Below are 560,524 nucleotides of genomic sequence, written 5' to 3'. Positions count from 1 at the left end.
ATATTGTTATGACAATAATAATAAATTAGTATTATTATGTTATTTAAGTATTATTTTCGTCTCATTACTATTGATGGCTATTGCCACAGTTTTTGGTTTTAATTTTTTTTGGTGATCCTGGACTGCCAAGGTGGATTAAGTTGCGTGCCTTTGGTATCTTTTATGAACTTTTTTTTTTTTTTTTTTTGATAATGAAAGTTATTATCAATGTGTTTTTATACTTGTATTTATTGGTGATCAAGCCATTTAAATTGTTGTCAAAATACTCCCTGTTCATGCTTCGGCCTGCTTTAGACTGTGTGTTGTGTTCAGGCGCAGATGTGCTGCACACAAAAACATATAACTGTTTGTTCGAAACAGAATGGTATCATCTCATTGTGAAAGCAGTGGTCAAGCGTGTATTTTTTAAGAGTAACAAATCAATAACAGTTCCTTAAATCCTGTAAAATGTCTTAATTCATCCATCCGGGTGTATTTCTATTCAACACAATGCCTCTGTAGTACTGTATCAACTTAAATAAATGGATCTTGAAAGGTACATGTGTTTGTTTTCATGCTGTGTGTCGTTTGAATGCAAAGTGCTCTGTAGGTTAAACAGTTGGGTGACATCAAACTGTAAGTAGGACAATGAAAAACACCAATTAAATATTGGTACAAATAATAATAATAATAATAAGAAGAAGAAGAACTTTATTTGTGAAGCACTTTTTGAGCATATATATACCTGTAGGCGTGCATACATATTCACATGGCTGCAAATGCACACACTCCCATACACACAATAAGTCTATCAACTGTCAGGAAAGGCCAGTCTGTAAAAATACGCTTTCAGACGACATTTAAAGTCGTGAACAAAGTCAGCTGATCTGATGCTCAGTTGGAGGCTCCTCCAAAGGCGAGGAGCAAGAATTGAAAATGCTTGATCACTCTTTGTCTTTAACTTGCACTCTGGAACAGTTGGAAGGCCCAGACTAGCAGACCTAAGGGGCCTGTTTGGACGGTGCAGTGTGAGAAGCTCAGTTATATGCTCTGGTGCCAGAACATTCAGAGCCTTGTATGTGATTAAAAGAAGTTTAAAATGGATTCTGAAATGACTCTCTGGGGGATCAATACTAAAGTGAATGACATTCAGATTGAAACACCCATTCACATTCACAAAACTGGCCAATATTGGTGTCTCTCACATACTACTAGTGTCAAATCTTTGTACTCAAGTCCCAAGTCAAGATTGACAAGTGCAAAGTCAGGTCCCAAGTCCTAAACAAGTCGTAACAAATGGTAAAATAGTACATGGACTGCACTTGTATAGCACCTTTCTAGTCTTCTAGACCACTGAAAGCGCTTTTACACTACTGATATCATACACACATTCACACGCTGGTGGCCGAGACTACCATACAAAGTGCCACCTGTTACTCAGTAACCATTCACACACTCTCACACAACGATGGAGCAGCCATCGGGGGCAATTTGGGGTTAGTGTCTTGCCCAAGGATACTGACATGTTGACTGGACGAGCCAGTATTTATCATAAAAAAAGTAGTGCTGACATTGCACTTTTGTAGCATATAGCAATATTAGCTACAAAAGAATGACTTCTCTATGTTCATGTCCTGTCTTGGTGTATTTATCTCATCTCATATTGGAATAAATGTCCATAACTTTCTCTTCTTAAATTTTCTGGAAGACTATTCTTCCTTTAAAGAGACATTGTATGCTGTTGCATGTTTTAAATCAAAAGGAAATAAAAAGATTTATGTTAGTTGGTTCAGGAAATAGAGGGAAATGAATTCATTCTTGGCACACTTTTTTTTTAAAATAACATAGTTTTTAATCTTAAGGGAGGGTTCAAAATCATTCCAAGTCAAAAGGCAGAAATCCCAGAGAAGTCACGAGTCATTGGTGTTAAAGTCCATTTCGAGTTGTAAGGCTGCTTTCAGACCTAGAGTTGTCTTGCGTTGGTCCAAAGCAGGGACTAATTTTGTCAGAAAGTTGTATAATTGCCTAGAGTTGGTTTGTGTTCTCACGGCAACATTTAAAAGTGGACCAGGTAAAATGCCTTGCGCCGAGATAGCTGCTCTTGATTGGTCAGAATTTCCATGTGGGAAAAATGCAGGAAGTAAACAAAATGTTGAAGATAAATGTGACACTTTCTAATGTCACAATGGAGGGACAACTACGCACATTAATAATCCTCCAGGACTGTAACATGCTCCTGTTTAACCCAAATAATGTGTCATGTGACTGCACTTGGTTCAGATCGAGGTTGAAACACGTTCTCACCACAAACGAAACATCACCAGAGTTCGTTTGTAACCAAACTGAGACCACCTCTTCAAGAAGGTCTCGATCTGGTTGTTTTGGTGCGCACCTGAGTGTGATGCAGTGTTCACACCTGCCGCAACGAACCGCACTGAGGGGGCAAATGAACTTGAGTTTGATTGAGCCGAACCAAACAGGGCAGGTGTGAAAGCACCCTAAGTCTTTTTGATTTTGTCGAGTCTAAAGTCATCAAATTTGTGATTTGAGTATGACTCGAGCTGAAGTCATACAACCTGAGTCCACACCTCTGCTACTAACGTTCGCTTAATCTATTTGAGTTCAAGTTGGACATCCAAGGGCAGCTTTAAAAAGTTCTTTCTGGTTTGATCCAGTGGTGGAGCTGGATAAATAAATATTCCCAGATGTCCGACCGGGGCAGAACTACAAATACTTCATCCACCGCTCGTCTTCTTACAGTACAGATGAGTGTAAAACAAACTATTATTAGAGAGATGTCCTCATTTCCTTTTTAAGCATGTGTGACCCAAAAACCTACATGAAGGCATGAAGGAGGTCAGCAGTGGTGATCCACGTTGCGAAGGAGATCTATTTTCATCTATAACTCTAAAATAATTAACTGAATTAACTGATGGGAGCAAGAGGTTGTGGTCAACATGCCGCACTGAAAGAATACAGGTCACTTTGACTTGAAAGAATTTGTTAAAACCTCACGACCTGCTTGAAGCAAAGCAGAGCTACCAACAAGCATGTGCCAGTTTTTCGGGACTGAAATTAGCCAGTGTTTCCACCAGCCTCAGCCGTAAATTAACTTGATGGATTTTAAAGTGATACTCCACCCACAATCTGTTTTTACGCATTTAAAACTAATTCCCTGCAGGCTTGAAAGGTGGCTGTAAAAAGTTTTGCAGTATTGTCCCTCGCAGAGCGCAGCACTTCTGGTCTTGTTGGTTACAATAAATTCCAATAGTGGCCAGTTTTCTCAGTGGAAACAAGTATAAAAACATCCATAGAGAGCTTTTAAACCACCTCTGTGGAATAATTCATTCTGCCACTGTCCATTCCAAGTCTTATGATGGTCCAAGTGTATCATATTTCTCTCATTTTTCACATACAACCCTGTGAAGCTCATTAGTGGGCATGCACGTTTGTTTACGCACACTGGAGCGCCCACCTCCTGCTCTTCCATTGGTCAGCAGAACAGGCTGGCTGAAGTTTGTTGCTTTATTTATTAGTAATTTTTAAGTGAGATGCCAGTGAACTAAAATAGAAACAATAAAAACATATGAGCTGAATTCAGGTTTATCAGGCCGGTCAATGCTTGATCTAGGATGTAATAAAGGAGCAAGCTGCATGAGCTACAAAGTGTGCAAACTAAAGTATGTGCCTTCTCATGAGACATGTATGAGGGCAGAAATAAACCCAGACATATGTTGGAAAAAAACATAATGATTAAAACATACTGAGTGTTTACTGTAGATGGGCAGCAGAGTGGTTTATGATGTAGGAGTGGAGACTATCTATCAGGGCATCCTACGCCATCACCAACTGTACACTGACGGCTCACAGCTCATCAGGTCATTCAGGTTCGTTCACAACAAAATACAGACAGAAACCAAAGTACTTCAGTGATGATTAATATTCTACAAAGGCTGTGTCCTTGCCGCAGTGGCCGCAGGCTTAATTCCAGCCCACTGCTGCGTGCCATCCCCACTCTCCCTCCGCCTTTCACACTATATCTGTCCTTTCAAATAAAGACAAAAGACAAAAAAGCCCAAAAATATGATTTATTTTCCACCATGGCCACAACAAATAGGAGTTCCTTGCTTCGTCTGTAGCATGCCAACTTTTTTTTAATTCACTTTATTTCCTCCTCCCTCTTTTCACCCTTCACAGGCACACATCAAAGGAACTCTTCACCCCTAAAATGATGATTTGTGTGACAATTAGTCACCCCATGTTACACTGAATTCAGAAAGAAGACCTATTTATTCCGTTGTATGCTCAGTACTTCTCAAAGACCTGCATTTGGGCTTAAAATGTAATAGTTACAACACTCCTGCATGAACCATGCAGGCTCACTACTCGTAGCCTATTACTTCAATTCACCAAGAACTTTCACATTCTTTTAATTCATTATCCACAGTGGGGGCATGCAAAAAAACAAAGATTTCTTCCTGAATTTAGTGTAACACAGGGCAGCATAATGGTGCAGTAGTTAGAATTGTTGCCTCACAGCAAGCAGGTTCCTGGTTTGTATGGGTGGGGGGGCCCATCTTTGCGGAGTCTGCATGTTCTCCCCATGTCAGCGTGGGTCTTCTCTGGGTTGTCCGGCTTCCTCCCACAGTCCAAAGACATGCACGTCAGATTAATTGGTGACTCTAAGGCCCTGTTTGGACGACAATGGTTTCTCTAAAAACGGAAAAGTCTGTGCTTTGCGTTTTAAAAAACTTCTGCGTTTATATGACGACATTATTGAAACAATCCCCGTTCACACGGAGCTGCAAAATCTACTGGAAACGCTGTAGTATGCACGCCAGGCCAATGGGTGGCAGTGTAAATTTGCAAAGCAACACCATGGCATGACACCATCCGCCTTCCTCTACAACGCGGTGATTACAAACCAAAACAAAGAAGACACAATGGCGAAAGCATGCACAGATAACTTTGTCTGGATGGACGACAAGGTGGCGTTGCTGCAGTAACAGATCTACACTTCACTTCAAATCAACAGGGTGAGCAGCACAAACAGAGCTCGGCATTGTTGTCGTGACGGTCGGCATGCCTAGTGACTGGAACCGTAATGCTCATGTGCGAAAAGTCTCCGTTTTCAGAGGAACTGCATATTGCAAGTTTACATGACAACGGAGACGCTGCCGTTTCCAAAAAGTTGCACTCTGGAACCCGTTTTCAAAATGTTGCGTTTTCAGGCACCCAAAACGCCGCTGTCATGTAAACGATCGGCCAAAACGCGACTAAAGTTTACCGTTTTCAGTTGAAATCATTGTCGTATAAATGGGGCCTAAATTGGCTGTGGGTGTTAATTTAGTGTGAATGGTTGTCTGTCTCTATGTGTCAGCCCTGTGATAGTCTGGCGACCTGTCCAGGGTGTACCCCGTCTCTCGCCCAGTGTCGGCTGGGATAGGCTCCAGTACCCTCTGTGACTCCCAACAGGATAAGCGGTTACAAAAAAAGGAATGAATGTATCGTCCTTTTTGGAGTAAGGTATACCTTTAAGATAAGACTTGCTCCGTTGACACTCAGCAACCAATCGATAGAACAAATGACAACCTCGTGAAACTTTGGAAGTGTCTATACTTTTCCATCATGAAAACTGACACAGCCGACTTGAGTCTGAAAAAATAATTGTTTTTATACTCTATAGAAAAGTGTTTGCACTGGGGTCCTGTTGAATGTAGGTACAGTAGACTCAGTTATTCTGGTAATGAGCTCTGAGTGGTTGACTGACAGCTAGTCCCAATCAGGCAAATTGCAGCTCTGGCCAATCCCAATTAAGACTGTACTGCGAGTCACATGATAGACAACTTTGCACCCTAATGAGACGACACATGCCAAAATCAACAGGTAGGTAGCGTCTCACCTGAAATAGGCTCGAAACAGAGAAAATATAAAACAAATCATCAGGGCAGTTATGTGACCCAAGTGTTGATACTACTTCTTCAATGAATAGTTGCTTTTTTGGACCCTGCACACCTGCTGGTAATTACTAAAAAAGTAGACTGTAACAGTCTCGGGAGAAAAGTAATTTTTTTGTCATTAGAGGACTGACAGAGTCAAACAAACAGCAGCAGACAACATGGAGCAGGGAACACAGTTCATGTCTGGCTCGGGGAAGAAACAAGAGTGTCTGTTTTTAGGACTTGGAGAGTCAATTGATTGTCGAGGGAGAACATTGCTGCTGCTGCTGCTGGGTTAATTTGATCCACATTTTTGAAAGGGGGAGTGGGTGGGCAGCTGGAAGCTCTGCAGTCTTTCGGGGCTTTGGTCCTGATGAGTAGGACAGCACCCCCAGCTCGTGCTGGCCAGACACAAGCTGCAGGTCTTGGAAGAAGACAACATCAAATACTTCTACAGTATGGTGCAGAGCAGGATTTAGGTTTCCTCAGTCACACATTGAAACTGTTATCCCAACTCTGAAATTGGCCTTTGTAAGCTAGTCTGAGCTATAAAAGTAGCCTTTAAGCCTTCTATTTATAAATCCCTCCTACATCAATATTCTTTTTAGTCACACTGACAGTGAACTACAGAAAATTACATCAATCATCATCTAAAGTCATTATTTCTTTTGGGAAGTTTTCTCTGAAAGAGCAAGATAATTGTACTTGGATCAAACACAGGTCTCTTTTTGTTTTAATGCAAATTCCAGTTGTCTCAGTCAGAGTACAAAGCTCAGATGTAATACTACAAGCAGAGGGCAAGCAATAATAAAGCAATTATGCAACAATTTAAATGCCTGTGGTAATTAAAGGAGCAGTGTGTAGGATTCAGTGGCATCTAGTGGTGAGGATTGCAGAGTCCAATCAGCTGAAGCTTCTCCCATGTGTCAAGCATAAACTTTCACTTAGGATTCCTTCGGTGTTCATTGTTCAGGAGGTTTTTTCCAGAGGCCAAGTCAGAGGTGGGACCAAGTCATCGTTTTGCAAGTCACGAGGAAGTCTCAGCGTTCTACATTCAAATCCCAAGTCAAGTCTTAAGTTAAGAAAGTCAAGCCAAAGTCCTAAACTTTGAATTTCAAGTCCCAAAAAAGTCATTATGTGCTCTTCACCAAATGTAATGCAATTTTATCGACAGAGTACTCAAAGTTTGCAGTTATTTGTTCAAGAGGGTTTGTTGGAAGTTGTTGCATCTCCGTCTGCAAATTGTTTTTTTGTTAACCATAGCATAGTTTTTGTATGCAAACAAAATTACGTTTTGTATTATTTTTCTCTAACTGTCTCTTACGGTTGTCTCCTGCAAAAAGACTGGATGTTGGATCGGTTCAAAGTAGATCCAGGGAACTAAGTGTCAGCATGCTGGGAATTCATAGTGTTCAATGTTAGTTGCTTTAGGAAATTAAGGAACATTAATTGATTTGTGGCACACTTAAAATAACATACTTTTTATTTTTGGGCTTGGGCAATTTTGGGGTATTTTTAAGTGAAAGGGCTCAAGTCCAAGTGAAGTTAGGAGTCATTGGTGTTTAAGTCCAAGGTGAGTTGCAAGTCTTTTTTTATTTTGTTAAGTCATGTCCAAAGTCATCCAATTTGTGGCTCAAGTCTAACTCAAGCCCAAGTCATGTGACTCAAGTCCACACCTCAGAGCCGAATTATCCACAGAGGACCCAGTGATTTGAAGTGGAAAAAAAACTGAATAAGAAATTTCACATTACAAATCAGTGCTTCTCCAACACTGTTTGGCTTGCAGCAGACAGACTGCTAGCCCAGAACCTGTTAATGTGTCCTCACCTTTCCTCTGATAACTTAAGATCCAGATGTTCAGGAGGTTTTTACCGACAGCTGAATTATTTTCAGCGGTTTCTTCCTTTCCAAAACAAATGGATCCGATGATTTCAACTAATACACACACACACACACACAAAAAGAAAAACAGTTTAATGTTAAAATAAATCATTGATTTTCGATGCTACTTGTTGTGGAGGGGCTGCTAACTATGGTGGCAAATGTGAAAACTCAAGTGGCCCTATTTGCGGCCAGTGTTTGGTTTGTCCGTTCTGGGTTACTGTAGAAACACTGCAGTGCAACATGTTGGACTCCGTGTACAGGGCCCGCTAACAGCTCATTCTAAGGTAACGACACAATGATTCTTATTTTTAGGTGATTAAACACTAAAGAAAACACACTTATTGTATTTCATTTCTGCAAATATTTCCCCCTAAATCCTACACACTGGACCTTCACTCGTCAGTGTGTGCAAAGACCAATACAGACAATACTGTGGAGGAAAAAAAAAAAATTCTTTTGATATTTCCGCGGCTGCACCCCTGACACTGATATGATCTGAGTTTCAAAGGGATTTTTTTATGTCTCCAGAACAATTTCTGTTTCCCTTTTTGACCCTTAAATAAAGTCCAGCTGCTAGACCCTCTGAACTATTCCCTCCTTCACCCTCCTCCCTCCATATGCAGAAGGTGAGCCTGTTTGCCCCCGAACTGGAGGTGGGGGTTTATTGGTGGAGACGGCAAACCGAACCACACATTCAAAATGCCAAACAACCCCAGACCTCTCCCCAAATACCCCTTCCGTTCCTTTAGTGTGACCCCAACTCTATGCCCTGCAGATATGGATGTCTGCATAATGTTGGAGGATATAAGCTGTTCTCTCTGTTCAGCATAGAGCACAGACTTGAAAAGAGGCCTCTCCCTCCGAAGCCCCCTCAAGCTGCTTCGGATGAAAGCCGTCACACGCAGAGGGATTTGGGACATGAAAGCTGAAGAATTTACATGCGCTTCAAATCAGTTTACAACTCCTTTTGTCTCCCGAAAAATGGCTTCACATGAGGAAAGCAGGGAGATATTCTGCAAATTGAGCAAAAAGCTGGCGGAGGTTTTGGCGAGGTCAGTGCTGCCTTGGCGCGTCTGGCTGCTGTTGCAGGCAGGATGTTCCACAGTGAAGGTTTAGGGTGGCTGTTGTAAACCGAGCTGCCCGTTCATTGCAGGAAAAATAAACAGAGGGCCGGGCCCAAAGAAAGTCCTGAGTACAGTGGAGTGTGTGTTCCCTCGCTTAGCTGACACATTGTTTTAGAAATAACAGTCTGAGAGGCCGTTTTCCATGCTTTTTTACGTGCACACACACAAACGCATGGACACGCTCTCATGTGCACATTTTTATAAGTCCTCTTTCATTCTTTCTCGCTCTCTCAGAAAGCACTCATACAGGTTCCCTAACACAACCCTGCAGGACTCCTTTTCCTCTGCGCCGCTGTGATAACATTGTGACTGGATATGGAATGGAATAAACCACCCTCCTTTCCTGCTCAGCTTCCACTCCTCTAACATTCATCTTCCATCCAGCCGGCCCCCTCCACACACCCCGGCTCTCCATCCCTCTCCTGTCCAGATGACTATTTTTAGCGGCAGCGCTGCTATTCTGGAATTTGTTGCTGACTGGCTGCTGCTGGGTGTCTGGGCGGCGATCTCTTCTGGAATGTCTGGCCCACTCTCAAACCACTCCAGAGTCCCAGCGCAGGGTGGATGGCTTGGGGCTCTGATTACAACTTTAAGCCCGCTGTAGCCGTAGCGCACTCTTCCTCCAGCAGAAACACAAAGCTGGAGCGCCTAGAGAGAACTTTCTCCGTCCTATACCAAGTTTCTTTTATGTATGACTGGCTTTTGTCTGTGTCTATTTGTCTGCTTTTATACTCGCATTGATTATGTTGTAAGGACAAAAATCTTTATGGGGACATTCCTCCCATTTAGTCCTCACAAGGTAAACCATTTAATTTTAGGGCTACCACCTTGCTCTGTCCCAAAGTGACAAGCACCTCATCAGATCTAGAGTGCCAAGAAAAAGCACAGTATATACCTGCCATCAAAATGTAAAATTGGAATTTGTACACTTTTGCAGATTCAACAAACAAAACTAGAAGAAGCAGTAACCTCCAGGGCTAAAAATGAAGCCAACATCGAAGTGCAAAAGGCTGCATTCCCTCAAACAGCCACTTGTGGCTGGCTCCAAAACAGAGTCAGCCCTTATAAACCCCTGTATTAAAATTACAGCAGAAATAAACATGTTTATAGTCTGGTACAAAAAACAGTTTAGGTCTATTAGCTACATTGCCCAGACAGACTGCCTGTGGATAGTGTCTCAAGGCTCTCAGGCCACATCCACACGAATGTGTTTTCATTTTAAAATGGCATTTTATAACAAAAATGATCTCCGTAGACAAGCAATTTAGCACCATTTCAGAAATGACCTCCGTCCACTGTAACATGCCTGAAAATGCATTTCACATGACCTTCTGCACATTGGGCATGTGCGTACAGGTGTAAACAAGAAGACTGTCTACTCTGTGATTGGTTGCTTGGTTACAGAAAATACTGTTTGGTGAAAAGTAAGACCAGATCAATCAATTGCTTGGATCGACAGCAGGGTGGAACTGTATGAAGGTAACATGAGTATAAAGGGGTCAAGGTGGCAGAAAACAGATTGGGAGTCATTACAAAGCAAATATGGCAACATATTAAAGCAGTACCAGGAGTTTTATCCATCAAAGGAGGAAGTCATGGCAATGGGAAAGGAGTGACGTTACCCACACAGAAAAAAATCCCAAGAAAATCCCAAAAGGTATGTATATCAAGTTTTAATAAGATAAGACAGAATCCAATTGGGAAGTGAATGTGAATGCGTCATTAATTTCAAAAGTTTCCATTTTTGCCCATCTAGACTAAAATGCAACCCTGGGTTTTTCTAGGGGTAAGGGTTAGGCTTTGAATAGGGCCAGCAGTATTTTCAAAGGTCTCTGTTTTAGGAGTCCCAAAATAGCGGAGTAATGTGGATGCTAGGTGTAAACATAGCATCCAACATTTTAAATGAAAACACATAAGGGAGGATGTAGCCTCAGTCAGATTCACCCCTCGCTCCTCTATAGGTCAACCCCCTCTTCCAATAATGGTCACCTCTGGCTCCAAAAATCCAAGATGGCGATGGCCAAAATGCCAAACTAACTAAAATGGGAGTCCACAAAACCTTGGGTGACATTAACGTGGCTGCGGCCATTATTTTTATACAGTCAATGGATACAACGAGTGAGCTTTAGAGGTGCTGGTAGGTGGGTTTATTTACCTCTGGACTGCACCAGGCCAGCTGTTTGCCTGACGTATTCTAATACAATGGTGTGTATGATGTCTAATGAATTAGCGCCCCACCAATGATGTTACAAATTTAGCGTAAAGTTACTTACCTAATGTAAACATAAGCTTACTGTAAGGTTAGGTTTAGGTAAGTTAAGTTATATAGGTTACGTTTCTGGAAAAAAAACATGGTGACAATGTACTTTAAAATATTACAATGCTCACTTGGTTTCACACAGTTCCAAACACCTGTCTACTGGGAAAAGTCCTGAGTTTTGTGACCAATCCACCACCCCCTCTGCATCCTTATGTGGAAGTAACTCCTTCTTTACCCCGTCTCCTCGATTACATGGATTATATGTGAACTGTAGTGCATTATTTTGGTAGGAATATGTGCGAACAGTGCATGAGAACATCCTAGTTTACCCCTGTCTCCAGTCTTTGTGCTGCTGCCCATAGCCTTATGTTTTTTGACAGACATGAGAAAGGTATCAACCTTCTTCACCAGAACTCATTGCCAGAAAGCAAATAAGCATATATCCCAAAATGTTGAACTATTTCTTTAAGGTAAGGGTTATGGTTGGAGTTAGGCATGCCGTGATTATGGTTAAAGTTTGGTTAAGTTTCCAGGAAATGAATGAAAGTCAATGCTTACATGTTCTGGTGTGTTTGTGTGTGTGCATGTGCTTGTGTGTGTGGTCCATGAAAAGAAAATAAGCAGCACTAATGGGAAGTTTTTCCTGTCTTGGATCAGGCTTTAGGGGTTTCAAAGCAAAATTGTTTGCAGTGGAGGGAACACCGTCCAAGCCCACCTGTTGCTCATGATTGCAGAGATCCGCTTGAGCTGGGCCTTGTCGAGAGACATACTGCAGTATGCCACTCAATAACATCAGTGGAGCGGGCAGGCCCGTTTACTCCACGAGATCACCCAAGCAGAGGCGATGCAGTACAATGCAAATATAAAGAACATTATAGGCGTGCCTGAAGTGCAAAGCAATGGGAGAGATGTAGTCGGCAGCGTTGCTCATGTTTCCTTACTGTATCTGTCACCCAAACATTCAGAAGTGACATAGCTATTTAATGCAGTATTGCTACTTGTCATTCCCGTAAATCATTGCTCTGTAGATATTTCCCCTCAGGCCACAGTCTGAATCCACAGGGTGTATTTTACATACTTCTCCATCAACTTTATTGAGATAAACCCCGCCCTTCCAAATGGCAGCGAGAGTTCATCCGGTGAGGGAGTGGTTTCCCCCAGGCCAAGTGATTAGGGCACGAACAGGAGGGTGTAAAAATAATACGGTGGGACGCAGCCAAGTATTTTACAACACATATTCATGCACCCTTCGCCTCTTCAGAAGCCAAGGCGAGGAAATGCTTCTATGGCATGTAGCCCTTTCATTGTAAATCAGTGAACTCTGCATTCTGCCAATCCCGTAGCTACTGATAAGAATCCCCATCACAGAACATCTTGTTCTTGTTAGCATTAGGATGTACACAGGCGAGTATGAAAAGTGAACAGTCAGCAGTGTGAGCATGGATGCAGCTAATTGGCCTTGGCTCCCAATAAGGGGATGTGGGTTTAGCTCCAGTATGGTGGGGCCGAGTCTAGGCCATGGAGAAGAGTGGAGACTGGGAGGAAGCCTGTCAGACGCCGTGGCCGAGCCATCCAGCTAAATGGCCAGTCAGGTAATTAAACAGCCTTCAGCACTCTGTATGAGCGCTGTCTCTCTCTCTGGAGTGTGAAAAGGCCGAGGCGAGGGCTGGGAAGCAAAGTCGTTCTTGGCTACAGCTCAGAGATGTGCGGCCTGGCTGCTCCGGGACCCAGTCCCATGGCCGCAGGGTTTTAGCACTGCTGGTTTTAGCTCATCCTTCAATTTGGTTTTTGTTTCGGAGGCTTTTTCTTTTACCAACCCCCCCCCCACCCCAATCCAATTCAGCCGTAGCTTTAAGTAGAAATACAGCAGAAAGAGCTGGATGGATGGATGTATCCCCCAGCTGGATAACATTCCTCTGGTTTCCACTTGTGTCTGCTTCTCCTTTTTTATGGGTCAGTGTTTCTGTGATTAAAGTTTCTTTTCCTTTTCCCCCCTCCCTCTGCTTTTCCACTCTCTTTCCATTCATAGTTATTTTCCTCTCTGCCTTTTTCGCCTGTCCGTTCTTCATGTGAATTTAAATAGTCCCAAGAATTGACCAGGGAAACTCCCGACCAGTTTTGTCCCACAGCCACTTCACCACTAGGTTTTTATCTTTAAAATAAATTAATTTGAAAGTTCAGTCTTATAATTATTCCACTGGCTTTGCAGATATGTTGAAACAGCTTTCAGTGTGTTGTCCCTGCTCAGTGTGCAGTGGTGTTGCAGCATCACTATCACACTTTCTCATGCTGCCACCCTTTAACAATGTCTCCTCACATGGCCTTATCATCTCTGCCAACTGACTGGCCATCCTCAAACTGACATCACAGTGATTGATATGACCGCGGGTGTGGACTCCTTGTCCAGCTTCCTCTTCCTCCGCTGCTCTCCAGATGCAGCTGTTTCACACGGAGGGGGGTTTGATAAGCCCTGTCATGTTTATATACAACTAAATTGAAACAGCAAATATGTTTTGAGGGAAACGCAATGGTGTGCAAATTATGTTTTCCAACAACATAATGAGGAAGTGTTGCTAATTAGCGGCTCTGGCAACTTGCAAAAATGTTGAAACTGAATGTATCAGCAAAATATTCACTGAAAACAGTTTTAGATTATCAACAAAATGTTTACCAACAACGTATTTCAGTTGTTTTCTACCGAAATGGGCAATCTTGCCATACAGTATCCCTAGTAGTGACTACATCAGCACTTTTTATTACCTAACATTTAACCGAAATCACAATCTTTTCCTTACCTAAAAGGTCAGACACACCTAACCGATGTCAGAGAACCAGAGGCAACAAAGGCCCCCTGTGTGTCGTTAACAACACAATCCAAAGCACAAAGCATATTTACCATATGCAAGTGACCAGTAACACAAACCATGACAAAATGTTTCTGCTAAAGAGCGCAACGGCTAAAAATTTAAATATTCTTCCTTTATGTAAGAAATTTGTTTTGGTCTCCCTGACTTTAGCTTTTTGTTTACTTTCCCACTTCCATTTTATCTTTTGTGCGCCAAGCTGATCTGCCAATTAGAGTGATTTCATTCACTGATGAGCTCCGCTGTCTCCGTCGCCTATTCAACATGCTGAATCGGCCAAAAAAAAGAGCCTATTGCCGACCAATGAGAGGCAACAGTGACACACCGCACAGGCTCGGGTGACAGATGCTCACCGACAGCCCAACATTAACCAACAGCTGGCCGCTGGCTTGGTGTGTCAGGGCCTTCAAACAAGAGTCTTTGTCATTACATCTTTTATTAACTCTTACATACTGTTCGGGTCAAATTTAACCTATTTTGACATGTGACAGCAGTTAATACCCTTCTTTTAGCCTGAAATTTGATGACTTTTCCCAAGCTGGCCTAGCCTGGAAATCCAGACTCAAATCTAGACAGATTTTGAGTCTGGCCCTCACCAAAACACCCTTCCTACCCAAGGGGCAGCACTAACTGGGGCATTTCAAATGCCGCTGCACGCAATTGGATAGTACGATGGCCAATCTGAGCAAAAAACAAGGCGACGTATTCATTGCACTAAGCCCCATTGGTTTGCCGACCAGTGGGGCTAACTGATATATTATGCGTTTGCCGTATCCCTTCGGCAAAACGGCAAAAACGTCCTTCCTGGAAGCGAAGGCTTCTAGGACAGTCTTCTGTTCTCTAGCTAAATTGAATGGACGCGGTCCTTCGGCAGCTGCCATCTGTTTAGTGTTCGACTCCTCTGGCGCAGTCCTGTCCTCATCATGTTACGCCCATCCAGAGCCTGCCTCTGTCAGATAGACTGATCTGATTGGTCCGATTGGCGATTCAGCGGGCTCTGCTCGTCGGGGCCAGATCCCCGATTTGCAGTGCAAATTTGAATTTACTAGGGGCGGGGCATCTGGATTTCCAAGTTAAAGCTAGCCCACAACATTTTTTAAATCTTAAACTTTTGCTTTTATAGCAGACTTTGCAATTAGCATTTTTTTGTTTTGTTTGGTTTGTTGGTAAAATGTTAGTTATTGTTACTGATAAAATTGAAAATTAATAGTTATAATTAGACAGTCGTTATGAGGATTTATTTATGATATAGTAGCCGTGAGGATAGTGTTTGATGGTTGTTACGGTTGTTGACATGTTGATATAATAAACCCCACAGTTCCAGAATGACCTTGCCATTTTCACTTTCATGATGCTTTCATTGTGTTTACATGTCTTACGTAAACTAGGACATGATATTGTATGATAGAAAATGTTTTTTTCTCTATAAACATGTGATGTAAAACCTTAAAATTACACTCTTCCTGCACTGTGAAACATTAATTACGGATTAATCACCAATTTGTTAATGTCAGATAGTCTATTTATACTTTATATTTGTGGTTCAAACTTTGGTGTTGACACTTTATGAGGATATTTTTGGTCTGGTTCAAAATTGACTCAGACCATAATGTGAAGGTTTGTAATAAGAACGGCATATAAAGGTTCAAATGTAACCAAAATCATGGTTTACCAAACCTTAACCAAAGTGTTTCTGTTTCCTAAACCTAAGACAGGAGTCTGGACACGAACCCAAAGTTCTGATGTCAAGAGCCTGCACTCTGTACGCCTGCCATCTTCCCCAACCACCTCTTTGCAAAGCCTATGTGGTACATGAATGAATGAATGCTTAATTACCTGACAGAAATGTTGTCTCTGAACACAATCCAGGTGATTACACTGCCTCAACAATGCAATAAAGAAAGCAGTTTAGTAAAATACAAATGTAATTGCTGGCAGACAGCGTTGCTCAATGAGACAAGTGTGAGATGAACGATTCTGGCTATTTAAAACAGAAAATATTACATCAGGTTGGAGCACTGTATGTGTATTTGCATATGAATAAGTTCCTGACATGTAACCCAGTTGGAGCATTGTGTCCAGAAGCTGGATCTGTGTATGACCAGAACAGCCAAACACACATTTATCCTATTAAGTCCAACCTAAAATGAGATTTCAGCTCATCGTTACAAAATTAGATCGTTCGTTATCCTGTTAGAGCGTAATCAAATTCGCCCAGTCTCATGTTTCAGCAGCTTGTTTGGAAAAGTACACTCTGTCAGCTAATCTGCTCGGTACAACTACTGTACATATAATCACATATCTGCAGGATCTGACCTCTTTGAGCCTTCGCCACATTCAGATAACCTGTTGGTAAAACCTCCGTCAACATTAATCCCTGTCAGGGTGGTCCATCAACTGTCTCTTTTTAAAAGGAGGAGGGGGAAAAAAAAACTTCCCAGGAGTATGTGGGGCCTGACATTCGCTATCCCATTACAGCCCACCTAAGACACAGCCGTGCACATAAAACAACATGAGACACAAGGTAATGAAGTGCTAACCACTGAGGTAATCACTCTCCCGTTCCCTTCTTGTCCTTCCACCCTTGGCTCTTCTTTTCCATCCCTCCCTCCTCGTGTGCTCTTACAATAGCATGTCACCAACAAGAGATTCCACCAGATAAATGAAAATGTGTTTTTGTCCCAAGTATGCTTGTGGGAATGGAGACAACTATGAGGAGGTTTTGCGGTTCCTCTCATGATGAGGGGATTAAAAGCAGCCTCGGGGGGGATGAATACACGCTTCTTGGATTGATTTTAGAAAAGAGGAACATCCTAGACAGATATCACGGTCTGTATTGCCTGCCAAGACGAGGGGTGGGGAAGTTCTTTGGGGAATGGTCGGGTTTCAAATAAAGGCGAGCACTCTGCGACTACAGGTGAGTCCCGTTTGATGCTCACTTAGGGTGACATTTGGATGGGAGCTCTGTGCTTTTTCTCCCAGGCAAAGATACAAATCTCCCTTTGGCAGCTGCGGTGAGTTAGGGTGGGGGCTGGCTGTTGGGGTGTCTTGTCTTAACATGGTGGAGAGGCTGGTGAGTTGTTCCTGAAAGATTCTCCTTATGAGTGATGGCCATCTGGGCCATTTCTCATTATGTGTGTGTGTGTGTGTGAGTATGGGTTTTCTTTTTTTTCCTCCCCTCTTTTTTCTTCCTCCTAAATAGCAGTGAAATGTTGAAGGAAAACAAATGAAAAGATAACGCTTTGAAAATGGATCCGTCCCAGCAGCCCTCCACCACCACCTCCCTCCTCCCCCTCAATTCTGACCACCTCCTCCCTCCACTTGTGCAGGCTTGACGAAAGAGTATACCTCTCTTCATCGCACGCAACACAGGAGAGTGGGGATGGGTGCAATTAAATGAAAAAAATTGTGAGGGAGGAGGAGAAAGTGATGGTTAGAGGAAGATCCAGTTGAGGAGGCTGATGATAAAAAATAAAGAGCAGCTATAGAGCAGATAGCAAAGATGAACTGAGAGACAATAAATGGCTGAAAGTTGTATGAAGGGAAGAGGAAAGGAGAAAAAAGAGGGTTCTTTGCTCTAGACAGCTGAAGAAAATTAGGAGGTTCAACATGGCTGAATATCTGCACAAGGGGCAGGAAGTGTACAGTGTGCTTTTCAGAGCTTTTCTTGCTGACACCAGCTGCTTGCTACAGCCAAGAACAGGGTGGATGAGAGGGGAATTTTTGAGCTGTAAAACAAAACTAAATGAGGCTAAAAAGCTGTGTAGAACCGAGGGGAACTGCAGAGTCAGGTGATACTCACTACAAGCAATACTTTATGCATGAGACTCATCTGATTCTAATATAAAAAGTGCAGCTTTAAAGGGATAGTTCAGCTCTTTTAAAGTGGGGTTGTACGAGTTACTTATCCGTAATGCAACTGGGCTGGACAGCCACAGAAAGGTCCACAGGCTTATGTCTGCAGCTAGGGTTAACTACATCAGTGTAGTTAACCCTAGCTGCAGACATACAGATGTGAAAGTAGGCGGATCTTTCTTTCCCAAACTGATTAGCCTTTAGGCGTGAATGAAACACTTCATTTGTCCTGCTTTTTATAGACATCTGCACATACTAGCATATCCCTTTAGGACATGCTTCGTCATATATATTCGTTTTTATTATTCTTAGTATAGTTGTGTTTTTTGTATATTTATGTATCTTCATGTCATACATTGATATTTGAGGATGTTGTTAATAGTACAATACTGATAGGACAGGTCTTTGTGATGTGGTAGCCAGGCTCTGCTCCTCAGAGTTGATCTCACCTAATTAGTGGCACCAGCTGACTGATTCATCACACCCAGTGTGAATCTGTCTGTGTCAATGGCCCAATTCCAATCCAATCCCTTACAGACTCACTGACTTAGAGGCGCGTTCATGTTAAGTGCATGAGTGTGTGAGGGCTGTCCCACTGTCAAATCTTCAAGTCAGTGAGTCAGTGAGTGAGCCCTTTATGCCCCCTTACCGTAGGTCAGCATCGATGCGGACTTACGGTAAGGAAATTACCCACAGTTCATAGCATTGTGACGTCAAATACAGGGGTTGCCCTCGGAACACCGGAAGTGTTATTAAAAAAAAAAAACGAAAACACGGTCGGCAGATATGCAAACGGTAACGTTATGGAAGGAGAGCGAAAAAACAGATAGATAAACAATGAAACATTACATTAACAAGGATTTAAGATGGTACATAAACACACATGAAGTCAGAGGAATACCAGTGGTTATATTCCACACACAAAGAATATATATCTATGTATCTATCTATATATATATATATAGATATATAGATATATATATATATATATATATATCTATATATCTATATATATATCTATAGATATATATAGATATATATTCTTTGTGTGTGGAATATATGCTGACAATAACCGATAAACGATCACGCCCAGAGCCACCAATGTTAACAACATTTTGTAGAGAGGGGGATAAGTGCTGTCCCGTTCCTATTTGTAGCATCCAGAGCCCTTTCAGACTCTCACACTCAATCACTTACAGCTGACGTCAGTTAAGTCAGTGAGGGTTCAGGGCTTGAGTCTTTAGGGGCCGGATTGGAATTGGGCCTATATCTGTTCTGTGAAGCACTCATGTCAGTAGCGCTGATGAAAGTCAAGTACTGATATGTTTGCTGCTGTTTTCATTCACTTTTTTTTTTTTTTTTTTTTACATTTTAAGCACTCTTCTTTTTGCTCTCAGATGTCCTAAATAAATTGAATATTTCTTGCATTGATCTCAGCCTGTGAACCTTTTTGTGGCTGTCCAATCCAGTCCAATAGCTCATATTCTGATGTGGAAGCCTTTCGTAGGCTTCAGTTGCCATCTTTGCTCTTGTCACAGCCACCAGACGCCACTGACAAAAACTGTAATTTCAGCTCACCTAACACAAGAGCTGTGGGTCTACTGCTGCTTCGATCATGGAGTTTGTCTGTGTTATTGTGCAACTTTGGTGAATTCAAACTAACCCTTTTAATCACCAAATTCACACAGTCTCGGTCGGCAATGTAACGGCTTCATGTCCTTGTTGGAAACTGCTGTTTGACGACAAGATAAAGCAGTAAAATAATTCAAATTATGACGTACATCCAAAGTGATATTGCCGTTTTTCAGTGGGACTTTTTTAAAGGTGGCTTTCATTTGTTTAGCAGCATGGGTGTGTTATGAGGCAGTGGGCCCCTGGGCACAGATATGCAAAAGGCCCCACCACCTAGCTTACAAAGGAACAAGACACAGAGACTTTGTGGTAGTTTTGCTCCTTTTGTGGTTGTTTTGCATCTCTTTGTAGTCATTATGCATCTTTACATGGTTTTGTGTCTCTTTGAGATAATTTTGTGTCTTCTTTGGTTGTTCGATGTCTCTTTATAGTCATTTTATGTCTCTTTGTGGCCCATTTTTATAGTTATTTTGTGTCTCTTTGTGGTCTTTTTTAGTCTCATCCTATGCGTTAATTGAATGACACTTTGCAGGCAAAGGCCAGGGGCGCCCTGAGACTTTGGGCCCCTGGGTCTGTAACCACAAGGCCCATTCTGTAATCCATCCATACACAGCAGTACATTGCTAAACTTTCCATGTCAAAATCCAGTCTGCTTCTCCAAACTGTGGGTGTTCTCGCTGACATCTACTGTATGTCATACACTGACTATGGATAAATACATCATACAGCCCCACTTTAAGAGATCCAAACTACCCTTTTAACAAATCAAGACGAAGGCTGAATCTATGAGCTGTCTTTGAGTTAATGGTTTTCATCAAAAGAATTTCATTTCCATGCAAAAATATTTCTCACATTTTTACCTGACACTTTGTTCAGAGTCCAACACTTACCGTCTCTCACAAAACAATTATTCTGTGATTAGCAGGGAGCTGCCATAACTTGTTCCTCTGACCACTGAAACATTTGCTGAAACACAGCATTCAGTACCTGACAACATCAAAGGCAGTAACTGACACACACACACCTCCCACACGTCTCCTTCTCAAAACACAAATCTTTCATACAGTAATGACACGCTACAGCAGCGAGCTATGCAGTGAGCAGGGTGGGAAAGATTAGTGAACTGACAGACATTCCTAGAAGCTGATGTCAGCGTATTATCACGAAATATGCTCAATATGATGTTACAAACCAAAATATGAACCGGACAATGTGAGAGCTGATATGTTTAGACGAGGGTGGTCCCCAACTGGCTGACCCGGAGGTCGAAATCATAACTCCTGAGGTAGGAATTCCTCTGGCCCGGTCCAAAGAGAACCCCACTAAGGTGAGAGCCCGATCAGGATGCCTTTGTTGCCAGACTCTGGAAGCAATACTAGCCAGATGACTGGTTCACGGGCCCGCTGACCACAAGGGCACATTCCAGACATTCTACCCTCCGACAGTGACGTCCTGGTGAGTTTACGGAGGACAGATGTCCTCTTCACAACCTGTGTGGCAGAAGGAGGGGGGTTGTCAGAGACTGAACAGGGGATCTTTTGATATCATTGTTCTTTTCCCACTTCCAGACTTGCTGTGGTTTGAACTCTGGTGAATCACTCTGTATGAGTTCCTGTGAAGCTCATCCATCTAAAAGCCGCCAGCAGTTTATTTAGACTCTGATGTTGGACCAGGAACAATAACTTGCAGGCACTTGCAGATTGTAGTTTCAAGGTCAGGTCATCTGAACTATACAACAGAGCTCAAGCCCACATCAGAAAAACAACCATCCTGTTGTTGTGTCCTTGAGCAACAAGAATCAGACCAAGGCTTCTTCCAATCATTTCTTTCCCTCATTACCTCCGGTGGTGTCTATCCATGCAGATAGTTTGTTTTTACTTGTCCAAGTTTTGAAATATCATTCTGTGAGATTTTCCCCTCCACCCCAAACAATGTAAGAGAATGGAAATTCATTTGTGATGGTTTCAACAGCAATTTCACAGATACATCTTTCCAGAAAGTGCCCTGGTTATTCTAGTATAATAATACACAAACCTTACAGTTAACAGTTTTCCATTGGACCTACCTTGTACTAAAGAAATCATTCCTAAGAAAACTGTCACCAGTGTGGTCTATCCACAGTAATGCAAACATTGTTTCTGGAAAGAGATTTTGCTGTTGAGACATGTAAGGCTGCAGTAATCAATATTTTTACTTTAACAATGTCTCAAATGACAATGTGCCACTTAAAAAAAGACACCTAAAACAACACTGCTTTACCTTTACGTCACAGCCCGTTCCAATGGAAGGGCAACTCACTTAACACGGGACCACTGCTGCCTTGATCAGTTAGTTAGTTGGTGTCATTGTGTGACTTTGGTGAATCCAATGAGATGAATATAACGGATGCTATGCAGCGTTTTAGCATCTTTCAGCTCATTGTTTTGGTTGTACTGACTTCACTGTTCTGGTTCACTCTCAGAGCTCTTATCAACCTCATTTCCAGCAGCTGCTTTCAGTAAAGCTGCTCTGATAAACCCTCTGTACCTTTCCGGCACCAAATGGCAAACAGACAAAGTTAGCATATACTGTAGCTGATGGATCTAGAGGAGCATTCAGCGGCTAAAGAGCCTGATATTTCCCTCAGGAATTAATCAAGACAAAAACAGAACGAGATTAGAGAACAGGGTGAATATTGAACTCCCAAGAAGTTTAATTAACTTTCATTGTATTGAGGTGGAAGCAGAAATCTTAGAGCCTGTTTATACCTGGAATTAGCGTGTGTTTTGGTGATCTGAACACAAGTGGACTGCCGGGATACAATTCCATTCACACCTGTGTCCATCATGTGTCTTCAGTTGACCATTTCTGTTTAAATTTCATAACTATGTCACTTATGCTGGAAGGTTGCTGGGCCTATTAAGTCCACACTTTTGCTAGCTTCTTGCTAGTCACATTAGCGATTGTGTCTCTACAGCTGGGGATATCGCTGTCTGCAGATATTCAACACAACAGATGGTCATGCAACACTTCCTACATTGAGTACTTCGTAGTCCTTGTTGGGGATGCATCAGGACTCAGTAGCGTCTACACCACAAAAGATATGTGGTCAAATGCGTCCCAGACTACCTCGGCAAATGGTTTGAGTGATCAGATCACAATGCGTCTTGATGGCTGTTTACACTTGTACTTAGTACTGTCCACTTGAGATCATATCACCCAAGACACATGGAAATATAAGTTGTAATGCTGATTTTTAGCTAAGAAAAACACAACAAGTCTAGTCTCAGGTGATTATACACTAAGGAAAACATAGTTATGAATATTTTATTCCATTTCTGCCAATCAATCCCTCTAAATCAAACACACTGGTTCTTTAATGGGTTTTTAAAAAGCAATGTAAGTGCTAGCGGTGGTAGTAGTGGACAAAAATAGTAGCAGTAAAATTAGTTACAGTAGTGGGCTGCTTGTAAAATCCTGAACTTTTATCTTCTCATTATGAAGCAATCAGTGTGCATCATTGCAAATCTGCCAAGTCAATTACCTGCCCTTCTCCTCAATCTTAAATTTGTCCCAAAGGGTCAGCACTCACAGAGCTTTGATTGAGTTCCACCAGGTGCACATACAGTATTTAGACGTGGTATTTTCCTTCATCTAATTCACATCCTGAAATGGCTGTTTTATCTGGAATTTCCTCCGCATAAAGCAGCTGCATAAACAGGACAAGCAATTTGTGTGCATGCGATGCTAAGCGCCAAGGCTTCCTCCGCCACATTTGGCTCCCAGCGAAATGTCAGCGACAGTTTAGAGTTCCAGTCCTGATCCAGTTTCCCTCCTGCAGAGAGAAGAGTTTCATTATGGGGCTTACTATAGAAAGACGATCTCACTCCAATTAACCTCTGCCTTCTGTGGATGGAGATAGAAGCTTTGTGCCGCACGTGTGACGAAAGGCAAGCCTCATATCCCCAGTGTAAACACGGCAATTATTGGAGAGCTTTTTGCTCAGAGCCACAGGGACTACAAAGGGTTTTGTCTCACTCGCGGTGTGTTTGACTTCCTTTCCCGCACACATGATTTGTCTTTCAGCCAGGCACGACCATGGGTGGAGCAGCTACTTCCTGTACAAAGGCAGAAAAGGCTGAAGGGGTTAAAAGGGAGCCCACTGACCCACATAAACAAGCACTCTCATTCATGGCCTCTGTTACTCCCTCATTGCTAAAGTCTGACTCACAAATGTTCAAACACCACTGAAGTGCCCTCCCTCTCTCCCTCCCAGCCCCATCACCACCACCAAACTCCTTCTCCCACACAATTCACCCACTCCACAAAAGCTCTCTCTTGTATCCTCCCCTCAGTTTAAAAATCAGCGTCCAACCTTTACACTCTAATCTTACTGTACATGCAGCATACATGAGCATAGACACACAGTGTATATGCACACCATGCTTGCACCCACACACTCAGTCTTTCCTCCACACACACAAACACCCCGGGAGAGGGAGAGGAGGTCAACATAACTCTTCTCTCAAGAATGCAGAAGAAGTTTATGTTGCCATTGGAAAGGGAGAGAGGCATCTTGTGTGAGCTCAGATGAGCAATTATCCTTTGCAGCACACAGACAAAAAAAAAGGGCCCGTTTTCTGGGAACGTGCCTCCCACCAATATTTCTTCTAGCAGCCGCAGGAGCGCAGCAACATTTGCACTAAATGGGCAAACGTCGATCTGTCACTCGCTAGGAATGTGTTATTTTTACCGTGACTATTTTTACCTCCACTTATTTCCATGGCGCCAAGTTATAACATTTTGTTTGGACACATAAAAGTGTAACCAGAAATGACTCTTGAGGTATTGGCTTTCAGATGGTATTGCGCTTTGCGTGCAAGTTGTGTAGGATACTGTAAATGTTACATTTGGAATTATGAGCAGTGGTGCTTGTTTTGTTTATGGTCCCAGCTTACTAAGATGTGGTGACATAACATAGAGTCATGACACTGTAAACGCAGAGTAAATGAGATATTAAAGGCCATGCAGATAGAAAAAAACACAACTAATAGAGGCATCTGTCTGCGCTGATTAATGATAGTAACCTATCTCTGTTTGAAGAGGTTCACATAAGTTTATGGCTGTGGGTTTTGGGGTTGTGTAAAGCAACTTCTGCACTGTAACCAATTACTCTTATATCGTCTTTTATGAAGAGTAGAAATAAACATTCAGGGCCCTCATCTTTAATAGGTCCACCCCCCCACACCAATGTGAATGAGGTTGGTCATCACACATACCCTTAAAAGATTCCCTGTCAGTGTGAAATGGAAGCATCAAGTGTAAGGTAGAAATGAAGTGATGTTACTCTCCTTATGCTTATTCAATTCAAAAGATATGGACTGTCAAATACATCCTGTGCACTTGTGACAACCTTATTACCCATCATGGGGTTGGTTGTCACACACTCTGGGGTTGATTGTCCCTGTATTATTTCAATGGGGTAAAATTACAAATGGAAGCAATCCTAAAAATGACTTTAAAAAAGTTTAATTTCATTAGAATGCAATAACCAAACACATCTCCTCCACTGATAGAACACAAACAGGTAAAAACATACCATAAAGTACATTTTTTATCCTTATATAAAAACTTAAAGAACAATAATCACAAGACATATTTGAAAGTCCATATCTCTTGACAACACATCCTAACACAAGAGTTTGTATGATATTCTACAAACTAGTGTCCCATGAATGACGTCAGATACCAACACATTCTCACTCCAACCTCACTACATATCAACACTTGGTCATGGACTTTCCACGTCGACATAAGATGTACAAAGTACCCTGGGTGCGTTTGTTGTTGATGTTTTGGGATGCTGTGTGTTACCCTTCAAAAAAGTTACATCCATGACCCTTCAAGTGGACAAAAATATGAATTTGAAAATCCCAACTTTCAGCATGAAAATCCATTATTTGACCCTGTAATGCATTTTTATCCTATCCATGACCCTTCAAGTGGACAAAAATGTCCACCTGTCATTTAGCCATTTGTTATTGTTGCTGGGATAAAAATGCATTACAGAGTCAGATAATGGATTTTCATGCTGAAAGTTGGGATTTTCTAGAAAATGGACATTTTTGTCCACTTGAAGGGTCATGGATAGTATAAAAATGCATTACAGGGTCAAATAATGGATTTTCTTGCTGAACGTTGAGATTTTGAAATTTCACCCAGAATGACACCCCCATGCAAAAAATCACCCCCTGTGACCTTTCATTTGTCTGTGAGGGAGTTTTGAATTTTGGAAATGGACAAAAATGGCCAGGGGTAACACAAGGCTGTTCGTGCATTGTCTGTTTTCAAAATACACCAAGGCCGAGGTAGCAGCCAATCAAAACACATTTAAAATGCAACATATACAACATATAATACAAAAATTCACAATAAAACAACAAGTATTCAAACATAGTGGCCTCTCAAAAAAAACAAGCAAATGTCTCTATCACCACATTCTTTATGGTGCCCGTAAATGTACAGTTTGCATACAGTCTCTTTCAAAATGAACCTACTACGTGAGTACAACACCGTGAATTGACATTTTTTCCTTCAACAACAGTCGCACGTGGTTACATTAAGTGAACACACACATGTGGTTAGGTGTGGGCAGCAAAAGCATGTGTTTGGGTTTAGACAAAAACAACAGGGTTTGGCTTTACATTCAAACAGGAAGTATGTTTTTGCTCCCTTAACTTGAGTTGTTGTCCTGCCGCAGTTCCCCCTAACACCACCGGGCACCATTACACGATAACAGGGACCGGCCTTTTTATCATGCTCATGTGAAAGGACTGCTTTTTTCATCAGTTTTTGATGCTGAAAGTCATTGCCTAAGCACCAGTATTTGACGACTTCAGAATGAGACCAGGTTGCACAAACCAAATGAAAAGTTACATGCTTAATGTAAAGTTACAGAGTATGGCCTTCTTTTGCTTTTAATGTACTGTAAGCTGGTAATAAAACAAGTGTCAACCTGAGTATCTTTAATCGCCTTGATTTGTTTGGTTAATCATGCACCAGCTGGCAACCTGGACAGAGGCAGGTTTTTTGTAAAGTTACAGAGGTTAGCTATAGGCACCAAGTTTGCATGGTTCCAAACTCCTAGGGAAAGTCGCCGGGGAAAATCCACTACCCCAAACTGTCACCTTATTTAACTGCTTCCTTCTTTAAACCCATCAGTGCACTGGTCACATGATTCCAGCCTTCCCAAATACATGTGTTATGCAACAACTACTGGCTCATGATTACATGGGATATGAATTTTAGTGCATTACTTTTCATAGGAAAACATAAAAACAGTGCATTACAACAGCCTGCTTTTAATCAGAACAAGCTTAGGCAAAGTAAGGTCACTTCATTCCTACCTGACGTTTTAAGCTTCCATAACACATTGTGAGGAAATCCATTCAGGATGCAGATTTCACGGGATGGCAATGAAAGTAAATGTGTGACAAACCAACCTTGTTCTCCCGTACACATGGATGTGTATGGACGTTCACAAATGAAACACACACAGGCCAGTAATCACATGCACACAAACACATTTTGGCACCGCAGAGCGATCCTTCCTCTCCTTCCACTGATAGACAGTGTTTACAACTGGATTCCCACCATTGATCAGTGATGCTTTCCCTGCCAACATTTTAGCAGCCGCTCTGTTTATGCGGTCCTCGTCCGTTACAGGGTGGCTTCCGTGGCACGTTTTCTCTTCATGATGATTGTTTACTTCTCCTAATCTATCTCTTCTCTGTCTTTCTCCCTGTGTGTGTGTGTGTGTGTGTGTGTGTGTGTGTGTGTGTTTATATCCTGTCCTCTACAGTCTTCCTGCCCTCTGCCAAAGATTAATTGAATTGTTTTCTGGCATCTCCACTCACAATGTATAAATGAGAGGCATGCAAGTGTTTACAGCTCATTTCTCCAGTTGGCAACTCAAACGAACTTCATGTTTTGCTTCACCGCCGCAATCCCTAGACAGAAAATACCAGGAATGGAAGTCTAAAAGCTATGACCTCCTTATGAGGGTTGAGCTTCTTAGGAAACAAAAGACTTGGAGTGGGTTTTGTCAGCCGGTTGAATTGGTAATTGTTTCTTCTTTTTTTTTAGTTGTCTGTGAATGCGGCAGCAGAGAAATGTGAAAATCCTCAACCATTTCCCTCAAGAGCAGAGGTAAATATGAGGATAAATGAGTATGAAGAATGACGAAAAACTTTAAGTCTGTTCAGTCGACAGCTGAGTATGAGATATAGGTTTTTGTCGTCATCGAAATGCCCCCCCTAAAAATTCTTATAAGCAAATTTGATGCCAAACACAAGCTAGAGAGTTCAGTTTTTGTCTTGCGCCGATATCTTTTTCAGGACTCCGACCTGAAACAACCTTTTATTGTAAGTGTTCCACGAATCTTGGAATATACTGTATATCCAAGAATTTATCCCTACAAGACATTTTCTCCAAAAGGTTCCAAAAATCCTGGAAAATCTCATGCAACATTTTCATAAATGAGCCTCGTGATCCCAAACACTGATAGTTACCTTCTGTTTGGCTTGTACAAGATACATTGCCTTACTGCCTCCTTTCTTCTGATCACGTTTTAAGGATGGTTGGCAGACAGACCTCAGTGTAGAAAGAGACAAAACCCCTCCAGACAGGATGGGAGCCCTTATTTACTTTCCAGATAAGGATTGTGGGTAGTGGAGAGGGAGAGTGAGCCGTGTTGGCATGTCGGCTTGTTTTCGGGAAGCTTCTGGGATGTCTTTGATAAGACCACAATGTGTGTAAAGGCTGTTTAAAAGTCGAGTATCTTGCCTTGTGGTTTGTCCTCTCTGCTGTTCAGTGCCATCAAGAGTATGTTTGACACTAAGCACATCGATTCTGTATTGTTATTACAAAAGCACTGTCATCCTTAGTCTTCACTGTATTTGTACTCATGACAATTTCACTTTGTCACCTAAGTTACTGTCAACTGTTAGATTATTGAATGTACGATCCTATCAATCTCCAGACAGCTGAACTTGACGAGTCTACTTCATCATTGACGGCGCCCATCATGAGCCAAAGATTGCTTTAGTTCTAGCATACTGAAAGGCAGTTTTACAACTCAGCCATTTATTCGATACAGCTGCTGCTAGACTGGACGGTCTGCAGGGACACGGGAGGGATGTGCTGCTGTGTGCTCTGTTGTGATTGGTTATGTCATCAGCTGTCTATGTTTACGCGAGGCAATACAAGAGTGTTGATTTTGCACAGCCACAAAGCTTTTTCTGCTATCGTAGTGGAGAGTTTAATTTATCAGAAAATTACAACCTCTTCTGTATGTTTTGTTTGTAGAAATCTGAAGGCTCTACCGGGGCTGGAGAGGCACTCAGAGCGGGTGAGAGGAGAGCCAGGGCCCGCAGAGCATGTTGGTGACTCCATATGGAGGGTTGTGGTGGACACTGGGAGACACAGACCCTGCAGACATCCTGCACACTCTCTGGTTCTCCAACATGCTTTGCGGGCCCTGGCCCTCTTCACACCAGCTACGACTGCCTCTCCTGGTAAAGCCTCCAGAGTTTTATAAACAAAACATCTGTGAAGAGTTTCTATTATGTTACAATACGTTGTGATAAAATGACTATGATTTGTACAAAAGCTTCATGGCTGTGGTGAAAATCAACACTCCAACATGCTCCTGGGGCCCTGGCTTGATTCTCAGCCACATGGCTTTATCCCACAACCCCTGAGCAGCCCCCAGCAAGTCCCATCAACCCCAGCTATGTTTTGCTCCTCCTCTAGAAAACCTGAGGAAAACCTGGCAGGTGGACAGAGGGGTCCGCACCCACGGTTGAGGACCTTCTGTCGGCTTTCCTCCAGTACGAACAACACTTCACACTTGGGATCAGCAAAAACATGTCCCTCATCTATACATCTGTAGTATCAGTTCTAACATTGACCAGGCCCTCAGAAAGAGTGCTAGGCTTTGAAGCCAATTTTCTAGTGGCCAAACAGTGTAATTACACCTTCAAGTGATGGCCTGTGGACCAAAAAGGCTTTTTCCCATTGACTTACATGGTGAAAGAGACGTATGTAAATCAGTGGGTACATTTTTTAACATCATAAGCCTTTAAAATCATTCATTCCACCATCAGAATTTTAACCAATTGTTTGATAACAATTGGGAAGTCTAAAAGAGCTGCAGGATTTTATCATATTTGATCATTTTATCATCATTCACGTTAACTGAAACTGGAAGTAGCTGGTTTGGCCGACAGAGGTCTCGAGTGTGCTTGAGCTCTGATGCACTGATAAAACCGATAACTATCTTAGTAAATCAGTCAATCACCTCAAGGGAAGTACCACCATCCTGGAAGATAGCCACGGTGACGCCCGTTTTTAAATCAGGGGACAAAACATCAGTTGCCAACTATCGTCCAATCAGTATTCTCCCGGTGTTATCCAAAGTGCTTGAAAAATGGGTATCGAAACTACTAATTGAACATCTAGATAAGGGATTTAACCCACTCCACCCGATGCAATTTGGTTTTCGTCCCCACCATTCCACTGAGTCAGCTAACTGTGTGTTTTTAGAAAAGGTAAAATGTATGTTGGATAAAACATCGCATGTGGGTGCTGTGTTCCTAGACCTCAGAAAGGCATTTGACACAGTAGACCACCAAGTCCTCCTGAGAAAACTAACATATTTTAACTTTTCAGCTGAAACAATGGAATGGTTTGAGTCATATCTGTCGAACAGGGAACAGTGTGTCATGGTAAATGGTGTAAAATCCCACTTTCTTAAAAACACAGTTGGTGTCCCACAAGGATCGATTCTTGGACCTTTGCTATTTTCACTGTACATTAATGATTTGCCTAATGTATGTACTGATTTTAATGCACAAATGTATGCAGACGACATGGTCATTTTTACTTATGGAAATGATGCAAAAGACATCTCTCTAAGGCTCACGGATGCGCTGCACAACATACAACATTGGCTGAAAAACACCTGCCTGCTGTTAAACACAAAAAAAACAGTGTGCATGATGTTCAGCAAACGCCCTACTGACATCAAAAGGTCCAATGTGTTTCTTGACGGGGAGGAATTAGAGCTGGTCTCCCACTTCACATACCTCGGAGTCGTCTTGGACTCAAACCTGACTTTCAAGAAACACATTAAAAAAGTCAGAAACACAGTAAACTTTAATCTATTAAATTTTAGACAAATTCGGCCCTTCTTAACAGATGATGCAGCTAAAACCTATCTTTTCAGCCTGATTCTCTCTCATATTGAGTACTGCTTCACAAACTGGGCGTTTGCAAGCACCTCAACTTTAAAACCCATAGAGCAGATGTATAACAGAGCAGTAAAGATATTTGACCGGAAACCAAACTCCCATCATCACTGTAAGGTCCTGGAAAAGCACAAATTTCTAGACTTTGAAAATTTAAAAGTATTCAAAAATGCCTGTTTCATATACAAATGTTTACACGGACCAGCACCAGCTCCTGTCAAAGAGTTCATCCATAAAAAAAGACTCACAGGACATGGTACTAGGTCAGGCACAAGAGGTGACTGTGAAATTACACACAGAAGAACCACCTTTGGTCAGAATGTTCTATCCATAAAAGGTGGGCAAAGCTGGAATAACCTCCCAGTCATTATCAGAGAGAGCACCACTCTTAGCACTTTCAAGGAAGCTGAAAGCATGGTTACTAGAAAATCAAACATGCGACCACCTGTAACCTGTAATGCAATGCAATTGTTGGGTCATCATCAGAGTTTCTTTCTTTTTCCGTTACATGTATACAAAAATTACACAATACTTTTGTGTATGATTTTTTCTCATCAGTAGTGTTTACATAATACATTTATGTATCACATTTAGTGCAATAATTACACGCTTCTGCATGTGCAACTGAGTGTACTGGGCCTCGTGCAATACAAACTGGCACTTTAAACTGATGTGCACTTTAGGGCTTTGTGCAATTTCATCTGGCACCTTAGGGCATTGTGCAATTTCATCTGGCACCTTAGGGCATTGTGCAATTTCATCTGGCACTCATGCACTTTAGCACTTGACACTTTACCCAGCACCTATGCACTTTACTCTTCAAAACGAAACTCTTATGGTCTCCCTACCTGTGGGCTAGCTCTCCACCCACAGTCAATCTGTATTGCAATTTATCTGTCTGTCTGTATATTATGGTTTGTGTTTTTCAATGTGTTTTTCACTGTTAGTGCTTGTTTTATTGCTACTGCTCCTTTTTTCTTACTGTGAAATGTTGTACTGTCTTAATTTGTTTTTATGTTAATGGGACTACAGATGGAAATTAGCATCAAGCTACAATCCGGCATCTTTACATGTTTTAACATGTTCATCATTGTGCACTGTCCCATTCAAATAAACAAATAAATAAATAAATCTGTGGGTTCAGTGTCGCGGAAGCAGCGCTGATCATCAGGTAACTTTGTAAGTGGCAGTTGAACCATTTTGTCTTCATGCGCCACTGAGTAGCTTTCATAGGAATGAACAAGGCCCCACCTCAAACACTTTATCCAGTGCTCTTTATATAACCAAGCTCCCTCCATGCTAGCATCAGCCCTTAGCTATTTCATCATTCATCCATTTATCCACTTTTAACTATACACAGCATTTAAACCACTCATTATTCTATGTTAACTTATCCATTACTTTTAGCCAGCTGTTTGCACTGTTTTAACATCTAGCTCACCATACGTCAAAAATGTACTAACTATTTAAGCCGCTTATCCTTTAATATTACTATTTCAATCATTTATCCACAAGGCTTCTTTGAGCAAACCATTAAATATAAATTTTAGCTAACTGTTTAATGGCTCTGCTTGCTTGCTATGTGGATGGATATATATGGATTTTTTCTAATTTTAATATATTTCTCTTTTCTTTTTAAGTTGAACATGAACCCCTTGGTCACTTCAGATGTACCTTTTGTTGGGGGTACATCTGAACTATTTTGTAAGTCAGTTCTAACTATGACTATGTCTCTCACTGTACAGCCATACTGTATGCTGATAAAAGCAGACACAGACACGTCAGCTCCAGAGTGGTGTACACATAAAACAGGCCTTTAATCTTTGCAGAGAGGGGAGCAGGAATGCATATTTATTGGTGTGGCGTGTCTATGCCAGCCGAGCAAGACAGAGCTGAAGTGTTAAGTGTGTCGGGTGAGAATTACAGCTGTGTGTGATCATTATAATTATAAAGTTCAGGGTAGCTTGCACTCTATTCATCATCACTTGGAGGTAGCTCATATCTTTCACAGACTGACTGATTTTGCTAATGAATGTGTGTGTCAGGGGGGTGGGTGTGGATGCAGCGGGACTCCAGCCAAGGTGTGTTTCATTTCTCAAAGTTATTTTCAGACTTGAATCTGCTATCTTACTGTTTCTTTTCTTTTTTCTTTTCTTTTCTTTTCTTATTTTACAGTGAGCATGTGCGTTTACCCAAGAGTGTGTGTGATGTGACGGGGCGTGGGTGAACGCACAACTCCAAATCACAGCCCTTGAACTCTGCCAAAGCAACTGAGCTGTGAATCACGAGTATGAGTTAAACCCTCTTTTATTTTTAAAACTCACATTCACATGTGATGAGCACGCAGGTGTTTGAGGTCCTCAAATGAGCCATTTCCCAATCCAACCTCTAAATATCCGATATCTGCTCCCCACAGATCCGTAACATCACTTCTGTGGTGTTTTTCCAGTCGCTGTCTCCGCCCCTTCCCAGCATTCCCACTCATTCTCACTCTTCCCGCCTCAATTGCTGTTGGCATCCATTGTAGGCATATCTATCACCAAAATGCACGCAAAGCCTGGATACCTCGATGGAACTAGGATGAAAACAAGGCCTTCCAGCGTTCCCAAACATCCTGCTCAAGTCCAATGAATTCCTCCAATCGGTGATTCATCTGCGTGTTGACAGACACGACGAGTGAGAGAGATGAAGACACCTGTGAATGGAGGAGCTGTAGAAATGCATGGCATGACTATCATTACAGCAAGATGGTTATCGCAACTCAAAAACCTGGTTCATTTCCACATGAAATTCTGAAGATGCATTCATGTGTGTGTGTGTGTGTGTGTGTGTGTGTGGATAGATTAGATAAATGGAAAGAGAGTGAGACGTTTGTCTATCCCGCGCCGTGCTCACTTTCATCCTGAAAAAAATTACTGTTTCCATGTCATAACAGGGGCCGCTGTGCCCTTGTGCAGGGTGAAGAACCCAGTGGGCCAGCAGTATTTCATTAACATCAAAGAAGTGAGTCAGGTGCACGGCAGTTTCAACCCGTGTTGCGCAACAAATCAGCAATTAGCTCATACTTGTGCTTTGGCATCAACGTCATCCTCTCTGGTTTAATTTAACTTACGTAACAGTGTCCCCTCGCTGCAGCATGCCTGCTTTGTTTGGATGCTTTAGCAATGATTATGCGGGTGAAACTGACCTTGTGAATGTTTATACCCCATAGTGTTTACATGTTTACGAGTGTGTGTGTTTACGAGATGGTGGCTGTGATCGCTCACTGGAGTAAAGATAGATGGAGGTGGTAGGGTTTTCTTTTTCCATTTGACTTTCCTAGAGGCAGTGATACACAGGGTAACTCTCAGGGCAACTTCTAATTGGCAACTACTGCATTGTAATGAAGCTAAGTCAGCATTTAGGAGGCTTTCACATCAGGGACTTGGATCCGAGTACACCCCAAAGTCCAGCTTGTTTGATTAATGTGAACACTGTGGGGAACCGCACCAGCCATTACCAGCTCACTCTTTTAGGGCTGGTGGCCTTGTGGATAACCTGTGAGGGTGTGACGTGTGCTTTGTGTGTATGTGAATGGAAGCAGCTCTCTTGGGAAGCAAAAAGTGATGATAGTCAGCAGAATTAAGTGTGTAGATGAGCTCAGGGCTACTCTTTAACCTCATGAGAAGGCCATGTTTATTGTTTTGTAGTGAAGACTGCAATAAAGCCACTGTTGTGAACGGCACTCAAGGACCTCGCCATCTGTCCTTCTGAATGGTCCGGACCACTCGATGCTAGTTACTAGCTCATAACAAGGCAAGCTAAAGTTAATGTTAATAAGCCAGCATGTTCTCCACTAAGGTTAAGAGCTGGTGAGCTGTTACTGTGAGAGGTAACACAGGGAATGGATTGACAAACTGCATATGAAAAGGCGATCTTGAGTACGATTCATGTTCATGTTCATGTTCATGTTTGTGTAACATGTGAAAAACAACTACTCAGGCATGAAACCCCCTACAAAGGTGTAATTAACTGGGTCTGTGCTCAGTATAACTACTGATATATCAGCAGGGGTTTGCAGGTGTTGCTGATCAATACCAGTTGCTGCTTTGTTACCTCAATGGCTGCACAGATTTCAAGCTTTCTAAACAATGTATCTGCTGGAGAACATTTAGATGCCTCTTGGACTTTGTTTAATTCTTTCAAAGTCTGAGGAAATACTGGAGCATGTTTTCGACAATGAACTAAACCTCTGACACTTTCCCATACACCTTCCCCACAGCAAACATTTCGACGTGCCGTTGCAGGAAAAGCACAGGTGTAACTAATTACATTAATGATAGCTGCATTCCATTTAGCCGGGCCAATAACCATGACAGCGAGTAATAACATGAAAAGTATGAAGGCCCTGGCAATGGAGTACCTGAATGGAATGCAGCCATAATTATTGTCATGAATTACACCTGTTAACACTGCAAGAAACACTTGTCAGCATTATTTGTTGCATGGTAAGCTGATCTAGCTAACGTTAACAAACATCGATTTGTCCAAGCAAATGATTTGATAGAATTCAGCACCTGTGGCGGCACAATGACAAAGCGTTTTGAATTTCCTACCATTCCAATTCACGTCTCTCACTGGCTTCCTCTCCATTGTTAGCCCAACAAAATGGTGGACAAAGCACGCAATAATTCAAACTGATGGTCATAGCATAAAAACTATAAGTTTGTTACATTATATGAGAGGCTACTTTGCTTCAGCAGTATCAGAAGCCTGAAAACATGGCTTATTTTTTATCTTGTGCAATTAAGTTATTATAGAATACCTTTTTTACAAGACATTCGATCCTGTATCCTAAGGGCCGGGACAGCTGCCACATCTTTTACCGCCTGGAAAACATGAGGTTGGTGCTAGGTGCTTACTCTGTGCCAGCTTTCAAGGGCGTGAAGGCAGGTTGCACCTGATGTTGCTAAGTGACCATAGCTAGCACCATAACAGAACCTACTCACCAGAATTCCTGCGTTTGGGGTGGATCTTTTTACAGGCATTGTTCTTCAGGTGTGTATTAGGCCTAAAGTGTTGCCCGTAGGACAAATCGTAAAGCTCTTGTAAGATTGATATTTATGGAAGAAAGAAAATATATCTGCCACCTGTGATTGTTGGCTCTTCACGTGACATGCGCTGCACGTTGTGGTGTTCCAAAAGCTGTAGGCACTTGGAAACGTTTACACCCAATGACACCGTCACTCTAGCTTTTGAGCAAGCCTTCTGGGCATTTACTTTGGCACAAAAGAAGTGGCACGTGTATGGGCCCTAAAAATGTGCAACTGCATTGTTCTCCTCAAACTAAAGCTACAGAGTTGTACAAGTTAGGTTCTACTGCATTTGTACTTTTACAATGGGCAGTGAGAAGAGAACAGTCTGGCCTTGTTTTTAAGGAACAAATCCATCAACCTCATTACCTAGACTTCAGCTACTATGTGGGTTGGCATCCACCTTGTTGCAGTGTCCTTGAGGTTGTATCCCTGTTCTGTGACTGTTGTATTCCAATGAGATAGGATTCCCATAGGTGGACTGTTATTTCAATCTGCTTCAAGTGTCTGTTTAAATTTTCAGCATGAAAAAATAACTGACCCCAACTGACCCAGAGTGCCAGCAAAACGCTAATGTTTAAAAGAAACTGAAAAGTTGAAGCCTACATGGAGTGGGTAGGTTGGCCATGGTCAAAATGTTTCTCAGTTACATCTCACCATTACTGAACCACATCATTTCAAGCAATGCTGCGAGCTATAGTTTCAAACGCTGCCTCCCTAACACTGGCAGAAAATTGGAAACAGCCAAAAACAATAATATTTTTCTGGCGTTAAATATGATGGATTATAATTTATCTCAAACAAAGGGTCCCCAAATCCTTTATCCTATGAAAACTGGTTTAAATATACCCTTTAATCGATTTGATGAAAGATTAACTACCTTGCATGAGTTCATGCTGTTGAGTTTTGTCTCTACAATTATCATGTGTTCAAATGAAGTCAGTTGATTATTGGAGGCAGATGTTCATTTAGCTGACGCTGCTAATTGCCCCTCTCCTCCTGTGTATGTGTGTGTTAGTGAATGAATGCGTGTATGTGCGAACACTCAAAACACGCGGCAGGCAAAAATCCCAAAGAAAGCCAGAAGTGATCCAATCTGACTCCAGGCCATCTGTCTCTGCCAGGAGAAATGATAGAGGGAGTAGTGATAAATTATTTCTCTGCTTGTGATCTTCAGGGCAGCATTCTTCCCTTTCCACAAGCACATGTGACCCCTGTCTTCCTTGTTTTTCTTTTTGTTGAAATATACTGCCTTCCTCTGGATACACGTTTCATCCTCATCCAAATGTACCAGCTCCTCACCCTTGTTCTCCTGTGGTCGGGTCTGCGTGTTGTGTCGTGTGGCCATCTTTCAGATGTCTCCCCGGGGCCTCCATGAGCAGCAGATGGGTATAACGGGGTCCGTGAGCATTTTGAGCTCCATAACCAAGATCATGTGATGATGTGACACCCAAGGGACGACAAAGGGAGAGACTGATCTCATCCCTTTTCCATACAAGTCACCTCCCTTGTTTAGGCTGTGTAAGTCTGGAAAAAAAACAGATGCTGAAGCAATTTAATGTGGAGTTTGTGAAGAATTAGAGATGGGAATTCTCTGTGGTGGCTGCACCCTTGAGCCAGACCCACACTAGTCTCACATTGCCAGACCTGTCTCCAGTTGGACTGTGCCAGGAGAGAGGGCTGGCAGAACCCACAACCAGTGGTATTGTATGTGGTTACAAAATGGGGTTTCTTACAGCTAATTTGCATAACCATTCTGTAACTTTTAGACTAAAATTATAAACATCTAGTCATAATGATGAGAACTCTTTACCGCTAAGTCAAAATAGACCAGTGCTACAACAGACGTAGTTTAATGCCACTGCCAGATGTCACGTCACCACCTTAACTACAACCCTACAATTTGATTTGATACATATTCTTTAGGTAGTGGAATATAATTTATGTTTCTGCACTGGCCACACCAGCAATGTTTCCATAAAACACAGGCTAGCAGCTAAACCTAACAATAGTGACCAACCTCAGCCAGCAGCTGCAATGTAATTCAGACATTTCATAGTCTGAAATGGAGAAAGACAAAGAGAGACACAACTTCAAGTGTCTATGTGTGCTAATGGCTGATAACATTACATCAGTATAATGTGTTTGATAGACTGTCAAGAAGAACTCATGTGATATTTAATGTCAGTCTGTTCTCATGCACTGTTTGTATGTGTACTGCGAAAAGCAGTGCCCCAGAATTTGTGTATTTTTAGTTTAGTTTAGTTTATTTTGGTCATTTTCTAACTTAAAAAAGACAAATATATTGGTAGATAGACAATACTTAATCATTAAGCTATTGCTTTTTTTTTAGCATTATAAAAAGGTGTAGGCTGAAGCCTTAACTTATTACACCTACCCTTTTAACATTCTATGTTTTTGTCAGCTCCCTTAAAATGAGTCATTACCACCAACCCCCAAGTGTGATGTCACAACCTGCCTCCTACCACCTGCCCAAATCACACCCACAAGACATTCATTACACTACCAACAAAGTTATCATAACAACCAGGCTTAGCTTTACATTAAATACACAACATGATGATGCCCAGTGATGGTTCTTTCCCTAAACCTAACTTACATAACACTGTGTTAAATACATAACGTGAGGACGCCATTCATTAGATACCATACCAACTGTTGAATGTGCATTTTAGTAAGATACCATACACACGGCTGTATGAGGTTACGTTGTGACTTTTGTATTCAAAATTAAATATTTTCCTAAAAAACAATGGAGAGTCTCATACAAAAGTAATCCCTCTCAATCATCAGTACCCACTAGCAGTGTGTATGGTGAGACTGGGGCTTTATAAAAAGATAGCGAACACGTGCCAGACTGTAAGCAGCACGCATCCAAGAGAAAGCACTGAAAATCAGACACAGCGCAGAATAAAAAATGCAACTATAGTGAGGTGAAATGCCAGGCAGACAAAGCTCGTTCCAAAACAAGAGTGAATCTAGGGTTGACTTTCATTTTCACAAATAGCCTTGCTGCTAAAATAAAGTTGTATTCTATTCTATTCTATTCTAAGTAGTACGTGCCTTTTCTAAATATGCACTTATCAGTTATTCTTAAGTGCAACAAATTGTACCAAAAATATTTTTCTTTTATACCACACACAATTGCTCTGAACATGGAAATGGTACATATCACAACAGTTATCAAAAAAACTTTGGATGTTGCACCCTAATTGCCCAGAATTTAATCTATTATGCAGCATCAGCAAATAAAGGTCTCAGATAACTGGCACATGTATGACGACTCAGTCAGCATATGGTCTCCCTCTCATTTTCCAACTTCAACTCCTCCACTTCCACCCCTTCTGTGTCCTTGACGCCTCGGCTTACCCTCTCCTCCTTGATTTGGCTACCACCCATGTGCCCACATGAGGTCATTCAAGTCTTTGATGTGAGTCTGTTTGGCATTGCCTCTCATGAGTAGGAGCCATCTACACTGCCTTTGATCGCAGTTTTGATGTAACTGATGGAGCAGGGTTGACGTGGTAGCTGTCTGCCGCCATCCTCTTCTAACTCCCTCACAGCTGGTCCTCCGTTTCCCCCGCGGCTTCCTGCTTAACTCTGACACCTGTGTTTGGCACCTCTGACAGGTAAATCACGACAACGACCTTGCATATCTTTCACTGAAACACTCAATCTACTGTACACCGCCTATCCCACATACCCTGGATCTATGTCTTTCGCCACCACCCTATGATGGCCAGACCCAACCATCATACCAGTGATGAAATGGTCTGTCCCCGCGTACAAGCAGGCTGACTTGGAAAATTAATAAAGCCAGGGAAGATGGGGGTGCAAGAAGGGGGACGTTAGGCGTGGGCATGTATGACTTTTGTCTTTACAGGGAACCAGAAAAGCTGTGTTTACATAGGGGGAACAGAAAAACATACATGTGCATAGACAAGTGGGACTTTCATGTGCTGTGATGTTGTGTTAATGAGTAAAACAAGCGGCTCCGTGTGTGGAAAAGCTGCATGTCACTAAGTGAGGCACCTTCAGCAGCTGTGAACTTAAACATAAATCCACACACGCTGCACTTGCACATAAACACAGAAACACACACAAACCACATGTCGGCACAAGAAACAAGCGACAGAGCTTCACACAGCGCTGCAGGCAAATAGGTGAGTCACACACACACCTCACGTGTTGACACATATTCTGGTTGTAGGGTCAGAGCTTTAGAGAGGCAGAAAAGGTCAACTGCACACCTGCACAAATCATGGTACCAGCTCTTTCCACTTTATCATCTCCACTGGTTCTCCTCCTACCAATAGCATTTGACTTAATGGCTGTTAGACACACACAAGGTGTGTATTCTCAGCTGAAGATGGGATGTGAGAGGCTCTATGCGTGCAAAGCCCCCATTCATCATTGTCAGTAGCCCTGTGTTGTCTGGCTAACCCCCAAAAAGCTCCAGGATGAACCATTGACTCCTGTAAAAGGGGTTTCCACTTAGCCATGGCTCAATAAAAAGGGCCAATGCACTTAGTGTGCTGTTAATTACCCCCACTTCAAGTCAAGCAAAACCCCTGTTAACTTAACATAATGGAGTCTGTCACCACTTGTTCTGGGTAAATGATGGGGTTGTTGTCAACGCAAGAGATGCGTATCTAAAGATTACTGGGTGATATGTGTCAGGAACACAGCACGAGAACAAATGCAAATCGTATTTGAATTGTTGTCTTTCTCAGCATTAACTTTTAGCACTGATGGTACTTTTGATGCAGATACCTTTGTTTTTTAACAATTCTTTTTTTTTCTGGATATAGACGGTTCTTTATATTCCTTCTTTTGAAACATAAATGGCAAAGATTGCAGCCCTTGTGCCACTGAAGAAGATGAGAGGCTATTTAATTCAAAAGTCTGACACGTTTTGTAACAACTCTCAAACAACTGTAATCAGTCACATTTTTTGAAAAATAACCCCAGGCTGTATAAAAGAAAAAGGCTTAGCCACCGTTATGTCAGAATTCGGTTTCTGGACTATCATTTTGAAGCCTCAAGTTTGGCTGTCACCATCTTGGTCTTCAGAGCCAGAAGAGAACCTATTTGGACATGAGGGTGGAGCTGTGAAAGAGCAAGCAATGGATCTAACTGAGAACCAAAAGATACCACCATGGTAGAGACTTAGAAATCACAAGGTAGCATGACTTAAAGCATACCATGCTTTATTGTCTGTTTTACCAGCCTGTTCTCATTCCGAAGTTGAAAAATACAGCAACCAGACATAACCTTTCCATTGTTATGAGCTCAGCAGGACGTCCCCTGTTGCAGAGGAACGAAACGCCACTGGACAATGTCAGACTGAAATGGTGCCGGTAACAACTAAATATAAGGAGCTGAAAAGGGTGTACAAGGCAGTGAGAGGGGTGGTGAATGAGTCCAACAAACCCCAGACTTGCAACTGGGAGCCTGGTGTTCGCTTCCTGAATACCAAACCATAATGTATTTTTCTAAACCATGTTCTTTTGTTGATGTCATGGCATAGGACGCGTGCTTTTGTTGCCTAAACCTAACCTCATGATTTGTTGATGTCATTGCATTGGTAGCAGTGTCCTGGAATGCCAACAGCAGATGTCGATGGTTATGTAGCATGTAATGTGTAGACATAAAAGGCCACTGACAAAGCTGCAATATGTAACGACTTGGGATGAGAACATGCAGGTTTTACTCTGAATGAGACCATAATTTGGGGTTGAACGCCAGGCTGAGGGAGCCCTCTGTGTGGAGTTTGCATGTTCTCCCCATGTCAGCGTGGGTTTTCAGCGGGTACTCCAGCTTCCTCCCACAGTCCAACGACATGCATGTTTATTGGTGACTCTAAATTGTCCGTAGGTGTGAGTGTGAGCATGAATGGTTGTCTGTCTCTATGTGTCAGCTCTGTGATAGTCTGGCAACCTGTCCAGGTTGTACCTTGTGTCTCACCCAATGCCAGCTGGGATAGGCTCCAGCCTCCCCGTGACCTTAGGTCTGCTTAGCATTTTCACCACAAACAGTACCCTTAAATGTGGGCAAGATTTGTTGTGTTGCTCCATCAAGCACTCACTGTATTTCCTTATCACCAGTGACACAGATGGACGTCAGTACCTCGTTTATCATCCACAGAACGAGGTTGCACGCCAACATTTACAGAACAAAATAAAATGGCTGCAGTGAGAGTCTCTCTCCATGTGATATTTAAAAATAGCAGGTTTGTGCATTTAGTCCCTCTAAGGCAAGCTCAGGGGTTTTGTGCTGCTGCCGGACCCCACAGGAAAGACACTCGGCAAAGCTTTTTTTTTTCTGCAAGTGAGGGTTAGAATATATGCAGTTCAAAATTGATATATATAAATGCTTGAAGATCTACTCATTACTAAAAGTCTCTGTCATCCCAGAGAGACAATAAAAACTAATGGAATAGTCAAAGTTGTCATATTGAAATTTAAGCTGCGCTTCCATAAAAGTCACCGGCAGTCAAACCCAGTGAATTAAAAAAATGTTCTCCGACTTCAGCTGCTGCAAGAGACAGAAAAACATCCATTCATTTTATTGTTACAGTCTACTAATAAAACTCTCCACTGTATGAACAGTGGGCACATGAGCTTCAAAACCAGCCACAACTCAGCCCTGAGCAGAGTGACCGTCCTCTATTGACCAATCAACAGACTATACGATACAATACGAAACGGTTCCATTGGTACCATCCACAACTTTTTACAGTGAAAACAGCAAAAGCTGATCGAACTGAACTGAACCGTACTGTACTCCTTGGTGGACAGGGGTTTAATAAAACCAACCTGTGGTCTCTGGACTGTTGAAGAAAGCCAGAGAACCTTGAGAAAACCCACAATGACATGGGAGAACACGCAAACTCAGAAACCTCATGCTGAGGCAACAGTGCTCACCACTGCACCACCATGCCACCCACCAAAGTTACCACCAGAGTTATTATAATTCCTCCTCTGGGGGAACAAACATTTCTGTGCCAAATTTCATGGCAGCCAACAGGCATGTCATGTCGGCCTCATGGTGGTATGGGGCCCAATGAAAAGTAGGGGGATCACCCACTATTAGGATTCATTATCTGGGAACATGAATGTCAGTACCAAGTTTTAAGCCCATTAATCTAGAAGATATTTCAGGCTGAGCCAAAATGGCCCGAGGGTCACCACCAGCATGGCTAAAAAGAAAATATCCTCTTTAGCACATTAAAGGGAACCGATGTGGAAAAGTTCTGACTCTGTCTCTGTCTTTTAGAGGTCGCACAAGTACACAAACAAGAAGTAGTGGCCAGAGGAGTGGAAGTGTGCGTGAGGCTGAAAATATCTGTCCTACTTCTGAACTAGCCTTCTCTAAATTGGCTCACTTCTCTCAAGGGCAGCTGGCCTCAATGTTTATTGGTCTTTTTTAGAGACAAATGTGTTTGTGCATGTGTGTATGAGTGTGTGTTTGCACCCCTGTGGTTTTCCTCATGACTTTGAAACAGATATTATTGGTCTAAGGAGGAAGCGAGTGGATGAAGACTTTGCTTCTTCTCAGTTTGAATGTGGAGTAAATGATGTAGCAGCTAGCGAGCCAGCGCTGGAGAAAAATGCTAGAGTCAAATTCAATTACCTTAAGTGGACCAGACTCAAAATGAGCGGGTCTGTTTCAAATTGGGCCCGTTTTCAACTCACAAAACACCCATTTTTACTTCAGTAGATGTAACGTGAGCTCAGAGGCAGTGCCACTGAGATTAAGCCTTTTACAGACAAAAGGGGCTATCAGCAGTTAATGTTTATAACTCAACACAGCAGTGTCACTGTAGATGGCAAATTATCACCAACTGTCAATGCTCTACTTTCTGGGGGTCAGGATTTCTTGCGATCGCTGTCTTATTGGATTGTCGCTGGGGTAACGTTTCACTTTGAACTCAAGAGGAATGCACTGGTCATTGTCCTGCAGCGACAGAAACCTCTGGAAAGCTTCCTTTTCAGCTTCAGCCAGATCTTTCAGTAGCCATTACTGTAAAATATTACCTGCAGGAGGCAAAGGAAGCCCAGGCAGCCATGTGTCAAACAGCCCAGACTAAGGTAATATCCGCTCGCTATTCATCTGCCCGCTTCCACAGAGAGGCTCATCTGATACAAGAAACTTCTCCTACATGTACTACATCTTGTGAGGCCATTTGTCTAAATTCATTTGTCGAATCTTTGAGTGAATCACACGCACTTTTTGTCAGTGAAGATCTTACCTTTACGGACTGTGAGTGCAGGAGAGACAGAGGTAAATTACATAATGAGATCAAGGGCCAAAGTGTTTGTGTGACCCAGTTTGATGACTAGTACCCAGACACGATCTGAGAACCATTATGCACTCTGACAGGTCCAAATGAATGGGGCATTTCTCTAATGTGGAACAGGGATGGGGGGCCTCGGATACTTCAGATGTTTCAAATTCAGCGAAACAGTGACCTCCCTCCAGAGATCTGTGAAAATAAATCCCCAGTCACACACTCCGACCACAGGAAAAGAGAAAAATGGGCCCTGTCTACACAGCCCACTCGCTCGCTCTCTCACGAGCACGTGAGACAAACTGGAAAAGTATGTGGTGCTCTGTTTGCATTGTGTTGCATGTTTTCATACGTGTTTCATGTTTGTTTTGTGTGCGTGTATGTGAGAGTGTTCCTCTTTTCAGTTCATACAGTATGTGAGTGGTCTGCATGTATGTTTGTGCAAAGGAAATTATGCGAGTGTGGGTTTTCATATGAGTGCGTGCTAACTGATCCACTGAAACACCACTTGTATTACTCCCGTGTATGTGTGTGTGTGTGTGTGTGTGTGTGTGTGTGTGTGTGAATTGTGCCGAATCTCTGTTTTCTCCATTTTCTTTTCCCCTCTCGCCTCTTGTTCTCTGCATCGTCTCCCACTGTCAGTCTGCCCACTAGGCCAGCGTCTCTGGACCTCAGCCATGAGGAGGCCACTTTCTGGCTCCAGTAATGTGTGCTGAAAAATCCCTACTTGAACTCGACCCTCCAGTTTCATGAGAATCCAGCTTCTGGGTTGCATGTTTGAGTCCTAACGCTGGCTGATAGAGGTGCAAAAACATGTATTAACACGCATAAAAGGGGCCAAATGCATTATGGAGCACAATATTACCTAAATTTGATCAGTTTTGACTCCTAAAGGTGCACGTTTTTGTTGGCAAACATTGAGAGGCACTGTTAAACTGTACCCATTAGCAATTTTCAGAGCCTGCATTCAGGAATGCATAAAATGGCATGTTCAAAGTCTTAGAAATGTCCTTGTTGTACTCCAGAGATCTAAAATCAGTTTGAACAAAGATGTTTAAATTATGGTTTGTGGCAAACTGAGGTATTTGAAGTTGTTGTTGTTGTTGAACTTGTTACCAAGTTTGGACAGTTGCTCTTTACGAGAACATTCAAGTCATTTTTACTCTCCAGTTCAGTTTTATGCCGACAAATGTCTGTTTGTAAAAAGCTGTTTTACTCGCGTATCAAGCCTTGAACTTTGTATCTTGTGTCCGATCAAACCACTGACAGTATAGCTACCACTGCGTAGCAGAGTTAGATATATTTGTATTTATGTATGTCTGCAAGTACAAAGCATTAATGTATCTGTAAGTAGGCGGTATGCACACCAACCCTTCTCTTGTTGACCAATAGAGGTTAGAAAAGTTCACGTTACAAAGTTCAACCCCATAATTCTCTTTATCCTCCACACTCCTGCTCACAGGTCATGCTCCTCAGCCCATGTCACTCAGTCTGTGAGCGTGCCTGCAGAGACAAGGAAACCATAAAACCGTGAAGTGCTTCTTTTCCTTCCCCTCCGACACATTTCTCTTTCGGCGGTGCTTTTTTAGCACACTGAGCAGGAGGCAGCGGCAGCAGCAGGAGGAGGCTGATGGAGAGGGCCACCTGAACAAACCCAGTGTGGAACCGGGCAGCCGGGACAGCCAGGCCCAGCCAGATTTATGACTCTCCACCCCTCTTTTCCCACACTGAGGCCCCTCTCTGGAGCTTCTGGATGTATTGGACCCTGTCTATTACCTTTTGTCACCTCTGTCTACCTCTCCTTCCGCTCCCTTTCCTGTCCCACTTTCCCATTTCTCTTTTTTATGTCCATCTATCTTTTCCCTTGCTCTTTTTCTCTATCTTGGTATCTCTTTCTCTCGTTCTCCCCCTCCTTTTCTCCCAGACATCCTGGCCAGCTGTTCATCCAGACAGGGTGTCTACAGCTGTCTGTGCGAAGCTGAGTTGCAGCTCCAGAGGTAGGTCGCATAGCCTGCGGCGTGGAGCTCTTTCCCAACACCTCTGTCTCCTCTCTTCTCAGCATCCATGACCTCAGCATGACCTTGACACCACAACTACATGTTTTCTTGAAAACCACCCACACACACCATGCAGAGGTAGTCTAGAGGACGCAACGCTGCAAAAAATGTACTGGTTATACACCATAACAGTATATAGTGTCACACAGAAGCACAAGATAAGCTAAAAAAAGGCATTCTGCAAACAAACGCTCCATAAAATTAAGCCTAGCTTTGAGGGTGTAGCATTTACAGTACAGTAAACACACATGAAATGAAAAAAAAGTGCTCTCAGCCTTTCTTTCTTTTTTTACTCTCTTCTCCACCCAGCAACAGTGAAGCCTCGGCAGAGCCCACACATTGCCCCGAGTAAAAATCAAACCACTGACTACAGACATTCAGTAAATGGGTAAAAGATTTCCCCAGACAAGGGTAAACTCTGTTACAACACCCCGTGAGACAAGGGGTAATAAAACCAAATGAAGTGTGCAGCAAATTAGCCCAGCTTTGCTGCAGATATTGCAATAATTAATCCAGCCCTTGCACGCTTTTCTGCTGTGGTATTCTGCTCCGTTGGCCAAGTCGATCTCAGATGGGGGACTTGAAGAAATCTCAACTCACTTTATCCCCCTCCCCACCATACCTTCACGCATATGGGGAACTTTGTTTCAAAGCTATTTGTCCTTAATCTGGAGAAAAATGTCTCCTGAAAAGTTTACATAGCTGCGTTCCTGTTATTTGTTCGAGTTCCAGTGTAATTGTCGAGACTGGTCAAAAACAACATTCCTCTCAGCATCAACAAAGGAAGACTTCGATTATTGGAGGCAGCAGTTGAAAACACTTGAAGCAACATCGTACTAGACTGCAAGTGAACTCAACAACTCACAAGGTACTGTAGTCTCCGCTTTGCCACACAGTGTCGACCAAATGTTATGAATCTTGGGAAACATGGTTTATTACTTATGGGGGGCCTCCAGTGTTTCTTGGTTGGTTGTTACAGTAAACTCTGTTGCCATCTGTGCTGCATGGCGGAGACCTGAGACCTCAGAGATGGACGTGTTTACTCTGCAGTTAATCACCATGTCTGATGCGGCCTCTCTGGACGTGTGAGGGGGGAAATGCCGGCTAAATGCAGTCACCACGACCTAATGAGGTGGTTTAGCTGCAGCAGCGCGCCATCAGCCGTACTCTGTAATTCAGAGACACCGACTCAACAGTTCCCCTGGCCAGCCTGCGTCACAAGTGCGTTCGTCCATATTCGCCATGTCGCCCACAACCCCGTGAAACATGTTGAACGGCTGCAGCAGGAGACCAGGGTCCAACGGGCCGTCAATCACTGTGGAGTGTGTGGTTTGAAAATGGGGAAAGCGAGAATGGTTACGGAGTAAAAGGAATTACAGTTTGACCGATTTTCATGGGGCAAGCGTCAAACTTCCCATATGGATGCAAAATGATATAAAGTCAGTTGCACACACACATACTGCATATCTCTGCCACATACTGGAAGCACAGAGACAGGCTGTTCTGCTCCTCTCTGTCCTCGTGGCACAGCCGTGTTGTTCTTGGCAGCGCCCGGTGCTGTAGCTCCACTCTTCTCTAATGGTTAAACAGCATGCCCATGCCATGCACGCTAATGACAGGCTAGGCTTACTCTACTGAAGTGGCGCTTTTCAGAGTCAACGGTGCACAAAGAGAATACCGAGCACCTCCCAAAGCAGCTGAGGTGCTGTGAGGACACTGTCTACACGCACAAGAATGCACACATGTATTAACAAACACTCAGACATAAGCTGTGCAACAGAGAAAGTGTCTGCTTACACAGATTTCCATGGTGATGGATGGATGTGAGCTGAAACACACACAAAGCCTCAGACTTTTGTTTACAGTATTTATCTCCCAACAGTTCCTCAAAGATCTCTCTTTCTGATAACACTCACAGGAGGTATCGACTTCCAGCTTTGAATTAGTTTCTGGATCTTCTCTGGTCCAACACTTGTGTTATTTCTCATTTTATGAGCATTTATCTACTTTGCTTGAGTGTAAACCATTAAAAATCAAAAAGCCGACCTCTCAGCCCAGTCACCAGAAGAGATGCTGGCATTGTACATTTCTGCAAACCATGGATATGCAACATTTGTGTGTTATTATGAAGCAGATATGTTGAAACTTAATATTTCAAAAACAAAGGCCGCTCCAAAAAGATAAAGATTTGGAACAGTTTATTGCATATGATGGATTAAGGGTCTGGAAGGAAGGATGAGGGTCGAATGATAAAGGGATAAAGGGTCACTGAAGGATGGATGGACAGTGTCGGCTGAGGGCAGGAGCACTGGAGGGAGCCAGAGGAGTTGGGACTAGGTAAGGGAGCCGTCTCCCCATAAACTTGGATTCAAATAGCCCCCAGTGTTTCCTATATTCACACAAAAGAGAGAAAGGAGAGATAAAAGGTAAACAGGGATTGAGCGGATGGGATATGAGAACTGAGTCGAAGGGAAAGGGAATGGATCAGATGTGCTTAAATACTTTGTGTTCGAGGCATGGTCTTTCTTTACATTTCAACAACACTGTGGTAAACACATGGCCATATTTAGGTACAAAAAGCTCTTGGTTATGGTTAGGAAAAGATCATGTTTTGGCTTAAAATACACGCTTTTAGTGGCACAGTCTCTGCAGGAAACGCACTAATGTCTTGGTAAAAAAAAAAAAACAGGTTTTGTTGTTTGGTCTTCAAAAGTGGTCTACAACTTGACAGCCAACTCGCCTAGGTGTCATGCCATCCACCATCACGTCCACCTCCAGATGACAATGACAGCTGTTGTAAGTAATAAGAACTACGCCATTTTAGAAACACTGATATTAAGCGTACAAATGTAACACATTTGTGGTTTGCAGAAATGTACAAAGCCAAAAATTCTCTTCTGGAAACTGGGCCAGACCTCTTTGTCCTAACCTTTAAACACATCCTCTCACAATGGTTCGTATGATACCCAACAGGTAAGTGCCCCCATGAATGAATATACTGTATATCTTTAACTTAATGTTACATAGGTTAGGTAAAGGCAAGTAAAGATACTCAGGTTATGGTCAGGAAAATATGGTGATGACATACCTTAGAATAACTCAAAGTTCAGTTGGTTTCACATGGCTCTCAACATCAGTCTCTTGAGGGAAAGTCCTGTGTTGTTTGACCCATCCACCTCTGCAACCTCCCTTCTTATTCAGACTTTCGCCACTCCCATCAGTGCATTGGTCATGTGATCACAGCCTCATGATTACATGGATTACATACTAACTGTGGTGCGTTCATTTTCATGGGTATACTCACAAACAGTGCGTGAGAACAGCCTGGATCGTGTTGTTATTAACAGTCAAAGTGTCCCAGAATGAACCCCCTCGCATATTCTGTATATCTTACTGAGAAGTTTGTCTACACTTGAGAAAGAACCAGAAGTAAACCTCTCCCCGATTCACAAGATAAAATTCCTGGCACGGAGTTTCACACCTTCCCTGAACAATCAACAGATGAGAGGAAGAGTGTGTTTCATTTGTTTGTCTTCCAAAACAAGAGGAGGGCCAGAGCGCTTTGTTTGACTTGCCATTGGTTTAGCTATATTATCAGGATAGTAAACTTCCGAGCTAAGTGGGTATGTGCACCACATGTTAGGCCTCTTTTTTTTTTTACACCTCCCATGAGACAGCTAAAATGTAAGAGGACCTCCACCTATTCCCACAAGAGCTGATGTAGGGGAGGTAAAGGTCTGCAAAGTGTAGGAGAATTTCATGCACATCATCCATCATTTCCAGCAAGAAAAACATGAATATGTGTGCGCGTGTGTATGCAGAAAATTAGACTTTTTTTTTTGCATTTGTGTGTATGTGCATGGGCAGGCTTGCATCTAAAGGTATGCATTCACTCAAATTCTGTCTCTTTGGGATATCTGACTCTCAGATCCTGACACAGGTTCCCAGCATCCACAGGCTGGATCTGTTTCTGCCCCTCGGCGGGCCCATTTCCACACTTCCTCAGCAGAAAAGGTGGGAGCGAGAAGAATGTGTCTTTTCATCAAGACTGGCGCTGCATGAATATTTCAAGCAGGCAACATGATTCCTCAGTGCCAGCCGACACAAAGGAGAGGTCTCTGGGTGAGCTCGGTGGTGGGGCGAGCAGAGGTGAAATCTCAGATTGGAACTTGGCCTCCAGGCACCACCTGCTCACAGTGACAGACAGGGCAGACAAAGCCCTGGAGCTGGTGCCGTGACAGAGGTTTGGTTAAACCCTATCTGACCATGTCTGCATGTATCAGTGCCAGCCCTGCCACTGGAACTCGCTCCACTCTGGAAAACCATAAGTACAAGCCCAGGCATGTGCTTGCATTGTTGATTGTGTGTGTGTGGATGGAGAGGATGGGTGAGCCTGTGGACATACCAGGCATTCCATGCCGACAATAAAGCCAAATTGAAGGTGGGGGATAAAGTCGGGCTGTGTTGAGTGATACCTGGGCAGCTGCGACTGAGAAGGTTGGACAGAGAGGTTTAGGATGGCTGAGAGGTGCTGACACTGCTTTAGGTGAAACGTGGGGAAAGATTAAGCTAGAGCCAATACTTTGCCCCATTTTGCGGTCAGACCAACATTAACTAGGTTGTGCTCCAATTTTGACTCAGAAATAGACAATTATGCCCTCAAAAGCGCAGGATATTACACACTCTGAAAAGATGTGAATTTGCCCCAGTTGTTCACTCTTCCCACAAGCAGCCGAATTGGTTTAATAAGACTTGAGTGGTTTTGCTCCATGTTGCACTGAGCGAAAGTGTATCAAACATTTCTGTCAAATGGTACTGATTCCTGTAGTGCACTCCTGCCAACATGCTGTCATATTGTTATTGTACATGTTCAAGCCGGCGACCCTGGATGTCACGTTGGTATGATATCTCCACATTTGTTTGGGTTTAGAAACCTTTCCAGCGTGCTGGTTAAGGCAATGGCCAAACACAGGCCACTCTACAGATCAGAAGCAGATAGCAGATACACGGTTTTAAAAAAAATACACAGTTTTCAAACACGGGGAACAAAATGTTCTCTCAAACATACCGCAAAGAAGGAAATGTTCATATGTCTGCAACAATTGTGTACAACCGTGGTCTGTGACCACTTTAAAAGCAATGTCTACTCACGATCCCTCGTCACAGCAGGTTGGGTATGTTTGATGTATGAGTTGTGAGCAATTAAACCAAAAACTCTTCACAGATTGTTTCATTTAAATAATTGTAGAAGGCTGAAGAGGTAAAACTGTCTGGTATTTTATGACAGAAGAGGTCAGGGGATTAGACGTTATTACAATTCATCCTGAGGCGAACATGAATGTCTGTATCAAATTTCATGGCAATCCATCCAATAGTTGGTGAGATATTTCACTCAAAACCACAAATGTGTGCCTGATGGTGCCACAAGAGGAAAAGTCAGGGGATCACCAAAATCACTATGATGCAACATCTGGGAACCATGAATGTCTGTAGATGTTTTGTGCCGATCCATCAAGTAGATAAGTGATGAGATATTTCCTTGGATAAATGAAAAAAAAAATCAGGTTTTAAATTAGCTCTGTATGATACAGAACATTAATACAGCAGCAAACAACTGTTTCCTATGCAAAGACATAATGAAGTAATGGTGTCCTGAGCAGAGATGAAGTCCCTCTGTGTGTGTTGTTAGCTAAGCTTCAAGGGTTCGTTTTTGTCGTAAACAGTCCATGGGTACTTGTGTTTTACACCAAATAACTTTTCAGCTATTTCACTGCATCAGACAAATATTCAGGGTCAGAATAAAATCCTCATAGCTTTACCTCAGTTGGTGCACGCTCCTTGATCGTTAAGTGTAAGGTGGTCATAAAACTCAGTTTGAGCTCTCCTAATTGAGTCTTTTTCCTGTCTTGACATTCCGACAAAATCAGACACAATAAATTGTGAAGACAATAAAGCCTTAACAAAATAGCATTTTAAGTCTTGTGTGTGATTTATCCTGGCTTCATATGAGCAGAGAAAATTTCTACTCATTGCTAGGTTCATTTATACAATGTAAAATGCCATAGGCTTGCACTAATAACGTTAGCATGTTATGTTTGTATAGAAAACGTGTTTAGTGTGACAGTTGTTTGTCGATGAATCTTGTGAGTAGTAATTGAGATACATTTTGTAACTTTTAACCTTGTTTAATTTTGTTGTTGTCCCAGGCTTCATATGAGGAAAGATTTGCTAGCCTCTAGGCTAATTTATACAATATAAAATGCCATAGGCTTGTGCTAAAACATTAGCATTATGTATTTGTGGGGAAAATGTGTCCAGCAAAATACAAATGCTTTGTCGGTGAATGCTGTGAGTTATAGTGAAGCCGATTTGTGTACTTGTGTTTGAAATTTTTGCCATTAATGTTGATGTTTAATATGTGTTTTGGGTGTGTTTTGAGTCAACTAAACTTTACAGCACTTCATAGAAACCCCGCCACCGACTAGTGTTTTTGGGGTGTAACTGCAGAGTGACACAGACACACCACCGCACAAGTATAAATGCTCACAACAATGTAGGCCACGTGCGTAAGCTACGGTGTAGGCTCTGCATACAGCTGACCCACAAGTAGCCTATAATTCTGCCTTTTGTGTATGGTGGGCATTAGTGCAGTTGAGTCCTGTATGTGTCTCCCACTGGCTAGCTAATCGCTGCCACTGTGCACTGTGCTCATATGGCGGTCACAGCTGATGTCATTACCAATTACCCCTGGTTGACACTGCTAGCTCTGTCAGCACTGTTGCTGTTGTTAGCACTGTTCTTTTAGCATTGTTAGCTGCCAGCTGTTGACTCAGCCACCTCCATGTTGGGAGCTATTTGCAAACAATCTCTGAATCACAGATATGCTCTGAGCTCCTTTGAGAGAAAAGGCAGAGTAAAATGTTTCGTCTTCTGTTCTTTATATCTTCAGCCCCTCAAATTAAAACAACCTTTATAGTTAAGCTGCTCTTTTTTCTTCTATAAAACTTTTTGTAGCCATGAAATCATGAAAGACAATGTTATTGTTATTGGCTGTAATTAGTCCCTAATATGTTAAATGAGTTCGGTAAAATGTTGAAGAATTGGCAGTCGATGTTTAACATGACCTCATCTGTTGCAACAAATATTCAACACCTCTGGTGCACAAATCTCTGCACAGCCTGAGCTCTGGTATGTCCAGTTTTCTGGACAGCATCTTAATGTGTTTGATACAGTTCCAGATCTCTCTGTTGGTGAGCGCAGATGAAGGTACGGCTCATTAGGCCACAACACTGCAGCAATTAAAGCCAATTAAAAGGCTGTTAGGAAACCCAATGAGCTCCCCGCTGAGACGAGTCCTGCAACATGACACTGGAGAAGAATGCAGGAGACAAGAGGTCCAGACTGTGGACACAATGTGGTCATCAGAGCTCATGGGGAGACAATGTTGCACAGTGTTCAAAAGGAGTGCCACAGACATGAATGGAAGATTTGGATTTTAAAAGGTTTTATATGTTCAAGTCTAACATCACCAAACTCTTTCACCTGTTGTTCACCTTTTAATTTTCTTCCATTAGCGGCCTTTGTGTTTACAAGGCTGAAAAACAACCTCCATTGTTCTTTTGATGTACTCTGCAGTCCCTCACTCACACGCACTCCCTGCTCTGTTGTGGCAAAGACATGGAGTTCTGCTGAAGCCCAAAATAAGCCTGCAGCTTTAATAACGGAGCAATTTCCAAAGCTGTGCAATAATAACTCAATGCCCACAGTTGATGGCGGCCGCTCCAACTTGAGTCTTCTGACATCTGGATGCTCTTCAGATAGTCTCCCGAACACGGTTACAGTCGATTCCAAATGAGGCTGCCTTTCAAAAGACAACAGAAGGGGCTTTTGTCTCGTAGTTTGACAGACTTCCAGGCAACATGTGGACGGGGCAGCCATGTTAAGGTATGTCCTGCTGCAATTCAGGACTCTTTTTTTTCCTTACCCCTGGACAGCCTAATGTGAGCCAGATTGTTGGTGCTTCAGGGAAAATATAGATCTCATGATTACCAACAATTGACCAATTCATTTGAGACCTCCTTTGAAATGGCGTGTGTGCAGCTGCATTCGGAATTGTGGTTATGTTGTGTGTGTGTGTGTGTGTGTGTGTCTGTTCAGGCTCGATCACTCCCACAATAATAAATCAAAAGAGGCTGGTAGCCTTTAGATCATGTTGGGCCCCATGTTTTGAAGAATGGATTGGCACTCAATATGAGCACTGATTGAGCCACTGAGCGGGTGTTTGGATTAGAATGAGCCTATACATTACACAGATGGGGCTCAGCGTAAGTGCCTATGTGTGTGTGAGACAGCCAGCAAATTCTACATAAATGCAGTTTTGGAGATACTGCACAGCGTCATTAAATCCAGAAAAATAGCGTGGAGCGGGCAGCATGTGCGAGCAGTGGCATTAAAAGCAACAAAGGTCGTGTGACGAACGGTTCAGAGGCTGAACTGAGATTAGCAGCCTTTGTAGCTGGAAGTTTTTTAGCCCAGATAGCTTCAGATGGGCTGCCATAAAATCTGTTTGGAAAGGCAAAAGGAGGCAATAGAGTAACTTTACTGGCTTGAGATGAAGTGCTTGTGTACAAAGGGATTCCAGAAATGCCATGGGAGATGGAGACTGCCCACAGGCCAGGTAGCTCTCTAAAACATCCTCTTACCTTATCATGGAGTTGTTCACAGCTGGCATACAGCTGATTCTTTGCACTGCTCTGTTTTAAAACCACTGGCACCAGCATTTATCCACAGTCTAATATAAAATGCATGTGTGGGGGGAGCTCGGCAGATAACAGTGAAGATACATCTGAAACTTCTTTTTCTGCTTTTTATCTTAAATGCCTTTTATCACCCGCTGCTGACAGCCTATAAAAAACAACCACGGTGACTGCAGTAAATGGATGAAGAGACAGTTTTCTTTACGATACAGACACTTTGTAACTGTGTAAGTTTAGAAATTGTGGCATGAAGAAAGAGCTTGTTATCTTAGAATCCCATCAGCATAATTATTAGGTTGTGATGCTGTGTTTACACAGCAATAGGCTTTAAGTTGTTTTCAATGGAAGCTACAGACTGACGCCCAACACTTGCCACTGCAGACGGGCTACAAATCAAAGTTGAGCTGGCCTCAACTTATGTCAGCACTCCCATGATGTAGTGAAGCATCAACCAGCCATATGTTTCTGTTTCTAATGTGGTGGGTGTTACTTAGTTAACTTAGCAGAAGCAGTGCTAGCTTTCTGTATATTCCAGTGCACATGGGGATGCAATGGGATGGCGAAATGTGATGTTAAAAAGGAGCGCAGACAATGACATTGAGAGTAGATATATTTTTCACTAAATACAAACTTAAGATGATGTAACGCCTTGATTTCCAGCTTTTCAGGCTTATTTTGTGGCTGAATATAATTTGTAGCTTCTTAGAATATGAATGAGGATAGTGATAGTGAGATACTGGCTGCAGTTGCATTTGTTGTAGTCATGAAACGGCGAAAAACAGAAACAAAATGAACAATAGATGGAGCAACCCACCATCTGACCCCAGCAGACCATGAGGACAGAAACCAGAGTGCTTGGCAGGGACGGAGCACCTGCTGCAGCAAGCAAACAGGCCATCTGCAATCATTTTGATTTGACCAGCGAACTTGACTACAAGTCGACTGGCTTTTGAAACAGGGGACATTACATTCTAAAACCAGCTGCCAGCGATCTGACCAGCTGAGTTGTAGGTGACACCATCAGCCAGCTTATATCAAGCTCAGACTGGCCAGTTCACACCACTGCAACTTTTGCCTACATGTGTCAAAATCTGCAGTTCCTCAAATGGCCACTTGAGGCTGGCTCCAGAAGCCAATCAGATCTCCATAGATCCCCATGTTAAAGTGCCCAGCGTTACAGCAGAAATGAACATGATTATAGCCTGTCACAAAAACAGTTTTGGTCTGTGTAGCTGATTTTCCCCTTCATAACAATTGTACAGAGGGTGAGTTTTTTATAACTCACCTGTTTACATATTATCAAGGCTTAAAGTTAAGCATAATTAAGTGTGGGCCACTTCAAGTGACAGGCTGTCTGCCAATAGTATCCTCAGCCTCTCAGTCAGATCCACCCCTGAACTCGTCACAGTAGCTTCATCCAATATTTCCGCAGTCTATGGTATAGACTCATACAAAAGTAATTCCTGTCAATCATCAGCTGTGACTGATGGTTTGTCGCGGTATATTTATCTGCAAAGACACTTCCCTCTGCCTGTATTATCTTATTTTCTTTGTTGTGCTTGGGCATTTCTGGCCGTATGGAACCCACCTAATAACAGCATGCAGGTGAGGTCTGGACCATGAACCAAAACACCAAATGGACAAAACTTGTTCAAAAACAAGAGTGAATCTGGGGTTGGTTTTTACTTTCACCTTAACTGGTAAGCACTGAATGAGAGGATGGGGATGGAAAGCGATGCAGGTAGGTACTGGCCATTAACTTATTTAGCTTTTCCATAACAGCAAAGGTAACATTCCTACAGTAGTACAGTAGCATTCAGTGTGCATACAAGCAGTATAGGGAGGAGAGATCAGGTCTGAATGTTGTGTTTGCAAACTCTAACTGGCACTTCCTGCATAGTGGGCTGTACCTTTGCAATAAAATTCACCTAACAGTAAACCAATTTTATTAAAATCATGTGTTTGTTCCTAATGTAAAAATGGAAATCATACGTTTTTTTAAGGAAATATTCCATTTTTGCAGAGAAAAATGTGTCTGTCCAGTGATTATTGATCTTTGACTATTGATAATAAAAGGCTCTTATCATTGGTAAGACTCTTTCCAGTCATAAGGAAACAGAATTCCATCGGCATCAGAAATGTTTTTACTCCAAAAAATCGGAACCAAATGCCTGTTGTTCCACTGCCTGTTAGCGTGCGATTCCTTGATCCTTCTGTAACATGAAGCCTGTGTAGCGAGCCCGGACCACATGGGGAGTGCGATGTTGTGAGGTGAGGTATTTTTCGACTGGGAGACGGATATGTAATGCATTCCAGACACTCGGGCCGCACACGGCTTTCTCCCCTGCTACCTATAGGCATCAATCCTCTCCCCTTTCGCTGGAACAATAAACCCAGTGCCACTAAGGAAGAGCTCATTTCAGAGCCAGAAACACAACTACCTCTTCGGTCGCTTCCTGGGGCCTGTGGAGAGGGATCCTAACGTAGTCTGCTGGCTCAAAGTTGGTCTTTCTGTCACCCATAAACATCAACCCTTGACCCAAAATTTAAGACCTTGTATCCACGTTCACACGGTCAAGACCCTGAACATTTTGCTGTTGACCTTCAGCTCACCCACGGAGCCAACCAGGACACTAAATCTTCCACCCTTCCTCCTCAAAAAGTTGCCGGTGATTCCCCTGACCTCTTGGATGATCACCTTGCATAAAGATGTTTCTGGTGATTCTTCTACACGGAGGTCTGAGACGGTTTAACTAAGTTGCATAACTGGGATGATACTCAGGTTTCTCTGTCCAATGAGGCCCAGATGGAAGATGATGGTGTGTTTTAAAAAACAATGCCCAAAGGGACCTGCGTGCCTTCCCTCCCTGACTTCCTCCCGTCTCCCCTTTATCCTCTCCTCATCTCCTCCACACTGCATTAAGGAGCACCAATCAGGTTTGAGCCTAAAACAACAACGGCCTCTGCTAAAGCCTCTCTTTTCACCTTGTCAACACTCGGGTGGAATGCAAAGATGTATGTGAAGTGCAGAGTGCTGGGATAATGCTCATAATTAATGTCCAGGGGTTCTAAAAGAATCGACATTGTTGGTTTTATTATCATGCCCTTTCCTCCTACGTTTGAGTGAAATTTTCAGCGATGTTCATTTGCAAAGCCGCTTCCTCCCTGTGTCCTTCTGATGTTTTTCTCTCCCTCTTTCTCTCTTTATTAAATGAGTTTCATTGAATGTTATTATGTCCGGGCTGACTCACCAAACACAGCCAGAAGCGAGTGGGGGTGGCAAGCGAATTTTATATATTTTACATTTTAGTAAAAGCAGATCCGTCTACTCATGCTTCTTCAAACTACCGCCGAAGAACAACAGATTGACAGCTCTCCCTGTGTGAGACCAACACTCCCGCTTGGCCTTCATTTAATAGGAATGCATGGGTGGAAGCATGTCTGCTCGTGTGATGTCTGTGTGTGTCTCAGCCTCCCCGTGTTGTTCCAATGTTCTTCCCTCTTTCATCCTTCCAGTTTTTTGTTTTAATTCCTTTCTTCCAAGGCATCTCATCCTGGGGACCTTCAGATATGTGGGAGATGATGGTGCTCTCCTCCCGGCCAGGCTGGAGAGCTTTGAACTGAGCTGCATGAGACAGAGTCAGCAAGGCCAAACGGAACTCTACTGGGCTGCATTAAACCTGTATGATACTTCCCCAACTCCTATGTTGGGAACCACTGCTTTTGTGCAAGCCCATGTAAAGTCACAAGTACTCTTAGATGAAAGTGTTTCATGTCTCTAAATGTTTAACATTGAAATGACATTGTGATTAATATTGCTCAAAATATTGACCTGGTAAAAACCAGTCTGCGTTGTTCAGTTTAAGGAGAACAAACAAATAACTCTGGTTTGGATCGTTTCAAAATACTGTACATGGCCGTGTTGGGCATTGGACAATGTACTGGATTCATTCTATTGTATACCTGAAGTAATCATTTACATTTTAGGAAGAGTGAAGAGATTACTAGCTGTTCTTTAACCAGCCAACAAAAACAGAAATAGGTAAGTGTAAAGCTTACATTGGTTTACACAGACAAACATCGTTGAGTCTGACTGAATTAAACCAACCCAATCACCAAAATAAAAGTTGGCATTGTATGTTTCTGCAAACCACGAATACAGTACATGTGGTTAAAATGTGGTTATGTTTAGGCACAAAAGTCTTTTGATTATGGTTGGGAAAACATCATGTTTTGGTTTAAAATACCCAGTTTGAGGGCGCACAATCCCAAAAGAGAAAGCAGCAATGTCCTGGCAAAAAAACAAAAGTTTTTTTTGTGGCAAAATCCCCACTGGAAACAGTGACGGATCACTAAAAAACACCCATGTGGTGGCTAAAAGTCCACTGGAAACATAGCGATGACTGTCTAAAAAGCAACCAGTTTTGTTGTTTATTGGTCTTGGACAGTGGTCTGCATCTCACCCAGGCATCACTCCATCCACCATCCACTCTCCTTCTGGATGACAAAGTCAGCTCATATAATACGTCACTTTATAAACTTTGATACATATGAAATGTGCAGATGTAACGTATCCATGGCTTGCAGAAACGTGCAATGTCAACATTTTCCTCTTGCAACTGGGCTGAGGTAAACACAGGAGGTAATCCCTGGAATTCACACCAACTGTTGTGGTGGACTGCAGTGGATCCACTTCCTTCTCAACTTCCTGGGTGACTTACATGCTGTATTTTTGCAAACTGACACAGTCTCTTTATGTTAGTGTGAGGCTGTGGCTTTTATCTGAGTGGCAGCAAACGTGAAAAGAGTTTTAGTCTCTGCATGTGTCTGAATTGCAAAAATAAAACGGCAAGTTACACATCAACTGAAACGGTACAATAAACTGAGACTTCTCTTGTGGCTAATCTCTGTACAGCTGTTGTGCAGATCCACTGAGGTTTCACAGCTGACACTATAATAAAACGATAGCAAATTTTGGATAAGAAGTCCTCCAGCTGAAGCATGGTTCCGTCTTTCTTCATGCAGAGGTTGACCTAAAAACATTTATGCCACACCAGGTTAGGTCATGCTCACTGGCCCATTACACACTCAACTACCCCTGAGACTTTGTCCTCTTTTAGTTTCTGAGAACTGCAGTCCGAACTCTCTTTTATTGACCTACTTTTGAGGTGGTGCACAGATGATATATGGAGCAGGCCTTTTTGGAGAACAGGGATAGCCAAGTGGTGGGGGTTGCAGGGGGCTGCAGCGTTGCATACCTCTGTGTGTGTGTACAAGGAGTAGCCTTTCACCTCTCAGGCTCTGTGCTGCCTTTGTCTTTGCAGAGGACGACATAAATCACCACAAGTCCAGCACAGGAATCAACATTCAACCCAAAAGCTCTAAATGAACACAGAAAGAGGAGGGGTGAGGTGAGAAGAGAGGTAGACATCCTGCAGAAAGATTGTGTTCAGTTGCTAAATGGGAGATTAATTCTGAGAGTGGGAGCCAATTCACAATCCTCTCGTCCACCCCCATATGTATGTGAGTGTGAAGGCAGGATTTATGTTGAATCTACAACATGTTCAACTCACGAGTCTGGCAGGCAGCTAAGAGACAGAGCGAGCATGAGACAAAGATAAAGCAAGAGGGAGGAGGAGAAAAGATCCAGTCCCTTAGGCCTCTAACAGGATTGTAAATTAGCACCAGCAACCAACCAAATGCTGCTAAAATATGCAAGTGGCTGCTTGGTTTGCTTCACTCACCAGCCACTGGTAATCTACTGAATGGCTGGTGGATTTTGGAAGCCACCGGCCGCAGTAGTAGGTGGACAAAAAAGTTAATTTCCAACCCTGGCCAGAGGGCCTTTGCAGTGGGAAAACACCAACGGGAGCCATTAGAAAAAAGAATGTGTGAAAGTCCCACCTTTCAAAGAAAAGCCTTCGGCATCGTCTACTGTTTTGTCACACAGAGGTGCAGAGTTAAAGAGTTGTCTCTTATGGTCTTGACCTCTAACCTTTTTCACCGTTGTGTCAAAAACAAACCGTCATGCTCTTCTTTTAATTGTCAGCAGACGACAGGAGAGTGCTGTCATTTTGACTTGAGTTAAGTTAGCTAAATGTTTCTCTACAACAACTTGTTTTTACGAATTTTAAAAGTAACTTTGGCCTAGTTTCACAACACATCATGCTCTCTAAAATTACTTTTCTAATTTTAAGTAGCACAATGCATTCTAAAAAAAATGTTTAATTTGTTTTTATGTTACTCAAATTTTATCTGTAAAGCAACTTTCAAGTTAGCGCAGCACTTTATACTTACACAAGGGTGAAAATGTAGAGCAATGAGATTAAAATGCAAATAAATATGATATAATTGCAACTACACAAACCAAAACAATGAAATTAATTTATAAGGGAAAGGGGGACGACACATAACAGACATGAAACAGGCAGAGTTCTTGGCTAAAAAGGAAGGTTTAAATCCATGTTTAGCTACGTGCCGATCCACAGGCAGTCTGTGCCAGCTGCATTTCGTTTACCTAATGTTTCAACCCTCATTTAACATGAAAATACTGTAAGTAAACTCTCCTGGGTTTTACATACAGGAAAGTCATTTCACTACTTTCAGTATGATTCCCTGAGCAGCTCCCCAGTGAACCACTTATTACAAACATCACAGCAGCCCTCTGACCTGTTTCACCCTCACATGGTCAGCCCATGTGGATTAATCAGCAAGAATCAAATATTGACTTGTATAAGACCCACTATGTTAAAACCACTGTACACCAGTTAATATTTTCTGTGGGTTTTGTGTGTTTATTTACCACCCTGTTATTGATTTGTACAATGCAGATGAAGGTTATATGTGTGTATCATGTATCATAGAAAGGTGCTCATGTAATTTAACACCCTGTCAACATTAGAGCGTGTAAACACTCATCTGCAACCACAGCCGTCACTCTCAGAGCTGAAGTGATGATGGTTATCAGTCATTACACACACACACACACACACACATACGGAAACATAACCTACAGCAGCATGTCCGGACAGGTGTAGATCCTGTACACCCGGAGGTGTTATGCTGTCGCTGTGCCATTACATAAGAGTTTTCAGAAGTGGGTGAAACATTCTTACAAGCTGATTCACAAGTGTAAAAACATTATAAAACATGGAAATGAGTAGTCTGCTGAGGGCGACTTGGACGAGGGAGCGAATCAGGTGCCCTTAAATCAATTTAAGACCTGAGCGCAGCCGGGACAGGTGTGAGCAGCATCCCAGGTGCACCTCCACAGGCCATGTAGCACCAGTAATCAGCAGTCGAGGGTGGTAATGACAGGGTGCTGTTGTCGGAGAGCTGCGCGCACACACACACACACAGAAGCACAAACATTTATAACTCAGAGGGACACTTGCACGCACACAGGCAAACTTAGCGTGTTTTATCACAACAGGCATGTTGCTTTCTCAACCCTCTGACACATTCTCCCTCTGTGCGCCTCTCCCTCATCGACCACTCTCAGATCTCTCACTTACTATCTCACAGGTCAACACATATGCAATGAACTCAAACAGCAGCTGTGCGGTTATATAAGCAGCTCCCAACCTGTCAGCAGACCTGTTGACTTCCAGTCATTGGGGTCGGATCGAAGGTCAACCAACACTTCAAAACAAAGAAGGAATGCAAAACATATTGTTTGTGAAGATGTGGGAAATAAGCACAGTACCTCTATTATTTTATTTTTATTATCTAATGGTTAACTAAAGCTGAGATGAAATTTGAGTGACATTTGGTGTAAGGAAATAGACAATCTGATGTAGCCCGCTGTGGCTGTTAAACATATTTTTCTAATCTTTAAAAGAAGATAAAACTGTTTAGAAGTAAGAAAACCTCCTTCAAAAACACACTGAGATTTATATTAATGCAAATAACTAAAATCCAGACTTGGAACATTACTTTATGCACTAAAAAATGATTCATTATTTTGTTTTAGTCAGTTAGTCAAATCAAAAACATATTTTTGACATTTTAGGTTAGGATGGAATTAAAATAAATATGTTAGAATACCTTAAATAAAATAGTTTGACTAGTGAATATCACCATAACTTTTTGATAAATGTTAAGTTGATTTAACTTAATTAAGTTTTTTGAGGTCAAAGCAAATCATGTTGGTTGTACCAGTGAGTTTGTTGAACCAGTGGATTCTTTTTTAGTGTGTGGTTGATTTTTTTTTTTTAAACAACATCATTGCTTAGTCAGTATTTATGTATTTATATTCACCTCCCATTAGCCCTGGACTTGAAATGTAGCAAAGTACTATACTTAAAAAATACACTTCAAAAAATATTTAAATGTTCAGTGTATAGAATTTAGGGGGATATATTGGCTGAAATGGGATATAATGTAATAAATATGTTTTCTTTAGTGTATAATCACCTGAAAATAAGAATCGTTGTGTTTATGTTGCCTAACAATGAGCTGTTTATATCGACATAGGGAGGGGGTCATCGTCCGCGGAGATCGCCATTTTGCACTGTTTCTACAGTAGCCCAGAATAGACAGTCCAAACACTGGCTTCAGAGTGCAGAGAAGAGGATCAAACTTGACTATCTTGAGGAAGTAAAAGTCGCAACAAGGTGGTATTAACAAGGTGAACCTGTGGAAGGATCATCATAAACCTCCCACTAAAAACTGCCTGAGCAATGAACACTGATGGAGTTGTAACCAAGAGAAGTTTCAGCTGGTTGAAAGCTGCAATCCTCACCACTAGATGCCATTAAATCCCCCAAAATCTTACACATTGGACCTTTAAAATATATACAGTATATATATATATATATATATATATATATATATATATATATATATATATATATATATATATACTTAGCAGGAAGTAAAAATGCTTAAATAAATAAAAACTTTGCAAATGTACTTTGTTACTTCCACAAAATAATTTTAATCCACTTTGTTTTGGACCGCAACTGCATCTGTGCCTGACACTATGAGAGGAGTGTTTGTGTTCTGTCAAAGAGAAAATTGATGCAAGAGATTTGTGAAAAGCTACATGAATCCAAAGCAGCCTAACGTCGACTTTAGGGCCTGCTGACAGATGAAATGCCACCTGGGTGCTTTTATGTTGAGCTGCTGTTAATCTGAGGAGGGGAAAGCACCTCGTCTGTCACGATTACAAGTGTGTTAGGGCATGCTGCCCCTGCTTCCCCTCAGCAGGGTGTGGTAATAGTGCTGGCACATTGTGTCCCCAGTACAGAACAACCACCCCATACTTAGTACCAGCATCAAATACCTCTCAACTAGTGGTGCATTTTTTCCCCTCAAAATTTCCCTCATGGAGATGTCAGAAGTTTAGTGAAGCGAACAGCGAGCAGATCTGGCCTCTGGTCTAGCCAGGATGTCATTATAAGATACCAGCGTCACCGCATGCTATTTTTAACTCTGTCCTTTCCCAATTAGACCGCAGTCACAGCCAGCGAGCCTGGCTTCATGTGTGTGTTTGTGTTCGTCTGTGTGACCCTGAAGTCTCGTTGGTTACGTATCAGGGGGGCAAACTGTCTAGCAGCTTGTCTCAGACACATCTCATATATGTCTGCTGATTACAGGCCCTGTCAGAGCTTATCCAACAGACTGCAGCAGAAAGCTCTCATCCCTGAGATGCTTTAGGGCTCTCAATGTGGAGGTACGACCACAGTGACCGTCCTCTGTGACCCTACTGACTGTAAACACACACCAGGCCTAATCTTCTGTGCCTCCATAAGCTGGAGAGCAAACAGGACCCCTGACATAGGAGCTGTGCGGAGGAAACAATGAGTCGACCAAAGTGGACATAGTGAGTAAGTGTGACTCAAAAATATCTGACATATTTAAAGGATCATACCAGTGTTGTGTTTTTTTTCCCATGTTTTAGTCCATTCCCTACAAGTCACCACAGATCACATCTACCCTCGCTGCAATTTAAGAATCTGTATATCATAATCTATACTGTATATCACAATGAACAGGCTGGTGGAGCTTAGTGATTTGGTCAAAATCATATAATATTAAAAAGGATATTTTTCAATTTTAATGAACCGTGTATGCAAAAGTAGGCAAAATTACATAAAATAGAAACACTGATGGCTTTAATTTTCATTCTTGACCTACAGTATTTTACTAAAATCCTAACTTAAGGTAAACTTATGAGCATTTTCCGGTGCTTTTCACCACATGTCACAGTCTTCTTCAGTGAGAGTATCTTGTCAGTCTTATAATCCATCATTAATTGGTCTAATGACAATAAGCCTCTGGGGAAACAGCCAATATTTCAGGAGATCCAGTGTAGATGGTGCAGAACAACCACTGCTCCACCCAGCTTGGACTTGGCAAGAAGCTGGAAACATCACTAAGTCCAGACTGGTAGAAAAAGATTTCCACACAGCTCATTGTTGAGCTCAACAATAAAGTGAAACACTGCATAGATGTACTGTAAGTTCACAGAAACCTTTTTGTACCAGTCAGGAAATCCAGTGTAGCAAGCAGATATCTTGGGCTAAGACTTCCTCTTCCATGTGTAGGACATCTCAGCTAATTTCTGAGAATAGATATCTGTGTATGAATTCAAATACATTTCAAAAAGGCAAATATAAAGCTCAGTCATCTTCAGATGAAAGCCAGTGACTTCCAAAATTACATTGCAGCCAGTGCTTCCACCTCTCCACATGGACTGTTTACTTACCGCTCACATGTGATTGGTCACTACTACTCAGACTACAGATGGAAACCAGATTGCTTCCATTACTGAAATTTTGTCTCATTGCCAACAGATTCTGCATACATACGCAGATATCAGTGTAAGTGGACCTTCCAACACATTCTTACTCCCAACTCGTCAAACATAGACACTTTGTCCGTGGCCCTACACATCAAACTAAGGCCCTGTTTAGACGACAATGGTTCCTCTAAAATGGAAAAGTCTGTCCTTTGCCTTTTAAAAAACTTCTGCGTTTATATGACGACGCGCAAAATCTACTGGAAACGCTGTAGTATGCACGCCAGGCCAATGGGTGGCAGTGTATATTTGCAAAGCAACACCACGGCATGACGCCATGCGCCTGCGCTGAAGCGCCTTCCTCTACAACGCGATGATTACAAACCAAAACAAAGAAGACTCATTACATGCATTGTGTCTTTTCAAAATAAACCTCTGTTTTCACAGGAGATGCAAAGTTTCCATTTGTTCAATGCATACAGTGTCTTTTGAAAATAAACTTAAGAACGTTGTGCAGAAAAAAAAAAAAAATTTCAGGTTTAGGCAACGAAAGTATATGGGTATGTTTAGAAAAACACATAACTGTTTGGCTTAAAATAAGTACGTTTGTTAATAACGTCATGACATACATCACACATACTATCTGTACTTTGTTGTTACTAAAATGACTCAACTGATTTTTGGCATTACACAGGACACAAACAGCAGTCTCCTGGGTGAAAGTCTTAAGTGTCTTTGACCCATCCACCTTCACTCCCACCCGCCTTTCTTTCTTGGACTCTCTTGCCATTTATACACAGAAGACTACTGTTACAGCATTCTTTATGGTACATCATCCAAAGTCCTAAATAAACTCCAATACATCCAGAACTCGTCTGATCAACCATTCCCACTCCCACGATCACATCACCCCTGTCCCTCAGAACCTCCACTGGCTCCCTGTCCCACAACGCATCCAATTAAAAGTCTGTCTCCTCATTTATAAAGGGGTCCATGTCATTGGTCCGACAGCCCATTGGTCCGACATCCCATTAGTCCGACAGTCCACGGTGCTGAACGGCTCCCGGCGGGCGTATTTCTACCTTGATGGTGTGCTGCGACTGGCTCTGGGTCAGCTGGGAAAGGCTTGAGGCAAAGCAGGCTCACGGGTTATGTGTTTGTCACTTTCTTTTTCATTTTAACCCACACCATGATCTTTTCCTGACCCTAACCAAGTGGTTTTTGTGCCTAAACCTAACCAGACCTTAACCACAGGGCATCATGATGATTTCGGAACGGACTTCGGAACAATGGGTTTAATATGGTCGGAACAATGGGATGTCGGACCAATGGGCTGTCGGACCAATGGGCAGATCCCTTATAAAGGCCCTCCATAACCAGGTCCCCTCCTACCTCACTGACCTGCTCCACCGCCACACTCCTTACTGCAGCCTCCGCTTCTCTGATACCACCCTCCTGACTCCACCATTCAGGACCAAGAACCAAACCTGGGGCAACAGGGCCTTCTCCATAGCTACCCCCTTCCTCTGGAACTCTCTTCCCAAACACTTTCGAGACTGCACCAACCTCTCCTGAATCAAATCACCCATGAAAACTCATCTTTTCAAAACTTGAATGATGTCGGGTGTATTTTACTGTATTCTGTTTTATGATTGTTTTTAACTAATGTAAAGTGTCTCTGAGTACCACGAAACTTACTTACTTACTTACTCCTCTTCGTCCCCAATGGGACATAAGGCTTCAGTGAGCACTCTCCGTTGCATTCGGTCCCTGGCAGCATGTTGGGCTTCTCCCCATGACAGGTTCATCTGTTCCAGCTCTTGTGTCACAGTTCTGCGCCAGGTGGTTTTGGGCCTCCCAGGTTTTCTTTTGCCTGGTGGTGTCCATCTTAAGGCAACTTTTGTGATGTGGTCCTGCTCCATCCTCAACACATGTCCTAGCCACCTCAGGCGTCTGTGCGTAATCTCCTTGGTGATGTTAATATTACGGCTTCCCGTTTTCTTTTACAGTTCATTGTTGGAGATCTTATTAGGCCAAAAGATCTGGCATATTCGTCGGAGGCATCCATTATGGAACACTTCCATTCTCCTCATGTCTGTTTTGACAACTCACGTGCACTCTGGACCGTACAGCAGAACAGACTTTACATTGTTGAGTTGGGAGAAGGCACCACGAAAAGCGCTCTATGAATAAAATGCATTATTATGATCATAATACTACAGCAGTTGCTCAGTCAAAAAATGCAGCTGCCTGGTGTGTCTTATACCTATGGTAAAGGGTGTCTCGGTGTGTCGGGATTTGACGCAGAGAGCTAATGACCAAGGTTTGGTATTTGATAAGTTGGGAGTAAGATGGTGTTGGACCTTTAGATAAGAAACAGCCAAAAAATATGAGCAAAATAAAAGTAATTTAGTTAAATTTTTATCACAACTTGCTCAGAGCACCTGAAATAATCACAATATGATTCCCCTGAAAGTCAAAAAATAATATTAAACTGTCACTCAACGCTACTGATATGTCCATTTAGTAACACATCAGTGAGAGAGGATAATAACACAGAAAACTAAACACACAGCTCACTCTGAAAGTGAAGCAGGGAATGTGTGATGTACATATCTCAGCCCAGAGGCTGCCCTCCACACTCCTCGCCATGCTGACAGCTCCTCAGCAGCCCTCAGGGCCACAACTAACACTCATGTCAGATTGGCATCTTTGATCTTACAGTATGTCCTTAGATTCTGCAGCCACCACCTCCGCTGCAGAGCTCAGCGCAGAGAGAAAGCTTTTGTCTCCGCACAAAGCCAAAACGCCACATCTGTCAGAAACACTCATTTGTTTTGAATTCCTTTTTTCATCCTTTTACATCGACACCAGGCACGACCCGGGCAGGCTTAATGACCTACAGCACAGAGAAAAAAAGTCAGTTGCCAGGCAATTGTGTTTGTATAGACTGTGGGTTCCGCTGAAAGGAAGCTACGGGTGGCAAGAGGAGGAGGAGAGAGGTGAGAGGATGTGGGGAGGACAGTAGTGGTTTGGCACAAGCCGCTGTGGGTGAGCGTCGGCCCTCGCTGGCTGCCTGCTGGCGAACATCATGCTATATAGTTCTGTATTGGAGGGTTTTTATAGAGTGAGAGTGAGACAGGGAGAGAGTGATCATTATGGCTCCTGGAATAGCATAATTAGAGAGAGGCCTTGCTGTCTCAGTGTCTGTGCGTGTGTGTCTCTGTGTGTCTTGTTTTTCTCTTCCTCTAGGAAATAAAACACTATACAGCATCCCAGGTACACTTGTGTTGCTCTGGTTTATTGCTTCTTTTCATGACCCTTCACAAATGTTACATTTGCAAGAGCTGCATGGCCATTTTCTTCTTCCACATCCAGCAGGCACGGAGGAACATTTTCATTTATTCAGATCCATGTTTCTGGCCACCTGTTGAATGTAAGTCCAACATTCATTCTCCTCCCACAGTTCTGGCGTCCACTGACTCCAGAGGGAAATATCTCTCTCTTTAGCTGCTGAATGCTTCACTATCTTCACCAGCTAGTCATTAACTGTGTGTGTCTGCTGTTTTGTCCGAGGCAGGTAACATACAGTGGGTTATTAGAGCCTTTTTCTGAGAAGCTTCTGTGGCCATGAGAGTGAAAACACAGCATCTGTACTATTACGTTGGTATTGCACATTTGACAGTTATAACCAGCCAACCTGGTCTCACTCCAAAGTTGTTGAATACCAGCACTTGGTCAGTGACTTCTGGCATCAGACAGATGAAAAAAGATGACCTTTCACATCGACACAATACAAGGCCAGTCGCCGTGTTGGCTGGATGTAGCCATGTACGTTTGTTGTTGATGGAAAAAATAGTTGCAGTGTACCAATGTAGTGCGTTTGACAGAGACTGTATGCAGGTTGAAATGCTGCCAGTAACAACGTCATATAAGGACTCCCTATAGGGAGGGTAGGAGGAGTGGTGGATGGGTCCAACAAACCCCGGACTTTCACCTGGGAGCCTTGTGTTTGCTTACCGAATGTTAATACAAGATGTTTTTTCTAAACTTAACCACATGCTTTTCTTGCCTGAACCTAACCATGTGCTTTTGTTGATGCCCTGGCATCGGTAGCGCATCCTGGCTACTGACAATGCCGCAATATGTGACAACTTGGGATAAGAACATGTTGTAGGTCTGGGTCTGGACCCGGGGGATGGAAAGCGATGGCAGGTTAAAAAGAAGGACATATTGTGGTCTGTTTATAAACAAGGAAAAAGGTGTCCCCCTCAAATCTCCTACTGGTTGATAACATGTACCGTAAGTTGATATACTAATGACTAATTAAATAAAGATCTGCCATTTTAGTGTTTATAAACACAGGAAACATTTTATGAACGTCTCTAAAACAAAAATTAAATGGGCCTTGATTGAAATTAGTCCGTTAAATAAACACCAGACTGATGAAGAAGCCCAATCATCACATCTCATCAAGAAAATGTGGATGTGATAGAAGTTAAAAACACATCAAGGCTGCGTTTAGGAAATAGGAAGTGAACACTCAGCGCACGGCAAATTGATTTTCTCCTCAGAACAAAAGCATAATCATACCGCTCCCAAATTTAGTCCTCCACCATTTCCGCTAACAAAGAGCAGATTAAACGCTTACAACTGCGCATACACGCTTTAGCACACACTGCGAGCTAATTGCATACATGCATGTGTGTGTTCGCACTCACTCACACACCACCATTCTCTACTGTCAGCTTGACTTGATTAGCTGCTGCGGTGTGTGCAGCCGCTCTGCTGATGAAAGACAAGGAGCTTGATCTGTCACTGCAGCACGGGCATTACATGCACAACAGTTTACACAACAATGGAGCACTAAAGTTGGCCTTCATTAGAGGGATTAGAGGCCTAATCTAAAACACTGTTCAAGTCTCTCATCCCAAACCCTAAACAGCCTCTCTAGGGGGGCCCTTCCCTCCTACACCAACCATAACATCTCAGACTTCAAACACTCCATCTGTAACCCCAACCTCTGGGTGCTATCCCCTCTCTCATCGACTCCTATCTCAGAGCCAGGGGTTGCAGAGGGTGACGGACCCCATGTGATGGCGCAGCTGTGGAATGATTTATTGCAGGGTTAATTGTTGGGTGAACAGGAATTGTACCCACAGGCTGCTAGCTCTGGTTTGATTACAGGTTCACCTGCTATCAGATTGTAGCGTACAATTCATTAGCTTGGTCTCTCTGGACAACTAAGGGCCATGGAGGGAAAGGTTAGAGTCCAGGGAATAGAGGGTGTGCTGCTCTATTGCAGTAATTAAGGGTCATTCATTTTGGACTTCCTGTTCTGACCAGCTGCGTGGTGTCTGTCCACCATAAAGCTGCAAGGATCAACATGCCTGAACAGCCTTCTGATGACTCTGATCCTCAGCCCTGTTATTCTGCTTCTAATTTGAAGGAAAATGTATTTCTTATTTACCCCTCTTGTTATCTAGCCATGCTTGAGGTTTTGAGATATTTACAGCTGCAACCCCAAAAGAATGAGGCGACTGAAAATATGTTTGTGCGGCTCATAACATTGCTGAAATTACAACTGAAAATCTAAACGGCTTTCCAGAAACAATTCTGCCATTTCTAAGGATAATAATTATGTATTTTTATTACTATAGCATTTCAAAATAGACGGCCTCACAATCAGATGGATGAAAACAACAATAAACTATTCCGAAACAATGAAATTATAAATAAATCACTGGGAAGCCGAAGATAAAACTTGATTTTAAATACCTCATGTAAAATATGTTTTGCGTTTGAGGTAATGTGTTTAGCTTCATTTTCTGGATTTGTGTTTCTCATAATCTTTTGGTTTTGGAGTGCTTTCTGAATTACACTAATTATCTCCCACCTGTTGTCACAACTATCTAATAAGCACACATCCCTGAATGAATGCTGAAAAAGGTCAGGCTCAAACGTACAGGAAAGCAGAATTTACTGCAGTGAACTACGTCAGCAAGTCACCTCAAAATCAAGGGGCCCAGTCTTCAGTCATTTGTACATCTGTGAAAAAAAATCTAGATTTCTACACAACACTGAAAATCCACAAACCTCTTAATGGTAAGTTTAGCTTAACTTTTATCTACTGTATAATCCACTAACAAAAAAGCCAGAGTGAAACCAGTGTGTTCTGTGGATTATCCACTGATGCTGTTTCTGTAAAGAGATGTCACTGCTGATTTTAAAATGTACATAAAAAAAAGAAAGTTTCAGAGGCAAATATCTGAAAACCTCAGCACATAAAACCAAAACAGGCTACATAAGACTCGATACCGCCTGAGGCTCTGCTCTTGTAATTTGTGTAAAGTAATACTTTTAAAGACCCCCTCCAATGAAAATTAAGTAACCATTTTAATATGAGCAAAATAACTTGTCAACACCATGGCTGATATTTCTGATTTTGAGCTGCTGTGTGCCAACAACAGATTCAAACTATTCAGGGTTTGCTACATCACATACCTAAGAAGGCAAACCCATCAACTTGTGGGGTGCGGCTTAACACATCATTAGCATAATACCACAGAGAAACAAGGCGTATCAGAGGAGAAGCCAGGTGTAGCTACAGATTGTTATTTTCAGTCCATTCTCATGCTGAAGTCTTCAAATAGAAAGCCACCTTTGAAGTAGGTATGATACAGGGCAGCGTCAGTTTAAAACGCAGCCAGACAGAACCTTTTGTGTGTCTGTCAGCCAGACATCTCCTGGCATGGCAGTATGATACATGGACAGGCATCGTCAGTTCATGACGCAGCCAGGTGGCACTTGTGGCAGCAGTATGATACGTGGATGAACAGCATCAGTTCATAACGCAGCCGGGAAACACCTGTCGTAGTGGTATACTACACTGCTGGATGGCGTCAGTTTCAGTTTTAGATTGGTAATGACGTTAAATAAGAAGGTAGAAAGTCCCTATACAGTGGGTGAGAGGGGTGGTGGACAGGTCTAACAAACCCTAGACTTTCACCCAAGAGCCTGGTGTTTCGATTCTCCTATGAATGTAGAGCCAAACCATGATGGGTTTTTTTTTCTAAACCTGCCATGTGCTTTTGTTGCCATCCCAGCATTGGTTGTGGCCTCCCGGAACAGCAGACACAGGAGGACACATGGCAAATAATATGTAGACTTGAAAGTCCACTGACAAAGCAGCAGTATGTGACGGCTTGGAATGAGAATGTGTTGGTATTTTGCAAGTTACGTTTCACTTTCACATCAACTTGTCAGTGCTGGTGATGGGGAAGAATGTTTATCTTACATTAGGAAATAATTGGTTTGATAACGTAGTCATACCAAAGGTAATGGATGGTAAATGGACTTGCATTTGTATGGCGCCTTTCTAGCCCTCCACCCATTTAAATTACTTTTATACTACACGCGCCACTAACACACACGTTCTTACACTAGTGGCTGATACATACAGACCATACAAGAACACACATGACTCCATCTGCTCATCAGTTAAACATTTACACACTGATGGCAGAGCTATCAGGAGCAATTTGGGGTTCAGTGTCTTGCTCAAAGATACATCGACTGGGAGTCAGGCATTGCACCACCGATCTTTTCTGCTCAGTGAGTGACCCGATCTGCTTCCTGAGCCACAGCAGCATGTTCCCATCCCAAGTCATCTCATATCGCTGCTTTGACAGTGGCCTTTCACGTCTACATGTTTTGCACTGGGGATCCATACTGAATGAGGCAAAGTTGTTACATCTAGTTAGAGTTATAGTTCGTTCATTATAGTTCAAGTTATATCTAAGCCATTTAAGGCAGGAAGGGAGAGTCTTCTTAATTTGTACTTTTGATGAACGGAGCTGAGTTCTAAAGCTTTAAATGAATGCACCAAGAGGAACTTTAACTGACAGAAAGTAGACAGAATATAAGAGAGAATTTGTGAAGCTCAAATTGAGAAGGAGGGAAAGAGAGAAGAGACAGGGCTTGGGTAGAGTGAGAAAAATAGGAGTTGGTATAATCAGGCCCGGGACATAAAGCAAATGGACTGCAATCTTCTGTTTCCTGACATTAACTACAATCAGCAATCAACCTGCACGGCAATTCATGACCTTATAAAAACACATTTCAGATCAGAAACTCTAACACTGTTTCTAATTTCTAACCTTTTACAAATCTTGACATTGATTTAAACTACATTGCCAGATTTTGGGGTACAGAAAAAAAAACAAAAATAATCTGCATTCTTCCCTGCTCATTAGCCCAAAATAGACCCAAAAAGAAATTAATGTCAGCTCTCATTTCTGATTTTAACACATGAAAACCTAAACCAGACTGTGGAGTCTCAGAGTGTGAGGTGGAGACCGAGGTGATTGAGCACATGATGGAAAATCAGCTGCCACATTTTTAACAGTGTGATTGGATTGGTTTTGGCGTGGCTCTCCTAGCACCACCCTGGATTGGAATCTATACCTTTTTTATTATTTCCCATAATGTGGGTACTGGCGGAAGCACATAGAAAAAGGTATCCCTGTGAAACCACGCGAGCTGTGAAGTAATCACCCAAATACGTCCTTGTTAGCCCCGAGTCCAGTTGACACTCACTGGGCTCCTACCCAAGCTAAAAATATGTCTCCCTTTCTTTCATCTCTCCTCCCTTTCATTCTGCATGTGAGAGCTTTACTGGGTGCTGCTGGTCCGTGGCCTAACTGAGGCCTAAAGCCCCCCTCCTGTAAAGTAGTGGGATGCCAAACATCCTCTGATTTACAGCTTGGAGCACACGCTATGCCTTTGCTCCTATGGGCTATAAAAGGCAAATGAGAGCGAGATGTCCAGATCCCGCTTGCTATATTAACCTACATTCTTTCCAATGGAGTAGAGTGGCTGCATGATCTGACTATAACCACATGGTGGAAAGAGGCAAAGCTTCCAGGCCCCAACAGAGAGCTCACGTGAAGGGCAGATGGAGGGCTGGGATAGTGGTCTGATAAAATCAGCTGCTTACCTGCTCGTGCATACTGCACATAGAGCAGTCAGTAATATTCCTTTTCTGGCTCCACAGCCTTGTCTGGCTTTAAATCATATGAAATATTTCCTCAGGTGTTTAAGGCAGGAACACGTGGACACCTGTGTGACAAGAGCTAGTGGGACCCATGTTCAGGACCAAATATAAACAAGAGTCCATGCTAGCAGCTTTAAAACACTTTTCTTTGGGTGAGTTTGTAAATCCAATCTGTCACTCTACACTAAAATGAGAGCACTCTTGTTTGAATAAACTGTGGCAGTGGTTAGTATTGTTGCCAACCCCGGGTGGGGGGTTCGAACACAGGGTGGGGGCCATCTGTGCAGAGTTTGCATGTTCTCCCTGTGTCAGCGTGGGTTTTCTTCAGGTACTCCAGCTTTCTCCCACAGTCCAAAGACATGCAGGTTAATTGGTGACTCTAAATTGGCTGTAGGTGTGAATGTGAATGTGAATGGTTGTCTGTCTCTATGTGTCAACCCTGTGATAGTCTGGTGACCTGTCCAGGGTGTACCCTGCCTCTCGCCCAATGTCAGTGGAGATTGGCTTGGAAATACTTACTCCGAGTGCCGGTATTTCCAAATGCACCCTTTGTTTAGAGGGTACCGTCTTTACCATGTTCCCCATCTTTCTATGTGCGTTAACCAGCTAACATTTGGCAGTAAACACAAAGTTGAGGGAGTTTTGCAAGTATTTGAATATTGGTTTATTGAAATCTCTCATACCTAAACAACAGAGCAGGTCAGTTTCCACTGGCTTCAAAGACCGGCCCCAAAACGTAGTTTTAAATATGTCCTTCACAACATGAAACAAGCTCCAAAAATGTCTAGTTAAGTCTAGACAACAAAACTAACTGGTTACATTTGAAAAAAAACTCATTTTTGGCATTAAATAAGTACTTTTGTCACTAATGTAACATGACAAGAAGTTAATGTTAATTTCAGGACGCAAACGCCAGTGTCCTGGGTGAAAATCCTGTTTTTGTTTGACCCATCTACCACTCCTCCAACCCACCCTATGGGGCCTCTTTGATATGTGTACATTACACAAACTTTGTCACATTAAATGCTACGTCACGTCACTTGCTCCTCTGCTACTGAAACAATTACTACAGCCACAAGAGGGCGCCACCTTACAATAAATGTAAGCATGAGTCGTTATAAGGTGCTTGCTCAATCGACCCATGTGGTCGGATTTTTTTTGTTTTATATATTGTGCACATTGTGAAGCCTCTCGAGACAGATTTTGATATCGGGCAATAAAAATAAAATTGACTCTACCTGACTCAATAATGGTCCTAGATGAAGAGTTAGGGATCATCGAAGTTGTTACAGTTCATCCTGAGGTGGATGAAAATGCACCAAAAATCCATCCAATAGTTTTGAGATATTTCACTCGAAACTGCAAATGTCAAGCTGCTCCAGTGCCAGAGAAAAGTCAGAGGATCGCTAAAGTCAGTAGGATTCATTCTCCAGGGACCATGAACATCTGAACAAAATTTCATGGCTATACATTAAATAGTTGTTGAGATTTTTCAGTGTGGACCAAACAAAGTGGTGGACAGCCATGGCTAAAAATCAGGGAACTTGTGGGTAAACATCAGAAATCTAAAATAAATGGAGAGAATGAAGGGCGATGTTTCTATCAGGTCCTTGTAATGCTTTGAAGCACAGCACACCGGGCCCCTGTTGAAGATGCCGCCAGGACCCTCAACTGCCTTCACCCCACCCGTTCCTCTCAGGATTAGCTTTGCTATGATTTAGCGCTGTTTCTCACTGGCCTCTGGAATGCGACGGATGACGGATCTATTTTCCTACATTGTTTCACCTGCTCTAAATGGAACCACATGCTGCACAGGACCGCCTCTCCTTTGTCTGTAATTGGAAGCACATGCACAGTGAAGCCAAGAGTAAAAAGGAGCCGCCACAACCCACAGGACCCCCCTACACCCCCTTTCCACCTCTCCTCTCATTCCCTCCCCTGGGTGTGGGGTGCCACATTTTGGTCCTGTCCAAGTGGCAGGCCGCAGTGCATTTATTGAACTAACTGACCTGGCGTTACACGTCAAATTCAGTTCACTGGGACGACTGTATCGTGTGTCCTGCAAGTCTTTCAAGGCCTCGGACTGAAACATGAGCGACAGTTGAGAGTCTGCTTAGGAAGGAGGCCTTGACATTGAGTCTGACATGCTTTGAGAACACAAGCAGATACTGTACTGTTCATTTGCCACAGTCTGTGATGTCTGGATGGGACAGGCCATGGATCCAGGGCAGAAGTATCACCGACTCTTACATCACTGCAAGATTGCATAAGGGAAGAATGTACGATATTTATTAACCTCATCGGTCACGTTAATTTAACATGTCTGTCATTGATGTATAGGAGGAATCATCCAGTGATATCCAGGGGGAGAGAAACTGAACTCTGTATTCTACATAACTCGAGGCGTGTTGGCAGGGATTTCTAAACATTTTATCGATTGCGGTGACTGCTCAGTCACATTTTCTGTACATTTTATCTCCCAGCATGAAGGTCACAATGCTTCTGAACATTTGTTCACCTAAAAAGTGTCAAATTTAAACTCCCCCTCCACTAAAAAATAGGCTTTGGTTATTGTTACTGTCCTTGGATGCTTTAATCATCACTATGCAGAGTTATGCATACGAGTTTGACAATAGAGGGGTGTTTTAAAATTCATCATCTGAAGAGGGAAAGTTTCTCTGTGCTCACCTAAAATCTAAAGTCAGACAACATGCAACTTACTCATTGTGGAAAGTGCAAACTCAAAAAACTGACTTTTCAGTGAAGTAGGAAACATCTTGTGTCCAAAAGTTGAACTTCTGAAATGAAGCACATTTTCATTTTTATAGATTCTGGATTTTTTTCAATAAAGGCGAAGGAACAGATTTCACTTTAAGGATTTTTAGCAAATTCATTTAACTGTTTTTTGTGGAAAGACATATCAGACACAAACAAAAGCGTAGATTTCGGGGGGGGGGGGACCACCCCAGCTGGCCGCCAAAGTGTGATAGACGATAATATTTAGTTAAATTTAGGCTGACCAAAGTTCCATGTCTAATGCCAACATCAGTTTGACATACTGACGACACATGATGTTGATGTTTTCTCTGTTTTAAATTGCGTTGTTCAGTAACCAAAATCCATCATCTTTCAAATGTCACATGCAAACGTCATCTTGGCGTAGAATAATAACGTTTAGTTGCAAGACATGAAAAACAAAACACAACTTCTGCACAATGTGAAATTCTAGCATAGCTCGGTCCAAAGGGACTTGGCTTGGGAACCAGAGGGTCGCTGATTCAAGTCCCCATACAGACCAAGCATGGACTGGTGGCTGGGGAGGTGCCAGTTTGCCTCCTGGGCACTGCTGAGGTGCCCTTGAGCAAGGCGCTGAACCCCAATTGCTCAGGGCGCCTGCCCATGGGCATTTAATGCATGTGTAGGTCCTGTTTGTGCATGTGTGTGTATTTTGGGCCTGTGTGTATATGACAACAGAGTGAAAAAAATTGAACTTCCCCTCTGGGATTGATAAAGTGTATCTTCTTCTTCTTGCTCTTCCTCTTTCTGTCGTTCGACATTTAAATATCAACCTCATTTTTATTCCATACAAAATTTAACGTTTGTCCATCGTAAGAGTCCAACGTCTTTCTGACATCATATTGACCTCCAGAAATGTACTTTTCAGTGCAGTAAGAAGCATTTTGTGTCCAAAAGTTAAACTTTTGAAATGAAAAATGTTTTCATAGTCATAGATTCTGGATTTTTTTCAATGACAGCGAAGGGAGAGATGCCTTTTTAAGGATCTTTAAGGACTTAATTGAACACTTTTTGTGGAGAAAAAACATATCAGACACAAAAATGTTTTTTGAACAGTACCTTTATATCTCATAAAACATGTCTGAGGGGAATTTTAAATATATCAAAGGTAAATACTCAAAACAACCCATAACATACCCACAAATTTAGACTGTAAATTCCCTCCTTGTTGCTAGACCCACTAGATTCTAAGAAAAAATACTTAAATGAATAGATCAGTGGTACAGGCCTGCATGTTGGTATGTCAACAACATCACATGGCGAATGTGGTCATCACTGAGGTAGAAAGGTTTTTATGTCCTCTCCTCTCTGAGCCAGACTGGAACATTGGATGAGAATGTAATGCACGCAGGTTTGTAGTACAGATTAATGAAGTCAGCGGCTGGTATTTCTGTAAATATTTTTGTAAATTTACTTGGCAGCAAAGCCGTTTCTTTTCCCGTATTTCTAAGCACAAGGCTAAAAGGCCAGATAAGTCATTACCAGGAATGTTGGGCACACAAAAAGCCCTTTTTCAGGCTTCAGCCTCATTATTGTGAAAACCATAAAGCGGCGCCCGTGATTGAGCCTGACATCAGCTGTAAACTCATCAGCTCACGTGGGCCTCTAAGTGGTCTGATTGCCATGGAAAAGATGGCAAGGTTCTTTCCACCAAAACAGTGATTAGCACCCTGTTACAGTTATTGGGCTAGATTAGTGACTCTGGCGCCAAAGATTAGTGCAACCCTCTGGCTTCACAAGTCAACTGGAGAAGATTGTGAGAGCTGCTGGCTGGCTTTCACCATTTTATCGCTGTGTGTGTGTGTGTAGCCTTAAAGCAGCTGGCAAGGCCGTGGGTGCAGGAGAGGAACATGCCTCTCGCTTTTCATGGACAGCACAGAGGGAATGTGGATATTAACCTAGTGTTTGGGTGGATCTTTGGATCTCTGCGGCTGGCTCTGAGGTTGAAGGTTGGGCTGTAGTGACATCTACTGGTGAACAGTGGAGTTACAGCTACAATCTAATGAGGGGAGCTTAGTTTTATGTGCACCCCACAATTTGGACACAATGCACAAATAATGTGTGGAGCAAGACTGTTTTCAACCACATTAGCTACATGATCATCATCATTAGTATTATTATTTAATTCAATTATAATTATTGACTACACAAACTGGTTGGGAGGGCTCTGTCTTGGACTGCCCTCTTGACTCCATAGAGGAGGTGGATGAGAGGAGGATAGGAGCCAAGCTGACGTCAATCATGTACAACACCTCTCACCCCCCTGCAGGAGACTGTGGGGACCTTAATCAGCTCCTACAGCAACAGACTGTGAAACCCACATTGCAAGTACGAGCACTACCGCAGGTCCCTTCGTCCCTCAGCTGTCAGACTTTTTATTAAGACATAACATCATGTAACACTATTGCTGTCTCTGCCCCCATCACCAACCACTTACAACCCAACACTCAATGTATTAAACGCCATGTGTGTATTTTGTTTCATCTGTGCAACTATCAGTCATGGACAAACATTACCTGTATAAATGAAAGGTGTATATAATTTAAATAGATTTTATATTTTATCTAATTTGTATCTTATAATAATATTTGCATCCTTTTTTTTTGGCACTCACTTTTTTGCTGTTTGTATCCTGCTTCTGATTCCTGAGCTGCTGTAACGTGTTATTTTCACTGGTGTGGGATTAATAAAGTTTTATCTCTGTTATCTTCTTCCTCTACATCTTCCTATTATTTATTTATTTATATATTTATTGCTTTGCTTTGAAGTGATTGAAGAAATGCATAGTGAAGAAAACTAATGAGAAATGCTGTTTGTAACTGAACGTGATAGCAGCCTGGAACAAGAAAGGCTATCCAATGTATCATCTCAATTATGTAAATCACACACACACAAACAAACAAAAAAAACAGTTCCATTCTGTTTGTTGTTTGTTTGCTATGATCCTTTTTATTGGGAATCACTCCCAGCATCAGGTTAGTAGAGGCCTGCCACACCAACTATTAGAGAGGGCAAATAGCAGGCCATGAAATGAATCTTCTTCCAGAAAAGGCTTTCTGAAATTCTGCATATAGGGTGGGAGGGTGGGAGGACTTCCACCTCATCCATGTCCTTTTTTCCAACAAACTGGTACTGGCCATTGAATGTTCTGATACTGGCCCTCTCAACCTACCAGTAGGTGTGACCCATATTTTTGAGATGTATAACCACAGAAAACAGCCATAGAACGGGCTGATTGCAGCGTGATCAGGTGAGATGAGAGGGAAAAGTTTCTCACTCCGATCTTGTCACATTTTGATGCATGGTCATGGACTTTCCACGTCCACATATGACACGCAAGGTACCCTGGGTGCACCGTGTCAACTTCAGCCTGTTATGCATTGTGTGTTTTCAAAATACAATTCCATTTCCACAGGAAATGAACAGTTTGCATACAGTCTCTTTCAAAATAATGGTACTACATTGGTACAACACCACATACTGATGTTTTTTTCCTTCAGCAACACACGCACATGGTTATGTTATGCCAGCACATGCACGTGGTGAGGTTTAGGCAACAGGGACACGTGGTTGGTTTTAGAAAAAGGGTTTGGTTTTACAGTCAGAGGGGAAGTGAGCATTGGCCTGCCGGGTGAAGCTTGGCTGTTGGACCCATCCACCACCTCTCACCCAGCCTCCTAGGACTTTCCACCCCCTTAAAGGATAACCGGTATTTTTCAACCTGGGCCTTATTTCCCCATGTGTATGTGTGCGTATGATTCATAGGTACAACTTGTTCTAAAATTGGTTCAGTATTGAGGGAGGCGGGAGCCGCGAAACAAGCTAAAACGGTAACGGGGGCAAATGCGTCCCGCATAAGTTTGCACATTAAAAGTGCTTTTTTTCGCCACTGACCGGTTCAGATCACCAGTGTTATCTCTGTAAATAGCATCCTAAGCGTTTCCCTTACCCTTCACTTGCTCTGGGCTGTGATGTCATCTCGCGAGAGCTTTGCTTGTTGCCGGAAGAAAACAGAGGAGCCATGCAGAGCGCCGCCCCGATTGGCGCTGGTTGTCCTGGAGTACAGCTGAGAGGTTTACTGCATCGATTGAAAACAATGGTTCGTGTTTGTGCTTATCCGAATTGCAAGAACAGGATGTCGTGCAACACCCCGTACAGCTTTCATAGGCTGCCTTTGTCGGACAGTGAGATGCTGAAGTTGTGGCTAGTTGTGCTACAAATGGATGTTAACACTCCTGTCCAGACACTGCACCTTGCAGACCATCGGGTCTGCAGTGCTCACTTCTCCCAAGATGACTACTGCCAGCCAAAGAAGAGAAGACATCCAATCCCGAAACACCTCTTCCTCAAGAAAACGGCTGTCCCACGAGTAGAGAGAGCTACAGACGCAGTGGAGCAAAGCTCTCGCGAGATGACGTCACACAGTCCAGAGGTAAGGGAAACGTTTACTATGCTATTTACAGAGATAGCACTGGCGATCTGAACCAGTCAGTGGCGAAAAAAGCACTTTTAATGCGCAAACTTATACGGGACGCATTTGCCCCCGTTACTGTTTTAGCTCGTTTCCCGGCTCAATACTGAACCAATTTTAGAACGAGCTGAACCTGTGAATCATACGCACACATACACGTGGGGAAATAGGGCCCAAGTTGAAAAATACCGAAGTTATCCTTTAACTTACGTTCCTGTGCGGCATTTCCCGTTGACACAGCCAGGTGCTGAAAGTCACTGCCCAAGCACCAGTGTTCGGACAACTTTGGAATGAGACCGGATCGGTTATAACTGATTAATTATTTGAAATTTCTGCATATACTTGAATTTTTATCGTTATTAATATTATAACATATATATATATATATATATATATATATATATATATATATGTATATATGCAAAAAAGTTTTGAGTATGTTGTGTGTTCTCACTGGAAAAGTGACAAATTTAAAAAAAAAACAGTATGAATATGTAACAAAACACTTAATTTTTGAGTGTGCTGTTGTCCACGACTGTCCTGCAATGTGAAAGTAAAATGGAGGAGGAGCTGTTGTCTGTTGAAATAAATTTGGAACTGAAGCTTAGCTGTCAATGATATACCACATTTGCAGTTTGATGTGTGCTGGAGCAAGTTTTGAATTCTTCCCTAATTGTACAAAACTGTAAAGTACATTGCTTTCCAGTATAACTGCAAAACAGAATAGTATGAAAATTAGAACATTGGTATGTTTTATCTGATGTTGCGGTCAGATAAAAATGTCAGTGATCTTTTTATTTTCCTTTCTTATCATTTGATCAATCATACATGTGTGCACTTGGGAACTAGGTTTAAGGTGAAGCCGAAACAACAGAGAGAAAGCAGATCAGGGGGAACGCCAGTGTTGACTGAAATTTTCAGCTGGAGAAAGAGCAGCTGCGGTGTCACGGTGGGCCAGATGCTCAGATGATCTGATTAAGGACGTGTTTGTAATCACGTAGCTCTCACAGTTCACACAAACAGACTGATTTTTATCTGCACCTGATGCACAGAGCACCACTCACGTTCACCCCACAGGAGGATGGAGTGCCATGTGGTGGAAACTTTAGTTTGTTTTCTAAAAGGCAGATAGGAAGTCAGACGCTTTGCAATGATATAACATGCTGTTGAGTGAGATATCACACTGTGCAATACTTGATGATATCACAGAGATGAAGTCACATGGTTACGCTGTATAGACAGAATGGAAAGTTTTTATTGAACCGTTTCCATTCATAGCTGGAACATCTATAAAGGAAATGTAATGAGGCTGCAGCATTGAAAGTCTGTGTGCGTCTGCGTGTGTCTCACTGTAAGGAATGTTTTACCTCAGAGACGCCACCCCAGAGGAGGACAGAATTTGTTTGTTGTGTAATATAGGTGAAGCTGTGAATGAGGTCTATTTCTTGTTTTATTGTTCTGTATATGAAGACATATGTAATGTACTTTTCTGTTAGTTGGATGATCATGAAAAAGTTGAGCTGTGTTTCAGAAGGGGAATCTTTATGTGGCTGAATTTCTTTGTCAGGCCTTGGAGAGAAGGCCGAGTATTTTGTTTGAGGACTGAGCAGTTAAATAACACTTACTTTAGATTGTTACTGCAACGTCATTGTAACAGTGTCTTGTAAACCCATGAGGGTTGGGCACATGTAAGTGTGCATGACACAAAATAAAGAAATCAATCAAAATCAATCAGTTGGAGGGTAATTGCCTAGTTGTACCATGCAGTGCTATGTGGGAGCATTCATTATGTTTCTCCACTTATTTATCCAGTTTATGTTAGATAGTTAGTTTGCTCGTTTTTTAATTTCACACCTATCTGTAGATGGGTTTTTCTTGTTTGGTTGATTGGTTTGTTTGTTTGTTTGTTTGTTTTGTTTTTTTGGTCCAGGTTTAGAGATATCTCAGATTCTACAATGTCAGCCCCAGAACGGTTTAAATGATGGGAAATATGTTTTAATGGGAGAGGGGTTTGTTAGACTAATACATAAATGTTGTCTTTTAAGGGTAAATTTTTTGTATTTAACACGCAGCTAATGATAGCAGACAGGACGTCAGTCAACACAATTAAAAGAGTCAGTGGAGTAGTCGCAGATTTTTGTTTTGTAGTGCTCTCAGCGATGATTCACAAAATAGAAATTCAACAGCAGCATATTTTTTCCAGAAACACTGTCCCTGTAACTCTGGATATTCACAGTCACCAGTTTTCAAAGGGAATATTTCTTCAATATAAAGTAGCTGACAGTGTTTCATATGAATTACCCAGAGCACTGGTTCCCAAGCGACCACCACTAGGGGTCACCAAAGCTTCACAGGGGTCATTAGGCCTTCTTGATTTTAGGGGTGTAAGAAACGTTTTTAGGCTTAAATATGACAGTATTTCATTCATTCATAAAAAATTTGATTATTATTTACAATATAACCTTAAAAAATCTCACAGTATAAGGGCATGGTAAAAACCTGAACATAAGTTGTATTTACAGAGCTCTCACTGCTAAACAAGTTCGTCCTGCTTTAGAAAAGTACACAGTTAAAACTAAAGAGTTAATGAAACAGTGGTTTAACCTTATCAAAAAAGGCCTATTAAGTCTGGATGATTGTTAATATACATTCATCCAAATCCCTTGTTTTACACAAACTTCCTGCAGCTATAGCATTCACTGTTGGGGTAAATTGTTCTCTACTTTTATCGTTGTTCAAGATAATATGAAATATCCATAAGATATGTCACTTAATCAGGGTTTTTGTTAATACCATATTATCTTGTGGACTTTATTTTGAGGTTTTCTGTTTGTGTTCCTTCTGGTTTTGTTATTCATTGATGTTTAATCTGTTTCCTGTTTCATATTGTAGATTCTTGCTGCGTTCGTTTTGTACTCGGAGGTCGGAAATTCCCAGTTCCCAGTCGGAAGTTTAAACTCGAACACACCCTGAGGTCGGATTTCCAACTCGGAAACTCGGAGCAACCGCATCAACCCCGACTTACGAATTCATGATGGCTGCCGGTAACGTACATAGTGAGTAAACACTCTGCTAAAGTACTGTTTATAGCAATTCTATCTTATTTGTTTTACATTAGGTCAGCCGTACCCATAGTACTGTTAAATTTTTATCCGTGGGCATGTTGCTATGCTGTCTGTATGTGCAAAATGCCACATAGAGCGTTGTTATCAACTGATACTGCTAACAGTGGCTACGGCTAGCCCAACAGTAGAACGGTAGCGTCCATGTTTTTTTTCCGACTTATCCACCGTTGTCAACTAGAACGCAAAAACTGTTCTCAACTCGGAGTTGACGTCATTCCCACTTCCGACTTCCGACCTCCGAGTACAAAACGAACGCACCATCTCTCCTCATGTGTCATGTCGGGGTTTTACTTCCTGTCTTTGTGTGTTTTCCCGCCTGTTTCTATCACACCTGTCCTCCTTCAGTCTCATTAGTCCTTCCCCTCACACCTGTTCTGTGTTAGTCTTGTTTGCGCCACCCTAGTGTTCCCCTCCACACCCTTGTTGTCATCCAATCCCAGTTTCCCTCCTTTTGCTCGTGTCCACCTACTCCAGCTGTGTCTCGTTCTTGTGATTAGGTTTCTGGGTATATATACCTGTGTGTTTCCCTTTGTTTCTGGTCAGTGTGTTTGTTCCTGTGTCCATCCCTGTGTCCTTGGTGTTGTTGCCTGCTCTGTTAACTGCCTGGTGTCTTGTGTTCTGTTTGGATTTTTAACCTGAGTTCTTGTGTCATTTGGACTTTCTGTTACCTGCCTGTTCTAGCTGTTTTTCATCAGCTTTATTAAAGCTTGCTTTTTGTTTAACCTCAAACCTGCCAACTGCTCTGCATTTGGGTCTTTCCTGAACTGATTTATGTCAGGGAACCCAGTGATCCAGCGTAACCATGCCTCGTTGTATTGAGGTGGCAGCCCTATTATCAGATAAATGTGTCAGTATTATTACATACATATGGCAACAGCAGCATGCTTAAGGTTATGGAAAGACTGTGGCTACAAACACTGATTAAGGTTTAGATTAGCCAACACAATACCTTGGTTGTGGTTTGGGAAGCCTTTCTATATATAAAACATGTCATTTTAAGCATTGCCATCCAACATTATATTTAAAAACATCCAGATTTGTCCTTTATGGATGCACCTCTCACAAATACTGGGCTCCAGGTGGAGGCAGAAGTGTGAGATACAGATATGTCAAAACCTGGGCACATAAAATCAAAGCTATCTGCATGGATAAACACCACTAGAGGTAAATTAGAAAATATTTCTACTCGTCACTTGGATGAAACAATCCTTGAACATTGCGCCAAAGTAATCTGAGATAACAATACATCCTATATGAAGGGCAATGCAGCACTTGAATGCAGTTTTTGTAATGATACTATATGTGCCTGTATGTCCTTATAGGCATATATAGTCTGCTCTCCACAGCTCTCTGTCCCTCTGTGACTTATTAGAGAAGCTCTGATTTATCTTGCTCAGTGTGACACGAGCAGCTTATATTTTTCCATCTATACACCTACACCACAGGGGCTCAAACTGCTGCTGTGCTATGAGAGACCGAGTTAACACCTCCACACCACCTCCAGCTTCTCCTCCCGTCTCCTCCGTGCACTCCCAACGCAGTCAATTACCGAGATGGAGCTGTGATTGATCTTGTTGCAGGGGGACAAAAGCCCTCAGTTCAATAATGACAGATGTTCTCCTCAGCAATCCTCACTAGATTCTGTCAGGCAGTCTGTCTATGCAAGTCGCTAAGAACACATGTAATCCCTCAAGTCTCTGGATTATTGATTACAAAAGGCAGATACATTTCAACAAGGACCACAATCAATAACCACAGCTGTGCGCGGACAATATAAAAGTCTTTAATTATAAATAACTGAGTCAGATGATCATGGGTGACTTTCACAGAGGCAATCAAGTTTTTTTTCACCTCATGTCAGCATAACTGATGAATTAGGTGATTTGACATTTATGATGAGCAGGTAATTTGTGCACGAATGATAAAGAGTATGTGTGAATGAAAGACTCACAGAACACGTGTGAGAGATAAATAGCCTGTAAAATATGACTTTCACTGAGCAAACCCAATCACCTCAGTCATTACCTCTTTAATCGTAACATCATACAGCTGTCAACAACTTAAAGAGACACTGCTGGGGTTTTAACGATCACTCCAAGTGTTTTCCAGTGTGTTAATAGGCATGTTAATAATTAAAACAATTCACAGCAGCTTTGACCTCAAGGGTTTCCATATCTTTCGGCATTAATGTGCTACACAACCTGAAGGATCCTATCCTGACATTGAAGGAATAGTTTAACATTTTGCAGAATTATTTGCTTTCTTGCCAAGCGGTAGATGAGAAGATTGATACCATTCTCATGAATTTGAAATTACTGCCAGCAGCTGGTTACCTTACGACCACATAAACCACACAACCCAATAGCCAGAGAAAAATGTTTGCACTGACCATTTCTGAAAATCATGGATACATGACATGTGTACATTATTTTGTAGCGGATAGATTAAAACTTAGTGTTTCTCAACAACAGGTGTGGTTAGGTGTGGGTGCAAAAAACACTTGTTTATGGTTAGGAAAATCACATTTTGGCTTAAAACACCCACATTTGGTGGCACAAAAGCCTCTGGAAAAGCAGGGATGGGTCGGTGAAAAACACCCAGGTTTGTTGCCACAAATGCAGCTGGGAAACGCCACCATGTGCTGCTAAAAAGGGCAGTGGTGTTGGTCTCAAACAGGGGTCTGCCGCCTGGCCGGCATCTTGCGTTGTTGACACACCATCCTAACCTAATAAGACCGCACTGATGATGTGAGCTCAACATATTGTTTTGTTCTCTGTATCAGTCTGGACACAATGTAGCCCCAAACCCCTTTAGTGGGTAGGAGTACTCGCATTGACAGACAAAATCCATCAGCCAATTAGCATAACAAAACACTGAGGTACATCTTCATCACCAATGGAGCCAGATGATAAAAAAAAATTTGCCAAATCAAAATGTCTTTTCCTCCGAGAACCTCTGTGAATGCATAATTTTGTTCTCATTTAATTGTTGTTATTGACTCTATTTCTGCAGTAACTTCAGTTATTGCTGTGTTTACTCTGCTGAGGTTAGAGTTAGCGCTTGTTGCTTCGGGAGCCGCCATTACTGTTCTGCAAGCTGCGGCCTGCATTTTCCATCATCAGCTACAGCGCAGTCCCTGAGTGGCTGTTTATGGTGACAACTATGGTGCGGATCCCAGATCCAGCCCTGACTGGATTTTAATTTGTGGATATGAGGCGAGTCCAGGCTGACACAGAGAGCGAAACAGAATGTTGAACTCATCACGATGGTCTTACCAGGCTAATGCCATAACCTCTCTCCTCCTCCCAATGACAAAAGTCAGCTTATACATTGCGTCACTATAGAAACATTGATGTAGTACGTATCAAACCTGAAAATGTGATGCAAATGAAACATTCAGTGAGAACATTTTCTTCTGGCTACTGGGCTGAACCACAATGTATCATTACAACCCTTTTTCTATGAATTAATCGAGAGAGCTTAAGTTGCTGGTAAGTGGGTTTTGTTGCTACTGGACAGAGCCAGGTGAGCTATTTCCCTCTGTTTCCAGTCTTTGCGCTAAACAAAGCTAAGTTAAGCTAAGCTAAGCTAGCCAGCCTCTGGCAGTAACTTTATATTCAGCGTACAGACATGAAAATGGTATCAATCTCCTCGCCTAATTCTTGGGAAGAACGCAAATAAAAGTTTCCCCTAAAGTGTCAAACTACCCTGTACTTCACTAAGCACATTCCAACCCTACAACATTCACACAACATGCTGTGTTGCACAGCTTTTTACAACTATCCAACAATGTGCCATGGCCGTACTTTAAAGGGGAACACCACCACCACCTAAATAAGGATTTCCAAAAGTTCAAACAATACTTGTGAAGATGAGCTACTCTCTCTCAAAGCCAGAAACGAGAGGAGTAAGTCTCAAACTTGTGATGTCATAGGGTTTAAAGTCAGGAGGTGCTCCAGAGACAATGAATGGGGGTCTTTTTATACTCAAAGGAACTTTATTGTGTTGTAGTGTTCTCAATTCGGAAACAGAAAATGTACCCATATACTCAGAACATTCCCCCGAGTGCTCTCAGTGTCATTGAGAACATCTTTCCCAATTTAATGTCTGTGGAGCAGCTCCAGATTTTATGTAACATCACAATTTTTGTGATGTTACAAGTTTTTCATGTTTACTGATACTTTTGGCTGTGTTAGACCATAAGAATAGCATGTATGACTTTGGAAAATGGATGTACTTCCCCTTTAAAGTAGAAGGCTTCACTTCAGACTGTTGTTCATCCACATTCTGCCCCCTTGTCCCTGTTAGACTAATTGAATAGGGCAAAGGCAATGACATTCATCATATACAGGAGGAACAACTATAAAGGGCAAAGCGGAGCTGATAAAAGAGGGAGAGACAGGCGGCACGACACGCTGTAAAAGCCAAAGGCCTCTGGTAGGGACTGACGCAGGGAAACTGAGGCAGCAGCAGCAGCGAGGAAATGTAGACATCAAGGAAAATGGACACCAAAAATATAACATCTCAGGCGTGGTTCTAAATCAAACCGGTGCTGTGGTGCTGTAGGCACACACTGCAGCTCTTTTTATAATGCGCTGTAAACTAGCCTACACAATACATAAAGCAGCTCTTTGTATCTGCAGTATATTCTGCCTCTACCTCAGGTGAACAGTGTAAACGCTGCGACAATGTGAGCTGACAAATGGCTTGCAATTAAAAGACACTGCATGAATTCCCTTGGTATCAGAGTGACTGATAGCAGAGCTTGGCAGCTAGTGGGCGTCATTCTGGAGAAAACAGACACAAACAGTAAACAGTGAGCTTGTGTTCAGGCATGGTGAAATAAGTCCCTATTTTCATGTGACCGGTCAGTCGAGGCTACACACACACACACACACACACACACACACACACAGGCGTATGAAGCGTTTTGTGTAACGCGGAACATCTCTTGAATCTCAAGTGTTTAAAGTTGGCCTATTTCCACCCTCCTCTTGGGTCCCGGTGAGTGGAGGTTGTTGTACATTCATTAGAAGAGAGAGCCGTCAAGAGTCTGGCTGACAAATGACCTTGGCCCCTAATGTCCGCCCAGCTGTAATGTGTGTTTTTTAATGGGGACACTGGTGAGGTTTTTGCTTAAAATAAGGCTGGTTCTATAGTTTTCTTACTGTCCAAAAATACCATGAAAAAAACACCATGAATTGACCCGACTAACAAATATATAGCCATAAAATAACCAATATAGCTTATAACTCTGCACCATAGCTCTTTAGTCCACATATACTGTCCTGCTGCTGTAAACACTACTGGAGCAGTGGTTCCCAACCTTTTCTGCACCCCTATCAGATGGACTCAAGTACCCCTTCATTAACCCACCAGGTTCCAAGTAAGCTGGATATTATAAAACACTATGAACAGTATTTTTTCATACAGTTAAACTGTCAATGTTTTGGTTGGTTTGGTCAAGTTTGCAATTGTACTATGAGTCGCAGAAGCTACACGATGCATTACTTTACGCTGACTATTTCAGCTGCATGTTTGGTCCTTTTAGTTAACACTTACAACCAGATTTTGAGCTAATTTTTGAGCATTTACACATTATTTTTTACTGTTTAGACTTCTCTGCTTGCTTGCTTGCTGGCTACTCGCACACTCCCTGATTAAAAATACATTTTTAAATTCATTGTTATTTAATGTTTTTTGAATTCGCTGAGCTACACCGATATATTTCCACATACATCACTGTAACTGCAGAAGTACCCCTCGGGTACAAGGGTGCATTCATAAATCCAAACTGATGCTCTGTACTGAAATGAGAGAGCTGTTGTTCAAAGAAACAGAGTGTTCTAGCTCTACATGAATTAACGAACCGTTATGTTAACAATACATTCCCTGATTCCTGATTAGCACTCTGCCAAGGTCTCACTCCAAAGTCGTCAAAATCCAGCGCTTAGGCAGTGGCTTGCAGCGTCAGACATTGACAAAAAAAAGCCGTCCTTTAACATTGTTTTGTCGTTGAACAGCACTTGGTGGCGTCAGGGGGAAATGTGGTGGGACAAAACTGAATGTTAAGGTGGTGAAAGTACGAATAGGGCAGGCGGAAGGGGTGGTGGATGGATCCAAAAACACAGACTTTCACCTGGGACACGGTGTTCTATCCCGTAAGATTATTAAGTCAAACCGTCAAACAGTGTTCTTTTTTCCAAACCCAACTGCATGCGTTAGTTGTTGGAGGAAAAAAAAACACCAAATCGCAGTGTTGTGCCGACATAGTGCATTTATTTTGAAAGAGACTGTATGTAAACGGTACATTTCCTATGAAAACGGAAGTGTATTTTGAAAGAAGACAATGCATGTAACAGGCAGAACTTGACATGGTGTCCCAGAACGGCAACAACCAACACACCCAAGGTACCTTTCACATCATATCTAGACGTTGAAGGTCCATGATCAAACGTTGATATGTGACGAGGTTGGAGTGAGAACATGTTGGTCTTGCGTAGCCAGACTTATCTCTACAGCGCTGTGTCAGCATAAGAGAAAGGTTTAAATCACCTATTATCTTGTTTCTATAGGGGGGAAAGAAACATGCTGCCGTGTTTTTGTCCCTTTAAACCAACCACACTCATCTTGGGCAACACTAAGGCCACGATGCAGTGACAGCGCCCTTACAATAGGGGATTTGGAAATGGTAACACACAGACAGGGGATGGAAGGGAGAATTCTGGCCGAAATCAGTGCCCAGTGGCAGCGTTATGGCCGCAATCTACATGCAATGAGTCAGACTACGTCTCCCCAGACAGAGTGCCCAGATTTCGCTCAGCTGCTCCCAGACTGTGATGGTCTGAAGAACGGAACAGTACAATCCAACAGCGCAACTAATTTACAAATGGTCCAGTTTGTTCCAGAGTGCACTCTGGCATGCTGAGTGAGTATTTCTGAACGCACCCCAAGTATTCGTGGTTGGGAATCACTGTAGTAGAATACCAAATGTGTATTAATCCACAGCTGAAAATAGTCCCCAACAAATGCGCTATTCACCCCTTTTAAATTACATTTGCTAACAACTGCCGTGTCCAGCTGTTGTAGGAGATTACTGAGCCTTTTTTTAAAAAAATGAAACTAAATGTTAGTGACCTATTTTTACCTGGATTTACATCCTTGTATATATCTATAGGACCATTGAAAACTACTTGCCATTATGAGTAGAATTTCCTATTAATCTCCATGACAATGGAACCACTCCATCAGCTCCTGAAGGCCACGGGATTGGTTGGCTTTAGTCTTTTCATGGTATTTGCTGGACATAACAAAAACACAGCGTAGCACCAGCTTTATCCTTAAGGGACTACATACAGAACATCACAACATTCACAATAAAGTGTGTTACATAATGTATAAAATAGACTGTAATAAAATCAGTTACAAAACAATGTCAGTAAACTGTATGAAAAACAAGGGACGTTAAAACAAAAATCACCACCTCTGCCTCTCTCGGTTTCCTTTTTTGCACAATTTTTTTTTTTGCAACTGAACTTAATTTAATGACTTTGTTTTTGCTGTTAGACATTAGATCACATTTTATGCTTAGAGATAAGAACAAACGGCAATTCTGCTTCTGAGAAAGATTGTAAGAGCTGTGTGAATTACCCAGAATCAGAGCTCTGCAGGGGGAAAAAACAACATGCTGCAGAGAGAGCATGAGAGAGAGAAAGAGGCAGGCAGACAGAGAGAGAGGGAGATCCTCTAAGTATCATGAGTCATATGCTGATGTTACATAATCAGTCTGGGGCACAAGTTAAGTGACAATAGCAGGACATTTGCGGACGTCGATTAAAACACTCTTGATTTAACTTATTATTATCATTTAGGCTCATCATCGGAAGCAGTGTCATTTTCAGACACTTACAGCAGTGCGCCCCTGATTGAAATCAATTCTATTTTGATGTTCTGTGACGCATTAACAAGAACTTGTTTGCCGCTTTTTGCAAAATTCTGATTTCTGTCTCTCTAACACTCTGTCTCCGCCACACAATGAATCATTGATGGCTTCTTAGAGAAATAACTGAGCAGTGATTATTATTGCAGAGGGCTATTGGGAATGTGTGTGTGTTTCCCAGACAGTTAGTTAGTTAGTTAGTTGGCTGGGTCCCCTGTCTCCTCCTGAGAAAGAAAGAGAATGTTCCAGTGCCGTGACCGAGAAGCCAAGATGGCTGTCACAATGCCCATTGCCGCCGCCCACAGCCAGTCCCAGGGTGGGTGCTTGTCCGCTCCGATGCTCATCTTCCTTTTTTTTTTTTTTTTTTGCAAAGTGAAGGGTGATGATGGATGCCGTATGCAGACCTCTGCTGTGCATCCCTGCGTCACTGTGCCACCCATGACTCCATGAGGCAGCGTCCTCAGATCCCCGGCAAGCTGTCCACATCCTCGCCCAATGACAGTGTTAAAGCCTGAGTTGTTATTCAGTGTGTGATGAGCCAGAATAGGAGCACTTACATGCTCTCTGCTTGTAATGTGAGTGTCTCTAGGTGAATGAATATGGAGGATCCTGTCGAGACAAAGCACAGAGTCACTGGCTTTCATGTGAGTACCGGCTTCACTTTAAGAGAAGAAATACAGAAGAGCATGTGATGTTAAGAGCTGAACAAGCGGCTTTGTTTCTTTTTTAAAATACCTGCGTTGTGTCTTTTAGTCGCTGCTAGTCTGCAAGAGAAGGGGGGGGGTGGGGGGGGGGGGGGGGGGGGCAGAATCAGTGCTTGGATATTTATAGGACAATTGTTTGACAAATTTCTTGTTCAAGTGTTTCCGTCTCAATGTCAAGACTGTGCTCAAAAAACACCCACGCACTCCATCCAGCAGTTTGAACTGGAAGACTTCAGTGGAAAAAAGAGCCAGTACTTGTTGTGCCAAAGGAAACAGAAAAACGAATCAATTCATTAGCATGTTTAACCTTGATGAGCACAAGGACAATCATGAGGGGAAAGCCACAAGAGGACATGAAAGGAAAGCCTTCAGGGGGCTGCAAAATACAAAAGCATGGTAGCAGCAAATCTCTATTGTACTTAACCATGGTCAAAATAGAGATTATGAACTATATGTTTATCCTCACAGCTATGAGTAGCCAAACTAATAATAAATTAAATGCTTCTCATTAAGATTCATTAAAAGTAAAGGTCAAATAAAACCTGCTGTAGGCAAGCAGACATGTGGTTTCATGCGGTGGCAGCTCCGCCACAAGGGATTACTTCTCTCTGTGCCCCAGGCTGCTTCACAACAAGATCCTCATCAATTTTTCAGAGTATGAAATGCACAGCACATGGTTATAGATGTCTACCTTTACGTGTGGACTTGGACTGGCTGGCAGCCACAGTGGTCAGGTCTGCTGGTAGACCTACATATACGCCACCATAGTTCCTGAGAGTAGGAGGAGAGGAGAGGAGAGGAGAGGAGAGGAGAGGAGAGGAGAGGAGCATTTAAAAGACAATTGGTTCACAGTTAAACACAGTTCATCCTTTTAGCAGTGTATCAGCTCTTCATATGTTTCTCACTGTTCCTAGGTGATACCACACCTGTTTTTTTTAAATCACATTAGAGCTTTGTGTGATGCTGTTAGGAATTTGATTGTTAATCTGGTATGCCTAAATTTTTCATCCTTTCAACCTTGCCGACACAAACACTGCAACACCCAACACCTAATTATATTAGGAGGCATGGTACATTTGATCATTGTCATTTGAAACTGCAGATTTTAGACTGCATTATTACCAGTTACTGCAGCCCAGTTACAAGAAGAAAATGTCGGCATTATACATTTCGGCAAACAACGAATACGTTGCAATTGGACGTTTTTCAGACATCAAATGTGGGTGTTTTGTAGTGACCCATCACTGTGTTTCTAGCAGCTTTTTCAGCACCAAATGTTGGTATTTTTTAGTGACATGCTGCTCTTTTTCTAACAGGTATAGTGCCATGAAAAGCGGTTGTTTTTTTTAGAGACATCATTTCTTTTCCAGTGAGGATTGTGCCCCCAAAATCAGGTATTTAAAGCCAAAACATGATCATTTCCTAACAATGACCGGGTGGTTTTGGTGCCTCAACCTGACCACACATGTAAGGTTTTTTGCTAAAACCAAACCAGAAACATAAAGCTTCAACATATTGATTACATAACGTGCAATGAAACATACACATGGTTTGCAGAAACAATGCCAACATTTTTTCTGCCAGTTGGGTTGGTTACTGCCAATTGTGGACAATAATTGGCAGTAATCAGAGCTTAAAGTAAAGAATAATCACAACTTCCCAGTAAGTCAACTGTGTGACAGTTAGCCAGCATCCACAATGCAGGACCTTGAAACCAAAGCAGCTAAATGGAACTCAGCCATCACTTGTCTTATTATCTTATCATTTACACCTGTGCTTGTCAAAATGTCACCCAATAAAAAAGCCTGTTAATATTCCATAACCTGTATGCTACAAAAGCAAAGAACTGTATTTTGCAATTAACACACTGCATGTGTATATTGATATGACTAAAACGCAATTTAGCAACATAATTAGCCTTTTGCATCAGCTGAGGCTTGAACTCACAACCTGTGAGACTAAGAATCAATTTCTCTCTCACTGAGCTAATTAGTCATTGACAATTCATGTGTAGCTTCACAAACTGACTAAGCCAGACGTGCAGGTTTAGCAGCCATCCATCCATGGAAAAACAGATTTCAAACCACTGTAAAAAAATTCAGTTATCGAAACAAAAATCTGAAAATACACATATTACATCTAGACAGCATGGAGATGTTGGTAATTTATTTTAACAATGATTGATTTGCTTCATAAGTGAAAAACTGATGTTTAACTAGTTGAGCTATGTGCAAAGTGAGAAGCCTCAGATGGTTTCACTCTGAAGTATTGACACTGGATCCTTTTGAAAAGTTTGGTTTATTTTCAAGCATGAGAAGGCAGATTTTCTAGCAGAAAAAAGACTTCAAGATGCTGCACAGTGATCAGTCACGCTCAGGCAATTTTAAGCAAGTAGGCGAGTAAGCCATTCACTGTTGTGTAGGAAAGCAGCCATCCGTGCATGGAAAGGCAGATTTGAAACCACTGTTATTAATACAAAAATCTGAAAATACACATATTGCATCTAGACAGCATGGAGATGTTGGTAATTTGTTTGTAACAATGATTGATTTACTCCATAAGTGAAAAACTGATGTTTAAAATTGCCATTTTTACATTGACTCCAGTTGTTCACATTAGAGCAAAATTCAAAATGCTGTCAAAAATTCAGTTTTGAGATAAAATTCTGAAATTTGCCACACATCATCTACCATGACTCTAGAATTTTGTCATTTTTTTCATGAACATTGAAGATTTATTTAGCAAGAATTTGCATGTATATGTTTACAGTACCATTTACAGTCAAACATTTTGATGCACTGTAGGCTCAATTTTTGATAAATCAAAAATCTGAGAAACACAGTTTTTGTAGGACAGTCTGAAGATGCTCTGTAGCAAGTTTGGTGTCAGTTGAGCAAAAATTGTGGGAAGAGACAGGTTTAAGAAGTTTTACAGTTTTTGAAAAAAACAGAGTGATGAATTTCATAATTTTTAATAGGTTTAAATGTACAAAAGTTTCTTCAGTATTGGGGCTACAGTTTGATGAAAGTTGTAGTTGTAGCACGTATGGTTGATTTGTTATGAATTTTCAAAGTTTTGAACTTCAGACGCTTGCTGTAGCGCCACCATCAGGACTATTGGCTTGAGTTTACAGCTGAGGATATCTGGCATGAGACTGGACCTTTGTGCAAAGTGGGAAGTATGATTTCCTCGGAAGAAGAAGAAGAAGAAGAAGAAGAAGAAGAAGAAGAAGAAGAAAAAGAATACCTAGGATTACAATAGTGTCCTGGCATCTTAGCTGCCCGGACCCTAATAAGAATATTAGCAAAATACCTTCTTTTCTCATCGTCTGCCGCAGGATCTTCTGTCCTGATTGAGAGAAGAAGCACAGGTCAGGTCAGCTCTTACGGGAGCACAGAGGACATTAAAACTAAACAACAAACATACATGCTGATAAGAAGCATTAAAGGATAACTTTGCCAATTTTCAACATTAAGTTAATCTATCCAAATTTAGGGTGTACATAAAATAAGATGTTTTAATAGTGCTCTCTGTGTCTCTGGGGGCTTTTTCAAAATCTGTTGTTCGAACCGGTGACGTCAGTGGTGCTCAGAATGGGCTTGTATTTCTAGTCTCTACCTCAGTAAACTCAGAAAAAAACTCACTTAAAATGTGGTGAAATTCTCCTTTTAAAACATGGGGAACATTTGAGGTGTGCTGCATTAGCCCTTTTGAGAATTCCCACTCCAGGAGTTCATGATAATCAGACTGAATTTCCAATTTTGCTTCAGGTCTGGAACCAGGCTACTGAACAGCCGATTTTAAATGACCTCACTTTTTAGGCTATTTTTGTTGTTGTTTGTTTGTTTGTTTGTGTTTTAAGTCATGACATGAGGCTGCACCAGCTAATTCACTGTGTGTATCTTTTCCACTACTGCAAGCAAAATAATGACATCAGTTTCACTTTTGGGGTGTATTATTCCTTCAATCTTGTGTTGACATTCCGGTAATGTGTGTGTGTGTGTGTGTGTGTGAGCGTGATAATTTGTTGTGTGGTACAGTCCTAGGAAGCTGTGATTAGCTTCAGTGAGTCAGTGATGTGCTGCTGTCAGCTCTCATGGGTCCTGTGCTGGCTGCTCAGATAGTTATCAAGGAGCATACACACACATAAACACACACACATACAGTTGTGTTTCCATTACTTTAGAGGACACTACATTGACTTACATTTTTTCCTGGAGACTTACCTTGACCCTAACCTTAACCCTAGCTAACCCTAACCCAAGTCTGCACCCTAAATTTTGATATTTATGAGATGGAGACTTGCACTTTTACCTCAAAAGGAAATGTGAGTTCCCACAATGTGACTTGGTAAACAGATTAATGTCCCCGTAAGATGAGTAATACATCTCCCCAAACACACACACACGTACACACACACTCATTCGCTGATTCCGGGAAGTGCTTTGGAAATGCTGCCCCTCCCATAGCTTTGATAAACATGAACTGTTGATGGCAGAGGACAACCTTCACAGAAAAACATCTAAATTGAATTTCCTTAAGCCAGAAGAAATATATTTTTTGCCAAAAGAGTTGTTAAACAAAAAAGAGCCAGAGGGGACGTGGCATCAAGGTCAAGTATTTATTAATTTCTGTGTCTGTCAGTCTCTTTTTATACAGTGGAGCTCGTGTCTCTCAGTACCAGGATATTACTGAGCAGAGTATAGACATCTTTGCAGTCAAGTTTTTACTGCATTTATCAAACTGTGGTTCACTAGAAGTCTTCATTTTGCCATAACATACAGTATCTAACCAACACTCACTCTCTCACACAAGTATAATTCATTTCCAAATTGGATTTGTAATGCATGACACAGACCTTATCAGCTCAATATCACACATGAAGCAAGAGACAACGAATTAAAGCAATGCTTTCATGACATTTTTTTGCATATAATGTGCCCCCTCTAAGTTTTTCTGTAGGTTTGGATCATAAATATATACAACATACCGAAAATATTTAGTAATTGTTGACATCACAAAAGTTTATATCTATATATAAAAATTAAAAAGAAGCTATATGTGTAAATCCAAATCTGACTTGTTTCTCAGGGATGGGAATTACACTCATTGTTGCGCCACAAACTGCAGATAAAAAGCCAAATCTTGTACAAACACTTCTCCAAAGAGCTGAAATAACGTTAAAATTAGGGATGCACCGAAATGAAAATTTGTGGCCGAAGCCAAAGCCGAATATTATTAAACGCTTGGCCGAATACCGAGTACCGAACACTGAATATCATTGTTTAGTTTTTCATTAGTTTTTGCAGATGAACCCCCTCCAGATTAGTGTTGTCACGGTACGGTACTACTGTGCGATACCAATGAAAATATCATGTTCTGAGTAGTATCACGATACCACAGCGAAAATGAGACAGATGTGCCTTTTGTCATTTATGAAAAGATAAATCACTTCTCTATAATGCATCAATGATATTTCAATGGAAAAAATTACTTATTGACTTATTCATACTTCAAAAACAGCATCAATAAGTGATGAACATAGGGGGGATCAAAATAAAATAAATAAATAAAATAAAAATCAACCAGCCACGCTCCTCCCCTGACAGTCCCTTCATAAGTAATGAACAGTCCCTAAAGTGCGGTGAGGTTTGTGGGCCGTTACTGCCAGAAAGAGAGAAATGTGAAAGGCTCGTTTCTCCTCTGACACGTCACATGCCTGTGTTCGGCTGGCTCGGCTGTTCAGGTACTTTTGGGCAGTCATGACACCAAGAAGACGATATTATTGGAACCAACTTCTCCGTCGTTGGTAAGCCGATGGCTGCCGTATTTGACAGGAATACATTAACGTTACTGTCTGTGTCCCCCGTTCAACCCACAATCGGTGGGATTCACCTTTCGTTTCTGCTGCTGGTTGAAATCTGTAGGCTGCTCGCACAGCGTGCTGAATGATTTAAGCCTATTTTGCTCACTCAAAACTATTTTTAGTCGCAAATGCGAGTGCCGTGATGGACGGATAGCCACACTACCGACATTTTATTCTGCCCGTCACGGCACGCCGTTTGATTGCGTTATCAAAACGCCGCTATTATTCGGCCTTGCTTTTAACTTATTCCACCGAATGCCGAATGTGTGTTTTTTTGTAATATTTGGCCGAATATATTCGGTTACCGAATATTCGGTGCATCCCTAGTTAAAATATAAACATTAAATGGTACTCTCAAGTATATTTGTTTATCGGTTATTCCACAGGCTAGTTAATAACATGTCAGGCAGGAAATCCAAAGTGTGGGATCATTTTGAGAAGGTGAAGGACGAACCCAAGGTGATATGTAAACTCATCTTCATTGGTCGACTACAAACATGACGTATCATCTGAAACATGGAAGTAGCTACATGCCCATTAGCCCACAGCGTCATTAACAGGCGGCTCGCTCAGTGTGTGATGTGAACTTGTAGATAAAATACAGGCCTATATTAATGAAGGTTCATTAGTACGGTTTTGTATTTCTCTGAAATGTAGCACAGTGTTAACAATGTTACTGATACTATTTTTTCTCACACCTTCAACTCAAATCATTGTGTTGCCCCGCCCAAAATATATTATTTAAGAATTTAATTAATATTGTAAACATGCGGGCGACTAGTTGACTAATGGCCCTAAATGACGACTTGGTGGACTCGGGAAATTCTTAGTCTGGGGCAGCCCTAGTTCAAATACATGCCAAAGGCATAGTGTATGAAGTCAGTGTAAAAACAAACAACAAACAAAAATGTTGAGTGGCAAAACTTTAAATAATATAAGATGTGAAAGGAAACGAAATGGCAAAAGTGCAAAGGTCATATCAATGATACCTTAATTCATATACATTATAAAAACTGTCTTAACGGTTGAAGATAAAGACAAATCTGCATTTCATGTTGGTCAACTAATAAATAATAAAATACAGGAAAATATAGATGTTTTATGACTGTGTACAAACATCACTAATGTAAATAATAAGAATATGTTACTGTCAGGTTTAAGTGTGTGAACTGAAGTACTTGTTTGTTAGTATGAAAGTGACTGTAGTTTCCAGCTTACTTAAAGCCATTCACTGACACTTCTACTGTAAAGTTATTTCACATTTAAATGTTATACTGTTTATAAATTTCATATTGTCTACATCACTATAATGTCAGTGAGGACATGAATACTTTGCCACAAGAAATACTGTACAAATACTACTTGGGCAGATACAGTATATGAAACTCTTTTATTTTATTTTATTTTATTTTTAAACTTTTTATTTTTGTTCTCAGTGCAGACATCTTGTTCATTACACCTTAATATAACACATCAGAAAATCTGACCACAATTAGGTGTATACAGCAATGAAGTATAGTAAGGAATTTAACATAACAGAAGTAACATATTTGTATCAGATATATGTTACATACTTGACTTATTGATGAAAGAACAAACAGACAAGTAAACAAATGAATAAATAAGAAAAAAGAGAAAAAGGAAAAAAGGGGGAAAGGTATAAGGAATATAATTTAATGAATATAATTTAATTTTAATGTAGAGAAAAAATACATAAAATTAAATAAATACTAGAAGGGGTGGAGGGGAAGGGTGTAGGGTTGTCACTGTATTAGTAGTTTCATCATAGGGCTCCATCTCTTGACAAAAATATTTTTTTGTAACCTCAAAGAATAGGTTATCTGCTCCATCATATAAATTTCCCAAATCCTTTGAATGAAACTCTTTTATGAAAGCATACAATGTCATCTGAATGTCACATATGATGTGTTTTAGAAATACTTGAAAAAGTGACTGATGTACTTACACATCTTTGGAGACGTCTGCTGGCCCTGAAAACAGATGAAAAGACCAGATTTAATTAACCTTCATCATGAAAAAAACTGAAGGATGTGTGTTACCTCACCAGCAAAGGCCATTATTCAACAGCCAAACAGCCGAGACAGCTAACAGCTACCAATGTACAGTATGTGACACAGAACACGATTTATCTAACAGCTCCCTGCCCGCCTTTTCAGAACATGTCACAGAAGTCAATTAGTTCAATGCTTAAGAAGACAATGGCAGCACTTCTTTAATTGCACAGAGTGATCAAGGTGAAGGGGTGAACCCTTAGCTGGCAGTGATTTAGGGAGGTGTGGAGGTGGCAGCTTTGGAGAGCTCCTCATGAGACTTCTTGGGAAATTTCCATGGTTGTCCTCCTGGTCCTTATCAGGACAGTAAAGACAGAGACGTATGAGACTTCAGCGAGTGGAGAATCTGCAGTAGACCGCCTGTGTTTGTTAAGGCTCAGTGCAAATCCAACACATTCTTACTCCAACCTCGTCAAATATCGATGTTTGGTCATGGACTTTCCACATCCATATATGATGTGAAAGGTGGGTGCGTTGGTTGTTAACGTTCTGGAACACTGTGTCAAGTTCTGACTGTTACATGCACTGTCTTCTTTCAAGATACACTAAATATAATGTTTACATACAGTCTCTTTCAGAATATAACACAACAACAAACACACATGGTTGGGTTTAGGAAAAAAAAGAACAGGGTTTGGCTTTATAATCTTACAGAACACCGCTCACTTGGGTGAACGTCAGTGTTTGTTGGATCCATCCACCACCTCTCCTGCTATAATATAAACTATAACAGCAACTGGCCGCGTATCAGGGCCCCTTTTTTCGTTGGTTTCTGACGCCGCAAGTCACTGCCCAAGCGCCAGATTTCGATGACTTCAGAGCAAGACTGTACAAACAACCTGTGGGGTCATCTTTTTGGGGGGGGGGGTAACCGGACATGTGCATTTGTGGTCAAATAGTCATTCTTTTTTTTTTTTTTTTTTTGACGCTTATAATATAATCTAGTTTAAGATGAATCTGTAGTTGACACCAAGAAACATTTATATGATTTCCAGGGCTATTAATTAAATGGACATAATGGATGTAAGTTTACCTCCTGACTGTCAAAATAATATCTATTGCTATCCTTCAGAATGAGCAGATTTATCCTGGGTCTCCACGTATTTTCATGTACAAAATTTCATATCTTTTCGGTGACTTTTCAAGGACACATAATTAATGTTTTTTTTCTTGCCCCTCTTGCTCAGCTTTTTTTTTAGACAAATCAGATTCACACTTTATTCATACATAAATTCGAAGAGGGTTCCAGGTTCAATCCCAGGAGGGAACCCTTCTGTGTGGAGTTTGCATGTTCTCCCCGTGTCAGCATGGGATTTCTCAGGGTACTCCAGCTTCCTCCCACAGTCCAAAGACATGCAGGTTAACTGGTGACTCAAACTGGCCGTAGGTGTGAATGTGAGCATGAATGGTTGTCTGTCTCTATGTGTCAGCCCTGTGATAGTCTGGTGACCTGTCTAGGGTGTACCCCACCTCTCGCACAGTGACAGCTGGGATAGGCTCCAGCCCCCCCGAGACCCTCAACAGGATAAGCAGTTACGAAAATGGATGGATGGCCTACATGAAGGGAAAGATGCACTGTTTTCACACATGGACACACATCAGAATTAGCATTGTTGCCTCGCAGCAAGAGGCTTTCCAGTTCGAATCCAGGGTGTGGGGTTGGAACCCTGCACTCCCCTCCCAGTGTGGGCCCCAATCCGGCTCCCCTCCTCCCACAGTCCCAAGACATGCAGGTTAAGTTGATTAGTGACTCTAAATGGTTGTCAGTCTCTCTGTGTTAGCCCTGCAATGGTCTGGTGACCTGCCCAGGGTCCTGACCCAATGCCAGCTGGGATAGGATATTCTGTGCAGAGTTTGCATGTTCTCCCCGTGTCAGCGTGGGTTCTCTCCGGGCACTCCAGCTTCCTCCCACAGTCCAAAGACATGCAGATTGGGGACTAGGTTAATTGATAACTCTAAAATTGTCCGTAGGTGTGAATGTGAGCATGAATGGTTGTCTGTCTCTATGTGTCAGCCCTGTGATAGTCTGGCGACCTGTCCAGGGTGTACCCTGCCTCTCGCCCGATGTCAGCTGGGATAGGCTCCAGCCCCCCCCCGCGACCCTCAAGAGGATGAAGCGGTTAGAAGATGAATGAATGAATGAATTTACTATGTAATGTTCATTGAAGAGGCACGCATGATAGAAAAATTACCATTGAAAATTTGAATGCAGCAATTATACTTTAGTAGTATACTTTAGGATTGTCTAAGATGTTTTGTACGGACCCCAGGAAGAGTAGTTGTTACTGTGGTGACAACTAATAAGGGATCCTGAATAAAGAATAAAGAATACTTTAGGAGTATTGCCTCTTTTATGCAAGTAAGTGCTCAATTTTGCATTATATTCACAATAGGGGTTTTCACTGTATAGGATACTCTAAATAATTCATAACTTGGCTCTGAAGGGTAACAGAGGATATGTTGTAAACTGATATAAGACATGCAATGTAAAATTCCCCAGTCCTAATGATGCCCATTGTGCTCATCCCAATTCTGTTTGACTCTTTTATGGTCCAACAACAGCTCATTCTTCGCTGAACCACAGGCAGTCCACTAAACTTGATTTGAATCGAAATGAGATCACAATGCATTCAGTTGGAGGGTAATCTAACATCCTGTTTGAACATATACAGTATCAGCAGCAGGGGAACAAAAGCCTTCATTCTGCCCTTCAATTGGTTCTTCATATCGTCCCCCATGATATTAAAGTAGAAATGTACCTTCAAAAAGAGCCCCACTCGAATAGGATGTAATAGCAGAATACAGGAGAATCACATTCACATCATTACACAGAAATACAGGGAATTTCATCCTTGTAAATGGAATGAAGAGGAGCTTCTTTCACGGTAAATGTTTGGGTCTGCTGATATGACACAGGGGCCTATTCAGTAGGCTGACAAAAGCTCATTCATATCCAAGGGCACACATCTGGGTGCATAAGACAGGGGATGAGCAATGTGATATAGAGTGCACCAAGTGGTCATGAAATTGAAAAGATCTTGGATGACTTGAATATCGTCTGAAAATTATAGAACTTATGCTAGCAATTTTTGCTTTAATCCTATTTAGCATTTCAAAGAATGCCTTGTAATGCACTGTAATGTCGTTGGAAGCTCATATTAGTGTTTATTAGTGTACAGGATTTGTTAACAACTATAATTTCTCCCATTAAGACATGTAATATAATATTGCAACACTTTCACACTTCCAACTCATCAAATACAGATGCATGGTCAGTGGCCTCAAACATTTAACTTAAACCCACTGCACAAAAAACTCACTAACACCTGCTAACATCTGTTTTTTCAGTGCAATGGGAAATGTTTTAATTGCCATTTGCATCCGAGTCTGCAGTTGTCACGAGAATTAATGCCTCCAGCTCCAACAGCATTGATGGGAACACAACACCCAGGTGAACGTGCTAATTTTAGCTCATTTACCGGCGAGATGCAATGACACACCAGCTCAAAATACCGCCTTTCTCCTCCGAAGTAACGCATAAACATCGCACCGGAGATATATTCAAAAAAGTAATCACTGTAACATTTTCACAGGCTTCTGTGCTCCTCTCCACTGTTAATGTGTTCTCTGGCCCATCCGTGACGTCGGATGCCACACACCAAAAAAACCCTCACACACACAGAAAAGCATACTCATCTGCTGCAGAGCCGTGTACACAGCGCTGATCTACTTGCAATGGGAAAGTAGTGGAGTGCCCATTTTTAGTGAATTTTCCTGTGTTTAAAAAGCCCACGTACACACGCTAATTTTGGTGGAAACGGAGTGTATGACTCTCTGAGCTTTAGCCAACAAAAGCATGTGGTTAAGTTTAGAAAAAAACATCATGGTTTGGCTTAAAAATAGGTATGTTTGTTACTAGCATAATATAACGTCACATGACATATGTCACATATATCACCCGGGATACTATTAGCGTATTATGCTACACATTCTAGCAAACTACGTTGTCGTTAAAGTAACTCAATTGACTTTCGCTTTCACACAGGACACAAACAGCAGTCTCTCAGGAGAAAGTCCGTCGTTTGTGTGAGCCATACACCTCCCCTCCAAACCACCTAATGCGGGCGAAAAGCCACTATGCGTCTCACACCGCCGCTAAAGGATAGCTATGTGCATCAGTATTGGTTATAAGACCGAGTTTATTATGACAACATTTCTGTTTGTTTGTGTGTTCGTGTGTTTGTTTGGTTTCACTATTTTAGGATTAATCATGTGTTTATACATCAACCTGCACTTATGGGTGCCCAGAGAAGGAGATTATTTGTTGATAAACACATTGATAAACATTTATATCCACTTGCAACTACATCAAATGTGTTAGAAGCCATCATTAACTGTTTATTTACAGCTCATACATGCTAAATAGGGAGGTTCAACATGTGTTAAACCCGAAGTGGGTGGGACTTAAACCGGAAATGTGTGAGAGCTAACCAGAAGTTGTTATTTTAAGCCTGCGATTGATGTGTTGATCAAACGTTACTATATTTATTATTTATCAGAAAACTATTTACAGAACAGTCTCAGGATGAGCCTCAGATCATTTTTGATCACGAGATTAAAAGACTGAACGCAGCTACTCAAATGAGGATTTTCCTTCAGACAGTCATTTCATCCCAAATATTTGTCTCAATCCTAATCTCTAGTTATAGTTGACATGTATAAGCAGTATATAAACATTTTATAAATGGGTAATAACACTTTATAATGTAACTGTAGCCTACATAGACATAAATCCATTTTCAAGTGTTCAATCATGTGCAGATTTGTCATTAATCATAACTTTTCCTATGAAGACTTACAGTATTTAATATTATGTGTAGTGAGACAATTATACACCCTGGGATAACATGGGAGCAGCAGGGTGCTTCTATCTTAATTCTACAGATAATAATAGTGAGTGTCAGTTGGCATGGACAAATACATCTACATTTGTCAAAGTGACAGGATGTCACACGTCCTTGACATTGTGCTGAACGCTGACCTTTAAGAAGGAAGAGAAAAAAATGGATAAGACCTGCTGCACAGCCATGAGCACAGCTGCTCACGCTCACAACAAACTCAGACACCTACTGAGATGTTGTTGGCAGACACTGTAGCCTCACACTAGATCAAATTTAAAGACAACACTGGGTCGTGCTTTCCAGATGCTGTGTGTGGCTCTGTTAACATGCCTGGCGAGCACTGATTAGGTACCTGCAAGCACACACACACACACACACACACACACACACACACAAATTTACACAAACACACACCATACTGCTTTAATGGGCAGTGGTGGTGAGGTAATCCTGCAGATACTTCAATCTAATTATTACCTCAATTTGACAGTGGTGCCCAGAGATTTGCTCGGTATAATTTAAAACAGGTATTGTATCAGGATGATTCAGCTGAGAGAGATGTATTATTTGAGGACAATCCACAATACAGCTGATATCTCTGCAAGCGTTGGTATAACCACGCGATACAGTGTTTTTTCCCATTCAAATGTGTCCTCCAGGCTTTATGAATGAAACCTGCTCATTGATCCACTGTTTCAAAGCGGCTTGCTTACAGACACAGCCAGCATTAGTCAAGTGGGGAGACAAAGGCATGTGAATGTCACTAAAGCTGCTTTTCTTTTATGCTCAAAATCCATGGAAACCAGTGCAAACACACCCGGAGAAAGACAAACATCTATAGCTTCTGTGTAACTGTAGACGCTGACATTGTAACAGTTTGTGAACAGTTTCAGTGTCATTGTCAGTATCAAAGCGGCACATTCCTGACGCAGCTACTCTGGTGTCTTATACTAGAATGTGGGAAACCCTTCGTGATCAACCCACCACACATAAGAGACCTCTGCAAGCACACAGACACCACAGAGTGACAGCAAGAATGCCATAAAATGATGAACATTAGGAAGGGGGGAAAGAAAAATTATGATTTTTACAGTCCTTTTGAGACACAAACATACATAATGATATACAGCTATCCGTGAATGAAATCAAAACACTGAGAGCCACACACACACACACACACACACACACACACAGATATACACACACGGACACATCTGAGTACATATGCTGAATGCAAGGGTAACCCCGACACACTTCATTTACATTCAAAACACCCTCTCCCCTTGGTGCAGATACAGTGACAACTCTCTCCCTCACACTCTCAACCATTATCACATACACACACATATATATATATAGAGATACATACACACACACACATACACACACACACACACACACACACACACATTCCTTAAAAACACTCACCCCCTCCTGAGGTGTTGGTGGCTGAGGAATTGCCACAACCCATTTTGCATCGATGCAGCCACCGTCCAAGCAGAGCTGAGACGCTTTAGAGGAAGAAGAGGAAGAAGCGGGGGGAAAGGAGGGAGACCCAAAACACACTGGGAGAGGGGGGAGGAGGGTGGGGGAGAAAGTAAGGAGGAAGGTCAAAGAAATGTCTCCCACTGTAACACAGGGATCTCCTTCAGTCGTGTCCCCCTCCCCTCTCGTCCGTCCTGCGCCTATGCTTTCAGCAAAGCAATGGAGAGCTGAGAGTGAAGTGGAAGCATGGAGAGAGAGGCTTTTATATGCACACACACACACACACACACACACACACAAACACACACACTTGGAGAGAGGTTGAGAGAGAGGGGAGAGAGGGGAGAGAAAGAGAGAAAGATGCTATGCCCTCACATGATTTGCTCTTTTCCTCCACCCTGACATGGTTGCCCGGGAAACCGGGGGAAAGGAGGCGGAGGGTGGGGTGAGCCTCAACCAATAGGGAGCTTCCTATTTTATGTAAAGGTGGAGTGAAAAATGAAATGCATTTAAGGGGCATCGATATATCAGCCTGTGTGTGTGACTTCATGTGAAATCCTCAAATTGTCTTTGTGTGCTGAGACATAGCGAACCTTTATTTATGCTTTCATACACACACACACACACACACACACACACGCACACAGAAGCTGAAAGAGCCTTGAACAGTCTCATGTAATGAAACAACGAGGGTCACACTTAGGTCAGCCCCAATAAATCCCAGTTCAACCTTGTCCTCTTCTTCAGTCATGCCGTTGTTTTGCTCTGACAAGACCAGTGTAGTCATGTGTGTTGAGTTTAGACGTCAGGATGCATTGCATTAGCACTCTCCACCAGTGAAAATGACTCTCACATTCAGTCAGTGGTGTTATCTTATGATGTTATGATGCCTGCTTGGCTGAGAGTCAAGATTTTTAAAATTCCTGTAGGAAGTTCTCAGCAACACATGCTCCAAACTAAAATCTGAATTTCTTCTCTGTGTTTTTTGTGCTAGACAGGCTAATCATTGTTTCCTCGGGTCCCCATATGGACTCTCACGAGATGCTCTATACTATGAAATCATGCTCTGTTGCAAAATCCTGGAGAGTGTAATGCTGCTAACAGTAGCGGTAAACATTTTGTACAGAAAAGTTGATATTCCACATGAGATTAGATACTGTTTAATCCACTTTAAGGTAAAGTTCAACATTTCTTGGAAATACACTTATTCCCTTTGTGGCAGAGACTTAAATGAGAGGATCAACAAGGCTACAGTTAACAGTTGGTTAGCTTTCGCACAGAGACTAGAAACAGGGGGAGAGAGCTAGCCTGGTTCTGTCCAAGAGAACCAACATATTCTCACTCCAACCTTGTCACACATTAACGTTTGGTCATGGACTTTCCACCTCGAGATACGACATGAAAGGTACCCTGGGTGCGTTGGTTGTGCACGTTCTGGGACAGCGTGTCAAGCTCTGCCTGTTACAATGCATAGACGTCTTTCAAGATACACTTCCCTTTTCACAGGAAATTTACCGTTTACATGCAGTCTCTTTCAAAATAAATGCACTATGTTGGTACAACCTCACAAATCGACTTTTTTTCCCTTCAACAATCAAACACACATGGTTGGGTTTAGGCAATAAAAATATGTGGTTAGGTTAGGCAACAAAAGAATCTAACGGGACACGAACACCGCTCTCTCAGGTGAAAGTCCGTGTTTGTTGGACCCATTCACCACCACTCCTGCCCGCCCCATTCGGTTTTTCACTGTCTTAACCTTCCTTGTCCTGCCGCATTTCCCCCTGACGCTGCCAGGCCTGTAAAACTGTAATCGCAATTGGCTGCGTATCATGCCAACGTTTAGGATGCCTTTTTTCGTTGGTTTCTGACACAGTCACTGCCCAAGTGCCAGATTTTCACAACTTCGGAAAGAGACCTGGCTCATGAGAACTGGATACTGCTTTGGAGGTGAGGCGCCCTTCATTCCTGAGAAAGTTGCTCAGTGATGCATGAAACCAGAAATGTTCTACTGCCTTGAATAAAATGATTTTAATGATAGGCACTGCTTCCCCATCAGTTGGTCCATAGATAAAGGACAATAGAGACTTCCACTGGCCAATCCAGCTACTTGCCAACTAAGTCCAGAGGGTGGAAATAGACGAATTCGGCGAGCGATTTGTGTATGCCGCCATCTTGCGGCGCCATTGCTGCGGTGACATGTGTCAGTCATTAATTCATAATGCTGTCAGTGTGAACTTACTCTTTGGCCTCCGGTAACTGATGAAGGTATCTTAAATGAGTACCGATATTATTATAGAGATCATTTGTTTGAGCGATAAGCAGGAAAGATTAGAGTAATAGGGAAATAACAGACTATATCATTAAACACTGTGCAATATAACGTTAGCATACCTTACGTGTGCTGACGTTAGCAAGCTAGCAGCATGACATTTAATCATTATGGACAGGCTACGTGACCATCACATCGCCTTCAATATGATGTGATGGTCGTCTAAAAGGCAGTGTAAAATTTGCCCGACCCATCCGGAGCTCAGGTAATTTTGACCCTCAATCAGAGACTTGTAATTGCCGTTTTTTGGTCATCGGAGGCGAGGCGATCAATAAAATATTCTTGAATACCTAAAACAAAACACAAACACATGTTGTTGGTTTTAGTCATGTAGCCTGTCCATAATGATTAAATGTCACGCTGCTAGCTTGCTAACGTCAGCACACGTAACGTATGCTAACGTTATATTACACAGTGTTTAATGATACAGTCTATTATCTCCCTATTACTCTAATTTTCCTGCTTATCGCTCAGACAAATGATTAATTTCTATATTAATATCGGTACTCATTTAAGATACCTTCATCAGTTACCGGAGGCCACTGTCTAACATCATCAATCCAGCTATTCGAATGATGCTGTCATTGTAGAGAGTCAGTTCACAATGACAACATAATGAATTGATGACTGACACATGTCAACGCAGCAATGGCACTGCCGCAAGATGGCGGCATACACAAATCACTCGCCGAATTCGTCTATACTCCAGGTAAGCAATTCTGAACAGGCGCCATCTTGGGTTCGGTATCTGTGCGTGGCGCAGCGTCATGGAGTCTCCGCTGGTTGCCTGGTAACGGCTGAGCTAAGGAACAGGAACAGTAAAAAGGCTAATTTTTACACGTAATTTTCAGTATCAATCAATTCAATCAATCAATTTTATTTATAAAGCCCAATATCACAAATCACAATTTGCCTCACAGGGCTTTACAACATACGACATCCCTCTGTCCTTTGGACCCTCACAGCGGATTGAACAGATCAACATAATAAATTAACAGTAATCTGTATGACACAATGAGACAGAGAGAGAGACAGAGACAGAGACAGAGAGAGATGCAGGACAGATGGTAATGACAGTAGCTTACAACAACATTAATGAAAGTAATATTATAATTAATAATAATATATTAATATCTGATAGTATCCATGTGTGACAATAATCATATGTGTATAATAACAGTAGAAGTATGACTAATGATAACAGCAGCAGCAGGAGGCATCTGGCAGGACCACGGCAGCAGCACAACCACACACGTCACACTATCCAGGCACCACTGCAATACGAGTTAACCTGAGAGACAGTGGAGCACAAAGGCTTCGGAGAAGAAGCTGAGTTAGTGACATCCAGAATGGCCAAGTTAGCAAGATGCAGTAATAGGACACGAGAGAGAGAGAGAGAGAGAGAGAGAGAGAGAGAGAGAAGGAGAGAAGGTGCCCGGTGTATTATAGGGGGGTCCTCCGGCAGACTAGGCCTAAGTCAGCCTAACTAGGGGCTGGTACAAGGCAAGCCTGAGCCAGCCCTAACTATAAGCTTTATCAAAGAGGAAAGTCTTAAGTCTAGTCTTAAATGTGGAGACGGTGTCTGCCTCCCGGACCGCAACAGGAAGATGATTCCACAGGAGAGGAGCCTGATAGCTGAAGGCTCTGGCTCCTGATCTACTTTTGGAGACTTTAGGGACCACGAGTAACCCTGCATTCTCCGAGCGCAGAGTTCTGGTATGGCACTATGAGCTCTCTAAGATATGACGGAGCTTGACCATTTAGAGCTTTATAAGTTAACAGTAGGATTTTAAATTCAGTTCTGGATTTTACAGGGAGCCAGTGCAGAGAAGCTAAAACAGGAGAAATATGATCATGTTTCTTAGTTCCTGTTAGTACACGTGCTGCTGCATTCTGAATTAGCTGGAGAGTTTTTAAGGACTTACTAGAGCTACCAGATAATAGAGAGTTACAGTAAGTCCGTGAGGTTTGTTTTAAATGAGAATTAAAAGACAAATCTTGATCAAATGTTACTCCGAGGTTTCTTACGATAGTGCTAGAGGCCAGAGCAATGCCATCTAGAGAAACTATGTCATCAGATAAAGAGTCTCTGAGTTGTTCGGGCCAAGAACAATAACTTCAGTTTTGTCTGAATTTAACATCAGGAAATTGGTGCTCATCCAGGTTTTTATGTCTTTAAGGCAATTATGAAGTTTAGTTAATTGATTACTTTCTTCTGGCTTCATAGATAAATACAACTGTGTATCATCCGCATAACAATGAAAATTTACAGAGTGATTTCTAATGATGTTACCTAAAAGAAGCATATATAGAGTAAATAGGATTGGTCCGAGCACAGAACCTTGCGGAACTCCAAAACAAACTTTAGTACATAAGGATGACTCATTATAACGTGAACAAACTGAAAACGATCAGATAAATAAGATTTAAACCAGCTTAGTGCAGAACCTTTTAGGCCAATTAAGTGTTCCAGTCTCTGTAGCAGAATTTGATGGTCAATAGTGTCAAATAAGTAAAGTAATATCTCAAATACTGGAAAACTCCTACTGACTTGGTGACTTTTTCTGTAACACCAATATAAAAAATTCTCACTTGCTTTGACATTTGAAACAAAAATTCTGAGCTAATTAGCAAATGTCGTCATGCTAACATGCTAATTAAGATGGTGAACATGGTGACAATTGCACCCACTAAACATAAACATGCTAGCACTAACTTTGTGAGCGTGTTAGCATGCTGACATAATACTTTAGCTAAAATTAGCTTTGAATGTACATTTTGGCCACATAGAGTGCTACTACTTTTCTACAAAGGACACAATAATGGACTTAGAGAGGTTGACTTGTAAGCAGTGGTGTAATGGTAGTTGATGAGGCAGATGTATAACTAGATATATGGGGAGGTTACCAAAGGAGGAAGTGGGTAAACTATTCTATATATTCCAGTAGCTTTGTGTCTGAAAGGTGGATATACTGTAAACAGCAAGAAAAAGAAGTGGCTATACCACATATATCTACATATGCCTTCCACTACACCACTGTCTGTAGGGTAGCTTCATGTACTTGTAGCATGTAATGTGCTGTCCCAGTCACAAGCTTTTCCGCTCTAACAATTCCTCTCTACTTTCTCCCGAGAGTGTGTTTCCTCAATCAGCTGAATCACTGCTTTGTGAAATCCAGGTTAGTTCCACTGACATTAAGCGTCTCTTTTTATAGGCCAGACTTAGCTGCGCCAGCAAACACAATTATCAAAGTCAGTACCGAAATGCCTTATCTAATTTAGAGCCACAACTTAACCAATTAAACAACACAAGTCCACTGGGGAGGAAAGAATGTGCTCCTGCTCAGGCTGCCGGGAGCTTGATGAGGAGGCACTGCTTGTCACAGCCTGCCTGCATTATCAAGACACAACACAACAAGACATGAAGGTCTGAACAAGTCAATTACACCATTAGTGATAGCTAAAAGAAAGAAAGAAAGAAAATAAATATCGGAGACAATTTCAGTGTTTCTCACCCAATGTCAGCTGGGATAGGCTCCAGCCCCCCCGCGACCCTCAAGAGGATGAAGCGGTTAGAAGATGAATGAATGAGATGAATATAATCCTTGTTTGACTCTAGTGTTATCAATATGTTTTAGCAATGAATAATTTTAATTCCCTAATCATTTATTGACTTTCATCATATTTTATATTTGGGCATCTGTTGTTTGATTTACTCAAGTAATAATTATTTAAATTACCTGATCAAACATCATTAATTTAAACATCCATAACACAGGTGTCAGACCCTTAAAAATGTTGCTCTTTTTCAAGGAAATCCACCCTGAAACATATAAATTTAAAAATAAGACCAATCCACTTAGGAAAATAATCTATTTCCATGGTCAGAAGAAGACTTTACAGTATAATAACAATAATAATAATAATAATATCAATAATAAATAAATAATAAGTAGAGTGGTACAATGAGGTTTTAAAAACATGTACTATTATTTTTCTAATTACATTATTAATAAATGATTCTAATATCTCAAAAGACTTTTTTTCCTTTTACTCAGTCAATAGCTATTTAAAGTCACTAGAAAATCACTGTGGTATGAGTCATTGGTATGAAAGGCATCTACTAATTGTGAATTGGATCAGTGCAAATAAAACAAAGAGTCAAAATGTGTTGTTTAACAGATTGGCAGTTCCCTCACTTCAAGACTAAACTGCCAAATCATTGAGGCACTTTTCAAACATTTAAATATGAAGAAGCTATTGACTAGGTGTCCTTAAGTGCACTGTAATTCAGTTATCCCACAGAGGACATCCTATCTTATACTGTAACATTAAAGGTCTGTTAGATATAACATGGGCTCTTACAGGGCATACAGTACAGTGGAGGGTGTAAATTAGATCAGATTACATGAAGGTAAAAGAGGAAGCCTGACATTAAAGATAACAGTCGGTCAGAATATCTGACATTTGGAGAGCAAAACAGCTCATTTTTTCATTCAGGATGGGATGACTCAAGCTAGGTTTTTTTTCCCAATGTGTGCAGCCTCTGCAGGAAGTGTGTAGTAATTAGAGAGCCAGTAGCTCCAACAATATTGGGCACATCACGTGATCTGCCTATAATTAGGCAATTGTGACCGAGACAAAACATGACGAGAGCTGGAGGATGATGATTTCCAGGATTTAGTGAGTAGATGTGATTTTAAAAGCCATGTGGTACTTCTCAACTATGTTTTGTACCGCATATCCATTTATTTTGCCAAAAATAATTCCCAGATTGTTGCCTTACAACAAACATTTTAATGATCATATGTGAACCCAGAGCTCTACGGGTAATTCTGTGCATCTAATGCCTCATACTGTTGACTTGTCATGTACTGTAGGGTTTGGACTGAAACTATACAAAATTTATAGTTATTTGTTGACTTCACCTTTGTCTCTGAAAAAAATAGAAAAGTCAGAGTTTTTTTTCTGTCATCTTTATAGACTGAAGGATACATTAATTGATAATATAATCAATGATGAAAGTAACTGCACAGTCCCGATGTAAGTAGTAAGTGATGACCCTTAAGATTTTCTGGCAAAGGACCCCCCCAGTGCCCCCCCCCCATTAATGAAAAGAAACCAACGCTCTTAATCTACAGCTGTATCCATAATAGACTTAATGTTGTGTCTAGTCAAGTATGTTAATTTTATTCATGTTCATGTTTAGTGTTTCATATTTTATGTCATGCCTTAGTTTAGTTTCATGTTTAGTCCTTTGTTGTCATGAGCACTTTATGTTAAGTTAAAGTCACTCATGTTCAGTCTCGTCGTGCACTTCCTGTTTTATTTTGTACTCACCTTTTCCCTCTCGTTTCAGACCCTGACTTTCTCCCTTTGTGTGATTTTCTCGCCATTGTGATTGTCTACCTCACCCCTGATTGGTTTCACCTGTGTTCCCCTACCTCATGTATAAATAGTCCTTGTCTCCCTTTGTCTTATTGCCAGTTCGTCTTGTTCAGTCCGTGTGATGCCAGGTTTTCATGTATCAGGTTTGATTCTAAGTTGTGATATTTTTTTGATCCTCATTGTATTTTGTTTTGAACTTTGAATATCCTCCCTGAGAGCGCCTTTTGTTTAAATTGATTTTGCCAAGTAAAATACTTTTGTTAAACCTACTGCAAGTCATGCATTTGAGTCCACCAGTTTCGTGTCTGAGGTCGTTACACTTAAGTTTTGAAAGAGTGTCTCATTCTGCAATTGTTATATATTTTATGAGCTACATTTTCAGACACACCTCACCATTTTAAATTGCCTTTCCCTTTACTAGAGGGTTCCAAGCTGATGCCCCTGTATGTTTTTACTCCAATCTAAAAAATCAATTCATGAGTATCAAACTATAATATATGCAGAAATATGACAATCAAAGGGATCAATCTGTAATAATAATAATAAGTAATATTAGTAATAGTAAGTAATAAGTAATTTTTACTTTTAATACTTTGAGTTCATTTTTCCTGCCAATATTTCTGTACTTGTAGGTAACACTTCGAAAGCAGAACTTTTAGTTGCAGTTAAGTATTTCTTAATTTTTTTTTACATAATTACATTTCAGTAAAAGATCTGAACACACTATTGAAGATTTGCTCTGCTCAGCCTTTGGTGAACCAAGATTGTATGGCATATTTCAACCTTGAAATAGTATTGTATTGGTGTAGTGTGATGTTATGCAATCAGTCATTTTCTAAGAGTTTTTGAAAAAATGTCCTTTGAAATTAAACTCTGCAACTTGTGTAATTAAACCACAGGCCCAGAGCTGCAGTTGGCAATATTTGGTGTGGCCCAAAGAGACCCGTGCTTTGGCCTTTTCATCAATGCTAGCAAGACGCCTCATTCTGTAAAACTGGAAGTCTAACCTGCCCCCTTTGTTTAGATGCTAGGTCAATGATGTCATGGCTCACTTGAAGTTGGAAAAGCTCAGATATACCACTCAAGGATCAGTCAATGGATTCCATTAAGTATGGCAACCATTCCTGGACTATTATAAGTGTGTTTATACTTCAAGAAATGTGATTTAATACCTATGTGTGCCTATATATTTTGTATATTCATGTGTATTTAGTTGAGGTGGTTCGGACATCTGACTAGGATGCCCCCTAGGCGCCTCCCGCTGGACGTGTCCTGGGCACGTCCCACTGGTAGGAGGCCCCAGGGTAGACCCAGAACACGCTGGGTCTCGTCTGGCCTGGGAATGCCTTGGGGTCCCTCAGGAGGAGCTGAAAGCGTTGCTGAGGAGAGGGATGTCTGGGGTGCTTTGCTCGGCCTGCTGCCCCCATGACCCGGCCCCGCATAAGTGGATGAAAATGAATGGATGTGTATTAAGTGTATTAAGAGGTTGTTGGTGAAGATTCTCAGTCATCCAGGTCATGGTAATCGTAAGTGCTAATATCGTAGGCAACTGGACTTGCTTGCGTTTCTTGAAGACGTTTCGTCTCTCATCCAAGAAGCTTCAATTCTAAATGACTGGAACAAAGTTGCAGGCTATAAACTCTGAGTGGGTGGGAACCCTTGCAGAGTCGTAGGGGTGACGTGAGCTCTTAGATTCAGAGTCGTTAAGGTCACAATGTGGGTCGTTGACCCACCTGGCCACCATGTGAGTCGTTAGGGTCAGGTGGGACAAGGGGTGAATGGGTGTAAAGTCGTCTGGGGAGGGATCCCAAGACTGCATTGTGGGTGGGGGATAAGTAGTGTCTTAAGCCACCCCCTCTGTTTAACGATGGCCATTCCAGCTTGACGTAGATGGCTTCTTTTACTCCTCTTTCAAACCATCTTTCCTCCCTGGCCAAGATGTGCACATTGCTGTCCTCAAAGGAGTGTCCCTTCTCCTGTAGATGTAAGTGGACAGCCAAGTCTTGACCTGAGGAGCTGGCTCTCCTGTGCTGTGCCATGCGCTTGTGGAGTGGCTGTTTTGTCTCCCCAGTGTATAAATCTGTGCATTCCTGGTTGTACTGAACTGCATACACTACATTACTCTGCTTATGTCTGGGTGTTCATTTGTTTGTCTGTGCAGGCCAGTCTTGGGGGAGGGTCTGGTTGGGTTGGATGTTGTGGGTTCAGAGTGTATATGTTCCATTTTTCTTGTTTCTTGGTTGTTCTGAAAAACCAACAGGAGTAACTAAAAATAATAATAAACTCTGCAACTCTCCATATGTCCACATGGAGTCGCTGTTGATACTAAAATGGTAAAACCCTAAGCCCTAAACTCACATCGACTTTAATATTCAACCTGCCTATTCAAGATTTGCACCTACAACAACCATATTTAGAGAAATTAAGTGAATTGAATATAAAACCATACAATATGTAGTTTAGAGATAAAATGCAACTGTGTTTTTTCCGGTCACAAGTTGCTCTGGGATGAGATCAGCCCGGGCCCGCCTCCAACTCCTACGTGTTCCCCTCACCCAGCGCAGAGGCTTCTGGGAAACCGAGTCCACGCTCTGAATAATTCAAGCTCCCATACCCTCTCCTCCACCGCTAACAAGATGCCGGCCGTACATCACAAACTGCTCCTGGAGGACGCTTTGCAGGACAGTCCTCAGGTAGGCCTGTGTGGGTTTTATCACGTTTAAAGACACGACTGTCACAAACAAAAGACGTAACCAGCGCTGGAGTTAGCTTACCAGCCCAAACAATATCTTGTTCCTGTTGTAGGCGGTTTCCACTGGCCGTTGACAGCTCCTAGCTAATTGACACATTGTTATGGGATATAACCCTCTGTCAGGAGTGGCTGCGCCTCCCCGCTGGAAACAACGTTGTAGTTTATGGAGCTTGTCGTAATTATCGGCGTTAATGTGTGTCTGTCATGTTTAAAAAGCCGCCGCTCGTCATAGAGCTCATCTGTCCGATATTCTGCCGTACATTTAAACGCATATCACTATGATTGATGTCATGGACATAGCTCAACCACAATCAAACTCCTGTGATGTTTTTATTTCACAATGTCGTTTTAAGTTAGATTGTCAGGCAAGACCCTGCTTTGGAGCCGAACTGGGCCTGAATCACAGGATATGGGAGGGGTTTCCATTATCGGACTCCACTGGTATTAGTCAATAGCCTGCAACAGGGCAGCTGACAGTAGTGAATACCATATGTTGTTTGATGGCTATGTGTCTGGAGTGCAGTGTGAAAGTTGCTCCCGGAGCACTAGGCCTCATGCATGGATGTCAATGATGCTGGACTGAAATACAGGGCAGCCTTTGTTCCATGCACATCTAATGTAGCCTATTTACAGCTGTCTGTTGCACCACTCTTTTTCCCAGACAGTGCTGCTGACCTCTTTGATGTTCTGCTTAAGTGCAATCCATGCTGGAGGGTCATGTCTCTCTTTATGTTTTTATCCTGCAGTTTGCTCCCAACAAGAAATAGGCCTGGTGTCTGTCTACGGTGAAATGTAAACACAGCAAAAGCAGACAGATAATTTCCTTTTGGTGTGAAATGGCTCTCAATCCCTCTGTGGTGAAACTCAACTGGAATGAACTGTAAACAAACTTTAGCCGATGGGTGTGTTCCTCTCTGCTATATCTGCCCTGCCTTGCTGCACCTGTTTATGGAAAGAAACTACACCCAGACAGGATTTTCTCAGTTTGCATAGCCAGCCTGCGGTAAAATTATTCCGCCTTTAGTTTCACTTCAAAGCTGCACTTTCCTTATGCCTCTGCATACAGCAGCTTCCCTCATTTCTTCCAAACTGTGTCTTATGTCCTCTTTACACTTTGAGCAATGTTCTTACATCCCTTTTATGAGTTACAGGTTTGTATTCAGGTAGAGGGAACTGCTGAAGCCTCATATAAACTTCAGATAAACTTAAGAGTGTATTTGCGCGCAGAAAGGGGACTTGCAATAAGAAGGGCATCTCTTAAAGGAGCAGTGTGTAGGATTTAGTGGCATCAAGTGGTGATTCAGACGTTCAGGAGGTTTTTACAGGGAGCTAAATTATCCACAGAGGTCTCTTTCTCTCCAAAACAAACACACAGTGATTTAAACTGGCAAAAACACAAAATAAAACAGTTTTCCGTTGATGAAAAGTGTTTTTGCGATGTTGTTTGGCTCATTGCAGAGGGGCTGCTTCTACAGTGGCCAACGTGAAAATGTGAATGGCCCTATCTAGAGCCAGTGTTTGGTTTGCTTGTTAAGGGCTACTGTAGAAACATGGCGGTGCATCATGGTTGACTCCGTGGTTGAGAACCCACTCCCCATATAGCTCTTCTAAGGCACTATAAAACATGACGATTCATATTTTTAGGTGAGTATGCACTAAAGAAAACATACCTATTATAATATATTCCATGTCTACCAATACATCCCCCTAAATCCTACACACTGGACATTTAATCAGGAGGAATGATTACAGCAAGTAATACCTGTTTACTGTTCATATGACTTGTTTTCAGACAGACTTGAAAAATTTTGAACCTGTTCTTTAATAGTTTATTGAACTATTCTCTCATCTGTTCACGCTGTTGTCACGTTCATCAAAAGAGTGTATGAATGTTTGTTCCACAGACTCGCTCCTTGCTCAGTGTGTTTGAGGAAGATGCTGGGATGCTTACAGACTACACTAACCAGCTGCTACAATCGATGCAGCGTGTGTTTGGAGCCCAGGTACTGAACAAAACACAAACAGATGCACATATGCAGACTCTGTTTCCTTTGCCGTGTGTGGCTCTGAGCCACATGTTTGTTTTTCCTTTTAAATCTGAACTAGAGTTAACTTTGTTTGCCTGGTTGAATATGAAGCATTTGCATTTTCAAACTTCAGCGGAGCATTGTTTTGGTTTGCACTGAAGAGGAGATGGTCCTTTTGAATAAACAAATACTAAACTGGGATATTAAACACTCATATTTGCAACCTCACAAATGCAAACTGAAGAATGAAACATTATGTACTGAAGGCACTCGTAGAAACAGCCAAGAAACCTTTAACCAGTATTGCAACTGACGTGGTGTTGCACTGGGCCTTAAAATCATTTTTCAGTACAATATACGCAGTAAGAGTGATGTGCAGTGAGAAGCATAAACTAATCTTGTGCTGTCAGAGTGTAGATAGTCTCGACTCAAATGTTGCAGCCACAATAAATGCTTCATTTTTCTCCTGACAACATCCACGACTTATGTAACATGACGTCAGACCTTTTCTGAACCAATGATCGTTTACTGGTAGAGCTGACATTTCTATGATCCATTACCTTGTGCTTTTTCAAAGGAATTTTCAATTGAACTCCGATTCACCTGTTGTCCAATTATTTCCTTGTATTCCTTCGAGGTCTGAAAGGGAGAATGACAAATATAAAAGCTACAGAAAAATCCTTAGTATTGCAGTCTGTTAACTTTGCTTTTCCCCCTCTGTCTGCCTCCTACAGAGTGAGATGGGGTTGGCCACAGAGCAGCTCTCACAGCAACTTCTGGATTATGAGAAGAAAGTAAGTATGTAAGCATAATTTCCACTGGGGGATGAGGGCGACAAGTGTCATTTTCATTGTTAAAGGTTGATTTTTTTTGTACTGCAGTCTCTCTGAAGCTTGTCCTCTGACTGACCAGCCACTAAAATCCAGATTAGAGAAGAGAATAGATCACAGAAATGTTCCATATGCTTTTTAGAGTTCAATTATTACCATTCGCTCAAAGCAATGAGCTTAATGAGCAGCACTAAGTGGTGCTTGATAACAGTTATGGGTATGATTGCATCATAAAACAGAGATACACCCATCAGTGTTATCATTTTCATTTGACCTTTTGTTGCGTGTGTGCACGTGCGGCTAGAAAACCTACAACTACCAGAATGCAATGCACTTTTCTGTGATGATTTTAGCACAATATGGTTCGATTCTGCATCAATTAAAAGGCTGGGAGAATAAACACTCCTATTGGTGGGTGATGTAATCATAGACTGTGTAAATAATGGATGTAGCTACCATGACGTCACCCACTGGTTTGTGGACTGCCCTTTTGAAGCTTCGAGTTTGGCATTTTGGCCGTCACCATCCTGGTTTTTTGAAGCCAGAAGTGACAGTATTTGGACGAGGCGATGACGCTGTGGAGGAGTGAGGGGTGGATCTGACTGAGAAGGCAAGGACACTATCGGCAGACAGTCTGTCACTCAAACGGCCTGCCCTTAAGATGTGTAATTCTGGGCCTTAATAAAATGTAGAGAGGTGAGATATAAAATAAAATTCACCCCCTGTACAGTTGACATGAATGTTGACATTAGCTATAGATTTTTGGCACGTCTGCACTGGCTTCAATTTTCATCCCCAGAGGTTGCTGCTTGGATTCAATGCGAGGTGCTCATCCTCTAAACAATATGACAGCTGTCTGGTAACAAACCGTTCTGTGTTACAGGTAAACAGTGCACTAAAATCTGTTTTCGAAACCATTTTAGGTGAGAAATAAGCAATGCAGTATCAGAATTTTGGTTTATATTTGATCAGCACTGCTTAGTTTTACGGTTTAATGTCAGTTTTTTCAGCCCCTGCTTTTCACACTTCAGGAAACAGTGTGGTGCCCACCTCCTGTTCACAAACTCTTGTATTACAGCCAAACAATGCACTAAAATATGTTTCTGAAAGTATTTTAGGTGAGAAATAGACAATGCAGTATCAGAATCTCGATTCATATTTAATCAGCACTGACTAATTTTACAGTTTAATCAGATTTTAGTCTAAGTTTGAGAGGGGGAGCGAGAGAAAGGGGCAGCTATTCCCTCTCTCTGCTTCTGTACTCTTTGTGTCTGTGGTGGTGGGCAAAAAAAGACATGGAAGTACAATCTGAAGTTCGAGTAACAGCTCTTGAGCCAGCGAAAATTCCGTCACCCAGTGGATTTGAGCCGAGAGTTGAGCATAGAGATCTTGCGTCTAGTAAGACAGAGGAAAGTTTACCATAGATCATATACTACACAATACTACCCACGTTATTTTACAAACCTGGTGGAAAATCGGTAAAGTATTCCTTTAATGAGCAGCAGTGAGTGGCCTTTATTGCCCCCTTGTATTCTCATAGTGGGTGAAAAGGGCAACTCTGTTATTGTTCTATAATAGTTATGTTTGATTGCAACAAAAAGAGACACACCCATCAGTGTTATCAATTTCCTTTGAACTCTTTCTCTTCTTCCATGTTTGAATTTGTATGCGTCTGCCACACCTCGTCTTTTCATGTGTGTCTCAATGAAATCTCTGAGCGTGAAAACACCTTGAAGTAGAAACACCTCTGATTGATTATCTATCATGGAGTCTTTTTTTGTGCAGCCAGCAGGAACAAAAAAAATAGAATAGATGCTTAAGTCAACACAGCAGGTATATTATAGGTATACTAAGCAGGATTTCCCTAAAAAAAACATGTATAGACTCACAGAGTTAATCCCTCTCAGTCATCACTTACAACCCCCTTGAAGTGTGTGGCAGTGTATTTTTCTGCAGAGACTCTGACCTCTGCTTGCATTTTCTCATTTTCTTCTTATTCTCTGTGTTCAGGATGTTTATGGGCGTGTACTCCCACAGCGCTCAGTTGAGGTCGAGGTTTATAAAAAGACAGTGACCAGGTTGCCAGAGTGTAAACAGCAGGCATCCAAGAGACACAGTGCAGAAAAAAACGCAAATATAGTGAAGCCAAACACCAAAAGAGATTGAATCTGGGGTTGGCTTTTACTTTCACTTTCGCAGGCGAGCATGTCAACAAAAAAAGAACACATTCTGGATTGCAGAGTGGATGTTTGTTAGAAAGAAAATCTGCAATGAACTATAATGGATGCACTTTTAGCTCCCTTAAACAAGACTTAAAACTCAGCATCTTAGCACATGGTTTATTAGTATCTTTGGCCTTGTGCCATGGAAGGGATGTGCCAAAAATCCTGGCAGAATAGACTATTTTTTAACTGTTTAGCACCTTGTGCAGGCTACATCTACTCTACATTATGCAGTTTCATGGTTTAAACTTGTTCCCCCTCCCTTTCTCCTGTCTAGAATTTTGCCCTTGGAAAAGGTGATGAAGAGGTAATCACCACGCTGCAGAACTTTGCCAAAACTGTAGGGGAGGTGAGTTGCCGTTTTGCTGTTTTATGTGTGTATATTTATGTGTGCGCACTTGCAGCAGAAGGGAGGGATGATATATTGCAGCTCAGTCAGTAGTTGGTTCTTTATCAGGTTACAAAGGATATTGCACCTGTGCTCCCCTTAGCACGCTGGCAAAAATGACCTCAATGAAAAGACCTGAGTATTATCCTCCCTGTAAGACCGGAACTGATTGTATACCGACACTAAAAGGGGAGCGGTGAGGTGGATATGATGCCTATCGCAACGGATGGATGGCCGAAGGGAAGCAGCAGTGTGTAAATAGATAGATGGATGAGGGAAGGGTGTGTAGACTCAGGTACATAGACAAAACAGATGGGCCTGTCACTCTCAGCCATGGGGGTCCACAAGCCTGCCTAGTCAGCACTCAACAGGATTTAGGACACACCAATCCACATGTACAAGCTCAGAGGACACGGGTTGATTGTTTGCTTGACCTTTACCTCATGATTTACAGAGGGGAACTCATTTCACAGTGAGAGTTAGGCCCGCTGCTGCACCTAATCCTGTGAACTTTAGCACTTGCTAAATCGCTCAGATTAAACTCAATGTCAGCTTATTAGATGCCAGAGTGTAGCTTGTTGATAAGCATGGAGAATTATAGCAGGATTTGCTCGTGTGTGTGTGCGATGCGTGGCCCTGTTTCCAATATCAGAGTAAACAGAAGGTTTTATTATGCTCTTGTACTGTTCTGCAATATGGGCTTTTTATGATGCAGCAGAGGCATTGTCTGCAGTTATGCACCCATTTCACTTGAAAATGTTACTTTCCAGCTTGCTGCAGGAATATCTGGCAGCAAATGGCACTGTACATATTAAAATAAATTGAACTCCCTCAAGATGTTTGGCGAGGGTACATCTTCTGTTTGTGTCCTTGTGCAACGCCTGATATTTTTTGTATAATCTGTTTTGTTTCGTCCAGCTGAACTCGCTCCACTCTGAGCTAGCCAACCAGATGGCTGACAGCATGGTGTTCCCCCTGATCCAGTTCCGAGAGAAGGACCTTACAGGTAGGAACAGACACACACACACACAAACAGAAAACTTATCATAATACATTTGTGTTTCTCAAAGTATTTTGGAGTAATTTATGGCTCTGTAACCAAGTTGATATTGGAGAGATGACAAAAATAAGGGAGAAATGGAATGGCAGGAAACAAAGGTCCTCAGCCAGACTCGAACTGGGACGTTGCAGTAGATTCAGGCCAAACCCCTTGGCTAGCAGACCCCATCATAACATGTAACTGTCATATTGTTACAGATAATCTAGAGTCAAGGCTGACTGTAGATTATCTGTAACCTTGAGAAGGACCAAATACCAGAGTATACTATATGAATATGTACTAGATGAAAGCTACTGCTGTCTATATGAATTACACTTGCAGCGCTAAATAAATGATTGACATTATGGCCTCTAGTTTCGCAGACCGGGTGAGGCGCCAACTGGGTGTGGCCAGGCGGATTTTGCAAGTTTGGGTTTTACACAGCCGATTCATATCACACCAATCAAATGAGCCCCTCTCCTCGCCCTTAAATGCGCCGCGCGAAGGCGTAATGAGAGTTTACTCAATTCGCCATGGCAGAAGAGAGCAGCAACATCAGACAGCCAAACTTCTCCCAGGAGGAAACTGATGTTTCCTCCTGGGAGGCTCCTGAGGTCCAAGCTCGCAGTGTCTGAATATATGGAACTGCGAGCAGACCTCCACGGGCTGATGATGCAAAGGTACCCTGGGAGGAGGTCACCACAATTGTAAATCAATGTTGCATTTCTCTCGTGTGCGTGCGCTCTCTCTTTCTCTCTCGCAGTCTCACTCTGTTTCTTTTCTTTTGACTTTTCTAAGATGACAGATGCTGAATATATACTCCCTATCTGATGCTGTGGCTGTTTGTGGCTGGCTGAGAGGGATGTGAACTCATTAGTTTGCAGCTGTGTTAATCAAATCAGGTTGGGTTTCCATTAAGCGTGCCAAACGGTGCCAAACGGTGCCAATCCCCTCTGATCTGACATCAGATGTGACGGGACAGTCGATATAGAGATACATTTATGTGCTGATTGCAGATAGTTGCATTGAATAGTGGTTTTTGTTTTATTTTGTTTATTGCATCGTTAATGTGCCTGATATTCTGGAAACCTGCCTGTAAGGTTTTGGTAACGTGTGCGCACTGTCCGATGGTCAGCCAAATTGCCACTACACCGGCTACGCTCCGCCTGCGCTGACAGTAGACCTGCTTTCAGCTGGCGAGCTTTTAGTGCACCTTCAGCGAAGCCTTTTGCCACGAAACTGTCACTGCGCCAAGCTGGATCTGTCGACACTTCCCCCCGCTGCGCCGCCACACCCATCTCGGCGCACCTCGGTCTGCCAAACTACCAAACTGAGCGCGCCTCGGGTTGCGCTGCTCGAAACTAGCTCTGCGCGGAGTTCGCCACCCTGCGCTGCACCGGGAAACTAGAGGCCAATGACTGTACTGAGAGTTCATGCAGACAATCTGACAAATATAACATAATAAAAACATTAATGTTAGTTGAATATTCTCGCGAGCATCATTTTTGGTTGCTGGTTGAATGTGTGGCTAATATTAGCTACCATAGCTAAGTTACCTGCAGTGCGCAGGTAACTTAGCTATGGTAGCTAATATTGGTAATGGCAAATACATTTTGTTTTCACTCCAAGTATTACCAAAACTTTTTATCAAGATATTAATTTCCAAAATTGCAGTTCCAGAATTTTTTTTATTTTTCATCATTTCATTCAGTCATTTTCTGACTTAAGTTATGTGTTATAGATTGGTGCAGGAATATGTGCTAAAAAAATAGTTAGCATTTTAGCACTCCTGGTTCCCTCTTCTTGAAGTCAATGTGTTTTTTTTAATTGGTTTGTGATTAGATGGCTGAAATAAGGTCTGTGGTTAACACAAGCTTAAGAGACTGTCCCAGTTTATTCTGCAACAGTAAATACCACACTTGTAAATTTTGAAGCCTTTACATGTCTTTAAAAAGACAGTTGCTAACAAGTGGCTAAATGAGACTACAGAATGTCATCACACAGAACTCAGGTTTACAGCCTTGTTGTGGTGGTGACGTTGAAGTCATGCGACTGTGGTGTTTTTCGTTTATAGCCTAATGTTGGCTTTTCACCTCTAGTGATTGTATTTACATTTCAAAAACCATAAAATGGTGTTATTTGTGAAGGTAATCTGGTTGAACAAAAGTAAGTATCACAGACTTCTGCAGTAATCCAAAATCAAAAGGAAGAATCCCATTGGCTTTCTGTTAAGGGGACCAGGGCAGTAATTACTTCTGTGTTGGCCTACAAATAAACATAATCCCTGTACCACTATTATTGGTATGTGGGTAACAATAACAAGTTTCCCATCAACAACTGATGGGAACAATAATGGATCCTAACTTTACCCTACATGATACACATATTACTTACTAGTTTTCCACTTTTTAATAGAATTGAAAGTAATCAAATAGAGACAGAGTACAGTGTTTGACATCAATTTTACCTACCCACAGCAGTCAAGCAACTGGGGTACGATTACCACTTGTACACCACATGCAGAACTGCAGTACACAGTAATACTACAACTGGTGGTTATAGTAACGCCAATTTGTTGATTGTAGAAAACAAGTGTCGCACACTTTGGCTCTATGCATTTCTTTTATTTTGATGATGTTTCAGCCTTTAAGTCTTCGTCAAGATCATGTCGAAGAGGGCCCATAGGCTGAAACGACATCAAAATAAAAGAAATGCATAATGACCCAAAGTGGGCAGATTAATAATACTGGGGGCATATTTAAATACTGGGGGGTATGGGTGGTACTGCCTTGATCTGTTCACTGTTATTTTTAGATGCAGTGGGCAAAGTCCCACATGCTGGCTACAGAAAAAAAGATGTGGTTGTAGAGATATTACTGGTAATTTAGAAATGTTATATAATACTGGAATAATGCATATTCTACAACTGACTGTCAGTGGGTGGATATATTTTTTTTTATATTTTATTTTTTCTTTTAAATGCGCTTCCATATTGATTGTCAAGTGCCTCGGGCGTGGGAAAACAGCAACACGCATGCGCTGTTGCTGTAATTTGACTGGCTAGCCGATTAGCCGTTTAATTGAGTTGGCAACAGCTGCAGTCACCATGATCGGTAAGGGTTGGACGATGTGGATTATTTTACACAACACGAATTTGAAAGCCTGTCCTCTGAAGAAATTGAGATTAAACAGTTGGGATTAAACAGCTCACACTGGCAGCCGCGGGATATTGTTATAAACGAAATAACTGGTAAAAATAATTAAATTGAACGAGTGGTTCTTCAGGGAAAATGGCTAACTGCTAACGTTAGCGTTAGCTTGTCAGAAGACGCTATTGCTTCGTCCGTCCGCGGTAAACCGCTGTAATATTCAGAGGGGAGTAACACCTGTTCAAGAACAGACATTCATGATATCAGACAGCTTTTTAAGAAGATTACCAGACATAAAGCGGCAGGATAGGTACGTTAAAGTTAGAAAACATAGCTCGATCGACAGATAATAAAGCAGCCTAACGGCTACCGTTAGCTTTAGAATGACAGGTATGTGCTCAGTCGGGTTATCACTTGTGTTACAAATGTGAAGTAGGGCATTATGTCAGATTGTTTGACATAATTTGTGGGATTGCTGATTTTGTATCTATGCAAACTTGTTGCCCCGCCATTTTCCACCTAAAAACGCCACTGTTATAGTGTTTACAATATTAAATCAAACAGTGATAAAATATCAAGAATTTTATTGTTCAGCCATTTTGTCAACTGACAGCTTGTGTTATCTACTTCAAGCAGTAGTGCAATGTTTTAAAGATGTGGATCTATTTTAATCTAACAAAACTTACTGTTCACTCAATGTTTCAGAGATAAGCACACTGAAGGAAATATATGGCATTGCAACAGATGGTAAGTACAAATTCTGTCCTATTTAAGAAAATAAGGAAGTTTTTATTGGACTTTGTTATTTGTAACCCACACAAAACAATCTACAAATGTGTACCATGATCCACAAATACTTCATTGTCCACAAACATGTCTTTTTAATTTGTGTAAAGTCATATCCACAAAAGTACAGATTGATTTGCAAATTACAAGCTGTACAACGACTATACTTGACATTTGTGGATTGTTTTTCTATAGATATGCTGCGGTAGGAATTAGACAAAAAAAAATACAAATGGGATTGAAGAAACAAATATCACATGACCCACAAACTCACAGGAAGCGATCCACAAATGCTCAAATCCAGTCTTACCTGTAAAAATAGATCCACAAATGCATAAATAAGACTTCATGTGTATTTGCTGTGGTGAAACACTTTACTTTTGTAAAACCTGTAACATATTTATGTGTTTGCAGAGTAAGTTATGCGCATGTGCAAATCACGCTGTATTTTAGTGGATATGACTTTACACAACACAAATGTAAAAAGACATGTATGTGGATAATGAGATATTTGTGGATCATGGTACACATTTGTAGATTGTCTTGTGTGGGTTACAAATAATACAGTCAAATAAAAACTTCCATAACAAAACAATTACAGCTTACAGCTACCATCTGATCCTCATGTCTGTTCTCTCCGCTCCTGCAGAGCATGAGGCAGCTATGGTCAAATACAGCCGATTGCCCAAGAAGAAGGAGAATGAGAAGGTAGATACTGGGAGGTGCTTTCTTGGCATCGCTGATAGAGCTTTTCCTCATTGATCACAAGCTATAAAATGCCTTACAGTGCAGTAATCCTCCAGTAATGCAGTGGGTGGGAGTGTTTTATTAGCACTTGAAACACAAATAAAATGAATAAAGTGTTCCCCTTCTGCCACACTGCATTGTTTTAGTAAGACTGTCACAACACCATGCCCTATCATGGCTGCAACGATAAGATTCCTCTGTTATTTGCCTCTGTTGAATGTGTCAGCATGTCTTCTTGGTGGTACAAGATAATCTGACTGTGTTGCTTATTTGTATGTGTGTGTGAGTGTAGGACAAGTGTTTGCATATGTATGAGTGTGTGTGCAGAGCTTGATAATGAGTTTATGCTGCACACGTTTACATGTATATTTGCATGTTTAACACTCTCCTGTCTGGACAGCTGAAGTCAGACTTGGTGAAGGAGGTCGCCTACACTAGAAGGAAGCAGCACCAGGCCTCACTGCAGTATTACTGCGCCCTCAACGCCCTGCAGTATCGCAAGAGAGTAGCGATGCTCGAACCTATGCTAGGCTACACACAGGCACAGGTACTGAGCATCTGCTGGCCCACAGACTTGGCTTGACTTATTGTCATATTAGTATTCAAATTCAGTACTCCAAAATTAGAAGAAATTACCTCATTGGAACTGATTTAGTTCACAAAGAACAATGGCTAGTTTGCAGTGTGTCCATGCAATAGAAACTATTGGCAAAACCTAAATCTGTAGTATGTGACTAGAGCTGCAACATGTAGTTGGTTAACTGATAAGTCGACTAACAGAAACTTTATCAGCATTTATATTTTTGTAATCTATTAAATGTTTTCATCATTTTCAAGCAAAAACGCTAAACATTCTTTGACTCCATCCTCTCAGTTGTGAGGATTTGATGCTTTTCTGAGATATGATAGCAAACGAAATATGTTTAGGTTTTAGACTGTTTGCCCAAATAAAACAAGCTACTACTACTACTATTACTACTGCCACCACTAAAAGACGTACAGTACAGGCCAAAAGTTTGGACACACCTTCTCATTCAATGCGTTTTCTTTATTTTCATGACTATTTACATTGTAGATTCTCACTGAAGGCATCAAAACTATGAATGAACACATGTGGAGTTATGTACTTAACAAAAAAAGGTGAAATAACTGAAAACATGTTTTATATTCTAGTTTCTTCAAAATAGCCACCCTTTGCTCTGATTACTGCTTTGCACACTCTTGGCATTCTCTCCATGAGCTTCAAGAGGTAGTCACCTGAAATGGTTTTCCAACAGTCTTGAAGGAGTTCCCAGAGGTGTTTAGCACTTGTTGGCCCCTTTGCCTTCACTCTGCGGTCCAGCTCACCCCAAACCATCTCGATTGGGTTCAGGTCCGGTGACTGTGGAGGCCAGGTCATCTGCCGCAGCACTCCATCACTCTCCTTCTTGGTCAAATAGCCCTTACACAGCCTGGAGGTGTGTTTGGGGTCATTGTCCTGTTGAAAAATAAATGATGGTCCAACTAAACGCAAACCGGATGGGATGGCATGTCGCTGCAGGATGCTGTGGTAGCCATGCTGGTTCAGTGTGCCTTCAATTTTGAATAAATCCCCAACAGTGTCACCAGCAAAACACCCCCACACCATCACACCTCCTCCTCCATGCTTCACAGTGGGAACCAGGCATGTGGAATCCATCCGTTCACCTTTTCTGCATCTCACAAAGACACGGTGGTTGGAACCAAAGATCTCAAATTTGGACTCATCAGACCAAAGCACAGATTTCCACTGGTCTAATGTCCATTCCTTGTGTTTCTTGGCCCAAACAAATCTCTTCTGCTTGTTGCCTCTCCTTAGCAGTGGTTTCCTAGCAGCTATTTGACCATGAAGGCCTGATTGGCGCAGTCTCCTCTTAACAGTTGTTCTAGAGATGGGTCTGCTGCCAGAACTCTGTGTGGCATTCATCTGGTCTCTGATCTGAGCTGCTGTTAACTTGCCATTTCTGAGGCTGGTGACTCGGATGAACTTATCCTCAGAAGCAGAGGTGACTCTTGGTCTTCCTTTCCTGGGTCGGTCCTCATGTGTGCCAGTTTCGTTGTAGCGCTTGATGGTTTTTGCGACTCCACTTGGGGACACATTTAAAGTTTTTGCAATTTTCCGGACTGACTGACCTTCATTTCTTAAAGTAATGATGGCCACTGGTTTTTCTTTAGTTAGCTGATTGGTTCTTGCCATAATATGAATTTTAACAGTTGTCCAATAGGGCTGTCGGCTGTGTATTAACGTGACTTCTGCACAACACAACTGATGGTCCCAACCCCATTGATAAAGCAAGAAATTCCACTAATTAACCCTGATAAGGCACACCTGTGAAGTGGAAACCATTTCAGGTGACTACCTCTTGAAGCTCATGGAGAGAATGCCAAGAGTGTGCAAAGCAGTAATCAGAGCAAAGGGTGGCTATTTTGAAGAAACTAGAATATAAAACATGTTTTCAGTTATTTCACCTTTTTTTTGTTAAGTACATAACTCCACATGTGTTCATTCATAGTTTTGATGCCTTCAGTGAGAATCTACAATGTAAATAGTTATGAAAATAAAGAAAACGCATTGAATGAGAAGGTGTGTCCAAACTTTTGGCCTGCACTGTACATCACCTTAAGCTGTGGAAAATTGTTCACTGTTTTCTGAAATTTTATAGACAAAACACTTAATTCAGAAAATAAAGGGCACTTAAATCAGTAATAAAAATAATTGGTTTTGTTGCCCCCTCAGTGATTATCTGTTTCTAGAAATTTCTGTTGCATAAAAGCAACTGTAAAATTAATAAACTAAAATACAAGATTAATTGCTCATTATTATGTCTTATCTTTCAGATCGGCTTCTTCAAGAAAGGCATTGAGCTGGTGTCAAAGAAGATGGACAACTTTCTCACCTCTGTGTCCAACATGACTCAAAAGTAAATATTATCTCCTTTAAAATGTGTACAGTAAATCTGATGAACTATATTTTTAGTATTAACTATAAATTGCAGTGTTATTGTATATGTATGGAATGCCATATTTTAGTCCATATTAAATAAATAGATTAAAAACAGCACAAGAGTTATCTAGATAGCACACTCCACCATCCTGCTGCCTCATTCCCTGCTGCCTGAAGACTACTTCCCCAGAGTGTTTGCTGATCCGAAAGGCGGAGGAACCCCTGGTGTGCTAGCTCAGTAAATTCATTTAATCTAGTGCCCCATTTTGCTGTTTTCCAAACCACTGTTAGCTGACATATTTTGTGAAGACTGACCTTTAATTAGAGGCCGTAGCGAATCGAATTGCACCTTTTTAACTAAAAAAAAAGTACTTATTTATTTAACTATATTGACTCATTTATATATTTTTAAAAAACAAGATCACGGAAGTGTCAAATTAAGGCAGACAACCATTAAAAATAAACCAAGGCTCTCTGTGTCCAGGTGACATAATCTCATAATTATTCTTTGAGCATAGACAATTTAACAAACCAACATGTATCGACTCTAGGTCTTGATTGGGGTCTGAGAACACTAATTAGACTTGCATACGTCATTTATATATTTATGTTCTATAACCTCATTTATTATAGAAATTTATTTGTTTCATAGGCATATTTATTTCTTTACTTAATATTGACAAAACAGCATTCCATATGTATGATCCTTTATTATGATGTCCTGCAACACACTTATTATTCACGAATATTCCATATTTTTGGTGAGCATTTTCAGGTAGTGCAACTGTGCTTGTACAGAATAACTGATAATAATAGTAAAAATAATGTTTTGCATCCATGTCTGAAAATTCTGTATTTTAATGCTCAATTTTTAGAGAAATTCAGATTTCTGAATGTCATTTTTGATGCATATTGCCTGTATTTAAACCTCTTTTTTTCCTGTATAGTATCCAGGCCCAGCTGGACACAGAGGCAGAGGCCATGCGTGTGTCCCAGAGGGAGCTTCTGTCTGTGGAGGACACTGTCTATATGCCAGATAAGGATACTGAGCCTGTCAATCGCACACTTATCCAGAAGGCTGGCTTCCTCAACATTAGAAAGTAAGATTAATTGCACTCATTATGGCCCTATCTTAACTCTAAGGACACTTCCTATTTACGTAGCGTTCTTTGCTAGTCGATAGATTAAGGGGTATGTTGAGGAAAAAAATGCAGCTGACGAACACGCTTTGAATCTGTCCTTATTTTACCTTACGTGACAATTCTGTGATTTGTTAGGTAATTAAGTCTGATGAAATAGCGATGCAATTAGTATATAGTGGTTACCTTAAGTCTTGAATCTCAAAGTAACCAAACACAATCATACAAACGATTTTTGCTTCTTTTGCTAAAGTTTCTCAAGACACACATGAACACATTAAACAATAAGTCTGTCACAGCAGACTGTGTGGGTCAGGTAACATGTTGACAGTGTGCGCTGTCAGCTTATTGCAGAGTGGATGTATGAGAAGGGAAACTTCCTTAATGGCTTCAGGGGGTAGAACTGCAGCGTAGCCCGCAATGTGATTTAGTGAAATGTCAGAGCTGTCAAACTCTGTCTCTCGCTCATATACATCCAAAGTCTTTGACAAATGTCGGTGACACCAGAGAAAAGGTTTCCACAGAATGCCATTCTGTTTAATGACACACACCGCCAGCAGCCTGAAAATGCTTGTCAAATACTGAGTCCAGAGAACATTTGCTATTTCGAATGGTTTCTCAATATTAAGGGTCTTAGTCACCCACGGCAGCATGAGCCATTCACTTTGATATTAATCAAAAGAAATTTATCTTGGAATATTTTTCAAACAGAATGTTCAAGGGGAAGGCTCACAGATGAGCAATTAAAATGAGTCATACACATGTCGCTTTGTTGTGAAAGCAAGTGAGTCAGAGATAAATTACATTGTAGTTGTTTTGTTATATTTATGTTTATATGCACAGACACTAATAGCCAAAACAAATTCAAAATGAAAACAAAACAGCTGTTCAAGGAAAGTACTGAAACAAGGGGAGGTTTTGGGGTGGCGGAAAAAGTCGATTCTTTGTAGGACTGCCCATGACAGTCAAAGATTGGCATTGTCAGTCAGAGACCACTCAGTCTACTGAGATTCTTCAAGTTGAGAGGAGTTTTTTTTGTGTGTTTTTGTCAGTCAGTGTGCAGTGTACTTCTGTGCTTCTGCAGACATTTTCATCCTGAGATGTAGCTGCAGGGTGATTGCTCCTCACTTTCACACTGCTCTCTGGGGCAGGCAGCTGCAGACCCAGGGTGAGTCTGAGTGAGATGGAAGCAACTGCCTGTAGGAAGAGAGGCTTTTCCCAGGCAGGCTCTGAAATAATGTCATCACCTTCTTCTGTTTTATATCTAGTGTCGGCACATTTGTTGCACATTTGTGATTCATCATTATTGTAGTTAGCATGCATTAGCTCCGAGGGCTAGATTGTCTTGTTTACTATATTACGTGAAGATCTACCTGAATGTCTTGTAGAACCCTGTTCAAACTCTGCATGGAAAAAAAGAAACAACTAGTCAAATAATAGTTTTAACAGCCAAATCCAATTGGACTGACATAATTCTGAGTTGGGTACAGCCCTAATTCTCAGGTGCATGGCGATATGTCGAAGTATATTCAACATTATGATTGCCTGTAACAATTTTTGTGAGACCAGGCTGTACATTCCTCACTGCCAAACTATTTGGATTTTGAAACATGAGGGCTGTAAATATGTGTGTCATGTTTATCTTGCAAGCTAGACTGCTTCTTGAGATTTGAGGATGGCTGAGAAAAATTATTTATTATTTATTTGTGAATAAGGACAGCTTTTTATGTTGACAAGTGATTCACAACATGCTGGCGTCTGTGTTAATTTTAGGGATGCACCGAATATTCGGTAACCGAATATATTCGGCCGAATATTGCAAAAAACCACACATTCGGTATTCGGTGGAATAAGTTAAAAGCAAGGCCGAATAATAGCGGCGTTTTGATAACGCAATCAAACGGCGTGCCGTGACGGGCGGAATAAAATGACGGTAGTGTGGCGATCTGTCGATCACGGCACTCGCATTTGCGACTAAAAATAGTTTTGAGCGCACAAAATAGGCTTAAATCATTCAGCACGCTGTGCGAGCAGCCTACATATTTCAACCAGCAGCAGAAACGAAAGGTGAATCCCACCGATTGTGGGTTCAATGGGGGACACAGACAGTAACGTTAATGTATTGCTGTCAAATACGGCGGCCATCGGCTTACCGGGCGACGGAGAAGTTGGTTCCAATAATATTCTCTTCTTGGTGTCATGACTGGCCAGAAGTACCTGAACAGCCGAGCCAGCCGAACACAGGTATGTGATGTGTCAGAGGAGAAACGAGCCTTTCACATTTCTCTCTTTCTGACAATAACGGCCCACAAACCTCACCGCACTTTAGGGACTGTTCATTACTTATGAAGGGACTGTTCTTTACTTATGAAGGGACTGTTCTTTACTTGTCAGGGGAGGAGGGTGGCTGGTTGATTTTTATTTTATTTATTTATTTTATTTTGATCCCCCCTATGTTCATCACTTATTGATGCTGTTTTTGAAGTATGAATAAGTCAATAAGTAATTTATTCCATTGAAATATCATTGATGTATTATAGAAAAGTGATTTATCTTTTCATAAATGACAAAAGGCACATCTGCCTCATTTTCGCTGTGGTATCATGATACTACTCAGAACCATGATATTTTCATTGGTATCGCACAGTGGGTCCCAATTTTGATACCGCGACAACACTAATCTGGAGGGGGTTCATCTGCAAAAACTAATCAACAACTAAACAATGATATTCTGTATTCGGTACTCGGTATTCGGCCAAGCTTCGGCCACAGATTTTCATTTCGGTGCATCCCTAGTTAATTTACTACAAGGATGCTGCTACATGCCTACATTTTGCTTCTTTTCTTGTTGGTTCTTTGCAAAGCTGGGAAATATGTTGGCAAATGTAACCTTCCAGTTGAAACATCTCTTCATCTGGGTCTAGACCTTGGAATCCGCCCACTCCACCGAGTGTAAAGAGATGACAGTTATGTCTGATATCAAACTCATCTCTTCTATTTGCTAATACTGTTGAATTATTAAAAGATAATGGAAATACATTCATCATATACAGTACAGGCCAAAAGTTTGGACACACCTTCTCATTCAATGCGTTTTCTTTATTTTCATGACTATTTACATTGTAGATTCTCACTGAAGGCATCAAAACTATGAATGAACACGTGGAGTTATGTACTTAACAAAAAAGGTGAAATAACTGAAAACATGTTTTATATTCTAGTTTCTTCAAAATAGCCACCCTTTGCTCTGATTACTGCTTTGCACACTCTTGGCATTCTCTCCATGAGCTTCAAGAGGTAGTCACCTGAAATGGTTTTCCAACAGTCTTGAAGGAGTTCCCAGAGGTGTTTAGCACTTGTTGGCCCCTTTGCCTTCACTCTGCGGTCCAGCTCACCCCAAACCATCTCGATTGGGTTCAGGTCCGGTGACTGTGGAGGCCAGGTCATCTGCCGCAGCACTCCATCACTCTCCTTCTTGGTCAAATAGCCCTTACACAGCCTGGAGGTGTGTTTGGGGTCATTGTCCTGTTGAAAAATAAATGATGGTCCAACTAAACGCAAACCGGATGGGATGGCATGTCGCTGCAGGATGCTGTGGTAGCCATGCTGGTTCAGTGTGCCTTCAATTTTGAATAAATCCCCAACAGTGTCACCAGCAAAACACCCCCACACCATCACACCTCCTCCTCCATGCTTCACAGTGGGAACCAGGCATGTGGAATCCATCCGTTCACCTTTTCTGCATCTCACAAAGACACGGCGGTTGGAACCAAAGATCTCAAATTTGGACTCATCAGACCAAAGCACAGATTTCCACTGGTCTAATGTCCATTCCTTGTGTTTCTTGGCCCAAACAAATCTCTTCTGCTTGTTGCCTCTCCTTAGCAGTGGTTTCCTAGCAGCTATTTGACCATGAAGGCCTGATTGGCGCAGTCTCCTCTTAACAGTTGTTCTAGAGATGGGTCTGCTGCTAGAACTCTGTGTGGCATTCATCTGGTCTCTGATCTGAGCTGCTGTTAACTTGCGATTTCTGAGGCTGGTGACTCGGATGAACTTATCCTCAGAAGCAGAGGTGACTCTTGGTCTTCCTTTCCTGGGTCGGTCCTCATGTGTGCCAGTTTCGTTGTAGCGCTTGATGGTTTTTGCGACTCCACTTGGGGACACATTTAAAGTTTTTGCAATTTTCCGGACTGACTGACCTTCATTTCTTAAAGTAATGATGGCCACTGGTTTTTCTTTAGTTAGCTGATTGGTTCTTGCCATAATATGAATTTTAACAGTTGTCCAATAGGGCTGTCAGCTGTGTATTAACGTGACTTCTGCACAACACAACTGATGGTCCCAACCCCATTGATAAAGCAAGAAATTCCACTAATTAACCCTGATAAGGCACACCTGTGAAGTGGAAACCATTTCAGGTGACTACCTCTTGAAGCTCATGGAGAGAATGCCAAGAGTGTGCAAAGCAGTAATCAGAGCAAAGGGTGGCTATTTTGAAGAAACTAGAATATAAAACATGTTTTCAGTTATTTCACCTTTTTTTTGTTAAGTACATAACTCCACATGTGTTCATTCATAGTTTTGATGCCTTCAGTGAGAATCTACAATGTAAATAGTCATGAAAATAAAGAAAACGCATTGAATGAGAAGGTGTGTCCAAACTTTTGGCCTGTACTGTGTGTGTGTGTGTGTGTATGTATGTATGTATGTATGTATGTATATATATGTGTGTGTGTGTGTGTGTGTGTGTATATATAATATAAAAATATTTTAACAAGCATGGTATCATTTAGGATGACTGGTGGACAACATATGGCAATTTTATTTCAGTTCAAGGTCTACAAGCCCCTTTCCTACCAGACAAAAGACCCACTAACACCTGCTAACATCTGGCTTTATGTAATTGTAATGTAAGGTTACAATCACAATTCACTCCCAGGACAAATGACTCTGCAGTAGTTGCGAGTATCAATCAGCTCCGGCTCTGATCGGCTTCATTCGGCAGTGATGGACACAATACTAATTTTAGCCCCTTTGCAAGTGCGATGCAATGATTTGCCACCATGATACCATCCATCTCAAGCCAAACAGAGCTGAAAAATTGTTTGTCATTTAGGCGCCGCTAAGCTTGAGGGACTTGAAAGACTGGTTAAGTAAGAGATACAAAAAATATGTTTACAGACCATTTTTTGGCCTGTCTGTGATGTCGAACATGATGCACAAGGGAAAAAGAAGAAACAAAGCCATACTTACCTGCTGCAGAATCCATATAAGTATAAATGGCTCTGGTTTAATTGCAGTGGGAAAGTAGTCTCTTGCCTATTATCGCCTAAGCGTTGCCTTTAAAAACCCACATGTGCACTAATTTTGGTGGAAAAATAACCTCACTTTTGTTAAGTTAATCATTTTAAATATTTTGCTTTTTTCCAGTTCTAAATAAATGTATGCTTGTTGATTTTAGTTATAATATTTTTTAAAAAACTTGTACAAAAAGAGGGACATTCTACTTGCTTCTTTTTGGACTCATTTGTAAGCCAGATGTGAGTGAGGAATTTCCTTCACATCCAGCCTTAAATCCTTGACATTCTTACTCTGTGTGTAGCCTTTGTCACTTAATAAACTTTCCATGATGCCACCATTAGGTTTTTTCAAAATCTCATCCTTAAGTGGTGACCTTTATCAACTCTCTTCTGTGCACCTCCAGTAAAACAGGCCTAGTGACCACAGCCTGGGACCGACTGTACTTCTTCACCCAGGGAGGAAACCTCATGTGCCAGCCGCGTGGGGCAGTGGCGGGGGGCATGGTGCTGGACCTAGACAACAGTTCTGTCATGGCTGTGGAGTGTGAGGACAGACGCTACTGCTTTCAGATAACCTCTCCCACAGGCAAAACGTACGTTTACTTTTTCTACATATCCAACAATGAGAATAATGCACACATGTGATATTGTTTGTATTTTATTTAATTCTCCCCATTGTCATAAATGCCTCCAGGTCAATGATTCTACAAGCCGAGAGCAAAAGGGAATATGAAGAAGTAAGTGTCAAAGAGGTCGTTCAAACAGCTGTGTTTAATCTTCATTATTGTTTTACGTCTTCATCCCAAACACATCTGCTGCTGCAAGTATCAGTCACATAACAATGGAGGAGCTGTGGAGACTTACTGGTGTGGTTTTCATATTTGGTTTTGTGCTTGGACGCATCTGACTGGCCTGTCACAGCTGGTATCAGTCAAGTGAACTCAAGTGGCTCAAGTCTGAGTGAGAGGAAGTCTTGATGTGGATCTCTGTTTCTTTTTCAGTGGATTTGCACTGTGAACAACATCTCCAGACAGATCTACCTGACTGACAACCCAGAGGTAATGCACACTCCCACACAGTTCATATCCACTGTGCAGGTTACAAAAGACACCACCTAAAGCAAATATCTAAGAATCAACGGTCCAGTGTGTAGGATTTAGAGGGATATAGTGATAGAAATAGAATATAATAAGTATGTTTTCTTTAGTGTATAATCACCTGAAAATTAGAACCATTGTGTTTTAAGTTACCTTAGAACGAGCTGTTTACATCTACATAGGGAGCTGCCCTCGTCCATGCAGATTGCCATGTTCTTAAAGGACAAACCAAACACTGATAGGGCCATTCATGTTTTCCTGTCAGCCACCATAATTAGCAGACCGTCCGAGACGAACCAGAGAGCGCAGAAAAAAAGACTGATTTTTCTGATTTAATTCATCAGGTCTGTTTGTTTTGGAGAGGAGGAGACCTCTGCAGATAATTCGGCTCCTGGTAGAAACCCCCTGAACAATGAACATTAAAGGAACTCTTAGCAGGTGTTCATGCTTGGCACATGGAAGAAGATTCAGTGGGTTGAAATTGGCAATCCTCACAGCTAGATGACACTAAATTCTACACACTGCTCCTTTAAGCCCTTTTTCACCTTTTCCTTTAAACCCCCACTAATATCTGGTGTTAGTGGAAAATGTAGTAATAGCAAATATATTTCTATAGCACAATACATACATAGGGCAGCTCAGTGTGCTTTACATAGATAAAACAAAAAGCGCATCCATATATAAATGTAATTAAAAGAAAGCACAAACTACATAAAATAGTCATTAAAAACGATTTAATATAGTGAAAAGAAAAGTACAAAATGGTTTAAGAACATAATGGAAGTGACCTCAGTTTTGCTCAGACCTGAGTCCCTCGATCTAGGTTTTTATTCTGTAAACATATCAGAGATGTAGTCCGGGCCTAAACTATCAGTGATTTTAAGACAAGTAGCAGCACATTAAAATCTAATCTGTAACTAACAAAGCCAGTGTGGAGATGTTAGAACTGAAGCAATGAGCTCCCTTCTCTTGGTCCTAGATAAAGCTTTAATAGCAGCATTCTGGGCAAGCTGTAGCTGTTTAATGGTCCCTTTGGGAAGACCAGTTAAGACACCATTACAGTGGTTAATTTAACTGGAAATAAAAGCATGGATAAGCTTTTCTTGATCATTTTGGGACACCAAACCCCTTGATTCAGCTTCCATTCTCCAGGACAAATGACTTTGTAGTAGTCGCAGGTATTTATCAGCCCCAGCTTCGATTGGCAGTGATGGAAACATGACACCTAGGTGGATACGCTCATTTTTACGTTTCCATTGCGACAGTCAGGACTTGTGCGACTCTTTGTCATCTCAGCCACATATTCCGTCTGTCTCAATCCAGGCAGTGCTCAAATATCTTTCCAACTTAGTTGGCGTTGAGTTTTAAAGAAAGACTGAATAAGTAACAGATATAAAATGAAGTAACCACTTTAACATTTTCACTGGCTTCCATGCTGCTTTCTGCTTTTAACTAACCCTGTTTTCTGGCATATTGATGACGTTGAATGTAACACCAGAAAAAAACAGCAGAATGGCAATGAAAGGAATGCTTTTAGTGTGTTTACCAGCATTTCAAAAACTGCATATATGTGCTAAGTTTGGTAGAAAAGGGGAATTAGAAACATTTCATTGATCATGGTTGTTGGACTATCACCCCCTCTGTTGTGAGTTGATCAGGCAGTAAGAGTCATGTATTTGTTGTTCAACCACTTAAAATCAATAACGCATGTGAGGTATAAACTTTTTCTCTGCTAAAGAGACATAAAATATAATGGCGCTGTTCCAATGCTGTCATGTAGAACAGCCTCCCTCTTCTCTCTGAAGTGTCTCACAGCTGTTGTTCCCTTCTCTGCTTTTCAATCCCATTCAATGTTTGCAGGAGGGTTGGCTCTATGAAAATGTTTATTCTTCAGATTCTTCAGAGACAAACAGACTATCGCTGTGTCTGCAATCACATATTTATTTTCCCTACATGATAATTACTTTGTGGTTTACCACAGAGTAAGTAATAATGAGTTTTCAAACATTAATCTGACAGGTGTAGTGTTGCATAACTTCAAATCACATACTTGTCATCTTAGCATTTTTAGTAAATAGTTGTGTATCTGTTCACACTATTGAAACTACTGCATATTCTCTGTTCCATCGTGGGAACTTCTGATGGTGCTGCATGTAATTCAGGCAGCAGCTGGGAGGTAAATTTAGTGCACCAAGCAGCAAATGGAGAATAATTTTGGATTCAGCTTATTTAGTTTATCTCATTGTGAAAGTTGTCGATGTGGAAAATTTGCCCTCATTCTCTCCCAGTGTGGGTGTTTCAGCAAAACAGCATGGACTCACCCTCATTTGTATGCAAGCAAATACCTGGTTAGTTATTTGTATTCTGTTGCTTCTTCGGTCTCTCATTTCTTCTTTTTGTGACCGCTGTTTATCGTTTTATTGGCAAAAAAAATTGAGCGTTCTTGTTGTTGTTGCCACTAATAAGATTCAAATAACACAATGCAGAGACGAAACTCCAACACAGCACTCCAATAAATCCTTGAATTATAATATCCTATATCATAAATGACAGTTTTATTTTTTTAATTTTAAGCGTGGATTATAAATTGACTATTTGGGTTTTAGATTATGAAATATTTTACAATTATATTTCAATATACATTTCAATTAAATGATTAAATCCAAGTACTATGAGTGTAGCACTACTTTTTTGTACCATTAGATACACTAACGTATTTCATAGTACTGGCTGTATTTAGCAAAAATGACTATTTTTCTCCCCAAATTCAACACTTGATGGTGTACACCTGTGTCCAGAAATGACTATAAACACTTAGTTTAGACCTTAGATCATTTTCTTTACCTGAAAGAAACTCAGAAACCAGAAACAATTAAATTATATATTTTTAAAGGATTATTCCTGGTGAATAGACCCTTCTCATTGGTTCACAGAGCAAAGATAAGATTGAGATAATGTAGAGAATTGGTGAGACATAAGAGAAAAAGTTAGAACTTGGTAATGTTTTAAACATTTCAGACATATTTACACGCTATTTTGGTTTTATAAATGACTCGCCTGCTGTTACAGAGATACTGCAATGTCCCTGTGTCCCTGTTAGGCTGTGGCCATTCGACTGAACCAGACGGCCATCCAGGCAGTGACCCCGATCACCAGCTTTGAGAAGAGACCAGAGGGCTCGCCCAACCCTGACAGGTCAGGCATGCTGCTTGTCATAACACTACAAACTGCATCCTCCCCTGAAGTTTATAATTAAATGCTTTTACAGCCGCAAGTCTTCATAACTTTAAAAACTGAGGATTAAGCAGCACTGTCCTTTTGATCCATTTGTGACATGCATTGTTTTGGATTGGGCTCTTAATGTCAGTATTTATTGTTAAAACTAGTTTGTGTGTGTGTGCAACACTGTAAACACGACATCTTCCTCTGCATGAATTTGTTCTTGGTGTGTATACAGAGATTGTGAATTTAAAATAATGGAGAGACAAAATGTCAGCCTATAATTACTGAGGATGATAATCATTAAACGGAAAGAGAGTCTGCATTTTGTCTCTTTTCCACTAAAACTGACAGTTTGCAACAAGCGATCACTTGTCCATTCGCCACACCGCTTCCCCGAACAACAACTGTCCAATTACATTTTAGCAACCGTAACTAGGCATGTCAGGACTGTCAAGCTTTCTCGGCCTGTTGAAGCTCTCCTCCTGGGGCTCTAATTGGAGCAATGCTCCTTATATAAATATTTGGGAAATTGGTTTCTTTCTCAGTGTTCCCAAAACCAAAAAGATGAGAGCTCAAGTGTGAGGAATAGAAAAAAAATTGTGTTTGTCTGCTCCAATGTAAGATGCACATGTTAGCATGCCTGGCCAACTAGCTTATTTCTTAGCATACATGGTAGTTTAACCCAACTTCAAAGACCCTTGAACATTTCATACCAGATTACTTGGTAGGGTTGCATATTACATGCCTATATGTACACTGAAAGCATTATAGGTTGGTGTAAAGGGCAAATTTGCAATATGATGGAGGACAAAACATACAGTCCATCCATTATGCAAAAATGCACTCTATAGTTTTCATCACAAATTTCCCTGTAGAGGAATACAGGTTTGATCCCCTATCATTTACATTGGAGTTGAGCTGGAAAGGGATCTCAGTGTGAACAGGAGAAACAATTGCCTCTTTTGTATTATATTGTGTTATAAGGTGAGTTCAATAGTATTTTAACCTGGACCCTGTTTGCCCATGTTTTTGTGTCTAAGTAAAGAATGGGAGCACCATTTTTTGAAACCGATCCAGCATTGAGCAAAAGAGCAGCAGCCAGCAGCTTCAAAACATGTTGCAATACGATCAACAAAGGGATTGTTCATCCGTCAATGTACATCCACTGTAGGACCTTGTTTTTGCCCCCGACAGGCTCAGATTATTATTCTAAGTTTCTGATAACATCACGGAAAGGATCCTTGCAGTGGTAAACTTTTCATTAAAGAGCAACGTACTTTTTGTGTACCAGAAACAGCCCTGAAATCGCTATTGTCAAACCTACAAGACATAATTTAAATAAACAGCAACTTTAGCATGTTCAGAGCTAGTTTATTTTCACATCTAACTAGGTGAATTAAGGGTTTATTTCAATCAAAGCAGATTAATGTTGGAACAGTGGAAAGACGAACCAAGACGGCTTTTGTCAGTTTTGTTTTGTTTCCGTTGACTTTGAATGAAGTACAGTTTACAATGATAAAATTACTGTCTATTTAAATGAAATCTGGAGGGATTGGCAATAGCGATGTTTGGCTGTTTCTAGATAACAAAAAGCACTTTTAGTGGACATACATAAAGGTGTGAACGTGCACTAAATGGTTGCGTTACAGCCTGTTTTGCTGCTGCCGGCTTGCTCAATACTGGCCTTCATTGTCATTTGTTCTAATAAGATACTTAGACACAAAAACATAGGAAAAAATGGTCCTGGATGAAAAACACTGAACTTATCCTTTAAGACTGACTGTAAGACGTGGACTTGTCGTTTAAGTTTAGTAGTGGACATATTTGGGTTTACTTGACTTATTCATTATGACTCATTTTCATTCTGTGTGTCTCATTCCTGCAGAGCGAAACCAGGAGGTGTAAATGCTGCCAGTGGTGGTTCTCAGAAGTCAGGGGCTGCTACGGAGCCAGAAGACTTGATAGCCCCTGGGACACCCATTCAGTTCGACATCATGCTGCCAGCCTCCGAGTTTCAGGACCAGAACAGGGCTGGAGGGAGGTGAGGGAACAACTGGCAGGAAGTTTGTGTGGATGTATGTTTGTGAGAGATGGGCAGGAATGACTGGTACTGATGCATGATGAAGCTAATTTCCTGAAAGTTGGCCTTGTTGTGGTTATTATACAATTTCCAGGAAGCTGAATGCTTCTTGATGGTTCAATGCAGGGGTCTAATTGTTTTTTGCTGGTCTGTGTGCTCCCTTCCTGGCAGACGCACAAATCCTTTTGGAGAAACAGACGACGACTGTTCAACAGAAAGTGACGGTAAAAATCTTCCCCAATGCAGCTTAACGGTCTACATTCTTTGTGTCAAGGGCTGTTTGAGTTCTGCTTAACCTCGCTGTGTGTGCCTGTGTACCTTTTATTCTCCTACATGAGTGCTCCTATGCTTCTTTTTTAATGTTTATGCTTCTGACTTGTTTGTGTTTGTGTGTGGGTGATGTGTGTGTTTCCGCAGACTCCCTCCTGCAGCAAGTATTCGCTGTGCGCTTCCAGGGCTCAATGGCGGTGCGCTGTGGCAACAATCAGGAGGTCATCTATGAGGCCATGAGGCAGGTGCTGGCTGCCCGAGCCATCCACAACATCTTCAGGACCACCGAATCCCACCTCATGGTCACCAGCAGTAGCCTCAGGTAGAATTTATCACATATTTTTGAAGTGTGACATGAATACCTCCTCAGACAGAAAAAACTGATTTGACCTCAGCATGTAGAGATGGTGACGCACTCAGAAATTCCCTTGTTAGTAAATAATTGCATGAAAATATTACTTGAGAATAGAGTCCGAAATGAATGCCCAAGCAAAGTTAGCTTGCACTGCACATTTATTTAATGTTTTTTTGTCGAATTACTTCCAAACATCACTCTTATGCATGGTTAAAATTCTGCCTGTCAGGTTAGATCGAGTAATGTCTCACTAAAAACGTTCAATGTTGTCTGCAGCTGCGCTGATCTATCATTTTTGCTACAAGGGTCTGTGCAGATATTCATTGATAGCAGTGACATCACTGAATCCCATCCAAAAAATGTGAACTTTTAATATAGAACAGGGTGAATTTATTTATATTCATTTACAAGAAAAATACAAACAAAATGCCTTTACCCAACTCAAGTGCTATAGTACTCATGCTGATCCCTAATATAGATAGAAAACGCCCAAGCAGATGCTTCAGTTATTGTTGTCTGCCCAGAATGCTGACAGACGTTAAACTACAACATTCACCTGCTATGGTGCAAAACATTCTACCCTTTGATAGTCATGTGCCAAAGGCATGGAGAAAAAAGATGCTCTATTCAAAGTGCAGTGTATGTTTTCTCAGCAGTCTTTTTGGTCCTCTTCCTCTGTGCAGAAACAGTAATCCTATAATATTCTTGTAATATTTCAATGGTTTAAACATTCCACACAGCTTCACAATCTTTTTATGCTATCAGTTAGGAATTAATTTCATTTTGGTTCAAATCTGTCTTTGTGATAACCTTGTTTTATCCTCAATCACAGCTGTATCGTCCTGAAATCCTGTAGCCTCCCACACTAAAGTTGACGGCAATTACGCTTGCTACTGCAAGTGCAATTAAACCTTCGCAAGTAAAAAGCCAATACTTTATCAATACATATGTTCAGCAAGCATTTTTTTTAAGTTAATATATTTTTTAAAAAGCAGTTATTTAGAAATGAAAATGAACCGACGAGAGAATCAAAAAAGTGCAAAACCCATAAGGAGTACGGATAAGAGAAGTAGTATCAATAAAAATCTTAACGAAAGCCATCCCTAAGAGTGCAGCTGGAAAAGTTGATGTGCTATATATCTGCTTTACTAACTGAAGACAAAGCGAAGACCTCAAAGCAAAAATCTTTTTCTTTTGGCGCACTACCAAGCAGAAAAATCTGCAACATACAACTCTTTTGTACACTGCTCGGCTTATCCAACAAAAACATGTAATTTCGAGCTGCTGTATAACCCATGATTGATTTTTTTTTTTTTTTTTTTTTTTTTTTTTTTTACATTTGTTAGGCTTTACCTTGTGTAAGCAATGTTCAAGCATAAGACTACAGGGGGGAAAAACTAATGGATCCAAAGTCAAGGCTGTGTCAGTGGTGTTTCATTTTCTTGTAAAAGTCTCTATTTTGTTTTCACATTAGGTTGATTGACCCTCAGACTCAAGTCACAAGAATAAGCGTAAGTATGAGAAAAGATCAAGTCAGTATTTATCCAGACTCTCTTTTCATTAACAGATTGAGGTTCAGTCGTGCCTAGGGTTGCAAAATAGGAGAATATAGAATCTTTAAGATGAAAACTTTCTATGGGAATTCATGGAATAAAATGAATATATAGGAATTATGTTCTTTGGCTTTTTTTAACCATGTCATATGCAGACATAATTGATTCATTTGACAAATAAATCTGTTAATTTGTCAAATACATTGTGTGAAATGTTCCTTGTGAGGATTTGGCTAACTTAGCTAGCAAGTTCACTAATGGGGAAAGGTACTTTGAAAATTTGAGCCAGCAATTTGAAGTAATTTATGAAATAAAATGTTTTAAAATAAAGATTGAATGTAAATAAATAAATTAAACTCCTTAGCATGCTCAGTGAAGCTACATCCCACATGGTAACAATTAGCTAGCAAAAACTAGCAGAATGTGTAACATTATAAACTGAATTTTGCTTTAGGCTACTATCTGCTAATTAACTGAAACAAAAAAATAGATATATTTAAAGCATTAATATAATCAAAATGTGCATGAAAGCATGTTGTCCTTTGGCTCAGGTATTGCAGTAGTGTTAACAATAGTGTGGGCTGTATTGATGATGAGAGGAAATACTTTGAATGCAGAGAGTTGTGATTTTACTGAATTCCTATTAAATGGGATGTGATGAAGAGTGCGCTGTTGAATGCAGAGCATGGTTACAATTCAATTAAATGTGCATACATTTTACCAAAACATGCCAGTACACCTAATATTGATTTTTATGCATATTTTTCCCCTTCATAAGTTCACTTTTTAAAGATTCTTATGTTGAAATTGTGCAAAATATCGCTTAGCTTAAAATTTCCATAAATTTACCAATCTGTTACAACCCTAGTCATGTCTGTACTATGATCCAGCTCCTGCCACAATTTTAAAAATCTTTATTCTCTCCCTGTCACTTCTTTCATTTCTCAGTTCCAACTCGGAGAAGTGTGTCAGTTTGCAGCCCACCAAGAGAACGGGAGGCTGATGGGGTTCGTGGTCGAGGGCAGAGACTGGAGTGATGGAGATGAGGAGGGAGAGCCCTCATTTAGCGCCTTCGTCTTTGAGAGCAACACAGAGGGCGAAAAGGTTAATACACCCAACATTGATGGTTTTTTTTTTTTCACTTTTTTGACATACCATACTATGACTACTTTATGACATACTATCCTATGACCTTTTTTGCATTTTAATGACATACTGTACTTTTTTTTGCCTTTTTTTACAGTACAATACTATAATTTGTTTTGCATTTTTATGACATACTATACTATGACTTTTTTGCACTTTTTTGACATGCTGTACTGTGATTTATTTTGCACTTTTTGACATACTATACTATATTCTATATTTTACTATGACCTTTTTTAGCATTTTTACGATGTACAGTACTATGACTTTTTTTTTTGCATTTTTTGACATACTATACTATGACTTTTTTTTACATTTTTGTGACATACTATACTATGACTTTTTGTTGAGTTTTATGATGTACTATACTATGACCTTTTTTGCATTTTTATGACATACTATACTATGACCTTTTTTGCATTTTTATGGCATAATATACTATGACTTTTTTTTCTGCATTTTTGACATACTATACTTTTTTTTTGCATTTTTATGACATACTGTACTATGACTTTTTTATGACTTACTATACTATGACTTTTATTTTACTTACTATGCTGTGATTCTTTTTTTGCATTTTTTATGACATACTATACTATGACTATTTTATGACTTACAATACTATGACTTTTTTTGCACTTTTTGATATACTATAGTATGACTACTTTATGACATACTATCCCATGACCTTTTTTGCATTTTTATGACTTCCTATACGATGACTTCTTTTTTTTTTTGTCATTTTTAAAAAATACTATAATATGACTTTTTTTTGGCATTTTTGTGACATACTATACTATGACCTTTTTTTTTTTGGCATTTTTGTGACATACTATACTATGACTTTTTTGGCATTTTTGTGACATACTATATTATGAATTTTTTATGACATAATATACTATTATTTTTTTTCCCCGCATTTTTTGACATACTATACTCTGACTTTTTGTTGCATTTTATGACATACTATACTATGACCTTTTTTTTTTGCATTTTTGTGACATACTATACTATGACTTTTTGTTGATTTTGATGACATACTATACTATGACCTTTGTTTTGCATTTTTGTGACATACTATACTATGACCTTTTTTTGCATTTTTTATGACATACTATACTATGACTATTTTATGACTTACAATACTATGACTTTTTTTGGCATTTTTAAAAAATACTATAATATGACTTTTTTTTGGCATTTTTGTGACATACTATACTATGACTATTTTATGACTTACTAAACTGACTTTTTTTTTTCATTCTTTTGACATACTATACTATGACTTTTTTTTATAACTTACTATACTATGACTTTTTTTTTTAATTTTTATGACATACTATACTAGCACTATCTTAGCACTTTTTTTGACATACTATAATATGATTACTTTATGGCATACTATACTATGACTTTTTTTGCATTTTAATGACATACTTTCCTATAAATATTTTTTGCAATTTTTTGGCATACTACACTATGATTTTTATTTATATATATATAATTTTTATGACATACTATACTATGACATTTTTTGCATTTTAATGACATACTTTCCTATGAATATTTTTTGGCATACTATACTATGACTTTTTTTTTTTAATTTTTATGACATACTATACCATGACCTTTTTTGCATTTTTATGACATACTATACTATGACTTCTTCATGACATACTATACTATGACTTTTTTTGCACTTTTTTGACATACTATAATATGATTACTTTATGACATACTTTCCTATGAATATTTTTTGCAATTTTTTGGCATATTACACTGACTTTTTTTAAAATCATTTTTATGACATACTATCCCATGACCTTTTTTGCATTTGTATGACTTCCTATACTATATTTTTTTTTTAGCATTTTTTTTAACATACTATACTATGACTTTTTTTGCATTTTTTTTTACATACTATACCATGACCTTTTTTGCATTTTTATGACATACTATACTATGACTTTTTTTGCATTTTAATGACATACTTTCCTGTGAATATTTTTTGCAATTTTTGGCATACTACACTGATTTTTTTTAAAATCATTTTTATGACATATGACTTTTTTTTGTTGCATTTTTTGACATACTATACTATGACTTTTTTTACGACATACTATACTATGATTTTTTTCTGCATTTTTTGACATACTATACTATGACTTTTTTTTAACAACATACTATACTATGATTTTTTTCTGCATTTTTTGACATACTATACTATGACTTTTTTTGCATTTCTTTGACTAAGTGTACTATGACTTTTTTAATTTTTTTGACATACTATACTGACTTTTTCTGCATTTTTTGACATACTATACTATGACTTTTTTTTACGACATACTATACTATGACTTTTTTTCTGCGTTTTGTGACATAATACCATGACTTTATTTTGCATTTCTTTGACTAAGTGAATTAAATTAAATTTAAATTTTTTACGACATTCTATACTATGACTTTTTTGCATTTTAATGACATACTATACTATGACTCTTTTTTTTTGACTCACTATACTATGACTTATTGCATTTTTATGACATGCTATATTATGACTATTTTATGACTTACTATTCTATGACTTTTTTTTGCATTTTTTGACATACTATACTATGACTTTTTTTTGACTCACTATACTATGACTTATTGCATTTTTATGACCTGCTATATTATGACTATTTTATGACTTAATACTCTATGACTTTTTTTTTTGCATTTTTTGACATACTATACTATGACTTCTTTTTTTGCGACATACTATACTATGACTTTTTTTCTGCATTTTTGGACATACTATCCTATGATTTTTTTTTTGCATTTTTTGACATACTATACTATGACTTTTTTTCTGCATTTTTTTGACATACTATACAATGACTTTTCTTTGCATTTCTTTGACTAAGTGTACTATGACTTTTTTTAATTTTTTTGACATACTATACTATACTATGAGTTTTTCTGCATTTTTTGACATACTATACTGAAGGGCTGTCAAAATTGCTCAAAAATGACGTTCGAGTATTCCTTCAAAAAATAACTCATAGGTTCGAACCATTCGAATATTTTTTTTTCCGCATTATGTCCACAAGAGGGCAAACTAATACAAGGAAACATACTTGTATATGTATTAATACAAGGAAACATAACTACTTGTAGGTATTTTTATTTCAACATAAACATCTTTGAAAACATTTACATACCTACACATTAAAACACATAAAACAATTATCTATAACATTATGTTATAAACGACCACAGACCTCTTGCTCGCCCCCCCCCCCCCCCCCCGACCCATGGCCACACTGCCCGCGGAAGCGCTGCGAATAGCCTCGAAGCACCGGACTGTGACTGGCTCGCGCCCTGCAGCGATCGTTTCGGCGTCTGGTCTATTTTCTGCGCGAGCTGCAAGCGAATGTGTCAAGCCGGGGGACGGAGCAGAACCGCTTGTCGACCAGGCTAGAGAAATGCGCGTCTGATGCCAACTATACATACTATACTATGACTTTTTCTGCATTTTTTGACGTACTGTGCAGTGTTTTTGCATTTTTTGACATACTATGCTATGACTTTTTCTGCATTTTTTGACATACTATATAATGTTCTTGCATTTTTTTGACATACTATGACTTTTTTTTTACAACATACTATGCTATGACTTTTTTTCTGCATTTTTTGACATATTATACTATGACTTTTTCTACATTTTTTTAACATACTATACTATGATTTTTTCTGCATTTTGACATACATGACTTTTTTGATTTTTCTATACTATGACTTTTTTAATCATTTTTATGACATACTATACTATGAGTATTTTATGACTTACTATACTATGACTTTTTATTCATTTTTAAGACATACTATCCTATGACTTTTTTATGACATACAATACCATGACTTTTTTTGCATTTTAATGACATACTATACTATGACTCTTTTATGACTAACTATACTATGACCTTTTTTGTATTTTTATGACATACTATACTATGACTATTTTATGAATGCTTTGCTTTTTTTTGACATACTGTACTATGACTTTTCATGACATACTATACTATGACTTTTTTTCTTGCGGTGTTTTTGACATAGTATACTATTTTTGCATTTTTATGATGTACTATACTGTGACTATTTTATGATTTACTATACTATGACCTTTCTTTTTGCATTTTTTTGACATGCTATATGATGACTTGTTTCTGCATTTATTTAACATACTATTGTTATGTCCCCGGTCTAGGGGAACCTAGACATAACATGATGTGACTCCCCACTCTTCCCACTCCCAAGAAAGGCCAGTTGCACAGTTGTCAAACAACAAAGAAGCAGTTTATTTTTTCTTCGGATGTCAGCAGTGCCCAAAACAACAAACAAAATATACTTGTGGACCCTAAACCTGCATAGCAATAACGAAATGTAAAACAAAAGACAATTTTCTAATCTAAATTCCTACCTTTCAAAACAGGAGAAAAAAACATGGCAATGACAAACAAAAAGGGCTTCTCACTCCTATTAATACTGCTTTTGTGCTCTATTTACAGTGCTCTGCAAAAACGATACAAAAAAAACCTACTAATACTCCCAAACATTAAGCTGCTAAATAAAACTATACTCACCGACTCAAAATTGATCATATATCTCTCTTACTTAACAGAGTTATCAATATACACACACTGGTCTCCTCATTCTAGTAGACCAGTGTGTGTATATTGATAACAGAGTTATCAATATACACACACTGGTCTACTAGAATGAGGAGTTCTTGGCCTGCAGTTACTTCCACACAAATGCAAATACAGTCTAAGTATACTACTGGCTTTGTTGGTGGTGTACGGGTGAAAGGAGGGAAGAGCTTCTGTCTGCTGGTGGTTTAAAAGCCCTCTGTCTCGCAGTGAGCCAATCCGGCAACAGCAATCTTCTTAGGCAGCCCAATCAGCACTCGCCACCTGCTTTGCAACAACCAATCATGCTTCAAACATGCATACTCTGACAGGAGGAAAGAGCACATGTTAAAGGTCACTGCAGATCAACACAAGGACAATACCAAAAAATAATGACTCGGGTCATAACACTATACTATGACTTTTTCTTTGCATTTTTTTGACATACTATACTATGACTATTTTATGACTTACTATACTATGACTTTTTGTTGATTTTAATGACATACTATACTATGACCTTTTTTGCGTTTTTATGACATACTATACTATGCCTTTTTTTTGCATTTTCATGACATACTATACTATGACTTTTTTTTTTTGCATTTTCATGACATACTATACTATGACTTTTTTTTTTTGCGTTTTTATGACATACTATACTATGACCTTTTTTTTGCGTTTTTATGACATACTATACTATGACCTTTTTTTTTTGCATTTTCATGACATACTATACTATGACTTTTTTTTTTGCATTTTTATGACATACTATACTATGACTTTTTTTTTTGCATTTTCATGACATACTATGACTTTTTCTTTGCATTTTTTGACATACTATACTATGACTATTTTATGACTTACTATACTATGACTTTTTGTTGATTTTAATGACGTACTATACTATGACCTTTTTTGCGTTTTTATGACATACTATACTATGCCTTTTTTTTGCATTTTCATGACATACTATACTATGCCTTTTTTTTTTTGCATTTTCATGACATACTATACTATGACTTTTTTTTTTGCGTTTTTATGACATACTATACTATGACTTTTTTTTGCGTTTTTATGACATACTATACTATGACTTTTTTTTTTGCATTTTCATGACATACTATACTATGCCTTTTTTTTGCATTTTCATGGACATACTATACTATGACTTTTTTTTGCATTTTTATGACATACTATACTATGACTTTTTTTTGCATTTTCATGACATACTATGACTTTTTGTTGATTTTTATGACGTACTATACTATGACCTTTTTTGCATTTTTATGACATACTATAGTATGACTTTTTTGACATACTATACTATGACTGTTTTATGACTTACTAAACTATGACTTTTTTGCATTTTCTTGACACAGTATACTATGACTTTTTTTTGCATTTTCATGACATACTATACTATGACTGTTTTTTGGCACTTTTCTGACATAGCATACTATGACTATTTTATTACTTACTATACTATGACTTTTTTGCATTTTTTTGACATACTATACTATGACTTTTTGTTTTTTTTCCCACTTTTTTGACATACTATACTATGACTTTTTTTTTTGCATTTTCTTGACATACTATACTATGACTTTTTATTCACTTTTTGACATACTATACTATGACTATTTTATGACTTACTATACTATGATTTTTTTGCATTTTCTTGACATACTATACTATGACTTTTTCACTTTTTGACATACTATACTATGACTATTTTGACATACTATACTATGACTTTTTTTTTTGCATTTTCATGACATAATATACTGACTTTTTTTTGCACTTTTCTGACATATCATACTATGACTATTTTATGACTTACTATACTATGACTTTTTTTTGCACTTTTTTGACATACTATACTATGACTATTTTGACTTCCTATACTATGATTTTTTTGCATTTCTTTTTACACACTATACTATGACTTTTTTTGCATTTTCATGGCATAATATACTATGACTTTTTTTGCACTTTTCTGACATAGCATACTATGATTATTTTATGACTTACTTATACTATGACTTTTTTGGATTTTTTTACATACTATACTATGACTTTTTTTTTCACTTTTTTGACATACTATACTATATTTTATGACACACTATACTATGACTTTTTTACGACATACAATACTATGACCTTTTTTTTTGACATACTAAACTATGATTTTTTTTGCTTTTTTTTGGACATATTATACTATGACTTTTTTCACTTTTTTGACAAACTATCCTATGACTATTTTATGACTTACTATACTATGATTTTTTGCATTTTTTTACATACTATACTATGACTTTTTTTGCATTTTCATGACATACTATACTATGACTTTTTTTCACTTTTTGACATACTATACTATGACTATTTTATGACTTACTATACTATGATTTTTTGCATTTTTTTTGACATACTATAACTATGACTTTTTTTTTTTTTTTCACTTTTTTGACATGCTATACTATGACTATTTTATGACATACTATACTACACAAAATCAAAGTCCAGTTGCCTGGACTTTCGATTTAATTGTTGCCAGAATATATTATGACTTTTTTTTTGCATTTTCATGAAATAATATACTATGACTTTTTTTGCACTTTTCTGACATATCATACTATGACTATTTTATGACTTACTATACTATGACTTTTTTGGATTTTTTTTTACATACTATACTATGACTTTTTTATGACATACTATACTATGACTTTTTTTTGCATTTTCATGACAGTCATGGTATACTATGTCAAAAAAGTGCTTAAAAAAGTCATAGTATAGTATGAGTATTTAATGTCATACTATACTATGACTTTTTTAAGCATTTTTTTGACATACTATACTATGTCTATTTTATGACTTAATATAATATGACCTTTTTTTTGCAATTTATGACATACTGTGACTTTTTATTAGATTTTATGACATACTATAGTATGACTGTTAGGACAAACCATCCTATGAGCTCTTTTGCATTTTTATATTATATTTAAGGATTGCTGCATGTACCCTGTATATTAATGTTTATCTTTTTGTTTTCACAGATATGTTACACCATTAGTTTGGCGAAGGAGATTGCAGAAGCCAAGAAGGTATCATCATCATTATAGAAACACACAGAACATTTCTTGCATTTAAAGTCAAAACCAGTTGATAAGTGTTTGATTAAGATGTTTGTTTTTTCCCTTTGAAACATGCTAGGAACACAACCATTTAAGTTTCTTATTTGGTTTGATTTTATTTTTCTTCAAGGACCCAGAGGCCCTGGCCCAGCTGATGAAGAACATGCCTCTCACCAATGACGGTAAGTTCCTGCTGCTGGAGCCTGAGACGGGCGACACAACCAACGGAGCAGAAGACGACCTTGAGTCTGAAGCCTAGTCCCAGCTAGGACCAAAAGAAAAACAACCAAGACCAGGGCCACGGTCCAGCTTTTGCCCAGGAGAGAAGGCTTTCCCTGGATAACAGTGACATCATGACCCGCTAGCCCTAACTCTGGTACTGTAACACCCATATTAGAGAGTGTAGTTCACTTCCACTTACCCTGTGTTACTAGAGTTTTTTGCTGTCATGAAAGCAGAAGACGTTGGCAGGGGGTTGCCTGGACCCAAAAGCACATCTCGTGGGTGCTCCATTAGATCTGCTTTTCTAAGGTCAGACTGTAGCATGGGTCTTTGGATTTGGAGTTGTTTTTACACCACTGTGGGTGGTACTTCCGTCAAAAGGGACACTATATAGATATTGATTGTCATTCATTGTTTTCTAATATCCCCAGCCATCTAACAGAAGGTGGTGACTCGTTTGCTTCATTTTAGGTTTACATAGTTTGGAGTCTGTCTGTTTTCCTTTACTTTGTTTTACATGTTAACTTGTATGTAAGGCTTTTATGCAACTACTTTGGTGTTTTTTTTTCTTTATTTGTGTACAAAAAAAAAGTTATTGCACTTCCAAGGTTAATATTTACTTAATAATGCTTGATGGCTACAGAATGCACTAACTGAGGCATTTGAAGGATCCTAAACTTAAGATAATGAAGAACTTAAAATAGGTAAAAATCACATTGGTTTCTTTTCTCTGCAGACGAGTGACTGTTGCGTTGCTTGTTGTTGTTACTGTGTGAGCATGTGTGTCCTGAAGCAGTGGACACAGTTGGTGGAGCGATTAGACTGAATTTTTGTTCTCTCTGCACTCTTGCCACTATCTAAAGCATTCCCTGTAAACTGAATCAAGTTTAGGATGATCTTTATTAACATGATCTGTATGCAAGGTCCTTCTCAAGCAGCCCAAATATTCTTAAGTAAAACTGGTACTTTGCTTTAGGTTTGTTGAAAGCCTGTGTAAATACGAACTGTCTGAGTGTCTATATGATGTTTAATCAGAGTTGGCTGCATTGAAGGCTTTCACTTTTAAAAGCTAGGACCGATGCGGTGCATGATTAAATAATGGCATTCTCTCTCAGTCCATTCGCAGAGATTAAAACCTCTAAATTGAACACTGAGCTGTAATACTAAAAAAAATAAAACCACTGAAACGTTACAGTAACGCATGTAGGCAGAACACAGTGGTGTATTATGTACTTTTTGAAAAGCAGCTCGCTCTTTGCTCACACACATAAATATTAAACGGAACAAAACTGAAGGGAAGCGACTGATCTGTGAAATTCTGCCTTCTCTTTAGATCCCAGTGCAGTTTTATACCATTTCAGCCTATTTGAATTGTAACGCTAATCTCAATGGACAGAGGAAGCCTGTGGTGCACTGTGTGAATGTGACATGTTTTGGTACTGTGTAAAACAGACGAGGTCAAAACCACTGACTTGACGTTGATCGTGAAAGTAACATTGTATTGACCAGTGCGTGTCTGCTTGCTTTTTCTCCTCTGTATCATCAGAGCTCTTGGTAGAATCACATTAAACAAGAATTAAGTGTGGATATTTGAGGACTGCCTGCTCTACTGGTGACTAGTTATGATTGTTTGATTGACTTATCATCATGAAGGAAATCTTAATAGCACAATGTAGTGGCTGTAGAATGACACCAACAGTGTTTAGAGCCTATAAGGCCCACTGTGTCTGTCTGCCACCGGGTACGAAAATAAAGGCTTGCTTTACGCAACCAAAACAGAAGGAGGATAGCGCTTCTGTCTTTCCCTGTAGCTTTCCCCATGTACGAAAGAATATCAATTAAAGTTCTTTGTAGGTACTATCCCTGGTAGCAGAAATGGCAGACAAAGTAACTGAAAAACAAAATGTGTCCTGTGTTGTTGGTAGCTGATAGGCTCTGAGATAAATAGAGAGCATTCTAGTTGTTTTTGTGACAGCAGCGCCACAATACTACCACTAAGGATAAAGCTGAAAAATTGTCTATCTACACTTAAAATATGAAGCTACAGCACAGCACAGATAGTGGGAACAGCTAGCCTGGCTCTGTCAAATGGTACCAAAATCTTTCTAACTATCTAATTATCACAAATGAATACCTAATATATCATTAGTTTTATCCTTGTAAAAACATAAAGGTAACATTTGATAGATGGTTTTGTGCTGGACTGTTTCTTGGCTGTAGCCAGTAACTTCTTGGAGTCTCTACTGGTTGCCTGGCAACCGGTCAGGGCCAAGAAATACTCCAGCACATAACTCCCTCAGAAAATGTTTTTACGTTTCAGTTTTTGTGCATTTTTTTAAACAAATAAACAAATATTATTTAATAAGCTTTAAAAGTGCTGGTAGCTGGACTTCGTCACTAATTGACAGTTTCCTTTCTACTGTGATTGTGCTAAGCTAACTGACAGCTGGTTGTAGCCTTACATGTAACGGACAAATACAAGAGCTCTATCCATCTCCTCTAACTCTCCTCCAGAAAGCGAATGTGTATTTTCCTAAATGTCAAATGTTTGCTTGAAGTCGTAACGATGAACCATTTCTTTCTGTTTCCTGATGTAAATGCATATCGACAGCTATTTTGATGCTATAAAGAAAATGTCCATCCACGAGACTTGTACCCTCCGTCCTCAGGTGTTGGTTGAGAAGCTTCAATCACACCATTAATAAAACTACAGCAATGCATATAAAGCAGGCTTAGAGCATCAGTCTACAGAAGTCTGAGATCTTTTTCTGTTTGATGACCGACATGAGCTGCTGCCTGTGTTCCTTTGATTGATGGCTCAGCTGGTGAGGAGTTTCTCTGACTTCACCTTCCACTCAAGAAACCAAATCCTCTTATTGTGGCGTGCTGCAGCCCATTACACCTCCTACAGCTGTGCTGCATAGTCTTGATATATTTTTGCTTTGCCAGTTAATGCACAGTCAGGAAAAATCTGGGTCCTCATTGTGAGGAAAATAAATTCCAGTAATATAGCAAGGGCTGCATTTTCTCCCCTCTCTCTGTCTTTTTGTAAATGGCTGAAGTTGACAGAATCCATTACCCATAAGGCTTTGCACTTAATTTGTCCTAGTTTTCTAAAAACCAATGCTAACATGCAAACTTTAATAAATGTAAGTATTTTTTTCTTACTCAAGTAAATGTGTTTTCTTTACGTCCCAAAAGAACTGTCACACCAACACTAGAGAATAAAGCGTTTATTTAACAAAGCATTAAGCTTTACTATTTACAGATAATTGACAATGTATATGCACTTAAAATATACATAGACACCTGAGCAGGAGACATCACAGCAGACATCAGCTTCATCTCAGCTACAATCTTTGGCAGCACAGTTTGAGCAGGAAAGCCATTAATCAAGCACACACATGTTCAAATCCTGCATATTGATTGCCTAAACTGGTTTAAATGTCAAATACATGCCTTAATATAAAGTACACTGAAATGAAGGCCAGATGAACTGAATTTATTATATATGTCTGATTATCTGTCTTCTATCTTATAAACACAGAGGGGACTCTACAAGTGTAAACAGTCATGGTACACAGTGATGCGCTGGGTAAGTATTTAACAAATATGTGCCTGTGTTAAGACAAGTACTCACACTTAGCTCATGTACGACATACACACCAGTGTACTGCTCAGGAGTCTTTGTAGTAGTTGTTGAAGTTGATGCGAAGAAGGAAGTCTTCTAGATGAGGCTGGTAGCCTCTGTTCACCAGCTTGGTCACAACTGAGAAGAAGAAAAAACAAAAATACAGCACATAATTAGAAACATACTAAACCTATAAATACATTATAATTAGTTACTGTCACATTAGCATGAAGTTCCCTCTTTGATTTTGTTTCACCTGCCCTGCCTCTCATCGGTTCCTGCCACTATATAGGTGGGGCCTTACCAGTATTGTATGTTTTAAAAGCCCTGACAAAGACTCACAGTGGTTGAGACATGTTGGCTTTTTAATATTTCCTTCCTAATTTTTCTATATTTTTCAGAGTGCCTGGATTGCCTCCCTGTCGATATGGTTAACTATGTATTTAAAGCAACACTTCACCTGCAGAATGAACATTTCCTTCAGTTACTCACAGCGTGTTACCTTGAATTCGTGCCTCCAGTGAACAAAGAATCCCAAAAAGGCGGGCATTTTTTATGAACTGAGGTAAAGCGCCATGTTTAACAACTGCGGAGCTATATAAAGCGTTGCTTACAAGCTGTCACACAGCTCCTGCAATATAATTCCTGTCTCATTTATTCATATGCTCTGTCCCAAACAAGCATTTTCGCTAAAACATACCAGTTAAAACACGTCAGTATAAACAGTCTCATGCAAGGTCGAGTCACGTGCCCAGGCATGCACGTGCGTCTGAGCTTGAACGCTGCTTTTTCTATATTGTCATATCTTAGCGAAAATGCTGTCCTTTGGGAAATACTGAGCGCGTGACTGGATATGAGGCTTGGGTTATACAGCATGAGTTGTGTGAGAGTTTGTCAACAGATGTTTTTGTCATACTGTCGCTGTTATTACACGCAGACCCTGATTACTTCAGTTCATAAAGAATGCTCACCTTTGTTGGGAGTCTCCTTTCACTGTGAGGGACTGCGAGAAAAAGTCTTCTTTATGTTTTCAAGGTAACATACGGTGAGAGACTGACATACAGATGGTTTCTACCAAGCTAGATACTGTTCAGTTTAATTAGAAATACCACACAGACCCTAATATTTCAAAATAAAACAAGCAGCTTTAAGCGATAGGTTTCAATTGAGCTCTTTTGTTTTAGCATTTTTACATTATGTCCCAAAGTCATTACCTCTAATCTAACACCAGATGCTTTACTGATCATCCTCGGCTCATGTTAATCAAAGATGAACCTGACTTCATCTTAGAAACTTCTCTCCTATTTTCTCATCACAGCAAAAAGGCTAATACTCACAAGTGCCAAGAAAGCGACTCTCCCAACCATTAAAATGTGTCTGCACGAGTTAATTAATCCCTTACATTTAGAGAAGATTTGATATGCTTTAAAAAACAAACACTATAATTTGGCAACCCTTAATTAAGCTGCAGCTTTAAATTAGAAGACAATCTACATTTTTTTCCCTTTTTAGATTTCACACTATCATACAAATATAAATTAAAGAGATCCTTTTTTCCTCTTCATCTCATTTGTTGCTGTTACTGGTTTTAATTCACTGATTAAAGGTCCAGTGGATACTTTCATAACATCCTTTAGCTTTGTACCTGTGAGCTTTAGAAACCGCGCAATCAAACTATTCACCTTTGAAAAGGAAGTGGGAGTAGTATTTGAAGGTATTGTACGACTGCTGCATGGCGATGAAGCTGGGGTGCACTGCCTCCCCCTGCTGGCTGCCCCAGGGCTGTGCAATCAGCTGCGCCCGAAACTTGAGGATCAGGCTGAAGATGCTGTGGATGATGTTCATGACAGGAGCTGCCTTCTCCGTCAGCAAACCCCTGGGGAGACCAGTGAGTGCAAAGTTTAAGAAACATGACAAGGAACTCTGAAATGGCTTTTTCAGATGGGCTGAAATTCTACACAGAGAAGTGTGATACTGACAACCTCTCCTAATGAGATTAAATCATTCATCGGGTTCAAAAGTTAGCCTCACATCCAGCTGGAATTTTAATTAACTTGTTACGAAGAGGTTGAATTAATTTTATATGAAATTATGGGTGCAGAGAGTTCCACTTCAGCTCGCTGTGCCTGTAAAGAGCCTGAAGAAATCATTTCACTCCGCTGGATTTTTCTACATTTCGTCATGTTGCAGCCTGAAATCACGATGGTTTAAATTAAAACATTCCTGTCTATATAAAGGCTCACAACACTTTGCAGAACACCTTAACAACGTGTGGCTTTGACTCCTGTATTTGAAGAGTCCACAGTCCAAAAAAGCTGCACCCAGTATGGCTGCAATTATCTGTTTTTATCAATTAATATAAAGCTGCCACTGTTAGTCAAAAGAAAAACCCAAATTTAAAGTGCATATGTCAAACATTTTATGGTTCCACTGTCTATGATGTGAGAAAATATATTTTTACAATATAGTTAATCTAATAAAATATTTGAGTTTTGAACTGTTGATGGAACAAAACAAGTATCTGATGACACCTTGGGACTCTACGAGATTGTGAAGGACACTTTTACTGTTTTCGGATGTTTCACCCACCAAACAAGTAAGTTGGAACCAGATAATTTTTAGTATTTTGCCTTTAAAAAATTCCTTAAACCCTGCCGGAAACTAAACCATGACTTTTTAATTTTTTTTATTATCTATACCTGAGATGAACCGATTCTTCTTTACAACACACAAACCTGAAAGCATCTGAAAATTGGAAGTAAGTTCCAAAAGAAAATGGTTAAGTGAGCCCAGTATTTAGGGACTGATCCTAAATTATCTCAAATACCTTGAATCAGAATATGTGCCGATACCAAATGATGATCTAATACCAGTGCTCTCTTTCCAAATTTGAAATCTGTTTACCTCACTATGTGTAAATACTATAAATTGATTTTCTAAAATTTCAGAAAAATGCCAATCACTGTATCCAGTAAGATGAACTCCTTTAATTTATCCCACCCACAGCTCCAAGTCCCCAAAATATATTCACTAGACCAACGTTTGAGAACCTGAGAACATCAAATATTATACAGTTTTACTTGTCAAAATACTTAAAATGGCATGAATCAATTATTAATATAGCTGCTGATTAATTTCCTCTTAATCAAATAATTGATTCACTGACCAATCTTTGCAGCTTTACACTGGAAAATATTTTTGGTGATGTAACACGAGGCCGAGTCCACGGCTCACTATGATTCAATAAATCTAACTGATAGCAGCAACAGTTAACTTTATAATCACACATGGAATCTGTTTTTAATGTGAATTGGTTACGTCATGGCCGATACTCAGACCGCTTAATAAGATGAGTATCACCACTGTTATTGCACCCTGACTAATACTTGAGATAAGAAAACTTAATAAAAGTTAGGAACATCTGGCTCTTCAAAACATTAAATACCTTAACATTATGTGGTGCTGCAAAATATTCGTTTTGGCTCAGAACACTTGAATCTTTTCTTTTTTACTACATTTTGAGAATTTGGGTTATTGCATGGAGACATTTAATAAAAGCAGCAACACCAACAAATTCTGTCAGAGGGGTAAATACTAATATGAAAGTATGCTAAATTACTCTAAAGGCATGAGTGTGGAGTCACTTCCTGTGTAAACCTGCCTTCTATCCTTGGCTCATGCATTTTTAAATCAGCTGTGTGTACTCAGGTGACGAATTTGGGTTATTCAGTGTGTACTTATCTTTAGTTTATGCATGCAATCTTTGGGTTTACAAGGTTATCTGCGCCTGCTCTCACATGGGGTGCACAGGCTAAGAGCTGATAACACTGAACACTGAGAGCTGTGATCACTCACGATGCTGAAAACTTAAATATGTATTGCAGTATTGCGCTCAAGGGGAGACAACACATTTGGCCTTGTTCCAAAATATCTGCTCCTTGAATGCAATAAATTGAGGAAGAATATCATACATCACCTATCTGTGCTCAGAGATAACAGCGTGCATTATATTGCAACAAATGTTAACATGCTCATACGCAGTTCCAGCCCTCACCTGAAGATGGCTCTGTTGAGGTAGTCTGCGTGTGTGCGGTGGATGGCGTCCAGGTCGCTGGCGGTGGCCAGCTTGGCTGTGAACTCGCTCCAGGACACTTGCAGGATCTGGTTGGCGATGTAGCCCTGTATCACCTTGACAAAATGCTGCATCTCGTGTCTGTAGAGCTGCAGCTGATGGAACTGCACCGAGCGACCGGCACCTTTCACCAGTGCTGAGGGAAACAGAAATGGGAGTCATGATCAGTGCTGCAGGGATTAAAAATAAACGTGCTGGTTACAGACACTCAAGTGCGAAGATCTGCTGCTTTTATGCATTATATCACTGCAAAATTTATAACTTTAGGCTCTGTGTTCCTGTTGATCAGCACTTTGGGTGCATGAATAAGGATGAAAATGATAACTAAGCCTGTAGATATGACACAGACAGAGCAAGGTTAATTGTATTATACAGTATTTTTCTTTGACTGCAGTCTTGTTAGTCCTTCTTATGGGAGAAAAATGCATTCTGACTCCTGAATTAAGTCATCATCCACATTTTCCCCTGGTGATGAGTAATATTATTGTTGTAGTCGCTGTAGTTTACATCCCTCTAATACCTTAATACTTTGTTTTGTCCCTTCAGGATAACCATTTAAGTAGTCTGTGCACAGGCTTTCACTGATCAATACTATCCAACCCACTGAAGCACACTGTTTTACAACAAGTCCCACCGCTATGAGATGTACTTTGTATAAATAAAACATAAAGGAATCGCAGCATTCCCCTTAATGAATATTTTATAAACAGTTGAAGCACAACAGGAAGAATCTTAACTCCTCCACCTCAGAGGTGCTGTGGAGTCTGAGCCGGGCCTTGAAGCACACAGCTCCCACCTCTCTCACCTGTTCTCTTGAGGTGGAACCAGACCTCGCGGAGGCTCCACACCATGTGTTTGAGCTGGAGCAGGAACGAGAACAGACGGTTGTACTTGTTCATGCAGCTGTCCGTGATGATGATGTTCAACGGCCAGTCCACCTGGGAGATGACACCAAGGAGGAGGAGGAGGAGGAGGAGGAGGAGGAGGAGGAGGAAGGGGGGGGGGAGTGTGAAGGTGTGAAAGCGAGTGAGTGTGAAAGAAAGTAAAGCAAAAAGACAGCGGTTGGGAAGAACGGGCAAAAGGGAGAGTGACGAATGAGGCGAGGCAAGGGGATGAGAAAGGTGTGAGTGCAGAGACGTTGAAAAAAGAGGTGAGAGGATTGCGAAGGGAAGACAGAGTGGTGAGAGATGAGGGTGGAAGAGGAATGAGGAAAAGATATATGGGGAGAGAGTGGAGCACGAAAAAAAAAGTGCAACAAGAAATAAAGACACGGAAAGAGAGGGAGAAGATTCAGGAAAGGTACAAGATGGAGATTCAGCAGGAGAGGGAAGAGTCAGGAGGGCGAGGAACACAGAGCGAGCAGAGGACAATATGTGCAGCATTAGTCACCGTGCGTGTCATCCAAAAGACTCCACTCCAATCAATCTACAAGGTTCAACCATTTAAGTGCGTGATAAGCTCATTTTCCACACCCAGAGCAGTTTGTCAAAACATGACAGGTTGTCACATTCAAGCTGCCACTCATGCTGAGACAAGCGTGCTCATGCAAGCGCACACACTCTGTCATTCACTCCATTAAAACACCGCCTCACCTTGTAGCGCAGCTCCAGACAGTTGAGAGAATCGGGGGCGTGTGGGTGGAAGGTCTCGGGGAGGAAGCGCAGGGCGAAGGTAAAGTTACCAGCTAGCGGGCTGTCTCCATGTAGGCTGTACTGCAGGGCCTTGCTGAGGATGGAGTTCAGGACCAGAGGGGTCAGCAGCTCGCCGGGAGTCTGGCCGCTGCCGAGCTGGGTTTGAGGAGACATTGGTCAAATAAATATACAAAGGTCAAACACAGATGACTACTCGCTCCTCTACACCTGTCTGAGGCCCAGGAGTTGGCAGGTTTTCATCCCAAACAAACCCTGCGTGTAGCTGATTACGATGATTAGCTTGCTTTCCGGTTGAAGGTGTGCTAATCAGTGAGATCAGCTGGTGTAGTGTTTGGCTGGAACAAAAACCTTCTGTCTCATGGGCCTCAGGAGACAGATGTACACAAGTGTTTTGGCGGAACAGCACCAAGGTGTTAGCAAAGGCTGTGCTTGTTATTTCACGCCAGGAAGCTTGGGTTTAACATAAGCAGTCTTGGAGTCTAAGCAGTGATGCATCATGTGCTGCAAAACAGGCGCACAGAGACATCAGATATAAAAATACTAAAGAGTTTAAAGCAGCGATAATTGATATTTATATAACACCAGTGTCTCAGATTAAATTGTCATTTACGGCCGCAGCAGGCAGCTGTTGATAGTGACAAAGCTCTAAAAACCCACTGTTCACTACCTGCTCATAACTTAACAGAAGACAGACACAGCTGGGGAACTTTCAGCATTTAGTAGCTAAGGAGACAGATATTTTCCCTAAGTGTTGGGAGGGGGAACATTAGATTTACCCTCACTGAAAGCACGACTCTAAATGAATAATGTTTGCTACCAAGTTTGCTATATCACCTTAAAATGTGATGATATATCAGTGTGTTCACAATAAGCAAGGCTGTAAACAAAATACTGACATACTGCCCCCACAGAGTTGATATGATGAACAGCTTTACAAAATTGCTGTTAGAGCTGGACGATGTGGCCTGTAAATAATATCACAGTAATAGGTTATATTCTGACACACAGTATTGACATTTTGAAACAACTGTACAAGATTATAATAATAAACCACTTAAACAACTTATTAAACAAAAATGCCCCCCTAAATATCTTAAAAAAAAAAAGCTGAATAAATTATTGTTATTATAGTTAAGTTAAATTAAGTACTATTAAAATTAAATTAAATAAAGTATTGTTATAATAAAGGTAAAGTACTGTAAAAAAAAAAGTTAAGTAAGGTATTGGTTTAATAAAGTTAAATAAATTATTGTTATAACAAGTTAAACAAAGTACTGTTAAAATAAAGTTCAATTATAAAAAAAGTTTAAGTACTGCTATGATAAAGTTAAACAGAGTACTGTTATAATAAAGGTAAAGAAAGCACTGTTATTAAATTAAAAGGTATTGGTTTAATAAAGTTCAAGTATTGTTACAATAAAATTAAATAACGTACTATTATAATAAAGTTAAATTAATTAAGTACTGTTAATAAAGTTAAATAAAGTACTGTTCTAATAAAGTTAAATTAACCCTTACAGACGGTTTTAAATTCCATCCATTCACCCAGTAAGGACTCATTGAGTCCTTGTGATGGTTGAAGTCATAACTTTTTAATGGCTTTATCTTTTTAGATGATTATTTTTTGGTTATGTTATTTAACTTCTCTCCCACCATGACTGTTAAATTCAAACAATATAATTAGTTAATTAACCTTTTACAGGCCGGTTTCTGTGATGTACCACTCATTTTTATACAAAAAACAGCCCAAAAATGAAATATTCTCTAGTTTTTTAGGGATTTTTTTAAATGATTACAACTGTCTGAGCTCAGGCAACGTTTATGGGGAACATCAGTTTTTAATGCATTTTTACTTTTTTTGTAGTGTTAGATTGAAAACAAAATATAGCTTTCACCCAGTTTTTCACCCAGTTCACCCAGGGCTGTTTTTTTTTTGTATAAAAATGAGTGGTACATCACAGAAACCGGCCTGTAAAGGCTTAATTAACCAATTATATTGTTTGAATTATAACAGTCATGGTGGGAGAGAAGTTAAATAACATAACCAAAAAATAATCATCTTAAAAGATAAAGCCATTAAAAAGTTATGACTTCAACCATCACAAGGACTCAATGAGTCCTTACTGGGTGAGAGCTATAAATTTAATTACACATTGAAAAAAAAAACAAAAAACTTTTATCCTTTTTTTTTTTTTAATTTCAACATTAACAGATAAAGGCAAAACTTTGAGCATGATTGCAGCCAAAATGCTGCTCAATAGAAGAACGGGCGAGGACTCATTGAGTCCTTGCAGGGTGTAAGGGTTAATTAAGTACTGTTAATAAAGTTAAATAAAGTACTGTTCTAATAAAGTTAAATTAATTAAGTACTGTTAATAAAGTTAAATAAATTATTGTTATAATAAAGTTAAATGATGTACTATTAAAATAAAATTAAAGTAATTTATTATAAAGGGAAAGAAAGTATTGTTATAAAGTTTAAGGTATTGTTTAATAAAGTTAAAGTATTGTTACAATAAAGTTTAAGAAAGAACTGTTATGATAAAGTTAAATATAGTACTGTCATAAAAAGTTTAAGTACTGGTATCATAAAGCAAGTACTGGTATCAAAGTTAAACAAGGTACTGTTATGACGAAGTTAAATCAAGTATTGTTACATTAAGGTTAAATAAAATATTGTTGCAATAAGGTTAAATAAAGTAATGTTATAATAAAGTTAAATGATATATTTTTATAATAAAACACATTAAAGTGGAACATCTGGTGCTTTAATTCAGAAGCACCAATATCATCTGGGGCTGAAAGTGTTGATGTTTTTGCTGTGAACTCAAAGCTTTCAGTCAAAAGTTACATGTTTGCATTTAGCAGGAAATTAAACCATTGCAGCGGCGCCATTAAACGTGACAATTTATTCACTGTGAGCGGTTAACAAACCAACAGCTCCCCCGCACATATTAAACATTTTTAAGTTGCACTGATGCTCCATGGTCACAAAATGTAACCAAATAAACGAGATGTACAAAAATGCAGAGTTATTTTTTTAATTTTAGTGTCCATGAGAGGGAGAGTGCCAGTGAACAGAAACACCAAAACCAGTCACATGCCGCTGGCTTTCAAAACATTTGTGACAATTTATACTTGATGTTGGTGATCTTGTCATTTTATACATCCCATGTGGAACAAGCTGTGATTCACAGAGTATAATCATATATATCGCCCACCCCTACATCCAGCATTATCCTTCATTTAGAGTCATGTTTTTGGCCACCTGATAAAAGTCCAGTATTCACCCTTCTTTAGCTCTGTTTGTGGTCTGACTCCTGGGGGAAATATGTGGGCCGTAAACCAAAAAATGAGTTAAAAGGCCCTGAAACTCCTCTGTGGGTTTCACCAGATACATTATTCAGTCCATTATTATGATAAAACTATTGATTAGAGCAGCTTTCAGCATGGTCAGTTCTGTGTATTTCACAACAGCAATCCTATTTTGAGAAGCTGTATGTGGTGTAACTGCAACACACAGGCTCTGGGATTATATATTGGATTTTGCAGGAGAAAATACGAACCCTCACACAAGACATCCACCAGGGAATGACAGGGAGTGTTATGTAACTTCCTCAAGAGAACTGCTCTCCAACTGCGGCACATACATTTTTAAATAACGGCTAACTCTGTGTACTCAAGTTTTGGTGTGCATCTTCGATATTATTCAGCGTGCACTTTGTAGCTTATGCATACAGTCATCGGGTTTACAAGGTTACCTACGGCTGCTCTCAAATGGGTTTCTCAGGCTAAAAGCAGATAACACTAAATGCATGCAGTGCTGATCAATCAAAAAACAGAAAAGTGTTTGTTTAGAATGTATTGCATTCAAGAGAGAGCAGGACACTTGGCCTTGTTCCAAGATGTCCTTTCTTGTCCCCTCCGCGATTGCAATAAATAAGAAAATACAATACATCACCCTAATTTTTTGCATATAGATGACAGAAACAGTTCTCAAAGTGCTTCACCTTTTCAAAGAGCAGATCGCTGAGGGACTGTGCGAACTCGCCGTCCTCCATCAGCAGGAAGTGACGCAGCGCCTCAAAGTGTCTCTCTACCCCTAGCTCCACAAAGAAGTAGTCCACCACAGCCTTGTTCACCAGAGATACACTGGGGATGGAAGGTGGAGGAGAGAATGACCACATTAGGGAAAGAGAGGTTTAGACAGAAAAATCAAAACGGTGCTGACTTGCATATTTTATACTGGCTGCGAGGATGACAGACAGCCGCTCCAGAGAAAGCTTGGGGAATATACCAGCGTTTTTTCACTTTCTGGATGACTTCCTCCATCCCGTTGCTTCAAATTATCCCTAAGCAACTCACATTTATATAACAGTGGGATTCAGGGGAGCCTCTCTTGAACTGAAAAGTCAGCAGGGAGGATATAAAAATAGAGTTGAAAATCTCTGGCAAACTCGAAGCATGGGATAAAAATGTGTTCGTAAAAATTTAGAGCAATGAATTCCAAAAGCTAAATATACTGCACCCCCTGCGTGTGTGTAGAAAGGGATGAGAAAGCCATTTCTTTACACACAAAGGTTAAACTGCACTGTGTGCAGAAACACTGCAGGTGAAGACTGACAGGCTTGTCTGGAGTTGTGATGGAATTTCAAACAAGAAAAATGATCCTACAAAGATGGATAGTAATAAGAATTTAAATTATTCCTCCAGCGCAGAATGCGCACTCAACTACAGTTTAAGTGGCCTGAAGTAGCAGAGAGATGACAAGAGATCTGTGAAAGCCTTACACCTGCGCTTCTCTTAAACACAGCATTTTGCTTCCAGGTAAAATAATCACACGTCTTTCGCAGGCACTCAAAACTCTTACTTACAAACAATAACTTGAAATGTGCTTACAAATGTGATGTTTTTAATCCCTCTCCAACACAAAACAGACACTTCACTCCTGCAGCTTTCTTCAGTCAGACACTCACTGCGTGATAAGCGGGGTAGTGACGGCCTGTTTAATCAGAACTGGCAGGGAAACCATCTCGCTCAGTTGGACGGCGGTGGTGTCGGTGGCTCTGCGGAGTGTGGGGTCCATTGGAAGGCCCCAGGGGCCACGAGTTACCTGCTTCAGCAGCTGACACTCGGGGGACGAAGCTGTGTGAGAGGGTGATGACAGGCATATTTGCTGAACAAATATCACTCTCAGGACTACAGAAAGCTGCGCTGCTTTGAATAGTGCAAAGAAAAAATGTATGTACAGACAAATGAAAGGGAAACAGAAGCCGAATTATCCAAGTCATTTTTCTGCTAGAATGGATGATGCAAAATAAACATTTGAAACATTTATTAAAGAGATTGTTTGGATTCTTTGTAAGTGGGATTGTCTGAGGTACCCATCCACAGTCAGTGTGTTACTTTCACTACATTGCCGTTGGTGGCAGGCCCCCAGTTTGGAGAAGCGGGAAGAAGCGCAGCCACAGAAGCTCAGCAATGTACTGCTGTGGCAAAATGTATTTTAGCCACCTAAAATATTAATTTTAGTTTAAGGGTGCTGACAGACCTAGAGTTGTCTTGCTTTGGTCTGAATCAGGGACTAACTTCTTCACAAAGTTGTGTAACTGCCTAGAGTTGGTTCGTGCTCTCACGGCAGCATTTACAAGTGGACCAGATCAAATGCCTTATGCGAGAAAGCTGCTCTTGATTGGTCAGAATTTACGTTATCACCAACGAGAGTTCATTTGAAACTGGACCGTGACCACCTTTTCAAGAAGGTCTCGGTCTGGTTGTTTAGGTGCATACCCGAGTGTGATTGCTGTGTTCACACCTGCCCAAATGAACTGCACTTAGGGAGCAAATGAAATTGAGTTTGATTGAACTGAACCAAACACGGCAGATGTGAAAGCACCCTAAGTGTACTATAATGAGAATATTTTCAATGCTACCTTGCTATTAGTCTCTTTCCTTTGGCTTTACATTTCTCAATTGCAGAACTTCTGTATTCCTACTCATAAGCACAAGTGTGCCACACATTGTACTACACTGTAGATCAGCTTTTGGGTAAGACTTTTAAGATTTATGGAGAAGCCAACAAATACAAGAAGATAAAAAAAACCATGAGTGACCGTGACAGTGATGATGAAATGCTGTTCACTGTGGAGAAAAGAGGACACCCTTGAGAACCAGAGTGTACAGAAAGGCCTCTGCAGCGGGAGAGTGAACGGGCCTTTAGAGAGACGTGTAAGAATACAAAAATTCTACAGCTGAGAAGATATAGTGCCAAAAAAAGGGCTGTCTGACAGCAAGGTAAAGCGGTGAAAATATTTTCAATATAGCACACACTCAAACTGATATTGATTTTTCTAGGTGGCTAAAAAAACATTTTGCTGCTAACCCTCATCCACAGCAGTACATTGCTTAGTTTCTGTGTCAGTGCTCCTGTCTGCTTCTCCAAACTGGGAGCGTGCCCACTGTCGTCTACTGTAGGTAACACTGACTATAGCTAAGTACCTCATACAGCCTCACTTTACAAAAATCTGAACCACGCCTTTCATTTAAATGATTTTAACTAAGTAGGGTTGAAACAATTAGTTTATAAGTTCAAATTAAATTAACAATTAGTCAATTATTATAATAATTGCCAATTACATTTATCAGTGAAAACACCAGAAAATTCTGTTCCAGTTTCTCACATGTTAAAAATCACTTGTTCTCTTAGTTTTCAACGATATTAAATTGAATATCTTTGGGTTTTTGGGCGTAGAAAAACAAGACATTTGAATACTTCTAAAATGTTATGAACTAAACAATTAATTCATACTGAAAATAATTGTTGTTGCAGCCCTAAAATGAGGTCTTAAAATGTGTTGATTTATCTTTTAAAAAGAGATGAATTAACACCTCTCTAACACACTCTTAACAAAAAAAATAAAGCATCAGAGCTGCTCAGTGGATAGTCTTTACTGCAGGGTGATATCGTCAAACAGCACTATACTGTAAGCTGTTTCAGTTATTTTGTCCACCTTCTATATTTATAGTTTCACTCCCTGAATTAATTAGGGCTCCTGACTTTGATCAGTAGTGTGGAAGATGTATTCGGCTGACTGATTTCACAGAGACCCTGGAAGCTGGCATGAATAATAGCAGCGTGACATGCAGAGTGAAAAAGACAGGATATTACTTCAACGAGCCATGATGCATCCCACCCAAACATAAACCAGACGTAACACCCTTATGAAATATCACAGCTTTTTACACAACTTCTGTGCATGCTGATGGAGTAAATATTTAACAGCCTCTGGAAACGCATCACTCCTGTACATGTAAAAAAGGCTGGTTTTAATTTACATGAAGTAAGCGCTGTCGCTGTAAGGTGTATCATCTTCATTTCTCTGCAATTTGACGTGATGTTTTGCTCTATTTAACAAGATGTTTCATTTCTCATTAGGTTATTTCTGAGACATCAGGGAGTTAACAGGCCGCTCATACTGTACAACCATGTAGATATGCTCATATTCTTCAATTAAGACTACAGGCTACTATCAGAAGATCAGGGGAGCCCATTTCATTTTTTTTCTCCAAGATTTGTACTGAAGGCTACAACCCTTTCTGTTAAAAAATTAATTGATTGGGCTTCGTTTTAGGTGTTTAGTCTTACCCATTTTCAGTCCACAAGGAAAGGCAGCAGTCTTAGCAGAATTACTGTATTTAATCCCCTGCACTTTTTTGGTCATTTGCTAAAGGCAAAAGCAGGACCATCAATTACGAGACACAATGATTTCATTTTATTCTATTTATGAGCCTAAAAAAAGAATAAAGATTTAGCTTCTTCACTTTCTCACTGGACAAAAATCCCATTACACTCACTAACATCTGGCATTTGAATTTAACGGGAAAGGTTAGAATCGGCATTCACTTCTGGGACAAATGATTCTGCAGTAGTCACGAGTATTAATCAGCTCCAGCTCTGATTGACAGTGATGGAAATATGATATGGACGCACTAATTTTAGCCACTTCGCCACCACAAAATACGGCCCCATCTCTGTCCAAGCAGTGCTCAAACATCGTTCAAAATTCAGTTGGCACAGAGTTTGAGAAAGAGACTGAATAAGTAAGAGATATGGAATAGAAGATATCACTAACATTTTCACTGGCCTCTATCTGCTTTCTTCTGTTTACTAAGCGTGAGGCATGAGGGAAAAAAAACAAAAAACATATTGGTATACTTGTCTACAGAACAACCTTGTACTTGGCTTTGGTGTACTGACACTGAGAAAGCAGTCTTTCGCCTATTTTTAACAGGTTTTCTCGTGTTTAAAAAAGCCTGCCTTCATATGCTTTGGTGGAAAAAGGGCATTAAGGATACTGAAACTTATACAAAATGTGCACTATTTAAATTAAATAGTTTAGTTTGTGATACTATTGATCATAAAGTTGTAATAGTTTGTTCTCTCACTGCCCTTAACTTCTTTAAGTCCGATCTAACAGGTTTGTTACTCTACATAACTCCTCTACAGAGTTAAAATGTGGAGTACCTCAAGGTTCTGTTTTGGATCCCCTTCTGTTTCCTATTCAGATGCTCCCTTTTGACAATTATTTGAAGTTACTTTGTGTCTAGAGATGTAGTCTTACTGCCAACCTTCCCCTTAGCATGTTCAAAAAAGCTAAATATCCTAAACATCACATTGCCCCCATTAACTATGTGCCAGAGGAACCATTAATCTTTGGCCAGTCATATGTTTTCAACGAACCCATTAGGTTGTAGCAGTCTTCATATTGTTCCACTTCGTACTGGGCACATAAAGCCAGGAGGTATTCCTGCTCAGACTTCTCTCCAGGGGACAAACCGAAGCCAGCTGGCCAGGACCCCGTGAACTCCACCAGCTGCTCACCAGGACTGTCCGACTTAGAACCTGAAGAGAGATGTAAAGCAATTACTTGAACACAGACAGAACATAATCTTCAATGACAATCCAGGCACATTTCTTAACACCAATGAGTCAGAGCAAAAATGTCAATATCATCTTTGCAGGTCTAAAAAAGATATTTAAGGGAAGCTTTGTATAAACATTGCACACAGGCTTAAAAAACATAAATCAAAGCCCTAAGCCAGCATTAACCTCGGGCAACAGTTTGGATATCAAAGACAACATTTTTAAATGCCTCATTTTATGTCAAAATAAAATGATTCATCTGACTTATGAGGGGAAGGATTGTGGCTTTAAAGGGGGCTTATGACTATATATTTTATGTCTGTTCATAACCTTCAGTACTGCACTTCTTATTCTTTGAATCCCAACTGAAAACACACCAAACATTTATGTAATATTTTGCTTTTAATAGAAGACAATCACAGTCTCCTGGTCCAAGCTACAGTCTCTAAAATACTGCATAGTGGAGATAAAGAATTATTTTGGTTTATATCAAGGAGAAGATTACAGCAATTGAACCACAATTGATAATGGAAGTATTTATGAAGAACTATGTGCTTAAGAGTAAAGCACTTGTCTTTTTTCTGTCTTCAATCAAATTAATTCTGTATTTCAACTTATCAAGATCATCTTCTCTATCTATGTGAGTTATTCTGTTGTATCTTGTTGATGCAAAAATAAATAAATAAAAACTACAAGAGTAATGCAAATGTTACCCCAATCAATAAACTAAAAGACCATAACATCTTGTACTATCTCGAGCTCACTAAGTGGCACTTAAGTGTTCCCCTCGAAGTTGTGAGTCACATCTGAAGAATGTGCATCACTTAATATTATTCATTACCTTTACTATCTTCATTCTCTTCTGTCGTCTGCTGATTTATGATGCCTTTGCCTTTCACCACACACCCAACTCCAAGGGAAGAATCTGATGAGTGGCCATAAGTGCTGCCTGGGAGTGCAGAGGGTTGTCGCTCTGTCCCCAACACCACACAACCCATGCCCAGCGTCGAATCAGAAGAGTGGCCGTAGGCGCTGCCCGGTAATGGTGATGGAAGTGGTTCAGCTTTGGTCACAACACATCCGGTGCCTAAAGTTGAGTCTGAAGAATGACCAAATGCACTTCCGGGTAGGGGAGAACGTTTGGGTTCTTCTCCTGAAACTACACACCCAACTGCCAATGCTGAGTCTGAGGAGTGACCGTAAGAGCTTCCAGGTAGAGCAGACAAGGCGGGTTCAACTCCAGACACCATACAGCCTGGCTGTAGCATGCAGTCTGAGGCATGCCCATGTTTACTCCAGCGAGGTCTTGAGTCAGGTATGTTAGACACAAACTCGCCCACTTTTATATTAGCATCCGAGGAGTGACCGTGGATGTTGGGAACAAGAAGTGGTGCCACAAAATCGGAGACATTTTCTCCAACTTTAATGTGGGCGTCTGAACTGTGACCATGAATGCTGGGGGAGGGCAGAGGGGCAGCCACATCTGACACATGCTCACCAACTTTGATGTGGGCATCTGAGGCATGACCGTGGACATTTGGAGCAGGAAGAGGAGCAACAAACTCTGAAACATTTTCGCCGACTTTAATGTGAGCATCAGATGAGTGACTGTGAACACTGGAGGAAGGTAGAGGAGCGACAACTTCTGAAACATGTTCTCCAATCTTGATGTGTGAATCTGAGGCATGACCATGGAAGTTAGGGGATGGAAGAGGAGCAGTTACCTCGGATACAAGCTCTCCAACCTTTATGTGGGCGTCAGAGGAATGTCCGTGGATGCTAGGTGAAGGCTGCTGGGCAACAGCTTCTGAAATCAGTTCACCTGCTTTTAGGTGTGCACTTGAGACATTAATGTTTGGCAAAGAAGTATTATCACCAGCTACATCTTGAGCGTCTGTGCTGTGGTCTTGAGTGCTTGCATCAGGTGGCTCAATCCCACCACGGTCAGTAAGACTTGTCACTGCTTTGTGATTACAGTTATCATTGCCTCCTTGCTCTGGTGTGGTTGACAGGGCAGCCACATTATTGTCTTTTGCAGCCTCAACAGGTTTACCTTCTTCGTTAGTTTTTAAATTCCCTATTTCAGTCTTTTGTTCTGTCATAGATTCAACTTCCGTCTGCTTATTTTCTGCCACTGAGCTACTCCCATCTACTAGCTGCACAGAGACTTGAGAGGAATGTCCATCAACGCTTGCTTTAGATGTATTTTGGGGCTCCTCTGGGATGTTTTGGCCTACAGGAAAGCTACATTTGGATGCCTGGCCGACAGTGCTGGCTGTAGGGAGACCATCTTGGACTTGAGAAATGTTTTCTCCTGTGGGGATGTGAGAAACAGAGGGGTGGTTCTGCATCAAGTCAGGCTGGACTGCAGGTCCCCAGCGAGGTCGTGGCTGGACTGAGGCTTGGCCCGTGATACCCTCGAGCGGACTAAAGGGGGCACTGAAGTCATAGTCTACTAACTGTGGAGTAGGACACACTACAGGTAGGTCAGAGCCGATCTCCTGTAGGGCTGCATCCACCTGCTGACTGTCAGGATTTGGTGCCTTGGGGAGAAAATCATTGATGTCGATGTTCTCAGAGATGAGGGCAGGGTCCACTGTAGGTTGAGTTAGGGCGGGCGAAGAGGGGTCAGGTGGTGACGATACAACATCAAATTCTTGAGTCTCGACTGGCTGCTGCTCAGACGGATCCAGAGATCCCTATTAAGAGAAGAGAAATGAGGACGTCTACAACACACTATTCTGCAGAGCATAATTCAGTGAATAAAAATTGGGGATTAATGTTCAAAAACCAGTGTGTTGTCATACCAGAGTTGGTTGTGATGCAGTCTGTCGTACGGAGGGAACAGGTGGCAGTACTTCCATGGGAGGTCTCTCCTGGCCTAAAGGATATTTCTCTAGAATTGCCTGGAAAGAAGTCATGAGAGCTTTGCTTGAAACGTTTTCCCTTACCTTAAATAATCTCTTTAATATCTCTTCCTTGTTCTCTGTGTTTGTTTTCTATGTTAATTTATGACAAACCTGAGTCTGCTGCCTGTCATGCATGAAGAACTGAGCCCGGGCTTCGTCAAGTCTCATTCGCTGCACCCGCCACATGGCCCGTCTCTCTCTGCGGGCTGCCTCCTCTGACAGACGGCTGTACTGAGCTATCAGCTCCTTCCTGCAATATGAGAGCAGTAACACACATGTAAATAATCACGCTGAGGGTTTCATCCAGAGCAAACTTTAGCAAGTGAATGTCGAGGAAAAGGTTTATGTCATGTAGAGCTGCAACTAACAATGATCTTCATCATCGATTAATCTGCTGTTTTTTTATTGATTTATCAATGAATCCAGGGCGTCTACAGGTATAAGCAAATTAAAATTAAGACTTTTTAAGCCCTTTTAAATGGCACTTTAAATGACATCTAAGACCAAGCATGTGATGGAAATACGATGACAATACTCTGTGCTTGAGGCTGTACATGTGTGATTCCACCGCCTTAATCCCCATTGTCCCAAGTGTAACACACCTTCAACATACATCACAGTTTGCTTCGTAAGCAATGTCAGGCACTGGCTTAAACCACCAGAAGCTATCGTTATTCTATAGCCATGTGTCAATACACTTGCATATCCAATTCCCATAAACTAATACACACACTGGCTTGCAAGACTTTTGTTTAATGATGCAGATTCATTGTGTGATCTTTGTGCGAAGAGGGGACAAAAATTGGGGCACTGCGCACATCAAGGTGCAGTGTTGAATTTTGTTCACCCATCAAATCGTTTCCTTCCTGTTAAAAAGGATGATTCCAATAGTATTAACACCAGAAATTCTCACAGTGACCCATCAAACCTGACTTAGGGCTGCACAATTAATCAATATGTTATCGAAATTGCAATATAGCCAAGTGCAATTTCCAAATTGCAGGAGCTGCAATTTTTGATAAAGGTCAAATATGTCTCAACATGCCTTTATAAATGAAGAATTGTAGTGCAGCAGAGACCTACAAATCATATTCCAGGCATCAGGGAACATGCTTGTTTGGTACAGGCCCCACAATAAGTCACATTATTAAAATTTGTATAATTTTTTTTCTTCGGTGAAAATTATGCAGAAATTATCATTAACACTAAAATAGCCACTCATCACAGTATCTGTCAAAATAACTGATATTTTTTAAGACCCTTTATAAGTAATTGTGTACTTTAGACATTATTTTAATATTATTTATGGACCCAAAACCATCTTGGAATCATTAAAAATGCCAATCATGATATCCTGTTGGGACACATGGATACTGGGCATCAAATATACAATCTCTAATTCATGAAAAAGTCCTTTTTCCCCGTCAGGTTACTTTGCTCCAGTGAACTTCATATTCGTACTCAACTTACATAAAAGGACAGGACAATATTAATATTCACTGCTCTTCCTAAACACAGATTGGCTGATGTGATTTTTGCAGACAAGTCTGATATTCCATCGTACTATAAATAATGTCTTATTTGAATACTGAATAATTTATATTTAAATCTGAGTGTAAATCATCCAGCAATCAGTGTTCTTTCTATTCTACGATGATAAGCTTTCATGTGCATGGTGCTCATGAGGGACTCTGATAAGCGTACTGGTCTGCAATAAGCCTGTGTGTGGATATGTGATTTCAGGCTCTGTGATGGCTCTGAATTCAATTTCGAGCAATTTCCAACACCAACTGTCAGACACTTTAATGGTTTATAATTGATTAATCAGTAAAGGCCTGTTAAATGTGAAATATACGTTTTGTTTTGTCTAAATGAAAAACTTATTATTCAGGATGTGCTGTGACAATATTGAACTAATAATACTGCAAGGCAGGAACGGTGAAAGAAGCCACTGTGAACTGCTGAGGTGAAGAGAGGACAGGTGCAGGTCGACTGTGAGGTCCAACACCTCACAGAGCTAACAAACAACTTTAACCATTTTATTGAAATACTCTTGTGCTCACATTACAGGCTCTAATCACTTTGCTCATTCTGCTGCATCATGGCGTTATCCCAACTGCGTGGAAAATCGGCACGAGCCCAGCTGCCGAAATATCCCACACAGATGGAACTGATGCCCCACCATGTTTGCACAGTTAGTTAATATATTCTAGATCAAATAAAATCTTAACAGAGATTAATCAATCATCAATAAAACATTTACGCCTCTAGTCGCGGCTGTAAACGCAGTCAGACCTGGCTCTCTGCTCCAGTTGCTCCTCCAGGGCTTGTAGTCTCTTTTCTCTGTCCCTCAGCTCTCTGGCAAAGCTGAAGTCATCCTCCTCCTGCCTCTTCTTGGCTACACTTCGCCACTGGTGCCAGACACACACACACACACACATATATGAATCAATGCTTTCAGCTTCTAAAATGGGTTGCAAAAGCTGTGGGTGGAGTGCATGAATCAAAATTTCTGTTTACATTATTCCCACCCAAAGAGACACTTCTGATCAGAGAGATGTGTTGATTTTAAAGCTCCTATAATCAATATTATTACAATATCTATGTATCAAATGATAATGTGAAAGGGGTCGCCTACAGTGATGAATCTGCAGCTCCCCTCAATTTTGTAGAGTTTTATAGCTACTTTTTAGCCAAACAACAATCCGTGTCAATGACTGCAGTTCCTCTAATGGCTACACGAGGCTGGCTCCTACAGCGAGTCTATCCCCATACACCTCCATGTTAAAATGGCCGACATTACAGAAGAAATAAATATATTTACAGCCTGGCACAAAAAACTGTTTTGGTTTCTATAGCTAATTTCCACTTTTGTGACTTCACAGGGGGTGAATTTGTATACAACTCACCCTTTTATGTGTTATTAAGGTTAAAAGTTATGCATGATGAAGACCTTGGTCGCTTGGGTGCCATCTGTCACAACCACGGTGACAACATTGGTTAGGTAATCTAACCATGGCGTAAACCCAGATTCACAGAGTATAGTTGTAGCCATATCTGACGCTATTTTAGTGTATAAAAGTTAATTGTATTTGTCTGGATGGACTAAAACAGTGATTCCCAACTGGATGGTTGCATGTCCAGTCTGAATGGACTGCAAGTTTGTATAAAACAAACAAACAAAAAAAAAAACACTTTGTTTTTCCGGCACAGAACTTGTATTTCAAAATACCATTTCATGCTGTAGAGTGAGAGAGCTTATTGACAGACAGCAAACTAGCTCGACAACATGGCCAAAATCAAGTATGACGCTGAATAGATTAAACTACGTGGACCTTGAACTAATGACTAAGGACCCTAAAGACCCTATAATGAGTCAGATGTTCAGTTTTTCTGGTAAGTTAACTTTGTTTTAATGGTTTTGAGCTTGGTTTTAACTAGCTAAAGTTAGCATTAGCATTATCACAGTTAACCATAGCTGTAAATGCATTGTGCTAGCCAAGCTAGCAGCTAGCATTAGGGTTAGCTCAAAACTCTCCTCAAAATTTGCCTCGTCACGATCATAACGTTATTGGCCTATCAGGGTGAGCAAAAATGATCAAGGTCATGCCCATATATTGCCCTTGTGTTTTTTACAATGTCACAAAAATTGTAACCGACATGATGCGAGGGAAAACAGCAGGGTTCCTCCGACCATTTTAAGACTTGATGCAGTGCCTAAGTGTTTTTTCACAGTGTCTAAGCTGAATGATTATAGATGTAATTATAATTATTATATATTAATTTTTTAATTTTGTCGAATTAAAAGTTTATTGCTCTTTGAAAGGGTGTACTTGTATTATTATGCTGTTTTTATCACTATATCGGTGGCAAAAAATGGGCTTTAAATGACAATAATTTGTTTATCACAATCATTTCTGGGACAATATATATCATCTGTCAAAAGTAGTTACGGTGAGAGGACTAGTCCAAAAAAACTCCAAGATGACGACTATCAAAATGCCAAACTTGAGGCTTTAAAACAGGAGTTCACACACCAATGGGTGAGGTCATGGTAGCCATGTCCATTATTTTATACAGTCTATGCTTTTAGCTGTTTAGTTGTAGAGGCTGCAACTTTATTGATTTAGTTCACTCTTATAGTGCCACAGCTGGCCACAGCAAGCAGGTGTTTTCATCAAAAAACACTCTAAAAACCTAACCTAAAAACAGAGTTAGCAACTAGCTGATGAACATAGTGTAACATTTAACAGCTAAGGAGACAGATATTTCCCTCAAAAGTTAGTAGAGCCAACACATCTCCAAATTAATGATGCTGTTCTGAGATTCTTTGATGTGTAAATAGTAACTGTTTGCTAATAAGTTCCTGTATCAACTCAAAAGGTAATTTGGTGCCACATCTTGTTTCCGTTGCCTAAAAATGGCCAAAAAATGTGTTGTTGCAGGTTTAACAGTGGATAATTATCAGAATACAGGGACTAAGAGACTGCCTTGCTTTGGTCTCTCTCCCTCTAACACAACATCTTCTCTTACAGACACATAACACGACAACATCTTTTCTCACACATTTCTCAACACATGCATGCACAAACACATTTTTAAGTCTCTGTTGCTCTTACTCACACACATTTTTTTAGTCTCTCACTCTCTCTCTCTCTCACACACACACACACACACCTACCTCTTGCTCCTGCTCCAGGTGTTGTTTCAGCTCCTCAAAACGCTCCCTCTTCTTGGCCTCCTCAGCCAGACGTTGTGACACCTGGCGCCCTACAGGAACCGAGAGAAATAACAGTGGGCTGCTTACTCCCCTCCACACAGAAAAGTACATAACATCTCTGTCTCTCCCACACGCACAAACACACCCCCAAACAATATCACCATCTGCCTCACGCAAACACACACAAGTATGCCAAGACACGCACAGAGCATCAGGCCAGACTTTTCGCCACACCTCCCAAACATTTTTTGGAGTAATAAATGATGTGAGGAGTTTGCTAAACTGTGCAAGCGATGATTAGATTTCACAGCCCATAGTGCTGTAAGCCATTCCTCATTGCTATTGCCCATGAGCACCTCTGCTGCTCTCCTGAGATGAAACTTTGGTAGTCAAGAGTCAAGAAACTGAGGGTTATATGGGGGGCTGCTTATACATCAAGCAGTATATAAAATTATACTTGCAGTGTGTGTGTGTGTGTGTGTGTGTGTGTGTGTGTGTGTGTGTGTGTGTGTGTGTGTGCGTGTGTGTGTGTGTGTGAAGGTGTAACACTAACCACGGATGCTCTCCAGGGTTTTGGCTGCTGACTCTCTGACCTGATTGATCAGCTCCTGGCGTGCCTGCTCTGCTCGCTGGGCCTTACAATAGACAGACAAGAAATCATCATTAACAAAGATCTATCCAGCTGCCCTGTAGCTCACCTCTCCTCCTCCACACCTCTGCCAGTCAGCACTGCCAGCAGCACACACACGATATAGGTCATACACACCAGGTTGTTACACTAAATCAAGCAGCGTGCAAGCCCCAGACTTCAGCTGCATCATTATAATGACTCGCTGCTGAAACTCTCAGTACTTGAGGGGCAGTGTCACCATCATGGATCATGTTATGTAAAAAAAGAAACTCCCCTCTCCCTCTCTCTCCTTCCCTCTCTAAAGAGACAATATCGGTGTGATGACTTGTCTGCAGGTTTTTCTTCTCTTCCTGAAGTCTAGGCTTCCCTTGACTTTTAAAAATCCATTAGCTAGCAGAGAGATAATCATGTCCTAATCAACATAATACACCATGTTGACTGCTATGTCTAACACATTCTTAAAGGGCTGCCCCCTACCAAACAGTCGACCAAACATTAGTCGACCAGAAAGGTCATTATTTGGCAAGATTTCATTTGTCGCAGAAAAACAAACAAACAAACAAACGTTAAACTCTGTTAGGAGCTGCACCTCGTCAAAGTAAATCAAAAACTATATAACTGGACCATGTGGGAATTTGATTTGAAAGGACAGGACAGTTAGACAGGAGTCACGTTACAAACCAATCACAGCCCACAGATATCTTTCCCTTCTTCACACTTATAAAAAGCTTCTGGAAGAAGATCAGCTCTGCACTCAGGATTTCAGGTAAATAGGCTATTCGCTGCTTGTTAAGGTTGCTTAGCAACCTTAGACACAACCTGCTGTCGTGCTCTTGAAAGCTTGCACAAAAAAAAGGCACAAGAGTAGCACCCAGTGCCTGACCTCATGTGTTCCAGGTGGTTAAAGACGCAGCATGTGTACGGCCCCTAATTTCCAGGGCTGGTACCTGCGGTTATTCCACAGGCTAGTTAATAACATGTCGGGCAGGAAATCCAAAGTGTGGGATCATTTTGAGAAGGTGAAGGACGAACCCAAGGTCATATGTAAACCCATCTTCATTGGTCGACCACTAGTCTCTATATACAGACTCTACATTCAGTGAATGTAGAGTCTGTAGGCAAACCCCGGAGATCTTGCCTCCGGAAGAAGAGCGGAAGAGCCCTGGTTTCCGGTTGTAGGCTATTTGTAGTCCGCGTGATATTGACCAATCACGTTTGAGCCAGCTGCAGTTGTTGCCAGGTTAAACGGTCCGTGCGGAGAACTAACGAGGCGGAACATAATTGGCGTCACTGAAAAACTCTGAATCCATCGCAATAGAGTATGCCAGTAAACCTGGAACTCCGTTAACGCTTTTAGCACTTCCGGTTCTCTCGTCTAAAAGTCAATACTTTTTTTGAATGGGATTTTGGTAAAATGCCTCAAATAAGGTCTGTGGTTAACAAAAGCTTAAGCGAGTTTCAGGTTTTGTTCTACGACATAAAACACGTCAGTAAATACCCTACTTGTGAATTTTTAAGCTTTTATGTATCGTAAAAAAGGCGGTTACTAACAAGTTGCTCAATACGACTACAAACCCTGTCAGGGACATTAAACGTCATCACCCCTGAACAGGCGAGAGTGCTGTCAGTTTGCCATTACAGCTTCTTATTTAGCTTAAACAGTCTGATTTCCCCATTATACAATGTTTTTAAAATAAAGCGGCCGAAATCAGTCGAAAGCTCAGTGGCGGTGACGTCAAGAGTGACGCGATCGTGGAGTAGTCATGTAGTCCGTTAAAGCCTAACGTTACCTTTTTACTTCTGGCAATCTCATTTAAGCTTCAAATGCGGTATGAAAGGTGTTCATATGTGAAGATTATCTCACTGAACAAAACCTGTAAGTATCATAAACTTGTGTTAGCCACAGAACTTATTTTCTGACAAAAAAAAAAAAAATCACATTCACTTTCTCTTCCGGGAACCAGCGCGATGCTAAACTTCCGGGTTTTGATGTCAGCCCTGGCACACTCTATGGTTCAGCATATTTACTTATATATAAACGGAAGTCGGAACCCATCGACTGTGTTCAGCGTCTGCCGGAAGTCAGACGCCGAATACAGTCGATGGGTTCCGAGAATGGTCGACCACAAACATGACGTATCATCTGAAACATGTCAGGAGCTACATGCCCATTAACCGACAGCGTCATTAACAGGCGGCTCGCTCAGTGTGTGATGTGCACCTGTAGATAAAATATAGGCCTATATTAATGAAGGTTCATTAGTACAGTTTTGTATTTCTCTGTAATGTAGCACAGTGTTAACAATATTACTGATATTATTCTTTCTCACACCTTCAACTCAAACCATTGTGTTGCCCCGTCCAAAATATATCATTTAATAATTAAATTAATGTCGTAAACATGCGGGCGACAAGTTGACTAATGGTTCTAAATGATGACTATTGGGGGCAGCCCTACATTCATATATCTTTCTTTATGGTAATCTGACCAAACCCCTTGTCAGATGTAACTGAGGAGAAGCAATATTACCATAAGTTTAGACAGCAGAAGAAAATGTGTAAATATCACAGGTAAGATGCTACTGTATGGGAACAATATGCATGTGTCTCAGTACTTGCTCTTCCCTGCTGATGGCGCTGTGCTTTGCAACCCTCTCCATGCGTCCACGGTACACAGCACAGTCCCTCTCAATCTCCTCCACCTCCCGGAGGGAAAATGTGACTGCAATGCGAGGAACCGGCAGCTCCGACCAGCAGATGTAGTGCTGTGGACACAATGTGAACAGGATGTTAGTACTTAAAAGGACGCTCATTGTTTTAAGTGTTGTGCTCTGTGATAGTAAAATGAATATCTTAGGGCTGCAGACAAAAAAAGACATCTGAGAATGTCATCTTGGGCTTTGGGATAAAACACTGATCAACATTTTTCTGACCTTTTATACACCAAATGACTAACTGATTAAGAGAATTAAGAAAATAATCGACTAGGTTAATGAACAATGAAAATAACTGTTAGTTCCAACCCCAGTAAAAAGTGTCTATAGTATCATATTAGAGAAAGACACAGCAGAGCATCTGGAATCAGCACATTTTTGATGTTTCAGCTTGAAAAACAACAACCGGTTATCAAAACAGTTCATTTTCTGTTGATGAAATAATTTAATAAATTGTTAATGCTCCAGTACCTTTTGTAAAACATAAAGACATAAAGAGGATATGTTTTATCAGCTACAGAAGAAATCAATGTGCCTTGCAGTGTATTGTCTGGAAATTCTTCTGAATAACTTATTCCCACAGCTGATCCCACACAGTAAACTAGTAGTGCAGTGGGTGTTTTATTCAAAACTTCTGCCACAATGTACTTTTGTTCTAAAAATATGTCATCTCTAGCCACGTCAAACTGAGCGGATAGCCTTTGTTTGGCACATCAGCAACAATCCTTTCACTTTTGCAATGCATAATTTTACATGGTTAACTAAAGGTTAAATAAAATAAATAAAAACATGTATTCATAGCCATCCTGCAGATTGCCCACGAATAACAGACCCCGACACTTGTGGAAATTAGCATATAGAGAAACACTGTAGTTACAGAATCCTAATTAGTCAGGAGCATGGGCTCCGCGGTTCAGGGCAGGTAGGTCGAGTTAGAAAAAAACATAATGTGCCGTTGAATCAGTGAGCGAGTCACAGAGAAGAGAGGAAATTAAATACAATTAGATTACGTAAAAACTTCAGTGCTTCAATTTCCATTAGTCTGGCTAGATAATCTGGCTGTCATCATGCCAAGTGGGGCGTCCATTCATAAGAATACCTCTTAGGGTTTTATGCCGGTGATTTGCAGGCAGCAGTGCTGGAAATCACATGGAAACTCATGGTAATACATTGACTATATGTAGTGCACAATACCAATGGTTTCACCATATGGTCAGCTCTGAGACGTGCAATAATATCATGTAGATTTGAAATGGATTAGTCCATTGTTCAGGCAATATGTAAAGCCAACCATTTGAAAATGGACACATAATGTTAGTCATTTTTAAATCATGAATGTCAAAAGCTTCAGCAAAAATCCTTCCTTTAAATTGTGACATTTTGCTGCACAATACTAATGGTTTGGTGTTTGATGTTTTGTAGAGTAAACAAGAAAAAAAGGCAGCTTAATGGATGACAAACATAATAGTTAGTTATAACCCTATCATTATCTGATTCATGGAACCACTGATTTATTTCATGAACGATTAATTTGGCAATTTTCTTCTTGATTTACTAGTCATTTATTCTGTCTAAAAAATAACACAATAGACTGGAAAATGCTCATCATAACTTCTTAAATTCCAAGGTGCTGTCTTCATATGTCTTGTCTGTCTGACCAACGTTCCAAACCACCAAAATATTTAGTTTACACTCATATCAAACACAGAAAAGCAGCAAAGTCTCACATTTTATGGGGGAAGGGTTCAAAATATTTCACTGTAATTTTTCTGTATATTGACTGAACGATTAATCAAATAATTGTTTCAGCCCTCGATATATCATGTTAGCCCTGCCAAAAAAAAGGAAAAAATTAAGGATGCACGATATTGGATTTTTTGCTGATATCCGATATGGCGATATCTAACATCTTATTTGGCCGATAACCAATAAAAATATCGATCATATCCACTTTTTTCCCCACCTAATCTTAATGATCATCAAGTCTCTTCTGTAGTGGAGTTAACACCATATTATGCATGCGTACTCTTATAGTGTAAGTAGTAAAGTAAGAAAAAGCATGTTGGCTGATTCTATTGGTTCATTTTAAAGCCAATATCAGCTAACACCGATGACGTGCTGATATTATCGTGCATCCCAAGAAAATATATATCTGGCTTTTTATTTTAGCTGCGACCAGCTCTATAACTAGCTCTACCTCTGTTGGTTGGTTGGTTGGTTGGTTGGTCTGCAATTTGTTCCAAAAATATTTCCCCTATCCTTTGGCGGCCACAGTTTTCACCCTGGGAGGCTGAATTTGGCATGGAGGTGTGTGTGTGTGTGCAGGAGTGTGGCTGTGTTCATGCCAACTGTCTAAAAGAGGTGGTGGTAAAAGGGGGATACATGTGCATACGTGGTTATAGCTACTGCAATTGGCACTTGTTCTCTTATAGTATTCAAAACTTTATAGTCGTCAAGTATTTATGTTCACCTTGTTCCGCTTTGTCGTCCTTGTTTTTAGCTGCAAAGCTGAAAGTCCATTTTGTGTTTGTACACTGAAAGCAACATGAGCCCAAGGTCAAATTCCCTGTATGTGCCAAATGTGCTATACTTGGCACAAAAAAGCTGATTAGGATTTTACAAAGCTGGGCTCAAACTGGCAAAAGTCTGTCGTGACAGACAGTGAAACAGTTCAGAGTTCAAATGTCTGCAATAAATGATAAACACACCTCTGCTCCAGTGCCCCAAGAGAATTTATCACTATGGCGATGCATGTGTATTGATAATGTTTTGCAAGAGCGTGTGTCCCTATATGTTGCTGTATTGATTCTTTGTCCCATCCCCTTTGGGTAGTATGGATTTCTAAATGGGCAAAGCATGTTGTGGCAGGTAGATAAGTGTGGATTTGGTGGATGGCAGAGTGGATCTGTGCTTCCCTTAGCCGCCACGTTACATTGAAACAGCAAGAAAAACAGATCAAATATGGTCGGGGATAATCTTAAGGTTTAACGTTTTATATGCCTAATTTATTCACCACAAACATAGATTCTCTTTGTGCTGAATAAATTAAGACTTAATTTAGGTTATATGCATTGATATCTTTACACAACATTCAGCTGCATAAAATCCTCCGTCTGCATACATGAATGTGTTAAATGTGCAAAACAAACCTGTGGGCAACAGATCTTGAGGAGGTTGATGGTCTTTCCACAGACGTACACATCATTGGCAATGTGTCTCAGGAAGATGGGCACACAATCCTCCACGTCCTTTGAGATCAGAGTGTAGCCTTGGATCCAGAAGTGTTTGTCTACACAGATTCAAAGACACCTATTACATGCTGCTCTACAATTTAGACCAACTGGTTTTGCTGCTCCATTATGCCTCAGAAAACAATACAACACACTCACAACTGAAATAAAAAAAAAATAGTAATAGTGGTGAAGTAATAGTCAGACTGCACTGGGCCTAAAACTTTTCCTTATTAGTATGACTTACGAGGCATGGCAAAACTCTGGTCGCTTGAATTAACACTTGGAAATTGTTAGCGCTTAGCTCAGTGATCCTAAGCAAAAAGCATAAGAGAACATGAATGCACTGAGCTTCCAGAGCTCTTTACAGAAAGCCTGCGGCTTGCCAAGAAAGCTTAGCCGCTGATTGCTTCCCTGGCCGACGGACTTCGAGGAGAACAATGACATTTGTGTGTCCTCCAAAAAGCAGGAGTGAGAAGTGCAGAGGTTCACTGCAGGAGTTGATGAGGTGTAGCCGATGAGCAAATGAACCTCTTAGCCAGACAAAGCCGAGGTGATGGTCTGACCTTGAATGGGGTGTTGCATGACATACAATATTTGGACAGGCTGTAATGATTCATATAAAACCATATTTATGGAGTTCTGCCAAAATGAGGCAGTTACAGCGTGTACTCATTTAGGGAACAGGCTTTCATCAAGATTATTGTTTGCTTACAAAAGATTTACCTAATACAGGGCTGCAACTAACGATTACTATCATTATCGATTACTCTGTTGATCATTTTCTCAATTGTTATGTTTATAAAATTCAGACAATAGTAAAAGACATGGCCATTACATTTTGCCAGAGCCATATTTTCAAATGTAGTTTTGTCCCCCCAACAATCCAAAACCCAAACATATCCTGGGAGGATAGCGAGGCTTTTGCAGCTGCTAAACCTTCCATGTAAAACCATGTAATTTTCAAAGCATCTGTAAAGAGTGAAATGCACCCCTACCTGTAGTGACAAGCAAATAGTGTCTCAGTGCTCCTGTACTATTTGCACGCATTTAAATGAGCTAATATGCATAAATTTGGCGCAAAATTGGTCCCTTTCTATGCAAATAAGCCTCACTGCCAAACACTCAAATTCACAAGATCAGCCGTAATAGACACTCACAGTTACAGTGAAATTCTTAGCGTCCTCAGAGAAGTTGTTGGTAACTGAATGTTTTTTTTGTTCTGATTCAAATCATGCCATCTTCTTCTACAGCCTGAAGTGTGTTTAAAACATCAACAGCACTCTGTCATGATTAAATTTCTTCATTCATTTCTTTTCAAGTTTTCTGAAATGCCTCTGCACGTCGTCAGTCAGGACCTGTAACGCTCGATCTGAAAATTTCAGGGGGTTTTTCTCTCTGCCATCGTTCTGCCTACTGTGTTCTCGGGTTGTAACAATCCATTGATCTGGATCGACATATCGATTCAACAATCCAGTATCATCGAAGTGAAAACATTGATCCATGTGGTCATCTTTAGGATACGCTTTCATTTTGGATGGTGGATGGCAAAAAGTGAAGAGAAAGATGACGGGGGTAATTTCATTTACTGGGGAATCACCAGTGTGAAAATAATTTAATAAAAAAAAAAAGGGGTCAACAGACAGAGCACATGCCGTACGTAAACAATGCCGTTACAAGACAAAACACGACGTAACGTTATGGCTGTCTCACTCCGCTAACTTCTCACTACAGCAGTATTAGCTGCTCTGTTTCAACATGTTCGACTGAGAAAACGTGCATGTAGGCTGAAATTCAACCGAGCTGTTCTGTCGAGAGAAAAAGTAAACTAAGTAACAAAATTAATAAGGTTACATATAATTTGTGAAGCTATGAGTGGAGGAAAAAAAGTCTGCTGGCAGGTAAGCTAATTTATGCAATGAAAACATGGTTAAGCTAATAATGTGTCACTCGCAAAAAAACAACTGTTGTGTCTATGAACCTTGAGAGTTGTTACTGAGCTGAATTTGATACCTGTTTTAAACGATGTTGTTAATCCATGTTTTATGGCTGTTTGGAGAAGTTTGCCTTCAGGGTTTTCAGCCACATAGTCCTGAAGTTTTGAGGAAAAGAGAATGAAAAGATTTCTTTCAGGAAGGTCTCTCTGGCAGAAAGCCCTGATGGTTAACTTATCCCATGTGCTGTTTTATGTGTTAATTGGAGTCAGTTTAAAGTAAACTTCACTGCACTTAAGCAATTACAGTTACTTACATTATTTATATGTTGTTTTTGTCTTTTCTGGCCAAAAGCAATAAATAAAGGAGTGGCAGATTCTTCTGTAACTGACTGTGACTGTTATTTGAGCATTTTATCATTTCATATCCATCACAGGCCCCAGATCACACCGTATTGAAAGTGTATTGTGGCAGACTTTGTAATATCTGCACATATCGTATCGTTTTCCAAAGAACCGATATAATATTGTATCGTGATGAAACTGGTAATTTACACCCCTACTGAGTTCTTGGTGCAAAGGCAACATTTACACTTTGCCCTTAACCTGGAAATCCAGATAACCCGCCCCTAGCAAATTCGAATTTGCTCTGCACGGGGATCTGGCCCCGACGAGCAGAGCCCGCTGAATCGCCATTGGAACAATCAGATCAGTCTATCTGACAGAGGCGGGCTCTGGACGGGCGTAACATGATGATGATAGCGTGTGTGCCATAAAGCCGTTTTGCCGACAGGATACGGCAAAAGCATAATATATCAGTTAGCCCCACGGGGCTTACGGCAATGAATACGTCACCTTGTTTTTTGCTCTGATTGGCTATCGTGCTATCCAGTTGCGTGCGGCAGCATTTGAAATGCCTCAGTTAGTGCCACCCCTTGGATAGGAAGGGTGTATCAGTGAGGGCCAGACTCAAATCTTTCTAGATTTGAGTCTTGATTTCCAGGCTACTTTGCCCTTTTTTTGCGTCAGATAGCAATTATCCATGTGGCAAACTGCACTCAGACGCAAAGCTTTATGGGCGTGTTTGCAGTGTAACATCGGTACTGCAGTATCTTTTGTGACTCGCACATTAAAACGGGAAATATAGTGGTTGCAAGTGATGCACAAATCATGGTGGTATCAGCAGCCTCAGTTCATTCTTTGTGAATTTGTGCTACAATAAATGACAGCGATAACAAACAAATCCTTACATCTAAAAAGGTGGCACCAGCCAGAAAGTTGGGAATTTTTACTTGAAAAATAGTAAGAAAATAGTTAACTAATTCTGTTCTGTAAATTGTTTCACCTCTACCTTAATATGTTTCTATCTTGTTTACACGAAAAATACATGATCTGAAAAATAGATGATTTTGCCATCTCTGCACTCAATAACCTCCCCCAATAACCTTGTATGGACCCAGCCCTCCTGAGTGTGATATATGTGTCGGTTGTTCAATGTTTGGTGGTGTTTGTGCATGGTGTTTGTTGGTGGTGTTTTTGTGTACCCAAATGTTGTGACAGTTTGTGAAAACAGATTTCCCATGGGACAATAAAGGCTATCTATCAAACTATCATTCCTATTCTAATCAATATAATGGGATACAATACTGTTGCATTATTATAACTAGAGCTGCAACGATTAATCGACTAGCTGATTGACAAATGTTTTGATAACCAAAAATATCAGACAATTTGGAGGTTCCAGGCTCATAAATGTGAAAATTTACAGGTTTTCTTGATCATACATTAAAGTAAATGTAATTTTGATGACATCCCCTTTTACTCTCTTGGACACTGTGATGGGTATTTTTTCTCTTTTCTGATGTTTTCTAGACCAAATGATTAATCTGTAAATCTATAAATGAGAAAATAATCTTTTTACAGATATAAAAATAATTGAAGCCCTAATTGCAACCCTCACAATAAAATTTGCCTTGAGCCGTTACGAAATGAATGTCTCTTCATATCAAACAGTAAAATTCTGTTAAACCTTCAGTCAGCCAGTTCCTGAAGAGTACAGACGGGTCTGTATGTATCTGCCCTGCGAGGATCATCTCCGCCTGTCTTAACTCTCCTCTTCTGCCCTCCTTAAAGAGCAAAGTCATTAATTGGGCTAAAATATAATAATTCAGCTACACCAGATTTGTCAAGGGCAATTACAGGAGACAAAATGTATGAAAAAACTAATTTATTTCAGAAAGGTTTTGTTACAGCCAGCATGGTGTACCAACTGAAAAGAATAAAGGAAAATTATTTATTTGTGTCTGTCCCTGTGGCTTACAGAGTGGAGATGGCTCTGGTCTCTAAAGCTGTTGTAGCTGATTTTGTTTCCCAGTGATTATCATCCAATAACTTCATGACATCCTTTATAGACACAAGGACAAATCCAACTAGGCAATAAAGGCTGTAATGAAATCTATTTTTTTTTCTGCGAGACAATCTGTCGGGCAGGCTTTTCATTTTCAGAACCCGCTGACTGAAGACGGCGCGTGTGTATCGTCTCACCTCTGAAGCCAAGATAGTCTTCATTGACCTGGATCATGAATTCTCCGTAAACATCCCGAAACACACCACTATACACCCAGTCAGACACAAACCTGAGTGAAGCACAGTAAAAACAGTTAGGCTTTGTTTACACCTGGTATTAACATGCGTCTCTGGTGATCGGATCACAGGTGGACAGCTCTAGGTACAAGTGTGCGTGCACCTAATTCTAATGCGTCTTCAATAAGTCTTGAGATCAGACCACATTCGGAGGTGGTCTAGGCCGCATATAGCCACATTCTTTCAGCAGTGTGAATGCTAATGTGTCCCAGGCCACACTAATGGACTGCCAACTCAGATGACGCCCTTGCTTGTCCTACTCAAACTCCAAACTTAAACTGTCTGTTGCTGGCGTTAAACAGGTTGGATGCAGCACCATGCCCAGAGCCAATCTACTCACAGTCTGGTGAACAGTCAGTTCAACATTTGCCCGATTAGCACAATCTAACATAGCAGTAGCAGCAGTTAATGGTCCCAACAAACTCCCACCAACATCATAATGGCTCAAGGAAACGTTAACTGTATGATGCTAACAGTTAGCCCTGTCACTTTCAAGTCGGAATTTCCAGGTTCACAGTTGGAAATTTCAACCTGAGCGCCCCCCTGAATCATATTTCTGACTCCGAAAGTCAGAAGAACCTCACCAAGCCCTCAGGATCTAATATTTCTGCTCTGCACGTCAACAGTAGTGAAAGCTGTAGTTATTTACTGTTTATTAGCACTTCTGTCTTGAGCCCGGTTTCCACCAAACACTTTCTGTATAGTACCTTTGGAACCAAAAGTAACCCTTCAGACATGGTAACTAAACCCTAGTGTTTCCACCGCAAACAGTACTCTTAAATGTGGGCGGGGTTGTCGTCACTCTTTGCTCCGTTCAGCACTCACTGTATTTCCTCCTTTATCAGTCTGCACCTCGTTTATCGTCCACAGAATGAGGGTGGACGCCCACATTTTCAGGACAAAATAAAACAGGCTGCAGTGAGAGTCTCTCTTGATGAGATATTTAAAAATAGCTGGTTTGTGCATTTAGTCCTCAGGAAAGCACAGGGGTTTAGTGTTGCTAGAGCCCACAGGAACAACACCCCGCGGTGCTTTGTCTTTTCTCCGACTGAGGATTAAAATATATGCTATCCCGGTTGAAATTAATGTATATAAAGGCTTAAAGAACCACAACTAAGCCATGAGCAGAGTGACCGTCCGCTACTGACCAATCAACAGACTGCAGTGTTCACAGCTCCACCTTTTAGTACCAGATCTGTGTGCTAGGTACCCCAACAGAGGGGGGGACCAAAAATGGGGACAGTACGGAACAGTCCCATTGGTACCATCCACAAGTTTTTGCAGTGGAAATGGAAAAAAAAAAAGCGTAACAAACTGAACTGTACCGTATCGTACTACTCGGTAGAAACAGGGCTTTAGTGTGTCTCATTAAAACAGTCATACACACAGTACTGTCCAACTGCTATCTGAGGAAACTTTGCTGGGGTGTTTGTATACGCAAAATAAAGTGTAATGCCTGGCTAGAACTGGTATCATCAACAACATCTTGGTGCTCTGACTAGTTGTAGTGAAGCACAATCAACTCGGGTGTGTTCCAGGCTCCGACCTCAGACTTTAGAGGTAAATGGAACGCGGTATTAGTGTGTGCAGGCCGACTCTCATCAACTGTCCCCAGCGTGGAGCTCATACTCGAGCAGAGGTAGTACCGAGGGGTGCATTTGTCTCATGATAAAGGAGCAAGCAAGAGATAGAGCGTGAGGCAAGGAGGGACTGAGCGAATCAGCGAAGCTCTACAATGAAATAAGATTTTACTCATTTTTAATAGCCTAGTAAAGGCAGCAAGTGTACATGTAGCAAGACAAACCTCCCACAGGTTCAAAACAACAACACATTTAGTCTTTGCAAAGAGAAGTAATGTTTTTGTTTATTTGCATTTAGAGCGGGGAAGTGAGATCCGATCACAAGTGGTCACTTGAGACGCCTGTGGAGACGCATTCTAATGCCAGGTGTGAACAGACAGACTTAGAGCTGTCCACTTGTGATTCAATCACCCACACTGCATGCTAATACCAGGTCTAAACAGGCTCTCAACAAGTTCTGCATATGAATGAAGTAAAGTCATGTCCTTGGGTTGTATCATTTTGTTTTGAGGACACATGCCTGTATGAGAAGCGCAGTGACTGACCGTGTATAAGGTTCGCAGCTGCTCTTCAGCAGCGACAGCAGGACCGGATAGTTCTCGTTGCTGCAGTTATTCTGTGCTTCATTGTACAGGTAGGACAGCAGTTTAACACCCTGAAGAGAGCCACATGGCACTGAGCTGACATCCCATCTGATAGACTAAACACAGCAGTGATGGATGACATATTGCAGTTTGCAGATAAAAGAGCACTCACCACAGGGAAGGTAGCCTGGCCGGCACCCAGAGGCCCGTCGACACAGCACAGTTCTGACAGGTATCTAAGATTAAAAGAAAGCAGGGATTTTTTTGATCTGATGATATTTGCATCAAGATCCTCTTGGACATGACTGCACTGTCGACTGGGTGAGGCTGAAGTTTCCAAAGTGGGAAATTAACACTAAAATAGAAAGGCAAAATAGAAAAAAAGGTTTGACCTCACCTTAGCTGGCGGCCCACTTTGCGGAAGAGGAAGCCAATAGTCAACAGGCTGAGGGTGGGTGGAGTGCTGAGAACACAAGCCCTATAATAATGCAAATATTTCCGCAGACCACCTGTAAAAGCCTTGGAAAGAAACAGTGTTTTATTTTATTTCATTATGCAGGAGTAAAACCACTGAAATAGTTTACCTTCAGTGTAGCTTTATAAATGCACTTGTAGTTTTGCTTTTGACATATTGTGCCTTTTTAACTTAATGTGCCTTCATGGTGTTGGATATTGTTGGCTACAGACTTGTCATTACCATAAACCCTTGTGTATTGAAACTGGTTATATATGTGTGAATAGCTTGTTTATGTGTATTTGTGCTTGCAAACTCATTTGTCTCAAACTGCCCCTTGTGGGACAAATAAAAAGTATTTCAAATTGGATTGAAGACCACAACAATTGCAACAACATTCCCAGTATGAGTAGAGACGGGAGGGGTGAGCACTCCCAACGGTATTAATGACGATTATACAAACATACCTGAAAGACTAGGCCTTTTTTGTCGGCACTCTGCAGAGAGAAGCGACTAAGCCTCAAGTAGTAGGTGCCATATTGGGCCAGCTCCCCCAAGAGACGAGACACACTCTCTGGAGAGGCTCCTGATACGCACACACCGGGTCTGACGTCAAACTGAACGCTCTGGGAAAGAGATTACATATTTACAGATGGTGGACAAAATACAATGAATAACTGTACAGTCTAATAACATCCAATAAAAAGCCCTGCAGCAGAGTCCGTCTTTGTAAAGCTTATAATATTGGATTTCTGTTGAGGCTGTCGGACGGTCACCTCCATGGTGATTTCCGAAGGCATGGTTTGTGGCTGTGTTATTATATCAGACCGCACTACATAATCAGGTGTTTGTTATGTTGTCCATCCCATGGTTGTTTTATGAGAACTGGAAATTCTGAGACTGGACCCTTCTGGGGGGACAGAAATAACACAGACAATATTTTGCAATCTAGAACAACACTACCACAAACCACAGCCTCAAAGATTACCTTTGAGTTTAATAAACACCTCTCTGGCAGTCTCAGCAAAACTTTTAACATTATGAGCCTCACAGAAGTTGCATTCGATGCAAGGCTATAGTATTATATTAGATAGTGCAGCTGTTCATGATACATTGTGTCCACCTCGCCTACCAGCCTGCATGCTAATGACAGGGAGCGAGAACAAAAGGGGCTCAGGGAGTTAAAGAGAAAACAAGGATTCAATTTATGTAGTAAATAACTATGATCTTTAGGGGATATAAAAACTTAATGGGAAACAATAAAGCAACACAAGAGCTCTCCTGCGGTTTTGTTTTTGGCATTAGGAAAATTTTCATTTGTTTCCTCGTCGTTTAATGTATCTTGTCAGGCAACTGACTGTGTTTGACACTGTCACTTTATTTCCTTTAGCAGTTTCAACGTAATATGCTTTTATAAGTCAATTGGGTTTGTTTATACCACACAGGCCCAGATTGGTCATTGATTCTGCTCTCAGTTTCTCTTCTCTCTGTTTTTTTAGTAATTGTATGCTGTCACAGTGCTTTTATCACTTCATTCACTTTTATCACTTCAGTCTGACGGACCCCTAAAACAACATATCAACTGCGTTTTATTGCATTTAAGAGAATCGTAAATAAAGATAATGAAATGCACCTGGTTGAGAGGGAAGGTCGTGGACGCCACTCCGATCAAGACGTTGAGGAGGTCAACTACCAGTTGTGTCTGAGAGTCCAAGGGCAGCGGGAGGAGAGGAGAGGGTGTAGCAGTGCTGACCACCCTCATCTCCCCCTCCCATAGACGGTAGAGCTGGTCGAAGGCCTCCCTGCCTCCCTCTGTTAGGTAGAACGACTCTCTTTTCCCAGGTGGGCTAGTAGGAATAAAAAGTAAAACTTGGTGTTGTGTTCCAGAGATTGGAAAGTGAGACTAAAAACATTAGAAACTATAAGAAGAGTCTCTCTAATAAGTTGATGACTTTTTAGGATATACTCTGTCTGTTACTTGTTAACTGCGTCTTCTGCTTTGCTTTATTTGCTTTACTTTTGTCAATCAACAGAAGTTGTCCTCCTACAACTTAAAAAAATTCTTAATTCCAAGTCATTTAGCTTAGCAAGTTTATTGAAAACAATATTCTTTAGGAAAATATATCTTTTAAAAACATGCCTTTTTTTTTTAAAGATATTTTTTGGGGCATTTTGCCTTTAATGGACAGGACAGGTAAGCATGAAAGGGGGAGGGAGAGAGAGAGGGAGTGACATGCAGCAAAGGGCCACAGGCTGGATTCGAACCCGGGCCCTGCAGCAACAGCCTTGTACATGGGGTGCCTGCTCTACCCACTAAGCCACAGACGCCCCAAAAAAGAACGCCTGTTTATTACAACAACATTTTCACTGGGTGTAAAACATTTAAAATAATAACAATTTTAAGGATTATTTTAACCGACTAGTGTTTCTGGCGCCGTCTAATGAGGGTAGCACCATTTAACCGACTAGTCCACTAATCATCGCACACATCTCTATACTAAATCATTAAAATAAGTGGTAGTTGCAGCCGCTACTAGGTTAAAAAACTGTGTTTTGTAACCGTTTGTTAATGGGATACATCTTAACAAAAAAAATTCTCTAGGAAGTAGCTTGCATGCTAATGATCAAACTCTCAGCAGCACAACTGATGTGTCACTTACCAGCCAACAGACTCCCAGCAGCGGCGCCTTCCAGGCTCAAATGTGCAGAGAGCCTCCCATATATCAATGTCTGGAATGGGGCTGGTCTCTGACTGTGAGTCTGGGGTCAAGTTGGAAGCTGACTGGAAGCCCTCGTCCTCAGACTGATCCAAACATGGCGGGACCTGCACAGACAACAATTACGCATCGTGACATCATTGCCTGACACTGGGGTTTACACCTAAATCAAACACATGTGCAATTATGAAACCACTGATGTGTAAAAATGAACTTGAACTGACCATATGACAAAATACCTCAGACTGAACAAGATGAATTATGTTAGACATCAGACTAAGATATAGTGTCATACCCTTATAGGCAGCCCAGTGACATCAATGTTACTGGGAACAGGAGGCAGGTCCAGTCTTATGTCTATGTCTGAGGTGCGAGTGTGCTGCAGTGCTCCGAACAGCGTCATCCTGGTCTCCCTCTCAAATCTTTCTTCCGTTTCCAATTTAGTTCCCAGAGCCAGCAGCCCTGTGCCTGGAGGGGCATCCATCAACCTCTGAGTTCCACACAAACTCTCCAGAGTCCCCCATTCCTCCCCACACACCAGTCCCCACGCCCGAGCCTCTAGTCTCTGCAGCTCCTCGCTCTGGTAGCCCCAGGGTCGAGGCCTCCGCAGCACGGGCCTCTCTCGTCTCATGTAGTCCCTGCTGAAAGACGTAGGGGGTGGAGGCGCTGAACCAGCTAGATGTACCAAGAGCTCAAGGACTGCGTCTACTTCCTTTAGGCCGGAGGATGCTCCCTCCTGCAGCATCTCCAGCAGCTCCTCCAACCTCTCTGCTTCCTCTCGGCACCCTGCCACCCGCAAGTCAAAACATATCATCAGGACTTTGTTTTTGGCCGGTGTACTAGCTGTGGCACTTGGTCCTGAGGCAGACCCTTTGGTGCCATCCTGAAATAGCTTTGACAGCAGGGCACCATAGGCACACTTCTTGAGAGCTCTGCGGAAACCTTCTCTTGAGACACCACCCAGGGCACGGCGTTTCCATGACACCCCAGACAGGCTGCAATCACACAGGGCACCCAGCAGCTCAGTGATGCTGTTGCTGTTGCAGCTGGACTTCATGCGGATGTTGGGGCTCGAGTACATGATGGCACTGTCACCTGTATCAGTAAAACAAAATGGGATTTAATGGTGCAGCTTTCTGTGTTTCATTTTAGGAACATCAAAAAGGGATACACTGCTCGCCTGAGTGCAAGAAGTATATATATAATAAACGTTTCTATACCGCTGGATTTGGTAAATGAAAGGTAAACTAGACCAGAAAGGTTGAATGCATTGCACCAGAGACAGCTAACGGTAACTAGCTAAGCAATTAGCATGTTAACTAACGTTTGCTAAGTTACCTTCCATCAAACTGCATATTGGAAAAAGCAAGCTCAGTTCTGCTCTGAGCAATAAATGCTTCTTGACATTATTTACCTCCTCGCGATGGTGTGTTTTCCGTTCATTCAGACAATTTCGCATCCGCCCCAGGTGACTCTTTCCAGTGCATGCTAACGTTTGTTGTTAGCAAGACCTCCACATAAACTAGCTGTCCCGCGTAACTTGCGTGACAAGCAGGCAGAACCAAATATGTAGGTCTTCTGCACAGCCCGCAAAATCTTTATTATTCCGCGTTTTTTTGTTCCAGCATACTAGTGAAAGTAAAAACGCTGTGAGGATGTTGATATCGCTAGCTAATTGCTAGCTAGACACTTCATTCATCTTCCATCATCTACCGCGGTGCTTTGACTAAATTAGAGCCCGCCCCTTTGAATGTGATTGGACAATAGAATAATCGGACTCCGGTGATTGGCTAAGAATGTGGCAGCGGCCACGATGATTGGTTATTTCTTTATGTCAATCACAGGTAAGTAAAGCTGTCATTTGCGGACGCGCTTTGCTGCATTCAAGGCATACAGGAAAATTGTACATACCAGTTTCATGCAAGTTTTCAGAGGGTTATCAACAAAACACCGTACAAGTAACTGATAATAATTCTCATTACTTTTTATTTTAAATAAAAAAATAATCATTTTAACGTTTGATGATTACGAGTATTAACATACTATGGTAGGACATGCGGCGGTGACACTTGAAGGAATTTTGTCCGACATTTAGCTCGTTTTGAAGATATAAAATGACTGCAACACTGTCTAAATTATAAGTTGTTAAATATGAATAGGCAAAATAATCAACAAAACAACTGATATTTACAAATCACAGCCATTCAGTTAACATGGGTAAGATAATTACTGTTGCTGTCAACATAATTGCATCGTCGCTCCCATGATCATGAATGCAGCAGGGGAGTATTCAGAAACAGTTACTGCGCGCAATTTGGAAACTGATGGACACACCTGCTGCTTTCTTCTTGAAGGCGTGGGCTTCACACACGAAACAGAAACATCACGAGACCGCGTCTCGCGTGGCTTTATAGGCCAATACACACCTGCTTGCAGGATATGGTCCCTCCACTTCTGTTGCTTAAATGCCTTTAATATGTCAAGCAGAAATAGCAGCATTCCACGCAGCTTTGCCTCTAATTACACAGTGGTTCAACTCATCAAATTAAAGGATGTGTTCAACTTTAAAAAGCCTATATGTACTTTAAAGGATTTATTGGTTGCTGTATGTTGCTCCCATTCATACTGGCCATGATAGATCCCTTCCTAACCCAAACACCAGCAGTCTTTGTTAGTGCAAAACTGTCTTCCAAATTCCAGGTGAGGCCATAATGAGTCAATGTTTCAAATTAAAGTGGATATTGTCCCTCATCTCTTACACCGGAGTTGCATCAGGCACAGGATCTTTTCATGGCCGATATGAACAGGAGGAATGATTACAGCAAACAATGACACTTCAGTGTACCTGGGTATGTGGATAGTGTTGTAAGACAGGCCGGGGGAAAAAAGTGAACCTATCCTTTTATCTTTCCACAGCACCATGGTCTAACAAACAACAAGGTACACAACATGCTGCTTTTTATAGCCTACAGTTAGACTGTTGTTGTTAAGGCGTTCTCAGTCTAAAACAAAGACACTTTATTCTACTTTCTCCAAACACCATTTCCTCTGAGGTGAGCAGGAGATTATTATGAGTATTCATGTATGTAAATACACATACATGAATAGTTTAACATATAATCTATACTACATTTTCAAACTGTCTTTTGAACATTTCATACCATTACATACACTGAAGCATTCTGAAGGCCACTTGTAATTGTTTTCTATAATGTGGAGCCAGTGTTTATTGTATATAGCATACATGGTGTGGTAAATTGTTGTGTGTCTATACTCACACTGTGTTGTATACTTTTGTGCACAAGTCTCTTAAAAAGGAGAGGTTGATTTCAGTGATTCTACCTATCTAAATAAATGATGATGTAACTAAGTAAACTAAGGAAACAGAGCAGATTATTAGTGGATACAGTTTTATTGTACCACAAGTTAATTAGTAGGGCTGTAGCCAAATTGCACATACATTTTCCAAAGCACAACAGCAACACACAGACTCTCTATCATTTTAGGGTATCTGTATTTGTGGCTCGCAATTCTGCAGCTTCCAGAGAACACTTTCCTTCAGATAAGTCTGCATGCTCCCCTCCCGGCCCATTAAACTCAGCTGTTAAGAGAGAGAGCACAGCTGATTTAACTGTCTGCTGATATCGCCTGGGTCTCTCTAAAGAACTTTAAATTCAAACCACTCTCAAATCATGCAGTTCCAAGTCTGTTAAAAAATGCAAGCCAACCTAACAGGATATTTTAATTTGCTCCGCGGTTGTTACTGAGCTTAGCGAGCCCTAGAATCAGTTGTTGTTGGCTCTTAAATTATTCATCAGAACTACCGTTTAAAATGACACCACACCATCATTGTTTTTATTTTCACCAAGTCCTCCTCCTCCTCTTCCCCTTAGGCGGAGGAAATCAAAGCCAAATCTCATTAGAAGGTTTGAAACATGTGGAAGAGAAACGCGACCCGCTGGTAAACACAACCATCTCCTGCTGAAGGAGAGACTGACTGGTGTTCGAAGCATCTCAGGCAGGAGAACAGAAGCCAGCAACATGCAGATTTTAACCCAATTTCTTGTAGGAAACCCTGCAAAGACTTAAATCATTATTTTCAGTGTGCAGTGTCATGGATTTCTAGACATTCAAGGGCATGGTAATTTAGAAATCTTATCACAAGTGTAGTGCATGTTGACTCCCAAAATGATGTAAGCTGCTTGTCTTAATAGAAATATAAAGTACAGTATTGCCTTTGATTTTCCAGCAGTGATCAAGGATAGTGTACAAGATGCAGTGCTTGCGATAATCAAGTGTAATCACTCTTGATTTGGCAGCAGCCCTTGAAGTTGTTCTATCTGTTGCTGCATCAATGATCTGTTCAGTTAGCGGACGGCCTGCGCAGGCCTCTGGTCTGTCTTTGATATCCCCACCCTGTGTCGGGGTTTGTTAAGCAGTCAGATGAGGCAATTTTGCCTTTCATCTTTCTTTTCTCCAATTTCATTTTTAGCTGTCAGTACTTAATTAATGTTTTCGCAGCAATTTTTCAACCTTCACTGCCGATGACAGAGATGCCGTGCGGCTATTTACATTATCAACTCGTTTCATGAAGCCAGACCTTTGCTTCTCGTCTGTATTCTGAGGCGTGTGACAGGAACCTGATGTGGCATTTGGGGGAAAAAGGCGTCAGCCATCATCATCACGGGGTGTGCTGCATATGAGCACTGATGCTATCAGGAAAGTAGTTTGGGGTCATAATGTGCACAAATATCTGACGAAAACTGTCATGTTCAAGCACGTAGCCCTCTCCTTCTTTAACAGATCGGCCGGTTCAAATACGAGACAATTTTTGTAAATCCACCAATCTCTCCTGCCTGTGTGTGAGCTCCTGAATGAATCTAAGGGCAGTGTAATGAGCGGCATAAATACCAAAGTCTTATGCAGTTCGCTTTAATAAGAAACTGGCTACCTATGGCAAGTGTTACTCTATCACCCAAGGTGATTTTAACTCATGCAATATACATGAGAGGTGAGTGTTAAATTGAAGCAAATCAATATTCTAAAAGTGAAAGAAACACAAGCAGATATGAAGGGCGTATATGTCTCTGAGTTTATTCACGGAGGAGTGTATGATGAAATCTGTGGGTAACTGCTCCGTCCACACACAACCTTTGTAAAATTAAGTTCATCCAGTACAACAGATCAGGTACAAGATCGAGAATCTTCTGAGCTGCCTTGGATGGGGAGGAAAACGTTGGCTTCCATTAATTAATGGTCCTGCACTGAAAATGGAGTGTCCCAGTTTCTTATATCGTTACAGCACATTCACAAGTTTCAAAATGGAAAAAGTCTCGACAACTGCACAAACAGCTTTTTTTCTTGTTTTTCTTTTTTTGTCCCAGGACTCAATGCATAGGATTATACAGTTAGAATACAGTATTTCAACATGTTTTACAAAGATTTATATGGTATAGGAAACAAGAAATAAAAATAATAACTGCACAGCAGTAAGAAAAGTCATTTGTCGAGTATAGATAGTCATTTATCGTACACACTGTGGAATAGCTTAGAAACACAGGTCAAAAAAAATCAACACCGTAGGAACAATTTTGCGCTATATTCAATCTACAGAAGAACACCCTTTTGATTTCAGACTAATTTAGGAATGCCAGACATTTTCAAGGGAAACCCAAATCACATTGGCCACATTGTTTTACATTTATTCATTTTGGCCTTTTGCCGTAGCCACCAAAGTCCTACTAAGCACACGCCACAGACACCCAAAGGAAATGCACACATCAAAACTGCAACCATAAAAGAAATCATACTGAAATGTCTTCAGCCTATTGGCACGCAAATGGCTGCAGCAGGGCATCTAGCATTTTAGACAGCACACATAATATCACAAGTCCAAATACATTGCTGTGTCTATAGCACTATCGTCATCATAATCACCTAGGTTACCAATAGAATAATTTAGAAACAATATATATGTATCATCCTATTCAATAAGGCACATGTTTGGTTAAAGAAAGGCTCTGAAATAAGCTTCTTGCATCAACTCTGTCAGTGAGAGAGGAGTCAGCAGTAAACAACAGCGGAGACAAGGATGGAGTCTGCAGTCGGCATGCAATTAAGATCAAAAGCCTCCCCTGCTGATTCCATTATACAGAGTGCCACTCTGCACTGCGCCGAGTGGGCAGTGCCAAGTGCTGTTGGTCGGGATGCCAGGGTGCCATGCTGAGACAGCAGGCAGGCAGGCAGGCTCGAGGTCTGTGCAAACCTCTCTCTAGCCAAGGCAGGAATCGTTAACATTCTGGGGTCTCTGGAGCACGTTATGCTCTGTCAACTACACACATCCATGATCAGATACAGGGAGTACAATTAAATCATCTGTCAACAGCAAAAACCTACAATTTAGGGATGAAGCGTGGTGGCGTTTAATGGCCCGAGAAATATCAAACCCTCATTCCTACCCTGTCGACACCTCGGCTCTGACACTGGCAAATCAACATTTCAATTACTATAACAATTATGTACATGATTGAATGTGACCTGCCCAACATCACACAAAAGGCTAAAACCACTGTAATTTGTTCAAAAACATACCATTTAAGTACCAACTGCATCTCTAGCAGGTAATTAATGTCAGCAATAGGCTATTTCATAGCTTTAGAGGCAGAATGCTTGATGACTATTTGGAACATTACAAAAGTAATACTAAAAGAAATGGCACTAAAAATCATGAACACTAACAATGCATGAATCCATTTGGAAAATCTCTCTAACATATTGCTGAATTGCTACTGTATATGAATACATTTAGTGAGCTAATGTGACTGTCGGTTGTGGCTCGTGGTGTTCTGACATTATTGCAGGGCTAATATGAGTGACATGGCTCCATGGCAGAGTACAGTTGCTTCTTGCTGACACTTAGAAACAAAGTTTCGTAGCAAAGAAAAATATCCAGAAACGGTCATTAACTGAAATGTCTTTAAGAAAAACTTTTTGAAATGTCCTCCTGTGCTTTAGTTGAAGTGGAATGTATCATGGCACTGTACAATAAAGGGAGACAGACTGTGCTATAATCGATTTCCATGAGCACAAATGGCAATCCAGCTTGAAGCAAATCTGAGTCAAAAGCAAAAAAATTTAACTCAAACGTTTCTCAAACTACTGGTGACCTGTCAATCATATGAGCCTATACATTGCTAGATTAACCGGTGCCCTTGTGAGGACCCTTTGGTCTCTGTCAAAAAGCTCGATGAGAGCGCAGGCTCCAGTGTGTCACTGGGTATAGGGAGGTGTGTGGGGGTGGGGGGTTTGAAATGACAGAAAGCAGGCGTCCCTTCGCCCTCACGCCTGACAGTAGGCATCCTGTGTGTGCACACACATTCCCACACATTCACACACACTCGAGTTCAGCAACGCACGCTCTTATTCACATGTTGGACTTCACACTGACATCTACGCACACACAGGCTAATAAAAACACTATCTGCACCACAAGGTGATCCATTTAAAAAGATATTTTTTTTCCTTATAAAGCTTTCCGCATAAAGACTGCACAATAAAAAAAATATATAATACAATTCTTAAAACCTTTTCTAGACAGAAAGAAATTGAACATCTGATTATCGCCTGTGCCAGTGCTCCACGGAGGGGCTTAATTCTCAGAGCGAGGTCTACCGCACTGCATTGTGGGAGCAATATTCAGTGAAGCATGAGTGAGCGCGCAGACCTTTAAGGTTTGGCAAGTGAGCTTTAAGGCGTACCTATGACAGTGTAACCCATCACTTTCTTCCCCTTTTTGCTCTCTATCTGCATTTCATTAGTCCCTGTTACTCCACAGTACAGAAAGTTGTCCCAGGACCAGAGTTGTACAATATACACACCCACTAGTCCCTTCTCACCTCTCCTTATTTCCATGTTTTATTCTCGAAAAAAAAAAAAAAAAAAGAAAGAAAGAAAGAAAAAAAAAAAAGGAAATAAGCCCCTGTAGTCACTGGCAGTCTCCTACCATTCCCCTCCCTCCCTCCCTCCCTCCGCTCGGTGGGTTAGAGATCAGTCACTTTGTTTTCCAGGGCGGCTGCTATCTGCTGGAGCCGCAGGGTCAGCTGTTTACTCTGGGCAGCTGGGTCCTCGTCTAGGGATGCGATGATCTGAAAGAGGGATGGAAGGTGGGAAGGACAGAAATGGAGGAGAATGGGGGAGAAGTCGGAAATGATAAGCAAAGAGAAAGAAGAGGGAGAATTGGGCAGAGGAGGGCAAAAGAGCAATGTCAGGGAAGCGGAGAGACAAGGACGGGGGAGACGAGCGGAAAATGAGCACAGGACAAAGAGGAAGAAAAAGGGCGGAGAGTGGGAGGAGAGGACGGTGTTACTTGACATCAACAGTCACGTCATATAAGCTGTTATTGTTTGCGAGCCACACTTGGGGGAGACTGACAGCCCCATTTGTTTATCCAACTTGTTCATTAGGTTTTGTTTATCCCCTTTTCGTGACCTCAAGTGGCAATGCACAATGGACGCTTAAAAATCAATTCCCAGAGCAATTTTCCAATTCACATCCCACAGAAATGCTTTCAATTAAAATTTCATACAATCACTCTTCTGGCATATCAAGAGTGAAGAGAGGAAAAAAAAAGGAAAGGCAATAATATAGTGGGCAGTAGTGCATTCAGTGGAATAGCGTCCTTTGGGTGCGATAGGAAAGAGAAGGGCCTCTTACCCCATCATAGTATTTGCTGGCGTACTGGTAAAGCTGATGGAGAGCCACTTGTGTGTTCAGTTTGTCTGTGTGAGACTGGAGAGCACAAATGACAATTTAAAGGTTAAAGAGGAAATGTAACTAAACCATAAAACTGCAGAGAGGTGAATGAGCAATACACAGTGCTTGTATCCAGCTCTAAAAACAATACTCATAAAGGCAATATACAAACAAACACATAAATCTTTGCAATGAGTCATGCTCTTATTATCATCATTTACCATCAGACATTAAAATTATAATCCAAAAGTTTTGATACTATTACGTCAGCTAGTCTTCTTGGGCTCTGACACATAAATCACACAGTTAAACAAACAATTGTATGTATTATATTCATTCATACATCACATACAAAAACATCATTTGTAAAATATGGTGACCTGCACTGATGATGATTTTACACCTAATATTTATAATTATGATTTTTGTCTAGTCATTTAATTAACTTTCATTGTATATTACAGAATTGTTTGATTTTATGATCTATGGATACATAGCTGCTTGGTTTTTTCCTTTAATTGTGTCTTGTAAGGTGTCCTTGAGTGCACTGAAAGACGCCTGTAAATATGAGACACTACAGACACAACAATCAGTGAGCAAGGTGAATTATTTATTATTCGTTCTTACAGTTAAGTACATTAAAGGTATACTATGCAGGGCTGTCTGATACTGTTTGTAAACAAGGTTCACCAGCGAAAACGAAAGAAAACGCCAGTCCCAGAATCACTCTTGTTTGGCATTTTTCCTTGCTATATATTTGCGTTGTTTTTGTGCGCTGTGTGTTTTGGATGCCTGCTGCTTACGGTCAGGCACCTCATTGCTACCTTTCTATAGAGCCCCGACCTCACTGAAACCCTGTGTCTCTGAGTGTCTGCAGATAAATACACCACTACACACTTCTGATCTAACTCCTCTGTATGAGTCTACATAGTTGTTGTTTTTTTTTTTTTTTTTGGTAAGGAGTTTCATCTTGTAACAACTCTGTGTTTTACAGTAGATTTGAGGAGATCTGTCCTCGGTGTAGGTGGTGAGACGTATCTTAAACTGGCCTGCCTTTTCAGATACTTGTAATGGTTACTGGTGTTCACTACTTGCTCGGTGACATAATGTTGTTTCTTGTTATTTAAGACATTCTTGAAGAAGATTCAAAGACTGGAGAGGTATTTAATACATTCAGAAATTACCTCTCTAAATAGCAGTTTTAAAAGTTAGTGGCAGAGTCCATTACCGTGCTGATTAACTGATATCAGCCTCACCGTTTACTGTTCACTCTCCTACAATTGTATCTGAACTGTATTGAAGAAGTATTTCGCTGCTGGAAAGATGGTCTTTTCATAAAACTAGTCTGACCATGCAGTAGACAGATGCAAACACTTTTGAAGATGGTGCTACATGACTAGGGGAACGGGCTGGATGGCATTCGCCGTTACAAGAATGGACTGCACCGCATCGGACCGATAAACATGTAATGCAAGCTTGGCCGTTTTTAAACAATCTGGATTTACAGTGAAACAGAAAGCTAAAATATGTTTCTGAAAACATTTGAGGTGAGAAACTGGCAACGCAGTAACAGAATCTTGGTTCAAATTTGATCAGAATTGCCTAGTTTTACAGTTTGATTTCCTTTTTTTAGCCTTCACAAATTCTCATATTACAGCCAAACAGTGCACTGAAATATGTTTCTGAAGACATTTTAGGTGAGAAATAGGCAATACAGTAACAGGATCTTGGTTTTATATTTACTGTTTATGCAAAGCGACCTTTAGACTACTTGGTGAGCTGTTGTATAAAGCGTTGCAGACACCAAGCTGCACACCTACACCTCCTCACCAAGGTAACTAGCTCCTGTTACCGTGCCCTTTTGTTGTCAGTAACTACTCACGCAGCATTAAATCAGATCCAAGTTGCTCATGGCATGATGGAAAATTACTGACAGACTACTTCATAAAAAAACAAGTTTGTACGGTTGCACTTAAAATATATACACCAGTTGCTTTTTTGTTGTATTTCTGATCAAGCAGCTGCTAAAGGAATTGTTTAACATAGTGTTAAACCTCACTTTCCAGTTACCACGGTAACCACGGCTGTCCCCTAATCAACAAAGGACTGATATCTTTGAGCTTTGGTTCTCACCCGTGACACCTCTGCCAGATGAGTGTTCATGTCCTGATCACTGACGGGAACCATCTGCCTGATGCCCTTGTAGTAACTAAACACACAAACACACACACAGAGGAGACAATAGGTGGTAGTCAATACATTATATATTTGTTATTGACACATCTTTTAAAATTAGCATTTTAAATGGACATGTAAACAACAGATCCAAAGAAAATTGTCAGGTTCTGCTGGGACTTACTCATCCACCATCTTCTTATAGGTGGAGATCTCCTTTGCATAGAGTAGTTTGTTACTTGGAGAGTCCTAGAGACAAAAAACAATGGCACTTTAGATCAATTGACCTCTGACATTCCTCTTCTCACTCCTTTCTATTTCTCATGTAATCCACTTTGTTCTCATCTTCTTTGTTTGCCATCTTCCCTCTTGCTCTTTAACCTCACACCCTCCCTCCTCTTCTTTCCCAGTTCCCACTCACCCGGCTGAGTTTGTGTTCGCTCTTGGTACAGGCATCCATAAATGTCTGGGCGATGACAGAGAGCGAGGCGTCCACCACCTCAGACACATGGACGTCGAAGGTGAAGTGGGGATTCTTAAGGATGTTCACCCAGAACCGCAGAGGAAGGCTGCACGGGGAGAAAAAAGTGCAAGGAAGCGGTCCGTCATCACAGTTGTTATCGTTATTATTGTTGCAGAATTGGGGGAAAATCTCATCAACCACATTGCATCTATGAATTCATTTGAGGCGGGGAGGGATTTCATGTGTGAGAGCACTGGCCTGAGGTGCAATTGAGTGCAGTACAAGATAATAACAGGGAAGGAGAAAGGCCTTTTTTGTAGATGTCAGTTTATTCAGAACAATACCCTCGACTGTCAGTTCATATCACTATTTCATATGATACTGACCTCTCTGATAATCATTGGGGTTAAAAGAAATGAAAGAAAAAAAATATCCTCAGAGGACATTTATTCTTAATAACAAAAGGAATCCAAGCTGAGCAAAAGTCAATGATGCTTGTCCTCCATAACGAATAGTGATTAGAAATGCTAAAGTTACACCAAAACTTTGACCTTTCAAGTTTGCGTGCAGCCTAACAACCTAAAGCACACACTACACAAAGTAATGCTTGAGTACGCTCGCTAATTTCCCCTCTGAGCAGGAAAACGCACGCTCCTTACGCCAACCATTCTCTCCAAACTCGTGTCAGCTCGTGAATTCAAAAGAACGCCCAAAATACGGTGGTTTCCAAAATCTCTCCTGCGTGATCGGTGCGAATGCCCTAGCCATCAGAGACATGAAGTGCACACCGTGTAAAATTCATACTGGTTTGGTAATATCTCCGGGGAAAGCTGCAGTGAGAATACAATACAAGCATAAAAATAGCAATGTTGCTATAATCACAGAATTAAATTAACTTGGGACATAATTACCATGTTTGTTTGTTGTTGTGCCTCATACACACATTCATATTTAATACATGGCCCTCAGTTGATTTGATAAACAGAACGGGTGGATGCAGAATGTGGTGTGGAGTGTAGTAAGTAATTAAATCGCTCATCTCCTGTCCTTGTGTGGGTGCTCTCTTGCCAGCCTTACGTCAATCACTGGCATCTACATGCAACACGTCGTCTTGTATGCTTGAGCCTTAGCCGACGTGACACTAATTTATGCACTTAAATGTCACATGGGAGCAGGGGGATTGCAAATGCAAACTAAGTGAGCTGAAATTGTGCATTTGTATTCAGCTCTTTCTTGGATAAGTAAGTTTTATTTCTTGGAGAGTTACTGTATCTCAGACAGCGGGATTTGTGGCGATGCTCAGACTCAGACGGTGTGTGTGTGTGTGTGTGTGTGTGTGTGTGTGTGTGTGTGTGTGTGTATGCATGAGTCCGTGTGTGTACCCTGGTGGAGATTTTAGTTTAGCACTTTGAGGGACTTTTATTTTACTTGTGTATTTCCATTTTATGCTACTTTATACTTCTATTGCACTACATTTCAGAGGGCACATTTTACTCAACAGCATACATTTGACAGATATAATTACTAGTTACTTTTTGGCATAAGATTTTACATGAAGAAAAGTTTGATAAGCTTATAAATGCAGCAAACTATTAAAGCAGTTCCCAACCTTTTGGGCTTGAAACCCTTCACAAAAACAGACGTCTTTAAGTTGTTAGCAGCTCCTCCAAAGACAGATTTACCCTCCTAAAAGGACAATTCATCCCCAAATCAAAAATTCACATTTCCCTCTATTTATCAGTCTGGATTGTTCTGGTGTGAGCTGTCAAGTGTTGGGGATATCAGTCATTGATGCCTGCCTTCTCTCCAATTTATTAAAACTTGATGGCACTCGGCTAGTGACGCTCAAAGCCGCCAAAAACTAGATTAAAAAAACTCCTGGTTTCTTAATCCACAGACCTTGTTGTGAGCAGTTCCATGTAGGAACTACTTTCTTTCTACCAAATTACACCCACCAACCGTATCCCCATGCAGAAGGAAGAGTGCATCTACTGCTAGCTCACCTAGCACCACTGAGCTAGCTAATGTTACAGCTAAACTGACGAGGATGCCATTAATGTTTACATCTCATGCTATCATGAACCTGTGATCCTTGAGTAGATGCACACTTTCTTATGTGCAGTGATACAGTTGGTGTTTGTAGTTCAGTAGAAAGAAAATAATTCTTACATAAAACTGCTCACACAGTCACCGGATCATTATTTCTAAAAGGACACACTGCTATTGAGTTTTTCCAAATGTACTTTTGAAGTCGTTCGATCCCTGGCTCCTCCAGTCTGCATGTCGAAGTATCCTTGAGCAAGACACTGAACCCCAAATTGCTCCTAATGGCTGTGCCACTGGTGTGTGAGTGCGTGTGTTCAAACTGAATAGCAGGCGGTCCCTTGTATGGTAGCTTTGGCAACCAGTGTGTGAATGTAGTGTAGCGTAAATGAATGGGTGAATGTGACATGTTGTGTAAAAGAGCTTTGAATGGTCAGAAGACAAGAAATGCACTACACAAGTACAAGTCCATTTACGACAAGCTGAGTGCCATCTAGTTCTGTTATACTGAAGAGATGGCAGACATCTCTACAGCCGATATCCCCAACATTCTGCACCTCACACCACAACAATCTAGACTGACAAACAGCACTACAGGTAAGAGGAAAAAGTGTACTTTTGAGTTTGGGGTGAATTGTGCCTTTAACTTTTCAGCCTTTTTTTTTTTACTTAAGTACTTCCTTCGTCACAAATGAAACCTTGAGAGTGACTATCAGCGTACACAGACTTGCAGTGCTCTCACCTATTAGTCTTCCAGATATGGATGGTCTCCTCATCCACATTGTTGTGTTTCAGCGCCTGCTCATCCAGGAAGTCAAAGAAATATTTGACAGCCGGTGGCACCACTGCCCCAGAGCACAGCACGCTGCGGAAAAAGTCATCCACAAACTGCTGCAGTGTTCCCTGAAAGGGGCCACAAATAATGTGAGACAGGGCAGAGACAGAGAGCAGAGCCACAAAATATCATAGCCCTGAGACATAGCTATTTGCACGCAATGTGAGTGTAGAATTTTGGGCTTTTCTGAGAGTATTTTAGCATTTTCTGCCCTAGCCAAACCTGAAAGCTATCAATTTTAGTTGGCTTTTCAACTGAAAACCATTCAGGCAAAAGCAGAAATTGCCATTTGCCAGGGTCAGAGCATTAGATAACTACTTAACAAATGTCGGATTGAGTAAATGAGTCTGTCTTTGTACCTTGACAGAAAGGAGTCGTGTTAAATAGATCTCTGTAATGGCTTTGGTCATCGACTTGTCCTTTATACTTCCTCGTTTAGATTTGATCTCATCCAGTTCGTCTGCCGGCCTCACCAAGTGAAACACCTTGTCATCTTCCAACAGAGCATTCCCTATAGGGAGGGGAAACAACACTTTAAACTTTCTTCTAATAATTCGGCTGCTTATTTATTCATGCACACTCTCACAGAACATTCAGATGATGAAAAAAGGGAGGGTGTTTGTCAACTGAATTTGGATGCAGAGAGAATATCCAAGTAGAAATGCTAAACAATCAACTATTCAGAAATGCACATTAAAAAGGCAGAAGATAAAAGTGCATATTATTTCAGCATAATCTCAAAGTGTGCTATACATAAAACAACATGTATTAGCATGTTAAATGAGAGTGGGGATGTTGACAAAAGCCGCAGGGAAAAGAAACAAAGGCAAGCACTGTAGTCTCCAGTTCACACCTGATCTGTGCTCATTTCAAGTGTGTTTACATGTACAGTATGGGTGCAATTAGAGACACATACGCTCTTCGTGGTTTTCCTGGTTCTGGTCGTAGTTGTGCTGCGTGTGAAGCACTCTGGATAAGACTAATGTGGCGTTATCTCGCACCTGGAAGTCAAATAACAGTCTTTTGTTAGACAGAAAACACACAGAGCAACACACACTTAACACACCTTCAGTTTAATAGGTACTGTGACTAAGGTCAGCAGTCTCTTTTAGTGCCCCAGAACTAATTCGTAATCAATGCGATTGAGTGGACAGCAACAGTGGGTCTTTATTGGGGTATTTACAGACCATCTTCTTTGGCGTCAACCCATTATTGAACCCACAAATACTGTGATTAGCACTCCTCTGACACACTAGCAATGAATCTACAGCAGCGAGGCTGTTCTCTAAAGACCAACTGTGAGGCATCAGCAGGTAGGATGAAAAAAAAAAAATAGGAGTACCTTTGAAAGAGGGGGATTTAAGTGAACGAAAAGCAGGACAAGTAGGGGATATTTGCGAGTGACCTTTATTTTTCCGAGGATCAATATAGTGCCAAGAAGATTTAGTGGCCTGCTGTCGCCATTGAGAGCTGAGAAACCAGGTCTGCACACTTTCACCTGGCTGGTGGTGAGAAATTAAAAATTGTTGGCTTGTTGCTAAACTGACAGGAAAATGGCTTTTAGTGCTTTTTTGTATATTTAATTAATGAACATCAACAGGTTTACCACTTAGCTTGGCACAAAGACCAGAGACTAGATCAGTTAGTCTGGCACTGTCCAACAGTAACATAATATGCCAACCAGCACCTCTGCAGCTCATTAATAAAGAGCCAGGCCAGCTGTTTCCACCTGTGTCCAGCAAGGTTATTATAGTTAACTCAAATTAAATTTAAAACTATAACCAGCTGTAAAAACAGTTTAGTTTACTGAAATAAACATACAAGCTAGACTTAAGTCTTTGTCAATTTGGTCAGTTTTCGGACGTATAAAACAGTTCTGAGTGTTGCTGGCTACATCAAATAATGTGTCTATTCCTTGATTACTCTGTAAGTTATTCATATTCCTTTAGTCCATAAGGGACCTCAGATCAAAAGAATCAAAGGGGTTTTTCATAAAAAATTAATCCAAGTTGTGGGGATTGCTTTAACAGAATAAAGTGGTGTTGTGTTGGTGTGTCAGGTGCCATAACTCTCTATGTCTCTGATGTGCTGTCTGTCAGAGCTAGATCAAATAAATGATTCATAATTCATATGTTACTTGAAGCCTTATTCCTATAAAAGTAATATTTATACTGGTTTAAATAAACATTTTGATCGTATTTCCCATCTTTATCAATTAACAGCTTTGTGTGAAAGGAATTAAAAGCCTGTCACAAATACAAAACCTGTTGATTTCAGTAATTTAAGCAAATAGCAGCTCAGGCTATTAGTTGAAGTTTTACGGTATGTTTATTGAGGCTGGGATGTCTACATGTCTGTGAGTCAACTGACTTCACAAATTGTTATTGTATAGTTATACCTATTCTGAACATCTTAATTCTTGCCCCTGACAAATACCCCCCCTGCCATAATAAAAACTAAAACTAATACTGAAGTGGGCAAACCCACTGTGTAAACTAAACTGAACTGAACTGAGACACCAAAATAATAACCAATAAAAACTTCAACTACAATATTTCTGGCTATCAGTCTTTGTGTTGAGCTTGACTGAAGCGTCTTTTTTTTATTGGGAATCTAATGAAGATATACAGAAAATGAATAAACAAACACAGAACCAGTAAAGACAAAAAAGCAACCCCACCCTCCCAACAACCCAGGAACAAACAGAGAAAGCCAGACCATTCAAAGGAAATCTAATGGAGAAGAAAGACAAAAGATAAATGAAAATGTAATTTAAAAAAGGGGGAAAATGATGACAAATCAATTAACTTGTGTGACTTAAGTAGAAGGGTATAGCATATTTCATTACAATTTTTCAGCTTCCGTATATGCCACAAAAGTTAAAAAAGGTTGCCAGGTGGCTTTAAAAATGGATTTTCTCAAATTGTAAATGACACATAACATCCTTGATCCAGCGTCCATATGTTGGAGGTAAAGAGTCCTTCCATTTACACAAGATAAGCCCTCTGGCCAGAAGTGAGCAGAAGGATGAAGTGTCATATTTAATCAACATGTGAAAGTGGCATCAATCTTCTCTCGGCAGTGAAGAAAATAGTAATTTATAAAATGTTAAGTAATTTCCAAAATGTCAAAGGCATACTTTGCAGGATTTTCCAGAAAAAAAAAGACTCACAAAATTAAATCCTGTCAATCATCACTTATGACCCACTAGCACTGTGTGGCGGTGTCTGTATCTACAGAACCTGCTCTTCTTATTTTGGTTTGTTCTGGACATTTCTGGGTGTCAACCTTTGGGTAGCGGCGTGTAGCTCCCAGCCAATAACAGCGCAAGGTTGGGACTCGACAACAGCGTAGCAGCCAGCCGTCTCTCTCCTCTGCTCTGTGGATGCAGGCTGCAGCTCTGTCTGTTTGATCGAGGGCTAGGTTGAGCCACACACACAGACCAGAAAAGCCAAAGCCAAATGAGGCATAAGCCCCGTTTCCACCGAGCAGTACGGTACAGTTCAGTTCGGTATGCATTTTTTCCATTTCCACTGTGAAAAGTTGTGGATGGTACCAATAGAACCGTTCCTAAATGGGTACCTAGCACACAGATCTGGTACTAAAAGGTGGAGCTGTGAACACTGCAGTTTGATTGGTCAATAGAGGACGGTCACTCTGCTCAGGGCTGAGTTGTGGCTGGTTTTGAGGCTCATGTCACCAATGTTCATACTGTAGAGAGTTTTATTAGTAGACTGTAACTATAAAATGAAATGATGTTTTGTTGCCTCTTGCAGCAGCTGTAGTTGGAGAAACAAAAATTACTAAATTCACTGGGCTGACTGCCGACAACTTTTAAGTTGGAACGTTAACTTGTAATGTTTCTCAATGCATGAGGTGACGATGTGACTCAATCAGCACACCTTAAATTTCATTTTAACGGGCCGCCGGTAGTGTAGTGGATAGTGCCAGCGCCCCATGTACAGAGGCATTGCCTCACTGCAGCGGCCGTGGATTCTAATCCGGCTCGCGGCCCTTTGCTGCATGTCAGTCCCCACTCTCTCTCTGTCTCCCCATTTCACTCTTGCTCATGGAGCGTCCTTCCTGTGGGCTACGGCAACACTAAACCCCTGAGCTTGCCTTAAAGGGACTAAATGCACAAACCTGCTATTTTTAAATATCCCATTGAGAGAGACTCTCACTGCAACCATTTTATTTTGTTCTGAAAATGTCACTGTGTAACCTCGTTCTGTGGAAGATAAATGAGGTGCAGACTGATAAAGGAGGAAATACAGAGAGTGCTGGACAGAGCAGTGAGTGACAACAACCACGCCCACATTTAAGAGTATTGTTTGCGGTGGAAAGCTAACAGACCTAGGGTCTAGTCTGAAGCGTTACTTTCGGTTCCAAAGGTACCATACTTAAAGTGTTTGGTGGAAATAGGGCTCAAGCAACAAATCCTGCATAGTATGCTTTTAAACTATTCCTTTAAGAGCAGAAGAGAAATTAGGAGAAAGAAGTTTGATGACATGCCATAAAAGTCCCATTCTGGACTCAAGCCAGGGACGTTACGATTAGTCAACACATTGAACATCTACACCACCAGGGAACCAAAGGGATTAATTTTTGCCGAAAAGCAAGTGAACAGCACACTGCCAGCGTCTTAGACTGAAAGTTGGCATGTTGTTATCACCTTGCAGGTTAGAAAAAAAATGTTTTTGCACATTTCTGCATGTCTGCACATCGATTTGACTGGTGGTAAAATGTATAGACATTAAACAGTTTCATGGTAATTAGCCAACAAAAGTATCACTCAAAGAACCACGATGTCAAATGGTGCTTAAATTTGCAGCAGAAGGAGTTCATACACACCACTGTGACACAAGATGTACAGCTCAGCCTCGCAGTGAATTTGCGTGAAAACAGGCAACCCCATTCACACGCCCACATACAGCTATTTACTTCCCCTCTGCCTCCTCACATCCCTTGCTATTTTCAGTCTCCCCTTTTTTAAATTTTTCACGAAGACACAAACATTTTGTCAGTACTCACGTTGTAGTGTGCCAGAGTGTTGATGCGTTTCCACCTGCCCTCTTTCTGGGAAGTCAAGTCCAGATCTGATAGAATCTGTCCCGTTGAGCCTGGACGCCACTCTGTGGTAAAGACAGGAAGAGAAGGTCAATTATCTCTAGCTAGGTGGAGGTGTTGAGCTGCCATGTTTGGCAAATTGTCACCATACTTCATTTTTTTTTTTTTTTGTTCTTTCTTTCAATATGGATTGCATTTATTTCATCATGGGTCACTCTTACCCCAAGGTTATCCTGTAATAATGTGGTCTGAAATAAATCCAGCCACCCATCCTACTGTCTGCACCACTCTCCGTCCCTCTCCTGAGATTCAGTGGCACACCTGAGTTAATTTGGGCTAAAAAATGACAGATCACTATTTTCTGAATAATTTAAAATCTAATTCTAAGCTGTGATATGCAAGCCAACGTTTTCAATTTAGAAAAAAAAATCTGACACCGCTGCAGACCTGAGCTCATCGCCATCTGTGACACATGAGTCATACAAGTACCACCAAATATAAGGGGGTTATCCTTCTGATTCACCATGAAAGAAGGCTGATCTCTGCTTATCTAAAATGTATAAAGGAATGAGATCTACAGCCTGCATGGGAATAAAAAATGGCTTTGATGTTGGAAAATGTCTATAGAGCTTTTGCCTTTCAAGTCAGTCCCTAAGGTTTCTGACTACAGTAGCGAGCAAAACTTTGTTTAGGGATGAAGGCTTTCTTCGTGCTGCTGACACAGAATTACTCCTCAGCCTCGGTAAAGCTTTTTTTATTCCACAACAGAGGCAGAAAGAGAGAGAGAGACATCATCTTCAAAATAATCAATTAAATGAAATTAGAATGAAAAAAAAATCAATTATTTATTTAGACAAATGCATTCTGATTTAATTAAAAAGGCATTTCAGTCAGGACTGAAATAGCTTCTCCGTTTTGATATCCTCGCCACTCCCTGTAACGTTTACATCATTTATCATTATTGGATGTTTTCTGCTCCAGCTCATCCTCCGCTTTGGTGGCCCTCATTTACTCACCCAGTGTGACACTGTCGACCTTGGGCCGCTGCGAGTATGGCAGGTTCCTGTACACCTGCTCTATGATCTTCTCTTTCACCTGAGAGATGGTGTCACAGCTCAGCACCTTGACGGGCGTCACATCTGGACCCTCGCCCTGCACCAGCACTTGCAGGGTCTGCCAAACACAAAACACACATGAAATGGATAGCTCAGACTTTTCTAAGTGGGCCTGTATGGGGTACTTATCCGTAGACAGTATATTACAAACAGTAGATATCATCAGCATGACCCCAGTTTGGAGAAGCAGGCTGGAGTCGGACATGGAAGCAATGTACTGCTGTGGAGGGGTCAGCAATAAAATGTATTTTAGCCACCTAAAAAAAAATCAACATTAGTTTAAGTGTATGCTATATTGAATGTATTTTTATTGCCTTACCTTAAAGTCCAACAGGAAAGTGAAGCCATTACATCACTTTTTTCAATGCCAGACCACATTGAGAAAAACAGTGATTCAACAATGTTGTACACAGGAGCTGCTGGTCTACTGCTGCCTCGATCAGTTAGTTAATTTGTGTTTTTCTCTGACTTTGGTGTTTAAAAGGGTTAGATCAGATTCACCAAAGTCACACAATAACCCAAACTAGCTAACTGATAGAAGCAGCAGTAGACCAGCAGTGCCTGTGTTCAGTGAGCTAAAATTACTGTTTTTCTCAATGGATTCTGGTGTCTTTGACGAGAGTACAAATGGGGAACTGAAGCCGTTGATGACTCTCCTGTCGAAACGGGCTATCTGACGAAAAGGTAAAGCACTAAAAATACTCTCAAGATAGTGTACACTTAAAGTGATATTGAACTTTTTTTAGGTGGCTCAAATATGTTTTATTGCTAGCCCGGTCCACAGCAGTACATTACTTAGCTTCCGTGTCGGACTCTAGCCTGCATCTCTAAACCGACTCCAAGCCGACTGACATCTACTGTGTGTTAAACACTGACTACCGATAAGTACCCCACACAACCCAATTTCAAAAGATCTGCACTATCCCTTTAAGCACCACATGGTAACATGGCACGCGCAGAAAACGTGCACATACGCACACAAATGACAAATATGCAGAAATATTCAAACATGGCCACAGAGAGCACCCAGCCACCCACCCACACGCTCACGCACAGAGTCCCTCTGTCGGGATGTTGTCGTCATGGCAACCAGGCTTCTGTAAGCACACACCAACACACACACACACACACACACACACACACACACACACACTCTGTGGTGACACCTGAGAGGACTCCTGTCACCTTGGCCAGTTAATGACCAAGGCTCAGCGGGAGCAATCTCTGACCCACCTTGCCTCCCACACTCCGTCACTCTGTCAGAAATAACTAACTGACCACTCGACAGATTCAAACAGGGAGCAGGCAATCCGATCACAACAGCAACCTCATAAGCATGTCTGCGTCTTTGAGGTGAATGGGTAAGAGCATGCTGTGAATTAAAGCCAACAGGAAACACATGTCTGCCTGTGAAATCTAGCTCATTGCGTTTATTTTTTCCTCCTCTTTCTGTAATTCAATCAAAGAAGGCGATCCATCACGGCAGGAGACGTGTAATTCAAGCTAATTTGATAATTGTCCTCGACAACGCCATTACCCATGGGTCTTTTTATTTGTGCTGACTTTAACAGAAAACAGCTGTGTTCACATTAGCTTCCATTATTGAAACATGATACCAGAGCGAGACACACAGGCTTTTTTTTTCCTGACTACTGTAAGCTGGCCTAAATGGATACAGAGCAGGTGCAGGTTGGAAGGTCGAGGAGAGGTTGTGCAGGTGCCTTGTACTCCATACTTGTACCGACTTGTAGTACTTTCACCTAAGCCATGCATTTCACCGCTATATTGGAATGTGTTGCCTGCTGTGTCGTTTTTCGAGCCGAGAACATTGACACTGAAAATGGATGTCACACAAAAGCGGGCAGTCGCCTGGAGGTTTTTTTGGTGGTTACCATGGCAACTGCACTGTGTGTCTGTGTGTGCATGTTTGTGTTGCTCACCAGGCACAAAACACTGTGCAGTGTGTGCAGTTTTTCTGACACCAAGTTTATGTGTGTGAGTGTTGTGTAGGGTCTTTTTGTTTCGTGTGTGTGTATGTGTGTGAGTGTGCGTGCACGTGTGTGTACATGTCCATCTCACCAGGACGGAGTACTCTACATCGTCGCCCAACAGGCCCGTGTCGTTGAGGGTGTACTTGGCTTTCTTCACTCTGGCATCAACGGGCCCCTTCTCGATCTGGTGCTTGATGGCTCGGAACAGTTTGTACAAGGGCTCGCCTGCAGAGTCCTGATACACACACACACACAGAAAAACACACAAACAAGGCCATTTAGGAGAAGTTGTCTCAGATGTTGTCAAGGAGCTAATTGTTGTGATTAGCAGTTTAGGAGACAGATAAATGCACATCATCAATACCGAGCACTAATGAAAGAAATGGAGAAATCTATTCACTGAGCCCACAGTTTAATGCTTTAGCATGTCATTATACATATTTTCTGTATCAGCGATTTAGTACTTTAAACATAAAAGACAAATCACCACTGAATAAATCTGCCAATTTAAAAATAAATATACGGTAAGACTCTCATTGACTAGAGTTAAAGTCCCAGTGAAACAGAAGTTAGAGCATCTTTAGCTCCTGTATTGTGTCATATTCATCCATTCATTCATTTTCTGTAACCACTTATCCTGTTACTGGTCGCAGGGGGGCTGGAGCCTATCCCAGCTGACATTGGGTGAGAGGCAGGCTACACCCTGGTCAGGTCACCAGACTATCACAGGGCTGACACATAGAGACAGACAACCATTCATGCTCACATTCACACCTACGGACAATTTAGAGCGATTTAGATGCGAACCAGGAACCCTCTTGCTGTGAGGCAACAATGCTAACCACTGCACCACCATACCGCCCACTGTGACATATTCCCATTGCAAATGAATATTTGAGTTGTGCACAGTTACATGAGGGATTTAAATCAAGTCATTCACATTTGATTGGACTGCCAAAAAGTGGGTGGGCTTGGAGTTTAGCGCGATACGGAGCTACAGTGGAGTCCGCTGCTGAGCAGACTGTTGGCTCCACACACACCTCCCTCGCGGTTGAATCAGGAGGAAGACAGATGAACGAAATAGACCTCCGCCACATTGTTTTGGAAATGGAAACACTGATATCCAAACACACATCTCTTCCTGTCTCTCTCCATATTGCTCTCTTAGCTACTACAACACACAAACGTTCAAGTGACGTATAAATGGCCGGTGTGGCTAGCTAGGCACCCAATGTCTCATTTGATTGAGACATTTGTAGATTCAGAATAAGTCCTTAAACATTTGAAACTGTTTCCCTGGTTCTACAGGAAGAGAAAAAACCAAACATACATATTTGTCATACAACGAGAGATAAATGAATGATTAACACAAGGAAACAGAATTAAAACTGGGAATATGTATTTCTAATTTCACTGGGTCTTTAAGGAAAACAGCTAACATGATACATTTGATACACTTCAAGTGACCATACACTCACGTTACCTTCAAAAACTGGTAGAGGCAGATGGACATCCAGTTACACAGCATCCTTTCCACCACTGTCTCTGACCTGGAGAAACACATCAGATGAGCAGTTTTAAATATCACTATAAGAATAGTTTAATCATTGTGGTGTGTTAACACTGTATGTTAATAAGTGCATATTACATTCATGACATTTGACTAGGAAATCCAGGAGGAAAATGTGACACATCTAATTAGTATTTTTATATCATGCCACTTAAATTCTGAATCCATAAGTAACCCTGAGAAATAATCACCACTCGGAAATATGGATGTTATTCTCTCACTGGTGTACGCTGCTTTATATAAGCTCATGTGCAGGGATTAGAATTTGTCTCTGCATATTCTGTAATATGTTTTATGTTTGATTTGAAGTCACATTATTAACAGAAAAATTCTGAAATTTGTCTTGCATCCCAGGACATCAACTCTTTTTCCTAATACACATAAATACACAAATACAAAAAAAACATTTAACCAAACAACAAAACCACACAACAAAGGCTACAAATCACATCAGACATTACCAAAAGTGGGTGCAGTGCAACAAATTAATCATTCCTATTGCATTCAGTGTTCGACACAGGAATACTGAGGCTGCTTGGAAGCCATACTCTGATTTAATAGGTTGGCAGACTGAGGAACAAAAGAGTTCCTCAACCTGTTAAAATGAGCCTGTGGGAGTCTAAATCTTCTGTGTGATGTTCAAGTCTATGTTTTTACTTATTTTTTACTTAACCTTTATTTACCCAGGCAAGTCATTAAGAGCAAATTCTTACTTACAAAGGCAAAGGATCTTGAGGGAAGCAGGCAGGGCATAGAAAGAAATAATGTACTGTGCTTCACCTGGCAAAAGTTGAATGAGAGGTGCTACTTATAATAAAAAAAACTATCACTGCGTCCTCTTATAAATACTACTTTCTTAAGACCGTGCATCTACATAATGTCAACAAGGGAAATTTCTGCACAGCTTGTCAGTATCAGGATATTTTAATTCAGAAATCATGTCAGTGGTCACTTGACGGATCGCCCATCCTAATGTCACATATCCACTGGTGGCGCCGGTTGTTAGCTGCTAGCATGCCTAATTAGATGTCTTGTATATAAAGGGGGCTTGTGTTGGCACAATGGCCTAATCAGTATAATGAGCCTCTCCATTGGGGGATAATTAAGATGTGTACTTGCATAACAGCCAGTCACAGCGTGCCTAGGCACAGCAGACAGTTCAGATCACATAACCCCCCTCCCAGCAGCGATGAGCGACTGTACTGTCAGACAAGTGGGTCCTGCTGAGGGAGGGGTGGCCGCTGTCAGTGGACGATTTGACCTTGACACAGTCATTACAGTGGAGGAGAGGGTGAGGAACAAAGAGCGCTGAAATTGGAGATTCTTTTCTGAAGGCTATTTACTTCAATCAAATTAGTCAGCTGAATGTTTACACACTCTAATACTACACAGGAATTAGGAGATGTTGCCAAGGGAGAAAACAGTGAGCAATTAATATTACGCAATATCAGAGGAAAACATTTGCAGGATTTGGCGAGATCCTAAAAATACCAATTAATTTGTTATAATAAGAAGTTATAATTTCATGCCAATCAGAACATTATTTTTTAATAATTTCTGAAATGAGGCATGGCAAATTTTTGTAATGTAACAACTGATTTTCCTCTCGGTGAAAAGGGAAATTATTAAAATAGAACTCGGGTCAGGTTAGATGATGAACGGCAGGTGATTACAGTTCAGTTAATGAGAATTGTTCTGATCAGGATTGAGAGCTGGAGTTTATTCATACAATAAAACAGGCCCAACATTAGAAAGTCATCCCGGTGCAGGATTATGCTATAAAGCAACTTACAAAGAGCCAATTTAATTTGACTTATGTATTCAAGGCAATCAAAAACAGCACAGAACAAAAGTAAATTTTGCTTAGGAGCTGTAGGACGAGGAGATGAATAAGATGATGAAGAGGAACAGAAAAAGAAGAATCACACAGCACTTTGTGCTTGGACTTGGAGGGAACAAAACAGAAGGAGAAACAGAAGGAGGAGGACTGGAATAGATCAAGCAGCAGTCTGGCTCTTGATAGTGGACTACAGTAGTCAGTGCAAAATTCAACAGAAAACATGGCAACAGAATGAAACAGTCCACTGCATGTTGAAGTGAATCCCAGTCCTTCTAAAATGGTTAATTATACTGCTGCCAGGGTTTAGATATGGAGTGATTCTGATTATAGAGCTGAGTAATAAGGACATCTAATGATCTCAGGGCAGAAGTTGTTAAACAAGAGTACAGTCATGCTGGCTGTGAGGTTAGGAGATGGTGCTTTGAACTAAATGCATATGCTAACATGAATGTCTACAGGATTTGGTGCCAGTCCATCCTGTAGATGTAGAGATATTTTACTGGACTTACTTCAACCTGCTGGTGGCACTGACTGAAAAATCAGGTGTTCACTAGTCTCGCGTACCCAAATCTATCTCCAGAGTGCTTTGTCAGAGCTGGAGAGGCACACTATCATTTTGGTATAGGGATAAAAATGCTCTGGGTTGATTTTATTTCCTTAAACCAATCACAATCATCTTGGGTGGCACTAAACGCAGGACTGGCATGGTGCATTGCAAAACAGTGTCAGGTAGGGGTGTACCATATCATCTCCTTTATGATAATACCGGTATAATTTTTAATATCATATGAAAACACGTGCTATTTTGGCCTCTTGACATTCTGATGTCATACTGTTACCCACGGCAACAACAAGCATGGCTAAAAGCAAAATTATAACTGACTCCACTGTGGTTCCAAAAACAGGAGCAGCTTCAGTAGTGTGGAATAAACTGTGGCGTCCTGAATGTTTTATGAACAGCCCCAGACTTCTTAGAACTTCTTAGACTCTTTTAGCAAGTTACTGCTCAGAGGGAACTCATTCTGCGGCTCCTCTGGCAGCAGCACAGAGTCTCTCCCTCTCCTCTGTCGTCAAGTGATTTTGTCATAAACCTTCGGTAATATAAACCTACATGATGCTCGTGGCTCAACAAAAAAACTACATATGATGTGTGATAGTAAACAGCCTGTTACAGGTTACAGGGTGATGATTAGAGGAGAAATGGCAGACTATAAACGTCCAGGTGGGAAAAAAATAAACTCAATCATTTGGGGTTTTGCTACAAGAGAAGGAAATGACCTGTTGATTTATATATATAGATGAAATATTGTGATATTATTTTAGGGCCATATCGCCCATCCCTAGTGTCAGGGGTAACTTTTTTTATTGGAACATTTGCACACAGGATGGTGAGCACTGGCATTAAAATAGCTCCACAAAGGAAAAAGGCCACAAAACAACATTAACAGCCATAGGTCCACTGTGTGATTCAACAGTGATTCAACATAAATGATAAAAAACAAACATAATTTGATCATCTGTGCTGTAGAGGTGAAGCATGACTATGCTTTAGCTCTGGAAGAGCTCAGTGGACACATTTAAACCACAGATGATTTGCCAGCTGTATGTGATTCTTGCAGAACATTATCACGATGACATCACAGAAGCACATGTGAAATGGAACAGATCGACACATTTGTGAAGTCACTTTCACTGGTGTGAAAAGATGTGACAAATGTGGGAATTATTCAGGAATCTGTAGTGGGGGTCATGACCTTTCATTTGGTGGGGGGAAAGTTTCCTGTATTGGTAAATCTGTTCTATGTGGGGCAATCTCCTTTACAAGGGCAGCTGTTGGGTGCAAACAGAGCTTCAGTAGAGAATAAAAGTCTGTACATTCTGAAGGTTGGCAGAGAACACTTGGGTCCTTTCTCCGTGCTGCATGCATTAAAGAGACTTGATTCCTCACACCGAGTCCGTCACCTCTTCAGAGGAGAGAATTTCCCTCACACAAATCAACTCCGACTGGCCATGTCAGAAATCAGATCAACACTGGGCATGAGAGAACTGCAAGACAGAGTCTGAGCTTTCCCAGGTGCATTCACTTGTTGTTTCATTCTGTGTAGACCTTTACAACAACTCACTGAAAGAACAAAGCAGGCATGCCTTATTGTATGATGCAAATCTTTGTCAAAATGTGCCATTTGCAGTTTGCATGTTGTTAGCCAAGAGAACATGTAAATAGTGGGAAGGGGGAGAATGTCGTCCTAAATCAGCCTGCCAAGGGCAGGCTTATAGCCGCAGTCTATATCCGGTGAGTCAGATTATGTGTTCACCAAAGTCAGTAGAATTCATCCTGTAGGGAACATGAATGCCTGTGCAAACTTTCATGCCAATCCATCCAATGGTTGTTGAGATATTTTAGTCTGAACCAAAGCAGTTGACCGACCTGCACTGCCATCCCCAGAACAACTCTGCTAGTGTGACTAAGAAGCATCCCAGTTATGTAGCTGCTGTGATATCTTAGCAGTACAGGACTTCTAAGATATTAAACTTGGCACTGCCTTGCTGGCATTGTATCTGACTACACTGGTATCTTCTGAGCAGCAGCATTGAGTTGCTCCTCACTCACCTGCGCAGCATGAGTTTCGGGTTCTTGCTGTGGACGTATTCCTCCATCAGCTCCAGCAGCAGCGTTCTCATAATGTCGGTGTAGTATTCCAGTTTCCCGTGCAGAGCCACCGTCAGCAGGGAGGCAAAGTACACCTTGGCCCTGGCGTTGAAGTCATGACTGCGCTCCAGGGTACGGATAAACTGCAAACATACCAACACACCCACAAAGAAACATGGAAAAGACAAGCTAAATTAATCATCCTGATGAAGCCCGCACAGACACACACATACACACAAGCAAATCCAACATAATACGCATAAATAATCAAAAGACTAATGCTTGTGAAAACAATAATTATCAAGGTAAATCCAGTTCTGCCTTGTAAAATATTGTAGCTAAGAAAAGATACCAATTAGTGGAAGAGGAATCACCCACACATATACAGTTAGCACCTCAGAGGCCGTTTCTGTGCCAGCAATATTGGATTATTAGGAATCTTCACACGTCTCCCTCTGCTCTGTCTTCTGCTTCTCACTTCCAATACTGTACTCAACTAACGAACACATTACAAAGTCCTTAAATCAATGGAGGAGAGCCTGAATTCAGAGAGATATAAAAGACCTTTCAGTGTACTGACTGTGGTTACGGCAGATTTTGAAAGCTAACAGATGTGTGCACCACCAGAGCAGTGGGAGGTAAATACACCCTTGTGATTTTGTCAATAAAAGTTTACCTAAGTAACTAAGGACGGGGCTGTGAACGCAATGAATTAACAATGAATATACCCTGGCAGATTTTTGGAGGACTGCCTGTGTAGCCACAGCCTGATATACTCATGGCTCCCTGCCATAAACTTCCACTGTGGTCCAACCGCTATAAAACGCATAAAGAGCCATAGTGTTGCATACTCCTTCATCACGATGAACGATGCCGGTTTAGTTTATTCAGAAGAAACGCCACTGTGTTTTCATTCTCTGAGTAGTTCCAAGTGAGAGAGATGTCAGTGCAGATGTTCATGGATGTGGTTCAATGTTTATGCTGCTTCACTAATTTAATTAGCTGATTGGAGTTTGTTAAAAGTACTAAAAATCTAAATCATGCCAACCCCTTTTCTAGGTCTATTTAATGAATTCTGTAAGCGTTAATATCTAAATGTGTGTTAAATTTAAACTGATAAATGCAGGTCAGCAGGTCAAATGACATGTTGTTTGCTTGAAAAATCATTACCCTGCCCCTGGTTTTTCAAAGCTTTGCACACCTTAAACCTGTTTTCAGAGCGACAGTATGCCGTTCTTTAGGCTCTCTCAGATCTCAATATGCTCCCTGAATGTCATCTGAACTCGTAGTTATATGGAAAATTGTTCACACTCCATCTGCCATTGTTCACTTGCTTGCTGTATGTTAAGAAGACGTGTCCACAGCCATCCTAGAAGGTAGATGTAGGAAGCGCATCTCTGTTCCCAGGGCCCTAAGCTCCAAAGGTGCTATGTTTCTTAGTTCAATATTATCTTAACACACATTCAACCTCCTATTGTGCTCATTGCTTTAAATGAGACATTCTATAAATATTATCCAATTAAACTGATGTCATATTAAGCAAATACAGAGCTGAGGAACACAGGGCCCTTTGTCATATTCCCATTCTGTGCCATTTAAATCTGGGAAACACTGAACCCTGGGAACATTGGAACGACCCCCTAGTGGGAAGGCTGTACTGACACAGCAGTGCTAATGTCACTACGACTATCCTGGGGGCCATATTCACAAACATTCTGAGAACATTACCTGAGAGTTTCTAACTTAGCCTAACAATTTTTTAGTTCTAGTTTAGGAGTAATTTAGGAACATCCTCAGAGCAGCTCTGAGCAAGAATGGGACAGTGAGGACGTGTGGTTGACCCTGTTGCTAGGTATGACACATTCTTTTAACAGATGTGATTGGTTGCCCTTTTGTGAGCCTGCAAGGTGCAGACACCCAATGGAAATGAAATGAACTGTGTCACAAAATGAGACTGAAAGTGTTGTCATTGTTTGTGTGATCACTCTGCTGATGGAAGGTTGAAACAGACCCAAGTCATCACTGCTGCACTGTTGTATTTTCCCAGTTTTCAAAACATCTTAGTGTTGTGATTAGGGATGCATGATAATATTGGCATGTCATTGGCATGGGCCAATATTGACTTTGAAATTAAATATCAGAATTGGCCAACATGCTTTTTATTATTTTGCGCAATGAATGAATATTTCATACATTGAAATGTATTGTCTTTAATGTCTCCATCTACTGGTGGCCATCACAGTAAGAGTAGGCATGCATAATCTTACTATATCTTACTATATAATAACAAAAACTCTGTCTGTGTGTGTGTCTGTTCCACGTTTTTCTCCTCACTGACTTGGTCAATCCATGTGAAATTTGGCACAATGGTAGAGAGTCATGGGAGGATGCGAATGAAGCAATATTACATCAATTGGCCAAAGGGGGCGCTACAGCAACCGATTGAAATTGCAAACTTTGAATGGGCATATCTCATGTCCCGTATGTCGTACAGACATGAAACTTTGCACAGAGATGCCTCTCCTCATGAGGAACAAATTTGCCTCAAGAACCCTTAACTTCTGGTTATATAGATTTTCCACCATTTTGAATTTTTTGAAAAAAAAAAAAAAAAAATTCAAATCGATCTCTTCCTAGGAAGTTTGACCGATCTGCATGAAACTCGGTGAACATAATCTAGGGACCAATATCTAAAGTTCCCTCTTGGCAAAAGTTGGAAAACTTACTAAAACTGAGCTTCTATAAGGCAATGAATATTGCGGAGGGCGTGGCTCATCACATAAAGGTGTATAACATCTCAAGGGTTTCACCGATCACCACACAACTTTGTAGGCATATGACCACACATAATCTGAGGGGACCCCTCCATTATTGACCCCATCAAACAAAATGGCGGCGCTAGAGAGCTAATTTCTTATCTAGGCCTAACTGCCATATCGATTTTTACTAAACTTGGTAGATATGTAGAACAGGACGCCTCAAGGTGACTGGAGAAATTTAACTCTAATTGGCAACTGGGTGGCGCTATAACAACAGAAAAATGCTTAAAAATGGCTAAAATGCGACCAGTCGCTGTGGCTCCCCCTGTGGCTGAATGTTTGGGTTTTTTTTCTACTTTTTGGTATAACTAAGTCATGGTATGGTATGCTGTACATAATCACGGAAACTGTCAGTGTGTGTCAGTCATTCTGTCCGTTCCACGTTTTTCTACTCACTGACGTGGTCAATCTATGCGAAACTGCACATAGGCATTGAGGATTGGCATAGGTAGAAGGTGACAAAGCTACCAATGGGTATGGACTAGTATTATGTTAATTCTACTACATACGAGACTTGATGATCACTAAAATTAGGTGGGGAAAAAGTGGATATATTGATACTGGTATTGGTAATTGGTCAAATGAGCTGTTACGTATCAGCATATCAGATATTGGTGAAAATTCCAATATCATGTATCCCGAGTTGTGATCATTTTATTTCTGGCGTTACATCGTTATTGCGTTGGTTGGGAGATATGCGCATATCCCTAATGAGGTTGACCACAAACATCACTGCACCATCAAATCTGTAGCAATTTAATTTACTCAATGTCATCCAGTGTTTGGAGAATATTTCTCCTTCCTCTTTGTCTTTTTACCATTTTCTCTTCTGCTTAAGAAACTCTTAAAAGTCCTCCTCCCTACTCCTAACAGCTTTTCACCTTAGGAGCTCTCTTATGCACTAAGATGCTTTGTGAATAATTTTTACCTTGGGATCTGGGATCTAGTCTTAACTTTTTAAGATAATGTCAGAATTTCTTAATATTTCGTCACTAGGAGCAACTCTTAGTAGTAGGAACCTTTGTCAATACGGCCCCTGATGTTTAGCTGGGACTGTGCAAAATGTGCACTGTTTAGTTTAGCGTGTTAGCATGCTAGCATTGGCTAATTAGCGCTAAACACAAAGTACAGCTGAAGCGGATGGGAATTACAATAGTTTGCTGGTATTTGGTCACAAATCAAAGTACTGAACAAACATTTTGACCTGATTATGGTGCTGGAGGAAAAGTCAGCAGAAGTTATTACAAATGATCCTGTGGGAGACGTGAATGTCTGCACCAAATTTCATTCAATTAATCATTCAGTTGCATAAATGTGAACCTGCTGGTGGTGTCAGAGGAAAGTCTGGGGATCACCAAGGTCATTAGAATACATCGTCTAAGAACCATGAATGTTTGATGGCAATCCATTTAACAGCTGCAAAGGTATTTCAGTTTGGACCAAAGTGGTTGACTGATCGACATCCCTACAGCCCTCCTCCTTACCTGGCTACAGGAAAATGTTAAATATCTAAATACGTTTTAAAAGTATCACACATCAATCACTTTGCAAAGTTCTAATGTTGGACACCTTGCTGTAAACTGATTATCAGTTTATGACCACAGCTGACCATTCAGTGATTCACTCATGCAGTATAATTACATTAATGAGGAAGGTCTTGGAGTTCAGGAGGTTGGAGAACTGGTTCAGTGCCTGGGTCACAGTGGCCCGTCGAGACTCTGGGATGTCGAGCTTTCCTGTGATCATGACATCATTGGCACCGTCCTTAGAGGGCAGGAAGAAGACGCGGTCGGTGTAGGTTTTGTAGTCAAGGAAGGGGATCCGTCCCTCACTCAGCTCATTGGTGTGATCCTCCATCTCGATCATCAAGTCTGTGAGATAAAAAACAAGAAAATAGCACCTCGTTCGTTTTTAATAAGCAGCCTTTTCTCATTTGTGTGCAGCTCGTCTGTCTCAATCATTATGTTGCGAGAGGCAGAGAAGGGAGAGCTTTGCCAGGAAAATAATTTCAGCTGTGAAAGATTGTTTTCTATTACTGTTACTGCAAAACTGCTCCTCGTAATGATGATAACATGATGTTAAGCAGGAGAATTTATTTAATTCACTGCAGTACAATACATCAAAGAAATGTAATCAGAGCTATGAAGCACTTCATTACTTTATGGCTTTTTAGAAACATGGATCCTTTGAGGGGCATTAGCGATACTGCTGAGCTTTTGCACAGCTGCACTGTTGGTACCTGTGAATTCCTTTTTGCAGCGGTCTCGTACGCTCTCCTCCAGATTCTCAAGCTGATGTTTCACCTTCTCGTACTCCCTCTCTGCTTGCTGACTCTTTCTCCTGAACAGATTCCACAAAGAATAAATGAGTCATCAAAGCAGGAAAGGCTTTTAACTTTTTTTTTTTTTTAGAAATAATTTCAGGTCTAATTGCTGTTCAAAGACTCTGCTTTGAGTTGGCACAATTGGCTGATAACTTAGCCATAGTGTTTCCTCTGAGTCTCACAAACATATCCTGTTGGCGCCAATATTACTCCGTCACAGTGGGTTTGTTGGTCCTGATATACAGTAGGTGTTTTATGAATATTTAGCAGAAGGTGAGCGACTTTAACTGATGCATGACCACCTGTGACAAAGATATCAACTGGCAAACAGATCGCCTTTTATTTGGGAGAATCTCTAGGATGCATGGACTGAACAGGTTAAATTTAACAGTAAAATGAGCACAGTAAGCTGTAATACTTCACAAACAATTCCAATAATAACATTAGCTGAAAATAGTGGTTCCCATGATGAAGCTGATGGGTCACAATCTCATTAAAAGAATAAAAAAGACAATATGTTTCAGTTACATAATGTTTTTTGTTTTCTGCGGGGCTTCATTTTAAATTCTATGTGCAGTACTGGGACCTTATTAACCACAAAAAACCCCACTTATTTAGTTTTATCAGCCTAATACTTCATCATGAGTTTTCCTACTTTTATGAAATTTGCTGCTTAACAATTTATTTTTCATCTTTATTTTTTGATGTGTTTAAGAAGCCCACAACAGAAAATCAGAAAATGACACAGTACTTCTGATGAGTATTGTCACAATACTGAAATTTTTTTTTTTTTTATTAAGATATTTTTTGGGGCATTTTGCCTTTAATGGATAGGACAGGTAAGTGTGAAAGGGGGAGAGAGAGAAGGGGGAATGACATGCAGCAAAGGGCCACAGGCTGGACTCGAACCCGGGCCGCTGCGGCCACAGCCTTGTACATGGGGCGCCTGCTCTACCACTAAGCCACCGACGCCCCATAAAGGCATCCTTTTAAAATAAAAATATAACAAGACTACAAGACTGTGCCATGACATTAATGTCTTTTCTTTTCTTGGTTAGTAGCAGAGAACAGGGTATTTGTGTGAGGCGCTCCTAACTCGCGGTTAAGACTGGGCGATATAAATGACTTTGTACAATATAGCGATATATTTCAAGCAAGATATAAATTTAGATAACGGCATCTATATCAATACAGGGTCATGTTGCGTTACATGACACATACCAGTGTGCATCTCTCCTCTCTCACACTCTCCGCCCAGTCACTCACTCACAAGTTCTCCAGCAACACTCAGAGAGACACAGAGCTGCTACTCTGTTTGATCTGTCTGTTCATTGGTCTACAGTGTGACATCGGTCTATATGTTGCACGGGCTGCCCTAAATCAGTCTGTGAGATTAATTAAATTACTGCAGCATACATACAATTCAGCAAAACTGAATATGGAGCCCATTTACTAAATACTCGTGGTCTCGCTATCCTGTTGCTGGCCAGCTGTTTACAGTCCTGTAACCATTCGCAGGCACCATGTTTTTCAGTATTAAATTTCATACCGTCAGGATTTCTAAATACCCTGGTAATAATACTGCTGCAAATATTCCGATTTGAAATGTGTAGATAAATCAATATTTTATACACTACTTCTGATTTGTTTTTGAAAGACTTGTTAAATACAATGATTAAATACAATGATTTTTTAAATGCACAACAGTGATTGATGTTGACAGTACCATTTCTGCAGCTCTATCACTCCCATATCCCCAGATAGGTCTATTGGATTTCTGTTAATTGAGTTTTATAGCAGTTTGTTCATCAGAGGTTAAACTGACATCTAACTGACCCCAAACAGCCACTTCATCAAATCTGCAAGCCCAGTTTTTGGCACTTCAATACGGTTCTAAACACTGGGTTTTAACAAGTGCAGAAGAAAAGGAAACAAGTATTTCGAGGAGAAATAATTATCATTATTTGATGGAAGTAAAGCCAGTTCCAACAAAACTCAATTCCTATGGTCAAACAACGTCTAAAAATATGAGTAAACATGAACAACTCTCTCCCAAATCCAAAAACTAGAGTGTTAAAACTCAAATTTGTGATGTCATCATGTATAAGTCTGGTACTGCTCCATAGACAACGCATTGGGACAGATGACATTGGGAGCACCCAGGGGAATAGACCAAATCACGATTATTATTTACGATAACTTCCAGGTAGAATATTCCTTGCATCACGTACATTTAAACCAACGATGCTGAGCAGACATTGCCTCAATTAGTTAGTTTTTACCCACCTATAAAAAGCCTACCAAAAAAGGAAATCAATATCAGTTTCAGTGTACGTTATATATTTTCAGCACTTTACCTTACCATCAGACAGCCTTTTTCTGATGGGTAACTAAAGCTGTTATATCAAAGCCAACATACTCCACTGACAAAAATGGTCATTTCACGTAGCAGAACACAGAGTTGCTGGTCTGTTGCTGCCTCAATTAGTGTGTAAGGTAAACCAGAGCAAATACTCAAATTTAGCGTACACTTACACAGATACTGATATTTCTAGGTGGCCGAAGTACGTTTTTGCTGCGGCCCTGTCCATAGCAGCTCACTGTTTAGCTTCTATGCCGGTAGATTTGGTTTATTAAACATGATAACGAAGCAAAAGAGTATAAAACATAAGCACAGTAGAAATGTCAGATAGGTTGGACCACCGTGTTTAACTATATATCTTCAAACATTAAGGTTACAGCTGAAAACGGCAACAGAAATCACCAATTTTGCCAATCTCATATATCGCCACAGTTGCAATCAATCGCCACTTTTCTACCCGGAGGTGATTGTTGTTGTTGTTAGAGCGATATCACAGTAATTCAGTCTATAGGGGTATATTTCCTACTTCAGACTTGAGAAAATTACAACTGAATGAAGCTTATTTGGGTATAAATGAGAAAACAAACATTTTGCGGGTCCACAAAATCAGTCAGCTCCAGACTTTAAACCCAATGACATCACAAGTTTGAGACTTACTTCTCTGGCTTCTGGTTCTGAGAGAGTAGCTCATCTACACAAATATTGATTGAACTTTCCTTGGCCATGGACATAACATATTGGAATTCATTATTTAGGTGGTGTTCCCCTTTAAAAAGTCACAAGTAAAAGGCTGAGGCTGGGAACATCTGCAAAAACAGTGCAGGTTTGCAAGTTAACTGTAAGCTGAGTTATGTTTTTGCTAAACAACACACAAAAATAGCCTCTCCTGCAAGAAGATGGCACAGCACGTATCTGAAAACAGAGTATTTAGAGACCTAAACTGAGTATTTTGTGACATTGAACTGTCGGGTCAGAAATTCAGATATTAAAAAATGCTGTTAGAAGCAGATTATTTTTTATAGTGTGAGATGTTTACCCAAAATAGCTTAATTTACCTGTAGCAGTAGACGGATATAGCGATGATGAGCAACATAGGCACAATGACAGCAGGGATGATGATGTAGAGTGACAAATCATTCTTCTTCTCATACTGCACTGAGCCAACCACCCACTCCCCTTTCCCAAACTTGATCTGTGGATAAACAGAAAAAGAGAGAAGGAAACTTATTATCCGCACAAGCTCTCAACATTTTAGCCAGAGATTTATTCAGGTAGGTGTCAATGGTAAGGATTCGACAGCGCTGGAGAGGAAACTGGGATGGAGCACAATCTACATAATTGCCCACAGCTCTGCTAAAGCAGCGGCAGGACCTTTCTGTATTTTTAAAGTGGGCTGGGGCTGTGTGCAAGTTGGTGGGCCTGCATTAACTGAACGAATGCATAAGTGCATCGAGTGTGACACTTTATAATCAAGCTTTTTCTGTGTAGGTATTTTGTACCTATTGATAGTCTGTTGGTGTCACTTCTTTATGCAGCACAGAGCCACGGAATTGAAACAATAGCTCACTTAGAGGAATTACCCAGAGGAGAGGTTACAACATTCATCACAATCGTGGCTCGGCTATAATTAAATGTAATTATAAAGGGCCTGTAGCTACATGAAAACTGTTCAACCAGTAAAAAAATGGGGTCCCCAGATGTACAGAGGACATGCCTAGAGAAGTACAGTAAAGATTCATGGTGCGTGCACGCTTTTATCTGCAAGTCTGTGCGCGAGTCTGTAAGTACATTTACTCAAGCACTTCACTTATTTGAGGTACTTGTAATTGAGTATTATCTTTTCAGGACACTTCATACTTCTATTGAACAACATTTCATGAGGATTTACAGAACTTTTCACTGCAACACATTTATCTGAAAGCTGTAGTTACTTGGTACTTTGCAAATTAAGAATTTTACAAACAAAACCTATAAAGAGCTTACAAAATTTGATGCTCACAGATTAAACTACCCAGCAGGAATAAAGAAGCTGAAACCAAAACTCGACTGACAGACAATGAGTGGCAGCTACTTTGATTCTGTTGTCATTTTTTTCTATTTGCTGCACCGTCTCGGGCGGCAGCCTGCTTGAGTTGCTTGTCATCATCTTGTGTCTTTTATTATTGTTTTATCTTATTAATGTACTTTTTAATAATTGTTCTGTAGCACAGTGTAGTAAGGCTCATTTTGGCAGCATGGCAATGTGGTTTTTATCACCACTACAGTACTTTTATTACACTTTTATCTTGTATATTTTGCCAGATATTTAATACTCTATTGTTCTAAAACTGGACCCAGTGAGTGACCCTGACCCGGGGAACCCACTGGTTGTCTGGTTGGCACTGGTTATGAATCGTTAAAACTGTGGTTACTGTACTTAGTGTTAGTGTAATTTGAAGCATCCTCTGGCACATGAATTTCCTGCAGTATTAATAAAGTTCTATTGAATTGAATTGGATTGAAGTGAATTGAATAATCATTCAACATTTCATGTTTCCAGCTCCTCAAATGTGAGAATTTGCTGCTTTTCCTTAAATATTTATAGCTATTTTTAATAATTTTAAGGTCTGGACTATTGGTTGGACAAAATTAGTATTGTGAAGGTGTCACTTCAGGTCCTGAGTAATTATAACTTTTACAAACCAACCAACCAATCTATTAACAGTCACCTAAAAAACAATATTATTCCATCAAGAAATTCATCATCAGTTGCAGTTCTAGATAAAACAGTTAAAAATACAAATACAAATGCTTGCTTGCTTGTCTGGAACCAGTTTTTGTCTTTTATAAAAGGAAGCAAACATGTCAAAGGAGCCAGACACTTGTGAGGAATTTATTTGCTTGTTAGATGTACATCTCATTTGGGGTGTCATGTTTTCTCCCGTCCCCAGGGCCATCTGGTTGCCTTTTCACTATCCATCAGGGGTAATTGCTCTTTTTGTCTTATTTTGTACAGTTCTGGTTACAGACTCTCTCTCCACCTCCCTACACTCATATTTTGAGTGTGTAATTCAAAAACAAATTTAAAGATTGAGAACGAAGTTCATTTTTCGTGTTATGTTTATGTGTGTTATGTTTCGTTTTATTGTCCTGCTTATGAGGCTGAGAGGGAGGTATTATTACGTAGAATGTTTTCCTTTTATGTTTATTTGCTTGAGTTGGATGATTATGAAAAGCTTGAACTATGTTTCAGGAAGGGAACCTTTTTTTTGTTGCAGATTTTGTTTGCAAGGCCTGGGAGAGAAGACAGAATATTTTGTTCGAGAATGAGCTGTTATAGTATGTTTGTTTCTTTTTTGGTAATTTTGAAATGAACTGAATTGTTATGAATTATCTGTGAATGCTGCAACTATCTCTTTTGGTGTCTTATAAACCCATGAAGGCTGGGCACTTTTAGGTGCATGACACGGGAATAAAAGAAACTAATTAGCTTGACTGATTGCAATAATGTTATTATCGTTAACTCTACTGGTAACGGAAATCATGTAGTGTATATCCGATACTGTGCTAGCCTTACATCTCATGTCTAACTAATATTATGAACACTGTGTTCCTTTTTCAGTGAAGATACAGGCTGAAGGAGTTGGATCTTGTTCTTTGCTTTGGCTGTGCCAAAGGGACTTTTCTTTTGTTTCCAGGTTTGATCTGTTGAACGGGTCACTTGCTGATTCCTTCAAGGACTGATGCTTTGCTGACAGACTGTTGAATCATAGATGTTATTGACACTGCAGAGATCATGCTGTGCTTAGTTTTGTTTTTTGTTAAGTGTTTTTTTTTTTTTTTTGGTCTTTTGTACTTGTGTAAATGTTCAACAGTAATATGCTGCCTGAACATTAATGCACGAATAAAAGACATTTTCCTGAAGTAAAGGATCTGAGTGCTTCCTCGGCCACTGCCTGATTTTGTCTGATCTCACCGTTAAGTCCAGCAGCTCAGGCCGGGTGTCCCTGCGGTGCCGTCTGGAGCGAGCGCTTGGCGTGGTGGAAGGCGGGTCCAGAAACAGCTTGTCATCCTGAAGCGTGTTGACCACACATTGAACATTGCCCACAAATGCTTGAGCCTCTTTGGCTGTCATAGCTTTGGAGAATCCTCGACCCTGCAGGGGAAGATCTAATGTAAAGCTCAAAGTGTCGAGACTGAACTCCATGGGAGAGAAATTAATTACTACATTTAAACACCATCAAGCAGAAACATCATATTTTCATTAGTAATGGGCTGGAAAGTTTATAACAGCTCTTCGCTGTTCCACCATGAGTGCCAAAGTAATTAGAAAGATTAAGATTATATTTATTGTAAGCACATTTCTAAGTAATTTCTTACTTAAGACACCGCAGGCACAGCTCCAGTCAATCCCACAGTTCTGGCATTGCAATATAAATTTCTGAGATTTGACAGCACACTAATGTATCTACAGACATGCTTTCAATTATTCTAATGCAGTCTGGAATATATAGGTGAAATTTGCTTGAGTAAAACCGGCATCTGAGTAACTGAAAAGGCCTCAGACCTTTTTTTTTGCTGATTCCTTTCCTGACTAATTTACCTAAAGAGTGTTTGCACAAAGAAACTTTAAAAAGGGAATTCTATAAAGTCTTGAAACTGACATAAAGAAGTGATAAGCTGTAAAACAAATCTATAGCTGCATCAGTTAGACCAATAACTAATAAATCAATCAACACAGAATTTGACCTTTAACAGTAATAATGCACAATATTCCCTTGACCCAGCTTCTTAATGGAGACGATTCAGTGTTTTTTTTGTCTTATGTGACAGTAAATTTAATATCTATCACACAAAACATGATAATGACGACTCTTTTATAGAAGTTCCATTGACTCAGTCTTAATGTTTTGCATTGCGTCTTGCTACAGGAACTTGACATTGGCCAACAAATCCAGCCCAGCTTTCAGATCACCTATCGGGTGATCGCCCTCAGGTCGTCGTTTTAAAGTGCCTATTATGAGGACTAAGTAATTAAACGCTCATTTGCACAATTTGCTTACATCGTTTACTTTTATTTTTGACCTGAGGGCTGTACTACAAAGCAGGATTTGTAGTTAGCGAGGTGACTTCAGGGTTAACTCTGGGTTTTCAGTACTACAAAGCTGGTTCTCTTTTTACCGGGATAAATCATATTTTGCTCCAAAGCAGGTTAACTTCAGGGTATCAGATCTCAGCCTGTCAACACTTCGACCTCTGACCAATCAGATCACTGAAGAAAAAAGTATCCATGAATGTTTTTGAGGCAGGATGCCCCTGGAGGTTTTTACCTCCTTTCCTAATGGCGGCGTCTTGTCCTAAATGGTCTAACTTTACATTTTTACTTTAAAGGAGAAAAATCTTATTTTATTTCCTTTCAAAATAAATTGAATTACTTTCACCATAAATCCCCCATCATCATATAAATACATCAAATCTTCTTACGTACAACTAATACAAATACATAGAACACTATTTTCCAGTGACAAAGAATTCAATTTGCTCTAAAATGGCTCTGGTGGAATAAATCCAAAGTCACAATTCACTAAAGCAAAGTCCTTCAATACATCTGTGCCATATATATCATATTGGTTAGGAGAGGAATTACAGGGGTGTGGGCATCTTAACCCATCTTAACCTATATACTGTAATTTATATTGTAATGTATGTTTTAATAATTCTGACTTAAGGCAAAACTATGTTTACTTGGTTGTATGTGTGAAACCAAAATGAAAATTCTTCATTCATTGATTGTATTTAAAGAGTTTTTTGGGTCCAGAAGAAGTAAAATCATTCAGTCATTAACACACACTCCGAAAAAAACTACTAATTATTATATTATAGTCTCCTGTTAATCATCCAATGACCCCTCAGACTTATCTTACCACCCCCAAGTCAGGAGAACAGTTTCAGAGTAATGAATATTTACATTAAGAATACTTTTTATCTGTTTATAAGAGTGAGAATAAATAAGAGCAACTACTAATGCACATTTGCCTCAGTTCATTTGGCTTCCAAAACAATCATCCTGCTGAGCTAAAATATTAAATGTACTGCTATTTGCATAATTTGTATATGCAATGAAACCCATCCATAACATAAGCAGCTAAAGAGTGAAAATGTGGTGCAGCAACTGCAATTCAGCATCTTTTCCATTTTTATCCTCCAGTCAGATAATAACACCATTTGTCTTAATTCCTTCACACAAAGAGGCTGACTTCTCAGAAACACTGTGCTGTCATACCACAACTGCAGCATTAAAAAAAGGACCCGAGCAGCCTGCACTCACAGTGACGATGATGATGCTGGCCTCCGTGATGACCTTCTTGTTCAGCTGATTGAAGCTGGGGTCAGGGTGGTAGTCGAAGGGCTTCAGCTCCTTCACATAGTTGTCCAGCTTGACGTAGGTTTTCAGGGGATGGGTCGAAGAGATGTTTACTGTTGGAGACTGAAACTTGATGGATGTGTCGTTCTTCTGGTAGGCGGTCTGAATGTAGCAGAGGGATAGTAAAATGTCATAACTGGACAAAAACAACAATACAAAGTTATGTGCTGACACATTACACACATAGAGTAAGCCAAACAATACACGGAGGAGAATATAACAGTATTCAACACAGGAAATATGGGGAGCGAAAAAAGCAAACGGTGGGTGTTGAGGGCTTTTTTTAAAGAGGCCGTGAATTCATGTTTTTGTTGCGTGAGGGAAGAGTGTTTCTGGGGTGGGATGGTGGGAAAAAAAAGCCTGGGCTGGCACAATGGAGAAGGTGATGTGTCTCTTTTCAGTCATTCTATTAAAATCAGCCATCGTAGAATAGCAGCCTGCGATGAATCACAACTCGCACTGAGTCATTCCTCCTCTCTGGCTTTGTTTATTTAGTTTTGATGAACTGTACTGATGGTGATATTTCTGTCACTCTCTGATTGTTGCGATGCGGGGCTGACAATACTGCATGTGACAGCTAAACCCTACACACGGTTTAAGTTTTTCTAAAGGACAAGGCAAAAGGCGTAGGCTACATCAGATATCGCTCGGAAAAAGTCACGCAGACCTACTGTCAAATTTGAAACTTTTTTTTTTCTCATTTGGCTCAAAAGTAAATTTGTTCTATTAAATTTATTCAAAGGTTCAGTGTGTAGGATTTAGGGGGATATACCGGCAGAAATGGAATATAATAAGTACGTTTTCTTTAATGTATAATCACCTGAAAATAAGAATCGTCATGTTTTAGTTACCTTTGAATTAACTGTTTATATCTACATAGAAAGCGGGTCCTTGTCCATGGAATCCGCAATGTTGCACCAGCATGTTTGTCCTACAGTAGTCCAGAATGGACAAACAAAACATTTGCTCTAGAGAGGGCCATTTGCATTTTCACGTCCACTATCCTAATTAGCAGCCCCTCCACACAATAACACTTCTACAACATGAAACTGCTTTATTCAGTTTTTTACCATTTTAAATCACCCGGTCCATTTGTTTTGGAGAGGAGGAGACCTCTGCGGACAATTCAGCTACCGGTAAAAACCTCCTGAACAATGACCACTGAAGGAATCTTACGCAGGAGTTCATGCTTGGTGCACATGAGAAACTTCAGCTGGTTGCAATCTGCAATCCTCACCACTAGATGCCACTAAATCCTGTGCACCACTCCTTTAAATTGTGAACCTATAGTAGCTTTGTGCGCCCATTGTCTAAAATGAATAGTTCAACATTTTGGGCAAATGGCAGAGAAGATTTATACCACTGATATCAGTCCGATAACTATGGTTAGCTTAGCATAAAGACCGGACACAAGAAACGACGAGCCTGGCTCTGTCCAAAGGCAACAAAATGCTGGTAGAGCGTCATGAACCAAAGTAAACCTAAGTGCTGTATCGTAGGCAACTGGACTTACTTGAGTTTCTTGAAGATTTCGCCTCTCATCCAAGAGGCTTCTTCCCTTACAGAGTGGTTGAGGTCACATGTGAGTTGCTGACCCAACTAATAGACAGCTGTCCATTTACATCTAATGGAGAAGGGACAGCAATGCTCACGTCATGGCCAGAGAAGAAAGATGGTTTGAAAGAGGCATGTAAGAAGCCATCTACGTCAAACTGGAACGACCAACGGTGATCAGAGAGAGGTGGCCTACGACACCATTTATCACCTACATACAATGTCGTGGGATCCCTTCCCAGACAACTTGACACCAACTCTCACCTGGACCCATCTAACCCTAACAACACACAAGATGGATGATTGGGTCAACAACTCACATGTGACCCTAAGACACCCACACAGAGTTTAAAGCCTGTGACTCTGCACTAGTCTGTTAGAACTGAAGAAGCTTCTTGGATGAGACGTGAAACGTCTTCAAGAAACTCAAAGTCCAGTTGCCTACGATATTAGCATTAGGGCTGCCACGATTAGTCGACTAATCGATGACTGATCAACTATTAAAATAATCAGTGACTATTTTAGTAGTCGACTAATCGGTGTGAGTCATTTTTCATAGAAAAGTACTATAAAAGTACCCCAAAATACTCTTATTGCAGCTTCTTACGTTCAGATATTGGCAGCTTTACACACTCTCCCATGACGGTGAACTAAAACCCTTTGCCGTGAGTATGAAACAAGACATTAGGGCGAGACAGATCGACATTTTTCAACATTTTAACACATTTTTCGATGAAATGATTAGTCGACTAATCGAAGAAATAATCGACAGATTAGTCGACAATGAAAATAATCGTAAATAATCACTTATGATTACCATGACCTGGATGACTGAGAATCTTCACCAACATAAACCAAAGTACTGAACAAACTAAAATTTCACCTGATAAAAACACTGGATGAAAAAAGGTTCAGCAAAGTTAATACATAAAACCCCAACAACCATCACAATAATTGTGATACATTGTCTGTGCACCATTAACGTCATAATTGTAATAGCTGCTAATATTTTTCAGGCTCTACCGAAGTGGTACACCAACTGTGACTAAAATGAACAAATTAAAGAAATCAAAACACCTCAGTAATGTGCAAATCCAGTGCTACCCCTGTATTAATCTGACATATCCTCTGCTACTATGTTTCACAGAAGGCGGGGCTTATTTATCTTTTGTGTTCTTTTGTTATTGCTATGCTTAGTGTATAACAGTGATTTGTTTATGTACTGTACTATGTTGTATTTTCATGGCTGCAGCACGGGTGCAGAGCCCAAGACAAATTTCCCACTCTATAGGACAATTAAGTTAATCTTGATCCATGCACGCACAAAGTGGAGCTGAGGAGAGACAGTTGAAGTAAAGACAATGTTGTTGATACCAGTTACAAACGGGCTCAGTGATGAACTACACAGTGTTTTTAGCTAAGCTAGACTTGAGAATATTCAGTTAAACAGATCACTGATGCTGTTTTGCCCTCACTGTTCTCTGTGAAATTTGCTGGAAGGAATGTAATGTGGCGTCTAATGTGAAGTGAGCACTGTGCTGGACTCTATTTATAAAATAGCCTTTTATATTCCACATTGTAGGGCTGGGTAACATATTGATATTATATAAATATGTTGATATGAGACTAGATATCGTCTCAGATTTTGGATATTGCTCATGTTGTCTTTTACAGGTTTTAAAGGCTGCATCACAGTAAAATGATGTAACTTCCTGAACGTACCAGACTGTTCTAGCTGTTCTATAATTTGCCTTCATTATAAACACATTAACGATGATTATCTTTAAAAACTCTAATTGGGTAAACATTTTGCAATATTACTTTATCAGGGTATTTGATCAGAAATATCACAGCTTTTTATTTTCTCTGTATTGCCCAGCCCTGCTGCACTGCTTGTCAGCAACTGGTCATATGGTGTCTTAGGAGGCAGTTCGGCCTTGTGTGCTCTGATTAATTTGGCACGCAGTTAACACACCAGTCATAATTTTGTTTTAATGAAGACTCTTGGCACCTGCTCCTGGTGCTCTTCGCCACTGTTTTGGAAGAAGGAGATAATAGGAAAAACAGGTGGACCATCTTAAAAAAAGTGATGTGATTTCTTTGTAAGTAAGTGCAGTGCAGTGAATCTAATTCATGACAGTGTGAAGAGTAGGTCATCATGTAGATTTGGAAAAGTAACTGATACAATATCTAAAAAGGGGTAAGTTGCTGTAATTGACTGCCAAGACACATATATATATATATAGATATAATGTCTATACTTTAAACAGTTCTTAATGAGCTAGTTTAGTCAACAGGTTCAGCAGCAGTTATCTATTTGTATATATTTAGGAACAGCTCATCTCTCCATAAGAACTGGTTTGTGTGGTCTGACCTGTTTTAATTGAGTGATAAATATACTTTTAGTATATCATAAAAACCATTGCAACCAGCTCCTAAAGTCACTGTTTACTATTACAAACAGGAGTTGGAGGGCCTTGACAGAAAAAAAAAAAGAAAAACATGCTGCATTGAGCCGCTAACCTGACCCACAATGTAATCAACATGTTTTCACCACAAGCCAGCAGCCACAAATATTTGGGTCTAGTTCAGTGGACAGACTTAAACCAAGAGAAGCTTATGAAGTTGACCAGCCAAGGCCTTTGAGATAACACACATGCATCTGCTGCTAGTTTGTGGCAGCCAGGAGTCTTTTCAAATCTCTGCTGTCCCCCGGGTAGCAGGGGACCGGGGACTTGGCCGGGAGTGAAGTAGTGAAGAGCTGCATATTCACATAATCTTCTGCAACCTTAATGCCGGTATTAAATTTAGAGCTTTAAATGAAATGAACAAAATCGCTGCTGCTTAATGCTGCCCAGTACACTGGAGGGCAGGCGGCGGCAAGCTGTGTGCAACTCCTTCAAGTTCCCTGGCAGAGTCAATCCGACTTGATTAAGCTGGACGAGGAACATAGTTATATCTCGGTGAGGGTGAAACAGTGGCGCTGCTATCTGCAATCTTACACGTTTTTAGGGATTTATGGCCTAAGAAGTGAGATGAAGTAATACTGGCTTATGGACTCTCGCTGATCAGTCGAAGCATGGAGGAGTGGAGATGTGTGATGGCGTGTGTGCATGCTTCACGGCGTCTGAATGAATCACCACTGTAGTCGTGGGCTCATGAGATGTGGGGAGATCGATGGACAGTGCTGCTACTGTGAGGAGGGGAACAGATGGGAAAGTAGAAACTCTCTCAGACAAAGAATCGCAGGAAAATGACAGTAAAGAGACAGAGTGAAGAGGGTAAGGAGATGATGAGAGGAGGGTAATCAACAGGCTGATGAGAAGATGGTGAGGAGGATGCTGTTAAATACAGTCCCGATTCCAAAATAGCTGGGACACTGTGTAAAACCAGAATATAACATTTTTCAAAACCTTTTCTTCATATTTAATTGAACACAGTACAAAGACAAGATATTTAATGTTCAAACTTGTAAAATGTATTATGAATTTGATGCCTGCAACACAGCGGCTTATTTACAACTGTGTTACATCACCTTTTCTTTTAACAACACTCAGTAAGCCTTTGGGAACTGAGGACACTAACTGTTGTAGTTTTAAAAGTGAAGTTTCTTTCTAAAGATTCACAAGCACAACCTCCCAAAATGTTCAAGATTGAAGACCGTCTGCGCAGTAGAATCTCATCTGAACACTGTGAGAGATTTGCTTCTTCATACAGTCTTTAAACTGGCATTGCAGACAAAGTACTAATGTGTGGGTCGACCCACAGCCCACAAGTCCCGTGGGGTGACCGGCAGTTTGGGTGACCTCGTTAGAAAATATCGCTGATTTGGGGAGGCAGGTTAGTAAGTGACAAGGCAGCGTTCTGACTAAGTTATTAATAACTTACAGGCACACTGTGCAATAATCCAATTTATACCTTCTCTTCTCCTCTCTCCACCTCTGTGTCTGTCTCTCTTTATCATCTTTGCTGCTGCGCTCAGGCTTTCTGGTATTTGGCTTTTGACCAGGAGTATCTGTTAAAGTCCAACATATTTAAATCTCTCCGTTCATGATGTCTGGTAAAAATATTCCCCTCTTTAGGCCTAACATTGTGTACTAACAGCAAGGAAGTACCTCTCTGTCCACACTGAATCCATTAAATATGCACTTCTGTAACGCCATGTAAACAAACCACTGAATCTGTCAGCTGTACGCTCATGTAGACAAACCACACAGGATATCAGCTGTGCGCTCGAGATCATACTTAACCGTAACCACTTAAAAGATGGGTGAGTAATTACTCTCTTCCTATGTTTGCACTTGTAAAACAGAAAACACATATTTATATTGTGATATTTACTGACATACAATATGGTCAGCAGTAGCAAGGAGGTTAGAGATGGTCATTACTGGAAACTTTCAGCTCCAGTTTCCAGGTTTGTGGGTCAGCTTCAGGCGAATGATTTACCCATATGTTTACAGGTTGAGCGGGGTGGATTGGCTCTCATAATGGGCCGGGTTGGTACAGGTTTTTAAAAAACCTTGATCATGAAAACAAGGGCTTCTCTAAGTATTTAAGGGATACATTTTTTTGGAGTGGGGTTGTATGAGGCAATTATCCACAGTCAGTGTGTTACATTCAGTAGACTTCAGTTGGCGCGACACCCAGTTTGGAGAAGCAGACTGTAGTGCCGACACCAAAGCTAAGCAATGTACTGCTATGAATGTGGGGAAGAAGCAAAATGTATTTTGGCCACCTAAAAACAGCCCCACCTAAAAAAAGAAGACAACTGGTTCTGACAAGGAAGCCATTATCGGCTTAAGTGGTAAATTTATGCACGTGTCAAAGCCACCATTGACAAAAACAGTAATTTTGGCTTGCTATAAACATAGGAACCGCTTGTCTCTGGCTTCTTCAATCAGTTAGTTAGTTTGTTTTGCTGTGTGACTCTAGTAAATCTAAACTAACCCTTTCAAACGCTAAAGTCACACGATGACACAAACAAAAATCGAGCAGCTACCAGCAGTTGCTGTGTTCAGCAATGTTAAATCAATGCTTTTTTTCTATGGAGTCCGGCTTCCAGTTCCTTGTCGTGAATCAGCATCTGATGGTAAAGCATTGAAAAGCGTAAACTGAAACAGAAATAGATTTTTTTTAGGCGGCTCAAATATGCTTTGTTGCCGACCCCTCCACAGCAGCACATTGCTTAGCCTCTGTGTCGGACTCCATCCTGCCTCTCCAAACTGGGGGTGTGCCGAATAACACCTACTGTTTGTAATACACTGACTATGGATAAGAACCTCGTACAACCCCACTTTAAAAAATCCTAACTATCCCTTTAAATAAATTTCAGTTAGCATGTTTGATTCTATTTTCTTGTGTCATTCTACTTTATTGCACATAATTTTTGTCATTAAAATGTTACGATTGCTTTATCACTGTATGTTTTACTGAGTTACAACCAACATTTGGTTTATATTTCATGTGAATAGCCGCCTTGGAAAGATGTGTAATGGAAAATAAATTGACGTCGTGAACAGTCATTTTCTCCACTGACGTTGAAAATGATTTGCAGATCATTGCATTCTGTTTTTATCTACATTTTACACAGCATCTCAAATAATATGGAATCAGGGTTGTAAAGGGAATAAGTAGTGAAATGGAAGACACACCTCAAAAGCTTCCGAGTTGCCTCCTTCAACCTTCAGGACTGCGGTCTGGATGAGTTCAAACCCTGAGCCGGTCACCTCAATGTTCCTCCCTCCACTTAAAACACAAGAACACAGAGGTGCAGGTTTAACATGGTAAAACTCATGTATAGCACAGAGACCCCCAGCTACACAAAGACAAGCTCATAGGGAGAGTTACGGGAAGACAGACACACTTCTTAAATTGCACCCGGGGTAATTTTAACCGGAGATGAAAACAAATTAGTTTAGCCTCCGAGCAGCGTATCTGGTGTCTGTTGTTCTAGCCTGCGTGCCTAATCAAACGCGGCCTAGTGCTTTCAATTGCACAGAAAAAAGCAAGGTAACCGTCTAATGCATCCATTTTCAGCGATCATCAAGCAGTTTGGTACAACATCAAAGACTAACATTTGTATCCCCTTCAGCAAATCAGAAGCAAGCATGAGGAAATATTCTGCACACATACACAAACAACAGGCACACTCAGCAACTCTCGGAGGACAAATCATATTTTTAAAAAACTAAAAGGTTCTTGGCATTAATAACCTTTACCAAGGTTTCAGACAGATAGAAGCTCGCAGGGGCAGAGAACAAGGCAGATGCCTTTCTGAGTATTCAATTTTCCATAACCGTACTGTTCTATACAACCTTGCCATCAGTGTCACTGTTTTTCTTTTTTGCCTTCTCTACTTTAAAAACAAGAGCACAGTGCGAGTTTTTAAAGGGAAATTAATTTTTTGTCAACCCTTTGAAATCCTTGTAGCTTTTGTGGCAAATTCCCAAACCTTTACAAAGAAGGGTAAAATGTGACATGACACAGACAATAACATAAAAATGACACCCTCAAAATACCACAATTCCACTTAAACCTTTATTCAACACTCTGAGTGTGTCGACATGGACATGAATAACCTGCTTATGATCAGGTGTTTTTGTAATTTCTTGTTTATGGATTTGAGCCTGTTGTCCAAAACCTGATTAAGACTTTATCACATTAATGAGAAACCCCAATGTAACCTGGAATACTCCAAAAGGAACTAGGATACTGTTGCATGTATTTGCCTTATCATGGTTATTTAAGCACTGTCGACTACCTGCGCAGGTACAGCTTCAGCCAAGTGAAGCAACAGACAACAAATGACAGGGCAGCTGCCAAAGCGTCTCACTTCTGGAGCGAGTTTTGTCTGTCAGTAGTGAAAGCGGCTGCTTATCTTTGTCCACTGCTCCCATCCTATGCAGTGGTAGTGACAGTGACAGGCCGGCACAGGGTCTCACCTGGATGGGCGTAGTTTTACAAGACATAGCAGTGCATGCTTGGGGGAGCATGCTCATATTTTATATAATAACCTGTGTACCTTTGTAAGAACCAACATTATTATTATTATTGTTATGATATTATTACTTAAATGAATGTTATTGTAGCTATTGTCATTACTGCTTGCCCTGCATCTGTCTCTGTCTCTCACGGTCTCTCTCTGTCTCTACCTCTCTTTATGTATCATTATTTATGTCGATCTATTCAGTACACACAACATCTATTGCACATCTGTCCATCCTGGAAAAGGAATCCCTCCTCATTTGCTCTTCCTGAGGTTCTTACCATTTTTCCCCCTTGTTTAAGGTTTATTTTTTAGGGGAGTTATTCCTTATCTGCTGTGAGGACAGAGGGATGTCATATGTTGTTGAGCCCCCTGAGGCAAATTGTAATTTGTGATATTGGGCTTTATAAATAAAATTGAATTGAACTGATCTAAACTGATTGCAGAACAAAAATCCTGAATTATTCCGGTTTGGTGAAAATGAAAAGTTGGACTGAGTGGCAAAGTGTGGGCTAGTTTTGCTTCTAAAACTTCTAAAATTAGGCAAACTAGACTGAATGATACGCAAGTATGAAGGCATACAGACCATACTCTTCATGTGTTCCTCTAACTTGTATATTTGATCTCACGTCTATTTACATAGAACCTGATTGTCTGCCTCTTAAGCCTGTCTGAGCAGGGCACTTAACATTATTGATGCAAGATACAACATCGATATCAGAACACAGACCCATCATCTGAGTAGATTTTTGTTGTTGGACATAATTTAGTCCATCCAAACAATAATATATTTTAGCGCTGTTTAGCTGAACATATTTTCGAGTAAATTGTAATACTACAGGCGACACGGTCGTGCAGTGATTAGCATTGTTGTCTCAAAGTGTGGGTTTATTCCAGGTACTCCAGCTTCCTCCCACAGTCCAAAGACATGCAGGTTAATTGGTGACTCTAAATTGTCCCTAGATGTGAATGTGAGTGTGAATGGTTGTCTGTCTCTGTGTGTCAGCCCTGTGATAGTCTGGCGACCTGTCTGGGGTGTACCCCGCCTCTCACCCACTGTCAGCTGGGATAGGCTCCAGCACACCTGCACCCCTAGCAAGATAAAGCGTTACTGAAATTAGTGTTATAACAGTCAGTTTGAGAATTTATTTAAGCAGTTGAGTAAAAGGCATTGAAAACCTTGCAATTGCAGCCATGCCAGCAGTACAAGGAGCAAAAATCTGTTTTTATTTAAGTAAACTGATGCACATAAAAACACAAAAATCATCTCTGTTTAATGCTTCATTCAGGCGAGGGGTCTCCTGTAGGTTTAATGGTGGGGTTAAGGTAAAGATTAGGTTAATAAACAACTTTTTAGGTTACAGTTTTGCTAGTTTATCTCACAAGTGATGACACGAGACCCAATGCGAGCTGACAAGAATACGCATCAGGTATACAACACTTAGGATGGTGATATGAGAGTAGCTTAGCTGTTTTCTGGGATAACGATAGCTCAGTCCGCAATGTGTGTGTGTGTGTGTGTGTGTGTGTGTGGTTGATAAAGAGAAAGAGAGACAGTGGATGCACTCAGAACAGACAGCTGTTTGCGATCGGAGCAGAGAAGAAATTAGCAGTTAAATTGTCAAGTCGCTGAAAGTGTAGTGTTTAATATTTCCTGTCGCTCTCATCTCCTGTTGCCGGTTTTTCATCACAGTGCCCACGCAAATAGACTGCAGTAATGCTTACTAGTATCTTTCATGTATACAGGGAAAATAAATAACCCATTTTTTGTGCTAATGTAAACACCATATCCAGACTGTGATCGTAACTTGGATAAGCCTCATAAACAGGTCATTCATGCCCATGTAGATGCACTCATTATGTTTCCAGGTAAAATTAAAGCAATATTTCAAACACTGATTTGAGATAAAAGGCTGCTTTATACTTACCAGACAAAGCTTCCTTTGGGGTTGTGGTCCATCACGGTGGGATTTTCCAAGAACTGGAAGGCACCTGGGATGGTTTTCATGGTTTTCGTTCCATATTTCACTATGACCGTTTGACGGTCGGAGGGCACCTTATCTGCTCGGTATTCTCCTGTCCTGCAGGTGATCTCTGCTCCGAACTTCTCCCTGCAAAGACAAGGACATAACACTGACTGGCTGGAGGAGTGGGGGTCGCACAAGGTCACCGTGCAGTGGAAGCCAACATGGCAGCAGTCTGACAGCTTGTTAAATCCTGGCTTTACTGCTCCTCTCGCTCGTTATTTTTCCGTTACCTCTGCCTAAGATGTCACTGTGGACTGGGTTTGAGAGAAAACTCGTGGTCGCAACAGCAAAGGCAAATGGTGAAAGAAAAAAAAGTCCTGCTTATGACACTGGAGTTAAGGTCAATTCCATTTTTTGCTTCAGGAGTGTAAAAAAAAATCAATTTATGGGCTTCAAAGTGTGCATACTGTAGAATTTGCATAGAATACAATGTCTGAATAACAAGTAGCACTTATCAACTGACAAGACTGAATTGAAAGAGAATTGGGCTTGGGCGTGAATGACAATTAATGAGGGAAGAAGTCCTTACACAGTGCAGTCCACCCCTCCAATTGTAACCTGGACATCATCCTTACTGCCGGTGTCCAGATTTTGTCCAGAAATTGTAATGAGGGTGCCCCCAGCTTTTGGACCTTTAGAGGGTTCCACTTTATCGGGAAATGGGTCCTGGAGAGGGAGGAGAGGGTGGAGGGGTTGTGAGATACAGCATGAATACATACTCATCTTTCCAGTGCAAGGATTTACATGCACACACATGCTCCGACCCACGGGCTTGCTCACACTCGCAAGAACAACACACACAATGCTGTGTCATATGCACACACATTTCCTCTCACCCTCCTTGATCTCCGACTCTCTATTAGGAACATTCTCTCTCTCACACACACACACACACACACACACACACACACACACACACTCATACAAGCACCACATCTGCCTCAATTTGCTGAGCAAACAGTTAGGCGGAGCACTCCCCTGTGGGGGAGCTTTAGCGGAGCCAGAGATATGAAAAGCCAGTTTAATACTTTAACAGGCTACAGCGTAGCTATTTGAGAGAAAAGAGGGCCTACTGCAAAGCATCTGGTTAAAGAGGAATGCATACACATTCTGGCTTATCGTCTACAGTGCATTACCATTGCAATGTGACGGCATCTAGGCGCTTAATTTACCAATACATTAGGAATGTATTTGTACATTTCACATAAATGACCATGCCCTTGGTATGTTCTGATAAGGGGCTCTCTGCGGTTTGGAAATGGAAACATAATAGAGACCATAAAACAACAATAACACAAAATCAGCTGAAAGCTTTTGAGTGTGTTTATTCTCTGGGACAAAAGTTCTGTGCCTTCAAACTGACAGTGTAGCTGAGGAGAAAGAAAGAGAGTGTGTGTGTGTGTGTGTGTGTGTGTGTGTGAGGGAGAAGATTTACCCTGTAGGTGAAGTACATGGAGGAGGTTCCTCGTTTTCCTCCCTGCACCTCTACCTCCACCTGGCCCCAGTCACTGTTCAGAGGGTTGACGGGGCCGATCTCACACACCACGCTGGACAGGACAAAAGAAGAACAGGTGAGAACATAGTAAGACTGACAGTTATCTTAATGATTAATTTATCTGCTCATTATCTGTCTTTTTTCTATGAAATGTTAAAAAAATATATATATAAAAAAGGACTGACACAATATCCTGGAAACTAACAAACGTTTTGTTAATTAACTTATCGGTGAATTGACTCATTGATTCAACTCTATTCAAGAGCTACTTTATTTATTTATTTTCTTCATTTAACCTGGAGTAAAGGACACTTTGAGATTAAAAATCTCCTTTTCAAGAGGCAGCAGCACAAATAACATGGTTGCAGACAATAAAAACAAACATATAATAATTAAAAATTAAAAACAAAGAGCAACTTACATAAATTATGAGATAACAAAAACCATTCTACAGCCAGATGTGTCTGCCTCTAAATCATTTAGAAACACTTTAAATGAATCCAGTGAGACCAGGTCTCACTTTAGATGCGTTTGCGACTGATCCAAGCCGAGGGAGCAGCATACTTCAACGCCTTTTTTCAAAATTCAGTATGGACTTCAGGAACAGTTAGCAAGAATAAGTCATGGGAGCGAAGACAATAACCTCCAACCAGTATTCTGGATTAATGTTCAATTTCACCAGGTTTGTGAAAACACTTGAAAATTGGATCAGCATTTCTGAACTTAAACAACTTCCACAAATCAAAACTCTCGTCTGCTCTACTTCCAGCCTTGAGCTGCTGTATTGAAAACAAACAAATAGCCTTACGCAGTCCGTCTCCAAAATTATCCTTTTAAATTAGGGAGTTCTGATTATTTCAGATATTGGCATGAGTTCAGCGTATTGTTTTAGTTAATTGGAGAAAATGCTGTAAATAACAGAGGTAATTAAAATAAACTGTTTTTAAAAAGGAAGTAAAAGTTACTTTACAGACTGAACTCAAATGGCTTTTGTTCATGTTTTGGAGTGGGCAGACATGCTAAACAGGTTCATCTGACGACTAAGCAGCTACTATGATTTCTAATGCCAAATTGGCCGCTTCTAGCATAAACCGAGCCCTCTGGGAATTTTTGCACAGTGCAGTGTCTGGAGTTTACTGGGAAATGTGTGATAAACTAAACACGTCCAAGTCCTCAAGGAGGACGTGTTGCTGATGAAAGAGGTCAGCATAAAATGGCAAGCCTCATCGGGCTAACAGGTGGGCCGAGAGTAGACAATTAACAGCTGCAACAGTGATGTGAGGGAATGAAATATCGCAGTGGAAAGCCTGTCAAATCTTGAAGCAAGTGAGCTACAATGTGCTGCAGACAATGCAGGACAACTAACAACAAGATGGAGACTACAGCGGGCCCGTGAGCTCCAGAAGTGCATGATTTAAGGGTGAAAAACATTCCATCTGGTCTCGTAAATCCTGGTTTATGCCTCATCATGCAGATGGCGGGGCAAGAATTTGTCATAAACGTGGATCCATCCTGCCAGGTGTCAACAGTTCTGGTTAGTGGCTGTGGGGCAACAACGTGGGTGTTTTCGTCTTCATAGGCCATTTGTATGAAGCGAACATTGCTGTGACTGAAATGCATTTGCGAAACTTTTATTCCAGTTTTTAGGAACGGAGCAGGCAGCATGAAGAGACCACCGAAGAGCTTTGGCAAATGTGTGGTGCTGTCAAATCAGTGCTCTGGTGAACTCCTATTTCCAAGAATTCAAGCTGCATAAAGGCCTCATTTAAAAAAACTCTTAAGAATCCACATAAAATGTTTTTGTACATAGAAACCAGGAGATGTATGCACACAGATTCTTTTTATCAACTTGAAATTGTGTGCACACTGATCGATGTCATATTCCACCCTCTACATGCCTACATGTATAAAAATGAGCCCGCTGATCAATTGTTCCTTACAGTGAATCATCGCAACCACAGTATCACCGCAGTATTTACATTTACAGCAATCACACTGCTTCACACCTTCCTAAAATCAACACAACAATCAGAGATATCATTTGAGAGAAGTAGTTTTCATAGGTGAATTTATTAAATTATTTAAGTTTTGCTATGGTAAAGCTAGGCCTGCATTATGATTAGGACTCCTCACAAAGAAATGGAATGATTGCGCAAGAGCTGTCACTGGCTTTATTTCCAGACTTTGCTAATTTACACATTTCATATGTGCAGGTGGTGAAGATGTGCCGGGTGAGGTGACTGGAGAAGGCAGAGTGTGTGTGGGAGCCACCGCGGTGTCTTCCGTGACAGCACAGTCGTGTTCACTGAAGAGATTCTACATGCAAAAACTACATGAAAACTAAAGTTATATTTAGTGATATATGCAGTGCATTAAAAAATATTACTGGAAACTATTGTTGCTATGTTCTGCAATTCTTTAGTGCTATTTGATGCTTGGATTTCTACAACCTTATGTTTCAGATGTTATTGAGAGATGATGTTTCACTTTAATATCTGTTTTAGGTCCAGAGAGGTAATAGTATCAAATATTTCACATAAAAAGAAAATATTACAAGAATGTTCAGAATATGGATAAAAATTTGAGAGGCAGAATTCTGTTTTTTCTTCTTTCCTCCCTCATTAATCCTCCCGCAACCCCAAACTGTACATAAAGTTAAAACTGGCTCCATCTCAACCAGCTGCAGCAGTTAAATGCTACTTACACACTAATGTGTCAGTATTAGCAATCTAATAATGTAAAATGTTATAACACACCAGTCACAGGGGCCATTTTTCTGTGGAGGTGGTACTTATATTTTTGACATTTTTAGTATATTTTGCTGATAATAAAGCTGTACTCATTCTTAGAGTAAGTAGGACTTTGAATGCAGGACTTTCATTTGTAATGGGGTGCTTCTACATTGTTGTCCCGAGACAGAGCATACTCTGAAAACCACGTCCACCACAAGGGAAAACAATCAGTGCCACAATATGCAACCAAGAGCTGAAATGTTAACTAAATGACTGTAGCTAGCTGAAAACATTAGATTTCAGCAGGTCAAATGAATATTGTAGCGCCTTATGTCTTCCAGAGAGGAAACCTTACATCGACAGTATTGTCTGTCTGTCTCAGTGACTCTTGGAGAAATTATCCTACTGAATGGCAAAAGTTAAATACTTGATACTTGAAACTGATATTTACAACTATTTGACAGAATCACCAGGTAAGACCATCATTTAAACTAACAAAGATCAAACCCAGGCATTACATACAGTACAGGCCAAAAGTTTGGACACACCTTCTCATTCAATGTGTTTTCTTTATTTTCATGACTATTTACATTGTAGATTCTCACTGAAGGCATCAAAACTATGAATGAACACATGTGGAGTTATGTACTTAACAAAAAAAGGTGAAATAACTGAAAACATGTTTTATATTCTAGTTTCTTCAAAATAGCCACCCTTTGCTCTGATTACTGCTTTGCACACTCTTGGCATTCTCTCGATGAGCTTCAAGAGGTAGTCACCTGAAATGGTTTTCCAACAGTCTTGAAGGAGTTCCCAGAGGTGTTTAGCACTTGTTGGCCCCTTTGCCTTCACTCTGCGGTCCAGCTCACCCCAAACCATCTCGATTGGGTTCAGGTCCGGTGACTGTGGAGGCCAGGTCATCTGCCGCAGCACTCCATCACTCTCCTTCTTGGTCAAATAGCCCTTACACAGCCTGGAGGTGTGTTTGGGGTCATTGTCCTGTTGAAAAATAAATGATCGTCTAACTAAACGCAAACCGGATGGGATGGCATGTCGCTGCAGGATGCTGTGGTAGCCATGCTGGTTCAGTGTGCCTTCAATTTTGAATAAATCCCCAACAGTGTCACCAGCAAAACACCCCCACACCATCACACCTCCTCCTCCATGCTTCACAGTGGGAACCAGGCATGTGGAATCCATCCGTTCACCTTTTCTGCGTCTCACAAAGACACGGCGGTTGGAACCAAAGATCTCAAATTTGGACTCATCAGACCAAAGCACAGATTTCCACTGGTCTAATGTCCATTCCTTGTGTTTCTTGGCCCAAACAAATCTCTTCTGTTTGTTGCCTCTCCTTAGCAGTGGTTTCCTAGCAGCTATTTGACCATGAAGGCCTGATTTGCGCAGTCTCCTCTTAACAGTTGTTCTAGAGATGGGTCTGCTGCTAGAACTCTGTGTGGCATTCATCTGGTCTCTGATCTGAGCTGCTGTTAACTTGCGATTTCTGAGGCTGGTGACTCGGATGAACTTATCCTCAGAAGCAGAGGTGACTCTTGGTCTTCCTTTCCTGGGTCGGTCCTCATGTGTGCCAGTTTCGTTGTAGCGCTTGATGGTTTTTGTGACTCCACTTGGGGACACATTTAAAGTTTTTGCAATTTTCCGGACTGACTGACCTTCATTTCTTAAAGTAATGATGGCCACTCGTTTTTCTTTAGTTAGCTGATTGGTTCTTGCCATAATATGAATTTTAACAGTTGTCCAATAGGGCTGTCGGCTGTGTATTAACCTGACTTCTGCACAACACAACCGATGGTCCCAACCCCATTGATAAAGCAAGAAATTCCACTAATTAACCCTGATAAGGCACACCTGTGAAGTGGAAACCATTTCAGGTGACTACCTCTTGAAGCTCATGGAGAGAATGCCAAGAGTGTGCAAAGCAGTAATCAGAGCAAAGGGTGGCTATTTTGAAGAAACTAGAATATAAAACATGTTTTCAGTTATTTCACCTTTTTTTGTTAAGTACATAACTCCACATGTGTTCATTCATAGTTTTGATGCCTTCAGTGAGAATCTACAATGTAAATAGTCATGAAAATAAAGAAAACGCATTGAATGAGAAGGTGTGTCCAAACTTTTGGCCTGTACTGTATCTTAGTTAGCTTCAACCTCTACAGTTTGTCTGGCCAAATTACCAACTGTTACTTCTGAGTGCCAGGATCCCAAAGTTTCTCCATTGCAGAAGCCTCACGTCTTGCTTGCTGTATCCACTTTCGGCTTCTTAAATGCTCAGTTTTTCAGTTTGGCAGCCTATAAAAACTTGTGCTGTGTCTCAAATTGGACACTTCTATACTTATACTTAATAGTTTGAGTGCTTAAGTGTGTTCACACTGAGAAGTATGGCAAATTGCAGTGCATTATAAGCACCTCTATGGTGCACTTCTAACGGTCACAAAATTGAATGTGGAACATTGGACATTTTTCACCCTAAATGGTCGCCATGTTGCCTGTGTAGCAGAAGCGGTGGGACCACAAATACATTTCAGCTTTGTAAAATGGCGCCCAACTACTGCAGTGGACACCAAAGCATTGTACAGATATATATGAGTATTATTCACTACCACTATACTGTTCTCAGATAAAAGCTCTCAGTTTGGTTTTTAGGTTAGTTCTGTAATAATTTGGTGCCTCAAACGATAATAACAATGCTAGCTAACAGATGCACATTTTATCATCAGGAATTGACGTTACATGTGTTGTGGCCTAAGCTCTACAATCGGTTTACGTTTGGTGTTTATGCATGTTAAATTGTCGTCTTCACTACAGAAGATTTTAGTTTTAGATTTGTTGGTCCATTGCTTGACTGCTGTAAAGTTTAGCAAAATGCAGTGGCTATCATTAACTCAGTAGATCAGCTGGTGATGGAGCCAGTCAGTATCAGTCACAGACATTCATCATTTGCCGTGAAAGCATGTTCATTTTTAATACAATAAATAAATGAATACAGAGGAGTTCAAGTGAGCAGATATAGAAAGCATATATTTTGGCGAGTGACAATCGTTTGTCAAATGTCAGCGATAATGCTCTGCCAAGTTGTAATTTACAGAGCAGAAGAAGAAAAGCTGTCGAATCTTGTCACTGTCATTTCTGGTAAGTGTGCAACAATTGTGTTTGCTATGAAACAACACTACCCTGTCAGAATTTGCGCACTTTGGGTAAGTATACAGTGTACGCAGTGTGCTACATGTAAGTGTACTAACAGAAGTATTTGATTTGAGACACAACATTTGTTCTGGGTTCTTTACCCTGTTGTCAGTGCAGCCCACCACACAGCAGCGTTAAGGCATTTTTTCTGTTGTTTACTAGCAGACCAAAGTGACATGGAGGCATGTTCACACAACACAAAGTCAGTGGAGAGCGATGAATTGTTTTCCCCTCCGCTGTGGGCGGGACTTAATTTGCGCTCTATTGGTACTCAAAAAAGGATCAGAGAACTTCTTCCTCTGCTGCCATTCACGTCTTAGAAGAGTGATTCTGTTCCTGAATCAGCCTGCATTCGGAGACTCTCAGATCAATACAGTGGCATAATGAGCTAATTAAAACATGCACCCTGGTTACCTCGGGGAAAGGCAAAGCACTCCTTAGCTGATAAGGTATCCAGAAGTTTACGAAAAAAGACTTGCTTTTTTTTGTACACCTGCCAAACACAGTTTGACCAACAGCTAACAAGAGAAAGACAGCGTGAGGCTGCTGCTCATATATTTGCATAAATACATCAAAGTGTGTAGCATTACCTCGTGGAAACAGAGTACTTCTCCTCCTGATGGATACAGGGCTCCCTGACTACAGTGATGCTTTTGATGTCTTCCTTGTGGATGCCAAGGTTGGAGCCCCGGATGGTGATGGAGATTCCTCCCAGCAGGGGGCCGAAACGTGGGATGATCTGGATGTGGAGATATAGTGGTAGAGGGGCGGGGCGCGTGTTTATAATAAGAGGGGATTTGAAATGGATTTAAAAAGATTAGTTGTGCAATAAGAACGTACAAGAGATTTACACAGTCTGTTTAAGTCTGCTGAATAGTTAAAGTGTTTAATATTCAATGCCATGGTTGAGAATTACATCCATACTGTATGAGTCATGTTTGCATGTATGTGTGTGTGTATTAGAGCAAAACTGATACAGAATTTCTGATGCTGATGTGAAAGATACATGAGGGTAATAAAATATCATATTATAATGCATAGGCTGATGTTCTGTGTAAATGCATGACACGAACAGATATTTTTTGTGACAGACACGTTTAAGTAAAGTCATTTTACAGCAGAACAATAACGTTTTATTAATCAAAGACGGACTTGCTGTTTTCTTTTTGTGCACGGATGTCCTACATACATTTTTCTAAATACTTTTTTTTTTGCATTGCTGTCAGTCTGTGAACCTTTTTTGTTGCTGTCCAGCCCAGATGCATTGGTGTGTGGGTATCTCCTCTGCCGTCCTTTCTTGGTTGTCCATTGTACTGACGCACCCAAGATAAACTTTTTTGTTGCCCTAAGTAGGCGCAGTTTCACAGCAGCCCTAAGACTTGGCAGCAAATCTTGAGCAGTCACTAAAAACTAAATACTTTTGAATAGTAACTACAAATAAAAACATAAAACAAAACATTATTAAACTTGAAGCACTTACTTTGAAATCAAATATACAATTAAGAGCCATCCACACCAAGAACAATAACTATAAATATATTGCTTCAAAAATCATTCTTACTCAAGTGGATGACCGAGTCCACACCACAACTATTAATGACAACAGTGGCAAACAATTTTGTTGGGAACACTTTCAAAGCAATTTGATGACTGATATGCCCATTTTCCATCCAAATAAGCACCTGTACGTGGGTTTCTTAAATACAGGGAAAAAGCTAAAAATAGGCAATAGACCCATTTCCCATTGCCAGCAGTAGATGAGTATGCCTTTATGTTTTTTATTCTAGTGTGTCACATTTGAGGTCATGGACTAGCTGAAAAACAGCACTGCATTCAGCCACCAACAAAGCGTTTATATAAACAGAAACTGTGATGTGATGAACATCTAGTTTTGTTAAGCAAGTGCATTGCCTTTTAATACTGCAGGGTTTCATTCAGTTCAATTCAAAGGGGCTTTATTGGCACAGGAAACATATGCTACATTGCCAAAGCAGGTGTGAAATGAAAATAAAATAAAAAATGTAAGTACAATAAGTAGGACCTACTAGAAATTGGATTATACACACATTGTTGCTGATTGTGTTACACCTCTGACACACCCACCAAACAAGAGAAAAAGTACAAGCCTGTTTCACAAAGTTTGGAGGTAAACATGTTGTTCAACTTGGAAACCGTAGCAAAACGGTGCTCACTTTCAGACTGAACATGCCACAGGTGAGTAAACAGTCAAAAGCAGCATGGAGGCCCATAAAAATTTTACAGTGGCTACTTTTACGTACTTTACTTATTCAGTTTCTCAAACTTAGTGACTAGATTTTGAACAATGTTTGAGCGCTGCTTGAACGGAGACAGACGGTATTTTGCAGCAGCCCGTCACTGCATCGCATTGAAAAAGGGGCTAAAATTAGCACATCCACCAGGTGTCATATTTCCACCACTGGCAATCGGAGCTGGAGCCGATTAATACCTGTGCCTACTGCCAGGTCATTTGTCCTGGGCATGAATGCCGATAGTGAACTTTCCTATTAAAGAAAGCCTGGTGTTAGTGGGTGTTAGTGGGGTTTTTGTCCAGTGAGAAAGGAGCAACAGAAATAGCCAAACCAAATGCATTCAAATTTACAGGGCATCACATTTAACACGAAAGATGACACTACAGAGACTTATCATCGCTCATCAGTGTGGATGCTCACATCCTTATCGTTAAAGTCACTGTTATATTTATTGTTTTTGGTGTGGATGACCCTTAAGAGTCTACAGCCATGCTTGCAGCTCACCAAAGTAATTATAATTCATCCTGAGGGGGACATAAATGTTTGTACAAACTTTTGTACCCATCCATCCAGTCAGTGACAAGAGAAGTCAACCAACAATGTTAACCTCATGTTGGCCCTACAGGAAAAGTCAGGGGATCACCAAAGTCAGTAGGGTCCATCCTCTGGGGACAATGAACTTCTCTACAAAATTTCCTGGCAATCCATCCAATAGTTGTTGAGATATTTCAGTTAGGACCAAAGTGATGACTCAACCGCCATAACAGCTATTATACATAAAATGCCACAAAAAGTCTTGCCATGACGCACACTGATTGCAACTCTTTGTGACACCTTCATTGTTAGATGTATCGGTCATAACCTCTGCCACACTGATTTGACGCAATTACTGATGGATTTTTGTCAATGACAATGAGGCACCAACAATTAAGCGAGCACAGAAAGAATTGATCCAATCTAGATGTGCTGCAAATCAGCTCAACACGCCCTCAAGGAGAAGCAGACTTTCAACTCCTCCGTCGACAGAAAGAGGAGAGGCCAATAAAGTGCTGTGATCAATAATCCAATCACCAAAGTCGCTGCCTTTTCACTGCAAGTCACAAGCCATTGATGCACGCATTGTTTCCAGTTCATAGGTCAGCATAAACAGATGACAACAGTGAAAGTACTCACATCGGTAATCTGGGGGTCGGGGCACTCGGTGTTGTCATGATCCTCGGACCCTGGCTGGTCAGGGGTGCACAGATTCTTGTACACACACGCCTTCTGCTTGGCGCACCACACACAGCTATACTTTTGGTCTGAGTTCTTACAGAGACTACAGTCCTCCCTCCCTATGGAGCAGTTGTACAGGGTGACTGTAAAGGAAGAAAAAGTGTCATATTTTTGATTTTCTAATACATTAAAGTCTTGCTTTTATGAGTAAATAGCAAGATGTCTATGTTCGTGTTCTCCAACAGCATTCAATTTACATGGCGAAGAAAATATAAATCATTTGTTATTCTTTTAAATCATGTTTGGTGATACAGTCATTACCAAATAATTATCTGTTTAATTTTCCAATTGACGATTAAAGGCAGCTTCCTCAGATCTAATGGAGGCCCCATACTGGGAATAGCAATGTACACACAGGGCATTAAAAATAAGGTCTCCACATTAAAATGTGAGAGAGCGTACCGTTCAGCGTGCTGTCCATCTTCCTGCCTGACTCCTTGTCCTTCACGTAGAAGAGCACATTGGTCTCCGGTGACTTGTCGTAAGAAAACTAAGAAATTGGAAGAAAATGAATTATTAATACAGAATCCAGTGATTAATGGCACTTAAGCTCTTCTCGGCAAACAGTGTGGGCTGTCGCTCCCTCATGCCAAGGGAGGAGAGGAAAAAAAGGAAGAAAAAAAAATTATACCCAGTCTGGCAGATTTTCAGCTGAAGAAATCAATGTTGAGAAAGAACATAGCTCGGGGCTAGGTGCTGTTTGAGCTTCCCAATCACAGAATTCACAATGTAGAGAAGGAGCTAAAATAACTCCAGTGAGAGGAGTCTGTCCATTAGAGGGAGCTAGAGAATATCAAAGGGAGTGCTAAAGGGTGATTTGATTAATAAGCCTGGGACATAAAGTCAGCTCATAGATACAAAGTTTGGATATTGACTTTTTTGGTGCTGAAGAATCGGCAATCAAGTGGTACTCTACAATAGATTTCACTCAGTTTCAAGGTTTCCCTTTATTGCACTTTCCACAAATCAGCCGTGTTTCAAGGACCTGTGTTGAGTGGAGGGCAAATTGGCCACAAGCTATCTGAACAATCTCAAGAAAGGAACAAAATCAGCAGTTCAGTGTGTGAATACTGAGACACGGTCGGGGGTCGAGAGTCAAGTCAAGACGAGTGCCAAGCAACTAGAAAACAGCCGCACTCACATTGAAGCCGCTGAAGGTGTAGAACGGCCCACTCTCGAAGTTTACGTCCTCTTCCACATTTCTCATCAGTTCAGTGCCAATGGTGAAAACATGATCCTGGAAATAAACAAGAAACAGTGTGGATTAATTTATGTAGATTCTATTTGCAAAACACTGTACTCTGATGCTCCTCGTTTTTCATTTCACTGCAGATCAAAAAATGTGAAAGACTGTGTTGTAGAAAGCCCTTCTTTTCTCACCCAGAGTTTGGATGGGATGACTGGCTCCTTTTATTGTTTCTGCAACTGTATGCAACTTTTCTATGTGAGAACACTATATCCAGAAGATCTTAAAGGTCCAGTGTATAGGATTTAGGGGGGGTTTGGGGTAGAGCAGGTCGTCCACCAATCAGAAGATCAGCAGTTTGATCCCCGGCTCCTCCAGCTCGCATGTCTAAGCATCCTTGGGCAAGATACTGAACCCCAAATTGTTCCCAATGGCTGTTCCATCAGTGTGTGCACACATTGTTAATGAGTAGCAGGTGGCACCATGCATTGTAGCCTCGGCCACCAGTGTGTGAATGTGTGTGTGAATGGATGAATGTAATGACATGTAGTGTAAAAGTACTTTGAGTGGTAGGAGGACTAAAATGGCATTTATCATTTACATTTTGGGGAATAGAATATAATAAAATAAGTATGTTTTCTTTAGTGTATAATCACCTGAGAATTACAATCATTGTGTTTTCATCACATTAGAATGAGCCATTCATATCTACATAGGAAGCAGGTCCTTGTCTGTGGAGATAGCCATGTTGCACTGCAATGTTCCTATAGTAGAACAGAATGGACAAACAAAAAACTTGCTCTAGATAGGGCCATTTGTGTTTTTGTGTCAGCCTCCATAGTTAGCAGCCCCTCCGCAACAAGCAGAAGAACACAGATTGTTTCACGTGAAACTGCTTTATTCAGTGTTTTTTCTGGTTTAAACCACCGGGTCTGTTTGTTTTGGAGAGGAAGAGACCTCTGCAAACAATTCAGCTCCTAGTAAAAAAACCTCCTGAACTCTGGATCTGAAGTTATCAGAGAAAAAAGGTGAGCACACATTAGCAGGTTCTGGGCTAACAGCCCATCTGCGACGTGCCAAACAGCATGGAAGAAACACTGATTTGTAACATGAAACTGCTTTATTAAGTGTTTCTACCTGTTTAAATCACAAAGTCAGTTTGTTTTTGAGAGGAAGAGACCTCTGTCTGCGGATAATTTGGCTTGGGGTAAAAAAACAACTACTGAACGTCTGGATCTTAAGGTATCAAAGAAAAAAGGTGAGCAAACATTTGTCGGTTCTTAGCTAGCTGTCCGTCTGTGACATGCCAAACAGCATTGGAGAAACACTGATTTGTAACGTGAAATTGATTCTATTCAGTGTTTTTACCAATTTAAAATAATCTGGTCCATTTGTTTTGGAAAGGAAAAGACGTCTGCAGATAATTAATCTCACAGTAAAAACCCCCTGAACAATGAAGGAATTCTAGCTGGTAGAAGTTTCAGCTGGTTGCAATCTGCAATTCTCACTGCTAGATGCCACCAAATCCCGCTAAATCGTACGCATTGTTCCTTTAATGAGGAGGCTGACTGTTCGAGCTTGGGTTTGTTGTTGCTCTCAGTGTACAAACAGATATATAGACATTCAGTTAAAAACAAGTACAACAATGCTAATCATGTAAATATAAATATTTGGCTACTATAAACTTTTGACTGACAAAACTTTTACTTTTTATGTCACAATTTGTCTCCTTATGCTCTGGTTGAAAATTGTGACCAATCCGGTTCACTGTGGGCTTCATCCCAGACTCAGTTAAGTGTTCAAAAGAACCAATTAGTTTTGAATAAATCATTTAAATTCTGTATCTGTGCCACTTTACCTTGTAGAGGTCCAAATTGATCCCCTCAAAGCTGATACTCATCTTGTAGCCCACGGGGATCAGCACAGGATCTGGATTCTCAAACTGAGGACACTTTGCTCTCTGAGAAGGCATCAAAACAAATCAGATATTCTCACTTTCAATAATTTACATTTTAAATATGCCAACCACTTAACGGACACCCTCATCTGCGGTGACAGATAAGTGTATCGCTGCAACATCTGCTGACTTATAAATTGAGATCCTGCGCCCTACAGTATTTGTCACGCAAGATGGTGCCAGCTGATACCAGGATTTGAGTTTTTTTTTATTTATTAATTTTCGGGGGATATCTGGATCGCTCAAGCGTGAGTCTTTTAAAACTTCTGCTACACTTTTTCCAGCATTTATCGAACAGATACTATCAGTACAGCAGCCAACAAGGGCAAGCAGTCTACAACCGGCCAAACTGTTTCCATTAGGAGAAACAAGCTGCAGCTTCAGAAACAACAGCAATTCAAAAATATGTTCAAAACGAAACCTAAAACACTTTTACAGCAAATATGCTGCAAATAAAAAAAAGGTACAAAGTAAAAAAAACCCACACAAACCCAAAAAACAGATGTAACAGAAAAATGCTGCATATCCAGTTAACACAGCAGACATTCCCCAAGCCTCTAGGGGGAGCACTAAGTGGAACAGCTTAATTTTCCACCCGAAACAGCGACCAGATGGGAGAGTGTTTTTGAAGCTGGAAGAAAAGTGGAAGAAGGCCCCAGTCAAACAGAGAGCGTTTCGGCAGCCTGGGGCAGCTTTTTGTAATTGTTTTTACTGAGAGTGAAGAGTTTTGCTCGCTGCTTTTGCACTGATGGGCACTCTGTGTTTTGCAGGATCGCACTAAATGCCCGAAGTTGAAAAAACTTACAATGGAAAAAGCCTGTGCAGGGTGTCTACAGATATAACCAAATTAAATTGAAGACTTTTAAAGACCTTTTAAATACCATCTTATATGAACTTTTAAGATCGAATGTATGTGTGTGTGTGTGTGTGTGTGTGTGTGTGTGAGACACACATGTCAGTACTTTTCCTAGTAAAACAAAATCTCATCGCTCTCATAAATACTATTTATTCATCTAATTCTTTGGTCTGTCCAATGACTGTAAACAGTCATTGGGTCTGTCAGGTTGGAGAAATTTTTGAAGTAAAGTGACGAAAAATATTCAAGACCCATCAAATCTGAATTTAAGACGCTTACAGACTTTTTAAGGGCCTGTAGATACCCTACTCCGACTTCATTTTTCCCACTTTTCAATAATATGAATTAAGAGGTGGGCCCTCTGTGGTGGTGATGAAAACAAGTGTTTGCGTACATGGTTTATTCTGAGGTAATGTTGAAAAATTGTAGTCTCAACTATGAACTAACCATAACTAGGCTCATTGTGAAACTGTCCCTGACTCATCCTAAAATACACCTTGAGCCAACCATCAAGCAGGTGAAGCTCCTGGACCGGCTGAAGATACTTTCCATGATTTCTCCTTCTTTTGAGGGTCTCATGCACCTGCACACACGTCTGTTTTTTTCTGTGACGTACTACTACTATTTGGGAACAGCCTCTCATCCTCAATCAGAGCAAGGGCTCTATACCTGTCCGTTTTTTATGTACAGATCTGTGAGCAGCAGCAGTTAGGCTAAGGACAGTTAATTCAGTGACTGATTGGCCAAGTTGCAAAAGAAAAAAGAAAAAAGCAGTGCCGTGCGCCTTGCTCTCTCTGATCAGGGCCTAAAGAGGCAACATACAAAGGCGTGTATTCTTTTTTACATTTGTCTTAGTGTGTTACACTATAGAGCAAAAGATTTACGTAGCTACCATCAGCATTACACACTACTACTACACACTATTACATCAAGCTGTTCCACTTAGAGCTCCTCCTGGAGGCCTTGAGAACATCTGCTGTGTAGAATCGACCTGCAGTGTTTTTCTGTTGCATTTGTTTTTTGGGTATGTGTGATTTGACTTCTCATCATTTCTGTGTTAATGTATTTGCTTTGGCTTTCTGCAGCACACTTGATCTTCTTTTCGCAGCATGCTTTTATTGTCTTTTTTTGGGTGGATTTTTGTGCGTGTTTTTTAATTTAGCATCCTTTCTAAAGCTCCTAGTGGAAATGTTTTGGGCTGCTGTGGCACGTTTGCCCTTGTCAGACACCATACTGATAGTGTGTGTTTAATAAACGCTGGAAAAAATGTAGGGGAAGTTTCAAAAGACAAATCTAATCACCACATGTGAAGGGATGCCTGAGTGAGCCAGATATCCCCCGAAAATCAATAAAAATAACTTTTGCCCTTGTCAGCCTCCGTATGTCAGAGATAAAACTCCCCAATATGCCACTGATGTGTTAAAACATGAGAAGACTCACCTGACGGTGCTTGATGATGTATATACCCCCTATGCTGTCGTCCATGTCGCTGCAGGTGTGATCAAGTGTGTTCCACTGACAGCCCCACGAACTGGCCACACATGACATGCACCTGAAAACACACACAAGAATTTGGACACCAAAGATAAGGAAACGCTTTCACACACATACAATTAGGCAATCACACACACATAAAAGCACACACAAACAAAATCTTAAAACATGCAAACTCATCAAAGAGCGTCCGGCACAAAAATCCATGCTGCTGACAACGAAATGGATCTCTGCAACTTCACATAAGCAAAGCTCGTTCATCACACATTCCTTGGCATGAAAGAAATGAAGAAAAAAAATAAGGAGGGGGAAAAAAAAAATTGGCGAGATCGACTTTCATTTTTTGATTAATGAAAAGGAAACTGAGGCAATTTCCTCGGCTTGGTAATAAAAGGAGGAGAGAAAATGCAAGAGGTGCGTTCAAAATTACCATGCATCACAATTTGCAAACAGAGCCTTGATCTCTCATCTGTTCATGCACGGTGATACATTTACATCAAGGTTGTCAGTTGATGCTGTGTTCAGTGTCACTGTGTATTTTCGGTGAGTGACAGAGCAGAACTGATAGATTAAGGGTCTGACTCACGGTGTGTTTTCTGATTTCCTCACTGTGGCAGCACAATTATAGAACTTGAACTCCCGTGTGGCCAGCTCCACTGTCTCGTTGACCAGAACCTTGATGGCCACGGCCACAAAGTCTGAGGGCACAGCAAAGGGAGGGTTAAAATGTGCTGCACTGGCTTGTTGGTGGGATATAAGCGTTACACATTTATGAAGCAGGACAGTGTCACTGGGAACTGTTCTGCATATTCAAGACTACTAAAGTTCAAGATAAGATTACACAACACAGGAAGGACTACACATTCTGACACATAAGACATGACCTTTAAATAATTTGTGACAGAGCATCACCTCAAATATCATTAAACTAATTATTTATTAAAGCATTAATTTAACATGACTAAGTGTCTACTGCCATGCTAGTGGCTCTGTAAAGGTGTATTTATCCACAGCAGCACTAAATGCAAAGTGCTGACATGCTCACAATGACAATACTAACACTTCAGCATTTCAGTTTAGAATTTTGGATGAATGAATGAAACCTATGCTGCCCCCAGGGGAATTTGCTTTGTATAATTGAGCATCAAAGAGTATCAAAAACACATCAACAACAATAAAAACACATGACATAAAAACAAGCATCATAAAACGCATCTTATGAAGGACTGTCAGTTACTGTTTTACATGACGTCTATTGCACGTCTGTCTGTCCTGGAAGAGGGATCCCTCCTCAGTTGCTCTTTCTGAGGTTTCTACCATTATTTTCCCTGTTGATGTTTTTTTTGGCGAGTTTTTCCTTATCCACTGTGAGGGTCCAAGGACAGAGGGATGTTGTGTGCTGTAAAGCCCTCTGAGGCAAATTGCGATTTGTGATATTGGCCTTTATAAATACAACTGAATTGAATTGAATTCTTTGAAAGCACTGTAACCAGGCAAAGTGAAAATAAAATTCAGCCCCAGATTCACTCGTTTGGCTTTTCACCTCACTATATTTGCATTTTTTCAGCGCTGTGTCTCTTGAGCCCCTTTTAAACTGCCTCTTTAAAGCAGGAATTTCGGCATTGGAGGTAGTAGCAACACTGAAACAACCTCTGTATAAATGGGTCAGCTGGCAGGACGGGATCATAGGCGGCACAGGTGTGACATTTTGACAGTGTTATGACGAGATTTAAAAAGTAGCTGGTAGCAGCTAACTCAAAGAAGAACGGCAGCCTTAAATGTCCACAGATTGGGTAAACAATGAGGTCCTTGCCCTCCAAGCAGGGGACGAGATCAGCTGCCACATAACAAAGATGATAACTGATTGTTTTTGCCACGTTCTGCCATTGTTACTGTTTATAAAGCTCTGTTGACACATATGATATTTGTCACACTAGAGGCCGACACTATTGTGTTACATGTCACGCCCTTCACGCCTCTTTTGAGTCTGCAATGCTGACGGGCTGTCTAAAATCACACACTGGAGTGGCATGATGCCGCTGTTGTTTGGGTCTGTGTAAAATTGCAAAGGCGACATGAAGAGTCGTAGCGGCCCTATAGCATTATCTCTGTGTAAAAAGGGATGCATGCTGCTTACGTCCTTGCACCTGGTCGCTACCTTTCTGTTCAGTTGTGGGAGTACATGGCCACAGTCTCTGCAGAAAACGCCACACAGTTCTTATGGGTCGTTAGTGATGATTGAGAGGGATTACTTCTTTAAGAGTCTATATATTGTTTTTGAGGAAAATCATGCATAGTATTTGCCGCGTTCCAGACCTTTGAATCTGCCCACACTACTAAAATCGATTTGACTGAAGATGGAAACAGAGTAAAAGATATTGACAATTCTGTTCGATATCAGGCAAACATAGTATATCGTTATAATGTCATAAAAAGCAATACTGTCTACATGAATACATTTACTAAGTAGTAAAAAACACAAAGTACAGCTGAGGCTGATGGGAATGTCATTAGTTTAACAATTTTACAGTTTGTGTACAAAACAGTATAAATAAAAATAATAAAGCTCCTAAAAATAAGATTTTGGAAATCATAGCACCTTTACTAGACATGGCCACAAAACTGGCTAATAACGTTGGATCTGACTCAGCTGATATTGTACTTTAGAAGAGCAAATTCCTCACCAGACCAAATCGCAAATGTGCATTACTATGGAACTTCTCTTCTAAATTTTCGATTACCAAGGGGCGTCATCAATTGGCGATTACCAAAATGCCTCTTAACTCAACTGAATAGACCTACAACCAATCAGAGCAAAGAAACGTGATGTAACACTGAGCACTACAGCAACTACAGCAACTACAGCATGCAGAGATGAGCTGGGATGGTGTAGCATCGATATGTGCATGTTTTTGTCTTTAGAATTTGAAAATACTACGTCAACAGCTTCCACATCAGCTGCAGCCATCTTGGTTGTTTTCAGAAAAGCCTCGACAGTGCTTCTCCTTACTAAGCTAGGTCTATGCTCGCTGTAGTGCCCTGAACGCGAGGGCATGCGAACCAAAAAAGAAAACGTCATCATGTATTTCACATAAAGCGTGAAGGCTCAGCAAGGTGTCAGTTATCGTCTTAACATGCCCCACATTAGCTCAACAGTTCTGATTGATCCAAAGTGGTCCAGGGTGGCTGGTAATGAACGGGAGCCAGAGCAAATCAAACATGAGCTCACAGATTTGTCTGGTTCCCAGGTTAGCAAATGGCCTTAAAACTTAATCATCAAAATTAACTGTCAAGCCTGGGGCATTTTGGGGCCCTCGGCGTGTGGGGCCCTCTTGCAATCGCCGGCCTAACCAATTGGTGATAAGGCCTTGGTTAAAATGGAGAACAACAGACATTTTATTTGACAGAGGATGCATTAAAAAGAGAGTAGGTTCATCATAAAAGCAATACCTTGGCCCTCAGGTGTGTGCGGTATACTTGAAGGGCTGGGTAGATCGCAGGAGACCTGACCGGAGTCAGACATGGTGCCAACACTCTTAAAAGTCTCGATGGAGCAGAGCAGACGATCAGACGGCCCGATTGCAGGAAGGGAGGGGATGTTGATCTTAACCTGAAAACAAAATAATATGTAAAGGATTTTTCACAAAATGGTTACTGCATATCACCTCTTAGAAATATCACGTCATATTAAATTTCTCTGCTTAGTACATCATTCAAACTTATCTGTCTAACTGCAAAGTTACAATACAGAAACTGTTTCCTTTTACAGCCTTGGAGATTGATTGATTGCTGTTGGTGGATATACAAGAGTGAGTCAGAGAGAGAGGGACAGAGAAGTAGTCAGAAATGGGAAAAAAAAAACTTGAGAGAGAGAGAGAGGCTCTCCATCTTCAAGCCGTGAGCACAATCAACCAGGTCGGTTATAATAAGCTAGTTTGGAGTTTTCTGGATCGATCGATACGGAGGCAGGAAGACCTAGAGCCCAGGGTCTCTGATTCACAATGGAAACAGTTTATTACTCAGGCTGTGCATGTTTGTGTGACGTGCATGTGCGAGGGGTTGTGTTGTGCAGAGAGAAAGAGACAGAGAGAGACGCAGAGAACAAAAGGGAGAGACGGCGAGAAAAGAAGCAGTGCTGTACCTTCTGAGTCTTTTTACAGGAAAGGTTCGGGGGATAGAGGGAGACGATCTTGACACACTGCTGCCTAGGGCTCCACAGCCAGCCATTCTTCTCCTCCGCCCGTCGGCAATCAGACCTCCTGGTACACCTTCAGACGAAGGATGAACAACTCCCATCAGCCTCTGCTCCACAACCCCTAAACACTTTTACAAGGCCTCAGAAAAAACAAAGCCTATGGACTCTAACAGATTTTCAATGAGCTTCTGTCAATAACAACCTCATGCCCAAGTGACTTCAAGGAGGGTCTGTGCAGATCTTTTAAGATTAAGTTTTATATAGACACGAAAAACACAAAACGCCCTCCTTGGTATCTGGTTTGCAGTGTGTAATATGTGAAATATGTTTTAGATTAAGAAAAAGCATCAGTTTAAGGACGCCACTTAAGGCTTGTGTGGTTATTATTCTTTTTTATTGCAGCCCTTAAAATGTTATCTCAACATTTGACACTGAGCAGTATGATTTGATAAAAAAAACATAAAGTGACACACTTTCATATTTATACTATATTGCACAGGAGATGTAGGAAAATAGAATACATCATATATATAATAACAACACAACTTTAGAATCCAGCTCTCTGTCATCAATTGGGTAAAACACAATTCAAAATTAAATGTATACTAAAAAAAGGGACTACAATTACTATGTTCAATTTTTCTGATTACCATGCAAAATGTGGAAAAGTGGAACAGCTGGAGCCGCTTGTCATTTTGTGTCTTTGCATCAAATTAGCAGTTTTTTCAATGTTTCCCACCATCGGCGGGCTTGCTTGACTGTGCGAGCACAGCCTTTGGATATATTTGCGTATTTCCAAAAACCTGCTGATATCCCAGTCTTTTCATAACATTTCAAAGTCAGGGTATTTCTTTTTCTGACGATGAATGTAGGCTTTTCTTTTGGGCATGCATCTGTACTCCAGCCCTGCAAATTCTTGGCGAGTTAATTTGTGTACAAGGAATCCATGACAACAGACAGAGCATGCTGTAAACGGGCAACAGGCTGTGTGTCACAAACTGTGGTAAAATGAGGCGCATACTCTGAATATACATGTCCAAAGAATGCTCCTACACCTGAATAGTACCAGCATATCACACTTGTCTTGATTGGAAAATGCTCAAGTTAAAAAAAAAACGCCTAATTCTGACTTTCAAAACAGAATACGCTGTTAACATGACCATATATAATTCATAATACTGCCATATTCACAATAACAGTGGAATATTAGTGAACATGTAAATGTACCCAGTGTAACACAGACACGTCTTAATGATGTGAGAACAAACAGGAGCACTCAATATAATTTAGCACCACTTTTCTGTGGAAAATAATATTAATCAAGTTGTTTACAAGATGTACAGTAGAAGTGAAGAGGACATAGCAAACAAGTTAAGTACAGCTGCAACTAAGGATTATTTTTATCATCTATTAAAGGTCCAGTGTAAAAGTTTTAGCTGCATCTAGGGGTGAGGTTGCAGGACTGAAACTTCTTCTGCGTGTGGAGAACTGTGGTGGTTGACACAATAAATCGAGAAGATGAAAATATGAGTGGCTCTATCAAGAACCAGTGTTAGATTTGTTCGCTCTGGGCTACTGTAGAACAACATGGCAGACTCTGTGGAAGAGGATCAGCTCTGTATGTGGATATACACAGCTCATTGTAGAGGTGTATTCACACTGAAAGCTAAGCTAATTATCACATTGCCTTTCATGCCACTGGAGAAATCTTTTGGAGTATTTTACAACTGGCGAATATTCACCCCTCACACCTGTGCTAATAGTTGTACTTGCTAACTGGGGAAGAAAGCTAATGGCTAACATGGTTTGCAGTAAAGTGCAACCGATACATTAGTTATAATAAAGTGATGTGAACATGGTAAACACGGAGGCTCCGTGCTCTGACCCACCATAAACCAAGATGGCAAAACTCTTATTTTTCATACTGTCAAGCTGCACATTACCGATTTACTCCTTCCGCTGTTCACTTTTTACAATAAGAGACCAACTTAAATTACACAGCATTTTGCTAATCAGCAACTCAAATTTTTTCAGAACTTGCAAGGTAGTTTTATGACTTCCCCGACTAATCTCCAAGTCCTCTCCATTTTTGACCTGTCTCTGTGGACATGACTACTCATTGAGAGGTAGAGCTCCAGGTGCACACAGATGGCCAAAATCTTTGTCCTCCATCACGGTAACAGGAGAGTCTCAACTAGATGTCAACACTGACAGGTTTTCGTGACACAGCATCATACAAATTTCTCACGCAAGTTGAAAACTGTCAGCTCGTGTGAATACGAGCATTAGGTCGACTACGTATCTTTGAGTCATTCAAGTCCTGTCTTTGCATTGACTTTGTATGTAATCTTGCCAATCTTGCTGTGCCAAATGCTCGCATCACATTCAGTGTGAACACACCATAAAGTAACGACGACGCAGCAATTCTTATTTTCAGACCATTACAGGCTAATGAAAACATAGTTATGAATATTATTGAGCACCTGACCATGAATGTCCCTAAATCCTACATACTGGACATTTAATCTGATGATTCATTCCTTCATTAATTAATCATCTTGTCAATGAAACATCAGAAGAGAAATGTCCATCACAGTGTCCTAGAGCTTGAGTTTTTGTCATCTTGATTGTCTTGCTTTATCTGACTAACAAGCCCTGAATCCAGAGATATTCAGATCACTACAAAAAACAGCAGAAAAATCACAATCAACATGCTGTTTCCCTTGGTATAAATAAAGTTCTATCTTATCTCTGGAATCATCAAATGTTTAGTTTGAACAATGACTGAAAATATGATCAAAATCGTTGCTGATTAATTTCCAATCGAACAATTGATTAATCTGCTCACTGTTGCAGCTTTAGAGCCAAGCAAAGTGTATGCAGTGTTTCTAAATAAGACTATCAACAACTTCAAGAGAGACAGAAATGTTTTTCTTCTGCTTTCTCTTCCGTGATCAGATCTCTGTAAAATACATGATACATACTGCCCCTTCTACCCTCCAGACCCTGATAAATATAGGTTGATGAGAGTAAATTGCACAGACTGTCTTCACTGCATGAGGCTGACAAACAGCTTTAATTCCTTACGGCTGCACGGACAACAGGAGATGGAATATAAACACCGAGGGGTACTAAAAGTGTCTGCAATAAAACACTGAACAAATACCCCGCTGTGTTTTACAGATGGAATTGCATGTGTGGGTGTTTGTGCTAGTCTGTCGCTGTGTGCATGCATTTAGAAGTGTGTGTGTGTGTGTGTGTGTGTGTGTGTGTGATCCTCACCTGCCCTCCAGGACACACCAGCCACAGTAAGGGTCCCTCAGTTCCACGCATGATTGGCAGTCTTTCTGTTCGAGGCACGTCTGCACCGGCACCTTGGTGATCTGGAGCATTACGGCATGAAATATGATCAAACAGAGCACCTTAGGGGAGACACTGCACAAAATATGAGGCATTTAAACTACGGCTAGAGACGCTCCTCGGGTTGTTGCAGGTGTGCCGAGTCAGAGTAATACCCGTCCTGTCACACCACATGGTCTCTCATGTCTGCTCCCCATGCTCAATTACTAAAACAATGCCCTCTGTCTATGTGCTAACTATTTATTGCATGCAGTGGTGGAAAGTAACTGAGTACATTCACTTTACATGTGCTCAAGTGCTTCTATGTGATGCTAATTTAAGGCGTCGGTGTGCTTCACCTAAAGTGCTTGATGGATCATCTAACAGCATCTAAAGCCAGACTGATCAGGTGTGAGAAAGTAGGCAGGATTTCAGCGGTTCTCTAACATGATCTAGCCTCATTCCAGACTGCTGAAACCCATTCCTAAGTTGTTCAGTGATTCAAATAGACTCAATGAAGGGAAATCAAATTGCAATTTAGTCCTATTATCATGTTACATATGGTGCAATCATGTTATGAAATATGTAGGGCTGTACCGAATGTAATTTTTTTACATTCAAAGCTTCTGCTATTGAGGTTTTCAAATGAAGCTTTGAGTGTCTGTCGTCATATTATATGACATCATCACCCTAAAAATCACATCACCTTCAAAATTAATCGAACAAAATCCTCAATCTGAATAAAGTGATTCATCATTTAAAATGAATGTAGCCTGCGGCAAGCTGCCATGGCACGGCTGTAGAAAGCTGTGGCGGCCACTCCAAGCTGCAGCTGTTTGATTCTAAGGCGAAGTGCGGCCAAACTAAAAGTCGGGGATAGTTTGACTCAGTGGTTCCCAACTGGCCCAGCCTCAGGGTCCAAATTTCTTCTTAGTCATTACTTCAAGGTCCACACAGTTTAATATATTCAGCATCATACTTGTGTTTAGCCATGAAGTCCAGCTAGTTTGCTGTCTGTCAAGTGGCTGTCTGTTAGTCACTCACTCTACAGCAGGAAATGGCACTTCAAAAAAAAAAAGAAAAAAAAAAAGCTCAATGCCGGAAGTTCACTGTACTTCAAAATGAAGTGTTTTTTACAAACTCGTTATGTTTGTGAGTCACTTGTGGCCCATTCAGAATGTAACCACAACCCACTTTTGGACTGCGATCCACCAGTTGGGAACCACTGGTTTAACTTTTAGCAGCAATTTGCAGCCAGACAATACCCACAGTCAATCAGTAAAGAGAGTCCTGTGACTCTTGTGAAATGTTGATCTGTGTTACAAAGAATTTCTTCCCACCTGAAACACATGAACACACCTCCTGACTGCAGAAAAATGCCATTTTTGTGTTTAGCTGCACTTCATTGCTGCTCGGTGTGTCTTTGATGTAATACAGGTATATACCTCCCTTGTGTGCAGCAAGCAAACTGTTTTTTGACAGCAGTGAATATATTGTTTATGAAAGGCTAAACACCAACATATATAGACTGAATTAGAATATTTCGTTAGATAAAAATATGCTGTTAATTTTGGAAATTATTACATCTATCCTTTTTCAGTAAATTTTGACTTTTGTGCTTGGTAGCACTCTGGAGTTCATAGAAATATTTGGATCACACCGGTCAGAAACAATCCTACTCAGCCACCACTGGAATCTAAATCTACACATAGTTTAATACTAATAATATTAGAGTAGCCTGAACTTCTGCAGCTGTGCTGAAATGCTGTGTTCGAACAGAATGAATACACATGGAAAAATATGATATAGTGTTATAGGTTTAAGAAGCCAAGAGCATGTTACATTTGTAAACTTGCCTCCACTTCAACCACCTACAACATTAAACTGCTTCTTTCCTGTTGATGCATCTGCACTAACAGTCCAGTAATGTAACATACATAACAAGTTCACATTCTAAAAGGTAAAATTCTGCTTGACTACTCTCACTTTTGGCTTCTAAGGACATTTTCTGATGATACTTATGTACCATTCAATGCAAACTTCTACTTGTAATGGAATATTTTTACACGATCTAGGCACTCCCTCCCTCACTGATTCTTCCCTGTACAATATACAGCAGACTTGCAGTCAAAAACATATTTGTCATATCATGACTTTACAGTTGTCATTGACAGTTATTTGGCTTTTGATATACCGAGCAAGTCATTTACACTTCGATGTATTAAAACTAGAGTCATCCAGCTGTACTCTCTATAAAATATATATTTTCAACTCTCACTTGCAAGACAGAGGGAAATACATCACATCCTTTTGGTAAAAGGTAGTCAGACAGTATGATAATACTCTCTTCAAGGACACTGAGATCACTACAGCTGTCTACACAGGCAGTGTACTGGCATTTAACTCTTTATGGACCTTACTGCGACCCAAAGCATCTTTTTTTAGGCTTTAAGGCAACATTCTTCTGTTTTAAATGACAACAGTGATTTTATTGCTGCCAAAACGCAAGTAACCCACACACAGTGCTGTGCCTGAATGCCTCATGTATAGACACATGTTATTTATGTATGATATGCATTACAAAAGGTCCCTGACATACACACCTTTTTCTCTGTGGTAATGTAGAGATGGCTTTGACTGAGGTCAAAGAAAAGGTTCTTGTTGACCTTCTCTCCCATGGTGTCGCCAGGAGCCTTACCGTACATGTATGGTTCTCTGGTCATGTGCACCTGAGAGAGAACAAAACACTGTCAGACATGACGTCTGTAATTCCCCAATCCTGCTTCTCTCAGGTCGACTAAAGGAACAAAAAAAGAGCCAAGCAGAAAAGAGCAACAACTCTACCTTGAAGACCTCCCCCTGCGTGTTCCCCAAGAAGGCGATGGTGTGATCATTCTCCACAGCGACAGCCACAGCGGTCAGAAGGCCCGACCTGGTCCATTCCGCTTTTGCCTTCAAGGCAAAGTCCGGCTTGCTGGCCAGAGGGGAAGGCAGAAAGTCACCACCGCACTTGTTGGATTTCAATGTATCTTTCTGTAAAAGCAAAGGAAGAACAAACAGACAATGACACACTGAATCCTTCAATCCAAAGGATATGAGAGGGAATCAAAGCCCTTAGCAGACTTGCAGGTGCTGTGCTAAATAAGAGTCATGGTGGGGATCAACAATAATGTTGTCAACCATTGTTCTTTAAAGGCCAGCGTTGTACAGGTGTGGTAGAAGTGCAAGTAGACATGTTATCGATATGTTTCGCTAGGCCATTTCTTTTTTAAACGCAAGAATAAAATGTTATGGGTTTCCAAACATTTTCATGGACAGAATTTAAAACTTTCCCATGACTTCTCAAGGACCCATGATAAAATTTCCGAGACCATTCACAACGTATTACATGAACAGAACTGTATACCTTATTCAAAATGTTAAATATTGTATAAAAAAATAGTAATCATTTTCAATTTAATCTTATGGTTGGTTATGTCCATATTCACTTCAAATACTTCAAACTACAGGCATAGTCATACAAACACTAAACAGTGTATCAGTCTGACACTGGCTTTCAAGCATGAGGTACTGATACATGACTTTTCCAGGTTTTCCATGACTGGGGGAACCCTGGAGAGTTACAGCAGCTTATGTTAAAGGCAGAATGAGTAGGATTTGTCAGTTGAGGTTTGTAAACATTAAAAGCTGGCCCATTGCCCCTGGCTTAATGGCTCATCCTGGATGGCTGCTTACGATCTGGCACCTGGTCGCTATGTTTGTATAGAGTCGCACCCTCACACCCTGTGCACTGCTATTGGCTGAGGGAGGGCAACACACCACTACCCAAAGGTTGGCACCCAGAAACATCTTAGAAAACACAGGCAGAAGGTAGGGTCTCTGCAGATAAATACACCACCACACACTTCTGGAGGGTCATATGTGATGATTAAGAGGGATTAGTTTTTGTAGTTTTGGAGTTTACACATCGTTTTTTAGGAAAATCCTACTCATTCTGCCTTAAATACTCATCTGGCAAGAAATGACTCATATATGCAAATGTATGTTTTGTGTTGCAGTGTGAGAGATTTAATTGATAGGATATCCGCACATGATTAACGGTGGCCTACTTCATTCATGGCTGAAGGAATGTACTGTTTAAATAGGCTACAGCTATGTGATTAAAATTGTGTTTGAATTTATGTGGGAAAAATATTAGACGTGACAAAGTCATATCTATTCTAATTTACATGTGCTTTGTATTTGCATTGTTGAAAAATCATACAGTTTTGATATCAGCTATGAAAGATGATGGTGATTTGCCCACCATCGCTATATGGTATTATTGTGGAGGACTCCAGGGAATAGGGAACAGAGACATGGAAGGAAGGAAGGTGTGTGAGACAGACCAAGAGCTTTAAACAGTACTGTATAAAAGGGTGTGCAGAATAAAGTAAACACTGAGACATTAAAGTAAACAGTGACATATCTATGCATTATTGATTACTGCAAAGGGAATTCTTCAAAACATATTCCACTTGGATCTCTTATTTACGGAAGCCCTGAAAGGCAAGGTGAAAAAAATCTTTGTGCCAAATTAGTCAAAACCCTACGTATGAGATATGATATCCTGCGTACGGGATGTTACCTCCTACGTAGGAAATAGGAGATAATAGAGAATAGATGATGAAATGAACGATTCAAGATGGGAGGGCCTAGTAGAAACAGCTGTTTGTGGTTTGAATCATTCGCTGCCTCTCTCTTAAATTGGATATTTCTAGGTAACTGAAAAGGAAAAACTTTTGTTTACCCTGCATTTGGCTGAACTTTCAATACCCTTTGTATCACCAATGCTCTAAGTGCTTCAGTCTGCTCGGCTTTTTCACCTCAAAACAGCCTTATTAAGCTTTGAAGTTCATCTTAAAGGGAAATTTCAGTTTATTTCAACCTGTCTCCTATCGTCCTAAATTTGTTTCAAGTGACTAGTGACATAAAAATAATAGTTAGCATGTTAGCCATTAGCCTAGATACAGCCGGGGCGCATAGTAGCATCAGACCTGTTAAAACGTAAGTGACAGGGCATACTTCAAGTGCAAAGTTAGTCCACTAAACGAGCTTTTTTTCCACAAAGACTGCCTCATATCATTAGGATAAATGTCAGAGAACATATAGAAAACAACATGTAAATGTGTTGTCTTATCTTACCGGTGTGGTGCCATGTTTGTTTACATTTAGCTCTGCTTTCCAAAGCGCAGCCGAAATATCGCGAGAACAAGCAACGATCTCATACCGTGCCTGAAATCTCGTGAGAACAAGCAGCAACAGCTGGAAGGCAGAACCGGACAGTAGCCTGAAAAGTTCATTCATTTATTTTATGAAAGATTTATAGAATAATGGCTGACTTTTTGCCAGACTTCGACTTTGTGGAGGAATTTGATTTTGCAGAGTTTGATGGCCGCCCTTATTTATTTGAGCCAGAATACACTGACGAAGAGCTTTGTGAAATTGAAGAACGGAGGAGAGAGAGAGAGAGAGAGGCGCAACAGGTAGAGGACGAGAGAGGAGGAATGGCTGCTGCAAGGCTGCGTAGCTCTGGAGATTGGTGGTGTACCTGTGAATGTTGTGCCCCAATGCCCATAGAAGAGGAATGCCTCTGTTGCAAGGAATGGGACCAGTTGCAGCCTTATTTTCAAGGTCTGGATGTGACCGAGGACGAGACACCTCCACCTGGAGTAGTATCTAGCTGGGGTTTATCTAGAGCTCACGAGATTTCAGGCACAGTATGAGATCGCTGCTTGTTCTCGTGATATTTCGTCCGCGCTTTGGAAAACAGAGCTAAATGTAAACAAACATGCCAGCACACCAGTAAGGTAAGACAACACGTTTACATGTTGTTTTCTATATGTTCTCTGACATTTATCCTAAGGATATGAGGCGGTCTTTGTGGGAAAAAAGCTTGTTTAGTGGACTAACGTTGCACTTGAAGTATGTCCTGTCACTTACGTTTTAACAGGTCTGACGCTACTATGCGCCCCAGCTGTATCTAGGCTAATGGCTAACATGCTAACTATTATTTTTATGTCACTAGTTACTTGAAACAAATTTAGGACAATAGGAGACAGGTTGAAATAAACTGAAATTTCCCTTTAAGATAACATCACACGTTGGAGATAATATCTTGTTTGCAAGTGATGATATCTAGATAGGAGATAAACCTAGGTCTTGGCCAACATTGCCAGCATAAAATATCTTCTCACCTCGCCTTTCAGGGTTTCGGTAGTTTTCCCTAACTAATTTTTTAAATCTTTAATCACCTGTTAGAAGAAGAAGAAGAAGAAGAAGAAGAAGAAGAAGAAGAAGAAGAAGCACTTACCGGAAGGTTGGATGTGCAGAATTCATCAGTTTTGGATGAATAGGGGATGCCCACAGCAGGAACCCCAGAAATTTTCCCAGAGTCACTGTAGCAGGCGCTGATGATGTCCACCAGCCGCTCATTGATGGAGTTGAGTGGGTACATGCAAAGAGCGGATTCACTGATGTCTTCGTCTGGACTCGCCACCATGAACAGAACTTTGCTCCAGGGGACAACGTTCCCATACAAACCTGATTCAGTCATGATCCCCGCAAGCTCCTTTCCTGGAGAGGCCACATATGCAGCCTTGACTTTGTTGTATCGGTTTTCATGGCCGCAGCTTAACTGGAGCTCCGTGTGGGAGTAGTAATGTTGGTCTTCTTCGCAAAGTCGAGACACAAAGGTCAGGTTTTTAATATCTGTACCATCGAGTGTCCTCGAAAATAGGAAATAAATAAAACCATCCTCTTTGAAGGCAAGGCGGAAGTCATGCAGGTACTTGGGAACAAACGGTGTCGTCTGTACTGCGGATGCCTCAATGATGTTCTCAAACACGACCCAGTCACGGAAGTCCTGAAGGATTCGTGTGCTGATGAGTTTCGCACTGTCCAGGCTTCCGTAGCCCTTCCCAACAAGAAAAACATTGAAGGTTTGCCTTTCTTTTGAGTAGGTGGACATGACGCCCACCACGTTCACGCTATCTTCTATGCTAGCCACGTAAGTCCTCTCTCCTTTACTGTCACTGTAATACAGCTGTTGCTCCACATTGGTCAGGTTGAGGAGGGAGCAGATGCCTCGGTAGCGGCTGCCGCAGACTATGAGCGAACCGTTGGATGGATGGACCAGCAGGAGCTTGTTGAGGTTGGGCATTAGCACTGTGTCCTGGCAGGCAGAGGCAGGAGGCGTACAGGTCCGAGCATCCTCTCTGGGGCCTGTTTCAGCACGAGCCTGCAGCTTGAGATTCGATCCCAGCTGATAGACAGTGTTGATTGCCCCCAGGTAGATGCGACCGGTCTGGGGGTCCTGGACCACATTGTTGATGAGGGTATCAGAAGTGAACTCCAGGATGGTGCTGCTCTCCTCCTGGGCTCGTGAGACTGACCGGCAGAAGAGAAAGAGGAGGAGGGAGACCCAGCTTGCCATCTCTGGGGAGAAAAGAAAGGGAGAGGTGTTTCATTATTAATGAAGTTAAATGCACACGTTAATGTACATTAAGTATCAGCAACGCAAGACTGCAGTATAGAGTAGGTATGTGGTTAACATACAACACTAAACACACACTCAACACACACACACACACACACACACACAGGCAATCTGATGTTCATGTGGAGCAGTCAGACGGCTCAATCATGAGGGTTTGTAAGGAATACCTTACCATTTTGGGAAACACCCTTATTAGCTTTCTTGCAGAGAGTTACATGAGAAACTTGAGTCAGGGGGCGTTTATCGCTTCTCCACTTTGATTTTTATACAGATTCTAACAAGAGAGATATAACATGGTAATTAGTGAGCTTTAGAGGCAGATGTTTTTACCTTTGGATGGAGGCAGACTTCTTTTTTCCCACTGCCTACAGACTTTCTGCTAAATTAAGCTAAGCTTATCATCTCCCAGCTCCAGCTTCACATCTACCGTGCAGATATGGGAGTGGTATTGATCTCCTCATCTAACTCTCAGTGAGAAAGTGAATAAGTGTATTTCCAAACATGTATAAGTATTCTTCTGAAAGGGTAGGTTTGCTGAATTTACAACAAAATATCTTGTTTTCTTAATTACCCTTTAGCCTTCGGCGTATCTACCCATGCAGATAATTTGATTTTATTTGGCAAGGATCTGAGATGTCTATCTCTGACATTTCTAAAGCCAGCCCAAACCAATTGACTTGAATTAAATTTTGTTTGTCTAAACCATGGGCTGTATATAAAGACCGACAAGACAGCTCTCCCAAAAGAACATCCAGAACGCCGCAGAATAGCTCATAAATCCCGCCCCCTCCATTTTAGTGGATGAGAAATGGGTTGAACAAAAGAAAAAAAAACTGAGTACTCGTCAAACACATTTTTTCCCAACGATAGTTTTAAATAGTGTTGTGTGTTCAAGCATTACTTTTTCTTATAAGGTTGGTTTTAATTAGTTATTTGATGCTATAAAAAGGAGGTATGACATCATGTTTGACAGCTGTGTTTGTCAATCATGTGTTTGTGATTCTGTCAAACCAATGGCACTAATTCGGACAGGTATTAGGGTGGGACCTCAATACAGAGCCTCCACTCCCCGATCACTACTGTGCAAACTCTGGCTTCACTAGCACGAGACAGCAGCGCCTTTATCCAGAATACTTGGCTTCATTTTTGAACAATGGGAGGACATGCAGACCTGTCGTCCATCTTTATATTCAACATAATATTATATACTTTGGGACCATTTCTTTGGTATAAAGAAGTTCCCATGATAATGGTTCACAGTAGAGGAACTGTCATTATTTATAACTGCGATTCCGTTGAATTCTGTGTTGTTCTGAGTGTTTAACTTTTACATATAAATCTATATTTTATTCTTTAAGCACCAGAAAATAAATTCTCATTTCTGCTACAGAAATGTCAGAGCCAAATCTTTAAAACTGGCATGCAAAAACCAAAACTACCCATACTGTATGTAACTTGGCTGCACCGCCCCATCAGGAGTTGTACATAGGAAGTAAGCTATGCCTTGAGCTAACATTGTGTAGTGCAGCTGTTTGTGTGTGACTCAACTTCCTGCTCCAGTTCTATAAAGGCCGTGTTATTTCGGATTTAACTGACTTAATATCAGAAATGATCGCTGGTGAAAAAACAAAAACTGCTCTGTGTGGGGGTAAAGAAAGATTAAGGCCGAGAGCTAGATCTCAAACCATAACACAATAAAATCCTATTTAAAAACCTTGGATCCATGCCAACTTCATTTGCACATTGCTTTTTTTTTCTCTTCAACAACACCTCCAGCACTATGTGCTCAGGAAGTACACTGTTTTGTCTCGGGAAACATGATCACACAATATCCCTGTAAAATACAGACAGCATCATGTACCGGCTAACAGCAGGTGCCTGTGGAGTCCTCGCTTGCTGCTGTTTGCCCAGGCTGTGGTAAATATGGAGCTGCAGGTGGCTTTGAAGCAGTGATTGCCCACACAGAAAATGTGGGCCTATGTTTGCATGCGTGTTCCAGCTCGAATCGTATTCTGCTTATTCCACCTTGCCAGTCAAGTTCACAGGCACATTTGTCAAACTGAAAGCCCCTGATGAAACTTCCAGGGGGTCGCTTACCAAAGCTGTGTTTTATTATGTTAACCTGCCTTCCCTCACTGGACTAAGTAGGGAGACCACTGATTAGACATTTACCCAGGGGGGAACCTGTTAATTTCACTGGCAACTCCCATTAGCATTTAAGTGCCCACTACTCGATTTGATGATTTTATTTTTCTTCCCATTTACTGCCTCAGTCCATCTCCCCCCCGCAAACCAATTTCACTCCATAAATGTATCGTGCCCTTTTCAATTCATAGCCTTAAATATTTCAATTAAAATTGAAATGGTGCAATAAAATCTCTGTCTGTGCTTATTCAGGACAGAAATGTGTGCAGGTGGTTTTTAAAGCTTTAATTAAGAGGGAGGGATAGTCAGCATCTCGTCAAGATTTAACTAAGAGGAGCAGACAAAGAATAATCATAATTTGAGTTTGCATGCACACAACAGGGAGTGGACGAAATAAAAAGAACGTCATGTGCACAACAATTTCAGGCCCTAAAGTAACAAAACTTCAATTGCAAAGACAGATCCGCTGGCGACATTGAATGACAATTACAAACATGTGCCAGCTTTAAGAGGTGCCACAATAACTCACTTTTATGTTGGAGTTTTCAAGGAAGCGTCACAAAACTGCATAAACTGCAAAACCCTCTCACAGCCTCAAAATGTTGACAACATAAATAAACACAGTGAAGCTGCACTGACAAAGAGTGGTGGAAAATTGCAAAAATGTTCACAGAGAGACTGAGGAAAAAAAAATGGCCTTAAAAATGATTATGGACTTAAATGAACACCTCTGTGAGGCAATCTCAGAGTAATAAAGTTTGCTCTGTAGAAGTGAGCTTCACAAAGCCTTACTTAGGGCGTATTTGGGGCAGGGCTGCCTTTCTGTAACAACATGTCAGACGCTGGAGCTAGAATGCAGATGGCTTTTCACTGAAGGCATGAACGACAAAAATCGCAGAAAAATCAATTTCAGACACAATAAAGTGAAACGCTTGAATGCACTTCTTGTAATAACTGACGTGTCATTTTCGGTCATCATTATTTGACACTTCAAATGCGCACTGAAGGTGGGAACTGTAAGGCATCAGCAACACTGACCCACGTCTTATATACTGCCTTCCACCACCTTCATCATTTAAATTTTTTTTATTGTTATCTTCTTTTAAATTGTCTTCCTACATCTGTTTTTCTCACTTTGTCGGAGAAGATGTGGGGCAATAAATGTGGATCATACTCATGTATTCTGCCTCTGTCCTAAAATTGTACAATTTTGGGTAAATGTTCATGGTTATTATTAAAATGTTGGGTTATGCTTTACCTAAATCATGCATGGTATTGTATGGCAGACAGAACTGTGTTAAGAGAAGACAGATACCTCCTGAAAATCTTGTTGGCAGCCTGTAAAAAGGCCATCACGAAGAGATGGTATAAGGCAGAACCACTAACACAAGATGAATGGCTGAAAATTGTGGATGAAATACATGATATGGAACTGTTAACTCACAGGAAAAGGACTCCAGAGGAGCAATGTCGAGAGAAATGGGAGAAATGGACAGTGTTTACATGTCAACGACAAGATGAGAGATTGAATCACTGACTATGTCACAGGGATGAATAGCTTTTGAGAGACAGGGTGACCTGGACCTTTTTATTTATTTAAATACTTATTTTTGTGTGTTTGTATTCTGTTTCTATTCCTTTTTTTCTCTACCTTTTTATAACATTTTGTAAAAACAATAAAAATCTCACTCAGCCATTCATTACACTATCTCTGAGTGAGCACAAATTCAGTTTTTTAAGCCCTGTTTCCACCAACCATTATGGTACAGTTCAGTTAGGCACGCTTTTTTTTTTCTGTTTCCACTGTCAAACGTTGTGGATGGTACCAATGGAACTGTTCCATACCCTCCCCATTTTTGCCCCCCTGCCCCCTCTGTTGGGGTACCTAGCACACAGATCTGGTACTAAAAGGTGGAGCTGTGAACACTGCAGTCTGTTGATTGGTCAATAGCGGACGGTCACTCTGCTCAGGGCTGAGCTGTGGCTGGTTTTGAGGCTCATGTAACCACTGTTCATACCCTGGAATTTTATTAGACTGTAACTATAAAATGAAAGGATGTTTTGCTGCCTCGTTCTGTGGACGATAAACAAGGTGCAGACTTCTATCTGTGTCACTGGTGATGAGGAAATACAGTGAGTGCTGGATGGAGCAGTGAGCGACAACAACCCCGCCCACATGAAGGAGTACTGTTTGCAGTGGAACTAGGGTCTAGTTACCATGTCTGAAGGGTTACTTTTAGTCCCAAAGGAACCATACCAAAAGTGTTTGGTGGAAACGGGGCTTAAATGTAACCTTCTTTCAAATATAAAACAATTTTTTTTTTCAAAACTGCTTGGGAAAAAAAAGCCTTTTTGCTATGTATAATAACTCAGAATTGCCTCTCTAATATCTATTTTACATTGCTGTAAAAACATCAACAAATTTCTCCTGTTGAATTTTTTTTTTTCTCTCCAAAAACTGAATTTTACAAGACTACATTTGAACACATTATGAGAATGTTGTAATTTACCTTCACGCAATTCTAGTTTTTTACTGAATGGAGCGTGAACGCATAATTATGTAACTCAATGAAACCTCAGTGAGCTGTTAGTTTTGGTCACCAGCTGCTACCTGCTAACAGCCAACATTAACTAGACGCCATAATAGTGAGTTTACTGTCCTGGGGAAGGTCTGTGTCTATCCCAAACACTTTTCTTTTTTCTCTGAGACAACTGGACACCGTTAGTCTTGAGCCCTGCTTTTTAGCATGTAAAAAAACCCATCTGCCACTGCTGTCATTGAATGTCGTCTTATTTGCAGAAAGTTATCCCCACTTGAGAGCCCTTCAAAATACAAATGATGAATGTTGATGCAGATGCAGATCATCATTACCTCTCAGTTTGTCAGTTAACTTTAGTATGCTCCAACAGCCGAACTGTGTTTCCTCACAAGCTGCCATTTGACAGTTTGTTTATGGTTAAACAGTTTTGACTGGACAGGTTCAGGTAGTCTGACATGCCACATGACCTTTACTGTGCTTTTATTCTTTGTTTGTGGAAACACCTAGCATGGAAATCTAGTGTTTTGCAGCTTCATCAGGCAGCTCCTGTAAATACCAATTAAACCTACAGTAGATCTGTGCATCTATAAAATGTCTGAAATTAAACAACAGCTGTTTGCTTAATACTAGCGAGGGATTTTTTTCCTGTTTTTGTACACAACAAGGAAGACCATACTGTCTAAATATTGGGTATGATTGTAAATATGGACAGTAATTGAAGCATGACTGCCTCTCTGAATGAACCTCCATTGTGTGCTGTCTGCCAAAAAACTGCAATATCCATATTTCTATCAATTCGCTGGCCATGATGCAGACCGCACAGAGAGACTCCACAAAAGGTGGATTATGTCAATGGTTTCTGCGACAGAAAATTACTTGATTCCTTTGACTTCCAATCAAACATGCTGTGACAAAGCAACTTTCTCACTCTGTAATGCACAATGCAAGGACAATGTCTCGGGGCGCTCATTTAGGTTTCAGAAAACTCCAGTTTCCACTTACAACCATGACTTCAAAGAGTCCTTTTTCCTACTCATGCAAATCCTATAGCCAGCCCTCGATCAGGAGAAAAAAAAAAAAAAAAAAAAAGTGTCACACAAATTTCCCTCAGATGCTGCATTGTGGGTCAGCGCAAACGAAATTCTTAACATATTTCAAAGGAGGCTGTTCTCTCCTAGGATGTCTCCTTCTGTCGCTCTATCACTTTTCATCCTTTTTTCATGGGCTTAATCCTGAACGCTGGAATTAAAGAGGCTTCAAAGAGCTGAGGAGAGGCAGACGTCTGGTGGGGGTGACACAGGTGGAATGAGGCCCATTTCTCCACAGACCAGCCCACCTCTCTTTTCTCAACATGTCTCTAAGCTGCTGTGAGAGAACATGGCAAGTGGGCATACCATACCAACGCGTGGCTATTCTGAATAAATAAAAGCTGCTAAATTTAGAGGCTGCGTGCTGCATCAGCCTGCAGCTAATGAAGCCTCCAATGGCTTGGGATAAATAATAATGAAACACATCATGTGCTAATGAAGCTGGCACATCTGAAAAATGTGATCCTGTGAAAGACACAAGTGATGAATTAAAACTGCCCGATTTTTCGAAATCTCAGCTAATGCCTCGACATATTTTTCACTTTGTAGTTACAGGAAAAGGACAAATGTTTACACAGAATCATTAAGATGAACCGACTATACTGAATCCTAATCCGCACTGACCGAATCAGCGCTTTTTGAAGTGGAGCTCCCCTCACGTATGGGTGTTTTCCTAGGATGGCAAAGGCATGACCCACCCTACTCTCCTGACTCCTGGCTGGTACTCCTTACCTTCAATGGTTGGACTGGTTAGGTTTAGGCAAGATGAGTGAGACTGGTTAGGGTAAGAATGGCAGGGTCAGCCAGTCAGAGGCAGAGTAAGGCAGAGTAAGGCAGGTCATGCCTTCGCCATCCTAGCAAGAAAAAGAAAATGCTGACTGTAAGCACTTTTACACAGTACATTACTTCCTTGTCAAAATGTTTTAAAAGACCACCTAAATGAGTTTTTACTCCAAAATCAAAAATACATATTTTTCTTCTTACCTGTAGTACTTTTTATCAGTCTAGATGAGTGTTGGAGATATCAGCCGTAGAGATGTATGCCTTCTCTCCAGTATGATAGAACCAAATGGCACTCAGCTTGTGCAGCTCCAAGTGCCAAAAATACATCAGAAAATCAACAGCAATGTCTCTTTCCAGAAATCATAACCCAGTTACTGAAGATAATCCACAGACCTTGTTGGGAGCAGTTTTGTGTAGGGACTATTTTCTCTCTACTAAACTACACCTGCCAACTGTATCACAGTACAGAAAGAAGCGTGCATCTACTGCTAGCTCACCTAGCACCACTCAACTTGCGCTGTAATGAGCACGAGCCTCTTGTCCATGAGTAGATGAGCGCTTCTGTCTGTACACTGACACCATTGAGGGTGTAGGTCAGTAGAAATAAAATACCTCCGACATAAAACTGCTTACAACAAGGATTGCGGATTATCTTGACTAAGATGGTCATGATTTCTGGAAAGAGACACTGAGGTTGGGTTTTTCGAATGTACTTTGTTGGCACTTTGACCACCACAAGCCGAGTGCCATCTAGGTCCATTTCATTGGAGAGAAGTCAGACATCTCTACGGCCAATATCTCCAACATTTGGCAACTCACACCAAAACAATCTAGACTGATAAATAGCACTACGGGTAAGAGGGAAAAAATAATTTGGGGATGAACTGTCCCTTTAACCAACAAATATTCAGACTTCAGATAAACACTGAAATTCATCTGTTGCACAAATCTGTCTACTTCTTGACTAATGTAGGACTAATCTGCTATGAATTCTGGATAAAATAGCAATAAAAAATAACTTTTTAGGCTAACTTAAAGATAAGACAGTCTTTATTTTAGTGAAACTGTCTAATTATCATCAGACTAATCTAAGAGCAAAGTTCAGACTGGCCCTACACTACAGACCAGTCTAAAATATCTTTTTGAAATAAAGACTTTATTCTTATATCCCTGACAAACTCTGATATGTTTATGTTATTTTAGTAGATATATTAGAATACTGTCATTATAAATATTACAGACAGTGTCTGTATTGGTCTACTTTAGCAAGCTGCTGAACTGAATCCAACAGCAACACACTGAAGAACGTTATGAACAGTGATGCCACCGCTAAGTGAATAAACTTGACAGACACAATTTGATTCAGCAAAGTGATTCCTAATTTCCACCGCTAGTTTGTTTCCATTGTTGAGGGGAAAATAGAGAGAAGAAGTGCTGAGGTACTGCATGCTCAGGCTTGAAAATAGCACATGAAGGTGTGTCACTTTGTTGGCTTGTTGGTCATTACACACATGCACACACTCCTCTTTTTTTAATGACAACTATAGTGCCATCTCTTTCACCCTCCCTCGACAAGTTAGGACATGTCTGGACAGGAAAAAGAAGCTCTCAGCAGAGGAAAATGAAAGATAATTGAAAAATGGCAGGTGTGCGCACAAACACACACATTTTCACGGGCTTAGAGATACATGTGCACGCACCGATATGTGCACCAGCACAGTTTGAAGTGCTGACAAGGTAATCCCACTCCGACCACACAGAGACACTCTTCTTCTCAAAGTGCCACGCTGTGTTTCTTTGACACAAGGGCACTAAAACCCAGCATGGCAGTCGGCGTGCCCCTCGGCCAATCCTCTCACCAGACTACACCCTCATCCCCCCTTTCTAGCACAACACCCGCCGGGAGAAAGTCTACGAACGTGCCTGCGCGAGGGAGCAAGAGATCAGGAAAGAGAAAGGGGGAAAACAAGAGTGTGTGGGGGTGTGTAATGATTAGATCACAAACACTACCGCAACTGCTGACCTGGCAAGTTTTGAACCAGCATGAGTGCTCCTCTCACTCATTAAAACAGATATGGAAAGGAAACTGATATAATAAATAAAAAAACAGACACCCTACCCCGAAAACATAATAGGATATCACCCCATACTGCGATCATTCATATTCAGCACTTTCTTTATCGGAGAGCTGGCTTTGACAGATGCCAGGGTCTGACATTGATGTGGGGGGTGTCTTCACATTGAAGCCGCTTTCAGTGTTATACGCTGATAAAAGTGAACTGCTATTAAATTACTTGCATGTCCCTAGAGGCCTCTGGGCTGGGCAGAGAGATGGGAAGGGGGGGTAGAAGAGGTGAGCGAGGGGTTAATGCTCTAAAGTGAATCGTGCCATGTCTCTCGCTATGTGTCGGGTGCTGAAAAGCCCTGATAAAGTGTGTACAAGACAACATGACAACGTGGGTTAGGAACCATACAAGGAGCCGGAAATGAGGGGCGGATCCTCGTTCTTTATTTTCCCGCCGCCGTGCAGGGAAGGATAGTCAGGAACAAGCGGCATTGTTAAAGATGAAACATGAAGTGGGAGAATGTAGAGAACTCTTTCTTTCTCTGCATGTCTCCCATCTCGTCTTTTTTTTTTGACATGCAAACGCTCTTGTCCCATCCACACAGTGAAATTGTTTCACGGGTTGCGACGGGAGGCTGTTGTGACGACGGCAATCCAATTTCCATATGAACAATTACCCCGCCGTCAGGGTTGGCAGTTCATTTATTTCAATTTGACTGACTGGGAGAACCATGCTCACCAAAGCAGCCAGCCTGGCCATTGTATTCGGGGCACCAGGCGGGGGATTGATGGGCCAGGTCCATTTCACTGGGATCCAGCTGCTCTGGCCTAAATATGCTAACACCTTTAAAGTTGGCCCGTGACCCAAGAAGTGTGTGAATCACACTGTGCTCTCCTATTAGACCGTGAGTGTGTGTCCTAGTTCTCACGCCTGTGTGCTTGTGTCTCTCTTGTGTGTCTACATGTGTCTTTCCTCTTGTGTATGTTTGTCCGTTTTGATATATGACCACGAGTCAGGGGTGCGAGTGTAACCCGCACACACCCGCACCATCCTTTTAGGCACAGCGCTGTTCCTCATTAGGACTGATAGGCTGTGTATGTGTGTCTGTTTACCCCTCCGTCACCATTTTCAAGGCTCCTGCTATCTCCCCTCTGCCAGCTGGACACTTGAGCAGCAAGAACGCAAAACCACAAGCACACACACACCACACACACACATACACAAACTATCCATTTTATTGTGCATGTGTGCAGGGGATATACACAGACAAACTCACTAGGACACTTTTCATACCTTTCTCAGGAGCCGACCTCAGTGTCTCTTGTAATCTCTCAATCTCTGTTTGTCTCTCAAACAAACACACAAACGCAACCTCTCTGTGTCTGGGCAGCAGCAGCTTGGGCTAATCTCCCAATGCTAACTGGCCTCCCCCACACCCAGCTGGATGCTGCAGCTCTCCAGCGGGACAGAGTGGCTGTTTGCTGTGTGGACACAGCTGGCGGATGTGGGGAACCTGATTAAACGGCCTGGCCTGGCGGAGAAGAGCTACTTTCAGGAGCCAATGGCTTCTCCGACATCGCTGCCACATCCAGACGGTTGCTAATACACACAAACAGTTGTAGGGGCAGGCATGCATACACAAGCTCACTAATCAACTCGACTCACTCACAGATATGCATCTGAGAGCCAAGACTGTTGCTGGATATGAAAAATGCTGCCCACACCCACAACGAGGGCTGCAACTAAAGATCGTTTTCATTATCAGTTCATCTGCTGATTTCTTTTTTTTTAAATAAATGGATTAATAGTTTGGTCCATGAAATGTCAGAAAACTTTGAAAAAAGGTCAAAATGACAATGAGTTCCTAAAATTGCTTGTTTGGCCTGACCAACTGTCTCATGGGCTGTGCTCACCAAAGCTTTTTTTTTCCCCTGAGGCCAGCTAATTATTAAAATCTTTGCAGTGGGAGCATAGAGTATTTACACCACACTACAAACACCAGCTGTGTGACAAGGTGCTGAACATCTATTCTGCACTGAGCACTGTACATTAGGCTTTTTTTTCCTTCTGGTCACCGAGGGGTTGAAAAATGTACATCTTTAGGTGAAACCAAGCTGCAACCTCTGGGGCTGAAAAATTAAGCCAATGTGGAAGTGCCAAAAACTGCAATTCCTCTTATGGCAACATGAGACTGGATCCAGAAGTGAATCAGTCCCCATATACCCCTACGTTAAGGGCGGGGCCGCTTGAATGACGGACTGTCTGACGTGTGTTGCTGACAGTCCATGAGTCAGATCCACTCCTCGTTATTTACCAGCTCCAACCTCTCGTCTAAACATGGTCACTTCTGGCTCCAAAAAACCAAGACAGTGACAGCTGAAATGCTGGACTTGGGGCTTCAAAACAGGATTCCACAAACCAATCGCTGACGTCACAGTAGCTAGGTCCATTACCTTATACAGTCTACGGGTAAAACGCTGTGCTTGTCACTGTCACGTTCTACCCAGCCCTTCAATCACAGTGGAGGAGGGCTTGGACAAATACCACAAACACTACTGACAACAACAACGGAGAAGAAATATATTTACATACTCTGTATATATGAATATATGTTTCCTCTCATGAACCCACACAGACCAGCAATCATCCGCTCTATACGTTCATCAGCCTTCCCTTCATCAAGAGCAAGTACTCTATCTTCTGCAGATATTCCATGTCATAGCAACCAGACGCAAACAAAGCATCTTAGCTGACAAAACACTGCGCCTCCAAGGCACTCTCAAGCGTTCCCAGCTGGGCGTTTCCCGAGGAGCAACTGGCGCTTTCAGCTAGGAAGAAACGCTTTGGTGGACACGGCTCCTAAAACCCAACATTATCCTCCAGTTTACAACCCTATAAAATGACAAATCACATTTGAGAAACTGAAACCAACAACTGTTTGACATTTTTCACTTGATGAATGACTTAAATGATTTATTGATTACCAATATTGTTGCTGGCTAATTTTCTGTCCATCAAGTACTCACTTAGTCGACTAATCGTTAGAGAAACTAATTTTCCTTGTGACACATTGCTTGATAGCTGCAGGGGACGTCTTTTTCTCTCTAGCTGCTGTCAAGAGATCAGACTCCCATTAAAGCACAGGTAATGATTCATTGTCTTGCTCAAGGGCACTTCAGTAGGCTTGATGCTTGCTCACACACAGAGACTTATATCCCTTCTTGCTCTGGTTGGAGGGCAGCTTCTCTAATCCGTACAGCGCCCCGAGGCGATTCTTGGCTCCCGACGCACACTCGCCCTCCGCTTACATACAGCACGCACTCACGTTGCAACAGACATGCAGCCACAATTAAGAAGTCAGGCAGGCAGACTGACTGCTGGGAAGGAATCCATTACACACCTTATTGGTTATAATGATTTCACTTCACCAGCATAAACGCCAATGAGCCATGAAGGTATCTTGTAATGTGGTTTAGTCTCAGTGCCCAGCTTTAGTTTGGTTTCAAGGGGAATACTGATCTTATGGTGACTGATTGCTCGCCTGCCCTCTTACAGGAATTCACATGGAGTCTCTGAAACAGTGGACAAAGAGACGTAACCCATGTGTTTATAGTTTCAGTCTTAGAGGAGTAGTTTTAGGAATTAGGTTTGCTTTCTTTCCAAGACTGAGATGAGAAGATTGATATCTCAAGTCTGTGTGCTGAGCACAGAGGTGGAGCCTGGACGTGTTTAGCCTAGCTTAAAATAAACACTGGAGGCAGAGAGAAACAGCAAGCCTGGTTCTGTCCAATGTGAAAATATACAGCATCCAACACCTCCAAAGCTCAGTAATCAACACTTTGTGTCTTGTTAGTTTAATCAGTGCACAAACGTAAATGGAAAAACCCATAATTTGCTTATCCAATTTACAATTTGTTCATCCATCTGTCACATATTTCAATGCAGCATCTTTGGCTATGGCGCGGGTTGCCAGAGATGGTCGATGAGCATAGGTGTAGTCTCTGGTATAAAACATTTTTTGCACCTACATTACGCTCCTTCTCTTGTGAGAGTACGTTTACATGCACTCAAGAAACCAGAGAAATCCGATTATACTGTAATAACCTGCCTATCGTATGCATACAGCAGGTCAGTAATCTGATTTCTTATTTTGGATTTTTTACTTCACTCAACTGTAGTGACTTTTTTGGTGTGTCTGTGTCGGAGCAGATTGCAGGGAGATGACAGACGGACAAAGCGAAGCTTCTCCTCACAGCATGAAATGAATTTATCAAATAAATGTTCAGCTGGGGGGAAACAGACTTATGTAGACTTTTAGAGCATACTTTGGGCTAGTTTCAGTTTTAGTTGGACTTTGGATGAAATATTGCTCAGTATTATCGTCTGTCCTTTCATCCACCTGCTGTGCTATTACTTGTCTGTAATCTTTTGCCTGCACATGCACACTAGTAAAAAGCTGATTAGTTACAAGAAATCAGCATTTGTGGAGAGATGTTTGTCTGACAGAGGGAGTCAGGGTTTTTTTTCAATCCCCCACCTGGTTTACATGAGGAAGAAGAAATCAGCTTACTGGAGAAAACCCAGTGTAACCTGGTTACTGTACATACTGTAACAACAAGAAGTTGGGAAGCTGTGCACAGTGAGCTTCACAGGTGTTGGCAGGTGTATTTTTCACTTGATACTCAGATGTGCGATCAATAGCCTATCGATCTCACTCTTGGAAAGAAAACAAAGAAGGATATTCCCAAAAAGATGTTAAACTATTTCTCTGAACAACGGATGCACAGATTTCTTGGTCGAACATCAGTATCAGCTGATATTCGTCTTTTTGACTGCCACAGACCTATTGATAAACAAAACCCAGTTTCCACCGAGCACTACGGTACAGTTCAGTTCGGTACGCTTTTTTTCCATTGTCACTGTGAAAAGTTGTGGATGGTACTGTTCCATACCATCCCCATTTTTGGTCACCCCTCTGTTGGGGTACCTAGCACACAGATCTGGCACTAAAAGGTGAAGCTGTGAACACTGCAGTCTGTTGATTGGAAAGCTCAGGTAAAGCAGTAAACTTACTATGACGCATCAGGGAATGCACCCTATAGTTTCCCTGATGATTCTACATTGTGAACAAAAAATCCATGTTGAAATCAGCAGGAGACGAGCTAGTTAGTGTTAGCTGTTAGCAGCCGGCTGGAACTAACAACTAACAAAGTTTGCACTGACATTACATTATGATGCATTCAAGCTCTGTTCTGTAAAAATCAGTACTGGGCGAGGGTAAATTATAATGTTCTCATGATGTGTTCAAATTTAATCTTGTAAAATTTAGTTTTTGGCAATAAACTTGAATGAATACAGTTGTTTGAAGGACAAAATCTATGATGTTTTCAAAGAAATATAAATAGAGAGAATAAATGTTTTTTATGTGAAGGAAGGTTATATTAAAGGTTGCTTTATACATTTGTATGCTTAAATTTGTGCTCATTCAAAGATAGTGTGATGAAGTAATGTTTTTATAATGAATATTTCTTTTTGCCCTGGCACATAAGGGGGGATAAATCACAACAAAAACAAAAATAAACAACAGAAACATAAAAACCTTGGTATCGGCCCAGGACTTAACAATCGGTGCATACCTACCTTTGAACACAGGCAGGTAGGGAAGTGTATGAATAGAGCACAAGCTGTCAGAGATGAAATCTATGTGGTTCTGTCCAGACGTGTGAGAGCTGAGTGTGCCGAAGAGGTAACCACAGGAAAGACAGCAGGAGGGATGAGAGATGATCGAGAGACAGAAAGACAGGACCAGAGGGAGGACAATCACACGCACATTACTGACTGAGTCTCAACAGTTCCTTTGTGCGAGCTGGCAGGTGCCTGTCACTTGTCAAGATGAGTCAGAGTGTGGATGGTGACTGAACATTGTGATGGAGGTGGCGTAAGCATCGGCTGAGGCCCAGAAAGATTCCAGCTTTTGGTAATGACTAACAGCTATCAGGTAATAGCCGAAAGATTAGCCAGCTCTCCTCTGCATATGGAGAAAAGGTCACGTTTGGAGCTTAAAAGGTAATGGCTAAATTAGCTGCAAAAAATACCTCATAAAATTAAATAGCTTCCAGCGAGAAGGAGTACTTTCCGCTGGCCATGCAGAAGGAAATAGACTGGGCTACTTTTTAATTAGTCGGACGACGAGAACTAATCACAGGAAGGGTAGAGTCTGATAAAATGTGTGTATGCCTCCTCGACACAAAACCTCAACTCATAACACAAGAGCACCTTTGAAATTCCTCCCCCTCGTAAAAATATTAATAAAAGACCACATTAGCTTTGACTATCTCCAACACTTCTCTTTAGTGTCACACACTTCCACCAAATGTTCTTGATGCTATTGAAACCACTTCACAACACTCATCCCTGCATCCTCCGACCCTCACAATCTTCATCCATCATCTATCAGTGTTTCTGCAGCCAGAGGGGAGAGAGCTGCTAAGCAGGGCCTGACTAATGGCTAAACAAACACCATTATCAGGCCTCGGTGGCCGAACGCTGAGCTACAGGAGCCCCAGCGCAGCTGAGGCTCTTTAATACTTAATCCCCGTTGCCCTGCTCTGCTAGCGGCTGCTCTAAACTAAACTGTGATGGGCTGCGCTGAAGGTCGACTAATGAGGGAATAAGCATAGAAACATAAGAGAGGAGGATGTTTGAGGTAAAGAGGATGGTCATGCATACATGCACACACGTGCACAATCACTTACTGCAAAAACTGAGTGGAGAATAGACTGTATTAAGTGGGGCTAGACAGAAGTGTGGCCCACTCGTCTTGGCCAATTCCCTCTCTAAAAAAGGCTCAGGGAGAAGTTAATGAGCCTGTTACAGCCCCACAGTTCCCCTGATAAGGCCGCTGATTACACCACATGTTTGGGCAAGAGGATTGTACGTGTGTGTGAGTGTTTTCATGCACATTTGTATTTGTGTGTCACCTGACCCAAAGCGGTCATCTGCTAATCGTACGTTCACAAGTGAGGAATGCACATTTTCTGATAAACACACTTTCACACACCAATCACCACTCTCGAGGCGCAATCCATCGCTCTCTCACACTGACTCGCTCGCCTACATGCACCAACTAAATCACACCCGTGATCACATTTCTCACGCACACACAGAGACGCGCGCACACACACTCAATCAAGTGTGACTGAGTGAGCAAGCCACTCAATGAGAGTGGGTGATTAGGCCCTCAGAGAGTAGGCCTGACCTTTCCCTCCACATCAAGTCCTCCCTGCGCATGTGTGTTTTTATGAGTCAGTGGCTGTAAGCTCTCGGGCCCGCGCCACTTCACATCAAATGTCACTGACTTAAATGAGATGGCCAGACAGACAGACAGGGTGACGAAGGAGGGGAGAAGAGGGGAAGGAGAAGACAGATGGAGGGATACATGGGTTTAGAGAATGAAGGAAACATGAGAAAGAGAGAGGATTATTCTTTACAGTAGGCTGCAAGAAAAAGCCTAAGAAGGAAAAGACTTAAAAAGGAAAGGATAGAGAGAAAGACTGAAGGAAAGAGAGGGCGCTGTCACAGATCAATCTTCTGTCTTAGTTCTCTCCCTGGTTGCATGAGAAACAGCAAAGCTGAGGTATTTTTAAATTCCTTGTTGGTTGTGGGAATACAGCGCAGGCCCTTGTGGGTACACAAACCTCCCCCGCCTACTGTCGAGATGGTCGAGTCTGCACTTCCGCGTTCTCAGAGCTCAGACGGGCAGAGAGACAGACAGTCTGAGTCAGGCCTCCGGGGAACGAGCGAGCAGGGGGCAACTGAGGGTTTGCTTGAGGATTTGTTGAGCTACTAAATGCTGAGGGTTAGTTAACAGCCAAATTATATTTATGGGCTCTTTTTGAATTACACAGAGCTTGTGTACAAGATGTTTGCCTCCAAGTTTTAAAGGATAATTGGAGTTTATTATAGGGGGCTGCCCCCTGAAGTTAAAAAGCTGAACCATCAGTCAGAGACCCATCAGTTAGAAGAGATTCTTCAAGATGAGCAGTCAGATTTTATTTTATTTATTTTTTTGGAATACTTCGGGGAATTCCGTCTGCAGATTTAGCTGCAAAGTGAGCACTCCTTGTTTTAACGCTACACTCTGGTAAAGGTAGCTGTGGACCCAGACCCAGGGTGAGTCTGAGTGATACAGAGGCAGCTGCCCTAAAGAGATGCTTTGCCTGCTCAGGCTCTGAGTTGGGTATAGCTCTTACATACATGTTTTAACTCAGAAAGGATAATTAGAGTTTATTACAACTTGAGTCTTATTTCTGTTAGTAACAATAGTACCCACCAGGTTAAATATTGAGGTTTGGGGATACCGCAACATAACTACGGCTGAAATGACCAATTAACTGATTAATTGGCAACTATTTTAATAACTGATTGTTTATTTCCTTTAAAAAAACATCATAAGGTCATGGCATCCTGCCTCTCAAATGTGAATATTTGCTAGTTTTTACCCCTCTATGCAGGTAAACTGAATAACTTTGGATTCTGGACTGTTGGTTGGACAAAACATGCAATTTGAAGACATTAATCTAATAAGGACTTTGTTTTTTTTAAAGCTCTCATTAGTACAAGGATTAATGAATCGTTTGGTTCTTGTCATTGTGCGAAGGTGCTCTAATATTTCTACATGTTACTGCATATATTTTATGTTATTTATTGCGTTACTGTTTGGCTGTAACTTTTTGTGCGCTGCTGTCTTGGCCAGGTCTCCCTTGTAAAAGCGATCATTGATCTTAGTGGGACTTACCTGGTTAAATATGGGTTGAATAAAAAATAAATAAATACAATTTTCTGGCATTTGAGAGATAAGCTATGTAGGATTTTTTCTCAAAAAAACAAACAAAAAAAAAAAAACAATGTATAGACTGAGACAGAAGCAATATGAACCGTATGTGGCAGTGTATTCATCTGCAGAGACTCTGCCCTCTGCCTGTATTTTCTTCTGTGTTCGGGATGTTCATGGCCGTGTACCGCCACAACACTCAGGTGGGGTCAGGGCTTCATAAAAAGATAGCTACCAGGTGGTGTCAAGCTATAAGCTGCAGACACATCACCAAATACACGCAAATATAGCGAGGCAAAATGCCAAACAAGAGTGAATCTGGGGCTGAATTTTACTTCACTTTTGCTCAAAAGTGTGCTTGCAAACAGCGACTGACAACCCTATAGAATACTATACCTTTAAAAACCAAACACCCAAACTGTTTTTATCTGCAGCTCTAAAAGGAAGTCAGGCATGGAGCTCAAACAGAAATTCAGACAGGTTTATGCAATCCCCAGGTTACATAAACTTACTTGGAAGAGAAAGAAAAGGTGAACCGTAAAATTATTACATGAAGTGTCAGCTGTAAACACCACCACAGCTTACAGACTGAATTCTCAGTTCATCTTTGACCTATCAAGAGTTGTTTCCTACAAGAAGGATTATTACGAACACTTCAGGTGTGCCCACTTTCAGTTTTCCTTTCAAATAAAGTGGTTTTGGTAACTGTTCACAACCTGTCTGATCTTCTGACTGCTTGCTTTTCTCTCCATCTAACTTTTTTGTAGAGATGTCGCCATCTTCACAGATCTCAGCAGTTATTTTAGTAAGCGTAACATTGTCATATCTGACAGAGATGACGGCCAAAACTATGAAAATCAGACTCAGGTTGAGACAAACTGGAATTATCCTTCCATAGCAGGTTAAGTTATGCGATGCTGGTGGGACTGCTTCCCATCTGTCTCGTCTCGCCCCTTTCCTCGTCTCTCTCCTCCCGTCATCACCGCGGATCTCAGAGGAGATAGTAAACCGGCACTCACCGTTGACGGGCCAGAGGACGTGTGGCGCGGCGCCCGGGTTAATTAAGTTTGAAATCGTGGAGATGATCAGTGGTGCTGCCACTCAGGGTGCCAGCCTCCCTCCACTCCCCCTTGCCGTGTCCCTGCTACTACCAAAGCGTTCAGGCTGTCTGACAGGTAGGGAGGTGTTAGTGTGAGAGGAAGAATGTGTTATTTTGTGACTCTGAAAAGGAAGAGAAACAAGAAAAGGATGTGGAACGATTAGTCAATTGACCGATTAGGCAGAAAATTGAGATTTCTTTCTGTTTTTTCCGCCTGGGACTATTTACTTGTCAGAATCGTGGGTCTGTATAAATTAAATAGCCTTTATTTGACTGGAAAATTAATGATTTTGATAATCAGTTAATCATTTCAGTCATTCATCAAGCAAAACATTTGCTGCTTCCAGCTTCTCAGATGTGAGAATTTGCTACTTTTATCTGCAAATCTTGTGGTTTTGGGCTGTTGGTCAAATAAAACAAGCAATTTGAGGACATCAGTCGAGCTCTGGGAAACTGTGACAGTGGGTATTCAAGCATAATGTATACATGCAGTTTACTGCTCTTTATATACTTCTACTGTATCTAGGACTGTCAAATAAATTGAAATATTATTGAAATCACAACAGTCAAATCACAGGACCTGCAATTTTTCTGACAAAAGGTAAAATGTGTCAGAACATACTGTTATAAATGAAGAATTGTGGTGCAATAGAGATGCCCCAGAAACAAATAATATTCCAGACGAAAGGGAACATGCTTGTTTGGTACAGCAAAAATCACGTTATCATAATTTTTTTGGGTTTTTTTTCCAAGGAAAAAACGCAGAAAAATACAATCCCCACTAAAATTGAGAGTCATATCACAATATCTGTCAAAATAATCACAATGTGATTTATTCACGTTAAGCTAATGATTACTTTCACGATTGCTTAACTAACGATTATGTTCTCGATTGTTTACTCTGTGACATGTGAGGAAAATGGTCAAAGTGCCAACGTTTTGGTAAGCCAACAATCCAGAGCCCCCAAATATTACATATTCGATGACCAAATGCAGAGGAAAAGAAGCAAATCCAAACTTTTAAGAAGTTGAATCCAGAAAATGTTTGCTTGAAAAATTAATGAAATGATTAATCAATGGCCAAAATAGTTGCTGATTAATGTTTTAATTGTTTCATCTCTACTAGATAGGCACATCTATTCATATACATAACTTCTCTCTCCCACACACACAAACACACACACACACACAGACACACTCTCTGGCCAGAATGATCAGTGTTGGAAAATTAAAAAAAATCAGAGTCCCAAAATCCCGTCCAGACTACAGCCTTTTCTCTGCCATGATTGCTCTGTTCCCCAGGAGGCTGCTATAAGGAGCTGGAGCTGCAGTGATTGTTGATGGATGCCTATTGGAATGAGCAGCACGTAGAGCCTACTCCCTCACCACCACCACTACCACAACCACCACCTGTAATCCTGGAAAAATGGACTCTACGTATTAGTGAGACGCTTAAAAGGCAGGAGCCATTTCACACAGTCACAAACACACATTAAACACGCATTAAAGCTACCTGTACTCTCTTAAAGAGGCCGAGGGATATTTTTCCCTTGGCTCCGTATCAAAACCTTTAACGCTGAGAGGTTGTGACGTACAACAGCAGTGGTGGACTGGAACTTAATTACAGTACTTGAGTAAATGTACTTAAGTCAAGTACAAGTAACTCAAAACTGTACTCAAGGGAACTGTACTTCGGAAACATATATGGTACTTTTTTCTGCCCCACATACACTCACCGGCCACCTTATTAGGTACACCTGTTCAACTGCTCATTACAGCAACTCAGTGGATTGCGGCATGTAGCTATGGTCAAGACGACCTGCTGAAGTTCAAACAGAGCATCAGAATGGGGAAGAAAGATGATTTCAGTGACTTTGAACGTGGCATGGTTGTTGGTGCCAGACGGGCTGGTCCAGTATTTCAGAAACTGCTGATCTACTGGGATTTTCACACAAAACCATCTCTAGGGTTTACAGAGGATGGAGCAGCAGTTCTCTGGGTGAAAATGTCTTGTTGATGCCAGAGGTCAGAGGAGAATGGCCAGACTGGTTCAAGATGATAGAAAGGCAACAGTAACTCAAATAACCACTGGTTACAACCAAGGTCTGCAGAAGACCATCTCTGAACCAACAACACGTCCAACCTTGAAGCAGATGGGCTACAGCAGCAGAAGACCACACCAGGTGCCACTCCTGTCAGCTAACAGGAAACCGAGGCTGCAATTCACACAGGCTCACCAAAACTGGACAATAGAAGATTGGAAAAACGTTGCCTGGTCTGATGAGTCTGGATTTCTGCTGCCACATTCAGATGGTAGGGTCAGAATTTGGTGCAAACAACATAAAAGCATGGATCCATCCTGCCTTGTATCAACGGTTCAGGCTGCTGGTGGTGGTGTAATGGTGTGAGGGATATTTTCTTGGCACACTTTGGGCCCCTTAGTACCAACTGAGCATGGTTTAAACACCACAGCCTACCTGAGTATTGTTGCTGACCGTGTCCATCTCTTTATGACCACAGTGTACCCATCTTCTGATGGCTACTTCCAGCAGGATAACGCACCATGTCACAAAGCTCAGATCATCTCAAACTGGTTTCTTGAACATGACAATGAGTTCACTGTACTCCAATGGCCTCCACAGTCACCAGGGGCCGGTTGCACCAACTGGTCTTTACTACGCCTGGTCGTAACTCCTAAGACGGTCTTTGTTAAGACCAGTCTTAAGGAGTGGACTTACGCCGGTTGCACCAACAGGGCTTACGCCTGGTCTTAACCACGCTGGTTTTAGCTGTGCACGTCCATGTGAATGCCCCCGGAATGCCCCACGCGGCCTGCCTAGAGGAGTGCGGTGACGTTAAATGACGTGCCACTGAATCACCCCGCGTGCTTGACAGATGACAATTGACAGTTGACAGCCCCTCTCATCTGTGTTGACAGTTTATTTACAGTTTAAGATTTGAAGAAAACATGAAGGATCAACGAAAAACTTTACCGACAAAATTAGAAAATTAATCAAGCTGTACAGCGAGCACAAGGACGTATCACAAATAAGAAAATACAGTCGGTATGGGCAGAGATAACGGGGCACATCAGTACATGTTCAGACTCTGGCTGCCTTCATACAGAGGCTGACATGAGGAAGAAGTGGAAAGATCTTCTCAGCAAGGCAAAAAAATACATCTCCTCCAAAAAAAATCATCCAACTGGCGGGGGTCCTCCCCGAAAACCTCAATTTACAGTGACATCATTGTTGACGTATTTGGGGAGGATTCCCCTGCCTGGTGGGAAGGCGGGTGGTAGTGCTGTGTTGCAGCCCAGCACAAACTGTAAATCCAGTGACAGCTCTTCAGTAAGTTCAAACAGATCTCTCCTACCGAACTGAAACCTCTCAATCAGCTCTTCGTCATTATATAGGCTATGTCCAGTTGCTTCTGTCCCTAATTACCCTCTCCTGTCTAAATGCCCGCTCGTATACAGACGGTGGATGAGACGTGCCATAATCAAGTTGTGCTCTCTGCGCTCTAGAGCGCATGAGCGCAGCTTGATAATGACCTTACACCTGCTCTTGACTAGGTGTAAGATTTACGCCCGGTCTTAGTGAGAAGAAGGCTTAAGCCCTGTTGGTGCAACCGGCGTAACTATTAGGTCGGACTTAGAACGCCAAGTTACCACCGACTTAGCTTAAGACCAGGCTTAAGACCAGTTGGTGCAACCGGCCCCTGATCTCAATCCAATAGCACCTTTGGGATGTGGTGGAACGGGAGATTTGCAGCATGGATGTGCAGCCGACAAATCTGCAGCAACTGTGTGATGTCATCATGTCAATATGGACCAAAATCTCCGAGGAATGTTTCCAGCACCTTGTTGAATCTATGCCACAAAGAATTAAGACAGTTCTGAAGGCAAAATGGGGTCCAACCTGGTACTAGCAAGGTGTACCTGACAAATTCAGATTTTGTTTGCTCAAATCATACCTAGAAAACACAATGATTCTTATTCCAGGTAATAATAAACTACTGAACACCTAGTCTGCCAATATATTTCCCTAAATACGACACACTGGAACTTAAACACATATCTAAATACTTCCTCCAACACTGCCTGTTCAATAATGATGTATTTGGTTCCCGGCAGATATCTCCTTCTTATCAAGTCATTTTAGTCTATAATTGAGTCCTCTCTGCACATCTTCTCAAAATGTAAAACCACCACTGTAGTAAAAATATTCTGGCCTGTTTTCAATGCAAACCAATTTGATTCAAATATTTTCTAAAACCGAGTTTAATTTTTCATGATATTAAAGCAGTGATGCGCCTTGATACTTTCTTTTTCCGAGATGAAGTCAGTTCCTTAAAACCAGCTCCTGTGAAATAAATCAGGCTGAAACACTCTCACAGCACTAACAGATTTTCTTCACTTGTTTTAAGAAAATATGTCATTTAGGAGCCAATTATAGCCAGCACTGTCTTCATAACATTTGGGGATTTGCACCGTTGGAGACAGCACATAAAGTAGTTAAAATTATCTGCCCTTTGGCCAGTTGCTAAAATGACATGCTACTTAGACATTAATACATCAGTAATAATAATAATAATCCAATAATATAACTGATGAAATGGGCCATTCTACAGTACTTGTAACAGAGTATTTTATCATTGTTGAAATATTACTTTCACATTTACTCAGCTTCTCCTTTCTCTCTCTCTCTATCAGACTACAAAAGAAGAATAAGTTTGCTCTGTGTCACTCCATGCCACCGTAGACTGTTTCGCCAGAGGGAGAAAAGGCAGAAGCTCCGCACCTATCTTTGGTCGGTGGCTTTAGCGGCTGGAATTTGGCCAGTGCAAATCAGGCCAGGCTGGTTGCCAGCAGCAGTGCCAGGACTAAACTGTGTAATGGCAGCAACAGAAAGTTTGCTGATTTCACTGGGAGTCAGGGCTGTTTGGTCCCCTGGAGCTGGGGGTACACTGACTGGATTCGGGTTGCTGTGGCTGCTGACTGGGGATTTGTCTTGAGCTGCAGCCCATTCTCCTCCCTGCAAGGTGGTCTGTGGTGGGGAGTGAGGCGGCAGGAGGACACACAGTCATTCAAGGATCTAGCTAACGTTAGCTACATAAATGTGAACCTGAAACCGCAGCAATGATCCTGTGGCTCTGGTTAGCAGACGGCTAAACTATGAGAAACATTTTCTGTCCATCTCTGAAACACTTCCCTTTTATTTTGTTCATTGTCAGACTTTCTTTTATACTCTTTTAGATAAGTTCCTCTTCCTTCTTTGGGTTGCTTTGCAGTGTAAGCAGCTGTTGCCAATGCTAGAATATCAACATTCTCTGCAAGACACTCTGCCATTAAATCAGGCTTTCACCCTATGTGCACGCACATCTGCATTTGTACAACAGCAAATAGGAAAACCCTCTCTTTGAAATGACCTGTGATTGGCAAAGTCTCCTGTCACAGATACATTTTCTAAAGCCTGAAAGACCTCCAAGAGGAGGTGCAGATGTCTAGTTTTCTCTCAGATCACTTGAAATACAATATGTTCAGATTTTACCAAATGATGCCAAAATTAAACTGCCTACCTCATCTTTAATGAAAGATCACGATCTTCTCCACCACAGTGATATATACCCACTCATACATACCTCACCTGTTGAATGGCAAGGATTATATCATATGTTTGATTACATTTTTGATTAATTGCTCAGTCCTTGTGTGATCACCGTTTCTAATCAAATGCAGACAAACAAAGGTCAGATGGAATTAGCCCCCCACCGCCTAAAAATAAGCTGCTTTAATCAGGTTGCAGATGGCCTGATAAACAGCAGGGTGGCATTATGGGCTGGTCGTGTGGCGTAGCTGAGGCGTGTCAGCGATAGCATCTGCACCTCGTCTCTAAAGGTGGCACTGTGTCTTTCATGTCAGGTGAGTGAGCTGACATTCTGTCACATCCAGACTTCAGATGTGGCGAGGTGGAGGGGGCCAAACATCAAAGTCTGGCTTTATGTTGGCAGGGGGCTAAGACAGACGCAGACAGCACGCTTCTGTAAAAAGACGTGGATGCCCTTGTGCACGCGCCCACGTGCACCAGCCGTGACCGATGACAAGCGTAGAGTTTGAGTGTGAGATAGCGCTGATGTCTGCCAGCGAAGCCTACATTTCAGTCTCTTTATCTCCTGAGCCTTCTGCTGATAATTACAGACGTCCCTTCTCTCGCACTCGGTCACACCAAAGCTGCCAGTCTGCGCAGCTCGAGCCAGAGGAATTATCGCCCCGGCCATCGCAAAACGGAGCACGCCAAGGTCAGGCCCTGTGTTCAATTTCACTTTTGATTCCAGTCCACCTTTCTTTCTCCTCTACCACTTATCCACTCCTCCCTCCCGGCCCACCCACGCTGTCGCTGTTGAATTTCACTCCAGGGCTAACCTCTATTTCCAGGACAACCAGCGCCTTGACACTCATTCATTTCCAATCCTGCAGAGTGGTCGGCTGAATGGAAACTGACGATTCAATTTTTGGAATGAAACTCAAGAGTCCTTTTGGAATTGACTCTCCCCTCCTGCCCTTCCCTCTCCTCCTGCTTGGGTGCCCGTTCTGCCACCCCCTCTGCACCCCGCCACTCGCTATCTCCGTCCTGGTCCACTGAGTACAGCCAATTTCTCCGCTTGTATGGAGACGTGGGCGAGATGGCTACCGCAAAGCGCAGCTTAAAACGCCCTGCAGCTCCCGCCGACTTCTCTCAGACACCTTTTCTCCGTGCCTGCTCTCTCTCATCACTAAACTGCCGTCAAACAAGCAAACACTTAAAACCAAAGGGTTTATTCTCAGCATTGCTCCCAGCTGGATGTTGGGTGGCAATTTAAAAATGATCTATGCAAATGTAATTTCGCTGTGTGTCATCCACACAGCCAATTAATGAGTGAGCTTCTCCAACCCAACTATAAATTAACAAGGCTAGATATAATAGCTAGATTAATGTGTTTTTCTGGCACTTGCCTAATTGCTAGAAGACTCCGGTGGGGCTAGTGTGAGCTGCCTCATTTCTACATGTGATAGAGTGAGTTAAGACAGAGAAGGATAAATGCCTGCGTCAACTCTATTTATCATTTATATGAACTTTGTTGGGTCTCCTATTGGTTTTTATTGAGGGGAATGCACGACCAAAGTGATGGGGAAAGATATTTCGCCCTCAGGGAACTTGTATCTACTTCAGCAGAAATTACTAGCATCAGTTGTTAGATTGAGTTCGGTCTGAAGGACGGCATTAACTTCAGTCAGACTTAGGAATTTATTAATGGAAAACAAATCCATAAGTGGTCAGAGGGGCACATGTGCATGGATGGCGTATCTGGTAATGAGAAATGAGAGCTCAAGGCGGAGAGAGAAAACATGGAAGATGAAGAGAAAAGAGCAGCGTAAGAGGTATGGGAGACAGAGAGGATGAGTAACCGTCTGTCTCAGCCGGAGGAAGGAGGGGGGGGGGAAGGAATGATATTGAGAAAGACAGAAAACAAGCTCCAGGATCCAAAACAGCACATCACCAACAAGGAGGCCTTTTGTTTTGCCCCTCTCAACCAATTGTTCTCTCCGCCGAGGGTGAGAACGCTAATCCGCTGTGGAAAGAGGAGTTGGGAGGATTTACTCTAAGTATCCTTATTAGTGGGAATTCACTGATATGGGGAGGGGGGTAACGGGTGAGGGGAGAAGGTAGAGGGCAGAATGAGCAAGGAGGAAGAGGAGAGCAGCAGGATGGGCGTAGCATATTCTGAATACACTGTAGGTGCCATATGAATCTTTAATACGGGGCTTAATGGTGAGGGAGGGAAGAAGGGAGGAGTGGAGAATATAAAGAGAGTGAGGGAAAAGGAAGCGGAATCTCTGAGGAGGTTACCGAGCCCTGCGTATCACAACACTCCTGATAAGTGCCAGCCTCCCTGGATCAAGCCTAATTCTCCACAGTTCCAATGCCACCACCGAGTCCCTTTCAGATGCAGGAAAACGGTGGCAAAGGACAGATTTGCCTTTGTCTTCAAAACAAACAGACTGGCCCAACGCTCAGATAAAAATGGATAAAGGATCTTTCCAGGTGATAAATTTCTTAATTGCTTTTGTTAAACACATACCCTGCTGGAAGCTTGGCCATGGTACATCGTTTTAATTACACGCACAAGAGCCTAATTAGTTGTATCTGTTGTACCAGAGGCTAACGTGCACCCAATTAGACCGAAATCAAAAGGATGGTACAGTCAGACGAGGGGAAATGTGCGGCTCTTTGTTCTTGCACACAGTATTCATGAAATAACTGGGGAAAGTAAAGACCGCGCTTAACTTCCCAAGTTGCTGATGTCATGATCACCCCTGCTATCTTTAAACTAATTAAATACATTTTCTCGTGTGAGTGCTTGAGCGGGTGGCTGCCTCGCTTGTCAGTGTCTCCATCTCTTTGTCTCGCCCGCTGATGGTAATCGCTAAAGTGGAAAAAAAAAATCATTTGTTCCATGATAAAGGCTAAAACAACACAGCTCATTATTGTTGCGTTCGTGCAACAAGTCTGTGGATTAACGCTTGCAAAGTACAGTCTTCAGGGTCAGATCTGCCAGCTGCTCGCCATAAAGAACACTAAAAAGAGGAGGCAGGATGTCTGAAGTACAGTGATGATAGCACAAATACTGCTTTTGCTGTATAGAATGGATGATGCTCAGAGATATTTTAATGGAAGCGTCTTGTGGGTGCTGCTGCTGCAGTATGGTAACTAATTGTTAAACAGGCCCTCGGGGGAGATGTGATATAGCCTAGCAAGGAACATCTGACATGGGAGCTTAGAGCCAGAATTATTCAAGAACATCTACAAATGATTTCCCTAATGACATGATGAACAACACGGGTAAAACAGAAACAGCAGATCCAACACTTTGGAAACACAACCGCATCAAAGCCTTCTCCACACATGCCCCAAAAGAACAGCGCCTTCCCTGCACGGCGAGGAAAATGATCCAGGAAACTACCACGTGTATCAGAGGTTCTCGCAAAAAAAGCAAAATTTTAACATTCGGCACGGAAAGCTTTTTACCTCTTCCCCTGTGCGAATTTACCGCATTTCAGAGAGCACATAATGGTCTCCTGGGGAAGCACTACATCGGAGTCGGAGGGAGACAGCTTTTCAGAGCATGTAGTGTTTCATCTCTGCATGTTCCCCTGTTAGATGTTAACAACCGTATAGGTCAACTACAATCACTCCCATCAGTCAATGGAAAGCAGCTAGAGTGCACTGTGGAAGTAGCTGTGGCAAAATGCAGTCCCTCAGTGTTTTTCTCCAGCCATGATTGCAGCACGCCTAGCTAGCATGGTTTTCTCTCCGTCTCCACCTGCAGAAATGACTTCAGCCTTGTTTGCTGAGGCAAGGTGAAATTTGCACTGTTATCAAGTGGTACACATAAATAAGTAGCTGCACAGATTCACATGTGGGAGTGCTTCAGAGGGTTATGCTAATAATAAGTGGCATCTGCTGGAGCTGATCCATTTCATTGATTGGTTCTATTCTACCACTGCAGGAGGAGTGCTGGGCTTATGGCCTGGCAATCCACATCCCAAATAGTCCCTGACAAGTCACATCTGAGTGGTGGGAGCGAGCGGAGGGAGGGATGACATAGTTGTGGTGGTGGTGGAGTGTGTAACTACTGATTGTTACCATGGCAATGGTAGACCAAGGATCAGGAGGTGAGATCGCATGGCGTGCAACTCTTGATAGCTGCGTGAGGCCACACGTGGGAGATATTCCCAAGGTTTATAATCACTGGCAGCCGGCAGCTCAAGTGGTCTGTGCACACGCGTGTGTATTTACGTGTTTGTGCGCTTGTGTCAGTGTGTGCAAGCCTGTGTTCCAATCTTCCTGGGAAACTCATCTGGCCTAAGCTTCCAACTGGCAGCGAAATCCTAAAATCCTACCTACCAGCTTTCTCATGAGTGACAATCTTCTCTCACTGGTCCCTTGTGGGTTTTTACTTTTGAAAGCAAAAAAAAAAAAAAAACATTTGTAAGAAAGCAGGATGTGTGATTCTAACAAGAGATCATCTGTGTTGCAAGTATAAAAAGCAGGTTGCTATGCTGCAGCCCAGGAACCTAAACATCTACCATGTTTTCTTACTTCCAGATCGATGACTGGTGTGTACGCCAGTTACGCAGCCCTGCATCTTGGATCAAATCAATGCCAGCCTGCTTTAAAAAACCTCATCAACATTTCGCTGCGGTATGCCCATCGAGTCGCTCCGATCATCAACTTACACTCTGAATTTTCATTAGGAGGCACTTAATAGAGACAGGCACGTTTAGAGTCTCTCTCTGGGTGGGTGGGTTGTGTCGATTAGGCCGAGTTAATCTCTATCACAATAAATAACATTGATTACAAACTCTGAATGCTAGGGGAAGGGTGTTAAAATTAAAGTGCACAGGGATGGGGGCTGACGTGTGACAGGAGTGGTGGTAATGAATAAAGGGAGACTGGTAGGTTAAATGTAAGAGAGGGTGTGAGAGAGTACACAGATTGAGAGTGTTTCTCTGAATGTGAATGTGCGGCAGGAAACTAGACGGGGTAACCACAGTCATTCCTTTAGGAGTATCAGATTCTCAGTGAGTCAGAGTGTCAGACTGCTAACAGACACACTGGGCTTCTCAGGCGGGACACATGCACTCAAGAGTCTTTAACATACGCGGAGAAACAGGCGCTGGCTCGTGTTTCCTTGGCTGAGGTGAACATTAACAAAACAAATCAAACCGAACCCCGTAATGACATCGCCGCCGCTGAAAATAATCTCTGCTGCACACTTTGGGTGAAGAAGCGTTTTCTCTGCAAACACGGTTCACCCGAGGGTCACGGTGGCAGAGATGAATTGTTTTCAGCTAAATCCAATCCTGAGCTGCTACAATAAGTTCTTGACAGTCGAGAAAGTACCAGAATTCTACTCTCGTTGTGCACGAATGAGAGTTTTATTGCTCTGTCCGTAAAAAGAAAGAAGAAAAAAATCACCTAAGTTTATCTTTTCACAGTGAGCAGAAAATTACTCCTCGATCTATTTCATTTGGGTTAAAGTGGACAGTTGTTCTGTACATGTGGAAGGGCAGGGGAAACAGCTATGTTCTCGAGGGCAATGACCTTGCAGAGCTTAATAGATCTTTTCAATGTTTGCTGCCTTTGTATGCTGCCTGGATTTGTTTACAATGCAGCATGCTCAACATCACAAATCGGGGATCGCGTGGCTGTTGTCAGGGATTACCGGTCTGGTCTTTGAGTTTTTCATTAAATTGCTGTATTGGAAAACAAACAAACACAAAAAGAAAAAAACCCTTCCATCAGCCTCTTGCCAGAAAAGACCATCTCACACATACATTTGCAGGACACACATTTCTTTGTAGTAAGGTTTTTTTTTAATCTATCTAAAATGCTGCACTTCCTCATGAATAAATAAATGATCTGACAGACTCTGCGGTGACAGAGACCCATGAGCTTTTGTATTTTCTAGATGAGAGTCACATTGACACAGTGGAGGAAAGCATAAATCAAGAAAAAGCTCATGACTACAGGGTGGACATCACATGCAGTATGTGTGTGTGTGTATTTTTAAAGCTGTAATATGTTTAATATCTAAGCTCTTTATCCTATATAGGGCTGCAGCATGATTTCGTTTGACACCGTAGAGAGTGGAATCCTCTTACTTTCGTCTTTATGAGGTCAGCAGTGGAAATGGACAGAGTTCAGACAGATGGGGCCCGAGGGAATGAGGCAGGGAAAAGAGATAAAAATGGGGGAAGAGCATCAAAGCAAGCAGGGGGGGATGAAGACAGGACAGGAGCGGGTGGCGGGACAGAAATATGTAAAACTAAAGGGGGGAAAGATGAGTGACTGGTACGGAGACAATCAGAGAAAAGCTAAGGGAGATTAAGTGCGTCATGCTTCAACCCAAGTGCTTGCCGGATTGTCGTACAGTGTCTGAAACCCCTCCTCCTGTTACCCTGCTGATGTTAGAAGTGGGAGATCTGTGTCAGACTATTTTTGTAGCTCTCCAAAAACAGAAAATCCAACACTCACTCCCACTGTTGCAGCAATTGGCCAGGTAAGTGGAGGTAGGAAAGTAAGGCAGGATTTCATCTTCTCAATATCTCTTTTTTTTAATTCTTTGCACTACTTTTATCACTTTTCATGTGCACAAATAAATGCAACACTATCAATGCCTTTGAGGACAGATTGTCTGCAAGTGTGAGCTGTCACCCATTTCTGTGATGGCAGGTTTTTACAGTGAATTTCAAGCTTTGGAAAACTTGTTTCCAAAATATATTCACTTATTCATGACTAAATAGGCACCTATAAAAGGTAAAGTTTGGGGAAAGAAACATGTACAGGTATTTTTTGGTTAAGACTAGAATAAGTGGTCTGGATGGACTAGTGCAACCCTACTGTGCTGTGACTGGTTAAAGCAGGAAACACTGTTTGTCCAGTCATAGCGAATAAACGTTTGGAGAGCAGGGGCACGGAGTCTTTGAAAAAAAAGTCCACAGCTCCACATCCAGTGGTATGTGGACACTAGAGAAGTGCCGAAAGAGAGCTCTCAGCCGTTGGCAAGGACCCACGACCTCCCGCTCACCCTTTCATTCTGTGGCGGAGGATCAGAGCACAGCCTGAATCAGTGGAGCCTGCTGGAGGCGTTACCAGGGCATGCAGAGGCAGTCATAACAGGTGAGAGAAGAGCCCTGGCCCGGGTACTTCAATTTATGACAAAACATATTTTATAAACTCTTTATGTAAGTCTTTGTTGCTAATAGTAAGAAACAGCTTCAGAAAGCAGTAAGTTTTAAAGAGTAATTCAACACCTCTACTCTCATTCTCTCACTCTCTCATACTGTCACCCCTGACGACAGTTATTTTCTGCATTTATTTGTGTCATGGAGGTGGGTAAAGGTTATATGAGCCTCTTTAACACAGGCTGTTCAAGGCCAGAATGTTATGCTGTTATTGCGTGTTGCTATTCTATATGAAAAGTATGAACATGGAGTGGTTAGACATAGAGGTTCCATCTTTAATCTAGCAGCGGATGTAGTAACAGCACCAGATCCATGTTTGTGTAAAAAGTGTGGGCCAGCAGGATGGGACAGGTATTAAGTTTTGATGACGTGTTATGTGTGTGACCACCACCAGGAGTTTTAGCAGCAGTTAGCAGCTAACTCAAAGAAGGAGAATAACTAAAATTGTTATTGTTTCGAAAGCGCTGCCTGACACGCGCACGTTATGTCACACTAATGACTGATGCTGTTACACGTCACTCCTGTAATGCCTCTTTTGCTTTTTAGAACCCCCGGCATGCTATCTAAAATCACACACTGGGGTGGCATGATGCTCTGTTGTCTGGTTCCGTGGAAAAAAGCAAAGCCGGTGTAAGGGCGCAGTCACACATGAGCTAATGCAGATAAGTGATCGTCACCATCTGAGGCGGTATTTGTGCTTAATGTAGGCAGTGCAGGGTGTGACACACATGAAAAGCTAGCTTGTTGCTAGCTGTAACTGTAGCTCACCGGCTGATAAATACCCTGAAATATTATGTTATTGGTGCAGTGTTTCCCACAGGATTTTGGGAAACTATGGGGGGGGGTTTACACACATCACACCAATCAAATGAGCCCCTCTCCTCGCCCTTAAATGTGCCGCACGAAGGCGTAATGAGAGTTTACTCAATTCACCATCGCAGAAGAGAGCAGCAGCGTCAGACGGCCAAACTTCTCCCAGGAGGAAACTGATGTTTTGGTCCGGGAGGTCCAAGCTCGCAGTGTCCGAATATACGGAACTGCGAGCAGACCTCCACGGGCTGATGATGCAAAGCCTGGGAGGAGGTCACCACAACCGTAAATCAATGATGCGTTTCTCTCGTGCGCGCGTGCGCTCTCTCTTTCTCTCTCGCAGTCTGACTCTGTTTCTTTTCTTTTGACTTTTCTAGGCTGAATATATACTCCCTACCTGCTGCTGTGGCTGTTTGTGGTTGGCTGAGAGGGATGTGAACTCATTAGTTTGCAGCTGTTTAATCAAATCAGGTTGGGTTTCCATTACGCGTGCCAAACGTGCCAATCCCCTTTGATCTGACATCAGATGTGACGGGACAGTCGATATAGAGATACATTTATGTGCTGATTGCAGATAGTTGCATTGAATAGTGGTTTTTTGGCTATTTATTGCATCGTTAATGTGCCTGATATTCTGGAAACCTGCCTGTGAGGTTTTGGTGACGTGTGTGCACTGTCCGCAAATCAGCCAAACTTCGGCTTACACCGGCTGCGCTCCCCCTGCGCTGACAGTAGACCTGGTTTCAGCTGGCGAGCTTTTAGCGCACCTTTGGCGAAGCCTTTTGGCACGAAACTGTCACTGCGCCAAGCTGGATCTGTCGACACCTCCTCCTGCTGCACCACCACACCCATCTCAGCGCACCTCGGTCTGCCAAACTACCAAACTGAGCGCGCCTCGGGTTGCGCTGCTTGAAACTAGCTCTGCGCGGGGTTCGCCACCCTGCGTTGCACCGGGAAACTAGAGCCCTTTGACTTATTTCCACCCAGCCGACAGTGGGACTTATAGTCATTGTGCCGACAGTGGCTTGGAAAACCGCCCATAACCGTGTCACACGGGGAAGAGGGAAGGCGGCTGGAGTTCGTCCAACATTTGCGGTTAGATTATCATATTTTTTTTATTGACAAAAATATAGGCTGCTTCGGCTGATTTTTTTTTATGCGCACATGTGCCCCTAAATATTTTTTACAGTTCGCACACACGTATTTTTAGTCAAGTGAAACACTTGCACTGTCGAGCGCTGGATCTGACAGCCTGAGCACATCGGCACAAAACACCATGGCTTTCGAGATATTAATTATATCATGAAAAGTCAATACTTTCGGCAGCCTAAATCTTTTATTTAGAAACTATGGCGGGACCGCCATAGTTTCGTTAATTAATGGGAAACACTGTGGTGCGTGCACCATTTTCTTACGTTCCATGTCTGTCTCCCAACTCACTGCCAGCCATGCAGCATCTCTCATGTGAGGCAATTTGTATTTTTCATGGTTAATATTACACAATAACAGCAATAGACCCAGCAACAATCACTGTCTCCTCCACACATACTTCTTTGCAACTGGTTGAGGCTGCAACTTCACTGGTCAAAGTTCATCAGAGTTGAACACTACACTATGTGAGGATGCATAGAATAAATTTGCCCCTTTGATCACATTTAATGGAAGTCAACGGGGGACAAATATTCGCCAGTATTGATTTTGGTCATGTGTGACCAAACCCTAATGAAGGGAAAATGTAATTAAGTTAAGTTTACCCAGCGATTTAGTAGCACATATTTACAAAAGAAAGAAAAAGTAAATTTAAAGTTTAGTTACTCTGTAGGAGCACAACAAAGACTGAGGAGGCGATGTAACAATGTTCTGGTCTACAAGGTCCTAATGTTGATTTCCTCTTTGCATTAGGTGATTAGAGCACAGATTTCCCATCAGTCACAGAAGAATGGGAGTCCAATTTAGTAGCACCTGCTAACAAAGACATCTCCTCCTCAAGCACTGATGGACTGCACTCCCTCCTCTTTTCCCGCCTGGCCCGTTAACTCTGCTGCCCCTTGAACATTGATGTGGCCGCTTTCCCCTGCGCGGGCCACGGGGTCCTCTGTAAAAATGACTAGTCGCCAAGTGCTGTCTGAAGTGAAGCTTTGATAAAGAGTGCCTTTTTTCCACTTCGCCGCTCAGATCTGCAGGAAGCAGTCTGCTCCAGAAGCTGCCACCATCCTCACCCCCCAACCCCTCCTTCAACCCCCTCCACCCCTGCATCTTTTAGAGATGAAGCAGGCAGGCAGAAGGACTCCTGCTAGTCTCCATCCTCGGGGCAAGAACACGGCCCTGACAACTATCTCCTCCCTGCGACAAGCAATCCTTTTCCGCAGGGCTGCCCAAAGAAAAGTGTTGATGCTAACAAAATGCATGACAGCCACTCACTTATGTTAACAGCCCGCGCACACAGAAGAGCTGCATCCCTCTGTTTGAGTTTGGTTTTATTTTCAATCACCCCTTCTAACATCTGAACTCTGCAGTCTCGAGGGGAAGGAGGAGGACAGTTGACATTGAGCCAGACAGCTCCGCTTCGCCAGGGGTTTCAACTCTTTGTCCTGCAGAGAGGCAGTGTGTGCAGCCTGGGATAGGGCAGTGGGGGTGTGAGCCAGGCTGGGGGGAATGATGGTTTAGCAAAAGGGGAAAAAGAAGGGACCAGAGAGAAGCGGCCCATCAATATCCTGTCATGGCTGCCTGGGAGAGCTACTGCCACAGAAATGCTGAGATAACACAAGAAAGACAAGTTTACTTCCTCTCTTTTTTAATTCATGCTGGAAAACAACTGGGGAAAAGTTTACTTGACTCGCACTTAGAGACGGGAGCAAAAAGCTGTGGAATAATCAATGTCAGTGGACCTTTGTGGATAGAATAATCAGAGAGTGAAGTGGTTGTGTTTTTGGAGGCTCCACAGGGCTTAGTACAGGGGCCTCCTCATTTTATTCAAAGACCAAGAGTAAAAGACGGTAAAACGGTCCTCAGGAGAGCAAAAAACTCACAAACAAATTTGAGGTCAGAAATTGGAAGGTTACAGGCAAGACTGAAGTGGAATTAATCACCTCTGTTTTGGTATAAGTAGCTCAAGGAGGAGTAAATTGTTCAAAGTCTACAGGGTTTTACAGCTGAGCGGATACTCATCACCCTGATTTCTCTTTCAAAACTAATCACTCCAGACAGACGATGCTTAGAAGAAGCAGCTTCACGTTTACTCTGCAGGGGTTTACTTCCCTTTCGTTTAATGTGGTGCATGGCGGCTCCAGCTGACCTGCTAGTGCAGATAGCGGAGAGGAAATTCTCTTATAGGGCAAATAAATTGTCCAGCAGACCTAAACGCACTGTCATCGCTGCGAAAAGGGCAATGCCAGCTTCCATAGACTATTCCACTTCAGCACTTTTAATGCATGTTAAGAGGATGGGTCTGGCAAATTAAAATCCATATCAATTACTTCTTGTCTCCTGTGACTCGTAAAGAGAGTAGCTTTTTAAGGTAAAATATCAGTCATTAGCTCTACATCATCAAAAATGCATTAGGAGTTGTTCTAGGGCTACTGAAGACAGTTTTGGTGGAAGAGATATATATATACTGTAGTTTCAAATTCAGAAATGGGGGGAGAACTCCAGGCACTGACACAGATCCAACAATTCCTTTCAAAAGAAACTCATATTACCTCGCAGGTGTCAACACTTGATTCACCACACACTCACATGCTTTCAAAATCCCTTCTGGCACTGTTATTTTAAATAAAGACGATCAAACATCTTCATTTCTCAGTGATCCTCCAGTTTTTTTTTTTCCTTCCTTTTCTCGTCTTTCCAATCCCTCTAACCAAATGTTGCATTGACTTGTGTCTTGCTTTTCTGGAGAGCTTCCACACAGACTCAATAAAGCCGTGTGTGCGTCTCTCGTATCACATCTAAGATAGCATATCACAATGAGTGGGCTGCGGGGCCTCCCTCATTCACAACAGATACTACTGTTGTTGTTTTTCCTCCTCGCTGGCAGTGACAGAGTGGAGCATTCCAACTTTGCATCAAGCAAGTCAGAGCTTATTGAGAATGTTGATTGCAACGCAGCGCCTTCTGCTTACGCAATCCTCTGAGACTGAGGCCTCTAACTAAAACATCACAGTAAAAATGTTCGTGTCAATAGTTTTTTGATAAGCTCAAACAGATGGTAGGCCAGCTAGCAACATATCATACTTCAAAAGACTGGTTTTGCTTTATTTTTCTTGGCGTGTTGTTTGGCTTTGTTTATGTCTTCAGAAATTTAAATCAAATGTGGACGTCCTCACGATGACTCCTAATTAATCTTTGTTGTCAGTGCTGTGAAGAAGTATTCAGATCTTTTACTTAAGTAAAAGTGCTAATACGACAATGTAAGAATATGCTGGCAGAAAAGGAATATACATGTCTATGTATTCATGTCAGCCACCATAGTTCTCCCAGTATCAGCGTGGGATTTCTCCGGGTACTCTGACTTCCCCCCAGAGTCCAAAGACAATTCGTGACTCTAAATCTTCCGTAGGTGTGAATGTGAGCGTGAATGGTTGTCTGTCTCTATGTGTCAGCCCTGTGATAGTCTGGCGACCTGTCCAGGGTGTACCCTGAACAACTGAAACATCTGTTTCAGTTGTTCCAAATGAGGAGAAAGCATATGCACTGCACCCAGTGTCTTTTTTCAGAGCACTCTGGCTTCTTAGTGTGGCCACTCCAAATGCCTCTTGTTGAAAATCTCTAACCTTTTCAAAAAGGCGCGGTGTCATCACTGTCTACCCCAAGCTGTAAGATATATCAGTCAGAAACTCACCACAAAGACACAGAACCCAATTTGTGGGAGCAGATCGGCCGGACACTGAATGTTGCTGGTGAGTGTGGTATGCTGTTATCACTGCACACATTGTAAGCCTGTTGTTAACTGTGTTAACCCTCTGTTAACATAGCATTACGTCAGCTACCGAGCCAAGGTTAATGTCAAGACATTGTTGTCATAAACAAACAAACAGAAACAAAACCAACGTGTAGAGTGGGAGTGCTGTTTTCCAACACTTTCCTGCCATAGAAAAATACTGTGTGGCCACAGACTCTTCTATATTATATTTTTAGTTTGTTCATATTGCTGCATCAGAGCCATTTTTAAGAAGCCAAACATATTTGCAAAAATAAAATTGACCATTCTCCAATATTGGCTTTTTTAATTAAATATTGGATCATTTTACCTCTTTGGGTCTTTAACTGTTATTTTAATAAAACCATCTGAGAGTTTAAAGAGTCTTAACATTAGATGGTTGGGAACCAAGTTTTTAATCCCTCATAATGTGCTGCATTTTACACGTTTATCTTTTTTAAATTCAAATCTTGATCTGAAAAGTTACTGATAGCTACAGCTGTCAAATGTAGTTGAGCAAAAAAGCACAAATTTCCTCTGAAATGCAGTGGAATAAAACTGTAAAATACTCAAGTACCTAAAATGTGAACTTTTGTGGAGTATTTGAGTAAATATATTTAGCTTTTTTCCTCCACTGCTTGTCACACCTTATTATTTATTCATATTAAATCTGGAGCACATAAAGAAAGCCGAGCAGAGGTAGAAGCACAGATGACGACCACAAATTACCAGTCGTGAGACCAAGATTAGCTAGAATAATTGGTAATTCTTGCAAATTATAGCAAATTGGGTGTCTGTGCTTAATGAGAAGAGGGAAACAATAGTTCTTGGCAATTTGGAAGACATCATCACAGTGAGGGAATGGATATAGAAAGTCTTGAAGTCAATTGAGTCTGCACATTTCTAACCCCCACACATGACCGACTATGGCTTCTTTCAATTCACCATTCCAACCAATTACACTTGCAGGGAAAGCGTCTACCACACAAAAGATAGTCCAAGTCCAATTTCTCTCGCCCTATCTTACCGTCCTCCGCACACTTTCTCAGAATGGTGCATTTCAAACCATCAGACAAGGCCAGGGCAAAGTGCATATTTGAAAGAATCTACAGTGTGGGCTCTGATGGGAAAAAACACACAGTGGGGAAGAAAAGTAAGTTCAACTCAGAGCTCCCTTTGATCAGGAGGAACGCTGGATTAGAAAGGATTCTCCAGAACTTTCCACTTAATTCGCATAACATTTTATAAACCCACCAGTAAACGTTACATCAAGCCTACTCCCAAGGTCAGATTAGAAAACATGCCCCCCACTACAGCAGCTTTTGTTTTTTGCCTTGGACTAAATTCCTCCACAGTATTAGGTCCATGGCAGTGGGTTGGTACAGTTTTTACTTCAGAAATATACAGAAAAAAGAAACCATTTATCTTTAGCTTTGGTCTCATTTCTTTCCCTGTGATGGATGCTGCCGCACTGAACCAAGCAGGTCAACTTTTCCACTGTGTGCTAGGTGAGGATTTCTAAGAGAGAATCAGACAAAGAGTGACAAGAGAAACATTTCTCCAGGCATGTTAACTATTGAGAACTGTAATGTTTTCTGCCTACAACAGCCCTCCAGCCTCTTTTGAACTTTAAGTGTCACATCTCTAGAAACAATTTGAGACTGTGTTGGGAACGTGTTTGTGTGCGTGTGTGTGTGTGTGTGTGTGTGTGTGTGTGTGAGTGTACGTTTGTCCTCTGAGGGAGAGTATTATGTCTGTGGGGGTGGACTGATGAGACAGGCATGCAGACTCCGTTTTTGTGTCGTCAATCACCTTCATGTACAGTAAATGATTTTTCAACAAGCTCCAGGGTGATGGATAATCAGAACGAAAGGGTGGGCTGAGTACTCCTCTCCTAGTTTTTCAATGGACGGCAGAGGGAAGGTCCCTACATCACCGCTCTCTTGTTGTGCTGTGCACGTTTTTCCATTTGGGCGCTAACGTTAAACGTACCGCCCTGGGCCAAAGCGATGATGGATTCCCCCTCCTGGCAGCTTCCCTTGTTTCAAAGGAGCACTCAGGATGAGAGAAAGGGGTGGGGGGTGGAGGGGGATGTCTGGGGACAGAAGCCCCATGTCGAATGAGAAGCTGCCAAATGGAGCCTCCACAGCTCTTCATCAGGGCCGGTGGTCCTGGAGGGGTGGCTGCTCCAGGCAAATGCTAAAAACTGCAAGCCAGGCAACACATCTGTGCAGCTGGGTTCCCTCTATGGCATGAAGCATGCAAACCCTCAAGCAAGTAGAGGCATGCGAGGCAGGGACAAAGAGAGAAATACAGAGGGGAAAACAGAGACAGAGGGAAGCGGGGTGTGTGTGTGAGGCTTCTGACTGAAGATACCGAAACCAAAACTTTCTCTCCCCCAAAACCAAAGGCAGCCCTCCGATGGCGAAGGCGCCAAAGAAATCCGAAGCAAATCTCCATGGTAATTCTCCCTCTGCAATCATTCTCCTTGTCTTTCTCCAGCTGTATCGCTCACACGGTTTGTCTCGATCTATTTTCATTCAGGCATAATTAAGGCCCACTGTTTATATTGTTGATCGTCAATTAAGATGATTCACCGTCTGGCGGCAAGACTTTTTCGCTTGATGGTATTGTTGTCGCAGCATCTCTGTCTCGCTGTTGATCCATAGAAGGAATTTATTCTGAACTGATGCAGCAGTTTGTGCTGACATTTGCTTTACTTATGATGTTGTTTGCCTCCCCTCTCCAACCACGTTTGTCTCCGCTTCGCATGCGACACTTTCATTCTGTTGTCAAACCTCTTCAAAAATTTAGCACAATGTCGCCAGGCTGCTCTCCCCAAAACAATGCATTTAACATAAAAGCTAAATTGAAAAGAAGGTTTCCCACACACGCTTTTGATGCTGACAGAATTTTCATGTAGGAATTACAGGCAGACAAAGATTTTGGGCCAGAAAAAATATTTACTTAATCATTTCTCTTGTTTTCTTTGTGGTGGGAGTGGAAAATCTCACACGGTGCCAAAGTTAGCAAAGACCCAGACCAAATGTCCAAGACTTGCTTACAGCATTAAGGCTTTTAATCCTCAGGCAGCTGCAGAAAACTCCAAAGTCTGGTGAGACTTTCCATAAGGTTGTCTCTGCACGTCCGTGTTCTGCACACTGCACAAACACAGCTTGCGTTTTATGTCTATGTGATGTCTGAATTACTTGAAGCCCATATTTTAAGAGCTAACACCCAGACAGCGCCAGGAATTGTGCTGACCTCATTTGTATGACCAGTTTTAATGAATTAGTTTAAAGCAGCCACTTTCTGCATATTGTTTGCGCTGATCCGTGCCTCTCCATCCCCCATGCATTCATAATGCACTGATTTACTAGTAATTACTTACTGACAGCATTTTTGTCATCGCACCAACAATTTGCAGCTTGTTTATTAACAAGCAGAGAAATAATATGATGAGGCATATGATTACAGTATGTTCTCCATAGCAATAACAACCCTGCTTATTACGCATGTATGTGAGCCTGCTTTGTATAATGTGAAGTGTGACCTCAAGTTTTATCACGGCAATCATGACCCTGTCCGGGATTTCCATTAAAGAATATCTGTCTCATTAGATTATGGAATGCAATCTGTGCAGGGCGAGATAAAGTGGTACCAGGTCACACACTCAATATCTCATCATTATGTAACAACGGGGAGTGCGGCCATCGCTCTCCACACACACGTGCTTATACGTGCACACGCACATTCTCTCCCTCCGGATCGAACTGGCAGCCTTCTCATCAATTCACAACACAAATACACACAAAACAGAAACTGCAGCCGCCGCAGATAGGAATTGGGATTTGGAGAGACTTGCTGAAAATCAAAAGGTCCAAATCCAAAGGAGAGTTTTCCCCCCCCATCTCATTACAGTGCACTTTGAATACTAATGGACAGGGTTCGCACAGCCATGCAGCACTAATGATTTACAGCAACGGAAAGTAAATACACTAAAGATACAAGCAGGGCGAACGGGCCTTGGAGGTATTATTCAGGGACATTCCTGTGTATGCCGTTTCATTTGAAAACATTATTTATGAGAACAATTTCCCCGACAGTGTCTAGAGGAAAACGGTAACGGCACTTAACATCTCTCTCCATCTTTAGAAGGAAAATGTCATGCAAATGGATGATTCCTCATGTGCTCCCCATGAACAATCCTACTCAAACGCTGCCCTGCAAATCACTTAATGCGGCGGGGAAATGGGCATTTCTGCCTCATCTTACAGCGCCTCAGAGATGGAGTAGGAGATTGTCACTATGTAATTCCACTTCGTGCTCTGTGCCAGTAAAACCCTCCCTCAAACATTTCAGCAATGATTTAGGGATAAAAAAAAGAAAGAAAAACACCCCCCCCACCCCCACCCCCCCGCTCAGCTTTTTGCCCATTTGTGGTGAAATTATTTTTAGCTTTAGAAATCCATGAGAATGAGAAACAGAGAGACAGCAAGAGGGAGGGAGAGAGATGCTTCTCACAATGCCAGTGGATTATTGGCAGCTTGCAAAATCCCATCAGAAAGGATGGGGTAGAGACAGATCACTCTGTGTTACATGGAAGAATAAGAGCCGCAGCACATTGTATAGTCGTGGCCTGCTGTATCACCCTCCTCGCCACACTTCGTCTCATCTCTTCTCTCTGAGCGCAGGGCCACTCCCGGGGAATTAACCCCGCAGTCATTATGCTGGTGAGGGTCACTGAATCTGTGGCATGTGTGGAAACACCAGTAGTGCTCTGGCTTCAGTGCTCCGCCTCAGGCATCCTGCCTGCCTGCCTTCACACACACCCAAAACTGAGCAGTGTCACGTACACGGAGAATACCCACACACCCAGGCTTGTTGCCCAGTCACCAGTCAGCCTACTTAATAAGGACGGCAAATAGTCCCTGCAGCACTAAAGGCACAATAACAGAAGCCATGATATTCTCTCTGTAGCTGGAGCTGGAGTTTAACTGCCTCTGTGTCCAAGCAGAGGGCTGGAGGTTCAGAAGGCTAAACGCACACGCTCCATTTGAATTAGAGCTGGATTCAGGTGAGGTGACAGGGCTCGTTTTCAGCTGCAGCCACCAGGGAGAAGCCAGCCAGGCTATCTCCGAAACCAGCACCACACTGACGTGCCACAGGTAAAAACGCCGGTCCAAATAATGAGCGTGATGAGAGTAGGCAGGGCAAACAATGGCTCGAGGCGGGCCGCTGTAAACGCTGGCATCACTTTTTAATTGCCACTGCTCTCAGTTACGCTTGGCTGAAAGCGGGGGGAGGGGTCTTTTCTGTCATGCTCAATCTGCGGTGTGCCATCCTTTACGCACAAAACTGCACAGAGCCCTCCCCACCTTTAACTTCAAAATCAAACAGAAGGAAGAATAACCCATTTTAGCACCCGCCATGAAATGCCTTTCAATATACCGCCTGCCCATAGCAATTTTCCCTCCTCCTACTTCCACTAAGGTGGCAAGATGAGCAAACAGACATTCAGGCACACACTCACCCCCCGGGGCATCATTATCCCAGACACAAGAGTTGCCGCCAAACGTAATGGAGCTCTGGGTCTACCTGGCTCATGGCAGCCCCTACTTTCTTATACTGAAATGGAAGGAATGGGAGAACAGTGTTTATACAGGAAAAGAAAAAAAAAGAAAAAAACGCTGCCAGGGGCTTTGCTGTGGGATTATGAGAATTGGCCAAGAGTCAGAATAAGAAGGGAGGGGTGAAGGGGAGCAGTCCTGCTGCTGGTAGTTTTTCCCCCCAGTGTTGGCTAGTTCTGTACTGTACTGAGCTGGGTTATACTGGGTTGGGTCAGGCTTTTGCTGCCAGTTCCCAGAACACAAGGACCCTTTTTTCTCCTGCCAATCACAACCAGATGTGCCCAGACTTGTTTTAAGAATTCTGATCCCTCACTCAGTCCTGCTTTCAGCTCTGAGCGAGTCATTCGAGTTAACAGTACCCACATAAAAACTTGGTGGAGCACATATTCTGACACAGAAACACACACACATGGTGACAGGCATTCACACAAACACAACCTGGCTGAGGCCTTGTAATCACAGAGGCCCAAAAGGAATCCCAGAGCGGGAATGGGCTCCAATAACATGCTTTTCAACACTGAGGGGGCTTGTCTCATTCACCCATTCCCCCAGGACATGTAGTTTGAGGAGATTCAGCCTGACATGACTGAGAGATTTACGAGCTGTAGATAGAGGCCTATTTTCACATAGATCCCCGGTCCTATCAATGCAATGCCAAGGCCTATCAATTATAGACCTGACAGGTCTCTACACCCTGAATATTCTTCAACAGGTATCCTCTCAGCCTTAGAAAGCAGAAATACGACGCAATGCACTTAGCTGCTGAGGCATTAGTGTGCCTGTGGGTGTATTTTAATATTTGAGTGCCACTGGAATGTTTTTCCTTCAAAACACAGTGTGAACACAAATTTATGCCCTCCAGCTACATAAAGCATTGATGTTAATGATAACAGCACAAGAGTACAGAGATCATTGTACACGGCAACTGTGCTGCAGCTGTTTGTGTATAAATGAATCTTGAGCTCCGAGGGGGTCATGTGTTGTGTATGTAGGCTGTCGGAGCCGGTGTGCAATTAACTATTCATTACGTAAATCTGATTAGGGAATTATTCATCCATGCAGGTTATGTGAATAAGTATTGCACAGCTCCTTAACCTCTTTTTCTCCTTCCTCCTGTGCTCCGGAGGATCTGGTCTCCCCTCTCTGTATCTTCTTTGCCATGGATCCACCTCCAGCTACATTATCAGCAAGTACCATCTGTTCCCTGCAGCAAGTGTAAAATTGAGCTGCTTGAAAGTTGTCCGATATTGATCGTAGCCACATTAATTTCATAATGCCACATACAGTGTGTGTGTCACCATTTGGAATCACATCATAGAATCTGTGTGACCGGTCAAACCCATACGTGCCACAGCTCGCGATCTGTATTGAGTGTGTCTGCTCTGCAGGACAACGTGCACCTCTAATGTCAAGGCTGCACCACTGATGGTGTATAAAATATATTGCGGTTTGAGTTCATGCAGGTAAAGAAGCATTTCACTGCTGTAAAGATGGTCTTGTCATAAAACTGAGCGGTCTATGCAGTAGAAGGACGCGTATATTTCTGAAATTGGTGCTATGTGATCAGAGAGAACAGAGAAAAAGGGCTGAGGCATTTGCTTTTGCTAAAGAGGCAGGAAACCTACAACTACCGAAATGCACTGCGCCACATCGGTCCAATAAACGCTCCAACTGGTGGGTGATGTAATGCAAGCTTGGTCGTTCTTCCATAGGAAACAATATGGTCTTGAATTACAGTTAAACAGTAAGCTAAAATATGTCTCTGAAGACATTTCAGGTGAGAAAGAGGCAACTCAGTAACAGGATCTTGGTTCATATTTGATCAGCGCTGCCCAGTTTTATTGTCTGGTCCGAGTTCGGTCTACGTTGAAGAGACATGGAGAAAGGGGCGGGTCTCTCCCTCAATCCCCTTGTATACTCTATGTGTCTGTGGTGGCAGGCATGCAAAAATGCGGAAGAACAATCTGTACCTCGAGCAATAGCCTTCGAGCATGGTTGTATAAAGACACCTGGATATATAGCTTTAAAGGCGGGACACCGGTCATTCCTACGGGAGTTGCTCAGTATAGCATGAAGCCAAAAACGTTCACCTGAGAGGATTAAATTACCCAGATGATCTGCGCTGCTTCTGCATCATTGGACCCACAGAGCAAGCGCACAAGAGACATCCATTGGCAAAGATGGCCACATCAGGTTTAGCACTCCGCTAACATGAATGAGGATAAAATTATTAAATCTTGCAGCTTCTAAATTTGCAATATATTATCAGACCGCATGGATCAAATCCTGATAATGAAACGATTTATTTCACAGGGGTTGTGACACTAAAACAAAATTGCTAAATCTCTTTCCCACTGTTAGTCTATAGGAAACAACTATTTTTTTGGGCCAAATGGCATTACATGACGGACTCAGATGTTGTTATACCATGGTTTGGCCACTACGACATTGGCTTCGGAGCTCGCACACTTCCTGGGCAGCTGCCCCAGAGCCAGCGTAAATCCACTGGATGACGCATTTATGAGCTGAAAGATGAGCAGGGAGATCTGGGTGCTGGTGAAATCGAGTGACGTTTACCACAGTTCATTTAGACAGACTGATGGCACTGCTACGATACTAAGGTGGTTGAAAATTGGTGAAGTATCCCTTTAATACAGTGATACTAACTTATGGCCAACTTGGGCTGCACAATTAATCAAAGTATTATCAATATATGGCCATGTGCAATATCCAAATTGCAGGAACTGCAATTTTTTAAAATGGTAAAGGTAAAATGTGTCACAAAATAGCATTATAAAGGAAGGATTGTGGCGCTACAGAGATGCCCCGGCCTATAAATCATATTCTAGATGTAAGGGAACGAGCTTGTTTGGTAAAGACTGCAGCAAAAATCCCCTCATCATCATTTTTATGTTTTATTCAGTGGAAATTACGCAAAAATGACCATTCTCAATAAAACTGCCACTCATTTCACAATCGCAATATCTGTCTAAATAACCGCAACATGATTGTTTTTGCATATTGTGCAGCCTTACCCCCAAATGGGAATTTGTTGGGGGGATTTTACAACAAATACAAGATGTCACGGTGAATAAAAGGCATCAAAATAGAGCTTGTTTATCAAGAAACTGCCAGAGGACGATCCCCCAATCCCCCGGACCACCCGACAGATCTAGGCTAAGTGCCAAATGAGTAACGCCCCTGCGCGGGGCTGCTGCGACTGCCGCCTGACCTTCTGTCACTTTGCCAAAGTGGCCCCCAGGCAAAGCAAGCTGAGTATCCCTGCTTTAATAACTGCAGGATGTTGCTGGTGCATTTGTAAGGTTAAAACATTTTCGAATATCTGTTATACCAAATTAATGATATCCACAAATTACAGTGAAATGACCTGACATTTAATTTCCGCCGTAATTAACTTCACCAAATGCAAAGGTGTGAATGCCTTCACTTAACTGTTAATACCTCTGATGAGTAACAAGTCATATTAAAAAACACGAGGAGCTAAATGAAATGATGAATTAGGAAAATTATCAGGATAGAAAAGAGGTGAATTAAACATCACAAATACTATTTCACTATTTTTACTGAGGATTTTACTCAGTTCTCTCTCACACGAGCTACCTTATTCTTTAACACATTTGGTAGTCCACTCTAATAGAAATTCCCCACCTGAGAGACTAAGTGACCTCACTTTAAAAGTGCTGGTATTCCACTGGTGGCTCATCCTCAGAGAGCAGCTTAAATTGTCAGGTTTTAGGGGTAAGGTCTGTGGCAGTTTGTGCTCAGGAATTACCACGGAAATTAATGAATTCTGCATATAAATAATTCATGCACACAAATTAGCAGAACAGTAGCAGAGTTGAACCCAAGCAGTTAGACTGCCCTTCACCGGACAACTTTCACTGTTTATTTTGCAGCGCATCACATCCTGTCTCGTGTGCACCTAGCAACAAAGCCGGCGAACAAAGAGTAAACATGAAGTGATTAAACAACGTTAAATGTACCAGAAGATAATTCCAAACGCTACAGGTGACCCAACAACCTTTTGCTTGGCGGCACCATAAGTCAAAAGATGCAGCTAACAAAAGCTAACAAAAAAAAGACACTGAAAAGAAAACTTGCAGCAATTCAGAGGCAAATCCTTCCTGAAGTACATCCTCATTACCTCAAGTGCTGTTTAAGGGAGAAAGTTTTACCAGATGGTGGTGGAAGATGAAAGGTTAGAAAAAAATGATTATAAATCATCCTCCTGGGACTGTGAAAATCCATACCAAATTTAATGGAAATCTGTCCAGGAGCTGTCACAGACAGGCAGGCGGACTGACCAACCCACCCTTGCCATCTCTAAGCTGTGCTGCGAGCATGACAAAAACAATCACAAAAGCACCAGCAAACCCCTACAAATGCATCTAACACAGAGGAGTCATTTATTAGTGTCTAGCAAATCCCTGAGGATCTCACCCATGACGGGCTCAACGTGTTGCAACAACTGCAGTCACACTGCACAAGGTGCCACAGTGCAATCCAGACACAGGGCCAGATCCAATCAGATGTGTTGGTGGTGTTTAAGTGGTTTCTTCACATTGTAAGACTATACGTACACCTATATACACACACCAGAAAGATAGGCTCCTCTACTAGTAAGGAAGCCATCTGCCCTTCTTATGATTACTTCTTATGATTACTGTCATCAAAACTAGAAGCTAATGTCAAACTGTGGGAAACTGAGCTGGAAAAGACCCCATATCACACGCAATCATATTCTGGTGCCTTGCTTTTTGATTCAATCGAGGACTAAGCCTGCTGCAGAGAACATGAAAGTCACAGTTCAAATGAGGCAATCTCGCTTCAAACACACCAGACATGAGTAGCTAAACAAATCATTGTCAGCAACTCATATGCACACAGACATTAAGTTAAATGAAAACACAGTGAGAGGATTTAGCTGAGCCGAGTCATCAGTAGTCACGTTAGAAACAGCGCTGTTAGATAGCAAAAATACATAGACCACTTTACAGCCAGATGCTTAAAGCACATTAAGACCTAATCTCTCTCTCTGGGGTTACAAGGGGAACCAAAGAGCACGGTGACGAGTTGCAGAGGAGGTGGGAGGGTGCGAGTTGAGTGGGAGAGCACAAGAGAGGAATATGTGCCCCGCAGGCTCCTCTTTAGTAGATGGTCCATTGTGGTCGACTGTACAGATCGGTAGATCTGGTCAATAGATCATTAAGCAATCCCTATGCTCCCGAAATAACACAGGGATCAGAGAGGAGATAAGAGCCTGGATCGATGCTGCATGGACGAGAGGATGGAGTGGCGGACGGAGGCTGGAACAGGGATGGATGAGTCTGGGTCTGCCATGTGTGTTAATTCAAAAATTATTAAAGGGTCGGTTCACACAAATCATTAAATAACATTTTCCCATTTAGCCGTAGTGCTACCGAGCTATGCAGATAGCTTTAGTTTTATCTCTAATTTCCGCCTCCATACTAATAGAAAAGGAATTTAATTTGTGGTGTTAAGAGTAGTAATTAATATTACAGGCAGAGGTGGGTCATAAAATACTTTTCGGGCAGTGTTAGAGCCACCAGCAAAAAACAGAAGCTGCTTTTGTGAGAGACAATTAGCTACAGAGAGATCATGCCACTTTCATCACCAGTGAGCTTAGCATTATTTGCAATAATATAATTTGTCACCAATAATCATTTTGTTATAATTTAATTATTAACACAAACAACTGACAGCTACTGAGGGCGTGTCCACAAAGTGTTTTTTTTCTGAGCACCACCGTCTTTTTTAAAGTGTTGGCAATGACGATAGAGCATACACCTTCTGAAAAGGGGCTGCATCCTGCGTCTGTTTCTCAAAGTTCTTCAATTATTGTGCAGCCATACTCAACACTTCCAGCTTTTCAGAAAGGCACCGGTGTCGCCACTGTCACTCCTTTACAGGCAGCCAATCATATGAGGCGGGACTCGTCACCCTGATAACCAAGACACCAGAGGAGAGGCTTGTTCTGGCTGTATCTATCTGAGCTATGTAATACATCGTACAATAAGTATCATGACAGAGACAGAAAATCTTATTTGCAGGAGCAGATCAGCCAGACACTGAATGTTGCAGGTGAGTGTTGTGCTTTTGTCACTGAGCTGATAAGGTGATACCTTGTTCAAGCTTGTTAGCTGTGTAGTCAACCCTCTTTTAACATAGCGACATCAAAAGGGACGCTAGGAACACCCTTCTTTATGAAGCACTGGAATGAAGCACACCACTTTTCTGCCAGAGAATTATGCCATGTGGACACACGCCCTAAAATGAATGTCTCATTCTGAACGTCATGTTTTTAATGTAAGAAAGGGACTGACACATGCAACAGTGTGCATGTAGCTCACCACATTTGATCAGTTTGGCAATACGAAGAGAACCCAGCAAAGAGAGAATCAGATGTACCATAGCGTTACATTGGTCCATTGAATACGCCTACAAAGTCTTTGTCTCATAAAGTTTATCTCTAGTTTTCCCTTCATTGTATAAGTTGGCTGATGTTACAGAGTCATCTGTCAGGTTAGTTTAACACTTCTCTATTTCGGTTATCACACTGAACACAGCTCTACTCTGTAAGAACTGCTGTTGATTTACAGCCGATCTCCAACACTAAAATACTGTATTCTCGTTAAACGGTTTAATACTGTTGTCAGCAATTCATTGTGGGCTGCTCCACTTAAAGCAACAGGACAAAGGCCCTAAACCAGAGGTAAGAAACCTGCGGCTCTTTACCCCTCTGCAGTGGCTCCTTGTGGCTTTGACAGAAAATTCTACGACATGAATAACTTTTTTTAATACTTAACTTTTCTGGAGTGGAGTTGGAGTGATTCTTTCATTATTTAACTGTAACAATGCGCAGCCTATACACTGATTTAAAAAAATCAACTAAAATGTGCATCATGCACCTGTGGCCTGACGTCTTTTCATCTAAACACCACTAGTGATGGCTACAGTAGTCTCGAGTCTTCCTAGCTAGGCTAGCTGTGGATTGCAAATACAAAAAGGTAAAAGTCTCAGGGGCAAATTTGTTTGCTTTCAACAGCAATTTTGCAAAGTTAAAGTACCAAATAATCAAAAACAGCCCACTGCAGAGTAGCCACCTCGGGCTAAAACATATTTCTGAATACTAATTTAGATCTATTAGTAATGTTGATAGGCTAAATTCAACTTATAAGGATGTGTTACCTTTATTATGAGGCTAAAATATGTTTTGCAGCTCCAGACAGATTCTTTTTTGGGCCAAAATTGGCTCTTTGGACAGCAAAGGTTGCCGACCCCTGCCCTAAACAGTACGCTGCTGTTTTCAATTACAGGACACAACTGTATTCTTTGGACTAGGTGTCGCATGGAGAATTTGGAGCATGGTCAGGAGTTTGATAAAACATTAGTCTTGTAATTGTAACATTCAGCTAGTGCTTCTTATTTTACAATTGATTTTCTTTTGGTAAAAAAGGAAAGCAGTTTTACCAGAGGAGGAAACACAATTTGGAGGACATGTGCTACATATCAACAAGTCCTGCTTCATCAACATTGATCAGATCCTTCTTCTACAACGTAGACGATAATTAAAGTCTGATTTTCTTTGTCAGTATCTTGTTCATATTGCCAAGAATGTTTGATATTAAACTGATGCTCAACAGGCTGCCTCGCTAGTTTTAATCTGTAATTAATCAGAGTGAGACAGAGAGTTGAATAACTCAAAGAGCTGGCAGATATTTATGGCCGTTTTTGTTGATTTATTTTGGTAACATTAATGTAACGGTCTGCATCTGAGGAGTGACATTCTCGTTACTTCCTAATATTGACATCAGTCCAAAAAAATCAAGTATCAATGAGGCTCTAATCTCAGGTGTTGTCATGATTGGCGAGGGTTAGTAGAAGTCTCTGATGAGCTGAATTTAAGAATTCTAGTTTAGTGCCTTCAACGCAGAAGCTAGTAGTAGTTTTTGTTTGCTTCTCAAAAACTCTGTCGGTATCAGTATTCATGTTGACCCTGCCCTTTTAAATAAATACATTTAATTTCGATCTCTTTTAAGTTTTTATTGCGTATTACGCATGATCACAGAAATGCATATTCTAAGTAGATGTCTGTGGTCCACAGAATAATGAAGTTCTAATGTTAATTGATTTAAAGACTGATATTTTAGATAATCTTCAAGCTGCTAAATAAAGTTATTGTCTTATCAACTGTGCCTATCTATAGTAAACTGTTGGGATTTAAAGTAAGACCCAGAATTTTACTGTAAATCCAAATAATCACAGAAATATGCTGCGTTGAATGTCTACGGTAACAGACTGTGAAAACGTTAAACAGTATGGATACTGTAAAATTACTATGTATCGCTGGCGTCTGTGCTGCCAGCTCTGAACTGTTATTTTACAGTGAAATTATTTACAGTGTATGTATAGAAATTCAGAGACTGATTTTAAAAATGCAAAGTGTTTCTCCAGACAGGACTCATGGGAGGACCAGCAGGCTTGCCAACACACAGCAGATAATTGGGGCTTTAATTTTTACTGGGCAGGAGGTGAAAAATCACAGACATATGCGCTCCAGACCGGATTAAAATCACTGGCGCAGGTAACACTAAAATCACCCCACCGCCCATATAGATATAAATCCCATCCGATGGGGCTACAGGGACTACTCCTTTGGTAGAAAGTAATTCCAATGGAAACTACTCACAGTCCGGTTTTGTGGATTATCCAGAGTAATGGAGACAGTGTTTCTGCAAAGACACACTGCTGTTGAATTTTTCAAATGTAATTTTTCACTGCTGTGAGCACCACACACAAACTTCTCTTCACCTCCACTGTGCTCCGGTAGAAAAAGAAATCTAAGAAAACCCAGACACACAAAATAAAAACTATCTGCATGGCTAGAAACCATGAAATTTAAGTGAGAAAGTGTGGGGCTTTTTCATATTATAGGTGAACCGACCCTTTAAAGCATCAGCTGTGAGCATGGGTGGGCAGGAGCGGGTGAGACACTGTCTGGTTTTGGCCACCTCTGTGTCTCTGTATGTGGGGCACTCGGGCACCTTTATGAAACTGGGCAGCCAGCAGGATTTGGCAGTGTGAAATGGATGAGGTGGTAGAGCGGCGAATGGGAAAGCACAGCTGGATAGAAATCACATAATCCCTTTTCTACTAAGGCTAGTGATGCGTTTATTGCCTTTTTAAAATTCACTAATACAGATCATTCTGTCTGGTTAACTCATTAACACCAGTAGTTATCTGGCGAACCGATTTAATGGCGTACATTATTCCAAACGCCTCCAGACAAAAGCACTGGCTTCAAAAGATGCCTTCTATCAGATAAGGATGTAATTATACAAAACACAACATTGTGTTGGCTAATGCCGTCATAGAGCACTCAATCGTATAGAGGAATTAGCATGCCCGCACTAATGCCTTTCTATATGGCAAATAACAGTGTAAGCCCATACTTATGACTGAGACCATTCGTTATCTGAGAGGTTCATTTTTAAAAGGTCAACACCTGCTCTTTATCAAATTCTCTCATAAAAAGGGCTAAAAATTGATTTAGGATCACAGCTGCTTGAAATGCCTTTAGAATTGATTTTGTACTTCATAATATATCAACACAGCTGCCCTATTGGGAGTTAGAGGAGCTCTGCGTCTTTGATCTTACTTTCTCATTATCATCTGTAAGCAGGACTAATATTAAAATAAACAGAGCAGGGGGTAAAGCCTGGGGACCGGTGCTTCCTGCCCCCTGCCTGATGCCGCCGTGTGCCCTTCCTGTCTGGGTGTCGGGGCCAGAGCTGCCTGCTGGGGACCCGAGGAACTCTGCACGGAGGTGAGGGAGGGAGGAGGAGGAGGAGGAGTGGCAGAAAGCCATACGCAGACGCTCCACCCTAAAGAGGAACAGCATGCCAGCCCCGGTGGACATCTGTTTTCACAGGTGTGCTCACCCAATGTGATTAAGATTGGCGCTGCACACCACCCCGAGCAACGCTGCACTGGTACGCCAGCACTGTGGGTGCCGGGGCATGGGTGTGAGACGCGTGCAGTTGTGTTGTTTCGGGGGGCAGATGGAACTGATGATGAGAGTTTGACTGAAAGAGGAAGGAGCAAGTGGAGGAGAAAAGGCAGGCATGGAGGAGCGGGGGCTGCGTGGAAAAAAGTTCACACGGCTTATTCGCTGCAAACAACTGTTTACAGAAACATAATTTAAGCAGAGCGGGATTATTCGGAGCACATGCAGATTATCCTCTGCTGTTTGATTCTTAAAGTGTGAGGGAGAGATCACATGAAAGGATTGGGGTAAGCCACACATGGGAACAGTGTTTTATAAATACCAGTACAATTTCAAAATGGGCGAAATGTTCTCACAGAGAGGACTGGATGGTCTGAAAGGGAAACCACTCACCCCCGGAAAAGCCTATAGGATATAGGTGGGCAGTGGTTTTGGCAGAACCATCACGGCTGGTACCCAATGCTACAACGCACCTGCTTCCATGGCAACCAGAAGAGGGATTGCTTTCCCTTACACCAGCAGGCCACTTCATGCTTTAATGTAAAGCGACAACTTGCCGGAATTAATTTGTGTGTTGTCAAAAAAAAAAGTCCCCAAAACAGATTTAATTCAGAAAAATAGAAAAAAAAAGCAATTTTCTTATTTATGTTGGCTCCCCAATCTGGCCCCACGTCGCTGCTGCCACACCATAATTCTCCAGTGGTTTTTGAGAACTTTCAGCCATTTCAAGTGATCTCACTCCTGGAGTAGTACAAGGCAGCGACAAGAAAATCTTTAACGAACGAGAAAGCAATTCCATTTCACAGCAGCGAGGAACCGAGGAGGAGGGGCGGGAGAGTCAGTCACCAGCTTCTAAAGAGAAATGGAAGCCTTGGATAAAAGCTGCTCACCCCAAGATATCTCCCAAAAAAAAGAGGAGCAGACAGACTTAACACCAAATCATCCTGCTGTACGACTCAGAAGCTTACCTAGCACTGACAACTGACAGGAAGAGTGCCACGCTGTATGTAGCTTATTAGCATCTGTGAATATCACTTTGCTTGTGCCCCCCCCAACTTCTTAAACCTCTATCTGTGACTAACAGAGCAACACCATCTTTTACAGCAGACATGATTTGGCGAACACGGAATAAATAAAAACTAAATCGTGCTTCTGCATGTTCAGTGTGTGTATCAAAGGCTTTTTTGTACATTGTTGCTGTGTTAAAACCTGTTGCTAATGCATGCTTAAGGGGAAATATTCCATCAAAGCAAGAATAGGAATGATAAATGTGCACATATACCAGGCTGTATTCAGAGTTAATGTTGCTTGCTGTGATATCAAGCTGCTGGAAACAAACATATTCCATTAGCCAGTCTGGGATATATTACAAACCCTGATCACACAGCCAATCCGCAGCCCTCCTTCCATTATCCATCCAATCATGTGCACCCTCTCCCTCCCTCCCTCCCTCCCTCCCTCCCTCTCCACCCCTCCCGTCAATGAAGCAATGGCAGGCATCGCTCCCACAAACTCTGCCCGGCTCCCAATCTGCTCTCGCTTCCCATCTCCTGGCGAGCATAACTCAACGAGGGGTATGACTTTCTCTCAAAAGCTAGATGTGAGAAATGTATATATTTGTAAGTGCTAATACGAAGCGGCGCAGAATGTCGGGCCAGCACCAGACAGATGGTTCTGAGAGAGGCAGAAGATCAGAGAGAAGCTGCCTCCCACCTCTCTGTCCCCATTCCTGAAAGAAGGCACTATCACAGCTCTGCATGGCACCAAGGAGCTTCAGTGTATAAAAGCAGCCTTAATTCCCCCGATGGTGGAATCAGCTCACTTGTACAAGGGTATCAAAGTGGTTCATCAGTGAGAGGATATTTAAAACCGCCACTCTCAAAAGCCTATATAACCATGGGTGGAAGACTGTTGGGAGGTGTTGTGGGGTGGTGAAGGACAAATAAAGGCACACAATAGAGAAAACAGATAAACAACACAACAAAGAAATGGTGATGGAGATAGAGGGTAGGAAACCCCTTCTCAGCTTTGCAGCCGAGTGACTAATGACATGGAAATTCTTTGTATGCAACTGGTTTAAAGGCACAATTAGCCTTGCCCCGTGTGTCCTTCCTCAAGCACTGCCTGTGCAGATTAATTGATATAATCAAAGGCCAAGTGAGCTTAATTTATGAAGCCAGAATTCTCTGGAGCAAAAGTTATACTGTGTGAACAAAAGGAATGATTGACTCACTGTACATGCGCTGTGTGTAGGAGGGATTTCATGTCTTTATTTGGCATACATCTGTTTTACACTTGGCTTGCTATGACACCTCATTGGAGGCCAGGGTCAAATAAAGTGCAGGAGAGCTTAACAGCACTTGCACACCAGGGGAGGTAGAGCTACTCGGCAACTAAAACACAAGACAGGCGCACGAATGGATTCACACACGCAGATGGACAAGAAACCACACAGATAGACAAAAGTTTCTAGACACTGAAAAATGGGACATGCAGCCTGTGTGTGGCTTCATCAGCCAGGCTTTCAACAGTCCGCATTAAATGGCTCAGACACATGTACAATAATCGACTCTGCCTCGTGCTCTGCTTCTGTCTTTCACTATCTCTGTCTATCTGAAACTCACAATTGGAATGTGCAACAATTCACCCACTGTGCAAAGAACTCAATCAGGGGCCAAGGCGCCACGGCAGGGCTGCCTCCACGCAGAAAATATGTTGCTGGGCTTGGCGGAAAGTAGAGGAAGGTGGCGCAGAATCTGCCGATCGATTGGGATTCTCATTGTTCAGATGGGATATAAAGCTCTCTTTGTCTGCCCATGCTCTTCTGACCTTTATCGGGCCAGCTGAAGAAGGCAAACGCTGCCAGGCCGAGAGGGAAATGGAGTGTCTGTTTTGCACTTAACGCACTGCACACAGATTGCAAAGCTGGCATGGTGCGGCGGCCACAGACTGTCTGACGACCTGGGCGCTCTCCGCCCTGCCCGACCTTGGTACCGCTGCGCCTGTGTGCCAACAAGGGCTCCATAAGACCCAGTTCACGCCTGGAAGAGAAAAAAAACATACTCTCCCTGAGACAAGGCTGGAAAACAGAAACGGGCTCGAGACACAGAGTTCATTAACAGATAAACGACGGGAGGTGGGAAAAGAGAGAGAGATGGGAATAAACGAGGAAATGACGACGGACAGAAGATACGGGGAGAGGTTGGCAGCCGTCCATGAAAAAGACAGCTGGCAGCGACATCCTTCACAAACCTGGCGACGCAAGCGGCATGATGGAAGCAACCTCCAGAGACATGTAGAGAGGGAGAGAGGAAGAAGGAGAGGGGGTACGGAGGAGAGGGGGGTTGTGGTGGTAGATAACGTGGCTTTTCGTCTCCAGATTCCCGTGCTAATTAACACAGTTCCACATACAAGGCCCCCTGCCTGCCTCGCAGCCTGGCCCCGGTCTTCAGTGCCGACACAGAGGGACAGAGAGCAAGCGAAAAATGAGTGTCTGTGAGGGTGCGTCAGGACGGCCGGGGGAGTTTAAGGGATGAAAAGGGATGAAAGGTGAGGCTAGGTTTGGTGGCCTTGTCTGAAGGTGAGTCGGCTCCCCCGCCAGCCAGCAGCCTGGTTCCTCTGGCGGAAAGAAAGGAAGGGTGGGGGTTGAAGACGGATGAGTCGGAGCACAGGGATGCTGATCAACAGCCGAGTCGCTCACCGGCCATCTCACTCTGTCGCTCACCTCTTCCACAGGGAGCAAGTGAGAGAGAGCAACAAAGACAGGGAGAGAAAAGTGAGGAGGCCAATGAGCCGGCACCGGTCCAGTCACAACACCACAGACACAAATCCTGGTTCTGTACCATTAGCTCCAGACTGTCATAAATCAGACAAAGCCAGCCAGCAGGACAGAGGGAGAAGGCCAAACAGAGAAGTCAAGAAGCCACAGACACACAGCACTGATCAGACAGCAAGGGGGGGAACAAATAGCAACCTTTGAACAGAGGAAGCATTTATAACAACACAAGACAGACTCCACACACATAATGGAGGGGCTAGAGACCAGGGCTGGGTTCAACCTCAAATTCTTTAGAGTCCTGACAGAAATGTGTCCATAGCATCGAATACTTGGTCAGATTTTTTGTCTTCTTGATAATTCATTCTTTGATCAGACACTTGCTTATTTAAATCAGGATGTTTATGCCTTTAGATAGGTGTTTAATAGAAGGGAGATGAAAATGAATGTAGAGAGATTGGGGACAACATGCAACAACAGTCACCTGCTGGATCCGACCCCAGGGACGCTGCAGTTCATGATCATTACCTCAAGGCCAAGACACACCAAACAGACAACAAAGAACTAGCCACGATGAAGGCCAAGTGTCGCCTACAGTCATATGTCTCAGCCACACAGTTGCAGGTGAACACACCACAAAGACCACAGCCACAAGACAAATCTCACGTACCTTCTGCACCTGCATGAGAGGAAATAATTCTCCAAACCAGCAGGCAGCGTTGGTCTGTGTTTGTCATTCATAAAGGGAAACTGGAAGTCGGGGTGCGTCATATCATCTCGTTCACGATAATACCGGTATAATTTTTAAATTCATATGAAATATTCATACCGTGATACTCGCGATATTATACTTGTTGACATATTGATCTCATACTGCAAGCAACAAGAATGGCTGAAAGCGAAATTATTACAGGCTCCAAGGTGGTTCCAAAAAGAGGAGCAGCTTCAGTAGTGTGGAATAATAAGTGGCATCCTGAATGTTTTATTAACAGCCCCAGACTTCTCAGACTCTTTTAGTGACTTACCACTCAGAGGGAACTCATTCAGCAGCTCCTCCGGCAGCAGCACAGCGTCTCTCCCTCTCCTCTCTCGCTGTGCGCACATGGGAGTCAGTGTCGTCAAGTGATTTTGTCATAAACCTTTGGTAATGTAAACCTATGTGACGCTCATGGGTCACTCCATATATGTGAATGTGTGATAGTTGTGGTATCATAACAGCCTGTCACAGGTTACAGCGTGATGATTACAGGAGAAATGGCAGAGCATAAAGGTCCAGGTGGAAAAAAAACAACTCAATCATTTAGGATTTTGCTAAAAGAAGGAAATCACCTGTTGATTTATATATATAGATCCCACATCCCACATTTTTTATATTTGGGAGCTGTTTAAATGTGTAATTTGTGATAGACTTAATTTTTTTTAAACTATTAATATTGTATACAGAATCTGAGTTACTCAAGAATATCGTTATCGCAAAAATACCCTGAAATATCATGATATTATTTCAGGGTCATATCGCCTACCCCTAACTGGAAGACCGACAGGACTGATTCAAGACACTAGTTAGTCAGTAGCACATTCACAACACAACCTGATGTTGAAAGAACAAAGCACATTTACCGTGCGCAACAAACAATAACACAAACAACTACAGAACCATTTCTACTGAAAGAGCGCAGTGGCTAAAAATATAATCTGAATAGAACAAGCTTGTTTTGATCTCACACCCTCTTGACTTTAACCGTTTGCTTACTTTCCTCACTTCTGTTTTTTCTTCTCATGCATAAAACTAACATGCCAGATTCTACTTGCTGAATCAGCCAAAAAACAGGCGACAAGTGCCGACTAATGCCTACGCTGCACAACACACAGCAAAAACTCGGGCTCACTGATGGTCCGACATTGACCACCGACTGAAACTCAGCTTGGTGTGTCAGGGTGCTTGAACTCCTCGGCCACCAGAGCGCCCTAAAACTTTAATATTTCCATACTCGTACTGCTGCTTTTGTGCCAATGTAACATTATGCAGTGAGAAGTTTGCCAGAATTTGTTAAATGAAAAAGGGTTTATATTCATTAAGCTATTGTGTTGGCACAGACACTCAAGTATTGTGTTGGCACGGGTCTCAATAATTTTACCAGCTTTGGGACAGAGTGAAAATATGCTTAGCATTTCTAATTGTAGCCTAGAATTTTGTATCTCATCAAATCCTGCATTAACATACACACGATCCAGATTGTCCTGGTGCTCGTAAACTAGACATTTAGTCATTAGGATTTTGTCATTGTAAATTGTGATCCTCGATTGGAACATGTGGGTTAGCGTTTCCACTTGGTAATGCCATTACTGGAGCAAAAGCCTCATTAGCATTACTGCATGTAATAACCTCAACAAGGGATTTCCTAACCCAGTTTTCAACCACACCCAGCCCAGGCATGCTGCTTTGGCAAGCGCCCTACTGGCAGATAAACAACACATCTGCCGCCCTGCTCAGAAACTTGTCCATATATATTGTATGAACCACTGGAGAAAATACAGTTGTTTTTTGTATGAGTGTGTGAGTGTGTGTGTGGGGGTGAAAAGTGTATAGTAGAGTATAGTGTGTGCGAAAAGATTAGATTCCATGTGTGTAGGAAGTGAGGCTCCAGATTGGCACAGACTGGCTGTGAAGCAACTCCTGGTCTTGCAGCAAGTTCTGGTGAGCGCGTGCCAATCCTACCTCACACAGCGGCACGCCATGGGGGGCTGAACACTTCTACACTGTGATCCAATTAATTTCATCTCCGCACGCCACACATTTTGACATGCTAGGAGCGTAAAGAGAGGAAGTGGAGGTTTGAAGGGGGTGGAGGTGAGCGGTGAGGCAAGTGGGAATAAGTGAGAAAGAGGGAAGAGGAAGGATGGGCAAGGGCTGGGGAATCTTCGAATTTCCCCGTATCTTGCGTTTGAGTTTCTGCACAGGGGGAAGAAAATGCAATTACACGTGCCCTCTCAGCCTTTTCAGGCAAGTGTGGTGTGTAGAAGTGAAGGGGGTAGTAGTGGGGTTTGTGCCCTGTGGCGGCCAGCACTCCCATACTCTATGCTAATAAACGCTTGTTCTGCATTCTAACAAGCATTTGGTGGCAAGGCTCTGTGTGGGGAGCAGCAGAGGGTGAGTGCAGAACATCAGCATTGTAAGAGGTGGGGGAGGGCGGCGGGTCTGTCGCCTCGTGTCTCGGGAGATAGTAGGAATAATGAAAAACTCTGCCGGGACTTCAAAGCAAACGGCTGGTCATTTCCTGTGGTGATGGCTGATACGGGCCTGCATGTTCGGGCAACAAGCACGCAAACACTTAGTCACACATTCCTGCCAGCAATAACCCCAGCTGATGAACACCACTTCCTTTGATGGTATGGTTGAGCCAAGAAGAAGGAGGAACAAGTCTTTGGACGTGGAATAGATTTGAAAAGCCTTTGTGTGTTGCTGCCGGAACCATCTAAGTGCTTTAGCCACGGCCTCGGGGTTAACGCTTACGCAATGTGGGTGTACTGCCAGAAACCAGCTGGTGATGTTAACCATTCCTTCATGCTTTAATTTTTATAGAGTATTTAAATTTGACACCAGCAACATGTGGCCAAAAACGGACAATATGTTGTATCGTAAAACGGACAATATGTTATATAACATAGAACAAATTATTGTCAGAGAGGAATCAGACATGTAAATACCTGTAGACCTTTTCTTGGCAGACCTATTGGCATGTTACAGTGGGCATAATTAATAACATTAATAACATTAATAATTTAGGTGTTCCAGTTCCAGTGATCTGGTTGTGTGCATGGAGGCTCACTGGCATGGCTTACTGGGTCATTTGAACGGAGCAGAGCCATCGGGGACTACGTTTACATGCACAAAATATTCAGTTATTTGCCCTTACTATGAAAAAGACAATATTTCTACAAAGTTGTTTACATGGCTAATGAAAAATGAATATTCAGCTAATATTCCTGTTTACATGCAGCCCTGCATACTCTGATTAACGTGCCCTGACATGTCATTTATCACATCAAAATATGGAAAAGTGGAACAGCTGTAGCCGCTTCTATGCATCAAAAGAGCATTCTTTTTTTCACAGTTTTCCACTGGTGGCAGACTTGTTTGACCATACAAACACAGCCTCCCTCTTTCATACCTTCAAACACCTTTTTGGAAAGGTTGCCATTGCTATATTTGTGCAATCAAAAAACGTTGTGTTATCCAAATCATAGTAATATTTAAAAGCAGGTATGTACCGTTTTCAGGTCAGAAACATGGGCTTTTTGGGGGGCATCTTCACCTCACAGCCTTGCAAACTGTTGGCTAGTTGGTTTGTGTACAACACATCCAAGACAACGCACAGAGCCGACCATAAAGTGGTAAGAGGCCATGTGTTGCAAACTGCAGTAAAAACCCAAGTTAAAATGCATATTCTGAATGCTAAATGTCCAAAAAATGCTCCTAAAACCCAAATAATACCATCTTATCCCACATGGCTTAATCCGAAAATTAATTAATTCTGAAAAAGGGCTAATTCAGAATGTCCAAATGACAAACTATTAGTAGCTGCGCCTTGTCAAAATAAATCAAAACCTATATGACTGGACCATGTGGGAATTTAATTTGAAGGGACAGACACTGGAAGTGACCACACTCAGCAGTCAGGCAGTAGTCAAGTTTCCATTTAATTTCCAGGGCTGGCACCTGCGGTTATTCCACAGGCTAGTTAATAACATGTCGGGCAGGAAATCCAAAGTGTGGGATCATTTTGAGAAGGTGAAGGACGAACCCAAGGTGATAAGTAAACTCATCTTCATTGGTCGACTACAAACATGACGTATCATCTGAAACATGGAAGTAGCTACATGCCCATTAGCCCACAGCGTCATTAACAGACGGCTCGCTCAGTGTGTGACGTGCACCTGTAGATAAAATATAGGCCCACATTAATGAAGGTTCATTAGTACGGTTTTGTATTTCTCTGCAATGTATTGTGTTGCCCCACCCAAACTATATTATCCAATAATTAAATCAATATTGTAAACATGCGGGGAACTAGTCGACTAATGACCCTAAATGACGTCTATTAATCGACTAGGAAAATTCTTAGTTGGGGGCAGCTCTACTGAATATGCGGTTTAAAAGACCTGTATCAAATTCACAATATTGTCATGTTTGGAATAGTAGTGGGATATAAATATGCATGTAAACATAGCCACTAATATTGTTTGTTACAACTGTGTTTTTTCCTGCTCTCACCAGTCTTAACATCTATCATGAAAGAGTACGATAAGGCTTCTTGTCCAACATCTCAAAATGTAGGCAAATTTTTCCATTCAAGCGATTTCCTGAAAAATATCAAGCCACTCCTCTGTCTTTGGACTTTGAACCAGCTCATTTCAACTTTTCCTCTGGCTACAAACAATATTTTAGTCAGGTATCCATTCCTCCCTTGTATAACCTCCTCAGTGTTCCCATGATACATTACATAACAATTGTTGGGAATGGCATGCCTGGTACTGTATTTGTCAGTTTCAGAAATTATAAATGAAATCAATACTCATAGCCTCCAAAACAGTGCTGTTCTTGTTATTTCTGTACCACCACCTCCTCCCCTGAGGTTTCAGTTAACTATTTTTCATTTAAATGATTGTCACAAAATGCAAAGAACAAACCAACAAACAAAATAACACATGCAGGGGAAAAAAACAGTTCAGACGTGGCAAACTGTCTCAAAGATGTTGACGGAAACGTGTGTGTTGCTCATCTTTGGGTCAATACAGCTTGACATGTACAAGCATGTAGCTGCAGCACAATCAGAGTGGTAATCTATGTGAGGGAGGAAGGGCCACGCTAACATAAACAAGCCCGCAGTGGCCATTTCTGGCCGATCCCGTTTCTTATCATATCATCTACTCCTGTTATGAAAGCCAGACTGCCCTGCAGGGTTTTTGTTATTGTACGCATGTGTGTGTGAGTATACACCCAGAAGCACATACACGTACGTCTGTGTTTCTTGTGTGCAAGTTACCAAGAGCACGCATGAGACAGAGCAGACAAAAACACACATCTGGTTCCATTCAGGATGCCTGGAATTTTTTTGCCTGCTCGGTTCAGATTACTTCCCGAGCCCCCATGCTGGCTGCGCAGGAGAGCAGATAAACTATGCCGCTCAACACAATATCTCGCCTATTCAGCACTGGAAGGGTGTAGGTTGACAAGGAGTAGAGGTGAAGCTGAGTTTACAGGCGGGGCTCTGGGTGTAGACGGGCCTGGAGCTAGGTATGCTAATTTATTGCTTCACAACCACTGCAGACCTCTCCTTACAATATGTGGAGTGGGAGTGGATCCCCAGGGAAGGGCACGTTAAAGGTTTTGCCAGACTGAACAGCACCTTAATATGATCCCAACCCCTTCCATTGACATCCACTGGGGAAAAGCTCCAGCAGTAGAGGGCCAGCTCTATAGAGATTCACACCAGAGAGACAGAGATACAAGGTCAGGAGACTAAGAACTGAGAGCATTGGTTAAAGCTGTGTTGCAGGGCGAAACCACGTGAGAGAAGAGCAAGAGAATAGATATATTTTCCTCTGTTTTCAGTCAGAAATCCAACTAAAGTAAACCGTGTTTATTGTTGTTTTGCTGCAAGAGACCCTATGCGCAGCAATAAAGTACAAGATTATTTCTATTCCAAAATGAAACATCCACACACCTTGGGATCAGTTCGCTCTGCACAACAATCTCGTAATAATTCCTGAACGTCACCTTTGCTTTACATTTTACCCTCCTTCCAATTCCCCCACCCTATTCTCTTATCTCCCAGGTTTGACTGAGTGATGTCTTCAGCCAAAATCACCTCGTCTACTCCGGTTCCCCAGGAGATGGAGTGCCAGTGATGTAGACGATTCAATCAGCGAGAAGTGAAAGAGCAGATCACAGACAATACGCCGCGGCCCCATTACCCCCAGTCCTTGGTTACCGCTAGCGACGCTTAGCTCGGGCCCCCACCTAATGGGCCATAATATCATTTTACGCCATGTTCCAGCTCTTTATACTAGCTCTAAACATAACTCTGTCGCCAAGGCACAATAAAAACAGATATATTTCTTTATTACTCCTCACGAAGCATATCACCAGATCTGAGCACCCCTACTAAGGAAACTAATATCTTCAGGAACCCGTTCTTTTCATTGGCTCATTTAGGGCAGACGCACAATTGTTATTACATTGAGCTGCACTCTGCCGGCCTCACCTCTCCGTGCCATTCACTCAGAGTATAATGGATGTTTTATTATAATCAAATGAATATAATGTCTTCACCATAAATAACCTACTGAAAAAGCCATTTTCTCTGCCTTGCAATATGTTTAAATGTCCATCACGCCTCAAGCAACGAGGTGCCACATGTTTAATTCAGAGCCGATGCAATTTGTGTGTTGTGTGCTACTGTATTGGGTGAAAACTGCAACTCGTCTACCCTTTACTCACCCTCACGTCCCAGAGCTGCCCCCTTCCACTCACCCAATCATCACGCTCCACACTTTCTTGCGTAGAGTCATGCGAGGCTCCGGCAGGTTCATTACTTTGCATGATAGGAGGAAGGGGAAATGTCACCTGGGTACTCTGCTTTTGAGGCAATTCACTTTCTTCATCTCACAGGGCAAACGCTACGCTTGTAAGTCTTGAGCCAGATGAGCAGAATTTCACTTCGTCGAGGGGCAAGTTATTATCCACAACTAGGAATCATCCCCTACACGGCATACGGTGCCATTGTCCTCTGTACCCTATATATCATCAGGTCTGACCAGCCCATTTACACTTTGGGGATCTGACAAGAGATGAGCGAAAACTCGGGTGCGAACATGTGTGCCTGTGCGAGTGTGTGTGGCAAAACGGAGCAGGCGGGGAGTTGGGGAATCCAATCTCTCACACAGAGGAGCAGAGACAGGCGGGCAGATATGCTCCAGGCCCAGAATAACCCAGGCAGTATCCATGAATGAAATGACAGGATTACAGGGGTATTAGAAAACCTGCTGAGATGGTTGATAATGCTGTTTATGGTTGGGCGTCACACCGCTTGCAGGGAAAAAGTCTAACTGTTTGACTAATGAAAAATATGGACAAGGTCTTCACATAGTCACCAAGCAGAAAATTCGAGGCCAGGGGGTCTCCCTCTCTGTTTACAGTAATGGTTTGGTGTTAGCTACTTGACGGACATAAACACAAATACTTACAGATTTATGTCAGCTGCATCATTGTGGACGAACCTCTTAAAAATGGGGACAGTAAACATAAGCCCCCCCTATCCTGGTTGAGAATGGGATTATTGTTGTGTCAACAACCCCCCCTAGATAATAGTAATTACTGCCCTTGCTGCAGCGCCATCAGACTGCAACTTTGCTAGCTGACAGCTTGGTCCTAATTACCAAGAACCACCAATTACTGGCTCCATTTCATTATTTATATTGCTCAGCACACCCAAATAAAAGAGACTTCAGTGACTCTGAGCAGTCACATCTCTGGCAGCTGCAGAGGAGCATCCGGAGGACCTGCTGAATCATTGTCTCCTAGTTTTTTCCTGACAATATAATAGTCAGCATGCAAACACAACATTGTTAGTGCAAAGAAAACGGAGTAAGAATAGGAAAATGAAGCCAATAGGGGGGGTTGCCTTCACTTCCTCTTTGCCAGCCACAGGAAGTAATTTAGCTGCAAAGGAAGTGCATTATCATCTCTTTTTTACCACTTGCTCACGCTTATCTGCCAACGGGGCTGCAGAATCGATTCAAAAAACATCAGCCCTGGAGCCTTTAACTGCCGAAACAGTTTGCGTGTCGTATCTACGTTCATGTTTCATTCATTCCACTGTGTGATCCATGTTAGAATAATTGGCGCGTCTGCCACCGTGTAAAAGATGCCTCCAAAAAGAATTATAACGTAAAAACACAATTCTTTATCTGGTGAGTGTATTCAACCATACAAACACACATACACACACTGACTTTCGCAGATGTTTCCCATCACCCTCTGCTGCCAAGCGTCATCCAGTGATGGCTGAGAGGAGGGGAGAGGGGGCCAGGCGGGGGTGTGAAATTCTGCTATCCCTGCTCCAGTGAATTCTGCAGGAACTTGGCAGATCATTGTGGAGATTTGTATGTCTGTGGATTTGATATGAAACTGTTCAAGAGGTTCGTCTGGAGTCTGTCTCTCAATGCGCCTCCCCTTAAAGTGGGCCTGGCTGTTTAGCTTATGTTCCTGTAAAGCCTGACGGCCACATTTCTCAACCACCAAGGGTGCAGATGGGCGATTAACTTGGCAGACAGGTCTTACACCATCATCTGAAAAATAACCATTACAACACTTGGTTGCTTCAAAAAAAAAGTACGCCTCTGAGTCAAGAAAAGCCCATAATCCTCAAATAGAGCAACCACACAAAAAGCACCTGCATCTTCTATACAGATTTCTGCAATCATACACCTTGTTGATTAACAAAAGACCCTTTCTCTATTGGTAATTCAGTGCAAATTCAATGAATCACAAAACCTGCTCAAACAGCAGCTCATGCTCAGCAAGCTGCAAAGCATGTAAAGCTATCACGTTCCAAAAGGACAAGCCGTCTCAAAAAAACGATTAAGTATGTACAAAAGGAATCTACCGTAGCGATCCAAAGCGCTTAGCATTTAGATGACAGTTGCGCAGGGCAGGCTTTGTTTGCAGGGGCTGGAGTGGAGCGGTATATGTGGCCCGGAGGCCGGATCTGTTCCAACTGTGCCCTGGCAAGAAAATGTTCGGCCCAGTCAGCCTCGACAGCTTGGATATTCACAGGGGGCGGTGGAAAACTGGAGGGCTGCAGTACCACGTTGGAGATGGGGGAGCTCGGAGGTGGGGGGGTGATGAGTCAGGAACAAGGTGTTTGATATTATTTTAGTACCGCAAGGACGTGGCATTTGCTGTGTTCGATGAGCAAAACTGAACGCGGGGCGGCGATGAGGGCCTCGTGTCTGTGCTGGCCTGCGGTGATTTAGGTTTATCATCTGGCAGGTACATCTGGAGGGAGCGAGCCGCATTTTTAACTACCTTTACACATTCTGAAGGTGTTAGTTTTAATGCCGGCACTGCAATACCTTGCTTTGGTGATGATGAATTTTTAAAAGCCTGGAATTGAATAATACATCTATCACCGCAGAGAAAACAAAAATGACACTCATGAGAAAAAATAACAAACACAGCATGAACACGAGGTTTTCTAACGTACATTTTCTCCCCCAATGACCTTATCATAGCAGTGAGCTTTAGATTACATGACACAATGACAGTTTCAGAGTTTCAACAGATCACAGACATTAGGATCATCTCTTTGATTCAGTGTGACAAATGAATTATTCACTCTCATCTCTGGGGATGCATAGTTCTGACTAATTTGAAGTATCATATAAAGGACTTTAGATGTCGGACCACTTTCTCCTCATTAGATTAACCTGACTTAACTTTAAAAAGTGCCACAGTCAGGGTCTGACTGTCAGTAATATTTTAAACAAACCTGGAGCCTTTTTTAAAAACAATATTTTGTTTGGGCTTACTCTTTGAAATATTATGCGTCAAAAGGTTTCGCTATCCATTAACTGGTCTTGTTTACCTATTTTCACTATATTCTTCAAAGAAAGACACTTTAAAAGGTAAACTAAACGAGTGTCTCGCACAAGAGTGGGAGTGTGGAGCTGTATAGGTGACTGCATTGATTAACGTTCAAAGTATGTAAAGTAACACAGCAGATAAAAAGGTCAGCGTCGCACAGAAAGTTGCAAATATGACAACAAAAACAAGAGATTTGTTTGCTCTTGTGCATCTAAATTCATTCATCCCCAAGAACCTCTCTGCTCCAGGGTTGTGCCAAGGCAAAGCCTCATGGGAGGAATGATTGACACCTCCTAATCCTCATGGATACCAAAAAGCATGTCATTACCATGACATTTACACCATCTTCTGGGAGGTGAGATGAAGCGTGAGAACAACAAAGGGATAAAAACAGTGAAGAAAACTCTAAAAATAAGACGTGTGAATTTTTAATGTGCTGTGTTTTGGGTCACAAGTGTAGCTTAAGTACTTTGAGAAAAGAAAGCGTTCCTCCGCCCAACTTCTATTAATTCAGCACAGCTAGAACAACCACCTAGGGTAGCCTACATTTCAAATGAGCCATATTTTGTATATCTTTAACACCAGCGGGCAGGCTGGCAGGCATGCAGCACTGGAGGAAATGTGATGGAAAGTGGAGCACAAGAGTTATGACCTAAGCAAGCAGCTGATTATGGAGAAGATGAGTGAGAAAAGGACTTGTCTGTCAAACTAAGCCCTTCACAGATGGACGAGTGTGGCACACTAAGAAACCAGCAAGTCCTGAGGCTTTGTGGCAGCTTTGGGTTTTAAAGTACACCACAGAAACAGTTTAGGAGGAAGTGGGTAAACCCGAAGACAGTACATCATGTACAGTCACGTTAATATTCCTCACGAGGGATGTCAACAGTTAACTGTTAATTGGTTAACCACCAAGAATACTTCTGACCAGTTATGAATGTCGGTCTATGGTATTCGATAATTACCACTAGTAACCCTGTCCTGCCCCAACAGTGCTGCTGTGGAAACATCGTGTCCACCCTCTGGTCTCCCCTTGGTCACCCCGACGAGTAGGTGGCTCAATTTTGAGCTGCAAACCCCATTTAACATTGTTAGCTTCACTCTTAGCGCCATTAGCGGTGTCAGCCCAGCTAGTGGTGCCATCATATTTAACAATGCTTTAGGGGTTTTACAGCTAAAAATAAAGATGTGGGGGAGATCGGAGGGTGGCCATCATGTTCCCATCCCATAATCGTGAATGAGCAGCACTACTTGCTAGCTTCCGCCCGACCCAGCTGGTGCGCAGTGCAGAGCGGCCAAGGCTAACATCAGCTAACCAGTGGAGATTGGAGGGTGGGCAGTGAGCACTATGTTTCAGTATGTTAACACAGCTAACCGGCTGTATGTCATCAAAGCCTTAAGAAAATTAAATTAAAGGCAAGATATTTATATCACACAACATTAAAATTTCACAACCTTTAAATGGATAGAGTTTGAAATGTGGTGCTAAACTCACACTGAGTCACTGAAGCACCGGACTAAAAGAAAAGGCCTCTTGTATTTCACAACATTTTGCGTTTTTACTTAAAAATGAACCTGTCATGTCTGGCTATTGAACACAAAATTAAGCAAAACTGACATCCCTATTCCTCACCTTTTCATTCATCTCAACGACTGAGTGAATCATGGTGAGACGTGGTCGTTTTTCCACTCTTGAGTCAAGTATGAACAGAAGACGCTTTTACAGCTGTCTATATAAAACGATTACAGCAGCAGTTAATTGCAGGGGATCTTCATTTAATGAGCATCAGAGCAAATTTAATTACTTGCAGCCCTTAATAAACAAGCACAGAAACCTAATGGTGTGCAAATAAAAGTTTTGACAGAATATAACTTATCCTAACTTGTAGGGCAAGACTTGACTTATAATTGGACCATTGTTTCCTGACACACAAACACAGTGTTGACCATTTACTAGCCAGCAATGTTCCACTTCTATGAGCGCAATAACAAAAAGTCTTTTCATTGGTGGCACTTGGGGACTGACCCTTGTATCTCCCAGGTGAGATAGTCAGCTATCTGCTGGGTAGCAAAGTTATTGCCTCACCCCCTTCCCTCGGCTCTGTACACCCTATCTGCTCAGGCCTTTCCCTAGAGCTCACTATCGCCTTACTACCTCTACTCTTGTACTGACAGCCAAACAATGGGAGCCAGGACTGCCTTAACGAGAAGAAAGTGGAGGCTCGACTAATTAGAGGCACCCCCACCCCCCCACGCCTTCGCCTCCAACCTCTGCTGTTAACTTAGAACAGTGTGATACAGCCTGGCCAAGCCTGGGACTGTTGGGCCCATCGTGAGAGAAATCGGGCTGGAAGTTGCTTTTTTTTCCTGGCAGCTGGCCAATGGGGGACCGTAGTAATTGCCCGAATCCCACTGTGGCAAGCGAGGAGAAAGAGTGTGAGGGTGGTACAAGCCAAGGAAAGTGAGAAAATGCTGGGACCAAGAGTAGGCATGAAAGTCTAGCAAAAGAAAAAAAGACAGAAAAATACAGATCTGGGAAAAGGAGACAGAGAGAGGCTTTGAAAAATGAGGCACAAAAGATAAATGTTTGTAAGAAGAAACGTGGGATGACATGTGGGACAAGTGATTCAGAAAAAAGTAAGAGCCTGAGGACTCTTCGTTGCGTGAAAATAATACAAGTAGAAAGAAAACTGGACAAAGTATTGGGAGTGTAAGTGAAAATAGAATGACCTCGGGTGCTACTCACTAGGGAGAGGCAGACAGGGGTGCAGCGAGCGTCTTGGCTGTTGGAGTGGAACAGAGCAGGGTGCAGCGGCGGCAGCACAGTGGGCCCTCACTGGACACTTCAATCACAGGCAGCCAGAGCCCCGGGCAAACTTGGCCAATTAGCCGCACACTGCTGCTGACCCCCAGCTTCATTAAGGGCCCCGGCTCTGGATAAGGGGAGAGGGGAGAGGGGGAGGAGAGGATTAGGGAGAGAGAGAGTCAGCACTGGCCAGGTTTGAGAAGACACACACATGCATTTGCACGGACACACATGCTAGAGGTGAAGCTCAAGGTTACAGATAAACACAATCAACTGTGGGAGCACCCCATGCCACACATGTGCACACTCGCCGAATTACACTCTCGCCTCCCTGTGGGTTTACACCCGGCAGCAAAGGTGGCGGTGAGGGGGTGAGAGCCACAGAGGCCAGAGGGCGCAGCTCTCCCCTCTTTCCCATAGCGCTGCACTGACAGCAACAGGTGTGGTGGCCAGCAGACATGCAATTACCAGGCTGAGAATCTGCTCTTTGTGACAGAGACAACGGCGGATCTGAGAGAAGATCAGAGCTAGAGGGGGAGAGGAGTGGAGCGAAGTGGGAGGAGAGGCGAGAGACGAGGAGGAAGAGAGGAAGATACAGACTACTGAAAGTCCCTGGAGGGGAGACAGAGCGAGAGCGAGAGAAGGAGAGAGATTTCCAGTCCGCTCTTTTCATCGCAAATCCCTCGCCGGCAGAGTGAAGAAAAAAAAAATAGATCAAAAACCAACACATACAGTAGCAATGACACACCTGTTGTTCTGCAGTAGAAATACAGATTTACACGCTTTGGTGGTGTAGAGAGACCTCACATACATGTGTGCACAACAATGAGACAAAGGAGAGAGTAAACTGACAGCATCCTATTTCAATTCAGATTGGGTGGGGCTGTTTGGGTGCTTTGGGACAGGTTGCACTCAATGAGCCCTGACAGAAAGACTGCTTGCTGTATGCGCGTGTGTTTGTCTGCATTGCAAGTGTGTATATCCACATGGGACATCCGCTTGCATCAGCCTTGTGATGGACGGTGCTCCAGGGTGGGGGTAGCAGCAGCAGCAGCAGCAGCATCTTCTACTCTTCTCTCCCTCATTTTCTCCGCTCTCCCTCTCCGATTACGGGCCTTCGATCAGGCTAAAGTAATGTTTGTGCGCCTTGCCACCAGTGTAGCAATAAGTGCTGTCAGAAACCTTGCATGCTTGGGTGGAGAGGAGATACTGGCCCTTTCTTTAAAACAAGCCAAGGATAAAAGATCAATGGCCCAATTCAAGGCCATGAATTGGAGGGAAAAGTTCACAAACATAGTGGGAGATTATGAGAGGGAGATATATGTGTGGATTGGGGGGGAATGGAGAGCGAGGGGGCATCTAGCTCATCTGTGTGCTAGTGGCTTATTGATCGGTGGAGACACACAGCTCCCAGCCATTCATCACAGGGCACTCAGGCCCTTAGATAACTCCTATGATAGTGCCCTGCTACTGAGCAGTTGCAACTGGCCAGATCCATTATCCTTCAAAGTAAGCCCCTAGCCTGGGAACAGGCATGGTGGGGCTGCTGGGTGACAGCCTGGAAGGAGGGCTGGAATGGAAATGGAAAAGACCAGGCCTGTGGTTAGGAGCCTGAGGCTGAGGATAGTGTACACAAAGGCAGGAGCTGGGGTTGAAGGGGCAGGGTTTTATGAAAAATGGTTCTCCGACAGCCAGAACAGAGATGAGAAACTGTCTGTTTGCACCAGTTGGAGGGAAAAAAATGTGACGGCACTATTGTTTCCATTTCTCGGCCAAACAGTATTAGCAAAGCTGTTTTATAGCAGATAGCACCACAAACCATCTGAGCGACAGGCAGCTCGGAAAACTGCTGAGTGGCTCTGTATGTGTGTGTGTGTGTGTGTGTGTGTTTGTGTGTAAAGAGAATTCCCAGATTGGGCAGGTGGGGATCAGCCATAATGAGCCATGCAGGGAGAGAAGAGAGGAGGGGGGTCAGAGTGAGGGCAAAAAAAGAAGGGAGGAGGCCAAAGAGCGAGGGAGAGAGACAGAGTGAGAGTGATGGAGACAGGCTCAGAGCCAGAGACGTGGCCCCAAAAGAGCAATTACAGGAGCTCCAGAGAAGGTGTGGGCCCAGCCCCCAGGCATAGTTTCACACAGCACAAAGCCCTGCCAGACATGTAGTCCCAAGCACACGAACACACACACGTTGTGATCTAAGAAAAACCTCTGATGAGCATAAGACACAGACGGACAAAACAGAGGAAGTTGGGTGAAAGTCAAAACGGGAAAGAAAGCGTGAGGTGTTTTGTAAACCGGGGTCATCTCAATCCAAAACATCCCCATGCTTTACTCCCCTACATGTTTTCAAAGCAACATTCTGTTCTGGTCGAAACCTGTTCCCTTAACAGCATGGCCCGAAACAAAAGCTGGAACTCCGGGGCTGAGGTCAGTGTGAGCAAAACTTTCAAGTCGATTGTCCTCCATGCGGTGAGGGGCTAAACAACACTGAAAAGTCTGGACAGGCTCGCACCATGGTGCCTGTCACGAATACGAGTCCGAAATGGTTTCTGAAGGCAACCGCTTCAGCTCCCTCCCCACCACCACCTCCACCTCTACCACTTAAAGGAGAACGACAGGCTGGAAAGAAGCAAGAATGATAGGAGAAAAAGAAAGAGAGAGATGTGCAAACAGATAAGGAGGAGGGGAAATTAAATTAAGAGAAAAGTTCTCGCGCACCGGTATGCACCATTGATTTCCTATTCTCTTGGAAACATTTAATGAGCTTAAATAGGAGCCTCGTTTGACACTGCCACAGTGACTCGGAGGAGCCTCCCAGTGAGAGGAAATCGTTCAACGGCTGTGACGGCTACCAGAGGGGGGTGGAAGATGGAGAGGAGGTGGAGGAGAGGGGGGGGGGGGGGGAGTGAAGGTTTTAATGCCAAAGCAAGAGATGTGTGCAAGACAGATGTTGGATTATGCTCGGGAAATGGTCCATGGGTAGCATTACTTGCCTAGTTCTCAATGAGGAGGAGGGGAAGAGAAAAAAAAGAATGAAGGATGAAGGATTACCGGAAGAGAGGCAGACGGTGGAAGAGGCTAAAGGTGGTCTGCATTCAACCAGGCTGCCTAGTCGTGTAGGTGCTTACCACTCACAACAGGCACTCATTATAACCCAACAATGTCCAAAGTGACTGACAGCTACTGCTCCACTGCAGCGTTTCACCTCATTACTTCCTGGATGACCTCCCTATGAGGCATTCAACAGATGCCTATTGCTCGGCGGCCATCTTGTTTTTCTACCCTCCCCTGCTCTCTTTTCTCCCTCTATCGGCAGGAAAACTATTGTCACTTCAGAGAGCAAAGTCCTGAGGCGCTTCGCTGCTCTCTGCCGCTGATGAGGGCCCACTGGGAACCATTGGCAGCCGCTTTATGAAGCCGTCTGACAGAGTGAATGGACTCAGCGTCCTGCCACCTTTTGCAGGCAATCATGATAATAAGTGTGGAGTCGGGCAGGGCTGTACACTGGCACCGCAGGGGGCCTCCCCTCACCGACTGCTGGGTGCAGTGGCGTGTGTATGTGTGGAGTGTAGGTGTATAAGTGAGTGTTTTTAGGGCTGGAAAATAAACGGATTCATTTAATTCACTGTGTTTTGTAAACAATTCTCTAAATCCAAACTAATTAAACTGTGAATAGCTACAACAGGAAGAGAGCCTCAGAGTCACAGTCCAGAGTCATACTGTAAATAATCAGGACAAGCATATTAGAAGCGAAGGAAACAAGCACTGCTATATTAAGAAACATAAGCCCCTTCCACACATGCACTGCAAACGTGAAATTATCTAGACATTACCTGGAGGAACAGTATGTGAGAACGCAACGTCTGTGCAATGGCCAATTGAGCCTATGTGAGAAAAGAGCAGGTCACTGCCTGGAGAACACTGAGTGAGTGGGAGTGTTGATGAGGTTTCATTGAACATTCATGGGTGAAGAAGAAGGGTCATTTACATGAAGACAGCATGAAAATGTCTACCTGGAGATCTTGACAACAAGTTGCAAGAACTTCTGTTGGTAATGGCCAAAGTTGACATCATCAGACAAATTCTATCTATGTAATTTAGGAACAAATTACTGTGGCTGCCTACTGAAAGATAGACATTTGAATCATCAGTCAGAGACCCATCAGCTGCCTGAGGGTCCTTCAAGTCAAGCAGTCGGGTGTTTTTTGTTTGCTTGTTTGTTTGTTGGTCAATGTGCACCGTACTTCTGGGGAAGTTCCAGTCCCCAGATTTAGCTACAGAGTGAGCGTTCTTTGCATTCATGCTGCTCTTCGGTACAGGCAGCTGCAGACACCGAGGCAGCTGCCCAGAGGAAGAGAGACTTTGCCTGGTCAGGCTCTGAGATAACATTATCTAACATTGCCTGTCACAGCAAATTAATACTATATAGTCTCAGGCTTCTGTTTGATATCTACTGTTAGTGTTAGTTTTAGTGAAGTTAGCTTGTTTACGATATTACAGGAGTGTCACTGTCACACTGAACGTTTAAATTCTCAAACTGCATTTGGAAAAAGAGAAACAAATGGTGGAATATTCAACAGCCAAATCTGATTCGACTAATAATCTGAGTCGAGTACAGCCCTACAAATTACAAACCAGCTACGAGACCGTGGTGTAATCTGCGTCATTTCCTGCCTCCTTCATGCTCTACCCAGGCGCCTCTGCTCACCTAAACCAAATCAATTATTTCCCATAAGTGAGAATGCCTCTAACACAGACAATTTCCTGTTTTGTGCTACCTGATTAGTTGCACTTTGTCTGGAGTTCATACAAGAAAACGGCTATAGTTACACATATCAACAGTAAGGTAAATCTGTCAATCTAACATGATGTAGATCAGTGTTGAAATAAAGACACTTAAAGTTTGATGGACAATTACTTAATTGAAAATTTCCATTACTGATTTAGAATTTCATGACAAAATATTTGCACGTTGTTACAATGCATCAATTTCTGATTTTCAATTTAGTTTTTGGGCACTTGCAATGTGTCTTTGTCACTGTTATCTGAGCAGTAAACCAATAGATAAATTATTTGTTGCAGCCCAAATATAGATGTTAGGAGATATACTCCAGAGTTTCTGTTTGCATAAATCCAAGAGAAACATTATGCTTATTTAGGGGGACTTTATATTGATGTACGACTGCTGCGTACAAAACAGGCTTTCAAACATGATGTCCACCTCTTAATAACGTTAAGTGCAGATGTGCTCATGTGCATGTAAACATGCTAATACATATGAGCATGTGTAATTGCTGCAGCTAAGTGGTAAAGCATAAATATTTCAGGTCCCTGTGTATGCTTTTAACTCAGCTGGACATGTTTTCTGGTTTACAGGAGCTTTGAAATTCCACCAGTGTCTGTTTCTTATATTAGCAGGTCAGAAAGAAGTTCTTCAGTTCCTGACCCTGTTTTTTTTTTCCCTCCCCAACTCTGGCTCAGCTGCAGGGAGAGTGGCTGGCTTGCACCACCTCTGAGTATCTATCCAGACAGATGCATAGTAAGCAGTGTTGTAGTGGGTGTTTGGCACAACTGGCAGGCAGTGCTGAGGCCATGTTTCGCTGGGCTTTCATGTGTGACTTGCTGCTGAAAGGTTTGCTGAAGGAGATTTTTTTTTTTTTTTATGAAAATTAATCTCGGGCTGGAACAATCATGTGATTCTCCGGGTGATTAATAACGGTGAAAGAAAAACAGACCACACAAGAGTGCCCTTTTTCCTTCTGTAGAGTTCGTGCAGACACACATAGGCGCGCACTCCCACACTCACATACCAAGTGTAAGAGCTGGAAGTGACTAACAGCAGCATAAGGACGACAACTTGGGAAAGGCGTAGTGGTGAAGTGCCCTGCACTGCTTCCTCCGGTGTCCCCAGCTGTCATTTCCACCATTCTTGTTAAACATAGTGTCATCGAGAAACAGTTTTTCACAGGGAACTGTCGTTGCTCTCCGAAGGAATCCATAGGCCATCATCTACACAACACTATGGACCATTCTCTGAATCATTTACGGTGGCCTATATATAGCCTGTGGAGAAAAGGTCATTATTGAAACAGAAAGCTATATTTCATAATTGCACTACCACGCTTCTATCCCCTCAGTGAAATTGGCTCTCCAGAATATATTCTCTCTCACTCTACTCCATCTCTCTTTATCTCCCTCTCTTGTCTGTTAGAGAGGGCGATTTTGACAGGCCGACTGTCTCTCCTGATGCAATAACCACCCTCCATTTGTATCTGAGGAGGGTGCATTAACTAGACAGCGTAATCAGCCCGCATAGGAAAGGCAGCAAGCCTCCTCACCAACCGACTGCTTTTTACCACTCTTTGCTATAACAGCACGCCATTAGGCCACAATTAGCACAGCTGGGAAAAATAACCCCTCAAAGACCTTTAGCCAGCAGAGCGGATGCAAGAAAACAATGCGACTTTCACAAAAGTCCATTGTTGCACTAAACACTCAGGGGAGTAATCTTCTTTGATCACACTTGATATGGAAGGCAATAGGACTTTAAAAGTAAAAGATAACAAAAAAACTCACAGTGCCATGGGACAACCTGATACCATTGACATGTTGCGGTGGAAGATTCCCGAGTAAGGACTCTGATGGAAAAAACCTTATCGCCAGACACTTCAGACAGAGCATAATTCATCTAAAAAGGCAGCCAAGAAAAAATGTAAAAAAAAAAAAAAAACATCCAACAGCGCTGCCTTATCATAAGTGTATGCACTTTCCAAAACAGGGAGGTGAGTTTTGTTGAAGTACCCCTGTGGTGAAGGTGCACTTCAGGTGAATGTGTTCATCCAGCAGAGGATGCAGCCTGCAAAAGCTAAGTTCAGCACGCACAAACACCTTCCCTCCCTCAGGGCTTTGGAACAATAAAGAGAAATGCGTGTCCCTGTGGTCATTTGTGGCATGCTGGCAGTGGGCAGACACAGATAAGAGTCTGGATTGGTGGAGGCTGACACGCTGTGATTATCTCCTGCTGCCGGAATTGACCGTCCATCAATCCAGACGGCCGAGAGGACCGGGGCCGGCCGACTCAATTGTTGCCTGAGACGAGATTTTTATGATTCAATGACCTCGAAGAAAAAAATGTGTCAAGTGTTTCAAATGTGTTGTCGCACCAGCGCGCTCGTGCATTGTGATTCAGATTCGCAAATACTCATGACGAGAAAAAATGCGACAGTCTCAGAGGTACAATCACTAGCACATATGTTCACACACTATGTCTTAACACACACACACACACACACACACACACAAATATGGCTAAGCTCAAAGTCTACCACCTGACTTTCCAAGCTCCCTCTCAAGTCCCAGTCTGCCTTCCTGGCTCTCTCACCACCTTCCCCCTCACCTCATGCTGCGTGTTCTGGACCTAAAACCAAGTCCATATACCGGAGTGAGCCACAGGAGAGATGGAGGGAGGGATGGAGTGAGGAAAGAGAGAGGGAGAAATCGAGAGAGTGTCAAGAAGCACATTCTTTCTGCTGAGCGCCATCTGGAAGTGGAAAGGTAGATAAACAATGACGTGAGCCGCATCCCATCTCCCTCCTAAAGCCTGAACAGACACACACACACACTCGCCACAATGCATGAGCGCCATCGCCACCGATCCTGTGCAGCGCGCCAAGCATTGTCAGGGATTGGGTCTTATCAATCGTTGGCCAGATACTGAGCGGAAGCGTGAGGCAAACAAAGGGAAGGGGAGAGAACAAAAATGGAGGGGAGCTGCAGGCGACAATGAGAAACACAAATGAGACGATGGCTGGGAGCCACCCGTCCACACGGCCCGGACCGACTCTATTTAATCTGGTCAAGTCTGCCCCAAAATCAAAGCAATCTCCTCTAGTGAGCTGACAGAGGAAGGAATCAGACAGCCATTCCCACCCAAAAAGGAAGTTGCTGTGGAATTGAATGAGGGGATATGGGGCTGTGCTGCATTGTGCTAGGCATGCAGACTATTACGGCTGGGGAACTCTGCTTTATTTAAAAAAGTCCATTTGCATTCACTCAGCTTGCGAGAGGAGCTCGGGGGCAACGTTAGCTGCTGCTCCTGCTGCTTTTGAATTCCTCACTATCTTTTTTAGGCCCTTCTGGCATGCAATATATCACAGTAGTAGTAGAAATCTTTATTATCCCTTATGGGGAAATTGTCCTTGTAGTAAGTCAGAGATAATAACAAAAACAATATCCATACAATACGGAAGCATGGAGCAACAGCTGGAGCAACAGCCGGAGGGATGCTCCCCGTGGTTACTGCGCCTCTTGGGGCCACCGTGCCCTAAAAGAGTGCTTAGCCAGACCTGAGTTAGACTAGAGTAAGACATATAAAGGCCACAGTGGGGATGACATGAAGAAAGAGGGCCTAAATGAAGAGACTTTGACAGCTATCCCTCGGGCGGCGAGAGGAGCTGCACCTGTATGCACCCCGGCTCTGCTCAGTTTAGTTTCCGACTCCCCACCCACTCAAAACACACACACAGCAGACTCTTCAGCTCTGTTGGCACTGACGGACACAACAGGAGGGAGGGATCAGGTGGCTGGGGCAAGCAGACGGAAAGAGAAGGGTCGGGGAGGGGGTTGACAAATGAGTCTCGTCAGGTAACATTCACAGATGTGAAGGGAAGGAAGGGAAAAAGAGGGAGAAGATAGGTTAAGGGAGGGGAGGGTGTCTGTCAGCTCATATTGGTTCACCCGCGAAAATCTCCTGCCCTGATTAGAAACCACTGCAAGCAGGAGACGGGAGGACAGAGACACTTTGAAGGAGGAGGCATTTAGGAGCTGGTCCATTTGCACCCGAGGAAGGCTTACTGATTCTGATTGAGGAGACAACAAAACATGGCCTCGGTCTCTCTGCCTGGGATGCTTCTCACTACGATGGATCTGATCAAAAAGAGCAGAGGGGACAAGGCAGAGGAAGAGCCCTGGAAGCATTCAAGGGCCTGGAAATTTGGGTCAGACGCATGACATATTAATACAATGACTGACAAGAAAAGAGAAGTGAGAGGAGAGAGGAAAAAAAAGAGGAAATCAAAGGAGAGGGAGCCAAAATATGCGCAGCAGAGAGGATTTGTGTTTCAACATGCCCCAGCGTGAGGGAGGAACAGGAGCTTATTTGCAACCACCTTCAGAAAATAAAAAGAACATAATAACTTTAAAGTGATTTTGGCCAAATGAATGCACGATCCTTCAGCTGTATTCAGACCTTGATAAATGCCCACTGTCGAGGCTGTTATTAAACACCAGAGAGACTGGTGGGTCCCTGTGCCAGGCAAAACTAATTAAAGCCAGGCAGATGTGTCTGGACAGTGGTGTACCACACACACACACAATGTTACACGCTTGCTCGCTGGTACGCACGCACACACAACCTCTACATGGGCTGTTAACCATGTCCGCAGTGCAATCAGTGCCAGCTGATGAGCCGTCACCGTGCTAACTAGACCAGGTGAGCACGAAACAGCAGCGTCTCAGCTTCAATTTCTAACTTTGGTGTGCTCGACTTCGGAAACTTTTTGTCAGCCAGCAGCCAGAGAGAGAAAAACGCCTTTCCCCCTGGTGCCTTGTTATCCTCGCCAACACCAGGCAACACGCTCCTTTTCTGTATTCCCTACCTTCGCCTCTGCAGGTGATGATGAGAGTTAGAGCTAACAGCAACCAATTAATCTTTCATGGTGCACGTGTTCTTGCTTTTGTTAGGTCTGCTCCATGAAATTGTATGAGACTGCAGCTGTACAAAAGAGGGCTTGTGACACTTTCATCCTCTTCTTCTTCCTCCTCCTCATCCTCCTCCTCCTTTCCACTTTTCATTCTCATACTTTGTGAGCAAACAGCTGGGCTTTTTTTTTTTTGCAAAAGCTATCATTACGGCAGCCTACAGGCATGAGAGCTGCACTCAAAATCGCTGATGGAAGCCCAGCTAGCTGAGTCAGAGTTAGAGATGAGATTGCACTGGGGATGTGAGTACAGGGGAGGGGGGGATGATGGCTATTAGATGATAAACACAGAACCACATGCTCGTGCACGCATACACGTACAGAAGCGCATGACATGAGGCAATACAAGTGCCCCTGTTTTATCTTCATTTGGGCTCCCGCTCTCATCTTCTTGTAATCACACCGATCTTAGGTCACATACACACACTGGCAGCTCTCTCACAATCTCCCAAAGACACATACACACAGTAGTGACTAATCACCCATCTGGAGCAGCCATTCCCAGGTCTGGATGACAAAGCGCCCATGCCCACAAATATAGGCTAATGCCCTTCTCAACAAAAGGCTTAGGCTGCATTACAGTCAAACAGACAGGTCTAAAGAGAGGGGAGGGAGGGGTGGCTTATGACCTGGCTCAGACAAGCATGGACAGGGGAGGAAGCAAGTGACATCACAGATAAGGGTGATGTACTTAGGCTAGCTGCTAGTGGCTACATGGAGCTGACAAGTCTGTACGTGCACTTGATTTCAAATGCAGCTCCCTGAGTCAAGGGCAGGGAGAGGGCAGAGCCAAAACAGTAGGAAAAGCCATTTCAATGTGACTAGGCTAGTTTGTGAAGTGAAAAATCCGGTGTGGCTTACCCACAGGGCTTTGCTGAAACCCTCTCGTCGCTAAATATTAGCGTGTTACTAGCAGTGGCAGGTGCTAGCCATGCCCTCTCGGAGCAGTCCGCGGGGTAGGGCTTATCCTCCAAATGCCTCCACCACTGTGGAAAGCTGTTTCCCTAGCAGAAGCTGGCTGCTGGCTGGCATGATCCAGGTAAGTCTCCTAGTCGTGAGAGGGGCCTGATGCAACCAAAGCCAGGTTCAGAATGCGGGATAAGGTTGGATCACAGCCAGGAGCCATTAGCGAGCAGTGTGTCAGACACAACGGGCAGAACACGACATTTTCAAAAGGCGTGGAAGGACTTGAACGGAGCCGTGGTGAAGAGTGCTAGGCAGCTGTTTCATTCAGGCCTTCTGATAACAACCCCCCTGTCCAGATTGGCTACTGCAAACAGGGCAGGGGACCGCAAGGCAGCACGAATACAAATCACTCCTTCGATAGTCTACACTGAGCTAAGCAAAAACTACTGGCATTCTCTCATTCATTTCTTAGCTGATCAAGCCTCTTGTGATTCAGTGTGTGCTGCTGTAAAGAATTTTAATGTACTTGCGTGCATTTAGATTAATGTGCATCCTTACAAAAGAGCATATGACAGGATGGTTAATAAGCTGAAAACACTTAAGCTATCAGGAAGGGGCAGCAGTATGAACAGACAAAGATCTAGCTAATGGCCTTAGCCATATCGTTTACGGTACAGCCTGTAACCAAAAGCAGAATCACACACTGGCTGCAAAGGCAGGGAGGAAGGGACAGTTTCATTACTCAACAGATAACATCCTAAGAAGACTTTCCAGGGGATGAGTTTTGCTTTCAACCCCCTCTGTGAATAAGCAAACAACAAGCGCATCAATTATGAGTTTGGGAAATGAAAACTCAGAGTTATTCAATTCTCTTTTTCCACTTAGTACTTGGAAATATCTACCAAACAGAGCTTGTGAGCAAAACGACTAGAGGCACAGACAGTTAACCCCAACAGCACAATCCTTTTATTTCGGTTTTCGAAAAAAAAAACTTGACAATGTGACTCTTGTTTCAATTATAAATCTGTGGAATAGAAAGAGCGATTTTAAAATAGCGGTGGGGAAATATCTGGCTTTGAGTGGTGCTTGATCTTAACAATCAGACACAGATTCAAGTGGACTGTCCTCTGCATGCCCACCTCTCACACACTGACCATTGCAATCACCAAAAACAACAAGCTTTTACATCTGTGACTGTGGCTCAATCCCATTAAAAACCCATAACACCCACTACCGCCACGCTACGCTTACTGCGCACAAAACCCATTGCTATAATTGGCTCCACTGCACCTTTTTCCCCACTCTGGACGGGCCAACCGGCAAATGCAACAAAAAACAAAACTCTGCAGTCACTGGAAGAGATCCAAACTCTAGTCATGTCTCAGTGACAATCAAGCATGACAAATTATTTCCAAACATGGGGAAGAAGTGAAAACACGAGGATTGTTTCAATCAGATGGGAAAAGAAATAAGGATGAAATGAAAAAGAGAACAGATGAGGTGAAACGAAACATTGCTCATTGTCTGCTTCGGGAGGCTAAGGGTGATGGCACACCTCCAGATGACAGCACACACTCAATCACCCCACATAAACAGACAGTGAAAGGTGCGGTTGTGAAGCGGATCTGTTGTTTCACAGCGACCGCGGCGAAGGCCACAACCATGTCATTACCCCAGCCAGCGAAGAAGAGGAACCCCAGAGCCTGGTTTTCTGAGACTTGCCGAGAGAGTGTTTGTGTGAGGGTGTTTGACAATGAGAGAAAGATAAACAGAAAGTAGGGGAGAAGAGGAGTTAGACTGCATGAAACTATGACTGAATGAAGTGTGTGTGTGTGAAGGTGATGGCGCGCCATCAAGACTCAGCTCTAGTTTGAGCAGGCGCCTCTGAGATGTTTGTCATACCAGAACGAGGAGCGTGTCTGGACTGGGATGAGACTGAGAGAAAATGTTAGTGGGGCCCTAAGGCTCACTGAATGAAAGCACACTGCCCTCTCTCTTAAACAGAACACACTCAAAGACTGACTTGCAAACTCATGATTTGAGGGAAAGGGGGAGCTTAAGGCCACTCATTAATATAAAAACAGAAAAAGAAATGAGAGCAGAGGACAGGGCGGGAGGCTATTTATGGTAAGAAAAAACATGTAATCTATAAGCAAAGTAACTAATTATCACCAGCAAGAGACAATAGAAACTCACAATCACTCATAATTGTTTCTTGGTGTGACATGACTGCTGATAAAGGAAAACTATAATTGATATTCTGAACTGACTTTTGTTAATTAAAGCACTGATTATTCTGCTAAACAGACTTCGACAACCAGAGGCGCAGCACTGCCCTTTAGAAAAGGCACTTGCACAGCGTTAAACTGAATTCCTTTGAGGCCTGTGTTTTTGGCAGCGCTGTTGTCGGGGGATCAGGGCGTTCAATGATATGTAAACAAACACAAAAATGGGAGAGTGGTTTGCACACGAGACAATCCCCAAACCGAGCGTTTTTATTTGTTTTCTCCAATAAATGTCAAGCTTTATTAATTGATTGAGCCTGAGAGGGACAGAGACTGGGAACGGAGCGAGGCGGCGGAAGCTGTGAAGCAGTGTGTGGACTATTGTGATTTCATCCCTCTCTGCTCTCAGGGGAAATTGATGCCAAAACCTTACACCAACATATATAAAAACCTTGACTCTGACAAACTCTGTATAGCAACAAAAATAAGCCTCAAAAATGACCTAAATCCTCATGTAGGAAAAGTTTACAGAAAAAAAGTGCCCTGTAATTACCACAGCATATCTGTGGACTGAAGGGTTTGTGGATTAGAAAGGTTGGACACTGAACAAAAGGGGACCTTGGCTCACTGAGAGCCTGGTCCGGGCATATAGGGGAGGCAGTTGAGGACAGCACACTTAATGGAAGTGACAGTCAGCAGATACGCGCCAGTCCCCTCCACCCGCAATCACTCCCGCCACCTCCTCCTCTGGCGGGCCCAGAAAAGAAAGGGAAAATAAAAAAACACACCCTTTCCCCCCCCATCTACAGATTACATACAATGCACCCTAACATACCGGGAGAGGATGAGGGGTGGAGTGGGGGTAGGCTGAATAGACAGGGAGTGCTGCCAGGGCCTACTTTTAGATAGCGTGGTTATCAGCGGCAAAAGGAGAGAGAGAAACAAAGAGGAAGTTTACTGGCGTTGTTTTATCTGGAAGGGCATTAAACTGAGAGGCACACAGGGGACGAGACAGCGCAAGTAAAGAGAAAGACCATTCAGAGGAAAGGGAGAAACTGTCCAAAGTCAGGCAACCTTCAGAAGCGTCCTGTCTCTCTAACTCACAGTCACACACACACACACACTTTGCCCTTGGCTGAAAGTCATCCCTGGTTCATGGTCGCTGGCTTTGATAGGAGCCCGGGCCCTGGAACGAGTTACTAACGACCCAGAAAGTTGCTCGTCGGGCGATTGGTGCAGCTTGATATGCAGCGAGAGAGGCTGTCACTGGGATGGAAACTGAATGTGGCCTTTGATAAAACACTCAAAGAGGGATGAAAACAGGATGGGAAGTAGGCAGCCCATTAGGCCGTGATAGAAAGGAGGGGAAATACAGAGGGCCTGACAACTGAGACTGGGGGCAAGTCCGTGCCCCTCTGTGTTGTCCTTGACCCTGTCAGATGGGGCCTGTGGTGAGAAAGAGTGCTGGGCACATTGCCCCCTCAGGTGTGGGTTGGAGAAGGATGAGAGGCATGTCGATGACAGGACCCCCCCCCCCACCGGCAGCACCAAGGCAGACCGCCGGAGCCCACTAATCAGAGAACTTAGCCCCTGACCTCTCCACAGGCTCTATACCTTTTAATGAGATCCATGCCTTTGATTCGTCTAGCTGCCTGGAGGGAGAGACAGATCACGCATAAGCTCTGACACACACACACACACTTACACATCAACTTTTCCAAGTGTAGACGGACACTTTCACATGCACACACTGCTGTGGACAGAATGACGAGAGAGTTGAAATAATGAGCGCTCTGTAATCCATGATGGCCAGCGGCTCTCATGCGTGCACACACATGCACAGGGGAAGTGGATACACAACGATGGACTAGAACAAGCACTGCCTGAGAACTAACCAAAGCAAACTAATCAGTACACACAAGGACGCGCAGAAATGCACAGACGTAAGCTGAGCCCGGCTCAAGGACACAACACCCACCTTGTTAAGAGAAGGCCGAGGGAGGTGCAGGTGAGATTGGATCCAGACATGCTTGCTCACAGATAGAATTGAATTATTGATCAGCCAACAGATTGTGTTATGAGGAATTCATGGATTCGCGCCTGGGCTGTCCAGCTCCCTTAGGCTGAGAGACAGACTGCATGTGGACTCACTGTACATGTGTACATTTGTGTATCTGTGTATCTGTGTGTGCCAGGGAAGCCTGGTGGGAAGCAGGTTGCACTGGTAGAAGTCCGAATTATTTTCTGTGGGCGGAGTGGTCCAGTGTGAGCTCGCACTCAGACAAGACAGAGCAAACAGTGAATCGATCAAGCTGGCTGGGGTGATGCATACAGAAGGAAGGCCTCACCCTCGCTGCGCTGAGAGAGCTTTAACTGCTCACACACTGAGTGGCTTTTTCATTGGCACTCAGGCAACAGCACAATCCTCAGCTCTTAATACCACCAATGGACAGGGAGGAAATGGGATTTTTATTCGTCTGAGCTCCACGGGTGGTCTGCTGCTGCTAATAATGCCCTGAAATACAGGGCCTTGCATAGGTCGGGTACCGTTACTAACATCAACATCAGCCAACACGAAGTCTGCGCCATTAGACAAAGGTAGGACTATATTCTGTCACGAGGCTGTGGCACCTAAAAGCCCACTTCAACCCAGACACCTTTCAACACTTCCTTAATGGCGATCCACAGCATGAGGAACTGGTCAGCGTGACCGAACATGCTTTGGAAACCACATCATTTTTTCCAAGGCTTAACCTAGTTCTTAGGTCTTGCTGCTCCGTGCCTGAGCTTTACACAATAAGGACAAGGCATGTCATGTTACCAGAAATTTAGTGGTCGATACCAATTTCAGGGAAATTCCATGATTCCATATACTATGGTAAAGAAAAACAAAAGAATAAATCTTATGTACTTAAAGATACAATACATTATCAAAAACATTTAAATTAAACTTAATGATCTGCCTCAGGGACATGCATGATAAGTCAATTAGTCAATTTAACAGTTACCCAGAAATGCAAGTTGTTTAAACATAAAAATAAATTATTTTCATTATATGAGACTGCGTTCACCCAGTGAAAATGCCATTGTAATAATCACAAACTTTTCCTAAAGATTTGTTATCCTAAAAAATATTGTTATAAATAAATGTTATTTGTTAACTTATATTTAGTGAGCTGTCGTGTTTTGCACACACATTTCAGTGGTATCAAAATATGATTTGGTTTTAAATGGCTCTGATTATATATGCAGTATTTTTCTGACTATGTTTAAACTTATAGATTAGATTGAGCTCAATTTTGACTCTTTACTGAGCGTTGTCTTACTTTTAGCCTTATCAACTAGTCTAAGTTTAAACTTCTGATTAAACGTCGGTTCACGCCTCCGCGTTGTCCATTCATTTCTGATAATGGACACCTCATCGGGCATTATCCCTTACATAACAGTTACAGTTCTAATAACTGTCTTTATAACTCAGGAGACAATTCTACATTAACTGTTAAGGAGCGGCTGAGAATGTGGTGGTCCACCTTAATAGTCCACCTTAAGTGAGCCTAGTCAAGTTCCAGTGTGAGGCGAACTTCCCTTGCCAACTGTCTTCACTTTAATTAGCAGGCAACAAGTATAACACAGGAACTTGGCTCAGAAGTTGTGGCACTTATTCACTGATAAATAGCCTAAACTGTACACTCACTGCACGGCTACATTTAACTTCATAATCTCTGCACCGGTCACCACGGCCTCACTGTTACGTATCACCAACACACACACACACAAACACGACTGGTGCCATATTGGCAACAGGTTTCAGTCCTCAACCATAACCGTCAAGTTTTCAGAATTTCGGCATGGTGCCAAAGTATCTCGTGACACCCCTAGTAAGGACACATCAATTCTGCTGTCTCAAATGCTAACCTTGCTGATGAGATAAAAACAGTCACAGCTTTATGGTTACACACTGTGGAGCCATGATATTAATATTTAATGGACTGTATGACCAGGACTTAAAGGCGTGGTCAGGCTTAACAGAGATCCTGCAGACATAGATTAAACACCACCACTTTAATGCTGGTTAATCAGATTTCCCATGAAAAAAAAAACACTCTATCACTTGGAATGAGACCATATTTAATCTCCCATGTTTTTTGTAATTAGGACTGGTTTTGTTTCGATGTTATGTGCGGAACAGATGTGTGCTTTTAGCACGCTGCTCAGGGGGGATAATGTTTTGTTTTCAAGTCGGAAGGTGGTGAGACACACGAGGACCCGATGGGAGCAAGATGTAAGGTAATTTTTTCCATTACCCAAAGAGGAGAGCAACTCCATATGACTAATTAAACAACAGACACAGAGGAATGCGTGATGACATCCTGACGGCAGACAAAAACAGAGGCTTGAAGTGAAACAGAACAGAACCCGGTTAAAAATAAAAACACTGGCTAAGGGAGGCGGAGGAGGAGAGACATGTCAGTGGAAGTGTACTGTAGATCTCAACAGGGAAGACTACAGAGGGATCTTAATGGAGGTCTGGAGTGGTGGATAAATGGCTACTCCGGTCTGGTCACGCCACCAGTCGGCACCGGTCCACCAGTAAACAAGCAGCGCCACACTGACATGGCCTCTTACACCCCACTTTGCTCCAATCTGTTATTGGAAAGCTGCACACTTCTCCTCCATACCCAATTGAAAGAGGATGAAAGTAGAAGGGGAAAATGTCTCCTGGTGAGACTTGTGTGATTTGGGGATCCAATTTGGCAGCCTGTTTTCTGTAAACATTGTAACTGCAGCTTGTTTTCAGAGAACGCACTAGCGAGCAGCATTAGTCTGTTTGCAGTGTGGGGAGGAAAGAGACAAGGTCTTGGTAATAAGGTTCTCTAACCCCAGCAGCAGATCTACTCCGGCTAATGACTGTAATTAAAGAGCCCAGCTCCACGGAGGGATCAATGACGTGGGATCAGCCCAGACAGGACGTAGAAGAGACGTAGCTACAGCAGAAGGAAGCGACCACAGGGCTGAGTTTAAAAACTTACAGGCCGTACAAATGGGAGGCTGAGTGGTCGGCTAGCATGTGTTATGAGCGCCTGTAAATATTTAGGCATTCTTACAGGGGCATGTGGCTGCGACTCTGATGTCATTTCTCCTAGGCCTGTCATTTGCTTTAGTTAGAGGCTGAAAACCAAGTGTGGAGCAACTGTAAACACAGATCTGTGAAAAGGGGAACACTGGGGAAACAGCGTGTCACAGGACAAAAATAATCCATGCGAGAAGCGCAAGTTATCTGCGTGACCATCACATGTTGAACCCAACTGTATACAGTTTAGGGAAGAGAAAGGAGAGGGCAGGAAAAATGCAGATACCATGTCTACGTGATTTGCAGACACCAGCATAAAATATATCTAACAGATTCCTTTTTCGCATATAAAGTTGAGAGGGGATACCAAAACTGGGCAGCTTTGAGGCTGCCCAGATGAGTCAGTGAGGAATAATGCATGTCATCACGGCTGCGTGAATAGGAGAGTGAGGCTGGGGGGCAAGCGCAGACACCCAAGACATAGAGCTATGATGACACCTCCACAGATCTGCATTTCAGAAGACAGCTCTGAGCCCCAGGCAGGTTTGAAGCACCAGGATTAATATCCACCTAGACTAGAGACACACTGAGTAAGAAAAAAGACAAAGAATAAAGTCTAAAGAAAAGATTCAACAGAAGTTATGGAGCACAAGAGAATGGATGAAGAGAGACTCTGCCCAGCTGATAAAGGGAACTAGACAGTATGCTCAGACGTTAACATAAACAGGAAGTTATTAACACGAGGGCAGTGGGTACTTCCACACTGCTCCAGCACAAGGGTCATGGTTGGCTGATCAGGCATAGCTAACATTCCTGTTAGATCACGACCAAGCCAGGGAGGTGTACACTCCCACTGCCTTCAGTCCACCACAATGCCCCAAACTCAACAAGGTCAATGCCAAAGTACAGGCCTGACTCACACTAATGCCCCACATGAACCTGTTTCCAAAAAAGTATGAAACAAAGGCCCAGTACTATTTCATATTTTTGGCCCTATGCCCTCATTTTCCAGTGAACCTCTGCTCTTTGGAACAGAGTTACAAGGGAACGTGTTTGAAATCCACCCTGATACATCATCATTAGTCAGTAATGGTGTTTACATGAACTGACAACTATGACGGTAATGCTGCTATCGCAATGACATTTGCTGTTTATCTGATGAGGACAGAAAATCATGGACGCCTCCTGTGTTCTCAAAAAAAAAAAAAAAATCTAGTCCACACAAACTGTTTTTAAAAATTCTCTGTCCAACTGAAACCACAATAACACAATTGAGGCACTGTCAAGAGTATGCCAAACCAACAGGCTGACATATCTGTAACCTGGAAGCCATGCAAAGAAGAAAAAGAAGTTGGCCACTCCGCAGCCTGGAAAAAAAAGCTTCTACCAGAAGGCTACCTGGAGCAGTGACCTCTGTAACACATTCTAACACCTCTGTTCCTCTGTATAGTGGAACAGGTAACTGAAACACTTGAAAAGTCCTGTTAGCAAGGTTAGAAACAGCACTGTATTGGTCAAGTCCACCATTCCAGGAAATGACACCTCAATTTTGACACTTCACAAAGAGGCTAATGGCACACACTCTACTCTGCCATACAGGAGCCAAAAAGGCCTGTCGACACAGCAACACTGATAATGGAATTTCTAAAAATCTTCAACCTAATTGGAGTTTTTCAAAAGGTTGTTTTTAGTGAACTAAAACACAGTTTGCATGTCAAAGGAAACCCCAAAAAAGCTGTTTACAAAAACACCCATGTCCGTGTGGATTAGACCTAAGTCTCACATTATAAACTGATCAAACAAGTCATCAATAAAAAACAATGCTGCTTCATCAGCCAACTATCAGTGCTCTGTAGGCTAATGTTAGTAATATGTGCCCCTACCCTGCCAGGCTGCGCTGATATTAGATGAGCGGTAACCTTTTTTCTATCTATATATAATTCAATAAAGAAAGGTTTAGCAAATACTTCTAGAAGGAAAGAGAAGAAAACAAACTAACAAACAAAAACATGTCACACATATGTCCTCACACATCGCTCTACAGTGTAACATAATCGCAGAGCAAGTTCATAATTACATAGGCTTATCTTCCATTTTGATATAGGTTCATAACCGGTCCCAAGGAAATGCTCCTTTCTCCCAATCAACATTTATTCTACTGAGCAAAGAGCAGCTACTTTGGTGCTTAAGTTACATTTCTGTGCCTTATATGCCATCAGAGAGGAATCCAACATGGAAATATGTCAAAATGTCGGACTATCATGCACAAATCAGCAATAACTTTGTAACGTTAGCCAACTAGCTATTTAGCCACCGAGACATCAGGATACTACTAGGTTTTTTTTAATACTTGTTATAAAGAAAAGGGCTATAATACACTGAAACAACATTAAACTAAGATAATACGATGGTTACTGTAATTTTCAAAACTTTATTAATAAAGAAAATACATTTGTGGGTTTTCTTTTGTTGCTTGAACACAAGCGGCAACCTTTGGGAGCAGAGGACTAGATCAGCTGCCATATAACAGGGAAAGTAAATGACTGTTAATGACACGTTAATGCTATTGGTATTGTTAAGAAAGTGCTGCCGACGCTTATGTTATATGTCACACCAGAGGTCGAGGCTGATGTGTCACATGTCAGAGCCCTCACACCTCTTTTGACTCTGCAAAGCTGTGATGCTTATAACTAGACAATGGAGCAGAATGTTGCCGCCGTCGTTTGGTTCTGTGCAAAAATGCAAAGGAGGCATAAAGAAGGGACTTTATAGCAGCCCTATAGCACAATCCACCCTCTTATCCAAATATGGGCACTTCTAGCTTAAAAAAAAAACATTTTACTTGAACTTGAAGCTTTAAAACGGGAGTCCACAAACCGATGGGTGATCGCTTGGTAGCTATGTCTGTTATTTTATGCTGTCTATGCTTGTGCAACCATTTTGCTGATGACTTCTTAGAACACTTTAGTTTGGAGTGTGCCTCTGAAAAACCTCTATCTGGAAGACTATGTAGCCGTCACACTTCACCTTACCCCATCTATCCCTACAAGAATTGAGACACCCCACGCCTTGACCTGAACGTGCAAAATGGAGGGGTAGGGGCAAAGTGGTAGGGGCTAGGGTTGCACTGGGAATGAGGAAAAATCTGACAAAGCTCCACGCTGCATTATCTCCACTGTCTTATTACATATTTTGCGTTTATGCCTATTGTTGCTGTTTTTATTACAGATTTTATTTGCTTTTCTTCTTATATCCTCCTCATCTTTATCCCTGCTGGATCCTTCTGCTGCTGCACTGGGTGACTAATTTCCCCGTGGGGATCAATAAAAAAATAAAAAAAAAACTGCTCAAACGTATCTTTAAAAACCTCGCTGTTACCTCCGAAAATCCCACCTCAGACATTAGCAACCACAAATTTTAGCGACCAGTGGTCACTACAAAATGTCAGCCTCTAAGGTTAAGGCAGTATCTTTGGTGGTGTTATTACTGCTGCCGGGACTACTGCCACACTAAAATGGTCTGTCAGTTTACAGATGAGAAGCAACAGAGCCAGTGGCATTTAACTAGATTCTCAGTAACTTTAACAATTGCTGTATGAACAGATTTTAATAGGTCCCTCTTGGATCATAGGCTACTGAAAGGCCACGATACCCACCTCATTTAACAGAGACAAGGACATGACTGTGACAAAAAAAATGATTACATTTTCATAATACCATTTCATTATGGACTGCAATATAAGCACACAGCAATCCCTCTATACTGTATCAGCCCAGCTAGATAATAGCAGTACAGAGGAGGTATAGCTGCATTCAAAAGTCTTGTTTTTGTAATGTGCAGCTGAAGGAGAAAGCTCTTTAAACACAGAATTCTTTGCTTCACTTTAATTTCATTCATTCAGATTTCATTTTTAAGACATAATGACCAACAGCAGTTGTGCTAAAAAAGACCTGCAAGGTTCATACTGACAAGCGCAGGTATGTATAAAGAACATCTCGTCTTTCCCCCCGCAAAACCTTGCCTGCCTTCTAATTTTGATTGAAATGGACAAGCGAGAGATAGACACTCAACCTCCAGCAGAGCTGCCACCCCCATGTCCATTTCCAGCTGCCAGCAGGTTTCAGCAGATGCCAGAGATAATAAGGACAGCATATGTTTCCTCAAGATCTGATGCTGCCTTTTCTATTTTAGAGCACTCTCTGCCCACAGAATTTTTGTTATTGTCTCTAAAGATGATTTAATTTACATATAAGGATTTTTTTACTAGAGAAATTTAATGGTCAAATTCATACAGAAATACAAATTTGTAATCTAAATGTACTAGGGCTACAACTAACGACTATTTTGATAGTTGAATAATCTATTGATTATTGATGGTCAGCTGTTCAGATTGTGAAATGCAAAATTACTCGCTTTCAGCTTTTAAATTTCTCTTAAGGTTGTTTTATGCATGTTCAGACTAACAATAAAGTCAATTAAGATGAATATTTCATTCAAAAATGTGTCTTTTACTGAGCTTTCCTGCTGATAAAGCAGAATGTTCAACTGAAATCAAGTCCTGTCTGGAACCAAACCAGTTCTAATAGCAACAAACAATCTATTTGTCACATGAAATCATATAAGATACCATTTCCGGACCTCTCAGGTCACTGGGGGCATGCGTCACTGTTTGTTTACATATCTTGACCCCATCAAGATAGCTGCATGCTTGCTCCTCACTAAAGCGTGCAGTTGCGCCGGATTTCCACTGGATGCGTGTCCGTTGCAGAACGGCAGCGCTGGTTATCCGCTGCGTGCTCCGCCGTTCGTCAATACCCACCGGCTGCGTTTGCTGTGCGGTGCGGTGCAGCTCTGCCGGAAGACATCTCAGTGCACTGCCATGATTAATATCTCCTCGTCCATGGTGTTCACGGGGTGAAATGATATCTGAAAACCTCTGACCTGTTGACTTCAGGCCTGCCTCTGCCCATTATGTAGTTTTTAAGGTGTAGTGCAGGGAAATATGATCCGCCGTGAACACTATGTACTTTATTTTGAAAATTAACCGGATGTTTTATTGTGTTTCTGTGCACGACTTCCTGCCCTGCACGATCTGCTCTGTGCTGAATTGCTGCGTTGTGCTCCGGCGTCCGGCAAAAATAGAAGTCCTGCGTATCTGTTGCGGAGGGCTCCGGAGTGCCGGAGCTGAGACGGAGCCGGAACGCAGCACAGCCGCAGCTGGTGGAAACACACACATTGACTAGAATTGAATCCTATCGGCTCCACTGCTGTGCCGGAGCGCAGACGCAACCAACACGCATCTGGTGGAAATTGGCCTATACTCTTCTCCCCAGCTGCCTCTGAGCGGCATATAGCAGCAATCCAGAGTGTTTATTCCGCTTGTGGTACAGGACGAGCAGGAACGGGACAACGTTTTAAGATGCCTACTGTCACACCACCTCTTAATTTACCATAAAGCACACGCCAGACAAAGGGTCACTTGGTTGAACGACACTGTCCAGTATTAAGGATTTAGCCAAATTTCAGTGGAACAAAGTTGCACAGGTGTTGGTATCTGATGACACTGATGCAAGTCACAGCCAGTGTTTAATTCCTCCAAATCATGGCTTTTAACATTAAGCTAGCTCGCTAACAAGTTAACTAACATACGAGACAAGTCGTCATCATCCAGAGAGCCAATGTGCCTCCTCTTCAGATGTTCTAGCATAACTGGCAAGGTCAGCTTTTCAAAGGTTACAGTTCACAACCTGTTTTGGCCGTGTAAACAGATAAATGCTCCCACACTTTGGGGACTTTTGGTCTTGAAGGTGCTGCCATGCCATGCCGAACTTGAGGCTTCAAAACAGGAATCCAAAAACCAGTGGATGATGTCAGGGTAGCTACTGTATGTCCAATATTTTTATGGTCCATGGTTTCAGCCCTAAAAAAATTTTCCAAAGCTCTTCAGAATTCAAACTAAATGAGGAGCAAATTCTAAATAAGTTTCATGTTTTCATATGATTTGAGATTTTAATCCACTTAAAATTGTAAATCAGCTGCTCTACACAACACACAACTATTAGGCAGCTCATCTAGAATCTCACTATTTTAAATGAGCAAAAATGTATAAATACAGCACATAAACAAACAGCAGTTGCTTGCAAGATAGAAATCCTAGTGCCAAGCATTTTAATATTTTTCCAATTAGTATCTCCTGCCAACAAAGGAGCAGTGACTGGTTGGGACACAATGAAGCATGAGTATTTCTTTAAAGCACCATCTATTAGAAATAAGGTTGTTCAGAGTCAAACTCTGCAAGTGAGTCACATCTTAAATCAATGAGTATAATTCATCTTTTCTATGAAGTTACACTCTCACAGACCATCCCTCTATGTCTTCCTCGGTTTGCCACATTATCTTCCCCCTTCGCGCTCTCAGGTTGGTGTGACCTTCATCTCCAGCTGCCGCCAGTGCGCTGACCCTTCATGCATCTGTCACCCGCCAGTTCTGGCTGAGGCTCACATTCAGTACTACATAATTAATGGCCCAGCGTGCAAGCAAATAATAAAAAAAGAAGAGGGCCAATACTTGACTGCAACTGCCATATTAACATAAACCAGCTGGACATCATATTAGCTGTAAAGCAGAGGTGATAATTAAAAATGATCTTGGCAGGAGTAAATTGGTCAGTTTGAGGATTAACTGTGAAATGACTTGGATAAAAATGAATTGCACCCTCTGGTGCCTTAGCCAGGATTAAATGGCACTCAACATGAAGCAACTCTCAGCAACGAACAAAAAGTGCAGTGAAAATGCATTACAGGTGGAATAAGTGGCTCCACACAGTTTCCATTATTCCTCAGCTACAGTAAGCCTAAGTCCATTTCAAAACCCAAATCTCTCTGAGAAAGATATATCAGCGCGCTGCCAAATCCTGCACAGGCACCCTCAATTTGCACAGAAATAAAGCGTCGACTCATCTTCGATATGTTAAAGTCTGAGAGATCTGTGAATCGTCTTTTCATCATAAAGCAAAGGAGCTGGACTAAACGTCAGCCCGTCACATTACACTGATTGAAGCAGGCACGACCAACTTCCCTCTTAAGTGTTTAAATGGATAGCATTTTGATAGCAATACGTGCCAGACTCAATTACCAAAGCAAAAAATAAATTAGCTTTCTGCTCTCTTTTCTGCTGCCAATATAAGCCTAGAGAAGAAAGCATCGGACTGAGATTTCCCAGGACAGGAATCAAGGTGACCCCTCACTCATCATTGCTGATTAGTTTTCAGATACCTGCTTCTGTGGTGTCTGGCTGAAATGGCTGGCTGGGTGTGAACTTTTGCCAGTGGCCTGAGCTGGTCGACATGCCTCCAGTGAGCAGGTAGCATCAAAAGGCACTACAACACTATGTGTCTGTGTCATCCTGTCATTTTGGCCGCCATGGGGAAGTGGGTGAGGGGGGACTGAGGCAGATGTCTGTATTGTGTATCCATCACACGAGTGTTCTGTCCTCAGCTGTGCAACCTCACGTCTGCTGACAGCCAACAACACACAAAATGCCTTTTGAACAGCAACGGAGATCATGTTTTCCTCTGGGCTAACTTTTTTTTTCAAGTGGCCGCCTACCTCTCGAAACCTCATATCACGTCTCTGTCTCTTTTTAAAAAAAATATTAGGATGTCTCCGTTCTCGTGCAGAACATCCTGCCCACAACCTCTCAACTGAGCAATTAAAGCAGCTCCCTCCCCACGTAAATCATTTATCTCTTTCAGGAGTGTGAGCATGTTTACAATATTCATCATGTTCCTCTTACTCATGCTCCAAGCTCTGAGAGTGTAGGAAAGAGTTACAATGGTTAAAGGTAGCAGTGAGAGCAGCAGCAGGGGGAAAAACCAGCATGAGTTGGCAGCGGTGTGGAGAAGAAAGCATAGCCATGATGTGTTGAGTGCATGGTGTGGTCCGTCATGGACATGGGATGAAAGACAGTGTGGGTTGAGAACTTGTCAAGGTTGTTTTTAAGAGGTAAAAGTACACCCTGCTGAGCTGAACTTAACCATAATATCTGAGGCTGAAGTGCTTGGCTTGGAAGCCCGCGGACACACCAGGTTAAACTCCGGAATGCAGTGAATTTAAAGCCGCATGAGGTGGCGGGTTGGCTGCTATCTCCTTCCGTGGAGCCCATTCTCGTAGCCTGCTGCTGGGGGAGTAAGCATGAGAATTAGCATGATCACACCTCGTAGGTTTGTCATACACCAGCTTTGTTATCGCGGATCTCAAGTATACAGATGGGAAGAAGTGTTGAGTGGCGAGGGTTTGGCGTGTGAAGTACAAACAAAGCCATGTTGAAGCAGGAGGGCAGGGTGAAAGAAAGGAACGCTGTTGTAGTTTGGGACAAGGCCGTTAAGTCCAAGGGCAAGGGTGGCAGCTGTAAAACCCGGCGAAATTAGATCAGAAATCCACCTCACCATGACGTCCCTTCATCATAGGATAATCCTCGAGACATGAAAAGACGAGCCCTATCTCCAATCTGAAGGAAATCTCTATTCCCCAGATTCTTCAGCCGTCTAATGCCAAGCTGACACGCCCTTCACGCATCTGCCCACGCTCCCCTGAAGTCTATGTGTACTTTAGATAAGCAAGAGGAACAAGGTAACGCATGTGGGGCTTTCTCATGTGCATATAGTGAAAAATAGGAGCGTGTAAAGCTCCAAATCATGAACATTGTATCGGTTACAAGGTTGTGTAAAGGGTCACGATGGCTTCTAACTGAAACATGTTTGTTTTTGCACACAACAAATAAGAAGACCACTTATCTGTGAGTGCCAGTGTTCTATTTGTGTCTTTCTCATGTGCGTCACACCCACTTTATGACCAAGAAGTTTACAAAGTCCACTCCACAAGATGGAAATAAAACAGTGCCAAACAGTCAGCTTCTCAAAGTGAAAGTAGGTCTAACAGACAGAGCAATGCAATGATTTAGATTACATCGTGTTTTTGGCAGAGACAGCAAAAGAAAAAGGACATTTACAAGTCACTTAAGATTAACTACGTGCAATGAACCAGCAGCACATACACTATTCATGTATCAGCTCATTTAGTGCTGCTTTTCTGTTCGCAGGCTGCAGACAGGAGGCACGGGATTGCTTGTTGCTTACGAGGATTATGGTTTTATTTTCAAAATGAAAATGACAGAAGTCAGTAATCCAATGCAAAGGAAACAAAAGAGACTGGGGATGAGTTCAAATTCATTTGACCTCAAAAAATATTGCAGCACTCTCTGAAACGCAGGGCACGCTTCCAGGAGACGACATGGTTTAAACTATCAGAGAAAACTGTGCAACAGTAACAAAAAAAAAAAGGGACACGATGAACTTTAGCTCACCCAAAACATGCAGGAGCTTAACAGCTCAGCGCTCACCACCTCCGTTTCTCAGTTGGTCAGAGGCTATTTCACCGGATCCAAAAATACTCAGAGTGGATCTCACCGCAAAGTTTCATTTCCAGAGCCACTGGCCTATTACCAGCAAAAAAGGGGAATTCATGGGAATGCCTGCTTTGTTTGTTATTCTCTCCGTTTCCCTTGTATTACAGAGTATGAGTTTGCATTCGGCTTTGGGGATTGTTTTGCAGAATCCTCAAACACTGACATGACCTGAATGAGAAATGTCTCCTATTCACTTGCCCTGAAAAGAGCATCTATGATGAAGAAGTGTGGTACGCTTGTCTTTTTCACCCTTGCGGGGAGCAGGAGAAAACATTTATCACCACTCTCCTCCGCACAGATAAGGTGTCTCTATTTATTCAGAGTGGGAGAGATAAACCCTGAATGAAGCATTGTGGGGCACAGAGAGGAAAGGAGAGAGAGAGATGGTGGAAAGAGGGAAAAGACAAGGAAGCAGCTTGGTTTTCAATTGCTTCTGTGTGTCCGTGTGAGCAGATGGCATCTATTGGAAAACCATCCCTGCTTAGTCAGGAGACTAGAGCTTGACCCCCTGCTCTAACCCCCTTGTAGCCACCACCACTGCCACCAGCAGCCTCTTTTCCTGCCTCCACGTGCCCCCTGCCCGCACTAATCCATTCCCACTATGAGACCGCTTGTATAATGTTATCTAATAGGAATAATCCCCAGGAGACGGAGCATCCTATGTACAGTAGGTCTGCTCGCATGGGGCGGAAGACGGCAGAGGGCTGGGGATATATAAAAGAGCGATTTAGAAAGACAACAAGGCAGTACAGTGGTCAGATGAGGGCCGCGCCAGGGACTGAGGGATACAGACTGACAAAACTGCACAGGAGACTCAACAGGGACATGAATAGTGCTTCTGTCTCCTTGTTCTCGTCACAAGAAAGAGAGGAAAGGGCAAAGCAAACAAGAGGCAATGCTCACTGCTACTCGTGTCCTCTCAGCTGTTGATGTACAGCCTACTGTCCAGAGGTGAAGAGCACAGTTCACGTGCCCATTTCTCACTGAAATTGCCTGTGTGCAGGGACAGACGGCTCCTTGTGAGGTGACTGGGCAGATGCTGTGGCTGCAATGCTCCTGAGATGAATTGGTTTAGGGAAGTGCATGTCTACAGGGGGCTTTTTCCTCTCCAAACAGCTGTTGAGTTTAACAGAAGAGCAACTTTGCATCCAGACATGACTACAACTCATGACACATTTCATCATTCCTGCACGATAGCACTGCTGTGGGTAGTATCCAAGTCTTCTTTTGATATTTCCAAAGCATTTCATGTTTATTATGACGCTTTGGTTGCTCGTTAAGCATATGTCTTGTAGTAGTGGCACGACAAATGAAACTAACGTGTACAGAGCAGCGCTGTTCTGGGCACGGGTCCGTTTTACGCTTCCGTGCCGTATCGATAGGGCGTATGATAGACTATTAAAACTTGGTGCTCGCATGCAACGAGGTTTGAAATTGATAGCAGCCCCACTTCCCCGGGATACAATAGCTTCCCCGGAACTCACCTTGGAGGCAAAACAGCGAAGAGAGTAGTTGCACAAGCGCGAACAGTCCAGTTACTGTAGGTAGAGCCCTCTGGTGAAATAGTAAAAAAAACAAAAAACAAAAAAAAGAAAAAGAAAGAAGTCCGTGATCAAGTTTACATTTTACTCTCCTCACGCGTCCTGTGAGGGGTTTCAGAAAGGCACTATTCCGTAGGAAACACGGGCTACTTGGATTTGTCAATTCCTGTTGAAAGGCGACCCGGGCAACTCCTCAACAAAAGACTGTGGGTTGAATATCAGGGACTTTCTCCACGCCCAGGTGCCGAGTCACATGGTAATTTCCAGGTGTGCGTGTGTGTCTCCAGGAACCGCGGCTCAGTTGGCAGCAACACACCTGTGGGATCCGCTCACGCGTTCGCCTTGACTGTCATCGCGTTTGAAAAACCGGGAGGTTGTACCGAGGGAGGAGAGGAAGATGAGTGGAAGAGGGAGGGAGGAAGGAAGGGAGGGAGAGAAGCGCGCACTGAAGGAGAACCAACGCGACTGGGTACGGAGAGAAATGATTCCCCTCCCATTCCACACTCACCGCCGGCGATGCAACTGTATGAGCGAGGAGACAGCAAGTAGTAGCCGATACACAGAGAGCGGAGGGAAACAAGTTGTGTCGTCTGTTCGCCGACGCACTGAGATATTTCCGCGGGCGGTGGGAGCGGTGGAGCAGCCCCGCGCTGTGGTTCCCAAAGTGTGGTCCGGAACCAACATGGGGTCTGTGGGGGTGGTTCCTCCAGGTCATTCAAGGCTAAAGGAGAAATATATTCAGAAGGAGATGTTGGAGAGTAATGCTTTTAGTTTCACTCAGGTTCCCGCCCTGCCTCAGCTTACAGTTACATAATTCTGTCAAGTCATACATAACAGAAAAGATGGTTTTAAAGAAAATATTCTATGAAATAAGCAGTGATGGAGGAAATATTCAGTTCCTTGAGTAAAAGTACTATTATCATACTGAAAATACTGTTAAAAGTAAAAGTCCCGCATTAAAATGTTACTTTAGTAAAAGTATAATCAGGAAAACGTAATTAAGTATGAAAAGTAAAAGTACTCCATGCAGAAAAATCTGAAAAAACAAACAAAAACCCAAAACAAAGAACAAAACTCTCAAAATTACAAAAATGACTTAAATAGGGACAATGTACTTAAAGTATGAAACATCTAAAAAAAAAAAGAAAAACCTCGCAATATTATTTTAAAAAAATGACTTAAATCAGGAAGATGTAGCCTACTTAAAGTATGAAAAGTAAAAGTGCCCAATGCAGAAAAATCTACCAAAAAAAACAAAGAAAAAAAAGACTTTAAAAACAAAAAAAACTCAAAATTATTAAAAATTGAAAATGTACTTAGTGTTTAAAGTTTCCCAATGCAGAAAAATCTAAAAAAAAAAAAAAAGAATAATAATGATAATCAAAAAATAATACAAACCAAAATTATTAAAAAAAAATTGACTTAATGTTTATCAAAATACTTGTCAATTGATTTTCTATCAAACAGCTAATTGAATAATCAACTGATCTGTAGTTATTAAAACTACTGGGTAGTTTAATTTATAACAAAACATCTTATTTTATAAACTTTTCTATGTTTTTATGAAAAAATCTTATTTTTTCTAGTAACTTAGTTTACTTTACTTTATTTGCACATACATGTACAGCAGATACAGAGAGAAAGAAATTAAAAGTTAAAACATTGTGCAGGAGAGGTTAGAAACCAAAAGTGGCTTATGAATATACCTCCGCTATTAATAAACAACAATCATATTTAATCAATCATATTTAGAAAAAGATAAAAGTGAAGATTGCACAGTTGAAAGAGAGTTCCAGACTAAGAAGTAATATAAAATTATTAGATGTACAATTTACAAAAAAATTACAAACGTATCAATGAAGCATTAAGTTTTTGCAAATTAGAGTCCTTTTTAAATGTTTGACCTTTGTGACTCAAACAACGTACTAACTTTTTTAATATTTATATTTGTTTCCCTAGGTTTATGAAATTGAACTTGTTTTCTTTGAATCTGGCTTTTATGGCTCTATGCTTGTATACATACATGTCTGTGTTTGTGAAGCACTTTGGTGGAAAACCTTTTTATATGAATAAAACAAACTTGCAACTTGAAGCTTGAATAACACATTAAGTATTTTCCACAACAGACCTTTTAATTTGTCACGGTAGGTAAAAACACTGATAAAACATTAGGCCTACAAAGAATATTAACAATGGCTCTGTTGTATTAAAGTGTCCCCGTAAGCCATGACAATGATTCAGCATGCACAGTATCAGGATGCTAAAACTGAAGCAGCTAAATGGAATTCGGTCATCATAAATCTGTAAGTTTACTGCTTTTCCTACTGCGACATGTCAAAATGTCTTCTGTGCAAAAGACATGTTATTGTGCAGGGTTTTGGAAATACTGAGGGGATCATGGGTTCAAATTTTCCCCACCTCAACCAGCTGATATTTGACACCATAATACCCAGTGGTGTCATGGTGGCTGATGAGGTGGGTGTGCTAGCAGGTAGATGGGTAAGTTACCGATGACGAAATTGGTATACTCTACTATATATACCAATGTTTTTTGGCTGGTAGGTGGGTAAACGTGTACCTACGTATGCCCTTTGCTACACTACCGATAATACCTTTATTTCATTTTACTTAATGCCTGAAAATAGACACATTTTTAAGACATTAACTCTTAAAGCCTGGGTCATAAACAGAGGGTCCACAACCCCTAGGGCAGTGGTTCCCAACTGGTGGGTCACAGGCCCATTCTGAATGGGCTGCAAGTAACCCATGAACATGTCAAGTTTGCATAAACACATTTCATTTTTAAGTATGGTGAATTTTAGGCACAGAGCTTTTGGTCTGAAGTGCTGTTTCCTGCTGTAGAGTCCATGATTAACGGACAACTACTTGACAGAGACAGCAAACTAGCTCGATGACATGGCCAAACGCAAAAATTATGCTGAATGAACTAAACTGTGTGGACCTTGAACTACTGACTGAGGAGAAATCGCACACTGTGGCTGGACCAGTTGGAAACCACTGCCCTAGGGGGGCTGTTAACTTACAGTACACAACATAGGCTTACTGTTAGCGATGTATCCCTGTGCAACTGTGTGAGCTAGCTAATGCTAACTAACTGTGCAGCATTTATTCATATCACATTATCCCAAGTGCAACTCAATTTTACACACTATAAGAAGTAGGAGGTCTCTGCTCTGTATCTCTTTCACCTGAGGGGTTGTTGAAACATAGAAAACCCTTGTCTCAAAGAATATCAGACACTCTTTAAAAACCCACAATGTGTAACTAGTACAAACAATACTGAAGACATGACCTCAGTGTCTGATGATAGCAACAGCCATTCCATTGAAGGTACTCACAACACTAAAAAATCCCCCGCAGCATGTGTCTATTCAGAAACACTCCACATATTTATACAGGACAATAAACAGACGTCACCGTAGATGACGTTGCCAAACTTTGCTTTTGGGAGAAAGCGTTTTCCGGTGAAAACTGTTGACAGGGATTTCTGTGTGTTATCCACAGAAAGAGGTTTTCTTTTAAATGTGATGTTTTGATTCTTTGAGCATTACCATCAGCAGCAGGAAGCTCCCTCTAAACCAAATGAAACCATTACTGGAACATGTCTTGCCCAAAAACTGACCCTTTAAGGTTGATTAAATGTGATGTGAGCTAATAGAGGTATTACTATGATCATTGTTACTTTTATGCTTCAGTGTTTGCACTGCTGTGATGATGTACGGTATAATGTGAATTATATTGTTGTGTTGTTTTCCTGTACTTTTAAAATCAGGCTTCATTTTAAAGCGTGCAATTTATCTAAAAGCCCACATAGGGACAATAACAGCGAATTAGCTGTCACTATGAATTCTATGCGCAACAAATCTGTTATATTTTAAGTGGCTGAATGTAATGACGTTAACTGCACTTTCCCTGTCAAATAAACAGCTAAATAAAACATAAATAAACCATTGGTATTGCTTGCAAATGAGCACAGATTAATTTGGAAAGGGAATTTGGGGACATTGCTTTGGTTTAAAAATATTTTCAAGAGCAACCACTCCTCATTTATTTATATTTCACTGAGCCCCATTCCACTGCATCCTTACAAGAGCCGTATTAGTAGTCATTATAACACAAATTATTGGTGCACTCACTGCACCTTGGCGGCTGAATCGTTAATCACGAGAAGTATAATTTTGAAGCTCTTAAGTCAAGCTAAGTTTTAGAAAGTGCAACAATCCTTCATTGCCGCTTGAATGTGTAACAAGCTTTGATTAGCCATATGTTTAGGTCTTTTTTTAGAAATAAATTCCCATATTTTTTGCCTCATTCAAGCCGCATAGGGATAAAAATTGCTTTGATTTCAGATATGGACCATATGTGTGTAAGTGCTACTCAGGCTTGATTGGCTCTATCATCAACCGAGAGGTTACTTGAATAGCTTATTTTTGCCGTAGAGCCTAATAGCATGTAACGCTGCAATTTGGCACACTGAGTTTTGTGACTCCGTGTCATGCCTTGTTGTGTGGCTGGGTGTCAGTTTTGTGAGTGATTTATGGGCATGCAAATGAGGCTGTCTGTTTGGGGAGATGTGCTGCCTTTGCCCAGTGGGCCCTGGAGCGAAAGACTGGAGACTGCGTGGGTGTGAGTCAGTCCCTAACTGCTGACACAGGCACGGAGCTGGCAGAGATTCACAGAGCAAGATGGGGAGATGGCCTTCACAGGTCCTCACATTGACTGATGAGATCAAGGAGAAAGTAGGCCAAGCCAGACAAGTGTCGGGCAAACAGACACCCAGAGATAGAGTGAGAGAGACAAACACTTCCCAATCACAAACAGAGCTGGGAGAGTGGAACGTGGCGGGGTAGAGCTGGGTTGTTTTGGGTCTGAGTTCAATATGTCCAAACCTGTTTGTCTAAAGAGTAATGAGGATGCTGAGTCTGGGCACATGCTAGCCCAGGGGATGTCGGTAGCCAGGAGAGGCCAAGTCAAAGCTCTCTAAATTCACTAAAGAAGTTCACTTTGTTCTACTAGATAGCCTGAGTGTGATGACATTTTGATCAATGTGCCTATACCTTTCTGCAGCTTGCCTTTATGTTGCTTGAATAGTGATGATCTGTTATCTCACCGGTGTCAAACAGCACCATTTGTCATACAGTGTCCCTCAGCAGGTCCAGACTGTAAAATGTTTTGACTATCAACACATTATACAGCCTAATTTATGACACACTGTTTCAGTTGTCCATAATGATGTAGTGGTCATATCACACTCAAGGTTCATAGTTCAGAGGCTGTTTGCCATGTGGACAGACTGCCCTCTGTAGGCAGCAGCTTGTATTTCTCCATTAACTAACAGAAGGGCAACACCTATACAGCATTTGTAGGGAGTATACATTTAGTAAACAGTTTATAATATGCTATGATGTAGTTGTACGCAGCTATGAGGACATTTCTGAGGGTTTATTAATGTAAAATATTTGTCAATATGTAAAACTTCCTGCAGACATTTCTACGACTGTGTTTTACTATATTGTCATTCATTACCTGTTTTTACACCAGCCCCCTGCCAACCGCAGTAATAATTTTTGACTTACAGTTGTTTACAACTAGATTATAGTGTGTTATAGCCCATTAATTCAATATCTATATACTGATTATAAATGCTAAATAGACGTACTTAAAGGTCCAGTGTGTAGGACTAACGGGTATATTTTGGTGAAATGGAATATAACATATTAAGAATGTTTTCTTTGGTGTATAATCACCTGAAAATAAGGATTGTCATGTTTTTGTTACCTTAGAATGAGCCGTTCAGATCTACATAGGGAACGGGTCCTCTTGCCTGGAGTCTGCCAAGTTACGTCGCCAAGTGTCTACAGTAGCCCAGATCAGACAAACCCAAAAAACACTAGCTTTGGATAGGGCCATTTGTATTTCTGAATTTCAAATTTCTGCATTGGCCACCATAGCTAGCAGCCTCTCCGCGTAGCATGAGAAAAGCTGTTTTATTCAAGCAGATTTAAATCACCTGGGGTCTCTTTTATAAACTTTGCGTACGCACAAAATGAGGCCTGAAAAAGGCGTGTGCCATTCCCCATGCAAAAGTTGTGACCTATAAAAACAGACTTGATGGAAGAAACTTTCACCCATGCTTACAAACATTTGGGAGACGGGAAATTGGCAACACAGATGGTGAGGTGGAGGCCCGAGTGTAGAAATTGTTAAATATTTTTGGTTCACCAGGTTTAATGGTTTAAGGCTTGTTTTGGAGAGGAAGAAACATCAGCAGACAGTTCAGCTCCTGGTAAAAACCTCCTAAGTGCCTGGATCAGAAAAAAGGTGAGCACACATTAGCAGGTGCTGGGCTAGCAGCTTAGGTGAAACCAGATTTGAAACATATAACTGCTTTATTCAGTATATTTTATCACCTGGTCCATTTGTTTTTGGAGAGAAAGAAACCTCTGCAGATAATTCAGCTCCCTGCAAAAACCTCCTAAACAATGCACACTTAAGGAATTTTAACAGGGAGAAGTTTCAGCTGGTTGCAATCTGTAGTCCTTACCGCTATAGATGGCACTAAATCTCCCTAAATCTTACACCCTGCTCCTTTAAACTAAAGTGTTGCCAACAGGATTACTTGTTAGTTTCACATTTAGTATCCATCATTACTGTGTGTGGGCTACAACAACAAAAGAATAAAATACCTAATCACAATCCAACAGTTTAATACTACCATTAACAAACAGATAAATCAACACCTCTCTGATTTACAGATATTTAGACTCATATTTACTGCAGTGATGCTGTATTGTTTTGCATTATATTAATAACACTGCACGCCCACTCTTGCTGTTTGACCCTGTTTCCATTATGCTGCATTAAATTAATATATTTTTCATAGTTACATAATAGCAGGTACATTACTTGTGTTAAACAGAAGGCGTTTGAGGCATGGCTTTTTTCTAACATGATTGTGTGATTAAGGAAAATAGTCTACATTTTCACCCAAGCAGTTTTAAATGAATATAAGCATAACGTCCAGTATAATAAGGTCCATTAAGACACTGTGGCATATCTGAGCATTTTCAAGTGATTCCCAATGCTTTTGCTAAAGATGAGATAGATAGATAGATAGATAGATAGATAGATAGATTTAGGGTGATTTAGTGGCATCTAGTGGTGAAAATGGCAGATTGCAACCAGCTGAAACTTCTCCCAGTAAGAATTCCTTCAATGTTTGGTTCAGTTTTTGTTTTGTTTCTAGCCGAAGCTAAGTTATCCACAGAGGTCTCTTCCTCTCCAAACGGGGGGGGGGGTTAATTTATAAACATTGCGTATGCACAAATCGAGATCTGAAAGAGTCATTCACCACTTCCCACTTCCCACTTCCCACGCGAAAGTTGTGATCAATAAAAACAGGCTTTATGGGAGAAACTTTGGAGACGGAAAATTGGCGATGCAGATGGTGAGGTGAAAGCCTGATTGTAGAAACTGTCAAATATTTTTTGGCGCACACCATTTTTGGCTATTGCGATCCTACGCACTGTTTTATAAATAACAGTCTAGGTGATTTTAACCAGTGAAAACACTGAATAAAGCAGTTTCACATTAAAAATCTGAGGTTTCCGACGCTGCTAGTCACAGAGGGGCTGCTAACTATGGTGGCCGACGCGAAAACGCAGATAGCCCTGTTTAGAGCCTGTGTTTAGTTTGTCCATTCTGGGCCACTGTAAAAACATGCCGCACTCCACGGATGAGGACCCAATCCTTTTGTTGATATAAATGGGTCACTCTAAGGTAACGAAAACACTACAAATCTTATTTTCAGGTGATTATACGCTAAAGAAAACATACTTATTATATTATGCTCCATTTTTGCCAATATATCCCCCTAAATCCTGAACACTGGACCTTTAAGAGTAAAAGCAGGGTTACAGTTTGGGAGCTATTTGTTTGTTTTTTTTTCAGTGATATCAGCTGGCGTATGCAGTCCCAATGCATTAATTCCCCACTAAGCAACTTGAGACTTTCACAGATGAAGTTGTGTTAATCATATGACATTTGGTAAATAACATACACCAGTTGGCCTTGGCTGTCGTACAAGAATGCATCGTAGTCCCATCACCATTCATCTCCAGTGCAGGTGGCCAAAGTCAACACTGGGAATAATAAATGGCATCAGATCACTTGTTCAGGTAAAGAAACAGGACATTGTTGTATTAATCACATTCTCACAATTATACCCTTGGTTGTGCTCCTGCTATGCATCTGTGTTGTCAGTACCTATCAGTCTTGTTATTTATTGTATCACCTGGTGAATGTTGCCAGATATACTGTAGTGACAATCCTAAAGATGCAGAGATAACAGATGGAGCTGCTCACAGACACAGGAAACTGTCATGGTGGTGAATGATAAAGGTGTGAAGAAAGACTCAACGGGGAGACAGAGGAAGGTTATTTACAGCGTACGGCACACTTTGATTTGACTGGCTTCCTGACCTAGCTAAGTGTGCCTCCAGCTGTCAATATGACTTATAAGTAATTACATAGGGGAGGGAGGGGGGAAGGGATGTGTGAGAGTGGCCGAGCGATGGCCACTGTATGCAGGGCTCAGATCCTCTGCAAAGGCATGTGTGACAAGGAGACATCAGGTTTGGCATAAAACGGACAGACAGGCTTATGGTGCCATTCTGACTCAGTCTGGGAATAACCACAAGCTGGGAATAGCAGGGTGGCAGCAGTGTGTGGGTTGGTGCGAACAGTCTGCAAGCATGTGTGTGCCGGAGAGAAAGAGAAACAGAATATTTGAATTGCAAGATTGATGTTTAAAGACGCCGGTTGAGTGCAGAGCATACTAAACCTAAAATTGAAATGTATATATTGTACATATTGCTGTGTGGCATTGAGGAGTGAAACTAAAATACTAATGGAGCAATGTGTGTTTGACCTTGAAGTTTGGGGAGAAACTAAAAGGCACCATGAGCGACATTTGTCTTCTCTTATCAGATGTCCCCTTGCTCTGGCTGAGCTGTCACTTTACACAAGAAAAATGTCATTGTTTTCCTCTCCCTGCTCATAACAGAATCTAATCACAGTTTGCCCAGCTCACCCTGTATTGTCCAGGTGGCCCCACTCTGAGAGAGAACAGAGGGACTCTCAGCATCAATAAATGCCCTTAACCAAGCTGATGTGATGTAGCCCAGATTACACAATGCCCTGCACCCATGCAGCTACACTCGTGTGTAGGTAAACAAGTACACACCTGCTTGCTTACACCATATCCATTCCCTACTGAGTCAGTAATATCAGTAATTTAAAGAGGTTGTGTGTCCTTGACAAGGTCTGTAAAAGTGTGATTATAGGGAGAAAGCTGCACTGTGTGGTCTAAGATGGATCAGCCTAGTTGGCACAAACACAGCCTACAGACTTTACTGACAAGCTTACATTTCCCCCAAACCAAAACTGTCTTACTTAACCTACTCCGAGCTGCTCCACATATTGTAAGATTGGTTAGATCGTGACCCAAGTATGACATCGATTTTTTATTTTTTTTCCTCTCTTTTTTTGAGGCCTGTGATTGATGGTTCTGGGGGAAAATAGCTCGCAGCATGTTGAAGACCATGGGCTGCCCACTGAGCCCCTTGGATGGCATGGTATTATGTGGGCTGCCCAGCAGCCTGTGCTGAATGGCGGAAACAGCTAAGCCATCTGTTACACTCTATTTTCACCTCTCAGCCAACCAGCGGGGAGAGCCACGGCCCAAAGGGACTTCGACTGCTCTCACAGAGTCCTATTTGTTCAACAGGTCAAGTCTAAGCCCTGCAGTGAGCGACCACCAAACCAGATCTCATTTATGGCACAGCCCAGGTGATTACAAAACCTCACACGTCGCTTGACTGGGCAGAGCCGGTGATAAAGAAGAAAATACTAATACAAAAAGTAATCAGGTGCCTCAGAGAATTAGAGGAGATTATTACTGTCACAGTTGTTAAATGACCACAACCGAATGTCCCTGCAAATGCTTTTTAAGCCAGGTTAAAGGGATCATCTTGTGAATTTAACTCAGTTCATGTAATGTGTTTCAGGGGTTGAGAAAAGAGAAATTTGGGCTTTCCAGGTGAGGATGAAACAGAGGCTGGCAGGATTCATTTGAGATTACTTGGCGCAAACATGGTGTAATCCCCTTATCTGCGTACTTACCTGTCCCTGACAGTGATCCAAGCCTACCTCTATGAACCTCATTGGCCTGACATTCTGGCAGGAGCAAATCCCTGTCTAATGTGTCAGCCCAGGCAGCTTTAGCACCTGGCATGCCAATGCTTATCTGCTGAGCACCCAAAAGCACCTGCATTATCCCACTGAAGCTTCACAACAAGTGAAAGGGCTCCTAATATCCACACAGTGAAATTACAGTTTGTGTCATATCATAAACACAGTGTGCAGAGTGCATACCATTACTAAGGGCTTATGGCCTGCTCAGAATTCACGTACAGTATCAGACACCCCCATTTAAGTATCCTTTCTCCTGGTGGATGGCTCTGAGAGGATATTAGAATTGATAAAACAGGCTTGTTATTTTTAAATTAATGAATGGTCTAGCGCCTCTTTCTATCACCAAGTCATTATATCCCTCCTCAAACAATAATCCTAAAACCTCCATTAAAATGTTATTGTTAATCCCTAGACCCATACTGTTTGTTAATCCGGGCAGGATTCTAGGTGTTTATTTTGTCATTTATTTTTCTCCTGCAACTCTGAACATGACTAGTTACCCTGTTAAAATGTAATAAGTAATGCAACTATTTTAATTACTTCATAAAAGCAATGTGACGTATTATGTTTGATTACTTTTAAGTGATTTTTTAAATTGTTGTTTTAAACTGGGCAACAGTACTCAACTCTATTTACTGTCAAACTTAAAAGTTCTTCAGTATAATGAAGAATATATAATGTTATATCCCTCTGTGGTGCACATTATGATGCATAAAAAAATGTTTGTAATGTTTCTTGTCATAAAATAAACTACCTCTTCCTTGAAGAGTCATAGAATAATATTGTGTTTAGTCTGTTTATGGAAGAAAAATGTGTGTAAAATATAAGTACACAGTATGCTCTGCAGAGAGGATCACAAAGTGCACTGTTATAGTAGACTATACAGCGTAATAGCCTGAACTTTATCACCACTAACATTGTTAAATGTATCTGGGTTAATTTGTAGAGACAAACGGAGAATTATGATGATCGTTATGCCGTTGAACAGTATATAAACCTAAATATAGAATACCAAAAACATGGTGTGGTACGGTGTTGCTCCAAGGCAACATTTGCGTTTTAACAATTCACAACTCATCTATTATTGTGAACCCGTTTTTCCAGATTGTAAAATGACAGAAAAAGATGTTTTCGGACCATTATTGTGGACAGAGTTGATGAACCATGTGAGGAAGGCCCGGAAGGAGGGGCTCAACATAGCCTCCAGAAAGTCATGTTATTATCAAAACAGTGCTATTTGTTTTCCTCTTTTGCAGCATAATTGAGGATGTACTGTGTTAGAGTAAAAGGCCAAAAACGAGTATGTTACCACAGAGGGATATTCCACATATCAGCCTGTTACCTAAAAGAATATGTTGGCATGTAAACCATTTGTAATCACCAACATTTTGCTTTGTAACTGTGACTGATTCAGTGGCATTTATTTTGGTAATTTAGTTACAGTACATAACTCCATTACACCTAACATCTAACTCTTTGCAACCTTTAGTTAATTGTTTGGCTTTATATTTAAATGAGAATTTGAAGGGGGACATGGAAGAAATGTGACTTTTTTAAACGGGTAAATAACTGGTAAAACTTATGAATCGCAGCTGCAGTTTCTCTTTAAAGCTTTCTCAGCGATATTACCCATTCAAAGTCACAATGCCTCCATAGTTAGCAGTCCAAAGTCGTCTCTGGCTCAGTGCTTGAAATTAATGAGCTTCTGCAAACATGGATTTTGTTAATGCAATATTTTGAAAGGCAATACATTACAGCACAAGCACAAAAAAGCGAAAACGAAGAGTCGCTCAATCAATTTCCGGCCCGGCCATTTTTCATCCTGTTACACAACTTCAGCTTCAGCATCACAGGAGAGCATCTTTTTTCAATGGCTACTGTCAAAATGGATGTTACTTGTCACTCTGGACGACATGAATGGATTAATTACTTTGTATTTTGGATTTAACTCGTTGGATTAACGCTGAACTTTTTACTACGTTTGACTTCTTGTGTAAACTTGTAAAGGTAACGGCACCCAGGTGAGAATACTTCAGTCTCAAGCTTGAATGCCTTTCAGGGGGAGCAGCTAGTTTGGCACAGTGTATCATTAGTACAAACCAGACTACATTCAAATAAAGGCTATTATTATTATTATTATATATGCTGCAGCATTGTCTGTTATGATAATTTTAAACTTGTCTAGTCGGCTATTTTTCGTGTCAGTTAATTAACCAACGGCTGAAGTGACGTAGACATTCTCCTAAACATGCTAAATACACTGTGTGGCAACGTTAGCTTTTTGAGCCTACTTCATTGACACAGTTTTAATATGTTTTAAAGATGTATTTTGTGTGGAAGTAGGTTAATAGTACACATTTAGTTACTCTAAAAACAACAGGCCTTCACAGGGAAAATAGAGCACAGTTACCTTTGTCTACACCGACACCTGGTGGCGTCTCAGTAGCATAGCCTTGTGGAGGGACGAGTTGGTGCTGTGTCTGTATACACGGAGCCATAACGGGCAAGAAGCAGTTTCTGTGTCGTTTGAAAGCTGTTACTCGAAATACATGTTTGAATTCTACGTTAATTTTTTTTACGTTTATCTCAAAAAGCATACCTGGACTTTGTCGCTACACAGAAACGCGGTATTTTAACCCGGGTTTGTTTGTATGTACGCGCTGGCAAACTGGTGTTCGCGATTAGAGGTTAGGTCGAACGGGCCACCGTAGGCTGTCGCCGCTAACAGTCCTACAAACCAATATCTAAAATATTTTAAAGAATACATAATTTTGTGTGTCACCGATTTACGTGCGTTATCTTTATAACTCATAAAATGTTTACTCGCTTTTTAATGTGTGAAAAATGTACGTTTGGGGCTGTACTGACGTTATAATCAGTATAAGGAAGATGACATCCCATGATGCATTGCGCTACGGCGAGATTTTAAAGTTAATATAAGCCTACAACAAAGAAACTACAAAAAGCAGCAGGTTGGGATCATAGATAAAATGTCTTTGACTGTACACAGAAAACAGTGTGATTGTCTTGAATTGAAGAAAAAGTACCGCGACTGAACAATGTATTATGCAGAATGACTGCCTTCATGTTAACATTACGTCTTTAGCTTTGCGCAGTGGCAGTATCGTAGCCTATGAGGTTTATCCGAGGCGCGATTATTGCTAGTTGAAAACTTTACCCAATACCCCGCCTTGACGACTTGAAATATAGTCGGCAATGGCAATTTTTGACGGTCTCTAAGGAGACTGATAACATTGTTGAATACAATTATTATGAGGTGTGTAGACTGAGGTTAAGTGAATGAGTTTCCATCTCAGTAGTGAGTGGAATAGATGTACGTGTTTACCATTAAATGCAAAACAACAAGTCGATACTGTCAATTCAGTCAAATTATTTATTGTGGTCAGGCCACACGAGGCTTAAATATCATTTCTGGTACGCCAAAATTAAGGGGCGCTATTAGACGACTTGAAGTAAAGCGGGTAAGATGACTACCCTTTTTTCTTAACATCTGTGGAAAAGCATGTTAAATCTAATCCAGAACCTCCACAATACGTTAATAAATAGTCCTACCTACCCAACTATAGCCACAAAGCAAGTTCTCCTTAACATTTAATACAATTCGTCACCCCACACAAACTGTAATAGGCCTATATATAACATTTTACCGCCATATAAGTGTAATTTAACTCGACGTTTCCTAACCAAACAGTAAAAATTAAAGTAATATCCGTATACAGCCTTACTACAATACTTTCCTTTACATCCATTCTATAGTATGCATGTTAAACCATAACTGAGGTGTGTGTAGATCTGACACTGACCCCATCCGGTGCTTTCTCAGGGTATCCTTTCGCAGTGGCAGTATCGTAGCCTATGAGGTCTATCCGAGGCGCGATTATTGCTAGTTGAAAACTTAACCCAATTCCCGCCGTGATGACTTGAAATACAGTTGTTAATGGCAATTTTTGATAGTCTCTAAGGAGACTGATAATCTGTTCAAAGCAAGAAAACTTGTATATAAGATCCAACACTTCTCTAAGTCATATCATACATCTGTAGTTCTCACTCTGCACCAGCAGAGGTCAATGGTGTTCTATGACTATATCTACATAAGGCTGGCACATTATCACCATTATGTCTCTTCATGTTTAGACACAGCTACATACTCTTAGTTTTTCGTCTTAAATTTTTATATTAGAAATATCAACTCATACCTAGGCGCATCTATTAGATATTTGTATTAAACCTTACCTTACTGATCATCTTAATTTATGTTTTATTTGCACTGTCTAAATTTGCATTCTTTTCCCCTTTATACTGCAACTGCAGCACACCAATTTCCCTCAGGATAAATGCTGTAATTTTTAATAATTTTTATAAAACATATTCAGGCTACATCAGGTGAAAATTATATTTTGGTTTTGCCAAAATAAATAGGTCCTACCCTGGCAATCCCAAGTAGAGGTGGCTGGATATATCCCTTTTTTCTAAACTTTTTGTGTAAAGTATCTAATGTCTCACAGAGCCCAAAGCTTGCCTAAAACACAAATTATTGGTCCCACCTACCCAACTATAACCTCAAGTCACATTGACCTAAACATGAAATATTTTTTAAACCCACACAAACTAGGCTACAGCATGAAATTAACAGTTACACCCAGTATAAGTATAATTAGATTTTTCAAACTTACTAATGAAAGTAACATCAGTATACAGCCTTGGCAAAGGCAATTTGTGATGGTCTCTAAGGAGACTGAGGTATTGTTATAATTAAATTGTCTACTAAAGTAATTCAAATAGTGACTTTAGAAGGCATAGTTTATATTACTTATATTACCCCACTAGAGATTATTGGTGTTTTAGATAAAGGCCTAAATGTACCTTCCCAAACATGCTGCCTCATTACTGTACATCACTATTACTATGTATCTTCATGTAAAGACACAGCTGCAGACTGTTATTCTTTGTCTTCACTTTTTGTTCCAGAAATCCCCACACAGGCCTATTTATGAGATATTTGTATCAAACTTCAATTTACTGATAATATTTATTGTTTATATTTTATTTTATTTGCACTCTTCCCCAATTTGTACCACAACTGCAACACAACAATTTCCCTCGGGATAAATAAAGTTTTACTTTATCTTATATTAAAACGTGTGTATGGCCTACATAAGGCCTGTCTATGGAGTGATACTGTAAAGTAACAATTTTAAGAATAACATACTCAGGCTGCAGTGGGTGAAAACTATATTTTGATACGCCAAAACAAAGAGATGCTACTCTGGAGACCTCAAGTAGATCTAGTCTGTTGACTACCTTTTTTCTGTATTTTCCTCCTGTGAAAAATATCTTTAGTCTCATGCAGCCTAAAGTTGAGTCAGCCAGTGGCCCAAAACACGAATAATTAGTCCCGCCCACACAACTATTACAAGACAAGTTAATCGAAACAGTAAATACATGTTCTTAACCAACACAAACTGAGGTAACATGACAGTAACAGTACATTTAAGTACACTTAAATCAACTTAAAAAAATATATATATATTCAAACAATAATAATTAAAGTAACACCCATATACAGCCCAACTGGTTTCCTTTACAGTCAGTACCCTGACTGAGGAGTGTGTAGATCTGACACTGACCCCCTCTGTAACTCACTCACGGTATCTTTGCGCAGTGGCAGTATCGTAGCCTATGAGGTTTATCCGAGGCGCGATTATTGCTAGTTGAAAACTTTACCCAATACCCCGCCTAGACGACTTGAAATATAGTCGGCGACGGCAATTTTTGACGGTCTCTAAGGAGACTGATAATTTGTTAAAAGTGAAATAATTAATCATTCGTAATAGTCCCAGTGAAGTCCGTTAATATACGTAGTAGTATGTGTAGTATTACGAGTGATCTCAGAGTGAGGTTCTACTACAATACTGGTGTATAGTATTTTTATATTTTGTCTGTATTTCTATATATTTCAGTTTCGGTATGTTCAGATGTCTCTACATGTTTCCCCTGCTTTTAAAATGCGTCTGGTATTTAGTTTAAATCCAGCAAGACATGGTCTTAACATATCAGTCGTTCCGGTGTGGCTGAGTTGAGAGGAGCCTTAAACAGAGACGTACCGGAGGATACGTCATTTCCGCTTATAACTTCTTCCAACTGTTCTGTATTTATTTAAACGTAATGGGTGAGTTTGGATGTTAACTTGTTTGTTCGTGACTATATACACGTTGAATACAAGTTATTACACGATCAGACCACAGTTACATTAAAACATGTTACATATTAAAACGGCCGCGTTGTCAAAGTATTGAAAGTTCAGGGCAGGTCTGTGTTTTCTGTGTTCTATCCTGTCTTCCAAACGTACTGATCACTTTTATGAGGATGCGTCCGTAGTTTTCTTTGAAGATAACATTTTCTTAATTCACACAAACTGTGCCATAGCACGACAGTTACATTTCAGCTTATTTTTTTTTATAACCAAACAGTAATAATTAAAGTTACATCCCGATACAGCCTGACTGGTTTCCTTCACAGTCAGCACCCTAACAGAGGGGTGTGCGGACCTGACACTGGTCCCACCTGTAGGTCTAATAGAACATCTTTGCGCAGTGGCAGTATCGTAGCCTATGCGGTTTATCCGAGGCGCGATTATTGCTGGTTGAAAACTTTACCCAATACCCCGCCATGACGACTTGAAATACAGTCGGCAATGGCAATTTTTGATAGTCTCTAAGGAGACTGATAATTTGTAAAAATGATTTAAGCTATTAATATTTAACAGCCGTAACGTTTGAAACTGTGTCAATGCATGTCGGTGATCACAAGTGATCTCATTGAACAGGATCCTACTATAATAGCCTACTAGTGTTGGTACTCTTTATCCGTATTTATATATTAGTTTCGGTATGTTCATTTATCTCTCCGCGGTTCCCCTGCTTTTAAAAATGCGTCTGATATTTACTTCATTAAATAAAACAAGTCCGTCTTTAACCACATTTCGTCTTTTTAGTGTGGCTGAGTTGAAGGGAGCCTTAAACAGAGACGCACCGGAGCATACGTCATTTCCGCTTATAAGTTCAGCCCACTGTTTTACATTTATTTAACGATATGGGTAAGTTTGGATGTTAACTTGTTTGTTCGTGACTATATTTACGTCGATTACAAGTTATTACACGATCCGACCACAGTTACATTAAAACATGTTACATCTCAAAACGGCCGTGTGGTTTTAGTATTTAGAGTTTAGGACAAGTCTGTGTTTTTTAATTTTCTCTCCTTTTTCTAGACGTACGGTTCACGTTTATAAAGATGCATCTGTAAAGAATTCATGACTTTCCTCTGAGGATGACGTGATATATATTTCTACATAATTATAACTATGTATTAGTTTATAAACTCATACGTGAAACCACACCCCTTGTTGAAACCGTAACAGAGAGGTGTGTGGACAGAAGACATAACCCTGTCAGTGACTCATTGTCGGTAGCTTTGCGCAGTGGCAGTATCGTAGCCTATGAGGTTTATCCGAGGCGCGATTATTGCTAGTTGAAAACTTTACCCAATACCCCGCCTTGACGACTTGAAATATAGTCGGCAATGGCAATTTTTGATAGTCTCTCAGGAGACTGGTATCACGGTTCAAGAAAAACGTTCAATGACTTCTCTCAATGGCGTCAGACACATACAAGGTTTTCATAATTATAAGTATGGTACTTAACCAAATAAATACCATTGATAGTGAGACAATATGTTGATGATGTCATCTCAACTTATTCAACAACTTTAAAGGTGTTCAGGTCACACGTGGCGCAAATTACATTTCTGATGCGATTCAGTGACAGCTGGTATGATGAATAGCTTTTTTTACCATCTGTGAAAAGTATCTTTAGTCTCACCCAGAGCATCCAAAATATGTTGATAACCAGTCCCACCTACCCAACTATAACCACAAGACACATTCTCCTGTACATTAAATACAATTCGATAACCAACACAAACTATAGCATAGTGACATTTACCCCCATATAAGCATAATGTAGCTGAGTTTTCTTAACCAAACATTAAAAAAAAAAATGATAGTAACTTCCATGTACAGCCTTACTACTTTCCCTTACAGCCATTCTATAATATGCATGTTAAACCCTAACAGAGGGGTGTGTAGATCTGACACTGACCCCCTCTGTAGCTTTCTTCAAGTATCCTTTCGCAGTGGCAGTATCGTAGCCTATGAAGTTTATCCGAGGCACGATTATTGCTAGTTGAAAACTTAACCCAATTCCCGCCATGACGACTTGAAATACAGTTGGTAATGGCAATTTTTGATGGTCTCTAAGGAGACTGATAATCTGTTAAATATAAATTGTATTGCCACTTCAAAGATAATATGAATTTTGTCAGTCACTGGAATAGGTACTGTGGGTTAGACTGCTATACTGTAGATTATTTGAGTTTCTTGAAGATGTGCCTCTCATCCAAGAAGCTTCTTCAGGTCTGCAACTCGAGCAAGTCCAGTTGCCCATAATATAGTACTTAAAATTACTATAGCCTAGATGATTGAGAATCTACACCGACATATTTGTAGTAAGGGACTGACTAATGTGCTTGAAAAATACTTTTTTGTGTTCTGACTAGTCCTGAATTGTACCTATGGTATACATCTGGTAGCTCTAGTTTACTACAGGTTACTTTAATAAAGAAGACATTTTGGTTCATACACAGTTTAAACGAGTGTGTGAAAATGTTTTTTTTTTTTTCTTAATACATTTTGATGTTAGTATGTGCCAGACTTTTTTTGTACATTTATTTAGCTACAATGATCATATATTGTAACTGACTAATATTACCTCGGGTCTCAATGGGGCAGTGGTTTTTAAAGTTTTCCAAAGTGCAAGCCCTAACCTCAAGGCACACCTGTATTTATATCTGTGCACAATAGCTTCTGTAATGTGTGTTATTACACTCATCACAACATAAGACAATAAAAATAAGAAAAAAATAAGACAGGTAGATTCATGATACTGTCTACTTTATTTATTTTCTTTTAGTAGTAGGTCGGTACAAGAATTGTGGGCAACTTCAGTGTTCCATTAAATGTTTGACAGCTGTTGGGAGTTAAAAATTCACACGCTTTTTTATTTATTTTTTTTTTCAAAGCTCAAGCATTTAACTGTCCTCACTCTTCTCTGATTTTATTATTGGGATGCATTTAAAAAACAGATTTCTGTGTGAGTTTTTATTCACTTATTTGTACATGCCAGGTCACCTTAAAACTATGCTATTTTACACAGTATCCTGGTCACAATGCAGTGTACTTGCCAGAACAGCAGAGGGCACTCTGTAACAGGATATGAGAAGGTGAACATGAGGAGAAAATGGATTGTGTAGTAGAGGAACACACATTTTAAATTTTAAAACATAAGTCAGTTTGTTTTCCCACCGGATTATATATTATACATCATATATTATAGATACATTTTAAAGACATTACACAATTAGGAGTTCTTAATGATGATTGCTGCATCGTGACAGAGTTTGTGCTAAACAGTCTCCTGTGATTGAGATTTTCTCTTTAAAGGGAAAGACACATTTGTGCAGTCATGTTCTACCACCCTGTAGAGAACCGTAATTGCAGTGATCTCTGATTAGAAGAAGGGTGGGTATTAGGCAGTCACAGGGGTTGAGGGTTTAATCAAGTCGGTCCTTTCATTAGGCAGATGAGCTCAAGCTTCCTGTCACCCCGCGAACACCCTCTAACACTCTTGCTGTCATGCAGGCACACCTAATGTTCTCACTCTCTCACACTGTCCATACTTGTGATGTGGTTGTCATTTTCACCTTCAAAATTATATCTCTCATCCACTAAAAAATAGATATTGAACTGTAGGAAACTGTACCAAGGTCAGGAGTACTTTCTAAAACTGTATTGGAATACAACTAATTAAAATATTCCATCTTAATAATGTATTTTGGTCATATTTTGGTATTGGGATTACTGCCATCTATATTCAGTATAAGTCATTATAATCAGAGACATCGTACTATCATAAGCAATGTCAGCAGACTTCATGTAAAAGCAGTTATAAGCATGGTATCATCTACAATCCCTTAGTTAAAATGCCTTTTATTATGTAGATGTGTTTCTGAGCCAACATGTTGTTATCCCTGTCGGTCATATTTTGCCATTTGGGCAGAGGCCTCAAATGTCACTAAAATGGCATCAAGGGCAGCCTTTTCATTGTAACTTGATTCTGAAGGAGTCAGTAGTTAGAAGGGGTCTACAGTTAGGTTTAGGCAAGAAACTAGTTGGTTATTGTTAGGAAAAGATCATGGTTGCCCCTAGTCACGTGAAGCAATTAATGTAAGGTGTCTGTAGTTAGGTTTAGGCAATAAACTACTTGGTTATGGTTAGAAAAAGCTTGCGGCTTTGAGTGCCACAAACATGGCAAGGAAGGTAGTGGCCTGTGGCCATAAAACACCTGGCTTGGGGTGCTACAAATGTGTTTGAAAAGGCAGCAATGTGTCTCTAAAAAACACCCGGCTTTGAGTGCCACAGATGTGCCCAGAAAGGCAGCGGCATGTCACGAAAAATAAAAAAACCCGGCTTTGGGTGCCACAGTGCCACAACTGATGGTGTTTGGTGCTAAGAAGTGGTCAGCAGTTAGGTTTAGGCAACAAAGCTACTTGCTTATGGTTAAGAAAAGATTTCGGATTTCGCTAAAAATATCAGCTGGCTTTGAGTGGCACAAATTCAGTAGTAAGAAAGGGTTGGCGGCAAAGTTTAGGCAACAAAAATATTGGTCCAGAAAGGCAGCGGCATGTGGCTAAAAACATCCCTCAGCTTTGGGTGCTGCAAATGCCGCAAACGATGGTGTTTGGTGCTAAGAAGGGGTCAACTGTTAGGTTTAGGTAACAAACTACTTGGTAAGGGTTAGGGAAAGATTGTGGATTTTGGAAAAAAACACCACTTGGCTTTGAGTGGCATGAATGCAGCGCTAAGAGAGGGCTGGCAGTAAGGTCTAGGCAACAAAACTACTTGGACAGAAATGCAGCAGCGTGTCACTAATAAAAATACTCGGCTTTGTGTGCTACTAAAGTGGCCAGACAGGCAGTGGCGTTTTGCTAAAAACACCTGGCTATTAGGGCGACAACTGCAGCAACCAATGTTCTTGTGTTTGTTATGGTTAGGATTACACTCCAGATGTCACCAAAAAAACACCTGATTTTAAGTGTCACAAACATGGCCTGAAAAGCAGTGGCATTTGCTAAAAAACACCCGGCTTTGAGTGCCACAAATGCCGTAACCGTCGATATTTGTTGGTCTTGAACAAAGTCAGATGTTTGTTGGACCCATCCACCCTGAATGGACTTTCACGCTCTTAAAACTATGTCCATTGCTCTGAGCATCTAATAATAATGCTGATGGGTTTACTCTGGAGTTTGGGGAAAGCCCAGTGTGTCCCACACAGATGTTAAACAGTGCTCCTGGTGACATTTTAGTGGCACTGGGGACACTGCTCAAGCTGCGTATTTTGACGCTCTAGGAGAAAGACCAGGCTGCTCTGAGCAATCAAGTATTTTGCCAGAACCATCTTAAATGTCATGATTCTGGGTTCAGTTTAGCATCTACAATAAATCAGATGTTTATATATTTGTAATGTGATTATTTCTATCCCGCTGCTTGTAATGTATCTTTCCTCCACTCTGGTAATCAAATTGTGTAGAGCAAAAAATGGATCATGTTCTCGGACAAATGGAGCATTTGGTTGTCTTTATCAAAGGTGAAACTGAGGCTTTGAAGAGTGATTCATATTAACATAAATTACTTGCGGCTTTTGCATTTAATCTTCATTCAGTATGACCCCATGATGCATTTGCTTTTACTTGCCATCACACACATCCACTGAGCATTGATCATCCCGCACAGAGCAGAGTTTCAGATTCAGGGTTTGATGTTGCCCGTGTGTTGTCCCCTTGACCTGCATATGACCCAGTGTTTACATGTTAAGATGTACTCAGGGTACTCAGACAAATTATGTGACATGAGAAGGAGTTTTTTTGTCCTTTGAAGCACATTTGACATCTCTCAAACTCTGACCTTTCAGATTTCACTGACAGCTCTTTATCTTTCAGAAATGAAATGGAGAGATATGGCTTTGTTCTATGTAAGCGACAGCTGGAGACTTGCCAAACATAAACAAATAAATTGCACAGCATCATAGGACTAGTTCCTAGGTAACCATGTGACAGTGCTGACAATTGCTATGGAAACCGGCGTTTCCTCTCTCTCCCCCCATCTCTCTCTGTCTCTCAGTTCTTTTGGGAAATGTGTGAGAATATTTCCTTTCCTGTGAATTGGTTTTACTTTCCAGGTTTGACAGTTGTGGAGGAAGACACCGTCACGTCACAGAAAGTAATTTTCCCTCATACTCTGTACAAGATGTATAATACATTCAGACAGGTTTATATACCAAATGCGATACACCAGGGGGAAAACCATGGTTGATAATGTAATGTCAGGGATAGAGCTGACAAAGCATTCTGAAATATTAACAACACTTTCCATGCAATTAACTGCCTTGCTTTCACGCTTTACCTCCAACTAGTACGAGAACTAATTGGCATGAACATTACAAATGAAGAAAATCTTCAAGATCACAGTAAACAAAAACTAGTGTTAATCATTTTCTTTAGATCTTTTGTTCAGAAAGCTAATTTGCAATCTGCTTAGCAGGTCTTTTGTTTTGATCCTGTTTGTCACAAATCCAGTTACAACTCGACGCTCCAAATGAAAAACCAGGCCTGTCTTCAAAGAGTGAGACATCACAGCCTATTCTGTGTTTTTTTTAAAAAAAGCAGGTGCAAATCTAAAAGAGATGCTTTGATTCGCGGCCAATTATTGACATCCTTGTTGCGTCACCTTTATGTGAGCGCTCTTCCTCTTTCCTCCAAGCTGATCAGAAGAATTAGCCTATTATTCTTGGACGATAACCAGAAATGTAGAGATCACATGAATGAACAGGAACCTCAAAAGTTATCAAGTTATTCAACACACCCAATTAAACTTGTTCCAATCCTTTAATGCCATCTCCTTCTAAATCACTCAGCGGTGTACGAGGGGTTGCCCCCAATTAGCTGCCTCCTGTGACATCCTGACACTGTGCCGCGGCGTGATTGTATTTCAGCTTCAATTACTTTCAAAACCCTTCAGGCAGAGGTGATTGGTCTCCTCCTTTTTTAATTTATCTCCCTTTGCTCTGTTTCCCCTTCTTTTGATTGGGAGGGGATGTCAAAGGATAGTCCATCATGTTTAGGAATAAAAGAGCCGTAACCTGTAACGATCAGTATGTTTTACTCAATACATGGCAGATCTGTGCAGACGAAACAGCTGAAAGCTTTCACATTATTTAAAGGTAACCTAAAACTCTGCCCTGACAGCTTGAATCATTGTGAGAATATACTTTATGGTAGGTCACAAATAAAAAGAATATAATATTACTCTGATGTAGAACTTGCGGCAGACAGATTAAGTTATAATTATTCAACAGTCAATTTCAGTTACCAAGGACATATTAAAGATACACTATGCAGGATTATCCTAAAAAACAGTGTGTAGACTCATAGAGGTACCTCTTAATCATCCATTATGATCCACTAGAAGTGTATGGCAGTGTATTTTTCTGCCTGTATTTTCTGTGTTCAGGCTGTTCATGGGAGTGTATCCCCACAGGGCTCAGGTGAGATTGCGCCTTTATAAAAAGATAGCGACCAGGTGCCAGACCATAAACAGCAGGCATCCTAGAGACACGAGGCCAGAAAAACGCAAAAATAGCAAGGAGAAACAACAAACGAGAGTGAATCTATGATTGGCTTTTATTTTCAATTTTTGCTTGCGAGCGTGTTAACAAACAGTAACCAACAATTGTGCATAGTTTACCTTTAATTAAGGTCAAAATGGAGAAACAACATCACAGCCAAGCCAGCTGAACTCTACATTTTCCCCATCATCACTGGCGATAGCTGATGAATGGCCTTAGAGAGCAGGAACAGTTTTCTATTGTTCAAGCCGTCACTGAGGATGGAGTCCGTGATTACGTTGCCAGCAGCACTCCAGCCAGATCTGCGACAGCAATTTCTTGTTGTGGTCGTCTCTCGTCGTAATCACTTGTGGCGACATGCCCGTTAGCCCTAATGATTTTCCTGAAAATTGTGCCAGATTGCCAGACTGTCTTACTTTCCCATCATAAAGATTAATGTTCTTTATGATCTGCGATCCACAGCCAAAACAAAGGCGTTATTGCATGCATCCTAGTCCCACTGAGAGTTTAGGTATACATACGCAGCATATTTGTTGGCAATTTAGATTTTTCCCAGCCTCGCTAACACCAAAATTTCCTGTCATAATAAGTGAGGTAGTGTGATTTCACTACAAGAATCAAACAAGTTAGAGAACATCCAGTTTTGTTTAATTATGGATCATTGTAGGGACTTTACAGACACTCCTCATGGTCCAATTCTGTCACTTTTTTCATTTTTTTATCGTGTTAAACTGGGATAATCCTTCTAATTAGCTCAGCAAGCTGACAATGGGTATTCACAGGGTACAGTATAAATGCGACGCAGGAGGAATTCTATTTTATGTTGTTATAAAATGTCCCTAGCTTTGAATCTAGAAGGACCTGCAGTATTTGGATGGAGAAGCTGTTATTTCTATGTATCAGTTACATATTTAATTCACATTTATTGTAAATATAAGTATCAGATCAGACTTAGTATCAGCAGACACCAAATAATAAAGGACTCTGGTTGGGATCAGGGCCAAAAAAACATGTTTCAGACATCCCTAGTTTGAGATCCAAAGTCTGCCGATGTGCTTGCATGTTCATTTATACACGTGTCAGTGTGTTGCTGTTGTTAGAGAAGGGAACCCCCAGCTCTTTCAGCTATTAGGAGCAGAGTCCTGGTAGCCCCTGGTAGCCCGTGGCTCTCAGAAATAGCTTTTTAAAAGGTAGCAGTATCCGCTTTTTCCTCAGGATCCAGGTGCTTTTAATTGGATTTCTTTGACAAGATTATTCCCTGCTCTCAGGCCAAGCTTGGATAGTGTGTACTTTTAACAAGAAGGCATGTATGGTCACTTTAATCATAAGTAAACTTCACAAAGAATTTTGATTTGATTGGAAATTACAGTGTGACCAAATGTTGAACCCCCCAAAACCTTGCTAATGGTGCAATTCTTTGTAATCCTCCATAAAGCCTCGTGAGACTTCTAGTTTAACAATGTGAATCATCGAGTCTGACATGCATGTTGTTTGTTTTCATGTAATACCACAGCTTTGCAGGAATTAGAGACCCTGCACTCCTGAATATATCCAGAGCCATTTTGAACAACCACCTTCACTCTCCAGTGTGTAGACAGTATAAAATCATTAATTCTCTTGGTCCCAGCCTCTCCTAGGTATTCTGACCTTCTTAAATGAGACAGACTTGAGGAGGAGCATGTACTGAAGGCTGTGAGTTATATCAACCAGCCATGTAATCCATTAGAAAATGGCTCCTTTAAAATCCCATTATAACCACATAGCAGGTCCAAGCTTCCTCAAAGCAATTAGTCAGAGGAAATGAGCAACATTTCTCTGTCTAAATGGGAACCTGAATTGCTAAAGACAAAGACGAAAGATCTTATCGGTCCAATCTGAATGTTTTATTGTTTAGTATAATTGCGCTCAGCCATTTTGTGCCCATCAAAGACAAGAGGCTTCCACAAGGACGATTAATTTGTTGTCTACACTTGCACGCTAGTTACTGGTTCAGTATTATTGTGTGATTTCATTTTCACTGACTCATAAGAAAAAGGTACTTTAAAATGAGTGCAGCTTAGTTAAAAAGTATGGTGTTTATTTAATTTGAATTCTGCTTTAAAGATGTTTTTCAGTATAAATGCTTTAGAAAATGCTCAGTTAAAAAGATTTATGTAATATTTTTTATTGTAGAGAGTCAGAGAATGTTGTAATGTTCTGTCTTTAGTCAGTTTGATTCAACCAGGAAAATACAATAATTAGAAAGTGCATGAAAGGAACAGTATGGAGGATTTAGTGGCAGCTAGCAGTGAGGATTGCAGATGTATTTGTTTGGAAAACATGTTTAGTATCAGACAGCTGTTTTGGCGGTTGAACCTTGTGAGTTGTAACGAAGCCAAAGTATGTACCGTTGCCTTTGTTGAACGTTGCTGTTGTCCCTGGTTTTATATGAGAAGAGGAAAAGGTTGCAGGCAGCTAGGCTAATTTATACAATGTAAAACGCCATAGGCTTGTGCTAATAACGTTAGCAGAGGTCTCTTCCTCTCCAAAACAAACAGAACTGGTGTTTCAAACTTGTAATAACTATGAATAAAGCAGTTTAATGTTAAAAATTAGCTATTATCTTGGAGTGGCTGCTATCTACAGTGACTGACATAAAAGTGCAAAGGGCCCTATCTAGAGCCAGTGTTTGTTTTGTCCGATCTGGGCCACTGTAGAAACAGGGCACTGCTACATGGCGATCTCCAGAAAATATGATCTGTCAGGTGATTATATACTAAAGAAAACATACTTTTATTATATTTCTGCGGGTATATCCCCCTAAATCCTACACACTGGACCTCTAAGTTTACTCTGTCAAAGCAAGCTTTAATTATATCTTCGTTAAATACATGAACATAGCTCTGCTGCAAAACAGCCCCCTTGTGAGATATGAATTGTGTTGAGAATTTAAAGGGCTTTGTTGAAAGTGCTCTGTCCTAGATAGTACTCTGTCATACACTGTGGAGAAGCTTTGCAATAATTGAGTGATAGCAAAGTATAAAGTCAGACATAGGCCACTTTTCTTGGGGCTCAGCCGGGAAACTTTAACAAGGTACAGGGCTTCGAGGTTGGGACATCAGGTGGGAGTTTATTAAAGCACTACGTCTGACTCCACTGTGTCATGGCTCTCCATGCTGTGTCTCATCTGTTCTCCTCTCACCACTTATTAGAGCCAGCTAAAAATGGGCTCTGGTGTTGCTTGCACTAATCTAACACCATAGTTTTTTGTTTTTTTTTTTTTGAGGAACATTGGGGTGTTGAACAAACTGAAGTGTGAGGTCCCTACTTTGCTAAACTTCAAAAGTATCTAAGGTAGAAAATGTTTTGAATTAAGACAAATCTATTAATAATCAACTTCTCAAGAAAGCATCTGGATGTTTTTTGTTATTTTCATTTTAAAAATAGGTAATGTATCACATGTACTAACTTTAGCCAAATTTGTACTTTAAACATACTGATCTAAATATAGTCTATTTAAACAGGTTTGACTGGTGATGTTTAGGAAACTTCTATGAGCTCCTAAGCACTGCTGCGATTTATTAGCACTATTTCTGTGACGGGCTACTGTGCTACGGAGACAGAGCTAAATATTAGAGCTTGCCTAAATAAGCCATTATTCCCAACCTAAATGAACTCCATTAAGGAAGAAGAGCTGTTTCAAGAGACTCAATGTCCTTGCCAAACAGTACGTTGCTATTCCTGCCACCGTCGTGCCTGCAGGGAGTGTTTTACACTGCGGGGTAAGTGGTTAACAGACTGTTGATGCCTTGGCCAAGGATGCGCTTGTTTTCTTTCACAAGATATAGGCCCGAAATTTAGTGGCACTCAACAAAACATTCTGCTCAAAATATGTGTCCTATACGTTAAACTTACTGCAATGACTCCTTCGTATCATCACAATGTGGGTAGTATGTGTAACCTTTCCAGCACCCAGATCTCCCAGCTCAAATGTTTGCTGGCTCTAAGGCTGTTGCTCAAACTGCAGATTGTGCTTTCGCATTTTTGTCAAGGAGGTTAAAAAAAGGAGAAGTCAAGGCGTCACATCATGTCGTAACAGTGAGGTACAACACATGCACCTTGAAATCTGGTCTGCACACTATCATCGAATATTTGGTATGATTGATTCGTTTCACTAAGGCGTCGGCAGTCAGTCTTGGTTTGGAATAGTTTTGTACGAATAATATAGAGGTGAGAATTACAGTTCTGTGATCATTTGAAATAAAAAAATACCATAAACAAATACTCCTATATCCAAACGCTTCCAATTGAGTGTACTTAAAGTTCTGTCAGGCCGAGCACACCTAAGGAGGCTAACATTAGCGCTCTAAAGAGCACCCAAGCAGACACCATCCCTTTATTCATAGCGCCATCTGCTGTAATCCTCGAACATAGCAACGCATTGCATGTGTCATATCCCGCAGTTCCCATGGGGGTCAAAGAGCATGTCTCAGCCTTCTTTAAAAAGCCTTGATTTTTGAACGCCCATCACCACAAACACAAAGAGTCTAGAAGCAGTGCTAATCAAATATGAACCATGATTGTGTTACTGCATTGCCTTGTCCTTGCCTCATGTTTTCATGAGCATATTTTAGTGCACTGTTTAACTGTAATTTGAGATTGTTTGTTACCATCGGGCCACCATATTGTTTCCTGTGTCAGAACAGCCAAGCTCGCATGACATCACCCACCAGTGGGAGCATTTATTGGTCCAGTGCAGAGTAGTGCATTCTGGTACTTGTAGGTTTTTTACCCGTCGAGCAAATGCAAATGCCACAGCACTTTTTTATCTGGTCATATAGCAACAATTTCAAAAGTAATTGCGTCTTTCTACTGCACAGGCAACCCAGTTTTAGGAAAAGACCATCGCTCCAGCAATGAAATACTTATTTTAATTATTTTAATTTTCTGATTTGAGGTCTTCTGTTACTTCCAGTTGCCTCCTTATTCAGTTGTAACAGTTTTAAGAGATTGCAATGCTTGCATGATAAAGCAAATTTTGAAAAATGCTACTTTTAATGGATGTTTCCAAATATTTTGTTCATTAGCTGAACTAATCTTGCTAGTTGTGGTGGGGGGGTTGTGTATTTAAGTTAGTTATTGTCAACTATCTACTGATTCGTTACAGTAGTATTTTGGTCTTCGCAAGTTTATTATATTAGTGAGAAGAAGGCAGAGCATTTAATAATCTTCACTGCAAATGTCACATAAAGATAAAAACTTGGTCAAATACAAGTAAGAGTAATTTTATAGAGTAGTGGTGAAAGAAAAGCCTTTCAAAAGTATCATAACTCATAAATTGGGAACAAAAATTAACTGCAGTGCTACTAAAGTTGTTACTTGCCACTTTTCAGTGGAATAAAATGTGTGTAAGGCGAGTAAAGCAACCTTTTATTTGAGAATTATTCAAATTTTTGTGTACTTTGCATTCACAATGCTTTCAGTCAGAGAATAAACTCCAGCAGGAGGCTCACACAACAAAACACAATAATAAATGTTGATACAGGCAGCATTTGGCTGTGAGTTTGTAAGTCTGAGATTAGGATGACAAGTGTTCCACTACACGCTGCATTTTTTTTTTTCTTTTTTTGCTTAATTTAATTTGTGTTAATCTTGGCACTTAATCCACTTTAACATTTATATGGTATACATAATTCATACTGAAGCAGAATGTTTAATACAGCAAGGCAAGAACATTCCTACTGATGTTGTGGTGGGTCACTCCCCCCCCATGAAACATAATTAGGAAGCCATCGGAAGAGCAATTCATCCTCTCCTTCCGTACAAATCAAATTTAGAGGACATAATCATATATGCTCCTCTGTTGGCAGCTAAATGGATCTCCACTGGGTCCAGCAGGTCTCAGAGCTGCCATAGTGTTTATTCTGACATCACACAGTCCACAAACCAAAAAAGGAAAGCAAGTTTTTCTGTCACTTTTTTAGGCCTGTGTCATCTAGTTCTTTCCTTTGCTGTGTTTTTCATCTGTCACATTTTTATCAGAAACTTTGGTGTGTCTTTTTTCTCTCTGATATAAATACAGACGTAGACATACACACTTTGATTTCTGAAAGACACTTAAGCTAAATTTAAACTTGTTTTTATTTAGAGAGCGGTGTCAAATTTCACCCATTGATGCCAAACACCGGATGAATGTATTGTATATCACCAGACCGTATAGTACTTTAATTATATCCCCACAGTAATTATGTTTGTATTCTTTTATTCACTTTGTGATATAGAGCGATGATTGGAAGGCTGTCATTGTCTCCTCACTGAATAGGAGACTGCTGTCGTGTTTACGTTCTTTTGTCTACTGTGGTAAAGAGCAGCGATCGCAGCAAGCGAGGTTTGCAGTCTCAGCTTTGTGAGATGTGTGTTACTGAAAAGAAGATTACTGAGTAGTTTTTTAGGAACTTGCAGGAGAACACACAAGCAGCCAAAGTTCACCAGTCACAGTCCCTGCTGTGTCTACACGGTATCTACTTAGCCCGTGTAACCCTGACAGGCAGTTGAATTTTTTAGGAGGCTCATATCAGCCTACCCCGACTGTTCACATTAATGTTTGAAGTGACCCATATCTGACATCAGTGTGAACGGATCTCTGCCCTAAAACACCTCACATGCATCCAATAACTTCACACAATATAGAACAACTATAAAAACATCACATATGCACAACAGGCATTTGAGGGAAGAAATTAATGACACAGTGGTGCGAACGTTAATCATCTGAATGACTGCCAGAGCAGAAACGCCCAATGACATCACTCTGCATAATAGGTAGCCATGTGTTTTGTCAAGGAGAGTCTGCAGGTTATTCTTGGAAAAAATGACCTTTTTTGAACAAATGGGTGTTTGATTTTGGGATAATGGGCTGTAGTTCAAATGAGTTTCACTGGCTCTATTAGCAGCTGTTTTTGGTAGATTCTGTGGAGAGAGGTGTAGGTGCAGCTGGGAGAGTGGTCACGAATGATTTAGCTGAGGCCCTGTTTAGACGACAACGGTTTCTCTAAAAACGGAAAAGTCTGTCCTTTGCGTTTTAATAAAACTTCTGCGTTTATATGATGACGTTATTGAAATGATCCCCGTTCACACGGAGCTGCAAAATCGACTGGAAACGCTGTAGTATGCACGCCAGGCCAATGGGTGGCAGTGTAAATTTGCAAAGCAACACCACGGCATGACGCCATGCGCCTGTGCTGAAGCGCTTCCTCTACAACGCAGTGATCACAAACCAAAACAAAGAAGACACAATGGCAAAAGCATGCACAGACAATTTTGTCTGGATGGACAACGAGGTGGCGTTGCTGCAGTAACAGATCTACACTTCACTTCAAATCAACAGGGTGAGCAGCACAAACAGAGCTCGGCATTGTTGCTGTGACAGTCGACTTTCTCATGCATGCCTAGTGACTGGAAGCATAATGCGCATGTGCGAAAAGTCTCCGTTTTCAGAGGAACTGCATGACAATGGAGATGCTGCTGTTTCCAAAAAATTGCACTCTGGAGCCCGTTTTCAAAACGTTGCATTTTCAGGCACCCAAAACGCCGCTGTTGTGTAAACGATCGGCCAAAACGCAACTAAAGTTTACCGTTTTCAGTTGAAATCGTTGTCGTATAAACGGGACCTGAGATGTCTAGAGTTTCATGGAGGAACAGTTTCTCCAGACTGTAGGATGTCCAGGGCTACATTCCAATATCTCTGTCGGTGCCTCACAATGTTGTGACTGTATGAAGGCAAGCTGTCTACCTACCACAGCAGACTTCAGCAACTATAACGGACCGCTCTGACACTGTATGATGAGTGATTGAATGAAGTATGAGGTGGATCAACTGTGGCTGTATGGGAAAAACTTACTTAACTCCGATATGAACGTTTCCACAGCAGTTGCATGACCAGTCAACAGATATGTTATCGGCTGTAGCGCCACATATGAAAGTGGCCCAGTTCTGACTGGGGAAAAAAAAAGAAAAAAAAAGCTGTAGGGGTGTGCCATATCATCTCGTTCATGATTCTTTTAGTGAGTTTCTGCTCAGAGGGAACTCATTCAGTGTCTCCTCTGGCAGCAGCACGGTGTCTCTCCCTCTCCTCCCTCTCCTCCCTCTCCTCCCTCGCTGTGTGGTGACGTCAAGTGACTTTGTTATAAACCTTTGGTAATGTAAACCTATGTGACACTCGCGGCTCGACAAAAAACTAAATATGTGTGAATGTGTGATAGCTGTGGTATCATAACAGCCTGTCACAGGTTACAGCGTGATGATTAGAGGAGAAATGGCAGAGCATAAAGGTCCAGGTGGAAAAAAAACAACTCAATCATTTAGGATTTTACTCAAAGAAGGAAATCACCTGTTGATTTATATATATATATACAGTACAGGCCAAAAGTTTGGACACACCTTCTCATTCAATGCGTTTTCTTTATTTTCATGACTATTTACATTGTAGATTCTCACTGAAGGCATCAAAACTATGAATGAACACGTGGAGTTATGTACTTAACAAAAAAAGGTGAAATAACTGAAAACATGTTTTATATTCTAGTTTCTTCAAAATAGCCACCCTTTGCTCTGATTACTGCTTTGCACACTCTCGGCATTCTCTCGATGAGCTTCAAGAGGTAGTCACCTGAAATGGTTTCCAACAGTCTTGAAGGAGTTCCCAGAGGTGTTTAGCACTTGTTGGCCCCTTTGCCTTCACTCTGCGGTCCAGCTCACCCCAAACCATCTCGATTGGGTTCAGGTCCAGTGTTAGCCCTCACACAGCCTGGAGGTGTGTTTGGGGTCATTGTCCTGTTGAAAAATAAATGATCGTCCAACTAAACGCAAACCGGATGGGATGGCATGTCGCTGCAGGATGCTGTGGTAGCCATGCTGGTTCAGTGTGCCTTCAATTTTGAATAAATCCCCAACAGTGTCACCAGCAAAACACCCCCACACCATCACACCTCCTCCTCCATGCTTCACAGTGGGAACCAGGCATGTGGAATCCATCCGTTCACCTTTTCTGCGTCTCACAAAGACACGGCGGTTGGAACCAAAGATCTCAAATTTGGACTCATCAGACCAAAGCACAGATTTCCACTGGTCTAATGTCCATTCCTTGTGTTTCTTGGCCCAAACAAATCTCTTCTGCTTGTTGCCTCTCCTTAGCAGTGGTTTCCTAGCAGCTATTTGACCATGAAGGCCTGATTGGCGCAGTCTCCTCTTAACAGTTGTTCTAGAGATGGGTCTGCTGCCAGAACTCTGTGTGGCATTCATCTGGTCTCTGATCTGAGCTGCTGTTAACTTGCCATTTCTGAGGCTGGTGACTCGGATGAACTTATCCTCAGAAGCAGAGGTGACTCTTGGTCTTCCTTTCCTGGGTCGGTCCTCATGTGTGCCAGTTTGGTTGTAGCGCTTGATGGTTTTTGCGACTCCACTTGGGGACACATTTAAAGTTTTTGCAATTTTCCGGACTGACTGACCTTCATTTCTTAAAGTAATGATGGCCACTCGTTTTTCTTTAGTTAGCTGATTGGTTCTTGCCATAATATGAATTTTAACAGTTGTCCAATAGGGCTGTCGGCTGTGTATTAACCTGACTTCTGCACAACACAACTGATGGTCCCAACCCCATTGATAAAGCAAGAAATTCCACTAATTAACCCTGATAAGGCACACCTGTGAAGTGTAAACCATTTCAGGTGACTACCTCTTGAAGCTCATGGAGAGAATGCCAAGAGTGTGCAAAGCAGTAATCAGAGCAAAGGGTGGCTATTTTGAAGAAACTAGAATATAAAACATGTTTTCAGTTATTTCACCTTTTTTTGTTAAGTACATAACTCCACGTGTTCATTCATAGTTTTGATGCCTTCAGTGAGAATCTACAATGTAAAAAGTCATGAAAATAAAGAAAACGCATTGAATGAGAAGGTGTGTCCAAACTTTTGGCCTGTACTGTATATAGATCCCAGGGTACATTTTTTGTATTCGGGGGCTGTTTAAATGTGTAATTTGCGGTAGATTTTATTTTTTTGAACTATTAATATTGTATACAGAATCTTAATCTCACTTTGAGTTACTGTTGGTGTTCACATGTTCACAAACTGAAGAAATAAGAGAGTTTTTGTTCAGTTTTTACTGAATATTTGAAGGCAAACTGAGAAACTATATCACTTATTTTGTTGCAATTCCATGTTCTTAAATTAATAAAATACGTTTTTACATCAAGAATATTGTTATTGCAAAAATACCCTGAAATATCGTGATATTATTTTAGGGCCATATCACCCAACCCTATTTTGGTGTCCACGCTACTCTGAAAAATCAGATCTGTTAGACATTGGAGATAAAAAAAACAAACAAAAAAAACCAACACATTTTGGCCACATTTGCTTGTAATGAATGTAGCCAGTTCTATGCCATAATCCCTGAACACGCAACTGTGAATTCCCATCAGGCTTTTGACATATTGTGAAACGTCCCATCTTACAGGTCTAAATGATGCTTAAACCGTGTGCATACTAGAAGATGAGTTAGCGTCACAAGGTAGCACTTTAACTGATGCAGTTTATGGATAAGTTTTGGGGTTTCAGTCATGATATCTCTAAAAGAGACGGAGAAAGTGCAGGCTACAGAAAAAGTCAAAGTTAAAACAAAATGAGCCTTAACTGTATTTGAGTCATATCTCGTAGCATTTACTTATTTGAAAAATCAGCAGATTAAACCTTCATCACCATTAGTGAGAGTGTTCAAAGTAAACATATTGGTGTCACGCATTGCATGAATTTCACTGGCCGGAAGCAATCTGCAAGACATCCCGCTGCAATCATCAAGCTTATTTTACTGACAGTTTGACTTGAACTCATCCTGATCGTGTCGTGAACCAGCCCTGTCTGGAAGCGGGAGCTTGCTTTTACTTGCATGAAATTGCATGAAAATAACACTCCATAGAAATTCATAAGTCTCCAACAGTTTTGCCATTTAACTGTGCTGACTGACTCAGCATGTTGTGATCTTTTGTTAACCAAAGAATCATTGTTGTTGGTGTCAACTTGAACAGTGGGGGCCGAAGGCCAGTCAATGAAACCAGCCGATTTTGACATTTCCTGTACAAAGCTCTTCAGCGTCAACACCACTAAGTCAGCTCTATCAGAAAGTGGATCTATTGACATATGGGGAATGTCAATGCAGGAACCGGAATGCAGGAAGAGAGACTTAGCTGAGTTTATTATTGGATTTCTGTCCCAACCTTCACCCTGTTCCTGTGAGAGTGGTGATTATTTTCCAAAGAGCAGGCTGATCTGGGTCTGCGTCCAGGTCTGGTAGGTCACAGACACCCACGCGGAGACCTGGGAGTGATGGAGCGTCAGTACATGGTCAACATCCATGACAAATCTCCTGTCAGACAGGTTCTCATTCCACCTACTAAACACAGAGGGCAGACATTATCTTGGAGGCAAGGCTCCAGAGAAAATGACAAAAAATGAGCTTTCTTTTGACAAATAGAAATGGGATTCGGAACCGAAATCTTGCACTACGAATGCCTTTGTGACAGTGCCATTGTAAATCACAGTACAAAAAATCTGGGGCTGCAATCAATTAGTTGTCAACTACTAAGCTAATCTGACAATCGAGTAATGTACTTTCCAGCTTTTAAAATGTAAATATGTCTGGTTTCTTTACTCCTCTCTGACAGTTAACTAAATGCCTTTGTGTTGAGGACAAAATGAGACATCTGAGGACAGCATCTTGGGCTTTGGGAATCACTGATCACCATTTTTCACAATTTTCTGACATTTTATAGACCAAAAAACAAATCAGCTATTTGAGAAAATAATCAAAAGATTAATGGAAAATGAAAACAATCATTAGCTGCAGCTGTAGAAAAATGAAAAACTTGATTATGACTTGCGAAAATATCCCAAACTATCCAAGTGAAACAAGCATCATGTTTACACTGTAAATTGAATCTATGTTCTTGTAGAAATACAGACTTTAATGCCAACCAGAAAGTGCGAAGCCTAACAAACCCAGCTGAAAGCTTATGTAACAAATGCTCGTGATGAGTAGAGTCTATGGATCAAATCAAACCAGTTGGTAATAGTATGAACAGTAAGAGATGCAAACTGTGAAGCAACAACACCATTTGGCCATACTTCTGTTTGCACCATATATTACTGATGATGTATTTTCTGGGAGTCTGTTCTGAAATGGCTCTTCAGTATATTAAAATGCCTATCAACCAGCATGTTATTACTTCAATAATACTACTAAAATTTATAAAATCTGTTCAATAAATGTTTTTGTTGTTAGTTGGGGAAGTTTTTAATCATCTTAGAGACATACTTGTATTAAAAAAAAAAGTGAAATAGTGAAGCTGTTCTCACTGGTGGTCGTGTTTGGTCCATCAGCTTATTTCTGTTATTGAGTTTGAAAAGTCTAATTGCTTAGTCTTTAATTAAACGCTGAAGAAGCTTCTCAGGAGAATCCCATTTACTGAGAGAGACGGCCCGAGTTGTGCCAAATCATCTAGATCAATTACAAATTAGCATCCTAAAATGTGGCTGCTTTAAAGTCAACACACGTTGAGCAGACAAGAAGAGACAGACTCAGTTCATACTTTCTAGTAGAACACTTCGTTCTTTCTTTTGGACGCTGAGCCTGTTAGGATTCAGGTTTAGTGACTTTTAAACAAAGTTGGCAAAGGTGCATATTGTGTGACAGTGTCCTTGGTTTTGACCTAACCTGGAGCTTTTGTCTTCTGCCACTCTCTCCTGTCTGCTGTGAAGGACTGAATAAAAAGTACGTTCTCAAAGGAACAGGAGCAACCTAAATGTCAAAGAAAAGGGGGTTGTGACTCAGTATGTGACAAGGTTTTTATATCAGAGTGATACTCTTCCATACCTCATCGTCTACTGCTTTTTTAGAGCCAATCAGTACTGGGAATGTGCCAATATCAAATTTTATTGTGTAGTCTTTGCCCAAAAATATCACAGTAAACAGTATGATCAAGATATGCATGAAAAAAAAATGCTTAAATATACTTCAGACCATGCTGGCCTCAATAAGGCTATACTGAATATCTTTTCTTTAATATTCAAAGCTTCTATTGAGGTTTTCAAATGACGCTTGAATGCCTGTCATTGTATTTTATGAGGTCATCTCTTTTCATCGCATGAAAAGAGTTTGTCCTTTTTTAAAAAAGGAATAAAATGAAATTTATTTTTTAAGGTTATTTTTTGGGCTTTTGCCTTTATTTGACAGGACAGACTTAGCATGAAAGGGGTGAGAGAGAAAGAGAGGGGATGACATGCAGCAAAGGGCTGCAGGCTGGAACTGTACCCACGGCCTCTGTGGCAAGGACACTGCCTTTGTACATGGGATGCCTGCTCTAGCCACTGAGCTACTGGGTGCCCAAAATAAGCTTTATGTGGATGGATGGATGGATGGATGGATGGATAGATAGATGGATAGATGGATAGATTTTGTTGCTTCACCACCACAGCCACCAACTGGAAGGACAAAATAACTACCTAGCCTGCTTACTGGAGGTTGATCCATTGCAGCAGGCCTTATCTTTGGTAAATCTCATCCAAGTCCATTTCCACTGTGGGCTCTTAAAGCCCTCGTGGGGAAGTCACACCTTGTCTGCAACTGTGCAGAAATACTGGGTTTAAAGAGAATGGATAGACAAGCAAAAAAAGCTGTGCAGCCTTCAAATGTTGATCTGGAGTTCAAATGTCGACGTGATGGAGCTCTGAAGCTTTGAAATATTTGTTACAGCCCTAGGCCTTGGAACAAACACTGAACAGTAAGCCGTATGCTGTAACTTTGTTGAGTTGTTTTAAAAGAATTAACACAAAAACCCACCAAAATTTGCCAACAACAAGCAGGTCGGTATATGTCTGAATGCTTTGGATACAAGAGATATATAAATTGCCGCCATTTACTAAAAGAGATAACATATTCCTCAAGTATATGACAGTAATATCGAGGACATTATGCTGTCACAGCTACTTGAACCATACACCATGCTGCAGAGCTTCCACCTTTATCTCACTGTGTTGTCACTGTCTGCATTAAAACATGATACATGATATTTAACTTGTTTGATAACAGCAATTGTAGCAAACACAGATCAAATTGAAATGTAAAGCTTAATGTCAAATTCAGAATCAGATACATGCAGGTGAAACAAATGATGTTAGTCTAAACAGCATCTGTAATGGCATTTGTCATTCTACTGTGTAAACAGGACTGGCAGTGAAGAGCTTAACAGGAAATCAGTCAACATCTCAAAACAGCTTTGCATCAGATTGTGAAAAAGCAATTTACCAGAAGGAGATGAATTGTTTGGTATCACACACACACACATGTATCTGAGCGAGTGACTTCTTTAAATGTCAATATAAGTGTGAGCACAGAGAAAGCCAAGTTCCCATGGCACACTGATAAGAAAACAGCGGGCTGAGCAGACCTTCAGCTTTAATATCGGACATGAAAGAGAAGCAGGAACAGGAGATTGGCTGTTGTGTCGATTGAGTCGTCAGCTCCTGTTCGAACGCTTCCTCCAAATACAGCTAGATCCTTGATTACAGATAGACTGTGAGGAAGTGAAGAAAGTGGCTTCCACACTATCTGGATTTCAGTCAAACACATGTCCATGCTGAGACAACCGTGTTAAAGTCATCAGGTGCAATAAATGGCCTCCTCCAGAGACAAATTGCTAACTGTTAAATTTAGAGCACATCACCACCCATTCACCACCTCCCTGTAGAGCAGCAAAGATGATCACCCGAGTGTGCTGTAATGTGTGATCACCTTAACTCTCAAGGAGCCATGGGAGCAATTTTCCTTTTTGACTGCAGGAAACTTTGATAACTTTATGTAATGTCACTTGTGTCTACATTTTGAACACAGAACACAAGGTACTACCTTCTGATGAACCAGGGACTATCAGGGTGAAGGCTGCAGATCTAAACCAAGACTGATACAACTTTTTGTTGTAGCACTGATTAGTACCAGTATTTTAGTGTTCTTTATGTCTACCAGAAGTTGTGTAGCTAGCTGCCTGACTACAAAAAACAAGCTTGAGAAAGTGGGTAAGCAAGATCAACAACATTAAAACAAGATTATTTGCTAGTTGTTTCTAGAGCCCGACAGGTACTGGATTTTTGGGGGCAGACACTGATAGCAATATCTGAGTTACAAGAATGCGCTAATGATAACTGTTGTGAACTGTTGTGACATTTTACTGCTGAAAAATACCCTACTTCCTGTAGATAACAGCAACACTTTTTTCTAAAAGCCTCAACCATATTTTTGGCATTTCTATATTACAATGTCTTCTTATTTTTGAGCATTCATTTCAAAATATGCACAGATAGTAGCGGTGAAACAGTGCAAAAAATTCACGGTCCAGTATTTACCCCAGTTTTGGGGTCATGGTTTGGTAAGCTTCTGTACAGTGGGAAAAAAAACACAAAACACAAACATTTTCTTTTATTTTTCCATTTATTTATTTCTGTCTATTATGATTTAATCGTAAATCTTTGACAAGGCCCAAAAACTCTGGCCTGACCCAACATGAACTTGCATAGTTTCTGTCAAAGCCTGACCCAAGCTCGAACCACGGCAGCAGTTTTGGGTCCAGTTTTTAAAAAAAAAAACAATAATGTATAGTTTTAGTGTTAAAGCATTTATTAAAAGCCAAGGGCTGATGTGTTTCCTCACTCCACTTCCTCTTCTTTCTGTTATTTCAATAGTCTATTATAGGCTCTGCGTCCTGTGCACAACAGGTTTGGCAGCGTCCCTTGGTGCATCTCCATCTTCGAGCACACACTGTGGTCCATGGTGATGCTGTGCACAGATGATAGCTGCTCTCCACTGCATGTTATGCACATTGCTCCCAGTGCTGGGAAAGCAGAATCAAACACTGCCAACCAAGTTGTCTTGCAGCCCCTCTTTTCAGTTTCTCTCATTTTCTGTCCCTTTCTTGCTTAGCTATTTCTCTCTCCCCTGATTCTCCACTATATTGCTCTGTTACTCCGTCACTCTCCCATTCTCTCCTTTTCTGTTTTTCCCTTTCAATTCAGTCCAATACAACCCCTGCCATTTATGCAAGAGAACTGCCAGTTTCATTGGAAAAAAAAAATAGAAATAAATAAATAAATTAAAGGTAAATTGGCGAGACCTCAATGCGATTCAAGCCCGGGGGAATATTGAAAAACTACCCACAGCCTGGCCCAAACCCAGTGGGTTGGGTCGAGCCCAATCAGGCTTGGGCAAAGAATCAAAGCTTGAGGTCATTGGTCATAATACTTACTGTAACAGTTAAGGCACTCGAATACTGGCATATTGTCAATAAGAAAAAATAAATTACACAAACATTAGTAATGCTCCATCATAAGACTCTGACCTGTTGAATCCTGAACTGCAGCTTGTAGTTGCCCTTTATACCTACAGTGATAGCAGTAGCAGCAGCATGGAAGTTGGAACTGCAGCAAAATACCGTGAACATTTTTGTTGAGGTTTCAGTCTCAGGTTCAGTTTCACAACCGTTACACCTCTAGCAGTTTATGAGCTACCGTTGGCCAATAAATTAAATAATAAATATTTCAATACTATTACATAATAAGAAGAAAAATAAACACACACAATAATATTTGTCTTTTTAGTATTTTCAGTCTCACTGTGCACAGCTTTCCAGCACTGAATTATTGTCCCAGTCAGACAACAGTTTGTTGGCATATTGTGTGCAAAAATTACCTCTCAAACAAAGCTGTCATTTCAGTCTAATTTGCTTAATCTTCACATTTCTTGAGACGTGGTGCAAATCCAAAGAAGAAAAAGTAACTTCTTCCTGTTCTGGGCCCTCGGTTTAATTCCCAGGCACACAGGCTAACTTCTCCAAGTGGCAATCCACTGATCTGAAACCTTCCCAAACAAAACCTCAACATTGTCCCTGCTCTGTTCTCCCTCCTGTTTGTTTTGGCTGCCGTCCACACAGCCGTCTGAGCCACCAGCTCATTGACTAAGACCAAGGCTGACTCCCTCAGCCTGTGGCCTGCTGTGGTTGCCTGCCATCCATGCTGACATACACTTCTAAAGCCAGCTTTAAAGGGTGGATGAATAATGGACAAGTGCAGTCCAGAGGTTTTTCATCTCCCCAACCACTGTGCATGGGGCTGTTGTCTCTTTTTTTTATGTCTCCCACATCAAAAGCCAACGTTCCCAGAGATGTGTTGAACAGAGAGGGAGCAGAAATGTTTGTTATGACATTAGTTTGGGAGTTACTGTTAAAGCAATAAAACAGCTTTGATTACAGTATGGTACAGTATGTGCATTTGTATTGAGGACAATCCCTGTGGCATTATTTCATAAATTCCACGAGCAACGAGTCTGGTTTCAACTAGATGGAAAATACTGCTGTTGTGGAAGCAGAAAATGTGCCGATAGCAGTTGCTAAGAAACTGCTGAGGTGTCGGTGTCGGACAGTGATAATTATACTACTGGAATGTGATCACTTGTGAATAATTTATCCAGCATGTGATGGAGAGAAAAGAGCACGGGGGAAAGTTGCATCCCCCATATGCGTCTGAACCAAAGTAAACAGTGATGAGGAGTCTGCTAATGGAGCCCCTTGGAAGACCTCCGGCACAGCCAAATGAAACATCGCCTTGCCAGCGAGCGTGATTTAAATAAGTGTTATAACGATTTTGGCTGGAGGAATCCTCAGATGGAGAAAATGACAGAGTGTACATCAGGATTCAGTGGGAAGCGCAGCAGACATTGTAACAGCTTGTTACCACAATGAATATAACAGCTGTCACAACTTGCCAAGTGAGAGTGGAGTGACTGCTCCTTTTAGTTAAGCAAAATTCAAATTGTCTGTCTCCTTCAATATATACATTCATACATTCACTCCCTTTGCTTGGCAGATTTACATTACTTGGCCCTGTATTAATGCTCACTCTTTTAAAATGCAGGTTGGGTTATTAAAACTGCCCCAGCTTTTACTTTGCATTCACACAAAGAGCATTTCAAAACAGTCAAAGAAAGTTACCCACTTACAACCAAATGACTGCCAGTCAGAGGATTCATATAAAGTTTTCTGCAGCTTAGTTGTTGAATTACCAACCACAGAAAGTGCATATCTAAACTTCAGGGATTCTTAAAGAGCCATACACCGATCAGCCAAAATATTAAATTTCAATTCAATTCAATTTCAATTTTATTTATAAAGCCCAATATCACAAATCACAATTTGCCTCACAGGGCTTTACAGCATACGACATCCCTCTGTCCTTAAGACCCTCACAATCCACTGACAGGTGACGTGAAAAACATTGATCATCTTGTTTCAGTGCAATGTTCTGTTGGGAAACCTTGGGCTTTGACATTTATGTGGTTGCCACCAGACATGCTGCACCCACCTAAACGCCAGTGCAGACCAGGTACCCCCCCCCCCCCCCCCAATGGCAGCAGCACTCCCCAGTAGCATTGGCCCCCCAGCAGGACAATGCACCATTCCACGCCACAAAAACTGCTCAGGAGTGGCCCCAGGAACATAACAGAGACCTCAAGGCGTTGACCTGGCCTCCAAATTCCCCAGATCCGAGTCTGATCAAACATCTGTTGGGCGTGCTGTTACTCCACCTCACAACCCACAGGACCCAAAAGATCTGAAGTCAACGCATTGGTGCCAGACACAATAGGACACCCCCCAGAGGTCCTGTGTCCATGCCTTGTATATTTACTGTGTTTTAACCTAAGCTGTGTTCTGAATGGCATACTCTACTTTTGTCAAATCATTGCACCCTGAACTTCGACCATCTTGCCTTACCCTGTTACCTAAGATATAAAACAAAACACCATTAGATGAGCTCACCAGAGACAGAGTTCAACCCGGAGAGCTCTGCTGTTGTTACTTTGCAATATATATGTAGTATTAGCTTTTAAGGTATAACTGCATACACTGTAGATTCTAGCTAATTATATTATTTTCATAGTTATGTCCTTTTGTTGTTTGCTGACTTAATTATTATTCCTATTATTACTACTTGACTGGTCATCAGTCACTTGAATGCGCCGTCATCCATCATTGCGGCTTCTGACAGCTGTCAACAAGCTGTCAACCTGTTTTCTGCTTGTGTGATGATGTGGAGAATCTACTGCCACATAAAGGATTGTGAGTCAGAGTAGCAAGAAAAGCATGCTGGATGGATGCAGTAGAACAACCTGGTATTGACATACTGCAGTTGAAATACTATGTATTGGGACATACTAAATCTTCTGGTGGCAAGCTAAATGATATGGCACCATGGGTATTTTAACTCCCAGATGGTTTGTGCCAATTTGATTGTGAGATAATTTTGTAAAATACAACACAAAAGCACAAAATCAAGTTAGGCAATAAAGCCCTTCATCTTCAGGCCTTGTGTTAGACAGCAAATGACCCCTGTGTCAAGATCTAGCCCTAAAGACCCTGAAAACTGTCCTTGTTCATATAGTTTGGTTAATAATTTAACCAACTTTAATTTGACATTAAATATTCATGACTAAATAAGGTTGAAAACATCCTCAGGCATTATTAATTAAGAGTTAAACACTCAAAGATCAGTTACTCTGTTTATCAGGACTGTGTGTGTATGGTTTGACGGATTTGATCGACAGCTACCAAACAACTGTTATCAGATTCTGATCAATCTAACAACTAATTTCAGAAAAAAATTCAGACCTAAAATTCAAAAGGATTGTTGTGACACATACATTAATGAAGCTCAGAGTAAGTTCAATCGGGAAGACTTTCTTTGTGCGCATCCATTCACAATTCTCTCCCTCACACTCCCACTGCTTCCTCTAATCAGCTGACTGTGGGTGTTCACTCTTCTAGTTATACAATCAAACTTCGCCATGATCTCTATCAGCCAATCAGCCCGCATCTAGACCCCGGGGGTTCCCTATTCAACTATGGATTCATCACCCTCGTTAAATCATACAATCGCCAAAGACTTTTCACATTTTTTTCATTCTCATGTGCACATGTTAATAAATATTCTTTTCACTATTAAAAATGAGTCTCTCCTGATTGAAATTTAATTACTGTTTATCACAGCAAGCCTTTCCCTGAACTGAAGAGTCAGTCTTTTTACTGACCTAATAAAATTGAAATGGATATGATATTGATTTATTTCATCACTGGAGTAATATGCAGTTTAGATAACCACTGGTAAATGTATTTTTCCATCAGTGTGGGGCAATAAAAATTAAATGATTTACAGACTGTAACAGCAGTCTCAGACTGTGACACCAATCTGTAACATTAGTTTGAGCTGTTATCTCACTCATCAAAGTAAACGGAAAATATAAAACAGCCAAATAACAATGTGAGATGATGTATGGTGTAATGTTGTGTTAGCAGTGGTTCAGAAATTACTTTAAACATGGGGGGCAATAAAGAGACATTTAGAAAATCAATTTTAAGTGACTTCTACTGACAGAAACATATTCTGAGTGTTGATTATTCTACTCCATGCTTGGGTGGGGACAAAAAAAAAACAAGGTGGTGCTATCGCTGCCATCTTCAAAGTGTTCTGGGTTGCTATCTCAAGTTTTCGTGCGTAGCAACTGTACTGCTCTAATGAGCAATTTTTAATTTGTGGGCGAGGTCTTTTAGCTGCAGCTTGTTTGCCAGAGGAAATCATACTTTGACCTGGTGTAGCTTCATTGCGATGTGCCGACGCACGGAAATTAACGTATTTCTGTTATTGATAATGTCAATGAATGAATCGCCCTGGCGCTACATGACATCACCTTTTCTCAGATAAGCCCACAGTGAGAGAAGCACAGTGGGGAAAAAAAAAGAAATACAGGCATATCTAATGTGAATCAACTGAAACTGTGATAACTTTGTCAGAAAACATTGTTTTCATCATCAAGGAGCTGATTAAAAAAGTATGTTAATCATTATTTTAATTAATACTGCACTTACTCAGCGTGTATTGCTAAATTAATTTGTGTTCAAATGACTTTACAGCACACCTGGGGCCAGTTACTATGGAAATACTGTACACAATGCACAGAGAGTGGGAGGGACAGGAGGGTTAATAGGGGCCCAGCAATCAGTCTTTGCCCCAGGGCCCCTCAGCAGGTTAATGTGGCCATGCAGCCAGTCATTACATTTACAGCTTATTAATGCAACATCACTGGTAGCACAGCTGGCAACACTTAAAAGTTGCACATTGTTGTCACTGGCGGTGTAAATGCAGTTATAGCTGCATATATTATCTACTAACTACCATCCAGGGGGGAAAGTTAGCACATTTGTTTTTCTAGAGGGTGTATTTGGGAGAGATATGTTGTGACAGGCAATGTCCTTTCAGACGGTTTTATATACTAACTGCCTGCACCAGGTTCTTGTGTGTCAGGATCAGAGCCACAGCAATTATTAATCTTTGTTAATGTGTGCATTTTAATGTCTCAGCATCGTGCATTCAGGCTCAGCTTGGTGCTACAGTAGTCGCAGTTAATGAAATCTCTGGACAAATGTCTGCACATACCCCCATCCACCATTTAACCATGAATAAAACCGACAAAAAGTGCAACACAAAAGATCTCTGTGTGTGTTTAAAGAGACAACATTCACACAGAAACACCTGTACTGCAGCTATTTGAACTCGTACCAAAAACTGCAGCCAATGGCACAACTCCTGTGCTAAGTCAATTGATTGCGGGCACCCCTGTAGTTTGTTTCAACTGTGAACACAGTCCTCTCAGCCAGAGCAGACAGGCCCTACAGGCTGCAGCGAGCTCACTGATGTGACACAACATGCACTCGCCTACTGGCCTCTCTCTGCCGCTGCCAATCATTTTTATTTTTGCTCATCTCCTCCGAAATCTGCCCAGAAAATGGGATTTACTTGCAAAGTGATTACTTTAAGGGACAATCCTCTCAGAGATGCATGAAAAGCAAACCAATGATCGTCTGCGACATACTGTTTCCCACATCCATTTCTCATCTGTGCCTCATTTTTCCTGCTTGGATATTGAATTTAAAATGACAACACCTGTGGCTGTTTCTTTACTGTGTTGGCCAACAAAAGTGTTTTTTTTTCTTTGGGGTTCATTGTTCACTGATTGGATTGGGAGCCTTGGTGACCCTGCTGATTTCACCTCCAGGAAGATGGTAAAATAACAGCGTCTGACATTATGTTATATATTTTCACTTGTTTGGAAATGTCATGGAGAACACACTGAGAAGATATGTATGAGTGGTGCTGCGAGAAAAATAGCTGTTAAAAATAGGAATGTTTGCACTTCTTCAGGCATGGATTGATATCTGATGCCTGTCACATTCAGCTCCTTTTTACTCAAGATTTATTTTTTATCGGCAGCCATGGCAGTTACAGAAGGAGCATTACAGATATTCTGTATATTTCTTGCTCTATTTGAATGACATTTTCGCTGGCTCTAGGGCTGTTGCTCAAACTACAGATTGTACTTCTACATTTTTGTGTGCCCGCCACCACAGACACAAAGCATAAGTATAGAAGCGGATTGAGAGAGACAAAGAGAGAGAGAGAGAGAGAGAAAGAGAGAGGGACAGAGAGAGAGAGAGAGAGAGACATCCTTCTGTCTCTCAAATCTGAGACCAAACTCAGATCAAACTGTAAAACTAGGCAGTCAAACAAAAACCAAGAGCCTGTTACTGTATTGCCTTCTTCTCAACTAAAATGCCTTCAGAAACATATTGTAACTCACTATTTAGCTGTTAGTCGAGATCGTTTGTTACCAGCAGTGTTAAGCTCGTTCCTCTTTTCAAAAGTACTTTACTTATTACTCCCTGCCAACAATAATTTGTTATACTACTCTGTATATTACTTTTCTGTTACACCCCATAAAATTGGTACATGCAAATCTCCCCAAAATTGAGATGGGTGCCTCTGTGTGAATGTCGGGGGGGGGGCTGTGCCTAGTGCAACTACCTGCAGCAACAGTGTTCTTGTCATCTTTCCTTCTGACAAAAACAAAGTGATGGGAATATTTCAGGTCGCTAAGGTAAGCATTTCCAGCTAGCTTGCTGCTTTATGACGTGTGCGCATTACTACGATTACTAAAATGAGTCCGCTGATGTAATGGTTGTATTTCAAGTCAGTGGTGATGTCATAACAAAAGTAACGTTGTAACGAGTTGTTTGGTTTTGGAGTAATTGTAATATAGTTACTGAAATTTCATAAGTAATTAGTTACACTACTCGTTACTGGAAAAAGTAATTTATTACTGTAATGTGTTATTAGTAACGCATTACTGCCCAACACTGGTTACCAGCCTCCTGCCATATTATTTTCTGTGGAAAAATTGACAAACTCGCATTACGTCACCCATCTTCAGGAACTTTTATAGGTCTGGTATGATGCAGTGCATTCTGATAGTTGTAGGTTTTCTACCTCTTGAGCAAAAGCAAATGTGATAGCCGTTTTTCTCTGTTTTCTCTGGTCATGTTGCACCAATGTCAAAAGTATTTGAGTCTTACTACTATATATACAGTGCAGTTTTATGAAAATACCATCTTTCCAGCAGTGAAATACATCTTTAAATACCCGAGTATAGTAATTGTATAAAGAAGAAAAATAAAAGATAGCTCAACAAAAAAAGTTCCTTAAAAATTCTAATGTTTCTCAAGCGTACTTTATTTTAGCCACTGAATTATATATGGGTCTTATATCACGTTTTCATTATATATATTAATTGAACTATCTCTTTGTGGTCATTGATCAAGAAAGCCTTTAACTCAAGAAGAAGTAAGTTAAGTAATTCCAGCTCAGTAAAAGTCAGAAATATTTCAACCTCTTAATTACAGGCTTTACCAGATTTAGAAGAAAACCTCTTCATTCACTCGGCAACCTTTTATGACCTGTATCTGATAATGAGTTCTAGTTACTCAGATGTTTTCTGGGGGGCAACATTTTTTGTGGTTGGTCTAAGCAGTTATTCAGTCAAAGCAAGACACATCAAGTCCAGTGATTCCTCCATGAGCAATGCTTTCATCTGTGTTAGATAATGATGGACATAATGTGTCCTCGCTTGGACAGGGAGGTTTTTCCTACAAATGTATTCACCCACACACAATGACAACACATGCACAGTCACACATTGATGTCCACGCCTGTGGGCAGGACTCTTCTGTCTGCTGTAACGATGTCACGTATGCAGAGGTTAAAGTTCAGCCATCGTCCTTTTGTCTCTCAGCTTGGGGAGCTGGAGGATATGTCCATGGTTACAAATGCACATTGAGCAGACAGTCACCAGCGCAGCGCAGCTTTGGTTTAACCTTGCTTTACTTTGGACCTAAATTTATCTTGGAAAACCAAAAAGTCATGTCTATAGTCGTTCTGTCGTATCTGTTTTGTTACAACAAACCATATTTGTTTTGTTCTGACCTTAAGGAAGCGCTCCTCTCAGAAAAGTAAATGTATGTGGACAAGCCCAAGATAAAAGCTTAAAGCAGGATCAGTAAGGTTGACTCTCAGGGGGCTGTAAATTTCCCCTCTGGCCATTTTTCCTCCAGGGATGAAATCAGAACAACTCTCTAAACCTATCCGCAATACTCAGCCTATAGAAGTGTCTATTTTTATTTTATAAAAACTCCCAAAGCAGCTTAATAGGAACAGTCTCATGGTGCCTAGTGGTAATAGATGTTCTCTCAAATGCTCTTTGAATTTCATGGCCACATACTGTTCAGGTTTGGGAACGCTGAGCAGGTATAAGTGTGAAGATATTGTTGGATTTTGAAATTGATTTGGAGCATTTACGCCATAATCTCGTCTGATACCTCTCGCTAGAAGTAAAATTGGGCTAAAATTTAAGTCAGATATATCATGAGATATTCAAAGAAAGAAGATGAAGATAGATTTTATGAATCCCTCAGGGGAAAATCTATTTTTTTTACTCTGTTGTCACACACGACCAGGCCTGAAACACACACATGCACAAACAGGACCTATACATGCGTTAAATGGAGAGACGTCAGAGCAAGGGGGCTGCCTTGGACAGGCACCCCGAACAGTTGGGGCTTTGGTGCCTTACTCAGAGCCACTTACTCAGTTTGACTCTTTACTTTCCTAAATCAAAATTCCTAAAGGTTCTGTCTTGTCCTGGTATTTTGAAAAAAGTGACTTACTTGAAACCAAAATGTCAGCTGGAACTTTCTAATTCAAAAGGTCAGTATTTACAACCGAGCACACTGCAGTGACTCAGAGCTGTCACCTTGTAATGGTATGTTATCTGTGACAGCAAATGATAAGCATGTAACAGAGAGAGCTGACTGCTTTGGCACTGGCTTTGTCATTGTCCTGGTAGCTCATTCAAGATAATTAGCTGCGGGAAAGTAGAGTGTCTTGTCCCTTTCAAGCCTGTTTGTTGATCAAAGGCATTTGACGGACTCGCTAATCCCCTTTGACTGCCTGGAGAGACACAGTGGCATCAGAGTGTGGAGTGGCAGGTGACACACACAAGGACTTCCAACAACATAAGGCTGTTTGGCATCACTTGAGCTCATGTCTTATCAAACTGTGTTTATTTAAAGGATAAGACATGTGTTATTCCATGTTTTCCCTTTGGTCACAAAAAGGCCAAAACCAACAGTTTGTTACTTGAATGTCTGTCTTTTCATAACAAGTCAGAAATATACTTAAAAAGCTCAATAATGTCTGGGCACTATAGTTATTAAAAAGTGCAGTTAATGGGGACTATGTTAAATATGTTGAATTGCAGATTAATACACATTTTTTATTTCTGGCCTGGCCCATATGTACACAGGTATTTTAATTTTATCTTTTTGAAAAGGATTTTTCCACCTTTGTTCTCAAAAAACAAACAAATAAACAAAAAAAAAGACAAATAAATAAATAAAATTCCCGTCCACAAAGGCGCTGTTAGGACACGGTCACACATGACCAAAATTAACAATTTTTCATGGCATGGAGTTTTAACTTTGGTGAACTACTGTAGGCTACTGTACTCTCTGTCATACTGTGAGATCTTTACAGTTCATATGTGACACATTTCAGTGCAGAAATTATTTCATTTTGAAAGCCCCTGACTGGATGTCACAGTAACTCTCGTGTCTCGTGCCGCTGTTGATTTGATTAAGATGTCTAACGTCTGTTTTGAGAACTCACCACATGCATTAAAAACCTGGATAGCTCTGAAATGACTGGACAAAAATAATTTGTAAGTTTCTATGAGTTTTTCGACTATGATCAGTGATCAATTATTTTTGAGTTAACAATGTACTCAGTCTGTGCATCTGTGTCCATGGCAACCAGTCACTTTAAAGACTGAATGGGGATTATATGCTCCTGTTTTTGCCATGGACATGATGTAAACCCAAGATACTCACATTACTTGTCCATTAATAATTTTTCTTATTACTTCAGTAAATGATCAGGTGTAGTAAATGAAGCTTATATCCATAAATTGTCAAATAAGCAAGCAAGTAAGTAAGTAAGTAAGTAAGTAATTAAGTAAGTAAAGTTTATTTATATAGCACCTTTCACAGAAAGAATTCACAAAGTGCTTTACAGTAAAATTAGAAAACAGTAGGATACATAGTATAAAAAAGAGACACAACCACAAACATATAAACAAACTGTCATAAAACCCACGCCTAACTAAAGGCCTGTCTAAACAACAAGGTCTTGAACTGCTTTTTAAAAGACTCAACAGAATTTAAAGTGCGAAGAGACAGTGGCAAAGCATTCCAAAGTCTGGGGGCCACTGCTTGACAGGCTTGATCCCCTCTAGTTTTAAAATGAGTGTGGGGGATGATGACCAGCAGGCACTGACTCAAGGATCTAAGAGAACGTGTGGGATTATACAATTTCAGTATCTCAGAAATTTAAGCAGGAGCTTGACCGTTTAAAGTTCTAAAAGTAAGAACTAAAATTTTAAAATGAATCCTGAGATGAACTGGGAGCCAGTGTAGTTCTGCTAAAACCAGTGTGATGTGTGCTGTTTTACTGGTGTGAGTTAAAAGTCTTGCAGCAGAGTTCTGAACAGCCTGGAGGCGATGAAGTTTTTTCTGAGTCAGACAAGTAAAAAGGCTGTAAGCGGGAAGAAATAAAAGCATGAATGATCATCTCAAGTTACGCCTTTGACAGCAGGGTTCTCAGCTTAGAGATGTTCCTCAGCTATAAAAAAGCAGTTTCTAACCATTTTTTTTGGTGTGATGCTTGAGAGACATAGCTGAGTCGAAAAAAACACCCAGACTCCGAGGACTCGACTGGATGGACGAGTCTAGAGTGCCCATGTGATGCCTAATAAGGGGGATCTGATTTTCTGGGGCAATAATCAAAGTCTCTGTCTTGTCCGAGTTTAACTGAAGAAAATTTGCGCTTAACCACTGTTTGATGCTAGTCAGACAGCTGACTAAGGAAAACAGTTTATATAACTCGGAGTTCTTGAAAGAGCAGTACAACTGGATATCATCTGCATATAGATGATAGGAAACAACAGAAGTAACAGCTGTATCTGACTGCTGAGTGTTTTCAGCTTGGCTGCTCGTCAGCACAAATACAGGTAAGAGAGGCAATAGGGAGTCCGACAACTGTTAACATATTTGCAAATACTGTTTAACACCCTGTGTTGTAAGTCAAATGTCCCAGTTTTTCACAAATTAAGTGTGGCAACCCTAGTTGCCGTGTAAAACCAGCTGATGTTGTATGATATTGCCCATGAAAGAACAAACTGCCCCACATGAGAGATGCTGCCTGGCTAACAGTGAGTCAGAAGACAGGTATGGAATGTAATGTCCCAATTACATCATATTTTGCAGTATTAATTAGCATGCTGGCTAACATTACCTAGCAAGCTAGCTTTCCATGTGCTTCACACTTGGCACTGTCCACATTCAACACACATAGTGCCTCAGCAGGCAATGGTCACTTGCCTGCATTCACTCACGTGTGACCATGCCCTTCTAAAAAAAAAAATCTGTAATTGTATGTATTGTATGTAACTAATAAACATGCAAAAACACTTTAAATTGAAGCACGGTCAAGAGCATGTCAAACCAACAGGCAGCAACATAATCCTAACCCTAAAGAAATGTTGGCCAATTACACAAGAAGATGTTGGCTGATCAGAAGTCTGAAAAAAGCTGTTACCGGAAGGTCACCTGCAGCAGTGACCTCTGTAGCACAAACTGATGTCTCTCTTCCTCAGTATAGTGGAAAAATATCTGTACATTTATGTGCAAACATTTAAAAAGTCCTGTTCCTACCAGCACTACCTCTGCAACTGCATGAAATGTCACCTCATTTGTGACGTGTCAAAGGAGACATACTGACGTTACAAGCCAAAAACTCTTTTCCCTGTCTCTACATGTCAGCACTGACTGTGTTTACAAGGTCTTTAGTATCCCGGTTTTGAGGCTTATCCCGGCTTTGAGCATATCCAGGATATGATGTTTACATCGAACACAGAGAAACCCGGTTATTCATATCCCTGTATACATGATAAATACCAGTAACCCGTTTTCTGATCACTGCATCCTATCTGCGCAGGCATGTGTTACGTCTTTTACGTCTTTTGTTTACAACAGATTGAGCGGGAAATGTGATACATGTATTATATTTAGAAGTGAGACAAAAATGAGACCTCTGTGGCTTCTAGCGGGCTTAGCATTACTTAATACCCACGTCGCATTACAGCTATGGCTCATCCACTTCATTTTCAGCAATGGGAGGAGAGAGCGACGACAAATATTGAATACGTCACCATCTTTGATTCGGCTGTCACTACCACTACGCAGTACAAGGCAACAGTGGATGAAAATACGTAGCCGTGACTGGTGGGATAGGATCGTCCTCATGGAGTTTACAGATACAGAGTGGAGAGAAAACTTCCGAATGAGTAGGGCATCCTTCAGCCGGCTGTGTGACGTAGTTAAACTATTCATGAAACCAGAGGAAGCTGTAGTACACGCACCAGTCCCGCTACCTATGAGAGTGGCAATAGTTTTATACAAACTAGGTAGTTGCGGGGAGTATCGCTTAGTAGCCAACCAGTTTGGAGTTCACAAGAGTACAGTGAAAAAGTTTGTCTACATGTTCTGTCGCGGGATGGTGGACAGAGTCATAGGGCAGTTCATTAAAGTCCCCAGCCAAGAGGAAGCCTTCCAAATAGCTGAGCGCTTTCAAAGAGCCTACGGGCTTCCCCAAGTGATTGGCTGCATTGACGGAAGCCACATCCCCATCCTGCCCCCTACTGACGGCTATCGAGACTTCATCAATAGAAAAGGATGGGCTTCTTATGTGCTACAGGGTGTTGTAGATGACCAATACTGGTATGCCCCCCCACCCCTCTCTTATTATGACAGAAATAAAATAAATGAAATGAAAACATATAGCAAAGTTTGGCAACACACTTGTGACAGATAACTCAGATAGCCATCTAACAAAGCCCACTTTGTGATTCAGTTTTTGGAGTGTGAACTGCAGAGTGCCTGGCAGTGCAACTTGTGGAAGTTGATGGTCAGGGTGTGAATTACTTCATCATAGGCGACCCTGCTTATCCACTGCTGGAGTGGCTTATAAAGGGATATACACGCTATCCAGGACTAACCCCTGAGCAGGACTTTCAACGTTTATCTCAGTGCTGCCCGTACCTGTGTAGAAATTGCGTTTGGGAGACTAAAATCAAGGTGGAGAATTCTTTTAAAGAGAAGTGATCTGCACTACACATTTTCTCCTTACCTCATAGCAACATGCTGCGCCCTACACAACTTCTGTGATAAAGAGAAGGACCACGGCAACCCAAGATGGATGCATGAGGCAACAATTCTGGAGGAACAATTTCCTCAGCCTGCAGATCATCCTGTAAATGCTGTCAGTGCTGATGGTCAAGCAATTAGAGAGGCACTCAAAAATCATATGGTGACAAACTTTCCCCTTCGTCAAGGTGTGCATCCCTGAGCTGTTGTCGTGACAAGGAGCTGCTGACAATTGTTGTTGACAAACACTAGTATATTCCCCAGCAGTATCACATTTTATGAAGAAAATAATAATAATCAAAATGCCCTGTAAATAGTTCATCATTTTTATTAACAGTTGCCATTCATTAAATATCAAAAAATATTGGCCAGCTGGTTAACAATATAATAAACAAAACAATTTTAAAAAAAACCTAACAAAACCTGTCACAATGCTGTCCATAAAGTTAGAAAATATTACACAAAAGTGCAAATGACAGCAGCTTAGTCCTTAAAGTGCAAAATGTAAAAAAATGAACATTCAGAAACATTTTCTGAAACACTTTAAAGTTCAAAAAAAGAGTTTTCAGAGTTGTCCTCCATTGCTCCTCCTCTCCCCTGTTGAGAGGTGTCAGGTGCAGGATAATAAGATGGAGAGACTTCGTAATGCATATTATTAGGATTAGCATAGGGAAACGTTGGCTGAAAAGATGGTGGAATGTACGGGCCTCTCATGCCGCCAAGTAATGGTCTCAGCAGGGACTCCATGGAGCGGCTGCTTTGCTGCATCACTTCAGTGAGAAGTTGACGCTCCCGCTCGAAGCTCTCTCGCAGCTGACGCTCCATCCAGGTATTTTGGGCCTCCTGGAACCTTTCTAGGAAATCCTGCTGGCGGCCGAGGGTGTTGTTGAGCCTTCTGCGCCTTCTCCTGTCTGAACACAACAACACATGTAACAATTTCAGTAACGTGCTTTAAATATGGTTTGAATTGAGCAAGTTAGGTGTATTCTTCATGTGGCATCAGCCTTACTTGTTTATATGTAATGTACTAGTTTGTGAAATGTAATCTGCCACATGTAATTTGGATTCACCATTCATTACTTGTTGAGATAACTTGCATTTACTTAGGTGTGTGCCTCGTTCATAATACACTGATAAGTCACAACATGGTGATAAGTTGTTGTTAAATGTAGTTACAGCAAGCTGTGATGCTCTTTGTCTGTTCTGACAGCTCTCTATCATAACCAGTATGGCTTTTGTCAGTTACTCAGAACCTTACACTGACCGTTTTTACAAGTGAGTGAAGGGTCTGTTCTTGAAGTTGATGTGTTATGGGGTGTCTCTGGCAATGCTCAGTTCTTACCAAGGTGGTCCGAGAAGAACAATAGGTGAACATGTGACAGGATTATGGACACCCAAGGCTAACTGATACATGTGGGGAGCAAAGGCTAGTCTGATCAAACACAAGACATACTGAAGCACAAATAGACAAATAGCTGAAAAGATAAATACTTATTATGATAGAAAGCTGTCAGAACATGCATAGTGCAGTACAGCTTGCTGTAACAGTATTAAACAACAACATTAAAACAGTAAAATCATCTATTTAGTGACTGGATCTAATGTTAGGTCTGATCGTTGTATGTGTCTGTTTAATTTATGTGTTGGAACATACTGAGTTAGGTTAATAAAATTCATTATTCACCGCTTAAGAGAAAACCTAAATAAAGTGTTAAAAGACTAAAAAGACTACAGTAAAGATTATCTTGTGCGCCATAACTTGTGATACTTGTGTATACTTGTGTATGTCACCAGTTACCTTGTGTTGTGGACTCTTGGGAGGGTCTCTCACATGATGCATGAGTAGGGATCCCTTCAGCAGATGCAGGCAGGCTGTCAATATTTGCGGATGCAGCAGAATCCTCAGTGGCCTCAGCTGGTGCAGGGGTATTGGCTCTGCTTAAGTCCTCCTCTGCGTCATCATCCATATCTATGGAAAGAAATATTAGGAATGATAAATGTTTTGCATCTGCTTTTACTTGTTCACGTGTGAAAAATACAGTAAATATATAACGAATAGTGGCCAAAGTATGCGTAAAAGTACAACACCACACTGCGTGCAACACCACACTGAAAATACTTCACTAGTAAATGTTTTTGTTTTTTGTATTTTAAGAAAAACTTATTTGTTAAATGTATGTAGTTATAAGCAAAGTGTACTTCACTATCAGAAGTAAAAGTACTCATGCAGTAAAATGGTCCAAACTAGTTGTTTTTTTTTAACCTACCTCAATGTCCCTAGATTCATACTTAAACTGCACTAATGTGTATGCTGCTACACTTCACTACTGCAAACTGCTGTGTGCAAATCTGTATAAATAGTTTTGGGTACTTCAATCTAGAGTAAAGCTTGGATTTGTATAGTACAGTATTGTTGTCATGAGAGAATCATGTGTATCAAATAGTTCTTTTGAGCTTAAAAGGTAGGAAGATTCATTCAAGATAAGAAGATAAATGATTGTCACTAGACCTGAAGTGAATCAATAAGTGTAATCTTATCAGTGCTGCCTTATAGCTGTGAAGTAAAAAAGCACAACATTTCTCTCTGAGATGAGCAAGGAAAGTATAAATTAGCATTATGTTAAGTGGTAACATTAGCTAAATAACTCACCTGGGTATAAGTCATCTCCCTGTGGAGGCTCTGCTGCATTCGAGAAGCCGATGTCAACACCACTGCTGGCTGCTGTTGCCAGAGGACGGTGACCTAACATCTTGTCCAGTGTTTCGAAAAATTTGAAGGTTGCTGGATCAGAGCCACTTTTCTGGTTCTGGCGCTTGGCTAAGTAGTAGTGCTTCTTCAATATTTTCCACCGTGACCTAACTTGTTCAACGGTGCAAGGTGGAAAACCAGCGTCACGTAGCTTGTCCGCAACAGACTTGAATAGGTCGGCATTTCTGTGTCTTCTGCCGTCTAAACACTTAGTTATGTTGAGTTCTTTCATTACTTTCAGGCAAAATTCAGTCTCTTCGTCGCTCCAAAAATGGGAAGCTCTCATTGCCGCCATGTTTCTTCTTGTTTATCTGGTGCGTCACTCACTCTGGCGCCTGCGCACAAGGCGGACAGCCGTCAGAAACCGGGATAAGGCATATACATGCTCCAGTATCCCGGCTTCTATGAGAGTACTCCAGGTGACAAAACCGGGTTTCTTGAAACCGGAAAAAGGGCATAACCCAGTTTCTGAATTCGGGATATGGTGTTTACATGCACAAACACAAAAACGGGATACTTAAAAAACCCAATCAAAACCGGGATACTAAAGACCTTGTAAACACAGTCACTGAAAACTGAGTTTCTGAAACACCCTGGTTGGGGTTTTACAAAGGTTAATGTTTAGTGACCTAAAACAGTTTGTGTGTGGATGAAAGATTTTTAAGAAGTGTATGTATGGACTAGGCCTTAGTGAGGGTTTATAGCAGCAATGATGGTGTACATAGCATTGACTCGAATGAAAATACAGTATCTACATGTTTGCTGAAAACAGCAACCAAACAGATATGAACCTAGCTGGTGCTGTGATACCAAAACAATGAGCTGAAAGATGCTAAAATGCTCTGCAGAGATGAGAGAAACTGCGGGTCATATGTAACATCACACAGTAATTTTTTTCATTGACTGAAAAAAACATTGATTGGTGCAGCTTCAAGGAACTCATTCTATGAGACAGCCAATAAATCTAATTTATAAGGAGTGTTTTCAAGTGCTATAAATGACTGATTATCTGAATAGAGAGAGTGGTGGCCACACTTCACACTTTTGTTCCTTCCTGCAATTCAGATTCTGAGGAGATAAATCCTCGACACAGTACAATGGCCAGTATCTACTCTGAAGCTTTTTTACACTCCTCTGTTCTCTGTCTTACTTCATCAATTTCTCCCTTTGTGATTTCAACAGAGGCTCTTAAGCTGACAACTTAAATGTGTCTTGAGGAGGACAACAAATACCATTTAAAATGGCAGCCTCCATCACTGGGGACTGTCGGTCCTTGTCTGCTGTTAAAGCCTTTTGGGAAATTAACTGAACAGCCAGAGTTTTCAAAGGACATCCAGTGGACAACACCACCAGTGCTCTCTGAGTAAGTTAAAGGCTTATGTGTTTTCAGTCTCTGACAAAGCTACATTTAAATTCAAATTGGGAATGTTTTGGGTTGGTTTTAACAGGCAGGCTTTGATCGATTGCCATGATTTAAAGTGTCAGGGTCCCATAAGGCCAAAGCTTTGCTCTGTGAAGCAAAAGATTAACTTTTGTGACTGGATTTGAAAATGTAAATTAGCAGCCTGAACAATTAGCCCTGACAAATCCCCATTTACATTCAGTCACTTTATGCAAATTGGGCAGACTGGATAGCTACCTGATCTAAAAGAGAGCATAAAGAAGCATTCAAGATGGATTGAAACCCAACTGCTCAAACAACCTCCAGAGGTGGTTTTTGCCTAGGATAGGTATCTCTGAAGGGTCGTAATCTTTACACTGAGACAAATATTCATTGGTTAACTGTTGCACATGTTTATTATCCTGCTTCCTACTCAGGGTTAACATATGGAAGTGGTTGGATCTTTGCGTTGTTTCAGGCAAGCGCTGCAATTTACCCAGTTTTTCCTCTGGATGTTGATTTATTATGAAAAATTAATGCTAGTAATTTGTAGGATTGCTGCTTTATGGCTTCATTAATCATTTGCACTATTTACAGAAATCTTAGATAACTGAAGTAAAATAGATGCGAAGATAACTGTATTTCTGTGACTCAAAATCCAGTCATATATTGATTTATTCAGAGCTGAGATCCCATTCACTTCAAACATGCATAACCTCCTGATAGCACGGCCCATATCTTAATTTAACCTTTTAGAAGTCCCTCTTAATGGCCCCTTTTTCAGTGCAAACACGCAGTGCTGGCGAGCTAATGAGGCTGTTGTGTGAATGACAAAGCTAAACCTGTGGAGTGGCAGTGTCTCTTTCCATGCTTCATCAGTGTCATGTCAGCAGCAGCAGCGCCGCACTTCTCTGTGGCACAGCTGCACTAATTGTTTTGTCAACCAGGATTCCAGCAAAGCAAATTGAATCTGGGTGTCAGAGATGTTCTTGTTGTGCTTCTAGCAAGGCAGTTAAACACGAGCTAAATCTCTGTGTATACATTACTGAAAGATTTACTCTGACATAAAGTGAGAAGTCATTGGAAAAAAGTATGTGCAGTGGTCTCATTAATACTTGGTCCATGCTCAGAGACTGTTTAAGAAAGATGGAAGCATAGATGGCGCCTATTCATTCTAATGGCATTGCTCATCTGGTGCATACAGTATAAAAAGTGGGATGAAATAGAGACATGTCGCCCATATTTATATAGTCTATGGTTTACGCTTGTTTTTTAAATAAAAACAAATATCTGCAACAGAGCAAAACTTTGCAGGTAATCGATGCAATCCACCATCTTTCTACTACTGTTTACTAACATTGTGCATTGCGCAGTGATGACTTATCCTTTATTACAATGGTTCCAATCTAAACTGGTGAAAACACGGGTCAGTTCACTTGATAGCACAGAGGTTACTAGAGTCCTGAAATTAATCAGTTCAATAACCAGAGCTAATTTGGTAGAAAAGGGGTATCAGTCATCAAAACTTTGATTGATGACTGATGTAGAAACCAGATAAATATCTGATTATATTATGGGATCAGCATATCTCGTTTATAACTATGTAGACCACAGATATTGGCCTGGAGTTTAATTTAGGGAAAATAACCACATGTTAAATCATAAATCAAGTACTGGTCAGAAAAAGGATCAGCTAAATATTTTGGTCAAATCAATCCTTTGTATTAAAGCAACACTGACCTTTCTGGAAATTTTACACTTTTCTTTGTTTAGGTTAAAATGCTATTAATAAGCTGATGGCACACTAAAATGTAAGTGAATTCCACCAGAGATAAAAACTCATAATTATACCATTCTCATATGGTTCTATGAAAACTCTGACCAATCACTGCATTCAGACCAAATGCAATGATTGGCCGAGTGTCCTGTCTGTCTTCCTCACGTGGAGGCCTCCGACTGACGTAACTGCTTGCGTAACTTGCTTGTTGCCAGTCACCAGTACAATCTCACGTTAGCGTTTACGTTATTTTATAAAACGCATCAGTCATCACTGACCCCAGATAAGTTTCAAAACACCAGCGTTGCGTTTGACTTTGCAGGTAACGTTATGTTTAGTTAGCTTCTTATATAACATTATATGACAACGCAGCATCCAGTTGCTAATGGCTAAAGTTAGCCTACTGTTGCGTATCCTCTGAAACATTAACATTATCTTCCTTGTGCGTTTCCACTTACTTGTAATGTTAACGCTATTATCTAATGTTAGCACTGTAACTTTATTCTAAAACTCATCAGTCATCACTGACTCCGTTTGAGTTTTAAAACTCCAGGGTTGTGTTTGACTGTCTTGGTTGTAATATTACACTCGCTCTCCTCTTCCCTGTATCTAACGTCACCTTGCCGCCTATGTCTATCATAAGGCCCGTTTCCACCGCAGGAATTAATTTTACGGGGCCGGGGCCGTTGGTGCATGTCTCCACCGCAGGAACCACGTCCGAAGGACAGAGTTCCGGAACTTTTACGGGGGCTAAACAAGTCCCTGCCTCGGAGTAGGTACTCAGAACGGCCCCGAAAGACTCCTGGCTGGGGCTTGGGGATTACTTGGTGCTGATTGGATATACTCAAGGGGGGATGTGACGACAAGAGAAAGCAACAAAATAGCCGGCATTTTTAAAACTCAGCAGACGAGGGTTAGCTCGTTCATATAGCTTTCGCCGCCATGTAAGAAAAACTCACTAAATGGCCCGTGAAAAAAATATTCTTTCCAGCGGATATCTTAGTTACAACATGATTGAGCTAGCAAAGCAGTTTTGTGTTGATATGTGTGGTATTTATTCAGTTTTGGGAAATCACGATGTCTAGAAAGCATCAGCTAACAGCAGCATCAAAGCTAACATCAGGATGTCATCTGTTAAAAGCCTCCCGTTGTCGGATACGACACGAAACTACTCCAGTTAGCTCAATCATGTTGTAACTAAGACATCCACTGGAAAAAATATTTTTTTCACAGGCCATTTAGTGAGTTATTACAGACACTGCTATCGGCTAACGGCGTCCCTACGTCGCCCCGGTCAAAATGGTCGCGCAACGATTATGTCACATCCAGAGGCAGCCCGTAACTTTACAGGAACCTTCCTCGTACTCCACTCAGTGGAGACACGGTGGTTGAGAGGGGCGAACGAGAGGACGTTCCTGTAGTAGTTCCTGCCCCCCAAATAGTACCAGGAACTTCTTCAGTGGAAACGGGCCTATAGTCGTAATGAGGACGTAATGGAGGAAGGGGGAGTAGGCCTTTGGAGGGAGGTGGAGTTGCAGGAGGAGGGGGATGGGACTTTGGAGGGAGGTGGAGTTGCAGGAGGAGGGGGATGGGACTTTGGAGGGAGGTGGAGTTGCTGTGTGAAATGCAAGAAAGGTAAGAGTTGTTTCAATGGTTTGAAACTGAACAAACTGTAACTTTAAACTACATGCTTATGTCATTCGTAATATTATCCCTCTGCCCCGTGTCAAAACTACCTATGACACACACTGGACCTGATAAAGATATTAATCAATACGGGCAGCTCAACACTGCCAGGTGCTAAAATGTTTGTCTTGTTAAGCACTTTATGGTCAACACATTTTTAGAACAAAAGCTTTCTGGAGTTTTAGTACACACCTTTTTACGAGCAAGTTCCCCACAAAAAACATTTCAGCTATGAAGACTGCTCCCTCCCTCCAAACACAAAGAGCTCAAAACAAATAAATATTGTTCTTTCATCACTATAAATCACATCTAAATGTTTCTCAGAGGAGCTTAACTCGTCTCTGACTATTTCATGTTAACTATAGTCCACCTTCACAGAGATGGGAGGGAGACTTGTGTGGGGGGAAAAAGTTCTGATCATATTAATGCAGGTCTCAGTGGTTGCTGATAGAGGTCACTGAAGGTCACACATTACATAATGCCCCTCCAGGTTAAAGTGTATTAAATTAAAAAGGCTGAAAACTTGTTTCACCCTTGGGTATGTTTGGTTTAAACTTTACACCAGTGTGCACATTACACTGTGTGGTGTAATGAAATTGCCTCAGTCGTTGGAACGGTGTTCATACTCCATATCTGCCAAAGCACACAAGGGAGATCATTAAAATTGAGAAGAGATGGAGTCCCATTTGCCAGCCACCTTACCAAACTCTGAGACCGTCTATTAGTTTGGCACAGCAGTCCTATCTCTGTTTATTGCTTTATGTAAACACAAATGTCAGTAACTATGAGCTTTGACACAAACAGAGAACTCTCAGTGGCATGAACTACCATTCTTTTCATGCCACGGCTCGTGTGAAAGGCGCCTCAGTCCAGCATTATGCAGACGCTCTAATGAACTCGCTTATAAACTGGTATTTCAGTAACATTTCTGTTCCCAGAAATGTGAGTGCGTTTAAGTCTGAGTTTGAGTCTTTAAAACCAAAGACAAGGTCAGCGTGTGGACGTGGTGTCATTAAAAAGTTTTCAGTTCATACATGGCCACATGAGGTGAGGGTAAGATTCAATGAAATTTTCACTACTCATTTCTAAAACCACCTGAATTAGGTCAACTAAATTGAACTCCCCAAGTGTGAGTCATAGCTCGCCCTCTGGAGTGAATGTACCCAGACTGTGGAAGATGACCTTTGAGTCATTCAAATCATTTACAGATATTGAGTCTATGCAGGAAGACCGGCCCTTTTGTGCTGCTAATGTCTAAATCACAAAGCTCAAACTGGAGTTTCAGGCTCCGTACTTTAACCAAATCCACCTCTATTCAGTTAATTCAGCAGTGCAGCCACAGGAAAGACTTTTCAGTCAGGTGAGGATGACCTGAGCAGCACTTTGCAGACAGGAATGAAGTGGTACGGTTAACTTTTAATACTACAGTGAATTTCTGTGCACAAAAGGTTGTCTTGACCCTGCATGAAAAAAAAAATTCTTTGTGGTATGCTGATCTCACAAATACATCCATCCATTCTTTGTCTGCTGGTTTTGGGGAAGTTCTGAGTTTAATATTCAAGATGTATTTCTTTTTCATTATTGCACCAAAATTCCCTGTTTAAAGCATACCTCTTATCTGTGTTTCTAATCTTTAAATTGCTGCTCACATCTCACATTTGTTAAACTTTTAAAAGAGGTCTGGTGTTGTGCCCAATGATGACTGTTTCAGCCAGTTGGAGGAAAAGACGACAAGTAAGAGCTTAGCAGGCAGGACAATAAGGATGTTGTCCGCCAGCATAGCTCAACAAGTGTGGGTGAGATCAATGTAATTGGCTCACAAAAATAAACAACTAAATGGACATATTTCTTCAAACAGTGTGAAAAACAATATGTTAACTGCTCCTAGCAACTAGGGACAGGCATGAGTAGTCGAGTACTCTTTTGGACAACATGTTCAACATAGAATACTCACCGCTGCCCCTCCCGCATGTGAGCACAAGGTACATATATATTTTTTTACTATGTATTAACTTTTAATTTTTTGTTTAATAGGCTAAGTGAAGCCTGGTTTTTCAAAAAATGAATTTCAAATAGCACTTGTTTCCTGTTGTTGGCCAATTTACGACCCTATTCTTACATGAGATGATTTTTTTGCAAGTACTAAAGCACTTTATAATAATTTAATACAAGTGCTTGAATAGGGAAGTTACTAAAAATGCTCATCCCTTCTAGCAACCACTACCACAGAATCTATACCAACAGGAAACTGAGACAGAAATTGCAACACAAATGTCTGCGTACCAGCATGTTCTTGGCCCCCTCCTCTGAAAACAAGGTATGAACTGAAGGGTGGGTCAAAACTCAAGGTCTGACCGGTAGTAGTATAATCATGTGTTTTCTTGCAATTCAGCATGAAATATTTTCTTCACTAAATTATATTAAAAAAATAAATCTCTGGGCAGCTTGACAATGCGTAGCATTTCAACATACCTTTGCATTTAGCACGCAGGTTAAGTTTCATAGCAATAATCCATTAGTCCAATTCATCCCGCCACATCAGTTCCTATAAGGTCAGACACTGGAAACTCTGCCTGTCTACATCCCTCTTAAGTCCCAGAGCATCACTAAAGCTCAGATATAAATCACTGTGGTCCAGGGGTCACAGTCACTGCTCTCTGCTGCACTCACTGGAGATAACTGATGGGCACCATGACTCTGAAGACACAGGGGAAAAATCAAATGTAATTAAGTCTTGCCTGTGGATCAATGAAGTCTATTTGGTGTCCTGAGAGCACTATTATTGTTTGCCAAATTGTGTTCTTCTATATCCAAACATGATAATGCCTTTGGCAATGATAATGACATTCTCAAATGGTCTACGGACAGCTGCACTGTATTCTACTGAAAGGATTTTTCCCCTGTTGACTCCGTATTGATCCAGCTGTTAAAATGAATACTATGAAACCACTGTATGTCTGTGCACTCTTATGATGTGCATTCTCTTCATGTGGCTGTAATAGGCCATATTTAGGTCTGCAGAGATCTTCTCTTACATGTATCACTTGTATTCTCTGGATATATTTTTTGCCAGCATCTATGATATGTAGGGTTGAGTTCCACTACTGCATTTTTACTAGCTGGAAAACATCACAACGGCTGGTACTGTTCATCACCTTGTGAGTCTGTGTGTGCGTTTTCATGGCAAAACATAGTCCTGGAGACATTTTTGATCTTTGCCAGGTGTTTATATGTGTCTGTTTGTCTGTCTGTGGACAGATTTTATCAGCTCAATAGTGTCACAACCATGCAAGATGCAGTTATAAAACTTTACAGGTGTGATGTTGAGATTAAAATGAAGGCCAGTATTGAAGATGGTTGTGCTCCAAGCAGGTGGGCTGGAAGTAGGGTGTAGGAGGTGGGGAAGGAGCCATTGCCTCCCCCCACTTTATGGCCCTGGCCCACATTTGTTTTCAGTCACCGATCACTGTATCGCAGCTGGCGTAATCCCATCACAAAATGGTCTCTAGTCCATTTTGGATCTGATTTGCACATGGCAAAATAACCGGGATTCACAAAACTCAGCTCCGACCCTAGTAAACTTATTTCAATATTCATTCATTCATTCATTTTCTGTAATCGCTTATCCTGTTGGGGGTCGCAGGGGGGCTGGAGGCGAGAAGTAGGGTACAACCTGGACAGGTCACCAGACTATCACAGGGCTGACACATAGAGACAGACAACCATTCACGCTCACATTCACACCTATGGCCAATTAAGAGTCACCAATTAACTTAACCTGCATGTCTTTGGATTGTGGGAGGAAGCCGGAGTACCTGGAGAAAACTTACGCTGACAAGGGAAGAATATGCAAACTCAACACAGGAGGGCTCCCCCACCACAGGGTTTGAACCCCCCAACCAAGGTTCAAACCAGAAACCCTTGCTCTGGCGACAATGCTAACCACTGCACCACCATGCCCATATATTTATATACTTGTATGCATTATGAAAAAAATTATGGATAAAACATTCAGGCAGGAAGCTTCTCATCTGATTCAGATTTGATAAATGAGTTAAGTACCGGATTTAAGTACCTATGGTATCAAACATTGACCGTATACAAAATGTGGACTTCCAAAAGGGGCTAAATATTTATTAATATGGTCCAAAGAAGTGCCATTCTTACCATAAATGATAACTGAAAGGCACATTTTACAAACTACCTTAACTTGTTTTCCACAAAACTAAACTAGATTGATCAGTTTAGGAGTTTAGAGACTTATAAATATTCTTGTTGAATTATTCAATTTTCATCAAAATCAAAAACTATGTATTGCTATAAAGTCAGTTTGACAGTACATAATAATACACCAACAGATCTGGCAGACAGCTGTGGATTCATTTCACTGCATACCTCTACATGATAGCGGTATGATTTGTCACTCCCAGTTGTTATTCACACATCAGCGTATTACCCCGAACTTTTGGTGCTCCCTCGGATCAAAGGGCAATCGACATTAAACAACTTTCTTAAATTAGGCCAGCTTGACTTTGTTGGCAGGTTGTCAGCAAAGGTCAAGCTATTCCTCTCTTAAATGTGAAGCGGGGAAGAATTGGCAGGTATTAACATATTAATAAGGTGCTGTTCTCCATATAAATAGGCCTGGTGGATAGCTTAATTCTCTCACCAGTTAAAGGTCGGCCACAGTGCAACTTGTCTGGGTAACATGAAACAGAAAGAATACCAAACAGGCTGAAGGAACGCAATGTTCTGACATCCTCTGAAATGTTTTTCACTCTTGTATTTTTATAGATTTTTTTGAAGTACATCAAGAGTACTTGGTGAAATAGTATGGTATGCTGAAGAATCTCTAAATAATTGCTTATTATGTTCAACGAGACTTCCACATAAAATTCAAGATATCCCACGTGTCATTTATTTACATACCCGTGGCACATTCCCTGGTCTGAGTGGTTTTTCATGCCCTGCTTCCATGGAAGCTGAAGCATGAAATAAATTTTGCATGAGCTGAAGCTAATCCGCAGCGGGCTGATTAGGTGCTAAAAAGGGAGTAATTCACCAGATAATGAATACAGCTTGATAAAAATGTTCTGCAAATGTCAATGATGACGCATAATCCCTCAATAACTGTCACATTTCTTTTTTTCTTCTCCTTTTCCCCCCGTGGCTTTAAAGTCTCCTCCCTGTAATTCACAGAGAAAGCAGTGTGGTGAATGATGCCGGTTATATAGATACAAATATGTGTGGAAAAACACATTCATCCTGCGACAAACAGCCTTTAGACATCGGCGGCAATCTCCCATCAATCTGCCACAAAGTAAAAGGAGTGACAAGTGTTTTTCAATCTTTACCGACGTGCAGTCACAGGTTTCACAAACAGCTCGACATCTGTCATTCACAGTAAGGTAGCAGTGTTCATGTTCCCCCTTTTTATGGTGGTTTATAATAGCTGTCCTCACAGTTCAAGAATAACGAAGCACAAGAGGCAGGGTGTCCTTACATGTAGCTCTGAACAAAGATGGATTTCTAGCATTTTAAAAGAAAAGGACAAAAGAGAGAGAAGCTCAGGAGAAGGATGCTCTCAGTTGGCTGAGAAAAGGTCCAGGTTACACTGTTATCGTTCCAAACACACTTGGACACACCAAGCAACGGTGATTGTGCCCATTGTCTGCTGGAGGCGAGGCACTCAGGTGACATTATGACAGTAGCTATTGTGTGCCAGTGCTGGGATGGGTACTTTATAATGGAAAGGCAAAGCAGCGGCAGCCTGTGGCTTTGCAGAGCTGTCAACGCACTCCGTCGGTATGCATTGGCAGGGCAGATGTGACATTTAGCTGGCCGTTGCCCTGCTGGTCCCTCCTTTGAGCTGGAAGAGGAGATAACGACATGGCTCACTCTCCTAGTCAGAGGGGTGCACTGTGTACCAATGCCACACGTGACCTTTCACATTTATGTCACACCATTTGTCACTCTCATTTATCACGAGCTCACCTTGATGTGTTTCCCTGCTTTTCTGTGGCAGCAATCCTCCATCTCCATGCTGAAGCTGGGAATCGATATTGAAATGTCAGCTTCTGCATTCTTGTCTGTGTGTGTCTGCGTGTGTGTGTGCTTCAGTATTGTGATGGGAGTAGAATTTTAATCAGCGGTTCATAATTAAACAAAGAATTCCATAACAAAGGCAGATAACGTGGTCTTGGGATTCACTGAGAATGAGAGAGAAAATGAAAACATCTCTCATTATCCTTGAATGTGGTACATCTGTATGAACAAGAAAATGACTGAACCTTGTGTAGCTACATGTAAAAGGAAAGTGGGCGCTGCTTGAGAGCTGAATGTAATACATGCTTGTCTTTGTGGGTGTTATGTCAGCTAATTGACAGGGTCATTTAATGAGAAAATTAGTGGCTTGATTTTTTAAATTAGATTTTATAACAAAGTGATGTGGCTGTTTAATCCGGTGATATTCATGCTGTTGTATTAGTGTGAAGGTTACACCCATAGAATAGAATGAATACAACAGACATGAATTGTTTTCCATGGTCAGTTGATTAATACAAAAGAAAATGGCGATTGTTTTTAGTTGTTATGGAGTGTGTCACACTCACTAACGTTAGTTTGGGAACTCTGTTTGGCCTCTTCTTACTCCTATTTTTCTTATTAAAGCAGAAAAGAGCAACAGCACACCAATTCTCTTTTTCACCAAACTAAGACTAGCGTAATTGCCTTCTTACTTCATAGTAAAATACACTTCATTCAATCTCAACAGAAACAAATTAAAACCCAGCAATCCCCCACTCTCGTTTGGTTGAAATAAGCCCCCAATTCGCAGAGTTAGATGTGAAAATATGCTGATCTGCACGCTGTTTCTCTCTGCTTTTCAGCTGTCTGTTGAGCAGCGACTCTCACTTGTTCTTTGGAGGCAGCTACATTAACGTTACACCATGTTTCAACCATGCAATTAATGGCAACATAAAAAAGGGAAAAGTTACAGATTTAAAAGTAACAGTTGCTCATTGGAAAGCGTACTACTCCACTGCTCCTTAGTTGTTACTGCACAACCTCAGTAAGTTTACGACTTGTCAGTAAGTTTACGACTTGCCTCCCCTGGTGGCTGGCTGTAGTAAAGATCCTAAACCCCACCCACTCCATGTTAGCAGATGAAACATGGCCATACTGACACATCAAAGTACACGTTAAATATTTTTTTCCTAAAGATGTTTTCTGTCATTTTAGGTAGTTCTTATCACACTGATGTATCCTCAAGTGGTCATCTTTCAGATAGGTTTGGTTTTAACTAGTTATTTGATGCTATAAAAATAGGTGGGACATCATGATTGACATCTGTGTGAGCCAATCTGTGTGCTCGCAATCAGTGGTGCTGGTAGTGATTGATTGGAGGGTTGTATGGGCAGTAACTCGATACCACAGAGATCATTTCTGTGAAGACTGGCTCCAAATGAAGTCACCAGCACAAGATGGCAACGGCCTTATCTGAGATGTTTTGGCTTCATTTTTGCACAGAAGGAGAAAGTGGAAACATGTCTCCATCTTTAGATGCAGTAGCTGCGTCCCAATTCAGGGTCTGCATCCTTCGGAGGACCCGGCCTACGCAGCCTCCGAAGGATGATCCTTCGGAGGCACCTCCGAAGGACAGGTCACGTTGATAAATGGGACAGTCTAGCCTACGGAGCATTTCGGGGTTGCGTCACGACGTCATGACTCCTGCTGCCCAAGCCCGGGAAAGACGAAAAACATAACAGACAACTTAAGAGACGACACAGAAACATAACAGACAGACAACTTAACAAACGACACGGAAACATAACGGACAGACGACACAAAAACATAACAGACGATGGAGCCAGAGGTTTTGATTTTGTTTTTTTTAATATATTTTTTGTTGGAGGAAGAGGAGAGGCGGCTCCGGCGACAGCGACACCGGCGGCTCGTTTATCTCCGGCTGGGAGAGAGCTGTGGGGAGGTAACGTTAAACCTGTTATTTTAACCCACATTAATGTTCATACATAGCTAGCGTAGTTCGAGGTAATTAATATACCCGTTAATAAACGATACCGTTAAGTGACAAACGCTACATAACATTATATATATATATGTGGTTCATGTCATTTAACCATTACACTTGATACAGATTTCGTACAGGTGCTTAAAATCTTTGAAAATGTTGAAATTTTAATGCTGTGTTTTCAAGGTCTGAAAAGTGCTTGAATTTTAGTTTAAATGCTTAAAAGGGCTTATAAAGTGCTTGAATTGAATAGTAAAATGTGTACGAACCCTGTAAATAACCCTGACTTAATTCAGTATTAAAATGTGTCATTAAACATCAAAACCATATTGAGAAGCCAAAGTGGATAGATGGACAAATAAAGCATTATTGATCTAAGGTATAACATTAACTAGCATTGTCTTATTAACTAAAATTAAATAGCTATTGTTGCTTTAATCATTTATGTTCTCCTGTTCTTACCCTCCTTTCCCCATCCAGACGAGACCGATGTACTGCCGCATCAATATGAATGCTCCAGTTCTCCAAATATTTTTTGATGATCATGACACCAGGCGAGATTTCAGGCTGAGCAGAGAGTCCCTGGCGGTGCTGCTGGACCTTCTCCACCAGGAAAGACGACACGGATGGGGTGCCACAATAGAGACCTTGGTCTTTCTCTTCTGGCTGGCGAGTGGGACATCATACAGGGTGGTCTCAAGGGCGTTTGGGATGCCTCGCTCCACTGTTCACCACATCATTCATCGAGTTACTGAGGAGGTGGTGGCCATTCGCCACAGGGTTATCTACCTCCCCAAGACCGCTGACGACCTGGCGGCAGTAACTCAAGGGTTTGCAGGGCTGGCAAGACACAGAGCTTTTCTAAAAGCTGCTGGAGCAATCGACGGCTGCCATGTCAGGATCAAGCCACCAAGCGGCCCTGATGGTCAATGCTATAGGAATCGCAAACTATTTGCATCTATAATTCTGCAAGCACTTTGTGACCATCAGGGCCGCTTCATCGACACGTACGTGGGCTGGCCGGGGTCGGTGCACGACTCCAGGGTACTCCGGCACAGCCCACTGTACAGGCGTGCCATCTACCCTCCTCCAGGGTACTTCATCTTGGCAGACGGTGGGTACCCGTGCCTCCAACATCCACTCCCCCTCATCACTCCCTACAAGCAGCCGGTACAAGGTGTGGGAGCCCAGCGCTTCAACAGCCATCATTCCAGGGCACGCTCCATCATAGAGCGTGCCTTTGGGATGATGAAGACGAGGTTTAGGGCCATCTTCCTCCAAGTGCTGGAGGTGCACCACACCTTTGTGCCTCAGGTATGTCATGACACAACAGAATTATTGTTAAATGGTGAATACCAGTACATTAATTAAAATTAAATTACATTTACATTAAATTAATCTTTTTTTTTTTCTTCTTTTCTCCAGGTCATAACAGCATGTGCCGTCCTGCACAACATCTGCCTGGGTGCTGGTGACATCATGGCCCCAGAGGATGAAGTGCAGGACGACATGCCGGAGGATGAGGGGGAGAACGGGTTGGAGGCAGTCAGTGGTGCTCCATGGCGGAACCAGCTGTCTGCAGAGGTGTCTGCCCTGGAGGAGGGTGTCCTCGACCATGATTACCTTTAGAGGGCAAGTAAAATAATTTTAAAGCTATTCCTATTTAAAGTGTTTTGTAAAGTTTTGTTTGTTGAGGTAGTTTGTGGTGGGTTTAAAAAGTTGTGCAGTAGTATTTTGTGTGTTTTATTCTTGCCTCTCTTTTAAACATTTTTAGTGACATGGCAGCCGTCGATTGCGTCAGCCCTGCAAACCCCGTTGATGGACGATGTGGTGGACAGTGGAGACATGCATCCCCCACCCCTGACATGATGTCCCACTCACAGCCAGAAGACTCCAGGGTCTTTATTGTGGCATCCCATCCAGTCCAGCAGCACCACCAGGGACTCCTGCTCAGCCAATAATTAAACTGTATATATGTTCTCTATAAATAGTAATTTCTGATCTTTTGTAAATAGTTGTACATGTTAAGAATACCCAATAGTTATAGTTATAAATGTTCATATTGTATCTTTGTAAATATTTGTTAATCACAGAAAAAATAAATTACTTGTGTTGTCACTGAAAAGGAGTTCAAAAGTTTACTTTAGTTGTAAATAAGAAATGGAACAGATAATGTAACAAGGTTATAAGATTTTAATTTAACTATATACAATATTTAGAACAGAAAATGGAACAAGGTTACAAGATTTTAATTTAGAACTATATACAATATTTTTAATTAACACTTTAAATAAGAAACACAGAACTTAATCGAACAGAGAAAAAAAACATCCAAAAAAAAAAAATCACTGTCTGTCAACCATCCTCTCCAATAAGCTGAAAAGTCTCTCCATCCTCTCTCTGCTCTCTCTTTCTCTCCTCTCCTCTGCCTCCCTCTGCAACCTCATGTCTTCCCTGATCAGGTCTATAATTTCATTATCTCTTCCCCTTCTTCTCTTTCTTTTGCCTGTTGTTGCTGGCCCTGGCTGCCTTTCCTCATCCTCCTCCTCCTCCTCCTCCTCCTCCTCCCCCTGCTGCTGCTGCTCACCCACTGCAGCACTTGGCCCTGGTGTGTCCTCAGGGATGGAGGCAATTAGGACAGGAGGTGCCATCGAAGGCCTCTGTCCTATAACCTCATCCATGAGGACAAACCAGGGCCATGTGGCAGCAGTGGGCTTCCCGCTGACCCCCTGTCCTGTCCCTGGATCTTTGCATTCCTAAGGGAGAGGAAATGAATCACAACAGCAGCAGTTTTCTTTAAAGTATTTATTTAAAAAGTCTTGAAAAAGGAGTGTTTCATGGACTCAAAAAGAAATATGTTTGAGGTGCTCTTTGCAATGCAATTCATGTAGTGATAAAGAAACGAAGAAAAGAGAACGAAGAAAATTAATTTGTTTGACTTCCTGATGAAGGCTTGATGCTGAAACGCGTCGAAGGACTGTGGTTTTAAGGTTTATATGACCATGCCACGAGAATAAAGGCATTTTAACAACTTTGGGAGGGTGCCTTGGAGGTTTTTTCTACGTTTCTTTATCAAAGTATTTATTAACTTAGGTAAAACAAATGTAGTTTCCATATCATTATCCAAACCTGCACATACTTTGTATTTTTTTTTTAAGTTGTCCCACTTTTTTTTGGCCTGCTGGGGCTCCACCTTTCCCTCCAGGCCCATTTTTTGCAGGATTGTTCTAAACAAGAGAGAAACATGACAAAAGGCAAACACAAAAAAAATCACATTGTCACAGATATGTAAAGATTCACAAAAAGTGACATCAGGACAGACATAAAATTCCCACCCCGACCCAAAAACAACATTCACTTAATGTGATCTAAAGATTATATTTTTTCTTTGTACAGGATTTGGGTTCATTTTAAATTAAGTAACTGTTACATACAAGTATGTATAGAGTACAAATGGGCTATTTATTTATGCCTTAACAGTTACCTCCATCCAAGTGTGGCAGTGTTTTTGGCCCCCGTAAACAGATGGTCGTTTTGACCACGGAGTTTAATGAACTCTTCCGTTTGCTCCTTGCTCCCTACAACAAAATGACATGTAAAGCATATTTTCAGTTATGTCAACAGGAAGATTTGATTGTTCGATATAATAACGATAATAACAATAATAATGCTCCTCAAGTTAGCTATGCATTCAATCCAAACGTTCACAGTTTTACAGCCTAGAAATAAACCCACCGTTAACATTATTTGTTCAGCTGCACTCAGCTTTGGGCGCAGGAGAGATGCGCCCCGACAGCTCCTATCTCTTGTAATTAAGAGGAGCTAACTGCACATGTACAACTTACAACGACAACAAATTAACCTGATGTGAGGTATACACAGCCAACAACATCTCCACAGTTACAATAAGATATAAGTCACCATCCGAGCTTGTAACATTTCAAAGTGAAGGGTTTTTAGGCTTTACCGTTACTTTTAAAGGCTAAGCTCCTCGTATCAACAGGTTAACGTTAGCCAAGCTAACGTTACATCGCGGAGCTGGCTCTACATTCCGGTGGCTACGTGTTAGCGTTACTAACGTCAGGTATTTTAACAGCCATTTACAGGTTTTAATGCCCCTTGAACTTCTGGCGTTAAGTAAAAATCCGTTACTTACATTTAAAAGTATATTCCGTGCCGGTGCCGGTGCCGCTGCCGCTGCTCAAGCTTGCCGCCATTGTAAAAAGATCCGGGTTGAACAAAGGCGCGCAAAGGATCTTGGGATATGGGAGGCCACGAAGGATAGTCGCGGTGCATCCTCCGAATGAAGGGAAAAGGAGGGCGTATTCGTCGGCTGCATTTGGAGGAGCCTTCGAATTTGAATGAATTGGGACAGCCTTCGCGCAGCGTTGTGACGTAAGGGGCCTTCAAATTCGCCCTTCGAAGGATGCAGACCCTGAATTGGGACACAGCTAGTATTTGATACAGAGGGTTACAGGAAGTTAGCCTGTTACAACAGTTGCAATGGCAACAGTACACAAGAAAATGGCTGCTGCTCTGACCAGCCTGCTAAGTTGATTTGAATGGGAATGTCTGTTCTACTGTTTTCTGTGGTTACTCTGCTGTTGATTCTTACATGTAGAGGTGTAACAGTACATAAATCTCCCATTCATTTGGTACAGGCTATTTGGTTCAGTGTGTGACTTTTTTGCTTCTTTTTACCCAATAAAATTAGCTTAAAACAAAAATATTTATGTCTAAATAAAATTCTGGAGTATGACAGCTCCTATGACAATTTGTCGTCTGTTACATAAATCAGGCTAGTCAGGTTAAAGGTCCAGTGTGTAGGATTTAGGGGGATTTAGTGGCAGCTAGCGGTGAGGATTACAGATTACAACCAGCTAAAACTTCTCCGGGTTAGAGTTCCTTCAGTTTTCGTTGTTCAGGAGGATACCATAAGCAGATTTATCAACAGAGGTTTCTTCCTCTCCAAAACAAATGCACCCAGTGATTTAAACCAATAAAAACACAAAATTAAGCAGTTTCACATTTTAAAAAAAATCAGCATTTTATCAATGCTGCTCCTCATGGAGGGGCTGCTAACTGCAGTGCTAATGCTAATTAAGTGAATGGCCCTATCAAGAGCCAGTGTTTGGTTTGTCTGCTCTCGGCTACTGTAGAAACATGGCGGTGCAACATGGTGACCTCCATATACGAGGACCTGCTCCCTATGTAGATGTACATGGCTCATTCTAAGGTAACAAAACATATCTATCATTAGTCTCAAGTGATAATAAACTAAAGAAGACGCACTTATTATACTACATAACATCTCTGCCCATATATCCCCCTAAATTATACACACTGAACCTTTAACTCTTTTATTTAAGTTAATTATAAAAATTATAAACACGTATTTATGATATTTAGATTTGCATTTCATTTAATTTAGTTTTGAGAACATAAAAGTTGGAGTCTTTTGTAATAATGACAGGCTATTAATGACATATTAAAAGTTGTGTTTGTGTTTTATCATTGACAATATACAAATGTTTAATTACATAAATGTTGCAGTAAGAATTATAGCCAATGATCCACCTTTCAATGCACCAAAAACACAGCCATCAGCGACGCAAAACTGAGGTATGCATCAAAACATGGAATTTGTATACCGTTACACTACCACTGACATGTCCCTGTGTTCATTTGATGATTAAACATACAATAATCTCATATATTTTCTCCCAGTTTTAACATTTATCACCCATGTAAAACATTAAATTATATTAAAGGTTAATCTGTACCACTAGTGATTTGGAAACAAACAGGAGGATATTGTGGCCCACTTCATTTGTTTTTCGCTGTAGAGCATGCGTGTGGTAAATGATGCCCTGTGCCCCCTCAGTCGTCAGTTGGAGCCTACTCAGATCAGAGCGCCAGAAGATGAGTAGCTGATTCTCCGTATGAGATGTGTGCTCCCTTGGCAGGTAGTGAAAGACAGAGAGGGGGTGGAGGGGTGGTGCTGTGGAGGGCTATATACAAAACAGGGGAACAAAGTTTGGTTGCAGAGGCAGTGAAGGAGCTCTACAAGCCATGGGGTGGCTTTGAATCAGAATCAAGCCGTGCTATCAGAGAAGTCAAGCAGCTCATTATTACATGAAGTGCATATTAACGGGGGATTATAGACGTGGAAGTGGGCTCACATGTTAATCCTCTTCAACAGGTGCAGGAGTGTTGATTACGGGAATGCTATGAGTGGTTCAATGAGTGTTTCCTCACTGCTGCTGTAGATAGTAATGAACAATCTATGTTCATTTTATTCAAATATTCAGCTTTTAATGTGACTGTGACATGTTTTTTTTACATTTGGTTTGCTATAACACACAAAAATCCCAAAGAGTATGAAAATGCAAAAAAATAAAACAGACTACTTTTGTATTTACATAGAATAGGACAGGGACATGTCCGCATATATTGTGTTTTTCCAAAACCACTGAAAGCGTTTTCATCAAAGAACTATCCGGCTTTTCTGATGTTGCAGCAGCTTTTCAAATGCACGAGTGAATGCTGAGTCAGTGTGAATGATTTTAAAATTGCTCCCGGCACAGACGTCTTTCAGTCGCCTCCTCTGTTCGGTTTTTAAGACATTTTCAGGGGGAATTTATTGTCTCCGAGAAGATTATGTATCATTATCATGAGGTGATTATGCCAGACCACAGGAGAAACAGGGAAACCTTTCCAACAAAAGGGAGCTCAAGCTCAACGAGGGCAATCCTCTCCACTCTGGTTGTCATGGTAACTTATTAGACACTGGGAGGGTTAGAGAGGAGGGATGCACATTTTCAGTCTTACTGGCCTTTTTGCTCAATTATATGGTATACTTCACATTTGTGGCTGCGCATGAATGTTCTTGTACATGACGTACTTTCACACAATACCACTGATCTGTGCTTTGATCGTGTATAGAAATACGTGAGCTACCTTGACTCCTTGATGCAAAATTATAGATTTTATCAGAGCGTGCCAGCAGGTTTCTGCCTTTAGGTACAGGCTTGTAAATAAGGCTTGTATGTCTCAGACAAGCTGTTTCTACATCACCAATCCTGCCATTTCGGTGGGGGCACTTGCAGAGCACAGCAGGACAAATATTGCACAAGCCACCAGATGGTGGCCTAACTGATGCATTCATGCCATAGGGCATGCACTGGCACAGTACAGTCGTACTTTGTCAGAAAGGGTGTTAAATACATGGGAAACTCGTGGGAACAATTATGTTAAGTAGTGCTAATGGATTATAAGTAGTGCAATTCATCAAATGCACACAAAACTGCATGAATAAAGGAAAATATGTCACACTAATACACTGATAGGCCTCTTTTTAACAAATCTGTTCTGCAAAATACACCAGTAAAACACCTGATTTGACTTAAATGATAAAATCAGTTGCTATGACGCAGTGTTGAGCTTATTGTGCTGAATAAGGCACAGGTGTTGTAAGCCAGGTAAACACACACCTCCACCAGCACTGACACAACAGCTTCCACTAATCTTCGGGATCACAATGGGAATTTATAGAACTCCCTCTCAACTCTGCCTGCTACGTTATCTCACTTTGGACAGCTGGCTAACGGCAGTGTGGTTGCCATGGAAACATGCTCAATTTCTGACAGAGAGAAATAAGACACAGAGCAGTTTTATCATTAGAGCTCTCAGATATATAAAGGAAACAATGGAAAGAAAGCCCTGATACTTTCATGAGGGGAGTTTTCTTCTTGCAATATTAACAACTGCCACTTGTGTTTGAAGAAGCAGAACTGTGGGCTTTTTGTAATGCCAGAAATGTCTAGCAGCTGTAAACTACGAGTGACCTCTGTGAAACAAATGCATTTCAGAGGGGCATAACTGCTCTACACTGTATGTTTTAACCATTGGCTAATTGCTTCACTGTTTGTTTGCCCGTAGACTCTGAAGTCTGCGCCTGAAAACAGCCACAAGGCACACTGCCCAGTTATTAGAAATAAAAATATACAAAAATGTTTTTTACAACCAAGAAAATTAGGGCTCACACAGATGGTTCATATTTCCTCTTGCCTTTGAACTCCCACTAAACCTTCCCTTCGTCTTTTTTTCCTTCCCTTTCTTTGTCTTTCTGAATGGCAGCCATTTGCAAACTAATGATGATTTGCAGTTTGGTCCATAGACATTAACTGTTACCCTTAGTGTGCCGTGTTGTTAAACATTTGCATGAAACTGAGGCGCGTTGCCACAGTGTGCAATATACTGTAAGTATATTGTTGATTCAGGAAATAATCAAGACACTATGGTTTAGCTTTCACTATAATTTGTGACCACTTTACACCAGCAAATAACACTTTTTCTAAGCTACCACGTCACATCGTATTTTTCATATTCTTTATGTTAATAATAAAGACTTCAAGTTGTCGTGACAGCTACATTAACACCAGATCTGTCCCAAGTTCGGGTACAACCTGAGCACAGAGAAAGTACAACTTATTAGACGTCTTCTCCTGTATTCCTCCTTAGAAATCACAAATGTGGCAGAAAATCTGAGACATATGAAGTGGGTGTGGGAGCACTGGGATCACGGTGATGGATGGGAGTAGTAGCAGCAAGTGGCAGTGTGTCCACACCGAACGTGCATACCGCTCCTACTGACTGTGAGAGCCCAGCCAGGCTGTCTGCTGCAACATGTTGATTAGTTGCTAATCTCTCCTGGAGCAGAGCCATTAGTGATTAAAAATCATGGCAGGAAGCTTTTAACCATTTGAAAATGTAACGTTGAAAAGTCCTGCAGTATGGCTGCCAGCATCTAAGGCAAAATATAAGGGTCCTGCAATAAATCCTGCTCAGATCAATGTTTTAATGTTGAGATTTTTTTAAAAAGATGAGTTAGAGATGATTACTTCATTGTGAGGTCATTTTTGAGGATGTAGTGAGCTGTAATGTATTACACAGATAGGTGTTTGAGTGTGATAGTGCATTTACATGGACATAAATAACCCTTTTATGAGGCTTTTCCCCGAGTTATGATCATATTCATGATATGGCGTTTGCATGAGCACAGAGAAATCAAGTTATTCATATTCCCCATATAAACAAAACAAAAAAGTACCCAGGTTACTGATAACTGCAGTCTGTTTGCACAGACACCTGTAATATTAACACAAATTAAAGGGAGATGAGAGCGACAGGAAATATTAAACACTTTGAGGCTACCACTCGACATTGTAACTGCTAATTTCGTCTTTGCTCTGATTGGCAACAGCTGTCTGCTCTGAGTGCAGCCACCATGTCTCTCTTCATTATTCTTGAAAGCAGCTTCACTACTCTCATAACACTGGATACCTTAACATGCAGTCCCCTTTTAGTCTGAGTGTGACAATATTCTGAATTTGATACGGGTCACATAACAGCATATTCCAATTTTTCCAGATTATGCCATATTCCGAATGTAGCGTTTTCCTATTATGTGTGATATGACGGTATTATTTGGGTGTTAGGAGCTTCTTTGGACATGTGTACAGCCCATTAGGAGTATGTTTCTAAGCTGGAGTTACAACAATTTGCGACACACAGCCTGTTTACAGTCAGCTCTGTGCATTAGCTCACACCAATTAGCCAACAGTTGGCAAGGCTGGTACCGAGATGCATGCCCAGAGGAATAGCCCAAATCTTTAGTCAGAAGAAGTAGGTTTGCAACTGTATGAGATTTTCTTGGTACAATAACTGTCTCAGAAAATTTTTATGATATCACTGCATTACAGAATTTATATTATCATCAATCAGAATGACACTTAACGGACAATTGAAACTTGAGTTAAAGGGAAATTTCGGTTTATTCCAACCTGTCTCCTATCGTCCTAAATTTGTTTCAAGTGACTAGTGACATAAAAATAATAGTCAGCATGTTAGCCGTTAGCCTAGATACAGTAAGTGAAAGGGCATACTTCAAGTGCAAAGTTAGTCCACTAAACAAGCTTTTTTTCCACAAAGTCCGCCTCATATCGTTAGGATAAATGTCAGAGAACATATAGAAAACAACATGTAAACGTGTTGTCTTACCTTACCGTGTGGTGCCATGTTTGTTCACCATTTAGCTCTGCTTTCCAAAGCGTGTGTAGAGTCTTGGTGCTATTTTAATTTCAATGTTAGATATTTTAAAGATTTCTTGTGTTGATTTATTTTCTATTTATTAAGGGGCCAAAGCAGCCAAAGCAAACCAGCTATATTTTTTATTTAATGTTAATGTTCAAGTTTAAAGTTTATTTATTTAACCCTGTTCACAATAAACAGGTCCGTTTCTCATACCAACTGTTGTGGATCATTCTAACTAACCTGATTAAGTAGTTGTTCTTGTTAGAGTAATATCGCTTGATCAAACCTTTTCTAACACGACTGACATGACATGACTACGCACTTGGATCAGATCAGTATCGGTATCGGCCAAAACTCAAGGCTGTAGTATCGGTATCGGATCGGAACTGAAAAATCTGGATCGGGACATCCCTAGTTCCAGCTTTAAAGTCCATTCTCACTGAGGGCGAATATCTGCGCGGATTATTCTCGGGGAAAAATATAAAAGTTGATTTCATGGTTTCTTATGGAAGTTTGCACACCGGGGCGGAACTTCAGTGCGGTGAAAAAAGTTTCCGCCCAGACTTTGATCCCCTGCGGAATTCGCCGGCGGAACTACACGTAGACATATATACATAGACGCCGCATCGACTGCCTGAGTGCGTCCTCGCCGGCCGCCATCTTGGATGGGTCTCGCTTCGCCTCCACAGTGCATTCACTTCTATTGAGGAAGGAGCTGTATGCACAAGTAAAATAGAATAACTCACTGAATTTTCAACTGATTTTCACGAGGTTTGGTTTGTTACAAACGGCACCCATGTAGTTATGATACAGGATGCTTTCGTACATTAAAAATGCGGGATTTCATGCTTTAATACTGCAGATAGCAACAGCATGTTATTCAGGTCACAACACAGTTATTTTATTCACCTCAACCCCAGAGTGGGATATATATATACATATATATGTAAGCTACTGTCATTGCCGTCTGTCCTGCATATCTCTCTCTCTCTCTCTCTTTCTGTCTCATTGTGTCATATGGATTACTGTTAATTTATTATGCTGATCTGTTCTGTACGACATCTATTGCACGTCTGACAGTCCTGGAAGAGGGATCCCTCCTCAGTTGCTCTTCCTGAAGTTTCTACCTTTTTTTTCCCCTGTTAAAGGGTTTTTTTGGGGGGAGTTTTTCCTTATCTGCTGTGAGGGTCCAAAGGACAGAGGGATGTTGTATGCTGTAAAGCCCTGTGAGGCAAATTGTGATTTGTGATATTGGGCTTTATAAATAAAATTGATTGAACTGATTGATATACACACACATATATATATATATAGGCTATACTGTACTGTATACACACAATATACACAATACAAAACATAGTATAGCATATTAATAAATTTATTAATATATTTTAATAAAGAAAAACCTTGATTGTTGATTGAGTTTATTTCTCACACACACTCTCTTTTATACCCACAGCCATCAGACTTCATAATTCTTTGTTAAATAGATGATCTTACAGACTTCTTTGAAATTTTCTTTTCGGGGATTAATAAAATTCTTTTTATTCTTATTACACTGACTGCTGTGATTGGTATTATAACTATGAAAATGGGACTGTGGTCAAGATAATTTGAAAAAAGATACAGAAGGATGAGCAGCAGGGGATATTTGCAGCACAGCTGGTGGAAAAGTGAATATGTGCACAAAGGTGCGCTATACATAATATGCTATACTGTGTTTTGTATTGTGTATATTGTGTTTATACAGTATATAAATACTGTGTAAATATACACACACAACCCAATATATATAACCCACTCTGGGGTTGAGGTGAATAAAAGAACTGTGTTATGATCTAAATAACATGCTGTTGCTATCTGCAGAAAGTATTAAAGCATGAAATCCCGCATTTTTAATGTACGAAAGCATCCTGTATCATAACTACATGTGTGCCGTTTGTAACAAACCAAACCGCGTGAAAATCAGTTGAAAATTCAGTGAGTTATTCTATTTTACTTGTGCATACAGCTCCTTCCTCAATAGAAGTGAATGCACTGTGGAGGCGGAGTGAGACCCATCCAAGATGGCGGCTGGCGAGGACGTCGGCTCTGATAGGCAGCGGCAGTCAATGCGGCGTCTATGTATATATATGTCTATGGAACTACACAGCTGGGCCAATTAAATTGTTTACAGTCGCACAGACCGGGAGAGTCCAAAATCCAGTCAGGCAGGACAGTATGGGAGAAAGGTTGATAATTTCACAGCACCCCGTCCTTTTTGATAAAAGACGGGATGATTTTATGAACAATGAATTAAAGGACAACATCTGGCAGTCCATTGTCCAGCTTGGTGGCTGCGGTGAGAGTGGTAAGTGCTAAAGAAAGTTGATGTTGACGTTTGTTAAACGTTAGCTTGCTAGCTAGCTGCCGCTGCTGCTACTCTCGTCCATGTTCATCCGCACCCGTTCACGCAGCGCGGACTTGGAACACAACAACGCGAAATTCCGCACCGCGTCCGCGCCTGTGTGTATGGATTGAGCGCGGAAAGGCGCTGCACGAATATTCCGCAAATCTTTCCCGCATTTCCGTATTGCGGCAGTGAGAATGAACCTTTAGTATGAGAATCAGCCTGAGGGACTGGGGGGCTTTTAAACAGCAGATTGTTTTCAGTTCTTCTTCAATGGAAAACCAATTATCCATAACTTAATACTTAAACACAATAGTTTTCAACATTCTACGTTTAGATAATGACCTCTATATTAACGACTCTAAACCTGTTGATTTACCCTGACCACAGTTTAATAATATTGCTTAATCCTGTTTTCATCTAAAGTACTTCTGTTCCACAGAGAATCCATGATAGTATTAATAAAAATATCGAGTACAGAAGGAGTAATGACAAGAAGACAAAGCCCTTGATGCCCATTGGTTCAGGCTTTCAGATCAAGTCACATGTAAGCTTCTCTGCCTTTACTCAAATGTGCATGACAGCTGCCTGAGATCTTCCATTACACGCAGCGTGGCGCAGGTGTCTGCCTCCTCTCTGATTCATCCTGGTAATAATCTCTCTGACTTGCTGCTATTTCCAGGCTAATTGATGTCTGAAAAGCAAACCCTGTCCAGGTCCTAGAATAGATCTGACTTCCACCCACTCATCACGCAAGGAATCCAAAGTGGCATTTGTCCAGCGCGGCTGCTCTCCTGTCAGTATGGGCACAACGTATACGACTACAGTATAGTACACTTGGATGACTCACTGAAGCCTTTTATTCATGTCACACACTCACAGACACACGCTTCCCCTAGTGTGTTCAGAAACATGAAAATATCAACAGATGTTATGAACAATTTTGTACAATTGTCCAGAATCTGTGATTGCAAAAAGGAAGCATAGCAATTTGTTTTCTACAGGGGCACAACAGAGGGAAAAACTTTCCGTCATCACGCTGTGAAAATGCTTTTGAGACTAAAGTGCTATTCAACAGGCAGTCCGAGAGGATGTCTGTCTATACGAGGGCTTTCTCTGGTGAAAGCAGATGAAAGAGTGTTCTGGGGGCAAAGGTGAGCTGGCTAACAAGTGGCTCCCCTGACCCTGCCTGCTGGCACTTTGGGCTGTGTTCCCATTATACCCTCACCTGCTAGTCTCTCTAACCTCCACCCCTGTCAGCCTCTGATCCCTCTCGTTTTTTCCCCCATCTGCACCCTGAGTTACAATGGTCAAAAATGGAGCGCTCAAATTACAGTCTTGTGGAGCCTAAAATAGCCAACAACTGTGTGTGTGTGTGTGTGTGTGTGTGTGTGTGTGTGTGTGTGTGTGTGTGAGGAGGGAGTGCGGATGGTCCTGGTCTTTGCGTCAGCCCTGCCATGGCAACCAGGCTTTGCTGATGAGCGTCTCCCCTTCTTCTTCTTCTTCTTCAAACGTTTCTCTTCATTAACATCAAAGAAAACTGTCCACACCAATACTGCTAATTGCATTCTGTTATGCGGTGTGTTGCGTAATAATCGAGCATCCTAACATGCACGTTTGAAGAAGTCAACATGCGTAAACACAGCACACAAGGGACCGCAGAGACTGACACAAGCAGGCTTTATTTGTCCCCCGCTCCCTTTCTCTGCTATGTGCTTAGCGCCTCTGTTTACAAACCGCTGTGTGTCAGTTATTACAGATGAGAGCTAATTGAAGTTGCGTGAAATTGAAATTCAGTATTAAAGGAGACTGTTGTGGCGACAAAGCAGAGAGAGATGAACACAGCGCTTTTAATTATGACAAAATGATGTGGAGCATTACTTTAAAATGGTAACATGCAGATAGAGTGCAGGTAATGTTAGTAGTAGTGTAACGCTATGAGAAAAAAACACAGCAGAAACAGTAAAGTTGAGTGTGTGTCTGTCCACTGCTAATCTCACAAACTACTGGACAGATCAGCCTAATATTTTGTGTGCACATTTATGATAATGCTTAAGGATCTCTCGTTGAATTGTTGAAAATTCTGTTTTACTGACTGCTGACTCCTCACTCCTCTTAACTGGCTAGATGGGGCCAAAAGTTTTCCATAAACCAGCTCGGCTAAAAATAACAAGCCTTACAGTCTGTTGCGGACCACATTTTGGCCTTCGTCATGGCTCAAAACTGACATTCAAAGAAAAGTTCGGTCTCACTTTGAACCAGAGGATCTGCAGATTAATTCCAGACCTGATCAGTTATGATCCATTAAAGTTAGGCACGTTACAAGATGAATAAGTCAGTCACTTGTCTCTCTTGAATAAGTCAAGAGAGACAAGGGGAAAATTCGAGCAGGCACAACTGTGCCACATTCCAGCTGCCATGGCAGCGACCCGGTTTTATTCTGTCTTCCATATGACACGGCGTCATATGACACCGTGAGTATTTCAGAAGCAGAGCGTTTTGCCTGCTTGATGTTAATAGACCTGCAGATTGAGTTTATTTGTTCATTTTGCCTTGATATTTGTACCTCTTCCATGAGTGGGTAAGCAGACTATGTAGTTAAATAGTTTTTTTTTGTTTGTTTTAATTGTGTTTATTGTTGTTATTTCCACCTTTGTTGTGCTGAAGCCTACAGACCAAGTCTATACAGTTCAAAGTCTGGTTATCAGTTACATGGATCAAAGACTTGTGCCTGGGTTTTAGGTATTAAAAATAGATTCATTGTCATAGTTATATTGACCCCTTTCACATTACACAGTTATTTGATCTATTGTAAATATGAAAGTATCGATTATAGCTGCTTTAAGGTAACTTTTGATTGTCTTTCCTTTTCTATGTAGGATGGGATTTACAGCCAGAGACGCTGAAGTATCTCCAACTACATCTCAGCATGAAAAGAGAGTCCAGTCCCAGCTGTGGAGATTTGTGACAGAGCCAACACTGAGCACAGACATACGCTTGAGTCTGCGCACATCAGTCATACTGCTCAACGTCCCGCACAAGCTCTGAGCTCCCTGACATTCCTCTCCTTGTGTGTGTACAGGCATCAGCAAGGCTGATCTATAATGTGTGCCCAGGCCGAGCCGAGCCAAGCTCCCTGGGTCCAGGCCTGGCCACCTCCCTCAGGCCTGGCTTCAGTGGGGGGACCCTGCTAACCCACATCTGTCCTCTTTTGGCAACGTCGCCTAAGACTTTGAATCCTTTTTTTTTCCGTCTGGCTGTTTGCCTGGGTCCAATTTGACATGGGAGACATAACTAGTAGCCACTGACCCGAATAACAAAACTTCCAAGGTCATGGAGACATGTAGACCTCGGTGTTCCTGACTTGGAATAGCCGATTTGGTTTCTTTTGATCTAAAGCTCATGAAATAAATGTATAAATGGAGAAGAAAATACTCTGATCTAATAACATAGTTGAAATGATTAGTTTAGACAGTTGAGGTCAAATGAGAATTAAACACAGACCTTGAAGAACTCTAAACACAGTGTTACAAACTTATCTGTTATCTACTTGATTTCTCGCTCCATGTGACGTCAGTTGTTAGTTTGAATCCATCTATGCTATTTACTTCTTGATGTCACTCTTGATTTCTTTCGCTCGTTTATCCCAAATCATGCAGAATGTTTTTGGTGAGGTTGACTGAATGCACCAGATTTCTCAGAAAATGATCAAACGATAATAGGGAGGGACGGTGTTGAGAAAATTACACTGATGTAAGCTCGCGCACCATATGGCAGCAGTGTTATCGCCCACCTCAACAAGCCCTAATGGAGAGCACTTAAGACTGAACAATTTACTGCAATAAAAAGACGAGTAAAGAAGTAAAATGCTTTTGGATTAAATACCGTTCTATTTGTTAATTTCCACCTGGCTGCTTGTATTCTGTGAAGCTGAAGGCAGCTGCCTGTCTCTTCCCACATGCTGTCAACACTCATCTGCCATCGGCCCATCAGTGAGCAATCAAATTACACTTGGTTTCTTTCACTATTCAGGTGCATCTGTGCATGCTTGTCTAGGTGTGTGTTTTACCTGCTAATACATTAGAGAGTTGGGACTGTTGCCAAATCCCCCCACGCCTCAGATGTCTTGTTTTTACCGAGCAACAGTCCAAAATCCAAAGATATTAAGTTTATTAATCATCATCCTAGAAAACCATCAAATATCCACATCTGAGAAGCTGGAGCTTCACATTTTTGGAAAATTTTGCTTAAAAAAATTACCTGACTAATTACTTGATGATCAAAATTGTTGAATGTTAATTTTTAGACAATCATGGTTAATCATTTTATCTTGACTAGTACAGGCTGTTCTCATGTGCTGTACTTACATTTACCTATGAATAGTAATGCATCAGAATTCATGTGTAACCCAAATAATCGTGAAGGCTGTGATAGCATGACCAATGTGCTGACCGCAGTAAAGAAGGAAGAAGTATAAAGAGTGAAAGTCTGTGTACTGAGGAAGGTTGGGGTGGTGGATGGGTCAAACAAACATAGGACTCTTCACCAGGAGACCAGCATTTGTGTCCAGTGAGATACCTCGCAAACTTTGAGTCATGTTAAGGTATTATGTGTCAAAGCGCCACCTGCTTTGTGCCACTGAGCTAGCTGGTAATAGCTCGTTTGGGGTGTGTGTAGGTACGCTGCTGGCTTAGCTTTAACAAGTGTCTGTCGTTCTGTAGTGATTCAAGCTTCATCTCATGATTTTGAAACCTAATATTAAATACCTGACAATTTTTTTAAAAGTTGTTGGCACAAGTCAATTTGCGGCTGTAGCCTACCTTTAAGTTGCCTATAAGTTGCCTAGAAAATTAACATTAATTAGCGACAGTGTTTGTCAACGTAAACTGGCGAAAACGACGGTCAGCACTGTCTTAAAATTAAAAGTTGCTAGCCGAATGTTTTCTTCTTTGTTAATATGAAAGGAAACAGATTTGTTAGTGCCGGAGTGGAGTGCAGCAGATCTGTATGCTTTTGCCAATATCTGTGTCTGAATTCAGAGTCCCTCACACCAGTGTGCCAAAACAATTTTTCACATTCATGCACTCTCGATATCTCTCACATATGCAGTAAAATGGCTGCAGTGTAGAGCCCAAATATCATAAAGGAGAGCAGCGTTGCAACACTAGCAGGCTGACATGGACAAAACACAGTAGAATACTATAAAGACAGTATCAGATTTTGATCTGCTCTATTTTAGCCGATGCCGGTCCATTAAAATATGCCCAAATCGGCCCTATATTGATAGCAGAATTAAGATAAAAGGTTGAACTAAAAGAGGATAAGAACTCATTCAGCAGAATCAGCATGCAGTGGATACTGCTCTCTGCATGCAGTGAGCCTCTGAGTGTCTGGTCATAGCCTGTGTCTGTGTGTAGTGTCTGTCTTGTGTCATGTTGAGTTAATGTTTTGTGATTCATGACAAATCAAATCGAAATCACCTTGTCTGCTTTTTCCAAGGTCTCAGAGAGGGCAAAAGAGTCTGTCTCTCTCTGTCTCTCTCTTCCTCCTTCCACCAGTCTCAAAGGGACACACTCACACACACAGAAAGACAAAACACAGACCCTGAGGTGCATTAAGTCTGAAGAATTGACAGATGGAATCAAACAGTGAGAACAGATGAAAGACAAGGCACAATATGTCTGTTCGTGTGTGTGTGCGTTTGCGTGTAGGTGTGTGTGTGTGTGCGTACGATCAGAGCTAATCTTACCTTTCCTCAAGGCGATGCCAAAAAACACAGTGTCACTGTTGGTTCAGCAGAGGTTTGAGCGTGAATACATTGCTATGATTAGATTTGCAGTATCCGTCAGATCCCAGGGAAAACCGAAAACACAACCCACAGCATATTCAATCGGAAATGGGAAACAGAATATCTCAAGCTGAACCGATTTGGGGTTTTTTCGGGGTTTTCTTTTTGGGGAGTTTGGCAAACTGTGACATAAAAACGTGATTCACGCCTCAATTGAGAACACTTGGTGGAAGCCTTGCGGTCGTGAAATCTCATAATTTCACCGCGTCACTTCACAAAGCATTTATTGTGTAAATAATGAACAGGATATAATATATTTGCAAATCAGATTTTTGTTGATCACCCTCTCAACCCTGTAGAATAATCTCAGGACGCCCCGCAGGTGATTTAGCACCGAGGCTGAGGACTCCTGAGCACTACCGTGTGCACATGAATGTTGAAAATTCAAATACAGCCACAGTACAAAACGGAGGAAAAGATGATTGATATTCGCTGAGACTTTACACAAGGTTTATGTCATGTCTCTGTTGTGACATTTCTCTGTAAATAACATGTTGCAGGACTGAGATCTATACTGTTAATAAATCTCTCGCCCATCTGTCTTCCTTGTTGGTGGTCTCAGTAATCCTGGGTTTTTTAATTCAGGGTGATCCCAGAAATGCAATAAATTATACAGGAAGGAAGACTTAGATTTACAGTATGTGACTAACACACACGAGGACCTGATTACAGGATTGCTGGAATGACAACATCTCCTATTGCACTGCAAGCTTTAAATAAAAACTTTCCAAATAAATTCTCAGTGCAAAGTATTTCATTTTCACAGTAATGCCTTTTTGATATGTTAAGTTATCGTCATGCCATTTCAACACCCTTAATTGCTTTTTTTCTTAGCTTTGTGTTCTTTCCTGTGAGCTGCTATAATTATATTGTTGGTTTCACAAATGATCCCGGAGTTGGTGATTCATTCTTGGATAAGGTGACAGCTTTGTCTTGTGCAGCCAAACCCAAACACTGGATGGAATAACAAAGGTTTATATAGATATATATGTATGTATGCATAGGAGCCAGCTTCTTTTTACTGCATGATTTTAGGCCGACTACCAAGGACAGCGTGTCACAGTAATCCAGGAATGAGCTGGCAGAACAAATGTAGAAAGTAAGTGCAGGTCTGCAAGTTTTTCCCTCTACCCTGTGTCAATAAATGCTCCTCTGATGGCGTATTGATTCCCTTGATAACAAATCCCCTTTTTTATTTTTGTTTGGTTTCTCTCCTCTGGGAATCAGAAATTCTAGACTGGTAGGAGTTAAGCGTGTGCTCCTTGAGGATGCTTCAGTAGAGCGAAAGCTTTCTTTCGTAAGATTGAACTCCAGTTGACAGTTAGTATTTACTGGCTGCACTGTAGAGATATAGCAAGACTACACCATCTTGACTTAATAAAAGGCATTTATAATCTATAAAACTATTCCTAAAATACTATAAACGTGGCAAAAATAATCTCAAAGTCCAAATTAATTCCTCTGTCTAGTTTTTTTTCCCAGCGCTTTAAAGTGCATCCAACAGTCTACCACAGCAGATGGAGTCTATACTATGGCAAGAGTGGAAAGTAACTAGGCCCACGTGTATTTATTCAAGTACTGTACTCAAATACAATTCTGAGCCTGTGTACCTTGTATTTTATTATATATGCATATTTTACTCCATCACATTTACTTTCCAATTGTAGTTATCCATTAATAAGATTTTAAAAACATGATCATCATAACATGATGCATAAGATTAAACTTCACAATGGATTGTAGTTTAAATCCATCCCACCATAGAGAGGAACGCTAGTAGTTTTCAACCTGGACCCTTTTCCCTTATTTTATGTGTCTATTTATCTCATGTGAATGACACATTTTTATATTGGTTTAGTACTGAGAAAGAGGACTGCAGCTGGCAGCTCCCCATCAATTTACGTCCATCCAAAGTGTTTGTTTTTGGCACTGACAGCCTCAAGTTTTTATTATGAGTGTGTTACAACATTATGGAAAGCTAAAGAGAGATTAAACATTTTTCCGTACCTTTTGCTTGCTCTAGTCTCTTTTGTGTCCAAGTCTCGCCAAGGAGAAACCTCGCTCTGAAATGTCACCAGAGACTTGTTGCAGGAACAAAAACAGTGGACACGAGTGAGTTGGAGAGAGGAGTGCCAGTATGGTTTGTTGTGTTAAAGCACAAAAGGCGTATCTTCCACTTAAGATTTTCAGTGTCATGGCTTAATATTTAGCTGATTTCAACAATGTGAAAAGTGCGAGATTTCATAACAGTGAGACTTTGACACAAAAACAGAACGGCATGAAACGGTACAAGGTGCTGGGTCCTTTCTGTTAAGTGTAAGTTGCTCATAATGACAAGCTGAGCCTGACAGAGGCAAAAAGAGCACTTTTAATGAGTGCACATTGAGGGGGTGCACCTGCCCCGAGTGGTTACTGTGTAGCCCGTTAAGCCACTTTCAATATTGGACCAATTGTTCCCACAAGTCACTTGGAAACAAAAACATGGAAAATACTGCTCTCATCTTAATGCATGAATACTAATAATCCAATATAATATCCATAGTAACATAATATGCACAGTTTCATGAAGCTCAGCGTAAATTCAATCAGGAAGACTTTCTTTGTGCTCATCCATTCACAATTCTCTCCCTCCCACTCCCACTGCTTCTTCTAATCAGCTAACTATGGGTGTTCACTCTACTAGTTATCCAATCAAACTTCGCCCGATCTCTATCAGCCAATCAGACTACTGCAACATTTTAAATCTGCTCTCTCTCTCTCTGCTGCGGTCAGCTGTCATTTTAGGCAGAAGTGTCGCGCCCTCCTCCACCCCGTTCACCTCCATCGTATCCAGAGTCCAAGACGAGCTCAACAAAGGCTCATTTCTCCACTCATCAAGATCATGAGCACTTCTCCATCTTCCTCTCATCTCATCTTCACCACCTCTTTTGTGTGTACCTGTATACTTTTCAAGTACAGTTCATTTTTGAATGCAGAACTTTAACTTGTAACAGGACATTTTTATAATGTGGTCGTTTTAATTTTACTCAACAGCCAAGAATCGAAATACTCCACCACTGTACCAAGGCCACTTAACCAAATGCAAAACCCATAGTTAGTGTGCCAGTTACACCAGTGAGAATTAACTGGTAATGTAGCATGAAGTCAAAGTACTGTTGCTATGGTTACCTGCAGTTTAATATACCTCGTGCACTGAATGAGGACAGGGGTACAACTCTGGCTGAAAATATGTTTGAGGATTTCCTGCTCAACAATTTTAAGAGACACCTGCCACCTGAACAGAAACAAGTACTCTTTCTGTAGCTGTGTTTCCAGTGTCTCATTTGTTTGCACGCCTGTCTCCTTGAAGTTTTATTGATTAGAAAAGGTGATCTGACAGTAACTGCATGAGCTCATAGTTTATTTACCCAAGGTCTTGTTAGCATCACATGACCTTCCATGAGTCATTCAGCAAATGGTATGCGACTCTTACCAGGCTGCCTATAATTGACCATAAGGCTGGAGCAAACCTGATGTAGACATACACAGATGGTACACACACATTAGGTCATCACTCATTTATACAGCACACACCTGTTCATACAGACCAGCAGAGTAGATGCTCAATAATATGACAGATGTACAGTGTGTACACACTTGGAACATGCACTCACATCACCTTGAAATATGTCAATGATGCATAGAAGGTCGAGTGAATCAATAGTTAGGAATTCAGATTATCGGTACAGTTTGCTGTTTCATCTCACACACACACACACACACACACACACACACACACACACACATATACATACACGCTTCAGGCTATTCACGTCCAGTCCCTGCAGCTCAAAGTGCTTCCTTTGCACCAGAGGATTAACCGTCACTGTAGTGGCATAACAAGTTTAAAACCAACTTGGCACACTCACTGATCTTAGATCTGCTGTGTTTTATCAGCTGTTAGCAAAGCTGCTTTGAGATTCCTCAGTTTAGCTACTTACTGTGTCTGATACTTATAATTAAAGCAGAGCAAGGAGTATCTGCTCAGAGACTAGCCCTAGCAATGCCAACAACTTTCTAGTAAGACCCAATTTTGCTTTTTACAATAAGAGCAGAGAGATCTTCAAACAACCAGAACGTACAATCATTTATCTAATTAGAGCTTGGGAAAAAGTTACAGGTTTCAGATTTACTGGGTCAAATCTACAAGCTGTTAGTTTCAGGCTTCAGCGCGTGAGCAGCCTCTATATGGGTAGAGGCATCTTGTAAGGTCGTCACACACACTGAGGTCAGAGGTCAGCTCATCACTCATGAGGAGCGTGCTCCAAGGAGCCCCACTCATGTCGCCAGGTCGCCTGATTTTATGCAGCTAGACACACACGCACACACACACACACGCACACACACACACACACACACACACACACACACACACAGAGCCACAAAAATACACAAGGGGGCTCTTGAATGCGACTGAATAGCTGTCTAACGACCTTGTGCAATCACATCCAATGGCTCTTATGCTGATTGACTATTAAAGTGCTGAACATTATTCCTTCTCTAATCACCAACAATTTCAGAGACAAGTATTTTCTCTTGCCTATCTGTTCTTATAAATGTAACCTACTCTGCACTGAACTGTAGATTTTTTTGTGCTCATTTTAGGATCTATTTAGTGTCTAATTATCTATTGACTAATATGATCAGCTTTCCATTCTGTCACGCATACAGTTTATAGAGGCAGATTTCACACTCCAAATTAAGTCACTTTTTGTCTGTGATTCCATACAGAAATAAACAAAAATAGACTTAATTTCTGACAAACAGACAGACAGACAGGGATTTGGCAGCAGACTTTATGCCCTAAGCTGTAGGTAGCATGTAAACTAATGCTAATGCTACAAAATGTTATTTGTGGTAACATAACCCCTAGTTTGGGCTATGGAAAAACATACTTTGACATGCAACGCAGTGGTTAGATATATGTTTCCATGCTGCTATTTTCAAATACTATGTTTCACGTTTAAGGATTTGAGTAAGATGAGGAATAACTGTAAGGTCTAATGCAGGTTTTAATTGCTAGAGTCTAAACTTCTCCAGGACAGAGCTGCTAATGTCACTACAAACGTCTGATTAAGCAGAATTTTGGCTCTTACAGGACAGTTGAATAATATGCCCCTTGCCTTTGGAAATAACACTAGTTTTCTAATGTAGGTAGTTAGCTAGTTAGCAAGTCACGCTAATGTTTGCAGCATAGACTAGAGCAGATACTGTTAAATTTTAATTTCATTCCAATCACTGAACTCAACTGGTCTATATCTGGGACAGGCGTCTATATGAAACGGGCCTTATTTTCCTTTCAGACAAAACTTTTGCTTGCACAAAAAACATGAAACATATCAAAATACCAGTGGCCTAGTTAGCAGACAGTGAGCAATAAACTTCACTTGATATTCACAACTATTCACAAATATTCACAACTTGGATTCATTCGAAAAACCATTTTGAATCTTTTGATCTGTGGAACATTACAGAATAAAGGAATAGAAATAATGGAGGAATGGATACATATTACATTATATACAGACTTCATGACCACTTTAAAAGTAGGGAGTCACCTTTGTTTTTTCGTCTCTTTTGTTTACCATGCTGATAAATTTGAATGGATCATTCTCTGGTGCTCATGGTTTCAGTAAAATGAACTGAAAGATTGAATTCTGGAGAATATATCTGAGCTAACAATATGTAGCATGTCCATACTGACATAAGTTTATGCAATTACATTTCAGTCAGGAAGACTTAAGTCAAAGAAAACTTTATTTCCATTTGCAGTATGATATTTGGCGGTATGGCTCTGTTCTGGGACCCCTATGCTTTTCCTTGGGCCTACGCTGAAAGCCTCTTCTAAGCACCTACGTGGAAAGCATAAGAGAAAGAGCAACTGTCTGCCCTTCTGCGTACAAATGAGGAAAGCCTGAGGCAAATCTCCCTGCCCTTCCATGCGCCTACATAGAAAGCCTAAGGCAGTGTGAGCAGCAGCAAAGACCCCCCGGGAACAGAACAGAGCAGCATCAATGACAAACAGAGACAACATTGATAAGTCAGACACAGCATGAAAAGGAGGAGCTGGGGTGGAGGCAGGTTGCAAAGCAGCTTGCAGAGGAAGCAGCAGCAGTAGGCAGGCCAGAGCAGTTTAAAAAGGGCACCCTGAATGAGATTCGCCAATTGGTTGCATAGACAGGAGTCATGTGATCTATCAGCTGACTCCCTTCCATCAGTCAGCTGCTCCATCAGCTGTCTGAATTGTTGGAGATCAACTGATGTAGCTGGGATGTGAGCTGAGCTAAGTAACGCTATGCTCAATTTGTATTTCGATCTAAGCAGCTAACTAACAGTAGCACAAAAGGAATGCAGACAACCTCATGGGCTTTAAGAGGTACTATACATCCGATGAACTTTTAGAAAAATGAACTGCTTTTGCAACATCAGCGGCAATCAGACCCGGCATCTAATTGAGACCTCCCTTTATGAGCCACAGCAGTTGTAAAAAGGGACTATGCGTTAAATTGGGGCTCTGCTTTTAATTGAAGTTTTACTGTAATCACAAAGTTACATTTATTTCTTACACTTCTGCTCTAGTGTTTAATAAAGTCTTAAAAAACACACCACCATCCACACTCTTTATATGCAGAGTATTGCTTTTACTAAAGCCCCACATACACCACTTCAACGTGTGGAGAAATCCAATGCTTGCTGCTATGACTGCTATGACTGGACAATCACTGTTAAAGGACAGGGTTCAGAGAACGGTCAATGGACAGAAAATGTTGATGGATTGATGGTATTTTTTGTATTTATCTACAATATGTGATGCTGGCAGCTTCTCAAATAGGGGGGCATGCTGTTTGTCTCAGTTTCATATAATTTTAAATTCAATACACTACCCACTTTGAGTGCTCAGGCGGGGGGTAAGGCTTCACAGTGTAAAGAGGTTTGTCACAATGTTGTGTTTTACAGGTTACTGTTATCTATAAATCTGTCCAGGAAAGACTGCAGTGTGGTGACAGTGTTGTAGTAACAGAGGCAGTTTGAGAGATTTGGTCCCCACAGCAACTGTGTATCATGTGGCTTTGTATCTGAGTTATTACATACGGACTCATTTTAAGCTCCTCTGAATAAGTACGTCTCTAAAAGCCTCAAATGTAAACGTTGTATAAATCGTTCTTTGCAGTGCTGACTGTCTCTGTGTGCCCTTCCTGTGAAAGGCCTCGTGGAGACTTCCTTTTAAGCTTCAACTGCGATAACATTTGTTTCACTGAACTGAATACCAGCTTAACACCTCGACTGCTCCATTCCAAAACCTCCTTTGTTCCCAGAAACAGGAGTGCAGGTGATGGTGTATAATTTATTTGGCCCTTTGGTAAATACTACCTGAGGTTTTCATGCAGTTAACATTTTTATATAGCTTTCAGGTTTATTTCAATAAGTAAGCAACTTTAGAGTTAGGTGCAGTCTAAGCATTTTTAGTAGTGGTAGCATTTTTAACGACGATTGCCAAAAAATTTGGTACAGAAATGAATGTTTCCCTCAGGATGAATTATAATAACTTTGGTGATCCATTTACTTTTCAACTAGCACACCCATTAAAATTTAAATACTTTCACTTTCAGTATTTTGGTTTTTGACTTAGTACATGCAACACGATTGGCATGAGATAACATAGATACATAAACGTTTCAAATACATCCCTTTAAGTTTTACCTGTAGACAAAAGTTATGGCTGAGTTTAAGTTTTTTCCTCAATGACTTAATTGTTTAAAACTATTTTTAGTTTACCACTGCTTTTAAGACACTATCACTGGCTTGGTTTGTGCTGCAGCTCCAACACGACTCTATCTACCCCCTCTAAAAGAACATCTGTGAAAAGACACATAAGACCCACTGCAACACTTTGTAGGACTTTAAACCTATTTGTTCCTCCGTAAGCAATCAATATGTGAGGATGATGGTGCCCAGTCAACTAGAAAGGTGTTGCTATCAGGGTTCCCACACATTTTTACCAGTTAATTTTTACCCCAGTTGCATAACCTTATTTAAGTACTTAAAAATAGGCAGGCTTAGGAATTTATGGAAAAGCACTTTTCTTGCTCTTCCCGTCACCAACAAGCTGCATATGCCAGTACACCAGGTTGGCATATATGGGTACAGTTCAGGGGATAGAAAACTAAAGATCCTACAGATGTCAGTGCAATTTGACTTGGGTTTGGATTTTAATTCTGACAAGTCTGTATACATTTATTTCTTGTTAAACATATGTTTATTTTAGAAACATGTAAAATATTTATCTCACAACCTTTCCTGAACCTGATTGTGCATGATACCTATATTAAGTCATTGCTGTCATCTCCCGCAAGTCTTCCACCTTCCAAGTGGATCAATGACCCAGCACATGGGCGGGATGTTTTTAATGTCTGGATCATGATACCTGGTGATTCAATCAAACATGTATATTTGATTGAATCACAAAAAGTTAGTCTAAGTGACTGTAAATAATCAGCCTGTTGATAGCAAACTGTTAAATCTATAGGCTGAGATTTAATTGGAGATGCTGCCTTACTGTATCGTTCCCTCTCTCTTTGTGCAGCCTGTCTCGCTGCCTGTTAGGACACACTGTAGATCCTCAGCTGTGAGACTTTTTTTTTTAAATAGCTGAAACAATGTATATTCAAAATGTTTCCAAGACCATTTCCAGGCCTGAAAAACAGTTTTTGTAATTTTAATATTGTTTAATTCAATAACTTTTCCAGGAATGTCATGACTATGGGAACCCTGTGCTATTCAAACACAACTTGAAACTGTAAAACCACATTAAAAGACTGTGTAATAACACAGAAATGAAAGAGGAATTACTCACATCAAACAAACCTGAGGACACACAAAGGAAGTTAAACATATTAGTGTTTTTTCAGTTTTTTTTCAATGTATACGGAAGTCTATATGAATGATCTGAAAAGCACTAAGGCTTAGAGCAGATAAACAGAAAGTGGGGATGAAGCATTGCAAGGCTGGAAAAGCCTTAATTGGATTTCTTGGAAGTGGACAAAAACGTTGAGGTCAGGAGGTCAGTTCGTGTCCAAGACCTCCACAAGACCTTTTCAGACATAGACTGCATAACATCATTGGCTTCATCAATCTTTTAAAGTGATGACATTCAGGTTCCTGTATGACTTCATTCAGAAGCGTCAATTATAGAAAGAGTTGCCTGCTTGCACAACATTTGGCAGCTGTGAGTTAAATAATTATAATAATGACGAAGAAGTGTTTCTGTTCTCCCACAGGCTGCGTCACTGATGGAGTTTAAAACTGTCTTGCTGTTGACGCCTTAATGACCATAATACCCATATAGTTTAAGTTTCATCATTTAATATTATTAGGGAGTGAATTCTAATGACCACTTTGTAATATCCAACAGTGCAGAAGTTTAATCCCTATTTGCTCACATGCTCTATATAAAGTGTTTTTTCCTGGATATTCATACCCTTATCCACAGAGCCGGCATAAATATACAAACACTAAGTTTTTTAACCTGCACTGCAAGACACAAAAATTACAGGGTCAAATTTAACCCCAATTGGGTCAGTTGTGGTATCGACCCAGTACTGGTGAAGTTTATCCAGTACCCATGAGCATGAAAACCACTGGCTCACCAGTCACATTCAAAAAAGTGTTATTTTGACCCAGTTTTAGTGTTATTTATGGTATTATGGTCCATTTGGTTATTCAGCCTATTTGTGGTTATTTGTGTTGACCCAGTAACGATGTCATACTTATATCTCTGTTGGCTCATAAACTGCATCAAAAAGGGTGGTTACTTTCCCCAGTGTAATGTAATGTTCTATCTTTAAATTGGGTCATGAAGTAAATTAAAAAGTGTAATTTTAATGGTTATTTTGACCTAGTATCTACATCTTCATCATATTTATATTTGCTTCTTACCAAAAAAAAGGTTGTTATGTTTACCCAGTAGTTTTCATCTCTACATTGAGTCATCAATTAAACCAGAAATTGTACAATTTTATAAGCATTTTTACCTTAGATTTGCCACCAAAATGTGACATGTGAAATGCAAGTTTTAAAACATACATTATAACCTTTTATCCTCCACGCTTCATGAAGATGCAATGTGTCTTCACTCTGAGCATTAATAGATGTTTTCAGGAATGTAATGGCAGCAGACTCTGTGCCAGGCATGTGATACACCACCATCTGCAAAAACTGGTGGTGAGCATTTCCTGGGGTATTTCATGTCAAAGACATAAAAATATTTGAAGTGCAAATCTACTGCTGCAAGCATAGACTGATGCTCCATTCACAATAGTGAAAACCTGAAAGGAGTTGCTCTCGTCTGCCAGCAGAATGATGAAGGGTTCAGGCTTCATAGTCTGGACTGTCTGTAGATACAGTGGCAGGTTTGTTCCAATCACTTACAAACTCACAAGCTGCACATCCACAGAGCCAACCTGGCCTCAAAAAGTGTGGGATGAACAGCCTTCTTTCCGACTTGATTAAGGTGTGCCGGCTACAGAAATGGGAGGACCTGTAAGGTCATGCCACCTCTCATATCTGAACTAACACAAAAAACAGAGCATGATTACTTAATAGAAATACACCCCTAATTCATAGTTAGCAGTGCTCTCCCACTTTATCTACAATAGTAACAGGCATGAACATATCCAATATGACCAATCATTAAACAGCAAAACTAACCATTAACATAGTTAATAGGTGTGTAACAATCCACTGATCTGGGTCACTGTATTGATTCAATGATCAATGATCCAATATCATTGATGCGAAGTAAAAATATTGATCCATATTATCATATTATTTTGAAATTCCCATGGCACATCTGTGTCATCGTCAAACAGTGCTAGCACCAGGGAGACATCAGCAAGCAGCCAAAAAAAAAACAACAATCAGGATATTTACTCCTCACTCAGAATTAAAACAGCAGTGTGGAGATATTTTGGATTTTAAAGGAAAAAAGAATCAACAGACAAAGCACACGCCACATGTAAATAATGTTGTTACAAAATAAAATACTCAGGACACAGGAAACCTGGGTGAGCGTCTCACTCCGGTAAATTGTTGCTTTCACTGCAGCAACATTAGCTGCTCACTTTAAACAGTGTTGGGCTAAAAACACACATGTAGGCTAAAATTCAACCGTGCTGTTCTGTCAGGAGATGCAGAGACTTAAACCAACTATGAGTAGAGGAAAAGTCCACTAGCTGCTTGGCTACTTTATGCAATCTAAAAGTCATCAAGCTAATGATGGTGACCTGCAAAGTTATAGAGCTAAATTTAATACTTAAATGTGTTTGTTGTACAACCATGTTTATTTGTGTTAGCGCAGTCAATTTAAAGTAAACTTCACTGCACTTAACTGATAACAATTATTTACAATTATTCATGTTTTTCCCCTAATGGCCAGAAGCAAAAAAGAAAGGGGTGGCAGCTTCTTTTCTATTCAATTAAAAAGCAATCTCAGAAGTGATAATCCCTTACATAACTTAATTTTACAGTACATTCTGCCGATTTCTCTGCAACAATGTTTCAAAGATAAAGTAAGCTAAAGCAAAAAATTAATAGAAGTGTGGCACCAATAATTAAATCTCACACATACAGAAAACTTTAACAAACTAACTGCTCTGAAACTGCCAACATAAGTTGTTCAGACTACAAGGTCAGAAAATAAAGGTGCATTATAAAATATTAAGTTGATCATCATGACAGCGCGCACTACACATAACATACTTTTTGGTCGGTGACACACACACCTTCCTCTCACATACAAACTGCACAGGTGTTCTCCAGTCTCTTTTACTCTCTTTACCCCTCCATAAAAAGGCATCTGTTGACAACAGCTTACATTTCACCATTTTTTAATTACTTTATCATGATCAGTGCTCATACAATTATCTTAGTCATTACAAAACAAATCGCAGAAGGTGCTCACCTCGTCTCTTTCATACCATCTAGGGCCACAACAGACTACAAACTTATGAAACACCCTGAGATCTCCTGGAATTGTGTGTCTACATCAAAATAAATAAATAGTTTTTATGCTAAAATGAAGACTTTTTCACTTTTATCTGACACAGTATTTAACTTAAGGCAGTTTGATACATACAGGTCAAGGTCTATATTTAAAACCATGGTAACTAGACCAAGGCAAGGCAGTTTTACTTGTATAGCACATTTCATACACCATGGCAATTCAAAGTGCTTTACAGAGCAATAAAATAAAAAAACATGATAAAGGATACAGTTTTAAAATAAAAGAATAAAGAGGAAAATATATATAAAAGGTTACATAAAGTGCTAAATGATTTACATTTTTTTTAAAAATGTGCAGACAAGAAGTGCAAAGATAAAACGATTATTTAAAATGGAGTTTAATAAAGTTGCAGTGCAGTTAAAATTAATAAAAGTATTCAAATAATAACAGTTAAACAGAGAAGATTACCAGGGAGACCAAAAATCTGTGAAAGCTCCACAGCTCTACTCAACCTTTTTCGTGCCAAGGACCCCTAAATTGATATGGTCACGTACCCCCATTTAATAAAATTAAGCTTCAGGGACCTCAATCTAGGGCTAATGATTATTTTCATGTTTCATTGTCTAATCATTATTTTCTCAATTAATTAATTAATTAATTAATTAATGAGTTGCCTGGTCTATAAAATGTCACAAAATTGAGAAAAAAAAAGCCCAAGATGACATCTTCAAATGTCTTGTTTCGTCCACAACCCAGAGATATTTAGTTTACTTTCATAGAGGAGTAAAGACACCAGAAAATATTCATTTATTATTTTATAATAATAATATTTTTTTTATTTTATACACATTTAAGAAGCTGGATTTAGAGAATTCTGACATCTTATTCTTTGAAAAAATTACTCAAACCAATTAAATGACAATCAAAATTAGTTGGTGATTAATTCAATAGCTGACAACAGCTCAATTAAATGTTGCAGCTTTAACTCTATATGGAAATATTTTGGTTGTTAGATATGATTAAGACCAAAATTCTAGGAGGTGAGGAGCTAACTGTGGAGGAAGTGAGACTTATGATCAGTATAGTGACTCCTATGACTCTTAGTCAGATTGTACTCAGTTCTATACTAAATTAAATAGTTAAATAAACTACTCCCCATTTTTGGGAACCTCATGGAACTGCTTCAAAGACCCCTGGTTGAAAACCACTGAGCTGGTTGACTGCACTGCACTGTAAAAGTAATCAGGACTTTTTCAGATATGAGGCAGGCAGATAAACAGAAAGGGGTACAAGAGGCTTAATATATTTTCACTTAACAACAGGACTACTGTCAAGGCAGACACCATTGTCAGACTCGGAACAATATTCTACAAGTAATTACGAGATAACTGCACATAAATCGGCCATCATAAGATTTCATTGCTGCCCCTCACATTGAATTTGACAGTGCACCATTTGTGTCTGCCTCACTGTGGTCAGAATCTGATAATGGAGGTCATGTCATCAAATGTTAGATCTATTTTTCCGCTCTGAGAGCACACCGGGTCGACAAGTCGGAGAGCTGTGAATCACCTTCTGGGACACGAAGAACCAGACTCCCAGGTGTGTTAGATTTGACTTGGGCCAACATAACAAAAGCCTCTAGCCACAAAGATTTGCAGCTTAATGTTACTGTTAAACATTTTTGCATTAACGCCAGAATGAATTGTATTTAGACTTATTGTCTTGGATCGTCTCTCCCACTCTTGCTCTCTGGTTTTAATTTGTAGCACCGCACTGCTGAGGCTGTCAGCAGGACCGGCATGATACAGAAGCCTGAGCTATAAAAGGCTAATTAGAGGTGAGTCAGAAAGTTCTTGAAGCACTGCTTGGTGTAAAAGATGGCACCCAAATGAGTTTGTTTATGTCTTTTCTCAAGCTAAAAAACATAAAATATAACCACCTTCAAAGCTTGACTCCAAAAGCTTTGAAGGTGGCACACAAATTGCTTTTCGTAATTAATCTTCGGTTTACAAGGGACCGTTCATACTGCAGAAAGCTAAGGAGAGGTCAGTACGAGATACTATCAGTCACTAATAACATCTCTGAACTTAAATGTGTCACTTTAAAGTTGAGTTCTGCCAACTGTTTCCATTCATCACCCATCTCCTTTTGTCATTACATATCATTGGGTAAGTTAAAACCAGTCGCGGGAACCTTAAAAGCCACTAATTTACATCCCCACTGCTCATCGGCTTCTGCAGTCACTGCCTATTTTACGGCCTGCTGTCCCGAAGCACTGTTTGATTTTATTATTAGTGCTGTAAAGAAAATAAGATCCTTTGGAGCCAGTGGGTCTGCCAGAGAGTGGAATTGATCTCAGCGCTAGTAATTCCTGTATTGTTTTCTCACTAATTATCCTGGACCAAATCAGCAGTGAAGGCATCAATCGCTGTGAACAACACGGTTGCTATTGAGGTGAAAAGCTATTAAACTTTGCAGAAAAAGAAACAACTTCATCTCAGGGGAGGATTGTTGTAATAATGCATCATCTTTATTCACAAACACAAAAGTAATTCCAGTGCTTTATGACAGCAATATCAAGGTCTCGACCGTGACGGTGACCATGGCCGTGATGACACAAGCTTTGTTATGTTGTTTTAGCCAAAAGTGGCTTTCCACTTTAAACTGCCTTCAGATAAGAATTTGCTCTTCACTCAGCCTGAGGGAGGGCACAGAGCACAGTGCTGACACTTGAAGTGGCGAAGTGCAGCACAGATATACGTCATCAAAAAGTGCAGTTAATATTATGATTGGATTTAGCCTACTTTGTAAACTATATGCCTATTTACAAACCTGCTGGCCCAGTCTGACTACGCATATTTCACTACCATTACTTCTTTTGGTGAGACCATAGTATGTTTTTAATATTGAGTTACAGAGTTCAGGGAAATCTTAAACACAGAGAAGGATTTTTTCTTTCATCGGTCTTCCTCCCCTGCTTGCATGTGTCGCTTCTGGCTACAGCTGTTATCTCATTGGTTACACTTTGAAAGGTCAGTGGCACCTGAGATCAAAGCGGAAACAATATGAACTTTGAGCACAGAGCTCAGTGGTCATTTCAAGCAGTGTGCCATGGCAAGGGTAGGCAGTAGGACTGAAATAATTTCTTGAGAAGTTGATTACTTAAAAAAATCATTGGTGCAAATTATCTGCATTGAAGTTTATTTTAATCCATATAACAATATACGGTGTATTGTGGTTCCCATGGATAATTATTACTGTGGCACAATGCACTTACGCTGTGGACACATGATGTGAAAAGACACCTCAAAATCAAATCATATGACCATGCTAAAATTGCATCAGTTGCAAAATGGAGAAAGAGAAAGAAAATAGAGAGGTACGAAAAGAATAGAGAGGCCACAGAAAATGACAGAAGCGTCCAAAATTGGGAATCATTTCAGGCTGAAACTAAACAAAACCTCTAATCTAAAACCAAACTAGCTCACCAAATTAACACAACATCAAAACTTGAGCATCTAAACAGAGAGCATCAAGTTCACAGAGTGGACCCTACGGAAGGTTACATTAACATTAGCTTTAATGTTATTTTACCTGTCTTTCAACTTAAGAAGTCTGTATGAGGTTTGCATGTCGTCACTGCCCATTCTTCCTTTATAAATAACAGTTTATGTGTGGGAAAAGGCGTACGCATGGTTTTTGTACATACGTTTATAGCCTACACCTGGCCCCAGGACTGTTGCAGACATTCACATAAACTCAGCTTGAAAGCTTTCCCCCAAAACCTCATACAAAATTTAGGTGGACCTCCAGTTTCATCAGTGTGTCTGAGTTTGACTGACAGTTGCTCTCCCTGCAGAGGCTTCAGAGTGAAGTATCCTGATAGGTGACGGTGCTCTGAGGCATTCTTGTTTACACACAGGCAAGGATGAAAAGAGCAGATATACTATTGACAGCTGGTAAATATTTTATGGAGCTGTTCTCTGTCATCTGTCATTTTTCTTGGCCTCTTCATCTCCATCTGTGTTACACAAAAAAAAAATTAACAGCTTTGTTCCAGGATGATTTATCTACTATTTTAAAATGTGGACACAGACCGTTGGCGCACACGTTTTGATTAAGGAGCTGTCCTTTTATAAATCAGGAGGATTTCCCTATAAAAGTGGTAGATTTTAAGGACAAAGTCATTTAGGTTAGGCGAGTTTTGTAGCATTTTGTCTTTTAAAAAATTATATGTATGCCTCTTCTAATTAAATTCCCCCCATTTAACAGCTGGCCTTACAGCACCATTTCCAAATCTGTGTCACCTCTACAACTCTGGCACATGAAACAAGTGTGTGGCATTTTCACATGGTACATGACCTGAAGATTTATCAATTATAACAAACAGTTTCATGTCTTTTCATTAGACTAATAGGTTAATCTACCAATTGTTTCAGTCCTCTGGGGTATCCTTTCTAACCCAGTGAAGATCTCATTTCTAAATGACACTCACATTGGAATACAGATGGAAGAACAGTAGTGTGTTTTTGTTGTGTTTGTTTCCTGACAGTACAAATGTTAGTTATTATATGATGATGGTGAAATACTGGAAGATTAGAGAAAGTAATGACACGAGAGCTGACCTCAGTCTTGGAAAAATGATGACAGCTGCAAAAGTTCGAAGATTGGACACAGTGACTCTTGTGAGAGCAAAGCTATTTCGATGTGATGCCAGGACCGATTTGTCACTTCGAATGCAGCAGGTGATGACATGGATTAGACGTACGACTGATTCACAGAAAACAAGGCACAGTGGAGGTATGACTCAAAAAACTGTCAGAGAGACTTTCCACTTCTTCTGTAGTTCAAAGTCGGAAAAACCTCAAAGAAGTTGGAACTTTTGCTCTCATAAAATCCACCCCTCCTAAACAATGATTTGATCTAAAAATGCCATTTAAAGTTATATTCTGCAACAATGAAAGCTAATTTCTCTGTGTGTAAATATGCATATAATCTCACTTTGTAATTCCCTCTAGACGTTGATTTTGGTGAGAAATGCAGCTGCTCTGCTCAGAACAACAAGTATTCACAGAGGGCCATAAAAACTATCGCCTGTTCAGCAGCATATTAGTCTGTTCACTGGGTTTGTTTGTTTTTGAAGGAGGAAAAAATGATTATCCTAATATTTTTCAGATGGCTGAGCAGTTTATGATTGAGTCTTGTAATTGCTGATGTTAAGTGACACCCCATTGCTTTCAAGATGGGGTTTAAAGTCTTCCAACAAGCAACACTACCTTCAAGGCAATTAGGAGGACACACTTCTCTGAATGAGGGAGAGCACGCGGACGGCCACCTGTCAGGAGATTGGCTGATGTTGTGTCTGATTTATTTTTTCATAAAGGCTGTGTCAGCACCACTAGTCACGATCACATCAAGGGGTGGAGGTGGGGTGTCCTTACCAGCCTCCTCCTCAAGTGGAGGCCGACTTTTCAAGCTTATACTTGAAGAACAACAATCAGCACTAACAAGCAACAGCTCATTTGGGGAATTGAATAGCCAAATTCACTTCACTTCTTGCTCTCTGACATTTTACATTAAAGCAAAGCAAAAGCAAAAACTGCTCCCAAATGTCCAAAAGCAGCATCTTTTGATTGGTCGAGTCATTAGAAAACTGTAGGATGCGAGTTTCTATTAGCAGCATCCATCTAAAGACCAGAGGACGTGCAATGACTTGCAGGGATGTGCACAATTCCCCATGCCTCCTCTGACCTCTATCTAGTGCGCTTAAGCAGGACCCCTGAGAAAAGCTTGACAACCACATTCACTCACTTTATTACCACGGGACTGCACGACATCAGCTGCAGGACACTAATTCATAGCTGGGCTACATTTTGCATAAGAACCTAAATTCATTTTAAAACCACCACTACAAATTTCCTACAATAGGAGGTAACTCAGCTCCAGAAGCCTGTGCTGCAGAAGAGAGAAGGATCTAAGAGAGGGAAATGGGAAAAAAAATACAGACAAGCCTTTTCAAAAAGTCATTTCCTTGCACTTGGACCATATAATACAAAGCTAAGCCGAAATCTCTTTTTTTGTAGATTGAAAGTCACATCTGTATCAAATACCCTGCAGGTTTAATGGTGGACCGTGTAAGCTGATCCTCTACATTTATGGAGCCTCCTAAAAAGATTCAAAGAAATCTCCCGGAGCTTGGCTAAAAGGAAGAAAGGCCACGCTAGACAGAATGAGTCCTATCATCTGAATCTCTCAGAGGAGGGATGAACATTTTAACAGAAACAGAAAAGGGAGCCAGCGAAGATCATTTTAATCTGTAAGAAGGTACAGGTGTGACAATGTGGTACACAGCCATTTGTATTATTAATGAGCCCAGATGTGTGGAAAACAGTTCATCTCATGTCATGAATACAACCCTGAAACTAGTCACAAAGTCACTGAAAAACTCAACGCTGTGGTTAAATGTTTGGTTATATTCAGGCAAAAAAAAAAAAAACACTTGGTCATGGCTAGGAAAAAATTGTGTTTTGGCCCGAACACTCATTTTTGTTGGGACAAACACAGCTGGTAATAAAGGCTGTCACTTTTTATTAGAAATTTGACTGTTTGTTTTAAAGCAGTGTATTTTCGAACTTTCATGACCTGTTCCAATTCAAAATTCTGTCCATAAGTGCAGCAGATTGTTTGAAGCAAGTTGCCTTGTGAGCGAGCAGAAGGCGCCCTAAAATGTCACTATCAGCTAGATGTGTTGCATGCTCTCTTGACCTACCAGTAAACTAAGGTCCTGTTTATACGACAATGATTTCAACCGAAAAGGGTAAACTTAAGCACCCATTTTCAAAACATTGCGTTTTCAGGCCAAAACGCAACGTTTTGAAAACGGGTTCCAGAGTGCAGTTTTTTGGAAACAGCACTGTCTCTGTTGTCATGTAAACTTGCCATATGCAGTTTTTGCACATGCTCATTACAGTTCCAGTCACTAGGCATGCACGAGAAAGTTGACCATCACAACAACACTGACGGACTCCCAAGCTTTGTCTGTGCTAACCACCCTATGGAATTTATCAACGCTTCTCCAGCAGAGTGTAAATTTACTGTAGCAACTCCACCTCGTCGTCCGTCCAGACAAACGTTCATGTAGTTACCATTTTGTTTGCTTATACATCACCGCTCTGTAGAAGGAAACACGTGTGCAGGCACGTGTTGTTTCATTACAAAGTCACACCGCCAACTACTGGCCTGGCATGTATACTACAGCATTTTTGGTCATTTTTGCAGATCTGTGTGCACAACAATTATTATTAAAACGTTGTCTGAACACATAACTTTTTTCGAAATGAAAATGAGAAAGATTCTGTTTTCAGCAGATCGTTTTTGTGTAAACATGGCCTAAGCCAAGTCAAGATGCCAACATTGTTGTTAGCTACAAAAATGGAGGACACAGACAAGCAGACAAGACAAGCGGACAGTAACAACACCAAAGCATCTCAGTAGCACAGTATTTGGGGTTATACAACATAAATGGAAAAGTAACTAACAAAGACAATGCTGTTTGTCGACTTTGCACAAAGCAGCATTCTTACTCTGCAATGACAAATCTACAGACTCACCTGCTAACCTCGCTGAGGCTGCCCCTTGAAAGTTACAGATTCGAATCATCAGTCTCTTTTTTTGGGGGGATAGTCAGGGTGCTGTGCAGATTTTGCTGCAGTGTGAGCACTCTTGACCTTCACGTTACTCTTTGGGAGCTGTGGACCTGACGCAGCGGCACAGAGGAGGAGAAACTTTCCACCATAAAGCTCTGAGATAATATTATCTTATCTATTCTGCTTGGAGATGGTGAATTTACAGCTCACAGCAACTTAATATGATAAAGTCTCTGGTTTGGGTTTTATATTTAGTGTCTGTAAAAAGTGCTGTTGCACATGTCTGACCCATCGTTAGTGGCCTTAGCTTGTTTACTATATTACATGAATGCTGCTGTCACACTGAACGTAAAGCTGAGCCCCGTTCAAACTTAAAGTGGAATGACAAAAAAAAGAAAAAATCATCAAATATTCATAAACAGTTGAATCTGATTTGACTGGCATAATTCTGAGTTGGGTACAGCCCTACTTGCCGTACAAGTGAGGCAGCGGAAGCGCTAGAGACGAGCAGAGCAACAGCAAGCGCACAAGTCATTTGAACAAACCATGTGTCATTTCAAATTCATTCAGTCTTGATTATTGGGACAAGTGACAGCCCCACTGGCAAAGCTGCCGATGTCTTGCTAAAAACATGTGATTTTGGTGGCACAATTGTCACTGGAAATGCCACATGTTGTTTGCCAGTCTCGATCAGTGGTCTGTAGTCGTCTGCATCTTGGCAGCCATCTCGGGAGGGGTCACGCCATCCACCATCCCCTTCACCTCAGCTCAGATATATGTAATCAGAACTACGCCTCTTTAGAAACGTTGATTTGATACGTATGAAACATAAATATGTCACAGATCTGCTGTTTGCAGAAATGTACAGTGCCATCATTTTCTTCTTGTGACGAGGCTGGTGGATTTAAGAATACACTCAGAGGGGCACACAACTGAAGGTGCAGCTCCCACCTTTGTCTAGCGTCTGCAAGAAAAGACTGACGTATTCACAGTAGGGAAAAAACAACATTGTACTTTATGTCTGATATACAGTCATCAGAAGCATTATCTTGTGACTAAGTGCCGCCAGCGAACAATCCACACAGCTTCCCTGCTTTGCATTCATTTATCATGACCTCATTTCCTGAGTACATTTCAAGCCACTCAATATTTCATAAGAGTTATAAGAGAGATGTGTAATATTTACTATCTGGCACTGTGGGTGAGCGTTCCATATAAAAACAGAAATCCTGGCAGGAATTTAATCACAGCTCTTTTCTGTGACAAATAAAGTCACTGTTTTGATTTTTGTGATCATGGTTTCATATTTATTTTAACATTTAAAATGTATGTATGTGGTTCACATACAGTACAAAAGCAAAGTGATCTACTTAAAACTAATTTCAGATGTCTTTTCTCTTGCTAAGTGTTTGTATTGAATGTTGGTCACAAAAAGAAAACAGCACAAGAGATGGCCCGTGGATGATTGTGCTGGATCGGAAATGACTGGCTATGAGTTTTTATTTCCTCCAAACACTCACTAAGTCTATACGCAGACACACAAGCACACACTCATTATATCGTTGCTGTGCATACTTCCTCCTGGCTGATCATCATACAGCCCAATCCCCACACAACCTGCCTCAGGCCTCCCTGTCGGCCCATCCTCCCTTTGACAGAAACTGGCCCTAATCAGATCTCCCTCCTCCTGCTGCATGCGGCCATGTGTCCCGGAGCATCACCCGCCAGCCGAGACAGCACAATACCCATGGTGCTTCACGGGAGCACCTCTTGCTCACCTGGTCAGCAGGCGCACGTGCAGCGTCAAGATGACACAGCCATATGTTCATACCCTTTTGTTTCCCCGCTCCAGAAACATTCTCTATCACTTCATCTGAGGTGTCACTGAGAATTTCTGTCATTTTGACACTTTATCAACATAATTGAGGGAGCTGTCAGGTTGGCCCCAGAATCACCTTTCAGTGATGCGTGTGACCCGATTGATCCACCGCTTCATATGCATATTGACCCATGTACGCGGCGTGTTCAGGGGAGACACTTAGGCGCTCTGGTTGCCATGTAACATCAGGAATCAGCAGAGCAGAGCAGAAAGGCAGAGTATCACAGTTACACCATGTCCCATACACACAAGCTGTGTTGACACTTGCAAGACCAAGTCACCAGTGACAATACTGGTTTGTCTTTACGCCTGTAAATGTTACAAAACCAACAGTTCGCACTTGTTTGCTGCTCAGTCACGAAAAAGCCGGGCTTTCAAACAGTGTTTGTGTAGTTCTAACATGAATTTGGACACTTTTAATTTAATTCTGATTTACAATGAGCACTGATGAACACAGCTGGGAGCTGGCCATAAAGTGCCACAATTCCCACAGTGGCGGGGAGCAAGCCAATCTGCTGTTTGGTGGCACTCTTAACTAGCACCTGTCCTGGCAACAAAATGTTTAAAGGCAAATGCAATAAAAGTGCACATAATAATGATTTCCTTTATTATTGAATTTATGTGTTCAATTAATTAATTATTTCGTCCATAAATGGTCAGAAAATAGTGAAAAATGCAGATCAAATCCACCCCAGTCCAAAGTGATGTCTTTAAATATATATATATATTAGGGCTGTACCTAAATATTCGGATATTCGAATATTCGTTTCTATGGGTAGGTATTCGTTATGAAAATTTGGTATTTGATATTCGTTTTTTTATTTACTTTTTTTTTTTAACATTTTTTTTGGTGCTAAATGTAGTCTTTTTGTTGTTGGTAAATGTAGGTTATCAATAAAAATCAAAACTTTTAAACTGCATTGTTAAAAATGTGAAAATATAGTATAGCCTACCTGTGGATGTGGATCAATGCCAAGTTTTACCACTTTATCACTATTCCCTCTAACTTGTAGCTGTTTTTTCATTATCTTTTGAATTTAATTAAGCAATATCACACTCCAGGTCGTGATGTTGTACTGTGATATCTTCGGCACTCGGCCTGCGGCCTCGTACCTACGACTGAATCACAGCCATGACGATATCACAGTACAACATCACGACCTGGAGTGTGATATTGCTTTTATACAACAGTTCAACAACAGTTAAAATAGCGATGCTGAGTAAGAAAATGTTGAAGAAAGGTGACAAAATAGATTATTTAAGCAATTTTCCTCGTTAATGTCACTTGAGCGCAGCAGTAGTTAGAATGTTGCCATGGCAACGCGTCAGCACTGATCAGCTGTTTGATGTGGAGTAATACATTCAGAGAGTAAACAAACCGTGATGTTGTACTCCAATATCGTCACGTTTTGAATGTCTCCTGGCCAATCAAATTGCTTCAAATTGCTTGACCGGAACTAACTGTTGTATAATATGAATTATGTAACTGTTTTTGTCAATGTTTGTTTCCCCCGTTTTGTACAATAAATTATTGTTTAAAGTTTCAACAAGTTTCTTCTGGAGTGCGTGACACAAGTGTGTTTTGAAAACGGCCGCGGACTGTCACCTGCTCAACGCATCAGTACCTTCGGATGCCATGACAGTAATAGCCAATAATGTCAAAATATCATTTACAGACCGATTTAACAGACGATCACTGCTGCCCGACCCGCAGGTCCATTTGCGGGTCCCGCTGGTTACAGGTCGGCCTGCGCATCACTACTCAGCTCAGTCTATAAAGGCTGTACACACAACAGTAAGGCTATAGACATTATATTCTATTCAGGCCGGCAGAACCAGCAGCGTATCGGCTCTACAGTGCATGACACTGCTAATTAACCATTTTATTGCAGCACAGAGTGTCTGCCAGCAACCAATTACTTGCAAAGGCTTCCTACAACTTGTTTCAACGGTTCCGATTTAATCAGAAGACAAATTAAACAGGGTGACTAGCCAATGTGAAAATCAAAAGAAAGCATAGAATAATGTACTGAAGGAGACTGTTGTGCCATCATATTTTTTTGTGGTTTGAGAGCAAAGATCCAGTCGCCGCTGTGCAAAACTCTGCAATACAATTAGGTCCGAAAAAACCCCGGAGTCCGCCGTAGGATTTAGAGGACTATACTGGCATGAAATTTAATAAAAAAGGGACGTTCTTTTGTGTATAATCACATTAAAATAAGAATCAATGTTGGTTTTTTGTTACCTTAGAACAGAGTCCGCTATGTTGCACTGCCATGTTTCGACAGTAGTCCAGAGACTGACATTCATGTTTTCCCATTGGCCACCACAGTTGGAAAAACAATGATTTTCAATGTGGTTTTAATCACCTGGGGTGTCATTTATAAAACAATCGTAGGATCCATACTAAAAACGTACACATGGACAAAAGCAAAAAATGGCTTGTGCCAAAAAAAGTTGACAATTCTTAAATCAGGCTTCCATCTCACCCTCAGCATCGCCAATTTCCCGTCTCCAAAATGTTTGTAAGCATGGGTCAAAGTTTTGCCCATCAAGTCTCTTAAAGGCCTCATTTTGTGCGTAAGCAATGTTTCTAACTGAGACCCCTGTTCCGTTGGCATTACAGAGAAAGAGACCTCTGTGGACAATTTGGCTCCCGATAAAAAACTTCTGAGCAATGAACACTGACTGAATCCTTACTGGGAGTTCACACTTGTCACATGGGAGAAGTTTCAGCTGATTGCCACTAATTCCTACAAACTGCCTCTTAAATCAATCAATTTGCTGAATATTTTCTGGCGATTAGCTAATCAATTAACTGACTGTCCCAGCATTAAAATAAGGCCGCAACTAACTGGTTATAAATTATCAGGTAATATTGAAAAATGGTGACATGTTCAGATTGCTCATTTTATCCATCTGACAGTCCGAACGAAAGATATTTAATTTACAACTGCATACATTAGCTTTGTCTCTACCATTACACTGATAATACTGTTATTATTAACAGTAGTCTGGGTGTTTTCATTTTACTTTGCTTCCATTGACTTAATACTTCAAGCCATGTGTATGAGCCATACAGTTTTCCCTTCATACAATATAGCAGTTAATTTGTGCGTTTGACACAAAGTCGCTCCTGTTTGTTTGTTTGTACAGTGAGTATCTGATATGAAAATTGCAGCACATTCCTTGTCGGTGGAACAACCTCTAGAGTTGAGAGAGACGAGAATAGATTATCACAAGGATGCTAATAAATGAAAGGACAAGAATAGAGCGCTAGATTGTGTTTGCAAGAGAGAGTGGGGATTTAAAAGGCATTAAAACGCAGGGCGATTTAACTCATGAGGGAAGTTGAGCGGAGAACTAACAGGAAGTCTCTTCCCTCAAGAGGAAACCAAGTCTTGTTACTGTAAAAGCAACTGACCTTGTGGCTTCTGTCGGGAAGGAATGCATGCAGAGGAGACAGACAGAGAGATAAACAGGAGCTCGTACAGTGCAGAGGATCACCCTCTGGTGTACACACACAAGCTCCCTCTCCCTCCCTCTCTCACTTTCTCTCTCACTCGCCCACTTACTCAGTATCGTTTCATCTGTCTCTCTCCCTCCCTCTCTCTCTCTCTCACACACTCAGTCGCCGTGCTCTGACGGATGGGGATACACTGCCAAGGCGGACTTAGGGGCGAAAAGAGAAGTGTTTCTTTTCTTCTCTGGTGTGTTTTCTTTCTCTTCCGCCTGGCTTCCCTCATGAGCTGTTAATTCTAGCCCCGGTCCCGAGGATGAGGAGGATCTATTTGTGAGGAAGGCGCGACAAAGGAAGAGGAAACAAGGAGCAACAGGGTGGTAAATTCTGCGAGCGGGAGTCAGCGAGAAGACCTTTTCTTTTTCTCCAGGCTCGAGCAAAGGTTAGTGAGGAAAGCTGCTTATGATTAAAACAAACACTGCCTGCTGTTCTTTACTATCTCTAACAAGACATTTCATATTCATGTGTGTCTATTAAGGCTTAAATTAAATATCCTCACAGAGCAGTCTCCTAAATTGAGAACAGTTCTTAAAATTAAAAGTCCCTTAGTTAAATTTCTTTTTCATAAAGCAGGTCCCCAGGTTGGTTACTTAAGTTTCACTCTTGGTCAACACAACTGTAATTTCCCAAAGGTGTACAGTATTGTTCCCAGGTGGAGTCTGTCCTTTGGTGAGCAGCGAGTGAGCTGCAGGAAAAGGCGAGGACAGCTCGCTCTCCTCAGCCGTCACTTTACACAGGAGGCAATTAAGCAGAATTGGCAGCCGACGCTGCCGGTAACTTGGAAACAGGCGTGTGGGAGATGCATGGTGGCACATGATAGGATTTAGGGGGAGAGAGGAGCAGAGGAGGAAGGAGATTCCCTTTGTTCATTCACACAAAAGCCTGCTCCTCTGTGAAAAACCCTGCTTTCGCCTGTGTGTCTGTGTGAAAACTGGCCCAGGGGCAGCAGTTGTGAGGTTTTATGATTTTGCATGACAGCGAACATCGCTCAGAATGTGTGTGTGCTGCGAGTGCATGTGCATATAAAGTGTGTTAGTGTGCTATGAGTGCGGCTGCAGAGTGTGTTCATGCATGCACATGGACAATGCATCTCTTGGGTGTGCATTGGAGGTAGTGAGTCTCTAAGGTGAGTCCTCACGTAACACAAGTGGAAGAAATTTTTCACAGACCAGGAGAAATTCATAAAAACATTACGGCCCATATTGTGATTCCATGTTGTGATGAACCATTGTATAATTTCTGTAATAAATGGATGAGCAGTTGTGTGCGCCATGAATGAGCTCCCTAAGGACTCTGCCTTTGTTCAGGCGGTATGTACTTACAGCATGTGCTCGAAAATTTCTCCTTGAAACCAATAAAGACCTATTCTGCACACCATTTGTCACAAAGCCTTCTCGCAGCCGTTTTTCAGCGTGGTTAAGATAAGTGTGCCTGGAGACGCTGAGGTTGGCCTCTGGCTCCTGGGAACAAAGGCCTCTGACGCAGGTTGATGAACGGGGAAGTTTTTTAAAAAGTCCCTGTTGGATAAGGGGAACAGTTTGATTAAAAATGTATTAAAGAAAAGGACAGGGAATGGAGAGTATGGTGCTCTCAGTGTAAACACAGGTAGAGGCACGTAGGACAATTAGTCTGAACTGTGTGTGTTTTGACACAAAAGGATAGATACTACATAAGCCTGAGCTCTACTGTCCATTCATTTCAGTGACAGTAGAGTGTTGGTCTGTATTCAGCAGGATGTGTTTATACAATGACCCCTAAAATGAAAAATTGGCTCTTAAGAAGGATCATTCAGCAGCAGATTAGTGTGGTGACCATCCTTATTTAGTGTTTGGTCTGGACTTTATGTTCCTGTCATGTAATCTCAGCCACCTCCACAGCAGTGACCGAACATAAGCGAGGTCAGGACAGTTGGTTCTGGCCATCAGTCATTAGCGGAGGGTTGTTTCCTGTGTCACCTTGTCTCTCACACACCCAGCACTGCCTCACAGGGGCAGTTATGGGGAGTCCATCAGTGGCTCACTGACTTTCCCTACTAGGAGGAGTCATTGACATTGAGAGGGTGTTAATGTCTCCTTGGTGCACACATTGACTCACACGCACAGTATACACACTCACACACCCTCCTCGTCCTTAGGCATATGCAATGATACACACATGCATGTACAAAAGGCAGACTCACACTCACACCAGGGGAGGTGGAGTAGGGAGAAGCGTCGTGACCAGTGGCTTGGCAGAAGCCCTCAAGGTGAAAAATTTTGAGTGAGGAGCATTTCAAATTCAGAACAGATGATCAAACTGGTGTCGTAACTGCAGAGTAGCTGGCGGCACCAGATGCAGACAATCTTTTGGCAGAGGAAGAGTTTTTGGTGTCTGAATCTCAAACATAAAAGTCAGCGGCGAGGAGACGAAATTAATACAACTGTGGTATCGTCATCTCACGGACGGTGGTTCTTATCATGGTTCAGATGAGGCACAAAAAAAAAAAAAAACCTCTCAGCTATACCGAGCGGAGTGGCATTTTCTGTCACTGCACACATATCATAATCCAGGCGTATATCTAGACGTATCAGAGTGCAGACAGAGTAGGTTATTTAGGAGAGGGCACAAGCTGAAACTGTATTTCAGAGTCTAGTGTCCCCGCTTTATCACACACAAACAGAAGACAGTTTTGACTTGATATTGAATATTCTGTCAGGCAAGTAACTGTATATTCCCAAAATTCTCAAACTAATATACTAACAGATACTAACAGAGATTTATTGCCTACCATCCTGCTTAATCTGTATGAACCTTGAGGAAAAACAAAGCTACTGGAACCTAGCTCTTTATCTCTTATGTACAGCTACACAACAGTTTCACCAAGCATTTCACAATCTATTATTTTTAGCTCAGTAATAACTCTTATATAAACATTGTCTTTTGTCTTCCACCCACTGAAATCTGAGAACAGATACATATATTTTGAATTTGCAGAGAACATTGAAAGCCTCACCTCTGCCATACCTTTAAATGGCCACAGGGGGCAGACAGGCTAAACATAATGAACAAATATCAAAGGCTGTTTTCACACCAGATTTGTTTGAGTCACTTTGATTGCCTCCCCTCCCTCCAACCGTTTGCTAAGTGTGTTTGCTGAAGCACTTTTACTGCTGTTCTGACCTGTGGTTCATTTGCTTCTCTTATCAAAGTGCAGCTGCAGACCACATCAGCACCTATTTGACCTTTATTGGTAAAATAGAGAGCAATCTACAGGTGGACGGGGCCACATGAGCCTAGCTTAAGTAAGCACAACCACATGCACAGGTCACAAAGAATAAAAACACAAGACTCTTTTATGAAGTAAGTTACCATTAATGCTGCAACAAATCATTATTGCTGAACCTGTTGATTATTTTTTGACATTAATAAATTCATTGTTTTGTCCAAAAAATGTCACAATTTTCTAAAGCTTAAGATGAGGTATTCAAATAGCTTCTTTTGTCTATGCCATAAACCGAAAGATATTCAGCTAACCATCATGTAAAACGGGAAAACCAACAAATCCTTACAAGCCGATGTTTGATATTTATGCGCATTAAGTGCTGATCAGTCAGTACAAACAATTGACTAATCAATGATTCAACTGTCAGCACTAATTGTCATATGATATAAAGTTGGGCTTGGATGCTACACATTTATCTTATGTCTTTGCCTGTTTCCCTGCTAACAATTTAAAAATGTAACTGATGATGTTAGCATGGTATAACCTAGAGGTTGACAGAAAGGCTAATTAATTAACAATAGTTTAGAACAGAAAACAGCCAATAGCTGATCAGTTGGCCAATATCATCACCCCACACCCATGGAAAGAAAACTGAATGTCTGAACGTCTAAGTCAAAGTAATAAATAAGAAAATAACTAAATGAATCTGGAACTGAACATCAAGCTAAAAGTAAAAAATGTAGGTTGAAGTGATTCTTGGTGATTCATTTTCCTCAAAGTCAACCTGAGATTTTCAGGAACACAATAAAATTATCATGACTTTGTGTTTAACTAATGTCAGACCACTAAGTTCAGGTGGAATCGAGCACAGTGCCTTGGTTTGGTTTGGAAAAAGTATTTCTTGTACAAAATGTTTATGTGAATAGCTGCAAGATTTGGAATAAACTGCCACTGTGAAAGCCCCTGAAGACACTGAAATATTTCCTGGAATGTTTGAAGGCTTGCATGCATACATCAGTTTGCACATCTGAACAGAACAAAGGCTTTTATCTGACTTTACGAGTACACTGGATCCTCTCATCCTCTGCTCGCCCCCCTCCAAAAAATCCTATTGAACAGTTTCCAACTGAGAGTATAACTGATTAATAACGCCAACATCGGCAATGGCAGCCAAATAATTACATTCTCCGACCCAAAATAAACATCAGCGTGTTAGATGCTCGGTGTGCACAGAAGTGTCTTGTTTTCCGATCTGTGGTGCAGAAAACTCGGCATTCGTTTGGTTTTTCTGGCCTGTCATCCTGATATCTCTCTCCTCAGGGTTCACACCGAGTTCCCCTGCCCTGAGCTTGGCTCTGTATGTGTGTATGTGGGCGGATGTACAGTATGTGGTTTTTCAAACATGTGTTTTAATTTGCGTTGATCTCCGTTTGCTTGTTAGAAAGAAAGAGTTAGAAAGAGTGAGTTAAAGTATGCATGTGCATGAGTTTAAAGCTGTGTGGGTGAGAATGGGTGTGTGTGTGTGTGTGTGTGTGTGAGTGAGAGAGAGAGGGAGAGGCTGACAGAAGCAGGTTTATGATGAAACATTGACGTTGCCTTTGATGCCGGCATCTCCTCCATATCAGATTCCACCAAACAGATGATAATCTAGTAGAGGCCTGTAGAGCGAATCACACACACACACACAAATAACCCTACACACACACACACACATTTTCCCTACTCATCAGCTGTAAGCACTCACCCTCCCTCCATGTGGCCCCGTGTACTTCAATGCTGTAACCATTAGACGCCAGAGGCAGAGAGCCAGCCAGCACTTTGTGCCATTATACTGTCAATGCTCATATCAGTAGCCCGCTCCACATGCATCTATGCGTCCTGACCCCTTTGGGCGTACCGTAACACTTCTGTAACAGCCACGCGAGGCAAAACTCCCTGCTTGTTTGCAGCTGATAAAACAGCCCATTTAATGTTTTAAAATCTAAATGTCAATATGTCAGAGTGCATTTATTTTCCTCCTCAATTTGTGTATGTACATTGTTTTGAGCTTTGCTGCTGTGCTATTTTGGGGGATTTTTTTTTTTTTAATTTTAATTTTTTTTATTAGCGTCAGGAAGGCATTTCCTCCTTTTGTGCAACGACTGAAATGAGAGGCTGAAGGAATAATCAAATAACGAACAAGCTGTTGAAATTCAGACACAGGTTCACCCAGTGGCTGTTTTGAATATTAATGCACTGTTTGCTCTGTGTGTGTGTGTGTGTGTGTGTGTGTGTGTGTGTGTGTGTGTGTGTGCGCGTTTGCGTGTGTGTCTGGTCAACACAAAAGGGAAGAAAAATTACATCGATTCAGACTCCTTTGAGGCTTTTGTAGTATTGGCCCAGATGAAAACTGTTCAATCACACATAAATGATCATTCACGAGCGGAAATTTTAATACTTGGGGAAATCAAGAGGTTGAGCCCATCATGCAAATTTGTATCTTTGCTTACTGTTTATTTCCATGCATAAATAATAAGCTCCATCTGTGTACTGTGCTCTTTTCAGTGTAATCAGTGCTAAAAAAAAACCTTAATTGAGGGAGGAAGGTTAGGGGTCTGTTCTCAAGGGTAACTTTACAAAAAAAGACAACATTCACAGAATGACTATACTATTGACATATTGACATTTGAATCTTTATGCATGACCCCACTCTGTGTCAATTCTCATTATTTGGTGTTTTCTATTCCACATGGCCTCCCCTTCGACTGTGACTAGTAATGAGGGGACAAAATATCATTCTTGTTTTTTTGTCACATCTAAGTACAGATACATATTTTTGTTGTCTCAGAATAAAATTAAACAAATCATATCTACGTTTCAGTTCTTTAACCTTAAAAAAAAAAAAAAAAAAAACATGACTGAGAAATATCACCTGTTGTTCATGGTGACAATGTAGTAGAAAGGGAACCAAACCTGCACAAATCTAAACTGCTGAGTTGTGAATAAACCTCTGTATATTCTGATGGTTAAATGTCAATTCATGCCACATGGAGCAGCTCACAGAGTTAACGAGTAGTGAAAGACATGCACCAATCATTTACTTACAATAGTACCATAATGTTAAAATACTCACAGACAAAACTTTGCATGAATAAAAGTAGTGCTGTGAAGTAAAATTATCAGGAAATACCAACCGTGTCATACTTACAATGTAGAATGACTCCTTTCAAGTGTGATATATTATATATTATATTGCTGGATTACTATTAATACTGATGCATTACTATGTAAGCATGTTGAGATGGAGCCAATTTTAGTGACTGGCATACTATTAGGTAGTGTCATCTATTGTATTGTACCTTATCCCATGAGCTGATCACATGTTTTTAATGTAAAATCTTAGTGCTGTCGCATGAATTTGATGGAGTAAAAAGAGCAGTATTACTTCTAAATATTGAAGTAAAAGTATAAAGTAGGAAAAAAGGGAAGTACAAACCTTAAAATTGTCATTAAGGCAAATGGGCATGCAACTTAGAATAACTAAAGAAAATGCGACAAGTTGTTTTTATCACATATTCAGCTGTTCTGTCTGCATAAACACACACATTTAGATTTAATCTGTGGTATAATCTCTTATTTAAGAGTTTTACCAGAGGGTACCAGGTTCTTCAACTTGCAAGTAAAATGTATATATGGATATAGAAGAAAAGTGCTAGTAACACTGCATATACTTTTAGTAAAATCACCACACAGATGGTACAAAATAAGGCAGGAAAACATCAATAGAATCTCTAATGAGATTTATGCCTCCACATCCAAAGCAGACTACACTATCTGAAAATTTCTGCTCTCAACAATGCCCATATAAAGCCACATATATGTCGGACTGAGGTGTTCCAGGGAGTGAGCAGATGCGTGTGACTGCAGAGATGCACGGGGAATGGACGAAGGGTTAAACGTCTGTGTCAGACACTGGCTGCTGATTACAGAGCCGGAGGTGCAGCAGAGCCTCTGTCACTTTAGCTCAGCCGTGCAACATGGAGAAAAAGCTTTTATCACCAGATAAAAGGAGCATGTCAAGGTAGCGGCTTAAATGCATCTACAATGTCAACAAGAAATGGCGAGAGTACTGACGAAACAGCTGGGCATGCAACCTCCGGATGAGCATTTCAGATGTTTGCTTTACTCTTTTGATCACTTTAAGTGATAAAAAAAAAGTTTTGTATCAAACTCAGACAGATTCAGGTGTTGGGCAGTGTTTTTCTGGATGGATCAAAATTGGAAAATACTTTTTGACCATGGCAGTTAGGTGTTGTTTTTCTGGAGAGTATTACAGAATAACCTAATAGCCCATTATTTTCTCTTTTATAGTAGAGTTTTTGATCTCCTCCTGAGGGAAATGTCTGCCTCTGTAGCTGCTAAGTGCCCCACTATATTCACCAGCTAGTCCCTAACTTAATTTGTCTGCTGTTTGGTGCTAAGCAGGTGTTGTACAGTGGTGTTTTTGGAGGTTTTTTACTTGAAACAGCTGCCTGCTGCAGTAAGAAAATGACAGTTTAGCAGTGGGAGTAGGGCTTGGTAACTTTTACGAAATTATGATGCCAGTACAAAAACCAGTACCCTTAAATTGATAATAACAGAGTACTTCATTTGATACCTGTTTTTCTACTTAATTTAATACCCATCCTGTGAATGGAAGCATTCAGTTATGTAACATGCCAACAGGCGTGCAGTCTAGCCATTTGAACATTTTGGTGGCATCTTAGCACGCTGAACTGCCAACTCCTTCAAACAGTGTACAAAATTAGCACTATCTACTAGACAACTGCTGGTAAAATATGCAAGCGGCTAGTGGATTTGTTTCACTCACCAGCCAAAAGAAAAATCAATGGTAACCCATTAAATGGCTTCTAAAATTTAAACATTCAATAGCCATTTGGCCAGTGGACAAAGAAGTTGGTGGACTGTATGTGCATTAGATCAATGAACACTTATGGCGAATGGCTGCGAGCAAAACCATACAAATAGCCTTTTTTTTGTTGATCATGGTACACAAAGGATCACATGTAAGTTTCGATACTACTTGATACTATTCAATCTTACTACTCAATACTTTAAAGGTACTGAGTACTAACACTCGTCTTTGGGTAAAAATGACAGTTAAATTATGAACTTAAACCAGGCCCTCAGCAAGTGCTCCAGGCTTTGAAGCCAATTTTTCTGGTGGCCAAACAGTGTAATTACACCACCACCAGATGCCTTGTGGCCCAAAAAGCCTTTTCCCTTAGACTTATACGGTGAAAATGACATCTGTAAATCAGTGGATACACTTTTTAAGGGTCAAACCCCCATGAAATGACTTGTTTCACTATAGTATCACTATAGAAAAGTCTAGAAGAGGCGCACAATTAAATAATTTTATCCCCATTCAAGTCTGCAGAGCGCTAAACCGCAAGTAGCCAGCACAGCCAGCGGAAGTCTCTACTGCACATGCTCTATGGGTCACACAGTGAAGAATCATCCAGGTAATTCTATACGCAGCAGGTGTTCATGTGCCACTGAGCAGCTTTCATAGGAATGAACTACCTCCAACACAGTACCTAGTTCTCTTTATACATCCATGGCTAAAACTCACTATAAAGCAGCACAAAGTGCAAGTTTTACAACAACCTTTTACAGCACACAACACCTGCTGATGCATTTTTCCTTACATCAAAAGTACAATACACCCTTCTGGGAAAGGGGTACAGATTGTACAGATTGTGATTCTAGGATAGCAGTTATCGTGCAAATCTCTGGGGTTTGTTGCGCTCACTCAAAACAAAGCATTATTTCGCTTTTCTCCTTTCACTGGTGGTGGACCTCATCGTTAAAACAGAAGACACACTGATGCTTTTGCTGGTTACGAGGCAGGAAAACCATCATGAAAGCTGTGTGTGTCTGTGGGAGATTAGGCTTTTGTCTCTTAAGTCAGCTCCCACTGAAACTGCTGCTTCACATACTGTAATAGCAGACATCAGAAAATCCTGATTACAGCGGGGGAAAACTCAGCTGCTGTGTGTGTGTGTGTGTGTGTGTGTGTGTGTGTGAATATTTGTCATAGTGCAGTACCAAACATATATGTGCTCACCATGCTGACGGAGATAATGCATTATTTAAAGACTCACGATAATCCATGATTCATTATGGGCTCAAATGACTGTAATTTTTTGATTCACCATGTAATGTAATGGCTCACAATAATCCCCTTCTCCAATAATGACTAATAATTTAAGTAGACGCCATAATCAAGTCCACATATTATCAGTGAATAGCAGCAGGTAACTCTGCTATTGTTCATTGTGATAATAAAAAAAATCATTCCACAGTCACAGACAGCTCAATTGAATCTTTTTAGTGGAGACTTCAGAGCATTTAGTGCAAATTTATAATATTAGAGCTTAGAGTTGAACTCACTGGCATTCAGGGAGCGTTTCAGGACATAATAGGAAGTTATTATTCACAGGAGATCAGCCAAACTTATGCAAACCCGAGGCTGAGTTCACTCACTGGGTCAAAACCAAGACAGCCTCATTAATGAGGTGCAATCCCACTACGACGGCCAGTCAACCAACACTTCCAGTAATGATTGCTGGAACGACCCACAAACAGTTCCTTGCATTGTAAGGTTTTTCTAACAGGCCATATAAACTGGCTGCCAAAACACCATTAGTGTTTGGATGTGAAGCTGTGTGGAGTATTATCCGTTCTCATCTGAGGCAGTCTTGGCAGTACAGTGTGACCGCTGCCCTCGGTGACCTTGGTGACCCCTGGGACCTCAAGACGTTTGAGAGCTCTGCAGGGCTCTACAGTGTATCTGTCACAGCTATTTCTAGGCTGTATGTTGCAGGGAGTTTGGTCCGGGGTGTTAAACCTCTTAAGACACACTATTGTTTGGGAGGGTTATCTGAGGGTAAGCTCACACCTTACTCTGTATTCAGTGAGCCATTTTTGGATCAGACACACTCGGGAAAGTTTTTTGTTTTTTTTTCCCAACTTGGTCTCTATTGATATTTCAGGCACTGTGGGCAGACATGGACAATGTAAAACTTCAAGGAAGTAATCAAGGAGCAGGGTCTTCCATATGTTACATCTATCATTTTTTCCAGTAATAATGATAACACTGTAGTCTTAAGGTAAATGTCAGTTTCTCACTACTCACTACTTTTAAGGGCACCAACCTAATTACGTCAGTACTATCCAGTACGGATCCATGATAAATCTATTGGTGCCAAATTTCGGTACCTGAGAGCACATCTGGGTGAGAACACTGGGCGTCTGGTCTATATTATTTTCTAAATTATTTTAGTAATAGCCTAGTATCACTGCTAGATAACACACACGTAAACAGACAGACAGAAACAGAAGATTAGCTCTATGTGTAATAAGAAAAGAACGGAGGAGCAGCTTTTTAGTCTACTCAGGGTTGGGAATAAAAAAATGTTGTCCACCTGCCACCGTGGCTGGTGAATTCCAAAATCTACCAGCCACTCTATAGATTACTGTTGTTGTTTTTGGCTGGTGAGTGAAGCTAATCTAGCAGCCACTTGCATATTTTACCAGCATTTGGATGGCAGCTGGTGCTAATTTCCAATGCTGGTCTACTATGTCACCCCTGCAACTTGTTCAAAAGTTGTGTTTTTGTTACCACAGAGAAAGGAAAGTACAGAAAAAAGGTACAGCATAGGTACTGGTTAAAATTTTAATGATACTCAACCATACTTGCTAATAAGAAAAAGTGGGATTTGGTATCATACATTTCTATACAGGGCAAAGTGGTTTTTTTGTGTTTTTACTATTTCAGGCTTGTTTATTGTTGCTTTATTAAATACTATGAGATAACTGTTGGATCAGAATATTATATTTTTGCAAAGAGCCAACTTCGGTGTAGTGTTGCCTCACAAACACGGTGGTCTGTGTAAACCTAGAATATTAATGCATGCCATAGGGGAGACAACAAAGATTCACAAGCTGCTGTGTTTTAAGCTGCAGTTTTGTCATGCATTACTGTCCCATGTCATGATTTTCTCTTTCTTCATTTTTGAAATCCCCACCAGGCTATTTGTCTGCGGGTAGAAGCTATTTTAAATCCAGGGTCATGTGGATGATGACGGGGAACGTTTCCAAGAGAAACCAACTGAGCCCAGAGTGGGGTGTTAAAGCAAATCCAAACAAACAATGCTGGCTTGTGTCTGGGAGATACTGTCCTGTCTGTCTGCATCACAGACACCAAATAGTCGACAGGATATGTCTCCCAAACCCCGGAGCCAAAACAAGTCCGGTTATTCTGCATGAGTCACAGTCCCACTACCAAAGAAAACTGAATTTGAGTGCCAAAGCCCTGATGCGTTGACAGATGAGGTCTCTGTGTAGCCTGCAGGCAGCTCAAACCTTGATGGAGCTGTGAGTGTTGGGAGCTGCTATGGAACAATTCCTGGAAGGCTTTCAGTGGCCTTGAAAGTGACTTAACTGCGACAGCTACTGTATCTCTGTGACATTTAGCAGTCATACTCAACAACACCCAGTCCTCTGAGTCGCTTGATCAAAGCTAAGTTCTGACTAGTAGAGATGCTGCTCAGGGACAAACTCAAATCCCAAGTAGAGCTACAACTAAAGCTTATTTTCATAATCAATTTTCTATCAAATCCAGCAACAACTTTTTTGATTAATCCATAAATAGTCTATAAAATATCATAAAACTGACAAATGCTCACTGCAGTTTTCCAAATGCCCAGTGTGACCTTGTGATCTTCTAATTGCCTGTTTTGTCAATAGGCTGTATGAAAGAGGTGGACAAAGCCACCATGATGTAATCCCTGGGTTGTCAGCTACTGTTTTGAAGCCTTGAGTCTGGCATTTTGGCCGTCGTCATTTTGATTTTTTGGAGCCATAAGTGACCATATTTGGACTAGAGGGTGGAGCTGTGTAGGAGTGAGGGGTGGATCTGACTGAGAACCTGAGGAAAGAGACTTGTTAATAACAAGGTAGCCGTAACGTCACCCATTGGTTTGTAGACAGATGTTTTGAAGCCTCAAGTTCAGCCTTTCAGCCTCCGCCATCTTGATTTTTTGGGGGCCAGAAGTGACCAAATTTGGACAAGAGGGTGAAGCTGTGGAGAACGGAGGGGTGGATCTGACTCTTCGACTGTAGCGAGCCTCACAGAGAGTCTGTCACACAAAGCAGCCATGCCTGTAAATATTCGTAACTTTGAGCCTCAATGAAACAGAAACGAATGAGTTATATCTCATCTTTTGTACCAGGCTGTTAAGATGTTCATTTCTGCTGTAATGTCGGGTGTTTTAACATGGAGGTCTATGGGGCCTAAGTTGCTTCTTGAGCAAGCCTCAAGTGGCAATTCAAATTTTTGGGCTTTTCCACATTGGTAGACCTGAGGATAACCTCTGGGTTTTGTCTGACCATCAGTCCAAGAGCTTATGATGTTTAAAAACTTATCCAGAACAGCTATTAAATGGACCTTGTGGTAAAAATTAACTTGTCAATTGCTGTTTCCAAGCATGATTTTTCCATACCTTTATTCATTTGTGGCAAGCCGCCATGATTAAAACATCTGCTGCCACGTTCTGTTTGATTTTCTTTCCCTTTCTTTCTTTCTTTCTTTCTTTCTTAATTTTTATTTATTTAATTATTTTCCAAATTAAGAAAAGCGCCACACACTGATAAAAAAGACAAATAGGCAGGTGTTGTTAGCTACCACCACACTTGGATTGTAGTTCTATGGGAAGCACTGCCAAGTCTCAACATTTAAACTTCGTCAATATGGTCAAGAAGTGCTTAGAAAAATGGAAATTTGAACATCTATAACAGTGGTTCACACATGCACTTGACCTCTTAATTTGAAGCAATCCTTTCTGTTTTATTTATACATTTTAGGTGGCTGAGGAGGCATAACTATACCGTGTGTTACAAGAAAAAAAGCTAAATTTAGAGTAAAGCCAAGTCTTATTTTGGAGCGAGAAAATTATCTTGTGAGCCTTTGTATGGGTCTGACGCTCAGGATGGGAACTACTGATCTACAATCCTGTAATGTATCCTGTATCCAATAATCATGTAGGCTAATATGCTGTTTAAAAGAGACAAAAACTAAGCACTCTAGCTGCTTTTCTTGTTGTCTAAAAAACGATTTTCTCAATTGATATATAACCTTAAATACCCAGTCTCACATGTAGCATCCAGTTAGCTGGATTCATTCATACTGCATCACACAAATCTGCATAATATTAAATGGGGCTCCAAAAATGTCCATCCCCCAACTGACTTTGAGACCTTGATTGTATAATGAATTCAACTTATTAGACTCCAGTAGCTGTCTCATTAGCTGTCTCTCCTCTCACTGCATGCATATATTTACTGGCAAGCAAAAAAAAAAATACTGAAGAAAGAATTGCCCTGTTAAGACTTTCTCCTATCAGCTACTGGATGAAACAAATCACCAGGTGTTCAGACGTGTTATAATTACGCCTTTCACTCCTTCTATATGTGGTTAAAACTCCAGAAGATGCATCAGGTGTCTTTTCCCATCTCCTCCACAGTTTTGATATTAGTTGCTTATTCAAACTGAAATCATGCTGGAGCAGTGAAGCTGGAGGAGGATTTTGATGCGGATATTGTCGTCTGCAGAAAATCAACTAAAATTCTTACACCGTGCTGCCATTTCTTCCAGGAATTACAGAAATTGCATATAAAGAGAAGATAATCAAAGTTGTTATTCTGGTTGGATGTGGGGAGATTCTCAGACAAATACCTCTATTATTTCCAAATCTGCCTTTGTGATCCAAACTGATGATGAATTAAGGGTGTGAGACAAAATGAAGCAGGAGGCAGAATGGCTTCCATCAACATGACAGCTCTCAGCAGGTAGAAACACAGCAAGCCAGAAGCAGATCTAAGTTTGATTACACATCTTCTCTCATCTTCTGCTTGTGTTAAGCTAACAAACCATTACCAAGTCAAAAACAGAAACAGACCACCCATGCAGCAAGGTGGCTGCATTGCACAATAGCCCATTATGTTGCAGTATTGGCCAAACTCTCCACAACAAGCTCTATGGCAACCCTGCTGTGTTATTCTCCCTTCTAGATTGCCTGTATTCATTTCCTGTACACTACATTGTGGGTGCTAATTACTTGATGTTACATTCTTCCCCGTATCTTCTGTGACGTAAACGTCTCCCAAGCAACATCAAGCCGCCAGACCAAAACATGTTGCTGCCTCTGGGCTTTATTTGGAATATCTGATGTGGAATATTTATTCAGGTGACTGATTATATAAACCGAAGAAGAACCTCTGTTCATCAGTCAAATTTATGTGTACTTCTGCAGCTCTGAGCGCCATGAGATACAGAGCCAATGAATAAGCAGTTATTACCCTGACAGGGCTTCATCAGTTTGTAATGGAAAGATACCTGGGCTGTGCCTGTTTGTAGAAGATAGTAGTAAAATGAAAATTACTGGAGACATTTGGGCTTTAATGGGTACCTGAATTAATTAATTTACATTTCTCTTGTTACTTTACCTGAGTAACTCTTTCTGTATCTAAAAGGTCCTGACTTTGACTATTTAGGTAATCTAAAATATAAGAAAACTACTGGTAATGCTCGTGGGACTGCTTTCCTTCTTGCAGCCAGTCCTTTGTAAATAAAACTAATCAAATTTAAATCAGCATCATGCAGCCGAACATTAAATCTGGCCAGGGCCTGAGGTTAAAGCTGGCACTGAAGGCCAATAATACTCTGCACAGTACACACTTTCTGTACAAGAATGGCATAAACTATGAACAGGAAACGCGTAACAGTAAATAATATTACAGTGATATTTACAGTAAGTTAAACTGAGTTTGACCTACAGTCAACTTCTTTGGTGAATTCTTATCAGTTCCAGCTGTAGGTTTAGTTTTTCACAAGTGTGCATGGTTTATGTTTGTCTATGTACCTATGTGTGATGGGGATGGAATTGCATTATTGCCAATACAAAACTTGTAAAAACAGACAGATCAGTTACATTAAATAGTAAATGTCAGTATCATTATAGAATCCGGTGGCTCAGCTATAAATCACAAGAATCCCTCGCATCATGTTACCTTTTATAAAAAATGTAGTTAAGGGTGCACCTAACCCTGGATTTGAAGTAGCTTCATTTCTCGTAGTGAAGTATACATATTTTAAATTTGTGAAAAGAGAGTTCTGGTACTGGATCAGTACTCAGTATGGACAGATACTCTGAGTTTAAGTATCATAAAGGTATAGGGATAGAAAATTTGTTTCACTTCAGTACATCCCTACTGGTTTGTACCCTGCCTTTCACCCAGTTCTTACTGGAATCAGTTCCTTCCCTAGCCGTGCTGAACAGGAAACATATGGGAAATTGGAAAGGTCTGTTCTTTGCACCCTCATATCTCAAATCCATTGTTGTCAATGTAGATACGTGAAAGCATGCTCAAAAACAAGAGTCTGGCATGCAACTGTACCCAAGGACCTATTTCTGTGAGTGCGACAGCTGCGCCCTGAGATAAAAAGTTAAACTTTTTGAATGCAGAAACGCACACAGCATGTTGTGACAATGAACAACCGATCACAGCTGGCAGATATCTTTGCTTTCTTCAGTAAATATCAATCTGTGGTAAATACAGAGAAGTTGATTGTTTCAGTGCAGAGCCACCCAGAGTTTTACATCTGTCCAACCAACAGCCTGATACACTCTTAAAACAATGCCTGGAAAAAAAATCAGCTCTGACCTCGAAATTTCTAGTCCGGAGGCTATGAAACGGTGCTGGTTATGGTCACTTAACAACATCATCTGCAACCTGCCTCTGTGCCCTTAAAAGCTAGCACAGAAAGGGCAGAAGAGTAGAACCCAGCGCCTGACCTCATGTTTTCCAGGTGGTAAAAGATGTGCTACGTGTCCCGGCTCTACATATGCAATGAAAGCCAGTAGTGGATGCCCCTCTGGAGGCATGGCCTTGGCTTGCAGCCATACAAGACTGTCTTAACATGGATTTGGTTTTGATTCTGACACATGCTGTACTACACATTTACCAGTCATCTAGTTCACTTCCTCAAATGGCCACTGTTAAATCAATGACAATTGCAATGCCCACGACTCAGCTCTGTGTGCCAGAGATGATCATTAGATCATAGCACTAAATCTCCCAACATGGGCTCATATCCTAATGGAGCACTGTGGGGCTTCTGAGTGAAGCTCTAATGTCATCAAAAGTGAATGAAACCCAATTTATTATGATGACAGTCAAAGGGAGCATCAATTAGGCACAGGGCTCATTGCAGCTGAATACTGATCAGTATTTGGATGTGAGCCCATCAGCAGACCCAGATATGAGATGCAGTCACTTAGCTAACGGGCACTCATTCCCTGTGTGAAGTGGGAGTCTCATCTCTTAACTGTACTTCACTCTGAAAGCTCACGAACTCGTGTGTTTTAGAGTGATTGATAATGCACATTATCACGGATTAAGACCCAGCATAGCAACAGAGAGTGTATTTGTGTGCTCTGAGGAAAACACAAACCTAATAATGAGGCACAGGGGGTGCATAAATACCCAACTACTATCATCCACAGGAGAAAAAAAAGCTTATGTGAATACTCAAATTTACAGGCCTAAATGTTTCACGTAAAAATAAAGTCAAGCTGTAGGGAGAGAGAGACTTGTAATGTCGAGTTCGTGCCTTTACAAACTTGAAAGCTTCTCAGATAAAAGACATAGTAGGCCAAATAAATAAATAATGATTTTTAGAAAGCATAATAACGTGTCACGGACTTTGAAGTTAATGTTTGAACAAAAATAAGACTCACACAAGAATGTTCATGAGATGAGGCGCAGCATATCACTGTGTGTAATCTCCAAATAGCCCAAAATCTTCCACTGCACTTTCCCTCATCAAACCTCTGACAGATTTGGGTCTCCTGCTGCGTTGTGATGAAAAGTGTGCTGTTAGATTCACAGTGGTTGCTGCAGTAATTGGTCACTTAATATTTCCCTCTTCTCTCGGGCAAAAACAGTGAGTAAGATGTAGACAAATAAACGAGCTCTGTGTGCTTTTACTTGCCTCGGGAGTGTCTTAATTTTTTAGATATTTCCTCTCGTACAGTAACAGCCTTTACATTCAGTCTGAGATGGTGTTGTCATGGTCTTTATGTATATTTTAGTTTGATCTCAGACATAAACAGCAAGTAGCTCCATCTGTGTTGCCTGTTCAGCTGGGCAGTATGTTCTATTTTCAGTCCCAGGGAGTTATGCACTGTGTGTGTGTACTATGTTGTGTATTTACAGTACATGTTCTGCTTCACTACCATCAGGCTCATTACACAAACCCTTCACATGCACTTCTTCTTTGCAAACAAGCCCAGCTCTGTGATGAAGTGAACCTTGCCCTTTTACAGCCTGCACAGCACTGGGAGTAACGTGACAATGACGTGTTTGCATGTGACGAAGAAATAATGTATATAAAGCCTTTCTAAAAAAGACAACGGCAGTAGAAAGGAATAAGAGTGGGTTTGTAGAGGGACTTGATAGAATGGGAATCCCTAGTCGTGCTGCACATGCTGTCATCTGACAGTACGCCGAAGCTCTCACCAGAAGTAAAAAGAGAGGAAAAAACATAAAAAAATGCCACTCTAACAAGCCTCCTGGGACCTCAGCTGCCTGGCTTTCTGAAGAGAGAACAGCTTGTCTGATAAAAATGCTTTAAAAGACTCCAACAGAAACAGCCTGCTGTGCTCCATGTACATATTCTGGCCATACGGTCCATAGTAACGGCTTTGTATATATTGGTTTGGTCATGTGCAACCATCAACCCGTGCTGTTTGGATTACGTAAGACACATGGCAACAAGTAGAAGCTGGAACAGGTTGAACAACAGTAACGAACACAGCATCTGACTGGGAAGGGGATTCTCTAAGGTGTTTACACAACTTTAGTTTCCTCCAATACATTTGTTTGTCCACGGAGGCTCAATTAAACAGGCACATATTTTTTTAGTAATGCTTGACTTCACATTCATGTGGTCACACATCATATTTATAAGCAGCTAGAGGCTGCGTCTCACCCAGAGTTAACACAAATACACACAGTATTCTTTTAGGAGGTCTTTAAAGGCAATGTGATCGAATTCATACACAATGCAGTGGGTAGGTGGCTAGGGTTTGGACAGGAGTCTTCCCCTTAGCTGAAAGAAAGATGAAGCAGGGACCACCTACTACATATATAGTATACATTTGCATTGGATATAGAACTGGGCAGATGGAGGTTGTCAGACAGAGGGCTGCATCAGCCTCAAGCTGCAGTGCTGACCTGTATTTGCTTTTCAGGTTCATGAGGGAGGGAACTCCACTTTCGCAAAGATAAGTTGTTGCAAAAGGCAAAAGACATTGGGTTCATGTTAATGTGTATTTTCAGACATTTTAATTTTAAAAAGGAAAATGAAAATGTAAAAATTAACTAGGGATGCACCGAATATTCGGTAACCGAATATATTCGGCCGAATATTGCAAAAAAACACACATTCAGTATTCGGCGGGAGCAGCAGCAGCAGCAGCAGCAGCAACATTAACCTCCGTCTCTTGGTCATCGGTCGGTAAAATCTCAGCCTCAGCAGGTTCTTTTGCTTTAGTTTTTTGTTTTTTTGCGGGAGGCTCCGCAATACCTGGCCACCATCGCCACAAGATGACGTTTTAGATAAACTTTTCATTTTTGTTGAATTTTAGAGATTAAGATTGTATTTGTCTGATTTGAAGGTTTATTCTGTCAACAGAAAACATGTTGTGTGGCTGATGGTGAAGTTTAGTTGTCAGAGACTAAATAGACCTACATTCATCATAAACTATACAGAGTCTACTGTATATTAATATTGGACTTTTTTAATTATTGAAGTATTTAGCAACACAGAGACTTGTGGTCAGTGGGATGTGAGGATTCTTAAACTAACATGTGTACAGATGTGAAGCCCTGACTGTATCTGACTGAGCCTTAATGAAAGCTGTTGTCTTGTATTTTTTTTCCTCTGAAAATATGAACCTTATATTCAAACATAGTTTATTTAGCCTGTGTAGTTGAGGGGACAGGTCAAACTGATATGATGCTGATTTACAGGAGAGTTCGGGCTCTAGTTTCGCAGACCGGGCGTGGCAGAGTCGCAGCGCACCTGCGCTTCACCAACTGGGTGTGGCCAGGCAGACTTTGTAAGTTTGGCACACCGTGCGCCTGGCGCAGCTACTCCTCTATCCCACCTCCGTCCCTCCTACCGGCGCAAGTCGGAAAGAGGGAGGAGAGAAGGTGTGGAGTGGGTTTTACACACATCACACCAATCAAATGAGTCCCTCTCCTCGCCCTTAAATGCGCCGCGCGAAGGCGTAATGAGAGTTTACTCAATTCGCCATGGCAGAAGAGAGCAGCAGCGTTAGACGGCCAAACTTCTCCCAGGAGGAAACTGATGTTTTGGTCCGGGAGGTTCAAGCTCGCAGTGTCCAAATATACGGAACTGTGAGCAGACCTCCACGGGCTGATGATGCAAAGGTAGCCTGGGAGGAGGTCACCACAATTGTAAAGCAATGTTGCGTTTCTCTCGTGTGCGTGCGCTCTCTCTTTCTCTCTCGCAGTCTCACTCTGTTTCTTTTCTTTTGACTTTTCTAAGATGACAGATGCTGAATATATACTCCCTATCTGATGCTGTGGCTGTTTGTGGTTGGCTGAGAGGGATGTGAACTCATTAGTTTGCAGCTGTTTAATCAAATCAGGTTGGGTTTCCATTACGCGTGCCAAATGTGCCAAACGGTGCCAATCCCCTTTGATCTGACATCAGATGTGACGGGACAGTCGATATAGAGATACATTTATGTGCTGATTGCAGATAGTTGCATTGAATAGTGTTTTTTTGGGTATTTATTGCATCGTTAATGTGCCTGATATTCTGGAAACCTGCCTGTGAGGTTTTGGTGACGTGTGCGCACTGTCCGCCGGTCAGCCAAACTTCGGCTTACACCAGCTGTGCTCCCCCTGCACTGACAGTAGACGTGGTTTCAGTTGGTGAGCTTTTAGAGCACCTTCGGCAAAGCCTTTTGGCACGAAACTGTAACTGCGCCAAGCTGGATCTGTCGACACTTCCCCCTGCTGCGCCGCCACACCCATCTCAGCGCACCTCGGTCTGCCAAACTACCAAACTGAGCGCGCCTCGGGTTGCGCTGCTCGAAACTAGCTCTGCGCGGGGTTCGCCACCCTGCGCTGCACCGGGAAACTAGAGCCCTTCATATCAAATGGAGGATAAACCATGAACATAAACTACAGATCACCTGTAAAGCATTTTAATAAATTAATCTATCATAATTAAAACAAGTGGAGACTGAGAACAAACTGATATATGGGTCTGATCACTTTTTTAATGAATTGACATCACTCCAGACAGGATGTAAGTGTGTCTGTGACTTCCTGTATGGACTGAAGGCTGCTGGAAACTGTCGGGAAACTGTCCGACTTCACCGCAGCTTTTTGCCACCGGCCCCCGCTGCGGCCGCCTGCTCTCGTCTACTTTCCAGGCGAGGCGCAGTTCATCTCGAACGAGCCTAGCGGTGTGAGAGAGTGGTACATCCTGTCAGCCGAAGGGTTTCCTATCTGTGCAGCCGAGCACCTCCACGGACTATTACATCCAGACGGTCCCAGTGTTTCCTCAGCAGGCTCCACTTCGCTCAGTTTCACTCAGCTGCCCAACAAACCCGCTGCTTCTTCCCACTTTAACCTGAATAACAAACCGGGACTCGGTGCTCTGGTTGGATCCAAACGGAGAGCCAGGGCTAGCTGGGAAGCTAGCGGAGGCTAAATGGCTGTGCTTCCCTCTGGTCATGCTGCGGCTAACGCTCCGCTAGCCTCACAGCTCCGCCTCGCCAACGAGCCTAACAACAGCTATCCACATCGGCACACTGTGTTAACGTCATGACTGGTGCACTTACGTGACCAAAGATCGTCTCTGCCTGAAATACACATTACTCTGCCAGGAAACCAGCCGATACCAGCATCGTTCTCCAGGAACAAAAAATGCATTTTTTGCTGGTAAAAAAATAACTCGCCAGAGTGGCGAGTAGTCTTAAAAATTTACCAGCCAGAGACAAAATCTACCCGTAATTGGCGAGTGGCGAGTGTTAGTTTTGGACCCTGCTCGCATTTGCGACTAAAAATAGTTTTGAGCGAGCAAAATAGGCTTAAATCATTCAGCACGCTGTGCAGCAGCCTACAGATTTCAACCACTAGCAGAAACGAAAGGCGAATCCCCCCGAATATGGGTTGAACGGGGGTCACAGACACAGACAGTAATGTATTCCTGTCAAATACGACGGCCATCGGCTTACCGACGACGGAGAAGTCGGCACCAATAATATCCTCTTCTTGGCATGTGGACTGCCCAGAAGTACCTGAACAGCCGAGCCAGCCGAACACAGGTATGTGACGTGTCAGAGGAGAAACGAGCCATTCACGGCCCACAAACCTCATCGCACTTTAGGGACTGTTCTTTACTTATGAAGAGACTTGTCAGGGGAGGAGGGTGGCTGGTTGATTCTTATTTTATTTATTTATTTTATTTTGATCCCCCCTATGTTCATCACTCATTGATGCTGTTTTTGAAGTATGAATAAGTCAATAAGTAATTTATTCCACTGAAATATCATTGATGTAGCCTATAATAGAAAAGTGATTTATCTTTTTATAAATGACAAAAGGCACATCTGCCTCATTTTCGCTGTTGTATCGTGATACTACTCAGAACCATGATATTTTCATTGGTATTGTACAGTGGGATCCAATTTTGGTACCGTGACAACACTAATCTGGAGGGGGTTCATCTGTAAAAACTAATGAAAAACTAAACAATGATATTCGGTATTCAGTACTCGGTATTCGGCCAAGCGTTTAATATTATTCGGCTTCGGCCACAAATTTTCATTTTGGTGTATCCCTAAAATTAACAGTAATTTGGCAGCCCAATTGCACTAACTCTAAGGACCCGCTAGGGAGACCCGGACCCCCTGTTGAAGACCCAGGGGTTAGGAAAAGACATTGGTTGACGTCAGTTACATCAGCTGTCTCGTGTGACGAATGACTGACGTGACAAAATGACTCAACGTTGACTTTTAGTTTGACACAAGACCCTCCACGTCTCCTCACACTCACCCTAAGCAGACTTTCTCACTCTTTGTACAACGACCATTGCTCTCACAGTCTTACAGTGACACAGATGAGTTTACATTGGAGTTGGCTGCAAGCCCGGTACATCTCATACAGACGCTAAAGGGTGCAATTGTGTTTCCATATTTGACGTACTGCCCAAGCAGCGCTTTTTGACACCCTGTGAGTGAGACAAGACTGTCACAGGTCCTCTCAGTTCCCAGGAACAGGGTCCAAATTAGATTCAGTTTAATTAGGTCAAGTAAGATTGCATTGTATTGCTGGAGGTCTCAGGTCTGTGTGCCAAGTGGATCAACCTGGACAAGGAAAAAAAGTATTTATGCATGTTGGGTTTGGGATAGGCTTCTCATGAGTGGGTTTTGGATAGGGTCCTAAATCTGGGACTCTGTGAGGACCTCTAATTTGCAGGTCTGCATCATCCAACTTTGGCAAGCTTCTGAAATTGCCAAGTCGTCAGCCATGCCCGTGTTCTGCGCAGATAAGCCAGGTGCGCAAAGGTGTGAAAGCTGTGAAAATTGTCAAGTACTTATTCTCTCTCCACTTTCTTCACAGCCTACTTGAATCTCACCCATCCACTTGGTACTGGCAGTGATAATGGTGGTGTACTTTCAAATAGGGCTGCAGCCAATGATGTTTTCATTATCAATTATTCACAATATCCCAAAGCACAAGGTGATGTTATGAAATATCTTATGTCAAAAAAATATGAAAAATATTCAATGTACTGTAATGTATGACTTGTCACATTTCAGAATCTGGGCTTATCAAATGTTCACTATTTTTGCTTGAAAAAAGTCTGAAAGTAGCTGCCAATAAAATGTTTGTTTATTTTTTTGTTTTTGTTTTTTTTTCATTCGATTAATCGACTAATGGTCACATCTCTTCTTTCAAAGATAAAAGTGCTGCCAAAATCCAGATCAAGTTTTAAACAACAGTCACACATATTTCCAGTACCTCAAAGCTGGTATTTAACACACATAAAGAAATGTGGCTGCCTGTGTGCAACCTGTAAATACTTTTTTATCATGTAGCTCATTGCTGATCTTTTGCACCACTGACTATCTCAACTTCATCATCTTCAAAAAAGTATGTATGGTTTGGCAGTACTGAACTGGTAAAAGACGACTGTGTATTCACGTGAAACAAAGTGATGCCTCAAAACAAAACGCTCCAGTCTCCCTCCAGATTTCTCAGTGCCACACTGACCCACACTGTGTTTGCATAACAGCTTGCAAATAGTTAGAGAAAAAGGCAAACAGTAGACGGTGGTGATGCAACATTAAACTAGATGTGATCCAGGATTACATCCTTTTTCATCACAAGAAAAAGGAGATCAATGATGCTCTTCTACACTTCTTGTTGTTGCTCCTTGTATGTGGTTTCTTTTCTGCTGTCAGCTTCTAAATAATTCAGGATCTGAGTTTTGTTACACTTTCCATGCAGCTTCTACAGAGAGGATGTTTAACTTTCTCTGCACAAACTTGCAGCTAAAGCCCTCGGCACTCTTGGGGTCATTTTCAAAGGCAGATTCTGGTAATTTAGTTGTAAATAAATTCATGTTATAAATATGGGGGGTGAAGGTTTTATGGTTTTGAGGAGCAAATAAATTTTCCAAACCATTTTAACGGACTACTTGGTATAAACTTGTGCAGATAGCTAGCTTTGGTGTCTTGTATTTCAGCCACCCTCAAATTTAGACAAACCATCCATTATCATCCATGTTTCCAGCTCACGCTGTGTTCCTCTGTCACATGGCTGCCACTGATAAGAGCTTCAAAGTCACATTCAACCACAAGGTGTTCCTCACATTAACTTTGTAGAACCACTGTTAAATGCAAATGATTCATTGACAGAATTTGTAATAAATTACCATCACCTTTAACTAATTCATGGACAGGGACCGTTTGTGTGCAATTTCCTCTGACACTATTAAAGGAATAAATCTGCCAAAGAACAGGAATAAGCGTGGCTAAGCAAAATGTGCCGCCACCCCATTAATCTTACTTAGTGGATGGATGGCGATGACGCAGCTTTGAATGTTAAGTGTACAGTGACAGAAGAAGAAGAGTTCATGAACTCCCAAAATGCATCATTTACAAGCAAACTGCTCCTCAGCATCTGTGCACTGTGCTGAAGAAGCAAGTTCTGTGTAATTCATTAAATATTTGGTAAAAACAACACTTTCCCTAAGAACAACATTTTAATGCACTTGTAGCATTTTTCTTTAATGCCCCAGCATAGTTTTATAATCAAATATCTACTGGGTATTACATTCTGTTTTAATCTCATTCTCAAAGGGACAAACTGATAAATTATGCTGCATTCAAGTACTTCTCAGATGGTCCCATTTCCCAAGTTGGGAAGTTGCTCTATGAACTGGTGTTCCATGTGCTCATGAGCTTTGAAGTTGTAACGTGGAAACATGGACTCTACAAAGAAGGTGTGTTGCAGTATGCTGAAACAGTCTGAAGTTTTATATTACAAAGTGATTTTGTCTAACACTTGTTGCTGCACCAGTACATTCCTTAAACCATCTAAAACATTGCTTTATCTGACTTCTCATCAGTGTTAATGTTAATACATACATTGTCTAACTAATCTAGGTCACTGTACATGGACAGCAACTACCAGGTATAACCAATTACCATATTACAAATTACATGTAAGCAAGAAATTGATATGCAACATATGAATTAATTAACAACACTTTTTACAGTGCAGCCAAACATCTGCTTTTGTCTGCCATGTTTCCTCGTATATGACTTCAAAGTTGGCAAGTCATGCAAGTTGTTCGACTTGAGGGGGTGTTCATGTGAATTTTCCCATTCCAGAACTCATTTTTCCAATTATTCTGACACCACATGAATGCAACAGATTTCAGTTAAAGATTTATAAAAACAAATATATTCACTACCTATTATTAGCTCTGTCTTAAAAGTTTTGGAGTGCAGGGCATCAGTAAGCATTACATGCATTAATGGGTTTGTAATGTTGTAATACAAGATAGAACATGTAAATAACTAAATATTATTAAATAATTTATTTGTTTTTGGAAACATAATTCTTTCTGTGTTGATTGGTTTGCTTTCTTGAGGGCAGATTTCACATTTTTGCATGTTCAGTAGACCTGCTGTGGACAAATTGTCTCCATTTCCTTTAAATTAATGCCACATGACACACTAGTAGATTAAACAATTTTTTTCCCATTATCAATTCTTTGAAAAACAACATAAACAATGAATCAAACCGATAAATAGAAAGACTGCTTTAGCTCAGTGGCTTATAATTCATCATTTTTGCCACTATGACTTGCTATAATAAATGGATTAGATGCATTCCAAACTTCTTAAATGACAGCCTCAAGAGCAAACATTTCTCCTGTCAAAAGCAGAAAATTGTTGTCACTATAGGGATTTCGTCCAGCATGCCAATTTCAGTTAAAATTAATGCCCAAGCCATCCTATTATGTAAAGCTAAGGACAGATTTCGGGAGGCATCATGGGAGCTCACTGCCAGACAAGCTGTCCACACAGTAGGGTGGAACTTCCAGAAATCCAAATCAAATCTCTTAATCTTTCCTCTCTCCGCTTGTCTTGTTCCCATCAGGAGTCCTGACTCCCAGCAGCAGCCATGTGAGAGGAGCTGTCAACAAGCAGAGGATGCCCACGCCCAGCTAAAACAGAGCAACCCCCCCCCCCCTCCATCCCTCCCTCCCTCCCATTCTTTCCACATGAGGACGAGAAGATGACTATCACCAACCGGCAGTCCTTCAATGTCCTGACGGTCATCTTCCTCCTGCTGTCCACTGCAGGTCTGTAAAGTTTACTGTGTGCTTATCAGTGATTCTGCCTGACTGACCCCAAAAAGTTCATATTTTTTTCATTACAGGAGCCTCCAGATACTCATGTAAGAGTTTCAGGGTGTGCTCGTATTATAGGCATGCTCGAAGCAGTTTCTACAAACTTTAGAATTTCCAAAAATGTCGTTATCATCCTTTACTGAGTGAGCCACTACTGCCATGAATTAAACACAGGAAACAACCCCAAAAGACACAGTTTTATGGATAGATGGAGAGAGATGTTGACATCTGATGACCAGAAGTTAAGTCAGAGACACTTAACATCAAGGGACTTTGAAACATGTCTTGGCAAGGAAAGCTCTAAACCTCAGGGTGCTCTCTAAACGAGGCCATGCTGCATAAAACTGTGAAGAGAGCACATTATAACCCCAAAAGATACAAAGAGAGGAACCAAGCCAACACATACCTCTGAGATATGAAATATACATTATGCACAAGGGAAAAGATGCCAACTCAAGTTTAAAAATGACAAAATAGGGCAAGAGGAGGATGCAGTGTTGGAGTGAGGAATCAGCACAACAGCAAACACTGCAGAGTGAAAGTGGAATGATGTTGTACGACCAACTCATTCAAAAGCAACTTTAAGTTTTAACTTCAACATGTATACATAAAATGCATACAGTGTTATTCCTTCATTTTCACCATTTACACACCACCGATTGATTTCTGTTTTTCTATGTCTCCTCTGGAATAAAGAAAAGAACTGCCACTGCATTGAAAATTATAGATTGTAAACCAGAATCAACTGATAACATAATAAAGCAACCCATGCTTATTCCTTCAAATACCAATGCTGTGTCACGCCCCTTGACGTCTCATACCAACACTGAAGGCACCCTTTAGTGTCTTTATATGATGAACAGCGGTCTCCTGGGTTACACCTTGTAACATGTGGTTAACATTATAAAAAGGTCGCAGTAGGTACATTTTTTACAGGGTTATATGGTAACTTGTAATATCACGTGCATAAATACAACCATACATAACTTACATTACCTTACCTTAAAACACCGTAGACTTTTGGTTTCACATGTTGGAGACAAACAGTGGTCTCCTGGATTAAAGTCCAGTGTTTGTTTGGCACATCCACCTCATCTCCCTCCCACCCTGCTCAGACTTTCTCGCTCTTTATACTATGTCAGTTGTTCTCAGCATCGAAAATCGCCTCCAATGGTTTACACTGAAGTTGGTTGAAAGCCTAGTGCGTCTGCTAAAGACGCCAAGGGGTATGATGAAGCGTAAGTGACTGAACATCTAACCTCTTACTTATGGTGGAGTGGATTTATTTATATAAAGTTTAATTATGTTCTTCATCATTTATTTTTAACTTGTTCTTAAAATAGCTTTAATTTAATTGGTGATTGTATATACAGTACAGCCAGATGACAGTAATGGCTACAACTAACAACTATTTCGCTATCAAATTTGTTGTTTGACCAACAGTCCAAAAGACACATAACTTGGAAAAATAGCAAGTGCTTGAAAAGCTAGAACCAGCATTTTTGCAACTGACTGATTACCAAAATTGTTGTTGAACTGTTGACAAGTTAGTGGCATGCAGTTTGATGCTCTTTTATCTCATCCTTGCACAGCAAAATGCACCAAGGACACAGATGGGACTGATGCTCATATTGAGCTGTTTTTTCATGTATTAGTAACAGCAATAACATACATCAGCTTAAAATCAGTTTTACAGTTTCAGTAGCCTCCAAATGAATGAGCCACTTATGAGTCAATATCACTTTTATATGCTCGGAGATTCACACTGAGAAATGAAATGCAATTACAATGAAGGCAACATTCTCTCTATGCTTCAGAGGAAAGACAACAAACTGTAGTGATGTCTGATTGTAGACATGAATAAATAAATATGATGTGTGAGCATCGACTGATGTTCAGATGTTGCGTGTTGTTGGGGGAGAGGGAGAGAGCCATGGCAGTTCTCAGACTGCAGGTTGTAAACATACTGTAAAGCAAGAGCCAAGCTGTTAACTGTTTCCTACATTTCAAGAGGTGTTAATGAAATTAAGCAGGTGGCTGTTTACAACTGTAGGGTTTCCACAACCAGCTGTTGTTCATTTGAGAAGCCAGAGACTTCCCCTAAACTCTTCTCTTTCAAAAACCTTCAAGTTGTGCATCGTTAGAGGACTTCATGGTCCACTTCCGATGTTAAGGCCGTCTGTTTCCTTATTGCCAGGTCATTTAACTACAATCAGCTGACCCCTCCTTTACGTGCAAGGATTATGGGATATAAATAACATGAGCTGGCTGAAGAGCCATTTCACGGATTCACAAACTTGTTCAGTCAATGCAAAGGTCAAATGAAGAGTTTCCTCTCACTATATAAACCACCCGTCACTTCTAATCCTACTGTGTCCTTCAGCACCGCTTCATTTCACCCCCTCTCCTGCTACGGGTTGTCGAAGGGAAGATGGCTGGCCACACCGAGCTCATTATAACCTGAAAGAGCTCTCTCCTTTCAAATGCTGATCTGTCTCTGCCTGAGATTACTGAAAGACTTCTATCACCCCGCAGCATAAGTGGACCTTGAACTAAATCACAGCAACAACACTTTTACTGCCAGATTTTTAGGCTGCGCTGATGAAAGGAAACACACACAAGATAAAGACAAATCACTTACAATGAAACTAATCTGGATACACTTCACATGAGATTGCATAATTTAATTTAGACTGAGAGTGATCAAGCAGAAGGAAATCAAAGAGGTTTTATTTATTACAGAATTAGAAAATGACGAACATAAATAGAGCCACACTGGCACATCAGCATGGCTAATATCATTGTCCAAATTTAGCTTTTCTGGCACCCAAAAATTTAATCAGCACATTGCATCATTCTTGCAGTAACGAAATGCCAAAAATATGTTTACGGTAATTTAGAAACATTGTCACCATTACATAGTCTGGGCCATCAGAGAGAGAGCAGACAGGTTTACTTTTTAACTGGTACATATATTAGTCACAATCCTGTCCGCCAATGTTTAGGAGTATTTAAGGATCTTGATGTGTTAGCCTCATGAAGTTCTTGTTTTAGATTGATCTTTATTTTTAGGATTTTAGGTAACTCTTGGGTTGTTTAAATGTGCTATTGAAGTTGTTTCTAGGATGACAACCAAAAAAATAATCACTAAAGATGTTCTGATACCACTTTTTTCTTCCTGATATCAAATCTGATTCTTGAACTTGCGTATCGGCCAATACCAGGTACCAATCTGATACCACTGCGTTGATAACAAATGCAACAGCTGTATACTAACCCCTTATGGATATAAAATGATTGCTGTCATTGTTGTACGGCAGGGCTCAACCCTTTGTAAAACATGCAGAGAATGAGCACCATAGCACTTTCTTTTATTATCTATTTTAACATTTTGCGAATGGCCAACGTTACACTTTTGACTAGATATGAATTATTCCTCCCTGCCCTAAAAAGTAGTTGCCAATGGCTGCACAGTGTAACTTGCTGTGTATGCTACAGTTTTAGAGCGGTGTACAATCGATATCCAGGCAACCAGCTGTTTTATCTGGGTGTTAAACTACTTTAAAGTTTATCAACAAATTACGTGGTATCAGATTGGTGCATAGGCTTGTGTACTCACCAATACCCGATCAAGTATTTTAGGCAGTATCTGAGACATTTCTGATATACTGGTACTGGTATAAGAACAACTCCAATAATCACATTTCTATTTAACTCTCATTTGTGGCATATTTTGTGTTTTCTATCATGTGTTGTTTTTGCTGTAATTGTTGCCTGTCTTGGTCAGAACACTGTAATTTCAAGGAGGCTAAATAAAGGGTACAAAAGTTTCTATTGTATATCAATATGCATGAGTCTATCTCCAGGCAAACTGGAGCATTCATTCTTAGTCTTATTACTAATAACACAAAGTGAAAGGATGCTTAAATGTTGATACTCATTGGTTTTGACGGTATTGAGCTTTTGGGATTGTCCTGGTCCATTGTGATATGTATTAACTATCATCATCCCCGTAAACTGACACTAATCATATCTGGTTCGTGTCTCTGACAGATTGGTAATTTATTATTATCAGATGGAGTCTCAGCTGCTGTAAAAAAGTAGATTCCTGTGATTTCATTTTCAAGCATAAGTTTATTGGTTGCCAGATTCTATAACAAAAACAATATATATTTTTTTTCCTTTGTGGCAGCGAGGATGCAGATTTATCTCCTAAAGCTGCAGGGACTTGAAAGTGCAGCTACAGATGAATGCAAATATGCCAGAGTGCTGTTTGTATCACACATGTTTGCATTACTCCATAATAAAACTTGGGTCACTTAAGCTTTAAAGGAACATATAAAGAGACTGGTGTTTCTTTCATTTGAGATCAGTTCACATAGAAATGTGGAGAAAAAATATTATTCTGACTTAACATATTCTGTAACCAGCCTAAGGAGCACGTTTGTTGTATGTTTGCGTAATGACCTAACAGATTAGATTTACTCAATATTTCTTGTCCTCCTTTAAGAATAAAGGTGACTGACCTTTTGCCTTCAGGACCTCTATGCTTAATGTGATTTCTCTTATCTCATTGTTTAGCTTGTATGTTCCTTGTCCTACATCATTATTATTACAGGCACTTTCTGCAGTCAATAATCTATAAGTCTAAAAAATGGTTGTCATTTTTCAAAATAGAGAGACTAACACAAACTCTGCCTTAAAGGTCACGAGTCACATTTCACTGATAGTCTCTGTTTCCTGCTGTACTAAAATACCTCCTGTCTGACATTTCTGAGTCCATTTTACATCCAAATCTTTGTCTTCTCCTAAACTGCAGCCCTCTCAGCTCATTACCGAGTGTGTGAACCCTACTCCGACAACAAGGGGCATTACCATTTCGGCTTTCACTGCCCACGACTCACAGACACCAACAAGACCTACATGTATTGCTGCCGCCACAACAACAACACCGGCTTCAAATACTGCTGCAATGAGACTGAGTTCCAAATGGTCATGCAGATAAACCTCACCACCGACTCAGACGGTTATGCACATAAGTAAGTACAACAAAATAACAATAATCAAACTGCCATGTGACGCATGTGACGTGTTTAGGGGACATCTGTAGTTTGAAGCTACAGGGGGTTACACTTGCGTTTACTACTAACTTGTATAAACAGGCAAAACCCTATCTTCTCCTTCTTTATTTAATATGTAGAATGAATTCAATTTTCACAATAAAGTTTTGGGGAAAAAACTTCTTATTCTTCAGTTATATTTACGAAAAATAGGACACTTGACAATGAGCAGAACCACTTTGCACATTAAAAAAAGGTACATTCTGATTAAGTGCTTTAGGGCATGCAAACGCACATCTTATTGGATCCCTTTATTTGCCATCCTTATAAACAGTTAAGAATCTCTAATCAGAATTATTTCAGTCAGATTATTGTCCATGTAACCATAGCTGTTGTGACCCAAAAAGCCCTCAAGGATTGCAAAGCGTTGCCAAGACTGCTGCTCAAAATTTATTTCTCTAAGAAAAGAAAATGTTTAGCAATTTTCAGTCTGCATCTGGATCTGTATCAAAATACACACAATGATGGACAGTCGGTTATGTTGATGTTGGAGAACAAATAAATCCATGGATGGATTATAAAAAGGGCTTCACAGGCCTATGGGCCGAGGGTGTAGAGAATGTTTGATTTATAGTTATTACCTTATTGATCTCCTTATCATTTCAGCTGTAAATTAATGCAGGAATTAGAGCTGCAATGATTAGTCGACTGTTCAATTAGTCGATCAACAGAAAAATAATCTCTAACTATTTGTAAACTGATAAATTGTTAACTTAAATTTACATTTAAAATAATGGCAGTAAATGCTGTTTTAAGCCTCTCAAATATGGAGATGTTCCTGCTTTAAGCCCTTTTCACACAGAGCACGCAAAGCACAGACCTCCGCCGACGAACCCATTCATTGTGTATGTGCTGCGCTCGAATTGAAATTTTTTTAACTTCACCGCAACGCGCTGTGACGACACCTCAGCACGTCCAATAGCAGAGAAGAGTCTGAAGTAGCTCCTGAACAAGCCTGTACTCCCCCAAATCCTGTCTTGCGCACCTCGCTCTCCGCTTGCTCTGCGCCCTACTCTGCGGTGGGCTCCGCGAAAATCGTGCTCTGTGTGAAAGAGGCTTTACACTGTTTTAAATCATATGAAATAAAACATGACAAAACAAGACATTTAAAGACATTACCTTGGACTTTGAGAAACTTTTTCCTGACATTTTATTGATCGAAAGACCAATTAATTAATCTAGAAAATAATCAGCCAATTAACCAATAATGAGAATAATCGTTAGTTGCAGTCCTAGCAGGAATAAAGCAGAATATTTACCTCTAAGTCACTTGGTTCAGGAGTAATAAGCCATAACATTAGGTGTTTTTTTAGTGGCCACACTGTGGTGACATCCACATGAAAAGCTTCTCAGTTCTTCTTTGGCCCATGATGGAACTTCCCACCAAATTACATTGAAATCTGTGGTGTAGTTTTTGAGTTATTCTGCAAACCCCAAACAAACAGGACCAAAGCATCACCTCCATGACTTGGTGGAGATAATTAGGGAAAAAATAAGTTGTGCTGAATCCTGAGTACAGTTTTATGGGAACAGCTATGGCGGAACAAAAGGTTTCAGACATGACATTTCCTCAGATCAGATGAAAAAAAAGCCTGTTATAGTCTGCTTGCTCACAAACGCTTCGCTCCCTCGACAGTATCGCACTCATTGACACCGTTTGCCTCTTACTTAGAGGGTTCGTTGACATTGATCCACACCTACAGAGGCATTCAGAACCACCGCAGAGAAGAGCAGATGCTGAAAGCAGTTGTTGTGTTGTGAGTGGGACACCTCCACACGATAGCTCACAAAGGCTGGTGTTAAGTGCAGGCTATTATATCAAGCATCACTATGGTATCCTATCATACAGTAGTACAGATATCCATGCAAGACTTGGAGTACTTTGTAGTATTATTAATAGTAAACTACACTACACTTGCCAAAATATGTCAATATATTGTCACAGTGGACAAATAAATCTTGACGACACATTTATTCGTTGCAGGATAAACAGATTTAAGCATGCAGAACACAGAAAAATGAGCTTGTTGTTCTGTGGGAGCTCTCAGCTCTCTGTACTAATGCCCTCCCAGCATGCCTCTGTCTCGGGTGGTTCAGACTGCCCTGTAGCAGGTCATGATATTTCATTTAGCGTCAGATGGCCTGTTGGGCCACTCTTTCATCCTGGTTCACATGGGCAATAGGACTGCAGGTATGATATTTACCACTGGCCAAGCAAGATAAACTGGCCGTAATTCTGCTCTGTACTCACACTGCATGGAGAAAATGGCATTATAGTTTGAGATTTACTTCAGTTCAAGGTAAAAGTGAAGGTGTTTTTCGTCTGAGGTGTTCACGAGTCAGTGCTTTATAGCATATAGGTATCCGTGTAGTTACAGAGTAGGTGAAATGATGCAGAATCGAAATAGATTCAGAGTGGAAGAGTCATCTGAGAATAGCATTTTAAAAAAGCAACAGAAGCAGCTAGAAACCTCTGACAGATAATCAATTGCTTCTGCTTTCCCTCTCTGAGGAAGCTGTGTTAAATAATGAATAACATTAGTTTTAGTTGTGTGGTCATGATCGATCCCACCAAAGACTGTGCACATATTCTTGTTTGCTTACCCTAAGGTTGACTGAAATATAGCCTGTTGCCCCCTCAAATTACCTGAGTAGACATACAAACTAAATTATAGTTAAATGTCTCGGACGCAGAGGTGAAGAGAGCCAAATGCAGTTAAGGATACATTTAGATTTAAGTGCAGGAGTGGCATTTGCCAGCCGTAGTGCTCTTTCGAGCAGCACAGATCGTCATTTTTAAAGCCATTTATTCAGATAAATATCCCAAGGCCACATCGTTTTCAGACAGAAGTGGATTCACTTGATTAAGTGAACTTGAAGCACTTGGACATCACTTTTTGTGAGGCCTTCTATCAGTGCAGTCAAACAAATTGCAAAGTGTAGAAAAAAGATGAGTTTCCCTCCAAATACATTCCTATTTCAGAGTAATATCCTGTGTCATCTCTGTCTCTTGGAGTCAAAATTATAGTATTTAATCTTGTACAACAGAAGCATCCTAATAGTACTGAATCACTTTCAATTTTTGTTATATCCCTCAACTAAATGTCCTCAGCACTATTGAAACAGAGACATCACATCCAGATATTTAGTATCCCTGGCTGCTATAGCAAAATGCTGCCTCTCTAATTTCTCAGGAAACTATTTCAGCGCATCTACCTTGCTGTACTTTTTGGATGTGGGTGAACTAAAACAAAGTTCAAACATGCAACATAAATCCAGCTGGATCATGTAATACATGACAAAATTTATGAGAGGTTAAAAGTAGGAGCACTGATTTTTTTCAGAGGCACCACAGAGGAGCCAGTATGAGATGGATTAAAAAGTGTCTTGTACTAATGAAATTCTTTGTCCAATTTAAGAGGCAGTATTTAAAAAAGCAGCAAATGGAACAGATGGAGGGTTTTTTAGTAATTCATTTGTTTATTTAGCTAGTTTTTACCAAGGGAGGATTTGATGAATGCCTTGGTCTTGCCACATGAACAGCAAACAGTCACACCTGGCAGCTCTATCACAGCTATTGGGATTTAAGGGCCCAGCTGAAGGGTAGCTCTGAGCATGTGAGTGTTTATCATCATCTTTCCCAGATTACGCTGTGCTAATACTCCCAGTCTGTCCCTCCCGCAGTAATTATACAGCCCTGGTTGGTGTGTGGATCTACGGCTTCTTCGTCATGGTGCTGCTGGCGCTGGACTTTCTCTACTACTCAGCCATAAACTACGAGCTGTGCCGGGTCTACCTGGAGAAATGGGGTCTTGGAGGACGCTGGCTGAAGAAGGCTCGGAGTCAGTGGCAAAGGTCCATGCCAGACGAGAGCGAAGCCCAGGCTCAAGCCCAGCCCATGGTCCCCAGCCACTACCAGCCCAGACACAGCCTCAGAGGGGAGAGCCACAGCCCCACACTCCTGCCCTACAACACATCCACCGCATGGTGAGTCACAGTCTGTCACATGATGACCGCCAACCCGCAGTTTGGCACGCATGTCTACTGTAAAGCTGCAAGAATCAGCAAATCGTGAGCTAAGATTTACGCCACAAATCACCTGGCTAACCACAGCTGGTGTCTTCATGGAAATATCTCCATGGGAGCGTTGGCTGCATGCAAATAATAATTTATACATAACAGTCAAGTAGCTGGAAACGACCATTTGGATTTTAGTGGAGATCAGTTAAATAGACAATCTGATGATGTAGCTATATTTTGAGTGATTATGGTCCATTTTATTTAGACTGCCCAAAACAATATTTTCTCAGCCAGCACAGGACATATGACTGCCTGATATCAGACAGAACAACTTGTTTGGTAGAGTGTGCAGCCTATAGAGGCTGAGTCCTTTGCAGCGACCTGAGTTCAATTTCTCTCCGCAGCCTTTTGCTGCATTACATCCCCTTCTCTCTTCCACCTCTCCTGTCTATCTACAGCTGTCCTATCATTAAAGGCAAAAATATGCCCAAAAATAGCCTTACATAAAAAAAACAAAAAAAAAAAAACAGTCAACTCATAACATTTCGTTTCCATCTTCAGTCTGACATTGCGTCCACTCAAACTTATTTCTATGGGCGAGGGGATTTTCCCTAACCAGTCACTAGAGACCCATGTATCTGCTAGAATATAATGTCATTTTAAGCCAACACTAACACCTCTTGCTAACATGCAGCGGGTGAAGGAACTCTGGCAGATGGAGTGCAATAAATAAACAGATATACAGCTAAATATACGACAAGCAACAACAATATTTGGGAAGCCTATTGAGCCCTGAACGAGCACATATAAAGCCTTCTTATTGCTCTGAAAACAGGTTGGAGGTGCACAAAGCTTTGCAAAAAATAGCCATAACGTGCCATAGCGTTTTATTTAAGCAAGCAATACCTCGCTTAGCCTGTTCGCTGACGCACAGAGCAGGTTAGGACATCTTCATTGGTAAAAACTAAAACCATCTAATGTTTAGGCGACTGCAGTTAGGCTTCAGAAATCATGATCGTGGTGTTCATTTGTGAAGATTATCTTGCTCGACAAAATGTTAAACAAGATGTGTATTATAAATGTCTGTTTGCCACAGAGCCTATTTTCTGCAATAATCCAAAATCCAATGGAAAAATTCCATAGGCATTGGCTTGACAAGGGAATCAGAGCAACACTAACTTCTGCGTTGGCGTACAGAAAAACGTCACCCCTGGAGCACTCTATGCCAGACCTTTCAGTCAGCTCGAACTTGGAGGAGTGGGTGGATTCAAAAGTCTGGACCGTGGCAAGACATAAGACACTCTCTAACTTCAGATGTAGACATACTCCAAAAACAGAATTACAAAATTAAGTACATAAAGTACACAAGATAAACATCAAGTGAAATATGTTATAAAGTTCAGGGTTCAACGCTAAGGTTTTTTTTCACTTGCCCGGTCAGGCAAGTTGGTCAGAGATCTACTTGCCCGAAGTCAGTTTTTACTTGCCCTATAAAAATTGTTTAATTTAAGCGGCTATCAAATAACAAAGACTGCAGTTATTTTTATGTTATATAATCTTTATTCACACTGTATTTATTAATTAAAACAACATATGTCATGTATTGTAGCTTAATTCCTACACAAAAATGACAGTGTCAGGGCTTAAAGTGAAAAATTTGTCAATCATTCTCCGTCTATAATTTTTTATTTTTTATTTTCTATAATTTTGCGCCCTACTTGAGCCATGCCCACCTCTATTTATTTTCACCCCTCTCTCCAGTTCTGCTGTATTAACACCGGGTTTAATATATTTTGCTTCCATCTCTCTGCCCTGCTCTACTCTACTTTAATGCTACTTAGCTCTCTCTTTACTCTACCAGTAGACTACCACATCCACCTGTTGCACAAAATGCACACAGCAGTGTTTCCCCTAGGATGGAGTTGTAGCAGCGGAGGTGAAGCACACGCATGAAAAATAATTTTCACATGCGTGAAACTTTTTTGTATGCTTGCAAAGCACAGCCTGCTGGGATGTTTCTATGTATCTACTGGCACCAGAAGGGCTCTTTAGGACTAAGTACATACAGTACATGTGTGCACAGTAATGACCAGGTGAAATGTCTGTCTAGCATATGAGGTGTCTCAAGATTTAGGAACATACAATTTTATTGAATATAATAAAGTAAAAAGTCACATGACATGCTGCTGTTTTGTGCTATGACCTATTTAAGTGTTGGAAGTTGTTATTTACGTGACAACATCTGAACGCAACACAAGCTCCACATGAGTGCCATGTTGAGCTGCTGTGCGAGCAGCGTGTTTGTCTGTGCGTAACAGCAGTCTGTTGGTTATTTACACACTGTCCATTTCAATAACTTTGTCAGCTGACAAACTGCACCGGGCTCGGGGTCAGGTTTGGTCAGGAAAATGCGGCCCAAGCCGCTCTAGCGTGCTAACCTGTGTTTGTGGCGGAACTCTGCCGTGCGCGATACAGAGAGCAGAGGAGAATTGTTAACGCGTGACCATGTAGAGACAGAAATGACACGATGGCATAACACCATAAATAGTATATTGTTATGTTATTATATGAAGCGTCCGTCGTGCAAAATAATATCAATGGGGGCTGTGGGCAGGACATTGTTACACAGCTGTGCCTGTGACTTCAGGCAGAGAGACCGTTGCATCAGAGCAGAAGAGCACGTTTTAAAATACATTTATTTTATCAATTAGTTATTAACTTTTACTATTTTTAGCAACTTGCCCAATCGGGCAAGTGAGTTGTTAGTTTACATGCCCGACCGTGAGTTTTTCTTGCCCCGGGCAATTGGGCAATCCTTATTGTTGAGCCCTGAAGTTTCAGAACAAACATGAACAGCCTTTGTCTCATTGGTTGTTACCCTGCTCCAGTGTCTTCAAGGTAGGCTGTGTCTTAACACCATTGAATTCAGTTAACATAAACTATTTTTATGTTGTTGTGTTATCTCAGCTCAGTGCTACTATTAATTTAGCAAAGCTATTTCTACCTTTGAGAATGCACATAGTGTGAGTTGCAGACCAGCATGACTTATAATGCAAGTTTGTCAGAATTAAAACATGTCACACAACCCTGAAGCAAAAAAAGCCAATGCTTATATCAGATCTGCTGTACAACATCACTGCTTTCAACACATAACCCACCTGATGTATAATATTCATGTATCATCAGTGAAATAAGCAGTTTCCAGTAAAATAAATGTGGTTAATATCTGCTAAAGTTCTTTAAGACCATCAAGAAAGAAATTTAGAAAAACTTGAGACCCCCAAAAGGACACCCATACCATAAGAGTTGTTACATAACCCTGTGCTGACTATCACAAATATGATTTGTTCTACTCTAATAAGCTTATCACAGTTCAAAGACTCATGCTGTTGTTTGGAAAACTGTAACAGATCCTTGGTAAGAAATTCGAATGTCCCTTTAAGAAACATTCATTTACTTCATTTCTTTTTAAACAGAGGTTCTCTTGTGTCTCATTTTCCTGTCTGTCTGTTTTTCTTCGTCGTCAGTGTTTTGTTATATAGCGAGAGCAACATGGCAGGGAAGCAGTGTGTCTAGCAGGACAAATTAGAGCATTTCTAACATAGTTTTCCCTAGCCAACAGGGAGGAAGCTCAAACATCAGGCTCCCCGTTTACTTGAATTCCTTATTAAGAAGGCAGTGTGCACACAAAGATACACACACGATGGCTGCCTACCAATGACATTGCCAACTCTGCTCCTGTCAGACTCATAGCAACTCACTGGTAAAGAATTCAGTCATTTCAATATGTGGCTTCCCACTGACTAAGGAATACAGACTTTATCAATATTTTACGAATTCTGCTCTCTAGCCCACTAATGGATAATTTTCTGCAAAGCATCTGATCTGTATTTGTCTTTCATCTCAAAATAACTGCACTCTGTCTCAACATCAACCTCTTTTTAAATAAGAAATCTGGGTTTTAAGTCTGACCAGCTCGTTAGGGAACTGTCTTTATTAATGAGAAGAAAAGAACAGAATAATATGAGAGCTGCACTGCCCGCCAGAGGCCCCTAACTCTTATTTAACCTGAATGATTCAACTTTGAGTCACATTAGAGACCTTTCATGGAGTTTCTGTGGCAAAACACCATCTGCTGTCCTTTCAGTTTATCTTTTTATTACCCTTGAGAGCAGTCACAGGAGTCTCAAGGTGTGTCAGGCTGTGTGTGCCTGTTGTTAAAACATACAAGTTGAATTACAATGCCAGGAGTGAGCTGTAACACACAACAGCCGAAGGGAACTTGGCGGACGTTGCTCAGACTTTAGTGAAATAGCTACACAATCGTAGAGTACAGTCTGAACAAACCTACATTTTTGTGCAGTCAATATTTTATGTGGTTCTCCATGTCCGACACTGTGCACCCTATCTGTCTGACTGGGGCTCAGAGTGTCTTCCTAGAGGTAGATATGTCTCTCGGGTCATGATAATTTAATGTGGGCAGAGGTTTGACAAATGACTTTGAGAAGCAATGTAGACTGTGCAAGCCATAGATAGCAGAACTGGGATGCTGCAGAGGGATCCTGGGGCTGCGTTGCTGTTGGAAACGTGGTTAACTAACAGTGGACATACCCATGGAGCCTCCTCATTAGCCATGAAGTCAGTTCAATATGATAGGACTCATCAATCCTAGACTCATGAGGTTGACCTGTACTGGCAGCTCACCAGCTTTAAGCCAGAGGATGTCTAAAAAAGGTGTCTGGAACTGCAAAGCAGCAAAATGTTCATTGAATAAGTGGGCCTAGAAAACGAGAGCACGTTAAGTTCATGATAATTCATGCTGATGATGACTGATGGGAAATGTGTAACCGCATTTTAATAAACAGAACAGCTACGAATATTCTGAGATAATCACTCACATCTGTAAGAAAAAAAGGGACAGATGCTGTGAGCAAAATTCAGTCACAAGCCCTTTCTGGGGCAAGACTAGAATAGCCTGTTTGCAGTTTCACACAGTGCTCTTCTCACAATCCAGATAATACTTACACATTTTGTTAAATGTGTTAAGTAACCACGGCTTATACTGTATGTACACCACAGCTGATGGTGCCCACACAGTGCGTCATCAGATGGCCCATGGTTTATTTGCGGGGGTACAGATCTTTATCCCCAGAGAAGATGCAGGGTAATGGCTCAGAAAACTGGGTCCACTTAGTTGGAACATCTGTTGGCCAAATGTAAACAAACAGAGATGGGGTCAAGTCCCACAACTGGCGCAGCAGCATCTAAAAACAACCCAGTTGCACAGCAACTCAGGAATCCAGCACAAATGGTTACCAGTGCAGCGGAGCGATCCTCACAGCAAGTCTAACTAACTTCAGATTAACTACACATGCGGAGATCTCTTTCTTCAGAGAAAGTTCAGCTTGGTGTTCAGCGTGTAGGAATATTGTTTACCATATCGCTACATGAGCGGGCTGGTACTGCTGCAAATCTGCTGGGGGTTCAGTGTGGGCGACTTGGGAAACTGTTATTACTTTCTCTCCATGGATACCCTTTGTTGAGATCTTCATGTACTCAGACCAGTTTGAATTAATTTTAAAACAGATAACCGGTGTCATTCTTCCCAAACTGATGTGCAATCCAGGTGAGAGAAAAACAACAGGTCTGCCAAGCCAGACATTATGGTTTATTGTCACTTGATGGGAAGAATGCATTGTTTCTCTATGAGCAGGGAAATGACAGCAGATGGGAGTTTACTCACTGAGTAATGTGGCACTTAACGACAGCAACAACCCACACAATGATTGATAAGAAGTATTTATACCACAGGGGGTACTCAGCCAGTTTGATATTTTTGTTTAGGAGGAAAATAAGCAACAAAAGTAGCATTACAATTTAGTACATTTATTGTTGCAAGTGCATGGGAGACACCTCTCACCAATCCAAGTCAGACACCTGAACAACACGTGCTGCAGATAATGCCTCCAATAAACTAGAAAACTTTTAAAATCCTTTTTAAAGACTTAAGTCTCACACCCTCTCACATCTAAAGACAATGTGATACTTTAGTTTTACACTATAGGATTTTAACAAAAAATGGGGATCTTGCTAGATCACTATTTGCAAGACTACAACTACCTTCCTCATGAAATTATTTCCCATCCTTCTCCTGGTTGAAAATATTACACCAAACTCCCTTTGAGAAATAAGACATTTTAACAGTTCCTTTCATGTCCGCAAAAACATATGACTCTAGAAAGGCTTCATGTGTCAACAGTATTTTTGTAAATTCATCATCAGTATAATCCATAAAGACACTGTATTTGTGTACAAACTTTACACTTTGGATTTTGTCGCCTCAACTCGCTTCCAGCCTCTGTTGGTTGGCTGAACTATTTTAACGGTAGGAGATCATGGGAATGAGAGGTGATCGTTGGTAGATCAGATCAGATCGTTGAATGGCTGGTGAATAAGATACATGCTGATTTGACCACAAACTCTAATTAACTCCATTACTCCACCCATTTTCTATAGTCCAAAAGAACCAAGACTTGTTCATGGTCCTGTGTCTCCCCAGTTTCCCCTCCATGTTTACAGTCTTCCTGGTTTGCTGCTTCTTATTCTGTGCTTTCATGCTAACATTAGTATTTGCATGAGTTTTAAAACCACCTTACACCAAACAATCTAGACCACAGGAGCATGTAACAACTGAGGTAAAATTTCAAGAATCTTATTTTGACACTGGAACCTGTTACCACTTTAATATAATCAGTAGTTTATTAGTGAGCCGCAGAGGTGTTGGTTGACAGATTTTGTTACCTTGAGATAGAGCCAGAATAGCTGTTTCCCCCTTTCCAATCTTAAATTAAAGCCAAGCTAAACTAAGCAGCTGCTGGGTCCAGCTGTATATTTACCATTCAGATACGAGAGTGGCATTGATTATCTCAAATAACTCTGAGCAAGAAAGCAAATGAGCATACTTCCCAAAATGTCCTACTACTCCTTTAAATGACATCCAGTTTAAAATGCATTCAAATAAACACATTTGGAACATGCCAGGTGGTTAAATGAGGCTACTTGAGCTCATCTGACACGGTTGCGGGGTTACATCAGGCGAAAACTACTGGGAACCACTGCACTAAGTTATGACATTGCCTCAGGAAAAAAACATTTTCACATCACAAATCCGAGCAGGGCTCTCGTGTAACCCTTAAACTGCAATAAACTCAGCTGTTCCTGGAAGCTCCTGCTCCATCACCATAAAGTGCTCAGCAGCATTAAAGCCCTGATTGGTTGTCCACTTGTGGCTATTAGGACATTACAAGTTTGGCAAGGATCCCGGTTTTTGCCAATCCTCTTTGCCCAGTAGTCCACTTTAGCAATTAGTGGTACTGGAGAGCAGCGGCATCATCTGGATATCTTGACAAAAGAAGGAGAATTTAAAAGGAGCTGAGAAGGAGTGAGAATCTCCTATATTATCACTTATTTTACATTCCTTGTGTAGCGTGCCCACTCAGACACTCTCCTCTCTCAGAACTGCAGGAGCATCTGATCTCCTGCTGTCATTTCAGTCTGGCTTTACTGCATATTTTAAATAAATTTGTCTTTAGTCAGAGCTGATCAAGACTTACTGTGCAAAAATAGCTGTGCAATCAAGATAAAACATAAGCTGCTCCTTTGCTCATGTTTGGTGGCTCAGTAAAAAATACGACCTGTTCATGATCTAAGCCACCTCTTGTCCAATATCAGCCGCCACCCCTTCCCAGTGACCCTCAAGGATAAGTGGGTATAGCTTACGGATACATGGATGGATGATTCAACCTTGGTTTAATGTGTGCTGAGCATCAGCTAGAAGTGCCACGGATAAAAGTGGGAGAATTGAGATGTTGGGCAACATCAAATGGCTCCACTGCACATTGACCAGAAAGCGTCAAAGAGTCTCTTGGTGATTCATAAATCACTTGGCACCAAGCTACAGCAGCACCTCATGCCAGTAACCACCCACTCACTCAAGGGTTGGTAGCTTTCTGGGCCAGCTGAGCTTAAGCCGTGGATGTAGCGGGCAATGCAAGGTGGCATCTGTCACCACTTTCAGCATATACCTGACTCACCAGTGATCGTAACGCTGCCTCTTACTGTCAGACCTCGGTGACTCAGCGTTATCATCCAGTCTAGTAAACGGAGTCACTTTAACTCTGCTCTGTCTGTCTATTACATCACTTTGGTCGTAGGTAACCATCCCTAACACCAACACTCAAACACCTGCCGGTCTGTCTACTGAGGAAATGACACTCAGCTCCACTCAGGAAGCTGAAACAGCATTTCACACCTTTTTTTTCCCCAGTTGTTTTATTTTCTGTCAGAGTGTGATCAAAGACTAACTGTGTCTCCTGCATATTCACATCCATCTTTGAACTCAGTGGTTGGCTTTCTGAGGTAATAATAGAATTGTACATTATGAAATTATTCCTGGCCTGTCTGTCCACGGAGCAGCATGCCAAGACCTTGTCCAATTAAAGCTACACCCTCCATGTGGTGTGAGTTAATTAACATCACAGATGCAACAAAGGCGGCCAGGCACGGAGTTCTGCTGCAGGCTAAAAGGAAAGAGCAGGAGAATAGGTTTAGCTCCTTGAAAGTCGAAGTATGACTTTTGGCATTGCTACGAGCAAGTGAGGTGGCAGCAATTTTATTTTTGGGCTGTGTTTGTGATCTTTTATTAGATATGTTGTCATACATTTACTTTGCAGTTTAGGCATTTTCTCTAGAGTGCATTAGAATAACCTTTGAGTGGAAACTTTTATTTTCCCATCAACAATGCGTTATTTTGGGCGGCAGAAATGAGTGGGATGTGATTCATAGAGGTGGGGGTGAGCTGAAAGCCTTTACAAGAATTACAGACTTGTAAAATATTCCTGTAAATCTGATTGCTTTTTGAAAAGCAAAGCTGCCACGTTTTTATTAGTCTTTGTGTTTTCGGGCTTTCAGCTGATTTTCAAGCCAATATGTTGTTATACAAAGATCAGTGCGGATCATTAAGCACACACATCGTTATCTGAGACAGTTTCAGCCATGCAGCTAAAAACCATGTCCTTTTTGTTCAATAGGATCCAGAAGATTTTTTCCAAACCACTCATGTGGCAACTTGAATTTTATGATGCAGACATGCAGTCGGGGCTTTAGTAAGGCAGTTTGGAGCTGATAAAGCAAGGATATGCCCTTAATTTCTTTTCTTTTACTTTTTAATAGTATTCACTGTGTTTATATGCAATCTTTGAAATGTATACATACATGCAATCCTAAAACATTTGTTCTTCATTTGCTTGGTTTACTGAAGCATTCAACCACATTTTACGATAACAAATAAACCATCTTTGTTAATAGATTGTCCCTGTGGTTGGATGTGAATAGCCCCTTTGATCTTTCTCCAGATGTCCACTGATTCTCAGTCCCTAACCTTTAACCCCTTCTGACTCAGTGCCGTGACTAGTTTTAGTCTGGTGTTCGCAATATAAGATTTTAGGGGCCCTCTTTGGTTTGAAGAACAGAGACCGGATATGAACCTAGTCCAAATTACACACAGGTCAGCTAGGGTCTTGCTTTACTGCCGCAGTTCTCTGGTCTGTGTGTCAATATTTCTAATATCCTGAGCCTACTCTGCTCTAATCATGTGGTATGTCATAATCAAAGCTGGAGATTTTATAAAAGTAGCTGCATATGCAAAGGATTTATATTATTAATGATGATTACTTTAATATTTCATATTAAATTGGTTAGAAATGTATCTTATGTGTATCTATAACTTGACCTCTGCTGCTTCACAGGTCCAACATTTCAGACTTGAGAGGACCTCTAGCTCATAGTTTAGCTGCTCTTGTCTGTTTTCATTGTTCATTCAGTGTCTTTTATACTTGGCCAATGTAATAAAAAAAAAAAAAACAGAACGGAACTGGTCACAGCATCCGACGCCAAAGGAGTGTGAAGCACAAAATCAAAGATAAATATTTTTCCTCTTGCCTGTAGTGCTTTTTATTGATCTAGATTGATTTGGTGTGAGTTGCCAAGTGTTGTAGATACCGGCTGTAGAGATGTCTGCCTTCTCTCAAATATAATGGAAGTACAGCACTTGGTCTGTGGTGCTCAAAGCAAAAAAAATAAATAAATAAATAAGCTATTGAAAAATTGAACAGCAATATCTCTTTGCAGAAATCGTGACCCAGTTGTTCGAAATAGTCCATAGACATTGTTGTGAGCAGTTTTATGAAGGAACTATTTTCTTTCTATCGAACTGCACCTGCCAACCGTATCACAGCACAGATCAAAGCCTGCATCTACTGCTAGCTAACGTTACGGTTCAGTCAAGGAGGACGGCATAAAGTAGATGAATGCTCTCCTTTGCACAGGGATACAGTTTGTGGATGTAGTTCCGTGGAAAGAAAATAGTTCCTATACGAAACTGCTTACAACAAGGTCTGTGGATATTAGCACCACAAGCTCAGTGCCATCTAGTGAGACATCCATATGGCCGATATCTCCAATGATCTGCAACTCACACCAAAACAATCTAGACTGATAAATACCAGTTGTTGTTTTGGGGGGTGAATGGTCCCTTTAAAAAAACAGTTAAGTGGACCTTGTGATAAGATTGTTTTTTTCAGGAATAACAACTAATGCTGAATATCTGTATTTCTATCTACACAGAATGAAGCTGCGAGTGGACAAACTGAAGAGTAGCAACACCTTGTTTCCTTATGTGGTACAGAGGAGATGCCCCACAGATGCCCCCTTTCTGCACCACAGACACAAACACCAGTGGTGGGCTAGCCATACTGTAGTAGTTAGTAGTGACTACTGCCCCTTTTCAATGAGCACAAAACACCCATGGACTGACAGAAGCAGGCTGATATGGCATTTAGAAACCAAACTGAACAAAGGCTGCCAGGAGACAGAGAGGGCCGCACTGCTGCTACCACAGCAGAGGAGCGACACATTCAACTGCTCACAGGTGTTCAGTGATCCCCGGAAGCGGCTGCCAAGGCCTGGAGTATCCCAAACAGATCTGAGCTGAACTGGATAAACTGTACTCGCAAGCGAGGAGGCTTGCCTGTTTTTAAAAAAGAAGCTCATCTTTCTAGATATAAAATGTTTATTACACTGCTGTGTCAGTTTGTGTTCAGTAGCAGTTAGACACAGTTGTGGGTTATCTATTTGGTGATTTATTTATGTGAACTAGTCAGAGAAATATATGAGTGGTTAACATTCGGAACATGTAACAGCTTAGGTTGATGCTGAGCATCTCACGTAGACTAGAATGTTTTTGTTTCTTACTGAAAGCAGACACAAAATGTCTCTGCAGCCATGTTAAAAAAAAACAGTATCTTGTATGATATGTTTTAGGTCTCCTTTCTGCAAAACAAGGGATTTCTCTATATTGTAACGTGTCCAAGAAGGACACAACGCCATACAGATTAACTACTGTAGATCTAAAGGTTTTACATTAGGTCATCAAGATTTCTCTTTTGGTTTAGTGATGCTGAGAAAAGGAATCTTGACTTTCGATAAGTTATTCACCCTAAACATCAATGAGGATCAGGGATGCCTTCACAATAGCAAAGAGCTTCATGCTAAGTTAAACATAACCTTAATCCTTGGCTGTGAGCCTACAAACCCATTTGAGACCATTACTTATAAAGTTAGTGCGAGACAGTTGCCTCGGTAACCTCATCCATCGACTTGTTTGCCCTTCCTCATTACCGGAGCTGCCTGAAAAACAGCTCCATTAGCAATATGATGCAAATGAATTTCCATTTGGTTCCTTTATAAGGAGCCCTCTATATCCCACATTGGTAATAGACAATTGTAAGCGATTAGCCATAATAGAAAATGTAAAAAACCCATTAAAACCCCTTTCACTGTCAGCAATAATGTACAGTAGCTTAATCAGAAGGATGACATGGTATGTAAAAGTCAGAGGCGCCAGCCAAATGAGCACTGGGAGGGTAGTCATTGAGGTGTATCGCAAAGCTTTCAGGTCGGTTTACATTTAATAAGAAGGTGAAGTCGATGAAATGGATTTAGAGTATTTCTGGATAATGAACTCGTATTGTCGCCAACAATTTCTGGGTCAGCTTTTTTAAGAGGGAAAAGTCAAAACAATTATCACTCTTTAAAGAAAAACTTTAGAGCTGCAACTAATGAATACTGTCATTATCAGACAGTTATTTTCTCAATTAGTCAATGAATCATTTGGTCTTTAAATGTCAGAAAACAGAAAAAATTGCCTGTTATTTGTCAGGGATTGAAATTGCTTGTTTGATTTAACTAACAGTCCAAAAGCCAAGGATTTTCGGTTGTATTATATATATATGTATATATATATATATATGATAAAATCCTCACATTTGTAAAAAAAAACAAAATAAAATAAAAAAAAAGCTCCGTTATCTAATTGCAATCCTGTAGAGCTGTAACAAAAGATTAATTTAATTATCAATTAATGAGCAAATTATCTCTCTTAATAAATAGTTAGGTCTCTTAAGTGTCAGAAAAGAGAAAATGCTTGTTTACTTGTTTTAGCTGACCAACAGTCCAAAGTCTTAAGATTTTCAACTATCACAGTGGCCATAGAAAAGCTGCAAATCATCACATTTGCAAGACTGACAATAAGGAATTGTTTGTCATTCTTGCTTGAAAGAATGACCAAACCATAAACTGATCAACCAAATAGTGAGTTGGACGAATTAATGAACTGACTGTTTGTTTAAGCTCTAAAATCACCACAGTTAAGGAAAAAGGTATTACTTTATGCCCAAATCCTAATCAACTACTGAGACAAATTCTCTGTAATCCATAAAATGCTAAAAACAGACAAAGCAGCTGTTGATGCCAGACTGTATATGAGCGACAGCATATGAAGACCAGGTGGACAGACGTTGGCATGGTAGGGGAGAGGTATCGCTCCCAATCTTGCATCTGCAACTGCTACTCTGGCAGCTGCCGAGCCTGTGCGTGTACAAAATCTCTGGTCCGTGCAAACATTAACATCCCTGCTGAAAGCTAACGGGAGATACCATTAATTGTTCAGAGTTGGCTATAAGCCAGCCATGAGACTTGCGGTCTTGCCATCATATTTTACCTCCCTGTTTCATCAAGTCCGAGTGGACCCTCTAAACAGAACTCTGCTCATGCGTTGTTAACAGGGCCTGCAGGCGTCACCCTCAGTTATCAGCAATAATATTCACATTTGCTGAGTTGTTAGAGCAAGTTAATTCCCATTTCAGTGGCTAAAGTTTAATTGCGTGTGTGCCCCAGCAGGTTCGTGCTTTCAGGGGCAGAGAAATAGGATGTGGCCAAATGGAATAATTGGCCAAGGGTTCAGCAATTGTTCTAAATTGCAGTCTCTTTCTGTAGCTGCCTCTTTATTCCCAGAGTGTGAACAGCAGCAGCAAACAGGGAGAAGTTTTTAACAGATGCAGCAGTACGAAGAAGATTAATTAGTTCCTAATGCTGGATAAGCGGGAGAGATCTGCTATGCTAGAGAACATGTCGCTTTTCAGGGCTCTATGCTGTGTGCTCTGACCTGTAATAAAGCAAAGGTTTGTTCTTATCACCAATAAAGTAATAGTCACACCCAGGGAAGAAGAAAAACTAATTTTGCCTCTGACAAGCAGTAGCAGGGTCAAAAATTGATTCTTTCCCCCATTTCTCAAAATGTTACAACTTGGTTTTGTGATGTTTTCTGTTTTGTTTGAAAACAGTCTTGACTCTGGCCTGATGTGATGTGGTACTGTAAATCGTATCAGCTCAACCCTCTTCCCAAAAAAAATAAATAAATAACAATAAAAAACACAAATAAAAAACGGTGGGAAGAAGCGAGCACACATCTGTTTCAGTCTCTCCAGGTTGTCATGGTAACAGTTGCCTTACAGTTGAATACCCACCTGTACACAGAAGCTTTGTAGTGGTTGATACCTCACTTTTTGGGTGTGGTGGTGATGATAATGTGCACCACGTTCTGTCTATGTATTTACTACTAGATAGAATGATCAGTACCGTTTTCAGTTGGATTGTTATTGCACTTGTTGACTTTGTATTGTCACGACAGGGAGAAATAAAGTTTTATCTTTTCCAGTGTGTTTAAAACCCTCTGCATCAGGTCTTCTTCGGGGGAAAAAGCATAATTTCATTAAGCCTTGAAAGCCAAGTTCCTTACAGAGTCTGGAAACAGACAAAGATTAATAGAAGGTTATCAGAGAAGTCTAAAAAATGAATGATTATATCAATAAATCATACTGTTTTTACTTGAAATGGAGTGGCAACGTTGGTTAGAAATAGAGATAACAATTTAATTCTGTCCTTAACCCCCAATGATTTGATAAAAATAAATTAAAACTTTATTTCACACTTTCATTTTGTCTTTTACCAGCTATTTTTGGCTCTTTAGTGTTCCTGTTTTGAGGGATATTGGCACACATCTAATAATTTACCTGTCTTATTTTCCTTACCACATTTCCAATTCTTCTTTTTTAAAAACTTCATACTGTCTTTGCAGTGCAGTGTAAAGCTAATTACACCTATGTATTAATAGTAGTATATGGATAAATGTAAGATTAAACTGTTATTCATATAACATAATCATGTTTCGATGCATACATTAAATGCTTGAATAAGACAGCAGTTGGATTTATGCTGTATTCATAGTACTTCTATAGCATGTTTCAGGTTTAAACATTATTAGAGAAAGGGCTTTGAGGATACGGACTAAGTGATGTGTTTGGCAAAGGTCATCTTCATATAATATTTCAAGAGAATGGTTGGCTCTGGTTCTGGAGTGTAAGTTTCCCAAATCCATTAATGAGCTCAGTAGAGCCACTTAAGTTACTATGATATAGTAGCATTCAGGTCAGGTTCCCACTCAATGTGACCAAGGCTTTTTGTAACTTAAACCAAGACCCTACAAAATAATGCAGTTAGCTGATGATATGCTAACTCTCTGAGGTACTGGCCAAGGTATTAACTTTCAATAGTGAGCTAGTTAGTCTGACATGCTAGCACCTCCAGCTTACATTAGAGCAGATGAACAGGACTGACTGTTCTTACACTCACTTGGGTACCCACAGAACCCATAGGTTTACTTTTTGTCATATCTTACAGGTGCTTTATGCAATCATTCCAGTTTTTCATGACAGTGGGTTTGTTCCTAATGAGTTCATTACCAATGTGTTGGGGCTCTGGACAGGGTTCATGATTAACACTCGCCAAGCCCCAAATGCATTTGATGAGTAAATTTCTGAAGGCTTTCCACCACACAGATAGGTAAATGTTTGTACCACAATAGCCATGTAATCGCATACAAACTATGCTGAGGGTCTCTACCGCATTTTGGTGTCACTGGCAGGCATGCTGCTCTGCTGCTCCTCTCCTGCCGGTGAAACTTTATCACACATAGACACTGCAGGTGTGTTTTATGTACATCTAAATGGTGCTTAAAAACTGACTGCCTCGAGCACTTCTAATTTTTAAGAATTTTTTTTTACACTGGCTGATCCACTAAAGTATCACTTGCTGCCGGTCTGCTGATAGCTTTGAGTTGCACCACTACATATAAAGGTAATAAATATAATAACATAGAGACTCTAAAATCTGAACCAAGACAGAAAACTCTTCATTATCTCCCACATTGCCATGGCAACGCATCACAGCTTCACTTCTTACCTTTCACAATAAAAGCCCTAGACATACATTGCATCACTGCTTACCAGAGGGAACTGTGGTGATGTTCAATATTCTAAAATAATTTTACACTGGATTTTTCTCTAGCCTTTAAGTTTCAGTTGAGCATAATATGCTATCATCTCAATGAAATGTAGCCCCTGACACAAAAAGGCAATTTTTTATTTTGGCCTTTTAAAAAATCTACTTGGCCGGTGGATGTTTTTCATCTACCAGTCCCCTTGGCCGATGAGTCAAAAAGTTAATTTTGGACACGGCTTCTGGGGGACCCCTGTCAAAAGCACTCAATTCCAGCTATAAAGGTTTAGCCAAATAGACAGAACTATTTATAAAGTTCATGTTTGCCATGGGCCCTAATTTAAAGTATCACACACCATCATGTGGAGTAGGGGCACTCCATCCATCATTTTGAAGGTGACAGACACAAACATCCTCATGTGCTCTGTTGACGACCCCACAGTAAATACTGTTCTTTCTAAGGTAAGATGACATTCAAAGTCAAATAACTGTAATGTAACACTATCATAATATAATAATAATCTGTTTGTGGGGTTTTTTCAGAATACATTACATAACTAATAATATTTTGAGGAAAAATTAAGTTAAAATTTTGCTATGATGGTTCTTCCTTAGACTTTTGCTCACTTTTAGTTATATAGAAAAACTTGAAAAAAAAACACTACCATCATCCAAACTCTGAGTACTGCTTCTAATACAGGCCCATGCACACAACTGTGACGTGGAGAAATTACAGCTGAAAAGGTTTGCCGTGCATAGTTATGGTTGCTTAAATTGAACTATCAATTTTCGTGGCAGGGGTTTAGCTAACAGTCTTGTCTTTATTTACTAATTGATCTGAGGTTAAAAAAAAAAAAAAAAAAAAAAAAAAAAAACTTGAACTCAAACATGAAGGTAAAAAAACCTCAAACCTTCTTTTTAACCAACTGACTGGAGGTTGAATGAAAAATCTTCATGTTGCTGATGTTTTCAGTCCTGTTTTTGACTCACATGTAGGCTAACCTTTAACTGCCTTTTATGTGTTTGGGGGCTTTATAAGCCTCTGAATGAATGAGTGTTTGCCTTTTTTTATGCTCAATCAATACACCATGAGATGATTCATCCAGCCTCAAAGCAGTGACCCTACCCACCTGACAGAGTCACATCCAAAACTGGCCGACACAGGAAATTCATTAAAGCAAAGAGGGGATGGTGAAAGACTAAGGCAGTGACAGGACGTGTCAGACCTTGACACCTTGCTTCAAATCAGACACCTGCTGCTGCTCGCCTGTGTCAAAGGCCCCCAGCATCCAATAAGTTGGTTACCACATTGTCAAGGTCACTTTGAGCTTTCCTAATAAGCTCTGACTTCTACTTTTAAACCACCCTTGTCGATCATTCTGTCCAGTTTCTGCCCATCAAACTGCTTCCTCACTGTCACTTTATCTTTGACCTCCTTCTTCCAGTATGCCAGTAACCAACACTCTTTACATCTGCGTATGAAACCAATTACTTCCATCCATCACCATTTAAAAACCATTGTCTGGATTTCTACATCCTGCTGTTATTGAGGAGCCCGAGATACATCCTGCCAACATTTATCTATTAAAACTCCATTAGGCCTCGTCTCTCTGATGTCCTGTCTGCTCAGGCCGGATGTTCTGTGGCACTGACTTCGCATTAAGATCCGTCTGAAATAGATACTAATGTTATTGTCTCATGATGTCCATGTAAACTAGCTGTTCTAAGTGATCAAGTAATACTGCTGTTGTGGACCACGTCTAATGCTAAGAAACACAAGAAAAAAAAACAGGATATTGCAAGACTGATAAGTTGTGTTGGCTAATTGTGGTATGATGTCAAAGTGCTGTTATTGTCCAATAGGGCTACAGGATATGAAGAATATATGTGGTAAAATTATTTAATATCTCAATTACAATATTACTTGCAATAAATAGAAAGACAGACAGAAATTAAAGTGTATTCACCCCTGTCTTTCTGCTGCTTTCAATATAAAACTAAAAGACAACAAATTACTTGTAAAATACAAAAAATGAGACGAAATTCAACATTCTTTTACTGTACAAACTGAACTTTGAACTGAACACAAAAGGCACCAATGAAAAAAGGTTAGGCTATTTCAACTAACTTAATCCCTGAGTGCAAAAGTTCAATCTTTTGTGATGTATTTATCATACAAGTTGACATTGCTACTACTATAAAAGAAAACAAAACAATATATTGTGCAGCCCTTTTGTCCAACACAGAGAAACTAAGAATAAATTTCTTTCAACAGGACATCAGGGTGATGACCATACTCAGGACTGTCTATGAGCACTTTGTTTTAAGCGAATAAAATTAGACATTGCATACTCACAGGCGTCAAAGATGTACATTTTACTTCATCAAATATTTCTTTTTTTTTTATCATTCTTCACACTAGTCTAGAGGGAAATTCAGGTATTGCAGCAGCACAAGGACAGAAATAAGTACAGATAAGCACAGAGAAACATCAAAAAATAAATAACCAAAAGTAGAAGTGTGTAAAATAAAAATAGAAACTATGCTAAGAGCAGTTAAACTGAAAATTATGAGGCAAACAGCTATACCCATAAACAGCATTGTACTATAACCATAGATTGTATAAAAAGAATAGATGTAGCCACCGCGCAATTTGGCCATCACGATTTTGTTTTTTGAAGCCAGAAATTACCATATTTGGACGAGAAGTTGTGTTTATTTCTGCTGTAAAGTTGGGCATTTTAACATGGGGGTTTATGGGGACTGACTGCTTTTGGAGCCAGCCTCAAGTGGCCATTCAATGAACTGCAGTTTTTGGCACTTCCTGTATTGGTTTTGTTTTTCAGCCACGTTGGTTGTGGCTCGACTTGAACTAAAAATGCAGTACCATGTCAAACAAAATAACAGTGGATGAAGTGACAAAATTTCAATACATTGCCTGTTACTTATTAATGTTTGACTCAGGATTGGAAAATTAGCACAAATGCTGCTAAAATATGGAAATGGATGCTAGATTTTCTTCACTCACCATCTATGAGTAAGCAGTTTAAAGAAAGACTGATTAGCCCTTTTCAGATTTATTGAATTGAGCACTTTTTAGAGGTCTGAAGGTCCCCTCACTATTTTATAATAAAATGCAAAGACTAGAGAAACATCTGACAAAATAATCACAATTCATGTAGCTGAAATATGATTTGTTTGTGCTGTGTGTTATGTGTTTTTCTCCTGATCTTGTAGCTCATCTCACAACCCCTCCAGCTGGTTCAGTGACCCTGAGGGGGTTTATTTCATATTTATCAGTATAATATTACTTAACATTTTCACAGGCTGTAGTCCTTGATGATATATTGTGTGCAAAATGGGTTTTGTAGTCGATGTGACATTAGAGCTCAGTCAGCTATCTCATATGAAACAGATTTATTATGTAAATAGAAATTATCTACAAAGCTAATATTTGATATCTATTTTCTCATCACTCCCCACAAGCACACACCAAGCTCAACGTCACTGAGAGATTGAGAGTGACAGTTCTAAACCTAATTCGTCCAAAACTGCAGGGAACACCCCACCATTACCACAGTCCACATGATTTGTAGCGCAAGCTAGGACATTATGTATGCAGCAGATATTTTTTATGAATATTAAACTCACAAAAATACAAAACTTTATAAGAAGCAAAGGATGCAGCTGAATGAAGGAACCATGAGTTCAGCTGTTAAAATGTAATTGATGGGTTGAAGAAAAGTAGAGCAAGCTGTCACATAAACCCACTGCTCTCACTTTGAATATTCCTCCAATGTTCATCTGAATATGAAATGTGTGGAGAAGAAAGTGACAAAAGCCACACTGAGCACTCCATGAAGCCAATATTACAGGATTATAATTATGTGAATGGGCTGTGTGCAGTCATGCTTACAGCCTTAAAGCCAACAATGTTTTCTAAAACAGACCCTAGCTTGCAATTAGCTCTCAAAACAAGCAACAAGCAAGAGGGGGAAATATATACACACAACCATTTCAGCCCCAAAGAAGCTTCTTAACACTCAAACATGTGTTCAAATTCCACCATTATGTAAGTCAACAGCATGAAAGCATCACAATTTAAGAGCCAAACACCAAACAAAAGAAAAACAATGTCACTGTCATACACTTCAAGAGTTAGTTACCAATTCTATCACTGTCAATAAACTTACAGCAGCAGAAAACAGGCAGCAAACACAAATAAAAGAAGACATCAAGCAGATATGAGACAAAGATTTAACAGCTAGTCTCATAGCTTATTGACAAACACCGCCTCAACAGAGTCAAAACATACTTTAACAGTATTCATATAAACTCAAACAGCTAGCTAAAAAAAAAAAAAAAACTTACCTTTGAGAGGTGACGCAGTAATATTAGGAGGGCAAAGTGGGAGGATTTGGCGACAAGATGGCAGCGGCTAACGACAACTTGTGGCTGAAATTGGCGTTGACACGGAGAAGTGTCGGCGAACACGCTAAATGCTGGTGTCCTGAAGCGGTTGGGAGCCCAAAAAACAATTTGTAGTCCACAAAGCCATCGTAAAATAACAGACTGTTGGTAGGCTAGTTTGTGAAAGGTCGGCTGAAATGTTTTCAGCAAAGGCCCAGGCGCACTGACGGCGTCGCGCGCGTTCTAAAGTACACTTGTTTCAAACGACCGGACACGCGCAAGATAACGTTCTTAGCGCGTGTAAAGTATTCCGAATGAGGACCCAGCGAGCAAAGCTGTTTTTTCTGCAGCTGCTGTTTGGAGATAACCAAAACAAATTAAATGATAAGGATTTTCCCTCAAAGTACAATATTTTCTAAATAAATAAATTTATTAAACATAATAAAATAACTGCTAACCACCTGATGAAAGCAGTAGCACACACCCAACAGCCCTCCAGCCAGTGGCGTATCTTCCTATGTACAGCTGCCTAGGGCGCCACCCAGAGGAGGGGGTGCCAAAATTTTGTAGTAAATGTATTAAAAATACCAGGTGAGGTACTAAGTTAAGGCCTTTGCACAGTCTGGTTTTTCTTTTCGTCCGAAATTGTCGCCATCCAACAATAAATACGACTGCATGTTATGTCAACCATGTTTGCCAAGTTTCTGCGTTTTTTGCATCTGTCAGAAGCCTTTAGAGTAGTGGTTCCCAACTGGGGGGTCGGGGTCCAAAACTGGGTCGTGGGCCCATTCTGAATGAACTGCAAGTGACTTGCAAACATGTCAATTTTTAAAAAAAAAAAATCTTTATTTTTAAGTAAAGTAAATTTGCAGCACAGCAGCAAGTGCCTTTTTCTGAGGTAGAGTGGCTAGCAGATAGCTACTTGACAGAGACAGCAAACTAGCTCAACAACATAGCCAAATTGTAAGTATGATGTTGAATATATTAAACCATGGGACCTCAAACTTATGTCTAAGGAGAAATCTAGATCCTGTGACTGGACCAGTTGGGACCACTGCTTTAGGGAGTTGTTTGACCAAGAATCAGTGAAGAAAATGTGGCAGCAGGACACATCCATGACAAGACAGAGAAACGGCTTGCACAGTATCCTTTCATAACTCAGACAGCTTACTTTCAACAGGTCAGATAATAACATACAAGTGGATGATGAAGAGGAGGAGGATGTGGACTGCACACAGACAGAGAGCAAAAGTGTGGAGACAAAGAGGGAGGACAGCTCAGCCCCTTCAACCACAGTGCCAAATGACGAACATGGGGAAAGAGTGGCAACAGACAGAGAGGTAACTCAAGCAGGGAACAAAATGTGTCTTTTCATTTTGTCTTGTATACAGAATGAATTTCGCAATGGACAGAACAATAAAACACACCCGACTAAGTGTGCAAAGGCTTTTACTGCGAGTTAAAGTATCTTGATGTTTTGTTCACAATCAAGGGTAAAATGGAGTGTGAGACAGATACCTGGGTGGTTTGGTGCAGCAGCAGCAGCAGCAGTGATGCAGGTGTTGGGCCGGACTGTCATGGTGAAGCGGGAGCTGAGCTGGAAGGCAAAGCTTTTGATTTACTGGCCCATACTTATGGTCATGGACTTTGGGTAGTGACCAAAAGAATGAGATTGTGGATACAAGTGGCCAAATAAGTTTCCTCTGGAGGGTGGCTGGGCTCAGCCTCAGAGATGGGGTGAGGAGCTCAGACATCCAGAGGGAGCTTGAGTAGAGCCGTTGCTCCTTTATGTCTAAAGGGGCCAGTTAAGGTGGTTCAGACATCTGATCAGGATGCCTTCTGGGTGCCTCCTGTTAGGTTTTCCAGGCACGTTTAACTGGTAGGAGGCCCCAAGGCAGACCTAGAACACGCTGGGGGGATAATCTGGCCTGGGAATGCCCTGGGATCCCCCAGGAGGAGCTGGAAAGTGTTGCTGGGGAGAAGGATGTCTGGAGTACCTTCCTGACCTGACCCTGAAAAAGCAGATGAAAATGGATGGATGGATAGATGTACAGAAAATTAAGGGGGAGGCTACTGATCATGTCACTATCTACATATAGAAAGTGACCGTGTCCCAAAATACTGCTGATTCTGTGGTGCTGGAATTTTGTATGACATCACTCAAATATAAATTTATAGAAAATTAATGTGGGTATCTGTAATATGCAAAATTATTGCTAGAAACCTTTCCCCAAATACTGCTGTTTCTGTGGTGTTGACATTTCACATTTGATGCCTGCAATGTACCACAGGAACATTACACAAGGCATGTCAATAATCACTTTCAGTGCATTTGGGCCTTGAGGGCATGGTCACACATGAGCAACTGCAGGCGAGTGGCCATCGCCTGCCAAGGCGATATTCGTGCTGAATGTGTGCAGTGCCGGATGTGACAGTTGTCACATTTTACAAATGAGTGTTAGCTAGCTTGCTAATAAATACTGTGAAATGTGATGTTATTGGTACATTTCCCATTTGCTAACCATGCCCATCTCCCGACTCGCTGCCAGCCAGGCAGTCTCTCATGTGGGGCAGTTTGTGTCTTTCATGGCCAATAGAATACAAAGTGGGCTGGTTATCGACATGGCAACAAGCGGGGTCAACCACACATATTTCAGAGCTACTAAAAGAGGGCAGGGCACTGTCAGTTTATAAAGACAGCCATGTTGTACAAGAGTGCGTTTGAAAGGCCACTGTAGCTACTGTTCACTCATCTGAATCACTGTTTAACAAGCTGGTCACAGGCCAATCAGAGCAGCCTATACTGAAACTACTCAAATCAATAGACAAACAAGCACTCTAAACACTTCATGAAAAAAAAACAAAGCACATTTTAAGTTGGGATGACTTAATAAAATATGTGAACTTGTGCTTGGTATCATGTATGTATAGATAGAAAGGATATAAAGATATAAATAGATGTAGAATAGATATGAAGAGTTTTCTTTATACATCCATGCTTCGGATACAAAGTCACCCTTGACTCATAAAAATGAACAGAAGAACAATAGGCTGCTAATCGTGTCACTTGGGGTCTATGAGAGGAGACTCCACTGTTCCCAGATGATTATAGCCACACGTGTTAGCACCAAACTCTCTTTTTGCTGCTGCTATGTCCTGCTTGTTTGCAATGTTGTTCTCTGTATGTAGCCTACTGTATTTCACTACTGCTTTTAACAACTGTGTCACCTTTTCCAGTCAGAAAAATAGCCTCTTGGCTAAATTCTGGCTTTTTCTCTTTTTTGTTTGTTTGTTTTACCATGTGTATTTCTGTATTGGGTAATTTGCACTTTGTCCCCTTTCTCAAATAAACTAACCTGTACGTTCCACGCAGAAAAGCCTGAGTATCAGTCATTAGTTTTCCAAGATTTATGCTTTAATGGAAGTGTTTTCAAACAATATTTTTCAATTTTACAAGAAAAAAGAGTTTAATGATAAAGACTAGTTGTTTGGTTTAACAAATAGTTGTCTGCTTCCCTGTGGGAGCTTCCGTCTCATCCACTGCATGGTGGGAGACAGTCCTGGAAGCGAGGCCTAATGGAGGTCTAACAATGCAATTATGACATAAGCCAATACATATTTAAAAATCACCCTCACAATAAAAAGCGTTTTATTGCATGTCATTAATGTCACAATGCCCCCTTTCTGTCTGTTTTAATTCCACAATGCCATTTTCCCCGATTACCATTTCCTTTCATGATTTCAAGTGTCGATCAAGACAAAGAGGACGGAGACAGTAATGTAAAGTTTATTTGTACTGGACCTTTCTAGGTCAGACATCACAAAGTGCTTCACAATAAAAGACAGAAGCATAATGGGCTCTGGCCTGTTTGACACGACTGGCAAACAGGCTTTGTGATGAAAAATGGCATTATGAAATTAAAGAGTCATCTAAAAAATGACTTTAAACTATAAAACTTTGGACATGTTTTAGTATACACTGCTGGAAAGACTTTGCTTTAAAACTCAAAAAGAGAAAATGGAATTTAATATGGTATATGACATATCTGTATTTATTCATTAAATGTCTTTAACTGTATTCAGTCTTTATATTAATGTAACTGAGTGAATGATTTTTAATTAGCAAGAAAGTAAAATTGCCTTGAAAATCAACTCAATTTGTGATGAAAACACTGATGACGGTGATGATTGCCTCAACAGCTCCTGTGTTGCATCAGTATACAGTTTGAATCAATGTCAGTTTTGAGTATGGCTCTCCTACTGTACAGTGTGTTCAGACGCTCAGTGCTGCTCTTTGCAGGTGGTTGAGCTTTAATCTCCCCCAGACTGTTGCCATCTGACCCCAGCACAGCATGTGAGGTTTGAAATGAGGACAAACCCTTAAAAAATTAAACTGATTGTGTTATTTCAGAGGTTAAAAGAAATTAAATTAGAGAAAATAACTTTATGTTAAAGGTACAATTAACCCCAAAATATAAAAATCATCTGCCTGTAGTGCTATTTATCAAGTCTAGATTGTTTTGGTGTGAGTTGCAGAGTGTTGGAGATATCGGCCGTAGAGATGTCTGCCTTCACTCCAATATAATGGAACAAAATGGCACTCGGCCTGTGGTGCTCAAAACGGCGATAAAAACACCAAAACTATCTAGACTGATAAATAGCACTAAATGTAAGAGGAAAATTGTGTATATTTGATTTGGGGGTGAACTGTCCCTTTAATCATTATTACTGGTTCTTTCTGTGTGGATTTTGTGTGTGTGGCTCTCTGTTTATCAGGGCTCTATCACTTAAAAAGACGCCTGTGTTTGGTGTCAGCTGTGAAAGTCTCTGCTTACTATAAATACTGAGGATGGGTCAAATGTGGAGGACAAGTTTCGCCCGGGAGGATTAGCAGTTTACAGCATAAAAAAATGAGGGTAAACAGATCTTATTTTAAATCACTCTTCATTATATCCTTCTGGGTCACATCACCAAAGAGGAAGTGAGGATATTCAGTATAATTTATTTTCAGCAAAATAACAAGCTCACTCTTTGGAGAAAATAATGGGCTTTTTTTTTGGCAGAATTCAAATGCCACCAATGTACTCGGTATTTTAATGGCAGAAACTTGTGGTGATTCTTTTTCAGAGATCATGTATAAAATGGCATAAATGACGTGACTCAGAAATATTTCAGGATATCATCACACTCAGGAGTTTCATAAGGGTCTTTGTTAACTTTCAGAGATTGACTTTATATGGCAACTTCTGCTATGAATTAGTCTGAGCTTTTGATATGCCTCATGAAATTTAATAAAATACACAAAACCTGATAATAAATTACCCCTTTTTTTGGAGCAACAGTATAATTTATTTGTAAATACCGATATAAAACCACAAGAGATCTTCTCATAGATTATTGAAATGATTGAATGCTGATTTCCCTCCTGCAGCTTTCATACACACCTCCTCCCCGCATGCTTCCTGCTCTACAATGAGTGCATTTGAAACATAATTATAACCCCCATAAATGATTTTTAGTGTAGCGGCACACACACAAAATGCTTGTTATTCTGTCACACTGATGCAAGACCCATTACAAGCAGAGAGGCTGGGAAATACTCTTCACCACTGCTCTGAACAGCTCTGTAACTGGGTGGGTTGTGGGTCTTTAAAGGTCCCACTTGTGACCAAAATCAACAGAAGCAGTGACCTTTGACCTTTGGAAACAAGCACTCCGAGTTTTACATAAAAGATCATTTGCCTTTAGCTCAGTTTGGATGACACTGTGTACAGTTTGGTCTCTTATGGGCTGCTGTGTTGTTTGGTGCACATCATGGACAGTTCAGTTCTTTTCTACTTATTAATCAGCCTTTGTTTTGATAATGTCTGATTATTTTCTGACTCTATTCCCTTTTTCTTTTTTCAGCACCATGATTTGTATTGTCTTACACATTATTGCACAATTAAAAGGAAAAGAAAATTACCAGAAAAGTAATCAGCCTTCTGTTCAACAACAGCTTTAAATGCTCCCCAATGTTAAACATTATCAACATTTATAAGTAATTTGTCCTTAATTAATTTCCTCCATTGCAATTTTTCCTTTTTTTCTTGCAAGCATCTCAGATGAGTTGTTTGCCTTAATTACAACAGTAGTGTTCAAACTGGAGTGTGGGACTTTTACATATAAATGAATGTCTGTTACATTCAAACAAGTTCACACCCAATCGTCCCCAATGCCAGGGGAAGCTCTCTGTATTTAACAGTATACGAGAGATGTGAGGCACATTCACTCTGAACTGTTTCACTATAGTTCACCAACCCAAACACCAGAATAATGTCGAGGATAAGTTGACACTTTATGTTTCAACAGCCCTGTGGTTAATGTTGTTATGCTTAGGTTCAAAAACAACCTGGTTATGGTTAGGAAAAGATAATGTTGGAGCTTAAAATACCCAGTTTTGGTGGATTAAATGTGGCTGGAAATGCAGTGATGTCCTGGTAAAAATCAACTGCTTTTCGTGCCTTAATCCCCACTGAATACACAGCGATGGGTCACTAAAAAAACAACCATGTTTTGTTGCTAAAAAGCCATTTGAAAAACAGCAATGGCTCATGAGAAACAAATGTTTTGTTGTTTGTTGGTCTCAAACAGTCTGCAGTGGCCTGCAACTTGGCAGGCGTCTCACCTAGATGTCACACCATTCACCACCTCCTCCATTTCCTGATGACAAAAGCCCTTTTTGTATAGGAGTTGTGCAAATTTGCAGGGACCCCAATCAGTCTTTTTCAGCATTGGCAGTATAAAAACAAAATCGGGGAGTGCGGAAAAATGCCGCCTACCTACTTTTGTTTATACAGAATTTGCCTTTTTTGGGGCAATGGGGGGCGTGAGCAAGTAACAAAACGTGTAGCTCAGCGTGTGACGTAAACAGTGACGTGGGAGGGAAGCCGCGGCTGCTCAGTCCTTCAGCAATACTCTCGTAAGACAGCCCGTTCTTCACCGTTCCCGTCATCTGACGGTTAATGGCCTCTTCGTTTGCGAGGACGAGGAGGGCACGCAATTCTTTGGCTCCCCAGTTGCTCATCTTTACAGTGTCTGGCAGGTTTGTGTTTCCCTCTTGCTATTAGCTGCTCATTCCTGCTATCAGCTGTTTCCTGTTTATCCACCGCCAGTGGGTCGCACGTGCAGTGTCATCAACAGCTCCTCCCACAAGTCTTCAACAGCCCCTCCCATTGTGGAAGGCCGCCTCGGTCTGTTTAAACTAAAGGGTTCCGCCAATATGTCTACCCTACGAGGCGGAAAATTGGGCACCTCAGATCAACTCACCAGTCCGGCCTTGTGTGTGTCTAAGCGCTTGCAGCTTCCCGGCAAAACAGGGGCTAAAGTCAGCTCATATACTACATCACTTTAGAAACGCTGTTATGATACCCATAACATACAAAATTAACATATGTTTGTTCTGCAACGTCAACATTTTCTCCTGGCATTCAGGCTGGGTTTACAGGCTGAACAACATGTTTCCTTAAAAGGGCCTAAAACAGTGTGCAACAAGATTTCAAGTACATTTGCTCTCGTTTGGTGGGTGTGTCAGAGGTGTTACCCTATCAGCAGCGATATGTTAACAAACCCACCATATTAGGGCGCCAGGTGGCTTAGTGGATAGAGCAGGTATCCCATACACAAAAAGGCAATATCCTTGCCGCAACAGCCTGTAGTGTTTGTGCCGACTTTCCTGAGCTGGTACACCGGAAGTAATGCGTTTTACGTCAACCAGCAAAAGCTACAAGGGGAGCAGCAGCTAGGAATATGCAGGAAGTTAGGGCAGAAATGGTGTGTTCCAAGAAAAGTCTGGAGAGTATGCTCCAGAAGAAAAAGAAATTTGGCGCTCACAAGTAGGATTAAATTTAAAAAATAAATAAATAAAAGAGCACTCTTTGGGATGAGGCAGCGAGCTCAGCTGCAGGTATACGCCACAAGCATGTGTCGATAGTGTTTGCGTCATGACTCTCATTCCAGAGAGGGATACAAAAGTTTAAGGGTTTAGGACTCATTAAATTTAACCTACCCATTAAACTGTCACCTCTGTGATAACTGATATAAGCATATAGACATATACTACGGCAGCTGAATACTCAGAGTGATGCTACTTTGTTTGCTCTGCTCCCCATTTCATCCACAGAGAGATGCATCTGTTCAGTGTGACAACTTAGGCAGACATTACTCATGTTTCCTGTCAACACTTTGGACGTACTCCAGTGGTTTTGTAGAGGGACATCATTTGTTTTCTCACCTCAGGCAATAAAATATATTCACAGTAGCCTAAAAAATGTATTAAATACTTCCTAAAATATTCTCAGCCCTTTCTTAAAAGGCCAGTCATTTATTTCTGTACAGTAACGATGTTGAGGAGTCAGTGGTGATGTGGTGTCCTAATGGAGGAGGAAGAGGAAGAAGGTGTTGTCGTTGGAGCAGAACAGGTTTAATCCCTCAAACGTTTATCCTGAAATTTATCCTTGTTTGTTCTGATGGATTAGAAACTGGTGACAGGCTAAGCTGTGACCTTTTTGCTGAAATGAATACAGTGGAGAAAATACATTAATCTGCCTTGACTTTCACTCATGTTGTTGCATTTCTCAAAGATCAGCGCAGATGCATGTCAAAGCCACACAAATGTTTGCACATACTGTACAAACACTGTGATTTATCCAGCTTGTTCCATTATTCCGAACGTTTTCACTGTCTTATCTTGATCGATTCAGAGTGGCAAGCTTAAATGCACACATATTCACTCTATTACCTCTGAAAAAGACATACAAGATAGGTAAAATAATTAGAATTCCCATTTAAAGTACACCAGGATGTTTAAAAAAGTCATTTACAATAACAGGAAAGCAAATAATTGGTGATGCTGACAGTTACATCTAAAACAAGACTGTTACTTGCTATGTACATATATTTAAAGGGCACATATTACACTCCTTTTCAACAAGTGTACGTAGGTTATAAAGGTCCCCAAAACATGTCTTTGAAGTTTCTTGCTTAAAATCCACTCTAATCCTGGATTCCAGCATGCCTATGAACCCCTCTGTTTCAGCCCTGCTCAAAAAAGGCTGTTTCTTTGTCTGTAGCTTTAAATGCAAATGAGCTGTGTCTGAG

General features: G+C 41.2%; 5 protein-coding genes, 1 long non-coding RNA gene and 6 other non-coding genes across 16 annotated transcripts; 8 read left to right on the top strand and 4 right to left on the bottom strand.

Moving 5' to 3' along the window:
- Positions 1-92,730: 92,730 nt before the first annotated feature.
- Positions 92,731-108,583, bottom strand: c25h12orf75 (chromosome 25 C12orf75 homolog). Its single transcript, XM_033634147.2, has 6 exons — positions 108,126-108,583; positions 101,691-101,715; positions 97,171-97,206; positions 94,550-94,629; positions 93,890-93,918; positions 92,731-93,763 (listed from the first exon to the last, which is right to left on the bottom strand). The coding sequence occupies exons 1-5, from the start codon at positions 108,166-108,168 to the stop codon at positions 93,914-93,916; spliced, it is 189 nt and encodes a 62-aa protein (XP_033490038.1). The 5' UTR covers positions 108,169-108,583; the 3' UTR covers positions 92,731-93,763; positions 93,890-93,913.
- A 9,871-nt stretch (positions 108,584-118,454) lies between these two features.
- On the top strand, positions 118,455-160,168 carry appl2 (adaptor protein, phosphotyrosine interaction, PH domain and leucine zipper containing 2). Its single transcript, XM_033634160.2, has 21 exons — positions 118,455-118,595; positions 120,559-120,657; positions 121,416-121,475; positions 124,011-124,082; positions 125,040-125,127; positions 129,015-129,056; positions 129,745-129,803; positions 130,243-130,389; positions 132,699-132,781; positions 133,752-133,904; positions 139,648-139,836; positions 139,938-139,980; positions 140,245-140,301; positions 143,441-143,535; positions 145,448-145,603; positions 145,814-145,866; positions 146,060-146,234; positions 147,742-147,778; positions 148,769-148,924; positions 156,702-156,749; positions 156,910-160,168. The coding sequence occupies exons 1-21, from the start codon at positions 118,539-118,541 to the stop codon at positions 157,036-157,038; spliced, it is 1,998 nt and encodes a 665-aa protein (XP_033490051.2). The 5' UTR covers positions 118,455-118,538; the 3' UTR covers positions 157,039-160,168.
- Positions 160,169-160,221: 53 nt separating this feature from the next.
- tubgcp6 (tubulin gamma complex component 6) lies at positions 160,222-201,165 on the bottom strand. Its single transcript, XM_033634159.2, has 25 exons — positions 200,869-201,165; positions 199,750-200,549; positions 199,398-199,561; positions 198,371-198,584; positions 197,205-197,363; positions 196,681-196,802; positions 196,456-196,519; positions 196,245-196,354; positions 194,021-194,112; positions 189,463-189,602; positions 186,215-186,364; positions 183,522-183,603; positions 182,930-183,018; positions 180,544-180,659; positions 178,360-178,498; positions 178,147-178,245; positions 176,181-178,038; positions 175,157-175,318; positions 171,393-171,561; positions 170,427-170,568; positions 166,357-166,551; positions 165,570-165,702; positions 164,687-164,900; positions 162,315-162,508; positions 160,222-160,770 (listed from the first exon to the last, which is right to left on the bottom strand). The coding sequence occupies exons 2-25, from the start codon at positions 200,533-200,535 to the stop codon at positions 160,679-160,681; spliced, it is 5,685 nt and encodes a 1,894-aa protein (XP_033490050.2). The 5' UTR covers positions 200,536-200,549; positions 200,869-201,165; the 3' UTR covers positions 160,222-160,678.
- Positions 201,166-207,435: 6,270 nt separating this feature from the next.
- Positions 207,436-383,283, bottom strand: plxnb2b (plexin b2b). 3 transcript variants are annotated; one of them, XM_078167744.1, is made up of 38 exons: positions 382,853-383,257; positions 353,887-354,073; positions 290,476-290,597; positions 282,786-283,909; positions 279,278-279,466; positions 279,037-279,162; positions 276,377-276,477; positions 273,041-273,167; positions 272,350-272,509; positions 269,486-269,597; positions 268,846-268,957; positions 266,451-266,552; positions 264,548-264,643; positions 263,809-263,896; positions 263,305-263,489; positions 260,452-260,600; positions 253,866-253,977; positions 252,960-253,096; positions 252,332-252,514; positions 249,070-249,163; positions 241,766-241,963; positions 239,414-239,593; positions 236,514-236,650; positions 233,013-233,113; positions 232,415-232,644; positions 227,916-228,097; positions 223,378-223,444; positions 221,983-222,129; positions 219,805-219,961; positions 218,753-218,853; positions 214,638-214,722; positions 214,081-214,232; positions 213,629-213,789; positions 210,802-210,949; positions 210,565-210,629; positions 210,339-210,414; positions 208,167-208,241; positions 207,436-207,598 (listed from the first exon to the last, which is right to left on the bottom strand). In XM_078167744.1, exons 4-38 carry the CDS (start codon positions 283,905-283,907, stop codon positions 207,494-207,496), a joined length of 5,562 nt encoding a protein of 1,853 aa, XP_078023870.1. In that variant the 5' UTR covers positions 283,908-283,909; positions 290,476-290,597; positions 353,887-354,073; positions 382,853-383,257; the 3' UTR covers positions 207,436-207,493. The 3 variants fall into 3 exon arrangements, with proteins under 3 accessions (XP_078023870.1, XP_033490820.2, XP_078023871.1); XM_033634929.2 differs by lacking the exon at positions 290,476-290,597 and having other exon boundaries at positions 382,853-383,283; XM_078167745.1 differs by lacking the exons at positions 290,476-290,597; positions 353,887-354,073.
- A 13,005-nt stretch (positions 383,284-396,288) lies between these two features.
- Positions 396,289-396,429, top strand: LOC117262934 (U4 spliceosomal RNA). The gene has a single exon (XR_004502158.1). It is a non-coding gene; the product is annotated as a U4 spliceosomal RNA (small nuclear RNA).
- A 602-nt stretch (positions 396,430-397,031) lies between these two features.
- Positions 397,032-397,171, top strand: LOC117262915 (U4 spliceosomal RNA). Its single transcript, XR_004502141.2, has one exon. It is a non-coding gene; the product is annotated as a U4 spliceosomal RNA (small nuclear RNA).
- A 1,684-nt stretch (positions 397,172-398,855) lies between these two features.
- LOC117262935 (U4 spliceosomal RNA) lies at positions 398,856-398,996 on the top strand. Its single transcript, XR_004502159.1, has one exon. It is a non-coding gene; the product is annotated as a U4 spliceosomal RNA (small nuclear RNA).
- Positions 398,997-399,787: 791 nt separating this feature from the next.
- LOC117262933 (U4 spliceosomal RNA) lies at positions 399,788-399,928 on the top strand. Its single transcript, XR_004502157.2, has one exon. It is a non-coding gene; the product is annotated as a U4 spliceosomal RNA (small nuclear RNA).
- A 746-nt stretch (positions 399,929-400,674) lies between these two features.
- Positions 400,675-400,815, top strand: LOC117262924 (U4 spliceosomal RNA). Its single transcript, XR_004502150.1, has one exon. It is a non-coding gene; the product is annotated as a U4 spliceosomal RNA (small nuclear RNA).
- A 572-nt stretch (positions 400,816-401,387) lies between these two features.
- On the top strand, positions 401,388-401,527 carry LOC117262914 (U4 spliceosomal RNA). The gene has a single exon (XR_004502140.1). It is a non-coding gene; the product is annotated as a U4 spliceosomal RNA (small nuclear RNA).
- Positions 401,528-452,272: 50,745 nt separating this feature from the next.
- On the bottom strand, positions 452,273-456,629 carry LOC117261930 (uncharacterized). Of its 2 annotated transcripts, XR_004502080.2 has the most exons (4): positions 456,559-456,629; positions 455,887-455,980; positions 455,542-455,629; positions 452,273-452,350 (listed from the first exon to the last, which is right to left on the bottom strand). It is a non-coding gene; the product is annotated as an uncharacterized LOC117261930 (long non-coding RNA). The 2 variants fall into 2 exon arrangements; XR_004502079.2 differs by lacking the exon at positions 452,273-452,350 and having other exon boundaries at positions 455,128-455,629.
- Positions 456,630-495,804: 39,175 nt separating this feature from the next.
- shisal1b (shisa like 1b) lies at positions 495,805-545,632 on the top strand. 2 transcript variants are annotated; one of them, XM_033636011.2, is made up of 5 exons: positions 495,809-496,204; positions 521,852-522,056; positions 526,924-527,143; positions 530,909-531,211; positions 541,928-545,632. In XM_033636011.2, coding segments are annotated over exons 2-5 (591 nt in total). In that variant the 5' UTR covers positions 495,809-496,204; positions 521,852-521,989; the 3' UTR covers positions 541,929-545,632. The 2 variants fall into 2 exon arrangements, with proteins under 2 accessions (XP_033491901.1, XP_033491902.1); XM_033636010.2 differs by lacking the exon at positions 541,928-545,632 and having other exon boundaries at positions 495,805-496,204; positions 530,909-531,215.
- Positions 545,633-560,524: the final 14,892 nt, after the last annotated feature.

Source organism: Epinephelus lanceolatus, chromosome 5, assembly GCF_041903045.1.
Source record: "Epinephelus lanceolatus isolate andai-2023 chromosome 5, ASM4190304v1, whole genome shotgun sequence".
Taxonomy (NCBI): Eukaryota; Metazoa; Chordata; class Actinopteri; order Perciformes; family Serranidae; genus Epinephelus; species Epinephelus lanceolatus.
This window is presented reverse-complemented; position numbering and strand designations above follow the sequence as displayed.

Excerpts from the sequence above, each read along its gene's own strand:
- appl2 (XM_033634160.2), top strand. The coding sequence starts at position 118,539 with ATGCCGGCCGTACATCACAAACTGCTCCTGGAGGACGCTTTGCAGGAC. Across the intron at positions 118,596-120,558 it reads CTTTGCAGGACAGTCCTCAG|ACTCGCTCCTTGCTCAGTGT; the intron begins GTAGGCCTGTGT and ends TTTGTTCCACAG. Across the intron at positions 146,235-147,741 it reads GTCACCAGCAGTAGCCTCAG|GTTGATTGACCCTCAGACTC; the intron begins GTAGAATTTATC and ends TTTTCACATTAG.
- tubgcp6 (XM_033634159.2), bottom strand. The coding sequence starts at position 200,535 with ATGTACTCGAGCCCCAACATCCGCATGAAGTCCAGCTGCAACAGCAAC. Across the intron at positions 189,603-194,020 it reads AGACTATCTTGGCTTCAGAG|ACAAACACTTCTGGATCCAA; the intron begins GTGAGACGATAC and ends GAATCTGTGTAG. Across the intron at positions 162,509-164,686 it reads CTCAACAGAGCCATCTTCAG|GGGTTTGCTGACGGAGAAGG; the intron begins GTGAGGGCTGGA and ends TGGTCTCCCCAG.
- c25h12orf75 (XM_033634147.2), bottom strand. The coding sequence starts at position 108,168 with ATGGGTTGTGGCAATTCCTCAGCCACCAACACCTCAGGAGGGG. Across the intron at positions 101,716-108,125 it reads CACCAACACCTCAGGAGGGG|GGCCAGCAGACGTCTCCAAA; the intron begins GTGAGTGTTTTT and ends ATCTGTTTTCAG. Across the intron at positions 97,207-101,690 it reads GCAGACGTCTCCAAAGATGT|GACAGAAGATCCTGCGGCAG; the intron begins GTAAGTACATCA and ends TCTCTCAATCAG.
- plxnb2b (XM_033634929.2), bottom strand. The coding sequence starts at position 283,907 with ATGGCAAGCTGGGTCTCCCTCCTCCTCTTTCTCTTCTGCCGGTCAGTC. Across the intron at positions 214,233-214,637 it reads CCAGGAAAACCACGAAGAGC|GGAATGCTCTGTTGGAAGAT; the intron begins GTATGTGTCTCT and ends CCCTCCCTATAG. Across the intron at positions 207,599-208,166 it reads CCAGCAAATACTATGATGGG|ATCATCGCATCCCTAGACGA; the intron begins GTAAGAGGCCCT and ends TCCCTCTTTCAG.
- shisal1b (XM_033636010.2), top strand. The coding sequence starts at position 521,990 with ATGACTATCACCAACCGGCAGTCCTTCAATGTCCTGACGGTCATCTTC. Across the intron at positions 522,057-526,923 it reads CCTCCTGCTGTCCACTGCAG|CCCTCTCAGCTCATTACCGA; the intron begins GTCTGTAAAGTT and ends CCTAAACTGCAG. Across the intron at positions 527,144-530,908 it reads TCAGACGGTTATGCACATAA|TAATTATACAGCCCTGGTTG; the intron begins GTAAGTACAACA and ends TCCCTCCCGCAG.